General features: G+C 50.0%; 5 protein-coding genes, 1 long non-coding RNA gene and 1 pseudogene across 18 annotated transcripts; 4 read left to right on the forward strand and 3 right to left on the reverse strand.

The window, feature by feature from the left end:
* Positions 1-5,294: 5,294 nt before the first annotated feature.
* On the forward strand, positions 5,295-110,392 carry WHRN (whirlin). 5 transcript variants are annotated; one of them, XM_033237688.1, is made up of 13 exons: positions 5,295-6,658; positions 32,106-32,324; positions 44,187-44,312; positions 85,359-85,561; positions 86,740-86,776; positions 87,216-87,428; positions 88,239-88,448; positions 91,696-91,728; positions 104,035-104,106; positions 105,163-105,700; positions 108,090-108,268; positions 109,143-109,265; positions 109,535-110,392. In XM_033237688.1, the coding sequence occupies exons 1-13, from the start codon at positions 6,041-6,043 to the stop codon at positions 109,715-109,717; spliced, it is 2,754 nt and encodes a 917-aa protein (XP_033093579.1). In that variant the 5' UTR covers positions 5,295-6,040; the 3' UTR covers positions 109,718-110,392. The 5 variants fall into 5 exon arrangements, with proteins under 5 accessions (XP_033093579.1, XP_033093582.1, XP_033093580.1 ...); XM_033237691.1 differs by having other exon boundaries at positions 5,295-6,460; positions 108,087-108,268; XM_033237689.1 differs by lacking the exon at positions 91,696-91,728 and having other exon boundaries at positions 108,087-108,268.
* LOC117098784 lies at positions 19,458-19,654 on the reverse strand (annotated as a pseudogene).
* Positions 110,393-113,913: 3,521 nt separating the features above from the next.
* Positions 113,914-184,653, forward strand: AKNA (AT-hook transcription factor). Of its 3 annotated transcripts, none has more exons than XM_033237694.1 (22): positions 113,914-113,988; positions 131,665-132,048; positions 135,298-136,364; positions 138,573-138,647; positions 144,097-144,253; positions 144,998-145,152; positions 148,467-148,526; positions 150,558-150,685; positions 151,181-151,388; positions 152,977-153,143; positions 153,245-153,448; positions 154,596-154,842; positions 155,799-155,905; positions 156,624-156,835; positions 161,394-161,556; positions 164,482-164,658; positions 165,612-165,727; positions 166,387-166,533; positions 176,868-176,963; positions 178,550-178,666; positions 178,949-179,141; positions 183,457-184,650. In XM_033237694.1, the coding sequence occupies exons 2-22, from the start codon at positions 131,778-131,780 to the stop codon at positions 183,707-183,709; spliced, it is 4,320 nt and encodes a 1,439-aa protein (XP_033093585.1). In that variant the 5' UTR covers positions 113,914-113,988; positions 131,665-131,777; the 3' UTR covers positions 183,710-184,650. The 3 variants fall into 3 exon arrangements, with proteins under 3 accessions (XP_033093585.1, XP_033093586.1, XP_033093584.1); XM_033237695.1 differs by lacking the exon at positions 113,914-113,988 and adding an exon at positions 114,430-114,540; XM_033237693.1 differs by lacking the exon at positions 113,914-113,988 and adding an exon at positions 124,286-124,502 and having other exon boundaries at positions 183,457-184,653.
* On the forward strand, positions 180,729-182,618 carry LOC117098787. Its single transcript, XR_004443598.1, has 2 exons — positions 180,729-181,904; positions 182,010-182,618. It is a non-coding gene; the product is annotated as an uncharacterized LOC117098787 (long non-coding RNA).
* Positions 184,654-187,569: 2,916 nt separating the features above from the next.
* On the reverse strand, positions 187,570-191,145 carry ORM1 (orosomucoid 1). The gene is made up of 6 exons (XM_033237701.1): positions 190,827-191,145; positions 190,266-190,408; positions 189,997-190,067; positions 189,187-189,294; positions 188,929-189,032; positions 187,570-187,793 (listed from the first exon to the last, which is right to left on the reverse strand). The coding sequence occupies exons 1-6, from the start codon at positions 190,938-190,940 to the stop codon at positions 187,689-187,691; spliced, it is 645 nt and encodes a 214-aa protein (XP_033093592.1). The 5' UTR covers positions 190,941-191,145; the 3' UTR covers positions 187,570-187,688.
* An 11,088-nt stretch (positions 191,146-202,233) lies between these two features.
* COL27A1 (collagen type XXVII alpha 1 chain) lies at positions 202,234-360,174 on the reverse strand. 7 transcript variants are annotated; one of them, XM_033237696.1, is made up of 61 exons: positions 359,626-359,687; positions 353,039-353,109; positions 346,536-348,310; positions 337,738-337,791; positions 333,026-333,079; positions 321,749-321,802; positions 320,189-320,242; positions 311,104-311,148; positions 310,440-310,493; positions 309,956-310,000; positions 306,583-306,636; positions 305,183-305,227; positions 296,107-296,160; positions 293,684-293,728; positions 284,844-284,897; positions 284,144-284,188; positions 280,353-280,406; positions 278,991-279,044; positions 278,329-278,382; positions 275,771-275,824; positions 275,550-275,603; positions 273,852-273,896; positions 272,537-272,590; positions 269,874-269,918; positions 265,131-265,184; positions 262,990-263,043; positions 262,698-262,751; positions 257,234-257,287; positions 251,463-251,516; positions 250,904-250,948; positions 250,762-250,806; positions 250,403-250,456; positions 249,252-249,305; positions 248,312-248,365; positions 246,706-246,759; positions 245,237-245,290; positions 240,159-240,266; positions 233,106-233,159; positions 232,872-232,979; positions 231,674-231,727; positions 230,694-230,747; positions 227,023-227,079; positions 226,780-226,833; positions 226,568-226,621; positions 226,242-226,295; positions 225,397-225,450; positions 225,179-225,286; positions 224,601-224,708; positions 223,326-223,433; positions 214,654-214,707; positions 214,091-214,153; positions 213,722-213,775; positions 213,528-213,563; positions 213,387-213,404; positions 213,132-213,167; positions 212,751-212,777; positions 210,175-210,240; positions 208,136-208,304; positions 206,993-207,102; positions 205,290-205,508; positions 202,234-204,225 (listed from the first exon to the last, which is right to left on the reverse strand). In XM_033237696.1, the coding sequence occupies exons 1-61, from the start codon at positions 359,685-359,687 to the stop codon at positions 204,079-204,081; spliced, it is 5,583 nt and encodes a 1,860-aa protein (XP_033093587.1). In that variant the 3' UTR covers positions 202,234-204,078. The 7 variants fall into 7 exon arrangements, 5 of the variants coding, with proteins under 5 accessions (XP_033093587.1, XP_033093589.1, XP_033093591.1 ...); XM_033237698.1 differs by lacking the exon at positions 275,550-275,603 and having other exon boundaries at positions 359,626-360,174; XM_033237700.1 differs by lacking the exon at positions 353,039-353,109 and having other exon boundaries at positions 359,626-360,173.
* A 62,659-nt stretch (positions 360,175-422,833) lies between these two features.
* On the forward strand, positions 422,834-430,507 carry KIF12 (kinesin family member 12). The gene is made up of 19 exons (XM_033237702.1): positions 422,834-422,931; positions 423,013-423,078; positions 423,169-423,247; positions 423,724-423,851; positions 423,963-424,038; positions 424,411-424,545; positions 424,719-424,854; positions 425,685-425,776; positions 425,956-426,112; positions 426,831-426,949; positions 427,036-427,140; positions 427,705-427,807; positions 427,889-427,979; positions 428,187-428,273; positions 428,663-428,753; positions 428,827-428,931; positions 429,512-429,612; positions 429,704-429,822; positions 430,148-430,507. The coding sequence occupies exons 1-19, from the start codon at positions 422,906-422,908 to the stop codon at positions 430,285-430,287; spliced, it is 1,956 nt and encodes a 651-aa protein (XP_033093593.1). The 5' UTR covers positions 422,834-422,905; the 3' UTR covers positions 430,288-430,507.
* Positions 430,508-443,416: the final 12,909 nt, after the last annotated feature.

Genomic DNA, 443,416 nt, shown 5'->3' on the forward strand with positions numbered 1-443,416 from the left:
CGACTGCATCCAGCCACCCATCATCACATTTGACACACACAATGAGACGGCTCCTGACTGTCAGCTCCAGGAGGGCAGGGACCATGGCAGTCTTGCTCCTGCTGAATCCCCAGAATGTAGTCTGGCAGAGCAGAGGGACCTAAGTGCCATCTGAATAAATGAATGGAGTGAATGCATGAATGGATGCCCCAGTGAACCATGCTGATGTGTACATGGCGAGGATGATTTTGCTAGGGGCTTCTCTAATCAGAACAGAGCTGGTGTTGGAGTGAGTGTCCCAGTGTAACCAATACCTAATCCCCTGATTTAAGATGCTCTTAACAGACTTCGTAGCAATCGGATTACAGCACAGCATGCCTGATAAGGTCTCTTCCACTACTCTGCCTCTTTCCAGCCCACAAATCAGCTCCGTGCAATTCATTGTTGCTCTCATAATAGTCTGCTATTTCCCCCAAAGCTGTATAAGAGAAATTGACATCAATCCCACCTGTCTTACTGTAAGATGCAGTGAGAGTACAGACTTTGGAGAAACAAACTCATTGCTTGGACACTCGGTTTCCTCATCTGTACAGTGGAGGTAATAATAGTATTCTTTTCACAGGATTCTGGGGATTAAGAGAAACAATGTCTATAAAGTGCTTAGCCCTCAGGAATCACTTAACATATTTTCCTTGAGGAAAAAGCCTGGGACAGGCACCACTGGCTACTGGCAGGGCTATGAGCAAGACAGCAACCTTCTCTGGCCCCTGAGTGTCCCATAGGTAACACAAGAGTGGGAGAGGGAGGAGTCTAAGGAACCATTCAGCAAATAGTTACTGAGGAATCTACTGTGTGCTCATCCTTGGGCTGAACACTGGACACAGAGAGATAAAGGAGCCGTGGTCTCGCCCTTGAGGTGCTCCTGTGGGGTAAGAGCTTTGAGAAGTGTGTCAAGCATTGTAGGAGCACCTGGTATGTGCAAGGCATATTGAAAAACACTTTCCATATAAAAGCACAATCAATATTTGCAATAACACTGATGACAGCACCACTGTCCTTGTTTTAGAGGTAAGGGAACTCAGGTACAAAAAAGCCCTCCGTGATTTGCCCAAGGTCACAAAGGTTGTGAATAACAGAGATGGGGTTTGAACCTGGAGACTAGCTCTGTGCTCTAACTCCCTTTCTTGCACAAACATAATACGATTCTCCATAATGATGAGACAGACTCAGGAGATTATACTTAGGCCAAGATAAATACCAGTATCTCTCCTCTTTTCCTGATATTTTTGTGCTTTCTCTTTTTCTCGCCTCTCTTTTATCTCCCTGCACTTCCATCAATATTGTCTGCATTATCTACTACTCATAGAGGCAACTGCTTCTCTTTTTGTTGCTGATATCATTCCCACCGACATTGCAGGGAAGAGGAAGGTTGTGGTCCTGGAGCGTGAGTGATAACTCCAGTTGCTAACATCCTTTCTCCAGGGATCCCAGAGCTGGGAAAGGTTCCTCGTGACAGCCAGCATTAGATAACCTTGAGCCTCTTCTTTCTCCTGCAATCAGGCTGAGAACCCTGGGGGGTCCCCAGATTCTCTCCATCTCTCCCAATGACATCTTCTTGACTAAACCCCTATTCAGTCCTTCCACCACAAAATGTCAGCTTATGAAACAGCAATCGTTTGCATGTGGCTTGTTTTTAACCTTTGATATTCCCAGCCAAATTTTCTAGAGAAAGAGTGACCCTCGTATCATTCCCATCCATGGGAAAATGTGGTCCTCATGCCAGCCCCAGCAGAGATACTGAGACAGTTCAGCATTTCTGAGCCAAACATTAGGGGGGTCGCACAGCATAGGGGTTCAAAGTAGGAGCTCTGTGGCCAGACTGTTTGGGTTGAAGTCCCAACGCTTCCATTCACTACTTTTGTAAACTTGGGTATGGTTACTTCCCTATGTCTCAATGTCCTGTTTCACCAGGAGCATCATGATGATGGTGGTGATGATGATGGTATCTCCCTTACAGAGTAGTGGGAGGATAGCATGAGTTAAAATACAAGTGTTTAAAACAGTTTGACACTCAATAAACATTAGCTTTATTTTTCTGTATATCCCATGGCAAAGGCATCTCAAATTCATCTCCATTGCTTTTAAAGGTATATTCCAGTGGATAAAAGGAAAGGAAAGACACTCCCAATGACTATGAAATATTTAATAGCAAAAGGCTTTTTAAGATTGCCATAACAAAGAGGGAAAATAACTAACAACTCAGTGTTACTCTATGAGTTGCAACATGTTTTCGTTTGTTGCACAGAACATGAAACATACAGGTTGCAGTTGTCTTCTGGGGAGGCAGGATGTTTGGGAGCCTTATTTTACAGATGAAAGGTGAAGCCACTTGCTGTGGGGTCACACAACTAGTTAAAGGGAAGCTCTGAGACTGGAATAATGGTTTTCTGCCTGGTATCCAGAGTGCAGCTCAATTTCTTGGTTAAAACCAACACACAGGAACTAAACCACAGGCCTGCCGTTGTGACTCACATCTGTAATTCCAGCACTCTGGGAGGCCAAGGCGGATGGATTGCTTAACCCCAGGAGTTCGAGACCAGCTGGGCAACATGGTGAAATCCTGTCTCAATGAAAAATACAAAAAATTAGCCAGGCATGGCAGTGCCAGCTAACCAGGAGGCTGAAGTGGGACGATCCTGTGCCTGCTGGTGGAGGCTGCAGTGAGCCATGATCATGCCCTGCACTCCAGCCTGGGTGACAGAATGAGACCGTCTAGAAAAAAAAAGAAAAAAGAAAAATGCCCAACACAATTTACTCTTCTTCCTTCTGTCTTTTCAACTGCTCCAGTGTGTTCAAGTTTCCAGGAACATTCCTAAGGGAAGGGCATTCACTGGCCAGAGCTGGGGAGCATTAATGAACAATTAAAAGTGGCTTTGGTGAAGAAAGCAAACGGAAGCCTGCTATGTGCCTGGGAGAATAATATTTTCCCTCTGAAGAGGGCAGTATGCAACCAAGGCCAGGTTGTGTACTCAGGTTTTTCTCCCAGGTCTTGCAGTGCAGCCCTCAGAAGCCAAAGCATTTCAAAGAGCTCATTTCTGAATGACAAACATCTTCATACATGAAATAGGATTCTGGAGGTTTGAGCACAGTCATACACTGCCTCTTGCCTGAGGGGACACAGTGCAAACTGATTCTAAGGTGGTTATGCAAGATGGATGGAAGAAGCTCCAACGATTTCTTTTTCTATCATCTGCCCTCCCAAATCATCCTCTATGAAATTAAACAATAGCACAGCATCTCAGATGGTCTCTGACGTTTGCAGAAAAAGTGTTTCTTTTTCTACTACGACTGCATGCAGCCTGGTTTCTGCTGCCTAAAGCAAAACACCTCCTCGAAAACATCCTTTGCACAGAAATAAAATGTTGGGACTGGGGATCTTAGCTCCTGGGATACATTTATCAAGCCAATCACAGTAATTGTAATTAAAACACAAACTAAGTGAAAGCTGAGCATGAAATACATTAGCAGGAAACCTGAACTGCATACAATTAAGCCTTGCTTGGTGGCATTTTGAGGTATGTCATTGATACATTTCTGGGGTGGAGAAGATTGATTTTTTTTCTTAAACATCTTGGTCTAGTTGCATGAAAGGCTTCAACGTCAGTTACAAAGGAGGAATGAGGATACACACTATTAACTACTAAACTTACAGCTGTAAGACAGATGTCCAAAGGTAGCCTAATTGGCTATTTTAAAAAAATCTTCCTCAGACATGCTGTTAAATATGTTTATTGGGCATTAATTTAACCTAGGTCTACTTTAGGGAAGTAAAGAATTGAAGATCTTTAGGGAAAATACAGCTTCCATTCCTAGCCTCAATGCATTAAGTCAACGGTGTTGAAAACCTTTCCACTCTTCCCCACTGTCTAGAGAAGTCCATTCTCCTTAGAGGTTCTTCATTCAGGTGTCGCTTCTGCAGTAAAGTCCTTACCATATTCTCCTCTCCTAAACCTGGCTCCCTCGGCCATTACAACACTTATCACTCTGGTTTTTAACTCTATTTATTTGATCTTTCTCCCCTGGGTCTCCAGCACCTAGCACATGACCCGGCACAGAGCAGATGATTCAAAAACGTGGAATGAAGAGCAACCAAATAAATAAACGAATGAATAAATGAATGATCTATCCTTCTGGGTCCACCACAAACCAAATCCTCCAGGTAATCATCCATCTTGCCCTACACTGGATAGAAGTCAGCTGGTTCTGCAATGGAAATCCTGGAAGAGATTTCGGAAAAATACATAGGAGAGCAGCTTAGGAGAGGCAGCTCAGGTTGGAAGGGATGTGTGTGAGGTAGAGGTGTGTGTGTCTGTGTGTGTAGCACGATGAAGCTCCCCCTTAGAATAAAAGCACACGGCTTTTACTTATATCTTATTTGGGGGATTGGGTGGGTGATGACAGACTCCAGGGCACACCTGAGTGTATCTTCCCATTTTTGCCTAGGGATGGGAGAGCATAGAAGAGTTTTTCTCCAAGTCACTTCAAATATGCATATTTTTAATTTCTATTTTGAGATTGTAGATCCAAATGCAGTTGTAAGAAATAATACATAGACATCCTATGGACCGTTCACCCAGTTTCCCCCCATGCTGACACGATGGCAACCAGGACATTGACATTGATACAATCCACCCACCTTACTCAGATTTCACCAGTTTTATATGCGCTCATTAGTATGTGTGTGTGCGAGCGTGGGGTGTACACTTTATATAATATTTCTGAAAGTGGCTTTTCCCTCGCAATGGAGACTGGGAAGGGGTCCAGTCTGATCCATCCCTGCCACGGAGTTGGCTCCGGCAGACAGCAGTCTCTGCTTGTATTCGTCTCTCGCACACAGTAGGTGGCCAACGACCGTCCACGTAAACCCTTGAACTTGTCATGTCAGGGCGCGTTCAGGAGGGGAGCGCCACACACTGTAAGGAAGAAAACTGAGACTGAAGTGCCCAGTATTTTGGAAGCAAAAATCAAACAAACAAAAAACTTGACGATTTCACCCCCGAATTGTGAATTAGCTAGCTGGCTAATTGCTCCAAAGCGATCCTGGTGCCGGCACTCGCTGCCAACGCCGAAAAACGCAGTTTCTGAGCCCCGCTCCCGGCTCTGCAGGTGGGGTAGGAGACGCGGGAGCTCCTTCCATCCCTACCCCCGCGTTCACCCCTTTCTTCGCTGGGGCTGGACTGTTTCACCCCGTCTCCAGGCAACGGCCAGGCGCACCGGGCGGGACGTCATTTCCTGAGGAGCCCGGGGGGGAGGGGGCGGGCAGGAGGAGGGGCGAGGGGGCGGGGCCCGGGCCGGACTGGCAACGCGACGGCGTCGGAACTCGCTGGAAGACTCGGCCCGGGCTGCTCAACAGTTCGCAAAGTCCAGGCTCGCGGCCGCGCGGCGCAGGGGCGCGGAGGCTCCCCGGGCGGCTGCATCCCGGGGCTGCCCCGGGCATGCCCCACACCCCTTGCCGGACGCCCGCGCGGCTTCACCGACTGCGACTCCCCGGACTACTCTGGGACTAGAGCGCCCTCCGACCCAACTTCTGACTTTGGGGTCCCCCCCGCCCTAGAGGAACGGGCTGCCCGCCTGGGGAACCCCGGGCATGGTGTGACGGGGCGGTCAGGTCAGCTTTGCGGCGCCCCCCGACTCCAGCCACCGGTCAGCTCCGTGTCCTCCAGAATGTAGCTGCTGACTCTGCGCCCCCCGGACTCCAGCCGCAGTCTCCTCCACCTCCGGGCTCCAGCAGCCAACTCTTGTGTCTTTCAGGAACTCGCCGACGTCTCCGCGTCCCCTGGATTCCAGGTTCGCGACCCCCGCCGTCTTGGCGCCTCCGGGACTCTAGCAGCGGTCTCCGCGACCTCCTGGGATCCAGCCACTGTATCTGTGCTCCCCAAACCCAGGCTCCAGCCGTCGTCTCCGCGCTCCGGGGGATCCAGCTGTCGCGCCAGTACCCGCGAGGACAGCGGCACCCCCGACACCCCGCGCGCCCAGAGCCCGGCCGGGCCTCGGCGTGGAGATGAACGCGCCGCTGGACGGCCTGTCGGTGAGCTCGTCCTCCACCGGCTCGTTGGGCTCGGCGGCCGGGGCGGGCGGCGGCGGGGGCGCGGGGCTGCGACTGCTCTCTGCCAACGTGCGCCAGCTGCACCAGGCGCTGACCGCGCTGCTGAGCGAGGCGGAGCGGGAGCAGTTCACGCACTGCCTGAACGCTTACCACGCGCGCCGCAACGTCTTCGACCTGGTGCGCACCCTGCGCGTGCTGCTGGACAGCCCGGTCAAGCGGCGCCTGCTGCCCATGCTTCGTCTGGTCATCCCGCGCTCCGACCAGCTGCTCTTCGACCAATACACTGCCGAGGGCCTCTACCTGCCCGCCACCACCCCCTACAGGCAGCCCGCCTGGGGCAGCCCCGACGGCGCGGGGCCCGGGGAGGTGCGCCTGGTGAGTTTGCGGCGTGCCAAGGCCCACGAGGGCTTGGGCTTCAGCATCCGTGGGGGCTCGGAGCATGGCGTGGGCATCTACGTGTCTCTGGTGGAACCAGGCTCTCTAGCTGAGAAGGAAGGACTGCGGGTCGGGGACCAGATTCTGCGCGTCAACGACAAATCCCTGGCCCGGGTGACCCACGCGGAGGCCGTCAAGGTAGGGCTGTGGTTTGGAGAGGAGTATGGACAGAGTGGCACAGCTTTTTCAGTAACTCCATGCTGTGTGTCCTTAGGCGAATCACTTGGCTTTTCTGGGCCTTTTTTTTTTTTTTTTAACTTTAAAACAGGAATGTATAGCTTATAGAGCAAATAGCTGTCAGGCATTGGGAACGTAGTTTTGCACAAACAGACATGACCCTTGCCTTCGTGAGGCTTAAAGGCTAGTGTAGTCGATATCAAATACTTGAGCAAATGTATGGTTACGATGTATGAAAAGGGCTGTGGATTCTTATGAGCAATAAAAGAGATAAAATCTCTGCTTGGCATCATTAGGTGGCCTTTGCTGCTGCCATTCTGTGGGTGTTTTTTCCCTGAAAGTTTTGTTAGCTCTTAAGTGGCCTGAGGAGGCCGTTTGTGTGATCCACAGTGCCCTGGCTTGACGCCGCTGTTTTTGGAACAGGCTGTGTATCCTGAAGCAAGTCATTTGCCCTCTCAGGACCTCTTATTCTCCACTTGGAAAATCGGGCCACTGGACCAAATAAGCGGTCCCTAACCTTTTTGGAAATGAGACTCCTGCCTGAATGTCAAAAATAAATTCCCAGCCCCTGAGAGTATTTGTCCTCTCTGCCATCTGTTAATTGAGAAATACAACCTCATGACAACAAGCTTCCAGGGATTTAATCATGCTTTTTAAAGGAGTGTGTGTGCTCACTGAACTCACAGCCCAGGGCTACTGAAAACCAGCTGGAGTGTGATGGATAGTGTTGGGTCCAGGGTGGATTCATGGATCCTTTGCAGGCATTTTTCCCCCTTTCCCCTTCCCCCACCTCGTTTATGTACAAGAAGTGAAGAGTTTGGGGGAAAAGGGACAATGACACATGCTCTGCTTCTGCAGAGAAATGCTTCTCAGGGGGTTGGACTGTTCTGTAAAACACCCCCCTGCCCCTGTTCCCCACCAGCGCAGGTGTTTTGAACTCCAGCTGAGGGCCTGCTGGCTCCTGGGAAACTCCTAGGCAGCAGAGGCCCATGGCCACTTCCTCCTGAGTGCTGTTCAGTGACCTGTGTCCAGGTGAGTCTTGAGCCATCTCCCTGGCTGTGCACCTGATGTCGGCTTCACTCATTTGCTTCCCAGCCCATCAACCCCTTTGAAGGAAGCCCTTGAGGCTTTCTGAAACTTCTTTGCAGCTTCTGGAAAAAGGCCGATCGGTTTATACTCTTCCAGGGTGCAGTGGGCAAAGCTCATTGTGAGTTTCCATGCAACAATTCCTCTTCCCCCTCTATCAATCTTTTCCCTTTGTTTAGCATTCCATATATTTATAAAGAAGTAGTCCATTAGCCTTGGCCTTAAAAGGTCTGGAGTTCCCAGATGATAAATTTATGCACTAAAGATACTTGATGTAAATGATCATTTATAAATGTGGATTCTATTTGAGTGGCAATTTAAAAAGACTTGGGTAACTTAACGGTCACAAGGTGATAAGGTGCTAGGCTTTGGAAAGACTGTCAGTTACCTTGGTCATTCAAAATGCAGAGTGTCCCTTCCATTTGCACCCCAGACTCAGCCATACCATAAGGGTCAAGCTGCTTGACTATGAGTTTCAGTTTACCAGCAGTGCTCCCGGCCTGCAACCCCTGCCCTCCCCCACCACCATTTCATTGATCCCGCTCCAGATCTTCTCTCTGAACCTCCCTCAACAACACCATGGTGCTGTTAAACTGTGACTCAGAGCAGCACCAGCCTTTAGCTCGTTTATTTACTCTTGCTGCTTCCAGAGTAGAACCTAAACTCTCCATGTCATAGTTTTTGAAGCCTGAGAATAAACCCTTGCCAGCAAGGGAGAGGTTGATAGGAGCAGAGCTGTCCTTGAAGTGTGGGAGCCTGTGGCGCAGGAGCCTGTGTGAGCTGAGTGGCTCTGTCTCTTTACTGTCATTTTCCCAACAGAAGTGGCTACACTGGCAAAATGAGCTCTTGCCCCAGGGTCACCCCTCTTCTAGCCGTGGCAGGACACATAACCTGCCTGGCATGGACCCCTTTGGACCCTTCAGAAGCAACGGGCAAAATGATGGCTGCTTTGTGTTACATTAACCCCAGGGGAAAAAGAGGACAGACTTTTCTTTGGTGGGTGGAATTTAAAACGGAGGAGGCGGAACTTAGTTCCTGAGGCCATGGCACTCCTCATGTACTTTCAGGGACAGTTTAAAAGAACACCTGGAGAACTGTTGACACATTTCCATAAAATTAAGAGCGAAAAACCTCTTAACTGAGAGCCAGAAGAGGCCCCAGCTTTTCTACCAGGCACAGACTGCCCTTAACCAGCATTTCTCCATGGAGAGCCGTTCTTTGTAAACTGCAGTGCTGCGAGTCACCATATCAGGGATTTTATGGTAAAGGTATATTACTGTTAACTGGACTTCACACTTCATTCAAATTTCACCAATTTTTCTGCCTGTGTCCTTATTTTGTTCTAGGATACCACACTGCATTTAGTAGAAGATGTGTTTTCAGTCTTAACGATCTTTATTTTTCTCCTGCTATGGAAGGTGGTTTGAGGGGGAGGAGATCCTCTGAGCTTCCCAAACAGAGAGATTCAGTGTGTGCGTGTGTAATAAAAATTAAATTAAGTTAAATTAAATTTTAGGAATCAAGTTACCTAAGAGTTTATGAATAAAGGAGCGTTGCAGCTTTTTAAAGAGTGGGTCGGGCAAAGTTTTTTCCACTTCTCTTTCTGATAAATCAAGCATCCATTGTTACCTGAAGCAGTTCAGTGAGGATTTGATACTGCATCCATTGGGGCTTCCACCCCTCTCTTGAAACCCAGTTGAGGAATCAGCAGTGACAAGTCCAGATAAGGCAAGTCATGTACTATTTGCAATTATGTTGAAATGTTTGAGTTTTGAAAAAATATCTTGAATGAACAGGAGCCAAACTAATAATAATAAAAAAGTAGACCTTTCAAAGGTTTTCAGCCAAATGTGCTTGATACATTGGCCAAAGAGTCCACAGACCAGGGATGCTGCTTTAGGCCCTGCTGCATACTTCCTGTGTGACCTTGGGCAAGTCACCGACCCTCTCTGCATTCCAGGGTGGATGGGCCGGGAGCTGTCCAAGATCCCTTCCAGCTTAGACAGTCTGCGATTTGCTTGGTATGTGCTACACAGAAGGCATTTAGAATGTCTAATCTGATGTTTTCTTGTTCTTTTGAAATGGCTTTCATTTAAGACAGAATAAGGAAAGTTGGCTAAGGATTGGGAGATGAGGATCTTGGCACTCTTGCGTAGTAGCATCCTACTAAATCAGGAAATTGATGGGTTATACATTGTACTGACGAGAGCTGGACTGCTGTCTCTTGACCCATGAACACCAACCCTGGTGCTATTCTGGAGCAAATGAGGAAACAGTAGGATTCTGGCACAAACAGCACTGCCCTGGGAGCATTCAAAATCAAATGCACTTGCTCACTTGCCTTCTGAATCTCCTGGTTACATGGGTAGCAGAACACAGGGTATCCGGGTACTGCTGAGATATGTACATATATGTGTATGTTTCATCTCAATAAAAATTGCACAGTAGGTGCTTCCTTATGGCCTCAGCACCCCGTGGGTAAATTCAAGGAGCATATTAGAATTCAAGGAGCATATTAGAATTGAAATATTCCAGAAGTTAAGAACTGTTGCCGGTACTTTCATTTAATTAGAGTGATCGCACCCTCCCTCCCTTTGCATAATAACCTGGAAAGAATCTGTCCATATTAATATAAGACATTATATCTGGTCCAGCATGTTCTAAATGACACAATTGTCCTTTTCCCATTGTGCATGGTTAGCTGAAGCCATTACAAATTATTACCACTTCCAACTTTGTGTCTGAAATGTGACTTCTCCCCCTGGTCTCGTTCCTGTGTCCAGTTTGGAAACCATGGCTCCATGGCATGCACAGACTTTCCTCTAGCCCTGCTTTCACTCTTGGGTCCTATGAGTCCTGCCAGCAATGACATGTGGAAAAGCTCACTTATTAATAAGCCCATTATTGAGTAGATTTGTGGCTGCTGCATATCCAGAGTGTGATGCAGTACATTGAGAGGGTCCATTTCTTTAATTTAGTCTTGTATATTTAGTTGGCTCAAGCTGAGGCTCAAGGTTTTAGAAAATTATGATGCCTAGATAGGACAAAAATCCTCCTTCATCTGGTTATTTACTCTTTAAATCAAAAAAGCATTTTGTAGGGTGGAAGAGAATGCCCTTAAAAAAAAAATCGGTATTTTTATAGAAAATTCTTGCCTCCTGACTTGAATCTGGACATGAAGGAAATATAGAACCACACCAGCACCAGTGTCTTGTTTTCCTGTCGTTCCCCTCTGCTGACAAACCCAGCATTGTTTATTACTTGCCATCGATTCATCGTTTGGATGGAGCTGCAAAGATAAGTGTGATCCTTTAACCCCCCGACCGATTGGATTGTGTGTATGTTGCTGCTTCCCAACTCTGCCTGCCTTCAGCGGCACTCACGGTACATAGCCTGCCTGCACCTGTCAGTGCCTGCAGCCCCTCGCTCATGTGCCTGTCTGCTCAAGCTTGAAGCACATGCACAGTCTTCTCAGAATCATAATCCCCCCTCCATCCTGCAAAGGGCTTTGCACCAAAGCAGGCGTTCATAGGGGATTAGGCTCCAACTGGTGATTTCTAGCAAGGTTGTTTTATGACCTGGAAGGGAAGCCTTTGGTTTACCCTTTTCAGGGACCCCAGACTAATCCTCAGCCAGGACCAGAGAATCTTGATTAGAAAGAATGACATTAAATGGCTGGAGGTATCTGGAGGCTGAAATACAAATCTTTCAAAACGGACTTCTTCTTTTTTAAACTCCTGAGGAAGAATCTGATATTAACTCTGAACTCACACAGACTTCTAATTGTGCCCCAGGGTAGGGGTGATTTTTAAGATTTTTGTGCTGCTGACATTGGCCTTTTACTTTTAAAGCCTGGCAAGCAGAAAGGGTGCAGAGAATGGGAATCACTCTCTCTCCATTCTTTTTCCGTGCATTCCTGGTGTCAGCTGCAGGAAGCAGCATCATGGGGCCAGTGCACTTGTGGTTATTTTTCAATAGACTATTTATTAAAGCAGTTTTAGGTTCACAGCAAAATTGAACAGAAGATACAGAAATTCCCCATATAGTGGACACATGCTAACCGCCCCCATTATCAACAATTGATGAACCTGCATTGACACATCATTGTCACCTGGAGTACGTAGTTTGCATTGCACTTGCACTATAACTTTACTTTATTGGAAGCCTATTGGGAACAGGGGAGACTGACATTAACAAGTACGTACTATGTGCTGGGTGCTTTATCCCTCCTGTTCCCTTTAACCTTCCCCAGGGGAGCAGGCAGGCGAGGAGGGTCATGCTCAAGGAGCTGGAACTGGGGAGCTCAAGGTCCCCATTGGATTTAGGAGCAAGTGGCCTCCCTGCCTGGACCCCAGCCCAAGGGTTTTGTAGTCAGCCTCCTGGAAGACAATGCCAGCCAGTCCCCTTACTAGAAAGCATGGCAGATGTCACATTTTGTACTTGACATTTGAGGGCCTTTTAAGAACCAACCAGAGACTTCACTTTACTGAGTTGGCGGCAGGGGTTGGGGGGTGCTGTCTGAGACCTACATACATATCAAGGGAGAGTGGTGTATTTCAGCCTGTTCCATTGTTGAGTAGAGACATGCATCCATGCATGCTCTGAGCAGTGCTTACCACACACAGGCCTGTGGCTGATACTTGGACATCAGAGATGAACAGGACATGACCTCTGTCCTTGGGGGATATAGACCCATCCATGGCCGCAGGTCACCCAGCATTTAAAGTGCTGTGACATTCTCACGCTTCTGCATGCCTGTCACCCTCGCTGAAGTAGTACACCCACCTGCCCACTCCTGTATCCTTTTACCTGGCTTTAGTGTCCTGCAGCCCATTTGTCACTACTAAAAGGACATTTCTTTATGTCTGTTTATGGTCTGTCTCCCCCGTTACAAGTTTGCTCCAGGATAACCAAGATTTGATCTGCCTTGCTCATTCACGCATCCCCAGCTCCCGGCATGCAGTAGGTGCTTTAATAAATAAATGAATATTTGCCAAATGAATGGAATGATCTTGCTCCTAATCCAGCACTCGTGAGTTCAGAATTCCCCAGCTCCTGAGAGTGAGATCTGAAGGAAGTCTGTGTATGCCAGCGTTGTGGGTGCTAGACAAAAACACTGAAAAAAGCCACAGGCTCTAGTGTGTGCTTTACCCCCAAGCTGGCTGTGTGGCCATGGGCAGGTCACGTGACACCTCTGAACCTCAGTCTTAGGAGCTGTGAAATGAGCATAACTACCTCCCACCTGCCTCCTTCCCAGGTGGCTGTGGGGATCAGATGACTACTAGATGTGGCAACATTTGGAACCCTCTGCTATTTGAGTGTAAGGCCTTTAAAAAAAATGTGGTCTGTGCCTGGATACTCAACGACTTTTCTCATCCCCTGAAGCCCAGAGCCACCCTGCGAGACCCTTTCAGCTAGTTCATTTGTCACTTTGCTCATAATTTTCAAACCACATTCCCAGAAGTGGGTTATTTCAGCAGCCTGATTGTGTCTTTGATTCCAAAATAGAATCATTTATGCATTCTGAAGCAATCAATGAACCAATTTTGGGTGAGATATATCTTCTGGCTTTTGGGTTTCTTTCTTTCTTTCTTTAAAAAAAAAAAACAAAAAAGAAAAACTGTTCAGGTTTCTAGAAGCCCAGCATTTTGGGTGAAGGCCAAGTTTCCAGTAACCACACATATGCTTAAAAGCTGCTTTATTCTCTGAGCATACATAAATGGATTTATTTTTTCTTTCTTTTCAGTCCCAGCACCTTTGCCTCCTTCCCCGTTTGAGAATTTGTATTCCTTTTGCTAAATTGGCTGTGGCTTTGCTTCAGTTAGCAGCCAGTTTCGCCATGATTTTTTTTCTCTCCACCTGAGTTTTCTAATATCAGCATCCTCTCAACTCTGAATGCAAAGCAAATAGATCAGCCTTCCATAAACAAGCCCCCAAATGTCCTCTTTCCTGGATTCTAAAGCTGTAGACTGCGGGGAAGAACAGAGTAAAGTGATATTAAAAAGGGTATTCCCAAATACCCGGGTGTTAGAGCCTTAGAAGTGGTAATTTACAATGTTAGCTTGCTTAAGAATTAACAAACTGCCCAGGCAAGCCTTAACCATGCTAAGGTTTGGGAAACACTGTCTTCCTTTAGGATTCCTCCATCCCCAACACTGTTTATCCCCATAAAGACTTGACCAGAGAGGTGAACTTTCCTGTCCCCATACTTAACTATTTTGCAGCAAGATTCCGCTTGTGCATGGTCAACTGATATACTAGAGAATCTAAGGAAGGGAGGTATGTACCCAAGAGGTTAGAGATGGGTTTTGGAGATGGACCTGGGTTCATCTGACAGTGTAACTTGGCTGTGACCTTGGGCAGGACCCTTTGCCCTTCTGTTACTCAGCTATCCTACCACCAAACCTGGCCCATAGTCCTCACAAACATGTCATTGTTGCTGTTGAACATCAAAAGTCTGGAAAATATGGCAGGGGAGGTCCTGCTGCAAGCATTGTAATGAAAAATGGTATGGATAGCCTTCGCTTATCTTTGAAAGTCTTCTGTTATGCCTGCTTAGTTTTTTATTTGTTTGGTTGGTTGGTTGGATTTTTTTTAGGTGCCATTGGAAGAAAATACTGGACTCAGGGCCCATGTGATCCACTGTAGCTGTTTGAATTGCAGAGTCATTTACTAAATGTAGTCAATATCCCCACGTAGACAAAGTTTCTTTAAAAATGTAATTGCTCCTATCTGGCTTTTGGCATCGGCATTTTTGCTTTATAGCAGTAATAAAGCCCGGTGGTTGAATAGAATTATGTGTCCCCCCACCATCCCTTCTGATTATCTGTGAGGCCTTATAACAATGTGGGTGGCATACCAGACAGTTGCGTGACCCAGAGTGTGACAGCATTGTCCCCTGGATCGGCTGCATCCATAACTTTGTTTCCCAGCAACCTTCCCTGATGGCCTCCCCAGTGACCCTGATGAGGTGGGAGAGGAGGTGGCTGTTTTTAGAGCCCATTAAAGCAATTAATGCAGGTGAAATTGGTGATTTGATAACATGGGCTTCTGCACTTAAAAAAAAACCCTGTAATTTATTTAACTACATCTGAAAAGGTGTACTAAGTCTCATTAAGAGATTTCTGATTAAGAAAAGAAACGTGGTCCAGCTTTCAGAAATGAACCTCCCATGTGGATAGGAAAACTTTGAAAGTCAAGGGAGGGATTTTCCTTCTGCCATGTCCATCCTCCTGTCCCTAGACAGAGGAGTGGCATCCTTTGTGGTGTTTGGACCCAGTGTACCCTTTTCCTTTTCTTCATCTCTTTCCTTCTGCCTCCCTCCTCTTTCTCTTTAGTGAACCATACATTTCTCCCAAATTTTCCCTGACTCTTGAGCCCCTCTCCTCCTGCAAGTCCTTCCAATCCTGACATTTTTAAGTCTGCTTCGCAGGTCCACATACATGTACAGCTGTTCCTCAAATTCCTCTTTCCCCAGATGTCTGCATTTCCACCCATCTTCTAGCCTTGTTGTCTCTGCACAGGATCTGTGCCTCCTTTTAGTGTATTTATCTATTTTTTAATTGCCTACTCATGGTGCTTTCTTTCGCCCTTAAATCATGGATAGTTCCCCTGCTCTTGTTCCCCACTTTCTCCCACTTGAGGATTGTACCAGCCCCAGGGAGTCTGGGCTCTCCAGGCTTTACTTCTCTCCAGCACTTCTTAGACCACACCTCTTTCTTCCCCATCACCACCATCACCACCAGGACTGCCGAACTGCAGTAGCCTCCTGGCCAGCTTGTCTGTCTCCTGTCTTACTCATCTGCCCACCAGTCTGATGTCCATCCTGGTGACAGGGTGCACTCTCTAAATATGTATTTCATCAAGCTGTGCCCTGCCTACAACCCTGCTCTTGAGCTGGGAGCCTGCAGGGCAGACGCCAAACTCCTCAACCTCATGTTTGGGCTGCCCATGCTCTGATCTTTACCTGCAGACAGTCCTGTTCGCCAAGTTGTGTCCACTTGTGGCCAAGTAAGCAACATACCCTCCTCTGAAGTAAGGCTTTGATTCTCTCCAGCTGTTGACAACCACTGATCCTGTTAGCTGCAGCCTCAGTACATCCTCTCCAGAGGACCTGCCTGCTCACCTCTGCCACTGTCCCTATTTCCAGGAGCCTGCTCTTCCCTCCTGAACCCCCCCAGCCTTTCTCACTTCTGTCATGACACAGATAATGCATTTCTTGGTGTTTTCTTTGTTGCTCATTGTATGATAATAACCTTTGATAGAGGGCTTAGAATGAGCCAGACACTGTTTTCACTGTATGTGTATAAACTCACTTAAGACTTATAATCACCCTGTGAAGTTCAAGGTAGGTATCATTTTCATCACTTTGTTTTCCAAAACCGCCAAGTGTTTGTCACTTGCCGGCCGTCCCAAAGGTGGAAAGTGGCAGAGCTAGGATTTACACCTAGGTGTTGTTGACTTGAGGGATTGCGTCTTTGCCCCAACAGCAGGGAGAAGGGATGCCCCTCAGTGCTCGAGCCTGAGCTCCGAAGCCTTGGGTTTCCAAGCCTGGCTCTACCACTTTCTAGCTGTGGGGCCTTGAACCAGCTGCCTAACCTCTCTGATTCTCAGATTCCTCTTCAATGACATTGTGATGGGAATAATAGTAAAATAGCAGACAAGTTACTTACCTTCTCTGTTCAGGTTTCCTCATCTCTAAAATGGGGATACTGATGGTTATGCAGATAATGTATTAAAGCACTGGGTGCATCCGTTGGTCTGAACATTTGATGATCATTTACCATGTTCAGACTCCTGTGTTGGGATCTGTTTTCCTACCAGATGCTGCTCTTCCTGGCAATGTAGAAGGTACAAAACAGATAACACACACAAGATGCTTACAGTACTTAGTGCACTAAAAAATATCACCACCGTTGGGAATCTTCTGTGACATCACAAGCTCTGTGTGGGTTTCACGTACATGCTCCACTGACACTTCACCATACCCTCCGGGAGAGGACTCTGAGAATTGGAAGAGGAGGTAACCCGTCACGGGCACACGGTCAGGGGTGGCGGGACTAGGATTTGAATCCAGGTATTCCAGCCTCTAAAGTGCATGCTCATTGCCAGGGCTCTTGGCTGGCTGCTAAGAGAGAAGCAAGGCATACAGCCCAGCGTGGTGCAGCAAGAGCAGGATTTCAGTAAATATGCGTTTCCTCCCTGAGTTTTTTCCTTGTGGGAATGGCTTTGTAGCTATTTGATGAGAAAACCTAGGTTGCAGCTGCTCTGTTCTCTCCTGGGCACACTGTATGCATTTTATTAACTAGATTTCAGGGACAGAGGTGGCATTGGGCACTTTTTCCTTTTTTTTTTTTTTTTTTTTCTTTTCTTCTCTCTTATCTCTCTCACCATGCCTTGACCTTTGTCAGGTTTTTATTTTGTACGTTGTGTGTGGAAATTCCCTGGTAGATAACTGAGACTTCAGTTCAACCCCCATTAGAATAAACTGGTGACTTGTGAAATTATCTTGTTGAATAGCGGAGTCTCTGAATTCGTCCACACTGCCAGATCAGCACACTTCAAGGATGAGAGCAGGGTCTCTCCTGGGCCTCATGTCAAAGGCTGGTGGTCATCAACTCTGCTGTCACAGACTGGACAAGTTAAAGGGGCATTTTGTTTGGTCATAGGAAATGTGTAATAGAGGAATTTGTCTAGGCTCTTAAAATGTGTTTCTTCCCCACTTCTCCTTTTTTTTCCTTTTTTTCTTTTTTAAAGAGATAGGGTCTTATTCTTTTGGCCAGGCTGGAGTGCAGTGGTGCGATAATAGCTCACTGCAGCTTTGAACTCCTGGGCTCAAGTGATCTGCTTGTCTCAGCCTTCCAAGTAGCTGGGATTACAGGTGTGCACCACCACACCTGGCTAATTGTGTTTATTTTTGGTAGAGATGAGGTCTCACTATGTTGCCCAGGCTGGTCTCAAACTCCTGGGCTCAAGCGATTCTCCTACCTCGGCCTCTCAAAACACTGGGATTATGGGCGTGAGCCACTGTGCCCGGCCTCTTTATTTTAATTACCTAACATATATGGACTTAATTGTTTTTCTTTTTTTTGAGACAGGGCCTTGCTCTGTCACCCAGGCTGGAGTGCTCTGGTGTGATCCTGGCTCACTGCAGCCTTAACTTTCCAAGCTCAAGCAATTCTCCTGCCTCAACCTCCCGAGTCACTGGGACTACAGGCTTGCGCCACCATGCCCAGCATGGTGTGTATGTATATTTTTGTGTGTGTGTATTTTTTTTTTTTTTCTTTTGTAGAGATAGGATTTCACCGTGTTGCGCAGACGGGTCTTGAGCTCCTGGGCTCAAGCAATCCACCCCCCTCCGCCTCCCAAAGTGCTGGGACTACAGGTGTGAGCCACCACACTGAGCCTGGACTTAATTTTTAAAACTTGAAAACTTCGGAAAAACACCAAAAGATGCTCCCCAAATCGGTAGTAATTGTACCCACTCACCTACCCAGAAATAATCACGGTTGACTATTAGAGTACTCTGTGTGCGTCTGTGTATGCATTTATATTGGGAATTCTCCTCAAAGCTGCCATTCTGTGCATCGTTATCTAGCCTACTCGTTACACCAAGCGATGCGTGATGATTGTGTTGCCACCTTGATAAATGTTTCTACCGTGTGATTTTTAATGATTGCATAATATATTGTAGTGAAGAGGTACATGATTTATTTAACTAATTTCTTCTTGTTAGACAGTTTGTTTTTTAATATTATCCATATTGCTGCTTTAAACATCCTTGCACATTCATCTTTAGGCACATTTCTTTTTTTTTTTTTTTTTTTTTGAGACAGAGTCTCTCTCTGTCACCCAAGCTGGAGTGCACTGGCCAGATCTCAGCTCACTGCAAGCTCCGTCTCCCAGGTTCACGCCATTCTCCTGCCTCAGCTTCCCAAGTAGCGGGGACTACAGGCGCCCGCCACCTTGCCTGGCTAGTTTTTTGTATTTTTTTTTTTTTAGTAGAGACGGGGTTTCACCATGTTAGCCAGGATGGTCTCGATCTCCTGACCTTGTGATCCGCCCGCCTCGGCCTCCCAAAATGCTGGGATTACAGGCTTGAGCCACCGCGCCCGGCCTAGGCACATTTCTAATAATTCCTTGGGCTGTCTTTCTAGAGGTGGCATTGGCTCGGGGGAGAGGCGCAATTTTAAAGCTTCTGATTAACTGTTGCCATACTGCCCCTGGGAAGTAATTTGTTTTGTATATTCCGTCCCACCAGCGTTTAACAGCACTGGACGCTCTTCATTTTTCTCCAGCCATGCCAACACTGGGTATTGTATTTCTTTTCCATTTTTGCCAGTCTGGTAGACAAAAAGGTATCTTGTTTTAATTTACATAACTTAAATAGTGAAGTTAAACTCTTTTTTTTTTTTTTCAAATTACAAAGCTACTTTTAATACTTTGGGGTGAGCGCCACAGGAATAAAAAACACTGGAAAGGGGTAACCTTGTCACCCCTGGGAGTGACCCAGGAGGAGAGAGGCCACCTCATGAGGGAAGGAAGCATAAAAGGGACTTGCTGCAGACTCAGGGCAAAGGGAAGCCATCAGGGCTGGGACTTGTGGGCCCTGCAGGAGGAGACATGGGCGTGGTGGGACTGGCTCCAGGCACTCAGGGGAAGGGCAAGAGGGTTGGACACGAAGCACAAAGCTACTTGGGTTCCTGCTTCTTCTCATTTGCCTTTTTCTGCTTCTGCTGCATGATCTCCAAGTCCCTCCGCTTGCGGGTGGCAGCAGAAAGCCTGTCATCTCAGTGCTGTCCATTAACCGAGGTGCGCTCTGCTATTTCATACTCTTCTGGCGGGGAGCTCTCGCTGGTTACCACAGGTCATGGTGATGGCAGCGGCTCCGACCTGCCTCCATTACATCCCCTCATTCAGTCCCACATTGCAGTGAAGTTAAACTCTTTTACATGTTTATTGTGTGTGTGTTCATGTATTTACACGTATATATTTCGTGTAATATTTCGTGATTGATATCCTATGCCCACTTATCACAAGAGTTTTACATTTCAGTGTCATCATATCTATCATTATTTTTCAGACATCGGCTGAGTAGGATTTTAGGAAATGGTTGATTCATTCACCTTGAATTCAGATGTTTCATCTGAGCTTGAATTAAATTGGAAGCCCATCACCTTTTCAACTGAGAATTGTCAGAAAGTGATGAGGCTCAGGGATATCAAGAGTCTGGGAGGAGACTAAATCCCATTAACGTATCTATTCATGAACTGAGAAAATGATATGGATATAAACAGATATTCCTGATGGATCTCTTTGCTTCAAACATCGATCCCAGACAACAAAATGCTCCATTGCAAACCCATTGGGGTTCATCTTGACTGAATATATTTATGACTCTGAGGATCTTGTTTTCCTTAAAGAAAAAAAAGAATAAACAGACGAAACTTAAAAGAACATTTATAAAGCAATTTACTTAAATTATAACAGACTAAAAGCCAGGCTTTGAGGATAACTGAAGAATTGCATTAAAAAGGAATCAATATCTTTCTGGAATTTGTTCTGTCCTCATGAGTTGTTTTGCAAAGCGGTGGACAGCCTATCTGTCACTTTCTTGCAGATTTCTTGTAGCGTTGTCCCCAAGGTCAGGATTTTATCCCTCTCTTTGAAGGTTTATGTTTTTTCTTTTCACACAGCCTTAACTCACCCAGACATTTAGAAGCAATGACAGTGGAGAGCAGGGACTTTAAAATGTCAGGTCTTTCTTCCAGCCTCTGAGATCCCGGTGTTCCCAGCATGGAAGCAAAGGTTTCCTTCTGCATCCTCACACTGAACCCTTGGAGAAGGTCAAACTCTTAAAGAAAAGAGGGTGGAAGGAATGAACAGTTGGTTTTTATATCTTTTTTAAAAAAAACTTTTTCTTTAAATGTTCTTCTTTCCTTAAATACTCTCCTATCCAGCCGTAAGTTTTTAAAAACCTACTTCGTGAGGCCCAAATTAAAGGCATATTTAAATAGCATTAAAGAAAACCAGAAAAGGGGAGAAGACACCCACGTTCCCATCCTTCTAACTGGACATCATGCATTTCTCTGCCATCTCCCCTGGCCTTTATCCCTGTGTATTCACATTTCCTCAGTTGTCGAATCACCTGTTTCCTTGCATTTCTGTTTTGACATATGTTGTCATGTTGTTTAATGATCCTTATGTTGAGTGCATTTCAGGGGTGGGGTCTTGGATGGGTTCACACCAATGCTCTGTGGTCCACTCGATTTACCCTGGGATGCAGCAGTTCAAGGAAGCGAGGTGGCTGCACAGAGCCGGAGCAGATGGGCCATGTCATGGCATGGCTGTATCGCAGGTCCTGGCTCCCTGATGAGCACACAGATGTTGAGGATGCTACTGTAAAGCTACAGTTCTTTGAGAAACAGAATTCTTACCACACCACTGCCCAGTTATGTCATCATTCCAAAATAATATAAGAATAACAATTTTTGGACTTTCATTTAGGAGAATGTTTACAAATGACATGTGTTCTTAGACCAAACTCAGTAGCTTCAGAGCCTTTCTATAGAGTGGAGGGAGAGAGGTAAGAGAAGAAAGCAGAATATTGCCCAGGCATCTGTAAAAAGGATCTCCATCTCCAGCTGCGTAGAAAAGGTATCTAATTCTAGAAACGTGCTTAGATTTTAGTGTTTATTCACTTGGCAGTGGTTTTATTGAGCATCTACCATGTGAGTGGTGTAGTTTAACACCCTCTTTAAACTTTACATATCTCATTTGCTTATTTGCTAATGCATTTATAATTAAGATTCTTACTTAAGTCAAAAGTAATTGAGTGAGTTAACCTGAAAAACACTTCATTAAAAAGGTAGAGGAATCAGAAGTGATCTTGGAAAGTGCATGCGTGTGTGTGTGTGTGTGTGTGTGGTGCCTTTGATAGGAACAGTATATTGAAATTGAATTCTGAGCCCTCTGGCAACCAAGACAAAAGGAGAAATTAATGGATTATTTCCATTTTACTAGAGAAATCATTGGTAACTTCAGGAGAGGTAAATTTCTTTATTGGTGTTCAATTACAAGAAGAAAGCATCTTTCATTTCTTCACTGTCTCTTTATGTGGAATCTCTTACTATGTCCTATGTTTTCTACTTATTGAAGCATCTCTGATCAAGCCAGAACAATTTCTTGCCTTCCTGGTCAACTGAGAAAGGTGTAGATAATAAAATAATCATTTGCATAAGTAAGTATGTTGAGATATGTACTTTCAGGGACAGAGCATCACGTGCAAAGGCCTGAAGTGGAAAAAAGCTTGGAGTACTTGATCCTGTAAGAAAGCTCAGGTGGCAGGGCAGGAGATGAGGCTGGCCAGGCACCAGGGCCAGGCACACAGGCTCAAGATGCACTGTGGAGAGTTTTACAGCAGAAGCAATGGGGAGAGTTTGGGGCAGGGAAGGGCCAGAGTCCACTTATGTTTTATAAGGATCCTCTGGTTGCTCTACAATGACTGGGCTGAGAGAAAAGGCTGGGAAGCTGTTACAGTTAGTGGTCCCTGTAAGAGGTAATTAACACAGATAAAAATGGTGCAGATGGAAGGAGCTTGGAAGACAGAGTGCTAATTAGGGTTTTACTTTCTCATGACATTAAAATATGCTACTGGGGCAGAGTCCACATCACCGATTTCTGTCCTCCCTCAAAGCAGGTCTAAATGGGAAGGGACTTTCCAGTCCATGTGGCTGGACCCAGCACCTGCTCCGGGTTCAAGACCCTAAAGGACTTTCTCTTGTTTACATCCTGTGAGGCCCACGTCCTTTTTAAAAACCCTCCCCTGTCTGTCTTGGGCCAAGGTGTAGGATTGGCCTGGTGTTTAAGGGGGTGTGAACCCCCTTAAACTGCTGGTGAGAGGGGAGCGGAGAGAAGCAGGGAGAGGGGCATGAATATGGAAAGTTCAGGATCCAGATCCAAGCCTCCCTTTTGTCCTCTGTGACCGTGCATAGACACTTCACCACCTAGAATCGCTTTCCTCATCTGTGCAGTGGGAAGAATAAAACATGACATCATCGCTGTAATTTTGCTGTTACTAATGCTACCCACTATTTGCCGAACACCTCCTGTGCGCCCTGCCCAGTGCAAGATGCTTTGTGCACATTTTCTGATTGGTTCTCATTCAGTTTACATGACAACTCCATGAGCATAGGTGTTATGACCCCTTTTAATGAGTGGGAACGCTGAGGCTAGAGAGGTTAAGTGACTTGTCTGAAGTCTCATAGCTAGGAAGGGGTTGAACACTGTTTGAGAATGGCTTTCTAGCAACTGTACCTTCAGGGAAAACCCTCTGAGGGAGTCTGCACCCTAGACACCACCAGGTGACCCTTTTCATTTTGGTGCTTTGCAGTGTTTTAGGGCCCAAGGTTTAGCCCCCAGATGATTGGAAGATAGAGCCAAGATTCGCCTAAACTGGGAGCTTTTTGGAACCTGTGGAAGAAAGCACGAAGGAGGGTGGATCTCTGTACCAGAGTGAGCACTGCCTTGGGAGAAGGACATTGCAAAGCCTCCACCCAGCGCCATCCACATTGTCAGGGGAATTCAGGTCCTCTGTAGGCCAAGATGGTGTAGTGCTTCCCCCTGCAGGTAGATACAGGAACTACAACAGGGATAAGGCATGCCCCAGGGGACAACGTGGCAAAGAAATGTGATTGATTGTCCATGAATAAAGATGCACTGCCTATGGCTTCAGGAATTCCATTTTTCTCTAGTTTAGGGAATTAGATGCATGCATACTCCAAGATGGCACATACAAGTATGTTCATCGCAGGTGATGTTGCTAGCAAAAAATGAGAAACAGCCTAAATGTCCACTGGTAGGAGAATGAGAATTCGGTAGTGATGAGTCTCTTCTGGGGAATGGAATGGAGTGTGGGAAGAGGTGAGCTTTATGCCATTGAACTGGTAAGAAAAGATCTTCAAAATACATTTTTAGCGGAAAAAAATACGGAGCAGAAAATGTTCAGTTGTGAGTTGATTTATGTAATCCGATGATAAGCTTGTATATATGTATATGTGTGTTTATAAAGCACGAGAGCAAGTCAGGAAGGACAGACATCAACACATATCAGTCGTTACCACGGGTGGTGGGTTGAGACTTCCACTCTGGGTTCTGGGTACTGAGTTCTTTACAGGAATAATACCTTTTTTTTTTTTTGGTATATCTTACCTATGTTCCAGGTGCTAAACACTTTGTATATGTATATATTAACTAATTTAATCATCAGAACTACCCTGTAAGATAGTACCTCTGTTATCTCTCTCTCTCTTTTTTTTTTTGCCTGGGAAGCTGGGGCACAGATCGGTTAAGTAACTTGCCCAAGGTTACTGTTGGCAGGTGGCAGAGCTAGGATGGAATTTCTACAGCCTAACTCCAGGGCTGTGGCTGTTAACCACGCTTTCTTCACTTGTCTCTCCAAATTTCATGTGTATCTAAGGTGTCTATGCTCACATTAAGTGTGGTCTGCCTGACTGCTGATCTGAAAGAGCACTGGTCTTTCTGCGTCCTAATTTGAACAGATTTCTGGGGGCTATCTGGCATATAGAATATTAAATATCTTGTTCAATGAACGAATGAATGGACGGTTGGCTAAATGAATGAGAAGGAGCAGGGAGAGGTTCTAAAGGAAACAGAACATGTAATGTGCCTCAAGGAACTTGTCTTGTAGTCTTAAAGACAAGACCACAAATGTGACTCAGAGCCTGTGGTATAGATGGCAGCACAATCACAGAAGTGTGCTGGATGCTCTTGGAGGAAAGAGTCAGCCACAATCTGGGAAGCCTTTCTGGAGGTCGTGGGAAAGGAACTGAGTGTTGAAGGCAGAGCAGATGTGAGGAAATGTGGATTAAAGAAGGATGTTTCTTAAAAAGAGGAAAGTTGGGGGACACATGTGTTTGTGTCCATACAGATTCGAGGTTTAGAGAATTCCTGGGGCCTGTGTTTGGGAGAAGGAGCTGGCAGACTCCGGAAGGGAATTGGCATGCATTTAGTACCTACCGCGTGCTAGGTACTGTATTCGCAGTTTACAGTGTCTTAAATCTTTACAATTGCTTTTAATTTTATTATTATTTTGAAATAGAATCTCACCATGTTGCCCAGGCTGGAGTGCAGTGGCTCAATCATAGCTCACGGTAGTCTCGATCTCTTGGGCTCAAGCAAACCTCCCACCCCAGCCTCCTGAGTAGCTAGGACTACAGATGCACACCATCATGCCTGGATAATTTTAAATTTTTTGTAGAGGTGGGGTCTCACCATGTTGTCCAGGCTGCTCTTGAACTCCTGGCCTCAAGTAATCCTCCTGCCTCTGTCCCCCAAAGTGCTGGGATTGCAGGCCTGAGCTGCTGTGCCCAAACAACAATTGGTATTTATATATTTATTTATTTAGAGACGGAGTCTCGCTCTAGCTCAGGCTGGAGTGTAGTGGTGCAGTCTTGGCTCACGGCAACGTCTACCTCCTGGGGTCAAGCAGTTCTTCTGTCTCACCCTCCTGAGTAGCTAGGATTACAGGCACCCACCACCATGCCTGGCTAAGTTTTTGTATTTTTAGTAGAGATGGGGTTTCACCATGTTGGCCAGGCTGGTCTTGAACTCCTGATTTCAGATGATCTGCCCGCCTTGGCCTCCCAAAGTGCTGGGATTACAGGCATGAGCTATTGCGCCTGACCAGCAATTGCTTTTTAAGTGTAGAAACAGGCACAGAGAATTTAGGTAATTTGCTCAGTGTCACACAGCAAGTCGTCTGCAGAGCCAACACCATTGTCCAGTGTGTCTGAACACACAAAGCCCCAGCTAGGCAAGGTGGGGCTGGGAAGAGCAGGCATGCATCATTTTTTCCTCCCTTCTGGGTCACTAACCTGGGTCTTAGACCAGCTCTCCTTCCTGTGGTTAAGTCTCTGTTTCTGAAAAGAGAAAACCTTGCCCTTTGAGGTCTGCACCCTGAAATAAGCTGGGTGACTCATCATTACATGTCCTTGCTTGAGACTTTTCTGGAACACCTCTGTTGCACATGCTCCTCAGCACGGTGATCTGATAGTCTTGTGACCTTGAAGTCCACCCCATGCTTGCCTTTGGTGCATGGTTTTGAACACAGAAGCATATGCGTGTCTGCCGTGTTAACACATCCCATTAGTCCCCCTACACTGTGACCCTCTCCAGTCTATTTCTTACTCCTATGTTAAGCAGAGAATCATGTCAGCCTGGTCTATGAATTTGGGGTTTCAGAGTTGGCTCCAAAGAGCTGAGTGAGGCAAATTTGCCTCCTGAGAGCATTAATCCAAGTAGCAAGTTATTAAGTTTGAAGACAAACACATGTAATTTACATTTCCATAATCATAGCGTGCTGCTGGAATAGTCATCTAGTGATGGATAGTATCTTAGTCGTGCCAACTGCTGGGTCAGATCGAGATTTCTCTATGATCTGAGTTAGTGGAACGCCCCAGGGTCAAGTTTCACCAGTAAACACGTGATAACGAGCGTGGGAACACAGCACTCTAATGACCATCCCTGCATGTGGTGGGCTGTCCCCAGATCTCGCAGTTTTCCTTTTCAGCCATAGCTCATTGAATTCCTCAGTGATAGGCATTGTGCTAATAGGGCTCCTCTAAGTAAAGAAAAAGGAGAATGGTGATCTTCGTTTTGCAGGAGAGAAAACAGGAGAACAGAGAGGTTTGGTAACTTGTGTGAGGTGGCACAGCTAATAGGCCATTGATTCAGGAAGACTGGTGGATCCCGTGGAGCTGTCATGGCTAGAGAGGGGTGTGGTTGATGGAGAGTCACCAACATGCAGATGGATGTGTTGGATGTGACTTACCACCTGCAGGCAGCTTCCCCACAAAGAGCAAGGACACAGCCATGGCCTCACTGGAGGGGCAGCCCTCTGGCCTTCAAGTCCTTTCAAAGTCTCCTGCTGCTGCTGATAGTGCTGAGTTGGAATGTCCATCCTGCCATAATTGAGATGCTCCAATTGTCCTTCTGATGTTTCCTTAAACCCTGTGGAACCTCAGAGCCCCCAAGCTCTGGATCTGGTTCAGTGACGTGGTAGTAACACCAACCAGCACAGTTCAAGTGCTCACTGCTGGGATGGGAGAAACTGAGGAGAGTTTTCCAGGTCCAGAAGTCAGGTGCCTGGTAGGCGCAACCCTCAGCCTGCCTGGAGTCTATCCCTGGGTGTCCCAGAGCCCCTGATCTCTCTACTTTAATGACCTGTGACCACCAGGAGAGCAAATACAGTCTTTCCTTCTAAATACAGCCCTGAATCAGAAAGACATAGAAGTTTAACTTGGGACAGGATCTTAGCAAACAGGTCCAACCTGCTCATTGCCAGAGGGCAAAACCAAGGCCTAGCAAGGGGAGAAGTAACCCTAGGACACCCAGCAAGCTGGTGGCACAACAGGGACCTGCTGGGTCTCTGTCTTACAGGCTCAAGCTCTGCTGCCTAAGGCTGTGTGCTCTGTAGGCTGCTCTGGTGAGAGAAGTAAAATGAATGGTCTGGTGCACCTAACTGTGGGTGAGGACCTCGCGATCCCCTAGGTGGCCTGAGCCTCAGGGATCAAGGTAGCAATGGTGGGTGAGTTTGAAAGGCTGGTAGAGTGGCTACAGGGGAGAAAGCATTACCAGCTTTGTTAGGAAATAACTCTCCTGTTTAATGATATCCTTTAAAATAAGCAAGCAATGGTTTGTAGAAATGGAGACAAGAAGGCAGTAGGAGCAGAGACCGTCCCCTTCCCCTTCCCTGCATGACCCACACACATTTTAGTATCATTAAACAGCAATGGATGGAGCTGTTCCTGCAGGATTCTGATGGCCACTGCACCAAGAGCCTGCGTAGATGTTGAAAGCTTCTCTCAGGAATCTTGTTTATCGTCAGTTTTGCCAGAAATATAAAAAAGCAGTAGAGGTTGATGATATTCTTGCTCTCCAAGACCCACAAAAAGCCCATATTTATCCCCAAAGAATAGTCATTATCAGAGGTAGATGAATGGTCTACGCTTGAGTGGCTGGCTGAGTTTCTAATCTCAGAGTCCTGTGATGGGGAAACTGAGGCGCAGAGGGGAAGGAGGCACAGGGTTGGCCTCCTGCGTTCTGGGCTGTGCCTCTTGTACTCCTGAACCTTATGTGTCCCTTCCCATCTTGGGGCTTCAGGGTCCCCTTCTGTAAAATACCAGAGGTGGGCAGCCTGTGGGAGACTCAGTGACTTGGCCCAGGCCCTCTCCAGCGCTGGCTCTCCATGGTGTTCTCATCAAGGACATTAACCTCCTCTCTGTTCTCAGGGTTGCTGCTGGCCTATTTTTAGAACTGACCAAGAGGATTCTACTGTTGCCGGCGATAAAGAATACAAATGATGCTCTGCGCATTGTTCTTTATTCTTTCCTTCACTTTTTTTTTTTTTTTAAACTCCTTGGTCAATGTTTTGCTACCGCATGATTTTCGATCTCCATGCAGACATGCTAGGGGAGAGGGGAGTGGGCTCTGTCATTTGCTGAGCTCCTACTGTGTGGCCAAGAAGGCTCTGAACTTTATGCACATTGCCTCATTTAACCCGCGCTGCGCTGGGAGGTGGGCATTGTCCTTCTCCGCAGTTCACACGTGCTGCTTTGCAAGGGGAAGCAGCTGGCCCAAGGACTCTCCACTGGCAAGCCGTGGAAGTGCAACTGGAATCCCATTTTCTCTGTCTCCACAATCCACGTGTGATTTTTCCACTTTCACTCCTCTATTCCTGACCCGAGCATAACCTTCCAGACTAGATATGGGTGCAGGAGGATGCCTGTGGATGTTAATGGTTTCTTTTGGAGGCAATATTTACCTTCTTAATCAGGCAGTCTTTTTTCAGGACCTACTGTGTACCGGATGATACTTAATCTCTCATCAGGCTGCAAGCATCATTGAGGACCTACTGTGCACCAGATGATGCCTTGTCTCTCACCAGGCATGTGTCATGAAGACCTTCTATGGACCTGGCTATGCTCTGCTCTTCACTACGTGCAAGTTTCATGAGGACCTACTGTGTGCAGGACAATGCTATGGCTTTGTCACCAGGCCCAAGTGTCATAAGGACCTACTGTGTGCCAGGCGATACCTTGTCTCTCACGAGGCGTGTGTCATGAAAACCTATTGTGTACCAGGCAATGCCTTGTCTCTCACGAGGCTCAAGTGTCATGAGGACCTACTGTGTGCCAGGCAGTGCCTTGTTCCTCACTAGGCATAAGTGTCATGAGGACCTGATGTATGCTGGGTGATGCCTTGTTTCTCACCAGGCTGCAACCTGTTATGAGGATAGACCCACTTTGTTTCCTCTAGGCTTGGCACACAGTAGGCATTTGGTCAGCCCTTGTTGAATGAGTGCTGTGGTGTAGTGTTGCAGTCTGTCTAGGAAGGAGCAGAGGAGGAGGCAAGCCAGGTGGAACAGCACTGGAGCAGGGAGCTGTGCCCTCATGGAAGAGGGCGCAGGGGGTAGAGACGAGAGGAAGAGGAAAGAGGGGTTAGGAAGACGGGGGCCATGGAAGACGTGGTGGCCTCAGAGGCTTCTGCTGACACCTCCTGTGCCCTGAACCACTTTCCACTTTACTCTGGGAGAAGCCCACTTGGTCTCAGGCTTTCTCTATCCCGCTTCTTCACCTTAGCAGGGATTTCATTTTCCCGACTGTTCCGCCAGGGGAGCCCTGGGGAATGCTAAAAGAATACTGTAAATCTTACCCTGCTCATCTTCACAAAAATCTTTTTTAAAAGCAGAATTTTGGAGAGATGCCATCCTCGTTATCCCTCCACTGGGGACTGGCATTTAGCTGTAGAATTGAGGGCCTGGGTGCCTCTTGGCTCACCCTTCCTATGCTGAGAGAGGCTCAGATGTCAGAGAGTTGCCTCTTCCTGCAGGCCTTGCCTAGCCAGGGCTCCCTCCTGTCTTTGAAAGCTCAGCCCAGGGTCTGGTTTGTCTGTTGAGGGTATTGGGGAGTCGGTAGAGCTGTATGTGCAAATTGGGGCAAAGCTTGGGGGACACAGCTAAGTGTCGACCCCTCTTCTTAGGCATGTTATTTTTTTTCTTCGATATTGAAAGCAATGTGACCTCATTGTGGAACATTTGGAAAATATTGAGAAACAGGAAGAGCAAAATAATAATCACCCATAATCCTCCCACCCAGAGAGAAGCACTGCTAGCATCTTGGCACATTACTTCTCAGCTTTGTTTCATTTTGTTTTTCCCGTATGATTTTTCTCTTAACATAACTGACTTCATACTGTAAGACATGATTTATAGCCTTTTAACCCCACTTAACATTAAAATATATCACATTTCCATGGCATTACAACCTTTGTAAATAGGATTTCAGTGGCAGCATAAAATTTCAGTATGTGTGAATTCTGTCATTTATTCAAACAGCCAGATGGTGCTGCCATAACAAAATACCATAGACTGGGTGGCTTTAGCAATAGATATTTAATTTCTCACAGTTCTGGAGTCCAGAAGTCTGTGATCAGGGCATCGTTGTTCTCAGGTTCTGGTGAGGGCCCACTTTCAGAGTTGAAAACTTCCATCTTCTCACTGAGTCCCCACATGGAAGAGAGACCAGAACCCTGTCTCTCTTCCTACAAAGCTACTGATCCCATCGTGAGGTTCCCACCATCATGGCATCATCTAACTCCAGTTACCCCCAAAGGCCTCATCTCCAAAGTACCATCACAGTGAGGATAGGGCTTTGGCGTATGGATCTGGAGGGAAACACATCCAATCCCTAACACAGGCTGTGTTTATTATTAATCCTAGTGCTTAGTGAGTGTCTCCTTGGGTCAATGTCTTCATCTCAGCTGTAGGCACCTTGTGGTAAAGCAATATGGCAGACCTCAGATTCCACCCCAAGCTGTGGAGTTTGGGCTTACCTTTCCTCACGGTGGTTCCGTCTGAAGACTGGAAAATGTGCAATAAAGGTGGTGTTCCTCACTCAGAATTAGTTGCTATAAAAAAGGAACTTCTTTTTTTTTTAATCAATTTTTTTTTTTGACATGGAGTCTCACTCTGTTGCCCAGGCTGGAGTGCAGTGGCGCGATCTCGGCTCACTGCAACCTCCACCTCCTGGGTTCAAGCGGTTCTCTTTCCTCGGCCTGCAGAGTAGCTGGGATTATAGGTGCCCGCCACCACACCCAGTTAACTTTTGTATTTTTAGTAGAGACAGGATTTTGCCATGTTGGCCAGGGTGGTTTTGAACTCCTGGTCTCAGGTGATCTGCCTGCCTTGGCCTCCCGAAGTGCTGGGATTACAGGCGTGAGCCACCATGCCCAGCTGAGAAAGGAACTTCTTACTCACTGTGTGGGCAGGCAGTTTCCCTCCATTTCTTCATCTGACAAATGAGATCCCCCTTCCCCTCTGCGATTCCCCTCCCCCATTGGAGTTCATTAGGATTTCCTGAGATAATGCATATCAGGTGCAGCGCAGAGTGGCTGACACATACAAGCCCTTTATAAATGTTAAGCATTGCTATTACCATTGCTTTTATTTGTCGACCCTCTTGCTTGGTATTTTATCGGGTCCCCAAGATGACACCCGGATTCAGTGATTCTCTAGAAAGGCTAACAGGATTCAGCTTATGGTTGTACCTGTGGCTAGGGTTTACTACATCCAAAGGATACAGAGCAAAATGAGCATGGGGAAAAGGTGTGTTGGGCAGAGTCCAGAGGAGACCAGGCACAGGCTTCCACGGGTCCCCTCCCTGTGAGTTTCACAGAACACACTAATTCCTCCAGCATCGAATGATGACAAAGGTGTGGAATGTTGCCTATCAAGGGAGCTCATTAGAGAGCACTCACAGTTTTTATTGGGGGCTGGTGACATAGACCCTGTCTGCTTGTCCCCAACTTCCAGACTCCCAGGAGGAAAGCAGGTTAAGCATAAACCACACTGTTTACACACCGTCTAAGCACATGAGCCACATTTCTCAATTAGGGAATAGTGGGATACTCCCCAAATCCAAGTTCCCAGATGCCAGCCAAAGGCCGGCCTTGCAAACGAGCCTTCATGAGGATAGCAGTCTCAGGCCTGCGATGCAAACTCCTCTGCAGAGGTCTCCTAATATATCATGTTTATTGTATTTGGACCACTTCAGGATAGAGGTGAGACAGATGTTCTTGTTTTCATAGGACAAAATCAAGGGCTAGAGAAGGAAAGGAACTTCGGGGCTGGCCTCTTCTTCCACGTGGGGCTCCTGAGAAAAACCAAGGTCTGGACCAGGGGAGGGTGTTCCTCCACACCCCCGGCAACTCCCTTCCTCTAACCTGTGTGCCCCTCTCTCCCTAGGCTCTGAAGGGCTCCAAGAAACTGGTGCTGTCTGTGTACTCAGCCGGGCGCATCCCTGGGGGCTATGTCACCAACCACATCTACACCTGGGTGGACCCGCAGGGCCGCAGCATCTCCCCGCCCTCGGGCCTGCCCCAGCCCCACGGCGGTGCCCTGAGGCAGCAGGAGGGTGACCGGAGGAGCACCCTGCACCTCCTGCAAGGAGGGGATGAGAAAAAGGTGAGTGGGGTGGGGAAAGGAGGCCAGCCTCTCAGACACCATATTTTCCCTCCAAACCCAGAACAGCAAAGCTGCTTGGAGGCTGCAAGAAGAGGTTGGTTCTATCCAGGCTCTGTCTTCCCTCAGAGTCCATACTGAAGGGTGGTGTTTTTTCTTTGCTTGTCTTTTTGACCTGTGTAGTGTATGTTATGATACAGGCTAAGCTGCCACAATAAAAGCGCTCAAATACTGGGATTTATTTATTGATTGGTTTATTTATTTACTTGGAGACAGAGTCTCACTCTGTCACCCAGGCTGGAATGCAGTCGCACAATCTTGGTTCGATGCAACCTCTGCCTCCAGGGTTCAAGCAATTCTTTTTTTTTTTTTTTTTTTGAGACGGAGTCTCGCTCTGTCGCCCAGGCTAGAGTGCTGTGGCCAGATCTCAGCTCACTGCAAGCTCCGCCTCCCGGGTTCACGCCATTCTCCTGCCTCAGCCTCCCGAGTGGCTGGGACTACAGGCGTCCGCCACCTCGCCCGGCTAATTTTTTATATTTTTTAGTAGAGACGGGGTTTCACCGTGTTAGCCAGGATGGTCTCGATCTCCTGACCTCGTGATCCGCCCGTCTCGGCCTCCCAAAGTGCTGGGATTACAGGCTTGAGCCACCGCGCCCGGCGGGTTCAAGCAATTCTTATGCCTCATCCTCCCGAGTAGCTGGGATTACAGGTGTGCACCACCATGCCCGGCTGAATACTGTGATTTAAATGAGAGTTTTTTTCTCTGTCATGTAACAGAATAGAGGAATAGTCTCATCTGGGGGACAGTTCTGCTCCAGGACTTATCCTGGGACCCGGACTCCCTCCATCTTCCATCCCCCAGGGTGTTGCCCCTTCTCGTGGTTGAAGCTGGGCCACCTTAAGTACCCTTTCTAGCTCCCAGGAAAGGGGAAGAGAGGTGTCTCTTTAATTTCAAGATGACCAAACTTTCCACTGGCCTAGACCCAGGTGCATGGCCACACATAGCTGCCAGGACTGTGGCCAGGATTGCTGCTCCACAGGGAATCTTGTGCAGTGTGGATCTTGGGCATAAGTCACAGAAACCAGCTCTGGCCATTTTACAGAGCATGGGTGTACTGGAAGGATAGGGGCAGTCCCAGAATTGAAGCTGAGAATCTCAGGGTGCAGCCTGCAGGAAGGGGATGTCCACCATTCCGTTCTCAGTGACCTTCCCCTGAAGATTCTTAATGAGGGAGTACTTCACGGGCTGGCAGGGATGTCTGGGGACTTTGATTGACAAGACTACCAAGACCGTAGCCAGTGGGAGAGGGGTGGTTGCCCAAAGCACTGTGGGGTGTTCTAACTTGCAGAAGGGGGCAGGGATACCAATAGATGTCCCGTGTGGAGCCCCCCTTCCCCCAGACCTGGACTGTTTCTTGAAACACAGGAAGGCTGAAATGGTCCCTGATGTCCTACCCTTCTCTTTGGGTGTTGTTTGCATTGCACCCCTTGGTTACTCCTGGAACCAAGAACGTAGCTCATGCAGGCAGCTCCCTGGTGTGTAGGACCTTGACACTGACTGCCAGGAGGCCACATGGCTTGGGGCTCTGGGCCAACCGCCTTCCCTCTGGAGACTCTTTCTCAGCTCTCCTTTTCCTGTCGATAAGACTGTAACATTTATTTAATGTGTTTTGTGTTCTTTGCTCAAACGTCAATATGCAGGACGTGGCAGAGATCACAGCAGCTTCTATTGGAGGTGAGCGGCCGCAGGTAGCTTGTTGGTATGCGCCGCAGCAGCCCGGGCTGCATCAAGATTGCCGGGGCTGGGTGGGCTTGTACCCCCTCCCCACCAGGGAACTTGTTCTCTGACAGTCTTGAGAGAATGCTGCCAGTGGTATTGAGTCATGGTCAAGGGCAGCTGTATAGTGTTAGGCACAGAACTCGCTTTTTCTTTTTCTCAGTCCCTTTCCTATGCAGGGCATGGGGTGAGTGGAGCTTATCATTGATGGAGAGCCTTTGTGTGCCCAGCCCTGTGCTCACGGTGTCTTCCTGAGTCCTCCTCGCAGCCACACTCGGGGTAGGTGTCGCCATCCCCATTTTACAGATGAGGAACCTGAGGCTCAGCACTGGGCAACCGTGACCCAGCCAGCAAGTCTCCCAGTGTTTGCTGAGCACCTGGGTGCCTGACGATGTTATGGGAGGTGAGAATAAATCAGTGGCCAAGGGTGCTGGGGCCCTGCTCTTGGGAAGCATCTAGAGTTTGGAGGTGGTGGGAAGAGTGAGACAATAATCCCGAAATGAGCACCAGTGAGCAAGATAAGTAAGACAGTGCAAACTGATGGGAGGAAGTGAAACCAGGAGCCGGGCAGGAGAGTGCCAGGGAGGGAGGGGCTATTTTGGATGAGGCGGTCAGGGAGGACTTCTCTGAGGAGATGGCTTCTGAGCTGAGACCTAGAGAGAGAGAAAGAGCTGCAGTGTGCCATTCGGGGACTGAAAATCCCAAGCAGCAAGGACAGCATGTGCAAAGGCCCTGAAGTAAGACTGAGGCCAGCGTCTGCAAGGACTGGGCAGATGGGAGTGTGGGGATTAGGTAAGATGCCTCTGGGAGTCTTAGAGTAACTCATATAAGAATGTGGGGCTGGGCACAGTGGCTCACACCTGTAATCCCAGCTCTTTGGGAGGCTGAGGCAGGAGGATTGCTTGAGCCCAGGAGTTCGAGATCAGCCTGGGCAACATAGTGAGACCCTGTCTCTACAAGTAATAAAAAAAAAAATTAACAGGGTGTGATGGCATGTGTCTTTGGTCCCAGCTACTTGGGAGGCCGCGATGGGAGGATCATCTGAGCACAAGAGTCCACTGAGCTGTAATTGCCCCACTGTACTATAGCCTGAGCAATAGAGTGAACTCCTGTTTCAAGAATAAAATAATGCAGAAGTGGAGGCTGCATGAATCATACTCCAGGGAGGACCCAGATACCGAAGGAGGCAGGAGACACCCTGAACCATCCCAGAGAAAGGCTGTCCCAGATTCCATAGCCCCAGACTGGTGCATCTACCCTCCTCCATGTTCCTTCTCCTCCTGATGCAGTGTGGAAACCCCATTTCCTTATTGGGAAGGGGCATGGGCTGATGTTTCTGGATTCCTGGCTGCTGGATCCTGGGGGGTAAGGTAGCTGGTGGAGTCTGATTCTCTTCTCTCCAGCAGCCTGTCCCATCCTCTGATAGTCCAAAAAGCCACGACCAGAGTCTTGGACTCATATCCATAACGTCCGCAGAGGAGGTTCACCTCTCAGAAAGTGGGTTCTTGGGGCAATAGTGACATAAACATCACACATGTAGCCAAGTTACCCCTGAAAATCCTTATGCCATCCCCTGGAGCTGGTTATAGTTTTATAGCCCTTTTCAGGAGTGTCCTTCTCTGGATTGTGGTATGAGACCTGTCCCGTGAGGCCGAAGACAAAGTGCAGAGGGAAGAACAGATGTAGTGCTCAGGGAGTCAGGCGTGGCTACTCTTAAATCAAATCCTCAGAAGTGAACGGGGCAGGGTGCAGAGCGCTCACTGTATGGCTTCCCATTTTGTTCTAACCCGCAGCCTCTATAGCTCTCATAAACTAGAACTGATTTGTCAAGGGGGGCTAAGTAGGATAGTGTCAGTGTGCAGGGATGATAACACCTTGGGTCCCAGGCTGCCTGGGTTCAAACCTTGGTTCTGCCTCTTGCTTTTAATTTTTTTGGATATATATACCCCAAAGTGGAATTGCTGGAGCGTCTGGTAGTTGTGTTTTTAATTTTTGGAGGAACCACCCTACTATTTTCCCTATCGTCTGCACCATGTTACATTCCCACCAACAGTGCACCAGGGTTCCTCTTCCTCCACATCCTGGCCAGCAGCTGTTGTCCTGTTGTTTTGTTAGTAGCTGTCCTCATGGGTGCGAGGCAGCATGAGTTTTTTCCTGATCTGTCTTCACTGTGGGCCTTTATGTGTGATGCCTTAGCAATGTGCTGACAGTGCTGAAGGTCACAGCAGGGACATGGTGGTGTTTAGGGGCAAGGTCAGTTCTGCCTCTTTTTAGGTTCTTATTCCTAACCATTCCCCTATTTCACCTCCCCAGTGTGAGGAGGCAGGTTTGTGGAACAGGACTTGTTCTGGCACATTACATAAGGTATAAATGTGATACATGTCCTCTGAAAGGGACAGGGAGAGTGCTGTGGTGTGCAGAGAAGGGAGGTTCTGCACACCAGAGAAATCGGGGAAGGCTTCCTGGAGGAGGCAACATTTTAGGTTTGGACGTGTGGCAGTGGAAGGGAAGGGTGACCCAGACAGAGGGAACAGCGTGACAATGTCCAGAGGTTAGAGAGAGCAAGACGGGTCCTAAGTGATTCCTTTGGCTGTGAAACAAGGTTGGAGAAGTAGAATGGAGTTAGCTCCCACAGGCTGAGATGCTGGGCTAGGAATGTGTGTGGGTGGGGGACACTTTTTTTCTGCAGACAACGGAGACTTGCTGGGCATTCTCTTAGCTGGTGAGGGAAGAAGGGCAAAATCAATTTCAAGTATCCAAAGACCTTTAGCAAGACCATGAAAAAGAAGGTGTGCAAAGCTTGTTTTCAAGAGAGGTGAGAGTGGCTAAGTAAAAACACAAAGAACTTCTGGAGCCAGTAATGTTGTTTCTTGTTTTAGTCAAGATGAACTTCAAAGGTGGAAAATGAACCTTGGGGGAAGATTCCAGTACTCTGCTAGCATTCCCTCCTGTGTGCATATTCAGGATGAGATTTTTCCTGAGTTGAGTGGGGTGAACTCATTTCTTTGAAATGGCTTGAAATTAAGGATGGTTTGAATCAGCTTACAGGACTAGGGGTGGCAGGAGAGAAGGAAAGAAGACCCAGAGGAGAAGGCTGCATCAGGATGGGAGAGCGAGTGTGTTGCCGTGGAGTCTTTGGGGTGGAGGGAATAAGCATGCTGTTTCTAGACCCTCCTCCGAGGCAGGTGCCTTCCCTTCTCCTCCGTGCCTCCTACAGGCTTGAGGATCCAGTCTGAGCTGCAGGACTGATCACCTGTTCTTGGGTTCTGACTGTGAACGTGTCATGGCTCAGCCTGGGGCCCTTGCAGAGCATCCAGCAGAAACTCACAGATGGGCTTTCAGAAGGCGGCCTGCATCTGAAAGAGATGGGGTTGTTAATTGGTGATGAACCGGTATCCAGAGTGATGGAAGCACAGCTTCCCAGGGGTTTATCTCTTCACTGCAGTTTTCAGATTTTACGGTGGTTTTGTAGAATCATTTGACTGGTAGGCCAGTCCTATAAAATACTTACAGATAGTGTCATTCCTCCCATTTTCCAGATAAGAAAATGCACGTCTGAAGAGCCTGCATGAATTATCCCAGCTCATACAGCTAGAGAGTGGCTGGGACAGGTGAGGCTCACATCTCAGGCTTATGCCTGGTCCCTTCAGTGTCCCCTGGCTCTGGCTCTTTGGGTCCGGCCCTTGCACAGCCACAATGTTGGCTCAGCTGCCCCCAGGAGAGACAGCAGAGCCTGCCTGCCCCACAGCACCAGTCATCTTGGTCAGCATCTGGAATCTGCTCAGGGGAATGATGCGGGCAGGAACAGCTATTTGTAGAACTCAGATGCCCCTCTCACCCCTTCCCGGTCATTTGCCCACGAGCTTTATTGAGAACCTCCTAAGTCTTATTCCACTGCAGTGTCCCTGTCCCACGGCCCCCTACTCTGCAGTGAGCGGTTAGACCCAGCTGCAGCAGAAGCAGCCGCTCCGCCAAGCTCATATGTCTCCAGTAGCCACAGAAACAAGATGGGACCTGCCTTTCGGCTCAGGCTGCTACAACCCTAGAATACAAGGAGTAGGGGCCTTGGGCTCAGCAGCACTGGGTTTGAAGCTTGTTTTTCAAACTTCCTGACTATGTGACCTTGGACAAGCCACTTAACCTTGGATGAGTCACTTAAGCTTCCCCATCCATGATTGGAGGATGGTCATGCCAGTCATGTGAGGCTGTTTCAAGGATTAATAATCAAGGCTCATAAGCACAGAGCACAGTGCCTGGACATAGTAATGAATTCCAGCAACAACCCTCAGTTACTGAATGCCGACTAGGTACTAGTCTTTTCCCCCAAAATATGTACCGAGTACCTATCATGGGCCTGCTGTGCATACTGGGGATACATCAGTGAACAGACAAAGAATAGACGACACCTTGGCCATTGTCAAGGGCTGGCACTCTAGTGTGTTGTGGGGGGACCGTGAGGGGCATTAAAAGAAACAATATACAGTCTATTGTAAAATGGGGGAGAACCAAGCAAGGAAAGGGCGTGGAGGGTGGTGTATGCGTCAGGCAGTGTTAGAGAAGGGGCAGGGAAGGCCTAACTAACAAGGTGACAAAAGAAAGGGTATCAAGCTGACAAGGAAGTGATCGTACATGGATCCATCCTGTCTGGGCAGAGTGCTGCAGGCGGCTGGAGGCCTCAGGCAGATGAACAGGGCCTCTTGAGGGAGGGCTGCTGGCTTGGCCACGGGCAGTGCTGGCTCCAGGTAGGTTGCACAATTCTCATTTTATAGACCGGGCAACTGAAGATCCGAGAAGCAACAGGGCTTATCCCAAGGGTGCCCAAGAGTGAGGGGCAGAACCGGGACTTGAACTCAGGCCCACGAGAGGCAGTGTGTGCACTGGTTAAATGCCCAGGCACTGCAGGCAGGCCAAGCGGCTGGCTATGTGAACCTTAGCCCCATCATTTCACCCCTCAGAGTTGAGCCTCAGTTTCCTCATCGGGGAAGTGGGGATAACAACAAACCCGTAGAGGAGGAATCAGCATTCAATGAGGTAATGCATGCAAAGTGCTGAGCTCTGTGCCTGGGACATAGGAAACACTCAGTACATTTAGTGACCAATTTCATGAGTTATTATTCTATTAATATTATTAGCAGTGGTGTTATTTTCACTGGGCCAGGCCACCTCTCACAGCGTTGTTTGCTTTCCCATAGATGAACTCCGACTCATGCCAAATGCTGGTTGAATTTTCAGCAGATGATTGAGGCAGATTACCCTGTGCTTGATAGAACTGTTATTACAGTTCCATGATGAAGACTCATTTTATTCTGATGTAAAGAATTTATGGGGAGGTGGCAGAGAGGTGAGGAGGTTTGTTTTCATCCTCAGTGGGCTGCTGCAGACACAGGCTGCCATCTGCATGTTCCTGGGCTTCGCTGCGAAGACACCCAAGCTCCTCTCAGCTCTCTCCCTACCGGGATCTTCTTGTCCTGGAGCTGGAAGGGCCCTGGGGTGGGGGTGGCGGTGGGCTGGGATGGGGCGGGGGACTGACTGCAGGTCACCCAAGGAGCTGAGCTAGATCCTGGGTGTGTAGACCCCAGGCCGGCCTGGCTTGTTCCAAGTCCTTAAGGTGCAGCATGGAGGAAGGGGCTCTGCCAGGCGTGGCAGGAGTGGGGATCAAGGCAGGAGCTGCCCACTGTGTCCTCAGCCAGCCTCTCTGTTCTGTCCCTGATCTGAACCCCACCTTCCTCCTACATCACCACCATCATAAGACACACCACTTCTCATGGGAGATCTCTAGAAAGCCACCCCTCTCCTGTTCCCTGTTTCCAGGAGTCTTCCTGCAGTCCACATTGGAGCCTGTCACTCTCCTGCTCATAGCCCAGCGTCTTAGCCTGGCTTGTGGCACCCTCACCAGTGAGGCGAATCTCAGCCATTTTCCCCATTCTCCTGCCACACTCTGGCCATACAGGACCTGTGTGGTGACTCCAGGGGGCTGCGCACTGTCCTGTGTGCGGGTTTAGCACATGCCATTGCTTCTGGAATGGCATCTTCCCTCTTCTGTCCCTGGCTGCCCCCTACCCTGCCTCAGCCTTTAAGGCTCAGTGGTCACATTTCTGGGGAGCTCTGCCTTTGGATGGGCTGCTGGGAATAGACTCTCAGACCAAGATTTGCCTGAAAAAGGTTTATAGGAGTATCCCCAAGTCTGAAGATGTCTACCTCCTCCTCTCTGGAACTTGTGAGTAGAACCTTATATAGCGAAAGGTATGCTGCAGATGTGAGTAAGTGATGGTCTTGACGTGGGGGATTGTCTGGGTGGGCCCCGTGTCATCACAAGGGTCCTTGTAAGATGGAATCAGGAGGTCAGAGAAAGGGAGACTTGATGGTAAAAGCAGAGAGCAACTGATTGGAAGATGCCGTGCTGCCAGCCTTGAAGATAGAGGATGGGGCTGTGAACCAAGGAATGCAGGTGGCCCCTAGAAGCTGGAAGAGGCAAGGAAGTGGGTTCTCCTCTGGAGCCTCTAGGAGGAGTGTGGTCCTTTTGGCACACTTTACACTTCCAACCTCCCGAACTGTCAGATAACAAATCTGTGTTGCTCTTAGGCTGTGTATGTGGTGATTTGTTACAGTGGCAGCAGTAGCTGCAGTGGCTGCGACTATTTCCTAACAGGACTTGTCATGTGTGCAACAGAACCAACAGTAGCTAATACTTATTGAGCATCTACTAGGGGTCAGAGAGTAGCCACATGCTCTCACTTGTCTCTTAATTTGATCCTCTTCATGGTAACCTTATAAGACAGGTGGATAAATTATTGTCATCCTCATTTTCAGGTGAGGAGGCTGAGGCACAGAGAGGTTAAGTAACTTGCTCAAGGTCAATGCTGGTGAAGGACCGAGGGACACAGGGCAGGGCTGCAAGTGCCGTCTCAGCACAGGTCTCAGCGGGTCCCACAGGGAGCTCTGGAGCTGGGATGGCCCTGCAGAGGTGTCCAGAATTGAGGCAAGGACTGGCTTTTACCCACCTCCATCAGCCACTAGCCACAGAGCTGCCTCCAGGGAGGGGTGTGACCCTGGTGAGGTGCTCCCTTGACCTAGGGCAGTTCTTGAGGAGGGACTTGCTGCCCTGGGGAGGAGCGTCTTGGTCCTGGAGGGGGTGCACTGTCCCATCCTGGGTGGCCTTGTTCTTTCCTCTCAGCATTCTCTTACCACCCGGTGACTCCTGAGCCTCTGGAGGGACCCAGCACAAGGCCTAGCACAGACTCCAGGCTCGGAAGCATTTGGATGGAACTCCAGCCTGGCTCACGTCCACACAGTCATCCTGGCCTGCACAGCAGCCCAGAGTCACCATCTCCCATGAGGAAGGCCACGCACGCTTTCCAGGTCACACCTGCTGGCTTGGCCGAGATGCCACCGTGAGGATAACGACAGCCACTGTTTTCTAGTGCTTCCCTGTACCAGCCACGACCCTATGCCCTCTACACAAATGAACCCATTCATCCCTCACAGCAGCCCAAGGAAGTGAACCTGACTGATTTCCCCATTTTCTAGGTGAGGAAACTGAGGCACAGAGAGATAAAGCAACTTGGCCGGGGCCACACACCTAGTAAGTTGGCAGTCTGGCTCCGGAGTCTGAACATGCATTAATCACCATGTGGTTTCACCTCCCAAATATGCAGAGCTGCCTGTGACAAGGGACCAGGGTGGGCCTTGAACCCAGGTCCCCTCAGATCTGCTCAAGCCTTGGAGCTGGCACTGCACTGGGGCAGAACAGGTCAGATCATGGGGGCTGGGTTACTATTCCCAAGTCTGACCTCAAGTGTCTGCAGAGCCTGCTGTTTCCAGAACCTCTGTCTAACCAGTGGCTGCATGTGGGTCTCCTGCTTGCTCCCTGCAGAGCCCTATGGGCCTCACCAGGGCCCTCCTTACTAATGTGGTCATTCTGTCTGAGGAGCAAACTAGGGCTGGTTCTGGACTAAGGCAGCTGGGCCCATCCCACAGAGCAGTGCCTCCCTGGCACAGTCCCACATGGGATAGACCACCTGACATACCAGAGTCTGCCATCTTGAAACCAAACCCTGGAGAGTCACTGTCTATTGGACTCTTTCCTGACATCATTCGGCAGCCAATAGGAGCAAAACCACCACTTTTTGTTCCCAAGTGGTGGTCCCAGATAGTGTCCCAGAGAGAAGCAGCACATTAAAGAGTTCGGGGTTCCAGAGGTGGGCAGAACCCAGGTCTGACTTAGCCACGAGTTGGCTGCGATTGTTTCCTAATAGGACTTGTCATGTGTGCAACAGAACCAACAGTAGCTAATACTTAATTGAGCATCTACTAGGGGTCAGAGAGTAGCCACATGCTCTCACTTGTCTCTTAATTTGATCCTCTTCATGGTAACCTTTTAAGACAGGCAGATAAATTATTGTCATCCTCATTTTCAGGTGAGGAGGCTGAGGCACAGAGAGGTTAAGTAACTTGCTCAAAGTCACACAGCTGTGCCCTCGCCTGGGAAGTTGGGACTTGAGTATCTTCTTCACCACCTCTTCTCAAGGTGGTTGAAAAATTCAATGAGATAGCACATTTAAAGGGCACAGAACACTTGATAACTCTTAGATGAATAACTTCCAAAATAGAAATCTGGTTTGGATGGCTTTCCCTAATGAAATGTGCTCTTTCCTGGTGCCTGAAGGTTCCCCCACCGCTCCCTGTCCCGTGGGCAGTCACATTGTGCTCTCTTTGGATCGCTCGCTTGTCACTGTGTGTCTTGTCTCTTTGGGCTAGGTTTCAGCTATTCTGGTCTCCTGCCTTCTTTTCCATGAATCCCCCTTTCATACCCAAGACACACTTAACCTGCACATTCCTGCAGCTTCCCTCATGGATTAGGAACCATTCTAGAATCTGCCCGCAGCCACCCCTGCCTGTGCTCGTGAGCCCCACCCTGTCCTCCAGCACCTGCTCTGGCCACTGTGACTCACTTCCTCCCGGATGGAGCTTGCTCTCCTAAGCACTGACATGAGCCGTCCCATGTCCCTGGAATGTTCCATTTCCCCTTCCCCCACTGGCTGACTCTCGCTCACCCTCTCATCTTATCAGAGATGCCACTTTCTCCAGGAAGCACCCCCCATGCTAGTCAGGATCATTGCCCTTTCTCTGCACCCGTGTGGCCCTTGAGCAGCTTTGTCACGCGCTGCTCACATTGTACCGTGAAGGCCTGTCGACTGTACCACTAGACTGCGGGCCCCTCACAAACAGGACTGTGTCTGTCTCATCTCCAAGCCCCAGCACTGGGACTGCATTTAGTGGGTGCACCGTATGTATGTAGAGCCAGGGACCATCATGGTCCCTCAGGATGGATGACGGAGCAGAAGACCCCTGGGGAGACAGCCGACGTCGGGAGAAATAGACCCCCTAGATGACAGGAGACCCCTGGGGAGGCAGGAGACCCCAGGAGAAATAGGAGACTCCTGAGGTGACAGGAGACCCCTGAGGTGACAGGAGACCCCTGAGGTGATAGGAGACCCCTGAGGTGATGGGAGACCCCTGAGGTGACAGGAGACCCCTGAGGTGATGAGAGACCCCTGGGGAAGTGGGAGACCCCTGAGGTGACAGGAGACCCCTGGAGTGACAGGAGACCCCTGGGGTGACAGGAGACCTCTGGGGAAGCAGGGTGGTGGCTGCCCTGAGCCTGGCCTGAACCTTGATCCTAAGGAGGGAAGATGGAGCCTAATTGAGACCCCGGGGCGTGAACAGTCACCCCTAACTAAAGCCTCAGGTGAACATGGCCACTGTGGCGTGAAGAACATGAGGGAAATGTCTAAGTAGTCTCGGGTGTTGGCCCTGAGGGGATCCCAGAGGCCACCTCTCTCAGCACCTTCCCCCCACTGCACTTGGAACTGTGACCAAGAGCGAGTGAGGGGCTTCCTCAAGGTCACCCATCAAGTCAGAGGCAGAGCTGGGGCAGGAACTGGAATGTTCTAGGTTATCTTCCAGGCCTTGGCCTGGGCCTCCTTGCCAGCCGGATAAGATGTGCTCTTCAGAGTACGAGAGGGGGCTCTGCAGCCTGAAGTTATGGGTCCCCCAGTCCCTCTAATGTTCTCCTCTCCCTCTGACAGGTGAACCTGGTGCTGGGGGACGGCCGGTCCCTGGGCCTCACGATCCGTGGGGGAGCTGAGTACGGCCTTGGCATTTACATCACTGGCGTGGACCCAGGCTCTGAAGCAGAAGGCAGCGGGCTCAAGGTGAGGGGAGGGCCCGAGGGAGGGAGAGCTCTGTGCATGGAGCTATTTGCTGCTGATTTTAAATAGATCTCCAGCAGAGCAATCAGCACCTCACCTTGAGGACTGGTCCCAGCTGGGGAGCCCTCCGTGGCTGCTGTACCTCTAAATTCACAGCTCACAGCAGCAGCAGGGTGGCTGCCTACGCGGTGTGGGCAGCAGGCCAGCCCGAACTTGTTGTACTGCTGTTTTGCAAACACTGCTGATGGCCTGTGATGGCCCTGACTTCAGGGTTTGTTAGGACATGTGGAGAGGGAAGAGGAGAGAAAGTGATGGGCTGGGTTGGGGGTGGCCCTGGGCAGCTTCAGGCCTGGCATTCAATCCGGACAACCAGCAGTTATCAAAATGATATTACTAGCTCCCATTTTGAAGAGGGCTGACTGCATGCCCAGTGTCTGCGATCCACTTTACACATGTCATCTAGTTGGCTCCTCACCCTACCCTGAGGGGTAGGGTATTACTACCCACATTTTCCAGTTGGGGAAACTGAGACATACAGAGGTTAAGCTGACCTGTCCAAGGCCACACAACTGCTGGGTTGCAGAGCAGACTTTGAACTTAGGCCATCTGAATTTCAAAGCCCTCACTTAGCACCCTGCAGGGCAGCCTGGGAACTCGCTCAGAGAGACAAGACTCTGCTCAGAACGCTGGACCCAGGAGACTAATCACCAAATTAAAGAGTACCATGTGTTTGGGCTAAATCCTGATGCCAGGGATGCCACAGCAGCAGCAGCGATGTGGAGTGGTGACCATGGCACAGGTGGCCTTTGAGCCAGGCCATGGGGAGTGTGAGAGAGAGGGGTGGGTAAAGGGGAAGGATGGGAGTGGCTGGCCAAAAGACCACACGTGTCTGACTGTTGGTGACTGACTAGATGGATGCCTAGTCTGTGTGCAAAGCCAGGGGAACGAAGCACATGATGAGGTTGTGTCTTTGTAACAAAGGGCCTTCCTTGCGTGCCCTGGTATCAAGAGATTTCATTTTCCACACTGACAAGAAGAAAAGGTCCTATGTGGCCACCAAGTCACGTCATGGCAGACAGGCTAGAGTACAGAGACGATATGTCCGTCAGGTTCTCTTAGGAAACAGGCATTGTGGGAACAGCTCTGGGTTTGCAGTAGGGAAGACTGGGTTCAAGTCCCAGTTTTGTTGCTTTTGCTTACATAGCTGTGTGACTCTGGAGAGTCCCCCCACCTGTCTGGGCTTCCCTTTCCTGTATAATAATACTAAGTAAGCCCTCACCAGACACTGAACCTGCTGGCATCTTGATCTGTGACTTCCCAGCCTCCAAAACTGCGAGACATAAATTTCTGTTGTTTATAAACTACCCAGTCTATGGTACTTTGTTATAGCAGCCCAAAGGGACAGACAGACATCATCATCATCATCTTCATCATCATCATCGTGGACATAATCATTAACATCTACTTTGTCTCCCCTTTCCCAGTTACTCTTCCAGGTGCTTTACATCATTAACTTGTTTAACCTTGCTTCCCTTTACTGTATAATAATAATAGGTAACATTCCTTTCTCAGGGTTATTGCAAGCTCAAATGGGGAATTCTTATTAATTATTATAGTAAACATTGCCATAGATTGTGTTCCTCCAAAGTTCATGCATTGAAATCCTTACCCACAAGCTGATAGTATTAGGAGGTGGGGCCTTTGGGAGGTGATTAGATCATGAGGGCGGAGCCCCATGAATGGGATTAGTGCCCTTATAAAGGAGGCTCCAAGAGCTGCTTCGCCCCTTCTACCATGTAAGGATACAGCAAGAAGGCACAGTCTGTGAACCAGGAAGTGAGCCCTCACCGGACACCAAACCTGCTGGCGTGTTGATCTTGGACTCCAACCTCCAAAACTGTGAGATGTAAATTCCTGTTGCTTGTAAGCCACCTGGTCTATGGTACTTTGTTATAGCAGCCCTGATTGACTCAGACAAACATCGTTATCATCACTGTTATAGACATGGTAATTTACATGGAGCATGTATCATCTTTCCCAGGTGCTCTTCCAAGTGCCTTACGTCGTTAACTTGTTTAACCTCTTGATACTCCCGTGAAAGTAGGTTCTGTTGTGAGCACCATTTTATCTTTTATTTTTGCGGGTACATAGTAGGTGTGTACATTTGTGGGATACATGAGATGTTTAGATACAGGCATGAGTGTGTAATAATCACATTTTAGAGAATGGGGTATCCATCCCCTCAAACATTTACCCTTTGGTGAGCACCATTTTACAGGCTCAGTAGGTGAGACTCGGAGAGTTGCACAGCCTGTGAGAGGGAAAGCCAGAATTCCCATCCAGGAATGAGGAGTCTGGTTCTAGACCTGTGCTAGCCAGATAGGTAGGAGATGTTCCACAGTGTCGGCCAGGTCTAGTTGATTGTGAAACGTGTTGGATCTAGGTGCTTGCTTTGCTTTTAGCAGGTAGGAGTGATGCTTTGTTAGGACTCCAGGGGGAAATAATCTGCTAATATTCTGTATGGAATTTTTGTTTAACAAATTTATGTTGGAATAATTTTAGAGTTAGTGAAAAGTTGCCGGCCGGGCGCGGTGGCTCAAGCCTGTAATCCCAGCACTTTGGGAGGCTGAGACGGGTGGATCACGAGGTCAGGAGATCGAGACCATCCTGGCTAACACGGTGAAACCCCGTCTCTACTAAAAATACAAAAACTAGCTGGGCGAGGTGGCAGGCGCCTGTAGTCCCAGCTACTCGGGAGGCTGAGGCAGGAGAATGGCGTAAACCCGGGAGGCGGAGCTTGCAGTGAGCTGAGATCCGGCCACTGCACTCCAGTCCGGGAGACAGAGCGAGACTCCGCCTCAAAAAAAAAAAAAAAAAAAGAAAAGAAAAGTTGCCGAGAGTTCCTGTTTATCCTTCACCCAGCTTCCTCTAATGTTCACATCATGTATAGCCGTGGTATATTTGTCAAGACCAAGAAACTAACATCTGTACAATATTGTTAAACAAACTACAGGCTTTATTCACAGTTTCTCCACTCATATCTTTTTTCTGTTCCAGGATCCAGTCTAATCCAGCATACCACATTGCTTTTAGTCTTTATGAAGTTTAACTGCCATTTATTTTCCCCAAAAACTTAAAGATTAGCGGCAGTTTCTGAACACAGAGTAAAGATTTTGAATAAGTGGAGGAGACTCGGGAGAAGGAAAATGGGGCCAGAGGAAAAGAGATGAAGTGGGATGAGTGATTCCCCAGAATACCTGCTGCATGGGGCTTCAGACCCAGCTACAGGCAGGACACAGACTTGGCTCTGAGCTTCCTGGCAGCCAACACAGAGAGTGAAGCAGGTCAGTGGTGTCTGTAAGAGGAAAACAGACCAGCTGTGTTTGAAAAACCTAGTTATTCTTCCTTCTGAGGCCTCAGAACAGTTTTCCTCTGGTCTGTCCTTGAGAGGATGTTGTGTGGTGCCATAGTGTCCTTGGTGACATAAATGTATGAACAGTTTACATACTTTGTTAGCGGTGAGTACCCTTTGATTAAAACCACGTTAAGAGAAAGGGAGAGAGGGAGCATTCCAGAGAGACAACATGTTAGGTCTTGGCCTGAGAGCACTGAGCATCTCGCCCTCTCTCTCTGATTACTGGTGGGTGGCGTCTTTTATTATCATGTTACCCTTTCATTGAGGAGTTGCTATGTCACATACTGCGCTGAATACTTCTTATTCATTATCACATAATTTTTGCAATGATATATTTTAAAAAAGAATGTTCTTCTTGCCAATTTATAGATAATAGATTTAGGAGCAATGTTAAGCAACTTGTCCAAGGCCACCCAGCTAAGTGCTAGAGCTGAGATTTTAACTCATGCCAGTAAACTCCAAGTCCATGTTCTTAACTACTATGGTATAGTGCCTCTCAGTCCTCGGTTTACAGCTGAAGAAACCAAGACTTGTAGACTTAAACTGAGTTGCCCAAGATCAAATTCTTTCTGTTATCAGAGCTGTTATTTAAACCAAGACCTGACAGAGCCTGGGGTTGCCTTGTGCAGGGAAGGACAGGAGCCCTGGGGCCTCCACTGACCAGCTGTGTGAAAGTGGCCATGTCCTTCCCCTCCCTGGGCCTCAGTCTCCCTGCTTGGACACTTGGGCGAGGTGATCTTTGAGGACTTCCCTAGATCTGTACATTTTCCTGACCTGAAAAGTTGCAGAGAGTTCTCTTTACATAGAGCAAACATTTTGAATGAGTAGAGGATATTGGGGAGAAGGAAAATGGGGGACAGGGAAAGAGATGAAGCCTCGATGAGTGATATTCCAGAACACCCTGCTCTGTGGGGCTGCAGACCCAGCTACAGGCAGGACACAGACTTGGCTCTGAGCTTCCTGGCAGCCAGCACAAAGAGGGTGCCCAGACACCAGGAATGTACTCCTCTCTGTTTCACCTACAGTTTTCATGTTCACAAAGAGATGCCAAAACCAGTAACCAGCTGATAGATCCCTGTTTTGCGTGGAAGGATGTGGACATTCCATATAGGCTAGTGTCTGTGGTTGTCTCTTGCTTTTCCTCTTCCCGTTTTGTCTGTGAGTATATATACTTGTGACTCCTATAAACTAACACTATACTTTGCAGCTTCTGAGCTGAGCAAGACGGACACAGTCTCTGACCTCCTCAGCTTATATTCTAGTAAGAAAGATAAAAACAAATTACACAACTGTATATTTAGTTACAATTGTGATAATACCAAGATGGCAAAGCACGTGGAACCAACTGAGTGTATGCCCAGGAAGACCAACCCTGGTCTTTGGATATCTGGGAAGGCTTACTGGAGGAGGAAGCATTTCGGTTGAAATGTAAAAGAGAACAAAACTAATTATGTGAAAGAGGAAGTGAGAATTCCAGGCAGAAAGAACAGCAAATGCCAAGTCCCTGAAGTGGAAAGAAGTGTTCCAGTGTGCAGACGAAGGCCTATGTGGCTGAACGTGGAAAGCCAGGTAGGGAGAAGATGCCTGGCAATGCTGCTGAGGAAATAGCCCGATCGCACAGGAGATGTAATTCACCCAAGACTGTGCAGCTGTGAAAAGACGATGATCAAGAACTGCAGTTATTAATGTGGAAGGATGTCTGTGGGCTGTTACTAAGTGGGAAACACGGGCTGCAAAACCACATAGCTGACAGGATTTCATCTGTATTCTATATGAATGCAAAAATATGCATAGAAAAACCTCTATGCCGGCCACACACCACAGTGTCAACAGTGGTTATCTCAGGTGGTAAGATAAGGGATGATTTCCACTTTTTTCTTTATGTCCTTAGGCGACGTCTGAATGGAGCAAGTATTCCTTTATGATCTTAAAAACAGCAACAATAAAGCGATTTCCATTCAGAAACAAGGCAGAGAAAAAATATTCCGTAGAAGTTTCCACTCACTTTAGTTTGCCTCTCAGTTGCAGGCAATCAAAGGCTTTATTTGCTCATAAAATGCCTACCTTCAGTAAAGTCCTTTCTATCTTCAATCCCCTCCGCAGTAAAGCATTTCATATTCCTGCCGTTTATTGTACTTTCCCCTCCAAGGCCCCTTGGATATGCTAACACCTGCCTACACTCACTTGGGCATCCAGGACTGATTAATTCTGTTTATTGCCAATGCACTTTCAGTGGAATTAGGCATATTGAAATGGAATAAAGGGGCTTGGCTATGTGGGCAGTAGAGCCAAGAAAAGGCTTTATTTGTAAATAGGGTTCCTTGCTGCTGTGCAGAGCTTCCCTTGAGAGAAAATGTGCCTTTCGCTTTGCTTCCAGCTGCTCAGCCCACTTAGCTCGTGAGGGCCTGGTTTGAGTCTGGGGTTGGGGGGGTGTCAGGATGGTACTGCCCTAAGTGGAGAAACACTTGGGGGGTCAGGCAGGTTCCCAGCATTTGCCCTGGGGAGGCCCCATGGAACTTGGCACCTTCCCACCCCCGCCCAGTGGGGGCTAACACCCCTTTGAGAGTTTATCCAAAGGGATCTCTCTTATTCCTTTGCACCTGCCCCCCAGCTTCAAACCCCACCAAAGAATGGACCACAAAACCTCCTTTGTTCCTTTAAGGACAACTGAGATTGACTGGCATTTGAAGTTAATCATAATGATAGCAGTTGCCATTTATTAACCAGTTATTATGAATCAGGCACTGTACTCAACACGTTAAATACACTTTTATTTCATCCTCCCGGTAGCCCTGTGGCAGACGTTAATAACATCATTTAATACATGAACAACTGAGGCTCAGAGAGGTGCAGTGGCTTCCTGGGGATTACACAGGGATCTAGTACCTGGCCTTTTAAGTCCCTCCAAAGGTCATACGCTTTGCTCTGCCACCTTCCTAGTACCCTAACTTAATCAAATATCAAAAGGCTGCAAGGAGAGGAAATAAAGGACATTGAGTCTTCTTAGAAAACACCAAGCTTCCCAAGCCCAGTGTGGTTCCCGGATCTTGCCTGGCCCACGGCCTCCACACCTGAGTTTCCCTAAGGAGTGGGAGCACATTTCATTTCTGCTCATGGGGACCAGCTGCCATCCTGGCTGAGGCTCCTTGGAACAGGATCTCTGTTCCCATTAATGTCCCATTCTTGGGGTCACTGCTATGCAGACCCATCGAGTGTCTGGTGCAGAAACAATGTTTCAGTGACTGTGGGGATGACCTGCTGCTCTACAGGTCTACCACAGGTGCTGGGCTTTGCCGGGAGCCTGACCATGTCGACTTCATTGGTGAAGCCAACAGAGCTGGGGCTGCTCCCTCCATGTACTGGCTTCTGCCAGGGTCTGTTCTCCCCACCCACCTTCTCTGTACTGAGTCTCTGGACAGCACCCCTGTGCTAAGTGTGCATCAAGCAGCAGGTGATCTATATGTGTCATCTCTCTCTACGCAGCTCTGGGAGGTAGGAACTCTTTATTTACGTGAAATCTCACTCTATTGCCCAGGCTGGAGTGCAGTGGTGTGGTCTTGGTTCACTGCAACCTCCGCCCCCCAGGTTCAAGCAATTCTCCTGCCTCAGCCTCCTGAGTAGCTGGGATCACAGGTGCCTGCTACCACGCCCAACTAATCTTTTTTTTTTTTTTGTATTTTTAGTAGAAACAGGATTTCACCATGTTGGCCAGGCTGGTCTCAAACTCCAGACCTCAAGTGATCCGCCTGCCTCAGCTTCCCAAAGTGCTGAGATTACAGTTGTGAGCCACCGTGCCTGGCTGAAACTCTTAACCCATCTATAAATTGGGAGCACTTGTTTAATGAATGTCTCTTCTCCCAGATCATGGCTACATGAGGTAAAGAATGAATGTTGTTTACACATCATATCCCCTGCCCAAGACAGCACTGGCACATAGTAGGTATCTGGGAAATTATTCACGTCTTGAAGAAGTGACTGTGGAGAAGGCAGGCCCTGAGCCAGGTGTCTTTGACTCCAAAGCTCCTATCTTGAGCACTATCTCCTTTGCATCCTGGCCTGAACACAGAACAGAGCAGGCATTTTTGTTTGAGAAGTGTGAGTGGTTTTCCCACTTGTCTGGGTTGTGAGCGGTTGTCTCTCAGAGATGCTTGCCTTTGGGCTAAAGGAAGCTGAGTAGCAGCCTGGCCCACAGTGAGTTTTGCTCGTCACAGGTACTCTCTGGACATTAGGTGCCATCTTCAGCTCTTCCCTGATGGAGGGCAGATAGCGGGAATCAGTCTACACTCACAGATCTCAGCTGCCAACCCTCCATTTTACGCATGGGGATGCTGAGGGCCAGAAGGAAGGAAAGGACTGGCTGACAGAAGGGCCCAGAGCTCTGGGCCCCCAGCATAGAGCCCCGTTGCCGTGAGGCGGTTTGGCTTTGTCTGCTCATTCCGTCCTGATGCTTCTGCTGGCAGGTGAGAGCAAGCCCGACAGACTTTCCACGCCTGCTTCCTGTTTGTTCATGGAGGAAGGGGTATGGTTACTGTGTTTGTTTTGCATTGCTATAAAGGAATACCTGAGGCTGGGTAACTTATAAAGAAAAGAGGTTTATCTTGGCTCACAGTTCTGCAGGCTGTACAAAGAGCATGGTGCTGGCATCTGCTTCTGGTGAGGCCTCAGGAAGCTTTTACTTATGGCAGATGGTGAAACGGGAGCAGGTATGTCACAAGGTGAGAGACGGAGTAAGAGAGGTCCCAGGCTTTTTTAAACAACCAGCTCTCACATGAACTAATAGAGCGAGAACTCACTCATTACCTCTGGGAGCGCACCAAGCCCTTCATTAAGGGTCCACCCCTGTGACCCAAACACCTCCCAGTAGGCCCCACCTCCAACACTGGGGGTCACATTTCAGCATGGGATTCGGAGGGGACTAACATCTGAACTACATCAGTTACTATATAATATTTGTTTAATAAGGATCCTCTAAATGTATTTCATTCTGTGATTATGCCTGATTTTATGCCAGTCCTAATGAAGGTGACAAAAATAATGTCTTAATATTTATATAATTCCTGACAGTTAAAAGAAATCTCACATAATAAGGGCACCTTACAAGCAACTCTCTGCCTTTCAATTCCACCACTTGGATGAATGGACCAATTTCTTGAAAGACACAAACTACTAACACTCCAGAAAGAAAAATAGATAACCTATAGATATCCTATATACTACATGTCCAAAAAATGGGGTTTATAGTTAAAATCATCCCCTCCCAAAAAAAAACACTCAAGCCCAGACACTTTCATGAGTGACTTCCCAACTCATTTTATGAAGCCAGCATTATATAATACTAAGACTAGATACATTATAAGAAAAGGAAACCCAGACCACTATCTTTCATGAACACAAATGGAAATATCCTCCACAAAACATTAGCAAATCAAATCCAGCAATCTCTATAAGGGATAATTGATCACAACCAAGAGTTTTATACAAGGAATACAAGGCTATTTCAACATTTGAAAATCAATATAATTAACAGATTTAAAGAGAAAAGCCATATGATCAGAAAAATACTTTAAAGAAATTCAACATCCCTTCATGATAAACAAACTAGGAATCAAATCTGATGAAGAGTATCCACGGAAAACCCACAGCTAGCATATTTCATGGTGAAAAATTAATGCTTTCCTTTAAGATAGAAATAAGGCAAAATTTTTCTCTCAACTGTTCTACTCAGTATCATACTAGACGTTATAGTCAGTGCAATAAGTCAATAAAAAGAAATAAAAGGCATACAGATCCAAAAAGAAGAAATAAAACTCTGACCATCTGCATAGAAAATTTCAAAGACTCTGCAATAAACCTCCCAGAACTAATAAATGAGTTTAGCAAAGTCAAAATATACAAAAGTCAACATACAAAAATCAATTCTACCTCTGGCAATGAACAACTGGAATCCAAAGTTAATAAAAACGATACCATTTATAATAGTGCTGAAAATACTTAGGTATACATAGCTAACAAAATATGTGTAGTTTCTGCATGCTGACAATTACAGAACAGAAAAAAAAACTAAATGGAGAGATCTGTGTTCGTTGATTGGAAGACTGAATAGTATGAAGATGTTAAATCTTCTAATTTGATCTAGATTCAACACAATTCCAATTCCAATCCCAGGAAGCTTTTTTTTTTTTTTTTAGATATTTACAAGCTGATTCTAATTTTTTTTATAGAAATACAGAGAAACCAGAGGAGCCAAAACAATTCTGAAATAAGAACAAATTGGAGGACTCTGTACCTGACTTCCAGACTTACTGTAAAGCTACAGTAAAGAAGATAGGGCAGTGTTAATGAAAGACTGGGTACATAGATCAGTGGAACAGAATAGAGTCCAGAAATAAACCCACACAAATATACCCAAGTGATTTTTGGCAAAAGTGCAAAGGCAATTCACTGGAGAAAGGGTAGTCCTTTCAGCAGATGGTGCTAGAACAATTGGCTATATGCAGACAAATGAACCTCAATCTCACACTTTATTTGAAAACAAAATAAATCATAGACTAAAATGTGAGATGCAAGACTATAATACTGTTAGAGAAATATATAATATAAAATCCATGTGACCTTGGGTTAGACAAAACATGGCCAATAAAAGAAAAGATTGACAAAATAGACTTTATTAAAATGAAAAATTCTTGCTCTGCAAAAGATACTTTCTTTTTTTGAGACAGGGTCTCACTCCCGTTGCCCAGGCTGGAGTGCCCTGGTTAGATCTTGGCTCGCTGCAGCCTCTACTTCCAAAGCTCAGGTGATCCACTTCAGCCTCTCAAGTAGCCAGGACTATAGGCATGCACCATCATGCCTGAAAAGATACTTTGAAGAGAATACAAAGGCAAGCCACAGAATGAAAATATTTTCCAGCCAGGCATCGTGGCTCATGCCTGTAATCCCAGCACTTTTGGAGGCAGATTGCTTGAGCCCAGGAGTTCAAGACTAGCCTGGGCAACATGACAAAACTCTTTGTGTACAAAAAATACAAAACAATTAGCCACATACGGTGGTGCATGCCTGTAGTCCCAGGTACTAGGAAGGTTGAGGTGAGAGGATGCCTTGAGCCCAGGAGGTCAAGGCTCCAGTGAGCTATGATCATGCCACTGCATTCCAGCTGGGGCAACAGAGCACGACCCTGTCTCAAAAAGAAAAAATATTTTCCAACCACATTTCTAACAAAGAACTTGAAAAGATGCTCCTCAACTTGTGATGGTGTTATGTCTCAATAAACCTATAGTAAGTTGAAAATATTGTAAATCAAAAACGCATTTAATACACCTAATCTACCAGACATCACCTCTGAGCCTAGCCTGCCTTAAATCAGAACACTTACATTAGTCTAGAGTTGGGAAAAATCATCTAACGCAAAGCCTATTTCATAATGAAGTATTGAATGTCCCATATAATTTATTGAATACTATATTAAAAGTGAAAAACAGAATGGTTGTATGGGTACTTGAAGTATGGTTTCTATTGAATGCATGACGTTGAAAAATTGTAAGTTGACCCGTCGTAAGTCAGAGACTGTCTGTATTGAGAATGTGTAAAAAAACTCTAAAACAAAAATCTCCAAATGGGCAAAAGATCCAGGAAACTTTTGTGTTGGGATTGCAGTGGTGGACAAATTTGCATTTGTCAAATTCATTGAGCTGTATATCACCGTGTGACTGTATATAAATTTGTAAAACTCAACCAGGATGTGTATGGGAAGGCGCACGTGTGGGGCAGGGGGAGGAAGATAGAATGCAGACTGAGATGAGTGAAGACAGCAGAACTGTTACAAATGATTTCCATAACCACACTGCACGGGGACAGAGAAGAAAGGAACTGGGCCTGCGCGGTGGCTCAAGCCTATAATCCCAGCACTTTGGGAGGCCGAGACGGGCGGATCACGAGGTCAGGAGATCGAGACCATCCTGGCTAACATGGTGAAACCCCGTCTCTACTAAAAAAAAAAAAAATACAAAAAACTAGCCGGGCGAGGTGGCGGGCGCCTGTAGTCCCAGCTACTCGGGAGGCTGAGGCAGGAGAATGGCGTAAACCCGGGAGGCGGAGCTTGCAGTGAGCTGAGATCCGGCCACTGCACTCCAGCCTGGGCGACAGAGCGAGACTCCGTCTCAGAAAAAAAAAAAAAAAAAAGAAAGGAACTGACCTAAGTAGCTGGGAAACATTGGTTCAACTGATCTTATAAGACAGAAACCAAGAAGAGTCATATACAAACACTGTACTTAAGTTGGGAATTTTTTTCCCCCCTCAAAAGTATATGGGTTAGGGGCCAGGTGTGGTGGCTTACATCTGTAATCCCAGCACTTTGGGAGACTGAGGTGGGCGAATCACTTGAGGTTGGGAGTTTAAGACCAGCCTGGTCCACATGAGGAGACCCTGTCTCCACTAAAAATACAAAAAAATTAGCTGGGTGTGGTGGCACACATCTGTAGTGTCAGCTACTCGGAGGCTGAGGCAGGAGAATTGCTTAAACATGGGAGATGGAGGTTGCAGTGAGCTGAGATTGCGTCACTGCACTCCAGCCTGGGTGACAGATCAAGACTCTGTCTCAAAAAAAAAAAAAAAAAGTATATGGATTAGGAATTCTGAAATGACTTTGTTTCACCTAGAATTGAGAAAGTATGTAACTATGTTTTAGGTCATTTCTTACTCTGGGAAAAGTTACAAGTAAGGAAAGGGGAAAGATAGAATGAACCCTTTGACACTGGGATTCGAATCAGCCCTATCAGTGTGGACTCATTTACCAAAAGGAAAAAATACTGTGTTGTGTATATACATGGAGATGAACAGATACAGAAATATATGCAGATATAGATATGTGTGCATGCATGAGTCACTATACATATTTATCGTTCCTCTATCCATTGAGAAGGAACTGTAGACTGGGATACCCTAATAAAAATGGGTACACCTAGCACCTGGATCTTGGTTTCTAAATACTGTTCTTCAAATAAAAGGAACCAGGCTCTTTGTAGGAGTGATGAATTCCAGGTCTAGGGCAGGGAAAACAGACAAGGTGAACCTGGAATTTCTGGTGCCAGAAAGTAAAGACATGCTATAAAGTAAACAAACAAATAAGCATATCAAATGCACACAGAAGCCAACCTGAAAGCATTCCCTATAGGCAAAGGAGAATAAAATAAGCATCCATGAGGCCATACTAATGTCATTATGTAATTAACTGAATAAATAGATAAATGAGGGAGAAGGGACAATTCTTCCTTAAGGAAGAGTGGAATTTTCCTTTCCCATTAATAAACGTAAAAGGAACATGGGAATAAAAAATCACCCTTAGAACATTACGTTTTGGTAATCATTTCTGTGGGCAAGAGTCACAAGTAGATGCTAAAATGTAGGCATGAGTTGGCCAGGCGTGGGGGCTCACGCCTGTAATCCCAGCAGTTTGGGCGGTTGAGGCAGGTGGATCACTTGAGGTCAGGAGTTTGAAACCAGCCTGGCCAACATGGTGAACCCCTGTCTTTACTAAAAATACAAAAATTAGCCAGGCATGGTGGCAGGTGCCTGTAATCCCAGCTACTCGGGAGGTTGAGGCAGGAGGGTTGCTTGAACCCGGGAGGCAAATGTTGCAGTGAGCCGAGATGGTGCCACTGCACTCCAGCCTGGGCAACAAAGCCAGACTGCGTGCCAAAAAAAAAAAAAAAAAAAAAAAAGGTGGGCATGAGTTTAAGCAGAAAAGGATTTTCTGTGTGTGGTTGCAAAATATCTCTATCACTGTACTTGATAATTATACAGGGAAAATAGTAAGTTTACAGTGGCGGATTCTGGCAGTCACCCTTAGGAGAGCATAATACATATTTTTAAAAAATATTTACTGTGTTTTCCAATTGCAAAAATAAAACTTGCTAGTTGTATAAAAGAGAAACAATTTACCAGGGATGTGACAACTGTCAGCAGGTGGCATGTCCTTCCAGATCTCTTTTGGTCTGACCTGCTGTACACAGTGACTTGGGATCCTTCTCGTTTGTTCTGTTCCTTTTATGATTCAACCATCAAGTTCTTAGATAGTTGCTTCTCTTCTTCTTCAAAACCTGACATCTCTAATTTTTGAGATGGGCCTCCTCAAAAGTAGAAGCACAGAAATGTAGCAAACGTGTCTTTTTGCGGGCCTGGTGTTATCATCTGTTCCTATTGTGATTCCAAATCTATAATGTTGTCCCTTCTGCTGTCAGAGAAGAAAATGCAGGAAGGAGAAACTATAAAATGTCTCCTGAACATGCTTATGTTTTCATTTTCCTTGAGCAACAGGGTTTGGAGAGGGCTGTTTGATGGTGGCAGACAGGGTGGCCCTGTCCCTCCCTGGGTGCCCCAGGGCCCAGTGAGTCTTTCCTATTGTTGGAGCACTGCAGGCACTTTGGTGGGCACCAGATGCTGGCAACCCATGGACAAAGCGAGCACCAGCACCTAGATTTGTGTCTGCGTCACTCTGCATGCAAATTATGTTGAATGTTGGGGGTGGGAGTGGGAGACAGAAGGCAGCAAAGAATCCTGGTGCTCCAGGTGTTGTGCTGGTGAGAGAAATGGTGGCAGCCAGTATCCACTGAGTGATTATTCTAGGCTGGGCACTCTGCTGAGCACTTTTTATGTTCCACCATAATGAATCCCTAAACAGTCTCCGTGGTAGGCGCCATACCGTCCTTCACTGAAAGATGAGTAAACTGAAGCTCAGAGAGGGTATCACTAGCCCAAGGTCACACAACAAGGAGGTTATGGAGCCAGGATGGGGATCTGGCTCTGGAACCTCCCTTGTTAGCCCTATAGCCCTGAATTTGCATGATGGAAACTCAGGCTGACACCCCTTGGCAGCCAAGCAGCCAGCTCTCCCCATTTCTGCTCGGTTCTCTGCCGTCAGCATGTTGGCGACACCTGCCCGATGTTTCTGCACACTCTGCTTTTAGATTTGGAACCTGGAGGATTCTTCTGGCCATTCAGGATGTGTTTAAGTAAAAGCATAGTGAAAATGGCAGAAGATACAGCAGCATGAGGGTAATGGTGATAACAGGAAATAGTAATGATACATTTTTTAATTTTTATTTTTATTCTTTACCTTTCCTATGTTGCTGAGGAAGTAGTAATGACAGAAATAAGTCATTAGGGCAGAGCAGTCTTCTAGTTATTTCTAACATTGCAGGAATAACAACAGCAATTGCCGGCATTTTGGGAGTCCGCCCACTGTCCCACCATGGTGCTTAGTGAGTGCTGTGCCTATGGTGAGTCATTTAATCCTCCCAGCATCCCTGCAAGGAGGCTCTGGTATTATCCCTATTTTGGAGATGGGCAGCCGAAGCCCAGAGAGGTTACATAACTTGCCCAAGGTCACACAGTTAATAGGAAGAAGAGCTGGGATTCAAACCCAAGTAGGTCTAGCACTTAGTCACAGAAGTCCCATTCTCATCTCTTCCCTCTCCTCACACCTTCTCTGGTGAACCCCAGAGGCTCTTACAGAACTTAGACAGGTCATCTCTTTGTGAAATGGTTCTCGGGCAGACTGGGGGAGGGACACAGGGCAGGGCCTTCCCCTGTAGGCAGCTTGAATTTACTGCTTTGTGAAAATGAGGGAGGAGCGAATGGTCTTTACTTGGGGTTTTCCTGTGTGTGTGGTGTGTGTGTTCATGCGCACACCCCCCCCACAGTGATATTTCTGATGTCTCCATAATAACAGTGCCACAAAAGCAACTATTTATTGATGATTCGCTGCGGGCCCAGCCCTGTCCAGGCGATTCCTCGGAGTCATCTTGCTCCATCCTCTTGGCAGCCCCAGGAGGATCTCCTGAGTTTCATCATGCCCATTTCACTGATAAAGAACCCGAGACTCAATGAGATTAAACAGCTTGCCCCGAAACATATTTTTAGTTGGCAGAGAAGTTGCGATTCAAAGGCAGGGCTCCCCAAGGCCACGTGCCTCACCTCTGTGCTGACGCCAACAGGGATAGCTGAGCACAAAGTCACAGTGCCTCGGACTGGCAAAGAACTTTCTATTTTACCTTGGGAGGGTTTGCCCATGTTTCTCTGACCCCGAATCCAGTGCTTTTCCCATTCCCAAGGGCAGCAAGTCATCGATCTCTTGCATGCCAATGCCATTTCTTTAGTACACCTGTACACATGTTTGTACCAGTGCGGTTGCAGCCGGGCTCTGCAAGAAGGGATAGTTAGCTAATGCTAAGAGTCACTTAGTGCTGTGTCTGCCATGGGGCAGAAAAGGGGGACCTGTGGCCCAGATGATTCAGTGTCTGTCATTCCCACATGAGAGCATGGGCATAGCTTAACTTTTTAAAATTATTTAATTAAGAATGTATGACTAAAGCTGTATGTCAGCAAAAAGTAGTTTTTTGGGGGAAAACTAGTAATAATGACAACAGCAGCTACTTCTGATGTGCTAGGGGTGGTGATGGCGTTCCCCGGTGGTGTTGCATGGTATGTAAAACCTGTCTTGTCACTTTATCACCCTGAGACTCGGTTTCCTCATTTATAAAGCTGGGGTAATAATACCTCTTGTAACGTGGTGAAGATGTAGCCAGAGAATCTCTAGCAAGCACTTGATGCAGATAAAAGTATTTTTTTTTAATTCACTTTAAAAATTATTTCTGATTTTCAGTATAACCCTGTAAGGTAATCACATGAGTCTTGCTTGAGGCTCAGAAGGTGGAAGTGATTTGCCCAAGGCCACTTGCCAGGAAGGGGCTGGCCAAGGTTGCAGGCTTGGCTCTGTCCTCTAACAGTAGGTCAGGGCAGTTTCACAGTGGGGCCTGCCTCCCAGGCTAGGGGACAGTCTTGCATTGTCCTCTGGGGTGGAATAAACTCGAGGCTGATCCTGCCTGTCCCTCTCTGGCACTCCAGCGCTGGCCCCACACAGCCCCTGCTTTTGAGGACTCATGGCAGAGCAGCAACCTCTCCAGCGCCTGGTTGTTTGGGGGACTTGAAAATCCCCAGGCTTTTTCAGCAGAAGGTGGGATGACAATTTCCTTGTCCTTGCTGAGGTCCAGCTCAGATAACTGGGCTTTGCCTCCCGACCAGCACCTTTTGCTGGGGTGGGTTTTTTCTAATGAGCCATGCCCTTCGGACTGCCTATTCCTGAGGTGCAGTGGCCACCTCTCACTCCTGGGCGGGGTCCACAAGTCCTAAGCCTCAGAGTTGGCTCTTGCTTCCCTTCGTAGAGACCGTAGAGGAACCGTGCTTCCCAGGCTCCTGCAGATTTCCAGTTTCTGATAATACTACTACTAATAGTACCACCTATATCCTAGGTACTATATTGTCAAGACAACATGAGCTATTGCACATAAAGCCCCTAGCCCAGTGCCTGGCACGTGATAAGCAACCAAAAAAAAAAAAAAGGTAGCTATAATTGTCTAAGTGATTTGTTTGTGGCAAGACTAATCTGCAGTTACATCTGCGATGCTCAGATAGCTGATGAATTGACACTGATGATGCATGTCTTTCCCAAGGAGCCGGAAGGTGATTTATTTTCCAAGAACCTGCCACAGGCTGAGTGATTACTATAGCCTCTGCCCCCCACCCACTTCCGGCTGTGCCACCTTCTCAATCCTTCCTTACAATACTCTCTTAGTTGGATTTTTGAAATGGCCTCTCTGAATGAGTGTGTGATCAATTGCAGAAGTTCAAGATGCTTAGTCCTCTGACCTGGTCTTTACAGCAGCCCTTGCTAGGGTGGTGACTGCTCCAAGGCAGGCTGCTGCCAAAAAGACTTAATTTCTCTAGGCAGGCCCATTAGAGCAGAGTTCACTTGCAGCTTGGCCACAGGAAAAGCTGAGATTATTTGTTCATGTGCTCAGGGTCCCTGTGAACCGTTCTGTCCACTAGAGAGAGGCTGCTAGCTGGGGATGGCTGTGGGCTTTCCTTCTCATCTCATTCCCAAGTGGCTGAGCAAAGGTGCTGGAATGGGGTAGGGGCTTGAAGAGCTGACTGGTTCTGGGAATGTCACTGGTTGCCCTTCTGGCTTTACATGTGGTCATGCCAAATTAAATGCCTGCTCGTGGGGACATGTGGTTTCCTGAATCAGAGGTCAGCACAGTCCCCTCTTTCATAAGGGAAATGATTACCAGTGAGCATTTCTTCAGCCTCTGCTGTAGGGTAGAACACATGTGAAGGGCTTTGGGAGAGGCAGATAACTATATGAGGCAGTGCTTGGGCACTTGACCATGCATACAGATTGCCAAGGGACCTTTTCCAGTGCCAATTATGATTCAGCAAATGTGGTTCTTGTGGCTGCATGACCACCGCAGGACTTAGGGATGTACAGTAACCACGAGTTACGCTCCCAGGTACTGTGGGTGAGGAAGTGGCAAGGCACAGCAGGGGTGGCATGTCTCTGCTCTGTGATGTCTGCAGCCACAGCTGGAACACTCAATATGTGGGTGCTGGAATCATCCGGAAGCCTGTTTCCTCCTGTGCCTGGAAGTTGATGTTGGCTATGGGTTGGAGGCCCCAGTGCTTCCTGCATGGGCCTCTCCCTGTCATCTTTCCACAGTGCTAGTTTGGGCTGCCTCTAAGCATGGTGGCTTAGGGGGGGCTTTCCAGGGGATGGGTGCTGGGAGAGAGGTGGGTGGAGGCTGTATTCTTTTGGTGGCCCAGTTTCAGAAGGCATAGAGTAACCCTCAGCTGGGCTCTCTTGTTTAAAGCTGTCACAAGTCCATGCAGGTTCAAGGGGCAGGGGAGACTAGGCCCTTCTTCCTATGTGAGTGTCCTAGGGCTGCTATACCAAATGACCACACACTGGGTGGCTTAAAACAACAGAAGTGTATTCAGTTATGGGGGCCAGAAGTCCAAAATCAAGGTGGCAGCAGGATCACACTCATCCCTCCAACCGCTCTTCCAGTTTTTGCTGGTCCCTGGTGGTCTTTGGCTTGTGGCAGTGTCACTCCAGTCTCTGCCCCGTCTTCGTGTGGTCTTCCCTGCATGTCTCTTTGCGGCTCAAATCTCTCTCTCTGTTCTCTTATACGGACAGAAGTCACTGAATTTAGACTCCTCCCTAAATCCAAGGTGATCTCTCTTTGAGATCCTTAACTTAAAAACACCTGCAAAGACCCCATTTCCAAATTAGGCCACATTCACAGGTACTAGGGCTTAGAACTGGGACATATTTTTGGGGGAACACAATTTGACCTACTCTTTATGACGGGGTGACAGGGCTCTAGGGGGCACATGAAACTCGGAATATTGCTGTGGCCATTTTTGGAAAAGTACATTCTGCCTCAGTGGATTTGGGATGGAGCCTGAGAGTTTGCGTTTCTCACAGGCTCATCTTAGTCATCTTAGCAGGTATAACAGAGTGCCTGAGATTGGGCAGTTTAAAATGCATATAAATTTATTAGCTCACAGTTCTGAAGGCTGGGGGAGAGAGAGAGAAAGTGTGTGAGAGAGAAAGTGAGTGACAGAGAGAGAGAGAGAGAGAGAGAGAAAGAAAGGTGGAAAGGTAGAGTCCTTGTGGCCTAATCACCTTTTAAGGATCCAATCTCTTAATACTGCATGAGTTTTAGTGGAGAACACAGCACAGTTGGTCCATGGACAATGCATGGGGTCCTGCTTTCAAATTGCTGACAGTCTGGTGAGGAAGAGAGAGGAGGAAATAGCAAACTGTAATAAAGTTAGACCCGTAAGAAGCACCATGCTTTTAATAGGAGTACTACCTGATAATTGGATAACAATTAACATCTACGATATACAGGCAGTATTCTGGGCACTTTGTATATATCAGTCCTTTTACCCTCATAGCAACGTTATGGTAAGGATGCTTATCCCTTGTTTACCGATGTGAGGCTCAGAGAGATTAAATGATTTACCCAAGATGACACAGCCAGGGCATGGTGGAGCCATGCAGGCTGCTTCCGAGTCCCTGTGGCCACTGCACAGCCCTTCCTGTGTGGGGACCTCGGGTGGAAGCAGTCAGTCCAGGTGAGGGGGGCTGGTGGTGGCTGCAGAGAGGAAGCGGATCTCGAGCTGGCTTCGCTTGGTTAGCAGGTTCTTGCTGAGCCTCTCTATGTGTCTGACATGCAAGCATGAGCCAGAAAACACATGATTTTTGCCCTTGTGAAGAGTGCTGTCTGGTTGGGGTATTGAATGTGGAAGATTATGCCAGGCAGAGAAATGAAGGAAGAGCTCTTCCAGGAAGAATTAGCAGGAGCACAGACACAGAGGCATGGGGGTCAGGGACGGGCAGGCGGGCTGAGGGGCACTGAGGGGCTGACAGAGAGGAGAGATGGGGAGGGAGGGGGAAGGCGTAGGGGAGGAGACATGCTCCAACAACTTTTCCAAGAGCTCCCTGCTGGCTAGATGCACCTAGGGATGCACGTGGCACTAGGAGTGAGTGAGGGTATTCATTCCAAAGTCAAGGAGCTGTAGGTTAAGGCAGATGGGAGGCCAGAGCTTTCAAAGTTTGGGATGTCCAGGGAACTGAGTGGTGCTGTGCACTAGAGCTTTTGGCCCAAAAACCTCAAAGGGTTTGAGCCAAACCCTTTGTTTTTAGTTTTATTTTTCCAGCTACTAAAGTAATAAGTTCAATACATAATACACACACAAACACATGCAGAAAGTAGGACCCAGACATCCTGCCTTCTAAAGCCAGCCTTTATTACCATCGTTTGGTTTTTGAGATACAATTCATATGCTATAAAATTCACCTTTTTAAAGTGTGCAAATCAGTGGTTTTTAGGATATTCACAGGGTTGTGCAACCATCACTGCTATATAATTTCAGAACATTTTTATCACCCCTGAAAAACTCTCTGTACCCATGAAGTCATCACATCCCATTCCTCCCTGTCTTCACTCCCTGAAAACTGCTAATAATCTGCTTTCTGTCTTTCTAGATATACCTGTTTTGGGCATTTCATATCAATGAATCATAGAATATGTGGCTTTGTGTCTGCTTTCTTTTACTTAGCATAATGTTGTAGCATGTACCAGGACATTCCTTCTTATGACAATAGTATTCTGTTGTGTGGTGATATTGCATTTTGTTTATCCATTCATGAGTTGATGGACGTTTGGGTTGTTTCCATCTGTTGGCATCTTGGTGTAGTTTCTGTCTTTCTCTTCTCTGTATTCTTTGACATGCTTTCTATCATATACATTGTTTTGCATTTCACATTCTCATCTGCATTTTCCCATGTAAATAAAGACTTATGGGTACAACTTGTAATAGTTGCATAATCATATTCCATCTTGGGGCTAAATTATAATTTACCTAACCATTCCCTTGAAGTCAGGCATTTAGCTGTTTCTAATTGAAATCAGGTTTTAAAAGAGCAACAAATGAGAGAAACCTCAGAAACCTCAGAGGACCTTTCCAGAGGAGATTAAACCGCCTCCAAGCCTATCTATGCCAGCAGACTTCAGAGCCCAGTGTGGGGCAGAAATGATTTATCCCAAATTACTAAGAGGCATGGAATGGACTGGATGAGATAAAGAAGATTCTTCTCCAGTGTGGCATGGCATGTCTGCCGAGGGCCTAGACCCACTCTCCCCCAGACCCCCAAACATCGAAGGCGATGTTAGAGAAGGCGAGGGAGATGATGGTGGCCTGTGTTATGGCTTGTCTCCCCACAAATTTTTTCATTTAGTTGTGGATTTTTTTCTTTTTACACTTGACAGTATGGTCTTTGTATACAATTTGGAGAAGTGCAGAAAATGAATAAAGAGCTTGAAATTAAAATTGCCTGGAATTGATTACTTGGAGGCAGCTCCTATGAACAGCTTGGCATATTTCTTTTCTCAGTCCCTTGAACACAGTTGAAGACCGTATTAGATAGGCAACATTAAGATAACATTAGAGCCCAGGTGCGGTGGCTCACGCCCATAATCCCGAACTTTGGGTGGCCAAGGTGGGCAGATCCCCTGAGGTCAGGAGTTTGAGACCAGCCTGGGCAACATGGTGAAACTCCATCTCTACTAAAAACACAAAAATTAGCTGGGCATGGTGGTGCACGCCTGTAATCCCAGCTAGTTGGAAGGCTGAGGCACAAGAATCACTTGAACCCAAGAAATGGAGGTTGCAGTGAGCCAAGATCATACCACTGCACTCCAGCCTGGATGACACAGTGACACTCTGTCTAATAATAATAATAACATTAGAAAACCTGAATTCAAAAGTAAAGCATGTTCACTGTAGAAAACAGAGAAAACCCTACACTTAGGGAAAACTAGTGCCAGTTTTGTTTTATAACCTTTCAGTGTGTTATGCCTACATGTAATATAATATGGATACAAATATTTCAGCAAAACTGGGATCAGACTGTTTTCTTTCCCCCACTTTCCATAACACTTTAGCATTTATCCTGCCAGCAGAGGTGTGCTTAAATATATATATGTAGCATTTATAGATATTTATAAAATTATATATATTTAAAATTGTATATATTTAAAATTATATATATTTGAAATTACATATTTTATATATATATATATATAGCATTCGGATCCTTCATGTGAGAAAGACCTTGCAAAATATTAACTAAAAAAAAGCATGTTACAGAGTGTGGTTATGTGATCCCATTTTTGCTTTTCTAAAAAGAGGAATATATTTATTTGCCCATACTTGTGTATGTGAAGAGAATCCCTGAGAAAATGTCTAAGAAACTTATCCTGGGACTTTAGATTTCAGGAATGGAGATGTGTTTTTAAGAGAAAGGGGTTTTGGGGGGGAGATTTTTACAGTTTGTATATACCCCCCTTTTTACTGTTTGACTGTTTGTACTATGTCATTATATTATTGGTTTTGCAATTTTTTTAAGTTTAATTGGAAAAAATAATTATATCTGATTAAATATTATATTACATCATTTTTAATGGCAGTATAATAATTACTATATGGATATACCACGCAGTATTTGATTAACACTAATTCACAGACTTTTTGGAGGGATTCTACATTCTTTTTGTAGATTTAAATTCTGTATAACCATGGTTATTTGGTTGGAATTAATTCCTAGAAGTAAAATTGCAAAAGTTTTTGCACCATTTTGTCAAATGCTTCTTAGCAAGTTTCAACCAAGTTGTGCTTCAGCTGGTGAAGTGCCGGATGCTCCACTAACCCTTCCTCATCTAGATGGGGTAGGGGGGTTGATATGGATTGGCTGTGTCCCCACCTACCTCTTATCTTGAATTGTACTCCCATAATTCCCACGTGCTATGGGAGGGACCCAGTGAGAGATAATTGAATCGGGGCGGTTTCCCCCCATACTGTTGTCGCGGTAGTGAATAAGTCTCATGAGATCTCATGATTTTATAAGGGGTTTCTCCTTTTGCTTGGCTCTCATTTTCTCTCTTGCCTGCTGCCATGTAAAACGTTACCTTTCACCTTCCTCCATGATTTGAGGCCTACCCAGTCACGTGGAACTGTGAGTCCATTAAGCCTGTTTTTCTTTATAAATTACACAGTCTTGGGTATGTCCTTATCAGCAGTGTGAAAATGGACTAGTACAGGGACCTTTTGGTGTTCTGTTCTATTTGGCTATTCATGAATGCCCACCATGTTTTTGTTACCACAAATATGGTAGGCACAATAATGGATCCTCCAAAACGTCTACATCCAAATCCTCAGAACCTGTGACTATGTTAGGTTATATGGCAGAGGGAATAAAAGCTCCTGTTCAGCTGGCCTTGAGGTAGGGAGATGATCCTGGAGTATCCTGGTGGGTCCTGTGTCATCACAAGGGTTGTTGAAGTAGAGATAGGAATCAGAAGGAGGGAACCAGAGAGGTGGCTATATGAGAAGGCCTTGTTGGCCCGAGGATGCTGGCTTTGAAGATGGAAGAAGGGGCTACCAACGTAGGAATGTTGGAGGCCTTTAGTAGCTTGGAAAGGGCAAGGAATTGGATTGTCCCCCAGACTCTCCAAAAAGGAACTCTGTCCTGCTGACATCTTGATTTTAGCCCAGTGAGACCTATATTAGACTTCTGACCCCAGAACTGTAAGATAATAACTTTGTGTTGTTTTAAACTACTGAGTTTGTGGTGATTGGTCCAGCAGTGTAGGATACTCATAGGATGTGTACAATATTACCAACACTTACTATAGCTCTTGCCTTTGGGAGACACTTGGCTCTTGTCTAATATTCTTCCATTGTCTGGTGCTGGCCTCAATGGTACTGCTTTCTTCTTGGTAGGAGTTGGGGGATTCCCATGTATTTGGAAAAGCAGGTCAATTTCCTTCTTATGAAGCACAGAAATGGAAATACGCTCTAGATTCTGATATCTGAATACACCCCACAAAGGACTGAACCTAGACTTTTTTTTGTTTTTGTTTTTTGCTTTGTTTTGTTTAAATCATTTTATTTTGAAATAATTTCAAGAATACTGCAAAGAACTCCCGTATACCCTTGTATTTGTGTGTTTGGTGTTGCTCTAAAGAAATACCCGAGCCTGGATAATCTATAAAGAAGAGAGTTTTGTTTGGCTCACTGTTCTGCAGGCTGTACCAGCATCTGCTTTAGGACCTCAGGACGCTTCCACTCATGACGGGAGGCAAAGGAGAGCAGGCTTGTCACATGGTAACAGAGGGAGCAAGAGAGAGAGCAGAGAGGTCCCAGACTCTTTTTGACAACTAGATCTCCTAGCAACTCATTACCATGGGGAGGGCACAAAGGCATTCATGAGGGATCCACTCCCATGACCCAGATGTTTCCCACTAGGGCCCACCTGCAACATTGGGGATCACATGAGATTTGTAGGGGACAAATATCCAAACCATATCAGCCCTTCACCCATATTCACTAGTTTTTCATGTTTAGCCACATTTGCTTTATCTTTCTATTTTTCTCTTCTCCCTTCTAAAGCACTGGAGTTATCTAGCTCATGCCTCTTTATTCCTAAATACTTCAGTATTTTTTTTCTTTAAGAACAAGGACATTCATTTAACATAATCACAGAACAATGATCACAATCAGGAAATTTAGCATCAGTACAGTGCCATTATCCAATCTGCATAGCCCCAGCGTTTGCCATTTGTCCCAATAATATCCTCTTGTAGCAATTCTTTCTGCTCCCAGTCCAGGAGCCAACCCAGGATCACGTGTTGCATTTTGTTTTTATGATTGTTTAGTTTCATTTAATTTGGAACAGTTCCTCAGCCTTTCTTTAGCTTCCTATGACGTTGATATTTTTGAAACATTCTGGCTCATTATTTTGTAGAATGTTTCTCTATTTGGGATGTCTGATGGTTCCAATGACTGGATTAGGTTATGCATTTTGGCAGGATCATGCTAGCTGTGATGTCAGATCCTTGGTGGGTCCTGTGATGTCCGTTTGTCCCATTATTAGTGAGGGTAACCCTGATCACTTGGGTAAGTAATGTCTGCCAGGTTTCTGTACTGTTTTTCCTTTTATAATAAATAACTTATCTGCAGGTGATATTTTGAGACTGTAAATATTCTGTTCTGTGTCAAAATTTACCTACTACTTTTGCCTGATTCAGTTGTTTTGCAAAATTTTTAAAACCTCACTTGGTATTTTACTGTATAGAGGAGCTTTATCCTGTGATTTAGTTATTTATAAATATAAATATGGATTCATGCTTTCTTACTTTGTTATTTATTATTGGCGTTATTTACTTTGATACTTAGAGTGTCCCAGATTTGGGTATGGCAGAACCTTCAGCCTGGCTTCTGTGTCCATTTGACATGCATCTGTCATTCTTAGAGAATTTCCTTACTTTCTGGCTCAAGAAGATGGTTCAGGCTCATCTTGTACTTTTCCTGCCCAGCCTTGAAACCAGCCATTCTCCACTAGGCCATGATTTCTCTCAGTGGGGAATGGCATTTAGATATCAAGGTCTGGGGTCTAGATGGGCTTATTGCTACTGAGGTGTCATGACTAACAGACCTTTTAGTGGACAAAGCTAGGAAATATACATGCCTGCATTTGTATGCACAGTCACCCCTTAAACAATGCAGGGCTTAGAGGTGCCAACCTTCCCACACAGTTGAAATTCACATATAACTTTTGATTCTCCAAAAACTTAACTATTGATAGTCTACTATTGACCTGAAGCCTTACCAATAGTCAATTAACACATATTTTGTATGTTATATATTTATATACCATATTCTTACAATAAAGCTAGAAAAAGAAAATGTTATGAAGACAATCATAAGGAAGAGAAAATACATTTATAGTGACTTGCTGAATGTATTGATTCCGTAAGTTTATGTCATCTGTTTACAAGATGAATCATCTGTCTGAAATGGTGGTCGAGTGTAGCTGCAGACCTCAATCTGTGGCACATATTAAGCAATGCAACTTTTTCTTATAATGTTATGACTTTCTCTGCTTCTTGGGAGCACTTCCAGCATCACTAGTGGCACTTCATAGGGGGTCCTATGTTATTCAAGTTTTATGGTAGTGCACAAAATATGTTGAAAAATATGTGAGAGCCATGAGAGACCACTTTTTACTATGATATGCAATTTACTGTAGAGACAGACTGCTCATACAGAGATGATGAGCAGCACACGGCGTTTTAAGCTGATACTTTCAAAACTTGAGCACACTGAACTAGTAACAGAAGGTGGCTATGAGATTATTACAGTACTACCATGTGTACTTCTGTAAATTTTATGCAGTTATGATTTAATACTGCAGCTTTTTGTTTGTTTATATTTCTCTTGACTGTGAATGGTGCCATGTATTATCCGCAAGTGTTTGTGTATGTAAGTTTTGATAAATCTTAATTTTTTAGGTCGGGCGGGGTGATTTGCACCTGTAATCTCAGTTTTAGACCAGACTGGCCAACATGGTGAAACCCCATCTCTACCAAAAATACAAAAAACTTAGCTGGGTATGGTGGTGCACGCCTGTAGTCCCAGCTACTCGAGATGCTAAGGCAGAAGAATCACTTGAACCCAGGAGGCAGAGCTTGCAGTGAGCCAAGATTGCATCACTGCACTGAGCCTGGGCAACATTGTGAGACTAAATCTCAAAAAAATTTCTTTTTGACTTTAAAAAATAATAAATTTGTGGCTGGGTGCAGTGGCTCAGGCCTGTAATCCCAGCACTTTGGGAAGCCAAGGTGGGCGGATCACGTGAGGTCAGGAGTTCAAGACCAGCCTGGCCAACATGGTAAAATCCTGTCTCTACTAAAAATACAAAAATTAGCCAGGCATGTTGGCACGTGCCTGTAATCCCAGCTAGTTGGGAGGCTGAGGCAGGAGAATCGCTTGAACCCAGGAGATGGAGGTTGTAATGAACTGAGATCACACCATTGCACTGGAGTCTAGGTGGCAGAGAGACTCCAGAGGTCTCAATAAATAAATAAATAAATAAATATAATAGATTTGTGTATATTTTATGATGGTAAATGATAAAGTAGACTATCTACATGTATTTTATGCATTCATAACATACCTTTTTCTTAATTTTCTCAATATTTCTAGGCTACATGGCTCATCTGTTTTTCCAAATTGTCACAAATCTCCAAAAAAATTCCGACATATTTAAGAATCTGCATGTGAGTGTACCTACACAGTTTAAACCCATATTGTTCAAGGATCAACTGTATGCATATAATACACACACACTCATATTCATACATGTGTGTACACACATATATCTGTATGTATGTGTGTACATACAGATATACATGAAATATAGATATTTCAGTATTTGTCTAAAACATGAGTTCACTCATACTGATACCTCCTCTTCTAGGCAACATTACGTAGTTCTTCCTAGCTTCTCCCATTTCTTCAACAGTGAGAAATCAAGATCCTACCTTAAATGTTTACCCATTTGCCCAATTTTACAAGACACAAAAGTAGTTTCAGAATTGCCATGTGAAGTAGGGCTTCTGATTTGTTTGCAGTTTATTTTGTCCTTAAACTGAGGGATTATAGTCAAAGTACTCTGTTACTTTGATTAGTTATTTTGCTTCCTGCTTCAGCTGAATTATGTTATTCATATGAATGAGGTTCATTTGTTTTTGCTGGCATTGAATAGGGTTTCCCCTTGTCTTTATTGATTTAATTTTACTTTCTGAGTGCTAAAGCATCAAAACTATACAAAAAGGTGCACTCAGAGTATGACTCCCCATGTCTCTTCTACCCATTTTCACCCACTCCTTAAAGGCACCCAAGTAAGTTTTTGGTTTATTCCTCTTGTTTCTTTTTGCAAAAATAAGTAGATTTATATCTATATGCTTTCTTTCTTCTATAAAAGATAGCATGCTATAGATATTCTTTTGCACTTAATTGCACAATATCCTGGAAATGTTATGTCAGTGCACAGAGGTCTTTGTCATTCTTTTCGACGGCCATGTGTACTCTGCTGTGTGGCTATACCATACTTTATCCAACCGTCCTCCTCTGTATGGACATTTAGGCTATTTTCAGTGTTTTACAATCACAAACAGTGCTTCAGTGAGTAACTGTGTGCATATGTATTTTATTACTTTGGAAACTATATCTTCAGGGTAAATTTTTGAAAGTGGGATTCTGTTGACTGGGCACAGTGGCTCATGCCTGTAATCCCAGCACTTTGGGAGGCCAAAGCAGGTGGATCACGAGGTCAGGAGATCGAGACCATCCTGGATAATATGGTGAAACCTCGTCTCTCCTAAAAAATACAAAAAATTAGCTGGGCGTGTTGGCGGGCGCCTGTAGTCCCCGCTACTCAGGAGGCTAAGGCAGGAGAATGGCGTGAACCCAGGAGGCGGACCTTGCATTGAGTCGAGATCATACCACTGTACTCCAGCCTGGGCAACAGAGCGAGACTCCATCTCAAAAAAAAAAAAGTGGGATTCCGTTAAGTGTTGGACCATCCTGAATTCCCACCAGCTATGTAAAAGTGTGCCTGTTTCTCCATAGCTGACAGTCACTGTAAAGTTTTCAATTTTTTCCTCAGTCTGATAGGTAAGAAATGATATCTTGATATAGCTTTATTTTGCAATTTTTTTTTTCTTTTTTGAGACAGGATCTCAGTCTGTCACCCAGACTGGAGTGCAATGGCACGATCTCGGCTCACTGCAACCTTTGCCTCCCAGGCTAGAGTGGTCCTCTCATTTCAGCCTCCCAAGTAACTGGGACTACAGGCATGCACCGTCACACCTGGCTAATTTTTTGTATTTTTTGTAGAGATGGGGTTTCACCATATTCCACAGGCTGTGCAATTTTCTTATTATGGGTGAAGTTGAACATCTTTTCATATATTTAATGGCCATTTATAATATCTTTTTTAGAACTTGTTCATGTCTTTTATTATCCTTTTGCTCTCAGGATTTTGGATCTTTTTTCCCCTAAAACTTAAGAATTCCTTAAATATTAGAGCTAACTGGCTCTTTATCTGTGGTGTATATTGCAAGTGTCCTCTCCATGTGTCTTAGTCAGCTTAGGCTGACTGAAATACCAAAGACAAGGTGGCTTAAACAATAGGACTTTTGTAGGCTGGGAAGGCCAGGGTCAACGTGTTGGCCAGTTCAGTTCCTGGTAGGGGCTGTCTTCATGGCTTGCCTTCTTACCGTGTCCTCACAGGGCCAAGAGAGGACTCAGGTGTCTCTTCATCTTCTTAAAAGGGCACCAACCCTATTGGATTAGGACCCCACCATTGGATTAGACGGTAACTGTATTTACCTCCTCACAGGCCCTATCTTCAAATACAATCAGATTCAGGGTTAGGGTAGGAATTTTGGGGGAACACAAACATTCAGCCCATAACATGCTGGTTGTCATTTTCTTTTGACTTTGCTTATAGAGTTTTTAATACACAAGTTTTCTGTATTTTAAATCTAATTAATCCTTTCTTTTGTTGAATTTGAGTCAGGTTACGTGTTTCCTTATGCCCAAGGTATAGATGAACTTACCTATTTTTTCTTTTAATGCCTATAAATACATTTTTCCTTTAGACCTCTGATCTGTTTGGCATTTAGTCTTATGGAGGGCATGATATATTTTATCTTTTTCTAAATAGCTACTCATTTATCCTACTACTGTGTATTAAAAAGTCTGTCTTTGTCACAGTGATTTGTAGTGCTACCTTTATCATACACTAAAATTTTGTGTGTCCTTGGGCCTATTTCTAGTCTGTTTCGCCATCTGTCTGTCTACTCATGAGTCAGTGCTACAGTGGTGTAATTACGGGGATTTAGAGCAGGCTTTAGTGCCTGGTAGCTTCTCTAGTAGCTTTTCTGTATCAGGGTTTTTCATAGCCATTCTTGCATTTTATACTTTTAGATTTTAAAACAGTTGTTTTTATTTTTAAATAAAAAGTTTTTTATTTTTTATTATATTTAAATAATAAAATTATTTTATGTTTTAAAATTAATAGATTTATTTATTTTGTTTATTTAGTTTTTTGAGATGGAGTCTCACCCTGTCGCCCAGGCTGCAGTGCAGTGGCGCAATCTTGGCTCACTACAGCCTCTGCCTCCCAGGTTCAAGCCATTCTCCTGCCTCCACCTCCCAAGTAGCTGGGATTACAGGCGCCTACCACCATGCCCGGCTAATTTTTGTAGTTTTGGTAGAGACGGGGTTTCACCGTGTTGGCCAGGCTGGTCTCGAACTCCTGATCTCAGGTGATCCACCCACCTCGGCCCCGCAAGGTGCTGGGATTACAGGCGTGAGCCACTGCGCCTGACCAATAGTTTTATTTTTTTAGAGCAGCTTTAGGTTTACAGAAAAATTGAGTGGGAACTACAGAGTTCCCATTATACCTCCTTTGCCCCAACCCTTCCCAAACACATTTTCCCCTATTATTAACATTTCGTGTTAGTGTACAAGAGGTACATTTGTTATAGTTGATAAGCCAATATCGATAATATTTTTATTAGTCCATACTTTATATAAGGGTTCACAGTTCAGTGGATTTTGATTGATACATAGTGTCATGTATCAAACAGTATAGTGTCATACAGAAGAGTGTCACCCCTCTAAAAATGATCTGTGCTCTTCTTCTCATCCTTCCCTCAGCCTCAGGCAACCACTGATCTTTACAGTGTCTCTATCAGTTTGCCTGTTTCAGAATATCACATAGTTGGAACCATGCAGTGTGTAGCTTTTTCAGACTGGCTTCCTCCTCTTAGCAGTATGCATCGAAGGCTCTTCCCTGTGCATTTTTATTTTTCCCCGTGAATTTTTACTGACTCTTCTAACAAAAACTCGTTGATGTTTTTGTTGGGATAATGTTAAGTACGTAAGTGAGCTGAGAGAGAGCCAATGTCTGGATAATGCTGAACCCTTTCCAAGAAAAGGGGATATTTTATTTGTTGAGTCATTTAGAGTGTTTTAGGAGTGTGTGAAGTTTTCTTCATATAGATGTTGTACATTTCTTGTTAAGTTTATTCCTTGGTAGTTTTTTCTCTTCTGTTGCTACTATAAATGAGGTTTCCCCTTCTTCCATCCTATCTTCCAACTGGTCACTGTTTGTGTCTGTGAAGGCTGTGGACTTGAGCTTAAGAACTTGATTCTTGCAGGTCTGCAGAGCAGCTTGAAGCAGGTGGTAGACTGGGTTCTGGGCCAGCTTTGCCCCAGCTGCCCAGGAAGCCTTGGACCTGTGACACCCCTCCTCTACCTCTCACCCTAATTTTCTTTCTTCCAGAATGAGGGGCTGGATTAAATGGACACCATTTCCCAGAGTGTGATTCCAGCAAAAACAAAACCGATTTGTGTTTTTACTTCTCTGTCTTCCCTTTGATCGTAAAAATCAAATGCTCCTTCCCTGCTGCAGCCTGTAGAGCTGGACTGCATGTACCCAGCCTCCCTACATGCCCTGGCCTTGTCAAATGCAACCTTTACATAAATGGAAAATGTCTCTGGCCTGTCTGCAGAAACCAGAATGGGGAGGGGACTAGCTTGTTTGTATGCCTGCTCATCCATTGATTTAATTGTTTATTCATTCATTCATGGATTCCGTCAAGCATTTGTCAGGTGCTTCCCATGTGCCATTCAAGGGGGGTGCAGCACACTGACTTTGAACTCTCTGCCTGTAGTCTAGTACGATCTCAAACTGTGGGGAGTGCTGTAGGGTGCTCTAGGTGAGGGGGATTAGTGATACCTGCCTTGGAGTTGGAGAAGGCTTCTTGGAGGAGGTGTCATTTAAGCCAAGACCTGAACGTTCAGTAGGCATTATCCAGGTGAGGAATGAAGGGAAATTATGTTTTGGGCAAAGGAACAGCGTGTGCCGAGGTCTGGAGTGGGGAAAGGGCTCCATCTGTTGAGTGAACTGAGAGATGGCAAGTATGGCTAGATTGGAAAAAAAGCAGTGGGGGAGGGAGGTGTGAGATGGGTTGGGAAGCTAAGGCCCCTTTCAGGCTAGGTAGAGGAGCTTGGAAGCTACTGGGGAATTTTAAAGGAGGGTGTGACAAGATCAGATTTGCAGTTTAAATGAATCTGTCTTCTGCAAAAGGAAAGTATTGGGCAGGGTGGTGAGAGTGGAAGCAGGGAGGCCACTTAGGAGGCTGCAGTAATGGTCCAGTGAGAGACGAGGATGGCTGGGATCCGAGTGGAGTTAGTGAAGATGGAGGGTCCTTTTGGAAGGGAAGGTAAAATCCATTGGGCTGACGATGGATCCAGTGGGTTGGAATTTTAGGATTGAGCAATGAGATGAGGAGCCCTGGAGAAGGACCAGGCTTGGAGGAAAGAATTGGAGAAGGTCAGGGGTTTGATCTGGGGCTGTGTTTAGGCTTGTGCAGGATGGTAGCCATTAGACACATGTGGCTAGTGAAATGGAACTTGTGTGACTGGGGGAGTGAATTTTTAATTTTATTATAAATTTAAATAGTAGTTGCTAATCTCTTGGACAACCTAGTTATAGAACATTTCCATTACTGCAGGTCTGGGTCTCAGAATAGCAATTGGTTTGGCTTCAAATCCTGCTCTGCTACTTCCTTGCTGGGTGTCCTTGGGCTAGTAACTTCACCTCTCTGAGCCTCGCTGCTGTCATCTATGAAACACAGAACCTTCCATGTCTCAGGTGGTGCCTATTAAGTTCAGAGCTAAACTGTACAAGATAGCCGGCCTAAGTGAGGCACTTGGAGGTTGGTAGTTGTTATTCTTTCTGTGTTTCACCTCTGTAATTTCTCTAAGTTTACTTTGGAAGCCAGATTTTCCTGTGGGAAGAACTCAGGTTTGACCTTGGGCAAGTTCTTTTCCCTTTCTGGCCTCAGTTTTGATTGATGGCTGGGCTAGAGCAGGCCTTCATTGATGCTGCCTGTGTGGTGAATACAGTAAGCAGGTACTGACAACGGATCTGCCAGTGTCAGAAGAGGGAACTGGAAGGAAGCATGGACCATATTGGGAGTCAGTGTGCCTTAGCCTTGCCGGTCCATCCACAGGGTTTCTGGTTAGGTTCTGCCTTGTGAGAGCTCTAAACCAGAGAGGGTTGGGTGCAGAGCTCACCCAGACCCAGCCCATACTGAGCTTGCTCCAGGAACCTTCTTAGTGATTACCTGCATCTTTTTATTTTCTTTTTCAAAATATGGACAAGGTTTACTGACTTCTGAACTGTTGGGAAAAACTAATGTCTCATTAAAACTGCATTGCTCACTTGTAATGAAAGAAAAAAAAAAACAGCCCATTAAAGTTTTATACCTGACATGGAAAACTATTAAAGATTCATAATTGCAATAAAACTCTTTAATAGAATTTGAATTTTCCTTGTGATAATGCTGCAGTCAACAGGGTCCTCCCTTGAAGCTGCAAGATCTGTTTTAACACAGGCTTGGGAGGGTGCTGAAGGCAATCTGAAATCGGCTTCTTTCAGGCCCTTCCCAGCGTGGCTGGTGCAGGTGCACACGGCCTGGGAAGATGGATTCCTGTCTCCCAGCTCAGCCTGGGGATCAGGTTGTTGGCAGGCTTCTCTCCTAACAACTTCTGGCGAGGCAGCTCGAAGCTATTGCCATTCCGCCACAGGTTCTTCCTGCCAGTTCCCTTCATCGGGCACGAATATAGCACCTACTGAGTGCATGGCTTAAAGCCCAGGCTGGGAGGGGTAAGAAGTACAAGAAGGGCAGATTAGCTTTTCTTAAAGGAGAGGGTGGTATTTGTTTGTGCAGGGGCCTTGCCGGCTGGTAGAATGAAGGCCAGATCCCAGCTCTTGTGACTCTACTTCCTGTCCTCAGTTTCCTCATCTGTAAAATGGGGTTAAGGATATGAGCTTCATGGGTGTGGTCAACGTGTGTGGGTCAGTGGAAGCCAGAGGCAGGGCCCTGGGAAAGGTAGGTGGAAAGGTAGGGGGTGGCACTGAGAGACACTCTGGAGGTAGAATTGCTTGATTTGGTTGGTGAGTGATCAACTGGTGAATTCAGAGATAAGCATGACTTTCAAAAATGCATTTATTGCATTGTGACTCCATGGAGACCCATGCAGTTGCTGTATGTTAGCTACTTGTTTATGTGCTTTATACTTGTTCATTCAGTAAATATTTATTGAGCACTTATTATGTGCCAGACCCTGTTTTAAGTGTTGGCAATACACTGGGGAATGTATTAACTCATTTATCAACCAGGTACTGATGTTATCTCCATTTTCCAGAGGAGGTAACTGAGGCACAGAGAAGTGAAGTCAATTACCGAAGGTCACACAGTGAGTAAGTGGCAGAGTGTAGAATTAGTCAGAGACTCCTGGATCTGTGCTCAGAAACACACACCAGACGGCCACTGGTGTACTTTGCGCAACACACTAGCTGTTAGTGGTCTTGTTCCCATTTTGGGAAGGAAGGCTTAGAACAATGAAATTATTTTCCTCAGGTCTCTTAGAGACTAAGAGGGGACTGTTAACCCAGCGAGGTCCACTGAGTATTTCTCCTGTTCCAAGGGCCTCCTCTCCTCCTGGGGCTCCTGCGCCTGCCCCAGACCTAAGGGAAGTGAATTCTCTGCTTCCTGGTGGTTGGCCAATTTCAGGGAAATCGGTATCCTGTCCTTATCGAAGCCCCACCATGCTCTTCTCAGAGTGTCTGAACATGAGCCAGTCGCTCAGTGGGCTGTGGATGATGGAGGAGTCTTTCCTCTGCCTTAAAATGAAGGGCATTCCGTGGTCCACCCTTTGCTCCTCCATCAGTGGTGACAGATAGGATGCCCATGGTGACAAATAAAATAAAGCTGCCTTTATTTGTTTATCCTTCCGTGTCCTCCTCATCAGTGCCCTGCAAGCAAGCTGAGCAATATTAGACACTCGATCACACTTGGCACCTGTCTCTCCTATCTCCAGCGTGTCCTGTCCCAGTGAGCTCTGGTGGAGGGATGTGAGTTTTTCCACGGTTTGTCCCAGGGTCTGGGCTTTGCCGTTGCCTCGTTTTGTGGCCCTAGACACGTCCCTGTCCTTTCTGGGCCTCGGTCTCTGCATCTATAAGAGACACCTTGGAAGGCCCCGATGGATACAGCATCTTTGCCTCTATTTTCTGCTTTATTTTCCTGTGCAGTCTAACTCTGAGTTGGCTTCGGTGGGTAGGAAAAAACCACATTGCAATGAACAAACAAACAGAGCTCTTAGTTTTCTTTGGGAAAGAGTGAGAGTAAGATCTTTAAACATGCTGCCTCCAAATTCACATCACACCAACCAAAGGGAAAGGGGAAGCAAACAGAAGTGACACCAAGAGAGGAGGAAGGCCAGGTTCCCCCATCTGTTCACTGTTTCCTAAGCATCTCCCGCATGCCAGTGCTGTGCTGGGATGAAGGTGGCATAGGAATGATGAAGGATGAAGGATGAAGGATGAAGATGGTAGGAAGAAGATGAGAAGATTGGGCTCAAAGACTGGTTCATTTGTTTACTTCCAGTACGACCAGTGACCTTGAGCAAGTCACTCAACATTTCTGAACCTGTCTCCTCCATTTGGAAGAGAAGCACATGAGAAGCCATGGAAAGCCTCATGTGTCTCAGGCTCTGTACAGGGCGGTCCCATTTGATTCTCACAGCTACCTGGGAACTGGTGGTAGTATCATGCCTATCTTACAGATGACAAAACTGAGACTCAGGTTGTACTTGAGAGCTGTGTGGGGCCACTCAGCTGCTATGTCATGGTTGCCTGGCTTTAAAACTAGAGGCTGCAGTGTAGAGATGGGACTCCACACTCCACTGGCCACATGGGGTGACACTAGGACACTAGCAGCAGGGAAGACACCAGACTTGGTTGAAAATCGTTTGTACAAATATACAAGAAAAAAACAAACAACCCCATCAAAAGTGGGGAAAGGATATGAACAGACATTTCTCAAAAGAAGACATCCATACAGCCAACAGACACATGAAAAATGCTCGTCATCACTCGCCATCAGAGAAATGCAAATCAAAACCACAATGAGATACCATCTCACACCAGTTAGAATGGCAATCATTAAGAAGTCAGGAAACAATAGATGTTGGAGAGGATGTGGAGAAATAGGAACACTTTTACACTGTTGGTGGATTGTAAACTAGTTCAACCATTATGGAAAACAGTATGGCGATTCCTCAAGGATCTAGAACTAGATGTACCATATGACCCAGCCATCCCACTACTGGTATATACCCAAGGATTATAAATTACTCTACTACAAAGACACATGCACACGTATGTTTATTGCCGCACTATTCACAATAGCAAAGACTTGGAATCAACCCAAATCCATCTGTGACAGACTGGATTAAGAAAATGTGGCACATATACACCATGGAATACTATGCAGCCATCAAAAGGATGAGTTTGCGTCCTTTGTAGGGACATGGATGCAGCTGGAAACCATCATTCTTAGCAAACTATCACAAGACAGAAAACCAACACCGCATGTTCTCACTCATAGGTGGGAACTGAACATTGAGATCACTTGGACTCGAGGGGAACATCACACACTGGGGCCTATCATGGGGAGGGGGGAGGAGGGAGGGATTGCTTTGGGGAGTATACATGATATCAACGTTATGCACATGTACCCTAGAACTTAAAGTATAATAAAAAATAAAAAAAATAAAAAAAAAACAAAAGAATATAGGGATATAAATTTAAAAAAAAAAAAGAAAATCGTTTGTGGACTCTACATCACAGTGAGTGTATAGACTGCTCTTCCAACAGGGCTCCTAGACTTGGGGAGGCTTTCCAACAAGTAGAGGAAAAGGGAGGGAGCTGGACACAGAGAAATGAGAGCCACTCAAAACCAACTCAGATGCTGCAGAGGGCCCCGTGGAGACCCTGAAGCCGGTCCCACCTAGCACTTTGGTTTGAACACAGGCTCTGGAGGAAGAAGAGACAGGAGAGGATTGAAAAGAGATTGGGAAGATGGGCTTACATGCCCCTAATACATCAGGGTTTCCCAAGTGTGACTCCCATTTCACAGCCATTCCCTAGCCGGATTGCACAGGAATCCATGCTGCCTCTTCAAATCTGGTAGGGAGGTATTTACTTAACAGGCATGAGGATAATATGACTAGCACAGCCAACCTGGGATTTCATGCTTATTAACGCCTAGGATAAGGCTGAAGTAAGTGGGATGCTGGGTAATTCCAGGACTCAGGTTGCATAAGTGCCAGGTGCTAGGCTCAGGGTGAGGGAAGTGACCTAAGTTTGGAAGCCACAACACTAAATCAGCCCCCTCAAGAGCCACAGGCCCCAGAGGTGACTGATAACTCCACCCCAGGGTGGCTAGATTTTCAGTAATAAAAATACAGGATGCTCATTTAAATTCGAGTGCAGATAAACAATGAATAAAATGTTTTCAGTATATATATGCCCTATGCAATATTTGGGACATACATATATTTTAAAGCATTTGTTTATCTGAAATTCAAGTTTAACTGGGCATACTATATTTTATCCGGCAATCTTCCCCCAGCCTCATAGAAGGCCAGGTCGATGCTCATGGAATTGAGTTGTGACCTCCCCTCACTGCCCTCCTGGCCTGGACCCATAGGAAGAGGCTTACATACAGAAGGATGCCCTTACATAGCTGGTCTCTTGGATGCCAGTTCCTTTAATTAAACTGCAGGGATGAAATAAAGTATGTTAAAGGGAAGATTAAAATTGATTCCCTTAGCGCAATGAAAGCGAAAGCTATTGAGCAGGATACTTAAGGAAACAAAGCACTTCTGCGATGAAGAGTGCAGCCAGCTCCAACTCAGAGCAGCAGGTGGAAGTGGAGAAGATTCCTGCCCGGCAGAGATGAGAGGTGGAGCTGCCACATGGGGAGGTGGTTTAGCAAGTTGGGTGCCAGGGAGCCCAGCAAGAACGAGTTTCTCCTCACTCTCAGTGAGGTCTGAGTACCTGGGAGAGCTGCACAGCTCTGCCTCTTAGCATCAGAGAAAGCCAGCTGGGAGAGAGAGGGGAGGAGGGAGTTGCAGAGGTGAGATAGGGATGGGGAGTATCCACACCTGCATGCATAAGCGCTGACTGAGTGCTTGCTGGGTACCAAGCCCTGAGCCAGGTGTTGGGTCTTGTCTCAAGCTCTTTACGGGGAGACCAACCGGGGTTGCCTAAGTTCTCAAGGGCCCTGGCTTCTCAACCAGGGAGCTCAGAGACATAGAAAGGGAGAAAGAGAATTGCAGATATTGCTGGGGACATTGTGAAAGCATGTGGCATTGAGATTCTGCTGACTATAGATATTTGGAGAAGGACAGTCCTGGGCTAGGACTCCCTTTTTACTCCCAACGAAAGTGAGGCACAAAAGCTATTGTGGGTTTTGTGGGGCCTTGTGGTAGAGTTAGGATTTGAACCCAGGTCTGATTGTCTTTGAAACCCTTAATCATAGTGCTTTGCTTTGCTTCCTCCTAGATTGTGAGCGGTCATGGGAGGTGTTTAAGCGGGGACAGATGTCATCAAAACAAAAAGTTGATGAAATTAATCTGACACTGGTGGGGCGCGGTGGCTCACACCTGTAATCCCAGCACTTTGGGAGGCCAAACCAGGTGGATCGCCTGAGCTCAGGAGTTTGAGACCAGTCTGGGCAACATGGCAAAACCCCGTCTCTGCTAAAATACAAAAAGTTAGCTGGGCATGGTGGTGTGCGCCTATAGTCCCAGCTACTCAGGAAGCTGAGGCAGGAGAATTGCTTGAACCCAGGACGTGGAGGTTGCAGTGAGCCGAGACTGCGCCACTGCACTCCAGCCTGGCAACAGAGGGAGACTCAGTCTCCAAGAAAAAAAAAAAAGGAAATTAATCTGGTACTATGTCTGTGGCCACTTTAGATGTAAATCTAAACAGTGAGGAGGATGCCAGCTCAGGAACGTGGGAGGGAGCAGGTAGGAACCCAGGTCAGGGGGCTGATGGGGGTGGAGGACGGGGTTTGCTGAAGGATCTGCTCAGGGGGGTAAAGGCAGAGTTGATGATGGGATGAAGTTTTCAGGTCTGGCTGCTATAGGCAGGGAAAGGATGACAGCGCAGTAGCTTTGGACACACTGAATTTGAAGCGTATCACATGGTCCCCAAACGGCGCTCCGGGCAGCAGCCCAGTAGTAGAAAGCAGAGGGGCCTTGGGGCTGGCCTGACCTGGGTGTGCAAATCAGCACTCCTTTTCAGTGGCACTGTGACCACAAACTATGTGCTTAACCTTTCTGAGCCTCAGTTTCCTCTCTAGTGAAATGGAGAGCCATGATACCTACTGTATAGGATGTTGGTGATAAGGAGAAAACACATAAAGAGACAAAGATGGCTGGTGTAATGTACATCTCTGAGCTGCAGCAGAGATGGTCCTAGAGTTGGAATGGATGGAAATGCGTGTCTTTTTATTAATCTGATTTTTTTTTTTTTTAAGAGTCTTGCTCTGTCACCCAGCCAGGCTGGAGTGCAGTGGCACAATGTCGGCTCACTTCAGTGTCTGCCTCCGAGGTTCAAGCGATCCTCCCGTCTCAGCCTCCCGAGCAGCTGGGACTACAGGTGCACCACCTCGCTGGGCTAATGTTTGTCCTTTCAGTAGAGACGGCATTTTGCCATATTGGCTAGGCTGGTCTCGAACTCCCGACCTCAAGTGATCTGCCCACCTCAGCCTCCCAAAGTGCTGGAATGACAGGCATGAGCCGCCATGCCTGGCCTCATCTGATGATCTTTTTAATTGGATTCCTACTGTGTGCTGGGCCCTAGGGAGACAGTGTGGAGAGGCTGAGGGGAAACTCGGTCATCACACAAAGCTGAGCTCACCCTTGATCGTGAGCTAAATGGAACAGGAGCAGGTTATCCTGCTCAGTGCAAGCCTCCCAGCGCACAGTAGGCATGCAGTAAGTGGTAGTGAGTGCTTGAAATGCAGCACAGACCCCACTCTGTTAGGGTCAGGGAGGCAGAGGCAGCAAGCCTCCCCTGAGCATGTCAAAGCCGGTGCACAGGGGAGAGGTAAAGTCCGTCTTTGTAACCACTTTCTGTACTGGAAACTCCCAACTGGGGTCAGGCATTCAAGAAAAGGTAGGGAACTGGGGAGCAGGGTTTTGATTCTCAGCTTTGTCACCCCATCTTCTTTTCTCCCAAGCTCGCATTTGTCTTACCTTTTCCAAATCTTTGAAAAATGCTGGGTAAACCTAGGGGAGTTGATTATGTGCTCTCAGCAGGCCAGGAAACTGAGGAGAGGAAAAAACAGCCAAGAATAACCAGCATTATGAGGCTGCCCTTGAAGGCCTCAGTAGCACGTGACCCTGGGCAGCCCTTTCCCGTCCTTGGACCTCAGTTGACCCATTTGTGAAAGGAACCCCGAGTTTAAAGGTGCGGTCCCATCATACCCTGCAGCATCTTCCCTTTCAGCCCCTTCTATTTTTGTCACATATTTGTTTTTATTGGAAGGTTAGTTTTATTTTTGCCTCTATTTTTAAATTCCTTTATTAAAAGTAATTTTTTTTAAGAGAGAGGATCTTGCTCAGTTGTCCAGGCTGGAGTATGGTGGTGCAGTCAGAGTTCACAGCAGCCTCAAACTCCTGGACTCAAGCGATCCTCCTGCCTCAGACTCCTGAGTAGCTAAGGACTACAGGCACACACCACTGTGCCTCACTATTATTATTATTTGTAATAATAATAATAGTCTCACTATTGCCCAGGCTGGTCTGCAACTACTGGGCTTAAGCAGTCCTCCCACCTCATTCTTCCAAAGCTCTGGGATTACAGGCATGAGCCACTGTACCTGCCAGAAATATTTTTTTTAATTACAAAGTAAAGCTGCCTCCTTGTAAGAATCTAAGCCATATGTACTGCTTTAACAGAAAGCTAGTTTTCTCATTTATTGCTGTTTCCTTTAGTAGATTAAAGTGTTGTTTACATTTTAAGGTAGTATAAGAATGTGTGGTTGAGGTAAAAACCTCAACAATGTAAAAATGTAGGAGGAAAATTACGGATGTCCGCCTTCATGGCTTGCCTCATCCTACCCCAGCTTCACCTTGGCCCTGAGATGACTGTTGTTTCTATAAGGGGACCCTTGGGAATGTCATCATAGACCCACCCACCCCTCAAAGCCATTGCTGAGTCATGGGGATGTGGCCCCTTTTAATGACAAGAGCATGGACTCTGAGTCAGGATCAGAAGGCCAGCACTGCTGTTGACTTGCTGTGTGACCCTCAGGCATCCACACATCCTCTCCGATCCTGGATGACCTCCTTGGCAGGCTGGCCCAGAGGAGAACTGGGATCTGGGCTGTGAAGTCCCTAGCGTGAATCCTGCAAACAGCCCAGGTGACTGTGTTGTGTGGTGGTCTTGGCAGGTTGGGGACCAGATTCTGGAAGTGAATGGGCGGAGCTTTCTCAACATCCTACACGACGAGGCAGTCAGGCTGCTTAAGTCATCTCGGCACCTCATCCTGACAGTGAAGGACGTCGGGAGGCTGCCCCACGCCCGCACCACTGTGGACGAGACCAAGTGGATCGCCAGTTCCCGGATCGGGGAGACCATGGCAAATTCGGCAGGGTCTGGCCACTCTGCTGGCTCTGATCTCCAGACCCCAGGGCCATTTCTGAAAGCCAGTGATAGCCACTTCCCATCCTTCCACCGCCCTGGCTCTCCTCTCAGCCTGCAGTCCCCACACTAGAGCCCTCCATTGGCAGAACATGACCTGGGCACATCCCTCTCCTCTCTTGGTCTCAGTTTCCTCACAGAAAGCTGAAATACACATCCAATTGTCTCATTCTTTATTTGTCCCCAGGCATATTACTTAACTCATTCTTCAGACCTTAATTGCTTCATCTAAAAAGTGGGGACCATAACCCTGCCCTCATCCCATATCTGTGCAGGTGAAAGAGAGGGAGGGAGAGGGAAAGAGAAAGATGCTTTGGGGTGTATTTGGCCAGAGGCCACCAGGCTGGATCCCATGAAGAAATCTGGGTGAGAGGGTCTTAAAGTCATAAACTAAGATCCAGTTGCCAGGTGTCTGCATAGTTGCCAACAATGTAATGTGCCACCTTTTGATCTTCATCAGAAATCTTAGCCCGGTGGACCCCTGGCCACAGATCATCTCTCTCTCTCTCTCTCTGTCTCTGTGTGTGTGTGTTTGTGTGTGTGTGTATGTGTGTCTCTGTGTGTGTGTGTCTCCCCCTTCCCTTCCTTTCACCTGATTAGTATTAAACATTTTTAAAGTTACCTGCCAACATCTATAAAGACACCAGGTTTTCTATTTAAAAAACTGGATTTCTGGATGCTTCTTAAAAATCAGGAAGTCTGGCAACCTGAGCCCACATGGGCTGGAGCTGAGCCGCACCTGCAAGTTGCATCTGGGATCTCCAGTTCACTGGCCCCTAAGCTCCTGAGGGTTGGCCTGACCCTGAGGTTGCCAGTCAATCACTCTTTTTTCCCTCCACTCCTTGTGTTACCTGCCTGGTCCTGCGGGGTGGGTTGGCAACGACTCAAGAGCCCGCCTTGGGTGGTTTTGGAGGTACCGTCCACTCTGTTTGGCAGACTGGAAGCTGCCAGTCTGTCCGGAGTTTCATTTACCCCTGAGTAGCCCCCAGACTGAACTGGCAGCCAGTGGCAGCCACGATGTATGGTTCTCTCGAAGCTTTGTTCTTCCTGCCCCGAGTCACCCTGTCTCTTGCCCACGCCCATTTGGTCTGCTCAGATGCACAACTGGAGACGTGTGTCTTTCCCCACAGGTTTCTTGGCGATCTCACAACAGAAGGAATAAATAAGGTAGGACATCCTCTAAGGGGTATCCTCTGCTTCCTCACAGCTCCCTGAGTGAGGAGGTCTGGCCAGCCAGAGGGTGCCGAGTGGCTTACACTTCCTCATTCTGACTGGGCAGCCCCTTATCTGCCCACCCCCCATCCCACTTATCTATGACTGACTGCTAGGTTCTGGGCACCACCCCGGCACCAGGGTTGATGGCAGTGAACAGAGCAGACCAGGTCCCTGCCCTCATGCAGGTTATACTCAGCGAAGGAGGTGTAAAGACAAAACAAATTCTAATTAAGAAAGATAGTATTATCAAGGCAAAGTACTGGAGGTTATGAGCGAGAGTAACAAATGAGACACCACATTTAGATGGGATGGAAGGGCAGAGGGGAGTGGCATGGCCGCTCAGCTCTAGAGCAGCTCAGAATTCCTGGGCTTCTGTCTTTCTGTCTTGCAGCCAGGATTTTACAAGGGCCCAGCCGGCTCCCAGGTGACCCTGAGCAGCCTGGGGAACCAGACACGCGTGCTGCTGGAGGAGCAGGCTCGGCACCTGCTGAACGAGCAGGAGCGCGCCACCATGGCCTACTACCTGGATGAGTACCGTGGCGGCAGCGTCTCCGTGGAGGCCCTCGTCATGGCCCTGTTCGAGCTGCTCAACACCCATGCCAAGGTGACCCTCACCGTGCCTCCCAACTGGCTTCAGCGTTTCCAGGGCTCTGCATCCTGCCCTGCCCTCGCTCCTTTGCTGAGAACCTACAAGGGGTCAGGCCTGAACTGAACCCTGGGCAGAGACCTGGGACTGAGGCAGCCTCCCACCCCTGGGAAGCTCACAGACTCCTGGGGGAAACAGACATTTAAAGCGCCCTGTGATTGGGGCCCTGTGTCAGTGGCTTCCAACGCTGAGTGCATAGAGTCACCTGGATTGCTCTTAAAAGCAATGCTCGGGCCCCATCCTAGGCTGGTTAACACCTCATATCTCGGGATGGGAGCCAGCCGTCAGTCATCTTCACAAGCCCTCCAGGTGACTGTGCTGTGCCACCAGCTTTGAGAACGCTGCTCCAAGCTGTTTGAGGTCCAGAAACTGTACAAAGGAAGAGGTGGTGAAATCCACTGGGAAGGGTTATGTTTCGGAAGACTTAACAGAGGAAATAGGATTGGGAGATGAGTATTGGAAAGGGTATTCTGGGTGGAAGGGACGGACAGCCAGAGGCTTCGTAGCTTGAAATATTATAGTGTGTCCAGGGAGTCACAGCCACGTGTGCTTGCCGAGAAGGTGACAGGGAAGCAGGAGTCAGATGATGTTAGGCCCGGTGTCCAGGTGACAGTGTTTGGCCTTTCTCTTGAGAGCACTGGGGAGCCAGACAGTTAAGGAGGGGAGGCAGGGTCAAGTGTGCATGCCAGTCCTTTGGGGGTAGCAGGACCCCTGTTCCACCTTCTGGTAGCGCTGCCTGCTGAGTGCCCCTTTTGTTCCTGCCTCCAGTTCTCACTCCTCTCTGAGGTGAGAGGCACCATTTCCCCGCAAGACCTAGAACGCTTCGACCACCTGGTGCTGAGGCGTGAGATTGAGTCCATGAAGGCGCGGCAGCCCCCAGGCCCCGGGGCTGGGGACACCTACTCCATGGTCTCCTACAGTGACACGGGTTCATCCACAGGCAGCCACGGCACCTCCACCACCGTCAGCTCGGCCAGGGTGAGCTTCCCCTGCCTTGATCCTGGCTTAGTAGCCAGGGCAGCGTTAAGATGCTGGCTTTGGAGTGAGACCAGCTTGAGTTTGAATCCCAGCACCACCACTTACCAGCTGTGTGCCTTGCCTCTCTGAGCCTCAGTTTCTTCCTCTGTAAAAACCTAATAGTTGTTGAATGTCTACTGCATGCCAGGCACGGGCTCTCGGGGACAGCAGGTGGACAGGAGAGAGATGGCCCTGCCTCCTGGGGCTTGCAGTCTGGGAAGCTGGGGAAGAAAGGTGAAAAAAAAAGTAGGTAATTAGGCAAATAGAAAAAGATCATTAGAATCCTTGGGAATGCCTCTGGCATGGTGCCCACTCCCACTGGGCACTCAGTAGATGGTAGTGGGCGTGGTAACTTGGACTGTGATTTTTATTTTCCTCAAGAGGCCACCCTTTTGTCTCTGGAGCCCAAGCCCAGCTTCACTTTTTTTTTTTTTTCTGAGATGGCGTCTTGCTCTGTCACATAGGCTGGAGTGCAGGGGCGCAATCTTGGCTCACTGCAACCTCCACCTCCCCAGGTCAAGCAATTCTCCTGCTTCAGCCTCTTGAATAGCTGGGATTACAGGTGCCTACCACCACGACCAGCTAATTTTTGTATTTTTTGGTAGAGACGGGGTTTTGCCATGTTGGCCAGGCTGGTCTCGAACTGCTGACAACAGGAGATCCGCCCACCTCGGCCTCCGAAAGTGCTGGGATTACAGGTGTGAGCCACTGTGCCTGGCCCCAGTGTGACTTTCTTGTAGACTCACCAGCCCCCTAGCAAAGCATCTGGCCATCTCGGTATGGTTCTGCCTCCCGGATGCCTGGAGGCAAATGAATCCCAGGAAGCCTTTGCAAGGAAGGGGCAGGAGGATATGCCTTGTTACCTGTCTTGGGAAACAACTGGTTATTCAGGTCCATGCAGTGGAAGAGTCGGGGCTGGAGATCAGGAGAGCTGGCTTGACCCCATACTCTCCTCTGTGCCCTTGTTTCTCACCTTGAGGTCATTCATCACCACTCTTCTATGGAAAGGGAGTGGGGAGAATAATGTTTCTTAAGCAGGCAGTTGCTCCCAGATGCTGAACTGAGAGCTCTTTCTGGAGGAATCTCAGACTGGAGGCAGATACAGTGTTAGCTGTCTTGTGAAATGGGAGAGTAGAAGCTCAGAGGTGTGCAGTGATGGCCATGGTTGCAGACACCGGTGGTTAATGAGTGAGGATGAGCTTGCAGCCACCAGGAAATGGCCCAGGAGCATGCACCCCTCTCTCTTGCAAACTCGAACTCCTAGTGTGACTTTTCTTTAGCCCTGGGGTTCTAGGTTTCTGAAGATGATTCCTTTATACTCTTTTACCTCTATCCTTCCCATCCTGAGTTACCATCATTTCCAAGGGTACTCATTTCTTTCCTGGGATATCCCCACAAGTTGCCCTGCATTCCTCTAGGGCTGGACGTGGCTGCAGCAGAGGTAGTTTCATGTTCTGGGACAAGCAGATCTCTTCTGGGGTAGGGAAGAGGCTGTCCTTCACCCCGGGCTCTGAGCACATACTTTGATACGGCATTTGGGTGAGGATCTGGTTTAAGGGTGCAGGTCCTTGGCCTGATGACTGTTTCTGTCTAAGATGGGCTCCACTGAGATTGGCCTTGATAATGTTCAGGCCTCAGCAGCCATGAGCCATTGCTCTGAAACCTGAGAAACTGCAGACTGTGCTTCTGCAATGGTCCATTTAGCATCAGAGATGAAATACCCAGTGAGTGGGGTGGGATGTGTTTCAGTCTGGGAGGTAAGAGGTCTAGGTTTGAGCCCCAGCCTCTCTGGTCTTCAGTTTCTGCATGGATAAAATGGCCTGGGGTCCTTGCTGGTTCTGACTACAGCAGCCTGAAGCCCTGAGGGCAAATCAGGCTGGAGTGCCAGGAGTCGGGTGACTATCTTGCCTGGCAAGGGCTCTAGGCAGGGGTCAGGAGCCCCAGCTCGGCACTGGCCCACAGCGACCTTGTCCCAGCTCTGGGGGCTCTCCCCTACCTGAGAAGCACCATCTGGGGCCAGTCCAGATCCCAGCTGTGGAAGTTGGCCCTGCTCTGCCAGAGGGGCTCTCACTGCAAGTTGGGGCACCCTGGGGAAGGCAGACCTCAGAAAGGCCATAGGATGGTTTTATACAGAGAGTTTTTTGGGACAGATGAAAAGGGTGGTCCTGAAGGTTTTCCCCAAGTTTCTGAGGTGGGAACGACTCAGAATTTGTGACTGTGAAAGTCCATGGCCTACCACGTGGCACATGCATGTCAGGATCAGGACTCACCTAGACCAGGATGAGCTCCTGGAGGTGATTCGAAGAGAAAACTGTGCAAGCAGGAAAGGCAGTGTGGAAAGGGCACTTGAGCTCGCGGTGCCTTGGTTTCCTCTTTTGCAGAGGGGCAGTGATACTACTTCCCCCAGCTTGTGGGGAGGATTAAATGAGAGGATGCCCATGGGTCCAGGGTAAGTAACCTGCTAGCACCAGCATCCCAGAAATGCTGGCCACACCCCGAGGGCAGGTGAAGCCTCGGTTCTTTCGGACCCAGCCCCACCTGGCCGGGGAAAACTACCTGGAGATGGTACCCAGGGCCTTGGGGACCCGTGGAGGCTCTGGAAGGTGCGAGGCAGAGGGACTGCCACTGCCCCTCTGACCTTCATCCCACCCAGGTACCCTCCACATGCACAGCCCAGAGCTGCCTTCCACAGATTCAGCTTCTCTGACGTCACAGGGCTTGGGCCTCCCTGAAGTCCAGGCCTTCTCCAACAGAGGCTTCCAAACAGGGCCCTCCTTGAAGCTCCGCCTTTCATTAGCAGGTGTGACCTCACACAATTCACTTCCCTTCTCTGAGCTTGTCTTTCTCTCTGGGAATAGGGATCCCAGCCCCGCCCCAAAGTAAATGACTATCTCCTGAAGGCCCTTTAGCAGGGACAAATGTCATTTCTTCAGAACAGTGGGGTCTCCCCTGTTTCCTTCAAGGAAGCAGGCAGAATGAAGGGGTGCTGGTCATGACGGTGGGGTCTTTCCCTCCCCTCTCTCCTGTATTCCTCCCCAAAGCATTCAAGGTAAATAGAAAAGAGGTTTGGAGAATGTGTGGATTTTGCATGTGTGTGTGCACGTGTGTGTTTGGGGAAGGGGTTGTTGTTGTTGCTGCACCCACCCATTCCCTAATATTTATTTGATGTATCTTTTCTTTTTGCCTTTTGCTCATCCTTCCTCCCCAGGAGCGGCTGCTGTGGCTTATAGACCTGATGGAGGTACCGTCCTTCCTGCCAGTGGGGACTGTGGGAGTCCCTTAGCCAGGGGCCGGGGTAGGGGGCTATGGCCTTTTCTGCCACGCCCGTATGTCTGCACCCAGTCCTGGTGGGGACCAGGGGTTCTTATTGGTGCTGACTGTATTTCCAGGTCACCAATTCATCAGGTTTCCTGGGCTCTGGAGTGAGAATCTCCTCCATTCAAATCCCAGCGCTGCCACCTTCTTGCTGTAAGACCTCAGGAAGAGGTTTCACCTCTCTGAGCTCAGTTTTAGGATCTGTAAAATGAGGATGGTAATTTCTGTGCCGTGATGTTGAGAGACTCCTTGGCCTTTGCATATGCCACATTCTTTCTGTCTGGAATGTTCTTCTCCCCACTTCATATGACCTGACTGTCTCCTATGTGTGCTTCAGCCCTCAGCTCAGAAGCTGCCTCTTCCAAGAAGACTTCCCTGATCCTCCCAAGGGGAGTGACTTTCAGGCCAAGGCTCCTCTTGCCCCCGGGGTTCCTTTGGTCACAGCTCTTGCCTCATTATGTCCTATTATAAAAGCCTGTACAGGGCCGGGTGCGGTGGCTCATGCCTATAACCCCAGCCCTTTGGGAGGCTGAGGTGGGTGGATCATGAGGTCAGGAGATCGAGACCATCCTGGCTAACATGGTGAAACCCCATCTCTACTAAAAATACAAAAAAAAATTAGCCAGGCATGGTGGCGGGTGCCTGTAGCCCTAGCTACTCGGGAGGCTGAGGCAGGAGAACCTGGGAGGCGGACCTTGCAGTGAGCCGAGATCGTGCCACTACACTCCAGCCTGGGCAACTGAGCAAGACTGTGTCTCAGAAAAACAAACAAACAAACAAATAAAAACCTGTACAGGTTTCCAAGTTACCCACTGTGACTGCTGACTGCTAAAGGGCAGCAACCGCATGTGCAGTTACTGTTGATTCCCTATCCCTAGTGCTCAGCACAGACCCGAGCCCATAGTTTGGGCCTTTATTAATAACAATAGTAGCTGAGATTTGTTGGGTGTTCTTTATGGTACTGTGGTAGGGCTTTCCATTCATATCTTCTTTGACTATCCCAGGAGCTAGGAGTTGTGAGTACTGCTGTGATCCCCATTTTACAAAGAAAACCAAAGCTCAGAGAGGAGAAGCAACTTGCCCAAGGTTGCACAGCTAGTGAGTGATGGAGCTAGAATTTGAACCCAGGCCTGCTCGACTCTGAGCTCTGTTGTTATCCCTGCCATCTGGCTGTGATTCTTCCCTGAAGGATCTCACCAGCTCCCTGTTAAGCATCATCTAGTCATCTGTCTGCCTCTCTCCTCCCTTCCTCCTCCTTGTCCTTCCTTTCTGTTAACAAATATTGAGCACTTGCTGTGTGCTATGTACAGTTGGAGGTGCTGGGGTTACAGTGGTGAACACCAAAGAAATCCTTTCCACGATGGAGTTTAGCAGAGAGCAGGAATGCCAGGCAATACAAAGGATATAGATAACTAAAATACACAGTAAGCTAAATGATGACAAGTGCTAGGGAGAAAAATGAAGCAGGTAAGGGGGACTGGAGAGGGGTGGGGTGGTTAAGGAGTGACCCTTGAGTCAAGACCTGCAGGTGGTGAGGGAGAGAGCCATGCCCACATCTGGGAGAAGAGCATTTCCCACAGAAGCAGCTGCATGTGCAAAGGCCCTGAGGTAAGAGTATGCCTGGTGTCAGAGAATTCCAGGTGGCCAATAAGGCCAGAGCAGAGGGAGTACAGAGTACAGGGGCAGATGTGCTGAGGGCTTTGACTTTGACTCTAAGTGAGATGGGAGCCCTTGGCAGGTAAGAGCAGGAAACTGATGTGGTCTGACTTCGATTTAACAGGATCCCCCTGATTATTGAGAATAGATAAGAGCAGGTTTTGTACCAAGGTGAACTGGTTCATTCCCAGGAACCAGCCACACCCAGAGGTCTGTGGGCCAAGAAGGGCCTGGGAAGGTCATGCAGCCTGAGGTGCTAAAGATGTGGTGACAGGTTCTGGAGGCACCAACTCCTCCTGTGGCCAGGTCAGCCCCTGCCCTGTTGTCTCCTGGGAACCCCTCTTCTCCCCACCCCCACACGCAGCAGGCCTCAGATTGGAGGCCCTGCCTTTTGTTCACCTTTCCTCCTCAGGAGTGGCTGCTGTGGTTTATAGACCCGATGGAGGTACCACCCTTCCTGCCTGTGGGGACTGTGGGAGTCCCTTAGCCATGCACACCCATGTTGGCTACATATGTGGCCACAGGACAGAAACCTCCTCCACCTGGAAGCCCTCCTGCAGAGTGCACAGGGCACTAGGACCCATCCTAGGAGTCTAGACCCCCACACCTGTACTCCATTCTGTCTCTCCCAGGCAGTGTGCTCTCAAGAAAGCCCCTCACTCACTCTTGGCCTCAGTCTCCCCATCTGTATAACCACGGCAGACCCCCATGGCTTCTCCAATTCTGAGAGTCTTCTCCACATCAGGAGGTGCTGGAAAATATTTGGGCGAGGCACAGCAGGGAATGGCAGCTCTGTGTTCCCACCTCTTCTGTGTGTATTTGAACAAGGACTGCAGCATTCCTCAAGAGAGAGAAAGAGCTGGAAATAATCATCTTTGTTCACCACTAAGTGCCACTCTGTGGTCTACAACACCACAAATTAGTAAGCTTTTGCTGCAGTAATGCTGAGTAATAACCCCAAATGTGGACAACAATCCAAACATAACATGGCCAAAATCCCTTCCTGCATGGAGCTCACACTCTTCTCATATCTCCGCTAAATCACTTGTCACATTGCTTTAACCTCTTCATGGGTTTCCCTTGCCCGGTAAACAGGGAGAGCTGGTGCAAAATGGAGGCCCAGTAAGTGTGCAGCAGAAACTGGAAGGAACCCACACACTCCCCGGCCACCTGCAGGATCATCTTCCATCATGCGGCCTTCTAAACATTCTCCTCCCACATTATAGGAAAATGTTGTTTGTTCTAGTGTTCACATGGGCAAAGTGACATCAGCTGGCTGGCTATCGATGACCGATATGCCCCAGACACTGGCCCCAAATGGAGCCAGTTTCCATTTAGCCTGAATTCCTCGGATCATGCTGTGTGATTATTGAACCCAGGTTAAATGTGGCTCATTCTGCAGCCATTTCCCCTCAAAGCAGACACAGTCAATCAAAGGAAATCAGATCCAGCTTTCCCCGTTCACAAACTGTGTTGATTTTCCATTTGTCTAATAGAAAGCCAGCCCTGAGCATTTTTTGCTGCCTTCACACAATATCATTTCCCCCCATAAAGATGTTGGCCGGGAGAGCAGAGTGAAAGAAGAAAGGCCTGCCTGTTATTTCTTGAATTCTTCGTCTAGTCACAGCATGCCTGTGACAGAGGGGCTTAATTGCACAGATTTTGGGATCCCACCAGCTGGGTTCTGCTCTCCAGACTAGTTGCTTTGTCACCTTGGGCAGGTGACCTGTGTCTTCTGGGCCTCCGCTTCTGCATCTGTACAGTGGGCTGATAAGGCCAGCTGTCTGTGGGTTGTTGTGAAGATTCAGTGAGATCAGGAGTGGATATGCGGGTGTGGAGTGTGGACAGCCCATTCTATTTCTACTCCAAATGTTGGAAAAGGGCCCTGTATTAATCTGTTCTCACAGTGCTGTAAGAAACTACCTGAGACTGGGACATTTATGAAGAAAAGGGGTTTAATTGACTCACAGTTCTATAGGCTGTACAGCATGACTGAGGAGGCCTCGGGAAACTTATAATCATGGTGGAAAGTGAAGGGGAAGCAGGCACATCTAACATGGCTGGAGGAGGAGGAAGAGAAGGGGGAAGTCCTATACACTTTTAAGCAACCAGATCACATGAGATCTCACTTGCCATCACGAGAACAGCAAAAGGGAAATCCGCCCCCATGATCCAATCACCTCCCACCAGGTTCCTCCCCCAATACTGGGGGAGGATTACAATTCAACATGAGATTTGGGTGAGGATATAGAGCCAAACCATTTCAGGCACTGCACAGCATTATAGAGAAAAGGGGACTGGAGAGGTAAAGGCCAGCCTTGTACTCATGGAGCAAATGCCCTTGAGGTCAGGAGGCAGCAGCTGGGATTTGCCCTGGACTTGACCTCAGGCTTTTTCCACCTGGATTTGAGTTTTTGCTCCAGCCCTGTTATATGCCTGGAAGGAGGCTCCCAGCACCTGCCCAAGGATGCTGGGGACAGGATCCCTGCCCCTGAAGGCTTTACTGTCCTTCTTCCCTTCTCTTGTCCCCCAAAAAGAAGGCGAACAGGGGGCAGTGGGTTTTGCTGTCAGCACTTCACTGCATTGGCCTCCTTCTGTGGCCTCTGTGCCTCCCTCCTTGTCTGCAGCACAGTGAGCTGGGAGAAGCTCAGGCCTGTCTCAGGTCCCTGCAGCTACAGGGACCCCCTCACTGTCAAGCCAGCCTTTTTTCAGAAACAAGTAGAAAATTCTCAAAGGGCCTATTTCTCCTCGTGCATCCTGACCTAGGTCCAACCTGGATGGTTTAGAGAATCCTCCTCCATCCATGAGCGGAATGAGAGAGGAACTCCATTTATCCCTTCACTCATGCATTCGGCCACTCCTTCATCTATGCAGCAGCCTTTGTGGAGCATCTCCTGCCTGCCAGGTGCTGAGCCTGCCCTCTTGAAGCTGAGCAGGTCCAGTGGAGGAGGCCACCTCAACTCAAGTCATCTCCATAACTCACGCTCTGATAAAGTGGGCTGAAGGATAGTATGAGAACATACATGGGCCCTGACCAGTCTGGGGTACTGGGGGAGAGAGGTTGAAGCTAAGATCTGAAGTTGCTGGCTACAGCCAGGCAATAGATGAGGTGAGACAGCTGAGGAGCTGGCCGGGCATGTCTGAGGGCCCTGAGCAGGCAGGCACGTGGCCACTCAGAAGAATGGTAGGAGACCAGTAGGGCTGGAGTGTCAGGAGTGAGGGGTAGAGGGGCAAGGGTCAGGAGCAGGAGGCGTTTGTGTTTAACCCTAAAACCATGGGACACTGTGGAGAATCTTTAATAAGGATGTGATGTGATCCTGTTTGCATTTTTTTGTTGTTGTTTAAAGAGATAGGGTCTCTGTTGGGGTAGCTCACTACAGCCTTGAACTCCTGGGCTTAAGTGGTCCTCCCATCTCAACCTCCTGAGTAGCTGAGGCTACAGGTGCACATGTTCCCATGCACAAGCTTATTTTTACATTTTTTTGTAGAGATGAGGGTTTCACTATGTTGCCCAAGCTGGTCTCGAACCTCTGACCTCAAGGGATCCTCCCGTCTTGGCCTCTCAAAGTGCTAGGATTACAGGCATGAGCCACCACTCCCAGCCATCTGTTTGCATTTTTAAAGCTGCCTCCTCTGTGTGGAGAGAGCCCAGAGGTGCAGGGTGGATTTGGGTGACCAGGAGAAGCTGTTGCTCCTGTCCAGATGACCTCCTATCCCCCACCCCAGGAAGCTGCTGAGTGCCCAGAGAGGGCACAGCGAGGATAGTGGGTGTCTTCTCCTTGAGTAGAAGAGCCCACTCCATCCCAGGGAGGCCTCAGCGTGTGCCCCCTGCACCTTCCAGAATCATCAGTTTGCCCAGAGGCGTTAAAGCCTCTGGGGCCGGCCACAGCTTTACCTGGATCCTGAATAGGACCATTCCTCCCAGCCAGTGCTTTGCTGTCTCTATAGCGGTTTATGGAACACCTGCCTTCCCCTGTGGCAACTTGGGGTTGCTGAAAGCTCTTTCCACCGAACAGAGCCAAGCCCGTGGAGGTCAGAGCCTGTTTGAACATGGGCTGGCCCCTGCTGTCCTCTGAGTGAGGACTTTCCAAGCTATCAAAGGGGGACTTGGACAAAACACTGACTTAGGACTGGGGTCTTCCTCATCTCTATGCCATAGACCCCTCTGGCAGGCTGGTGAAGTCCTGGGATCCCTTCTTAGAACAAAGCTTTAAATGTTTAAAATAAAATACAGTACATAGGATGACAAATTATATGAGGAAATACCTGATATAATTTTCAGAATATGAAACACATCGTAAAACGTGCTACTTTAGGACAGCAATAACAGTAACTGCTGTAACTATGAAGCCAAGAGGTGCGTAAATGGGGATTTGCGACATCTGCAGCAGCTGGAATGTGACGTGAAAGAACAGTGCTCTCTGTGGGTGACCATGACCAGTTCCTCTGAGGCTTTGCTTCCTCTGTTAGCAATGAAAGGAAATAGGGCTTTTCAGTTAGAGGTTAATGGAAATGAAGACGTAATGGTTCCCCAAGCCAAGTTCTCAGGTGCCTGCATTCCCTCCCGGGAGCCCTGGTTTCCAGCCTTATCCTGAGGGCTCTGCTTGCCTTAACCTTCTAGAGATTCTGGGTCACTTTCTCTTTCCACTGACGTCCTTTTCCTAAGACCACAGGGAAGGAGGTGTGGAGCAGGTTTCAGTTTAGCAGGAGGAAGCCTGGTCTGTTCAGCAGGGCACAGGCCTCGTTGCAAGGAGGCAGTGACTCCTGCCCCATCTCAGGAGGGCTTCATGCAGAAGCTTCCCAAAGAGCTTCCCACTGTTGTGATTCGGTGGTCAAATATGATAGCCAGAACAGACAGGCTGGTAGAAAAGCACAGGGCTGACCCAGTGTTGAGGTTGTTCCCGTGATCTCAGCCACACCAGCCAGTGTGGGGCCCAGTTAGCTGCTTTCAGGATCATTTCTCTCCCATTCCGCACCTCTGACCTTTCCCTTCAGCCCCCGACTTACACCCTTACCCTGTGCTTGGAGAGATTGCTGGTCCAATGATCCCCGTCACCACCTGCATAACTGACATTTCCAGGGTCTTGTCCCACAAATCTCTGACTCCCTGGCCCCTGCCTCTTCACTCTGGGGAGCCCCGCTGCCCCCCAGCAATGTCAGGACTTCCTGGCTCTCCCTGGCTTACATCCCCATCCCTCCATCTCCCTAACCCCGTAGGCTTTCCTGGGGTCACAAGCTCCTCTTCCCAGCTCAGCTCCAGCCGTGCCGCTGGCCTTGCCCTGCTCTTTTCTTTGCTTCCTCAGTTTCTCTCCATTGCTCTCCACCTCTGCCTTTTCTGCTGAATCTTCTGTTTTCTCTCTTTTCTGTTATTATCCCTCTGAGTTCTTTCTCCCTCTGCCTTTATCTCCCTTCCTGTCAGCAGCCCCTTCAGGCAAAATCTAAGCCCCCACTGGCGACCATCCAGAGGTCTTTGTGACTCAGTGCCTCAGTTTCCCTACATACGGAATGAAGAAAGAACCACTCAGCCTCAGGTCTCTGGTGCATTTTGGGGTGGAGGTTGGGGGAGCCTGTTGGCTTGACATCAGAGTGCAGAGGCATGATGAATAACGAACTAGAAATAGCACCTTTATGTAAGAGCCCTCCCATCGTAATGAGGGGAAGGAGGCCTAGAAACCCGGAATTGGGCTGAGGGGAGGAGAAGGGCTGGGAGGGAGAAGCTGCATTTTGCTGAGGTGGCCCCGGGGTGCCCAGGCGGCCTCAGGCTTTGACGTCATGCAGGGGAGCCTTACCGGCCCCTGAGTCCACCCTGCAAAGGTTGCCTCTCTTCATTTCATCCCCTTACAGTTCCCCCAGACCGCACTTCTGTGATACCTGGGCCCTGATTGGGCCAGCTCAGGAAATAAGGGGTTCTTTTCTCTGAAAAAAAGGGAATTTCCTGAACTGCCACAGGTTTGAGGAAGGAGGTGGAAGAACAATGGCAGCAGGTCATCTTGGCTCTTATGGGAAGCAGGTTTTTGTCGGGGATATGGAGTCAGGCCTTTAATAGAGTTCAGCTTTCTGCCCCATCCTTACTGTGTGACCTTGCACAGGTGACCTTCCCTCTCTGATCTTCAGTCACCTCAGCTGTAGACTGGGTGAAGGGTTGCATCTGGCAGGATTAATGGAGCCACCAGGTCTAGGCCCTCACTGAGGCTCTGGCCTCAGTGGATGCGGGAGGAGGGGGCCCAGGTGGCTGTGATTGTGTGTGGGTGGTGGCGAAAGCAAACAGGCCCAGCTCCTGCATGAGCTCTGACCTTGAGCCTCCTCTGGAAGCCCGTTCCGCAGGCGTTTCTGCTGACGCATCCCCCGGGTTCTTAGCCGGCTGTCTGCAGCTATTTCAGATGCATAAGGAACATGGCTCGGGGACTCGGGACTCCTGAGCGTCTGGATTCAGCAGATGGAGTCTGGCAGGGCTGGGCTCCAAGGGCTGGGCTCTGACCCGTCTGCCATTTGCTCCACTTCAGGCCTCCCCGACAGGGCTGGATATTCATCCCTCGTCTACCCCTCACCCTCCCAACCCTCCATCTCCACCTGCCATGCCCCCAGGATGCAGTTAGTAGCAGGGAATGAGGCTGAGGCCAGGGCCAGCTATGGCTGCCTTCTCTCTCATTTCCAAGAGGGTTGCTCATGGGGGCCTCAGGTTCCTATGACATCAGGGTCCTGTCCATTTCTGGGGCTGGGATAGTGCAGCATGGGCTTTGGGGTGACCCAGACCCAGGTTAGAAACCTGACTTTCTGTAGAATGGTCAGATGACCTTGGACAAGTCACTTCCCTCTCTGAACTTTAGGAGTAATCGATGTGACAAGGGACAATCCTAGTACGTGCCTCACGGGGTCGTTGGGAGGATCAAACGAGATAATACAAGTAAAACACCCAGCACAGGGCCTGGCACACAGCAGGTCCTTTGTAGTTCTCTAATACCCTTTCTGGGAAAAAGTCATACCCTCCTTGAGCTTCCCTGGAAAGTCATGGCTGCCTGATAAGAGCTTCCTGCTCAGCTGAATGTGCAAAGTCCCTGATGCGCCAGAGCAGGGCAGAATCCGACGGCACTGGTCCCACCACGTACTGTCATCTGAGCCCAACCCTGGCTTCCCCCAGGATCAGCTGCAGGTCGAATTCCTGGGGCAGGGGGCAGTGGCTCCACCTGAGTGTGGCAGAGGCTCCCCTTGTCTTTGCTGTAGATACCTCTGAGGCTCTGACCCCTCTCTGTGCCTCCTGCTGATGCCAAGGCCATGAATGTTGAGCCTGAGGAAGTGATTGCATGGCAATCACTGCCTCACTGTTCACCTTAACGCGCCTGGCTGGACTACTTCCAGGGAGCATTAGACTCATTATGGTCTTGGAGGAGGGAGGTGGTGTGAGACGGCTGCCGTTCCTTTCCATCCTAGTTGTCATATGGGCCAGGACACGTCTCGCAGTTCATTCTCTTGCTGGGGCAGATTGCAAGGCCTCCCAATCTCCCAATGCATGTAACAGTCACCTCCCTCGTACACTGTGCCAGGCCCTATTCTGAGTGCTTTGTAAGTGTTAACATATTTGCTGCATAAGGCAGGTATTGCTGTTAACCTGTTTTACAGAGGAAGGATTTACCCGCCATCACTCAGCTGCAAGCAGCAGAACTGGGTGAGAGCTCAAAGAAGCCTCAGAGGTGGCAGAGCCAGAACCAGTGTCACTAATTAGTGAGTGAGAGAGCAGCCTAATCACCCTCCCCCTTTTGAAAGAATCCCCCCAACCACCACGCACTGTGCTTGCATCACAGGGACTGTCAGCAGCAGCTTGCTGTGGGGCAGTCTGCAGTTAACAGGTCAGGACCAAGGTTTGCATGTAAGCCTCAACTTTGTGGGGAGATGGGGGCAGTTGCCCCTGCCTGACTCTGCCCCTGAGGCATCATGAGACCAGATGAGGAGCTCTGAGTTTGCAGGGCACTGAACCGGAAGGCCCAAGCGAGCATCTTGTGGGTTGAGATGGGGATCTGTGTGGCATGACTGGCTTCTCTCTGTCTTAGGGGTGTGGCATCAGGAGTGCCTTCTGTCCCCACCTGCTGCCTTCACACTCACTCAAACATTCATTACTGCTCACTGCAGTGATCTGCTGCACCACCCCCCTCAATTCCCTGCCTGCTCTGGCCTCCTCCAATGACGGCTAGAGTGATTGATTGATTCATTCATCCTGCCATTCATTCATGGATTCATCAGTTTGCTTAGTAAATATTTATCCAGCAGCCACTATTCTGAACACTGAGGAGAGAGTGAGGACCAAGTAGTTGCACATCCTGCCTTCTCAGAGTTTATATCCTATTGGGAGAGACAGACAGTATGCAAAGAGTATAAAGTCAGGTGGTAATAGGCGTTACACAGAAAACCAAAGCAGGAGCAGGGGATAGACAGGGATGGCGGTGGGGCAGTCCTGTTTTAGACAGGGCTCCTCTGGGAGGGCCTCGCTGAGGAACTAAACAAAGTGAAGGAATGAACCACAGTGTGGTGCAGAGAGAGAGCAGCAGGTGCAAAGGCCCTGGGGCAGGATTGAGCCCTCGATGTTGAAGGAGTAGCAGGAAAGGGCCCAGTCATGTAGGCACAGTGAGTATGGGGTTTGGAACTTTCTCCAACTGAGATGAGGCCTTAGAGATCCTGAGCTGCAGAGACCTGACATATGTTTCTGGGATGACTCCCTGGCTGCTGGGTGGAGATTGTGCTCAATGAGAAGGAGAAAAATAAAGAAAGGTGGGGTGGGCTGAGGGGAAGATTATGATTTTAGTCGGGGTGGTAAGGATACACCTCATCGAGGAGGTGACAAGTGCGTTAGGTCTTGAAGGAGGTGAGCAACAGCATGGTTTGTGGATGGATAGCCAAGCAGAAGAGTTGTAGGCAGAGACAAGAGCCAGTGTGAAGGCTGACATGTCCGTGGTGTTCCAGCCTGGCTGGAGAGCAAAGGGGATCTTTGTAGAAGGCAAACTTGACCACATCTCCATGGCAACCCACTGCCTTCAGGCTTAAGTCCAAGAGCTCCATGCTTGACTTCTGTGGAGCTGCTCGGGGATTCTCAAACCTCCTGTCTCCATTCCTGCTTTACACCCTTTCCTCTGTCTGAAACACCTATCATTCCCTTCTTTGCTCTGCTTACTCATAAGACCTAGCTTTGAGTTGTGCCCCATCCTCCAAGAGGCCTTCCTTGATAACCCCTCCCCTGATTGCGTTATATGCCTGTGTTTGCCCATTGAATGCTCTCTCTGCAGTCTCCCTGTTGTTTGTTTGCTTGTCGACTTACCTCCATTGTCTCTGAGATACCAATGGCAGGGGTGGTGTCTCACCTCCTCTGTGTCCCCAGCCCCTTATCAGCCTGGAGCTTCAGAGACTGCTCAGTACTGATGAACACTGCAGTTGAGACCTCAGCCAAGTGTTGATGTAGCCATCAGCGTTCTCCAGAGAAAGAGAGGCAATCAGATATACTCTATTGTGTGGGACTGGCCCACACAGTGATGGAGGTTGAGAAGTCCCAGGATCTGCCATCTGCAAGTTGGAGGCCCAGGAAAGCTGGTGGTTTTGTTTTAATCCAAGTCCAAAGACCCAGTAACCGTGAGCTCCAGTGTCTGAGGGAGGAGGAGATGGATGTCTCAGCTCTAGAAGAGCGTGCAAATTTGCCCTTCCTCTGCCTTTCTGCTCTGTTCAGGCCCTTGGTGGATTGGATGAGGCCCACCCACATTGGGGAGGGTGAGTTTTGCCCAGTCCACCCATTCAGGTGGTGATCTCTCCTGGAAACACCTTCACAGGCACACCCAGAAATAATGTTTGACCAGCTCTCACGGCATCCCTAGCCCAGTCAAGTTGACATGCAAAGCTAATCATCACAGTGGCGGAAGCTCGTCTCCATTCTGGGCTCTGGGACAGAGAGAACTGGCTCCCTTAGCCCTCAAGAGAGCCCAGCTCAGAGAGGAGCTCCGATGGGCCCCCCATAGATGGCCCACAGATGGCCTTTTGGCAGCCCAGTGTCACTTAAGGGGCCATTGGGTTTCTTCTTGTGAATTGGGAAGGGAAGAAAGAAAAAGATGTTTTTTGCAAAATAAGGTCCGTTTAAACCTTAAACCACCACCTTGGGATTAAAAGCATTAGAATTTAGAAAAGGGAGAGATTCTCCCCACCCACTTCTCTCTTGCCATTTTCACACCTTCCTGGGATTCATCAGCAAGTGGTGGAGAGAGGCCTTGGGTTTTGGAGGCATGACTGTGTGGAGCACAGCACTCATGGCCAAATCTAGGAATTCCCAGCCCAGGCTGGAGACACCCCAGCATCTCTGGCAGTTCAGGGATGCCTGAAAGTGATCAGAAAGTCCCAAAGAAAACTTAACTTCAAAGTGACCAGCAGGCAAATTGACCTTCATTTTAATGGGTAAAGTGAATTTCAATGAAGTGAGGTATGTCAGGGCTCATATGAACCACATGGAGGTGTCCTAAGACTTCCTCGATTTTGGTGTGCTGGAGAACAAACCAGTTTTCCCTTCTCAGCTTCTGTGTGCTCACTTTGCTTTCTTGTCCATTTCTAGAACACTCTGGACCTGGAGGAAACCGGCGAGGCTGTCCAGGGCAGTGTCAATGCCCTCCCAGATGTGTCCGTGGTAAGGCCCTGGCTGGCCCTTTGGTTCTGCCTTCCCTGGTGTGCTCAGGCCCTGGAGGCTCTCTCCTCTCCATGACAGCCACAGAGAAGGGACACAGGGTGGCAAAGGAGACAGAGGCCTCTGCCACGAGCTCTCACACCCAGCTACAGGTCTGTGCACGAGCGCACCATTCTAGCATCTCTAGCAGGCACCAGGATTGCTTGCCTCTGGTGACTTCAGGTGGGGCCGTCAGGCTGACTGGCCACAGTATGACTTTGACCAAGTTTGTTAGCCTCTCTGTGCCTCAGTTTCCCAATCGGTAAAGTGTGGATGATGATCATAGCATACCTACCCCATAAGTATGTGGCATGGAGTAAATTAATTAAAGCCTTTAGGACGGTGCCTGGAAGGCTGTTGGAGCTGTGCAGGTGTCTGGTGTTGACCTAGGCAGAGGGGAATGGTAGTCACAGTGTCCATAGCTGCCCCTCACCGTACACTTGCTGTGGCACTGGCCCTGTGCTGACAGTATCCACATGGCTTTTGACATCACCACACCACCTCTGCTGGGTAGGTGTGCTTTTCCCCATTTCTCAGAGGTGCACTCAGAGAGGTGTTATGTCTTGCCCAAGGCCACACAGCACCCCAGCCCGTGTATCCATCTCCTCCTGTCCATTCTCTCTCCAGTCTTTTCACACCTCTTGCCTCTGGTACTCAAGATCACCCCCTAAAAAGAAAAGCCAAATAAATGCATTTTTTGTATTTCCATCCTCTTCATACTGTCTCTAATAAAGTCTTGTTCCCCGTGAGAAGCTCTGGCTGATGCCAAGAACTTCAGTTCCCAAAGGTAATGATGCCGTCCCCAGAGACACCCGCCAGGATCCCAACGCTCATCAGCTGCCGAGATGCAGGGGAGAAGTTTTCCACTCAGGTGTTGCATTATTCAGAGCAGCGTGGCCAAGAGCAGTTAGAGTGGGGACAGAATTCCAGTCGGACCTGGCACCACTCGGCTGCTCGGCCTCCCCTCTTCCAGGCGTGATGGGTTCTGACTCCTTCTCCACCTGTTGGGTCTTTTGGCAGGACGATGTCAGATCCACCTCCGAGGGGCTGTCAAGCTTCAAGCCACTGCCTCCCCCACCACCTCTGGCCCAAGGCAATGACCGCCCACTAGGCCAGCCAGGGAAGCTGGGGAGAGAGGACCTCCAGCTGCCTTCCTCCACGCCTTCCTGCTCTGGCACTGTCTTCTCGGCTCCACAGAACCGTAGCCCGCCGGCGGGCACCGCACTCACCCCAGGGACCTCCTCTGCCCAGGACTCGCCCTCCTCCCCTGTCTATGCCTCCGTTTCCCCTGCCAACCCCAGCTCCAAGAGGCTGCTGGATGCCCATCTGGCCCTGGTCAACCAACACCCCATCGGCCCCTTCCCGCGGGTCCAGTCACCCCCGCACCTGAAAAGCCCCTCTGCAGAGGCCACAGTGGCTGGGGACTGCCTTCCACCACCATCGCCCTCTGGCCACCGGGACCAGACAGGCACAAACCAGCACTTTGTCATGGTGGAGGTCCATCGCCCTGACAGCGAGCCAGACGTCAATGAAGTGAGGGCACTGCCGCAGACGCGCAGTGAGTACAGCAAGGCCAAGCTCTGTGGTCCTTGGGGGTCCGTGTCCTCTCCGGGTCAGTCTACCTGATGACACAGTGAAGGGTGGGACCAGCTACTTGTTGAGGGGGCTCAGGGCCGGAGTGGTGAAGGGAGTTGGAGACCCCAGTTTGAATCCTGGCTCTGCCACTGACTAGCTGTGTGACTGTGGACAAGCTGCTGTCTATACCTTGCTTTCCCCATCATAAAATGGGGACAACAGTGACAATGCTGCCAGGTTGCTGTGAGGGTTGAGGCGCCTTCTCTAGTTCCCCCTACCCTGGCCACCCTGCGTTCACCAGGAAGACTGAACTCGTGGAGGGCAGAGGTGGCTTCTCTTCCTGTCCCCCACGGCCTGGCCGGGAGTAGATGCTGGGGTGAAAGGTGGAAACTGAAGTGGCAGTCTCTGGATCCCTGACAGGTCTAGGGTCAGGGTGCAGGAAGAATCTTGGGGAGACCAGATGATGCTGTGCCCCGGTTTGCTAGAGGACATGGGCTGGCGGGTAGAGGGAAGGGCAGAGCCTTCTTCCCCACCCTGAAAGCTGTGGCGCACCCGCCTGTGAGTTTGGAGCATTTTGTTGGATTTTGCTGCCATCTTGTGGCTACAAGCTTCAAGCCACTGCCTCCCCCACCACCTCTGGCCCAAGGCAATGACCGCCCACTAGGCCAGCCAGGGAAGCTGGGGAGAGAGGATCTCCAGCTGCCTTGGATCCCATGGATACATGGGATCCATAGGACGTTCCCTGAGTGCCTGCACAGACCAAGATGCAAAATGCAGGGCCCTGGCGCTCACAGCTTAGTGAGGGCAGGCAGCTGAGGGAGAGCAGGCAGACGAGGTGAGAAGACCCAGGGCTGTCACCGATGGATCACTGCTGCCTCTAGAGCTGGCTCTGAGCTGGACACACAGGGTAAGAAGAGCTGACAGCCGCACTAACAATAAGCACTTTGTATGTGCCAGTGTTCAAAGGGCCTTGCCTATAGTATTAACTCATTGAACCCTCCCGGTAGCCCTATGAGGTTGGTACTATTATTATCCCCATTTTACGAATGAACAAACTGAGACATAGAAATTAGTAATTTCTGGCTGGGTGCAGTGGCTCATGCCTGTAATCCCAGCACTTTGGGAGGCCGAGACGGGCAGGTCATTTGAGGTCAGGAGTTTGACCTCAGGAGCCTGGGCAACTTGGTGAAAGCCCCATTTCTACTAAAGGTACAATAATTAGCCAGTTGTGGTGGTGGGCACCTATAGTCCCAGCTACTCAGAAGACTGAGGTGGGAGGATCACTTGAACCTGGGAGGCGGAGGTTGCAGTAAGCCAAGATTGCACCACTGGACTCCAGCCTGGGCGACAGAGTGAGAAGCTGTCTCAACAACAACAAAAAAAAAAAAAAAAAGAGAGAGAGAGAGAGAAAGTAGTAATTTCTAGCTTACCAAGAAAAAAAGAGAAATTCCGCCACACCTGGCCTGAACCCCTGCACGGCCCCTGCCTGAGCCGAGTGGTGGGCAGTCGACGCACGCTGCTTCACTATGTGTATAACATCCGAGCCCCTGAGTTTGAAACCCTAGATCAAGAACCCACACCCTGGAGCCAGGCAGTCTAGCACAAGTCTATTCCCTTGACTGCTCCATTCTATACATCAGATCTATGAGTATTTATAGTCACCCCAGTGGTTAGGCACCATCATTTCTGTATTAGAAGGAGAACATAGGAGGCTTAGAGAGGCTCTGTTACTTGCCCAGGCTTGCACAGCTGGTCAGTGGGAATTCAAAGCTGACCTGCCAGACTCCAGAGTGTGTGTTCTTAACTTAGGGTCTCACACTCAGGGGCCAGGCTGTTACACACATAGTGAAGCTGACTGGTGGCTGGAAGGCATGTGCCCACCCCTCGGCTCAGGCAGGGGTCGTGCAGGGGTACGGGCCAGGTGGGGCAGAATTTCTCTTTTATTCTTGGGAAGCTAGAAATTACTTACATGAAATCTTCTAATTTGAATGTGTTGGTTCATCATTAAAAATTGATAGCATTATGTGAGTTTTAAAACAAAGATAACGCCCACATCCGTGTGCTGGGTTTGCCTCCTGACCTCTGTTTTAATCATTACGCCAGCGGCTGAGAACTGGGAGATCCAGGCAGATGTCCTGGAAGTCACAGCCTTCAGGCCAGGTCTTGTTGAAAGGACAGGTCCTGAGTAGATAGAGAGGGTGGCAGGGAGTGGACCTGCCCTCCAGCACCACGATCTCTTCATTCCTTCCCCCATCTTTACCTGGGGAATTCCCAAAGCCTTCCAGCCTCCATCTCCATCACTGCCTCCAGGCAGCCCTCCCTGACTGCAGCTATATAAGTTGCTTCTCTCTTCCTTTTCCCCTCTCCAGCAGCCTCTACGCTCTCCCAGCTTTCAGACAGCGGGCAGACTCTAAGCGAGGACAGTGGTGTGGATGCTGGCGAGGCAGAGGCCAGTGCCCCAGGCCGAGGCAGGCAGTCGGCGTCCACCAAGAGCAGGAGTAGCAGGGAGCTGCCTCGGAACGAGAGGCCCACGGATGGGGCCAACAAACCGGTGAGCCAGGAGGAGGAGGATGCAGAGGGTGGAGAGGAACACGGGCCCCAAGTACAGAACGGGAGGTCCCGGAACCTGGCCTCAGCTTGGCAAGTGACCACAAGGGGAGGTAGTGAGCTCCCCATCACTGAAGGGATTTGGACGTCCTGGTGGAGCACTGGATTAGGAATCTGGAGGCCCAGTTTCAGCTCTGTCTTTGCACTGACACTAGGGGCTGAGGCTGAGGTTGGTCTTGGGAATCTTTTTTTTCTTTTTTCTTTTGAGATGGAGTCTCACTCTGTCACCCAGGCTGGAGTACAATGGCGCCATCTCAGCTCACTGCAAGCTCTGCCTCCCGGGTTCACGCCATTCTCCTGCCTCAGCCTCCCGAGTAGCTGGGACTACAGGCGCCCGCCACCACGCCTGGCTAATTTTTTGTATTTTTAGTAGAGACGGGGTTTCACCGTGTTAGCCAGGATGGTCTCGATTTCCTGACCTCATGATCCGCCCGCCTCAGCCTCCCAAAGTGCTGGGATTACAGGCGTGAACCACCGTGCCCGGCTGGTCTTGGGAATCTTTAATCTCCCCTCAGTTTTGACATGGCCAGGTGGCTGAGACAGTCTTCGGAGTCAGGCCGGATTAAAGTCCTGATGCCACCACCAGGCAGCCTTAGGCAAGCTCCTTAACCTCCCGAGCCTCAGGGATTTTGGTGAAGATTAAAGAGCCGAGAACACAAGTGCTTGGCTTGGCGTGTGGCACGACTGAGGCTCCCGACACAGGGCTGGAGCCTGAGCTTTGCTGACCCAGGGAGGTGTCACGGCCCCGCCCAGCCCAGCCCCCTGGCCAGGCCTGCCAACTGCGAAGGCCTCAGTGGTGTCTTTCCTCGCACCCACAGCCTGGACTCCTGGAGCCCACATCCACTCTGGTCCGTGTGAAGAAAAGTGCGGCCACCCTGGGCATTGCCATCGAGGGTGGCGCCAACACCCGCCAGCCCCTGCCTAGGATTGTCACTATTCAGGTATGTCCCCGGCGCCCCACTTGCCATCTCTGCCTACCCATGAAAGGCCCTTTCTTAGCATCTCCAGGGTTTTGCGACTCCCATGGGTAACACAGCACTCCTAGGCTTATGTCACCTTTGATCTTCTGGGCTTCAATTTTCCTAATCTGAGCAGTGGCCACCCAGATTGTAGCTGCCTGCTTGGCAGTGTTGGGACTGACCCAGTGGGTGGTCAAAGCCAGGCCTGTTTAACCCTCAGGCACCCCATGCCCTGTGTCTCTTCCCTGCAGAGAGGCGGCTCAGCTCACAACTGTGGGCAGCTCAAGGTGGGCCACGTGATCCTGGAAGTGAATGGGCTGACGCTTCGGGGCAAGGAGCACCGGGAGGCCGCCCGCATTATCGCCGAGGCCTTCAAGACCAAGGACCGTGACTACATCGACTTCCTGGTCACTGAGTTCAATGTGATGCTCTAGAGGCCAAGGCCTGAGGGCCTCCCACCACTACCCAGCCCCTGGTTCCAGTCCCTTCCCACTGTTGGCTTCATCAAGCTCCTTGCGGAGTTGGGGCTGCATGGCCAGGGTAGCAGGAAGACATCCCCCCTCCATCCCAGCCCACTGGACCAGAACTGGGAGAAGAAGAGAGCAGGGCAAGGCAAATAGAAGGTCAGGTCAGGAACTGGTGCTGTACTGGGTACACAGTAGGTGCCCAAGACAAGTGGGTTGCAAGACAGGAAGAAAGGAAAAGGAAGGGCAGAGCGCTGGTTTCTCCAGGTTGGGTTGGGGGCATTACTGTTCCCCCCTCCAGTTAGGACCCAGCCCATCCCCAGATGCCTGAGCCTTTGTCCAAAGTGAGGTCACTTGAGAATTCGTGGACACGGCCCCCAACCAGGGGGAATCTTGAAGGACCTTTAGTGCCACAAATAAGCATTGAGCACCTCCCCATTCACACCCCCATTCCTCCTGGCTCCTTATCCCCCATGGTATTTATTATTTATTTCTCTCCCCATGCCCCTGGGGACCCCAAGGCCCCAGCTTCCCTCTGCACCCCCAGCCTATCCCAGAGGCCTTGCAGGTGACCAGCAGTGTCATTGTATTTATATACAGAGCTTATGACTTTAATTTTTCAATAAAGAAATCTGAACAAGGTTAGAGGCCAGCGTGCTGTGTGGTCTACCTGTGTGGCTGGGGTTTCCATGTGGGGAGAGGAGTGGACAGGACAGGTGGGGTCAGTCAGAGCACCACAGACCACCACCCTGCCTGCCCCCATGGCTCCATTTGGGATACACGGTGGGGTGTGCAGGGATGCTTGAGCCACACTCACATCTTGGAGCCTCTTACTTGAAGGCTTGAGGGCAAAACTTGAGTATTTACAGATAATATTTTTAGATTAAAACCCGCAAGTATATTATGAGGCAGAATGCACAATGTGCATGAATGTTTTAAATCCCAGATGCTGCCCGTTCATTTCCAGAAGCTGCCTTAGAGATAAGGATTTGTAAGCAAGCAATCATCAAGAAGTGCCCTCAGGGGAGACCAGCAAGGACGTCGGGAAGCAGGACAGGGAAGGGGAGGAAACCAAGGGAGGGTGAGATTTCAAGCAAAGTCTGCAGAGGGCAGCTTCAGCCTGATCCCAGGAGGATCCCAGGGTGTACACTAGGCCTAGAGTTGAATCCACTCAAGGCCAGAGGGCCGGACTTTCATGCCTGTCAGACTTTGGACAAAGCCTACAGGGAGAGGCCATAAATTCCCAATCACTTCCTGCTCTCTACCTATGTGAGCCAAGCTGTTCCAGTAGCCAAGGGCAGCGGGTGTCAGAGCAAAACATATGGGATGGGCTCAGAGGAAAACGTAGCAGACACGGTCTACTGTACGGCCTCAGTCCCGGCCCCAATGCTCATTCCTTCTGTCCTCAATATTTGTCTGGAAGATGGAAGAGTTTGAGAAATCTTGCTTTGTCCAGGCCTATGTCCAGAGTTCTGTCAGAGGTGGGTTAGGGACAGTTGGTTCCATGCTCTTGTCCCAGATCCTGTTCTTAGCTGTCCTTGTTCTCTTTCCAGCCTGGGCAGATGACCTGAGACCTGAGCCATGGATTCCCCTGAGGCAGCTGGTTTTTCAGAAGGCACCCCTGCCATCCCCCCACAGGGTGCTGTGGACCCTCTGCAGAGAATGAACCCCCACCTAGCAGCAGGAGGGCTTTGTTAGGCCTCAGATCTCCTGGCATTCAGCTCCAAAGCTTGTGTGGTCATGGGCAAGTAATTTTACCTCTCTGAGCCTCAAGTTCCCTATCTGTAAAATGGGTTTGGTAGGCTAAATAATGGCCCCCAAAGATACCCAGATTCAAATCCCTGGAACTTTGGAATGTTACTTTATATGGCAAAAGGGACTTTGCAGACATGATTAAGTTAACATCTTGACATGGGGTGGGCCCAGTGTAATCACCGGACTCTTATAAATGGAAAGCAGAGAAAGATGTAACAGAAGAGGACAAGGTGTGATGGGGAAACAGAGGTTGTTGCAGTGAGATGTACTTTGACGATGAAGGAAGGGACTATGACCTGAGGAATATAGGCAGCCACTAGAAGCAGAGAAAGGCAAGGCAGTGGATTCTCCCCTCAAAGCCTCCAGAAGGAAGCCTCCAGAAGGACCTGAGTCCAGAGAGACTCATTTCAGACTTCTGCCCTCTGTAAGAGAAGGAATTTGTGCCGTTTTAATTTGTTACAGTAACCATAGGAAACTAACACAATGGGACTGCCACCCCCAGCAGCTGCTACTCACAGCCCCATGTCTGTACTTGGAAGGAGTAGGACAAGAATGAGTTTTCTGGACTTGTTGCTTCTGGAATTCCTGGGCCTGACTCTGAGGCTGCAGCCCATTGGGTGTGTGGGTTTCCCTCCCAGTAGAACTTTTAACCTAAAAACTTTCCTTTGCAAGTGGTTAGTTGTCCAAAGTCACACAGCTAAGAAGGACAAGTTTGGACCCACAGCTGCCTGAAGCCTGGGTCTGCTCTTTCCTGCACCTGTCCTGGTGTCTTTTGAAGGGCCCAGTGTCATGGGCTAAGGCAGCTTCAAGTACTGGAAGAGTGGGGAGAGGGTTGTCAGAGGTCCACCCTGGCCACATGTACCTGTGACCCTGACATCTTTACTCATGATGCCAAAGTGGGGGGTGGAGGGAACGACTGGAGTCTCAGGGTCTGCTTCTCCCTTGCTGGAGAATGCTGGGCAGGTTACACAATGCACCAAGCCTCAGTTTCCTCTTCTGTTCAAGAGTCAGGACCGCCATGCTGCTCAAACCCAGGAACACACTTCACTTCCATGACCTGTGTGGAGAAACACCTTGGGCCCTTGCAACACTGACATTCCAGGGCCAGAGCCCAGAAGGATTAGCTAAAATGTTTGCGCCTGGCACAGAGCAGGCCCTTAGTGAGTAGAAGCTGCTGCTAAACTTGCTACCAAATACGTGTCTAGGGAGTAGCAGGCAACCTGGGGAACCGGCAAGTGCTTTCTACCAGGAGGAAAAACTCCAAAGCATTCAACTTTGGATGCAGCTGGAGGAGGGACCTTGGACAAGTCTCTTCTTGCATCAGGACTTATTAAGTCTCTTGTGTTAATAGGGTCAGTCAAGGTGCTGTTTAAATTAGTACCACTGATTTATTTCTTACGGGCCTGCCATTATTATTTATTTACTCTCAACAACCACATAAGGTGTGGGTATGAATCCCACTTGCCTGAGGCTCACTGGCAGCAGGTGGCAGAGCTGGGGCAATGAGCCCAGGTGAGTTGGACACCGTGCATCCTTCAAGGTGTGTGTGTGGTGGACAAGAGATGATGTCTGTGCTGCACTCACAGCGGGACCTTGGAAAACTTCTTGTCCGTCTTCGGGCTTGGTTTGCATGCTTGTCTGATGGGAGGTTGGAAGAGAATATACCCGGGGGGTGATAATACCTGCGTACCTCATAGGAGACAACTGAACAGCAGAAGAGTTTCCAACAGGTCTGGCCTATAATTAGTCATCGAGAAAACTTTATTATTACCGTTACTAAACAGTCCACTTCAGCCATGGAAGTTTGTAATTTCCTCCTCACTGTGGCTCTGTGCGATCTGTTTTTTCTTTTTTTTTTTTTAGATGGAGTCTCGCTCTGTCGCCCAGGCTGGAGTGCAGTGACGCAATCTTGGCTTACTGCAACCTCCGCCTCCCAAGTTCAAGCGATTCTCCTGCCTCAGCCTACCAAATAGCTGGGATTACAGATGTGCGCTACCACGCCCAGCTAATTTTTGTATTTTTAGTAGAGACTGGGAGTGGGGAGGCGCTCATCATGTTGGCCAGGCTGGTCTCTTCCTCACCTCAGGTGATCTGCCAGGCCTCCCAAAGTGCTGGGGATTACAGGTGTGAGCCACTCTGTGCGATCTTGCATAAATGCCTTACCCTCCGCAGACCGGGCCTCGATCTCCGGATCTGCGGTGGGGCTGATTGCAGCAGGGACACGCAGTCTCCCACGTCTGAGATTTTCATCCTGCAGCAGGGTTTGCGCTCCCCGTGCCCGAGTCTCTGGGGGCGGGTCGCGGCGGCCTCCTTTCGGTGATTGGTGCACTCCCCAAGGCCCCGCCCCCCCGGGGCCACCGCCCGCCGTCGCGGGCGGGCCTCCGGGATTATGCAAAGGAGCCGCCGCCCCGCCCCGCGCCCGGATTGGAGGCCTTTGTTTGCCGCTCAACTCCAGGAAACCACCCGCGCGCGGCGGCCGCCAGCAGGTGAGACGAGGGGAGGGGCTCGCGGGGCGTCCGGGGTGGTCCCTGCCCCTCGCTGGGACTCAGTTTCTCCGTCAGGAGAATGGGGAGGGAGAGTGGACAGCGCCGGTGGGCTCCGTTCCACTGGAACGGTGCTGCGTTCGGTCTTTTCCACGTGGGAACCCCACGCGCATGGGGAAGGAGACGCATCACCGCTCCAGGAATGGGAGGTAGCCCTGAACGGGCGATGTGGGTCCCAGTCCAAACCCTGCCGGTCGCGGGGTTCCGCGGCCTCCACCCTCCGGCCTCAGTCTCCACCTCCGCACAATGGGGGCGTTGGCTTTTTCTCTTTACAGCTGGGGCTGGTGGCAGGGAGGGGAGGGGTCCCGGGGGAGCTTGGGGCTGGGCCTTGGCGGGCCTCGGGCTGTGTTCGGGCTGGAGGCGTGGCCCGGGTTGCTGTGGTTACTGGGGAGGTGAGGTTTTTCTGTCTGGGATTTGTGTGAGATTCGTTCACCCAGCAACAATCGCCGCAGCCTGGCGGCCCTCGGAGCCGCGCGCCCTTCCCGGACGCCTAACGCAAGTTTCTTTTCCTCTTTTTGTCAGTGGGGGAAGGTAGAGCAAGGGCCAGGGTCGGGTAGGCAGCCTTCACAATGGTAGGAACTGAACGGGCTGCAAAAATAAGTCCAGTTCCCTCTTGGTACGCCTGCGGAGGAGAATGAGGTCCAGAGAGGGGGCGCGACTGGCCCAAGGGTGCACAGCAGGGAGGCGCAGAGCTGGGCTCTCCCCAGTGTGATGGGGCTGGCACAGGCAGAGTCAGAGTCTGCTTGCTGCGTGACCTTAGACGACACTTCCAAAGCTCCTTTCCCGGGCTTTTGTTGAAAGAAATGACAGATTGGAGTCCATCATTACCTATGTTTAAAAACCTGCTTCTGAGATTGTCGGAAGGGATAACAAACCTGGACTATGTTGGGGCAGAGAGAAGCTGAGACAGGCTGCAGTGAAAAGAGACATTGTTCCTGTCCTCTAGAACAGAAGAAGAAATGGGCTGGAACTGAAGCATGAAAGACTAAAGTTAGATAGATACAGGGACTTCCCAAAAGACTTCCAGGTGCCTCCTTGAAATTGGTGGGTTTTATTTGGGGGCTGTTTTGTTAGTAAAACAATGACTGCCCATCTGTTAGAGGCGGCCTAAGTCTGGTTTACTTACTAACGGGAGTGGAACCTATGGTGTTTTGGTACTCTGGGTTTATTCCTTGGGGCAGTCGTCTCACAGTTCTTCTGCAGGAGGGAGACGATGCCCACGTGAGGCGTTTGCCTCCTAAGGTCCAGCCGGTTTGCATTTAAAACATGTGATTGGGGCTGCTTCTTGCAAGGGGATTTCATCAGCTCCCACCATCCTGCAGACTCTGCCAGAGGCGCTGGGATCGGGGTTTCCAGAGAGACCGGGAATGGCCCCAGCTGCAGGGCGTCAGGCTGAGAGTGTGTTTGGAAACTGGTGCACAACATGGACACTTCAGTTTCCCCCCGTGGAGGCGTGGAGAAGGAAGAGTATTTTTAAAGCATTCACATCCCCAGTCGACTGCCTCATCCTTTTTATGTTTCCTCAGTCCTGGAAGGTGGGAATGATCTGGAGACCAGGAGTAAGAAGATCTGGGTTTAGATCCCCAGCCTGGCTTCAGTTCTGAGTGCCTCAGTTTTCCCTTCCATAAAATGAGGTTAGTAATGCCCACTTTACCACCATTTTTTTTTTTTTTTTTTTAAGACGGAGTCTAGCTCTGTCTCCAAGCTGGAGTTCAGTGGCGCGATCTCCGCTCACGGGAACCTCTGCCTCCTGGGTTCAAGCGATTCTCCTGCGTCAGCCTCCCAAGTAGCTGGGATTACGGGCATGTGCCACTACACCTGGCTAATTTTTGTATTTTTAGTAGAGACGGGGTTTCACCATGTTGGCCAAGATGGTCTGGATCTCCTGACCTCCTGATCTGCCCACCTCAGCCTCCCAAAGTGCTGGGATTACAGCCGTGAGCCACCGCGCCCGGCTACTTTACCACCATTTTAAGGCTCGAGTGAGGTGGCATCATAGAAAGCTTTTGCTCAGTCCACATTCTAAGTAAATGAGGAAACTAAGGCTCAAAGAAAGGAAGGAATAATGATAACAATAATACCATTGGTATTATTAGCTAATATTATAGCTAATATTTATTGAGTGCTACATTCTAGCCACTGTGCCAGGGGTTTTACTGCAACAAGTGAGGTTTGGGAGGGCAGGAGCTCTTATCTGTTTTGTCACCATTGTTATTCCCTAATGCCTACCTAGTACAGAGTGCTACATAGAGTAGATGCTCAAAACATTGTTGTTGGTCATCTAGATTATATCAGTTACATGATGTTGTTGAAGTGGGTGTTATTGTTGTCCCTCTTGTACAGAGAGAAAGCCTGAGGTTCAGAGACGTTAAGCCACTTGACAAGAGTCACACAGCTTCTCACTGGTGTTAGCGCATCCTTACTTTGGGGTGTGCAGGGTGTGCTGGTGTCAGCTCGGGAGAGCAGATTGTGTCCATCTCTTCCCAGTGCTTCATTCAGTGATATCAACAGCTTGAAATTGGCATGGCCAATTTCAGTAAGGGAATTTAACACCATCAAAATTAGTAACCACCACAAATCAGGGCTTTTTCTTACTGTTTTTTTTTTTAAGAGAGCTGCAGGTGAAGGATGTTGGGGTATGGAAGGCCAGCCTTGCTTCTGCTTGGCAGCCTGGATTTGGGGGCTTTTTGGCAGAGCCCAATGGAGCCAGGCCAGAAGGCCTGCCCCCGACTGCAGCTTTCCTGAAGTATGGGATTTGGGAAGAAAACCTTTATGGGATGGCTTTTGTAGTATACGGTGTGAGTTATGCAGTGCAGCAGCCCTTGACTTGCAAACAGGTGGGTTTGAGCCTGAATTCCAGGCCAAAATGTCTGGCCTTTAACCTGAAAGTGACAGGAGCCATGGATGGTCATTAAGCAGGGGAAAAACCTGACAGGATGGTGCCCTAAGAAGACTTATCGTTGTGCCAAAGGATTAGGGGGTAAGTCAGGGTGGGTGTAGGGAAGAGGCGCTGCAGTTGGCCAGGGGAACCAGGAGGAGGCTAACGGAAGCCCCTCATTTTCTGAGCATGTCCTGTGCACAAACATGTTATTTTGTTACTTTATACATGCATGCCTGAGGGAAGGAGAAGCCTCTTGTCTGTAGCTGAGGATATTAGAGAAGTTCTGAAATAAAACAGCAAAGGCTCATCTACCAGAGTTGACCCAGGCTTCCTGCCCCCGAAGTGTCACATTCTCACTCCCTCCTCCCTCCTGCACCCGAGCTTGCAGTTCCATCTTGGCTCTGGGCTATCTTGCCAAATGTCAGGCGAACTCCAGCTCCATTGCCAAGTGAGACCTTCTGTGCCCAGTGCCACTCCCATACCAACCCCTAGGTCCTTGCCAGCATTCTCCCCCCAAGTCCCCCCACCCCCCCAGCCAGCTCAGCTTATTCTGGGGAAGGAGCCTGGGATCAGGGCCAGAGTGGGATGTCCAGCTGTCAGTCTCCTCCAGGTCTTGGGACCACAGCCAAGGACCAGGACTGAGGAGGGGAGGTCTCGGGGTCTAGGAGGCACACTCAGTCCCCCACGAAGGATTCGTCTGGAGGATAATGCTTTATTTGTGGGTACAGACCCAACTGTGCCTTAATGTGCTGTGTGACTTTGGGCAAGTTGTGTAACCTCTCTGTGCCTTTCTTCATCTGTTAAATGCCTATTTATGAGGATCTAATCCAGCAACACATGCCATGCCTCCAAATGCAAAAAGTGGCTGAGGCTGGGCGCTGATTGCATCCTTTCCTTTTAGTGATTTTCACATGTTCCCACATGTTGCATAATGACTGTATTGCAGAAAACAACATATTGTATTAGAGTTTAAATAGAGGAGGAGAAGGTGTGGGGGTTACAGAATGTTATAGGATGTCACAGCTGTAAAGGGCCTCAAAGAGCCCAACCATACATTTCACCTTTCACAGGAGGGGAAACTGAGGACAGAGGTGCCCAAGGTCAGAAGGAAGCACCACACAGATGTGAGGTGGTATTCGTTTGTTTTGTTTTTAAGAATACTACATGTTCATTTCATTCTTATTTTTAAAGCAACTGTTATTTTTAGAAAATACCCAAAAGGAAAAATGGTAAACTTGCCTATCAAAAAAACTTGCCTATAATTCTACTACCTAGTAATAATTATTGTAAACTTTTTTTTTCTTTTTTATTGAGACAGAGTTTCACTCTCATCTCCCAGGCTGGAGTGTGGTGGCACAATCTTGGCTCACTTCAACCTCTGCCTCCCAGGTTCAGGCGATTCTCATGCCTCAGCCTCCCGAGTAGCTGGGATTACAGGTGCATGTCACCACACCCAGCTAATTTTTGTATTTTTAGTAGAGACGGGGTTTCGCCATGTTGGCCAGGCTGGTCTCGAACTCCTGACCTCAGGTGATCCCCCCCCCACCTTGGCCTCCCAAAGTGCTGGGATTACAGGCATGAGCCACGGCACATGGCCTGTTGTAAACATTTTAAAGCATGTCCTTCTCTTTCTTTCGCTTTCTCTCCCTTTTTTCCTATCTTGTCTCCTTCCTTTCCTCCTCCTCCTCTTCCTCCAAATTTTACTGTTTTAAATGGACTCAAACTAGATATATGTTATTTTATAACTGGCTTGTCCACTGAACATAACAAAATTTTTACATTATCTGATATTCTTCATTAGCATGACTGTTAACAGCTGCTTATTCCTTTGAGTGGAACTATCACAATTTCTTGCAATGGTCACCTGTTACTGGACACTGTGTTTCCAACTATTTTATCTATTGCAAGTTTCAGTTGCAAAGTGATTGAGGTTATACTGTATGGGGCCGGGCGCGGTGGCTCACGCCTGTAATCCCAGCACTTTGGGAGGCCGAGGCGGGCGGACACAAGGTCAGGAGATCGAGAGCATCCTGGCTAACACGGTGAAACCCTGTCTCTACTAAAAATACAAAAAAAAAAAAAAAAATTAGCCGGGCGTGGTGGCAGGGCCTGTAGTCCCAGCTACTCGACTGAGGCAGGAGAATGGCGTGGACCTGGGAGGTGGAGCTTGCAATGAGCCAAGATTGTGCCACTGCACTCCAGCCTGGGCAACAGAGCGAGACTCCATCTCAAAAAAAAAAAAATATATACACACACACTGTCCGGATTCAAACAGCTTGGTTCAAACCAGCTTCCTCACCTATAAAATAAAATGGGCATCATAATTTCTCCCTCTTTGGATTAGTATGATGATTGAATAATGAGATCTGAATCCATGGAAAGGCTTTTATAAGGTATTTGACACATAATAGGTGTTCAGTAAAGTTTTGCTGTTAGCAGTCCCTTCCTGGCACATGCACGTTTTTTTTGTTTGACTCTTTGAAAAGAGCATGAATTTGAATGTATGTATGTGTTTTCCTCAATATGGCCACACCCTCCTCATAACCCGTATCTCAGTTGGCTGAGAAGGGCCTGTTTGCTCTGCTCCTTAACTACTCAGAGTGGGGACAGAGTTTCTAGCTGGGTCAGTGAGCCCTGGAACTGGTTTAAGGGTTGCAAGGAATAGGGTTACAGGGAAATGTCAGCACCTCCCTCCACTTGGGAAAACTGCCTCTCCCTTTTTGTGTCCAAGACTCATCACTAGAGCTGGGGTTGATAATTGTGGAAACTGTGGATGAGGAAAATTAAACTCAGTCCTGCAGGGAGCAGGTCATAGGGCGTATCACGGAAAAGGCAAGGCCATTTATTTGTGAACAGTTACTCTGTGCCAGCTGGGCACTGGGGCCAAGAACTTCAGGCACATAGTCTCGTTGGTCATCCCAAGAACCCTGTAAAATAATTATGGGCCCATGTTACAGATGTGGAATCTGGGATTCAGAGAGGTTAAGCAGCTTGCCCAAGGCCACACAGCTTCCAAGGGAGAACATGGAGTTCTCTGTTTGCCCACAAAGCCCGTGTGCCTTAACACCTGTGCCCTACAGCCTCCTGTCAGCATGGCATTTCTGCCTGAGTGGGCAAATGGAATAAAAAATCCAGGAGGTTTAGTGTTAGAAGATAATCTCTGATAACCTCAGAGATAATCTCATTAAGCCCCAGGTTCCAAAGCTCAGAGAAAGGAAGGTGCTTGTTCCTGGTCACTCAGGCTGGAACTTCGGTCTCTACTTCCCTAGAAGTAGAGAATATTTCATCATTTCTTCTTGGTTCACTCCGGAAATCCTCACCTGCCTCCTCTCTCCCTCAGACTCCCTGTGGATTTTTTTTTTTTTTTTGACAGAGTCTTACTCTGTTGCCCAGGCTGGAACACAGTGACATGATCTTGGTTCACTGCAACCTCCACCTCCCAGGTTCAAGTGATTCTTGTGCCTCAGGCTCGTGGGAAGGGCTGGCAGGGTTCTGCAGACACAGCCACGCACATGCCTGTTGCTGGTAAAAGGATGAAAGTCATCAAGCCCTGGCAGTAGGAGTCAGAGGTTTTTTGTTGTTTTTGTTTTTGAGACAGAGTCTTGCTCTGTCGCCCAGGCTGGAGTGCAGTGGTGCAATCTCGACTCACTGCAACCTTTGCTTTCCAGGTTCAAGCAATTCTCTTGCCTCAGCCTCCCAAGTAGCTGGGATTACAGGCACCTGCCACCACGCCCAACTAATTTTTGTATTTTTAGTAGAGACAGGGTTTTCACCATGTTGCTCAGGCTCGTCTTGAGCTCCTGACCTCAGGTGATCCGCCCACCTCAGCCTCCCAAAGTGCTGGGATTACAGGTGTGAGCCACTGCGCCCAGCCAGGAGTCAGAGGTTTTTGTTGTTGTTTCTTTTCTGGGTGACCAGGAACTAATCTCTTCTCTTCTCTGGGCCTCAGTGTCCTCACCTATACAATGGAATAATCCTTTTCTTCCCACTTTGACGTTCTGTTCTTGAACATCTAGTGCTATAAAGAAGAAAGCATTTTGGGAAACCAAAAGGCTCTGTGTGGAACCAGGGCCTCACTATAAAATCGGAACATTGGCTTTGTGAATTGCAATTAGTTAGTAATAAGCTCCACTCTCGATTTTATTGTGCACAGGTATGAATTATCTCTGCGGGCTGCAATGCTGTGAGCACCAAGCTTAGTTATGAGAAGCCGGGTCTTTGTGTGTTTGAAACTCTACTGCAGCTCATCAGCTTTGTAACCTTGGGCAAGCTGCTTGGGCTCTAGGGGCCTCTGTTTACTCAGCTGTGAAATGGGTTTGTCACAGCAGCCTCATCGGGTTGTTATGAGGGCTATGAGTCAGGCTTGGGCAAGTAGCTAGGTCGGGTGGATCATCCAGGATATGTTTATTGTATTTCTGTTATATATCAGGTTCTGTGTGCTAGGTCCTGGGGATATGATGATGAGAGCCTCACAGAGCTCCCAGTTGAGTCAAGAGACAGATGTTAGTCAAATAATCACATACGAAATATAGTTCCAAATGGGGAGTCCCCAAGGAGGGCACGCTGGAGCTGAGATCTGGAGGTTGCCTAGAAGTTAACAGGGAAAAGAAGTGGGACTGGGTGAGGGGAGGAGCAGGGCACATCTGTCCCAGGAAGAGCAAGGAGGCCTGGGTGGCAGGAGCACGCTGACCAAGGGCAGAGAGGGTGGCAGGAGAGGAGGCTGGAGCAATGGCCAGCCTGTGGAGTTTCATCTTCTTTCTCAGAGCCATGGTAGCTAGCTGTGTGTCTGAAGCATGGAGGGGTCTTGTTTGGAAGCTTCTATCTTGGAAGATGGCATCGGTGCAGTGCGGGGAACAGATTAGTGGACCCTAGAGCTTTCCAGGTAAGGCCGATCCGGGGACTCACGTGGGGATGCAGAAACGGGGACAGATTCTGGTGAAATTTAGGAAATGAAATAACTGGGAGTTGATGATGGATTGGTTATGGGATGTAAGGGAAAGGGAAGCATCCAGGGTCACAGTTGATTCTCAGTACGTACCTGGGTGAAAGATGGGCCAAACTAAGGAGGGGTGGGTTTGGAGGGTGGCAATAGTAGGAGCTCAGTCTTGGACATGCCGCTTCGGTCTGCTAGAACTTGGCCTGTGGGTGGGGACAGTGATCCAAGAGGGGGCGGTACATGAGCAAAGGCAGGGAGGAGGGTTGGTCGTGCTTGGGGGTGCAAGGAGATGGAACAGACTGCACTGCAGGTGGTTCTCCTTGGTGTTAGGTGGCTGCCCCTAAGATGGGTTTGGGGTTATCCAGGGGCCACAGGCCATGCCCAGCAACGGCAGCCACCTGCCATTGATAGCAGTGCTGCCTGGGTTAATGACCAGGGAGGGAGGGTGAGTGAGTGACAGGGTGTCAGGGGAACCCGCCCCTCACACAATGGCACACATGGCCGCCAGGGCTGGTAGGGAGGGGCCTCATTAGGGTTTGGCTCTGCTCCATGTGGGGCTGGGGGCTGCAAGGAGAGCCCTGCCACCCAGATGTGGGTAAAAGGCAGGGAAGGGGATAGACGGGTGGGCGATTACTAGGATGAGGGCTCCTGGTTCTAGCCCTGGCTACGCTAGATATTCACCAACTGACCTTGGGAAAGTCCACTCATTCATTCATTCATTCATTCACAGGAATGCTTTCATCAGCCATAAACAGTGTGCCGGGCTACAGGAAAGGTATTAAGATCTAGCCTTTAGAGGAGACTGGAGACTTATACCTAAGTAGCAGCAATAGTTGTAGTAACAATAATAAAATAGCTCAACATATGACTGTGTTCTGGGTCCCCTGCTGTACCTTGGTAGGCATCTCCTCACTGAATCTTTACAGCAGCCCCTGTGGGGTGGCTACTCTTCCTATCCCTGTTTTATAGATGAAGAAACTGAGGCTTAGCGAGGTGAAGTTTCAAAAGTTAGAGCCAGCAAGAGATGAGGCTGGGATTTGAACCCAGGTCCACAGTGACTCTAAGATTTTTTTCTCTCCTACATGGCTGGTTCCCAAATCTGACTGCTTATCAGAATTACCTGGAGGGCTTTTTGGACAATACAGAGGCCTGATTTTTTTCCTTTTTCTTTTTCTTTTCTGACTCAGAGTCTCTGGGTCCTGGGTGGCGCCAGTGTTGGGAGCCTCTTGTGCTCCTGTGCCCCCTCTTCTGTGAAGATCCTGCCTCTCTCGCTTGACTCGCTCTGTCCTGGGCACACAGGGCTTGCTGTTCTCAGGGAAAGCCCACTGGCTCCCCCACCTTGGCCTTTCCACTTGCCCTCCCAGAACACTGCCCCAGCCTTCCTTGTGGCTTGCTCTTGCCCCCCTCTTCCTTCCAGTGCCTTGTTTGAATGTCACCTCCTCATAGAGACTTTCCTGACCATCCTATAACCCTTCTCCTCCAACCCATTACTCTTGGCCCCATGGGTTCTCTACCAGGACCAGTCACCTGGGACACTTAAAACCTCTGATGCCCAGAGACCGACTCTGTTGGCCCGGGGCGAGTCCCAGGCTTCAGTGCCACCTGGCCCGGGACACGGATCATCACTCGGTCTCGTTGTTCACAGCTCTCTCCTTGAAATTATACATGTGCTTGCTTATTGTCCATGTCTCTGCTAGAGTAGAGAGCAGGGGACTGGCCTGTCTGGGGCCCTGCCATATTCCTAGCACCTTTAAAAGGACCCGCCACACAGTAGGAGCTCAGTGAGTACCTATGAATGAAGGAATGGGAGGCTGGGGCTTGAGAAAAGACAGCTTGACTGACCATCAGGATCGATCTGTTCCCAATATCTGGTGAACGCTTGGAGGGTTCTTATAACAGGGAAAGTTTACCTGATCTGCCAGTTTCACACCTCCATGCTGCCCAGAACATCCCACTCTGGCTGCAGGACCACCTCGGGGTAAGGACAGTGGGTTGAGATGGCAGGAATCACCAAGGCCTCCCTGAGATTCAGGTTGCACATTGCTAGAGTCAGAGCTGGAAGGGCAGGAGTAGTGTTGAGTCTGAGCTCTCACCATGCAGATGGGCCCTGAGGCCTAGTGACGGAAGGAACCTCGGCTAAAGTCAGGCCATGGTTGAAGAGGGCCTAGGAGGTAGGAGCTACAGCATGCTGTGTGACCTTGGCCAAGCCTCTGACCTTCTCTGTGCTTTAGTCTCCCCATCTGTACCTGCAGGGCCTGGGCTGAGATGATCCCAAGCCCAGGACGTCAGGAGTTCGTTCTCTGAGTCCTTTCCTGGGCAGCGCAGACTGCAGAGGGCTTGCAAGGGGTTAAGCTCCTCCGGCTCTTGCTCTGCACGCAGACAAACCCCCTCCTTCTGACAAACACTTGTAGGAAATCAGGCTGGGCGCTTCCTGCCGAGGCGAGGCGGCCTCAGCTGCGGCAGGGGCGGGGAGAGGTGGGGAGCGATGCTGGTCTGTGAGCAGCAGCTTGGGCTGGCAGAACGGCCTGGAGGCGGGCCAGGGCGCAATGGAGACAGGGGGCTCCCTGGGTTTGGAACAAAGACTTCACAGACAGGTCCCCTGAAACTGGGTCGGCAGGACGGTGGTGGAGCCCGAGAGAGGTAAGAGATCGGAACGGAGGAGGGCCCAGGAGGCCGCCTTCCTTCTGGACGGGCCAGTCACAGACTCTCTGGGACAGTCCAGGCAGCCGGACCAGCCCAGCCAGGAAGTTGCAGCTGCTTGGAGCTGCACCACTTTTCTCTTGGCTCAGGGGAGCCCGGCCTCCAGGGCAAGGGTGGTTTTAAGGAGGATTTCGTCAAGCCTTAGGATGCTAGATTCCAGTCCCAGCTCTGATTCTGATCTCTTGTGAACTTGGACAGGCGAGTCCATCTCTGTGCCTGGGATGTCCTTGTCTGCACCTGGAGAGTTAGTGTCCTTGGTTGCTAAGGGGTCTCAGAGACGATGCAGGGATGGGGAGCAGGCCAGGAGGCAGTGATGGCATAGGGGGGTGGTCCCCATCAAAGGAGTGGCCTCTTATGCCAGCTGTGTAAGGGCAACAAGAGGAACCAAGAACTGTCCGAAGACCAGCAGACCCAGCTCAGCTCTTGAGGATGGCAAGACCAGAGCTGTCAACAGCCAGGGCACCATTTCTCTTTCTCCTCGGCCTGTGCTGCTGGAGCGGGCTGGGGGCAGGGAGAGGACACACAGAGGGGGAGTGGCTGGTGCTTCCTTGTGGGACTAGTGTCCGTCCACACAGCTGGTGGGAAGCCCTTTTTTTTTTTTTTTTTTTGAGACGGAGTCTCGCTCTGTCGCCCAGGCTGGAGTCCAGTGGCCGGATCTCAGCTCACTGCAAGCTCTGCCTCCCGGGTTTATGCCATTCTCCTGCCTCAGCCTCCCGAGTAGCTGGGAGTACAGGCGCCCGCCACCTCGCCCGGCTAGTTTTTGTATTTTTTAGTAGAGATGGGGTTTCACCATGTTAGCCAGGATGGTCTCGATCTCCTGACCTCGTGATCCGCCCGTCTCGGCCTCCCAAAGTGCTGGGATTACAGGCTTGAGCCACCGCACCCGGCCGGGAAGCCCTTGAGAACAGCAGGTCTGTGCCCTGCCAACCGGTGGGTGGGGGGATGGTTAAGCCCAACAACACAGCCTTTTTGGAAGGTCTGGTTACTGATTTGGGGGGGTCTTCCTTCCCCATCTCCCTGACACATCTTACAGCCTTGGTTTCAGAGTTGCGCACCCCAGCTTTGAATCCTCTGCACTTCCTGGCTGTGAGGTCTTCTGAGAGCCTGCCACACCTCTGTGCCTCAGTTTCCTCATCTGGGAGGTGTGGGGGTAGAAGCACGGGGGCACCCTGGACAGCCCTGGCTGGATGGGAAGGGGCTGCAGAGGGCAGAGGGAGGCAGTGCGGGCTGCGTGGCTGGGCTGGCAAAGGAGAACCTGGGAGTCTGGGCAGTTCTGAGGGATTGAGCCATAAAGGGAAGGGTCCCTGGCTGTGGAATGACTGAGCAGGCGGAGAAGCCCTGTGTGGGTGGTGGGGAAGAGGAGACCATCCCACCCAGGAACTGAAGATAGACACCTCGGGGGTCTATTAGACCCCTGAGAGAGCAGGGGCAGTGGTGGCTTGTGAGTAAGAAGATGTACAGAAGGAGGGTGCAGTGGCTGCTACTTCCTTGTGGGGCCAGTTTCTCCAGGGATGGTGGGGACCCTGAACTCCATAGCCCTCCCCAGCTCACACGGCTGGAGTCTTCACCAAACCCCACTCACTGCCTTTTAGGAGCAGCCCTGCTGCCCTAACGAAGGCTGGCTGGAACAACTCTACCTTTACCTGGCATTCAGGCACCCCGTCCATAGCTCTGTTTCAAAGTCAGGCCATACTTTCAGACCTCCGTGCCTTTGCCTATGCTGTTCCCTCTGCCTGGAATGCCCTCCCCAATCTTCTACCCGAAATCCTCACTGTTCCTCAAGCCCACCTTAAAGCTTCCTTTGGTAACGCTTCTGTATTGTACTACCCCCCACTGTTTAAAATTTTGGAATGCTTTTACTCTTTTCTACATTCTTTGCATCTTATGTAGTCCCTGGTATATAGTAGGAAGTCGTAGGGCTTTTTTAAAAAGTTAATTTGCACCCACGGGGTGCTCGGTATGTATCTTTGTACTTTGAAATGTGATCTCAGGGAGGAAGAGAGAGGTTAACAGTTCTGAGGCTATTGCCCTCAGGAGCTGAGTCAACTAGGGACTTCAAATTCAAAGCTCTTTGAGTCTCATCCCCTGCCTCCCAACCCACCCTAGCAGGGTGATATCCCCTTGCAGTAGCAAGAGCAGGTGGTACTTTCTCTATTTTACGGTGAGGAAAATGCAAGCCCAGCTATACACAGTGAGTAACAGCAGCCAGGAGTAGCACCCATCTCCTGATGCCCAGCCTGCTTCTCTACCACAGCATCATCCCAGCCTGAAGTTGGCAGGTAGTTGGCACTAATGTGTGTTTGTTGACTGACTAGCTGAATGGCCATTTCTGGGGCTTTGTGGTGCGAAGGGCCATGGCTCACATGGAAGACAGAGGCCTTGCTCAGGAAAGGCTCACTGGTTTAGGCGCCTGGGGGCAAGTGAAACTCTAGCCAGTCACTGCAGCTGCCTCTGACCTGGTTACAGTGAGATTTCTGCCATGACTGAGTCATCCCAGAAGACAGGATGTTCCTCTTTGTGCACCCAGAGGCCTCTGTGATTGGGCAGGCTGCTCTGTGGCAGAGCTAGAAAAAAAAAGCCCTTCAAAAAGTCCAAAAACCACATGCCTCCCCCAGCCCCTTCCTCAGCAGAGGCTTCAGAACCAGAAAAGCAACAGCTAAACTGTAGCCCCTCCTCCACCTGCCATAACAGCGGAAGCGAGGAGGCCTAGTGAACTTCAAAGGGCAGGCCCTGCCTGAGGCCCTGGTTTAAAATGCAGATTCCTGGGCCCTATCCCAGGGCCACTGAGTCAGGCTCTCTGCAGGTTGTTTCAGGAAACTGCCTGCTTAGATGATTCTTAAGCACACTGAAGCTTAAGATCCCTGGCAGGGATTTCCAAGAAGGGTACAGGCCCTGCAGAAGGTATGAGAAGCAAGAATTAGAGCTTCTATTTAAAATATAGTTGACCAGCTGGGTGGGTGGCTCATGCCTGTAATCCCAGGACATAGGGAGGCTGAGGCAGGAGGATCACTGAAACCCAGGAGTTCAAAACCAGCCTGGGCAACATGGCAAAACCCCATCTCTACAAAAAAAATTTAAAAATTAGCCAGGCATGGTGGTACGTATCTGTGGTCTTAGCTACTCAGGAGGCTGAGGTGGGAGGATCGATTGAGCCCAGGAGGTCAAGGCTGCAGTGAGCTCTGATCGCCACTGTACTCCAGCCTGGGTAACAGTGAGATCCTGTCTCAATAAAATAAAATACAGTTGATCCTTGAACAACACAGGGGTTAGGAGTGCCTCATGCAGTCAAAAATCTGCTTATAACTTTGAACTCCCCCAAAACTTTATCAATAGCCTCCTGTTGACTAGAAGCTTTGCCGATAACATAAACAGTTGATTAATGCATATTTTCTGCGTTATATGTATTACGTATTGTTTTGTTACAATAAAGTAAGCCGGAGAAAAGAAAATGCTATTAAGAAAATCATAAGGAAGAGAAAATCTACTTACTTTCATTAAGTGGAAATGGATCATCACAAAGGCCTTCATCCTGTCATCTTCACATTGAGGAGGAGGAATCAAGAGGGGGGATTGATCTACTTTACTGTCTTAGGGGTGGCAGAGGCAGAAGAAAATTCACATACAAGTAGAGTTCAAACTGTGCAGTTCAAACTGTGTCATTAAGGGTCACCTGTGTTTATTTTCTTTTTCTTTTGTATTTTTATTTATTTATTTCGAGACGGAGTTTCGCTCTTGTTGCCCAGGCTGGAGTGCAATGGCACGATCTCGGCTCACCGCAACCTCCGCCTCCCAGGTTCAAGCAGTTCTCCTGCCTCAGCCTGCCGAGTAGCTGGGATTGCAGGCATGCACCACCACGACCGGCTAATTTTGTATTTTTAATAGAGACGGAATTTCTCCATGTTAAGGCTGGTCTTGAGCTCCTGACCTCCAGGTGATCTGCCCGCCTCGGCCTCCCAAAGTGCTGGGATTACAGGCGTGAGCCACGGCGCCCGGCCTCCTTTTTATTTTTAGTAGAGATGGGCTTTTGCCATGTTGCCCAAGCTGGTCTTGAACTCCTGAGCTCAAGTGATCTGTCCACCTCGGCCTCCCAAAGTGCTGGGATTACAGGCGTGAGCCACTGCGCCCGGCCTCCTTTTTATTTTTAGTAGAGATGGGCTTTTGCCATGTTACCCAAGCTGGTCTTGAACTCCTGAGCTCAAGTGATCTATCCACCTCGGCCTCCCAAAGTGCTGGGATTACAGGTGTGAGCCACTGTGCCTGGCCAATTTTCAATTGCATCTTTTTAGAAAATCACTTTTGAAAGTATTCTTTCTAATACATGTAATATATTAGCATGACGTGTTCGAGCACATTTATTTTTACGGATGGGTTGTGTGATTAAAAACATATTGGGGGCCACTAGGCCGAAACTGACAGTTGCAGATCTTGCTCTGGCAGGAAGTAGCCGGGTGATCTTAGCCAAGTTCTACCCTCATGTTTGTAGGGAGGGCAGATTGAGAACTTAAAAGTAAAGCTTCTAGCCAGGCTGGCGCCGAGTGGGTTCTTCACATGTGGCGGGGACTGTGGGGCTGGAGGATAACATACAGGGTGATCTGGAGGAAATTGTGGGGCTCTGCATTTGGGGGTAGAGAGGAAGACTGGGCGGGGACAGAGGATAGAAGCCCCGAACACCCATCCACAGAGCAGGAGCCGCAGCCAGGGAGGGAAGAATGGTATTCCCTGTCCCTCCCTCCTCCAGCCCTTGAGAAGTCAGCCTTTCCCGGGCTGCACTGTTCCCTGGGGAACTTTGTGTCCAAAAATAGTTGCCTGCTGACTTTTCTCAGCCACACAAATCAAGCAGGATCCAAGTGCTCACGAGGATAAAGGGACAAACACAGACCTTCTGTCCTGGGAGGCCTGGAGTCATACTCCCTTCGACACAGCATGCAGGGGAGAAAGCCCAGACTCTGGGCCAGGAGGCTGACTTTCGCCCCTGCCTAGTCCTGACCCATGTGTGGCTTTGGGTAAGGCCTCTCCCCCTCTCTGGACCCCAGTTTCCCCATCTGTGGAAGAAGGCCTTTGTGTGAACCGCCCTGGGGGCCGCTGTGCTGATGGGCAGCGGTTCTCTGAACCCTCCATGGCAGGGAGCTCCCTGGGGGACCGTGCCCACTCCGGGTCAGCTTTGCTCTTCCTGGACCTGGCTCAGTGCTGGCATAGAGGAAGCGCTTAGGGAAATAGCAGGAGCGTGGGAAGGAAGAGGCAAAAGGAGATGAGAGGGAGAAGGAAAGAGGGAAAGGAGAGGGTCGAGGGAAGGCAGCGGAGGAGCCCTTCTCTGGCTACCCTGTTCCTGCAGCAGCCGCCTGACAGGTCCCTGTGTGGCCAGCCTCCCTGGTTCATTCTTCCAGAGCAGCCCAAGGGGAACTTTTAAACCACACCTCTGATGGGTTTTCCCTCTGTTCAATACCCCAGCCTCGTCGAAAACCACTCCCAGGTCCAGGAAAGCCCCGGTAGGCTTGCTCCCCGCCCCCAGGTTGCCTCACTAGGAAGGCTTTTTATTTAAATTGAGGTGAAATTCACATAACATAAAACTAACCATTTTTAGATGAATAGTTCAGTGACATTTAGTATATTCACAGTGTTGTGTAACTGCCACCTCCATCTAGTTGCAAAGCATTTTTCTCACTTCCGAAGGAAATCCCATACCCAACAAGCAGTGCCCACTCTCCTCTCCCCCAGCCCCTGGCAAATACCAGTCTGCTTTCACTCTCCAAGGAGTTACCTTGCCTGGATATTTCCTATCCATAGAATCACACTATATGTGGTCTTTGTGTCTGGCATCTCTCACTTAGCATAATGTTTCTGAGGTTCATCTATACTGTAGCATGTGCTGGGACTTCATGCCTTTTCGTTTGAGCACCTGTTTTCAATTATGTTGGTTAGCAGAATGCTACCTTTTTTTTTTTTTTTCCTTTTGAGACAGGGTCTCACTTTGTTGCCCAGGCTGGAGTGCAGTGGCACTGTCATGGCTCACTGCAGCCTCAACCTCCCGGGCTCAAGTGATCCTCCCACCTCAGCCTCTCGAGTAGCTGTGACTACAGGTGTGCACAATCACACCTGGCTAATTTTTTGTAGAGACGAGGTTTTGCCATGTTGCCCAGGCTGGTCTCGAACTCCTAGACTCAAGTGATCCGCTCACCTCAGCCTCCCAAAGTGCTGGAATTGTAGGCGTGAGCCATCATACCTGGCCTGGAATGCTTTTCTCATCATCCTCCCCCACCTCTCAATCTGAATTCTTACCCAAGTGAGGTCAGAGAAGATTCTAAGAGGAACTAGCTTCTAACCTGGGATCCCCAGACTACCCTGCCCATGTCAGGGCAGCCCCCCTGCCTCCTCTGGCACATCTCACCTGGATTTGTAGTTGCCTGGTGATCGTCTGCTTCCTCCTGGGCCGTCGGTTCTCCGGTGAGCGGGGCCTGTGCCCCATGCCCACACGAAGAGCCAGTACTCAGTAACACTAGCTAGGATGCATTCAACACCTGTTGATCGGTACACTGGCTGCTGGGCTCCTCATCGTGTGTCTCATCTAGTTTATAAAACCTTGGAGGGGGCCGGACATGGTGGCTCACACCTGTAATCCCAGCACTTTAGGAGGCCGAGGCGGGTGCATCACGAGGTCAGGAGTTCGAGACCAGCCTGGCCCATATGGTGAAACTAAAAAATACAAAAATTAGCTGGGTGTGGTGGCAGACGCTTGTAGTCCCAGCTACTCAGGAGGCTGAGGCAGGAGAATCACTTGAGCCTGGGAGACGAAGGTTGTAGTGAGCTAAGATAGTGCCAATGCACTCCAGCCTGGGCAACAAAGTGAGACTCTGTCTCTAAAAAAAAAAAAAAAAAAAAAAACAGACAAAAAAACAACCCTGGAGGGAGAAAGGAATTATTATCCCAGCTTTATTGATGAAGAAAATGAAGGCAGAGTGACTTGCCCAAGGTCACACAGCTTTGGGAGGACGTAGCCGGGAGTTGAACCGGGGCTAATTCCAGAGTTCCTGCTGGTAACTTCTTGTTCCAAATAAAAGAGGGAATCAGGAGAATTAATGATATTTCTTGAATGTGTTCCTGACAGGGCACAGGCAGGATGGCCGATGCCGACAGGAGCCAGCGGTGACTCTGGGGCCCCTGGCAGCAGCTCTGTCTCCTGAAGATGAAGTGGCCCAGGTGAAGCTCAGGCCAGCCCTGATGGCCAGCTCGGAGACTGAGATCCGCTGGGTTGAGCCTGACCTGGGGAAGGGCCCCCGGCGGCGGCACTGGGCCTGGGCTGAGGACAAGAGGGATGTGGATAGTAGTTCACAAAGCTGGGGAGAAGAGGGACTCTTTCCCAGTGCCACCAGCCCTGAGCTCCTGGAGGACTTCCGCCTGGCGCAGCAGCACCTGCCGCCCCTGGAGTGGGACCCGCATCTGCAGCCCGATGGGCGTCAGGATTGTGAGTCAGGAGAGACTTCAGGAGAAGGTGAGACTGACACCCTCCCCCTACAGTGGTGTCCCGTCCCCCACATCACATGTTCTAGCAGGGGGAAGGGAGTGGAGGTTGCTTCAACATTTTCAATTACATTCTACAAAGTCTATAATTTAAAAATTTAAAAAATTTAAATTGTATAAGTAATACCATTCATTGCAGAACAACCAGAAAATATAAGGCACAAAATTAAGTAAAATTTAAAATTACTCATTGTCCCACTCCATCCCCAGATAACCACTGTTTTCCATATGTGTAGTTATGCAAATGTAATGTGAATAGGGAACAGTATTCTACATACTTCGTTATAACCTGCTTTTTGGTTAACTTAATAGATATGAACATTTTCCTAGTTCATCAAATCCTCTCCCACAAGTCATTCCTAGACTTCCATGGATATTCCGTGGTTAATCGGCCAGTATCCTACTGCTGGGCATTTTAGTCGTTTCTAGATTTTGCTGTTATAAATAATGCAGTGATGAATGTCATTAATATATCTTTGCACACTTGATTTGCTCATATCTCTGGTAATTTGGATTACTTAGTCTTGGGGTCGTGTCCAATTTTTATTTTATTTTATGTATTTATTTATTTATTGAAGCAGGGTCTTGCTCTGTTGTCCAGGCTGGAGTGCAGTGGCATGATCATGGCTCACTGCAGCGTCGACCTTTCGGGCTCAATCAATCCTCAGAACTCAGCCTCCCGAGGAGCTGGGACTACAGGTGCATGCCACCACACCCAGCTAATTTTTGTATTTTTTGTAGAGACAGGGTCTCACAGTGTTGGCCAGGCTGGTCTCAAACTCCTGGCCTGAAGCGAGCCTCTCACCTTGGCCTCCCAAAATGCTGGGATTACAGATGGGAGCCGTCATGCCTGGGTATTTTTAAGGTTTTTTAAAATTCCAATTAGCAATGGGAATGTTGGCATTTCTTGTTTTCTACAATAACTATGTTCTGATTGCATCCAGACCAACTTAGACTAAATTCCTCGCTTTGCTTAGCAAGTTCCTTCTGCCTGAGTCTTGCTTTTTCCATCTATAAAATGAGAGGAATCATATCGTAGAGAATAGTAAGAGCTGGATACGTGGTAGTGATTGCGCTTAGATTATGAGCGAGATGCCCCTGTTTTAGGGTCCTGTGACTCCTGCAGTCTGTTGCGGTTGGTAGAGAAGCCTCCTCTGGTAGCAGATTGTGCCATTACTCAAAGTTTCACACACCTGATCTGCTCAAAGTGAGCACTGCCCACTGCTGCCCACTGAGGAGCCATTTCTGAGCACTCTTTCCAGCAAGGGATGGTAACTGAGATGCACTGGGTGGACAGGGCAGAGGCCTCTCTTCCTGGGGTCACATGGTAACCCCCTGCTATGATGTAATAGCTGCTACCCTGTCCTGTGCCTTTACTATGTGCCAGGCACAGGGCTGGGCAGGGTCTGGCCCTCTCTTGTTCCCTCCTCACCACCCTCTGTCAGGTAGGAGGAACTAGCCTCACGTTTGACTGTGGATTGCCAGAGAGGTCAGCGGCTTGCCCGTGGCCCCAGTGAGGGGTCACAGGAGCCAGGATTGAACCCAGGGCTCCCTAGCTCCAAAGCCCAGGCCCCTTCACCCCTAGTGTGTGACCCCTAGTGGTGGAAGCAGACTCACCTGCATGACTAGGGCCTGGGTCCTAGGTCCAGGGAACCACTGGGTGATCTTTGGCAACTTATGTAACCTCCCTGGGTTTCAAGTATGTTGCTGTAAGCAAGAGTAACTTGCCAAAGGAGATGTTAAGTGGTTAAGAGATGTAGAGGCGTCAAGGGTAGGGGAAAGAGCATGGGGGAGTAGAGAGTGAGACAAAGGTGCATCTGCCTGAACAGAGAGTCTATGCCTGGTGGTACCCAAACTGTGTCTCATGAAACTTTGGACCTATCCCAGAAGTCAACACGGGACGGGGTCTAGAGCAGAGTGGGTGCTCCGTAAACAATGACTGTATGGATGGTGGTTAGGTGCATGGATGAGTGGACGGGTGGGTGATAGATGGGTGAATGGGTGGGTAGATGGATGGATGTTGGGAGGAAGCATAGTGGGATAGATGGCTGGGTGGGTGGATGGATACATATGTATTGAGTACTCACTATGTAATAATTACAGTAACTGTCTACTTCCTGGGAGCTTTATATACCTTATCTTCCTCCCTCCTTCCTTCCTTCCTTCCTTCCCTCCCTTCCTCGCTCGCCTTCCTTTTCTCCTTCCTTCTGTTCGGTCAACAAATAGTGTCAGGTACCAGCACTGCAAATCCAATCATGAACAAAACAGAGAGCATCCTTGGCTTCATAGAGCTTGCAGTGTAGGGGGCGAGACACACATCAGTGAAACAACCACACAAATAAATGGAAAGCAGCTGCTATGATAAGTGTTACAAAGTAGAGGGAACCAGTCCTATGAGGGCCTGTAAAAGGAAGAACTTGACCTAGTCAGGGAGATCTAAGTCTTCCTTGAGGAGGCAGAGGTTGAGCGACAGAGGAGGCAGAGGTTGAGCCTGATGGACAGATAGGAGTTAACTAGGCCAAGGAGGAGAGAGAATCCCCCAGCAGAGGGATGCGTACATGCGTAGCCCCCATGGTGGGAGGAGCGTGGTGTGCACATAGCAGGAACAGGGGGAGCCTGAGGGGCCTTGGAGAGAGATGGAGCGGGAGAGCTAATGGGGCCGGGGTGGCAGTGACCTTAGGACCATAGTGAAGGTTCTGCTTTTCTTCCACAGGAAGACATGGATGAGTTTTCAGATGGAGGATATGGGTGAGGACGGAGGAGATGGTTAGGTGGCTACTGGCTGCAGTTAGCCAGACAAGAGAGGATGGGACGCGAGCCAAGGTAGTGGTGGTAGACTTCAGGGTGATAGATGAGTTTGCGATTTTTATAGGAGGTAATGGGGCAGGACCAGGTGACAGATTGGATTCAGGGGGGTAGAAGGAGAGAGATGGCAAAGACGCCTCCCAGGCTTCTGGCCTGTGCGCCTGGAGGGGATGGTGTTGCCATCTGCTGAGATGGGAGACACTGGAGGGACCGGGTTTAGGTTTGAGTTTGAAGGACCTCTGAGACAACCAGATCAGGTATCAGACAAACACTTGGCTATGTGGGGGGCTCCTCGGGATTCTTTCCATCCCCATGTGATGAGGAAATGGAAGCCAGAGAGTTGAAGTGACAGGGTAAGTTACATGGTGGGTACAGACCTGGTATATGCTAAGAAGTGAATGGCTTGTCTTTCCAGAGGCTGAAGCAGAGGATGTGGACAGCCCAGCAAGTTCCCACGAACCTCTCGCCTGGGTCCCCCAGCAGGGCCGTCAGCTGGACATGACTGAAGAGGAGCCAGATGGGACCCTCAGAAGTCTGGAGGTTGAGGAGGCTGGAGAGAGCTCCCCAAGGTTGGGGTATGAGGCTGGTCTCAGCTTGAAGGGCCATGGAAACACCAGCCCCGTGGCTCTTGGGCATGGTCAGGCCAGGGGCTGGGTGGCTTCTGGCGAACAAGCCAGTGGGGACAAACTTTCTGAACATTCCGAGGTCAACCCATCCGTTGAGCTCAGCCCAGCAAGGTCCTGGAGCAGTGGGACAGTGAGCCTCGACCACCCTAGTGACGGCCTTGATTCCACCTGGGAAGGAGAGACCGGTGGCCCCCAGCCCACTGCCCTGGCAGAAACTTTGCCAGAGGGCCCCAGCCACCACCTCCTAAACCCAGATGACAGAACTGGAGGCAGCGTTGCTCTGGCAACCCCCATGGAATTCCAGGACACCTCAGCTCCCCGAGCCCAGAGTCCGCAGCCTGCCGCGGATAGATGGAGGAGAGAAACGACCAGATTCTCCTGCCCTCAGCCCGAGGAACACATCTGGAAGCAGACAAAGACGTCACCTAAGCCACTCCCTTCCCGATTCATTGGCTCCATCAGCCCCCTGAATCCTCAGCCCAGGTCAACACAGCAGGGCAGGCCGCTGCCCAAACAGGGAGCCACTCTGGCTGGCCGCTCCTCTTCTAATGCCCCCAAGTATGGCCGGGGGCAGTTGAACTACCCACTCCCTGACTTCTCCAAGGTAGGGCCCCGGGTGAGATTCCCCAAAGATGAGAGCTACCGTCCCCCCAAGTCCAGAAGCCACAACAGGAAGCCTCAGGCCCCTGCCAGGCCCCTCATCTTCAAGTCACCAGCTGAGATTGTGCAGGAGGTGCTGTTGAGCAGTGGAGAAGCAGCCTTGGCAAAGGACACGCCTCCTGCCCACCCCATCACCAGGGTACCCCAAGAATTTCAGACGCCTGAGCAAGCCACTGAACTGGTCCATCAGCTCCAGGTTAGTGGGACTTATGGCTGTGGATGTGTCACCAAGGCCCCTGTTGGCTTAGGGTGGAGGCTAATTGGGGTGGGGAGGCCTCGAGTAGAGGCTGGCTGGGGTGGAGAGGCCTGGGGTAGAGCCTGGCTGGGGTGGGAAGCCCTGGGATGGAGGCCGGTGGGGTGGATAGGCCTGGGGTGGAGGCTGACTAGGGTAGGAAGCCCTGGGATGGAGGCCAGTGGGGTGAGGAGGACTGGGGTGGAGGCTGGCTGGGGTAGGAAGCCCTGGGATGGAGGCTGGTGGGGTGGGGAGGCCTGGGGTGGAGGCTGGCTTGGGTGGGAAGCCCTGGGGTAGAGTCTGGCTGGGGTGGAGAGGCCTGAGGTGGAGGCTGGCTGGAGTGGGGAGGCCCTGGGATAGAGGCTGGCTGGGGTAGGGAGTCCTGAGGTCTCGGCTAGGAACTCCATGCTGGTGCAGGGAGGGTATACCTGGAGCCCTGAGATAGACCCAAGCCCTTTGCTCAAAAAGACCAGTGATTGTACTCATGTTTCAAGGATGATCTGTTTGCTTCTTTTCAACTTCTGCTATGAAAAATATTAAAACATATACAAGAAAGAAAATTGTAGAATGCACTTCCATGTACCTACCCCCCACATCCACAATTAGCAGCTCCCGAAAACCTTTCTCTCCTGTGGCCTTACCTCTCCCCTATTCACCACCACTAGATTATTTTGAAGCAAAATTTCATGCATCCAATCCTTTTATCTAAAAATATGTTAGTGTATACATGTCTAAAGATAAATATCTTACTTTAAACATAACCACTTACCATGATCACCTAAATGTTGACACCAGATCCTTAAATATGAACAAATATCAAACCCGCATTCAGATGCGGGTGTCTCATAAACAGCTTATTCGTTCCCGTCCATGGGCCTCAGGATCCAAACATGGCTTGTATGTCGCATTTGGTGCCTTTCAAGTCTCTCCTCTCCCTTTTTCTTTTTCTTTCTTTCTTTCTTGCATTTATTTTTTCAGATCTCTTTTACTCTTCTAGTCTGTCCTCCTTCTTACTTCTGCCATGAAATTCATTTGTTGCGGAAATCCGTCTGTCCTGCAGAGTCGTCCGCAGTGTGGGCTTTGCTGATGTGCTGTGGTCTCTCTTGATGCGTCCCATTGTCCTCTTTTTCTTGAATATTGGTAGGTTTCGAGCTAGAGGCTTTGGTGGTCTAGAGGGCAAACATGACTATTTCCCCTCCAGACCGCGAGCTCCACGGGCGTGGGGAGTTTTGGCAAGAGCATATCATAGGTGGCCTGTGTGCCTCCTTCAGCAAGCACAGGATGCCTGCTGGTCTCTTGTTTGTGATTTTGACAGCCTCTGATGGTCATTGTCTTGGTCTAATCTTTCATTTGGGGTGACAAAGTGGTAGTATGCTAATGCTCTCACTCCTACATTAATTGCTGGAAATATGCTAAAAAGTAAAAGTGTCCCTCATCAACTACTTGGTTACCAAGTACTTGCTTGTACAGGAAAGGTCAGCGAGATGCTCTGTTCTGTCCTTTTACTGTTACCGTTACTGACCCATAATGGTCATTAGTTACTTAGTTACTGACCCGTTTTCAGAAGGAATCAGTTCCTCACATCCTTCAAAGGTGACATGCTTTTCCTTTTTTCCTGCCATGACCTGTTTTTATAAAGTTCTTTGGGTTTGTTTAAGGCAAGTGATTCTGAGTAGGTGGAACAGTGATTTTCAAGCCTTCTATTTTTCTGCCACGGGACTCTTGGATGATTCATTCAATTAGCCATTGAAGAAAGTACTTCTTAAGCACATGCTGCTTAAACACCGACAGTGCAGCAGGGGGAAAGACAGATATGGGCCTCACCCCACAGAGCCAACCGATGGGCAGGGCATTTGGATAAAAGAATCGTGGCAGCCGTCTGCGATGTGGGTTATGTGTCAAGGTAAACCAGCCAGAGGCCCTCAGTCTAGACTCGTTGTCACAGAGGTAGAAAAGTTGTCCCACTGCCCTCGCATGCTCCAGAACTTGAACATGGTGGGTCTGTGTTGCACACAAGCCTGAAGATTGCTCAGCTTGGATCTCACCATTGAATGCTTTCCTCTCAGGAACCCAGAAGCCCTTGTGAAGGGGAGTTTGCTATCAGGGTCTCCCAGCAAGGAAGGGTGCATTGTGTGCCTGGGCATATGACCGTGTTGCTCCCCCTTTCTGCAGGAAGACTACCACAGGCTTCTCACCAAGTACGCTGAGGCCGAGAACACCATCGACCAGCTGCGCCTCGGGGCCAAGGTACCAGGCTGGGATGGGGTGGAGGCATGGGCCCATGTCCTCGAGGAGATGACACTTTTCCATAGCTCTAGAGAAAGGCCACTGCCTCCTCCATCTACTGAGGCCCTGGAGTTAGTGGAACGCCAGTTTGCTTCTACCCCAAGGTCCCTCTGTGACCTTGGGCAGTGACCTTGCCCTCCCTGGGCTTTCTTTTTTTTTCTTTTTTTTTTGAGTCAGGGTCTTGCTCTGTCACCCAGGCTGGAGTGCAGTGGCATGGTCGTAACTCACTGCAATATCAACCTTCTGGGCTCAAGGGATCCTCTCGCTTCAGCCTCCCTGGTAGCTGAGAATACAGGCATGCATCACTGTGCCTGTATTTTTTTTTTTTTTTTTTTTTATGTTTTGTAGAGATGGGGTCTTACTTTGTTGCCCAAGCTGGTCTCGAACTCCTGGGCTCAAGTGATCCTTCTGCTTCAGCCTCCCAAAGTACCCCTGGGATTACAGGCCTGAGCTACCATGCGCCCAGGAATTTCATGAGACTCTCTCTCCTTCTAGATGGGCTCGGGAGTAAGGCCACCTGGGTTCGACTCCTGGCTCCATTGCTAACCAGCTGTGTGACCTTGAGGAAGTTACTTGGGCTCTGTGAGCCTCAAAAGAGTAGCACGGAATTTCTGCTCAGCCCCTGGTGTTTGTTCTTTGGGCCTGAATCTTCCTGGATCACACCTTTGCCTTTCTCCCTCCCCCCAACCTCACCTGGCAGAGTATGGGGCAGGAGGAGAGCAGAGGGGAAACCTACCACCCCAGCCCCCACCCCGTCTTAGGAGGAGGCTGTGAATTCTCCACCTTCCTCTTTCCTGAGTGAGGCAGGAAGTGGGACCTGTGCGGCCCCTCGTGGCTTCCTGCTTTTGCTGTGCCCTCCTCTTGCCTCATCAGGCAGCAGTGGAGGAGGGGTGAGAGCTGAGGTGCAGAGATGCAGATGCCCCAATGCCCCCGCCCACCTCCCCCCCCATGCTCCAGGACCCCGCCTGTGCCACAGCTGCTGCTCTCAATGCTGAGAGGCACTTCCGGGGCGGGTAGGAGAAGGCCACTGTGGTGAGGAAACGGAAGGGGGCCTGTTCTAGGACCAGGAGCCCCCCTGCATCCCCACACCTGCTGCCTGGCACAGGCAGGCCCCTTCCCTCTTGACCTCATCGGGCACATCTGTAAAAGAGGGCTAATCAGACTTCCTCCTGGGAGCCAAGCAGGCTCCTTCCAGCTTTCTGAACCGCTGAGCCAGATCCAGGGTTGGGAGAGGCAGTTGGGAAAGGGAGTGGAGGGGGTTTGTTAGGTCATCCTCTCTGGGGAAACTGCATTCCCATGGCTGCAGACTCCAAGCAGGTCCAGGGAGAAAGGAACTGATCATCAGACCCAAACACTTGGCTTCCCCATTTGACAGATTGGGAAACTGGGGCTCCTGTTGGGGTAGGGGCCACTGAAGGTCATGGAGTGGCGGGGACTGAAGGTGTGGAGCCTCTCCACCCTCCCTCCTCCCTTCCTCCTGTGCTCGTTTAAGGGCATGAGTCAGTATACAGAAAGCATTTACCTGGCACTAGGCAGGCACTTCGTAAGAGTTAGGGAATATTATTATTATAAAGGTGTTTACTGCTAGGCCTCTTGTATGCCAGCCACAGTGACACAGGTGGGGTGGACACAGCAGAGTGTAGCTGGGGTGCCTCCTTTTGTGGGTGCTCCCTTGACCCAGTAGGACTCAGGGTCCCCCCCAAGTGTGGTCACCCTGCCCTGGCTGGCACCCAGACCCCTGGCTCATGTGTGTGAGGGTGTCACAGGAGGAGAGGCCGGAAATGTTTCTGTGTCAGCTCACTCACTCCCACTTTCTGGAAAAATGATTGCTATTGCTTGGCCTGAGGGCTCTGCTCCCTCCCCCAACCCCTCCCTCTCTCAGCCTCAGGAATTATGAGCACCTTTCAGGGCTCTGCGGGAAGGAAGCAGGATGATACTATCACCTCCCACCCAACCCCATCTCACAGCTGCCCTAGGGGAGCAGTACAAGGCAGGCTTGTAGCTCCAATGTGCAGAAGAGAACAGAGCCCCAGAGCAGGGAGGGGATTCACTCAGGGTCCATGGGGCTTGAGGAGAGCTAAGATTCCAGCTGGCCAGGCTTCCTCACTCCATCTGGACCTCTGTGCACTCTACCCCGAAGGCTGGAGAGACCCCAGGACAACCTTTTGCTCAGAGCCCACGAGTTCAGAGGCAATTCTCAGACCTCCCAAGGACCTACCAAGCCACTTCACTCTGCCCAGAACCCACGGCAGAGGGCTGGACCCACCTGGGAGGGAGCCGCGCTGGGGATGTTGCACTGGACACCCAGTCTAGGCATGATGGGTAGGTGGACAGCAGTGGGTGGGGACCCATAGGAAGGAGATTGACATTCACTGAGCAGCAACAGGTATCCCACCCCAGGTTCAGGGTCATCTTATTTGAGCCCCTCCACACACACACTGAGGTTCAGTCAGGTGGAATGGTTTGCTCAGCATCCCATAGCTGGTGCAAGAGGCAAAGCAGGGACTGAAACCTACATCTGCCTGATTCCAGAACAGATGTTCTTTTCCTCAAGTCTGGGTAAGCCCTGGCACCCAGGCCCTGGCACTGGGTGTGGAGAGAGGCATAGGGATGAGGCGGATTGATGACTGTTATAGAAATAAGAATGGTCATAGGTGATATTTATGGACCACTGTCCTAAATAATTTGCAGTTGGGGAAGCTGAGGCACAGAGATGTTAAGTAACTTGACCAAGATCACTCAACAAGTAGGTGCCAGAGCAGGAGTTGGAACTCGGCAGCCTGGCTCTGAAGCCCACGAGTGACACCACGCTCTAGCAGAACTAGTCTCAGTAGTTGTGGGATCTGCAGCTGGGGAGGCCTGGCCCAGGAACACCGATGGGTCTGGAGCCTTGGAGTTGGGGCAGGACCAGGGAGCCCAGCTGTGGGGCAGGGAGCCAGATCTGGTCAGGAGTCACTGGTTGGCTCTGTTCTCTACACTGGCCTCTGGCCAGGGTTTATGGTGATCTCACTGCATTTGCTGCCATGTTGCCACCTCCCCCCAGCCCCTGTTCCTCCATCTCAGCTGAAGAGAGATCTGGAAGAGCTGAGGTGACCAGAAATTACCCTAGAAGGAATTACGGAGATAATGTAAAACCACTCTTTTTCAGTGTGTTCTGATGGCCACAAGTTGGCCCAGAACCCCCTGGGTGGGGATGGGGGGAAGGGGAGGTTTCTGTATGCAGATGAGTTGGGGAAACATCTTCCTCTCTCTTCCTCCTCCCCTCCCGCCCTATTCATAAAGCCCATTAGCATTTTAAAGGCTGAGAGAAATCCATCTGTGCAGAGAATATTCATTTGTTTAACCCAATGTTTCCCACATTCACTGGTCCTCCCTTCACAGAATTCTGATTCACCTTTTACAGAATCCCCCGAGGGAGTGAATCTGGCCTTGGGGAGCACCCGGGACACCTGGCTGTGTCCAGGGAGATGGGCCCTGGGAGGGCCAGGCCCGAGCATCCGAAGCTGCCACCCCCACCGCCACTCCCCACCTCATGGCTCTGCCTGGGCATCTGCTCAGGTTTTGGGCTTCTCTGCTTCAAACTCCTTTTTGGTCCCTGAAACAAAGGGGCCTCCTCCTGGTTTCCCTGGCCCATCCCCATTCCCTGTCACTCCCCAGGTGGGGCCTGAGGCTGAGAAAGGGGTCCGGGGAGGGAAACATGTCAGAGGGCTGGGCCTCCCCTGGGATTTGGGTCACCTCAGGAGAGGGGTGCTGATAGGAAAGCCCCCACAGGGGAGTCTGAGCAGATGGCTGAGGAGATTATTAAAATCCAGCTTTGTTCTCATCTGGGGAGGCTGGGCCTGAAAGAGGGGGAGGCGGGGGGGACCACGCCACACTTGGAGTTGATTTTTTGGCCACAGCCAGGACCTATACAGCTTAAGCAAGAGAGGCTGCTTGCCTGGGGGCCAGGGAGCCCCTTCCACTGGGTCCACCCTAAACTGCTCATTCCTGACCTTGGTGCAGCAGGGGGCAGTTAAGATAACCCCCCAACATCATGATGAGCAGGTGCCACTAAGGGGTGTTGCTTTTCCATGGGCCTGTCTCCATGGTGGCTGTGCAGATTATGATGGTGATGACGATCATGGTGATGGTAGTAATGGTGATAGTTATGATGACGGTAATGGTAAAAATGGTGGTGGTGGTGGTGGTGGTGATAGTGTTGGTGATAATGGTGATAGTGATGGTGATGGTGAATGATGGTGATGCTAATAATGATGATTGTTATAATGATGCTGATGGTGATGATGGTGGTGGTAATGACAGTGGTAGTGATGACGATGGTGATGGTGATGATGGTGATGGTGGTGATGGTGATGATGATGGTGATAGTGGTGGTGATGACGGTGGTGGTGATGATGATGGTGATGAATGTCAGGGTGGTGGCCGCTATTTATTGGGCACTTATTTCATGTGCAGAAAAGTTATTAAGCCAACTAGGACTCAGAGGTGTGCTGTGATAGAGCCTGGGCAGGAACCTGGGCTCTGACTACAGAGCCCATATGCTAAGCTAGAGTTGGCAAACTTTCTCTGTAAAGGGCCAGATTGTGAAAATGTTTAGCTTTGTGGAGCATATAGTCTCTGTCACAACTACTCAACTCTGCCACCAGAGTGTGAAAGCAGCCATAGACAACACATAAACAAACAGGCATGGCTGTGTTCAATAAAACCTTCTTTACACAAACAGAACATAGTCCTCTCAACTCTGCTGTAAGCCGTTTAACAGCCCGTGGTTTCCCTCTGCTTTCGAGCTTCGAGAGGTCTTCCTTGGTCACCTGCCTGACTCCAGACTGCTCCCTCACCAACTGGGCTGGCTGCCACATTTTAAATCTGTCCTCAAATGATAGAGATCCACTACCAATGGCAGATTAGTTTATTCACTTGCTGGTTCACTCATTTATTCAAACAGCTATTGGTTGCTATTATTATCAACGTAATTATTGGAAATGCTTATATTTGTTAAGAAATAATTGTATGATATAATTATAACATACATTATTAATAAAAAATTACTGTTAATAGTAGAACCATAGGTATTGGTGTCAGATAGAGCAGTGTTGTAATCCTCATCCAAGGACTTATCAGCTGGGGATCTTGAGTAAGTGACTTAATAACCTCTCTGTGTCTCAGTTTTTTCTTCTATATGATGGGCTGTTGGGGTCCCCACCCTGTCTTCCTTTCAGGACCACCATTAAGAGTAAATGAAAGGGCACGCAGTTCTTCACCTATGTTTGGCCCAGCCAAGGGCTGCAACTGAAAGATGGTATTTATTACTACAGGGCATGCGTGTTGAGCTCCTGAATGAATATGAGGTATTTCAGGTGGGTTTGCCCCTACCCTGACTTGGCTCTGCTGTGCCTCCCCGCTTCCACAGGTGAACCTGTTCTCTGACCCACCCCAGCCCAGCCACAGCATCCACACAGGAATGGTGTCCCAAGGGACCAAGGTCTTATCCTTCACCATCCCACAGCCCCGCTCTGCAGAGTGGTGGCCGGGCCCGGCCGAGGACCCCCAGGCCTCTGCGGCCTCAGGTGAGTCCGGGAGAAGAGCTGCAGCTGGAGGCTCCTTCTGTCTGGGATTCTGCTCTGTGGGGCTGATTTGGTTTACCCTGGGGATAGCACTGGCCTCAGGCCAGGGGAAGGAGGGAGGCAAGGCCCCACCCTGGGTACTTAGACTCAAAAGGATCAGAGATGTGGAAAGTGTCCTGCTTTGATCCACAGCAGCCTGGGGGCAGCCCTGGCCCTGCCACTTGGCAGCTTGGTGACCCTGGGTGAGTTGAAGACATAGAGCATTATCCCTGGGGAGCCCATATCTCAGCCGGGCCCTGCACTGAGCCTTGACACATGTGACCTCAGTTAATCCCCACAATAACCCGCTGAGGTGTGCACTGTTGTCACACCCATGACAGCCAAGGGGATCAAGGCTTGGAGAGGTGGGGACAGGCTGAAGTTCATACAGCTATGGAGGGGAAGCGTCTGGATTGGAACTCATGTCTCCCTGTGTGAGAGCCCACGCTGCTGACTGGGAACCCAGAAGCCTAGCGCGGCTCTGCTGCAGCCAGCCGTGTGACCTGGGGCAGATCTGGACCTTGTCCTCACCTGTAAATGGGGGACAATGCTTTACCCAGTCCACTTCCTGGGGCTGATGTGAAGATAGCACGTGGTGACTGAGCTGTAACTTGATGATGGAGGTGGTGGCTTTGACGTTCAGCCTCAGTCCTTCAGCTCCTGGCAGGACTGTTCTTGGCCCCAGCTTTCAGCAATTGTGTATTCCAGGGTGGCCATCAGCTCGAGGAGACCTGAGCCCCTCCTCGCTCACCAGTATGCCCACCCTGGGGTGGCTTCCAGAGAACCGGGGCATCACCGAGGACCAGTCCTCAGCAGAGCAGACCCAGGCACTGGCTTCTCAGGCCAGGCAGTTCCTGGCCAAGGTGAGTGGACTCCCAGATTTGCCCCTGAGAGACTTAACTCACCTGGAGAACACAGAACCTCTGCCTGCTTGGGTGAGAGGCACTCTGGGAGTCTCACTTGTCATTCCCCTGCCTCTGCACCAAGTTAACTCAGCCATCCCCAAAACATGAGCCCCTCCCTGGTTTTAGAGGCCACACAGCTCCAGTCTCCTCCTTGTCACCAGTGCTAGGTTTTACCCCCCTTTTTGGCAATGCGTCTCATCAAAATCCCTCCAGTTGTGCTTCGAAGTGTCTCTAGGCTGGCTCCTGGGAAACTCTGAGCTCTTTCAGGATTCTGGAAGGGTAATAGACTCTCTACTCTACCTTTTCCTCTTCAGGACAAGTTGCCTCATTTTCTTAGTTCATTCTATTAAATAAATCACTTCCCAGTTACTTCTCAAGGGTCTTTGTATCTTCATCCAACAGTCCAAGTAACGGTGAATTGTTTACAGGTCTGTTTAGAACTGTACATTGGCTTTACTCCAGAAGTGGTTTAAAGTACCTTATGAAAATACATACATTTTAGCCACATTCTTTTTTTTTTGAGACGGAGTCTTGCTCTGCCGCCCAGGCTGGAGTGCAGTGGCCGGATCTCTGCTCACTGCAAGCTCCGCCTCCCGGGTTCACGCCATTCTCCTGCCTCAGCCTCCCGAGTAGCTGGGACTACAGGTGCCCGCCACCTCGCCCGGCTAGTTTTTTTGTATTTTTTAGTAGAGACGGGGTTTCACTGTGTTAGCCAGGATGGTCTCGATCTCCTGACCTCGTGATCCGCCCGTCTCGGCCTCCCAAAGTGCTGGGATTACAGGCTTGAGCCACCGCGCCCGGCCCATTTTAGCCACATTCTGAAAACAGAAGTGAGGAAACAGGGGCAGAGAGGAAGTAAGGGTAGAAAACAATAAAGTATGTGAAGTGAGTAAATAAAATGTTCTGTTGGACCCTAAGCACATTAGAGTCACACATTTAGCTTTGAACTTCCTAGTTGCCAGTGCCGAAAGAGAAATACAATAGTTATATGCACCACCATGCCCATAAAACAGATTCTTTCAGAGAAGCACCATTCTATTCTTCCCTTCCCTTCCCTCCTCTCCTCTCCCTTCCCCTCCCCTCCTCTCCCTTCCCCTCTCCTCTCCTCTCCTTTCCCCTCTCCTCTCCCTTCCCCTCTCCTCTCCCTTCCCCTCTCCTCTCCTCTTCTGTCCTCCTCTCCCCTCCTCTTCTCTCCCCTCCCATCTCCCCTTCTCTCCCCTGCTTTATTGAAATATAATTCACATACCATGCAGTTGATGCATTTAAAATGTATGCCTGCTTCAGTGGTTTTTAGTATATTCACAGTTCTGCCACTGTCACCACAGTCAATTTTAGAACATTTTCATCAGCCACTAAGAAACCTTATCTGTATTAGGCGGTCACTCCCACTCCCCCTTCCCTCTTACCCCAGCCTGTGGCAGCTGCTCATCTGCCTCCTGTTTTTATAGGCTCACCTATTGTGGACGTCTCATAGCAATAGATTCATGCAATATTTGTCCTGTGTCTGACATCTGTCACCATGATGTTTTCAAAGTTAATCCTTGTTGGAGTAGCACATACAAGGACTTCATTTCTTTCTTTCTTTTTTTTTTTTTTTTTTTTTTTTTTTTGAGACAGAGTCTTGCTCTTTCACCCAGGCTGGAGTGCAGTGGTGCAGTCTTGGCTTACTGCAACCTCCACTTCCCGGGTCCAAGCAATTCTTCTGCCTCAAGCCTCCCTAGAAGCTAAGATCACAGGCACGTGCCACCACGCCTGGCTAATTTTTGTATTTTTAGTAGAGACAGGGTTTCACCATGTTGACCAGGCTGGTCTCAAGCTCCTGACCTCAGGTGATCTGCCCGCCTCGGCCTCCCAAAGTGCTGGGATTACAGGCTTCATTTCCTTTTGCCACCACCATTCTTGGTTCCGTAGCCGGAGACACGTTTCTTCTTCGTCCTACGTGTTGTCCACAAAATAAAGCAATGTCAAATCATCACAATGAGCAGGAGCTGGGGCCTTAGCTGACCCCTCATATCTAGTGCTGCACGATCCAATTCAGAAGCTGCTGGCCACATGTGGCTGTTGAGTACTTGACATGGGCTGCTCTGAATTGAGACATGCTGTGGTATGTATAAAACACATACCGGATTTCAGAGACTTAGAAATATAAAGTATCTCCCTATTTTTTAAGTATTGGTTACATGTTGAAATGATATTTGGGGCTAAATAAAACATAAAAATTAATTTTACCTGTTTCTTTTTACATTCTCAATGTGGCTATGAGAAAATTTCAAATGTGTAGCTCACCCTATATTTCTATTTTATATATTATAAAATTATACAATATATGATTATATGATATACATTTCTATATTATATTTCACACTGATCTAGAGCTTTCTTAAAACTGAATATATCATCCCTTGCCTTTTTTTGTAATTAAACTTTTTTTGAGCAGGTAACAGACACCCATGATAAGGACCTTTGCACAGTACAGAGGGCATATTGAGCAAAAAATAAATATTTTCTCCAACCCATGCAAAAACGTTCAGTGCACACACTTGCATTTATAGAAATGGTTGCATAAGCTACTGTACCTTGACTTTTTGAAGTCCTAAATTTGAATATTTATTTTTGGGTAGGCAACGAATTCACACTGTTCAAATTTCAAAGGATGCAAAGAACATGTAGTAGAAAAATCTACTTCTCATTCCTGTCTTCCAGCCACCCAGTTCTCCTTCCCAGAAGCAATTTATATTTTAGTTTCTTGAATTCTAGAGATAGTATATCATATATAAGCAATGTATTTATCGTTTTCCTTTTTATTCTTCACATATTTTATACAGATGGTAGCATACCATAAACATTGCCCTGTACCTTGATTTGACACTGAGAAATAGGTCTTGGAGGTATTAATAGCTCAGAACATACACATGTACCTTCCTCTTATTGATGGCTGCATACTATTCCACCGACAGGCATTGAGGCTATTTCTTGTCCCCTCCCTACTGTTCATGCTGCAGTAAATATCCTGCATTAGTCTTGATGCACACGAGTGACTTGCTTTGTTGTCAGTAAATTTCTGCAGGTTCCACTTTGATTTTTTCTCAAGGCTGCTATGCCTGGGGCTGGTGGTAGAAGCTGTTCCCAGCACCCACCTCTCCATGCTTGGCAGAAACCCCACATCCTGAGGACGGACCCAGCTCTACTTACCAAAGCATGGATGTGGCTGGGTGTGGGAGTCTGCAGGACTGGATTAATGGAGCATATTTCCTTCCCCTCCCAATGTCCAGGTGGAGTCCTTTGAAAGGCTGATACAGGCAGGACGTCTCATGCCCCAGGACCAACTCAAGGTACTGCCCAATTCAGGAGCCACCCGTGGAACTGCCAGACAACCACTGTCTCCCATGGCTCTGTCTCTGAAGCCTCCTTTGCTGCAAGACAGAAAAGAGAAGCCCAGACACAGTGTCTCTTTCAGAGCAAACAGCTCTTGAGTAGCTTCCCATGATAACGATCATTATATCACAATAGTTACTGCTTATTAAGCAAGGATGGTTGTGTGCCAGGGACTGTGGTAAACCCTAGAGTATGTTATTTTATTTTATCATCATCAAAACCCAGTGAGGCAGTTACAGTTATCACCGTCATTTAACCAAGATGGAACTGAAGCTCAGAGGGGTTACTCAAAGACCACACAGCTAGTAGGTAGCAGAGCCTGGAGCCAGGTCTGTCTCCCTTTCAAATCCGGGGTCATAATGACTGCCCTGCACTACTTTCCACAAATTATCCTGCCTCTCAGCAAGGAGAAAAAGGCCTTTTCTTTTTTATCGCCTTTTAAAAAAATTACAAAATGGTTGCCAAACGTTTGGAAACTAGGTTAAAAAAGAGCGGGGGTGGGAGGGAGACCCTTTATAGATTCCTTATTGGTGTATTTCCTTTGGAATTTGGAGTTTTAGATAACTGCAGTCATAAATACAATTTAGATTCCTGCTGCATCAGCCAGGGTCCCAGTAAGGAAGAGGTGGAGCTCTCAAGTCTGGGACTGTAGGCATCAGAGGAAAGAACTGTCAGCAAAGGTGTGGTCAGCATCAGGGGACCCAGCAAAGACTGGGGAATCCCCAGGTAGTAGCATTAGCTGGGAGCTGTACCCACTCTCAAGTCTCTCTCTTCCCACCCTGTGATCTCTGATAGGTCCCTCCCACTAGACAGACCCAACCAGAAGCCAGCAGGTAGACAGCCCTGATGCTCAAAGCACAGAGCAGCGTGGGAGAGGAGCTGAGAGAAGGTCTGGAGAGGCAAATGCAACACACCTAGTTTCTAAAAAAATGTTATGGCGGGGGTATTTTCCTGTGTGGTTACATAGATGTCACGTACACTTTGCAATCACAAAATACATGATGTGTATCATGTAATATCATGCAGTGGATGACCAAGGCCCTTGTAAACTAAAACAATTCATTTTTTTGCTCTCTGTTCTAATTCCCCCATACGCAGGGAAGTTGAGAGCTGTCGGAAGGTTAGATGTGACCGGGGAATGGGTTCTAGGTTGTCCTTGGCCTCAGTCTGTCCTCAGAGTTGAGTGGGATGCAGAAGATAGTAAGACAGTGATACCAACCCCAGTTGCCGCAGCTTTAGCCATGTATTACCCCTGATTATGTTTGCTATGGGAGCCTAGCAGAATTGCTAGGACCATGAGCTCTGGGGCCAGAGGGCCTGGGCCCACATCCTGTCTCTACAACTCACTCACTCCATGACCTTCACCAACTTAAATGACATCCCTGTGCCTCAGTTTCATCCTTTTTAAATGAAGATGATAAATCACCCCTCATTATGATTATATTGAAGATTAAATAAATGCAAAGTGCTTTAGCCCAGAGTCTCAATGCCCAGTAAATATTCTCATTAATGTAATGGTGATGATAACATTATCTGTATTGATAGCCTATAAGGATTTGGGAAAAGAGTGGCTAATTTTCTGAAACCCACAGTTTTGCAAATCAAGAATGAGGATCCAGAATCTCTCAAGTAGAGGGTCCTTATGGAGATATGGTGATAGTATATTTGATACTGTGACAGCTATGACAGTTTGTGATACATTGGGGTCCTTGTAAGTCTATGCAGGAAGGGCTGGTGCCCTCTGAAGCTGGTGCCAAGGCTCTAAGTTGTGTCTCTGTTGTGCCAGCCTGATGGCAGAGAGCTGGACCACGGCCGCTCTCCAGGGCAGGCAGCCTCCAGAGATCTCAACCTCAGCCTGTATCTTGCATGAACCCAGGGGCCCAGGTGCATCCCATGGCCTCCCGCAAACTGTCTCATCCACTGTGTCTGCAGGGACAGGCCCCACGGGGGCTGAGCATTCAAGTCTTCCTGGCCTGGTCTGGTTTCAGGGCTTCCAGCGGCTGAAGGCTGCCCACACGGCCCTAGAGGAGGAGTACCTGAAGGCCTGCCGGGAGCAACACCCTGCCCAGCCGCTTGCTGGCTCCAAGGGGACACCTGGAAGATTTGATCCTGGCAGGTACCTGCTGGGGTGGAAGGCCTGGAAGGACAGATGGGATGGGCCCCTGGGGTCCCTCAGTCTCCAGGAGGGAGGCACTTTGTCCTTATAATTTGTACACAAGAGAATAGAGAGAAATCTTATCCTAATTAATATACACATCCAAATGGTGGCACGATAAAAAGCTGAGATTTGAATCCCTTTGAATCCACTTGCTGAGAAGATGCCTTGAAACCCTTATTGGTTAATAGGGAAACTGAGGCTAGATGGGGGTGGGATTTCTGTAAGGTCCCATAGCCTGTGGAAGGCAGAGGGAACTTGGGCTGAGGCCTCCTAATTCCCAGTGGAACCTTCTTTCATCTTGCTTATTTTGAGTTCTCACCATCATCTAAAGGCTGATATTAAATGAACCCTAAGGGGGCATCCCCTGGAGTCTCTGCTCTGACACTCTGCTCCTGGACCTGCCTGATGTGGCTACCGTCTTGGGCTCCTGGTGCTGATGTTTCTGCATTCCAGGGAGCTGGAGGCAGAGATATACCGTCTGGGAAGTTGCCTGGAAGAGCTGAAGGAACACATAGACCAGACCCAGCAAGAGCCTGAGCCGCACGGGTCAGACTCAGCTCTGGAAAGTACCCCAGCCCTGCCCTGCCTCCACCAGCCAACGCACCTGCCTGCTCCTTCCAGACAAGCCCCCATGCCAGCCATCAAGACCTCCTGCCCTGAGGTACCTCTTGGCTCAACCATATTGGGCTGTTCCCTTGTGCATTCATTTCTTCATTAATTCATTTCTTCAGTACATATTTCATATTTATGAAGTGTGTGCCATATGCCAGGACCCATGACACATGGTAGGGATTCAGTGGGATGGGAGGTGGCAGGGAAGGTGGCCTCTTCCTTCACAGAGTTTTCTGTAGAGTTGAACTGGTTACAGTGATTTAGTTATAATTTTGATCAGTGCACTGAAGGAGAGTTATGGGGTTCTGTGAGAGTAGGAGGAGTAACATGACTGAGTTTGAGGAGGAGGTCAGAGAAACTTTCCCTGAAGAAGTCATGTTTAAATGAGACCTGAGGCTAAGTAGGAATTACTAGAGACAAAGAGAAAACCCATCCAGTGGGGGAAACAGCTTGTGCAAAGGCCCTGTGGCTAGAGTATGGAAAGAGAAGGGAAAAACAGTCTGAGATGTGGCTGGAGAGGCCGGCAGGAGCCCCATGACATAGGGGCTTGTGGGTCACATAGCGAGCATGGCCTTCAAGTCTGCTGGGTTTTCTGGCAGGGGATGACACAAGATGACTTGTGGGTAGGCCAGTCTGAGGATGGGGAGGTGGCAGGGCAAATGGGGAAGCATGTGTGGACTTGAGAGAGGTTGGGAAGGTATGTTTGAGTGGACTTGGAGTGGTTGTGAGAGGGAAGGAAGACACGGATGGCTCCAGGTTTCTAGCCTGTAGTACTGCACAGATGATGGGGTGAAGCCTAAACAAGAGCCCTACACGAAGGGGGCTTTGTAGAAGGCTCTCTGGCCCACACCATGACCCCTTGAGAGGCAATCACTATGTCCGTTTTGCAGGTGAGCAAATTGAGTATAGTGCATTCACACAGATGACAGTGGTGGGGTCTCTATGCCTCCCAACTCCTGTTACCTCTGCTGCAAAGACTTGTCTGTTGAGGATGGGAGCAGGAAAGAGGGCCTGGCATGCTGGGTAGGGTGGGACACTGGTAGAACATCCCTGACAGCTAAAGTCGTGCTGGCCCCATGATTTGGGGAAAATCTTATGCTGTGCTCTGGCATAGAGGGTAGGAAAACTCTACCAGGTGCCACTACATACAAGAATGGGAAGAAAACCCGAGTACGTTATCTTGAAGGACCCTTGTGTTCCTGCAGTGAAGGTATTGCAGGGGGCTGGAGTGGCCCTACTGGCATGGATGGGGGTCAGGAGAGTTAACTCTGGCAGGAAATCTAGATTCAAATCTCAACTCTGCTCCTGGTTTCTGTTGACTTTGGGCAAATCATTTGAGCTTTAGCTACCTGTCTGTAAAATGGTTTGTAATAATCTTAGGTACTAGTGGGATTGTTGTGACCTGGTATCTGTATGGTGCCTGGCACACAGTAGGTGCTCAATTCATGGCAGCCAGTATCAAAGATCACACAGCCCAGTCTCCATAGTTTACACATGCATAAAAGGGTGGTGGGCTTAGTGAGTCTAATGTGCTTCTTACCCCTCAGCCCCCAGCGTGAGCCTGGCAGGAGGCAGGTGCTTAAAAGTGGTATTTAAGTATCTGCCGAATCTCTGTCCTTTCATCTTTCTGACCCCAGCCTGCTACCACCACTGCCGCCGCCAGCGCTGGCCCCCGCCCATTGCTTATAAATGTGGAGGTGAGCTCTGGCAACAGTGAGGTGGAGGACAGGCCACAGGACCCCCTGGCCCGACTCAGGCACAAGGAGCTGCAGATGGAACAAGTGTACCATGGCCTCATGGAGCGGTGAGTGCCACCTGGACCTGACCAGGGTGTCTGGCCAGCAGCTGGATCTTGGCTGTCCCCCACTGGGCAGAGATCATGCCCCTCTGTGTGTTCTCCTGCAGGTACCTCAGTGTGAAATCTCTCCCGGAAGCCATGAGAATGGAGGAGGAGAAAGAAGAAGAGGAGGAGGAGGAGGAGGAGGAGAGGGGAGGTGACTCCCTAGAAGTTGATGGGGTGGCTGCAGCTCCAGGGAAAGCAGAGGCCACCAGGGTCCTCCCAAAGCAGCACCTGGTGCAGGCTGAGAAAAGTCATGGGGCTCCCCTTCAGTAAGTCACTGAGCCTTTCCTGCAGAATGTTTGGTTCCACCCTAAAACCACAGGGGTGATCACTGTCAGAGTGAATAAGACAGCACTTCACAGTTTAGACATGGCTTGTCTGTCCTGCATCTTCAAGTGTGCAATGTATACCACTGATAGCCCTTGAAATGATTTCGGGTAGTGTGGGACATGATTTTCAGTAGGACACATGCAGCATTAAAGAATATTATTCTCAGCTGGGCACAGTGGTTCATGCCTTTAATCCCAGCATTGAGGGAGGCCAAGGCAGGTGGATCACTTGAGCCCAGGAGTTCAAGACTAGCCTGAGCAAAATGGCAAAGCCCCATCTGTACAAAAAATACAAAAATTAGCCAGGCATGGCGGTACACTCCTATAGCCCTAGCTATTTGGGAGGCTGAAGCAGGTGGATCTCTTGAGCCCAGGAGGCGGAGATTGCAGTGAGCTGAGATCCGGCCACTGCACTCCAGCCTGGGTGATAGTGCAAGATCCTGTCTCAAAAAAAAAAAAAAAAAAAAACAAGAAAAAAGAATATCATTTTCTTTTTTTCTGTCTCTAACCTTCTAATGATGCCAAGGAGAAAGTCTCAGTTAGTGCTGTGGTGTCTTTAATGCCTCTCTTGAACTTCTGTGGAAAAAGAAAGAGAGAGAGATAGCGTGAAAGCGCATAAGCAGGCCTCAGGCCTAGAGCCTTTGGCAGGCAAATGGATCTATCTAGTATGTGATAACATTCAGGTTTCTTGTATTTGTCCTCAAAGTTAGTTTCTGTTTGTCACATCTTCTGTTTTGAATAGTGACCTAAAATCTTTGGAGTAGATGGAAGTTTATGGAAATGCCTGAAATAGGGAAGGTGGTATGCGAACTCCTTAAGTCTGGGAATTGCTGCTTTAGCATTTGCTCTTTGGTGTGTTGGGTGGGTTTTGTTGGCATCCACATTTTACAGTTGAAAAGTGAGGTTGAGAGAGGGGAAGTGCCTTGCCCTAGATCATACAGCTAGAAGGTGGCGGAACCAGGCTGGACAGCCAGGGATGTCTGACTCCAGAGCCTGTGCCCTGGGCTGCTTGGCTCCCAGGACAGGCCAACCCCTGCGTCAGGGCTGCCCAGCAGAGCTCAAGGATGGTCTTCTCTTCCCATGCCAGGGAGGCCACGGAGCAGATGCTATTTGTGAAGCCACCAGGTTTCCAGACATCCCTGGCTAGAGACGGACACATATCAGGCCTGGGCAAGGCTGAGGCAGCCCCTCCAGGCCCTGGCATGCCACCCCACCCTCCAGGCACCAAGTCCGCAGCATCCCACCAAAGTAGTATGACCAGCCTGGAGGGAAGCGGCATCTCTGAGCGCCTTCCACAGAAGCCTTTGCACCAAGGCGGTGGGCCCCACCTGGAGGTAAGTCCCCACATGGCGGAATGGGCCCAGAACCTCAGGGTCATTGCTGGGTCTTCTCAACTTTCTGCTTCCGGATCTTTGCTTGTGCTATTCCTTCTTGGAATACCTGCTGCTCCTGTCCCTGCCAGCCAAAATCCCACCTGACATGCAGGACTTATGCCCAGTGTCACCCCTCAAACCTGTCCCTTTTCCAGAGCTCTTGTTCCTCCTCTGAGAGCTTGGAACCCATTGCTTATACTTCTTTGAGCCTGCCCATCACAGCTGGAGAGTCTAGTTCTATGCCCTTTAGAGCAGACATCACTGCTGCAAGGTCACAGACCACTGTGGAAGTGTGACTGTCAGAGAATAATGCATATATATGCATGCCTGTGCACTTGCGTGCAAACACACACACACACACACACACACATGCTTCTGTAGTCCTAATGAGCCCATGGTCAGGATTCTCTGCCCTAGACACGGACTCAGCGAGAGCAGGCACCTGTGTTGCTCTGTGTTCTTTGTGCCGTGTGTTAAACCCAGTGGGTAGGACCTGTATGTACATATTTGATGGTTTCGTTTTTCCAATGTCTTGGGCCTGAGCATTTCCACTCAGATAAGACCATAGTATTCCAGGCTGAAGCCAGGAGACACTGGAAATATGACTTTCTCCCTCTCCCCTTGCTAGTCCTTATCCACGGCCGTGTTTCTCCCAAGGGTTCTGGCTGCCACTCCTCAGGGAGGCAGGACTTGCTCAGGGTCCTCCTGGGGTGCAGAGTCCCTGCTGGTAGCCAGATTCTTGTGCTGAGGCCTGAGAGCCTGAGAGCCCTCTCTCCTGGGCCTGGCTGTTGGGAGCCAGGCCATCATCCCTGGGGTGTGAGCCTCTGGGAGGTGAGGCCCAGGCTAGGATTTGGGAAGGGCTTCCCAGTGTGTCTTGGACACATTCCTCAGACATAAACGGATACTGCCTCTTTCAGGAGCCCTGGATGGCATCCCCGGAGACAGACAGTGGCTTTGTTGGCTCAGAAACAAGCAGAGTTTCACCCCTCACCCAGACTCCAGAGCACCGGCTCTCCCACATCAGGTATCCTGGGATCCCACCATTGTCCTGTCAGTGCCACATTCCTGGGACAGCCTGGGAATCGCAGTGCCCGTGATGGCCCAGAATAAGAGAGGATGGTCTGTCCATTCATAGGGACTCATTTCATCCCCAATTTCTTGTTCCTATGTTACTGACAGAGGAAACAGAGCTTCAGAGAGGGGACTGACTAGTCCATCCTCACACAGCTAATTAGCGACAGACTGGGAAATTCATTTTTGTTGAGCAAATGAATGAGTGAATGAATAAAAACTACAGGGAAGGCACTGTGAGATGAACAGAAGACAAGGACAAAGGGCACTCAGGGTGGCTACATGGAACCCAAAGGGAAGGGAGAAGGCGGAGGAGACAGGGTTGAAGGTTGGAGGGATGGAGCCTCCAAAGCTGAGTGCAGGCCCTTCAGGAGGCCCACAAGGCAACCCAAGGGTGCATGCAAAGGAAGGATTAGAAATCCTATTTCTCTTTATGTATTCTGCATAGAAATTGAGATTTATTATTTTGCATATTGGGTTGGCCAGTGTACAGTTTATAAAGAAGTGGACATCTAATGTGTGTGTGTCCTTGGAAATATTGTACCACCCGAGATGCAAAGTCGCAAAGGGTGGGAGCTTATTGGGTTAGCGTGTGGAGAGCCTCAGATGCCACCACCTGAGTGTCTCACTCTGTGTGACCTCCGTGTGTCCCTTCCTCCACGGTCCCCCAGCACAGCAGGAACATTAGCCCAGCCCTTCGTTGCATCTGTGCCCAGGGATGGAGCTTCCTACCCCAAGGCCAGGGGTTCTTTGATCCCCAGAAGAGCCACAGAGCCCAGCACACCCCGGAGCCGAGCACAGAGGCACCTCTCCAGCCCAAGTGGGCTTCTCCGGCAGAGGGCACCCAACTTCAGCCTGGAGCGGACATTGGCAGCCGAGATGGGTGAGTGCAGGAGTCTGGCTTGGACAGAACTGCATGGATTGAAAAATCAAATAGAAAAACTTGCAGAACGCTTTAGGATATGACATATTAGCCAGGTTCATTGTATTGAAATTTGAAATTACAGATAAGGTGGACAAAAGGGAACAAAAGAAAAAAAATACTCTGGAAACCATCAGTGCTGATGTTTTGGTGTAGAACCTGTGAACTGTTCTCTGTGCCGATGTAAAGTGTGTTTGTTTACACGTACTGTCATGCACTGTTTTGTTCATCGACAGACAGCATGCATGGCAGTGGTCCCATAAGATTTTCATGGAGCTGAAAAATTCCTTTGGTAGTGATGTTGCAGTCATTGCAGGGCAACACTTCGCACATGTTTGCGGCGATGCTGGTGGAAACAAACCTACTGTGCTGCTGGTCATATCAAAGTACAGTACCGGCCAGGCGCGGCGGCTCCTGCCTGTAATCCCAGCACTTTGGGAGGCCGAGGCGGGCGGATCACCTGAGGTCTGGAGTTCGAGACCAGCCTGGCCAACATGGTGAAACCCCATCTCTACTAAAAATACAAAATTAGCCAGGCGTGGTGGATGCCTGTAATCTCAGCAACTCGGGAGGCTGAGGCAGGAGAATTGCTTGAACCCAGGAGGTGGAGGTTGCAGTGAGCTGAGATCAAACCATTGCACTCTAGCCTGGGCAACAGAGTAAGACTCTGTCTCAAAAAAAAAAAAAAAAAAGAGTACAGTACAGGCCGGGCATAGTGGCTCATGCCTTAATCTCAGCACTTGGGGAGACCAAGGTAGGGGGATCACTTAAGGCCAAGGTCACCTGTGGCCAACATGATGAAACCCTGTCTCTATTAAAAATACAAAAATTAGCCGGGTGTGGTGGCTTAACACCTGTAATCCCAGCTACTCAGGAGGCTGAGGCATGGGAATCGCTTGAACCTGGGAGGCTGAGGCAGAGGTTTCAGCGAGCCGAGATCGCACCACCACAGCACACCAGCCTGGGCAACAGAGCAAGACTCTGCCTTAAGAAAAAAAAAAAAAAGTACAGTACAAAACCTACAATTATGTACAGTACATAATACTTGATAACTAATGACTCTGTTATTGGATTATGTATTTACTATACTTTTTATCATTATTTTAGACTGTATTTCTTCTACTTATTTTAAAAACGTTAACTATTAAATAGCCTCAGGTAGTCCCTCGAGAGGTATTACAGAAGAAGGCATTGTTATCACAGATGACAGTGCTATTACTGCCCCTGAAGAACAAGACGTGGAGGTAGAAGGCAGGGATATTGATGACCCTGCCCCTGTGCAGGCCTAGGCTAGTGTGTGTGTGTGTGTGTGTGTGTGTGTGTGTGTGTCTTAGTTTCTAACAGAAAAGTTTTTTTTTAAAAAAGTTAAAAATAGAAAAAAGCTTATAAGGATATCAAGAAAGAAAATATTTTTGTACTTTACAATATATTTTTAAGTTAAATGTTATTACAAAATAGTCAAAAGGTTAAAAACCATTTAAAAACTTATAAATAAAAATGTTACTGTAAGTTAAACTTCATTAATTATTGAAGAAAAACTTTTTTATAAATGTAAATTTAGCCTAAGAATATGGTGTTTGTAAAATCTACAGCAGTGTACAGTAATGCCCTAGGCCTTCACATTCACTCCCCACTCACTCACTGACTCACCCAGAACCACTTCCAGTCCTGTGAGCTCCATTCATGGTAAGGAACCTTTACAGATGTACCATTTAAAAAATCTTTTGTACCATATTTTTATGGTCTCTTTTCTATGTTTAGATACACAAATACCGTTGTGTTACAGTCACCTACAGCATTCAGCAGGCAATGTTGTAGAGGTTTGTAGCCTGGAAGTAATGGGCTATTCCATCTACCCCACATATGTAGTAGGTGTGGGTAATCTATGATGTTTGTGACACGGCGAAACGGAATAGAAATGTGTTTCTCTGAACTTATACCCAATATTAAGTGATGCATGACTATACTTAAATCAGAAACGAGGCCAGGCACGGTGGCTCACGCCTGTAATCCTAACACTTTGGTAGGCTGAGGCGGGTGAATCACCTGAGGTCAGGAGTTTGAGACCAGCCTGGCCAACATGGCAAAACCCCATCTCCACTAAAACAAAAATTAGCCGGGCGTGGTCGTGGGTACCTGTAATCCCAGCTACTCAGGAGGCTGAGGCAGGAGAATGGCTTGAACTCAGGGGTGAAGGTTGCAGTAAGCTGAGATTGTGCCACTTCACTTCAGCCTGAGTGGAAGAGTGAAACTCTGTCTCAAAAAACACACACACACACAAAAAAATGAGATCATTTTATATGTGAATATTTGGCAACCTCCTTTTTTCACTAAATTGTGTTATGAACACTTTCCATGTCTATAAAATCTATATGTGATTCAGTTTTTGACCTTTAGAAATACACATGAATTATTTATTGAAATTAACACCAAAAGAACTTAAATTGATGAGTTTTTACAAGGTGAACAGAGACCAAGAAACTCAACATGATCTGAACCCCAGAACCCCACTGAAGCCCCCTTCAGTCACTACCTGCTCCCCAAACATAACCACTGTTCTGACTTCTGACACCTCAGATTAGCTTTACCTAAAAGGTTCATCTTTTTTTTCTTTTTTTTTTTTTTTTGTTGGAGACAGAGTCTCACTCTGTTGTCCAGGCTAGAGTGCAATAGTGCAATCTCTGCTCACTGCAACGTCCACCTCCCGGGTTCAAGAGACTCTCCTGCCTCGGTGTCCTGAGAAGCTGGGATTACAGGTGTGCACCACCACACCTGGCTAATTTTCGTGTTTTTAGTGGAGATGCGGTTTCACCGTGTTAGTCAGGCTGGTCTCGAACTCCTGACTTTGTGATCTGCCCGCCTCAGCCTCCCAAAGTGTTCGGATTACAGGCATGAGCAATTACGCCCAGCTGGTTCATTATTTTAAAAACATTTTTAATTAAACTTTTTTTTTTTTTGAGACGGAGTCTTACTATGTTCCCCAGGCTGGTGTGTAGTGGTGCAATCTCAGCTCACTGCAACCTCCTCCTCTCAGGTTCAAGTGATTCTCCAGCCTCAGCCTCCTGAGTAGCTGGGACTACAGGTGTGTGCCACTACGTCCAGCTAATTTTTGTATTTTTAGTAGAGACAGGGTTTCACCATATTGGCCAGGCTGGTCTCGAACTCCTGACCTCAAGTGATCCGCCCACCTCAGCCTCCCAAAGTGCTAGAATTATAGGTGTGAACCACCACACCCAGCCTTTAATTAAACTTTTTATTTGGAGATAATTGCAGATTCACATGCAGTTATAAGAAATAATACACGGAGATCCCATGTGCCTTTACTCAGTTTCCCCCAGTGATAATATGTTGCAAAGTACAGTGTCACAGCCAGATGTTGACACTGATGCAGTCAAGATACAGAATGTTCCATCACCACAAGGAGCCTCATGCTGCCCTTTCATAGGCACACTCACTTCCCTCCTGCCCCCAGTCTGTCCTTAACCCCAGGTAAGCACTAATCTGTTCTCCATTTCTATAATTTTATCATTTCAAGAATGTTCTATAAATAGAATCATATACTATGTAACCTTTTGGGATTGGCTTTTTACTCAGCATAATTCTCTGGAGATTTATCTAGATTATTCTGTGTATTAATAGCTCCTTTATATATTGCTGAGTAGTATTCCAAGGGTTTCATTGCTTTTATTTTTTATTTATTTATTTATTTATTGTTTTTGAGACAGGGTCTTGCTTTGTCACCCAGGCTGCAGAGCAGTGGCACCATCATGGCTCACTGCAGCCTTGACCTCCCCGGCTCAAGCGATCCTCCTGCTTCAGCTTCCCAAGTAGCTGGGTCCAAGGGGGCATACCTCCACATCCAGCTAATTTGTTTTATATATATATAATTTTTTTGCAAAGATGGGGTCTTTCTATATTACCTAGGCTAGACTCGAACTTCTGGGCTCAAGCAATCCTCCCATCTCAGCCTCCCAGATTGCTGGAATTACAGGCATGAGCCACCATGTCTGGCCAGTTCATTGCTTTTAATGCAGGGGCTGGATTAGTGGTTTTTAACCTTTGGCCACCCATCCCTTTGGGAGATTCGTTAAAAGTTATTAATGCTCTCCCCAGAAACATGCATACATGGAAAGAGGTGACTGTAATTTCAGAGGCTCTGAAGCCAGCCCCACAACAACATGGTGAGAAGGTGATCAAGTCTTGAGTGAACCAAGTGAAGAAGCGGTTAATTCTTTGCAGGGGAAATTCCTGAAGACTTGGATGGTGTCATGGTGGGTGGGAGGAGGGGTTCTGGTTAGAAACAGCGGGGCAGGCCCAGCTCAGCACCCCACACTCCCAGCAAAATCTAGATCTTCTAGTTTGGAGGTCAGTGTGGGTCACTGGCCTCATCAGGGACTTCCTTTGTGACCTTGAACTGGGCACCGTCTCTTCGCTTCCCCCATCATTCCACCTGCACAGGTGTGAACTTGGAAGTTCTCTCTGCTTAAACTCACTTTGGGTTCTCTCTCTGCCTTCCTAGCGGTTCCTGGCTCAGAGTTTGAAGGGCACAAACGGATTTCTGAAGAGCTCCTTCCCAGCAAGACAATCAGCCCACCCCCAACCCCCACCACTGCCGCTGCCCCTCTGCCCCGTGGACCAACAGAGACCATCCCCAACTTCCTGCTCACCAGGGCAGGGCGAGAGTAAGTTAGACACTTGGATCCTGGGGATTCAAGTTCATCATACAGATGGGAGCATGATGCAATGTGTTGGGGGTGGAGGTAGAGACCTGCCCAGCTCACACAGATGGTTGTGGTGGGACCAGGCTCCCAGTTACCAGCGTTTCTATGGGACCTCATTGATCTAGACATCGAGGACACTTCTCTAGCCAGTGGAAAATGACCTAAAGATTCACCTTTCTGGTGCTGAAACTTCTCCCCTCTCTCCCCATCGTCTCCCTTCCAAGACAAGCCTGTCCTTTCCAGGGGTATCTTTTCTGCAATTTGCCCATTGATTGTATGGACCCAGAAGCTACTGCCTTCTGAGTTTTTCTTTTCTTGTTTTTGGTTAGTATGCATTTTTTCTACTAAGGAAGTTCCACTTCCTTGGCTGAGCAGAAATGGTAAAATCACTTGGTCAGTTCTCTCACATCTCCCCTTAGTTGCTTTTGGCCAATGATCACTCACATGCCCTTGCTGGAGGAGGTGTCTGTCCCAGGATGCGCTGGGGAGACTGCTCAGCCGTGGCCCAGCCAAGGCTTCTTTGGCTCAAACAGTCATGAGGCTGTCATGTTGCCTACATGCAAAGTTGTGTCCAGCTGCTGGCGTTTGGCTTCCTTGTCGGAGTTTAGTAAGTCTACCTCTTCAGGCTCCCGACATCAGTGGAGGAATTAGAGGCTTGTTTCTGTAGGGTATGCCAGGCCTTGGGAATACAATAGTGGACTAGACTCTATCCTAGGCCTCGTAAGGCTTACCGTCTTGTAGGATGAACATACAAAGAAACAGGCAGTGATGCCCCCCATTGTGATAAGTATGGTGATGGCAGAGGACTGAAGGACTGTTGGAGCATAGGGAAGAAGCATCTAGTCCAGTAGAGGCTTCAGGGAGGGCTTCCTGGAGGAAGTGGTATCTCAGCAGAATCAGAAGGAAGAGAGGTAGAAGAGTATTTTCAGCGGAGGGAATGGCATGTGCGAAGGCCTAGAAGTGAGAGAGTGCCCATCACCTTGGAGTTGCTAAACAGTCGGCCAGATCCTCTAGTGTGAGGGAGTGGGGTGTTGAGCAGTAAAGGAAGAGAGGGGTAGATAGGAGAGACCTATGGGAGATCCTACAGGGCCTGAAGGCTGTGGATAAGGGGAGACGTTCACTGCATGTTCCGTGAGTGCACAAAGGCTGAGAGAACAGGGAAGGGGATTTCAAGCAGGGACGTAGCATAGGCAGTTTTATGTTTTAGAGTTCTCTGGCCACCAGCAGGGTGAGAATAGAGGCCAAGAGACTGCGGAGAAGGCTGCCTTATCCAGGAGAGAGATGTTGGGGCCTGGGTTCTTGGGGAGGGCCCCTACAGAGGGGAAGAAGGGATTCATTTGGAAAGGTATTTTGGAAGTTGGGCCCATGAGACTTGGTAACTGATTAACTTCAGGGGTGTTCAGGGAAGGAGAGGGTCTGGAGTGACTCAGATTTCTGTCTGGCCAGTCAGGTGGATGTTGATGCCATGTACAGACAGGGGAGTAACTTTGCAGAGAAAGATGAATGTTAAGTGCCAGTAAGAAACTAAAGAGTTACATCAGAGAGACTGAGATACCCAACTGGTTGACTCACGCCCCTGGCCTTTTAAGTCTTTATCTAGTGCCTTCTGACTGGGAGCCAGAGCTCTCCCTTTCAGGAGTTAACTGGGGGCGGGGAGATGTCACTCTCCAGTAGCCACCGCCCACCCTTGCCCTCGTGGCTTTGCCTCAGAAACACCAGCAAGTGTCTCCCTGGGGATTACCAAGGGAACCCGCTGCCCTCAGACACACACACTCAGCGCTGGGGCACAGCCAGGAGGAGGCCTCCACTGCTTCTGACACACTCGTCTGAGCGCTCATGTCTGCTGGAGGCGGCACCAGGAGACACTCACCCACAAGTCCGGGGGCCACCAGGCAAGAATGGCCCTGATGGGAATTCCCACCCCAGAAGTCAGACCAAGGAATAGATGTTGAGGCCACATCAGCCTGGAGGGTGGCCTTGCTGAGCCCAGGCTCTAACGCTGCTCTGTGGTTGAGGGGGGTCTTGTGGGGAGGGGTGTCTGGGTGGAATTGTCTGCTGCAGTGCCAGCAATGCCCACAGAACGAGACCCTGGAGATGCAGGGACTGATTGGAGAGAAACGCAAACAGGATTTACTCTCTCAGTGCTGGCGGCTGGAGGTTGGAGTACATTGGGGGTTTCACCAGGATTTACTTCAGCCTTGCAGACAGCTTCCAGCTGCCTCAGTCTGCCCTCTTGGTTCAGGTGGTGCTAGGAAGCATCAAGGTGTCTCCCTGTCCGCTCTCCACACAGACCGCTTTATTCTGCTCTGTCTCAAAGCCCAGATCCACTGCAATACTGTTTCCTGAGTGCCCACGAGGTGCAGGGCCTCAGGAGTTATAAGACAGGAAGCCCGCTTCCTTCTTTTCTGCTGGCAGCTCGATGTTTGTATGGGGAGACGGTGGACAAGCATCTTCTGCCAGGTCTGGAGAGATGGGCTTGCACGGTGGTAGGGAGAGGAGCTGGGCCTGGACAGAGAGTGAAGGTTGGTATTTTATGGCAGAACTGTAGCTAAGGCCCTCTCTATGCTGCGTCCTCATCTCCATCTCGAGAATTTGTCACTGGTGTTTTGAGCAGCTACTCAGACTCTGTGTGTTAGGAAGGGGAAACTTCAAAGAAAGGTTCTGTTTTGTTCACTGAATGCACAGGGACATGAACTCAGAAAGGTGTCAAGTTGTGTAGCAAGAAAAGTGTTGCACAGGAAAGTTCTAGAATCATTTGACAGCAAAGCTAGACCGTGTGCCTGCTGGGAAGGGACAAAGGCTGCCACATCCTGGCATACTCTGGGGTGGCTGCAGCTCTGTTCCTCATGCCTCTGTTCTTTGTTTCTGTCTCCACTTCAACCCCAGCCAGGCCATCCGTGAACTGCAAGAAGAAGTATCCCGGCTCCGTCTGCGGCTGGAGGACAGCCTGCACCAGCCACCCCAGGGCAGCCCAACATGCCCAGCGTCTGTCTTTGACCGCCCCGCCCGGACCCGCGGCCGACCAGCGGACTCCCCAGCCACCTGGGCCTCCCATTATGGCAGGTGGGTGACCTCAAAACTCTCACCTCTGTCCTGGTGGCAGCTACAGAGGATAGTCTTGGCTGGCTTCTGGCTCTCCCCAGACATATGGACTCAGGCACTGCTACATCCCTCTCTCACTCATTCATTCATTCACTGTAGAATTTGTTCACTGTGCAGTATTTGATACACAAAAGAATATAAACATTTATGTTAATAATAAAGAATAGGCCAGGCGCAGTGGCTCACACCTGTAATCCCAGCACTTTGGGAGGCCGAGGGGGGCAGATCACAAGTTCAGGAGTTCGAGACCAGCCTGACCAACATGGTGAAACCCCATCTCTACTAAAAATACAAAAATTAGCCGGGCGTGGTGGTGCGTGCCCGTAATCCCAGCTACTCAGGAGGCTGAGGTAGGAGAATTACTTGAACCCGGGAGGTGGAGGTTGCAGTGAGCTGAGATCGTGCCACCTCACTGCAGCCTGGGCAACAGAGAGAGACTCTGTCTCAAAATAATAATAATAATAATAATAATAATAAAGAGTAATACAGTGAATATCCCTGGACCCACCACCCAATCAAAGAGTTAGGACATTGCCAGGATGCCTACCCTCTCACCCACTAATTCGGTGTTGGTTCATTTATGACAATGACATAAAATCAGCTGGCTTCTTTTGAGTGTTTCTATGGGAGACCACTTGATGAAGGGTTTTATCTGAACATTTTCTCATTTATCTTTTTGTAACCCTCTGAGGTAATTGCTCTTATTATCCCCACTTGACAGATGAGGAAACTGAGAGTCAGAGAGGCTCAGAGCCATTTTCTGTGAAACTGACTTCAGAGTCTGGCTTTGACTTCTTCACTCTCTTCCTTCCATCGTGTTAGAAGCATTTCTCCAGGTTGAGCTTCTCACAAATCACCTTTAAAGGCCGCACAAAACTGCATCCAGTGACATCATCTCTCTTTCCTTTTGCTAGTAAATCCACAGAGAGATTGCCTGGTGAGCCTAGAGGTGAAGAGCAGATTGTCCCTGCAGGAAGGCAGCGAGCCCGGTCTTCCTCAGTGCCTCGGGAGGTGCCCCGACTGTCCCTGAGTAAGTGACCACCTGCCAAGGCTGATTTCCGGAGGCCGCAGTCTGAGTATATTGGCTTAGTGGTCAGGGACCACAGCAACAGCATTCAAGGAAACTTGGAGAAGGGTTTTTGTGCATCTGTTTTAGGATATTATAGTGCTATGCAGCACAGTGCACTTCTAATGTCCTGCACACCTACTGTGTGTAGGGTGTCTGTAAGGACTTTGTAGCTGCCATCTTGCTTAACCTCCACTGCAAGATGGTCATATTATCCACATTTCACAGATAAGGGTGCTGAAGCCCAGTGAGCGCAGGGGACGTGCTAAAGGATCAGGGCTCTGGAGTCAGTAGCCGGGATCAACCGAGCTCCCCTCCACTTGTCCTTGGCCGAGTTGTTTACCTGCTCTGAGCAGTTAAAACGACAGCTCACCATGTAGTTATAACAGTGTCCACCTCATGGGATTGCTGTGAAGATGCCCAACATGGCACACACACAGCGTCTAGACTAGCGCTTGGCACGGGAGCAGGGTTCTGGAAATGCCAGCTGTTACTCCTAAGGGGGAGATTGGGGATTAAAACCCAGGCATCTGCCCCAGAGCCTGAACTCATGGTATACCCACTCCTTGAGCTGTGTGACCCCACCCCTTGCCCCCTGTGATGCCCCACTTTTTCTACCTCAGGTTCAGAATCTGAGCTGCCCTCCCCGCCACTGTTCTCTGAGAAGAGCAAGACCACCAAGGATAGTCCACAGGCAGCTCGGGATGGAAAGAGAGGGATGGCCAGTGCTGGATGGCCAGACAGGGTCACCTTCCGGGGCCAATACACAGGTAGGTCAGAAGGGAGGGCCAGGATAGGTGCAGCCCCTGGCGCCAGGGGGGTCTCCTCTGTTATGAGAAGCCTTTTTCCATATACCCAGTGGGCCATTCACATATCATTTTCTATTTGTTCCGTGAGATGAAAACCAGGGAGCATTGCCTCCATGAATCTTGGTGCACTTGTTCATTCATTCATTCATCCATTCATTCAGCAAACACTTTCTGATGTCTCCCCTTTGCCAGGGCCCATGCTGGGTTCTGGGAAGCCTGTTCAGCTGGTCAATCCTAGAGGTTCTGATCACCTGCTCTTTTCCGACTCCGAGCGTATAGGCTGGACACTGAATTGGATGTGCCATTTGCACCTGGCTTCCTTCAGGTTCTCATTTCTACAGGGCCCCTGTGTCTCAGGAAGTAGGACCTGGCACAGAGTAAAGACTTGAGATGACACATGGTAGCATTTCAAGTGCTTAACATTAACAAAAAAATACAGATCGGGCGTGGTGGCTCGCGCCTGTAATCTTAGCACTTTGGGATGCCGAGGTGGGAGGATCACCTGAGATCAGTAGTTCAAGACCAGCCTGGCCAATGTGACGAAACCCCGTTTCTACTAAAAATACAAAAAAATTAGCTGGGTGTGGTGGCACGTGCCTGTAATCCCAGCTATTTGGGAGGCCAAGGCACAAGAATCGCTTGAACCCAGGAGGCAGAGGTTGCAGTGAGCTGAGATTGTGCCACTGCACTCCAGCCAGGGTGACAGCGAGACTCCATCTGAAAAAAAAAAAAAATATATATATATATATGGATATGGTTCTTCACCTTCATGAATCTGACTGTGTAGCAGAGAAGATGATAACCAGTAGGTAATTATAGTAAAGGCAGTGTCTCTCACAGACACCTTGTGTAGGAGGAAGGGCTGCTGACCTCAGATTCTGGGGACAAGGCAAGAGGCCAGAGGCACATGTCTGCTCCATGGAGCGTAATGAGGGAGTCGACAGAGGCCAAGGAGTTAGAAGTGAGAGTAGCAGGAGCACCTCCAAGCTCACTGCCCAATCTCTCTGTGGACTTCCTAGCAAAAGGAAGAGATGATATCATTGGATGAGGTTTTGTGCAGCCTTTAAAAGTAATCTCAACCCTTAAAAGTGAGCTCAACCTGGAGAAATGCTTCCAATACAATGAGAGGAAGAGAGTATAGAAGTCAAGATCAAAGACTGTGAAGTCAGTCTCACAGAAAATGATTCTGAGCCTCTCTGACCCTCAGATTCCTCATCTGTTGCATTGGGAAAATAAGAGCAATTACCTTCAGTGCCACATACACAAAGCCAGAACAGCACAGGAGGGAAATGAGATGATGAGACCTCTCCACAGTGGCTTCAGGTGTCACCCAGAAGAAACTCAGGGATGAGTGAGGAAGCCACAGTCCGTCCAGCTTTCTAATAACATCAAGTGCTTTACATCTGCCAGGCACTGGGCAGAGCATGACACGGATATGGCCTCATTCAGTCCTCCCAACAAGCCTGTGAAATGGGCGCTATGTTTATCCCCATGTTACAGCCACTCAGAGCATGGGGAGAAAATGCCGCTGACTCGGTGCCTGAGCCATTCAGATCCAAACCAGCAAGTCAGGGTGTAGGGAATAGCATCACTTGTTCATTTCTTATTGTTGCTTTGCTTATCATTTCTTCCTGGCCTGCTTTCAAATCCTGGCTTAGCCTTGGTATGTTGGTTGCTACCGGATGTCAGCTGGTTCTAGGATCTGAGATGAAACAGAGTAGGAGTCTGGAAAAAGCTTACAATAAACAGACACAAAAATGTACGGTGACGTATATGTGTGTATGTGTGTCATACTTATATATGTATGTCCCAACCTGCAGGACAGTCCAACGGACCCTGGAAGGGGGAGTGGGAATGGAGGAGACAAGAAAACACGAGAAATGGAGACAAGACAAATAGCCAGATCAAGTCTCGTTTAATGGTGGTGGTGCAATGCCTTATATAGGCTGGCAGGGGAAGAGGTTGGGCCTGGGCGGTAACGGGGGGCCGGGTTTTCTCAAATTACAATCGCACATGCGCCGTTGGTTGGTAATTTTCGCTGTAGGCTGCATATCTTCCTGGGCGCAAAAAAGTTTGCGCGCCTGCGGGAAAGGTTGGCGCGCGCGCGGGAACAGTTTAGGCGTGCGCGGGAAAAGTTTAGGCGTGCGCGGGAAAGGTGTTAATGAAGAACCCGGAAATGTACCATCTTGTTTCCGCTTTGCGGAGATCAACAACAGAGGTCGGCTAATTCCGGGCCTCATGGCTCGGGACAGGTCCCCCTTTTTTATATATAATTGTGACTAGAAGATTGTCCCTTGGGAACTGCACCTGTCTTAGGTTGGAGTAATGCATCTCCTCACTGGTACCCGTCATGGGATTAGGCAGTAGCTTATGAGGGCCCTCCTGTCTTAGGTTAGTGAGAGATGATACTCTCTTCCCCGTTGTTGGCTGTCCAGTTCAGCACATAGGGAAGGTGGTCATAATGGGTGTGAGTATGAACCACCGCGATCTTCTTGTTCTAGGCAATGATAATGGACCTGTATAGGTTTCGCTTGGATAGCCTCGAGTTGTTGCTTAATAAATGTCATGAGCTTATTGAAGACCAAAGGTCCTACAGAGAATAAGAGCAATAGGCAAAGCAGGGGGCCCAGGAATGGCATAAGATAGGGAAGGAGTCCATGGAACCCAGTCCAAAACGGGTTATCGGTTCTTTCTTTTCGTCGTTTTTCTAGGTCTTCTTGTAGACGCCTGATTTTATCTCTGACGATCCCGGATTTGTTGGCATAGAAACAGCACTTCTCCTGTAAAGCCAAGCAGATGCCTCCCTGTTCTGCAGTTAGTAAATCTAGGCCTCTTCTATTTTGGGGTACTACTTCTGCCAGAGAATCCACCTGATCTTGTAAATCTTGTATAGTACTTGAAATGACCTGCATATCTGAGATCAATTGGCAAGATAATTTGGTGTATTGAGTGACAGAGACCCCTAGGCCTGTAGCCCCAGTTGCTACGGCAGTAGTTATGCCTAATCCTACAATTAAGGGGATAAATTGTATTGCCCTTTTGTTTTTTCCTAAAAAGTGATCTATAGCTGGGATAGGTACAGGTTCATCTCCAGGGATAATGTCTATGTCTGGCAAAAGTGTGGCTAAGACACAGCGTCCTGTCCAGTTAGTAGGTAAATAGGTATAAGCCCTATTATTGCCACATATAAAAACTGAGCTGTTTGGGGCACACAACGGTTGGGAAATATTTGCTATGGTGGAACAATTATTGAACTCATTGAATCCTACATCAAGGTCGTAAGTGTTATTAAGGGGAGGGGAGTAGATGCAAGAGGAACTAGGAAATTCTAAAGGTTGTACTTTAAGGGGAGGAATTATGGTGCAAAGGGTATTGGATGTATAATTTAAGTCATTGCTGGGTATAGCAAGAGGAACGGGATCTCCTGATTGCAGACACAGCCAGCAGTCATTAGCTAGACTAGAGTTAGAATTGTTAAGCAGGTTATGAGTAGCAGTGAGGAGGTCAAAGGTCTGGGCATCAATTTTCTCTTTCCCTCGGGCTTTGGGCAAGGCCAAGGGGTGGTAGTGAATTTCCGGGTACAGGGACCTTTGCAACTCCTCAAGTTTTTTATATACCATAATTTCTCGGACCTTGTCTTGTGGTCCTCCTCCGTCAGAGATATGAAGAGGGGGGGCGAATATTCCAGCAGACAGGCTGTCCTACAATTCCAGTATAGCCAGCTGATATAAGGTTATTGGTATTTCCTAAAACTGTAGGGACATTGCTGGCCCCTATAGTGGGATTTCTAGTTCTTGTTAAGATAGCAGTATAGTATGTTTTACCGCCAGAGGTACATTCTTGATAAGTAGTGTAGCAGGAACTATGCATAGCAGCCTTAAATGTGTCACAAGGGCAGGTTGTGGTACCCCCTCCGCTAGATATTCTTGGGGTTGACACACACCTCCACTTAAGGGAGTTACTAGGCAGGTATGCTGTGTAAGCAGAGCAGGACACAGTTGAGAGGTACTTAATTGGAGGGGAGGTCACATATCCCCCATAACAATCACAGGGCTTACCGTATGATTGTTGTATATATGTTCGGGCCTCATGGGGATTACCGAAGCTGGCATGAACCTGGAATGCTTGGCAGATCAGCACCATGGTCCAGAGGGGCTTGTAGTTGGAGTTCATCTCTGCAATAGAGGAAAAGAGTACTCTCAGGGAGAAAATTACTCCCTGGATTGGCTATTGTTAGGTACCTGTCTCATCAGTTGCTCTGGTAGCCATCTGGCTGCATGATGAGTTTGAGAAAAAACACAAACTGAGCCTCTTCCCCAGATTAACACTGGGTCTGGACCATGCCATATGTTGTCTAAGGCGTCTTTCCACTTAACCATGGCAAATTGTTTTTTGGACTCGGAATGCCAAAATCGATCGGCTGCTGATCTGCTCAGGTTGTCCAAATTTAAAAAATTTAAAATAAAAAGTGTGTGATTAAGGATATTTCTAGGGGTGCCCTTAGTAGGGTACCATTCTCCCTTTTTTATTTTGTCAATCGTGGTTTTTAAGGATAGGTGTGCTCTTTCAACTATTCCTTGTCCTTGAGGGTTATATGGAATTCCAGTAATGTGTTTTATTTGTAATTTAGACAGAAGTCTTGGAAGGCTTTGGATGTATAGCCAGGACCATTGTCTGTTTTTAGTTGTTTAGGCTTTCCAACTATGGAAAAACAGTGTAGTAAATGAGCTATGACATGTTGGTAGCTTCTCCTGTTTGTAAGGTGGCTAGTATAAATCCACTAAATGTATCTATACATACATGGACGTATGTTAAGTTACCAAATTCTGAATAATGAGTGACATCCATTTGCCAGATCATGTTGGGAACTAGTCCTCTTGGGTTAATTCCTAAGTGAGGGACTGGCAGGTATGTTATACAGGTCTGACATTGTTTAACTATTTGTCTTGCTTGTTCTCTAGTTATTTTAAACATCAGTCTCAAAGTTTGAGCATTTAGATGGTGTAGGGCATGAGTAGCCTGTGCTTGGGCTAGGTTTGTATTTGTAGCTATGGCTACCGTCTTGGTTGCCATATCAGCCAGTTGGTTGCCCTGGGATAGAGGTCCTGGTAATCCTGAATGAGCTCTAATGTGTCCAAGAAAGAAGGGTGTTGTTCTATTATGTATTAATTGTTGGCATTGTAAAAATAACTCGGCTATATGTGACACATGCTTAATTTGTGCTACTGTCTTAAGTAGAGGTATGGAGTGAACTAAGTATGCACTGTCAGTATAAATATTAAGAGCCTGATTAGGGAAGGCTGACAGCACCGCGATTAGGGCCTGTAATTCTACTAACTGAGCCGAGGTATGGCTGGTTTTGAATTTAACAGTGGTGTCAGCAAAGGTATATGCAGCAGTTCCTGTGGATGACCCATCAGTAAATACTAATAAGGCATTGTCTAAAGGTGTTTTACTGATGACATGAGGAAAGACAAAAGCATGTAGCTCACAAAATTGGACAAGCTTGTTTGGCGAGTAATGGTTATCTAAGTTACCGGCATAAGAGGCGCAAGCAATCGGCCATGTTTCAGTGTTTTGCATTAGCCAATGGATTTGCGGCTTAGAATAAGGTTGTATGATCGTAGAGGGTTCAATTCCAAAATATTTTTTGCTATTGTCTCTCCCTAAAATAATTAAATCTGCTATGGCATCATAATAGGGGAGTAATACCTTTTTGGGTGATGAAGGCAAGTGGACCCACATAATAGGGTTATTTTGCCAGAATAAACCAGTAGGCATCAGTGTTGTGTTAAATATTAAAAAGGTTAATGGCTGTGAATAGTCTATGTTAGTAACAAATTGCTCAGCAATGGCTGCCTCTACTTTATTAAGTGATAAAAGAGCTTCTTTTGATAACGACCTAAGGGACTTAGGGTTGGGGTCACTTCTCAGGGTGTCGAATAAAGGTTTTAAGTCTCCGTGGTGAGTTTTAAGTATGGCCGGAGCCAATTATGTCTCCAAGGAGCCTTTGGAAATCATTAAGTGTTTGTAACTGATCTTTACGGATAACGGCTTTTTGATTGGTAATTTTAGGTCCATTTATTTGAAAACCTAAATATGTATAAGGGTCTTGTAGTTGTATTTTTTCTGGAGCTATTTGTAACCCTGCTGTGGTTAGTTCTTGCTTGAGTTGAGCAAAACACTGTAAAACTTGTTCTCCCATTTTTCCTGCTATGAGGATATCATCCATGTAACGTATAATGTATATTTGTTTCCATGTCTCTCTAACTGAGTGTATGGCTGTAGCCACATATTTTTGACACAAGGTAGGACTGTTGGCCATACCTTGAGGTAACACTTTCCATTGGTATCGCTTCATTGGTTCTTTAAAATTTATAGATGGTAAGCTAAAGGCGAATCGTTTTTGGTCAGTAGGATGAAGGGGAATTGTAAAAAAGCAATCTTTAAGGTCTATGATAATTTTAAAATATCCTCGAGGGATTGCTACCGGAGAGGGTAGTCCGGGCTGCAGAGCACCCATAAGTATCATGGTAGTATTTATTGCTCTTAGATCTTGTAAGAGTCTCCACTTTCCGGATTTCTTTTTTATGACAAATATGGGGGTGTTCCAAGGAGAGTTGCTTTCTATAATGTGTCCTGCCTCTAATTGTTCCTGCACTAACTGTTGGGCAGCGGCAAGCTTCTCATTGGTTAGCGGCCACTGATCAACCCAAACGGGTTCATCTGACTTCCAAGTGATTGGGTCAGCACTTTTTTGGGGTGCAGGCATGTCAATGGCCACGGTTAAAATTTTCCAAGCCCCCTTTTATCCAATTTTCCTATGGCTGGGATTGGCTGTAAAATGCCATCTTCTCTTTTTCCTAACCCTTTCCCAGGGTGGTAGCCCTGAGCCAACATTTGTGCAGTGACTATATCATTTGGGCTACACATCATGACCCTCATCTGGGAGAGAAGATCTCTACCCCAAAGGTTAACAGGCAAATCAGGGATAACAAATGGCTTAATGAGACTGGAATTACTTTCTTGATCTCTCCAGGTGAGATATTTGGAACTTTGTCTAGGGTTATTACTTTGCCCGATTCCTCGTAAATTTGTTAAGGTCTCTGAAGTGGGCCAACTGGCGGGCCAATCTTGTTGTTTAATAATTGTTACGTCGGCCCCTGTGTCTATCAGTCCTGTAAATAATTTTCCATCTAGCCATAAGGTGAGAGAGGGTTTTTGATTAGTAATGGGCTGTACCCAGTAGATGTCTGAGGATCCGAATCCTCCCTTTCCCCTTAGGGGCGATTGGACTTTATTAGCTGTTTTTAGCAATGGTAACAGGAGTAACTGTGCTATTCTATCCCCTTGAGAAATAATAATGATATTGTCAATAGCCTTGGCCATGATTTTGATTTCTCCTATATAATCACTATCAACTATTCCCGGAAAGACCTGTAGGCCTTTCATGGTGACGCTGCTTCTCCCTAGGATTAATCCAAACATGTGTGAGGGTAGGGGTCCATATACCCCAGTACCTGAGGCTTGGGGTCCCATTTCAGGGGTTAATACTGTGTGGGAGGCGGAACAGAGGTCCAATCCTGCACTTCCTGGGGTTGCTCTACTAAGTTGTGAAACGGATTGTGGTTGGTTGGTACAAAACTGACTGCCCCATAAGCTTGTTTCGGGGCCTGGGGCCGGCCCCTCAATCCGTTTCCCTGTTGAGGTGTTAGGGGATTTCCTTGATTGTCAGTTTTAGATTTACATTCATTGGACCAATGTTTTCCTCTTTTACACCTAGGGCAGAGGCCTGGAGCTTTTGCCTCTAAGGTCTTAGCTAGCTCTCCTTTACAATCCCTAGCGAAGTGTCCCATTTTGCCACACTTGAAGCACCCCCTGCTATTCTTATTTTTACTAGCGAGGAAGCCTTTTATGGTTTGTCCACTAAAGGCAGCAGCCATAGCCAAGCCCTGTTGATATGAGGGCCCTATGTCTGAACAGAGGCGGATGTAGCCTGTTAAGTCTGTTTTCTTTCTATAAGGTCTGATTGCTGCCTGACAAGCCGGGTTAGCGTTTTCGTAAGCTAATTGTTTTACATAATCCACCCCTGCCTCGGCATTTCCAAATATTCTGCTGGCCGTGGTTAAAAGTCTATGTACAAAGTCTGCAAAGGGCTCATCAGGTCCTTGTTTGACCCCCGTGAGTGAGGCTCCTGGATCCCCTTTAACAGGAAGTTTTCTCCAGGCTTTGGTAGCCGCTGCTTGGATTTGAGAAAACGGTCCAGGATCGTACTGCATCTGAGCATCGGTTTCTGTGTAGTTACCCGAGCCAGTTAGCATATCAAAATCCCAACCATTTCCGGCTTGTTGGTTTCTCTTGGCCGTATCTCTACAATTTTCATAAAATTCTGACTTCCAAATCAGATGGTCGCCTCCGGAAAGAACTGCTCTAACTAAGGTATTCCAATCTATGGGAGTGAGCCAATTTTCGGCCACAGATTCGACTATGGCCAGGGTGTATGGGGCAGTAGCTCCGTATTGCGAGACAGCGGTTTTTAGTTCTTTTATTACAGTAAATTCAAACCCATTGTGGTGTCTCCAGGCTCAACCCTGCGCATCTGTAGTTTCCGTTACTGGAAAAACGTCTCGAGGAGAGGAATCCTCCCTATCCCTACTACCAAGCGCCCTTCCTTTTGGGACATGCTGTCCGGGTCTCTGAGGGGGAGAGTGTTTCTCTATTCCTTTAGGGTATTGAACGCTCTCACTTCCTGTCCTTAATTTCTGCAATCTAGTGATTAAAGACTGATGTAGTTCTTCGAGCTTTATTTGCTCTTCAAGCTGTGCAATTTTTTCTCTAAGCTCCTCTTTTGGGTCTATTACTGCCATAACTGCCGGGGCAGAAGCCTTATTATAGGGAGGGGGATAAGTAAGAGTTTGTGGCCAGTCAGAATGATTATATTTTGCTGCCTCTTCCTCTAAATTATCCCAGTTTACTTCTGAAGGGTTAAGGTTATTTTTAATTTTGCTTTCATTAGTTGTGGGTAAAACTGGGTATTTTTTAGCCTTTTCCTTATTTGATGTTTCTATGTTTGTTATTGAGGGGACCCCAGCCTCTTCCTCGATGCTTTGTAGCGATATAAGTTCTATTTCTTTGTTAGGTATGGATTTTTCGAGGTCGGTTTGGGAACTGCCTCTTAATATTTCCTCAGTCTGAGTAACCACCGCCATTACCTCAGGATCTTTTTCTTTTTCCTTTTTATCTATTATATCTTTGATTAGATTCCAATAAGAAAAGGCTGTTATCGGAACCTTTTCTGGTCCAAAAGTACTATAGTAATCTTGAAAACAATCTCCCACCCTACGCCACCTCTTTATGTCAATGGTTCCCTCTTGTGGAAACCAAGGGCAGGTATCTTTTACGAAATCAAAAAACTTAAATAAATCATTACTTTTAACCTTTACTCCTCGTGTTTTTAAAACCTCTTTTAATTGCCCTACATAAATTTGATGTTGGCTCAATTCTTGTCCCATAATCAGACACTGTTACTCACCTCTGGTTCCAACGCGGCAGGCTCCCGCGACGTCCGGAGGAATTTCTTCCACTTTTACTTTCGGCTGACTTTAGTGCCTTCTTCCTCACTTCTTCCCCGGTGTCCAGGTCCCTGTTCGGGCGCCAGGTGTCCCGGCCTGCAGGACAGTCGAACGGACCCTGGAAGGGGGAGTGGGAATGGAGGAGACAAGAAAACACGAGAAATGGAGACAAGACAAATAGCCTGATCAAGTCTCGTTTAATGGTGGCGGTGCAATGCCTTATATAGGCTGGCAGGGGAAGAGGTTGGGCCTGGGCGGTAACGGGGGGCCGGGTTTTCTCAAATTACAATCACGCATGCGCTGTTGGTTGGTAATTTTCCTGGGCGCAGGATCGCGCCTGCGCCGTAGGCTGCATATCTTCCTGGGCGCGAAAAAGTTTTGTGCCCTGGGGAAAGGTTGGCGCGTGCACGGGAACAGTTTAGGCGCGCGCGGGCAAAGTTTAGGCGTGCGCGGGAAAGGTTGTTAATGAAGAACCCGGAAATGTGCCATCTTGTTTCCGCTTTGCGGAGATCAACAACAGAGGTCGGCTAATTCCGGGCCTCATGGCTCCGGACATATGTACATATTTTACACATGTGTGTGTGCACACTCAACGTGTGCACATATGAGAGAGAGAGACTATTAAAACCATCTGGAGGAAGAGGAGATCGTTATTCTAGAATCCTCCTCAATTTTGCATCCATCCAGAGGGCTGATACTGACAGTTCTGGTTTCTTTCCCCAGGCCACGAATACCATGTTCAGTCCCCTAAGGCGGTCCCAAAAGGCAATGGCACAGTCTCCTGTCCCCACTGCCGGCCCATTAGGACCCAGGATGCGGGTAAGGAATGGTACCTGGAAAACTGGCCCAGGCAGCCGTGGCTGCAGCGTCTTGCCCTCAGGGGAGTGTGTACTTGACAAGATCTGGCCTGCCCTGAACTTAGCAGTGGGTTATAGGGACAGACCAGCGAAGAGGATTTTTCTGGGTGTTCTACCATCACATCTGTTGCTCCAGGTGCTGCTGCCTGAAGCCACCCTCCTTGATTTAAGAAGTTCCCGAAGGGTCCTGATAGGTGGGCTCCAGGCAGCAGGGGACCTGGCATCAGTGATTATATCTTATTCTCCCCTCCATCCTCCCTTCACCCCTCATACTTTCCCCCAAACCCACAGGGAGGAGTGGCAGAGAGAGCAGCGGTCCGAAAATCCAGGCTATGGGTTCTAGTCCCGGTTCTGCCACTTACTTGCTGTGTGACCTTAGGCCAGTTCCTTGACTTCTCTGTGCCTCAATCACCACATCTATAATCAAAGGATTGGAAGAGATGGTCTCTAGGACTTTTCAAGCAATTGTGATGATAATAACTGATGATAATGAGCTGCTATTTATTAAGTCCCTCTGTATAGAGGGTGTCATGTTAAGGGTTTTGCATACATTAATCCTCGCAGTTCTATGAACTAAGTACTGCAGTACTATTACATCCATTTTATAGGCAAGGACACCAAGGCGCAGAGAGATTAAGTAACTTGCCCAAGGGCACACAGCTTACAAGTGGTAGAAACAGGATTTGAACCCAGGTCTTTGTGACTCCAGAGTCCCACCTCTTCACTGCTATGCTCTGCCTATGCTAGTGTTAGAGTCCTGACAGGCCTCTCCATTCATGCATGCATTCATTCATTCATTCATTCATTCATTCATCACTTACCCTTATGGGGCCCTGGGCCCTGTCCCCAAGGAACATATGACAAAGCAGAGTGACCAGAGCTGGGGTAAGGAAGCACAAGTGGGGCTGGGGGCTGCCTGACTCTGCCCGGGTGGGTGGGAGGGCTTCCCAGAGGGAGTGGTGGTTGAGCCAAGGCCTGAAAGAGAAACACACCAGCCCTGGAACTCACCCAGGTGTGGCATTGGGGATTTGAGTGGGAAGAGAACAATGGCGCCCACTCTCCGCCTGCTCCCTTTTGCCTCTACTGACCCCCCTGGTTCCCCGGGGGAGTGTTCTGGGTCACTGTCTGGTGGAGAATGGGTCTCTTTCACTGTGGGTGAGGGGTGGGGGGTGGGCTGCATTTGGGAGAGCCCGGGCTTAGGATCCAAAGACCACTGCTTCCCAGCTCTGAGGCCTTGGCAAATTACTTGACATCTTGGAGCCTTAATTTCTCCATCTGTAAAGTAGGGGAGTGAGGACAGTGGCTAGCCCAGTGGCTTGTGGGATTTGATAAAATAATGCAGGAAGGCTCTTAGCAGAGGGCCTGGCTCATTAAATGCTTGCTCTCACTGTCATGGTGGTTGTCCGTGTCATCACCCAGACGGAGGCAGCTTGTCCCCTCTGCAGTGGGTCCCGAGGAGAGCTCAGTGCTGCAGAAGGCCTGTGTGGGGGCTCCCGATCTGATGATGTAGACGTAAGCCTCCCCTGACATCTCTTCCTCCTCTTCTAGGTGGTGCTGCCACAGGGGACCCACTGGGACCGCCTCCCGCTGATACCCTTCAGTGTCCCCTGTGTGGTCGAGTTGGTTCTCCCCCAGAGGCAGATGGTCCAGGCTCAGCCACCTCTGGTAGGGACAAACACTGTTCCTTCTCTTAGCCAGGCCCTCAGTTCTCCTTGACCAGGGTTATTAGACCTGCATGAGTTTAACTGGGGCAGCTGTTCTCCCAGTCGGGGACAGAGCAACTGGGGCAGAGGATTTGTTTCCCGAAGAGAGACCTCCCCAGCATGGAGTCTTACAGGGTAGGGCCTGTCCAGCTCTCATAGGGGAGGGGCTGGGTGGACCCTCCATCCTTGGCTGGATCTGCCCAAGTGGTCAGACTCTGTCTCTGTGCTGTTCCCTCCCTGATAGGGGCAGAGAAGGCCACCAAGAGGAGAAAAGCACCTTCAACTCCCAGCCCCAAGCAGAGGAGCAAGCAGACGGGGTCGTCGCCACGCCCGCCCCCCGGACTGTGGTATCTGGCGACAGCGCCCCCAGCACCAGCCCCTCCGGCCTTTGCCTATGTCTCCTCGGTTCCCATCATGCCTTATCCACCTGCCGCTGTGTAAGACCCTTTCATTCGGACTTTCCCAGCCTCTTTGTATATATCACCGAATATGTTAGCATTCAGACCTGTGTGGGGCAGCTGAGATGCAGTGTACTCCTCCTGTGTTTTATCCCTGCGTGGATAACATGCAGTAGGAGCCCAGCACTCATGTAGTCACTCAGCAAAGCCAACACTCATATAGTCACTCAACAAACCCATGTACCAAGGAGAATGCTCCGCCCTGGGACCCAGCAGTGAAGGGGGCTAGCAAGAGGGCCCTGCCCTCTGGGAGCTTATAACTTTGTGGAGACTGAGAATCCTAACCATCTTCCATTTTCCTTATGGGTTTTCTCAGCAAGTAAGTGATGAGCACTGGGGTTCTTAAAAAAATAGACTTTATTTTTTAGGACAGTTTTAGATTTATAGGGAAATAGAGCAGATAGCCGAGAGAGATTCCCACTATCCTCCTCACTCCCGCACACACAGTTTCCCCTATTATTAATATCTTACGTTAATCTGGCACACTGGCCACATCAGTGAAGCCATATCCACACATTATTGGTAACTGAGGTATGTAGTTTCTTCAGGCCATTTTCCTCCAAAGTCCTTTCTCTGTTCCTGAATCCCACACGGTGTACGATTGTCATGCCTCCTTAGGCTCCCCTCAGCTGACATCCTGACAGTTTCTCAGATGTTCCTTGTTTTTGATGACCTGGACTTCTTTGAGGAGTCCTGATCGGGTATATTGTAGGACTTTTTGCACAGATTCTGGATATAACATCAGTCAAGCCAGGAGAGGCAGGGCAGCTGAGACAGAAGTGGCTTGGGTTTGGAGTTGGCCAGAGCTATGGTGGAGTCCCATCTACCTCCTAGTAGCACTGTGGCCTTGGCAAACTAACTTCCTCTCAGAGCCTCAACTTCCCCATCTGTTAAATGGGGGAAGAGTCTCAACCAGATACTTAATCCTGTGCATGAGGATTAAGTGTGGCACATGGCAGGAACCCAATGAGATGTATGTGGAGTTTATGGTGCCGTGTGGGCACGTGCTCACTGCTGAGCAAACAGTAGCTTCGCCATCACAGAGAATGTTGCTCTTAGTGTTGTCACTAGTAGGAAGAAAAAGGAGTAAAAGTAAGTTCAACATAATAGGAGTGTGCAGGGCACAAAAGCCCAGTCTCCAGAAGTAGGAAACCTGTCTTGTCTCAGCTGTCAGCAGCTACTTCTCTGCCTGCTTCCCCTGCTGTGAAATGAGTCGATTGGGATGGGATATCTTCAGTGGCTGTGTTGCCAGAAGCCTGGGTGTGTGGGCAGTGAGGGCCTGAGTCGCTGTGAGGGCTGGTCCTCAGTGGAGCAGGGGTGCAAGGCACCATCCAGCCCTGGTCCTCTGTTCGGGGACCAGGCCTATAAATGTGCTTTTTGTATGTATTTTCTGAGACAGGGTCTGGCTTTGTCAACCAGGCTGGAGTGCAGTGGCGCCATCTTGGCTCACTGCAACCCCCACCTCCAAGATTCAAGCTATTCTCATGCCTCCCCCTCTCAAGTAGCTGGGAGTACAGGAGTGCGCCACTACACCCGGCTAATTTTTTTGGTATTTTTGGTAGAGACTGGTTTTCACCATGTTGGCCAGGCTGGTCTTGACCTCCTGGCCTCAGGTGATCTGCCCGCCTTGTCCTCCCAAAGCACTGGCATTACAAGTGTGAGCCACCGCGCCCAGTCTGTAAATTTGCTTACTTGCTGCCCTCTCAGCTGAGTCTGAGCAAGTCATTAAGGAATCTTCCGCTCCAGCAAAGATGAGAACCAATGCTGCATGCTCAGACCTCCAGCAGACATGGGGAAAGCGCCTGCTAGTGTTTCAACTCATTAGTTGGGAAGGTTTTGCCCGGAATTTGATGACCCCACGTTAGCCATGGAGTCTTTACTTCTCCTGAGGCCCCGTTCCACATTCTTCCAGGCTCAGGCCTGTGGGCAGAACTCACCAGGGTTGCTGTTTCCAAGTCAGGATGGGTGGGTTATACCTATGCCTCAGTTTCCTTCTCTGCAAAATGGGTTGTTATGAAGAGGATTGAATGAAGTAATGCATGGAGAGCGCATAGTACATAGAAGTTGGCCAGTAATGATGGTGCTTCTAATGCTGCTAGAATTTGCGCTGGTGGCACCCTGAAGTTTCTCCAGCTGCTAGTCAGCAGGACTGAACAGGACGGTGGTTGAGACCAGTGTAGTTTGGAAAGTGGAGTGAGCCTGTGCTGCCCCCTGCTGGGCAGCCGCCCCATAGCCCCTGCAGCCGAGGCTTTGCAGCCCAGAGGGACTTTTTCAGCGTTGGCCCTAGGGAGAGTTTTGGGTAACTTTCAGGCCAAGTTGGTCATCAAATTAACAGGAGGTGGGGTGTATGAAAACCCAGCCCAGGCAGTCCCTACTTTTACAATGGTTCGGTTTATGATTTTTCGACGTTACAGCGGGTTTATAGGGGCATAACCCCATCGTAATTTGAGGAGCCTCTGTAGTTACTTACACGAGACAGTCCCTAGAGGAGGGAGGGCAGGCTGCTGTTTATGGGATCCAAGAAGCCCGTTCGTTCAGTTCAGATTATTTTATCAGCATCTGCTGCTTGCCAGTTAGCACACATTAGATACGTGAGGAGAGTCGGGCCTAGGTGTGAACCCGTGGCTGCTCCTTCCAGCTGTCTGGCCCTGGGTCTTAGGAGCTCACGTTTATGGAGCGCTTACCGGAGCCAGGCAGTGCCAGGCTTTTTACCTGAATTTTCCATCAGCTGTAAGCTGAGAGGTTGCTGACTGTGGTCGTTTTAGGTGGGAAAACAGAGGCCTTGCAAAGTGACTTAGGCAGTGCCAGGCTTTTTACCTGAATTTTCCATCGGCTCTAAGCTGAGAGGTTGCTAACTGTGGTCATTTTAGGTGGGAAAACAGAGGCCTTGCAAAGTGACTTAGCTTGTCCAGGGTCCCATGGCTAGCACAACAGAATGACTGGGATTTGGGGCAGGGCTCCAGGGCCTGAGCTGCTAAGGCCAGCACATTCTACTGCCTCCTGAATCACTTAGCTTCTCTGAGCTCCACTTTGCTCATCTGTAAAATAAAGATAAAGGTACCAACTGGTACATGGGTACCAAAGATGAAGATGCCAGCCCTGGGCTAGGCACTGGGTTTAACTATTGGAGGGACTGCCAGACTGTTTTCCACAGTGGCCCCACCATTTGCATTCCTACCAGCAGTGCTGAGGGTTCCAGTTTCTCCACATCCTTGTCAACACTTGTTGCTATCTGTCCTTTTTGATGTTAGCTAGCTTAGGGGGTGCGCAGTGGTTTCACTTTGCATTTCCTGATGGCTAAGGGTGTGCATGTTTTCATGTACGTATTGTCCACTTGAATATCTCCTTTGGAGAAATGTCTGTTTGGATCATCTGTTTTTACACACTGTATAATAACAGTTAGAAAGTTAGAAAGTGGGGGCTCAGGAATAAAGCCAGAGTTTACAGTGTGCCAAACAAGATGCCAATGAATGACTCTGCTACATCCTCCTAAACTTATTCCTGATTTAGGTCCATGCTTCTTTATCTCCCTCCTCTATCACACATACCCTTTATTCAACAGTGCTGAGGCCACACCCCCCTCTTGCCCACTGCTGGTTTCCTTGAACCCTAAACTTAGTGGCCCTGATGGATGCCATTGTCACCTCTTAGGGAAATCCGTGCTCCATCTCAATGGGCTTCTCAGCCCATTCCCGCAGCACTTTTAAACAGCACCTCACATTCCTGTAGGACTGGGCTAGGAAGGATGCCCTTCTCCCCACTTCCCAGGACACAGGGCCAGACCCTCCCACTCCTGCAGAATCCCTATTCTTATTCTTGTTATGAATTATTGCCTTTATCCAGCACCCCATGCTTGGCAAATGGAACCCCCAGATACTCTCCAATGAGGGGGTTTTGCTGTCAGGCCTGGGGTGATTCTGGCCTTCCCAAGATCCGGCTCCAAGAAAGTTGCAGGAGTCCATGTTTTCTTGTCCCACTGTAACCCCAGAGCCTGGCACAATGGCTGGCATGTACTAGATGGGCAGTAAATCACATGAACAGGTAGACTGAACTTCCTGTCCTTGAACAACTGTTCTGGGTCAGACACTCGTGTTGTTATCTTCCTTCATCTTTCTAAGAAATCCCTGGATATGTGCCCATTACTCCCATTTTAGAGGTAAAGAAATTGAGACCCAGAGAGTCGGAGCCAGTGGCCCAGCTGGGATTTAGGAGGGGGTTAACCCCACACGCGGTGCTCCTTGGCTTGTCCCCAGCCCTCCCTGTGTGTAACGAGCCCACTCACTTCTCTCCTCAGGTACTATGCGCCCGCAGGACCTACCTCAGCCCAACCAGCCGCCGAGTGGCCCCCCACAGCCTCTCCCCCACCAGTCCAGAGACACCGGCACTCCATCCAGCTCGACCTGGGTGACCTAGAGGAGCTCAACAAGGCCCTGAGCCGGGCTGTGCAGGCTGCTGAGAGCGTCCGCTCCACCACCAGGCAGATGAGAAGCTCGCTGTCGGCCGACCTGCGCCAGGCTCACAGCCTGCGGGGCTCCTGCCTCTTCTGACTTCACTGGGGGCCCAGAGACAGATGAGTGGGCGGGTGAGCAGGTGGCCTGCCAGGCCAGGAGTGGGCTGGAGCTGCTGAGGCCCAGAAAGCCCGCATGGTTCCTCACCAGGAGGGTCTCCCTCCAGCACGGGCCCCACCTGCTCAGTCCCTGTGCTTTCCAAGTGGAGGGGGTGTCAGTTCGGTCACCAAGAGAAGTGACTTCCCAGGAGCACCAGTCCCCTCACAGAGGTGCTGTGAGCGAGGCCTCCTTCGGCCCAGGCGGAGCTTCGGGCCGTCTCTCCTGGTCCTGCATGTGTCCACCTCCCCCTAATAATAGGTATTTTGTACACAGATGGACAGATATTTTTTTAAACTGGGGAGTTTTCCTGATCTTGGTTCCTCCTTAGGGGGCCAGACAAGAACGGAAAGGCCTACGGTTTCTGGAGCAAACCTGTCCCCCGCCTGTGACCAGTCACTCTGGGACAAGCATCTCTGGGAAGAGCACAGCCGGAGACCTTTCTCCTAGTGACTGGCAGTCAGTGGGGCGTTTTAGGATGTCAGGGCCCCAGGGTGACATGTGTCCAGCTTCTCCATGGCAGCAGAGGCCTTTCCCACAGACCTGCTGGGGTGGAGACAAGCTACAAAGTGCCCAGGATGCCATCCACCGCGGTCCCCTTCAGTACCTCACACATGGTCCCCAGCTTCTCCTAGGATCCCAGTGGCATTTATCAGTGGCCAGCTACCTGCCAGGCCCGGGCTGGGGCACGGTCTGTGGCCACGAGGCCAGGCCGCCTCCCGCACCCCCACCCCGTGGCAGCACATACCTCTGCATTTCTGGAATGTGTGTGCATCAATGATGTTTGTATATTTGAGGCATTTAAAAATCTATTTTCGTTACAAGGGCAAATGAAGAATGAATATTGATCTTAAGAAAAGAAGACAAAAAAAAAATACTCAAAGCCATCCATGTCTCTGCTGTGTGTCATTAACTTTTGCCTTCCAAAGTCAAGTTTATGGGGTGGAAGATTTGAAGCCCAGACAAGCCCTTTCCCAGGGGACCTGTTGGGTGCTCTGCCTGCCTCCTTCTGGCGGCTTCTGTATCTCCAGTTTTCCCCCTTTGCCTATCTCAGAACCACAAATCTTTCAACTGCGGAGGGGTTGGACGTGGGGCTACCTAACCAAGTCCCTTTTAACTGAGGCCGGAGATGTAAAGGAGGCACACAGCAAGTTGCTGTCTACAAGAGCATGCACCTGGACACTCCAGTGCTCCTTTCTCTCTTTCTTTCTTTCTTTTTTTTGGGGGGCGGACAGAGTTTCACTGGTTGCCCAGGCTGGAGTACAGTGGTGGAATCTCAGCTCACTGCAAACTCCGCCTCCCGGGTTCAAGCGATTCTCTTGCCTCAGCTTCCTGAGTAGCTGGGATTACAGACATGCACCACCACATTCGGCTAATTTTGTATTTTTAGTAGAGACAGGGTTTCTCCATATTGGTCGGGCTGATCTCGAACTCCCAACCTCAGGTGATCCGCCCACCTCAGCCTCCCAAAGTGCTGGGATTACAGGCGTGAGCCGCGGTGCCCGGACTTCCAGTGCTCCTTTCAATAGCGAACAGCAGCCGCCATTTAGGGAGCAGCTGCTGGACCCCGATTCCTGTGCTAAGCCCTGGGCATGTCCTGCTTCACACAGTCCATGCGCTAACCCTCCAGACCCTCACTCTGCCCCACTTTTACTGATGAGAGTGAGGTTCCACTGGGCCATCTGCCCAAACTGGTTTGGGAGAGAGCCTGTGTTTGAACTCATTAGTTTGACTCCAAAGTCCACATTCTTTGTTGTGTGTTTTTTGCTTCCTGTACCTCCATGATTCTTTTTCTCTTGACCTCCTGTTTCTTCACGTGGCTTTTTCTTCTACCGTCCCCACTTCTCGTCTCCCTTGCTTCTCCCTGCCCTGCCCACCACGACTCATTTCTGTTTTAATTTTCAGCGGATCCTCCTCAGTAAGGTTTAAAATGGTGTCTCACGGATGGTAACACTGAAATGGAAAAACTTCTTGTAGGTGTTGAGCCTTCAGTTCCAGGCCATTGTGGGGCCCCAGAGGCTGTTCTGTCCCCTTGCCTTCTGAGGACATCAGGTCGGTGTCCCCAGCCTCCATGCTGTGGGCACAGCAGTGGTTCGAGTGCTGAGCAAAGGGTGCCGTAGTCTTGGCCCTGTGGAGCTTGGCTGTTAGGACAGGAGGTACAAAGGGGAGTGGTGCCTGAGGACACAGGACTAGACCCCGGGGCATCAGGGACTCAGGCTCATGGTCCTGTCATCCGGGATGGTGTAGACAGCTGCACACATGGAATTGCTCAAACAACTCAGGCCCAATTTTTCTGCCACAGGAGGGGTGCTGCTTCCCTCATGTAACAAGACGCTGTCAATCATGAGCACCCAGGTCTGGGTGAGGCCGGCCCTTCGAGGCTTGTGCCACTGAGTGGGCCATGCCTCTGGCTTGGCTCCACCTCAGGGCTCCATATGTGCAAGATGTCAGCTGATTTCCAGGGACCAGCCTCACCCTTATGTGTTGTCTCCTTCTGTGTCTCCCAGGTGAGCACCCTGAGGACACGTCCATGGAGACACCCAGCCCCTCTGGCCTGGGCCCCAAGCCCTCTGCATCACCCCAGCCCTTCCCTGGCCCAGGCAACTACCTCTTGCATGGATGCCGACAGCAGCCTTCACTCAGGCCTTCCTGCGTGCAGCCTTGACCCCCAAAGTGCCTCCCCATATGGCCATGGTAATACTGGAATAAGGTCCTTGTGATTGGCACCACATGCCTGAACTCTCCCCACCTGATCCACTTTGTATTAGTCTGTTCTCACATTGCTATAAAGAAATACCAGAGACTTGGTAGTTTATGAAAAAAAGAGGCTTAATTGACTCACAGTTCTGCAGGCTTAACAGGAAGCATGGCTGGGAGGCCTCAGGAAATTTACAATCATGGTGGAAGGCAAAGAGGAAGCAAGTTTCTTTTTCACAAGACAGCAGGAGAGAGAGAGCAAAGTGGGAGGTGCTACACACTTTTCAACAACCAGATCTCATGAGAAACAGCACTCAGGGGATGGGGCTAAACCATTAGAAACCACTCCCATGATGTAATCACATCCCACCAGAACCCACCTCCAACACATGGGGCTGAAAATTCCGTGTGAGATTTGGGTGGAGACACAGAGCCAAACCATTTCACACCTCCACTCCTGTTCTGGGTCTTCTGCCTCAAGGTTACTCAAATGCATCCTCTCATTTCCTTGCTTGCAGCAGAAACAGCGTTTTTTTTTTTAATGAGTAGTTGAAGTTTTATTACAATCTTACCTACAATCGTCTAAACTGAGACTAGGAAGGTTTTACCCTAGTCTCAGTTTAGAAATTCACATTTGTTTGCTTGTATTATTTTAATTAATTATTATTTATTTATTTATTATTAATTTTAATAATTTTTGCTTGTATTATTTTAAATGGACACATAATGTACATATTTATGGGGAACTGTGTGATATTGAATGTTCCCAACACAAAGAAATGGTAAACGTTTGAGGTGGTGGAAATGAAATGTTCATGACCCTGATTTGATCATCACACATTGTACACAGGAACAGCAGGTTGTGTTATGCTCCTCATCTTTCTCGATTGGTTCAGATGCCCCTTCCAGGAGGCCTTCCCAGACTTCTGCAGAAGACAGCGTCTTCCCAAGGTGCTGGGCTCCCACAGCACTCAGTGCCTGTCATCATCCATCCTGGCACATGTGAGGCTCTTCCCACCAGGGACAGTGTCTTATCCAGTGCCCGGCCAGGGTTCAACTCAGGGCAGGCTTCAGAATGAATGAATGAAGAAATGACTAACAACCTAGCTGTTCCAAATACAGAAGCTTTATTGATGCAAATGAGGGAAAAAGCTGAGGTACACATGTCGGGTTGGAGGGGCAGGATGGCTCCCAAGTCTCTGTCCTGATCCAAGGCTGTGTCCTTCTAGGATTCCCCCTCCTCCTGTTTCTTCTCCTTCTCGTGCTGCCTCTCCCCCTCCTCCTGTTTCTTCTCCTTCTCGTGCTGCCTCTCCAGTGGCTCACACTTATCCTAGAAGGCAGCGGGCAGTTGGGGTGAGAGGGAAGCAGAGAGATAGGGAAAGGATGGGAGGTCTTCCAGGGAGAGGGCAGAATGAGCTCTGGCCTGTGGAACCAGTTCAACCAGGGCTCCAACCCTGGCACTGCCACTTCCAAGCTGGGTGATCTTTGGCAAGTCGTTTTCTGTCTCTGAGCCTCAGCTTATTTGCCTCTAAAATGGGAGCTCAGACCCTTAAGAACCACAGGCATTTACTGAGCACTTAGGACCTGCCGGGCCCTTATGCTGCAGCTCCTGAATTCCTCACCACCACTACTACTATGCAGATGATGTAAGTGAGGCTCAGGATGGCCGTGGGACCCATTCGAGGCTCCCTAGCCGGACAGTGCGGGAACCAGGCTGTGCATCAGGTGAGCTGACTGCAGTGGTTGTGTTCATATGTCCTCTCCCAGGATCCTGGGGCTGGGGCTGGGGCGCTAGTTCACACCACTGGTGGTCATCTCTGGTGGCAAATGGATGGAATTGTTTTTCTTTGAATAGTCATGAAAATACTGCATGTGTGTATTTTAAAAATGGGAACGAGCTCATCGGCGCTGTGACTTCACAGATATTAGGGCATGGGGCCACACCAAGGCAAGTCTTCCGAACACAGGTTTAAAGAAAAGTGTTAAGGAGCTCACAATACAGTAATTCTCATTTGGAGCAAAAATCGGGATGGTAACTGTGGCCATGCTGCAGTGTGGGTGACACTGAAAATCACAGTATCAATTCCCCACTGCACGGGTATTAAAAATGAGCAGGGAGTGGAGGTGAGAAGAAAGCCGGGGATTTGGGAGGCTTTTGTAGGAGGTAACTCCCCGCATTGCATCCCCTCCAGCTGTCAATCCCCCAAACCCTTGGCTCACGCTGTTCCCTCCTGTTAGCTTTGAGGTCCTCCCTGGTTTCACAGGGACTTCTCCCTCCTGGGCTCTCATCCACCACCCCTGGGCCTCGGTAGAGCTCAGCTGTCCCTACAGTGAGGCAGCTGCCTAAAAGCAGAAGATCTGTGTAGCTGTGCAGCCTTGCCTGACAGCTCTCCCGCTCTGGGCCTCTAGGGCGGCCCAAGTTGGGCCATGGACAAGGCGGGCACTGCCCAATCCCTTGCGTTTACCTTTTTCTGATCGGTGTACATGACGTCTGACCTGGGAATGCGCAAGCAGTCGAGAGCTTCGTAGAACTCACCCAGTTGCTCCTCGGTCGTCTCTGGCTTGTCAGCTGCAGGGGGAGCAAGGAGACTGACTGGGGACGTGATGGGGTCCTGGCGAGAGGCCAGGGAGGGCTGAGGTTCTGGGGGCCGAGCCCCAGGGGTGGGTGAATGGGGGGTGAGGCCTGAGTGGGGCATGAGCTTGGGGCTGCTAAGCATGCCTACCATAGACAGACACCCCCCAGTTCTTCTCATCGTTCACTTCGAAAGCCAGCATGAAGGTCTTCATGTCCCTGAGAATCAGCAGGTGAGCGAAATGCTCTTGGCCTCCCTCTGGAAGGGAAAAAGAGCCTCTGGGTGAGAACATGGGATGGCACAATGGTGCCCATCTTACAGGTGAGGTGTCTAGGTGTGTCCAGGACCACGCAGCCCATCAGTGAAGGCCTGGGGCTTCTTTGGGCCACCGTGTGCCCAGTCCATGCTGCATGCCCGGCTCCACGCCAAGCACTTTTTGTACATGGGATCTCAGGAGCCTCACACAGACCATGGCTGTCAGGGCCTTTCTCCCCATTTTACAGATGAGGAAAATGAGGCCCAGAGAGGAGGCTTGGGCTGCTAAATGGTGTCAGTTCAGCTCCATCAGCTCCCTGCTATGCGCCATCTCTGTGGTGATGCGGGACATAGTTGAAGGCACCACCTCTCCAATATACAGGCTTCCACCCTTGGTTTCCAAAGGATCTTAAAGAGGGCATGAGAGACAGGCAGGTCTGAAGCCAGCCTGGAGTTCCAATTCTAGTTCTAATTATAAGCTGTGTGACCTCTGGGAAACTATTTGAGGTCTCTGTTCTTCTGTTTCCTCATCTGATTCTGGTACTGTCCTGTTAGAGTTGTTTCTGAGCACGCTGTAAGAGCTCAAAAATGTTAGTGGTTATTTCTCTGTGCCCAAAGCCTCCAGGGCTCTATATCCAGCCCCCACCTTATGCTGGCCTGCCCTGTTCCCATGGTGAACCCTCCTGCCTGAGGACTGGCCCTCACCATATTTGGAGATGGTCCCATTTTCTCGCTGGACATTCAGGTAGCTGGAGTTATAGATGCACTGGTTCTGTCTAAAGCCAAACAGAAGGCAGGAGGAAAACAGGAAGATTATTGAGAAGTGGCCAATCGCCCATCACAGTCCAGTAGCAAGAGTCCGGTGGAGATTAAAGCTAGCCCTCCCGGTTCCACCCTCTTGGAAGGCCAAGGCCAGGAGGAGGGTCTTCCGGCCAAAAGCTGAGATGGGGGTGCGTTGGAATGGGGGCTCTCACCGGGTCTGGTACTCTCTGAGAAAGATCGTGTCCTCTGTCTTGTTGGGGGTAAAGTAAAAGAAGGCTGCTTGGATCTCGTGAACCGACTTATTGTACTCCTCATTTCGAAAGGCCGATGCAATATAAAACCACTTGCCAGAGATCTGGGGACAAGGTGGAAGCTGGTGATGGGGGCTTGATGCTGAATCTTTGACTGTCAACTGGGAAGAGACTCAGGCAGATCTCTCCCTGATTTTGCAAATGGGGAGATGAGGCCCCTGATGGGCAGTGGACATGCAGGAGCTCTCCCCGAGGATCAGTCATTGTCCCCCAGGCAGCCCCTCCAGCCCCAGCACAGAACCGTACTCTGTGAAGGACTCTGCAGTGAGGCTTCTGAGTTTGGAGGCAGTCAGAGGGGGCCTCCAGAGTCCCCTGGGCTGGTGAGAATTTCACCCAGGGACCCAGAAGAGAAAAGGGCAGAGCCAGGAGCGGGGGGCCGACCACAGCCAGCAGGGAAAGGGAAGCCCAGAGAAGGGAGGTAGCTGCCCATGTGCTCAGGGCAGGGCTAGCCCAGGCACTCACCCGGTCCAGGGTGGCATTGGTGATGGGCACCGGTACTAGGTTGGCACACAATGGAATCTGGGCTTCCAGCAGAGGTAGGAGGCTCAGGACTGTAAGAACCCAGGACAGCGCCATACTGAGATCAGGAGACACCTGGAGCCAGGCAGTGCTGGTGGCTGCAGGGTGTAGTCACCTTTATAATAAACTGTGGGCGGTCACCTGGAGCCCAGCAAAAGTTTGCTTTGTGTCTGTGACACAATCCCGCCAGCACTTGGGAAATGCCTTGCACAAAAACCTTCCGCCAAAGGCCAGCTGAGGGTACTGCCTCCAAACCCAGGTCTAATTTGAGTTCCTGACATGGAGAGGTTACAAAACCCTAGAGTATGGCTGCCCAAGGCCAAGGTGGGTGCGGGGCTGCAGCAACATTAGTAAACGTGTGAGTCCACAGATTTCCATGGAGAGGCCTCCCGCCAGTAATCTCACGTCTTCATTCAATTCCTATCCCTCTGAGTGCCAAGACTCATTTTGGTGCGACTCAGCCACAAACCTAATGGTGGAGCTACCTTTGAGAGTCCCCAGGCTGGCATGGGACGTGTGTTGTGGTGGGGAGAGTTGGGGTGAGGGATGCCGGGTGAAGTCAAACATGGCTTCAGTTCCACTGAGTGTGGCAACAGCTGTGTCAGAGCCAAAGTTCAGTGGGGCCCCAACCCAGCCCGGGACACAGGCACATTTCTGAAAAGGGACATGCAAGTCGAATGTCTATTTCCAGTAAATATACTACTCAACAGGAAATTATCTCCCTGTTTTCCCCCATTCCCTGCCATGTGAGCAGGCAGCTTGCTTCTCTTTCACCAATACGCCCCTGATCCTAGAGCAGTGCCCAGCACTTCAAGGACACTTGGTATATACTGTGGAATGGGTGATTCCATGGCCCATTTGCATTCCTACCTCATGGGTCAAGTCTTTATTTGTATGAATAAACACTTTCAGAAAGTATTCTTTTTTTTTTTTTTTTTTTTTTTTTTAATACAGAGTTTCACTCTTGCTCCCCAGGCTGTAGTTCGATGGCTTGATCTCGGCTCACTGCAACCTCTGCCTCCTGGGTTCAAGTGACTCTCCTGCCTCAGCCTCCTGAGTCACTTGTATTACTGGCACCCTCCACAACACCTAGCTAATCTTTTTTTGTTGTTGTTATTTTTAGTAGAGATGGGATTTGGCCATGTTGGCCAGGCTGGTCTTGAACTCCTAACCTCAGGTGATACACCCGCCTCGGCCTCCCAAAGTACTGGGATTACTCAGAAAGTATTTTTGTGGTGTGATTATAATTTTGCATTCTTATTCATTTCCTTCTGAATACTTCTTCGTATTTCAGTGTAGTTTGTAGTTAAAAGCTTAATGGGGCCAAGATGGCAGAATCACCTGAGGCCTGGAGTTCAAGACTAGCCTGGGCAACACAGTGAGACCGTATCTTTACACAAAAATATTTAAAAATTAGCCAGATCTGGTGCCATGTGCCTGCAAGCCCAGCTACTCTGGAGTCTGAGGCTGAAGGATTGCTTGAGCCCAGGAGTTCAAAGCTATAGTGAGCCGCGATTTTGCTGCTACAGTCCAGCCTGTATGACGGAGTAAGAGACCCTGTCTCAAAAATAAATAAATAAATAAAAGTGTAATGGATGCATAACTTTTCATTCACTTACTCTATTCTTTTTTGTTTTTGTTTTTGTTCTGAAATGGCATCTCACTCTGTCGCCCAGGCTGGAGTATAGTGGTGGGATCTTGGCTCACTGCAACCTCTGCCTCCTGGGCTCAAGAGATCCTCCCAGGCCAGGCACAGGAAGCGGAGCTTGCAGTGAGCTGAGATCCGGCCACTGCACTCCAGCCCGGGCAACAGAGCGAGACTCCGTCTCAAAAAAAAAAAAAAAAAAAGAGATCCTCCCAGCTCAGCCTCCTGAGTAGCTGGGACCACAGGTGCGTGCCACCACACCTGGCTAATGTTTTGTACTTTTGTAGAGATGGAGTCTCATCATGTTGCACAGGCTGGTCTCGAATTCCTGAGCTTAAGCGATCTGCCCACCTCGGCCTCCCAGAGTACTGGGATTACAGGCGTGAGCCACTGTGCCTGGCCCACTTACTATATTCTAACCTACTTAGTCATGTCCTTTATGTCTACGGCACTTTTTTTTTTTTTTCAGGTTCTCCAAGTTGGAGTGCAGTGGTATGAATCATAGCTCAACTGCAGCCTCAAACTCCTGGGCTTAAGCAATCCTCCCACCTCAGCCTCTGGAGTAGCTAGGACTACAGGCACGCACCACCACACTTGGCTAATTAAATTTAAAAAAATACTGTAGAGACAGAGTCTCGCTATGTTGCCCAGACTGGTCTTGAACTTCTGGCCTCAAGTGATCCTCCTGCCTCAGCCTCCCAAAGTGCTGGATGATAGGCGTGAGCCACCACTCCCAGCCTATCTAACAGTATTTCATATTGTCATTTTTTCCTCTGAAGATAAGTGTCAGAGAGCAACCAATTTCCCTTTTAAAATTACCATACTATCCAAGGGAAAGGAAACCATGTCCTATGCACAAAGTTTTACATAATAATGTTCACAACAGCATTGCTCAAAATAGCCAAAATTAGAAATAATCCAAGGGCGGGACGTCATGGCTCACGCCTGTAATCCCAGCACTTTGGGAGGCCGAGGTGGGTGGATCACGAGGTCAAGAGATTGAGACCAGCCTGGCCAACATGGAGAAACTCCATCTCTACTAAAAAGACAAAAATTAGCTGGGCGTGGGGGCACACACCTGTAGTCCCAGCTACTTGGGAGGCTGAGGCAGGAGAATCACTTGAACCTGGGAGGCAGAGGTTGCAGTGAGCCAAGATCGCGCCATTGCACACCAGCCTGGCGACAGAGCAAGACTCTGTCTAAAAAAGAAAGAAAGAAAGAAAGAAACAATCCAAATGCCCATCAACAGGAAAATGGTAAATAAAAATGTGGCATTTTCTTACAAAGGAATATTGCTTAACAATAAAAATAGTTAAACTACTGATACATATAACACCATGGATGAATCTCAAAAACACTATGCTGAACAAAAGAAGCCAGATATAAAGGAGCTTATATACTGTACCGTTCTGTTCTAGAACAGCCAAAACAAATCTATAATTTTAGAAATCAGATCAGTGGTTGCCAAGGGCAAAAGAGGGCAATTTGACTGCAAAGGGTATGAAAGAACACTGAAGTGGATGACAATGATCCAGGTTGTCATCGTGGTGGTCATTATACACGCACATATAGTTGTAAAAACTGCAAACCTAAAATGTGTGCATTTTCTTTTATTTATTCAACCTCAAGAAAGCCGATGTTTTAAAAACCCTCCTCTCAAACATGACAAATCCAAAAGCACTAAGGATTTTGAATGTCAATTTGGCAATGCACAAGTGAGTCTCCTTATCCCCATCCTCATCAGAACAGAAATGTTCCTTTTTTTTCCTTTCTTTTTTGTGCTTTTGCCAGCTTGGTTTATTTTTTGAATTTTCATTGCTCTAATTTGAGACTTGAAACAATGATTGGAGTTACCAAGAGGGAAGAGAGCAGGTGAGAGAGTGGGTGGATCAGGAAGCTGGAACGTCTGTGCAGCTGGAGCATGTGATATGTCAGAGTGGCCAGACTTTATGTTGAAGAAGTTGGCAGGAGACGGAGCCTGCAGGGCATGAAAGCCAGGCCAAGGGGTTCGCTAGACTTAGGAAGTGTTGGAGAGAAATGGAAAGATTTTAAAAGGGGTTGGAAAGACATAACCAGATTGGTTCTTTAGAAAGATCGATCTGTCTGAATGGGAAGAATGGGGAGGGCAAGGGTAGGAGAGTAAAACTGAGAAACCAGTTGGAGCTGATGCAGTGGTCCAGGAGTAAGAGGATGGGGACCAACTCCAGATACTATCTATCTATCACGCTCTCTCTCTCTCTCTCTCTCTCTTATCTATCTATATATCTATCTCTCTATGTATCTATCATCTATCTCTATCTATTATCTATCAATCTCTATCTATCATCTATCTATCTCTATATCTATCATCTATCTCTATCATCTATCTATCTATCATCTATCTATCTCTATCATCGATCTATCTATCTCTTTCATCTATCTATCTATTCTATCATCCATCTCTCGATCTATCATCTCTCTATCTCTATCATCTATCTATCTATATCATCTATCTATCTATTCTATCATCCATCTATCGATCTATCATCTATCTATCTATCTATCTATCTATCTATCTATCCATCTATCTATCTATCTAAGACAAGGTCTCGCTCTATCACCCAGGCTGGAGTGCAGTGGCACGATCTCAGTTCACTGCAGCCTCCGCCTCCCGAGTTCCAGCAGTTCTCCTATGCAGACTCCTGAGTAGCTGGGATTACAGGTGTCACCACCACACTTGGCTAATTTTTTTTTTTTTTTTTTTTTTTGCATTTTTGGTAGGGACAGGGTATCACCATGTTGGCCAGGCTGATCTTGAACTCCTGACCTCAAGTGATCCACCCGCCTCAACATTCCAAAGTGCTGGGATTACAGACGTAAGCCACCGCGCCCAGCCCAGATACCATGTATTTTGAGGAGAAGCTGAGCATTGTGTGGGGAGAGCACCACCATTAGACCTGGACTACTGAGGCCCAGGGATTTAGAGGGCCCCACATATCACACCCACCTGCACACCCACACACACACAGCAGTTTATTAAATAACAGATAAGCACCTCTGTCTTTTAGGATCTGGTGCCTGGTACTGGCACAGTGGGATCCATATCACTAGTCATTCTGTTTCACAACCAGCACTGTTCAGGTCCCAGGAAACAATCTCTACATGTGGCACTCGACTCTGAAAACAATAGGTCAAGTGTCCTCATGCTTCGCGGATGATGCCACCGCAGACATAGGAGACAGACACTGCTTCAACAGAGAATTTGAGCGAACTTGAACTTAGAGGTAAGAAAAAAGACAAATTAACATTTTAACTCTTCCCTTTCTGCATAAATGTCAACAAAAACTCTTGTTTTGCCAGAAACACTGAAAGTCTATTTTCTTGCAATGTGTGGTTAGAGAGAGCCTCCTGAGTTAGAAATAAACACTACTTGAAACAGTTGTACATGGTTGCTGAGAAACATTTGGCAATATTGCATCATTATTACTCCTAAATGTGTGTGTCTGATATTGCATCATTATTACTCCTAAATGTGTGGTGTCCACATACAGCCTGAATCTAGTTATTTTTATTTTTATTTTTTTGAGACAGGGTCTGGCTCTGTCACCCAAGGCTGGCGTGCAGTGGCACAATCTTGGCTCACTGCAACCTCCATCTCCTAGGTTCAAGCAATTCTCCTGCCTCAGACTCCCGAATAACTGGGATTACAGGCACCCACAAACACGCCTGGCTAATTTTTGTATTTTTAGTAGAGACGGGGTTTCATCATGTTGGCCACGCTCGTCTCAAACTCCTGACCTCAAATGATCCGCCCACCTCAACTTCCCAAAGTGTTGGGATTACAGGTGTGAGTCACTGCGTCCGGCCAATCGAATCTGGTTCTTGACATGGGCATTTAGAGGCTGCATGCTAGCCTCATGAATAATTTTTAGTTGTACAAATCTTTTGGATACAATGTAATTAATTAATTAAATTTCTAAAACTTAAATATAAGAATGGCAGTGTCATTTAAAATACTTTTGATTTATAACATTCAGGCATTTAGGCCAATGGTCTGGGGTCTCCATCTGCTCGAGCGTAGAAATTCCAGGTGCAGCCTGTGCAGGGGAAGGGTGAATAAGGAGATCTACTGCCTTCCAAAGCAGAGCTGAGAACTGTGAATGCAATGTAGAGGCGCTTCTGAGTGCCTCTCCTCTGCGGGAGTCAGTGGTCTTCAGCATCCTCACTGTCCCTCAGGCTGCCCCTTGGGGATCTCACTCTCCACCCGAGACTATCCAAGAAATTCCTCCAAGCTCATCCAGCACCTACCCTACCACAGTACAATTTTCTCCATCTCCTAACATTTCAGATATGCTTGAATGCCCCTAAAGACCAAGGCTTTAAGTAGTCCTTTCTCGCTTGTCTGGCCTTATCCTCCAACTGGCCCTGGCGAAATGTCAAGAGAATTTAGGCAGGAATAAAAGAGAGAAAAAAGGCCTCAGGGCAGGCAGTACAGGCTGGTGGTGAAACGCAAGTTGCTGAACTTCTCTGCGCCTCAGTATCTCTACCTGTAAAATGGGAATAATAGTGGTACCTACTTCACTGGGTTGTTATGAAGATTAAATTGGTACATAGTTGTAATGCTTGGTTTTTTAAAGTTTTTAAAATTTTTTGGTAGGGATGGGCGGTCTCACTATGTTTCTCAGGCTCGTCTCGAACTCCTGGGCTCAAGTGATCCTCCCACTTCAGCCCCCCAAAGTGCTGGGTTTACAGGCGTGAGCTACCACACCCATAAAATGCTTGTTAAATAAAAATAAATTTGCTTGTAAGGGTCTTCTGATTATAATAACTATCACCGTCAGTTTAACCATCCCCCAGACAAGCTGGGATGGGGAGGGAAGAAAGACTCCTGCATTGCATATATACTTCAGTGATTGCAAGCTACATCCCACTTTTAAAGATATCAAAACGTGAAAACATGTCCATCCTAGGCTCAAGAAAATAGGACATTCCCCCCATTATACAGATGAGGAAAGAAGTGGCCCAGAGAGGTGAGGCAGCGTGGGAAAGGTCACACAGCAGGTGAGCTGGAGGGCATCGGGGAAATGCACCTGTTCGAAACACTTCATTTCCTGAAAAAGACACATTCCACCTTTCTTCATTAAGGCCAGAGCCAAGGTCTGTGTAAGACCAACTTGTGACCTGCTTCCACATATACGTAGGCTGAACAAATTGTCCTCCTGGGGAACTTTGTGTCTGGTCTGGGGAAAGACCCCAAAAAGATTTTCTCAAGTTCAAATCCTGTTTTGTGATCTTGGGCAACTTAAGCAACCTCTTTGAACTTCAATTTCCTCATCTGAAAAGCCAGGATTACAACATGTGTCCCACAAGATTGTGCATGAGATGAAAACGCGAGATCACATGCACGAGATCGCACCTAGCATGCCACCTGGTGTGCCATCCGTGCACAAGAAGTTGTCGCCATTATTATTCTGAATGGTGCTATTCCTGGATGGAACCATATGAAACTGGGTTTTACAGGTCCAAAAGCAATTGGATATTATTCTATTTCATACAGGTCACTCTACTGTTATTGAACAATAGTCCTTTTTGTGGCTGGCAAGAAAGGCAGAGCATATCAGCCCCATTTTGCAGAGAGAGAAACTGAGGCCTAGAGAGAAAGAATGGGCCATGTCCCAGTCAGGAACTGGAATCTGCCTGCAAGCCTCTCCTTTTCTTGCTCTTCTTTTCTTCACTGTCTCAATCCTGGGCTGCTGGCCATCATAGGTTGTGACCATAGCTAGGGTTTGATTCATTGTGAACAGGGCAAACACAGGCTGGCCTGGGCTTTCCCCTGGAGCTGGCCCAGCCTGAAGTTCACCTGGCTGTTTGCTGACACTCAGTTGTGCAACAGGAGATTGGGAACTGCGGATACTGCCAGTTTAGGAAGAGTTTCCTTCTGTCCCCAATAGCCTCCTATCTGCCCCTACTGGGAATGAGCTGGCCCAGCTCCAGCATCCTCACTGGCCCTCCTGGGATTGGAGACCAGGCCGAGAGTCGTGAGCATTACAGTTCTAACATGGCTCCTCTTGCTTTCCCTCTCTGGCCCTTCTTGCTGGCTTTTTCAATCTCTACCCATGTCTTCCAGGCCTAGCAGATGCTGCTGATGCCCACAGAGCTCTGAGTGTAGTGCAGACCTCTCTCCTTTCCTCGCAGCGCAGGCAGCTGCCTCCTGGATGGCTCTGCTCCAGGGCCCCATGGCAGTCAAACCCAACTTGCCAACTCAGACCTCTGCTCATCTGTGCAAACCTGTGACTTGTCATGTTCCCAGCTCCATACCACAGGCCTCCTCACCCTTTCCTGTAGCATGGGACTACTTACCATTCCCAAATGCACAGGGCTACCTTTACCTCTGGGCCTTGGCAGGCACTGTTCCCTCTCCCCCAAGTACCCTTCCCCATCTGGCTCACTTCTATTACTCCTCGGCTTGAGGAGTGTGACAGTTAATTTTATGTATCACCTTGACTGGGCCACAGGGTGCCCAGATATTTGGCCAAACACTATTCGGGGTGTGTCTGTGAAGGTGTTTTTAGATGGGATTAACATTTGGGTAATCCCAGGGGTAGACTGAGTAAAGCAGATGGCCCTTCCCAATGTGGGTGGGCTTCATCCAATCAGTTGAAGGCCTGAATAGAACACACAGGTTGAGTACGAGTGAATTCCTTCTGCCTGACTGCCTTCAAGCAGGGACAGGTTTTTTCCCGGCCTTTGGACTCAAACTGAACCATCAGGTTTTCCTGGGTCTCAAGGCTGCCAGGAGCCAATCTTAAGGTTTGTCAGCTTCCATAATTGCATGAGCCAATTTTGTATAATAAATCCCTTAATATAGCCTATTGGTTCTGTTTCTCTGGAGAGCCCTAATACAGGGGGTCACTTCCCAGGCACATGGCCTCCCCATCTCCAAGCCCCTAATCACACATAGCCCAACCCCTCCAGCTGCATCCACAGGACTCAGAGCTACTCAGACATGCTGCCAGATCCATGCCTGTACCTCCAGTGCCCACACACAACTGGGCATGGGGAAGGTGCTCTACAAACTCATGTGGAGGAAATAAAGATAAGAGTTCCTGAAGGCAATTGTTTTACAAGTTTGAGTACTGAAAGTACTCCATAGCTGCAGCAGAGAACAAGGTGTGTTCCTTGCTCTCACAGAGCTTGCTATTTATTTATTTACTTATTTAGAGACAGAGTCTCACTCTGTTGCCCAGGCTGGAGTGCAAAGGCACAATCTCGGCTCACTGCAACCTGTGCCTCCCAGATTCAAGCAATTCTCCTGCCTCAGCTTCCTGAGTAGCTGGGATTACAGGCACACGCTGTCATGTCCGGCTAATGTTTTGTATTTTAGTAGAGACAGGATTTCACCGTGTTGCCCAGACTAGTCTCAAACTCTTGAGCTCAGACAATCCACCCGCCTTAGCCTCCCAAAGTGCCGGGATTACAGGCATCAGCCACCGTGCCTGGCCTCTCACAGTGCGTTCTATGGGGGAAAACAGACATTGCAGTGACAACTTTACCATCTACAAAATGGGAAGCATTCTTGAACAGCTAGGGGTGACAATGTATGCCAGACCTCAGGAATGGGCCATTCTGGCTCGACTCTATTTCTGATTGTCAGGCAAAGAAATAAAAAGAACATTCGTATTGCCCCCGCTTCCCAAGTTTTTGAAGCCATTTTCCAGCCTTAGGAAGCAGTGTAGTACAGTGGTTCTTGGGACTTCAGCATGCACCAGAATCTACAGGGGGCTTGTGAAAAACAGATTGCTGATCCCATCCTTGGAAGTTGTGATTCAGTAGGTGTGGGGTGAGGCCAAGAATTTGCATTTCAAAGGAGCTCTCAGGTCTGTTAGCTCTAGGGTCTGAGGCATGTAACAGTGCTGTTAGCAGTCATGGGTTTGAATTACAGCTTTGCCTTTCTCCTTTTTTTTTTTTTTTTTTTGAGATGGAGTCTGGCTCCCTTCCCCAGGCTGGATGCAATGGCACGTTCTGGGCTCACTGCAATCTCTGCCTCCCAGGTTCAAGCGATTCTCCTGTTTCAGCCCCTCAAGTAACTGAGACTACAGGTGTGTGCCACTACGACTGGCTAATTTTTGCATTTTTTTTTTTTTTAGTAGAGACAGGGTTTCACCATGTTAGGCAGGCTGATCTCAAGTTCCTGACCTCAGGTGATCCACCCACCTCCAACTCCCAAAGTGCTGGGATTACAGGCATGAGCCACTGCTCCTGGCCTGAATCACAGCTTTGCCTTGGCCTCACCTGTGATCACGGGCCCTTCCTTGGGCTTCGGTTGCCCTCTATGTAAAATGGGAGGGTGGGCACCAGGCCAAGATACTCAGATATGTATACATTTCAGATAAACAACAAATAAAAATGATTTTTAGCATAAGCATATCCTCAAAATTGCATGGAGCATACTTGTACTAAAAAGTAGCCATTGTTTATCTGAAATTCAAATTCATCTGGGCATCCTATATTTTTATTTTTTAAGTCTGGCAACCCCATCTCCCAGACTCACACCCACTGACTTCTTCAGTGGCAGGTACTATTGTGACCTCTCAAGAATATGACAGGCAGGGATCACTCCTTTTGAAGCATTATTCACAATAGCAAAGGTAGAAACAGCCCAAATGTCCACCAATTTGGCTCAAATGTCCATCAGCTTATGAGTAGGTAAACAAAACGTGGTTTATCCATACAGTGCAGTATATTCAACCATAAAAAGAATGAAGTACTGATACACGTTATGACACAGATGAATCTTGAAAACATCAAGCTGAGTGAAAGAGGCCGAGGTCACAAAAGGCCACATACTGTATGATTCCACTTATATTAGGCTGGTGCCAAAGTCATTGCGGTTTTTGCCATTTAGAAGTAATGACAAAAAACTGCAATGCCTTTGGCACCAATGTAATATAAAATGTCTGGAGCAGGAAGAGCCATGGACACAGAAAGCAGGCTGGTGGCTTTCCAGGGGTTGGGGGAGGGTGTGACTGCTAAAATTGGTACAGGTTTCCTTTAGGGGTGAAGAAAATAACACGAAATTAGATCATGGTGACGTTGCACACCATTGTGAATGTACCGTCAGGAGTGGCAAATTTTATGTTACGTGTAATTAACCACAATCATAATAAAAACCAATTGCTCATGTTAACCTCAATGTACCTCCTCCCTGTGTGTTAGGAGTTGAATTGTGTCCCCTCAAAAGATATGTTGACGTCCTAGCCCCCTGCACCAGTGAATGTGACCTCATTTGGAGATAAGGCCTTTGCAGATGAAAGTAAGTTAAGGTGGGATCATGAGGGTGGGCTCTAATCCAATATGACTGGGGTCCTCATAAAGAGAAGATGGAGCAGAGAGACACATCAGAACACACGTGACCACAGAGGCACAGACCAAAGTACTGCAGCTAAAAACCAAGGAATGACTGGGGCTACCAGAAGCGGGAAGAGACAAGGAAAGATCCTCCCCTTGAGGCTTTGGAGGGAGCATGGCCCTGCCAGCACTTGCTTTTGTGAATTTCTGGCCTCCAGAACTGCGAGAGAGACTGTTCTGTGTTGTTTGAAGCCACCAAGTTTGTGGTATTGGTTACAGCATAAGGAGGGCATCCTCTGAGCATCTCCTCCCAGTCCCTGTCCCAGCCCAGCCAGAAACCTCCCCCGAGCTTTGAGAAGCAGCACAGGACCACAGGTGTGTCATTCCATTGCCTCAGTTTTAAATATTTATTTAAAATCCAGAGGGAAAAAGGAGAAACGGAACCCATTGGGGTTTTAATACACTGACATGTGGACAGACGTAAACGAGGACAGCAGGAAAACCCAAGAATGAGACAGAGGCCAGTGGATTCTGGCGGCAGGAGGGATCCGAGCGCTGAGATGAGGCCCGAGCTGCTACAAACATGCACTTCCACGCAGAACGTCCAGGCTGGGGCGGGGGGGGGAAGATACAGAAGGGGGGATGGGAGAGGGGACGGGCCAGAGTGAGGTATTAAATAATAAAAATCAAATCCAATTCCCAAAGAGACACAACTTTAGGAGAGAAATACACAAACAGAGCCTTTCACATACATTTTCCCCTTCTATAAAAATAATTCCATGGTTAAATAACCTCAATTCCAAGGTTAAAATAACCTCAAAATCCAATTCAATCGCCGACTTGTTCGCTGATGTAGCACAATTCAGAGGACGCTGAATGTCACTATGGTGTCAAACTCCGAGATTCCCATTATTATTCTGTCTCCTTGACCCAAATTTACACTTGGAGCTAATGACAATGGGTTTCTACAGAATTTAATGACAATGAAAACGCAGGAACGATGATTGCATCTTGCAAGGACAGGCTCCTGGAAGTGAGGGCCTTGGAAGAGGTGATGCGGCTTCCTGAGACGGCTCCATGTTGATGCTTCACCTCCAAGGCTAGCCCTGACCCAGCGCCGCTTTTGTGATTGGTTTCTTCACGGTCAAGTCTTCACCCAAGACCTCTCCAGGGCACGCCTTCCAAGGCCAGCCTCACCTCCCTCCAGGACCGCGAAGGGCCAAGCCAACATGCTTCACACCCAGGCCTCCCTGCTGCCTTAAAAGGACAGACATTTCAAAGTCCATAAGTTATAAGGTAAATCCCTCTACTTCTGGTTTCTGGTAGGGTTTTTTGTTTTGTTTTGTTTTTGCTTTTTTTTTTTTCCTTTTTTCTTTTCTTTTTTCCTCCTTAGCAGATTACCTGATGAGCACAAGGGCGATGCTAAGAAAATTCAAAAATTCCCCAAACTTTGTCATTGGGAGGAGAGAGAAAGATGCGGATGATACGCTACATCCAAAAGTTTCTTCAAAGTCTGTGGCAAAATAATGGTAGCACCTTCAGAATCTTAAATAGGGTTGTTTTTTTTTTCTTCCTTAAAAAAAATCACATACACTATGAGAGACAATTGCGAGCACCAGCGATTTCACAGTGGGAGGTAGCAAACATGGGCACCCCCAGCCCGAGGATCTCGCCGCTTCCCACGCCTGGCTGCTCCTTCCCATGCTCTCACTTCTTTCCCGGGTGAAAAAAAAAATAGTAACGCACCTTCTTTTTGTTTGTTTAAATAATATATATATATACTTCTGTCTTTCCTTTTCTCCTTTTTTCATGTCTCCTTTCTAATATTGCACATCAATAGCTCCCTAGCAGGGACCAGCTGACGAGATGCCCCCTTCCCTCAAGTTGGCTTGAATGTGGGGCTCTTTGGGCAGGAAGCTGGGGAGGGAAGGGGGTGGCCGCAGAGCTGAGAGGCCATGGGGCTCAGGCGGGTTGCAGGTCCAGCTTGCTCTGGCTGGCTCTTTGGTTGGTCTTTGGGGCTAAGCTGGGATCCATTGTTCCCAAGGATACCCTATCCCCTCCTACCCCCACCCACTTCTACCGGGCAGACAACAGCTGGGGTCTGCCCAAGGACCCTTGGGCAGGGGAGCTGCCTCTCCTGGAGCTATCTGCCCCTCAGTACCCTCCCCTTGCCTCTTCCTATTCCCTCCTCCATGAGGCCTAGAGGGGCCAAGAGGTCAGAGGTCAGAGGAAGCACGCAGGTCCAACTTCCAGGCGGTACTGCTTCCCTGATGAGGCAGGAGGGAGGTTGTCCACACTGACGATGGGCAGCTGTTGGGGGTCTTGGGTCCGGAAGGTGAAGAGTGTCTGATGCCAGCGGCCATCTTGGACCTGAAAGCGGAAGGAAAAGTGCACACGTACATCCATTGTGGTTCTCATCGTACATCATGAACATTTTCCCTTCCATCTTTCCTCACAATTTTTAATGGCTATACCATATTTCACTGTAGCAATGACCTATATGGCACATTTAGATTGCTTCTACTTTTTTTATTCTTATAAGTAACGCTGTCATGAACATCACTGTAACTAAACCTTCGTGCACATTCTTAATTATTTCCCTAGAACAAATTCCAGAAGTATTGTTTTAAAATTGCTAGACCAAAAAACAAGTACATCTCATATATATATAAATTTATTTCTTCAATAAGTTTTTGGGGAACAGGTGGTGTTTGGTTACACGAATAAGGTCTTTAGTGTACACGGTATCCAATGTGCAGTCTTTTATCCCTCACCCCTCTCCCACCCTTTTCCCCAAGTCCCCAAATTCTGTTGTACCATTCTTATGCCTTTGTGTCTTCATAGCTTAGCTCTCCCCAAAATAAGTACATTTCTAAGGTTTTGGATATATATTAGAGCTGCTATCCAGAAAGCCTCTACCAATTTATTTTTTTTCCAATAGCTTCAGGCAAGATTGTTGGTTTCCCCACATCCTCATGAACACTGTGTAGTATTCTTAGTTTTGTTTAGTCCTATAAAACTGATTTTTGTCTCCTCTCAACTTTCTGTCTTCCCTTCCCCTGACAACCCACCCTGTTCAGGGCATATGACAAATGACCAAAACATACATTGAGAAGAAATTAGCCTGACTAGGGTGGGAGCAGGGAGAAGAAATATATCTTCTTTGAAAGAGCCTTGCAAGTAAGCACAACATCTACCAGCCCGAAGAATTTTTACCAGCCCAGACCTCCCCTCAGAGCTTCCCAGAGAGGAAAGTGAATAAAAACGGTTTTAGAAAACTGTTATATTACACAAAGATAAAATTATATCTATCACATTAATATATCATAGTATAAAATGTTAGATATAATCTTATAATAGAAACACATTTTTCCAAACAGGTGTTTTTCCAGTTGTCCCCACATGAGAGGTCTAGGAGGGGCTCTCAGAGTTACCTTGCAGCCATCGATGGACACCTCGGGCCGGAACTGACCCCCAGCTTCAAAAATCTGTCCGTTCCAGGCCCGGAAGCGCACGGCCTGCTTGGCTGGGGTCTGCCCTGTGCCCTCCTGCCACACTGTCATGTTAAGGCAGTGGATGGTGATATGCTGGGTCACCTCAGAGCTTAGCAGGTGCAGGAAATTCATCTGGACCCGGCTGATGGCAAACTCGACCTGTAGAGAAGCAACGGCAGTGAGCAGCTCAGACGGCCCGCCCCCCACAACACACACACCAAGAGTTCCCTGCTTCTCTAACAAGGGAACAGGGATAGGCCCCTTCCGGGCAAGCATTTCCTGATATGCTCCCAGACGTGTGCCTCCTTGATAGACAGGGAAACTAAGGTCTGCGTGAGCTGGTCTCACAGGTTCTTGGCTGTGTAAGCGGGAAGGGCCTGCCTGAGTCCAGAGCCAGAGCTTCAAAGGTCTTGATGTCATCTGATCCGCTCCCCTACTGTATCGGGGGTCTTTGGGCTGAGCCAGGATCCAGGGGCTCAGTGAGGGAGAGGGTTTTGACCAAGGCTGAGAGGCTCACGGAGTGCAGAGGAAATAAGAGGTGCTTTCTAGACCCTTCCTAAGTCCCAAGACCCCTGTGAGGTAGGGTGGGGTGCTGCCGGAAATGGCAGACCTGAGAACAAACAACAGGGCAGGATTTATGGCTTCAGGGCTTTCCCACACAGAGCCAGGGTCTCTCACTGCCATTGTTTCTAATGGGGAAGGTGACCCAGTCGGGCATTCATGCTGCCAACCAGGCGCCAACTCCAGCCTCACCCCTCTGCTAGGCAGGTTTGCCGTGTGACCCCAAAACCTTCAAGTCACCAGGGAAGAGAGCCTGTGGAGGTCACCAAGTCCCTGCTGGACAGTGAGCTCTGGCCGAAGGGGCAGTTTCGAGTCTGACTTCCCTGTCCTGGCTGAGGGTCTGGCACATGACAGGGACCCAGCAAAGACCTGGCAACTGGCTGGCTGCCTCTCCTAGAGATTCTCAAACTGCCAGTCTGACCCAGTCAGCACAAGCCATCTCCCAGGGGGTGTGGCTGATGAAATGGGAGGATTCCTTTCCCCTGAAGCCAGAGCAGCTTCTCACTGTGGCATAAATTGCCCCCAAATTCAGAAGGCTTAGTGGAACTACAGACCCACAATCCACTGAGGACCCCTGCGCAAGGGAGCTGTCAGGTCCCATGTGCCACCTGCCTTGGTGTGCTGTTCAGTGACCCTCCACCACCTAAAATGCTCAGCCCAGAAACAGGCACGTGGCACGCAGGCACTGAACATGAGTTAAGTATTTGCATACACAATTCATGCAACACGCTTCAGCTGAACATCACGCTAGTTTTCTCTTTTATTTCACGCTGATGATTCATGGTTCCCCAAGCCAGGCCAGCTTGGCCAACTGCTCTGCTTTAGATATCAGGCAGAAGATTCTATTTGAAGAAAGAATCATCAGCATCATATGACTCGAAAGGGTTTGGAAACCACAGATTAGTCTGACTCACTCCCAATTTATAGATAAGGAAACTGAGTCTCGGAAGGAGGAGAAAACTTTCCCAAGGGCATGCAGTAAGACAGGCACAGCTCGGAACAGAACCTGGGTTGGTTGTGGCCAGGGCAGGCTGGGGATAGAGAGAGACAGCCTGAGGGGCAGTGCGAGAGCTGATGGGTACCTTGGAGGCCGTGATGGGTTTGAGACACGTCTGTCCACCATGCGTGAAGTTGCAGGAGACTTCGATGGTGTCGGATGAGCAGCCAAGGTTTGGATCCACCCAGTAGGTACCTGCAGTGTGGGATGGAGGTGATGCACGTATCTGGGGATGAGCCCAGACCTTGGTTCTGCAGATGGACCCTGCATCTTGTGACCTGCCGAGCCCCAGGTGAGCATGAAGTCAGGGTGAGTGGGCAGAAAAGGGATTCCTCCAACCAAGAGATCGAAGGAAACCTTCTGGGCAGAGCTCAGAGCTGGCAGAGCCCCAAGAGGGGGGTCATAGGGCTAAGTACTTGCCTATGTTGCTACTGGGAGGTAACCATTTTACAGAGGAGACAACTGACATTGAGAGACGCTAGGCCACTTGCACAAGGGACTGGGGATCATCTAGTGGAATGGATTCTTCAGGCCTAGGGCTCCTCCTAGGGCCGGCCAGGGGAGGGTAGGAGTCAGGGCTCCCACCCCATCGGGCAGCGCTGCTGTTCACATCTGGCTTCCCCACTGGCCTTCTCAGGAAGCCAAAGGCTTTGCAGCTCAAGAGTGGAACAACTGGCCATCTAGACCCAGCCGATTGTGCACAGGAGGCAAGGGCAGCTCGGGATGGGGCCATGGCTTGCCCCAGCTCACAGACCCAGTTTGAGGCAGGACTGACATTGGAACTCAGGTCTGTCTGGCTCAGCTGGTCCTTCACAGCACCACATCAGCTCACACAAGACAGAGGAGAGTCCTCATGCTCAGAAAGGGGGAAAATCCTGGCTCGCCCAGGAGCCTGTGACAGGATGGGCCCCGGGGGTGAGGACTCTTGCAGCCTCAGGGGCTTTTTCTGCCAGAGCTCTTGTCTCTTTGCACTGAAATGGTCATCCCCAGCATGTGGATCTGGGGGCTCTGGAAGGTTGGGACCACTCCTCTGTATTCCCCCTACCCCAGGAAGCACAAAGTTTGGTATATTGTGAGACTTTGTGACTGTTGAGTGAATAAATGACTGCCAGTGTATCTGTCTCGCCGAGGACAAAAACTCAGCCAGAATGAGGCGGAAATCAAATACTCCACCTGCCCTAGCTCCCCGACGCCAGGTGCTCCCACCCCCGGCAGGAAGCTTTCTCACCATCCACCATCTTCTGCTCACAGTCCATGAGGTCCCTGCAGACACGGGCGGGGTTCTCTTTGGTGCCCAGGGGCGTCTTAATGCTCTGGATGAGGTTGCTGAGGTAGTGTAAGGTTTTAAAGATCTCTCCTCCCTGGTCAAGCACCAGCCGGTCCGGATAGCTGTAACCCTGTCATGAGGAGAGGGTGGCCACTGGGACCTTAGGGTCCTGGTCCAGCCTGGGGTCCAAGCCTCCACAGCCCCAGGTTCTCATGACCTGGGAAATATATCAGTTCCACGGTCATGGCTAGAGCAGGGGTTGGGCTTCTCTCTATTTTGCAGATAAGAAAATGGGCCAGGGACAAAGTGCAGGAGGAAGGGCTATCACGATGGCTCAGAGGCTTGAAAAGAGCTCAGGGTCAGACCATGTTCTCTGATACGGGACAGGCAGAGCCCTGTGAATAAGGCAGGCGGGGGTGCATGGAACACTTGGCAGTGGCCTCCAATCTCTATCTGCAAAGCGGCCCCCAATCTCTATCTGTGGAGGAAGGGGAGGTGCTGGGGGGAGCTGACTTGGGGAGCACACAGCCCCCACTGGGGTCCCCTAGGGTGGGAGCCAGGGTCTCTGTGAGGCACCAGGAGACGGGACTGGGGCCAGCAGGCACAAGCGCTGGGAGGACTTCAGCTCAGAGAGGGAGCAGTTCTCCACTAGGGGGCAGGAGCAGACAACGCATGCTAAAGAGCCGGCCATTCAGGGTTACCCTGGCCAGAATTCTCCCTTAAGCCTCAGCTTCCAGAGCTACAGATCAGAGCTAAATAAACCCTCCTTCCACTGGGGGTGGCAGAGGTCATGTGTGTGTGTGCATGTGTGTGCACGCATGTGTGGACGTGTGTCAGAAACCAGCAGCCGCTCACCCAATCCATTTCTTCTGCCTGGACAGACTACATTTCCAGCCTTATTTGTACTCTAGCCAACGGGATGGAAGTGGAGTGATGCCAGCCCCATAGAGGCCTGGCCCAGAGACCCTCCTGCACAATTCTCTACACTCTTTTTCCCTGGTGGTGCCTCCCCCTGGTGTGGAGTGACCTTGGGGGCCATGAGTGGGAGAGGAAGAGGGCAGAGCCCCTGGCAGGTAGCCAAAGTGTCTCATCAACAAGTCAATTAACTTTTATGTGCATGAGAAATAAGCCTCTATTCTACCGCCAATGCAGAGTGGGTAGGAGATGCTTGATAAATTGAGCCACTTTCCTTCATCTTGTTAAGGATGTTGCAGGTCAGCGCTCTCCTGTGCAGCACCACTGGCCTCTAGAGATGGAAGGAAATGCTTCCCTTCTCCAGCCACACTGGATCCTGGGTGTCCCTCTCTCTTTCCACAGGAAAGAGTGGACCTCCCCACATAGATGGTAGGGGGCTCATCCACGCTGTCCTCCACCCTAGACTGTGAGCCCTGTGAAAGTCAAGGCTGTGACTGGCCATCCATCTGTCTCAGCATCCAGCACAAGGAACAAACAGAAATGTTCGTAGGAGGTCTGAGCTGGGGGCAAGTTCCCCATCATGTGAAGAAAACAAGGCCGCAAAGGGGGCTCCAGACCAAGGCTGGACTAGAGGACATAGGAGTCCCTTCTCAGCCTGGAGTCTTGGAGCTGAGTTGACCACAGGCCAGGGTCTTAGCAGAGCCCCATGGGCTAACCATGAGCTTCTTGCTCCTGAAGAAACATGGGGGTGAGCCCTGGGAAGCTGCTGTGGGCTGTGGGCAAGCTTCTCTGCCTGACTCCAGCCAGCAAGAACTCGGAGACTCTGAGAGGCCTCCGGAGAAAGCTCAAGGGCTCAGGGCCTCTTTCTGGCCTTGCTCTGCCTGCACTGGCCATGGGACCCTGGACTCACTGCCCATTCTGAGCCTCAGTACCAACCCCCATTTGTGGATGTGAGATGCCACCAAGACCAGGACTCTGAAATGCTCCATGCAGGCCATGTGGAGGGCACTGACCACACGTGGGGCCATTATCTATTTGTGTTTCTCCCAGGAAGGGATCCCGGTGGGGAGAGCCCCTGGAGATACCTCTGGTCTGAATGCTCCACTGGTGTCCATCCACGTCTGGAAAGCTACCCCAAGATCATCTTGTTGCTGGGCAGGGAAAAGACAGGGTATGCATCGTGGCCCCCCAGGGTTCTCCACACTCATCAAGCGGGAGCCCCAGGGCCACATTCCCTGGCAGGATCTTAGCCAAGTCATATGTCCTCTTCGGAACTCTCGGTCTTTCCTCTCTTTGCAGATGGTCAAAGCTGACTCTGCCATTCCCTTTCCCCACATACTAACAGCTCCCCATTGCTCTCAAGATTAAGTTCAAACTCCTCAACATGGTTATAAGACCCAGTTTGAACACTGTGGCCTTGAGCCATGTATGTCTCTTTCCTCTTCCTCGTATGTGCTCTGGCACCAGCCGCACTATAGTACTTCTAAGTTCCTAAATACCATGCTCCATCTGGCCATGGGGCCTTTGCACATGCTGTTCTCATTGCCTGGAGGACTTCTGCCTCCCTTCAATGCACCATCTGGCTATCTCCTACACCAGTGGTTCTCCAGGAGAGGCCATGATGCCCCCTCCAGGGGATATTTGGCAATATCTGGAGACAGTTTGGTTGTTCAAGCTGGGGGAGGGGGTACTACTTGCATCTCATGGTTAGAGGCCAGGAATTCTGCTAAACATCCTCCAGGACAGTCACTCACAGCAAAGAATTATGCAAATGTCAGTTGCACTGTGTCTCAGAAAAGCTGCCCTAGACTCATCCTACAGATGTCAGTTGTGATGGGAAGCCTCTCCCGAAGCTTCTGACTCCAGGCTAAGAAGAGGGAGGCCCCCTTTCTCTATGCCCCCAGTCCCCATGTTTCTCCTTTGGCTCGCACTATAATGGTCTAATATAACTTTGCACCCCCAATTGGCCCTACCACCGGGGTTGGCAGAGACATAGCTGTGGTCTTGCCATGAAAACAGCAAAAGCTCAGGCCTGGGGTCCAGAACCAGGGACTCTGGAGCTACTCCTCAGGGTCACATCCCAGACCTGACACTTACTAACTGCGTAATCTGGGGAAAGCTACTTAACTCCCTTCCTCAGTTCTTTCATCTTGAAAATGGACCTGATAATAAAACTCCCTCACAAGAACTGCTGAAAGGAACACATGAGTGAATACATGAAAAGCACCTGTAACCCGGGCGCGGTGGCTCATGCCTGTAATCCCAGCACTTTGGGAGGCCGAGGTGGGCAGATGGCTTGAGGTCAGGAGTTCAAGACCAGCCTGGCCAACATGGTGAAAGCCCGTCTCTACCAAAATACAAAAATTAGCTGGGTGTGGTGGTGCATGCCTATAATCCCAGCTGCAGGAGAGGTTGAGGCAGGAGAATTGCTTGAACCTGGGAGGAGGAGGTTGCAGTAAGACGAGATCATGCCATGCCACTGCACTCCAGCCTGGGTGACACATCAAGACTGCGTCTCAAAAAAAAAAAAAAAAAAAAGCACTTCTAATGGTGTCTGGCATTGAGCAAGCACTCAATCAGTGTTAGTAGTGATTATTCAAAAAAAACATGCAAAATCCTCTAATTTTCTGTTTTTCCTGGATCTTTTCACTTTCCTTTCCTTGCCTTTCTTACTGATGAGAAGGACAAGGGAAGGCTGCAGAGGAGAGGCCAGGGCTGTCACTCTGTCTTTGAGGACGGTGCAGAGGGAGGGGCAGTGAGAGCAGGCATAAGGAGAGTAGAGCTTCTGAGTGACACATGGCTCAAGGGCTCCTGGCCCAGTCAGTCTTTCCTCGAGGCCATGCCCTGGGACGCTCTCGGGGCCTGATGGTAATAGTCGTCTAGCTACCGTGCAATAGTAAAATGTGTATGAACTTGTCACAGGGCTTGGGAGGTGTCATGCTCTCAGACAGTGCCACAGTGGCCACCAGGGAAGAACGCAGGGGCCCCAATCTGCCCCCTGGCCCGACGCTCTTTGTTTTTTTTGTTTTTTGTTTCTTTTTGAGATGGAGTTTTGGTCTGTTGCCCAGGCTGGAGTGCAGTGGCTCCATCTTGAGTCACTACAGCCTCCTCCTCCTCCTGGGTTCAAGTGATTCTCCTGCTTCAGCCTCTCCTGTAGCTGGGATTACAGGTGCCACCCACCATGCCTGACTAATTATGTATTTTTAGTAGAGATGGGGTTTCACCCTGTTGGCCAGGCTGATCTTGAACTCCTGACCTCAGGTGATCTGCTCACCTCGGCCTCCCAAAGTGCTGGGATTACAGGCATGAGCCACCATGCCCGGCCCCAACTCTCTTTGGATTCACAATCTGAGATGTACGAACCCTTGCAATCAGCCTACGTGTATGGAGTACACAGGTAGGGCCATGAACCCAGTGGCTGGAGCATCTTCCCAGATTCAGTTAGGGGCACGTCAAAGACTGAGGTTTCCTGCCTCCTGGCCCAGGGCTGTTTCTGTTGCTTCCAGGTCCAAGTCTCCAGTATGAAGTGACAAAATGACCTGGGCATCCCTAGACCCAGCTTAGGGCTCTAGCCACCAGGGCCAGAGAGGGCCAGCGACCTCTTCCCCCGAACCCCTCAGGCCTTATCCCAAGTAGGCAAAAGAGAATGTTTCCAACTTACCAATTGGATAGGACCCCCTGGAGGACCCTGCAAAAGAAGACAGCGGGTCAGTCAAATGACAGGGACAGTGTGCTGCAATCTGGAAGTGTGTCAGGAGACTGGGGAGGCCATCAGAGCATGCAGGACCTGCCAAGCTGGCCTGATGGGCCCCACTGGGCTGGTCTATGCTTTTCTGGAGGCCTGGCCCCTAGGCGTTACCCCACGTAGGGAAAAGTGAATGTTTGGGGGATGTCCTATACTCTCCTAGGAGTCTGTGGGCTACAAGAAGCATTTGAACCCTGTGAGGTTCAGGGTCAAGGCTTAGTCTGCTGGTGAAGCCTTGAGTCTCCTTCAAAGGAACACCCCAGGAGTCCAAGATGCACCCAGCACTCAGTTACCTACCGGGGGGCCGGGCCGCCCTCTGGGGCCGGGAGGACCCTGGGGGAACAAGAGAAGAGGAGTGAGCCCTGGTCCACAGGGTCTTCATCTCTCCCCATCCCAGTCCCACCTCAAGCAGACCTGGGACCCTGGGACAATGGTTCCTCTGGCACAGACGGGATGACGGAGGTCCGGAGGGAGAGAATGTGCCACCGGGAGGAGAACGCAGGCTGCCCGCCCCATGCCCTGCCCCACAGCCCTCATGCCCAGCCCACTCACCCTCGGACCTTGCAATCCCTGGAGGGAGACAGAAGGAGGGGAGAGTTAGGGAACCTGGCTGAGCCATGGCCTCACCCTGGTAGCCCACCCCTCCCCCACCCATGCAGTGCTGTGCCCCTCAGCCCCAGCCTATCCACTTACCCAGTCCCCACGGCTGCCTTTGTCACCCTTCGGACCCTGCAACAAACCATGGCCCAGTGAGACAGGGCCCAGAGGGGAAGCCCCATTTCCAGATGGGGAAACTGAAGCTCAGACTGGCACTGAGTCACAGAGTCAATCTGGAGCCAGGAAGGCAAGGGGACCCAGGAGTCTTCCTGCCCAACCCCTGCACATACCGGGAGTCCCGAAGGTCCCAGGATTCCGAGGGGCCCGATGATGCCTTCCTTTCCCTAAAGGAGACAGAAAGGCTCATGTGTCCTTGTTCCAGGGCCTGGGGAACAGATACCGGGAAGCGTGTGGAGAGCTGCCCGAGCATCGCAAGGGAGTGGAACGGAGACCAGGCCATGCATCTCCTGAGCCCCTCCTGCATGCCTAGGGGTGGGCTTCAAGAGTGGAAGGAGGGAAGGATGGGGGCCAAGCTGGCGAGAATGGCAGGAGTGAAGGTGGGAACCAAGCCTGTGGGCAGAGAGGGCTCAAGAATCGAGGAGGATGAAGATTGGGCCTAGAACAATCATCTCTGCTGCGACAGCAGGGAGGGGACTCACCATCAAACCAGGTGGCCCCCGAGGACCCTGGATGCCTTTGAAGCCGATATCTCCAGGGGGGCCCTGTGGGAAGTGGAGAAAGGGCTGTCTGTACTTGGCAGTCGCTGGGTAAAGGGGCCCCACAGCTCCCTCACTCCTAGAGTCTGCCAACCTCTGCCCTCCCTGTCAAGAGAGGCCTTACCTGAGAGGCCCCAGAAGGAGTAAGAAACACCTACAATTATTCAGCAGGTTCCAGCAGTGTGCTGGCTCAGTGCTGTGCGGCATATGCCTCTGGTCTTTATTTTTGCAAGTCTTCTACTGTCATTGCTCCCATTTTACAGATGAGGAAACCAAGGCTTAGAGAGACTAAGTGACTTGCACAAAGCACAGGGCAGGTAATCGTGTAACTGGGCTTGGAACCTAGATCTGCTGGAGTACTGGGGGATGAGGGTGTTCGTGCCTGATTCTGGCTGTGTTCCAGCCAATGTTTTCAGTGCTCCATAAATATTTGTTGAATGAATAAATGAATGAATGGGGTGGATGGATAGGACCCCACAGGAACAGTGAGCAGTGGGAGTCCGTACCTTAGGTCCGAAGAGACCTGCCATTCCTGGGAAGCCCATCTCGCCAGAGTCGCCCTGCGGGGAGAACAGGAAGTGATGGAGCAAGTGAGGTCATGGCGAGATGTCCCGCCAGCCACCCAGCGCCTCAGGGCCTGCCTTTTCCCTCCCAGCCTCTCCAGGGATATTGGTGACTCCTCTGTGAGGCAATCAAGTGAGTGTGAACAGCCCACAGAATAGCTGCCTGTCCACCTGTGCTCCAAGGGGAGCCTGTGATCTCTGTCAGATGAGAAAGCAGAGCCTGGCTCAGGAGTTCCACAGGGGAGGCTCTGCCACACTCAGGAGCTCCTGTCCCAGGTCTTCAAGGGACAGAATAACAGGACCCGCAGCCTCCTCCCACGGCCCTGAGAAGCTCTGTTAAGGAAGGATCCCCTAAAAATAACCCAGTTCGCTGAGGGCCTGTTATGTGCTGGATGTTTTGCCTGTACCGCCACACTTCCATGCTCCCACATCAACCCAGGGACACACCATAACCCCTGTTCACAGATGAGGAAACAGGCTCAGAGAGGGCAGGAGCTTACTGAAAGTCACACAGACACCATGTTGTGGACTGCGCTAGATTCAAACCCAGTGTGAACAATTTCAGGAACCTCTGGCCTCCTGTCCTGACCTCTGCTCCCAATCTTGCAAAAGGTTAAGAGAGCAATTGGCAAAGGGGGATGCTGGGGCCTGAGCCAAGAAGGGAAGGCTGGGGCCCCCCGGGGACAGAGGAGCCTGCCATTATTGCACATTCTTGGGACTTGGCCTTCAAGCTCATGAGCAGAAAGCCATCAGTTAGAACCTCCTAGCCTTATATTATAAGATCAGGAGCAAGTCACCTCCCTTTACTGAGCCTCAGTTTCCTCATCTGTAAAATAGGATACTATGTCATCTCCCTCCCAAAGGGGCTGGAAGGATACAATAAGACCAGGCAGGTCAAGACCCAGTGCTGAAGGAGGTAGGCTGAGGGGTCAGGCTTCGAGAGGGTCCCATTTAATCTAAATTCTACCTGTTAGTTTTTAAAAGATAATAGCTTTATTGAGCTATTGGTGGTTCTCTTGGTGGTTTTGATTTGTCTTATAAATGCTTATTGGATATTTGCGTATCTCCTTTGGAAAAAAATGTCTACTTGAATACTTTGCCCATTTTAAATTTGGGTTGTCTTTTTATTCTTGAGTTGTAAGGGTTCTTTATATATTAGAGATACATGTTCCTTATCAGATATATGATTTGTAAATACTTTCTTCCCTACTGTGAGTTTTTTCACTTTCTTGATGGTGCCTTTTGAAGCACAAAAGTTTTTGATTTTGATGAAATCCAATCTATGTACTTTGCTTTTGCTGCTTGTGCTTTTGATGTCTTAGCTAAGAAACTATTACCTAACACAAGTTTATAAAAATGTGTTTTTATGTTTTCTAATAGTTATACAGTAGGCCGGGCGCAGTGGCTCAAGCCTGTAATCCCAGCACTTTGGGAGGCCGAGACAGGCGGATCACGAGGTCAGGAGATCGAGACCATCCTGGCTAACACGGTGAAACCCCGTCTCTACTAAAAATACAAAAAAACTAGCCGGGCGAGGTGGCGGGCACCTGTAGTCCCAGCTACTCCGGAGGCTGAGGCAGGAGAATGGCGTAAACCCAGGAGGCGGAGCTTGCAGTGAGCTGAAATTCGGCCACTGCACTCTAGCCCGGGCAACAGAGCAAGACTCCGTCTCAAAAAAAAAAAAAAAAAAAATAGTTGTACAGTTTTAGCCTTTACATTGGTCTAATTCATTTTTAGTTAAGTTTTGCCTGTGGTGTGAAGCAGAGGTCCAACTTACTTCTTTGTATGTGATATGTGACTGTGTGATTGTCTCAGCACTGTTTACTGAAAAAAAATTCTTTTCCCATTCAATTGCCCTAGCACTCTTGTTAAAAACAATGGACATAAATGTGAGGTTTTATTCCTGTCTTGATTACTATACTTTGGTAATAAGTTTTGAAATTGGGAAGTGTGAGTTGTCCAACTTTGATCTTCTTTAAAGATCAACATTTGGGTATTCTGGGCCACTTGTATTTCCATATGAATTTTAGGATCAATTTGTCAGATTTTGTGAAAAAGTCAGCTTGGATTTTGATAGGCATTATATTTAATCTGTAGCTCTGTTTGTGGTAAGTACAGCCATCTTAACCATACTAAGTCTTATGATCTATGAATATGGGATGTCTTTGCATTTATTTGGGTTTTCCTTTATTTCATCAACATTTTGAATTTTTCAGTGAACATGTCTTGCACTTTTTTTTTTTTTTAAGATGGGTCTTGAACTGTTGCCCAGGCTGTACTTGAACTCCTGGGCTCAAGAGATTCTCCCATCTCAGCCTCCTGAGTAGCTGGGACTATAGGCACATGCCACCAAGCCCAGCTTCTTTCACTTCTTTTGTTAGATTTATTCCTGTTTCATTCTCTTTGATGCCATTATAAATGGAAATGTTTTATTAATTTCATTTTTGAATTGTTCATTGCTAGTGTATAGAAATATAATTGATGTTTGTATGTTATATATAGAAACAATATTTTTTGTGTATTGATCTTATATCCTGCAAACTTTGGTTTATTAGTTCTAATCATTTTGTTCAGTACAATGTTGAATAGAAGTGGTAACAGTGGACATCCTTGGCTTGTTCCTGATCTTGGGGGAAGTGTTCAGTCCTCTACCATTAAATATGATGATACCTGTGGGATTTTCACAGATATTCTTCATCAGGTTAAGGATGCTCCCTCCTGTTCCTAGATTGTTGTGTTTTTTTTTTTTTTTATCATGAAAGGGTGTTGGATTTTGTCAAATGCTTTTTCTGCATCTATTGAGATGATTGTATAATGTTTGTCCTTTATTTTATTAATAGTGTATTACATTGATTTCCAACAGTTGAACCAGCTTTGCATTTCTAGGATAAATCTCACTTTGTCATGGTGTAGAATCCTTTAGGCATATTGCTGAATTTGGTTTTCTTAGTATTTTATTAAGGATTTTTGTATCTGTATTCATAAGGCATATTTGTCTGTTGATTTCTTTCTTGTGACACCTTTTTCTGGTTGGGGTATCAGGATAATACTGGCTTCACAGAACCAGTTGTGAGATGTCCTAACTGTTCATTTTTGCACTCTGATGGCTGTCTCCTATACACCCATCAGGTGCAAAGAAGGGGTAATTTTAAAAACAGTCTTACTAAAGTAAAACTGAAGATGATAACTGTACTGTTTAAATTGTATAATCTGATTTGTTTTGACATTCTGTATACATGTTTATAATGGTCACAGCCAAGACAATAACATCCCATAGCCCCAAAGTTTCCTCACACCCTTTTATAATCTTTCTTTCCTGCCTACCCTCCCATCTCCAAGAACCACTGATCTATTTTCTTTCCATGCAGATTAGTTTGCATTTTCTATAATTTTATATAAATGAAATCACACAGTCTATACTATTTTTTATCTGAGGTCTTTCACTCAGCCTAATTATTCTGAGAATAATCTATGTTGTTGCATATATTAATAGTTGATCCATTTACTGATGAATTATATTTCATTGTATAAATATACCACACTTTATCTATTCACCTGCTGATACACATTTGAGGTTTTTTCCAATTTGGGGCTATTATAAGTAATGCTGCTAAGCCCCTTCAAGTATACTCTTTGTGTGGCTGAATGTCCTTATTTATGTAGGGTAAATATATATGAGTGGAATGATTGGATTACACAGTAGGGATATGCTTAACTTTCAAAGAAGTGGCCCAACTGGTTCCATAGTGATTGTACCACTTTAAATTCCCATTATCAGAGTGTGAAAGTTTCAGTTGCTCCATGTCTTTGCCAACACTCAGTATGGTTAGTCTTTTAAAACTCTTCACTATTCTAATAGGTGTGCCGTAGCATCTTACTGTGGTTTGAATGAGCATTTGTCTAATGACTAATGATATTAATCTTTTTCTCATGTGCTTATTTGCTATTGTATACTTTTTTTGAAGTGTCTATTCAAATCTTCTGCCCATTTTTAAAAATTGGGCTGCTTATTTTTATTATTGAGTTTTGAGAATTCTTTGTAGGTTCTGGATACAAATCCTTAATCCGATATATGATTCAGAAATAATTTCTCCCAGTATGTGACTTGTCTTTTCATTCTTTTAATAGTGTCCTTTGAAGAGCAAAAGTTTTAAATGTTGTTGAAGTCTGATTTATCACATTTTCTTTTACGGGTCATGTTTTTGGTATCATATCTAAGAAATCCTTGTTTTATCAAGTTCTTGAAGATGTCCTTCTATGTTCTAGAAGTGTTTTAATTTTCAGTTTTACATTTAGATGTAAGAACCAGGTTGAGTTAATTTTTGTATATGTTATGAGGCATCACTTGTCTGGCACCATTTGTTAGGAAAGACTATTTTGTACTTGCTGAATTGTCTTTGCACTTTTGTTAAAAAGCAGTTGTCCAGGCCAGGCGTGGTGGCTGATGCCTGTAATCCCAGCACTTTGGGAGGCCGAGGTGGGTGGATCACCTGAGGTCGGAAATTTGAGACCAGCCTGACTAACATAGAGAAACTCTGTTTCTACTAAAAATACAAAATTAGCTGGGCGTGGTGATGCATGCCTGTAATTCCAGCTACTTGGGAGGCTGAAGCAGGAGAATCGCTTGAACCCAGGAGGCGAAGGTTGCAGTGAGCCAAGATCGTGCCATTGCACTCCAGCTTGGGCAACAAGAGTGAAACTCCATCTCAAAAAACAAAACAAAACAAAACAAAACAGTTGCCCATATATGTATGGTATATGTCTGGGCCTTTTATTCTATTCCTTTGATCTATTAGTTCATTTATGGCAATACCACAGTTTCATGATGACTGCAGATTTGTAATAAGTCTTGAAATCAAGTGCCATTAGTCTGCCAACTTTGCTCTTCTTTTTCAGTGTTGTTTCAGTTATTCTAGGTCCTTTATATTTCATATGTATATTAGGATCAGCTTGTCATTTTCTACATGAAAACCTGATAAGCTTTAGATTGGAATTGTGTTGAATCTATACACCAATTTGAATAAATGTGATATCTTAATATTGAGTTTTTTGACATATGCCCACAGTATATATCTCCATTTATTTAAGTCTTCCTCAATTTCTCTTGCCAGTGTTCTATAGTTCTCAGTGTACATATGTTGCACATCTAATGTCAGATGTATCTCTAAGTATTTCATGTTTTTATGCTATTATAAATAGTATTGCTTTTTAGATTTCCATTTCTTATCATTTGTTGCTAGTGTACAGAAATGCAATTCATTTGTGCACATTGATTAGTGTATAGAAATGCAATTCATTTATGCATATTGCTTAGTTTATACAATCACAATTCATTTGTGCATATTGATCAGGTGTCCTGCGATTTTGTTAAACTCACTTATTCTAGTAGCTTTATTGTAGATGCCAATGGTTATTCTACATAGACAATCATTTCTCCTACAAACGAAACATTTTAATTCTTCCTTTTTGATATGAATGCCTGTTATTTGTTTTTCTTGCCTTATTGCACTGGCAAGAATTGCCAGTACAATGTTGAAAAGAAGTGGTAAGGACAGATATTCTTGACTTCTTTCTGCTCTGCTCCTTGGAAAAAAGCATTCAGTCAATCACTATTAAGTATGATGTTGACTAGGTTTTTCATGGATGTCCTTTATCAAGTTGAGGAACTTCTATATCTAGTCTATTGAGAGTTTTTATCAGAATGGAGTTAGATTTTTGTCAAATGCATTTCCTGCAACTACTGAGATGATCAAATGGGTTTTCTTTTTGAGTTTGTTAATACAGTGAATTATATTGATTTATTTTCAAATGTTATACTATCCTTGTGTTTCTAAGATAAACCCCACTTGGTCTTGATGTATTATCTTTATATATTCTTAGGTTCGTCGAACTAAAATTTTATTGAGAACTGTGGTAGCTATATGTATGAGGCATATTGGTCTATTGTTTCCTTTTCTTGTAATGTCTTTGTCTGACTTTGACATCAGGGTATTATCAGCCTCAAGGAAAGAGTTGGGAATTATTTTTCTCCTCTTCAATGTTCTGAAATAGTTATGTAGAATTGGTATTATTTCTTTTTTTCCTTTCTTTTCTTTCTTTCTTTTTTTTTTTTTTTGAGATGGAGTCTCTCTCTGTCGCCCAGGCTGAAGTGCAATGGAGCGATCTTGGCTCACTGCAACCTCCATCTCCCAGGTTCAAGTGATTCTCCTGCCTCGGCCTCCTGCGTACTGGGATTACAGGTGTACACCACCACACCCAGCTAATTTTTTTTTTTTTCATATTGTTAGTAGAGACAGGGTTTCACCATATTGGTCAGGTTGGTCTCGAACTCCTGACCTCGTGATCCACCCACCTAAGCCTCCCAAAGTGCTGGGATTACAGGTGTGAGCCACCGCACCTGGCCGTTATTATTTCTTTTGTAAATGTTTAGTAGCATCCACCAGTGAAGCCATCTGGGCCCAGAGTTTTCTCTGTGGGAAGCTCTAACCACAGATTCAATTTCTTTAATAGATATAAGGCAATTTAGGTTATCAGTCTCTTCTTGAGTGACCTTTGGTAGTTTTAGAATTTGTCCATTCCATCTAAGTCTTTTTTTTTTTTTTTTTTTTGAGACGGGGTCTTGCTCTGTTGCCCAGGCTGGAGTGCAATGGTGTGATCTCAGCTCACTGCAAGCTCTGCCTCCAGGGTTCAAGTGATTCTCCTGCCTCAGCCTCCCAAGTAGCTGGGACTACAGGCACCTGCCACCACGCCCAGCTAATTTTTATATTTTTAATAGAGACGGGGTTTCACCATATTGGCCAGGATGGTCTCGATCTCTTGATCTCGTGATCCGCCCACCTTGGCCTCCCAAAGTGCTGGGATTACAGGCATGAGCCACTGCACCGGGCCCATTTCATCCAAGTCTTTAAATTTATTGGCATAAAGTTGTTTATAATATTTCCTTATTATCTTTTTAATTTCTGTCATATCTGTAGTGACATTGCTCCCCTATCCCTGATCTGATATTAGTAACTTCTATATTCTTTCTCTCTCTCTCTCTCTTTTTTTTTTTTTTTTAGTTTCCTGATTAGTCTGGCAAGAGTATCAGTTTTACAGATCTGAAAAAGCTAACTTTTGATTTTCCTTTTTTTTTTTTTTGGTTTATTTTTGATCTTCATTATTTCCTTCCTTCTGATTACTTTGTTTTAAATTTGCCTTCTCCAGCCCCAACCCTCAGTTTCTTAAGATGGAATCTGAGACCATTTATTTGAGACCTTTCTTCTTTTCTAACACAGAAGTTATTACTATAAAGATCTCCCTATATATCAACAGCATGTCGCCAACTTTTACATGCTGTTTTTTACTTTCATTCAATTCAAAATACTAACTTCCCTTTTGATTTCTTCTTTGACCCATGGGTCATTTAGACACTTGTTACTTAGTTGCCAAATATTTGGAGATTTTTCAGATCTCTCTGTTACTGATTTATAATTTAATTTCATTATGGTAAGAGAACATTCTTTGTGTGATTTGAATCCTTTTAAATTTTTAAAGAATGTATTGATAAAATATTTATTTATACTATTAAGTAAATTATTTAATATTTATATTGTTTATATTACTAAAATATTTTATTAATAAAATTTATTGATTGATTTTAAGGTTCAAAATAGTGTCTGTCTTGGTAAATGTTCTGAATGAACTTACAGCAAATGTGTATCTTGCTGATATTGGACATGGTGTTCTATAAATGTCAATTAGGTCACGTTGGTTGATAATACAGTTCAAGACATCCTTACTGATCTTCTATTTGCTTCTGTTTTACCCATTAGGAGAGAAATATATTGAAATCCTTGAGTATAATTGTGATTTTGTCTATTTCTCCTCATAGCTTTATTAGTCTTTGCCTGACTATTTTGAAGATCTATTGTTAGGTGCATAAACATTTATGATTCTCATGCAATTTTGATAAGTTGGCTTCTTTGTCATTATGAAAAGACCATCTTTATGACTGTTAGTAGTCTTTGCTCTGAAGTCCGTTTCATCTGATATCAAAATAGCTACTCCAGCTGTTTGGGATGAATGTTAGCACAGTATGTCTTTTTCTATATCTATCTTTAACCTACTTGTATCTTTATATTTGAAGTGGATTTCTTGTAGCAGTAGATGTAGTTGGGTCTTGCTTTTTCATCCACTCTGACAATCTCAGCTTTAACTGGGGTATTGAAACAGCTTGCTATATGTTTTCTATTTGCCCTGTTTATTCTCTGTTCATTCTTCCTTCTTTTTCTAGGTGGGGTGAGCTGAATGTAGCCTCTGGGACGGGGATGAAGGCAGTGAGGCACAGAATGAGCACTGGACTGAGAGTCAGCAGAGCCCACCTTCTGGTTGTGATCACCTTCTCCTCATTCTGAAGGGACCACTCAGGTCTCTTTCCTCAGCCTCCCCCACCACCTGGTTGAGGGGTGGCAGAATGGTACCTGGTACCCAGATTTTATCCCTTGTCACAGAGCAAGGAGGTGGCATCTGGGTCAGTGTGTTAGTGTGTGTGTGAGTGTGCATGTGTTTGTACATGTAGGTGGATGTGAGTGTGTGCATGCGTGTGTGGGCACGTGTATTCTTTGGGGCTCACTCACCGGCTGGCCTTTGGACCCAGGCTCCCCCTGGTTTCCAGGGAGCCCCGTTCTGCCCTCCGTCCCTCGTTTGCCAGGGGGACCCAGCTGTCCGGGTAACCCACTCTCACCCTTAAAGAAACACACAAAAAATCACTAAAGTGGGAAGGGGTTCTAAGGGAGGAGGAGGTGGAGGGGGCCTAGGGCAGCCAGAACAGTGATTCCACAGGGTACTCGAGATTGCAGAATGCTGGGGCAACAAATGGAGGCCTGGTGGAGTGGGGGTGACAAGATTTTCACCTCCCAAAGAGGAAGGTCTCTGTCTCTCCCCTCGCGTTCTGGGCCCTGCCTTCCCAGCTCCTCTCCTGCAATTCCTCTCCTCCTTATTGCTTTTCCCCAACAGCATGCAGTTCCCTCCTCCAAACCTCAGCTCACACCCCTAGAATGCCTCCTCCCCATTTATTTATTTATTTTTATTTTTTCAGACAGAGTCTTGCTCTGCCGCCCAACCTGGAGTGCAGTGGTGGGATTTCAACTCACTGCAAGCTCCGCCTCCCCAGTTCAAGCGATTCTCCTGCCTCACCCTCCCGAGTAGCTGGGACTACAGGCGCCCGCCACCAGGCCCGGCTAATTTTTGTATTTTTAGTAGAGACGGGGTTTCCCCATGTTGGCCGGGCTGGTCTCGAACTCCTGATCTCAAGTGATCCGCCCGCCTCAGCCTCCAAAGTGCTGGGGTTACAGGCGTGAGCCACTGCGTAGCCACCTTTTCCCCTTCTATTCTCATTCAAATCTTCCCTGGGTCAAGGCCATCGCTCCCTCTGCCTCCTGTGTCTCAGAGGGTTCCAACCTTTCCTCAATTAAACCTCGAGCCTAGGAAGGGCAAGAACCACGACTGAGTCATTCATCTACATCTCCCCTTCAGAGTCCAGCCCTTGGCTCCAACGGATTCACGGCCGCCCCCTCCTCCCACGCTGCACTGGCAAGCTTTCTAAGATGCCTTGGGGATCCCGGCTGCAAGCAACATCTGTTGTTCCACAAATGTCCACGAGAGGGCGCCCGTGGACAATTCAAAAACTAATTGAAGGTTTCAAGGGCCTGGTAGGGGCTGTATTTATAGTTCCCCCGATGAACTATCAGTCTAGTTCAAGCCTGGGGCAGGACCCCCGAGAAAGGTCAACAATATGGACTCCATTTTCACACAGGCCCTGGGACATGGGTGCCCAAAGGGTCGGAACCACTAGAGTCTGCATCAAGGCAGGAAGGGCAGAGAGTGGGTAAGTGGATTAAGAGGTATCTGACCTTGAATCCTGGGGGTCCCTGTGCTCCAGGTAAGCCGGCCACACCTGGATTTCCTCTCTTCCCAGCAGGGCCCATGGGGCCAGGGTCCCCATCGTCTCCCTGCTCCCCCTGTTAAGAAAGCAGGCAGAGGAGGGTCTCTTGTGTTTCACGAAATAGCCAAGGAAGCAGATGGCTCAACGCCTGGGTGAACCCTGGGTGTAGCTGGAGGAAGGGGTCACACTCCAGGATGGAGGTCAGACGGCCTGTGTGTGACGTGGCTGGACCAGGAGGAGCTGAGGATTGTGAGTGGGGAAGGGCGGGATTCTGAGTGAGGAAGGAGCGGGACAGGAACCCTATCCACCAGGCAGGGGAGGAAAGGACGGTCTTTCTGGATGCTGACATCCAGGAGAGACAGTCAGAAGGTCCACACTCCCAGGTGCCAGGGGACGAGACGGTTGCCCACCCCAGGGAAACTCCTGGATAGTTGGTTCTGCCCATCCAAGTTTCTAAACGGGCTCCTCTGGCCCATGGCCTGGGGAAGTTCCCCCACACCTGGTCCCGAATGGAGCCACCATCTGTTAACACCAAGCCCCACTCACCTGCTGTCCCACTTGCCCGTCCCTGCCAGGAAGCCCATCTGGTCCAGCGATGCCCTCGAGGCCCTGTCTCCCCACCACGCCCCGGGGCCCTGGCAGCCCCTGCAGGCCCTGGGGGGTACATAAAAAGCTGGTGAGGGCATTTGGCGGGGGAAGGAGGAGAGGGTGGGCGTGGGGGCGGGCAGGGAGGCTGGCTGGAAATAGCAGCTGTAGTCACTCACCTGGACCCCTCTCCGGCCTGGGGCCCCCGCCTTGCCTTGCTTTCCCTTTGGTCCCTGAAAAATCAAGGGCCACATGATGGAGGCTGCCCGGTAGAGGCGTGGGACACTAGGGGCTCTGGAAGGAGGGACTGAGAGGATTGTGGGCCTCTGGGTGAACACCTGATGCCAAAGATGTGCCCAAGCACTCTGGCCTGGAAGCCTGGGGCCAGGGCTGGCCTTGGAACCTCCCGGGGCTGTCTCTGAGCCTGCTCTGGGCCCTGGTGTCCCCCTCATTGGCACTGGCAATTTCCTGGGAGGAGCCAGAGGCCACGGCTCCACCGGATCCTTTAGAGACTGGGTATCACTGAGGCGTGCAGGTGAGGGGCTGCACCAGGGGGAGGGAAACAGCATTCAGAGAGCACTGGCCCAGCCTGGAGTCTGGGGGAAGGCAGGGGCCCAAGGGTAGAGGCAGGAAGTGTCTCCTCCTCAAGCACCCTGTCTCTGCCTCCTCTTCCTCCAGTCCCCCTCAATTGACTTCTCCCAGTTTTCTCTCTACAGTGTGGTGTGGGGGAGAGAGGCCAGCTTTGGCTCTTGACTGCCCTGGGTTCAAGTCACTCTGGTTGGCCTCAGGCAGGCGGCTCCCCTTCTGGAGTCCCGGTGAAATGGGGCTGATCATCCCTCCTCGCTCAGGCTATTTGAAGGGAGATGGGGTCATAGCCAGAAGCAGCCTGCCGGGCTCCTGGTGGGATGCCCCCCTGCCCTGCCTCGCAGCCTCTGCAGCCTGCATTTGGTTCGCTGTGTGACTGTGGGTCAGGCTTCCCTCTTCCCGGGACTCAGTCTCCCCGCTGAAACCCCGGCCCTCTTACCTCTGCGCCTTTCGATCCTTTGGGTCCCGGCCGCCCCCGGGGTCCCGGATGCCCCTGCAAACCAAGATGAGATGACGCAAGGCAGCCCCAGGATTCTCTCCCGGGGAGGGTGGCCAGTCTCCGCCTGGAGGGGGAGGGGTGGGGAGGGGTTTGGGGGTGCAGGTTCTGGGGGTATCCCCAGAGTCAGGGCAGGAGAAACAGAAATGGCTGCCCCAGACCCTCCTGCAGGGAGGGTTCTTTTAAGCTTTAAAGGGTCCAGTTCTTTCATTCCCACTGCCCCCCCACTCAGGGCGGGAGGCAGGGATGGGACAGGAGGCACCACTCACGGGTTGGCCCTGCTGGCCTGGCTTTCCACGGAGGCCTTGCACACCCTCCTGTCCCTGGAAGCCAAAGAGAGACAGGTGAGGGGGGCCCATCCTGCAGGGGGCTGGGAGGCAGCACAGAAGCCTGGGAAGTTCTTGTTCTTTCTAGACGTGTGTCATCCCCCATCTCCCAGACATGCCTGATCCTGCCAGCAGGTGGGAGCTCTGATACTTACAGGGTACCCAGGGTCCCCCGGTTCCCCGCGGTCTCCTCGATCACCCACAGGGCCCTAAATGACAAAGACAACAGCAAAATTTGGGCCACCAGGTGCCGAGGATGCCAGCCCTGGGCCCTGTTAGCCATGCCCTCTGCGGAGCTCTCAGGGACCTGGCCCCTGATCGGCCCACCCCTCTCCATGCAGCAGGAGGCCCAGATTCCACCTAGGACTCCCCATGGCCCAGGGAGGGAGGGGGCTTACCCGATCTCCAGGTGGCCCAGGGGGCCCCTCGGCCTTGCCGTCCTCGCCCTGCTCCCCCTGTGGACACAGAACCAGCTTTAGGGCAAACCGCCTGCTCCTGGGGAATGTGGGGAATTCCAGACGGAAAGTGCTTCGTCAGAGATGAAGTCTAGCCTGCTTAGGGTTACAGATGGGGCACAAACTAGAGAGGGAAGGGTAGGTGTGTCTGAGCCAGACCCAGGCTGGTGTGGAACCAGGGTTGTGGAACACAGAACAGCACTTTGTGCCCTCCGGACGCCCTTGAGCTGTAGGATCCTGCAGGAAGTCAGGGAGCTCAGACAGCTGGGTTCACATCCCGGCTGGCAAAGGATCAGCTGCGTGGCCCTGCAACACGTCCCTTCCCATCTTTGAGCTCCTCTCCTCAGCTGGGGAATAGGGAAATGGAGAGGAGTGGGGTGGGGTGAAGGGGGCAGTGTGTGATGCCCGTCAAGGAGTGGTGAGGACTCCATGGAATGATGCGCGACGCCTGGCAGGGAGTAGCACCAACTCCAGCAGCTGGCACGCATGGGCACTGCTCCAGGCCAGACACAGGCGGACTCATGATATCTGCAGCGCAGCACTGTGAAGCAGATGCGATTATTATCCCAATTCACAGATGAGGACACTGAGGCTCGCAGAGATGATGGGACCTGCTCAGAGTTCTTCACCCTCTATCTAAGAGTCCCTGTCTCCGATCCTTGCTGGGAGGAACCAGCTTTAGGGTGAAACTCCTACCCTCCATGGTAGCCCCAGGTGGCACTTGGCAGCCAGTCAGCATGGGGGTGTATCCATAAGACAGGTTCCTATGTGCAGAGCGGGACTGGAGCGCGTCCCGGTGCTGTTGAGAGGACTCGGTGAGGAAAGGCACAGGAAGCCCTCAGCAGGCTGCTGCCCACGTAGCAGGGGCTCAGCAGATGGCGTTAAAATTGCCGTAGCCGGTAACAATAGCAGCAGTGAGACTGTGTCACATGGACACGGCCAGAGACGGGAGTCGGTGGGGGAGCAGAGTTTAGAATTGAGGTCCTCATGCCGTGGCCACCCCAGGCCCTGGTCCATCCGCAGGACAGGTGTAGACGCCACCTTTCAACTACAAGGAAGGTGTAAGCGGAACAGCAAATGGCAGAATCTCAGGGCTCAGAAGAGTCCAGCCCCAGAAAACTTGTGTCACTCCTCTGGGCACAGGGCTCAAGCCAGGCACCCCTGGACCCCTTTGTTCATAGGGACTGAAATAGAGCCGGAAGAGGCTGGACAGAGGCAAAGCGTCCCTGGGGCTGGGACACATCCCTGGCCGGAGTCAGTTCTAAAGGTTGGTGGTGATCAGCCACCAGCCTGAGGCCTCTGTGGTTCCTGTGGGTAGAGGCTGCAGGCTGGCAGGGACTAGGCCTAAGGTCTAGAACCAGCTGTACCCAGAGGGGTGGCCCAGTGAGCGGGAATTCCTTCTCGTCCCTGCCCACTCTCTATGGTTCTTTGATCCAGTGCTCAAGTCCCACTGTGGACAGAGGCAGCTGGACTTGGGGGCTTTGGGGAAGGGGCCTGCCTGTGTCTACCCAGCATGTTCCATGTGCCTGGCATTTTGTGAGGTTTGTTTCATCCGATCTGCACAGTAACCTATGCCGCTGGGACTATTGTCCCCACTTAATGATGGGAAACTGAGAGGAAGGAAGGTCTTAGCCAAGGTCACTCAGGAATCGGGGCAATCTGGACCCAAAGCCCAGACTGGATGGGCTTGGATGGTCGGGGGCCCTGCCCGCCCCATCCTGGATCAGCTATACTGATGCCCCGCAATGTGAGTGTAGTTTGGGGATGCATTTTTTAGCACCAGAAATCTGGTAGGATACTGTCCCTCCCCTGTCCAAGTCCCAGAGTCTCATCCCCTCTCTCTGGCCACCAGCTTTGTAGTGAGCTCACCCCCACGGTGAGCGGGGGTGGGCAGTTCAAGTTAAAGGCGTATGGCTTCCTTATCTCGGGTTTGCTTTTGGTTAGGGAAGTAGGCTCTGGCATCAGACAGATGAGGTCTAAATCCCGGCCCTACCACCCTCTTACTACAGATCCTGGGCTAGTCTCTGAGCCTCGTGGGGACTCAGTTTCCCCACCTGTCCTGTAGAACAGTGGTATCTCTGCACTGGGGCTGTGGTGAGGATTACGGGAGGAATGGCAGGGAAAGAGCTCTGCATGTGGGCGTGTGCTCAGTGTCTCCCCAGGAACCTGCTCTCTCCTCCCCAGCACCATCCAGCTTGTGGGCAGCTGTTCATTCATGGAACTTGCCCTGTTTTTGAGACCTCTAAGGGCTTCATTCCCAGCCTCTAGCTCAGGGCCTGGAACACACTACATCCTCCATAAATATCTGTTGGAGAGCTGGAGGAATGAACGAATCTAGTAATGCCTTCTAAGTCAGAAAAGGCATCCGGCTGATATATATGTGATGCCCCCCTGCCCTTGGCCTCTCATTCCTGAGGACCCCCCCAACTTGATGAGGCACTCAAGGCTCAGAGAATCCTGGGGACCCCCCAAGGCCCCTGCAGCCTTAGGGCAGATGTGATGTTAGGGTCCCATTCTCAGCAGCCACAGAGACTGCTTCTAGAGCTGCAGATGGCCTGGAGCGGAGGCCTTGGGGTGCACCAGGGGCTCCTTGTTTCAGGGTCTGTGTTAACCCCTTCTGTGCCAGCACTGGCAGGCTGCAAGGGCCCAGGAGGGACCCAGGGTACTGAGTGGCACCTTCGGTGGCTTCCTGTGGAATCGGCTGGGGTGGGTGGCACTCTTTGATGGCTGAGCTGTCCTCCTCCAGCAGGAGGAAGGGGTCAGCTGGGCAGCACGCCGGGCCAGCGTGAGTCACCAACAGCAGGATTTAGTTAGTGGGGAGCTGACTCAGCAAAAGAAAGGCGTGCTGGGGAGGCAGGGGCAAGCGGAGCGATCCAGCTGAGCCAGCAGGGGAGAGGGGGAGGAGGAAAGACAGAAGGGACTCAGGCGACGAAGGTAGGACTCAGACACGTGGGTTCTGGGGCCAGCTGGGTATTGCCTTGGACGTGACATAGCACCAATACCTTGGACCTTCTGGCACTCCTGGCCCTCCACATCCTCACCAGCATGGCGGGGCAGGGTCCAGGGATCAGCGAGGATCCTTCCAGTGATTTCTCTCCTCTACCGAATCTTGAGCCAAGGGGTGGGGAATGAACATGCCTTCCCCTCTGCCTTGGTGGCTCCTTCCTTGACCACTAACTACTGGAGTTCCTCACTCTCCGTCCTAAGCCTCTCCTGCTCAGCATCCTCTCCCCACTCTCACTGGGTGATCTCATTCACGGGCAAGGCTTCAATTCCCATGTCGACACAGATGATGGAGTTACAGTTTTAGTCATTACAAGATTGATGTCCATTTCTGCTTCTTGGTTATAAGCCCAGTGAGGGCAGGGATTGCATATTTTCATTCCAGCACTGGGTACAAAGATGACACCCAGCACATACTGCTGAATGTGGATCTGATGGCTCCTGCCTGCTGGGCACAGTGGCAGTGACACCAGCCTCAGCTGCTGCAGGGGGTGAGCCCCCACAGGCTTCTCCAGCCATGGCTACCCCAGGGGCTTTCTCCTGCTGGCCCCGAAGCTGACCTCAGCCTCAGACACGAGGGTGCAGCTGCTTCCCCCAGAGCAAACACCCACCTTTTCGCCTTTTGGTCCAGGAGGTCCGAGGGGTCCCACAATGCCTTTGTGTCCCTGCAGGAAAACAAGAAGGAGGTAAGTCAGAATGAGGACTCAGGAAGGACAAAGGACGTGGACTCTGAAATGGGAACACTGGGCTGCAAAACTGGGTCCCAGCTCTGTCCCAGGTGGCTGTGTGGCTCTCAGTAAATCTGTGCCTGTCTGAGCCCTGGCCTTCCAGACCTGCCATGCTGGTCCCAGACACACCCCAAAGGGGTGTTCCAGTTTGGATGGTCAGGGGCCCTGCCCGCCCCACCCTGGAGCAGACCTGGAAGGGTATCTCGGGAGAACCAGCTTTGTCCTCCAAGCCAGGACCAGGGACAGGGGCAAAATGCTTGCCTCAACAGACCTTCCCAGGCTTTGGCTAGGCCTGCAGGTGTGGACACCCGCCATGGGCTCCTTGAAACATCCTTCCAGGTCTTGTCTCACCTGTTTTCCTCTCCCTCTCCTCCTCTCCCTGCTGTATCTCTACCAAACACTGGATCTAGAGCCTCGAGGACCAGAGCTAGGATTCCACCTCCAAACTGAAGTGGTCAGGCCTTGTGTGCCTCTCTATCCTCCTGAGCCCCGGTTTCCCCTTCTGAGTAGGCACCATACCCCTCTGAGCCCTGTTCTCTCCAGATGTGTAACATGGGTTTGGCTCAGCCATGTCTAAGAAGATGCCAGACTGGATACAAAAATGGTCCCTTCCCCAGACAGCAGACAAGGCATGCAGAGCACCCACCCCAGGCAGGAAATACCCAGGAAGGCTTGGGGTGGCTCATTTTGATCTGGTGGCCCCAACCACACCTGTCCCATCCATGATCTTCCACCCCCACCACAGCTCTGGGCCCAGGGCTCCCTGGGGCAGGTGAGACCCCACATCTTCAGTGTCCCAGGGGTCAGCCTTCAGCCGGGAGGTGGTGGGGCAGAGGGGGTGGGGTGAGGTGATATCTGCTTACATCATAACCAGCCAGTCCTGGTTCTCCTTGGGCCCCCATGCGTCCAGGAGCACCCTACAAGAGGAGGAGACCCTCGTTGGTATGGAGTGTGGCTGTCACAGCAGGGACACAGCAGTCTCCCTGCAGGCTCCAGCCGTGCTCCACCCAGCAGCCTGGTGCTTCCATGCTGCCCATAACCAAGGTGTGTGAACACGGCAGAAAGCCAGTGACATCATCCCTCCTCCCTGGAAATCCCCACCCCCGCCCCAGCCCTCCTTCTCCTGGCTCCAGTGGTTCAAGACAGCTGATTGCTAAATTTTCAGGACTTTTACAAGCCAGTGAAACAGAGCTGTTATTAACAATTCAATTTTATGGACTTACAGTTAAATTAATTTTACTAAAAATCAAGATAGAGGATATTCAAAACTCATCTCCTCCTAGCCATTTTACTACATTTTCCTCCTACCTACTCTCATGAGGTTATTTTGGTCTACTGCATCTGTGCATGTTGGTGGAAACACGGTCTAAGGGAGGGCTGCTGTGTGACTCCTCCCCACTCTGCATTCAGGGACGTCATGTCAGTGGCTTGAAACCAGCCACGGAGGGAGCATTTACACTGCAGAAACTGGCAAATACCACAAACCAGCCTGGTTGCTTAACCTTACACACAGCCAGCTTGGAGCTGCTGTGTCACCCTCTTCAGCCTCCTTCCCTTGCTTCCACCTGGCGTCTTTGTCTCCTGCAGGTATCAAAGCCCTCTGGGCCCCTTCCTTCAGGGCAGCCCAGCAATGCTCTGGGACACCCTCAGAGTCATCCAGGGACCTGCAGGAGCATTGTCCTGTTCCTCCTGAATCTATTTCCAGGGGGAAATCTCCTTGTTTGATAAAAACAGTCCTAAGAATCGGGTCCTTTCTCCCCTGATGCTAATAACAAGGCTTATTAATTTGGGTCCATAGAGGGCTTCAGGGGACCCACACACCCCTTCAAATTGCAGGAAATATTCTGTGTGGTATATACTGTTCCGGAGGCGGGGCTGCAGCTTTCTGCAGGTTACCAGAGTGATTCATGATTCAGAGAGGTGGCTGGGACAGTGAGCACCAGGTGTTCAGCTAATAGCTGGGGTGGGTGACAGCAGCACAGAGAAGCCTGGTGTCTCCTTTCCTGCCCTTGGTTCCCTCTATTCCATATCTTACTCCTCGACCCCAGCGAGAGTCCTCACCGTTGGTCCCAGGCTGCCCCGGGACCCTTTAGGGCCTGGAGTGCCAGGGGGTCCGGGGTCTCCAGGGACGCCCATCTCACCCAGCTGTCCTTGGTAGCCCTTGGCGCCCTGCAACAGGAGGAGAGACAAGCTGTCACCAGGCCCCAGCAGGACAGAGGGGCCAGGGAGGGGAGGGACTGGGAAAGGGATGTGGGGGAGGGACCTGGGCCCATCGAGGCAGAAGGGAGCACCTACCTTGGCTCCAGTGCGGCCCTTCTCACCTTGCTTCCCTGATTTTCCTTCAGGACCCTGAAGAGAGAGGAGGGAAAGAGCAAGAGAAAGATGAGAGAAGAGAGGAAATTGAGGCAGATTCGCAAGGTGGTCAGACTGTCAGCTCTGGAGGCAGACGGCCCGGTTCGAAACTGATTCTGCCACTCAGTACCTGTGTGACCTTGAGCCTGACCTAACTTCCCAGGCTAAGCGTCCTCTGCTGTGTAGTGGGGACAGTGTCACAGAACTTAGGGATTCGACTTGGCGATGCAAGAACGCGCTGACAGCGAGGCCTGGGTGCAGGGGTGGACGCTGGGTGTGGCTTCTGCAATTGCTGGCTTCACTGTCGTCATGGTTACTGTTAGGCATCCAGGGGTGTCCTACAGGGAGGAGCGCTCTGCACTGAGCTCTCTCCAGCGCCAAGTGCTGTTCCACCCTCCCAACGACCCTGAACGTTAGGCCCCAATGAGACCCGCTTCCAGTTGAGGCAGCCAAGTTCCCAAAGATACAATGACTTTTGCCCAGGGTCCCAGCTGTGCCTTGCAGGCCCTGAATCAATCCCAGCTGTGTCTGGCTCCATGCCCAGGGCTCTTTCCACCCCCTGGCTCTGGGTCCCCATTGATGACATGAGGTGGCAAATGGAGAGGATTTATAGGTTCTTCCCTATCTCTCAGATGTTGTGCGTCACTTGTGAGCAATTCCTGGGGCATGTCCCTCGCACAGGCCCCTCCTCTCTCAGGGGCTGGGCTGGAGGAGCCTCTTCGCAGTAAGAAATTGTGCTGGAAAGGTCAGCTGCCTTCTCCCACTTTCCTTGGGGTCCCCAGGCCATTGCCTCTGACAGGCCACTCTGCCCCTGCCCCACAGGGCTTCCCAAAGAGTTGCTCTGGCCTGCCCTGCCCTGCCCTGCCCTGCTCTGGTGTGGGGTCGGGGGGGCGCGCAAATTCAGCTTTGTGTCCACAGTTGTCAGAGAAACTGCACAGCAAGGGTGAGTGAGTGTGTGCAAGTGTGAATGTGACAGTAAGAGACAGACACAGAGAGAAAGAGAAGAGAGAGAATCAATCCTGGGCCATAGGTCAGGATGGAGGGAGTGGGGCAGGCAGTGTTTCTGGCCTAGAAAGGACTTCTTGACTGCAAGCCTCAAAGGATCTAGAAAGAATGCCTATGCTCTTGGTAAGCACTAAGGAGCTGCTTTGATGTAATCCCTCTGGTTGCATTAACAGAGGCACCAGATGTAGAACGAAGGAGGTGATGTCCCATTCGGGAATAGGTATTGTACTTTAAGAAGAGGCACTGACTAATTGTGATAGAAGAGGGACAGGAAGAAGAGGTCCTGGAGGAACAAAGAAACATCTGGACCAATCCAGAGGACTTGGTTCCTGTCTGCAGATTTCTGCAGCTGTTCTGGGGGCAGGGCAAGCCATGTTCTCCAGGGTGGCCAGTGCATGACAATTATGGGGCAGCTGGCTTTGATTCAGCACAAGGGAGAAATGTCTGCTCTAAAGACTTCACGCAGCATCAGTTATGATGCCAGAAAAGATGATGCTATCCCAAAGGGACACACCAGTCAGACCACCTTGTGGTCCTCAGAAAGGCAGGAACAGTGGCCTGGGAAGGACCTCAGCACAGACTGCCTGCATCCCAGTGCCTGAGTCCACACGTACCCCTGGACCAGTCCTGCTCTTTCTCTGAACCTCAGTTTCTCCACCTCTAGTATGGGACTAGCCCCGTGGCCTCCAGCCACATACAGCTACTGAACACTTGAAATGTGGCTACTCTGACTAAGAAACTGAATTCTTAATATTATTTAACTTTAATTAATTTAAAATTAAATTTAAGGCGGGGCACAGTGGCTCACGCCTGTAATCCCAGCACTTTGGGAGGCTGAGGTGGGTGGATCACTTGAGGCCAGGAGCTCAAGATCAGCCTGGCCAACATGGCGAAATGCTGTCTCTACTAAAAGTACAAAAATTAGCCAGGTGTGGTGGTGCACGCCTGTAATCCCAGCTACTTGGGAGGGCCCAGGCACGAGAATTTCTTGAACCCGGGAAGCGGAGATTGCAGTGAGCACTACTGCACTCCGGCCTGGGTGACAGAGTGAGACTGTGTCTCAAAAGAAAAAAAAAAAAAGTAAAAGTTGACACACCCAATTATGTTGCTACAAAACTTGTTTGGAGTAACTTGGGTATATGAACCTACATTTTGAACTGTAAATTTTATGAAATCTCAATACAGATCAAGTATTTCCAGTGAAATTTTATATACAATGAAAATCTAAACACAGATCAGGTATTTCCAATGAAAATTCACATCTGAATTGAGATGTGCTATGAATATATACTACACGCCGATTTCAAAGACTTACTACAAAAAGAGTGCTAAATATCTTATTAATGATTTTCATATTGATTATATTTTGAAATGATATTTGGATATATTGGACTAAATAAACTATATTATTAAAATTAATTCTTTTTTTAAATTTGAGACAATGTCTCTCTCTGTTGCCCAGACTGGAACACAGTGGTTCGATCTCAGCTTATTGCAGCCTCAACCTCTGGGGCTCAAGTGATCCTCCCACCTCAGCCTCCTGAGTAGCAGAGACTACAGGCATGCACCACCACGCCCAGCTAACTTTTTAATTTGATTTAATTTAATTTTTGTAGAGATGAGTTCTGACTATGTTGCCCAGGCTGGTCTTGCACTTTTATGCTCAAACAATCCTCCCACCTCGGTTACCTACAGTGCTGGGACTACTGGCACGAGCCACCGCACTGGCCCTTAAAATTAAAGTTACCTGTTTCTTTTTGCTTTTTAAAGGTGGCTACTAGAAAATTTAAAAGGAGTGGCTTGTATATGGCTTGTATTTCATTTCTATCAGACAGCACTGGGCAATCTCAAAGTCTCCAGCTCTTCTGGTGATAAAACACCAACAATCCCTACAACCCTCACCACGGGCCATGTGCTGTGTTCTCATTCTACATAAATGTTCGTTCAGTTCTCACCAGTGTTTGGAGGAAGGGATTATGTATCCCGTTTTGGAGCTAAAGGAACTGAGGCTCAGTGAGAGGAAGCCCTCTGTGGGCCTCCCAGCCAGGTCAGAAGTGACATGCAGCTCCTCTACTTCTGGGGCACCTCTCCTTCCAGGCTGGTCATGGTCAGGCAACGGGGAAGCCATGTCACAGTGATTGGCGGCATTTTCCAGTGCAGTGAGGTGGCTGCAATGGCTGACTGATCCCTTGCAGAAGGCGAGATGAGTCAGTGCTGAAGCATCCGGTACAGGGGCAGGGAGACGGGAGGCTGCGTCTCCCCCAGGACAGGGCACTACTTGCTGGGACATGCCCTCTCCGGCAGAGAGCATACATACAGTGGATGAGGCTGTGGGCCCGGAATGAAGATTTCTGCTGGGCCCCATCCATATAGACGCATTTCTGGAAAGGCCCCAATGGCTCATAAAATTCTATTTTTAAATACTCAACTGTTTCCAGGCCACGGAGTGGGAGGTATTTATCCTGATGCCAAAGAGACTCAAGTAAGGTCCCTCACTGCCTTATCACTCAGCACACACTTGGCCTGGCCCAAGTGACTCTCTTTCCAATCCCGGCATATGAGAAATGGGAGTGATGGCAAAACATTGACATTAACACAGCTACCACCACCACACCACTACTACCATCATCATCACCATCATCATCACCACTGCCCACACCATATCACGACATCATCATCATCACCTCCACCTCACCACTGCCATGACCACCATCATCACTTCCCCGCCATCATCACCACCATCACCACTACCCATCATCACCACCACTACCACTATCATTAGTACCACCACCACCATTATCACCAGCATCACCACCACCATTACCATCATCACTTCCCCATCATCATCACCACCATTATCATCACCATCACCACCACCAACACCACTATCATCACCATCACCACCACTAACACCACTACCCCCGCCATCATCACCACCACTACCATTATCATTAGTACCACCACCACCATTATCACCACCACCACCATCATCACCACCACCACCACTATCACCATCACCACCACCAACACCACTACCCCCGCCATCATCATCACCACTACCACCACCACCATCACACTCACCTCCACTCCACTCCCACCCCACTATCACCATCGCCACCACCATCATCACTGCCTCATCATTATCATCATTATCACCATCACCCCATCACCATCACCACCACCAACACCACTACCCCCGCCATCATCACCACCACCACCAACCACCACCACCATCACCATGGTCACTGCCCCATCATTACCATCACCACCACCACCACCATTATCATCACCACCACCACTATCATTAGTACCACCACCATTATCACCACCACCATCACCACCACCACCATCACCATCATCACTGCCCCATCATCATCATCACCACCACCACCACTATCACCATCACCACCACCAACACCACTACCCCCGCCATCATCATCACCACTACCACCACCTCCATCACCCTCACCTCCACTCCCCTCCCACTCCCACTATCACCATCGCCACCAGCACCAGTACCACCATCACCACCTCATCACAGTCACCACTACTACCACCATCATCACCCCCATCATCTTCATCATCACCACCACCAACACCATCATCAGTACTACCACCATTACCATCATTATTATCATCATTACCACCACTGCCATTGCTGCTGCCCCCACCCACACCATCCACTCACCATCACTACCAGCAACCACCAGCCTCTAGTCACTTTGTCCTCTAAATTTATAAAGACAATCTTTTATATTTCTGGTGCATTTTATAACATGCTTTCCTATCCTGAGTTTTACTTACTCTTTATAGATAAGAAAACCAAGGCTCAGAGAGGGGCAGTGATTTGCCCAAAGTCACCCAGAGAATGGGTTGCTTGAGCCAGCCAGAAACTCAAGTTCAACCTCAGGACTCTGGTTCCACGACTTTTTCTGCCATGTGTTCCTGCCCATTCCACAGCCATGATACTCAACACTCACTAAAAAAGGGTCCCTGGAACGCTGGAGCTCAAAGTGATCTTAGCACACATTCCTTCCAAATCCTCCAAGGGCAAAACCAGAGAGGGCAAGGGGCGGGTGAAAGGTCGCAGACTAAGTTCCTAATGCAGAATCTGGGCCAGGGACCCTCCTGCTAAATTCCCCTTGGCCCACTTCCCTGCCGCTGAGTCAAGCCCGGGGAAAGCCTCCTGGCTGACTCAGCGCCCTCGTATTCTTCTCTAGTTTGGTGAGTTCATTCTGTTGCAGCTGTTTAGGGGGATTGGCAATTCAGTGCTATTTTTAGGAAACAAATATTTTCCCACAACCATAGTTTGTTGCAGGCTAACTTGGATCTGTCCTAGGTTAGTCATGTAAACACTTCGGGGGGAAAACAGTGTCAAGAGCAGGCCTGAATCAAACTGGGCTGCTTTGCCTAGGTAACATGGATCTCTCCGCTTGAGGGATGAAGAGCGAAATGGACACCCCAGGGAGACTGGGATGGCAGCAGAGGTGTGAGTTCTCACCAGCTGGTTGGCTCAAGGTAGATGCCAGCAGGCTTATGTATTTGGGCATTTTGTCTGCAAGGCCACCTAATCCACACGTCCCAAGCAGTTCGACTGAACTGACCCAGCACTCCTCGGTCACACAAACCCAGCTCAACTGTACAAGACTACCACCGCCCCCGCCACTACCAAGTCAAGTTCCGAGTCATCAGTCCAGTATTTGCGACACTCAGAAATCAACCTTCCACCTGCCTCCAGCCTCATCCTCACAGACCCACAGCCAAGCCCTGGATTCCAACTCTGCCAGAGCCCAGGGGCAGTATGTCATGCAGGCCCAAGTTCAAATTCCAGCTTTGCCATTTGTCACTGTGTGAGCCTGGGAAGTTTCCTTTACCTCTCAGATTTTCCCAGTCCTCAGGGGTTGCTATCAGCATCAAAGAGGGAACCTTCAGGAGAACACTGGGGACCTTGTCTATACACGTTGAAACTTGTCTATACACCTTTAATCTCGGAGCACCTGGCCCAGGGAAGATGCTCGTGAGTGTTTGTGGTCTGACTAAGTACATTTCTGTTAGGGTAGAAGAGCAGAGCTGCTCTGTCTTCTTAATCAACGAACAGACTTTGGTCACCTCTTATGTGTCAGGTCCGGTTTTTGTTTTTGTTTTGTTTTTTGTTTTGTTTTGTGACACAGTCACGTTCTGTTGCCCAGGCTGGAGACAGTGGCGTCATCTCGGCTCATTGCAACCCCCGCCTCCCAGGTTCAAGTGATTCTCCTGCCTCAGTCTCCTGAGTAACTGAGACTATAGGCATGCGCCACCATGCCTGACTAATTTTTACACTTTTAGTACAGACGGGGTTTTACCATGTTGGCCAGGCTGGTCTCCAACTCCTGACCTCAAGTGATCCGCCTGCCTTGGCCTCCCAAAGTGCTCAGATTACAGGCATGAGCCACTGGCCAAGGCACTGTTAAAGACATAAATGAAGACCAGAAAAGGTCTTGGTCTTCATGGAACCAAGACATACACTGAAGGTTATGCATGTCCCTGAGGGCTCATGGCCCAGCCTGGGGACAGGGATGGCTTTTTGGAGGAGGTGATGTCTATGGTGATACCTGAAGGCCAAATAGGACTAAAGCAGGTGACAGGGGAGTGAGGAAAGGAGAGTGTCCTAGACAGAGCATGGACAAAGGCCCAGGGGTAAGGGCCACAGCTTGTCCAAGGAACTGAAAAAAGTTCAGTGTGTCTGGATATGGGGGATGGACGAGATGAGGTCAGCAGGGGCCAGGTTTGCACAGGGCAGGGGAGCCGGTAGGATGAGTAACAGATGTTCTGCAGAGCCATGGAACGTTAAGCAGGGAAGGGACAGGGTCAGATTGGTTATCTGGCAAACCACCGGGTGGAGAAAGGACCACAGTGGCACTACCAAAAGACCTCCCGCCCAGCTGCCTGCACAGGCATGAGCGTTCAGGGTACCCCAGAGCCCTAGGCACTGCAAGCAGCCTGCACACTCACCCGGACACCAGTGACACCAGGGGGGCCGGGGGGCCCGTCCTCACCCATCAGCCCTTCCTGGCCTTTCTCGCCATGTTCTCCATCAGGCCCTGGGTCTCCCCTGTCCCCCTGGGTGGCAGGGCATGAGGAGGGGAGAGAGACAGAGAATAAGTTAGTTGCCAAGTGCATCAGAGGCCCCAAACTGCAGGGCTCCATTCAGACATCCACAGCCAACTGGCCCCTAGATTCCCGACAGGTCCCTCAGCTGCCAAAAAGGCAGGGTGCTGCGACTCAGCTGCCAAGCCCAGTGTAGCCTGAAGCTTGCACAGGACACATCCCAGACCTAGAGGTTCCCACGTGTCCCTGTCTGAGCCTGGGCAGGGAAGGGCAGAGTGACTCAGAGATAAGCCCAGGTCCTGACTGCACCCACCCCACGGAGTTCACAGGAGACAAGGGCAATTTGTCCTCAACTTAGACACATTGGGAGAACAAGAGTCTTATGAAGCAGATTTTTTTTTTTTTAGACAGAGTCTCAGTCTCTCTCCCAGAGAGAGATTGTGCAGAGGTGCAATCATAGCTCACTGCAGCCTCTACCTCCTGGGCTCAAGCAATCCTCCTGCCTCAGCCTCCCAAGTAGCTGGGACTACAGGCACATGCCACCATGCCCAGCTAATTAAACTTTTTTTCTTTTGCAGAAATGAGCTCTTGCTACAAGAGAGCTTGAGCCCAGGAGTTGGAGACTCAAGCAGTCCTCCCACCTCAGCTTTTCAAAGTGCTGGGATTACAGGTGGGAGCCACTGTGCCTAAGAAAGAAATTTTCATCAAGCAAGAAAATTTACCCAATTCTCCCTCTCAGAACCACTTTCCATTTTTCTGAGCTGCATTTTCAATCCTTGATGACACAAAAACAGTGAAGAATAATAATAATAAATGGTAGGTAACAGTTTGGATGGTATGCACCTGACTCAGGGCAGTGAAGCAGCGGTCCCAAGGCAATGCATTGGCTCCAGGAAACTAAGCTCTAAAGGCACAATCCCACTGCACTGCCGGTCTCCATCTTTGTTCGTTATAGTTACTGCTTTGCTCTATGGTGAACGTGCCCTCCCACTGCTCTGGGCTCTGCATGGCGATCATTCTTATGGGCTGCAGAATACTTTCTCTGGGGAATGGATGGAGCTAACATTTGTATGGCACTAACCATGTCAGGACCATAGTCTGAGTCCTTTAACATTTATTAACTGACTTCATCCCCACAAAAGCTTTCCAAGGCTGGTCCGCTTTTAGTCCCATTTTACAGATGAGGAATCTGAGGTAGAGCTAAATCAAGTAATCTGGCCCAGAGGCCCACAACTGGCTAGCAGTGGAGCTGGACTTTGAAGCAGGATCCTGAGCATGCCCTCTTCACAGCGATAGGGCTGTAACCAAGGTCTTCTTGGGGCTTCGGGCCTTTGGGGCACCCAGGGTTATTTCCTTGGAAAGGCAACACTTGGCATGGGCTTTTTTTTTTTTTTTAGATGGATCTCATTCTGTCACCCAGGCTGGAGTGCAGTGGCATGATCTCGGCTCACTGCAACCTCCACCTCCCAGGTTCAAGCGATTCTCCTGCCCCCGCCTCCTGACTAGCTGGGACTACAGGCACACGCCACCAAGCCTGGCTAATTTTGGTATGTTTAGTAGAGACAGGGTTTCACCATGTTGGCTAGGCTGGTCTCGAACTCCTCACCTCAGCTGATCCACCCACTTCCGCCTTCCAAAGTGCTGGGATTACAGGTGTGAGCCACTGCACCAGGCTGGCATGGGTTTTTTATGGTTTTGAAGCAATCAGTGTCACTGTAAGCTTGCCTTATCTCATCACGGTAATCTTTGCATACTCTGAGAGAGATTGGGGGCAGGTGTGGTCCCAGGATGGGGCATGCAGGATTCTAGGATGGGGCATGGGCCGTCACCCTCATCAACCTTGAGCAGAGGAGGTGTGGAGTGCAGCATGGGCATGGCTGCCGAGAGGCGGTGTCCATCAGAAGGTGGTCTCCATCGGGGCTGGCAGGCCTGGGGCTTGCGGTCAATCTGCACTGGCTTAGCTGTGACTTGTCCAGGGAGACCCATGGGAGAGGACATGAAGTCACAGGTACGAGGAAGGGATGGGCGAGAAGAGCAGGCTTGGAAAAGCATAGTGTGTCTTTACCAGTTCTGTCCCCCAGTGCCAAGCTTTACGAGGGACACTGATAAACTGGTGTGCATCCAGAGGAGAGACAGCACAGGAAGCAGAGGGCATGAAGCTAGAGCCTGGGGTTTGGCCCTGCCCCGAAGAGAGGCTCGAGAGAGCCACTCACGATTGCTCATTGCTGCAAGCTGGGCCTGCTGGGGCCTGGGCTCCAGGGCAGGAGGTGGGTGTGAGAGAGTTGCTGGGGCAGTTTCTAGCTCAGTTGGGCAGATTTTGCAACGGTGCAGTCCAGAGATGGCACAGATAAAGGCAGGAGACTCCGAGCTGAGGCGTGGGCCAGTGCAGAGCAGATCTGGGCACAGAGTTGTACCTAGATCCCTTCCCGCTGTGAGCCTCAGCTTCTAAGCACAGCCTGGCATGAAGACAGGGGGCTGGCCCGGATAACTCTCCTGCAGACTCCCCTGGCTCTGGGATTCCATTTCTGGCTTGTCATCCTGGCCACCTGTTCTCCTAACTCTCAGAGGCAGACAGCCTGTTCCAGGAGGCTGGTTGGGTTTTCAGCAAAGGGCCCTCACCTGGGCTTTGCCTAAGACCACCCTCCAGGGGTTAACTGGACCCCTGGGGTGGATGTCCTTGTGAATCGCATGCAGAACAGGCTCTGGGGGTTCCTGTAGATGCCCCAAATCCTCAGACATCTGTCAGTGCTCAGAAGAGCCTTGCAAGTCGCCTTCCTTAACCCTCTCCAGTTACAGATGGGAAAACTGAGGTGCAGAGAGGTGGAGACTCCCTGATACCACCAAGTAAGTCAGTGCTGTGTGAACCTGGGGTTCTGGCTCCTTCTAATTCCAAGATTTTCTGCTCAGGGGACGATGCCTCCCTCATCCCTGGGGTTATGCTGCCTAAGTTCAAATATTGCTACTGCTACTGAATAGCGGTGTGACCCTGGGCAAGTTTCCTCGTTTGTAAAATCAGGATGAAAGGATTACTGCAAGGATTGAAAGAGATAAACCACGTAAATAGCTTAGCAGCGTGTCTGGCACGTGAATGCTGGATCAAAGCTAATTATTATTGGTCACCGCTACCATCACCACCATCAGCTGGACATCAGCAAAGAGATAACGGGTGTAAAAGCACTCTATAAACTATAAAGTGCTGTGCATATTCAACACGCAGTTTTCACCACGAGGGGTGATTCCTGCACAAACACCTTAAGAAAATGGGTCTCTCCTGGGATTCATGTAAAGATCGGGGAAGATGCTGTGCATTTGAGCACAAGGACTCAGGTAGAATTGGCTTTGAAGGAAGTGAAAGAGGAAGAAGCCAGGGCCAAAAAGCCATGCAAGGTGGAGGCAGAAGACTGCACGAGGCACCCAGGTTGGAAGACCCCCTCCCGCCCACCTCGGTGGACATTCCAAGAAGAAAGGTGGTCGCCCAGAGTGGAGTGAGAAGGCTGCTGCTTTGTACCTCGGTTTCCTCATCCGTCCAGTGGGGATGGTAATATATCAAGCTTGGGAGAGTTGCTGGGAAGATTAATTATTAAATGGGTTAATTCACATAAAGCCCTTCGGGTCAGTGGCACTGGGCACGTGGCAAGCGCCCAAAACATTTTAGCCATGACCTTCATCAGCATCACCACGCAGTGTAGCAGGCACTGGCAAAGGGTGTGGAGAGGCTGTCAAATGCTCCGGGTCTTAGGACTCAGCTGTACCCTAGGATGCAGCAGGGCTGGGGGTGAGGAGGCAGGCAGATGACAGACAGGGGGCGCTCTCGCTCTTGCAAGAAAACGTGAGGAGTCAGCAGGGGCTGGTCACCAAGGCACCCTGGGAGACTGTGGGGAGGGCATAATGAGGGTTGGCGGAGGCCTGTGGATGGGGAAACTGAGGTTCAGAGAAGGGGTCTGCTTCTCCAAGGTCACCTGGAGAGTAGGTGGGTGAGAGAGGATACCCCAACATGGCCCTCAGGACCGTGGGCTGGGGAGCTGACTTGCACAGGGTGACCGGCCAGCCTCGGGAAAAGCCCATTTGTGGGGTCAGAGCGGGACCCGAGATGGAGGCCAGGGACTGGCCTGGCTGGAGATGGGTCTGGAGAGTCAGAGGGCGGTGCCCACCTGCCCACCCGCAGTTCAGGTGAGCTAGGGTGCCTCTTCAGAGTCCTGACATTTGTGGCTGACCGGAGGCTCTCAGGGAGACGCAGGGTCGAGGTGGGCCAGCAGGCTTTGGCACCTGTGAGCTGTGGGTTTGAATTTTGGATCCTCACTCACAGCCATAGGTCCTGAATATATCTCTGCCTTCCTCTGAGCCTCAGCCTTTTCGCCTTTAGAATGGGTGCATGGTACAGCAGAGCGAGCAGATTTGGGTCAAACAGGCCCAGATTTGGGTCCTGGATGTGCCAGTTGCTAGTGGTGTGTCCTTGGGCAAGTTGCTTCACCGCTCTGAGTCTCAGTTTCCTCATCTAAAGACAGAACTTCCATTGCCCTGTGGATCCAGCTGGTACAGGGCTTGGTGTTGTGCCTGGTATGCGTGTGACTAATCCTCCCTAAATTGTGACTCATAAGTCATTGGTGGTAATTACTATTTTCCTGACCTTCTAGGTTATTTGGAAGATCACAGAGACCAAAGACCCTGGCTCTGGGCCTGGCGTAGTGCCGGTGCTCAGGAATCACCCTTAGCCAAGAGAAGCTGATATTTTAAGAAGGGTAGCAGGAAAGACTGCAAGGTGATGATGGTCCTGGTCCCACCTGAGCAGATAGTTCAGAGGGCAGGGTGGGAGGTAGCCGCTGGACACTGCTGACCCTTCCCCACCCTGCTGTCAATGGGAGCTGGAGGTCTCATCTCAGATCTCCACGGGAACACAGTGCTTCTGGGAGGAGACTTAGGTCTTGGATGGGAAAGCAATGCCCTGCCAAGGTCCCCAGACCCTGCCCTAAAAGGGCACTTACCTTCAGTCCATCAGGTCCCATGGGGCCACTGTCACCCTCCAGGCCTGGCTCTCCCTGGAAAGGGTGAGGAGAAAGAGGAGGAGATGTTACTGGGGAGGAGGTCCTGGTGTGCTTTTCCTTTCTTCCCCCTCCCTGAGGCAGTGCCCTGACCCACGGATCTCCAGGCAGTGGGACCCTGGGGAGCCCTGGCACACAGTGGGTGCATGGTAGCCAGGGGCTGAGTCAGCAAATGAACAGGAAGGTTGAGGTGACCACCCTCAGCTCTCCAGAAAGGGGAAACAGACCCCCTAGCTACCGACAGCTCCCTCTGCAGGGTGGTGTGGGGTGGGGGCTACATGAGGTCACGAATTTAGTAGGTGCCTGTCATGGATTTGTCCTGGACCTCATCTCTAGGCTGGTTGGCTGGGCTGCGGAGTGGCCTAGTAGTTAAAGACAGGCTTTGACATCAACCAGACATCAATGCTACTTCTCGGTTTCCCATTCACTGGCTGTTTGACCACAAGCAAACTACTTAGCTCTCATGGGCATCTGTTTTTTCATCTGAAAAATGCGGCTGACACCACCTTCCTTCAAGGGTTGTTGTAAGGCGCGGTGTGAACGCCCCACACCTGGCAGCCATGTGAGATGCTCTTACTGGAGCTGGAGCAAGCCTTCCTGGAACTCCTTGGGGGAATCCCACTTCTCAGATGAGGAAAGGGAGGCCAGTCTTTCAACGTTTCTTCCCAGCAAGCTCGGGAATGACAACAAGAACACTGAATCCCTGGCTGACCCTCAACCAGGCTTGCCCTTCCAGCTCCAGAGACGCCCCTGGACAACAGTTCTTGAAATGGCCATCAAATTAAGTTTGGGTGTCTCTCTGCTTTTAGAATTCATCACTGTTCAGAGTCTGAGTTGGAAAGGGCCTCAGGGGTTGTCAGATGCAGGATGGCAACCATGTGCCAGTTGGGTGGTCTGTGATCCTCTTGTACCCATGGCAGGTATCACTTATCAACCCGCTGGAATGCAAGCTCCAGAGACAGGTCTCCGTTACTCACTGCTGTACTCCTTGTGCCTCGAGAAAAGTGCCTGATACACAGTGGGTATAGAATGCATGCTCATCATTCTCTTTCCTACCGAGCCTCGAGAACCTCAGGATCCTTCTTTCTTTTTTTTTATTTTTGAGATGGAGTCTTCCTCTGTCACCCAGGCACGATCTTGGCTCACCACAAGCTCTAACTCCCAGGTTCAAGCGATTCTCCTGCCTCAGCCTCCCAAGCTGGGACTACAGGCCACAAAATGCATTTTGACCATAAAATGCCTTTCTCTACACTGTGGAAATGCTGGCCTACCAAGACAGACTGGGCGAGGCTACAGAGGTTCATGGTCTATTTCTGTAACTGAGGAAACTGAGGCTTAGGGAGATTGAGAAAAGCCCATCTCTTACCCTGCACCCTGGGGGCTTTCAGGAAGAATAAATCGCTTCAACTTACCCGTTGCCCAATGAGGCCCTGCTCCCCAGGGGTGCCCAGGGGTCCAAGGTCACCCTAGGAGAAACCAAACAAAAGTCCATGGGGGTGGGTAGGGCCAGGCCCAGCCCTCACCACCCCTTCCTGTTTCCACCTGCTCTGACTTGGCGTGTGGGAGGAGGAGATGGGGAAGGTCCTTCTTCCCAGGGACTACAGAGAAATCATAAAACACCAACCAGAGCTCCTGTTCCAAGTAACCTTGTCCAGGGGCTTCTTCTCCCATGCCAGGACAGGAGGATCATTACCACCAACACCACCACCATCATCCTATTAATAACTAACTGTACTGTTCTGTACTGTTCTAAGGACTTTTTTTTTTTTTGAAACAAGGGTCTCCTTCTGTCGCTCAGGCCAGAGTGCAGTGAGGTAATAATCACAGCTCACTGCAGCCTTGATCTCCCAGGCTCAAGTGATCCTCCCACCTTAGCCTCTCTCAAGTAGCTGGGACCACAGGCATGCGCCACCATGCCTGGCAGATTTTTAAATTTTTTGTTGAGATGGGGTCTCACTACATTGCCCAGGCTGAGGACGTCAGTTTTTATATTAACATATTTGACTTTCAAGACAATCCTGCAAGGAAAGGTATTCTTTTAGAGGTGAAGCATCAGAGGCATTGGGGGAGTTCAGTAAGGAGCCCAAGCTCTCACAAGACTAGTCAGTGACAGATTCAGGATCTGAAGCTGGGCAGTCTGGCTCCAGGAGCCTCGGATGCAGCAACGGCAGCTATGTGATTTTACTCTTCCTTGAGACTTGCGAGAAACCCAAATGAGGAGGAAGCCATAAATGAGCAGGAATAAATGTCACCTGCCCCTTGCATAAAGGTCCTAAAAGGGTCTTTCTTATTGGAGAATTTTCAAGCTATATTCCCTGCCGGTGTCTAGGGACACAGAAGGAGGGCAGAGCTCTGAGCCTCCAGCCCTGCTCCGGTGGAAACAATCCCACTTCTATCAGTTTTCTATGTGGGGTGGTTTTCTTCATTGGAGTTTGAGCAAAGGATTTTGGGACTAAGCTAAGTCTGACAGCCCCAGGCCTGGTCCAACCCCCTCTTCGAATGACAGGGAGACTTAAGCACAGAAGCGGGTGACTGGACTCAAGTCTCACAGCCCCTCTGCGGGCTCCCCTGGGTCCTGCCTCAACAATGTCCATGGGCTAGCCAGCATCACTCCTCAGCTCTGGGGCCTCCAAGGGGAACAGCGTCCTCTTCCAACAGCAGCAGAATGGGGAGGGGGTTCTCCCAGAGCCCAGTTATCAACAGGCACCTGTTTCTTAGCAGGTAATGAGAGGCACTGGCACTGAGATGCAGATGGTATCGTATGAGGCCAAGAGGTACAGCCACCCCAGCGTGGAGGCAGGGGCAGGTGCCTGAAAAAACATTGCCTGGCAGGGGACACTGGTGGGGGCTCCACACTCCAGTCTGGCCCTGACCAGGCCCCACTCCCCAGCCAGGAGCACAGAGAACCCATTATCCCAGCCACAAGAAAGGCCCATTTCTCTTCCATGGAGAGGATGTGGCCGCCAGCTGGGAGCTGGTTTCAACAAGTCATTTTTCTCTTCTTTCATCCCACCTCACCTTCATCCCGGCTTCCCCAGGAAGGCCCGGTTCTCCCACTGCACCCGGCGGCCCCTGCAAGAAAACGTCATTGGTCCCTGCTAGAGCAAGAGCTGCCCCCTGGTTGTAAGCAAGCGGGTAACTGAGGCTCAGAGAGGGCAAGAGACCCACCCAGGGTCACACAGCACAAGAGATGCAGAGGTGGGAGCAGCCTGTAGCTTCTTGGAGCCTGGAGCTGGAACTAGGGGGCTGGGGGTGGACCCAGGCTGGCTGAGCTTTGGGACTACCCAGAGGCTTCTAGAGCCTTCTCCCACCCCACGAGTGTGGTTTACCACACTAGGAGGCCCTTGGCAAGCAGAGGGAAGAAAATTTCATGATTCACATAAAGACGGGGGAGGAAACCATTGGATGCTGTGTTTAGGGCCAAGTGATTCTAACCCTTCTCTCTACAGCTGAGCCAGCATGAGGCGGGTGGGAAGCAGCCCTGAGTTATCACCATGGGCATGGCTGCAGCCCTTGCATAAACCCTGGGGCTTGGTTTTTCCCTCCGGATAAGGCGGGGTGTCTGAGGCTCCTTCCAAGTTCCTTGTTGCATGACCCTTGGGGGCTGGATTGACAGTCAAACCTCTGCTGGGGCAAAGTCCCAGGAAGGTCAAGGTTGAAAAGCATCCATGTTTCCAGTGATGCCCAAAGAGGCAATGCCAGCCCCCACAAGGGTTCTGGCACCTCTGCATCCCATACAATGCCCCTGGACTAGGAGCCCAGCTCCTCAACCTATGCCACCAGGATGGATCTACCCTCTCTGCCAGGGCGTCCACCCTTGTCTGAACTACAAGGTACATGATCATCTCCCTGGGCCAGGACAGGGAATGGCAGAAAGAGGCTCCTGGGGAGGAGGGAAGGGAAGGGCTGATACATTCCCAGCAGCATCATGGGACGAATAAGGGTCTCTCACACTCACCTTGGGTCCCATCTCTCCTGGAGGCCCAACTGGCCCCTGGGGTCCCTGAGGGCCCTGGAAGACAGACAGACAGACACACAGACAGTTGGGAGAAGCCAGCCTGGGCCCTCTTTGGGATCTGGAGAGGTGAGTGAGGGAGATGATCCCCAGAACAGGGGACTCTGAAGCACACCCCTAGTCCACCCCGCCACACCGAGGGTCCTGGTGTCTGCAGCCCCCTCTTCACCACTGGTATGTGTCATGCTCCCTCCAACACAGCTGCACACTCTCCTATTCACCCACCTAAAGCCCAGGGGGCCCTCCCTGATCAGAAACCTCCTAGCTCTTGAGTCTTGCTCATCCATTGCCCCTGCCTGGAATATCCTTCCACCTTAGGTCCATGTCTGGAAACCCCCACCCCCAGCCAACCCACCGTTCAAAAGGGTGATTCCTTGGGCCTCAGGATGTGGGAATGCAGCAGTGGCCTTGAGGATGGGAGCCTCCTGTCCTCCCCTGCCCTGTGCAGGAGTCATCCTCCTAGTGCCCTGAAGATTCTGTCCTCTCCCTGCCATCTCCTATAGCACCACTCTCTAGCCTCCTCATGGGGCTCCCGGACTGTCCCCCTACACCTGTCCTTCCAGGGATATCTCCTGGAAAGCAAGTTGATCTGCCTCTCTGCCTCAAGCCCTTCCATGGCTCCCTGTTGCCCTTGGGACAAAAAGCACACTCTCCCCGTGGCCTCGGGCGACTGGCGCCTGCTGCCTCCTCCTGCCCTTTCTGAGGTCCCACTTTCCACTCCAGCCATGCTGGACTCTGTTTCCCAGTCAGCTTGTTGGTTTACTCTTATCTTCCCTCCCTCCCTCCGTCCTTCTGCCTTCCACTGTGCCAATCACTCCCTATACATTTTCGCATTTCATCTTCACCACAGAATGGCAAGGCAGAGACAATCACCCCCATTTTCCTGGCAAGAAAACAGGCTGGAGGCCAAGTGAGCTGAGCCTCAAACCCAGAACTCCTGGCTTAGTGCTCGCCACCCACCCCAAGGCCTGGCCCACCGTGGGGTTAGAGGCCAGGCATGGTCCCTTTCCAACTCTTCCCCTGATCTGACCACCTGGCCCACATCCCCAGGTGCCAGTGGCAAAGAGGCGGAAGAGGGAAGGAAAGGTTCTTACCGGTTCTCCTGGGAGGCCCTTGGTGCCTGGGGGGCCTGAGGGACCTGGGATGCCCTGCAGAGACAAGGCAAAGGTGACCCTAGGCCCTCCGTGGCCTTTCCTGCCCTGCCTTGACTTCAAGCAAGCCATCCTAGTGTATTGGGTCCTGTCCTCCCCCACCGGGTGACAGATGGGAAGGCTGAGACCCAGAGAAGAGGGGATGTGCTGGAGGGGCTTCAGTGCAGGGCGGGTGGGCAACCAGAACCTTCAGGGTTTCCACAGAAGGATAGGAACTTGGTAAAAGTGGTTATTATCCGCACCCCCGCCCCCACCCCACCAAAAGCCCCATGTAGAGAATTTCAAGAACTGGTGCTACTTACAGGAAAGCCGCGCGGGCCCAAGTGGCCTCGCTCACCAGTCACACCCTGGAAGCACATGTGGGGGTCATTACAGGCTCAGATCACAAAGCAGGGAGCAGGGAGGGGGCCTGCGGCTGGCCTGCTTGGCCTTGGCCTGACATACCTGCTGTCCAGGCCGGCCCGGTCTGCCCTGGGGTCCTGGAGGGCCCTGTAGGAAGCAGAGCACGTGAAGGTGGGAGAGGGTGCTTGGGAGGACGTTCCCCAAAAAGGGAGCCCTCCACATGGGAGATAAAAGGAACCCGTTTGAGGCCGCGGAGTCTGCCCCCTCTCTACGGTACAGACGGGAAAACTAAGGCCTGACAAGGAGAGTGGCTCACCACCGTCGCCAGCTGCTCCAGGTGGAGAACCAAGGACCCCTTCCTAGGGATGGGGCTGCCAGAAGCAGTCTCGACTGTCAGGGGCCTGGTGGGATTTGGGGTCTGGGGAAGGGGTCCGAGGACATGTATGATCTCTCTCCTCCTTTCTTGCTTTCTCTTCATTGGGCTTGCAGTGGGGGGTCAGGAGGAGTGGAAGGGCTGACCTCTCAGAAAGAGCCCTGCAGCCTCCATGGGGCTCCCTTCGTTGTCCCTAAGGGGCGTTGTTCTGAGGAGATGTGAGCCTTGTTCATGATTCCTGACCCAGTGTTGGAGGAGTGAGGAAGGGCAGGCCCTGGGGGTCGGTACCTTCAGGCCCCTGGACCCTTGCTCCCCAGCTGGTCCGTCCGGTCCTCGGGGGCCCTGGAATAGGAAAAAGGGACTAGCACACCGGACAGCAGGGGTCTCCCTCGGGCCGAGAACCAGGAGGGCGGGGCTGCTCTGAGCCTGGGGCCATCCCCTGCACAAGCTCCGGCCCCCTCCTCCTCCCACTTCCCACACACTCCCCACTGAGGTGGTCACCCTCGTGCGGCACCTTCGAAACAGCTCTGCAGAGACCGCAGCATGAGTAGACTCAGCTAGAGGCTGATGCTTCCAGAAGGGGGCTGGGGCACTAATGGCCCTGTTCAGAGAGATCGTGGGGGTAACCCAGCCAATCCATTTCACAGACATGGAGACTGAGGGCCACAATTGAGTTACACATGGCCACGTCCACACAGCCAACTCTTCAGACTCTGCTGCCACGTGCCCTTCCCAGAGCACACACGGGGCAGAAACAGGTATGTGGGTCACAGCTCTTGGGGGAAACTGACAAAGTAGGACCTGGGAAGAACCTGCATGTCCTTCCCAGATACGTGGAGCAGCCCTGTCTCTGGCCATACGTACAGTGAATGCAGCCCCGTTCACAGAGGAAGACCTGCCATGAGGCAGGGGCAGGAACAGGGCAAGACTGTGCACGAGGGGGTGGGAGTCAGGCTGAGGCTCCCTGGAGCCCTGGGCTCAGGCCTGAACCCTGACACAGGAGTCTTGGTCCCTGATTGCTGGGAGACCCCAGGGGCAGGTGGAGTCCACCCCCTACCCCACTGCACAGATGGGAATACTGAGGCCCAGCCAAGGGAAGTGACTTACTTAAGGTCCCTAACACATTAGCTGCTCTCATCCCCCATGTGGGCTCCACCCACTGCCCCATGTGTGTCCCTCCAGGGGCGCTCCCACAGAGACGCAGATGGGCTGGGGTCTCCTGGAAAAGACCCGTGGAAAACAGAGCAGGCTGTGTTCTCTAGGGAGTCTCAAGCGGTCTGTGTTGGGAGGACAGGAGTGTCCTGTGGAGGAGGCCGGCCCATCCTGGCCCAGGAGCCCAGGGGACCAGCCTGCAATACCCCCACCAGATAAAAGGAACTGGAGAAGTGTCTAGGTGGGGGAGGATGGGGAATGAGAAAACTAAATGAAGAAAAATCATTTAAAAATAGAACAAGGAAGGCCGGATACAGTGGCTCATGCCTGTAATCCTAGCACTTTGGGAGGCCAAGGCGGGTGGATCATGAGGTCAGGAGTTCGAGACCAGCCTGACCAACATGGTGAAACCCCATCTCTACTAAAAATACAAAAATTAGCTGGGTGTGGTGGTGCGTGCCTGTAGTCCCAGCTACTTGGGAGGCTGAGGTAGGAGAATCGCTTGAACCCAGGAGGCAGAGGTTGCAGTGAGCCGAGATTGCACCACTGCACTCCAGCCTGGGCAACAGAGTGAGACTCCATTTCAAAAAAAAAAAAAAAAAAAAAAAATTCAATGAATAATTGGGCCAACAAAGTGAAAATTCCACTTCTCAGCTGCCTGGAGCTCCCTATGCTTCAATCCCACACTGCAGCCTTAAAGAGCACCCCACTGATCAAACAATCCTGGAACAGGGAGCCACTGGGCAAGGCCAGGGCTCAGCTAGGAGATGCTGTTCTCAGCATCCCCAAGCCCAGGGCCTGGGGCCCATTGTGGGGTCCAGCCGTAAGCATTGGGCTGCTCAGAAAATGTGTCTGGGGGCAAGTGACTGCTCCTCCCTGAGACTCAGTTTCTTTTTTCTGAAATGGGCACAAGAAATCTCTCCCTCAAGACAGGAGGCGATGCCCACAGGCAGCTCAGTGCCTGGCGCCTGGCATGCAGAAAGTGCTTAAGAATGGCTAGTTCCATCCCTGCCAGGCTCTGCCAGAGGAGGCGGCAGGCTCCCCAGAGTCAGGGACATAGGAGTGGCTTGGGGAATCTGGGCTCAGTCCCTTCCTCAGGCAGTTCACGCTATGCTGTGCGAAACCAGTTGAGAGTTTTCACAGATTTAAGCTGAGGTTTGATGAACTCCTAAACAAGCCATCTCTAGTGGCCATTACTGGGCTCAGGTGCCAGCCCTAGCCTGTTGCTAGTTTGCTGTGTGACCCAGAAAAGCCCCACCTCCTCTCCAGGCCTCAGTCTCAGGCTCACATGGACACAGTCACACCATGTTATTAGACTTAACACCCGTGATCCATGGGCACAGGCCTGGCGGAGCTAGAGCCATATGGGGTGGGGCTGTGTCAGGTCATAGGAGCTGGGACAGGGGCTGAGCTGATGGCAGATAACTGAGCCCTCCTGAGGGATGATCTCTGACTCTGGGCTCTGTCTCTCTGGGCTCTGTCTCTTACATACACCTCCCTGGAAAGGGATAGCTCTGGGAGGGGAGTGGAGGCTCAGAGGTGTTGAGGGCTTGGCCTGAATCCCATAGCACCCTATTTATCCCAGGAATCAAAGGCTTTCAGGGAGAAAGGTTAAGTCATTAAAAAATAACAGAGCAGAGCAGCCACCGCAGGAGCAGTGAAAGCTGTTATCCTCCTTTTACAAGGAAAGAAACAGGCTCAGGATGGTGGTGAACTTGCCTATGGTCACACAGCTTGGAAGTGAGGGGCCAGAATTTGAGACCAAGTCAGCAGGACATCCATTTTTTTCACCACTACCTGTCACTGTTTTTCAGAAAGGGAGTGAGCTCCCCGTCACCAGGAGTATACAGGTCAGGGCCCAGAGGAGCCTGCCAGGAAGGCTGCACACTGGGGCGTGGTGTTGGAGAAGACAGTCTCTAAAATCCCTCTTATCTGAGAGAACTCACTATCCCAGCAGAGCACCAAGGAGCCCGGGAGAAGCTGGCCTGGCTTAAGAGAGAGGAGGAAGCAGTAGTGGGGCCACGAGTTGCCCTGTCTCCCCAACTCCACAGGGCAGGGAGAGGGACGAGAGCAGCCATACACTAACCCTTGCTCTGGGCCACTCAACAGTTCATCCTGCAGGTCCCCCAGTCCTGCCGCCTACTTCCCTAAATGAACCCGGGCAGGCCCACTCCCGCCCCGCCTGCTGGAGAGAAGCCTGGGTTTCTATCAGAGCCATGTGTCTGCTCTCCTGTATCTGCTCCCGAGGAAGATGTCTGTAGGCAGGTTGGGGGCTGCCCTCCAGCCAGGCCTGGGGTCAGGCTTGGTGGGGAGGAGCTCCTGCCCGGGGCAGAAAATCTGGCCAACCACAGCTCTTGGGGAAAAGGGGCTGATGAACAAGCAGGAATGAGCACGCACCATAACGTGCTGCTGCCCTGCAACAGGTTCAAGGTGCTCAGGAAGTGACTGAATCCCCGCAGCCAGTCCACCAGCTTCGTTCTGTTGCTCACCCATTTTACGGAGGGAGAAGCGAAGGCTCAGGCAGGGGAAATCAGTGGCCCAAGGTCCAAGATCCAAGAGGAAGAGCCTGGATTCAGGCAAGGTCAGCTAAGCTCTAATACCCACAGGCAGGAAAAGAGTTGGCCCAAGGCACTGCAATCTTGGGGTCCTTACGACCCCCTCAGAAGGAGGAATTAAAGTCTCTCACCTGAGCAGGTGGGAGAATGGCTCTGAGAGGTTAGGAAACCGGCCTGGGGTTCCACAGCTGGGAACCGGGGGTGCTGAGACTTGCCGTAGGCCCATCTGACCCCAGAGTCCTCATTCTTTTCACTGGGGCTGGTGGGCCCAAGTTCTAGTCAGCATCCTCACCAACAACAGAAGACGAGAGCCTCCCTTGCCTCTGGCCGTGAACCCTCAGTGCTCATTCTTCCTCGGGTGGGCGGTGTTGGGGGGGACAGCAAGGCCCGTCCCACACATAGGCGGGAAAGCAGGCAAGGCCTTGCAGACCTCCAGGCCCATCCCCCTTGGCACATATGGGGAAACTGAGGCACAGAGCGCCACAAGGCCTTGCTACGGGCACAGGGCAAACCAGGAGCTGATCAGGACTTGCCCAGAGTCAAGCTCTTTCACGGGCACGGTGGGTGCCTCTGTAGGTTCCCCACCCTCAGTCACCCCATCTAGGAGGTGGCGAAGGGCAGCCTGTTCGGCAGGAGACGCAGGGGGCCGATCTCATAGGTTGTGCATTCCTGACACACCCAGTGGGGAGAGGGACTCATGTTCCTGATGCTCCCCTCCTGGCTGGGGAGACTTTGACATGGTTGGAAGCTTGGATTTCGGAGCCCAGTGAGTTGAGGGGATCTGAGCCTCACACCTGAGGCAGGGCAGGGGGCTTGGGCCCATGCAGCTCACCCTCTAGGGAATCCAGCTTCCTGGGGCAGGAGGGGAGGTACAGAAGATCTGGATGGAGCCCGGTTGCCCTTGGGCCAAGGCCTGTTTGAAGAGACCCAGAGGACATGGGCACCGGAGGGACCCTGCCGGGCCAGAGGAATGCCTTTTAATCTTCCCTCTTCCAGGCCGGCTGCTCAAGCCATCTGGTTTGGGGGAAATTGTAAAACCACTTGAAATCCAGCCAAGAGGAGAATAATAATCACAGATCACCCATATGGAGCTTGGATATCAGGCCTGGGCTGCCAGCACTACCTGCATCATCTCACTTTCTCTTTACAATAAGGCTGCATGGCCCCACGCCTGTATACCTATTGGTGGCAGACCATCCTGTCAACCCTCCCTGTGTGATTAAAAATAAGGCTGAATTCAGTATGCAAATGAGCCAGATTCCCTGGGTTCAAATCCCAGCTCTGCTACTTTTTAGCTGTGCAACTTGAGGTAAGTGACTCAACCTCTCTGTGCCTCTCTGGGAGTGGAGTGCAGGCTTGGAGGTGTTCAGAGCTTGGGCTGAATCACATAGCACCTAGTTTATCCCAGGAATCAAAGGCTTTCTGGGAGAAAGGTTAAGTAATCCAATAATAAAATTATAATAAATAAAATAAGAATAAAATGGGAATGAGAATAGCACCTACATGACAGGGTAGTGTTGAGGATTAAGTGAGTTAATGTGTGCGAGAGACAGTATCCGGCATAGAGTAAGTGCTGGCGATTACTCCCAGCGACGGTGCTCAGGATAGCCCTGTTTAAAACCCCCTGCAGTCTTCCACTGCCCTTGGAATATAGCTGTGGCTTTTGAGGCCCTGCCTCGCTTGGTGCCTGCTAAGTCCCGGCCCCATGCCTCTCCCTCGTCCCTCTGTTGACCCTGAGGATCCCTAAACATCCACTTCCTGTATCACCTTCGGGCTTTCCCCTGCCAGTTCCCTGCCGGGAAGCTGGCATCAGCTCAAGCACTGCCCTCTCCTAATGTCCTTCCTTAGTACCCTGCCCAGGTAGTGTCCTCCTCTGGGCTTCCAGGCTGCTGGTACTTCCTCGGTCCATGTGCTGATGACCTGTATTTTATGACCTGCGTCTGACAAGTGGTTTGATTCACTTGTTGACTGACTCACAAGGGCAGGCAGAAGTCATGTCTGTCCTGTTCACCGCAATACCTGTAGAGCCTCCAAGTGTCCGCCACAGTAGGCTGACACACAGTAGGCGCTAAATAAGTGCTGGTTGACTACATGAATGAACAAAGAGCTGGTACCAGAGGGCCCGACTGTGCCTGGTGGATAGCAAGGCTCAGACATGAGTTGGAAAGAGGGGTGGGGTTCCACCCACAGAGCCAGGTCCAGGGTGAGCCTGGAACCTTGCCTCGTACTGCAAAGGTCACAGATCCCAGAGCTGGGCTGGGGGCAGAGACCAGGCAGTCTCTGGCAGGTGGCCCTGTTCCAAGTGTGCCCTCTCCCACCGGCATCAGCCCCCAAGAGCTGGTCTTGACTTACCCGACGTCCCTTTGCTCCCCTCATGCCTGGTGGGCCTCGAGATCCTGGAGGACCCTGGGAAGAGGAGAAGGAGTTTGGAGAAGCCCCTTTTTAGGAAGTGAGAGCAACATGGTGGGGCTGGGAGTGTGGGGCAAAGCTTGAAGGCCTGCAGCCCTCAGACAGGCATGTTCAGAAACTGCCAGGGCCCCAGCAGCCTTCACATGGCAGGACTGAGCACTTGGCTCATTGGGGAAAGCAGCAGGCGAGCCACAGCCTCAGTCACAGCCAATGCCCTGGGCTATCGGGGGATGGGCCTCAACCTTTCCTGGGAGTCTGGGGAGTGGGGAGAAGGCTGCCTGCATAATATTTTCTTCTCCTTTTCCTCAAAATCAATAATGAGAAGATACGATGCCATTCATTCATTCATTTATGTATTTATTGAGAGAGGATCTCGCTCTGCGGCCTGGGCTGGAGTGCAGTGCAGCCTTGAGCTCCGGGGCTCGAGTGATCCCCCCGCCTCAGCCTCCTGAGGAGCTAGGACTGCAGGCATGCACCATCATGCCCAGCTAATTTTCTCATTTTCGTGGAGACAGGGTCTCACTATGTTGCCCAGCCTGATCTCAAACTCCTAGACTCAAGTGATCCTCCTGCCTCAGCCTGCCAAAGTGCTGGTGTGAGCCACTGCATCATCCACAATGACATGTGTGACAAAAGGTCTCCTCAAATCCTCGTCTACCTTTCTGTCCCCCATCACAAAAGCGAATCTGGTGACCCAAGTTCTGTCCCTCGCCTCCACCCTGACACCCAATATTTTCCTGAATATTTTCCCCCAGGGAAAAGAGGAGGAGGAAGAAGAACTGAGAACACAGGCCTGGGGTAAGCTTGGGAGGCAGAGGGGGCAGAGTGGGAGAGGATCAAGAAGGAGAGAAGGAGAGGGAGAGGCAGAGGCAGAGAAGTGGGTGGGGTGGCATGAGAGGGGAGCAAGGCCCAGCCACAGGCACATGAGCAGCCATCTCAGTTTTGATGAACAAACAAGAGGAGCAAGAAAGGCAGTGTGAGAGGGCGAGGAACCAGGGCCAGTTTCGTTCTTGGAATTCTCAGCACCTGGCCTGGCACAGGTGCATGACAGGCACTCAGGAATCTGTTGAATGAACAAGGAGCACCTGAACTGAAGAGGGCAGAGGGTGGGAAGGGAGGGAAGGCAGGAGAAGATGGGAAGCAAGCCACGCCTCTGCCTAATGTCTCCCCCGCCCCCACCCCAATTCCAGGCCCAGCTTAAGAGACCTCAAGCGGCAACTTCATCCAGCGGCCAGCCAGGACCCTCTGCCAGCTCCAGGAGCCTCCCAGCTCCTGCAGCGATTCTCGGACTGGGTGTGCTCCTTTTGCAAGGCAGAGCCAGCCTCGTCCCTCCTCTGAATACCAGGGAGAGGCCCAGCCCCATTTGGGGCCTCAGAATGAACTCTTGATGTTCCCATTTCCCTCTCCCCATGGCTTCCAGGGGTGGGAACCCAGCCGCTATCACCCGGCAGACCCTCCGACAGCTGCTGTGGAGGGGCTGTGGTGAGGGGCTGGGTCCCAGGCTGACCGTTCGTCAGCAGAACAAGCAGGGTGTGGACCCGGGCTTGGCCCCATAAAAGGCAGATCTGACTCCTGGATGGTGGAGAACACAAAGACTGGGTGAGAATGGGCCATTTTATAGAGTGATCTCAGAGCTCAGAAGGCATGCAATGCACCACTGGGAAATTTCGGGAGCCAAGTCTCTATATCAAGGCATAGATTGCTGAAAAGAGCAGGCTGTAGCACTTGGAGAACCTGGGCTCACATGCCAGTTCAGTCATTTACTAATTGTGCCATTTTAGGCATGTTACTTCAACTCACTGGGCCTCAGTTTTGTCATCTATAAAATGGGGATAGAAGAGTCCGTACCTCCTCGAGTTTCTAGAAGATGAAGTGACAGAGTCCTCAGGAAAAGGTAGCTGCCTGCTCTCGCAAGGCAGGAGGAGGTCAGAATTGAATGCTAGACCCAACTCTGGTCACTGGGTGACCCTGGGCAGGTCCCAGGGCCTCAACCCCAGCCCCAATAATGGGGATAATAATCTTGATGGATCTCAATGTGCTATCGGACAACATGGAGGTGAAAGTGATTGATAAAGTGGGAAAATGCTAATCAGGTGCGAATAACATCACCAGAAATGTCACTTTTAATGGTAGTAGCCTTACTAATAATAGTGGCAACTATCATCTCTAACAAATAGTTATTACCACTCATTAAGCCATAGTTATGCAGAAGGGTTACGAGGCCCCACATCATGCACTGCACCATTTCTCATGACAATCTCATACTGCAGGTGGCATCATGCTGACTTACAGATGGGGAAACTGAGGGTCTGAGAAGCTATGAATGTTGCCAACAATCCCGCAGCTGGCAAGTCGGGGAGCCAGAATTTCACCCCCATGTATCTGATTCTGAAGGTGGTTTTCTGGGCCTCTGTGTTAGCCAGCTTCCCCAGTGTCACTGGGGGCAGCTCGCTGGCCAGGAGGAACCCCAAGAGATCCAAGAGACCAGCCCCATACCATAGCAGCGGGGGGCCACGACAACCTTGGGATCAGAAAGCAGCAGCAAGTGACCGTCTGATTTCACCAAGCCTGAGTCAACCCACTGAACAGGGGGAAGCACTGAGGAGATGGGGCGGGGTGGGAGGCGAGTGGAGCCAGGGCGGGGCGAGGGATTCAGAAGAGGCCTGCACCTTCTTCTCTGCGTCGGCCTGAATATCCCCACTCTTTCCCCATCTCCCACCGGCCTTCCATTTTGTCCCAGTGACTCCTTTCCCGGCTTTCCTCCTCCCACTAGACAGAAGGGGAGACTGAGGCCAGGACAGCTGAGGTTCAGGGATGCCAGGGGTAGAACTTGATGATGTACCCCCAGCAACCTTGCACTCATGCTTCAGCCCTACTCTGGGCAACCCCCATGCTGAGGGCTCTAATCACTCCATCTCTGACCCCTGGGAGGGAGGCTGGGCCCTTGCATTCCAAGCTGGAATCCGTGCCAGCCCCCCGACCAGAATGCTGGTCCTCTGACTCCCTGCTTCTACCCCAACAGTCCCACTTCCACATTGCCAGCTCCTCCAGCCCTGGGCCAGATACGACTTTTCCTCCTTCTCATGAGCAGGGCAAAAATATGTCACTGGGAGCCTAGAGTGCTGGCTTCTGCTTCCAACTGTGCTCCTCAAGAACGTTTCAACTTGTCCAAAGAATCATGAGGATGGACAGAGTTCCCCCGTGCTGGTGCCTTCTCCTCTGGATGACGGTCACCTATATCCAGGCCTCTCACCCTTGGACTAGTCCATCCCTCTCCCTCCTCAGCCCCTGGTGTGGCCTGGCACAGAGTAGGTGCTCGATAAAAGTCTGTTAATGATGGAGAAAATGTTTATACTTGACAGCCCCCCCTAGACAGTGAGAGTCTTAAGAGCTGGATCTCTTTCTTACCATTTTTGTACCTCCAGGGAGGAGCGCATGCTAGCACACAGTAGGTGCATGAAAAAGTGTAGGAGCTGAGTTGGCCTTGCTTCCCTAATCATAGTAGAGAACAGGTTTATGCAAGCTTCCCTTGGGTTCAAACCATGAAAGGCTTCCAGGTCCTTCCTCATCTGACCCTAGGGAACTGCTCAGTCTGGGCTTTGGAGACACCCAGGCAACCTGAGCTCACTGCCCCTCAGTCCCACCTCCGGATCTCTGCCTGGGCTGGTCCCTCTACCTCCACACCCTCCCCACCTTCCCGAAGCCCGCCTCGGACTGGGTTCCCAGCCCTGAGCCCTGGCTTTGGCTGAAGCAAATGCCATTTCCCAGTTTCCATCCTCCATTGGCAGAAACCAAGGGATCTGAAGCAAGTCCTACCAAATGAGAGCAACTCCACCCCCACCCTCTGCACATCACCCCTGGGGAGGAAAAGGGGCTCCTGAACTTGAGTGCTCCTGGCCGCACCCTTCCTCCAGCTCTCCCAGCCTCTCCCACCACTCTGCCTTGAGAGCCTCAGGAATATCCCTGCTTCCTCAGTTATCATGAGAAGCCCAGGCCCCTGAGGACCCTCCGCTCTGTTTGTCCAGCATTTCCCATCGTCGTGCCTGCTTCTTCCATAACAGACATCACTTATTGGGTTCTATCTACCCTGCCCCCCATACCAGACTACACGCTCCAAAGGAAGGGCCCATTTTCTGCCTTTCTTGCTGCCACATCCCCAGCTCCTGGAACTGCCGAAACCCCATCTCTACTAAAAATACAAAAATTAGCTGGGTGTGGTGGCACAGGCTTGTGATCCCAGCTACTAGGGAGGCTGAGGCACGAGAATCTCTTGAAACCGGGAGGTGGAGGTTGCAGTGAGTGGAGATTGAGCCCCTTCACCCAGCTCCTGAAACTCCTCACAAGCACTTATCGCTCAGCAACTACAGAGTGAATGAGTGAATGGACAAAAGCAATAATGCTGCTAATAACCAAAATGCTCCCAAGGAACAAACACCACTAGCCCCATGCTTCCATTTAGCCCACACGATCACACTATCATGACCATGATTATTTTTTCTGTTTTTCAAATGAGCAAAATTCAGGCTCAGAGAAGTTAAATGATCTGCCCCAGGATTACAGTCAGAGAGTGGTGTAGCTGGGATTCTACCCAGGTCTGTCTGATTCTGAGGCTTGAACTCCTAATCCTTATTCTTTTTCCCTCTTCTCTTGTCTTCTTTCTCTTCTCTTCTCTCTCTTCTCTTTCCTTCCTTCCTTCCTCTTTCTTTCCCTTTCTTTCTTTCCTTCTTTCCTCCTTTCTTTCTTCTTTTCCTTTTCTTTTCTTTCCTTTCTTTCCTTTCTTCCTCCCCTCCCAGCCTCCCTCCCTTTCTCTTCTTTTCTCTTCCCTTCTTTCTTTTCTTCCTTCTTTCCTTCCTTCCTTTTCTCTTCCTTTCTTTCCTTTCTTCCTCCCCTCCTGCCCTCCCTCTCTCCTTCCTTTTCTTTTCTCTTCCCTTTCCCTTTCTCTTTCTTTCTTTCTTCTTTCTTTTCTTCCTTCCTTTTTTCTTTCTTCCTCCCCTCCCTCTCTCTCTTTCTTTCTCCCCTCCTTCCTCTTTCTTTCTTTCTTTCTTTCTTTCTTTCTCTCTCTCTCTCTCTCTTCTCTCTCTCTCTCTTTCCTTTTTTGAGACAGGGTCTAGCTCTATCACACAGGCAGAGTGCAGAGGCATGATCTTGGCTCACTACAACCTCTGCCCCCTGGGTTCAAGCGATTCTTGTGCCTCAGCCTACTGAGTAGCTGGGGTTACAGGCACGTGTCACCACGCCCAGCGAATTTTTGTATTTTTAGTAGAGACAAGGTTTCGATCTTGAACTCCTGGCCTCAAGTGATTGGCCTTGCGAAGTACTGAGATGACAGGTGTTAGCCACCACACCCAGCCACCTAACCCTTATCTGACAGTGGTTTGAGCTTAGGGATCATGAGGGCTTTGCTTACCTGGGGTCCAGGTTCTCCAGGGGTCCCCATACCACCTGGCATTCCAGGATGACCCTGCCAAGAGAGAGAAGAAAAAGGAGGAATCAGCTATGGAAGGTGCCCCTTCCTCCTTCAGTCCCATCTTGGTCAACTCAGCCCCAGTATAAAGCCAGGAGGACAGCAGCTAGGCCCCCCGGACAAAGAGGGAGCTGGTCATTCTGAACGTCTTGGGTAAGTGGTTGGTGGAGGACAGCAGAGCTATCACTCAAGGCTGCAACAGGAGAGGGCAAGAGGATGCAGACTTACTCCTTACCATCGACCCCTTGGGTCCAGGCACGCCTGGGGGTCCCATCATGCCACGATCACCCTGTGATGGAGACAGCAATGCAGCAGGTCACGGCTATGGCTGTGGGGTGGCTCTGTGGGAGGCAGGTGCAGAGGGCCATCCAGAGGCTCAAAGAGAGGTAGGGGTTTGCTCAAGGTCTCTAGAGGGCCCCTGCCTAGTTTATGGCCACATCACCCAGGTGGGGATCTGGGAAGCCAAGACCGCTGGCAAGCCCCGGAAGGCCTCAGCATCCCCTGTAGCGGGCCACACAGTGAATTTCCCTCCAAGGATGGTCCTGATTAAGGAAGCGCTAATTCCATTTTCCCCTTTGATCCTGGCCCACATCATGTTGGTCCTTATTAGGCCTGGCATCCCCTGGGCTAGGCTTGCTGAGGCAGAAACAGCAAGAGAAGGTGTGTCTTTCACTCTCCTCACCCCCTTTCCAAACCTAGATGAGATGCTAGAGAATCAGAGACATAACTCATTCCCTCTCGAGCAATCCAGACACACTGGGCGGAGTTGGCAGAAGGTAGGTGCTATGGGTTCGAATCTTGGCTCTGTTTTTATAAGGCCCTGTTTCTTGTATCTGCCCAGCCAGTAAATATTTATTGAGCACCTACTATGTGTCCGACACTATCTGCAAGACTCTGAATATACAGTGGTGAGCAGGCCTGCTCCCATGGAGCAAGACACTCAGAGGGTTGTAGGAGACACAGTGCAGTGAGGGTGGGGGTCATGGTGCTAAGGTGTTATCACTGGGGGACGTGACCCACTGGGGGCAGAGCTGGTCAGGGAAAGCTTCCCTCGGGAAGTCCCTCTGGGCCCAAGAGCTGAAGGATAATGAAGAGCATCTGAGCAAAAAGGGTGGAGGCAGATGGGGATGGGAAGAGTGTATTTGGCCAAGGGAATGGCACAGGCAATGGTTTGTAGGTGAGAAGGGACATGGGACATTTGAGCAACAGCAGAAGGCCAGAGTTGGCTTTGATGTTGCGCTATCATTATGTAAGATGCTACCACTGGAAAAAACAGGGTGAAGGGTACTATTTTTTGCAACTTCTTGTGAATCTGTCATTATTTCAAAATAAAAAGTTAATTTAAAATTTCAAGACAAAAAGTTGAATTTAAAAGGAGGAGGAGCAGAAGGGGAAGGAGGAGGAGGGGGAAGTGAGGGAGGAGGAGGGGGAGAAAGGCAGAGGCCTGAGGGTCTGGGCCACATAGAGTGATACAGTGAGGCACAAGAGGAGCCTGGAGAGTTAGGCGGGGCCAGACTTGGGGGGATACTTCCTCCCTCTGGACCTCAGTTCCTCCATCTATTCAATGGGAATAATATTGGTTCTCCCAGAGGGCCGGCTCTGGGGATCGGATCAACCCATACAAAGGAAGGCAAGTGCCTCCAAGGCCCTTGGTGGGAGCTGGGAGCCAACAGGAGGCAGAGTGTCTTAGTGAGCAAAGCGTAACTAACCTTTGGCAATGGTTCAAATCTGACCACTGCCACTTATTATCTGGGTGACCTTGAGTAAGTCACCTCCCCTATTTGAGCCTCTCTTATCTCATCTAAAACAGAGGCTTAGCAAGGCAACTTGCTAAGGAAGGCAAGTGCCTCCAAGGCCCTTGGTGGGAGCTGGGAGCCAACAGGAGGCAGAGTGTCTTAGTGAGCAAAGCGTAACTAACCTTTGGCAATGGTTCAAATCTGACCACTGCCACTTATTATCTGGGTGACCTTGAGTAAGTCACCTCCCCTATTTGAGCCTCTCTTATCTCATCTAAAACAGAGGCTTAGCAAGGCAACTTCATCCTTCCTCTTTGTAAAGATGAATCCTTTCCTCCCTGCTCTCGTCCACCCCTGTGCAGGGCCAGTGGGCAGCCGTGAGGAGCTCAGGTCACACGCATCTGCTGGTTGTCACACAAAAGTCTAACTGTGCTTGAGGCTGATGACAGGAGGGCAGGGATGGAACCCCAAGGGATGCCAAGAAAGGGAACAATGGCTCTTGGCAGGCTCAGAATGCCAGGTCAGGAGAGAGGCTAGGGGAGGGTAGTCTGAAATCCCCAGGTCGAAGGGCCTCTTCACCTTTTTAAAATTTCAAAACACAAGCTCTAATTGTTTATCTTATCCCCTCAATACCACTTACCTTTTCTCCCACGATTCCTGGCTCCCCGACCAGACCAATGAATCCCATAAATCCCTATGAGACACATGAACGAAAGCAAGAGAAACAACGTGAATCCAGGGACCCAGCCTGCCTGCTCCTTCCCTTGAAGCTCATCTCCCAGCTGTCTCCGGCCCGTGCCTGGTTACCCAGCCAGCATGCGGCTGTGCCGGGGAGAGCGCTGCCTCTCTCTGGGCACCATTCTGACTTCCCTCACTCCACCAGATGGTTCTGATTTTGAAGCCAAGCCGTGGGGCCGCTGCCAGCATCCCTGGGAGCGCCACACATTCTTCCCGCGCCAGAAGCAGGCTGGGAGGCTGCCATGTTTGGAGAGCTGGGGTTGGGGCGGGGGGTGGCCCTTAAGCTGAGCTGGGAAGAGGCCATCTGTGCCCATCTTTCGGGGCTCTGGGGCTGTTTCAAAGAGTGAAACAAACCCTCTGGCTGGGATAGAAATACCGTAACAGCCTCCGCCAAGAGAACTGATTGGAATCAGGGAGGCGGAGGCCTCTTTACTGTCTTCTGAAAGGCCTCCTTGCCTTTTTCTGAAAGGGTGCACACACAGACACACGCTGTGGCTCCCGCTGCTCTGCTCAACTCCGCTGGGTGACAACTTGCCTCTGGGTTCCAGGGGGTCTTTCTAGGTGGCCCCAGCCCTTGCCATCTCCCTGAGCAGGCAAACACGCACACATGCAGCGAGGGTGGACAGCCTAGAGGGGTCACCTAGGAAGGCCCACCAATTTCTTATTCAGGCCGTACTTTCTTCCCTGCTAAGGAAAATGCAACTGAGTGGGGAGGGCCTTGTGTGGTTCAGGAGTGCAGAAGTGGCTTCGGAAGAACCCAGATTTGCAGCCAAGAGTGAATTAGGAAAGATGGAGGGATGAGTGGATTTCTTCCATAAAATCCGCTCCCTGTCCCCCAAACCCTGGCCAGAGTAGAATGAGACCTTGGGCCAGGAATAGGCCAGAGGTTGCGTACTCAGGCAATAAAGCCGGTCCAGCTGTCAGTCAACTACAGTGAGAGGGTTATCTCTGAGATCCACACTTTCGTATCTAAAGACAGTTTTAAAGTGGTCACTTCAGCAAGGGCCACACATGTCTTGCTGCTGCAGCCTGGGATGGCAGCTCTGGTTGTGTGGCTCCAAAGACCATGCACCTTCCCCTCCAGCCCAAGGCCTCCAAAGCATGTGGCTGTGAACAGGGCCCGGATCTCCTGTACATCCCAGCACCACCCTGGCACTATACATGGTAGGTCCTGGGCCTGCCTCTAGTTCCCTGGGCTCAGAGACCTTTCTGAAGTATGAGGTAAGAGGGATGAGGTACTAGGTATGAGGTCACAGCTAACATGTCACAGAAAATAATCAAATATTTGGTTTTTGCAATAACTTAATTTTTAAAAATTAATTAGAGCATTTTCCAAGTGATAGCAATATTATAACAACAGCTTGAACGTATTGAGCACTTCCTGTGTGCCAAGCCCTGCACCTGGCATTTTATCTATGTCACTGTCACTCAGTCTTCAGGTGTGTGGGTTCTGGGCAAATCAGTCTCTCAGAGCCTCATCTGCAGAATGGGAGACAATAAAGGTACCTCCCTACCTCCTGGCGCTGTTCTGAATACGGGAGATGGTGCACGATGCGTAGAGGTACTTCATACATGTTCGCTCTTTCCCATCCCCTCTTAATTTATTTTACAAGGGCACGGGGTAAGACAGAGGCCTGAGCTTCCCACAAGGGAGCAGTCAGACATTTAGAGGATGCCGAATGAAGGGAATAAAAACTGCTCTGTTAAAAGGCCCCTGCCCAACTGGCCCAGAGAAACAGAAATTTCATAGCTACTTTAAATTTATGAGATGTTGGGTCCTGGAAGGCAAGCAGGTCATAAACCTCAAACAAGAAGCCAAACAGGATCCTAATGAATAAGAGCCATACAGCAAGTGCCCCATCCCCCAACCCGCACCCCGAGACCCCCCTTGGGGTACTGTCCCAGAATATCCTGGCAGGCCTGTTCTTGAGGCTGGTCCAGAGAGGCCAGGCCCTGAAGTCCAGGCAGGTCGACGGAGAAGCAGCTCTGCAAGCTGTGGGCATGGCTGGCTCCTCTCAGGTTGGCAAGGCGGGCACAGGAGGAGGCAGCATTGTAGCCCACAGCGGGCACTGCACAGGCGGGATCCGAGTCCCCAGTTTTGGGGAGGAGGCTAGCCTGGTCCTCACATTGCCTACAGATAAAGGGCCATTGTCTGCTATGGGAGGTTTTCTTCCTCCTCTCATATGCTAGGCCTTGGGGATGCAACTGAGAATGAAAGGGCTATGGACGCTGAGCTGCACTAGACAGCTCAGTGTGATGTGTTTACATGTGTGGCTGCCCCTGGACGGGGCGTCTTGAAGGCAAGACCCATGCCCTGTCCCCAGCACCTGAACCAGGGCCTGGCAAGCAGTCTGTGCTCTGTTAGAGACATGCCAGGGCTCAGGAGGTCAGAGAGTTTTCAGCCCTCGAGGCAGGCATTGGGAACCCAGCAGACTTCAGTGTCAATCTTGCCTCTGACAGTGATGTTACTGCCTGTGAGATCTTGGACAAGTTACTTAACTTCCCAGAGCCTCAGTTTCCTCATGTACAAAATGAGGATAGTAATACTGACTGCCATAGACGATTGCATAGATAGCATTTGGCACAGAGTCTGGTACCTAACAGGTGACTAATGAATGTCACTGTTTTTGGGTCGTTGCAAGAGTAATCCCAGTTTTTGCCATTATAATGGTAAAAACTGCAATTACTTTTGCACCAACCCAATACTATGATTACAAGGAGGTCCCGTGGTGTGAGCTTCAGTACTTTCCCAGGGATCCTCTGATTCTGCAGTGAACAGAAAATGCCTGCCCTTTCACTGTGACCACATGGGGTGGGAGCCAAGGGAATGGCTGGCATGGTACCTCCATGTGCCTTATAGCAGCCACAGGGTTCCAGCTCTGCCTCCTTCCTGCTACTGTCCAAGCTGCCTGGGCAGCAAGCTGGGCGCTCTGCTGACCAAATGAGCCTGGGCTGCTCCAGGCGAGGTTCCCACCCCTCCTGGGCCTGGTTCTGCCACTATCCCACTTGGTGATCTTGGTCAAACCTGCTTCTCCTCCATAAATCCCAGATTGCCAACATGGACTCGAATCTGGGGGTTCTAAACCTGAAGTCTCTGTCAGGCTCTATGAATAGAATTCAGAGGGTATATCAACTTGAATGGAAAAAAATTAAACCTCTTATTTTCATGAACCTCTAATTGAAATTTACATGTGCCTCAGATATGAGTGTAGGCAACAAACCACAGTAGTATTACAAGGACCTGGGACTGTCCCAGAAAGTGACATGTCACATTACCATCATTGCTGCAGAGATCTCAAAATACATCACTAAGGCTTGGCATTACTTTAAAATTGAGGCCGCTGTTACACTTGCTGCTAGAACTCATTATTTAATGCATTGCCAAATAAGCATATATATGAATATATTAAATGTTAACATATTTTCATAATTGCATTTCTATATAATCAGTTTCCTTTGTTTCTAATTTTATGCATTTACAAACTCTATTCTGAGAAGGGGATCCTTGGGCTTTTCCAGCCTGGCAGAGAAATCCAAGGCACAAAAAATGGTTAGGACTCTTAGATACAGTGATTTCCAAGGATGTTTGTGTTCTGACTTCCAAGACCCTGCATATCTATTTCCCGAGGGCCCTACCATTAGCATAACTATGAAATTGAATTTGCTGATCAAATTGCCCTTTTTTTTTTTTTTTTCCAATCAGGAAATATATCCAGGCCACAGCAGCCTTTCCAAACTCCTGGGCTTCCCACAGAATGCGCTCGAATGTCACTGGAAAGATTTCAAAAATCCAGGCCTCCCCCTGCTTTAATTCCTTTCTTCCCCCAACAGATGTTGCAGGCCTAGTGAGGAAGCCCATCGTGTGTGACTCTCACGCCACTGACAGGGTTTCGTAGTGCGGCCAAATTCCTCTATGGCCATACCGAGCATCAGTCCTTCCAGCTTGAGGAAGCCCCTTCCAGGAATGAGCTCCATACTTAAAGGAGTGGAGGAGATGAACACCTCTCCACCTCTGAGTCCTGATTTAAGCTTTCAGGAGGCCCCAGGGCTGGGCAGGAAGGACTGAAGCTGTCCGTCCGCCCATCACTCAGAGCTGTTTCTCTGGACTTTAATTGAAGGTCGTGATCCTCAAACCTCCATTTTAATGACTAGTTGCAACCTCTTCTCTTCTTCAGACCTTGACCAACCAGCCAGAGCCACTGGTTTGGATTTCATCTTCTATACAATTTAGGGATGCCTAGACCAAGGGACTTTGGCAAGTGGTAACACTTCTCTGGCCTTTGGCTTCCTGATCTATAAGCTGATGGGAACACGAGCAACAACTGCCAAGGGCTCCTCCAGTTTTAATGTCCTGGGGGAGCAGTCACATAACCTCTTTGGGCAAATGCACCAAAAACCTGTGTGTAGAGTCAGGCTGTGAGAAAAAGCTGTCATGACCCTGATCTATGCATTTCTCATTTCGAGACTTCCCCGCTCTGAGGGTCACCGTCCACATCCATCAAAGGAGTAGAGGACTGAACCTACCTCGGGAGTTGTTCTGAGAATTACACGAGGTGGTGCCTGGAAGATGCTGGGCAAAGGGCTTGGCACAGAGTAAGGGCCCCAAAAAATGGAGCCACTCATTCAGAGACCGTTGCTAACTAACCTGCTCTCCCACCGGCCCCGGCCGACCAGGATCCCCTGGTTCCCCCTGCAAAGAGACAAAAAGGAGGATGGATTAGGATGGGAGATGAAAGTCTAGATCTCCTGGGGAAGTCCCAGGCCTGTTGGCCTTAGTTGCCATTGGTGGGGATGAACCAGGGACCTTATCTCCAGTGTGTGGCCTTGGAGACCCCCAACAAATGGGGCAGAGTCAAAGGGGTACTTGGACAGAACCTCAAGCAGACATGACTCAAGTCACCCACTCCCTCTGAGGGGGCCTTGGCTTACTCAGCACCCAGATGTGTATGTCTCATCTAGGTCCTTCAGAAGCCCACTGCATTTTGTGGAGGTGGAAAATGAGGCCCAGAGAGGTGAAGTGACCTGCCTGAGGTCACACAGTGAGCCAGAAGTAGGGCTACAACCGAAACCTTGGTCTGCCCGGTTGAAATGCACATTCCGAGCCAGGTGCGGTGGCTCATGCCTGTAATCCTAGCACTTTGGGAGCCCGAAGTGGGCAGATCACCTGAGGTCAGGAGTTTGAGAACAGCCTGGCCAACATGGAGAAACCTCGTCTCTACTAAAAATACAAAAATTAGCTGGGTATGGTGCTGTATGCCTGTAATCCCAGCTACTTGGGAGGCTGAGGCAGGAGAATTGCTTGAACCCAGGAGGTGGAGGTTGCAGTGAGCCAAGATTGCACCACTGTACTCCAGCCTATGTGACAAGAGAGAGACTGTCAAAAAAAAAGAAATGCCTATTCCCACTGCATCAGGCTGTCCTATCGCAGGAAGAGCAGGGAAATGGGACGTCAGGGCACCAGGATCCTAGACCTCAGCACACCAGAGCTCTGCCACCAGCTCACAGGTGGCTAGGGTGAGTCCCATCTCTGCTCTGGGCTCAGCCTCCCCAGCTATAAAGAAGGGAAATCAGACTCATTTGTCTTCAAGGCTCTGTCCCACTTTCACATTGGGTGGCCTATCTCGGCCTTGTCTGTCTGTTTTGTCCCATGCTGAGGTGGCTCCTGCTCCTCAGGCGGCCACAGCTGCCCCGGTCTCCCCACAGCAGACCTGTGGGATAAATCCACACAAGCGATGTCACCACTCCCACCACAGAAACCCAACTGGTATCTGAGGGAGAGAGGCCGAAACCTCAGACGGCAGGACATGAGCTCGGGCTAGCCAGGAGTTTGGCGCATACATGGATGTGGCTTACTGCAAGCCTGGGTGGAGCCTCCTCCCCCTTCAGCTCCTCCCCGGACCTCATGAAAACTAGAGGGACCAGGACAGATGCGTGGGCCATTTCCCCAGAAGGGAAGGAGCTATGGATGACCTGGTCTCCCCCGGCTCTGTCCTAACCTCCTGTGGGTTTGCCCATCTGTAATCTGGACCCGACAATCTTTTGCCCAGAATGGCTGGGAAACTCCAACTCAAGGAGAGTCCTTGGAAAACTATTAAGTGAGGCTGCCCATGGGCTGAGGATCATTACTCTCCCACCTTGGGCCAGGTCTTTTTTGATAATATTTTTTAAAAACCCTATTAATATATGTACTATCTATTTACTATGCAGAATAGGGAAAATACAGAGGTCCACAGAAGAAAATGAAAATCTCCTATTGTCCCACCACCCAGAGATAATCCCTGTCCACTTTCTAGCCTCTGCTCTGTGCGTAAACAAGGTGCCATGTTGGCCAGGATGGTCTCGATCTCTTGACCTCATGAACTGCCTGCCTCAGCCTCCCAAAGTGCTGGGATTACAGGTGTGAGCCACCGCACCCGGCCAGCATGGTGAAACTCCGTCTCTACTAAAAACACAAAAAATTAGCTGGGTGTGGTGGCACACACCCGTAGTCCCAGCTACTCAGGAAGCTGAGGCAGGAGGATCGGTTGAACCTGGGAGGTGGAGGTTGCAGTGAGCCGAGATCGCACCACTGCACTTCAGCCTGCAACAGAGCAACTCCGTCTCAAAAAAAAAAAAAAAAAAAAAAAAAGAGGGCCATGTGCGGTGGCTCAAGCCTGTAATCCCAGCACTTTGGGAGGCCGAGATGGGTGGATCACAAGGTCAGGAGATCGAGACCATCCTGGCTAACCCGGTGAAACCCTGTCTCTACTAAAAAATACAAAAAAAAAAAAACTAGCCGGGCAAGGTGGCGGGTGCCTGTAGTCCCAGCTACTCGGGAGGCTGAGGCAGGAGAATGGCGTAAACCTGGGAGGCGGAGCTTGCAGTGAGCTGAGATCCGGCCACTGCACTCCAGCCTGGGCGACAGAGCGAGACTCCGTCTCAAAAAAAAAAAAAAAAAAAGAGAAAAGAAAGAAAAAGAAACGGTGCAACCCAGCCCCTGCTGCAACAGACTCACACTTGAGCATTTCCTTTTATAACCTGTTTCCTCCACCACCCCCACCCCACATTCAGACATCTTCCCATCTTGTAAAATAGCCCGAAACACCATCTAGGGTGACTGCACTATATCCCACTACTTGAACAATCCCCCACAGTTGGGCACTTAGGTTATGTTCATTTTTTTCATCTTTTACCAATACTTTGTTCTAAATGGGGACCAATTTTTCTCCCTTTTCACAACTGGCCATGGGATTTGGGGTTTGAATTGGGGCCTGAATATGTAGGACCCCCTCTTTCCTTTTGTCCCAAAGGATCTCCAGGTCCCCTTACCTTCACGCCATCCAGGCCGGGCCTCCCAGGAAAGCCCTTCCTGCCAGGCTGACCCTGCAACAGAGAGAGAGGTAAGTGGGAGAAGCTGGGCAGGGGCAACATTGCTGGGGTCCAGGAGCCCCAAGGACCTGGCATAGGGTATCCATGGCTGTAGAGAGCCACATACCCTGGTGGCCAGGGGCATAGAACCCTGAGTCCACCAGGTGGCCAGCTGTCCTGGAATGCAGGCAGGGTTTCCAGCTGCATGAACTCCGGGAAGCCTCCCCCATCCCTGGGCTGGTCTTCCTGTTGTAAATGAGGATGATGACACCTGGCTTCAGGGAGTGAGGGAAAGGAAGGAACTTGGCAGATGATAGGGGGCACAGGGAAGGGAACGGTTTATGCAAGTGGTCCTCAAAGTGTGGCCTGAGGACTCCAGGGGTCCCTGAGACCCTTTCAGAAGGTTCATGAGGTCAAAATGATTTTCCTAATAACACTAAGATGTCATTCGCCTTTGTCACTGTCACTCTCGTGAAAGTAAGTGGCATCATCCCGAGGCTGCATAGTGTACGATATTGTCAGTGGGTTGAATGCAGAAGCAGAGCTGAAAAGCCAGCTGACTTCTATTAAGCCAGACATTAAAGAGATCTGCAAAAATGGTAACACAACGCCACTCTTTCCACTCAATTATTTTGCTATGGAAAATAGAGTGAATTCTCCTAAACATATTATTTTTATTAACAGGAAATGAGCTTATGATTAATCTTCAATGAATGAATAAATACATTTAAAGTCTCTTGGTTTTAATTACTAATCTCAGTAGACGTAACCCACACAAACAAAGGTCTTTGGGCCCTCCATCATTTTTAAGAGTGTAAAAATCTCTGGATACCAGAAACTTTATGAACTGCTGGTTTATGCAATGGCTGGGATCAAAGGGGGTGTGGGACAAGTGACTTCAGAAAGGCAGCTTGGAAGAGTGCAGAGGGCTCAGGCTAAGGGCCCAGGCAGGGCGTCCCCACTGCCTGGCTGTGAGATGTTGAGCTAAAGGCTTCACTCTCGTTTGCCTCTTCTCTAATGAAACTAGGGAAAGCAATCCTGTGTCATGGGAGAATCAAGGAGAATAAATACTGACATGAAGCACCTGGCATATAGGGGGTGGGCAGTGACAGTCAGTTTCCTGGCTCTCTCCTTTGGGTCTGTCCTAGTTCTCTCTCTGGCTGGTACAAGGCCCTCACTGATGACTTCCTTCTGGAGCACTGACCACGTTGCCCTGCCTGTGCACAGCTGGCTCAGCTCCCATGAATGCCACCTACCCCAGGCCAGTGATACTCACCTCCAAGCCAGGGGCCCCTGGTGGCCCCATGGGTCCCTCATCTCCCTAGAATTGGGAGACACGAGAGAGGAAAAAAGGAGAAAGTTAATCCAGTTGGACTTGCAGAGATCTTGTCCTGTATGGAGGGAAAGGGATGGACGGAGGAGAGCCCTCCTGGACAAAGAGAAACAGCATGCCTGGCCCACCTGCCTGGCCCCATTCAGTGCAGAGGCTCCACTGGCCATGGCCTAAAGGCCAGGCTACACAGTGACTTCCAGTGAATGGCAACTCCATGGAAGTCCTGGACATCAGAGTTAAACCCCATTGTGTGCTGTGAGGAACAGAGCCTCAAACTGCAGTTCAAAGATGTACGCTCTGAGTTTTGCCACTTGCTCACTGGCAGACCTCAGCCTCGCTGTGTTTCAGTTTCCCAGAGTGGAGAAGATCATCCTCAAGTATAGTAAGTGGCTTCAGCTGAGTTCCTGGAGCTCAGCAATGATGCCTTATTCTTTCTTGCAGCCACCCCCAAACATCACTTGGGATGGTGCAGTGTCTAGGGGGTGTTTGGTGAATGAATGAATGAATGAATGAAGATGTGAACAAGTAGCAGGCATACATCTTGAGTGGTAACGTGAGTGTATACAGAAGCACGTGGCTGGTGCCGTTCCCTCCTCTCCCCTACTTTCCCGCTTCTGGCCCATGAGACTCTCCTGGTCCCCCCCAACCCCCACAGGCTCGGGGAGCCTCCGAATTGGCTCCTTCTGGTATGCCAGGCCTGACCAAGGGGCTCCCTCCAGAGCCACTCCCCAGCTCCTTTCCCCCAGCTTCCAGGAAAGCAGCTCCACGTGGTGGCTCCCAGAGCCAGCGCTGGGACCCCGCCAGACCCAGAGCCAGCCCAAGAAGGGATCCATGTCAGCTGGATGCCCGCCTGCGGTCGCGGTAAATCTGGGCTTCCCGCACCCTCAGCCCAGGGCTGTGTGTCATGGGGGCCTGGCGCCTGAGCTAAGGTAAGTGGGGCACAGGAAGGCTAAGGATGGCCTCGTGCACAGGGCAAAATCAAGGGCCCACCCATTTAGTGCCCACCTGGTGCTCCAACAGCCCCATAGAGACCCTTCCCAACCCACTTCATCAAGTGCACATAAATAAGCAGATCGATGCTCTGCCACTAACTAACTGTGCAAGTCAATGTAATATTCTGGAGGTGCCCCCAGGCCACTCCCAGGAAGCACAGAGTTGACAGCATAGGACGTATGTCACGGGTTTTGGGTTCAAGCAGACCCGGGTTCCCATTGTGGCCCTGCCTGCTACTAACCATAAGACCCGACTGAGTCTCTTTTCCTCTCTGGGCCTCAGTGGCTTCATCTGTAAAATGGGGCTGATAATTCCTACTCCCCCATTAATGTCCTAATAAACTGCTACTGTGAGCATGGCATTGGCAGTAGTTCTGGGAAAGAAAACTCCAGGGTGATGAGGGTGTAGCGGAGGGAGGGTGTGGGGAAGCCACCCTGCCAGGTGACAGCAGGGCAGAGAAGGTCCCTGGAAGGGGCATGGGGCAGAGCTGTATAGGATGAGCTGGTGGGTGAGTCTGGGGAAGCCCTGGGTGGTGTCCTGGCTGAAGGGGTTCCAGCCCCAGCTAAGGTCTTCAGTACCCAGGACAGGGCAGGCTGGGGGCTGCAATCAGGCCAGGATGGGCAGTGGAGCGGGGCCAGACAGTCTCACCTCGGGCCCCAGCTGCCCACGGGGTCCCGGCAGGCCTCGGGCTCCAGGCTTACCCTGGGGAGAAGGGAACAAAAAGGGAGAATCAGAGGCGGCACCTCCATCTCCATCACAGGCTGGCAAGGCACCCCCTGCTTCCAAGCCAGACAGCCAGCCCTTGAGGCCTGTGGTTTCTGCAGAGCTGTCTGCTCCTCCAACTGGAGCTGCCCTGGGCAGGTACTTACCTTCATGCCTTCTGGGCCGTTGTCGCCAGGGGGGCCGATGTCTCCTGGGAATCCCTGAGGGGAAGCAGAGAGCAGGGTCACCCACGGAGGCTATGAAGGGAGCGCTACAGGTATGCGTCTTGCAGGGGGACTGACTGGGTTTCCATCTCCTCCTGCTGGGATGGGACCCCAGGCAGGTCAGTTAACCACCTTGATCCTACAGTCCTCAGTTCTAAAACAGGGTGCGTGGTTCCAGCCCTGACACCTCAGAGAGTTGCTGAGACAATACATCGGATGGTGCAGGAAAGCATTAAGGTTGTGACACGGAAGGTCACACTGAAGGTCATTATTTCTCAAATCCGGTGCTGCTACTGGGTCAGAATTATGGGTGTCTGGGGACATTGCTCCCCAGAGCCAGCCATGCCTTGCCTTGAGAAGTCTTGTCTTTTGACTGCAGTAATCCTGCAGAGAGGATGATTTTCTGGGTTTGCTGTGACTTTGAAAGCATTGAAAAGCGCTGATTTAATTAACGTCAGCTCCAGTCATTGTAAGCTGAAGTCCTTCCTACATCCTGGCCACATGTGTTAGACTCTGCCCCACTCCACCCATGGGGGCTCCCTGCTTCCCGATGAGGGCCATTCCCCTGGGATGACTGTACAATAGAAGGTTCTTCCCGCACGGAGCGGAATCACCTCCCTTCCCTGCAATATCCTCGTGCTCCTCCTTAGGGTCCCACAGAGCACAGGGACCCCCTCTCCCCACAGTGGTCTTTGCACAATTTGGAGACCTGTTACGCGGTTCCCAGAGCCCTGCCCTCCTCCTGTGCAACCCTGAGCAAGTTCCTTAGCCTCTCTGGGCCTCAGCTTCCTTATCTGTAAAATGGTGCCTGTAACACCTCCCTTACAGGGCTGTTCTTCAGTTTAAATGGAACCAGTAAAGTTGCAAGTGCTCAGTAAAAACTGTATGCAAAATGATTTTGGGTCCTGTACCCTGGAAAAAGAACTCTGCCTGGGGTGGGCCCGTTTCTAAGTGAGAACTTGGTAGTCGGGATGCTGAGCAAATCCTGATGCTCACTCGCATCTGACCCATTGATGAGTGAGAGATGATTCACCCAGGTGCTGGAGAGCTGGAGCTCCCTCCCATGGTCTCTGGGAAAGAAGCAGGCAGGGTGCTGACACGCTTATCAGCTTCTGCACTTATCAGCTTCCGCCTTCAGCTGAGCAGAGCTATCTCCCGGCTACGGAGTCGGCCAATCAAAACAGAACACAAAGATGGGAGAGGCTAATGGCTAAATTGTCCAGGGACCCAGGAGAGGGCCAAAGCAGACCTTATTTGCTCTTACATAGCGGAGCGACGCTGAGGAAGCCACTCTCCTGCTCTGTGACTCAGTTTCTTCAACTGTAAACTGGTTGTAGTAATATCTCCCTCATATGCCTCTGTGGTGATTCAGAAAGTTCTCATCTCGAGGACACTACACAGCCTCCTGGCACCAGGAGGTGCCTAATAAATGTGAGGGAGCATGCCTTCCACCCTCATGGGCCAGAATGCTGGGAAAGCCGGACTCTCAGAAAAGCCTTTTTCCAGTGACCAGAGGAGGGAATTGGGGCCATGGAAAAGAGGCCAAGTCCATTTGTCTAAAGATAGGACTGTCTGGTGGCCAAAGTCAACACAGTGGAAAGTCAGAACTTGTAGCTTTTAGGAAACATTTCCTCATCCATCCGAGTGATAGCAGAAGTGATCCTTGGAAGGGTCCGGCCTATCCGCAGAGCCACACTTTTGTCTTGGATGCAGAGACCTCATGGGTGAGCAAGACCTGGAGGCCAGTGATTTGTGGGTGGGGGGGCTCCAACTGGGGTTGGCCTAGGTGCTGATGATCCTGAGAGGGACAACAGCCCTGGCTCCTGCTCAGCCCAGCTTTCTAGACACGAGACGCATGCTAAAGAGAGTGGGGGTAAAGAGAACCCGGCCAGCTTGCTTCGCTCCATTACGTGTGAATTCCGAGTTGATCATTCAGGTGTAGCCTACCTGTGCCAACGATCACACATGTCGGAAACCCTCAGGGTCTCTCCTTACTCAACTAGAGTTATTATATGAATTGCTAAATCTATCCTTGTTTCTCATTCTTCATTCAAAAGTCCGAATTTTCATTTACCTCTTGCTCCCCATACCGGGAAGCTCTGAGCCCTGAATCGTTCCAGAGTGGCTGTGGGTGGTTAGGAAAGTTCCAGGGCTTGGAGAGGGAACTCTAAGTGGAGAATGTGGGAAGCGCCTGTGAGGGGCCCAGACAGTGGCGCACAGAGGGCTTTCATGAATCACAAAGCTGCGGTGGCCACAAAGTTGGCAGAGGACTCTGAGGCCAGCTTTTTGTCCCTGTTGATTTTTGAGAGCCCCTGGGTAAGAGCAGAAGAGCAGAAAGGGAAAATAAATGATTGCTGATCTAGGAATTTCTCCTCTCAGCCTCATCTCTCATATCCTGCATGACCTAAAGCAAGTCTTTCCCCGTCTCTGGGCCTCAGTTTCCCAGGGACGAGACCGAGTCCCAGCTGCAGCCAGACACAGAGAAATGGGGCATCACATACCTCGGGTCCAGGGGGCCCGGGAAACCCAATGGATCCTTTGTCTCCAACTTTGCCCTGTGGAAGAGAAAAGGTTGCAGGGAGGCAGGGGTGAGGGCCCCACCTTCCATGAACCCCCTGCGTTACCCCCCTGGCTGTGGGTAGTTGGAAAGTTCAGGAGCATGTGCATAAAATCTGCCTGGACAACTAGAAGGAGCTACCAGTCAAACTCTACCTCCTGCACTTACTAACCATGGAACCCTGGGCAAGTCACTTCAACCTTCGGAATCTTAGTTTGCCCATCTGCAAAATGGGAGCAATATTAATTCCCTAACTCCTGGGGTAGTTGGCAGCCTTCAAAGAAACAAAGTTCAGAAAGACACACAGCAACCCTCAATAAATGACAGCCACTGCTGTTATTGATAACATCACTATTGTTTACAAGGCATCAGGGTTTTGTCAGCGAATGAGGCCTGCCTCTGAAGCTGGGTGAGTTACTGAGCCTCTCACAGTGTCCTCATCTGTGAAATGAGCAGATCCCATTCCTGCCCTGCCCTGCCCTGCTTGCCCCCAGGAGCTCTGCTGCAGGAGGAAATGAAGTCTTCGAGGTGAAGGTGTCCCCAGCCACGTTCCATGATCAGTCAGAGAGTGTGAGATTTGGGGGTGCTGGAGGAGCAGGTACTTACCAGAGGCCCTGGCTTCCCCCGTGCACCGGGGAACCCTGGCAACCCCTGGCTCCCCTAGAAGAGATCCAGAGCAGGCTGGGGTTAGTGAGGAAGAGAAATGGCCAGGTGAACAGCCGCCCAGTCCTCCTGCTGGTCCCAGGCCCATAGAATGCCTGCCTTGGAGGAGGATGAACTCCTTCCTTCTTTTCCCTGCTGCGGGCTCGACTTGGATCACACCTGCCTGACACCCCTATAGGCTGGGCCCCAGGAAATGCTAATGAAAAACAGCAGCCCCTGTCCTCACCAGGAAGAATCAGGGACCCTGAGGCTGCATGCAGGCTCTGCAGTGCCTCTGATGCCTGGGGAACTCTGGAGACTGGGTCCAGTAGGGGAAGAGCCAGGCCTGCTGTGGTTCACAACCCGGAGATACCAAGGCTGGGTCAGGACAGGCCAGTGAGGAGGGAGGGAAGAGGAAGAGGGAGAGCTGGCCAACATCTGGGCCTCATTGACTGGCCGGGAGAGTTCCAGATGTGGCCACATGATGCCAGACACAGGCAAAGGGGAGCAAGTCTCAGCAGGCCCACAGCTGTGCTCTGGAAGTCAAGGCCACCTCAGTTTGATCCCGTAGTCAATATGTCATTTTGTAAGGCCAGTTAGCTTATCCTAAATATTCATGATCAAGGGCAGGACCCTGAGCCGAGCTCCATCAGGGCAGTCTGGAGCCTTGTTCTCAGGGAACTCACTGTCCGGTGGGGACTCAGCACAAATCACCCAAAATCAGAGGAGAAAGGTGGCACCACCAGCGAGGGGAGGACATGCCTCTCAGGGCACTTAGAGAGGGAAATGGCCACTTTCTGAGCAGGTGGGGAAATGGCCCTGAGCAGGGTGGTGTGGAGAGGCTGGGTGGAGGGGGTCCTGGGTGGGTAGCAGTCTGTGTGTGTGTACAGAGGCGCACAGCAGGCGGTTCGGTGGGGCTGGAGTGCAGGGCTGTAAGGGGGACAGCAGGAGTGTATCAGAGAAATGCACTCACTGGGGTCCTGATGTCTGGTTAGGGAGCCAGGGTGTCATTCTGAGAGCAATAGGGAGCCATGGATGGTGTGTGAGCGGAGAGCACCGCTTTGCCCTCAGAAGAACAACTGGGTAGCAGTAAGGAAGAAAGAGAGAAAGCAAGAGGCTGGGGCCCAGAAATAAGTTAAAAGGTCACTGTAAAGTCAAAGGAAGAGATGACAAGTGGATCAAGGATGGAGAAGACTGGATTATTTCAAAGGCAGCCGTCTCACAGGTGGGTCCTGGCTCATTATGGGCCCTAGGAAGGAAGCCAGGACCAGGGGAACAGCAAGGCAGGGGCAGGGGCAGGGGGAGGGGAAAATCTGATGCAATTACCTTGTCTCCTTGGAATCCGGGATCTCCCAACACACCTGGAACCCCTTGTTCACCCTAAGTACACACCAGCAAAGAAGGTTACAATGGAGACCACGTGGGCTCTGGAAGCCTCCCCCACAGACCCCCTGGTGAGGTACAGCTGCGCCGAGGCTGTTTCCCAAGTCGGATCCGGCCAGCAGCAGCCTTGTGAAAGGAAAGGACGGGCCCCTGGCGAGGAAAGCAGGCGGTGGCGGGGGGAGGTGAGCTGGCCGATGTGCAGACTTGCCTGGGGCTGCTGGGATGGCTGGAAACGCCACTAACAGAAGCTAAGCTGCCCACTGCCCAGTGTCAACTGGCCTTGCCTGGAGAACTGACACAGAGCAAATGAAGTGTTTGATCCTTCAGCCTCTTCATCATCAACTGGTATTGTCACACAGGGGTGAGGGCAGCATGTGAAAGGGCCTCACACCAATGTGGTTTCAGAGTATTTGCGTCTGCTGTTTGATATTTTTCACCATCAGACTGAGCTGTCACTTACTCCTCCTGTGGGGGTTTCTGTGCTAGCAAGCAGCTTTGGTCTTTTTTTTTTTTTTTTTAGAGATGGAGTCTCACTCTGGTTGACCAGTTTGGAGAGCAGTGGTGCGATCTTGGCTCTCTGCAGCTTCGACCTCCTGGACTCAGGTGATTCTCCTACCTCAGCCTCCCCAGTAGCTGGGACTACAGGCGTGTGCCACTACGCCCAGCTAATTTTTATTTTATTCATTTTTTAATTTTTAGTAAAGATGGGGTTTCACCATGTTGCCCAAGCTGGTCTTGAACTCCTGGACTCAGATGATCCGCCCACCTCAGCCTCCCAAAATGCTGGGATTACAGGCGTGAGCCACTATGCCCGGCCGATCTACTTCTAATTAACTATTTTAATCAGCTATAGCATGGGAAATCAGATTTCCTGACTTGTTAAGACTATGTGTAAACAGCGAGTAAATTGGTCTTGACTTAAGTCTGGGTGTTTGTCTTCTAACACGATGTACTGCACAGGCTTAGTGACACTGATTCTGGCTGCTGGAGGCCTCTTCTCCTCCCTCCCTGTTTTTAGCCATGTTCTGAACAGGCAGTCCAGATTGGGAGCTACTTCCCCTTAGGGCAGGAACCACCTCACACGGCCCTCACCTCACCCTATTTAGCCCTCCACCTTGGACATTACTGACACTCTGTTGGCCCCAGGGTTCAAAACACATTTACAACCCTGGGAGTAGGAGAAAGAATGGGGAGAAAAACCCGGGAAAATGGAGACCCTTAGAAAACCCACACATGGCTAAGGCCATGACCTAACAAAAGAACTTCCTTAGTAGAACAAAAGTCAGAATTTGAAAGAAAAAAAAAATTTTTTTTTGAACTTACTTTGTTTTTTCCAATTTGGAAAATCCTGTACAACATCCTGGTGTTTGGGGAACCACAGGACTTTTTTTTTTTTTTTTTTTTATGTCCAAGAGAGGAGTGAAGGGGTGAAAAAAAAGAGTGAAAATAGAAAAACAAGGAAAGTTTAAAAGGCACCTAGGAAATCAGAACAATGAATTTGGAGGGAGCTGGGCTTGGAGCAGGAGCTTTGCTTCCAGAATGCTCCTCCAGGCTGAGAGAGGGAGCCAAGCAGTTGTAAATGGGACTGAGTCCAGGATGGGTCATGGAAAATCTGGGATTTGAGGCAGGAGCAACCTTGGAACATGAAGGGATGGCTCTGTCATCCCAGGGTAGGGCCAGGGGACAAGGATGTGTGCGTGGCTGATTGGAACACAGCCTTAAGGCTCCTCTCCACCAAAGGAAAAGGGGTTTCTTTCTCCCCCGGCTCTCTCTTTTCCCCTAAAGACATTTGATTTTCTTAAAACTATGGGCATGAAAATAATTTCCTCCTCCTTTTTTTTCCAGAGTTTTCACCTCTCTAAATGTCCCAGGCAACTCCCATCAGCAAGCCAGCCGAGTTCCATGTAACACATTTATTTCCATGTTCCTGAAGCAACACTGAGCTGAGACCAGCTCCGCAAAGGGGCCTATAAAAAGCTCACTGCCTACACTCTCATTTTCCCCGGCTTCCTTTCTCTCTCGTTCATGACTTCAACATTTCCAGAGCGCTGATGTCTCAAACCTTGGGATAAACAGGTAGGTGTGGGGAACCCCCCATCTCCATCAGAAAGCCCCTTCAAAGAGGGAGGGCTCTGGCAGAGGGGTGTAGCAGACAGCAGGGCAAGGGGCGGGCAGAGGTGGGTTGTGGCTGGAGGCTTGGGCATGGCAGGAGGAGATGGAAGAGGTAGAAACAGGTAGAAAAAGGACTGGGGTTGGCATTGCACCCAGCTGGCTACCCAGGGATAGGCTCGCATAATACAATCTGGATATGTCCATTTTCACCCAGCAATTCTAATGTTCTAAAAGTCCAGGGGCCTGCAAATCTCTTTCTCTCTCTGGGTCTTGGTTTCTCCAGCTGTGAGACGTAGGCACTGTGAAATGTGAACCTCCCAGAGTCTCACTAGCTCTGACCTTCTGACCTCAGTTCTGCTTAACAGTTGAGGTCTCTGGAGCCAGGTGACTCTCTACTTACCGGCTGTGTGGCCTCAGGGAAGCTTCTTTTTTTGAAACGGAGTCTTGCTCTGTTGCCCAGGCTGGAGTGCAGTGGCGCGATCTTGGCTCACTGCAACCTCTGCCTCCCAGGTTCAAGCGATTCTCCTGCCTCAGCCTCCCAAGTAACTGGGATTACAGGCGCCCACCACCATGCCTGGCTAATTTTTGTATTTTTAGTGGAGATGGGGTTTCACCATGTTGGCCAGACTGGTCTCAAACTCCTGACCTTGTGATCTGCCCGCCTCGGCCTCCCAAAGTGCCGGGATAACAGACGTGAGCCACTGTGCCTGGCCCAAGCAAGCTTCTTATTTCACAGTGGATAGGAGGATGAATGGGTGGATCCATGTGGTGCACTCAGATGGTACCCAGCATGGCACCTGACCTTATCACTCAGGTGTAGGGGGAAGACAGGTGCGGTGTCAACTGACCACAGGAGGGACTGAGCAGCAGTCAGTCCTTCGGATGTCTCATGGATACTTGGAATGTTGCCCTGAACCCCTCCTGCACCCCCTTTGGGGGTCCTGGTTTGCCAAGGGTCTGAAGAGGCTAGGCAGGAAGACAGCCACAGAGCAGGGCACAAGTGCTGGGCCCTGTGTCTCTGGTATTCAGATGCTGCTTCACTCTGGGCCCCCAGGGCCTGTCTTCCCACTTCCAACTCTGGTTTGGCACAGGGTGAGATAGGAAGAGCTCAGCAGCAGTGCTGTACAGAGGACACACGGCAAGGGTAGCCACCCCCATGGCAGCAGGAGAAGCGGGTCAGGGGCTCAGAGTCGCATTTCCGGTCGGCACGCTCTCTGGGGTTGGGTTCCCAATTTCACGCCAAGGTGGTCTATGTAGATTTGTTTCCTCCTGTGCCCTCCCTGCCACACTCCTTGCTCTGTGGCTTTGCCTTCAAAGCACAGATGCTGGCCTCAGCTCTGCTCTCTGGATTCAGAGCCCTGTCTTGACATACCTGGCCCGCTTGCTGCAACAGCTGCTTATGCACTATCTGCTGAGGTTTTCGGGTTCCCAGAACTATCTGCCTGAGCACCCCCCCAGAGTGACTAGGAAGAAGCTGGGGAGCACAGATTTAGGGGAGGCCAGAGGAGAGGCAGGAAGAGTGCAGGGGAGTGGACCTGGCGAGAGATCAGCAGCAGCCTCCGGGCGGAGAGGGGGGTGGCATGCAGAGAAACCACAGTGCAATAAGGGAGTATTCAGATCACCTTATCACCTTTCAGTCCGGGCTCCCCCACGCTGCCCATCAGTCCCTGCAAGACAAAGACCCAAGGCCAGCTGTGATGGAACTCTAGGCCACAAGAGTTAGGAGCCCTGGCTTAAATGTAACTTGCTGCCAGATCCCCTGCTCGATCCCCCAACCTCAGTGTTCACATCTGTAAAAGGGGGCAAATGACTCCCATGTCACAGGGCAAGGGTGTGGACTGAAGGAGCTATGAGAAGAGGCAGTGAACCACAGCACTGCAGACAAATCCAGAGGAAGAAGGCACTGATGGGGAGGGAAGGGCATGTTGGTTAAATTGGGTCGTCCTTGGGATGTGGTCTAGCAGTCTTGGCCTGCCTTCCTGCTGCACGCCCTTCCCACTCAGGGATGGGCTGAGTTCATGGTTTGCATGGTAGCTTCTGTGGCCCTGGTGATGTCCCCCACTGGACTTCCAGTGCTCTGAGGCCTGGAACCATATCAGCTCGAGGAGGATGCCTGGCCTAAATGACATACAGATGATGCCTGGCTCTGGGGCCAGAGCTGACAGCTCCTGACCTGCCCAGCTTCCTCCTAGCAGCACTCTGAGCATCCTGCCATCCTCCCTTCCCCTAGCATCATCTAAGGTCACCCTTCCTTCTGGGATGAAACGGGTCGGGGGTGCCCACTTGGGATGAGGCCTGAATTGGGGGGCGTCCCTTGCTTACCTTCATGCCCTTGGGTCCTGGGTAGCCAATTGGACCCAACACTCCCAAGTCACCCTGTGGGGGAAGAAAGAGAAGAGGGTGTTGTAAGCAGTGACCCACAGGAGGCTGGCCTGGGTGGTGGCAACAATCCCCAAGGTTCCTGGGGCTGGGCTTCTGAAGACACAACTCTGTAGGATTGATCTCAGAATCTGGAATGTTCTTCATCTGGAGACCTCCACTAAAGTGCTGGAATAAACTTCATGAAGATCCTTGTCCAAGCTCATTTCTAGATTGCTGCCCCTTCCCTATCCCCATTCTTTTCCATATTCAACATTTTTCTCCTCTATCTGATTCTTTACCCCGTATCAGGGACAAAGGGCTTTTCATTGGACTATTTTGGACACTCAGGCTGTCTCTATCTGTCCCCCCAGAGCTGCTGTAAGAGTTAAAGAAGGCATAAATGGGAGTTCTGACTCCTCCGGCTACATGAGGGGAGGCACCTCCTGCTTCCCAGAGGCTTGGCTATCTCTGAGGAAGGCAGCAAGTAAGGCTGTTGATCCCAGAAATCCCAGAGTTGGCGATGGACCCTGTGGGACACTACAACCAGCTGGCGGATCCTGGACCACAGGTTGGAGCTTCAGATCAGATCAGCTGGTCCAAAGTGAGAAAAATGGAGTTCCCAGACCTGGAAAGCCAAGCTCCCTTCACAACTATGGAGTCTGCAGATGACAGCTCAGCCTGGCTGAGTGCTGTCCCCATGATGCCCCTCCTGGCCTTTCCACAGCCTTCCTTCCTTCCTCTGCAAGGAAGGCTCTGGAAAGCATTCAACCAGGCTGAGCTGCCATTTGCAAACTCCTGCGAACTCCACACCGTCCCTCTGTCTTTCTCCCCGGGGCATTCCACTGCACAGGCCCCGTGGCCCTTCCAGCAGGAGCCAGGCAGGAATGTGATTTTCATTCTCTGTCCACCCAGTGGACAGCAGACCACTGGGTCCCACTCTCCTCTGGGACTCACTCATTGTGTGAAGTAGGGGAACGTGATGTCTCCATGCCTCGGTTTCCTCATGTGACAAGTGAGGACATACAGTACTGTCTACCTGCCAGCCTTGTTTCCAGGAGTAACTGATTTAACATGTACATACTTGGCAATGTCTGGAGGCACTTTTGGTTGTCACAACTTAAGAGGTGCTATTGGCATCTGGTAGGCAGAGGCCAGGGATGCAGCTCAGCATCCTGCAGTGCACAGAACAGCCCCACCACGAATAACCATCCAGCCCCAATGTCAGTCGTGCCAAAGTCCAGGAATCCTGGTACAGAGTGAAGAAGCGGCTGACTTTTCTCTTAACCAGCCTACGCTTTTCCCCTCAAATCTCACTTCTGCCCACTCCATCACTCTCTCAGCCACAACCATAACATTAAGTCCGCACTCAGAGAAAGGCAGACCCTGAAAATACCCTCTTCTCTCCCTTGTCCATCCTCCGTGACTGATATGAGCATCTGGCTGCTGTGTGGTTTCAACGTGCCTGACCTCTCTGGGCCTCTGTTTCTCACTACCTGATCAGGCTCTGTGGAGGTCCCTGGCAAGTGCTCTGAGGTGGGGGCACAGCTCTGAAGCACTGGAGGAACAAAGGCTGCCCCAGGTCGCCAGGCTCAAGAATGGGAACTGGAGTTCTTGTCTGAGCTGCCTGGAGACGTCTCGGAGGGAGGCCAGGCAGAGAATGAAAAATCACATTCCTGCCTGGCTCCTGCAGGAAGGGCCAAGGGGACGATGCGATGGAATGCCCCCGAGCAGAGAGACAGACAGACAGACAGACAGACAGACTGTGTGGACTCTGCAGACGGCAGCTCAGCCTGTCTGAGATGATACCGATTCTCACTCTCCCAACCCCGGAGCAACTGGAGTCTGGCCTTGGCACGTCCTGGCCTGTGTGATCTTGGGCAAACGCTTGCCCTTTCTGGACTTTAGGATTCTCTTTTGATTGGATTAAACAAAACCTCCCAGCTGAGCCTCTGCTAAGAAATTCTGCTTTCAGGCCCAGTGTGGCGTCATGGTTCACGCTTATAATCCCAGCACTTTGGGAGGCCTAGGTAGAAGGATTACTTGAGGCCAGGAGTTCAAGACCAGCCTGGGCAACATAAGGAGACTCAATCTCTACAGAAAATATTTAAAAATTAGCTGGGCATGGTGATGCATGCCTGTGGTACCAGCTACTTAGGAGGCTGAAGCAGGTAGATCTCTTGAGCCCAGGAGTTCAAGATTACAGAGAGCTATGATAGCGTCACTGAACTCCAGCCTGGACAACAGAAAGATACCCTATCTTAAAAAAAAAGAAAAGAAAAGAAAAAGAAAGAAATTCTGCTTTCAGGTCCCATCAAATAATCTCACTGAGAAAGTGAGGGTTCAGTTTAACAGGTGTTAATAATAAGCAAATGCCAGTTGCCAGCACTGTGCTAAGCACTTGACCTGCCTTAACCCAGTAATTCCTCACCACAGCCCTTCGAGATCAGTCTACTACTGTCCCCATTTCATAGATGAGGAAACTGAGGCTCTGAGAAGTTAGGGCTCCAGCGAAATCACAGAGCCGGGGCACCTCTGGGATTCACACTAGGCAGCCTGTCTCCAGAGCTTCTAGGCTATTCTGAGGTGGTCTCTGGAGAGGAGGGAGAGAAGCCGGATTGGAAGGGAGGCCAGCTCTCTCTGCAGAGAGCTGCATGACCACAGGTCCCTCTGGCTGCTGCTTCTCTCCTTTCCTGGACGAAGGCCGCCAGGGTGGCCAGCTCAGACTTCCCCCTGATGCACAAATAAACAGAGCGGGCTCTGCTGGAGGAGTCCTGCTCTGCTGGGGGCCAGGGAGGGTGGCAGGCAGAGGGGCCGCCAGCAGCTCGGGAACACCGGCTCTTTCTTCCTCCCTCCAGGCCTGAAGTGGCTTGTTGTGTGGGACTGAATTCAGTGCAGGCTGGATGGTCACCTGTGTGGGTCCTCAGGGAGTCACAGCACAACACCCCATTCCCCAGGTCCCGCTCGCTGCTTCAGCAGGCCTCTCCGAAGGGGTCTGTGTGTGGTAGGGGCAGGGACCTCGCGTGGGCATCCAACCCTAGGGGAGAAGGAATCTGGCAGAGAGATCCCTGCCTGCAGGCCACACCCGGAGAAGGTGCCAGCTTGCATATGGCAGGTCCCCCTGTGTTGGTGGGACCCCACATTGGGCTACAAAAGCATTTCCGGGAGGAACAAAGAAAACTCCAGGCCAGCATCCCCTGAGGGCAGCTTGCAGAGCAGCCGTTTCCTGTGTACCTGACGCCCTCCAGACCGGCTTGGCCGGAGCCACTCAGAATGTCATGTCCCCATGAGAAAGAATAATGAGTAAGGCGCTTAATTTGGATCCTGTTTCCACTTTTCTCTAAGCTCCCAGACACCGCACGCCACACTCTGCCCTTCGTCTCACTGACTCCCACCAACAACACAATCAGCCCTGTCTGTCACCATTTAAAGAACACCCACTGTGTGCCGGATGCACGCTACCCACTTTGAACCCTCCTTAACAATAGCTAAATGTCACTCTGGGCACCTTTGCCACGCCAGGGACGATGCTGGTGGCTTGGACGCTCACCAGCTGCTCACAGTATCCCCAGGAGGTAAGCACCATTGTCAGTCCCACTCTATTTTACAGATGGGAAAACTGAGGCTTAAGGACAGGTGACATAACCTGCCTGAGATCGAGCGATAAGCAGGGGGCAGAGGCAGGACCGGAACCTAGGTCTGTCCATCCATCTGTCTGTCTGTCTGACCCCACAGTCCATGCTCACAAGGTCTGAGTTGGCTGTTGATCAAAAAAAAAAAAAAACAAAACCACTCAAGGCTGCCTTTCCTGTTGCTATGTCTCACCTGAGACAGGGCATCAGGTCAGGTTGGAGACTCGGAAAAACGGAGTTGTGCTCCCCTGACTGCCAGCCAGTGGACCCCCGGAGGCTAACGTGGGGAACGTCCGGTGCCCATCCTTCATGACGGTTGCTCACACATCTCACCTTCCTGCCCTGCTCTTCCTCCTTAGCTGTGACATACTTAGCCACTGATGTATCTCCCTAACCCTGGCTCAAGCTGTTTCCTATTCCCGGAGTGCCATGCCCTCCACTGGCATTGTTCATGCCCATTTGTCCTTGGGCCTCCAGCACTAACATCACTTCCCTGACCCCAAGACTGGGTCATGCCCCTGCTGTCAGGCCTCAGAGCCCCATGCCTCTCGCTCAGGGCCCTTGACACCGACCATCCTTTCTGCATGTGCCTATAGGGCCACCGCCTGTGCTGCCTCCAGACCAGGGGCAGGTGCCTGCTCTGAGGACCTCACCTCTGTGATTCCAGTGCCCAGCACAGGGTACAGCTCTGAGGAGGTGCTTGGTAAAAGTGACTTAATGATGGTGAAAAAGAAAGCTAAACATGCTTACTTATAATCCCTCTGAGGACTGCCTTTGAAGGCCAACAGTGCCAGGTGGCTTAGGGACAGGGAGCTGGAGCTGTGGCCAGTTCTGGCTGCTGTGTGGTCTTACTAAGCACCATCTCTCACACGAGAACAGCCCTGGCACTGCCCAGTCCATGCTGTCACACACCCGCTATCTCTGTTCAGCACAGAAGTCTTGAGGAGCTGGCGATGTGGTGCAGCAGTGGAGAGTGTGAGCTGTGACAGGCCAGGTCCAGCTGATGGGCTGTGTGACCTTGGGCAGGTGCTTCACCCTCTCTGAGGCTCAGTTTCCTTAAGTGTAAATTGGTGGCCCCACTTCCTACCCTCAGAGGGCGGTTGTAACAATTAAAAACTTGACACAGGGTTGGGCACAAGAGGGTTTGTTGCATACCAGGTGGTGGAGTATCTAACTTTGCTTTATAAACAAGGAAACAAAGCCAGGTGATCGTTTAGTGGCAGAATAAGGTGGACAAATCCATTGCCCCTCATATGCTGGGTTTGTGGCCAGATCACATGTTCTTTGGGTCTCATTAAATCGTGGAGGAGCCAACATTTCCTCTGTGTCACTCTGAATAGAAAGGACAGAAATCGTCTTTGTTGAGCAGATTCTGGAATCAGGCACAGTTTTCTTGAGGGCCTGCCAAAGGGTTTCAGTTACTCAAAGAGGGCTGTGTGGAGGCCCTCTCACCTCTGAGGCTGCAGGGAGCCACCGGTGGCTTATTGGAATTGAGGCATATGGACCCAGGTGACAAGCCCGACACTTCCACTCTCTAACTGGTGACCTCGGCTTCGCGAGGCCTCCCCAGCCCAGTGCATGCGATGCACACATAGCAGGCAGACGCTTAATAAATGTTATTTTGTCCTCTCACGCCCTTCCTCCCGGCTGCAAGGACCCGGGGGACAGAAGGAAGGTTTGGCTTCAGTCTGCATGCAAATTGCTTCAACTGACTAGACAGAGGCATTGAATAAATCTGAATTTCCACTAAAATGATTATCAATACGTGGAATTCCCATTTGCTCAGTTAAAAACCCACATCCTCTGGAAAACCGTAGGTGACTCACAATCCCTCTTCCTCTTTAACTCCTGGTTAGAAAATTCCTTTCCTTTCCAGCTGTTTGGGGAGACAGTTTTTTCCCCCAGGCACAGAACCTGCTGTTCCCAAAGATCCAGGGTGGAAGGAGGCATCTCCTCGGGGAGCAGAGGTGATCTGATGGGCTCAGGCCCAGCCCTGGGACTCCACAGTCACAGGAGAGAGGACACTTCATCTTGGCAGTGAAAAGAATCTAAAAACTGAGGAAGGAGGCTGAAAGTGGCCAAAAAAAGACACAGCATGAAGGGACCACGAGGCAAAACAAACCAGCTCTGGGAAAAGAGGGTACCATGAAATGCAGAAAAGGCCCAGGGCTCTGCCCCCAGCACAGGCTGCTCAGAAGCAAACACAGGAGTGCCCTGGACTAGGACTTGAGATTCATGGCCTCCATCCTCACCTGCCAGGTATGTGACCTTGACCAAGGGCCTCAGTTTTCCCATTTGCTGAAAGGGTTTCTCCTAACAGACACTGCAAATAGTGTTTCCAGACTGAACAATTAAAATGACAGGAACAGTGAAATTTGAATGTCAGATAAATAATGAGTGACATTTTGCTATAAATGTGTTCTAAATATTGCATCTGACATTCAAATTTAACTAGGTGTCATATTTTATCTGGCAACCCTAACAGTGGAGTGCAGCAGAGAGTACAGGTAAGAATGAGCTTTGTAAAGAACCAGGAGGCCCCAGCACTTTGGGAGGTTGAGGCGGGCAGATCGCTTGAGCCCAGGAGTTGGAGACCAGCCTGGACAATGTGGCAAAATCTTGTCTCTACAAAAAGAAAATACTAAAATTAGCTGGGCATCATGGTACACACCTGTTGTCCCAGCTACTTGGGAGTCTAAGGTGGGAGGATCACTTGAGCCCAAGAGGCAGAGGTTGCAGTGAGCCAAGACCGCACCACTGAACTCCAGTCTGGGAGACACAGTGAGACCCTGTCTCAAAAAAGATAGAACCAGGAGGGCTACGATGCTATAGTCCAAAACCCCAGAATCTGTGTTTATTCCACTAAGCAATATTCTTGCTCCTCTCAGGACCCAACCTAGTGAACGCTGGGATGATGACAAATAGGAACATGTGCCAAGGATGACAGACAGGATACGTAAACATCCCTTCAGAAAGGCTTTGGGATTGGAATTGTTTAGAAGGAGCCCTGGGAAGCACAGACAAAGACCATTTTACACCTCAAACAGCCTCACTCAGGGACAGTGAGGACGACTTGGGTTCGATCCACAGGAAAACACTGAACAATGAGAGCTGTGTAGAATGGACTAGGCTCCCAGAGAGGGAGGGACTTTTTACACAGGAGGTGTTCGATTTGGAGTTTAATCACCATATGATCAAGATGCTCCAGGAGGGATTCCTGTTGGGCTTAGAGAGAGTCAGATTAGAAGACTTCTAGAGAGTTCTCAAATTCCCATGGCAGGTATTTCTTTTTCCAAAGCATTTAGGTCAATGCCTTGTGCCAAAGAAGGTGCTCAGCAAAGTCCTACTGAATGGACATCAGAGATGACAAATGTATGACTCATGTGTTGACACTCCCTCAACCCCGGCCAAGGCAGACATCACGCATCAATTGCAGCACTCTCTCCCACCAAGTTCCAAGGTGACTGTGAAATTTTTCTCAAGTCAGTAACCTAGATAGCTGCTACCAGTTGTAAAATATCACGTGTGTATGTAATAGAATAACACCAACAATAGCTATTATTATCATAACTAGTACTTCTTGAGTGCTTGCTATATACTAGGCACTTTACATATTAATTTATCAACATCCTCACTCACAACAATCCTCCAAGTTACGTACTAATATTGTTCCCATTTTACAAATGAAGAAACCGAGGCATAGGGTGGTTAAAAATTTTGCTCTGGATTGTGATTAAATGAGTGATAGAGCTAGGAGATTTGAACCTAGGCAGTCTGGTTCCAGAAACTGTCCTCTGAGCCACTGGACTGGAACGGACTGCGTGTTTCTGTGGTTCTGATAAGAGTGGATACAATGATCCCATTTCACAGAGGGGATCCCCGAGGCTCAGGGAAGTGAGGCCAAGGTGAAGTTCAGTCAGGAGGTAGCAAAGCCAGGATTCAGACACAGAGGGCTCTCACCTTCTGCCCACCCCACCCAGGTTCTGCTCCCACTCACCTGAGCAGGCACAGGTGGCCATGGGGACATTTGGACCATCTTCCCAGGACTGGCCTCCCCTGAGCAACGGGGTCCCTGCCTACCTCAGGGGCCTCCTCCAGCCTTTCCCTGAGCAGAATTTCTCAGTACAGTTGCTGGAGTGGTAAAGCTGGAAGCTCGCTTGTCAAGCTAGCAGATAGTTTACCTGTGTCCCTCCACGGGCCCCCAGACTCAAACCCCATGAGGAATGACCCAATGGACAGGGAGGAGGGGGCATCAGACTATAGGAACACTTGAAGTGTCATTTCCCAGGCTCTGACCTCTCACTGGCCCCTGGAGCTGGGCACAAGGTTAACACTCACTCTACTGAAAGCCCAGCAGGGGCCCTGGCTTTGGCTAGAACCACTTCTCCAGGCCTACGCCACCTGGATGGAGTCAGGTCAGATCGCCTCCCACCTCCTTGTGTTTAGGCTCTGTCAGCCCTGGGCATTTCAGGAGGTAATAACAAGAATTATTATAACAATATTTCCACTAGCACTTACTGGGTGCCAGATCCTGTGCCAAGGACTACACATGTGATGCCTCCTTTAATCCTCACGGCCACTCCAGAATGATTCTGCTATCACCTCTATTTCACAGATGAGGAAACTAGGCCCAGAGAGGGTAAGTGGCTTGGCCCAGGTCACACAACCAGGATGTGGCAGGCCTGTGACTTGAACCTAGGTGGCCTGGCTCCGAAGTCCACTTGGAGGAAAAGAGTGCAAAAGACCACCCTGCCGGCTACCTCCTCCCTCTGGACCTGGAACACCTCACCTGTCAAATAAGTACGCCACTACCACTTGCCCACACCTCCTTGCAGAGCTATGGCCATGCACGCAGCAGCTGTGAAAGTGCTTTGGCAATCTTGTGTTCCAAGTGCTCATCTCATTTAACTAATAAGGAAACAGGCTCAGAGAAGGCAGGTGATCCACCTGAGGCCACACAGCAGGGCTCTCCTCCCTCAGCCCTCCCCCCCTCCCCCACTCACCTTCCCCACCCAGGTTGGTCTCTCCTGGCCCCCCAGTCCCTCTGGTGATTTGATGAGAAAGGGGCCTTTTCAACCTCCCCTGCAGGGCCTGCTCCTGGCTCCCCACATGCTGGCTCCACCCTGAGTCTCCCCAACACCCACCCACTGCCCCAGGCATCGGTGTACTTACAATGAGGCCGGGGACTCCAGGGGGGCCTGGCAGGCCCAGTTCTCCCTGCAGATAGACAGACACCAAGGTGGTTACTTGTCCCATCTCCCTCCAGGGCCCCTCCCTCCATGTCATCCTCCACACAGGCACCTGGTGGGGTCTTTCAGAGCTGAACTCTCCTTATTCCTGACCACAGGCTCCAGGGACTTTCCTGAGTCTGGCCTGGAGTTTGGACCACAGCCTTCCCCTCTCTGCCATCAGTTTTCCACGTCTGTCCAATGGGGAGGTCAGACTTCCAAATCCAGTATCTTCCCATTGTAAGCATAAAGGAATGAGCGGAATCGCGATCACGGTCATACAGATGTGCATGGTGCTTGACATTTCACGCTCATTTTATAGACAGGAAAACTGAAGCTCCAGAGGTTAAGTGATTCACCCAAGGCCAGGTGCAAGGAAATGACAAAGCCAGGAGGACTCCAAGCTGAGAGCCTCTAAGCTGACCTCCTTCCCTTTCTCAGCCAGGAGGTGCTGTGGCCCCTGGAGAATCCTCCCCAGCACCCCACACCCTCACATGTCCTTCTTCCAGGGCCCCCCAGAGGCTGGAAAGAGTTCTAGCCTGGGAGTCAGGAGACGAGGCTGTGTGTGTGATTTACCTCCCTACACTTCAGTTTCCTCATCTTAAACATGAATCTTCCATAGCCCACACGAGAAATGACAGGTGGAGGGGTTTGAGTCAAGTTCAAAATGGAAAAGTGAGAATATAAAACTCCAGGGCTCTAGACATTGTGATTAGCAATGAGAAGTAAGCAACAGCCTTCGCGTCACATGAGGGGAAGAAACGGACACCACGTCTTTTCTGTTCCTCTGTGCCAGGAGCAGAAAGACACCCCTGCCACTCCCCAAGGAAACTCGCAGAACAATACTGCATATTGTTAACAGTTAATCTAACAAGTGATGTATTGAGGGAGAGGCTCTGATTTCCCCCCACCCTATGCCTTTGCTGGTGCCCCTTCCTCCACCTGCAATGTCTCCCCACCTATCTCCTCATCCCAATGCAAATGTTACTTCCCTGTTCTCTTCTCCAAAGAGGCACCTGGGACCTCTCTAATCCCACCCATCCCACTGGCTGTTGTGTGACAGAGGAGAGCAATGGCCCATGAACTCCTCAAGGTCAGGACTGTACCCCAGATTACCCAGTATTTTACACAGCCTCACCCACTGAACCTGTGTGATGAGTGTAACACCTTGGCTGCCCTCCTTTCATTCTCACGACGGCCTTTTTTTTTTTTTTTTTTTGAGACAGAGTTTCACTCTCTTGCCCAGGCTGGAGTATAGTGGCGTGATCTTGGCTCACTGCAACCTCCACCTCCCAGGTTCAAGCAATTCTCCCCCCTCAGCCTCCCAAGTAGCTGGGATTACAGGTGCCCACCACCACGCCCAGCTAATTTTTTGTATTTTTAGTAGAGACGGGGTTTTGCTATGTTGGCCAGGGTGGTCTTGAACTCCTGGCCTCAAGTGATCTACCCACCTAGGCCTCCCAAAGTGCTGGGATTACAGATGTGAACCACTGCATCTGGCCTCAGGCTAGAATTCTGATTCCCCCAATTTGCAGACAAGGAGACTGAGATTCAGGGAGGTGAATGGATTTTTCAAAGCTCACACACCTGACAAGTGGTGCAAGAAAATTCAAACCCAGGTCCGTAGGGCTCTGAGGTCAAGGCTTAATCCCCAAAGGAGCCTGGCTGGGTCAGGCTCAGGGAGCATTTGTGGAACTGAATTAGCGCCTAATCGGGTGCTGGTTATGAATGCAGCAACCACCACTGGAGAGGGCACAGCTGGCACAGCTGCTCAGGCAGGAAGCCCCAAGGAGAGATGGGGGACCATGAACACCTTCTCCCACCATGGCCTGGAGCCTGGAAGGGAAAGACAGAGTCGGCTCCCCAGGGCAGGCTGACCTGGCTCCTCATGGAACAGAGCCTGGGCCTCTAATTATTTACAAACTCTATAAACATGCCTGTGGTGGAGATTCCTTTGGAACTCAGCTCTTCCTTTTCTCCAAACACGGCCTGCAAACCATTTGCTTCCCCAAGCCTCTGCCGGCCCATAAACATTTCTGATGCTTTGTCAGATGGCAGCAGCCGGGGCCTCTCCAGTGGGGAGTGATCCACGAACCTTCCGAAGTCCTGGAAACGGGGTGCAGCCTGGAGCTTTGGACCCAGGGGCTCAGTGGGCTGGGGACTCTTACGGGGGGCGACAGGGCAGTCACAGTAGACAGGAGCCTAGCGTTTAGAGACGTCATGTAATTTGCCCAAGGGTGCCCAGCTGGTAGTTGACAGGGCGGGGATTTGACCCAGGTCTGTCTGACCCTAAAGCGTGGACTCCTAAAATCTGCTGCGTGTTCACTCGGAATCTCTCTCCTGTTCCCAAGGACTTGAAGTACTTACAGGGTTTCCATCCAGTCCGGGAGGGCCTCTTTCCCCAAAGACTCCAGGAAACCCCTGGAGGGCATGAGAGAGAACAAACATCTGTAGGTTAGTGTTTTCACCTGCAGGGTGGGCTTTGATCCAGACCCCCGGGGGGACACAAGGACAATGTCCAAGCGATCTCACTCCTTGGTCATGGGCAGACAGTGGAGTCCTGGGGTCACCCCTACCATCGACAAGCACCTGCACATAAAGAATTTCTCACGGGTCCTTTTCTTTTCTACTCAGTCTCTGAAAAGAAAATGGTACCCAGCTCCCCAGCATGAAAATGCCAGTCTTGGGAGAGATGGCATTGGGAGTTATACCTGATGGAAATGACGAGTGGATGGGTGCTGACGAGTTGATGGGTGCAGCACACCAACATGGCACAAGCATACATATGTAACAAACCTGCACGTTATGCACATGTACCCTAGAACTTAAAGTATAATAAAAAAAAAAAAAAAAGAAAGAAAGAAAGAAAAAAAGAAAATGCCAATCCTCTGTTCTGAGACCTGGTCCTGATGGAACGGGAAGGACACAGGCTAGGGGCCAGAAGCTGGATCTAGGCCAGTTTTAAGAGCCTCTGTTTCCCCACTGGTCAAGGAGGGGAAGGCCTCTGTTGCATTTCCCAGCTCAGACCTTCTCTGATTGTGGCATGTTCTTCAAAAGCCACCCAGTGAAATCATGATCCCCATTTGACAGATAAAGGAAGTGAGGCTGTGAAAGAGTTAAGTGGCAAGGTCACACAAAGTCACACCACCAGTGAACATGAGCACAGCCTCCACAGGTGTTTCAGCAGCTGGGAGAGATGCTGAGCTGCCCGGCCCAGGCAGGTCTGTCCCTCCCGCCCCCTCCCTGACCCCACTCTGGAGGCCGCTCCATGCTCTGGGGAGATAGGCAGCTGGAAAAATATCAGCTGTGAGGATGCCTTCAGGGGCCGGGGACAGAACTCCATTCCTACTTCAAAAGGAAAAGAAAGTCCTCAAGCTTGGAGTTGGGGGAAACCTGTTCTCCTCTCCTCCTTGAATTCAAATCATTGTTTTTCCAGGGAAATGTAAAAAAAAAAAAAAAAAAAAGCACATGTTTTCCTGACCAAGTGAATGCTGGAGCTATGATTCAATGATTCAAATGGTAAACATTCCTCACGGAGGATCATCCTGTTTTTGGTTTCTAATACTATTAGAGGAGTCCAGTGAGCACACTAAACCCAAAGGACCAAACCTATAAATAAACCCCAAACCAGAGTCTCTACTGGTTAGGCAAAGACACTTTGAAATGTGTGTGTGTAACCAGGCGTTTAGCCTGGCCCTGCCCCGCAGCCCTACTCCCTTCAAGTCTCTCCCCTGCCAGGAAGTCCTCTTGGGTTGACATTCACCCCACAGAAGGTGTGGCTTCATTCAGACACCAAAAGGAGGAAATGAGAAGACGATAATGAAATTGAGACCAAGCTAGTCACTTTGCATGCAAGACTTCATTTGCATTTGATATGTATCTTTGAGGGAAAAGTTATTGGTCCCATTTCACAGACGGGAAAATTGAGGCTCGGTTAGGCAACATCACATGGCCAAGGTCATAAAGCAAGCAGAGCCCAGGTCCACCTCTGGAGTTTGGCATGTTCATATGAGCTATGCACGGGCAAAGCCTGGTATGCAGAGGCTGCTCAAACGCGTGTCCAACTGGTTGCAGAGGGTGGCAGAGGAGTGCGGCAGGGGAGGGTGTATGCGTGTGTGTGTGTATCCAGATCATGTCTTTGTGGGGGCATATCTGACCTTACCCAAGCTTCCTCCTCCCACATCTTTAGGGTCTCACCTGCCAAATTCCAGTCTCACCTAAACCAATCCTTCTTGGTTATGCTGAAGGTAGATCGTCTCACCTCCTGGGACAAGAATCAGCCAGGTGGGCTGTGGCCAGGGGAGCCTTCTTCCTTTTTTTTTTTTTTTCATGATACAGGGTCTCATTCTGTCACCCAGGCTGAAGTGCAGTGGCACGATCACTGCTCACTGCAACCTCTGCCTCCTGGGCTCAAGTGATCCTGCCGCCTCAGCCTCCCAAGTAGCTGGGACTACAGATGCACACCACCACACCTGGCTAATTTTTGTATTTTTGGTAGAGATGGGGTTTCTCTATGTTGCCCAAGCTGGTCTCGAACTCCTGGGCTCAAGTGATCTGCCTGCCTTGGCCTCCCAAAGTGTTGGGATTACAGGTGTGAGCCATGGCGCCCAGTCAGGGGCGCCTTCTGAAGGCAATGAGTTTCCACCTCTGGCCTCTGGATTTTGGGGTAGAAGGACCTGGTAGGAGAGGAAAGCAACTCCTTGAGACAAGGGGGATATTGTCTGGCTGGGCACCTGGCTGACTTCACATGGTCTACAAGGAACAGGGTTTGAGTAGTCCCTGCTCCGTTCTCCAAGTCCAGCATACGGAGGTGGCCTGCGGATGAGCCCTGGCCCTCCTCCAGGCTGGCTGTCTGACCTTGGGCAGGCCCCCACACTTGACCCTCTGTCCTGCTCAGGTTGAGGGTGTGTGATCTCTAAGGACCCTTTAGGACCCTGTGATGCCCAATATATTCACATACAGCAGTCACCAGGCAGGTCTCAGACCCATGGGTCTGCATTCAGAGGCCCTTCCAGGCTGGCTCAAAGACTCGTCTCAGGCCCAGCTGCTGGGCCAGCCTGTCCCATGACAGTCCTGACTGCACCACCCACGGGCCTCTTGGGGCCTCGGTTTTCTTTGCCATCCAAAAGGGAGTGCTGTGAGGATGAGCTGACACACCACATGGAGGGTGCCTCAGTGAGAGCGCCTCATTGCCACATGGGAGGCCACAGCCACGTGAGGGAATGTCTCTGAGGTATAAGCAAGGGAGAGACGGTCATCAGAATTTTGAGTCAATTTCTGGAGGGGAGTAACCTCTGCAGACAAAATGCAGCCTGAGTCTAACCAGAGGGCGATGATGGTGGGATGAAACAATCATAACAGTAAACTCCAACAGCGTGTCCACCCAACAGGTCCTATTATTGGTGGCATTTTCGAGATGAAGAAACTGTGCTTCCGAGAGGTTAGGAAAAGTTTCCAAAGTCACACATCCCTGGCATAGCAGAGATGAGACTCGAACCCAGACAGTGTGACTCCAGAACCTGTTCTCTCAGTTACAACTGAACACCGAATGAAGAGATGGACTAGAACCAGCCTACAGGCTCTCAAAGGCTCATTGGAGTCCTGAGCTAATGTGCAAAAAAGGAATGGCATGATTGATGCTAAGGACTGGTTCTGCTTGGACATGCTGAGGGCCTCGGGGAGGCACCCCCTGTCTCCATCTTCAATCTTCCTTCCAATGGAGGGGTCAAGCAGATGACCTCTAGGAATCTAGGGTTTGTAATTAAGAGCATAGTGGTTGGAAAAAAGAGCTTTAAAGGTGCTGGAACAAATCTTTGACTGGAACAATCACAGGTCTAAGGATGAAAAGACCTGAGATGTTCTTGATGTTCACCACCTCATTACACCAATGGGGAGACTATGGCCCAGAACACACCCAAGAGCCCCCTCACCCACTACCTTGCCTCATCCCTCCACTACTAAGTGGCAGAGCCATTTCCAGCAGTCACCCCAGAGCTCCCTGGGTCTTAGAGCAGCGGCTGCTCAGCTGGATGTATAGCCCCCACTTCAACCCCATCTGCTTCCCTCTCTCTGGCCACGCCTGCATGTGTAAGGTGATCGCATGGCATGCATGCCCAGCCTGGCCAGCAGCAGGGACCTTCCTCCACATGCCCGAGCTCCTGGCTGCAGCAGGCTGGCCCCAGGCCCAAGGAGTGAGCTCGGCTCCCTGCCGGGGCCCCAGCCACGTGGTTTCTCTACTTTCCCAGGTCGGGCCCCTCTGGAGAACTGAACACTTCGTACTTGGAGCAGAACAAGGCCCAGGAGGAGATAGAACAAGGCTCAGGAGTGAGACTGTGCATTCTCTCTTGGCCACAACAACTCAGAGGAATACAGCTGAGGACAAGGACAGTCCTCGCCACCACATCCAAAGCAGGATGCCAAGGAGAACGCAGAAGGCCATCTCCTCCACTCTTCTGCCTCCAGGAAGCGTCCACCCCGACGTCTGCTCCGGGGGTGTGATATAGGAGCAGGGAAGCAAGGAACATCTAGAATCCAAAGTTCCACTCATGCTTCTAAGGCTCAGGTCCCTGGTCTGCAAAACAGTCAGCACTGTCCCACTCACCTGTCAGGGCTGGGCTGAAGAAACGGTGAGATGTTTCTAATCTAACCCCTGGTCAACTCTAATGTGCCATCGCTACACTAGTTAGGGTTTATATCAAGAGTGGGAATATTTAGTAACCTCTAGAAGGAGCCCGCAAAAGGATCTTGGAGAACTTCTATCAGGTGGACATTCTCCAAAGCCTGGAAGTTCCTGCTTAAGTCTAACCTGCATCCTTCCTACTGCACTTGAAGCAGCCATATTCTTTTCTAGGTGTGCAGCCTCCAAGCGTGCTGACAGGGAAAGACCCCTTGAGGTTTCCCAGCACCCTCCTCTCGTGGTCTAAACATGTTTTTAGCCTGCTCTCCTGAAATCCACTAGGAAATCTACTCAAGAAAAGTCACCTCAGGGCACAAGGAGAAGATAGGAAGGCAGAGTTCTCTCCAGGATTCCAGGGGCACCAATAGCCTGGGTCAGCTGTGGCTCACATCTGGGTCACTGGAGACCACATCCCCAGCTCACAGCATCACCTCAGCTAAGAACCTTAATCTGCTTTGGCCTCAATTTCCCTACTTGGAAATAGGAATTCTCTGTCACTTGGCTGTCTGCTCCCTGTAATCTGAGAACTGGAAAGAGCCATGAACTTGAAGCCCAAATGCACTGTGTTAGAAGCCCTGCCTCCTCCCAGAGGACTGTGTGGCCTTGGGCAGGTCCCAATCATCCCTGAGCCACACCCCAGGGAGTCAGTGCCAGGGCTGGGCCCTTCCAGCTCTAAGCTTCAGGGTCTTCCCTCCGGACTCACTGCATGAGGCCAGTCTTGGCAGGCCTGGCCAGGGGCTATGAGAAAAGCTGTGCGTGGTGGCCTGCCTTGCGGGGCCATCCCAGCGGGCTTGAAAGTACATTTGGATAAGACAGGTAGGACTCACTGCAGCATCTTCCTAGCCTGCTCGTAGAGACTCTTGGCTGGGAAACATGGCTCAGTCTCTCACTGTGAGTGACACTGAGCCATGTCCAACAAGCCAGGACAGGCAGGAGAAACCCATTCGGCTCCAGCCAAAGCTGGTAACATTTTCTATCTGGACCCCTCCTCAGAAAACCACAACACATTCTCTTAGCAGGAGGTATGAGGAGAGCTGAGAGCTGTGGATCAAGCTTTCCTCTGGAGGTTGAAGATGGGAGAAGAGAGAAGAGGGAGCCATGTGGAGAGTACCCTGTCCTGGAAAGCAAGAGTTCTGGGTTCAAGTCTTGACTTTGCCAACAACTTGCTGTGAGACCTCGGGCAAGTGTCTTGCCCTCTCTGGGCTATGTCTGCTTATCTGTCCAAAAAAGAGTTTCGGCCAGGCCATCACTAATGTTCCTATAGCTCTGATGTGCTTTGACCACCACTGTCTCTTCCTCAGCTCCCATTACTAAAAGACTCTCACACATCGCCCTTCCAAATTAGATACTGAGGAGGCCGCATGCATGGGCTCGAGGTTTTGCCTGCTGGGGAAAGACCGACTACAGCAAAATCATCACCAGCCCTGCCAGAAATGACGCCAGCTGCGATCTGGCATAAAGGAATTCAGCTCATTCCCCTGTCACTTCCTCTTCTTAATAAGTGCCTAGAAACTGCCCGGCCTAAAGCTTGGATTAGGAGGAAAAAGCACTCATGACAGGAGCCCCCAACCCCACCATGTAGATCAAGGGGTTGGGAGCACCAGCAACAGAGGGATGGCCCTAAAGACTGTCCAGGGTCTTCAGGCTGAGAGCCATGGCAGACTCAGAGGCCCAGCGGAGACAGAGACAAAGCTGTAGGGACTCAGCCGATGTGAAGTCCCATTACGTACACATTAAATCATATCTGACACAGATCTTGCCGATTTGCTGGCCATGGCGACTGGAACAGAGTCGAGGGTATTTTCACAGCTCTCAAGGGTATTGCACGGGCCCAGGGCTGAAAAGGTGTTTCCCTGCACCCACATCTGACACCCCGGTGCCAGGGAACACACCTGTCATGGAGGTCAGAGCCTAGTCTTAGAAAGTTAAAGGCAAAAAGCAAGGAAGCAGACAGAAGTTCTCAGTCGGGCAAGGGTTCAGAGGGTCTATGAACAAATGGCTTTGACAGTCTAAGCCTCAGTTTTCTTATCTGGAAAATGGGGATAATCAATCCCGCCTCAAAGTTTCACTGGGAGAATCACATGTGGTTCAAATACTATGCACACCAAGGGCCTCAACACACATTGCTTCCTTTCACTTGCAGGGGGCTTAGGGTGGCAACCATGCCCTCTTCTGGTTATTTGTCCTGTTTATTGATCGTCTCTACCCTTAAAATTTGAGCTTCACGACAACAGAGATTTTTGTCTGTTTTGGCTACAGTGTTATCCCTAGTGCCTGGCATAGAGTAATATATTCAACCAATAATCCTTGGTCGAGTGAGGAATGAATGAGTGGCCTTATCTCACACAGGTAGGATAATGGGACCTCAAAACTGGGACTGCCTTCTAAGCCAGGCCATGAACAGGGTTACTTTCAGCTCCAAGAAGAACACAGGAACACAGCAGGGAGAAGGTGTATGAAGGGGCTGCGGGGAGGGGAGATGAGGAGGATGCAGAGGATGGGGTGGAAGGGGGAAACTGAGGCATGGCCCTGCTGACATTCCTTGTTGTGTCCGGTTGGAGAAGAGGCCATGACATGCCCAGGCTTTCCTGGGTCTTGCCTCTTCCATGCTCAGGAGACTCCGGACCCCAAGCTCTACACAGCTACACTCTGGCACTGGAGTTGAAAGCTCTGGCTGTGTTCTAATCCAACTCTGACACTGAGCAGCCATGTGACCTTGACCTCATCATTTACCTCTTCGAGAAGCGATCTCATCTGTAAAGCAGCAATGCCTGGCTCCTAGGATGCGTCTGAACAAATCCCCCAAAGGTGACCCTGGAGGCTGGCCTGAGTGTTGGGGTAGGGCCCAGCTGAGATCACCTAAGCAAGTCAAATGCTCGCACTCTGCAACTTAAACCGTGGGAAACCAGACCCAGCAAAGGTGAAGTCATTGGCTCAGTGTCACACAATACAGAGATCCCCTCAGCCATTCAGGAAATAGGAACAAGGGCTGCTCCATTTATTGAGCACTTACTAAGTGACAAGCACAATGATCTTATGAGCCATACTATTGTCCCCATTTCTCAGAAGAGAAAACTGTGGTTCAGAAAATTTGAACCAAGCCTGCTTCTTCCCCAGGGCCTTTGCCTTGAAAGCCACACAGCTTCCACGCCACCTCATTGAGAGTCTTCATAAAGTAAGGGAGACTTTCTGGACTAACTTATCCAATATCCCAACCCCCAAGCACTCCCTGTCTCCCTATCCTACTCTCTCTTAGATTCAGCACTACCTAACCTTCATTTAATCGTTCATTCTTCCATTTCCCCATTCAGTGATTGTGCATCTGTCTGTCTGCCCCAAGAGAGTGGGAACTTTGTCTCATGCACTGCTCTGCCCAAACGAAGCACAACGCTTGGCCCATAGTAGGCATTCAACAGATATTCATGGGATGAACAGCTAATCACTGGATGAATGAATCGCCTTGCCTAAGGTCACGCTGGCTTGAGGGACAACCCCAGGTGCCAGCCCAGCCCTCTCAGACTCCAGGTCCTTGCCCTGCAGCTGGGAGCATCAGGTGCTGCTCCTTGCCCAGGTCTATGTGTCAGGTGTTGGACCTCAGAGAAGACTGCCTGTCCGGGCCACAGAGGGGTCTAGGTTGGGGGCAGAGGGACCTCCTCTGTCAGTTCTTTGAGGCCAGGACTTGTTTCTTTCTTTTCTTTGTTTTTCCTCTTTGGCCCCCAGAGGGCCCAGGTTAAGGGCTCCAACAGTTAACATGCCCATCAGTGGCAGAATCACAGAGAGGCCCCTCTGAGCACTCTCAAATGCTCCAGGCCTCCTCTTCATACTCCCTTCCTCACCAACCACCAGCGATGGCAGGCCCAGACTTGGGCTGACCATAGTTCCAAGTCAAGGGGTCAACCTGCAAGGCAGTGGCAGAGGGACCCTGGATATCTCACTCTGCCTCTCAGAGCCTCAGTTTCCCCCTTCTCAATAACTGGAATGAATGACCTTTCTTCCAGGCAAAGAGTCTAGGGAACCTATTTTTATCATATGACTGCCAACTGGGGACCCTGAGAGGCTGCCTCAAGCGGCCACTGAGATCAAAGACCCCAGGCATAGACCAACTGAGTTCGAATCCTGGCTACATTGTTTACTCTTCCTGAAACCCTGGGCAAGTGACTTAATCTCTCCATGCCTTGGCTCTTTCTCCATGTTCTGCACATGAACAAACAAGGGGCAAAACAATTTTCTCCCATGATGAGGAGTCATAGAGAGAGCTGGTGGATTGGGGGTCACTGCTGAGCCCCTCTTTGGGTCATGCCTGCATGGCCCTGCCCATACACCCCATTGTCCTCTGGCCTTGTGTGTGCATGAGCAAACTGGACAGAGCAGAATGACACCAAGACAACGTGGAGACTGAATGTTCCCTGAGATGGGAGCACAGTCACCTGGTCTGGCCAAGGTCCCCCGGTCACAGCAGACCCACAGACACAAATAGACAGAAGCCCCCAGACACAGAACTGCACTGGAGAGCCATTGCTGCCCACACGGAGAGAGGAGCCAACCCCAGGGGGGCCCAGAGCCCACAGAAGCCCCAGTCCCAGCCAGGCCCCAGTCACGCTGTGTGCCAGCAGCAGGTCCTGTGGCCAGACAACCCCACATGCGGCCCCCACATTCAAAGCAGGGAGAAAAGCAGAAGATGCCAGGCAGCAGGTGGCCAGGGCAGCGTGGCCGTGGGAGGTGGGGTTCCCCACTAGAGTCTGCGTAATAGACACGGAAAATCTTTACCGGCATACCCATCTTGCCCCTCTTGCCAGGAACACCAGGCAGGCCCTGCAGGGGAGAGACAGGGTAGACGTCAGGGCAGGATACCAGCAAGGACAGTCAGGCTTGCCCCAAACCAGCCCAGAGCCACCCATGGCAGGAAGTCACAGAGGGCCTGCAATGTGCGCCATTTACGTGACAGCCCCAGTGACATGCATGTCGGATGGATGGCAGGGTCGGGGTCTGTGGTGACCTAAGAGACAGAGAAATGCCAGTGTTCCTGTATTCAGCAGATGCTTCATAAATGCCCAGGCTCCAGCTGTCCTAAGATTCTCTATACCCAGCTTATGGAAGTTACAACTGAGTTCCCACAGATACGGGCTCAGGTTGGGAGGGGGTGGGGAGGAAGGTCCCAAGGCCACCACCCCAAGGGCTGGGTCAGGCGTCCGTGAGAAGCTCCCACACCATCTTTTGGACTCCTCTGACTTTGATACTTGATTTGGAAGGACAGGGATCTTAGGAAATCTTAGCACCCACTGCCTGCAACCAAACCAGCCCCACCACCTTCCCCAGACAGCTGCTCCGCCTGGGAGTCCTCAGCTCTTCAGAGACCTCAGGGCCCAAGCAGAGACCAGGTTTCCAGCCCAGTCTCCCCTCCCCACTGTCCCTCACCTCTACCCCGGTCCACTGCCCCCAGCCAGCTACAGCCACAGCATCTTGTTCTCAGGCTGCTCTTGCTGTCCCCACCCCTCACCAACACATTTTACTCAAGTAAACCAACTGATCTATCTAAAAGAGGAATCAGCAGATGGTTTCTGGAAAGGGGCAGATAGTGAATATCTTTGGCTCTGCGAGCCATACGGTCTCTGTCACACCTACTCAACTCTGCCATTGTAGTGAGAAAGCGGCATTGGCAATATGTAACCAAATGAGCAAGGCTGAGCTCAATAAAACTGTTTGCAAAAACAGATAACTGGCTGGATTCGGCCCATGGGCCATAGTTTGCAGACCCCTGATCCATACTATAAAGTGGGCCTGGTGTTCATTGGTTGCAAGTCCTCAAGAGGCTCTGCATACCCTCAGAACAGAGTCCCTTTCCTGACCTTAGTCCTGAGCACCTAGGACATTGCCCCAGGGCCCTCTCCAGCTTCAACTCCTACCACTCTCACCCTCTCACGCAGCACTTTGGCGGTGTTGATTGTTAAACTCGCCAAGTTACCGTAAATTCCTGACTTTGCACATGCTGTTCCCTGTGCCTCGAACACATCTGCCTTGACTTGTCCCCTTATCAGACTCGTACTCGACTCGAGTGCACCTCCTCCAGGAGGAATTCCTTGACTTCCCCAGGCTGGTGCCTGGCAGGTCCTGCTCTGCTTGGGCAGGGGTGGCTGGTGGATGGTGAATAACCAAAGCAGCAAACTTACTCGCTCTCCATCAGACCCTGGCAGGCCGAAGAGCCCTGGGAGCCCAATGTAGCCCTAGGAAAGAGAAGAAGTGGGGTCACAGAGGTCAAGCGGTGAGGTGTGGCCGGCCCAACCTGCCCCAGCCCACCCACCCCTGCCACCCCACATCCCGGCTCCTCATCTTCCTCCCCGATGGCAGTGGCAGCTCCGGTGGCTCCTCGATGACATAGGCCTTGAGGCAAGTGTATATGCCCATGGACTGCATGGTGCTGGCTTCCACGATGTAGTCCAAAGGCACATACCCTCACGCCAGGGAAGGGCGCGGGCGCTCGCCGACAGGAGGCCCGCCCCGCGCCAGGGCTCCAGGACCTGCAGAAGGAAGCTCGCGGCTGGGTTAGATGCTAGCACGGCACCAAGCCCTCCCCAACCCCAGGGATGCTGGCAGGTGCCCGTGGCTCCTGCCACGGCTCCTCCTAGGTCTTCAAGGTCCTGGAGGTAGGACTTACATTCACCCCTGGCCGCCTGAGTGATGGCATTAACTAACAGCGGCTGCGAACCCGGAGTGCCGACATTGTGCCAGGCACATGCATGCTACCACATTAGACTCTCACAAGGACCCCCAGATTGTCATCACCCATACTGGACAGATAAGGAAACTGAGGCTCTGTAGATAAAGCAACATGACTAGTCAGCGGTGGAGCTGTGAATTCTCTTCAAGGAATTCCTAATCAGCTCAAGGGTCACCTAAGTCCAGCTGACTCCGCAGCCGGGGCTCATCACCATTCTGGGGTTCTTCCCTAGGGTGAGTTTCATCTCCTCCCTCCCAGCCTTTCCTCACTGTGTCCCCTCCACCAGGCATGTCCCTTCCATCCCTCATGACTTCCGAGCCAAATCCTTCAAAGCCCAGCTCTCATGAGCTCTCCTTGGGCAAGCATCCCTGATACCCCAAGCTGAAAGCAATTTCTCCCCTCCACCCCAATGCCAATTTTGCACCTCGGTAGCATCCTTCTCCACTTTCTCCCTTGTATCTTCATTATTTGTGTTCACGCTTCATGTCCTCATTAGTCTGGGAACTTCTTAAGGGCAGTGACCTCGCCCGGGGCTTCTGCCACTATCTGCATGCCACTCTTTGTGCAATGATTTAATAATAACTCTAACCAAAGCTAATGTTTATTGAGCATGAACGACAGGCCAGGCCTGCTGTCAGTGCTTTGCATATATTAAAGCATTTATTCCATCCCCGAGAAAGTGCTATGTTTTATTAATTATATATATACAGAGAGACGGAGTCTCACTCTGTCATCCAGGCTGGAGTGCAGTGGTGCAATCTTGGCTCATTGCAACCTCTGCTTACCAGGTTCAAGCGATTCTCCTGCCTCAGCCTCCTGAATAGCTGATCACAGGTGTGCACCTACTATTTACTTTTGTAGAGATGGGGTTTCGCCAGGCTGGTCTCGAACTCCTGGCTTCAGGTGATCCACCCACCTTGGCCTCCCACAGTGCTGGGATTACAGGCGTGAGCCACCGTGCCCAGCCACGAGGAAGTATGATTACTCAGCCCCCTGTAGAGGTAAGACCATTTAGGCCCAGAGAGGTGAAGTAACTTGCCTAGGACTACACAGCTGAAATGTGGTAGAACTGGTATTCAAATTCAAGTCTTCTGACTCCTGGGCCTGGGCTCCTAACCACTCTGCATACTGCCTTCCCTCAAACAATCAACCCAAAGGCTCACAACCATCTCTCCTTCGCTGGAAGGCCAAGAGGCCACTGAGCCTCCTTGTTGGCATCCAGCATGATTAATATCCATAATCTGAAAGAGTGCCATTTGCTACCATTCCAAATAGAGCTTATCTCCCAGATTTACGGGTGAGAAAATAATTTGCTCAGAGAGGCCCAGTGACTTGCCCAAGGTCCCACAGCTAGCTGAGGGCAAGGCAGGTCTCAAAGCCTGTCATCCCGATTCCAAAGCCTGCCCTCTGCCTACTTCAGAAATATGAGGCTGGTGGTGGCAGGGTTGGAAGGACAGCTTGAGTGACTCACTGCTCACCCAGGCTGCCCATCCAGGGCTGTGCGGCCTGTAAGAGACAGGAGTGCTGGGGCCAGACCAGTCCTCTCCTCCTATGTGGCTTTGAGATGCCACCGGCCTGGCAGGCAAGTCGAGCAATGCCAGATGTCATTAACATGCCCTGTCCTTCTGGCAGATCAGGAGATCAGAACTGGGGCTGGACTGAGAAGACCTTTCTCCCTCGGTTTAGGGGGTCCCTCTGGGGGCACAGCCCCTGGGAGCAGCAGAATAAAGGAAGATGTCCAGCATCCTGGGACAACAGCCTCCTCAGGCCCTGCCTATCACAGTAACCTCCTGGGGAATGCACCTACCAGCCCCTACTCCCGCCTCCCCGTGCTCTCCTAACAGCCACCAGTCTGCTGCAGGGATTAGGGCTGAGACTGCAACCATTCTGTCCTCTCTCTCCTGCCAAAATATAAATAGCTTTGGCTCAGGAGCAAAGGATACATGATCTGTCCTGACCAAGGACTATGTGACCCCATTCCTGAGCATTCCTTGAGAGGCAGCAAGTCCATGCCTCAGAACACCTGGGTCCTCATCCCAGATCCACCTGAGGCATGCAGTGTAAGCTGGGGCTATCCAGGCCCCGCCATGAACCCAGTTTCTTTGTATGTAGAAGAAAGGATTTCATCACACCAGCTCTAAATCTTTCCAACTCCATTTACCCCATTCAGTCCACCCAGGACCTTCTCTGTCTTCCCACAACCCACATGGGAGTCCCCACCTGTTGGCCCCCTCCTGAACTGTCAAGTCAGCTTGACATAACCAGGCTACAGGTACAGATGGACATCACGACCATTGTAAAGGTAGGCAAACTGAGGCTGATCGCTACTCAGGGTCTGCTCCATGGGGGCCTTGAAGAAAGGGGAGATCTGGAAGCTCCACCAAGCTGCAGGCGTAGGTAGCATTCACACACCAGGTGCCCTCCAAGAAAAGTGGATTCCCCCAGCCCTCAGTTGGGAGTAGGAAGGAGGTCTCTGAAGATTCGACGACAAGCAATTCAAGTGGCCCATACTGGCTCTCTTGTAACTTGGGGATGAGCCAGGAGACACAGCAAACAAATGCCTAGTTGTTTGTAGCTGGACTGTGGCCAAACCCCCAGCACAGTCTTTGCTGCCCAGACTTCTTGGCCAGGGGGACCAAGCAGCTTACCTGGCTCAAGGGTCTCCCATCACCCAGCCCTCCTGCTGCCCCTCTGTTGTCCGGGAGCGCTCAGGTGGGAGGGCCTTGGCTCTCCTTATAGTTCTGACCTCCCATCAAGCCCACTGGCGGGACAGGTGATGCTCACCTAGAACCCCACCCATGTGGCACTGGCCAGGAACCACTTACCCTGCTGCCTTTGGGGCCAGGATCTCCTACCGGTCCAGGTAACCCCTGAAACACAAAACACAGAGGGGCAAGGACATATGGAGACGCTCTACCTGCTGCCAATCCTGGGGTGAGGCCTTCTTCTTTGGGGCCTCTGCTGCTCTCTTCGTAGAATGGGGGTGGGGTTAGATTAGCAGTCTTTGGCCTGACCCCCACAACCCCAGGATCCCAGGGAGGTGGCTGGTGGGTAGAAGGGATACTGAGTGAGAAGAGCCTCTGGAGCCCCAGCCCCACAGAGTCAGACCTCCTCTTACTATGCAGCCTTATCCTGTGCCTGCAAAGACAGGCGTCCTTGGTCCAGCCCCCTGGAAAGTCCCCTCCTTAGGGTCTACCCAGCAGGTGCGGCTCCTTGGCCCCCAGCCCACCGCCTCCCTCTGCCTCGGGGCACCTGTGGCCATCTCCACATCACCATGGCCACAGAGCTTCCAGAAGCCATATACTGCACCTGCCTGCCAGGGTAACCTTTGGCCCCTGGGCTGCCCTCAGGTCCTGGCTGCCCCTGCAAAGGAACAGAGAGAAACATAAGGAAAGGAAAGACCCTGCCCAGCTCTGGGTCTGGGGACCCTAGGAGACTGGGGCTGGCAATGAACAAAGAGAAGGGCAGGAACGTGAGAGGGAACAGGAGGAAGGGTAGGGTCCCCAAGCCCACCCCTCTGTGAAACCGGTCGGACCAGCTCTGAGGGACAAAACCCCTTCTGCTTGCAGCCCAGGAATAAGAAATCACCGAGGAGGCCTGGCTGGTTCTCCCATGCTGGCAGGGCTGCTGTTTGACTTGGGCCAGGCCAGCCAAAATTCCTGCAAACCCCGTGGTGGCGTGTATAATATCCCCTAACATCGCCTGGAACAGGCCAGCTATTCATGGCTCCAATTGGCGTTGCGCGGCTCATGCCAACATCAGGCCGACATGGACTCTGGCTCTTTTGGGCAAATGTGGCTAGGCGAGAGAGATGGGGTGGGCTGGAGTGGGCTGGAGGCCCCAGCAGGGTGAGAGGCAGAACAGCCTGGCTCTAGGCTGGCTCACAGAGCAGGATCTAGGGAGGGGGCCAGAGACAGGTAGGGACTGGGAGGAGGGACAGCGACCAGGGCAGGGCTGAGGCTGAGGCCCTCACCTGTTCTCCGGGGTGCCCTGCCGGTCCAGGATAGCCCTTGTGTCCCTGTAGGGGGAAGAAGCTGCATCAGGCAGGGAGGATACATCTGGGCCTGGAAATTGCAAGGGCCCAGCCTCCTGGCCTGCTCTGTTCAGCACCATATGTACTGCGTCCAGGATGGAGTGTGCACTCAGTAAGCGTTCCCCAGATGGATGCAGATACCATGTGACGGTTCGCATATTCCCAAGGTTTTCTCTCTGCTCCCAGTGGCTCTTAGGCAGAGGACATCGTGGGGGTCATTCACTGCTCTGGCAGAGTTGGTGAGACAAACTGGAACACAGCAACTGTGACCAAGAGACAGTGTATCGCAACCATTCCTTCTGAATCCAGAGATAAGGTGAGACCATCTCTCAGGGCTAGGATTTGTCCATGGAGGAGTAGACTGAGTAGGACTCGAGGTCTGGAACGTGCTGAGCAACCACATCACACGTGATGCTGGGATTCCCTCCCCTATCAGGACCTGCCCCTTCTCATAAAGCGCCCCCATCATAGGCCTTGACCACATATATTAACCCAGATAGCTGTTTCCCTTCTCCCACTGGCCCCAGCTCCTATTCCAGGGAGGAATAGGCCACCCAGATACTAATGAGAAGGACTCTGGCAACGCCCCAGTACCAACTTTGACCCTCTGTCCTGATAGCCCAAAGACCATGGTGTAAGGCATGTCCAGGCCAGGCCTCTGGGTGGGTGGAGAGAACCAAGCTGAGTGTGTGCTTTCAGGTGGCACAAGGTATAATCACCTGAGCCATTTCATAAGAGTAAGGAGGTCTCCAGAGGAAACCTCACACTTCAAGTTTCCATCAGCTGGGGGGGCTTCCACAGTACACAGGGTAGCCACACTTATCCATGTTAGACCCTCTTATGCAGGGAGCTCTGGGATTGGTTTAGATGCTGTCCCTAACTTATTATGCAACTTTGGGTGGGTTACTACCCTTCTCTGAACTTCAGATTAGGGAGTTAGAACTCTGAGTCCCCTTCAGCTCTGATGTTTTAGAACTCCAGAGTTTGAAGACCCCCTCCAGAGTCATACACAAGATTAGAACACACACACGCCCGCATGCACGCTCAAACCTGTAGACCCTCTCTATGCGCTGCCATTTACCCAGGACTACATGCATAACAGATGACTTCATCTACTCCTTCCAACAGTCAGATGAGCTGGGGTGGGGGGTGACTATCACCTCCATTTTACAGAGGAGAACACTGAGTCTCACAGAACTGAAGATGCCTGCCCTGAGTCCCATTGCTAACAAGCCACAGGCACTCACTACCAGATCCTTCTGACATCTGGAGCCACACTGGGAACCTTGCAAACATCCCCAGACATGTGCAGCTCCATGCACAGGCACAAACACACACAGGTATACACACTCAACACCCCCCATCAGCCCCCAGGAGGTGGGGACTCTTCATTATAAACAGCAGAGTCAGTTTGATCTAAGAGGTCTGGAGAGTTTACAAGCATTCTTTCTGCACCTATTCATGTCTCAAGAGCCCTCAGTGACATGATTGTATCTCAGATCCAGGGGCCTATGGAGATTGACGCAACAAGGTTGGGTGAGATTCTTCTAGCTAGGGCGTGTACTCTTTTCCCCAGTGGGCAAACTGGGGCATACAACCTCTTGTTTCAGACCCATCTGGATTCCAGTGCTGCTCTACTAACTGGCTGTCTGGGTGACCCAAAGCCAATGACTTCACCTCCGAGAATCTTGTTTTCCTCAATTATAAAATGGGGCTATAAAGTTGGAGCAGGGATGGCAAGATAGAAAGTGTGTAAAGCGCAGTATTTGGCATTGGATTCAACGGTGCTGTAAAGGTTAGCTGCTGTTATAATCTTCATTTTTCATTCATTCGGTAAACATTTACTGAGTTTTCATGCTCCAGCCCCGTTCTAGGCACAGGAAGAATGAGACAGACAACATTCTTTGCCCTAAAGGAGTTTACATTCTAATTAAGGAGGTAAAAAACAAAGTGAACATAAAAATAACATCTGGGCTGCAAGGAGAGAGGAATGGGGAGTTGCTCAGTGGGTACAGTTTCAGTTTTGCAAGCTGAAACATTTCTAGATATTGATTGCACAACAATGTACCTAATGCTATCGAACTGGACACTTAAAAATGGTTAAGATGGTAATTTTACATTATATGCTTTTTAACCACAATTAAAATAAAATCCTTTCAGAAACAGGGAGAAAATGTCTAGTAGTGATCAGTGCTGTGAAGAAAAGGAAGTAAAGTTATGGACAGAGAATGCAGCACTGGGGAGGGAAGGTGAATAGAGGGTGGGATCAAGGAAGGCTGCTCTAAGGAGATGAATGGGATGAACACAGAGCTGGCTCCATGGAGAAAGGCAGTGCAGGCAGAGGAAATAGCAAGTGCAAAGGCCCTGAGGCAAGAACGCCCTCAAGTGGCTTGGAGGGAACACAGGAAGGCCTGTATGACTGGAATAGAATGGGCGAGAGGGTGAACGATGGGGGTGGTCGGAGAAGCAGGAGGCCAGAGCATGCTGGTGGTAATATGATACAAAACCACGGAAGCTCTTTGAGCAGGGACGTAGCGCGACAAGATATAACTAACAGCTGTGATCATCATTTTTCCACCTAGAGCTTGCAGATGAGGAAGAACAAGTGAAACCTTTTCCCAGTGAAGAGCTGAATGGAGCCTTGCACTCTTGGTTGTGTGACTCTGTATGGGTAATTATCCTCTTTGAAGCTCACTCTGTTGTATTCTACCTGCCTGCAAAGATCCAATGGAGTAACAGGACAAGAACCCCAAGAGAACCATAAAGTGGGGTCCAGGGGGCCGTTGGCCATCACCAGCTCCTGTGGCTTCATCTGCAGCCACAAGAACCCTGCTGAAAACCAATTCTTCAGTCCCCATACCTCCCCACAAAGGAAGCAGAGGCATTTCTCCAGTGAAATCCCAGGAGAAGTTTTCCAGTAAACCCTCTTACTCAGGATGCAGCTAAATGGAAGTGAATGATCATCGCCGGCATGCACGGTGGCAGGCCCTGTGCCTGGCTCAGCACGGAAGCCTTCATATTTCAGTTCATGGACTCCTTGCTATCACCCCTAGAAGGCAGAAATTACCATACACATTTGCCAGTTGAGGAAACTGATATTCAGAGAAGTAAAGAGACTTTGCTGAGGCCACACAGCTTTCTAGGGGCAGCGCCAGGCCTGTAACTCGAATCCCACATCCTTAGCCATCAAAAAGCATGGGATGAGGCATGCTCATTGAGGCCTAAGGCCTGCCTAGAAGAGCCACAAAGCCACTCAAGGAGAGATCCCCTTATAGATGCCCTCCCTGGAATGAAAGTTTCACATCATTGCAGCATTATTCAGGCAGAGGTCAGTCATGAAACCCTGGAATAACTGAGTTGAAAGGGACCTAAACCATTAGCTTGGCAATCTCCTTTCTCACTGGACGGACTGAGAAACTGAAGCTCAGAAAGGGAAGGGACTTGTCCAAAGTTACCTAGCAAGTTATGGCCAAGTCAATACTTTTCCCCGGACTCCAGACCCACTGGGATATACAATTTCTAGGTATCTCTTGATCAAGGGACCCTGAAGGGCCTTAAACATTGCCATGAACACCCCAGTTTCTCCTGGATGGCCAGGAGCAGCAGAGCGAGCATAGCCAAGGTGGGAGGTAGGAGGTAGGAGGTGCTTATGCTCCCTGGAAGCATCTTAACAATGTTTACCAAGCTGGGGCCGGCAAATAGCTCCAAATGACAGGGCCCCAGACCTGCAAGAATCTAAACCATTATCTCGTGCTGCGCCCCACCAATTATGGGGCGGGTGCTGACCGCAAGGTGGGCCTGTGGGCAGTGACTTTCCAGTTTGTGATCGGTGCCTGACTGGCACTAAGGGAGAGGGAATGTTTCAGGGAGCTCCAGGGACCGTGGTGTCTGCAAGGGGCCTCTGGCTGCCCAGCAGGCGGGTCTCCACAGGACCTGTGTTTATAATAGAACTCGGTCTATATTTTGGTTTGGGAGCCAGATTAATCATTGCTTACAATGCGCAAGGAGAAACCAGACATCACCTCACTGTTGCTACAGACCGTCTCCCCGTCTGGCTGGGCTGCTTTTTGGGCTTTGGGCAGGGAGGGGAGGGGTCCGGTCCTTGCCTGGGGGTCCTAGGGACCAATATGTACTCAGACATCGGCTGTCCACCCAGGCTCCACCTTGGCCTGAGCAAGGCCTCAGCTCCCGTTGTAATTGAGCTGAAACTCACCAAGCTTACTTAGCTCTCAGTGAATCTCTGCTGAACTTCCCTACCTCCTGGGCAGCCCACACCCCAGACTGGGCCATCAGCAGGACAGAAAGAATCAAAGAGTGAGAAACACATGACTAGAGTAGAGGGTCTTATTATGTGATGCTGGACAAGGTGCCTCTCTGGACCTCAGTTTCCCCAGCTGGCCTCTCCAAGTGTCCTGTGGGCTCAGAAACTGTAGGATTCCGAAGTCTGTGGCTAGTCTAAAAGCACAGTCCATCATGGCACAGCCAGGTGTCTGACACCAAACTCTGCTCTGTGGATACCTGAGACCGCTCCAGGCAGGAAGGTATATTTTCTGTATGGCTTATTCATTTATCCAGTTGTTCCTTCACCAAACAAATGTCTGCTGAGCCGCAGCAGTGACCAAGACCCTGTGTTAGGCACTAGAGATACACCAATGAACAGAAAAAACTCTACTTTCTAGAAGGGGATGTGGGCATTAAATGCATATTAAGTGCAATGAAGGAGAATGGTAGAAGAATATAGATGCACCCAGCCACAGGAGGCGGCATTATAAACTGAGGCTTGGGGGAGGAGCAGGGCTTGGACAGGAGCCACAGGATGGGATAGGAGGGATGCCAGTGGGTATGGGCTGTAGAAGCAGGGGAGCCTGGAGAAGTTTCTCGGGGGGAACTCTACGGAATTGGGGGTGCCACACTCAGGCAGAACCGGAAGTTCGCAGAAAGGCGGGAGATCGTCTCAGGCGGCCTCAATCACATTTCCCCAGACACACTTCCAGATGACCCCTGTGCTCTCCCATTTTATTACAGCTTCCCACAGATAATGGCCAACTCAGGCAGCATTCCTGTTAGGGGGCAGGGTGGGGGCAACAGGAGGGAACTGAGGGGAAGTCAGGCTGGAGAGAAGCAAGTCAGGTTTTGATTTGAGCAGCAGTTTTGTTCCATGCATCATGTCTATCTGGGGCAGTATGGTAAGAAAGATTCAGGGTCTGTCTCAGGGCTTGGCCAGAAAGATCAATTCGTGATGCTTGCCAGCGGTGAGGAGCGAGGGAGGTGAATGTGGTCAGCACTGCGCTAAGCCCCATGTGGGGAAACAAAGATGAACGGGTTGGGTTCTGTCCTCTGTCCAGTCTAAGCAATGTGTCGACACTAGTGGGTTGCCCACTAGCCCAAAGAGGCTGAGAAGGGAGGCCAAATGGTCAGAGAAGGGAGGGGTGACTTCTGCCTGGAGGTGCTGGGGAGTGCTCTTGGAGAAGATGCTATTCTTCTCTAAGAACAGAGCCAAGGGGCAGGCACATGAGGATAAGTGTGGAGGAGAGGGCATGCCTGGGGAGGGCACAGCAGAAGCAAACACAGGGAGGCAGGAAGGCCCAGGGCACATGGGATTGGATGGGGCCAGGGTTTCTACACAGCAGGGGGCAGGGAGGCAGGAAGACCCAGGGTACATGGGATTGGATAGGGCCAGGGTTTCTATACAGCAAGGTTTCTCAACCTTGACTTTGTGGGCTGGACACATCTTGTATGTGTATGGGAGGGAAGGGCTATCTTGTGCATTGCAGGATGTTTAGCAGGATCTCTGGCTTCTACTCATCAGAAGCTAGCAGCACCTCCCTCCCAGTTGTATGTAATGGCCAAAAATCTCTCCAGACATTGCCAACTGTTCCCCGGGGGGCAAAATCACCCCAAGTTGATAATTACTGGTCTCTAGGAAAGAAGGCAAGAGACTTAGATGAGAGAGAGCATGGGAGGTGCAAATGGAGTTCTGGCAGCCTTCTTGGCTAGTGGAGGGCAGTTAGCTGGAAACTAGCAAAATGACTAGCACTACCAGATGGGCAAGACCTTCTTCAGATGCTTCTCTTCATGATCATGATCACTATTCATTCATTGCATAAATGCATACAAAGTGCCTGCCGTGTGCCAGCCCTGTGCTGAGTGCAGGGATATTACATCTCATTTAATCCTCCCAACCACCTCATGATGCGGCTGAGGCCCAGCAAGCTGAGGCGACTTGCCCAAGCTCACACAGCAGGAGAGGGACAGAGCAGGGATTCCACCCAGGTCTATCTAACCTGGTTTGCATGTCTTCCCCGCCTTGGGAACTGGTCCAGCAAAGTCCTTCCACAAGCATCTCAGGCAGTGGCAGAGAAACAAACCTTCTCAGGCAGGCAGGCTCTTTTTTACTGGATGGACACTGTCTTGTCTGAGAAACTCTTTCAATCAGCCTTGTGTTGACTGAAAGGGCCTGAGGGTCAGAAGACCTGGGTTCAAATCCTAGCCCTGCCGCTTAGAAACCCATGGAAGGTATTTCCATTAAATTGGTGCCTCTTATTCTTGGCTGCAAATGGGAACCACCTGGAGGCCTTTTAGAGCTACTGATGCCTGAGTCCCACTCAGACCAACAGAGCCAGAATCACTGCAATGGGGCCTGAGCTCCCTAGCTGGGAGCCACTGCTGTAGACTGCAGTCGCCAACCAAAACTCCCTTTCTCTTGCTGATTTTTTTCCATAGCCCTTTCTGTCTTATAGTGTACCTTTTATTTTTACTGTTTTTCTTTGTATTATCTGTGTGCCCACCCCAAGAATGCAGGTCCCAGGAATTTTTGTCCATTCAGCTCAGTGGCTGGCACATTACAGGCATTCAATAATTCTTGTTAAATAAATGAATACATAGGATTATCCATGTTGCCTCAGAATGACACAAAAATTCAATGTGCTGGTGATCACGAAGAGGAAGCTGACTTCACCTCTTATCCACTCACCTCCCTTCTCCCCTCAAGGCTTCCCACAAGAAGTAACGCAGAAAAGCCACACTACAGGATCAGAGCCAAGTGGCTGCTGTTGTCACCAAAGACGTGTGTGATAGGAGAGACCACCTACAATGGTGGCCCCAGGCACATTGCCCATGGCAGTAGTTCTCTTCTCTGATCCCCGCTACTGGTCAGGGGTCTCTGCCTTGGGATCTGAGCTCCCCGACGCTTCACCCAGCACCCTCTGTGAGTGGGTGACGCCAGTCTGCCACAGACCAAACTCTTCTGTGCGTGTCTAGGCCAGGGCCAGAGGGGAACGCAGAGCAATTGGCTTTGCCAAATAGTTTTCCAGCTGCACAGTGGCTCTTCGTTAACTTAGAGAAGCTGCCTCTCCCTGCTCAGGTGAGCTGGTTCCTCTTGGCTGGGGGTCCTTGGGCCCCTGGACATCTGCTTAATGCAAGGAGCCCTGGCACCCCGGGCAGGAGCTGGTTCCAGTCTGGTTTCCCTATCTCCTGTCACCTCTGCTAGGCTGCCACCCCCATGCAGAGACTGCTTTATGAGCTGGGACCGGAAAGAGGCTTTTCCACTCACACTTCATCCATCAGAAAGCACTAGAGCCCAGAGGGGAAGTAAGTGGGGAGTGCGAGTCCCTCTGTGTTCTCTGAGCCAGAAAAGACCATATTTCTCAGCTCACAAACAGCCACTGCTTCCAGGGCAGGCCTCTCAGGTTGGAGGTATGGCCTGCTCTGGCCATGGGGAAGGGAATGAGGGAACAAGATCCTGCAAGGCCCCCTGTGTCATGGGGCTCTCAAGGCAAGAACTGGGTGGAGCTGGGAGACACCCCAGCTGTCCAGATGAGAGCCAGATGGCCTAGAGAGAGTTCAGCTGTGGCCACAGCCGGGAGCCAGGGCAGAAGCTTAAGAAACAGTGGTAGGCCAATGGATTCACCAGATAATCCATCAGCAGTTGGGGATTTTCTTGGAAAAAGCAATTGATCCTTAAGCTGCATTGCCTTTCCCCCATTTCCTGAATACCTGCTATGCACAGGCTTCATGCTAGGTTCAGTAGGAAGAGCAACAAACCAGGTTTGCACACCCTGGTTGGTGAGGCATACCTGGTAGCTCAGAATAACTAAGCCAAGACAGCTTAAGTGTCCTTGAGCAGAGAGGAGCCTCCTGGCCTGAAGCTGAGTGCTCCAGGAGGACTCCCGAGAGTAGGCACAACTAGAGTAGAGTCTTGAAGGAAGGGAGACACAGGCTGGAGGAGTCACAGAAATCCAGGGGGACTGTAAGCTACAGACCCACTACCTAGGAAATGCCAGTCTTTTCCCCGCACAGGTGTTTGGACAGGTAACTCCCCAGCATGGCTGAAATGGGGATGGGATGCGGTGACATAACAACAGCCAGGAAGGTACAGAGAACCCACTGCCTCTCCAGATCATTCCCCTTCCCCTGCAGGGCATCAGCGAGGGCCACATATGAGACTCTGAGAGCTCATTGACTCGCCCAAGGTCACCCAACCAGGAAATGGCAGAAGGGGGAATAGAACCCAGGTCCAACTGACCACAGGGTCCACTCCCTCAACTTCTCTGCTCCAGGCCTTGCTCCTGGTCACACAGCCCCAGACTGTGCAGGGTCAGAGACGGGGATCATTGTCTCCATCTCATGTAGGAGAAGGCTGAGGAGCAGAGACAGGACTTGTAGGCCCAAGGCAACTCAGCCTGTGGGCGGTGGAGCCAGGGCCAGCACAGGGTACTCCATCACCACAAGCTTTCTTGAAGGTGGCCTCCCTGGGAGCAGCTTGGTCCCCAAAAGGAAGTACAGCAAACCAAGGATACTTCTTATGCTACCTCATTAACCACGGTGGCAGGCATCTACTGCAAGCCAAGGGATTCCCTGCCCCCAACAGTCACAACCCTTGGAAAGCTCTCTCCCATGTGCCCTGTGCCCAAGGGAGCTGGGCTGGGGCTGGGGAGAGGCAAGTGGGCCCACAGCTCTCCTGCCTGAAGACCTGGCTTGCTAGGAGGCCCACTGCATAAGGCAAAGCATCAAAACGAAACAGTACCTTTCGTCCCGGAGGTCCTGGATTCCCGGAGAGCCCAGGCAAGCCCATGTCGCCCTGCAAGACACAGACAAGGCGGGTGAGGCAGGAAAACGGGAGCAGAGACGCACTGCTACACTACAAAATTGGAATTGTAACTTCCAATGGCTGGTTGTTTCCAAATGAGATTCATGGAGTACTAGAGGCCTCAGAGGAGACTCGGATGCTGCCCAGCAAGAAGAGTGGGTGGTGTACTCCGCCCTCTCCCCACTCAACTCAGCCGCTCCATCTGATCTATTTTATATACTGGGCTTCAGCAGAAGACACCACTTGAAGAACGGGTTCCGATACTAAAACCATGTTTGAAAACTGTGTTCCAGAGGACATGTGCCTTATCAGTCCCATATCAATCAGTCATCTCTCCCTGCAGTCCTGAGACACCTTCCCATTGCTGGGCATGCCGCTGGCCAAGCAGGGGGACATTTCTGCCACCACCCCAAGGCCTGAGAACAGGCCACACAGGAGCAGGAGAGAAGCCTGGGCTCCTGGGTGCCGATCTCATTTTGCCACTTACCAGCTGCACGACCTCCAGCAAGCCACTCCTACCTGGGCCTCCGTTTTCTCATCTGTAAGCTGGGCCCATTTGTCCTGGCTCATGGGGTTATGATGGGGGTCAAGTGGTAGTATATGGGAACGCTCTCCTGGGACCCTTGGTCACCCAATAAATACATGCTAAGGGCAAACACCTAGCAGTGAGGATGTGAAGCAATAAGCCACCCGTGTCTTGGGGAAATCAAAGAAAGCAGCCAATTCTAGGTGCCTTTAAGCACAGGAGGCTGGGCTGAGAAGCAGTGTTCAATCCATTGGGATGGCTGTAGGGCTGTGTCCAGAAGGAAGCCAGGCAGACCTGGGCATTGCTTCCAGGGTGTCTGTGCCTGGAAGATTGACACACTGGACAATCTCATGTGGAGTTCATGTGGGCTCCCCTCTTCCCATCTGTCCTGCACCCTCTCCAAGTCCCTTGCTCAGTTTATGGGGTGGATGCTTCAGAGATGGATGAAAGCCTTTAGCCAAAGTGTTTTTCCTTCTGCAGGCAAACCTGGTTTCATAGCCCTTCAGAGTTAGGGAGCCCTGAATCTCTGGCCTCCTAGAAATCCACAGACCCGTCTGCTCGAGTTAACCTCAGGAAAGGCTTTGAGTGTCTATTGGAAGCTTCCTGGCCATGTGCTACCAAGAAACTTCTGGATGCCCACGGTCACCTAGCAGGCCCTGCAGAAAGCCATGCAGGACATTAGGCAAAACGACATTCACCAAGAGTGTGACCATAGGAGAAATCTTTTGTCAGTTTTGTTGGTTGCACTTTGGAAAGAAGGTGGCTGGGAATAACCTTGGGTGGGTTGGTGTTGAGAAGGGCTAAAGGACTTCAGGGAAAAAAACCAAACCACACCCTGACCCTTCTAGATGTTCCCACCTCACTGCCTTTGCCATGCATGGCCTCTGCCAGGACGGCTAGCTGCAGAGTGTGGTGATTTCACTATTGTCCACTCCCCTCTTCCCTGAGAACTGGGGTCCCTGGAAACCTACCTTTGCCCCATCGTGGGCCTTTCCTGGTGAGAGCCCTGGGTCCCCTTTCTGTCCCTGAAACAAAAACAATTCCACTTTGGCCACCAAGTCATCTAGAGAGGATGTCTGTCTCCCCACAAACTCTGCTCAAAGCCCTGCTCCCTTGCTTAAATGCCTTCCCATCCATCCTCCCACTCACACACCTCCAGAGGGTCTTCTCCAACTCCACTACTCCCCTGCTGTAACACCTTCCATAGCTCCCTGTGACTGCAGGGTGACAAAGTCCAAATTCCTCTTTCTGTTATCCCAAGTCTTCTGTAATCCAACCCATCCCAGGCACCTTATCTAGACTCTGCTCTCCTTTCAGCAGCCAAACCCACAGAGAGGGTCCCTCTGCTCTATCCTCAAACCACAGCCTACTCCCCAGCCATGTCCCACACTGTCCTGCCACCAGGCTGTTGCTCAGGCAGTCACCTGCACCTAGAAACCCTTTCTCCAACCATCATTAGCCAAACCACAAACATTCTTCAGTTCACATCTGGAATGTGTCCTCCACATCCTACTTGTAGAGCTCTACGCCCATCCTCCAGGTGACCAGTCTCTGCCTGTGCACATGGCCAGGACTGTCTCCTGGCTTGTTCCCCTGGGGCTCTCAGGGGTTTCTGAGAGACATGTCCAAGAGGCATGTCAATACTTTTTGATTTTCCAGAATGTTGATATCCACCTCATTGGTCTCTACATGAGGTTCAATGCACAAACAGCCACTTACATGTGTGTACGGCCCTTCACAGTTGACAGTATCCCTCACCTCACTAGATTCCTACAGTCTAGTGAGGCAAGGGAAGCATTATTCCTCCCATAATATATTTGGGAAAGCTAAGGCCAGGAGAAGGAAAGGGACTGTCTAGGGCCTCAAGATGAGGCATTCTAACCCTGATTGGTGACTCCCAGACCTGCGTTCCAGGATGCCCTGGCTCCAGCTGGGTTAGAATAGGCAGTAACTTGACGAGAAACTGACAAGCAGTGAGTCCCCAGTCAGAGGCAAGCAGCACTCTTTGTTCCTAGGGTAGGGACAGTCCCTGTCGCACAGATCCTGGCTCCGGAGAGCACGGGGCTCAGGAAAAGGGCCCACAGATTCACACACACGTGCGCACGCACACACACACATGCATGCATGCACACAAACACACAAACACATGCCAGCTTCCCAGGTTTTCAGGCAAGGAGCCAGTGGGATAATGACCGTGACACATGGGAGGGGTGGTTTGGGCAACTTCAATTAATCCCCACTCGGTTCTTTTCTTCGTTAGAACTCAGATGTTCCAAATCCTGACTCAGTCACCCTCCACCAGATATCACTGCATTCTGAACTAGAAAGTGCCTCTAGGAGGGAAAGGAATGAGCTTTTGCTGCTCACCTACTATGCGCAGACACTGAGCTGGCCCCACTCTGTGGACCAATTCCTTTAGTCCTCATAGCACCCATTTGTTCCAAGGAAGGACAAAGGCGGGTTCAGAGAAGCCAAATCCCAGCCTGGGCTGGCATTCCCTGGCAGGGAAGAGACAAAAGCTGAGTCCGTCCCCAGGCTAGGTCTGACTTCAAAGCCCCATTTGCAAATGGAAGACCTGGGTGCTTCTCCCACACTCCCCCTCCCCTCAGCTACCCAAGACTAAAAGTCCCCAGAACCCCAACTCTGTCCACCTGGGCCCCTCTAGGTCGTATCTTCTGCAGAACCTCACCTCTGGGATTCACCTTGCACTGCAGCTGCTCCTCCAGGACCCCCTCCCACCCTGGCTGTTCAGAAGCCCAGCTCAACGCCTTTTATGTCCATGGTACAAGGCCAGGCCTAGGGCTACCGAGGATTCCTATGGCCAAAAAAGGACAGCAGCTCTTTCTCAGCCAGCCTGTGCCCACCTTGATCTGTAGCTGATAGAGGAGCTGGGCTTAATAAGCTTTCAGGACTGGGCCTTCATGTATCCTATTCTGTTATCTTACAAAAAAAAGGAAACTGAGATCCAAAATGATGACTTGTTCCCTGGCCCAAGGTCCTTTCCCAGGGCATTTTAGTTATTGACGGATTTCTCTCTGCATTCTTAGCAGCCAGCACAGTGCTTGAGATGCAATGCCTGCCCGAGTATGATACCTTCAAGTACAGATGCTACAAGCCAAGTTTCAGAATGAACAGAAGGCAGGGAATGCCATGGTGGGGAACAGACACACTCATGACCATGAGGGGCAAACCAGAGAGACCGGTGATGATGATGAACATTAATATTTACTGAGTGCTCTTCTAAGCCCTGGACACATATTAACTCATTTAATCCTCCAAATCCATAAGGCGGCAACGATTATTATCCCCCTTTTACAGAAGAGAAAGCTAAGGCACAGCAGGAATAAGTCACCTGTCCAAGGTCACACAATTAGAAAGTGGGATTTAGTCATTCTATTACAAAGATACATGCATGTGTGTATTCATTGCAGCACTATTCAAAATAGCAAAGACGTGGAATCAACCTAAATGCCCATCAATGATAGAGACTGGATAAAGAAAATATGGTACATATACATCATGGAATACTATGCAGCCATAAAAAGGAATGAAATCATGTCCTTTGCTGGGACATGGATGAAGAAGCCATTATCCTATGCAAACTAATGCAGGAACAGAAAACCAAATACTATCTGCTCTCACTCATAAGTGGCAGCTGAACAATGAGAACTCATGGACGCATTGGGAAGGAACAACATACACTAGGGCCTGTTGGCGGCAGGGGATTGGGGTAGGGAAAGCATTAGGAAAAATAGCTAATGCATGCTGTGCTTAATACCTAGGTGATGGGTTGATAGGTGCAACAAACCACCATGGCACACGTTTCCCTATGTAACAAACCCACACATCCTGCACATGTGGCCCAAAACTTAAAATAAAAATTAAAAAAAAAAAGAAAGTGGGATTTAGGTTCTTGCAGTCTGGTTCCAGAGCCCAAACACTTTACATTTTGATATACTGCAGATGAAAAACTACAATCCAGTGGTAAGGGGAGGATAGGAAGAAACTGGAGAGAACTTCACCTAAACAGAGGTAAATCCTTAAAGGGAGTTACAGCTTTTGTAAGTTGAGGCTGGAAAAAGACCAGGAGGAACCAGATGAAGTGGCAGCTCAAGGGATGCTCAAGGTACCTCTAGATGGGTGAAGGCATGACTTCTGGGATAGAGCACACTATATGTCTTCCCAGCCAGCCTCCTGCAAATCTTCCAATAAGAAATATAAGTCATATACAAAGTCCAACTAACCATTTACATCTTCACAGGAACAAGAATCTTGTTGTCAGACCTGCTCTCCAGCCAATGAGCTTGTGTGACCATGACAGAGCCTGTGTGACCTTGAGCAAGCCACTTTCCCTCTCTGTATGTGAAATGGCAGACTCTGCCTGGATTAGTTAACAGAGCCAGGTGGTACTAGAAGACAGATGGGAGCCTTAAGTGCCAAGAACATAGCAGGAATGGGAACTACAGTGAACACCTTTCCTGCAGGTTGGGTTGGGAAATAGAACAGAAGGCTTGGGTGGCTGAGGCCCAGAGATGGGGTGAGACAAGGAAGGAATAAATCACAAAAGATTTGGAAATTCTAGCCAGGCATGGTGGCTCATGCCTGTAATCCCAACACTTTAAGAGGCCAAGGAAGGAGGATCACTTGAGCCCAGGAGTTCTAGACCAGCCTGGGCAACAAAGTGAGACCATGTATCTACAAAAGCAAAAAATTTAACTGGGTGTGGTGGTGCACACCTTTAGTCCCAGCTACTTGGGAGGCTGGGTGAGAGGACTGCTGGAGTCTGGGAGGTTGAGGTTGCAGTGAGCTCTGATAACACCACTGCACTCCAGCCTGGATGACAGAGCAAGACCCTGTCTCAAACAAACAAATAAATTAATGAATATTGAGAAATTCTGGGCTGGAAGCCTCCTATATAAGCCATCCTTGGTCTCAGTATCCAGCACAGGGCCTGGCTCAGAGAAGTCATCATAAAATGTTTCACAAATGAGCAAATGAGTGAACAGAGTCTCAAGAGACAATGGTAGGGATAGGAATGGGTCAAATCTGGCTCCAGCCCCAGAACTTTCTCTGAATTTTCACCAGGCCTCCTACTGTCACTACAACTATTTTCATGGGTCTAGAAGTTCTAGACAATGCAATAAGGCAGGAAAAATAAATAAGAACTACTAACCTTTGACGAAAATGAGACAATAATATGTTCTTTTCTGCAAATAATATGAATACCTATCTATAAAATCCAGGAGAACCAACTGAAATACTAATAGAATTAATAAGGTGATTTAGTAAGGGGATGGTTATAAATTAAATACAAAAATTAAAAAATACAAAAATTAGTAGTTATTTTCACTAGATGAGAGCTATCTAGAAAATACAATGGGGAGAATATTCCATTCATGACAGCAGAAAAATATAAAATTTCTAAGTATAAACCTAATAAGAAATGTACAGGGCTTATGTAATAAAAACCATTAAAATTTACTAAGAGACATTGTAGAACTTCAACCAAATAGGAAGACATGCCATATTTTTAGCTAGAAAAATGTAATATTTTAAAGATGTTAATTCTTCCCAAATTAATATATGTATTTAATTACAATTCCAGTAAAAAGCCCAAGCGTTTTTTTCAAAGAAATTGTTAAGATAGGCTTAAGGTTCATCTGACAGAATAAACAGCCAGAAATGTTTTAAATAAAGAGAAGAAGAAGGATACATAATACAAAGATAGTAAATGTCATATAATTGGCATCTTACTAGCATAAAAATAAATAAACAATGAAACATAATACAATGGCTTGTATTAGATCCTTGTCTATCATAGAGTAACCAGTGGAGGAAAGATGTTTAACAAGTGGTTAACTATTGGTGGTAAAATAATGCTGGAACCCAACTCCATTTCCACCACCCCCATTAAGATGAATTCCAAATGGTTTAAATTTTTTAAGAGTACAAAAGATATTATGAAATGACAAGGAATATAATTGAATACCTATCTGATCTTAAAATAGGAAAAACATTTCTAGGTATAAAAGCAAAATAAAGAACCACAGAGTTTACAGATCAATAGAGCCCTCCTGAGATTATCTGATATATTATTTTTTAAAAGGATAACATTTCTATTCGTGAAATTCATCATAAATACTCTTAAGAAGCAAACAACAAACTGGAAAATATTTGTAAGGTGGACAAAGCCTTAATAACTTCAAAATAATGTTTACAAACCATTAACAAATGGCAACATCCCAACCTCCCAAAATAAACCAACTCATAAGTGGTGAAGTACAAATGGAAAAGAGATTTAAGAAAAACATACATCTCATAGATGATCAATGAAGTGAAAATGATAATAAATTATCTTCTTTTAAAAATATCTTCCTTTAATGCTAGCAGGAGCATAAATCAGTTTAACCTTTCTAGAAGGCAATTGCTAATAAAATAACAGCTAAACACTCATATGTCTCTCACGTGCAAGGCATATGATAAATCATTTGCATATATGTGTATATATGCATGTGTATGTATATACAAATACATCTTGGTATATGTCTTGATATATGTCCACATATACATATATAAATACACATACATGCATGCACATACACACACACATAGTGAGGTATGAACTATGATCATCCTTGTTTTACAGAAGTGGAACTGAGGCCCTCCAAGTTTTAAGTAACTTGCCCAAAGTCATGCAACCAGCAAATGGTAGTGAGGTGGGAGATGAGACTTGACTCTGGAGGCAGGGCTTGGACTTGGGACCAAACTGAGGACCAGCTAAAACAGGCATGAGGTAGAATCATCTTTCCATAAGACATGCCCACTAGTGTGCCATGTTAGTTTACCATTGTTATGACAACCTGAAAGTTACTGCCCCTTTCCATGGCAATGACCTGATGACCTGGAAGTTACCACCCCTTTTCTAGAAATTTCTGCATATTCTGACTCTTAATTTGCATATAATTAAAGGTGGGCATAAATATGACTGCAGAATTGCCCCGAACTGTTACAGTCAGCACACTGCCTATGGGGTAGCCCTGCTCTGCCTGAGCAATCACGGAGCTGTTCTGCCACATCAATAAAGCTGTTTTCTTCTACCTTGAGCTCGCTCTTGAGTTCTTTCCTGAGTGAAGCCAAGAACCCTCCCAGGCTAATCCCCAATTTGGAGCTTGTCTGCTCTACATCAGTAGAGCCAGGATTCAAACTCGGGCACACTGACTCCTGAGACTACATTAGCAATTCTGTTTTTGATGAACTTATCCTAATGAAATAATTGGAGATATTCTAACATTTATATACAGTAATGTTAATCAAGATAATATTTGTATATTAATTCAAAGTGGAACTGATTTTTTTTACAAATGGAGTAAGTTATATAAAGCATGGGATATTAGTGTTGATAGAATGCCATGAAGCCATTAAATCATATGTGATGGATGCCAAGTGGCTAACACAGGAGAATGTTCACAATAATTGTTAAGTGAGGAAGGCCAGATACTCAGCCATGACAAAGTGGATCCACACTCACATATATGACACACACAGGGAAGACCAGAGAGCTGTGGAGCTGAGGGCTAGATTGTCACCTTGAGGTCAGACAGCTGAGGGTTTGAATGCTTGCTCTGCCACTTACCAGAAATGTGACTCTGGGCAAGATACTTGGCCGCCTTGGACCTATTTCCTCATCTGTAAAATGGGGGTAATAATACCTGCTCTGCAAAGTATATAAAGCTCTTGGCTGGGGCCTGGCCCAAAGGTTGCTCAAAATGCTCTCAGAGTTTATTACTGGGCAGGACCACTACAGGTAGCTCACTTTCTTCTTGATATCTTCTGAACTTCTCCACATTTTCCTTGGGTGGCTGAGGCCCAGAGACGGGATGAGACAAATGAGCACTAAATCACAAAGGATTATAATAGTCTGGTCTGGAAGCCCCCTGTATATTCCATGTCTGATCTCAAGTGCCCAGCACAGGGCCTGGTCCAAAGGAAGGAACATTAGAGGAAGAGGAAAGGTAAAGCTCACACCAGCTCTGCCAGCAGCCACCTGGGCCATGGAGCCTGCTCTCTGCTGACCACTTCTCCTTCCCAGTGTCCAAGGGCCATAGTCATCCTGGCTAGTTCACTGCAGACCAAGTGGACCAGACCAGAGACAAGGTGGCTAGCTGCCCAAGAGTGGGAACAGGAGCCTCACGGCCCAGTGCAGGCAGTACTGGTGGGGAGCACTAGCTTCCCTCTCCAGAAGGAGTCCCTAGAGCTCCTCATTTGCACCAAGGACCTCCATCCTGCCTGACTCCACCATGGTCCAGCATCAGCACCCTACCCCAGGGCAGCTCCAACCCTCCAATTGGCCACCAGCCAAGCTCTGCTTCTCAAATGGCCTAAATGACGTTTGCAAACCTCATCTGGTCATGTCAATTCTGCTGAAATCCTTTTCAGGTCTTCCAGCTGCTCTTTGGATAAAGTCCAAAAATCATACCACCAACTGCCAGGCCTGTTGCCCTCGCCAGCCTCCTCCAGCCCCTTTGCCTAGTTGTCCACTATACTTCAGACCTCGGTTCAACCTTCCTGCCCTCTGAGAAGGTGTCCCTCACCTCCTGGACAGGATCATCCGCATATCGTGGGGTCTCTGAGCACCTCGGGCCTCTCACGTGGAGCCCTAGAGACCTAATCATGGTGTAAGTCTGCACTTGTCAATATGGTTGGCTTGTTTTTCTTTCTCGCTCACCTCTACACTCCCCAAGGGCAGGGACCATGCCTGCCTGTGTCCCTGATAGCCCCAGTGCCTCACACATGCTGACAGCTGCCCCTTCTGCAGCACCTGCCACGGGTCAGCACCGTTCAAAGCGGAAAACATCCTCTCAGGGTCCTAGCTTCTCTGCCTCATTCTTAAAGTCCTGGATCCAACTCTGTGCTGGAGCTGACGAGCTCCCTTCCCTGCTGGATTGGAACACGGAATATGTGGGTAGATAGTAGATGGGCAGAGCCTTGGGCTCTGGAGGAAGAAGATGGGATGTAGCCTGGCTCTGGCCTGTACCAGCTGTGACACCCTGACAAAGCTCCTTCTGGCAGGCAAACCCAAGGATCTGAAATACAGTCCCCCCACTGCCCAGCCATGATCCAGGCAAGGTCCCTTGGCCCTCTGAACTTTCACTCTTCTGCACCCTCAGGAGGGATGAAGTCCCTCACCTCAGGTTTCTCTCTTTCTTGGTCTTCCTCAAACCACCCATCTCTCCCACCCTTCAGTGTAGCAGAGGGATTGTCTTCTCACTAGGCCATAAGCACCTGAAGGCGGAGATGCACTGAAGGGATGATTGCATGGGGCTAATCCAGTTCTGTGCCCACAGGGCAAGCCCTGCCAGGTGTGACTGATTTATCTGTCAAAAGCCCATAGTGGGTGCTCAATACATGTTTGTTGACTGAAGGAGGATGAATGGATGGGTGGCCCTAGACACCATGCACTGAGGTTCCACAGTGCTCTCAGCAGGGCCAGCAGGAGGAGCTGATGGAGTGTCTGCTACCACAGCAGCAGGGAGTGAGTCTGGCGGTGGGAGGAGACAGGCTCCACTGGTCCCAGAGTGAGTTAGGCAGGGGCAAGCCTGGCCATTCAAAACAGCTGCTGATGCTCAGCATCAGGGGCCAGCACAGGCCTTGAGGGAAGCCAGCCCTACAGTCCCACCAGGTCACCTCCCATCCCAAAGGGGATCTGCTGAACAGTGAGGACCCTAGAACCCTCTTCCCAGGGTCCCACCCATTCATGCAGACACACAGCTTTCTCATTCAATCTCAGCCAAGTCATTACTCCCATCCAGGGAGGGCCTCTGCTTTAACCTTTTCCTGCCCATGCCACAGATCAGCCTAGGGCCCTGGCCCAGTTACCTGGGCCTCCTACCTAACCAGCCTGCCCGGGGGCCCCCTCTGTTCACCCTTGGCCTCAGGGCCAAGTGTCCAGGCAAAGGGCAAGATGTTTCCCCCTGGCATTTTATGCAAGTCCCAATGAGAGAAGCAGCCTCTGACTCCAATGTATTTTATAGAACCCACACCCTTGTCTGCTATACACAGATGTAAATGGGAGTCCTGTCCGTGAGGCCCCGAGTCCATGGTTTCCAGTCCCATGTGGCGGCAGGAGAACTCACTTGCTAGGGAGAAGCCTCAGTGGCCACACTCAGAGATGTGTCTCAGAATGCGAGGGGAAACAGCTGGCAGGCCCTCCTCCTACCATGGCACATCTGTTAGCAAGATTGGGGTGGGCTACCATGGTGCTGGCACTGAGGTCCCACAGTGCTCTGAGCAGGGCCAGCAGGAGGAGCTGATGGAGCATCTGCTACCACAGGAGCAGGGAGTGAGTCTGGGGGTGGGAGGAGACAGGCTCCACTGGTCCCAGAGCAGGCTAGGAAGGGGCAAGCCTGGCCATTCAAAACAGCTGCTGATGCTCGGCATCTTGATGTACCCATGGCCTCTGCAAAGCAGAAGTCTCCAAATGAGTTCCTGCCTCTCTGCCTGACCCGTGGGAGCAGGTTCCGCTGCCATTTCCTAGACAATGTCTTCATCGACCCGTGCCTCAGTTTCCCCATCTGTAAATGGGTACGGTATCTCCACCCGTCTCTTTAGGTCTTTGTGGGGATCAAATGAGACCAGCCACATCAAATATATGCACAGTGCCTGGCACACAGGAAGGGTTCAGTATATGGCTGGTACTATAATCAGTGTTCGCCCTGTGAAAGCCCAGAGCACCTCCAGGCAGCTGCTAAGCACTGGACACCAGAGGCCTCCACTGCCTGCCTTCCAAAAAGGAACCCAGCCCAGCTCTGGACTTAGAGTCACAGATCTAGAGGGGCTGAGGTCAGTGCTCCTGCACTCTGCTCTGTCCCAAGACTCTGGCACCACAGATCCATACGCCCAGGACTACCACGTGAGGCCTCTGTCCAAAGCTCCCAGGCAAGCTGATGGGCCAGAAGGAGTCCTACTCCTTGACTCAGGAGAGCTGGGCTTTAGAGGCTGCTCAGCAGCTCACTGTGCATGGCCTGGAGCCAATCAGTTAAGGGCTTTCCTTAAGCCTTTCAACCTTTGCAGCTGGGTTATCAAAGAATGGCCCTGGACCTGGCCCAACCAAAGCACAGGGGTGCACTTCACCTGGTTACCCCACAGATGACACAGGCTGGGTTGGGAGGCCCCTGAGCCAGGAGCCCATCTGCCCTCCACAGCTCCTTTGGCACAGGCACTGCTCTCTTAGCTTCAGGGACTTTAGCATCTTCCTTCCCCTCCTCCTATCTCTCCAGCCATTCCGCAAGCTTTCTTTTCCCATGACCTAAATGTTGCTGGCTCTGGCACTCCTCTTGGTGCTCTGAGTTTCTCACTTCCAATGCAGGTTCTTACTTCCAACAACCTTGCCCTCTGCCAGAGCTCCAGGAACAGACTGAAGAGCTCAGCAAGTGGTGTTCCCATATCATCAAAGCATCAGCCACTAAGATCTCATTAAAAGTGAACTCGAGTATTCCAAGAAGACTCCCTGTGGGAAGTGGCATTTCTGCGCCAGCCTCCCCCTGGCTCTGTCTCCAGCTCAGAGCAATCCTGAGTTCCATAATATCTCTCCATAAATGATCACTTGACCGGGCTACATGTTTCCACATGCAACATCATCTGAGTCCCCTCCTGGGACCCAGTTCAGTCCCCAAGGCTAATATCAGGGAGGTAAAAACTGTCTGGTGTTTGTAACTGTCTCTCACCTTGCACCCACCACCATCCTTTCCACCCTACCTCCTCCCACACCCCTAACTTGGCCTGGGCTAGCCTCCTTTCTCCCCTGTATCACCCCTGGTCTCCCGGCCTTGGCTCTGGTTCCCCACCCCCGCTTCATCCCTCTCATGGCATCTAGTGAGCTTTCTAAAACGTGATCTTTCCACATCCCTCCCCAGGATGCATCTTACAACACAGTAAGCCTTATGTTCTTAGTCTGACATTCAAGGCCAGCCTTCCCTGTTTAGCAAGAAATCACCCCTCTGCCCACTGCCCTGAAGGCTCTGGGTTCCAACTGCCCGACTCCCCCAAGTCTCTCCCAGCCGGAAGCACTGTGTCTCCAGATCAGGCACAGGGCCCAGCCCTGGAAAGGGGTCCAGAGGGTGATCCTGGCTTGGGTGGGAATCCCCCTCAGTGCCCCTGAAGCCCTCCCACCAGGCGCCCCTGGGGAGCACCGCAAATATGGCTTCCACCCCAGCACCCACTCCATGGCCACATCTCCAGCAAATACTCACTTTGGCTCCAGGAGGGCCGGGGAGACCTGGATTTCCATAAGGCCCAGGAGGACCCTGAAAGAGAAAAGAAACAAAAACAAATAAGGTGACAAAAAACAGGGACCATCTCACCTCTGACTGCAATGCCTGGCACCTTCCCTCCACCCACTGGTTTATTATCTTCTCCCCAAACCAAGCCCTAGCAACACTGTCGTGGCCACTCAGCCCACTTTTGGGAGCACCCGCTTCATGCCTGGCCCTGTGGGAAGCACATCCCATGTGCCATCTCATTTGATCCTGTTAACCGGGAAGGTAGGTCGTATTGTTATTACTATTTTGAAGACAAGGATGCTGATGTTCACAGAGGTTTGTAACTGTCTCAGATCACCCAGCTGCTAAGAAGCAGAGCTGGACCTTGATCTCGGAGCACAAGTCCTTCAGCCCTAAATTTTACCTCCTCTCCACACTCTCTCAGCCTGGCCCCGTCAGCCCTTCCCAGCTTCTTTAGGCTCAAACCACTCTTAGCTATGCACTTCCCTCTCATGTATCTGGTACTTTCTCTCCTCATTGCCTTTCCCCATGATGTCCCTCATCTGGCAGCATCTTTTCTCATCCATCTGCTCTGCTTGAAACCTGATCCATCCTTCATGCCTGGCTCAAAGTGCCATCTCCTCCAGGGAACCCTCTAGTGCTCCTCCAGCTTCAAGTGGACTTTTTTTTTTTTTTTTTAAGAGGCAGGGTCTTGCTTTGTGGCTTAGGCTAGAGTGTAGTGGTATGATCATAGCTAACTGCAGCCTCAAACTCCTGGGCTCAAGAGATCCTCCCACCTTAGCCTCCTGAGTAGTTGGGACTCCAAGCATGGGCCACCATACTTGGTTAATTTTTAATTTTTTTGTTGTAGAGATGGAGTCTTGCTACATTGCCCAGGCTGGTCTCGAGCTCCTGGCCTGAAGCAATCCTCCTGCCTTGGCCTCTCGAAGTGCTGGGATTACAGGCGTGAGCCATGGCAGCTGGCCCCAACTGGACTTTTGTATGAGTCTTTGGAGTTGAGAGCTCAAGAAGGATGCATTTGACCTCTTGTGAACAAAGGTGCACCTCTCCCATGGCTACAACACGTGATCAGACCCTTAGACTCCTGCAAGCTCCAAGCTTTCAAGGTCTTCCAGAGACCACAGAGCACCTGGGAACACTGGACCCAGAGAGTCCAGAAGGCTTGGTCAAGGTCATACAGCAGAGTTGTGGCCAAGTGAGATCAGGGTCCAGGGCCTGGTGGTTTCAAGTCCAGAGTTTATTCATGGTGCTGGATTTTCCCAGTCCATATCCAAGTTCCCCTATAACAGCTGGGTCCTGTTATGTCCACTTTCTCCAGCAGGGGCCCTGGCCTAGAGTCTTCCAGCCCAGTAATATAAATAGAGCCCTAAGAGTTGGGTAATACTTGAGGGTTTTTGTCTAGCAGGAATAATCTGGGGCATAGGAGATGAGGAGAAGCACCCCAAAGGGTCCACTGGTCTTCCCCGCCCAGTCAGCCTCTAGGCACACTGCCCTCGTCCCTGCCCCTCTTGATTCATCGGGCTAACTGTGTGTGAACTGCTTTCTTCTTCCCTCTCTGAGGCCAGCTTCCCAGCTGCAGCCTGTCACATTCCAACCAAGGCACCTCCCTCTTCCTCTCTTCCTTGATGCCTGAACTGGGACCCTCCCCTTCTCCGAATGCACCGGGAAGGAACAGTGTCCAGAGCACATTGAGCCTGGGGAGTTTCTCAGTGCCACTTGTGACCCTCCTTCCAAAATAATCAGCCCTCCTGCCCTCCCCTGCCGTCCACCAAACACTGTCTCCTGGCACACAACAGAACCTGGAAGCATCGAGACTGGGTCCCAGTTCTGAGCCCCACTTCGCAATCCCCAGCCTCAGTCTCGCCCTCTGTTCTGTAAATGACTGGGACCCAGCAGTCTCTAAGGAATCTGGAACACCCCCCGATGTTCACCCCAGCCCAGGCTCGTGGAGACTAACCAGGTCTAACCACAAGCTCAGTGGGAACTGGACAGAGTTTGGGAGGGGGTGCTGAAGGAGGAGTTCGTGACACCCAGTTCCACCAGAGCCAGGCGTGGGCTGCACAAGGTCAGGGGTGGCTGCCTCTCCCCAGTCATGCCCCCAGCTGCCCCATAGATGGTGGGCCAGAGCACTCAGCTCCCCCATCTGCAGCTTCTGAAGGTGGGGGCATCCTGTTTCCCTGCGCACCCACCATCCCCACCCCTCTCCAGCCTTGCAGAGAAACGAGGCACATAGTTGACTGAAAGCCAAGCAGACTGATTCTATAAATGCTGCAGCCTAGAAAGCCAGGTGGGGGAGGCTCTGGGATTCCCCAACATCCCTCCATGGGCTAGGGGAATATGTGGAGGTAGGAAGGGGCAAGACACAGAGCTTTGGGCAACTTCAGGTAAGAATGCCCCTCCTTAAGCCCCTCCAGAGCCCCCATCTGTGCAGAGAGGAGCTGGGATTGTTTAATCCAGCATTCTATTATCTTTAGAATTTTATAATATATGGAATTTCCAGTCTAGAAACAGGATGATGGTACAGTGGCAGGCGGGGGGGTTGGGGTGGCTTGCAGGGAAAGAGCCTAGAAGCGTGTCAGGAAAGTCATTCACCCAGAGCTAGGTGGAAACTTAGAAACGCCTTACCATGACCCCAGGCTTTATAGATGGGCAAACTGGGGCTAGGAGGAGGGAAGGGACTTGCCTAAGATTCCACAACTTCTTGGTGGAAATATTCTTGACTCTTAGATTAAAACTCTTCACCAATCATTTGCCCAGCACCTCCTGCACGCAGGGCACTCTGCTAGGCATCATGTAGGAGAGAGAGGTAACCAAGGCCCATCTCTGAAGTGGCTCAGGTGAGTACCCAGGAAAATAAGCACAATAGATGCTTAAGATGGTAGGCTCTGGGCCAGGTGCAGTGGCTCACACTTGTAATCCCAGCACTTTGGGAGGCCGAGGTAAGTGGATCACTTGAGGTCAGGAGTTTGAGACCAGCTTGGCCAACATGGTGAAATCCCGTCTCTACTAAAAATACGAAAAATTAGCTGGGTGTGGGGGCATGTGCTTGTAATCCCAGCTACTTGCAAGGCTGAGGCAGGAGAATCACTTGAGCCTGGGAGGTGGAGGTTGCAGTGAGCCCAGATTGCTCCATTGCACTCTAGCCTGGGAGACAGAGCAAGACTCTGGCCAAAAAAAAAAAGAAAAAAAAAAATGGTAGGCTCTGGAGGCAGACTGCCTGGGTTCAATCCTGGCTCTGCCATTTACTCTCTTTAACTTTATCTGAAGTAACTAAACCTTTCTGAGCCTTGGTTTCCTTATCTGTAAAATGGGAATAGACTGAAACCTATTTCTTAGGATGGCTGGAAAGGTGGAATGAGATCCTGCACACGTGGCTCAGCAAACAGAGTTCAGTGGTCAATGAGAGCTTTGAGAAAATGGCCCACGCCATCCAGAGGGAACAAGGGAACCACTGCGGGAGTTCCAAGAAGGGAGTGGTCATCAGAAATAAAGGTGGTGTTTGCTCTTAGACATGAATGGAGGATTTTACAAAGGAGGACAGCCAGAGCAAAACCGCAGAGGCTGGGGGGCGCAGGAGGTTGGGGAAGGGAGTAGGCTGCCTAGGTCAACGGCCTCATCCTGGTCCCAGGCTGCACGGTCCCATGGGCTAGCAGCATCTGCGATATCTATGTGGTCCCCCGGAGGCACGAGCTTCATGCAGGCTCTGAAGCCAGGAAGAAATGCCACTTCAGATGGCAGATTCCAGAGCCCTGGGCCCAGGGAGCACAGGGCCAGGTCTGGAGGGAACTAAGGCTTGGGTAATTGCATAACCAGAACCATTCGCTGGGCTCAGAGCTAAAAATATGCCCCAGGCAGCTATCTCTGCCAGGGCCTCACCAGGCACCCAGCGTGGGAAAGGCTGATTCAGCCTGGGCACAGATGCCGGGTGCTGTTGGTCTCAGCCCTCTAAGGGAAGCAGGTAGGTCTCCCTCTAAGGGGATCTCCAAGGGTTCCAGCATATGGGTAAGAGCCTGGGTTCCAGTCCTGGTTTTACCGTTTCCTACTCAGTTTCCTCATCCCTAAAATGAGAATGATCACACTGTCCCATGGGAGCTTGGGGTGGGCGTGAGAGGTCAAATAAGGCAGAATAAAAGAAGGTGCCAGGACATCACATAGGAGCTATTTTATTTTCCCTCTGGGGCTTGGGCTAGCTCAGCGAGCCACTGCAGCCTGCCAAGCCCAGCCTCTCTCCAGAAGGAGGAACTCAACTCCTCCCTGGCACGGCCCCTCCAGGTACCTATGTCCGCATCCCTACCCCAGGAGAACCCTGCAGAAACAGGAAGAGGGATGCAAGGGCCATATATTCCCCAAGTCAGCTTTTTTCCTGGACAAACACTGAAGTCTATCAGCCAAGGCATGTGATCTTCAGGCTTCCCCATCTTCCCCACCCCAGGCTGCAAAAGGTGATATCCCCAATGGACAACTGAGACCTACAAGAGGTCATTGCTGTTCCATGCCATATCTGTCCATAGAGCATGCCTGAGAGCCCTAAGTCCACTCCAAATGGATAAAGCAAAATATGGGTGCCAGAAATGGGGAGGGAAGAACCTGAGGACACACAGCAAACCTGAGACCTCGGGGGCAGTGAGACGCAGGCCAAAAGACCCAACCAGAGTTTCAAAGGACAGTGTGAGATAACTCACCCGAGGCCCACGTGCACCAGGGATTCCAGGTAGCCCAGGCAGCCCAGGGGGACCCTAAGGAAAAAACAAGACAGACAGCATTAGACAGTGCTCACTGGCAGCAGAGAATGGGCTCAAACAGTCATTCAACAATCCCGCCTACAGCTGTGGGCATGCATATCCACGGCTCAGAGGAGGAGTCCCCTGAGGTCCCTTCCCTGAGAAACTCATGCTCTTTGGAGCTTCTGGGCTTTGGTAGCTACTATTCAGTCACTGAAGCCCTCATCATTTTATCACCCAGCTAACTTAGGGTGTCACCTCCTCCAGAAAGCCTTCCCCTAGTTGGACAAAGTCCCTTCTTTTCCTCTATAAAGACCACTATCTTACTTGGGGAATTATCTGCTTAGAAGCCTGTCTCTCCCATCAGATGACGGTCTCCTCAAAGGAACTAAGGGGATATGAGTCATCTTTCTATCCCCAGGGCTCAGTCAAACGTTTCATAAAATAAAACAGCCAGAAACCTCAGAGCTCAGCCAAATTCTCTGCAGAATCAGAACAGAGAAGGGACTTGGCCAAGGTCACACGAAGTATCTCTGCCCCACTAAGAGGCGGCACAGCACACAGAGCACGGCACGGGTTTTTGAATCAGACGCGCCTGGGTTCAGATCCCTGCCTGTCACTGACAAAACGCCCAAGTCTTTAGCCAGCTTATGCCCATACAAACGGAGGCAATAAAACACTCCCCATGGGATTCCAAGGATGACATGAGAGATGATAAATGTGTAGCACAGTGCCTGGTACGTAACCAGCACTCAAATGTGCTATCTGTTCCCATGGTCACAGCATGGTCCAGCCTTCATCACCACTCCCCAAGAACCTGCAGCACCCCCTCAGTGGTCTCCCTGCCTCTACTCTCTCCTCCACTCCCTCCCTTCTGCAGTCCTCCTCCACACAGCCTCATTCACCTTCCAAAAGCCCTCCCCTGCTCAACAACATTTAAGAGCTCCCCATTTCCCACAAGTGAAAGACCTAACGCTGAAGCTCAGCATTTAAGGAACATCTGTGTATCTTCATCTCTTTTCTCTTTACACAGGAAGGGAGGCAGCCGAGCAGACTTACTAAACCATGAGCTGGTCTTTGTTCAAATCCTGTCTTTACCACTTAATAACTGCAGACTTCCTGCAGTTCCTCCCACTTATCTGAGTCTCAGATGCTCCCTGTTAAGATGGGTCCAACAACTACTGTTGCATCTACCTCGAAGGAGTAAATGAGGATTAACTAAGCGCCTGATGTGAAGAACTGTGCCTGAAGCCTTCAAAGGAAGCCAGGCTTTCGAGGATGTGTGAGGCCTGGGCAATTCATTTGTTTCAAATAACCATCAACGAGATTCCAGGTTTCCTGCCCAGAGTTAAAATCGGTGTTGAAAACCCAGTCCGGTTTGGCTGGTAATTAATCCAGATCTCACGCTGGGCAGCCTCGGCTCACAGTTCTGGCCTGTGAACACCACGTGCTTGCTCGTCCATGAATAAAAATCAGAGGAGAGATCCAGACAGGCAGATATGGGTACCAAGGTCACTGGGCAACAACCCTGAGCAGAAAAAGGAGGGACTGTTTTGTGACCTCGGGCAAGTCCCAGCTACCTCTGAGCATCTGGGGACCTCTGGCCAAATTATCGGCAGAGCTCAATGGCCAGGTAGAGGAGTTGTCTGGTTTTGCAGGTTCTGGACTCTGGGTGCCAGTCTTACCTACTTCTCCTCTCCAGCTGCCTCTGGGCAATAGAGTATGGTGTAACGCCAAGGCCTGGGTTCACATAGGGCACTCCCCCCCCCAACCGCTTACTAGCTGGGTGGCTTTGAGCAAAGCTATTTCCAGGCTCCAAGCCTTTGTTTCTATTGCTGTAAAATGAGGTTAATAATAGCACCTAGCCGACAGATAATCTATAACAAGTGCTAATCCTGGTGTCTGGCACCCAGTTAATGCTCAAAAAATGTTAGCTGTTATTTCTGTTAAGCAAGCTTCTGGAACGTCCTCAACTCAAAATTTTAAGCCACCCTCCTTCACGTCTGTTTCTAGGGGACAGTAAGAGATGTCCCTTCTTAGGAGGCCCTCCTTGACCCAACTGTCCCAGGTGGACCCAGAATTAAAGAAAAAGCAAGGGGCTGAGACGAAGCACACTGTAGGTATACCATACTATTTCAACAGATAAGAAGCCAGAGGGAGGCTCAGAGAGGCAAAGTGACTTGCCCAGTACCACACAGCTAACAAGAAGCAGAGCCTGGATTCAAACCCAGGACCACTGGAACTGTTCTCCTACCCTGGGCAGCTGCCACACAACTTGGTCAAGTGTGACTCTAACTAGGTATGTGGCCTTGAGTAAGTCCCTTCCCTTCTATGGGCATCTGTGAAGTAAAGATCCTGGAACCTTCTTGGCACTGGCATTTCCTGAGTTGCGGAGAGCCAAGGTGGGGGTAATTTCCTCTGCTACGTTATCAGGTGAAGAGGAAAAGCAAGATTCTTCCCATGTCACAGAGGAGAAGGCCAAGGCCCAGGGGGGTGAAGGGCTTGTCCAGGACTCTGGGGAGGAACAGGCTCCGTGGGTGCAGCTCCTTCACGGACCCTGGTGGGGCTGCAGCTGCAGAGGCCTGGACACTCCCTCTTGGCACGTCTTCTGCCTCAGAAATAGGGGCATCCAGGATAGAGTCTGACCTCATCCACCACATCTGCAGAGCAGACTCTGAGTGCCACTCAGGACCCAGGGTCCAGCCTGGTGATGTCAGCCCACAGGCCGACTCCTTGATGGGCCGGCCCTAGCTTCAGGTCTGGCCAATCCCTTCACTCCAGACCTTCAACCTGGGTGGGGACCCAGCTGCCCAGTGCTAGCCGTGGGCTGGACCCTCCCCTACTCAGTGCCCACTTTGTTCGTGGCAAGCATGGGTGGGTGCCCCCTGGCCCCTCTCCCCTGATCCGAGACCCTGCCTGTTCTCTCTGCAGTGGAAAAACGCTGCCATTTCTTTCCAGGGCCTGAAGCCTGAGCGGGTGACTCTGGGATGATTCACGAGGCCGGGGTGGGATTTTCCACTTCACGCTGCAAACAACGGGGCCTCTGAGAGGGCCCGGAGCTGAGGGGGAGCAGAGCGGGGGCTCAGGCCTGCCTGGGGGAGGTGGAGGAGGCCTGGGCTCCAGGCGCACGCAAACAGAGCCATGGAAACAGCCAAGCAGACCCCTCAGGGCTTCCCCCAAGGGTCCTGGCCTCTGACAGCCAGATCTAGGGGAACCCCATCCTACGGAACAAGTCCACCCTTGTGTCCAGCTACAAGAACCTCTGCCTGCCAAGCCCTGCAGAAAGAAACCAGCGCTAGCTGGCATGGCCCTTGGCAGTAAGCGAGAGGTTTTACAGGCCTGGGGTTTAGGAGACAAAAGTCCGAACCTAGGTGTGCGGCTTACTACCGTGTGACCCTGAGCAATGTCCTTTTGATCTCTACGCCTCGACTCTGTGTCTGTAACCTGTTGGGGGTAGTTAGGGAGCCTCAAAGGGCTCTCCCATCTCTGATTATCTGAGCTCATGATTATTCCTAAGAATTCCCACAGGGCACCCAGACTTCCCCAGCCTCTGTCCTAGGAAGGACCTGCTGGAACAGAGCTTCTTGGCATCAATACAGCTTTGTATGGCTTTGAGTGAGTTACTTCATCTCCCTGGGCCTCCAGACCTCAGTTTGTCCAGCTGTGAAATGGGAATGTAATACCCATATTCTGAGATGGCATGTGCATGCTGGTTCTTCTCCATGTACTCCCCAGATCCATGCTGTGCCCTGGGAAGCTGACTTCTACAGATTATACCCCTGCCTTCCTTGACCTCTAGCTTCCAGCTGGGTTTGGCCAATGGGAGACCCCAGAAAGAGAGTGCACAGAAGGGAGGACAGGCTATTTCTCTCCCTGTGCTCTCTCTGCTGTGCTATAATTTGGCTGTAGCTGTGTCCTCCCATGGCCCCTGCTTCTGTGGGGAGATGCCTGCTCAAGGTTTTAACTCTCACTAGGTTCTGGGAACACCTTTCCCTGGGACCTTCTGGTCTGGCTTAAAAAAAAAATGGGGCAGTCCTCCCCTAAACCCCCTCCTGTCTAGCTGACATGTGTCATGACACTCTTATCCATTCAGGCTCCCAAGCTGTCCCTGCTCCACCGACTAGCCCCAGGTTAATATTTTCATAGCACAGTTCTCCAAGCAAATGTGAGACTATGTCCAGATCCTCCCAGTTCTCTCAGTGCACTGAAGTCCCCACCTCGACACCCACCATCAGTCCACAATCACAGCCACAATCTACCAGGACCTAGGTTTCATATGTGCTTTACCTCCCGCATCTCACTGAATCCATGTAATGACCCTGGAAAGGTAGGTGGCACCGTATCCCCATTTTATAGAGGCAGAAACTGAGGCTTAGAGAGGTTAAGTGATTTGCCAAAGGTCGCACAGCACCAGGCATCTAGAAGACATTCAGTTAACAATTGTGCAAAGACTGAATGGATGGCTGGATAAGGGAATGGTTCAAACCCAGGTCGTCCCAAATCCAAAGACTACGTGCTTTTGCAGTCCACATGGCCTCCTCATCTGCCTGACAGCAGAGTTCTGGGTAACCTCAAGGAGCCCCGTCTGGGAGTCAGGACGACCTGCATTTCATAAGGATCAAATTCTTTCGTTCATTTCACAGATAGATAGTCACAGAGCACGTGCCATGGGCCAGGCCCTTAGCTGGGTCTTCCCGACGGGACATTTGCAAAAAGTGCAAGCGTGGGCAAATGCCAGTGGCCTGATCGTGAATAAATAAGGCCTTGACTCGCCTCCTCTCAGGCGTGGGGCTTCTGTGCAGCTTCTGTGCAGCGCTGTGAACCGCGGCCTCCCCGCCCCAACTCACCCAGGGCCAAGCTCAGTTTTTCCATGCTCCCCCCTCCTGGGGCTCCCACAGAGCTCCCTCACTCAGCAGCTACAACTCCTGGCAGGCCTGGGCCCAGAACTCTGTCTCAGCCTCTGCCAGTTGCTCTCGTGCCCTGAACCCCGAGGAACAGGTTTGCACATGCAAACACAGCCACTGCACCTCTTTAAAACACTGAAAGGCCCCACAGTCATGTCTAAGGGGAGAGCTGTCCCAACACTCTATTTCAGTAGGAGACTGAGCACTGGGGAGAGGAAAGAATTTCCCCAAAGTCACTCAGCAAAACTAGGTAAGATGGCCCAACTTACTTCATTTCTACTCCAGCTTTTTTTTTGAGACAGAGTCTCACTGTTGCCCAGGCTGGAGTGCAGTGGCATGATCTCGGCTCACCACAACCTTCACTTCCCGAGTTCAAGGGATTCTCCTACCTCAGCCTCCCAAGTAACTAGGATTACAGATGTGTGCCACCATGCCTGGCTAATTTCTATATTTTTGGTAAAGACAGGGTTTCACCATGTTGGTGAACTCCTGGCCTCAAGTGATCCACCTGCCTCGGCCTCCCACAGTGCTGGGATTACAGGTGTAAGCCACCACGCCCAGCCTCTACTACAGCTTTATATGCAAATAAAATTTACGCACATTTTCAGGCCACCCTCCCCACCAGAGGTGGGAGCTATTATCATCTTATGTTCTACAGAAACAGGCTCAGCATGGATCAGTCAGAGCTAAAAGGGGTGGAGCCAGGATTTGAACCCAAGTTTGCACGTCCCCAGATGGGGGACAATTAAGCTCTTCTCCCAGGCAGCTGGAGCTTCTGCTCTGCTGGGCTTAGATCCTGGATGTATATGGGGGTCAAGGGAAGACAGCAGAGGCCAGAAAGAATGAGAGTTCATTTTATCACCATTCAAAGATGCCTCTTCCATTACATTATTCTGGTATCTGGTGAAGAAGTGACCAGGTTGCCATCTGCTACACTGTGGACAAAGATTCTACCTGGTTCCTCCTGGAGTAAGTCTATGTTCCAAGCTGGGGGAGGGTGGGGACAGGGGATAGCATGGGGCCTGAGGCAGGGATGTCACCTGGGCAGGTTGGTGTCTTCCCCTTGTCCTCAGAAGTCAGGGCTGGAAGAGCAGAAAGAGCCTTGGCCCTGGCCAGAAGTCAGGCACCACAAGTTGCATCCCAGCTCCTTCAGGAACATGCTGGGTGCCTTTGGCCGGGTCCTTTATCGCTTTCCAGCCCCTGTTGGATCATCTGCGGGGCAGGGGTGAACGCACACAGACTGCCCTCCTCAACCAGTTTCCATGAGGTCCTAAAGGAGACACCGTGCCTGTGGAAGTAGCTCATAAAGTTGATGGGTTATCTAATCAGAAGATTCTTTAGGCCAGGCACAGTGGCTTAAGCCTGTCATTCTAGTGCTCTCAGAGGCTGAGGCAGGAGGATCGTTTGAGGCCAGGAGTTTAAGACCAGCCTGGACAACATAGTGAGACCCAGACTCTACAAAAAAGTGAAAAAAATAGCTGGATATGGTGGCATGTGCCTGTAGTCCCAGTTACCTGGGAGGCTGAGGCAGGAGGATGGATTGAGCCCGGGAGATTAAGAATGCAGTGACTTGTGATCGCACCACTGCACACCAGCCTGGTTGACAGAGTGAGACCCTGTCTCGAAAGAAGAAAGAAAAAGAAAGAGAAAGAAAGAAAGAAAGAAAGAAAGAAAGAAAGAAAGAAAGAAGGAAAGAAAGAAAGAAAAAGAAAGAAAGAAGAAGGAAGGAAGGAAGGAAGGAAGGAAAGAAAGAAGAAAGAAGGAAGGAAGGAAGAAAGAAAGAAAGAAAGAAAGAAAGAAGAAAGAAAGAAAGAAGAAAGAAAGAAAAGAAAGAGAAAGAGAGATTCTTTAGATTTTGAGTCCTTCCTTTGAGACCAGGGACAGGGACAGTAGTGACTCTTGTCTGAAGCCCCCAGTCCCCCAGATCTGAGTCCCAGAGCCTCAGAGTGGACACTCGGGGCAGTGGGATGGAATGTGCTAGTCTTGGAGTCTAGAGTCTGGAATGTAAACTTCAGCTCTGCCTCCTCCATGTTGCGTGGCCTTGGGCAGGTCCTGGCCCTCTCTGAGCACAATTTTCTCATCTGCCCAATGAGGAGAGTCGAACTAAGTCATCCCCAAGCATCCACTGACTGACCAGGTTCACTTCAGTGCCCCCTCTTTTTCAAAGAGATTTGGCAGGAGGCCTCACTTCCTGCTAACCCAGAGCCCCGAGCCCCAGGAAAAAGTATTTGACTCAGACATACAGAAGACCCAAGATTCTATAGAATCTGCCCTGAGCCAGCTCCTCTCCTCTCTCCACACCACACACATTCTTGGGAGGGAGGGCTGGCCTCCTCCTCACGGCTAGGTTGTGCTGTGTGGCCAGAGTTGAGACCACGGACCTCACCATGTCCTGTCAGGAGGGGACAATTCCCCTTTTGACCTCACCACCATTGAGCCCAGCACACACACAGCGTGGGAAGCTGAGTTGTCAGGGCCCCAAGGCACTTGGTGCCAGAGTTGGCCTGGGTTGGCTGGAGAGGTGAAAAGGGTTCCTCGTTCTTTCCACAAGAAAGAGGTGGCTCCCAACTCTCTACGCTGCCAATTTCAGAACACGGAACTTGAGCAGAACGTTGACATAATTGCAAAGCAATGCATACAGTTTCCATAAGTTCGACAATATGGTTATAATAAAGGCGGACTCTCAGTCCCCTTGGAGACAGACTGGATAAATATTATTCCTAATGATTATTAAAACTCATTAAGTGTGTTTGGAAGGCCTGGGAATTCCCAGCATCTGCCACTGTCTCCGCATTGCAGGGAGCCCTAACCTCAAACACAGAGCCCAGTGGGAGAGCCGGCTTCAGGAAGGAGAGAGAGAGGCCACCACACGGTGGTCGTCTCCAAGGCGGGAGAACATAGCAGAGCCCCAAGGCTTCTGGAAATGCCATCCCATCATTCCCCACCCAGAGGAATTGGCCTCCAGCTGTGGGAAGGTCGTTGCCCCTGGAGACGGTCCCAGGCAAGCCAGAGATATCGACCCTGAGACCATCCTGCAAATCGTGTTCTTTCTTCTCCCTTCCTCTTCCTTTTGGCCCACGCTGATCTTCCGCACCCCAAACTCCTACGGGAGGTTACAAATCAAACCCCTGCAGGCGCTGGGCAGGCAGGTAACATAAACAGGTGAAAGGACTGGTCGGAAGACTCAGTCAGGAGAAGTGGGGACCAGCACAGACAAGAACAGACTTGTTCTAATGGGGTGGCTCAAGCACCATTGCATCTCCCACTTTCCAAGAGAAGCTGGTTGCTGAGTCTTTTTATAAGAAATCTCTCACATTTTTCAAATGTTAGTAACTTATTGGATTTTTAAAAAAGGACACTGCACGTGCCAAACAAAACATATCCAGAGCTCCCCATGTGTGACCTTTGTCTGCAACTCTCAGACAAGCTGATGGCCAGAAGGACCCCTGCTCCACGAGCTGGGAGAGCGGGGCTTTGGAAGCTGCTTACTTACTCACTGCATGATCTGGGGCCAGACAGCTACGGGCTTTCCTTAAGCTGTTCGACCTTTGCAGCTGGGTTAGCAAAGAATGGGCTTGGACCTGGGCCAACCAAAGCCCGGGGGTGCTCTTCACCTGGGGTTAACCACCAGACTTAAGTCTGTCCCAGTGGATCACGAATCTGGAGCAGAGTAGGCAATGATGCATTTAGCAGAGCCAGAGGAGCCAGGGGCTTGGCTGGAGCCGAAGATGTGCCCATAACCAGCTCCCTGCTCTAAGCTGCTCCTTTTCCTTCTTTACCAGGGGCAACCACTTGACCAATGCCCCAGTCCCCCACTGGAGCTCCACGCAGCATGCAGACCCCACTCAGTCTTACCGGCAAACCACAGTCTCCCTTGGGCCCCGGAGGCCCCATCAGCAGAGGGAAAGGCGTAGATCCTGCCAGGTGGAAGAACGAATAGCCACTGCTCGTGGGCCGGGGGCTGGAGGACAGGAATTGCACTGGGGCCAATACCAGGGCTGAGGTGGTCTGCTGACGGGGCTGGGACTGTCTGGGGCTAGGCCTGGTTGTCAGATCGCTCAAGGGGACATCCCTGGCTGCCTTCCCAGGTCTGAGGGGGATGGGCTTCCGGGGGCTGCTCTCAGGTCCGGCTTTCTTTGAGGCTTCCGATCCAGTGGGCTTCTTGTTTCCAGTAGGAGCTGAGCCAGGAGTGGGGATGGCAGGTGCTGTTCTGGGAGCGCTGGTGCCCGAGGTTGGAGGCACCATTGTGGCTGGTGGCCAAGTCGTCCTGGTAGAACCAGGAGTAGGGGAAGGAGATGAGGATAAAGCAGTAAATGGGGGAGGTTTGTGGGTGCTGGTGCGGGCAGAGGCCGGTTTACTGGCATGGTTAGTCATCTTGGCCTCAGTCTGAGCTAGTGTGGGAATGGGTTTTTTAGAGGAGCTGGTGGTAGAAGGTAGGGGCTGGGTGCTGGGCAGTGGGGGCCTGGGCATTCCTTGGTTCCTCTGGATGGGCTTCTCTGCAGGACGGGATACTTTGGCAGGAATTGGACGGGAAGTAGGTGGTACTTGCTTCTGAGTGGGTGGGGCTGACTTTGTAAATGAAGGTGCAGCTGTTTTCTGGGTAGGATGGGGGCTTTTGACGGGGACAATTGAAGTAGAAGGGGCTGAAGGCTTGGTAGGGAGGCTTTTGGGGATTTTGGTGGCTGTGATCTTCTGTGATGGTTGAGCGGCTGCAGGGCGAGGCGTTCTGGTAGAGCCGCCAAGAGAGGCTGGGAGCACGGGATCAAGTGTGTTACTGGCTGACAGCTTGGCAGGTAGCAGTGGGGTTTGGGCTGGGCCTCGCACTGTGATATGCTGGTGAGGGTTTGTGGGGCTAGTCCTTTGGGGCTTGGTGGGAGTGGCGGGTACCACAGTCCCCTTGGGTCCCCTGCCTGCTGGCTGTGACCCCAGGGCTGGTGTGGCAGTGGTCAAGTTCTCCAGGCCTAGCAAGGCGAGGTCAGACTGGAAGGTGAAAGGTCTGCCAGAGTCTTGGGAGAAGAGAGGCCCCAGTGGGGACTGGTACGTGTCAGCCTGTCCACACTGCTTCCTCAGGTGGGTACAGTAATTGTGAGCGACCTGCGTCACAGGGTAGATACTGAACTGGCACAGAGCACCTTCAAACTGGACTGCATGCGGGTTCATCTTCCCAAAGAGGAAGGAGCCCCCGGGGTCGAGTGCAGGGTCCCTGTGGAAAGGCAGCAGGACAGGCACCCGGCGCTGCCCGCAGGCGGTCACCAGAGTGACTGTGCGGCCTTGGAGCTCGAGGGCCAGGTGGTGCCAGCGCCCGTCGTGCATGTCGAGGTCGAAGGCCACCGAACGCCGGGACCCCAGGTGGACGACCGTCTTGCCGGGGAGGAACTGCAGGCCCAGCTGCAGCTTGTGTTTCCGGCTGCGGACAGCGAAGAGGAAGGCATGGTTCACCCGGTGGGAGCAGAGGCTCAGCACCAGCGCCAGCTCTGTGCCCAGGGAGGCAGGAATGACGGAGCCCGTGGGAGCCTGGAGCCGGGCCCGCTGCGTAAAGATGAAGCCAGACTGGAAAGGAATGACTCCCGGGGGTGCAGGGCTCCCGGCCTTCGTCCAGCTGAGGCCCAGCTGCTGGAGGACGTCCACATCTGAGAGGGAAGGAAAAGGGGAGAGGACACAGTCAGGGCCTGCTCCAGCCTGCCCCACCCCCACCGCCTAAGGGGCACAGACAATGTGGACAGTCCACCCACAGCTACCTGGTCCTTTTTCATTTATCTAAAAATAATGCCGCCCCATGGTGGTGGCTGAGAGGGCAGCGTTGGAACCATCTGGCAGGGATTGTGACCCCTTATCTGGCTACATAATCTTGCATACTGGGGTTAAAAAACAGACTCTGGAGCCAAACTTCCTAAGTTCTAATCCTACCTCTAACACTAATCTTGTGACTTTAGTGCCTCAGTTTTCCCATCTATTAAATGGAATAGTAACAGTCCCAAACTCAGAAGGATGTAACAGTTACATGAGTGAATACATTTTTTAAGTGCCTGGTACAAAAGCAGCACTTAACTAATACTAAAAGTAATGATAATCACCAAATGCTCTTGCTGAGAGTGTTAGAGGCTGCGCAACAGTGACATGTTATACTCCCCTTTTTCTCCACCAGGAAAGCCATCTCCTCCAGGAAGCAGTCCCATAAGTGAGGGACTAGGGTGACAAGAATAGACCTGTCACCAGAGCTTGGTAAAGGATGTCCCAGGGGTCTGACAGGTTTCACCATCTCCTCAGGGACCCACCCATTCCCCTTCCCACTCCCAAGGTGTCTCTACCAGGCTACGGGGCTGCTATCTGCTATCAGAAGGGTGATGGCATTTCCGCTGACTCCTCCTCCTCCCCGCAGGGCTCTGGGGGGAGAAGGGGAAGCAATCAAAGCATCCCTGCAACCTCTGTCCTCTGGCAAAGTGTATGGATATCTGACTGTGGTCTGGCCAGGTCACATCCACCCAATAATTATGTCAGCAGGGCTTGCCAGAGCAAAAGCAAAAGGAGGGCTTCCAGAGTGTTTATGGAAAGGCTTCCTGACCTTTCCCCTCCCAGATCATTAGACCCCTTCAGTCAGCTGAGCTGCCAGTGTCTGCAAAGCAGGCTCCTGAGCTCTGACTCAGCAGGGAAGGAAAAGCTGCCTCTGGAATCTGAGTCTGGATCAGGTCCTCAGGGCCCTTCCCCTGAGCTCAGCAAGATAGGCCCTGAGTACTGAATGCTCTCTCCCTATCACCCCCTGCAAAGGTTGTGCTGGGGGTTGAATGCAACACTTGGCGTTTGGTCCTCAGCTGACAACTGGGAGATGGATGGATGGATGGATGGATGGATGGATGGATGGATGGATAAATGGATGGATGAAAGGATGGATGAGTAGATGGATGTATAGATGGATGGATAAATGGATGGATGAAAGGATGGATGAGTAGATGGATGTATAGATGGATGGATGAATAGATGGATGGATGGATGGATAAATGAATGGATGGATGGATGCATGAATAGGTGAAGGGATGGTTGGATGGATAGATGGATAGATGAATAGATGGATAATGGCTGGCTAGTTGGATGGATGGGTGGGTGGATGAGTGAATGGATGGATAGGTAGATGAATGGTGGATGGATGGATGGATGGATGGATGGATGGATAAATGGATAGATGGATGGATGGATGGATGGATGGATGAATAGATGAAGGGATGAATGGATGGATAATGGCTGGCTGGCTGGATGGGTGGATGGATGAATGCATGGATGGATGGATAGGTAGATGAATTGGTGGATGGATGGATGGGTGGATGTATGTATGTATGTATGGATGGATGGATGGATAGTGGCTGACTGGATGGATGGAATGGGTAGGTGGATGAATGGATGGATGGATAGGTAGATGAATTGGTAGATGGATGGATGGATGATGGATGAATTAATAAATGGATGAATGGATGGATGGGTGGATGAAAGGGTAGATGAATGGATGGATGGATAGATAGATAAATGAATGGATAAATGGATAATAGATGAATAGGTAGATAGACATATGGGATGGGTGGATGGATGGATAAATGGATGAATGGATGGATGGATGGATGAATAGATGGATGGATAATGGCTGGCTGGCTGGCTGGATGGGTGGGTGGGTGGATTAACGGATGGATGGATAGGTAGATGAATTGGTAGATAGAGGATGGATGGGTGAATGGATAGATAAATGGATGAATGGATGGATGGGTGGATGAAAGGGTAGATGAATGGATGGATGGATGGATGGATGGATGATGGATAGATAAATGGATGGGTAAATGGATAGGCAGATGAATGGGTGGATGAATGGATAGAAGGACAGTTTCCTAGGGGAAACTGAGAACCTGAGTGCTGGCAGCATGTTATAATGGTTCTATAGCAGACTCTGGAGTCAGAAGGGCAAAATGTAGAGCCTAAGAAGACCAGCAGTGAACCTGGATTTTGAGCCTCAGTTCTCTCCACTGTAAAACAGGGCTGTAAAGAATGCCTACACCATAGGGTTGTTAGGAGGATGAAATGGTCATCTTCCACATCATCTTCACCCAAGCCCCACATTGAGTAACTCTGCTTGAGTCTCTTACTGACACTTGGACCTCAATTCCCTGCCTATAAGACAAGAGAAACAGACCTTGAGATAGCACAGGTGTTGCAATGTCTTAAGAATTCTATAGCTCTGTGTTGCTGGTTCAGGTTGGCTTGAGTTTAAGACCCTTATTCTTCCTTAGGACCCAAGGGGCTTTCATTTCATTTCAAACTCCTCCTTCCCATCCTTTCTCCCATCTGTCTTCCCTCAGGTTCTAAGCTAAAATAAACTACTGATTAAGGATTCTCTTAGTGGTATCTGTTTTAATCACTGAAACTCTCTTATTATCATGAAATACTATTCACTATTATTCACTATAAACTGGGACTTAGAATGGGAGGAGTCATTTGGTTGGACAAGAGGTAAGGGCAGGAAGCCACCTGGTCCTTCCTCTAGTCCCCACTCAACAACCCCTGGAGGGCTCCTCAGGCCTGCTAACATCCCTCTCCACACATGGAATTTAGGGCCAACCTGCATTCACCCAAAGACAGTCACAACTGGCTGGGCCAGGCAGCATGGGTGAGGTTTCCCCTATCCACTGGGTGGGCTTCTAAGCTGACAACCAGCCAGTCTCCAGGTGTCCCCCAAAGACCATCTGCAGCTAAAGGGCAAAGTCTCAAACCCTGACACCTGGCAAAGGCGACCAGCACAGAGCTGCTGTGAGTCTCTGACCACTGTGGGCCCCGCAGGGCATAGGAAAGGGTTGTTCTTGCCCGAATTTTTCAGGTAACTAATTAACACCAATAAGAAAAACTAATACTTGTTGAGCACTTACTATATGCCAAGTATTTTACAGGTATGATCTCACTTGATCCTCTCAACAATCTATGGAGCAGGTACTCTTTATTATCCTCACTTTACATAGGGGGCTCGGAAGAGTCAGAGGGAATCACTTGCAGCTCAAAAAAGGCACAGCCAAGGTTTGAACCCAGGCCACCTGTCTCCAGGGTCTTTGTGCTTAGCCATGATGCTATTCTGCCTGGGGCCTCCCAGGTTTGTTGGAAAGCAGGGTGGAGACACATCCAGCATCCCATCACCGGTGAAGAGATGGGGGACAGGGGAATAAATTCAGCCCAATGCCAAGATAGAAGGAGCCTGCCAGCTGGCCCCCACAATATCCCTTTATTACATAAACCTGGCTCCACACAGCTCCAGCCTCTCCCCAACCCCCCGCCCCAGTGCCTGACTCAGGACTCTGGACAGCTGTTCACCTACTTTGTGGGGGAAACAGCAAGCTTGGAAAATATGACATTTGCAAAAAATGTTGCTGGGCAGCAGAAGTCTCTTCCGGGCACAGCCCTGCCCTCCCAGGGGCCCAATCCCTGCCGAGTGGCCAGGTCAGGCCATAAGGACTCCCGGCGTGCCAGGCTGCCTGCCCCAGCACACGGGCTGGGCGTGAAGGCGGGGGAAGGGCGGCTATTTTCAGAGGCATGCGGCTGCTTGACAAACAGATGTGGGAGAGGTTTCAGTTTCCCTGGGCAGATGTGGAGCCAGTCCATCGCCGCCCCAGCCCCCTAGACAGCCCCTCAGGCATAGGAGGGAAAAGCAGGATCTCACGGGAAGGGGAAGATGCGATCCCAGGCTTGGGCCATGACAGTTAATGCTTAATGCTTTGTTTTTTTAAGCAGTTCTTACAGCACGCATTGGACACACAGGGACAACCGAGGCTTAAAACCGGAGTAACTTACTCAAATTCTGCCCCAGAAACAACACAAGCATCCCCCTTCTGCATTTCTGCAGTCTTTCCTACCCCTTTACAAAAACTTCAAATGTGATTTTGTTTTTTTTGAGACGGAGTCTCGCTCTATTGCCAGGCTGGAGTGCAGTGGCGCAATCTGGCTCATGCAAGCTCCGCCTCTTGGGTTCAAGCGTTTCTCCTGCCTCAGCCTCCCAAGTAGCTGGGACTACAGGCGTGTGTCACCGCGCCCAGCTAATTTTTGTATTTGTAGTAGAGATGGGGTTTCACTGTGTTGGCCAGCATGGTCTCGATCTCCTGACCTTGTGATCCACCCACCTTGGCCTCCCAAAGTGCTGGGATTGCAGGCGTGAACCTGGCCTCAAATGTGATTATTTCAAGCCTAAAGAGAATTTGCCAATTAACATCTCCATTCTGCTGATGGGAAAACTGAGGCACTGAGTTCCAATTACAGGCACCGCTGTCTCCTACCCCTGAGTTCTCAGGCCCTTTCCATTCTCCTTTGTCTCCCCCTGGACAAAGAGAAGACAGAATTACCTTCAGGAGCTCCTTGGGTGGAGGCCAGGTGACAGGCAAACGAGACTAAGATCCAGGAGAAGAGAAACCCCCTAGAGACCAGGAGACACAAGCAGAGGCGGCATCAGCTTCCACCCCCTCACACCCAGATCCGGCTGGGGATGCTGGGAGTGGACACCAGTCCCAGTCTCACCCTAGTTCTGCCCACAGAAGGCAGGAAGGCAGGAGGCCAGGTGCAGGCTCTAGGACCCCATCAGAGCAGCAGCCCACTCTTCCCGGCCTCCAGGCACAGCCTCTCAGTGAGGACCTGCTTACATGCACAAACACAGCCTTGCTTTTCACAGATCGATTAGCCAAGGTCAGTGGGCAGGAAGCAGCGCACAGGAAGCCCTGCCCTGGTCATTGGAACATCTAGGGTCCAGCTCAAAATCTGATGCTGATTCACTGGGCAACCAGAGGCCAGCCCCTCCCCTTCTCTGGGCCTCAGTCTCCCCATCTGTGCTACAGCCTTATGATCTTGAGACCCTTCCCCAGACCCCAGCCAATGGGCTGCAGAGCCAGGGATGAAAGGTCAGTGGGAAGACCAGGCTGGTCTGCTTGGAAGACCAATCCCCACACAGGGCAAGAGAGAGGAGACCCCTTAACCAGAACCAGTGTGGGTGAAGGCAGCTCCTGACTTGGCTTTATCTTAATGGAAAGTGGGAGAAAGAAAACAGAGGGGATATGGGGGAGTTAGACAGAGCCAGCTGCAAACCTGGCCCTGTCACTTATCAGCTGTATGAACCCGAATGAGTTGCTCAGCCTCTCTGAGCCTGTCTTGTCTTCTACAACATGGGCTGATGTTCCCTATCTTGCAGGTCAGGAATGAGGATTCAATAAGCTCATGCAAAATACTCCCCTAGATGGAGTGATACATGATAGAAATGATGAATTGATGGGTGCTGACAAGTTGATGGGTGCAGCACACCAACATGGCACAAGTATACATATGTAACAAACCTGCACGTTATGCACATGTACCCTAGAACTTAAAGTATAATAAAAAAAAAAAAAAAGAAAAAAGAAAAAAAAAATACTCCCCTAGATGGTCCCTGCTGTCCCTACACTCTGGGGCCAGGAAGGGTTAAAGTTCTGCTCTGTGGCTTTTGCCAAGATGGGCAAAAGCAATGATACAATTTCACCTTCCTGTGGGAGCAGCCACCAGTGACACCCGAAGCCACCTGGGGTATCTGATCCCCAGGCAGGCAGAAGGGAGGGCAGCATGTGGCCAGAGACAGCCGGGGCACAGGAAGAGAGCTGTGTCAGGTGGGTGGTGAAGGCTAAGGCTGGGACAGACAGGCCCAGGATGCATTTCCAAGAGGAAAGCTAGGATGGTGTGCTTCTGTGGAATCACGTAATCTAGGAAACCTGTTTGCCAGGGTTGATAACTGGAACCCTAGGTTCTTCCCAGACTCCCTGGGGAACTTAGATGACAGCTTCTGTCATTGTGGGCATGGTGAAGACACTGGTGATTACATATCCACAGACATCCCTCCTTCCTGCTTGCTCACATAGGCATGGACTTACAGGATCCTACGTGAATCTGGATAAATCTAAGCTGATCCTGAGAATTTCACTTGCCATGCCAGTGACTGGTTTAGGCATGCATATAAGACCCAAATGTGGCCAGTGAGAGGTGAGGGATGCCTGTTAGAGACCCTGAGAAAGCAGAGAAGGTTTTCTTCAAGCCTCCGTATGCTGTTGAGTAAGGACATACTGCTCAGAGCTGCTGCAGTCATTTTGGGCACGTCAGGTAACAAGCCCCAAGAGTACGTGAGGATGGCAGAATAGAAAAATAGTGGGTGTCTGAAGACACTGTTGAGATGCTAAATTCACCAACCCTAGTACTGCTCTTCCTTGAGGCCTCTTGATATGGGAATAACCCCCCTTATCGTTTAAACTATTTTGAGTTGGGTCTTCAGTTACTTGCAGCATAACGTAAACCAGCTGAAACAGCACTCAGATGCCAATGATGGTTCCCTGAACGTCTTCTCCAGCTCTGGGCCTTTGCACATGCTACTCCCATCGTGTAGATACTACTCCTTTGCCTGGTCAGTTCCTGCACATCCATTAGATCCCAGCTTGGGTGTCGCCTCCCGCAGCTCACTGCACATGTCTCACTACAGTGGGTCTCACATGTGTGGTCACTGTCTACTCTCCTATTTCCCTGTCTAGACTAAGTCTCTAAAGGGCAAGGACGCCCGTCTTATTCACTCTTTTTTTTTTTTTCATTTTGTTTTTGATACAGAGTCTCACAATGTTGCCCAGGCTAGACTTGAACTCCGGGGCTCAAGCTCTTCTCCCACCTCAGCCTCCCGAGTAGCTGAGATCACAGGCATGTGCCACCATGCTGGGCTTATTCACTCTTACATCTCCAGCCCCTGGCAGGCACATAGGAAGTGTCCAGTATATTTTATAAGATGAATTAATATTACCTGGTATTATGGGACTCTGGACTTTAAAAAGTGTCTTCCCAAAGCCTTAATTCCCCTGCTCTGACTTTTTCCAGAATTGCTCCAAGATAATCCTTGGTCCTTCCTCTTCATCCTCTCCAATCTGCTGCCACTGTTGGGAGAATGCCTTTTTCATGGGGCCAGGCCCCCAGCTCACCATGGGCAACGACTAAAGGTCAAAGTGTCAAGCTGCCCTGGGGTTGCCTGGGGAGAAGGGCAGGGCCAACCTTTCTGGCATGACTTGCTCCCTTGAAGCAAATGGCAATAGCATGAGCCCTGGAGAGAAATAAAAGGCAGCTTTGTTTAATTAGACAAATGGAGAATACTGAGGCTCAGGGAAGGCAGGTACTTCCATCCCGGGCAGCGTCTGGGTTCATAATTCTTCAGTAGTATTACCCACACCCACCAGAGACATGCTTTCTAGGAAATTGGCCAGATACATTAGGGAAGAGCTGTCCCCTGCATCCCAGTCTTGACAATCCAGAAAGCATACCTGTATATCAAAGGCTCTGAGAAATCCTGCAATAAACAAGTTGACTGTACTTTCTGTCATTCAGCAGTTCCCAAATTGAGAACTCATTTTTTCTCTGAATGTCTTCTCAGAAGAGACTACCCCTTGCCTTCCTGTGTTCCTGTAACCCCACTAATTTCTGTTCCATCTCCTTCCAGTCCCCTCTCTTCCTGGCCCTTGTCTGGCACCTGCCCTCACTCCCTGAGTCCTTCATCGGATTATGTCGCATACCAAACTTCCTAGGAAGTTAGGAAGTTTCCCAAACTGATAAAGAAAGGTAAGGTGGGGAAGAGAAGGTACAAAAACCACACATGTCCTTCTCGGTCGATTTCCCTGGCTACAGCTATACCAAAGTGACTACTCTGCAGAGAATTAGAGGATAAATCCTTATAATCCCCGAAAGTGAGGAGAAAGAAGTCTCACAGGAGACATGGAATCAGAATCTTCTCTTCAATTAAGCTTCCTAACACCATGGCTTCCAACTTGAGGACGTTAGCCCTGAAGGCCTGTTACAAAAGTATTCAGCCTCCATTCATTCTCCCTGACAAATGCAGCTGACCCTCTTGGACATGGATTCTGTGTGCACTTGACTCATAAACTTGCCAAGTATAGAGCATGTCGGAGTGGGAGAAGGCCATTTAAGATCATCTAGGGGTCACATTCTAGTCCTCTCTCTCCCTTCTTTGCAAAGATGGGTAACTGAGGCCCAGAGAGGGAAAGTTACTTGCCCAAAGCCACACAATGCTTCAAGTCTATGACTTAACAGATAGTCGTTTTCATTTGACTTGTCTCCTTGGAGCAGAAATTGGAGATTTGCAGGGACTTCCTACTTGCCAGAGACCGGAGCTCCAGCCTTCACCAGCAGGAACAGAGATGCAACCCAGGGAGCCAACGAGTCATCTAAGTCAGCTCCAGGCCTGGAAAGTTGGCTCTCAGAGGGAGGCCCTGCCGATTCTTTTGCTCCTGTTCCAATCCTGTTTAGGCTACTGCTAATCATGTCTAGTGCCTGTGCTGCCTCAGGGCTTTGCTCTTCCAGACTTCTGTTTTCACCACTTGCCTTGTGGGCCTTGGCTCTGCGAACCCAGGGCTCCAGAATGTCGGGAAGACCAGAGCACAGAGGCCAGGGTGGCCAGGAGGCAGCCGAAATGGGAGCTGCGAGGAAACATCGCACGGAAACATCGTCTGGCCACACAGCCCTCCAAGCAGGAAACCCAGGTGTTCCTATGCCCTGCAAAAGGCCCTCTGCCAGTGCACCAAATGGGGCTGCTCCTGGGTAACTACACTGCCAGAACCGGCAGCCTGCTTGGATAGTTTTCTTCCATCCTTATTACCTGGAAACCCACAGGATCTCGGAAACCCACACCAGCTTCAACTGTCACTGAGGGCTCTGAGCTGAGACCCAGGCCACAGAAACGCACAGGGAAAGTGGCCCTATGGACACTAGGCTTGGCTGTTCACATATGGGGTAAAAGCTGAAAAGGGAGCTAACTGGAACTACAGCGCAGCAAGTCGGATGGACCTGTCCCAACTGCCTCCATGGACTGGCCAGACCCCCTGTGCCCAGATGGCTATGCCTGGGCTTTCTTCACAGCTTCCACGTCCTCCGTGGGAACACAGACAGGTCATCATCTGGACAGGATGCAGCCCAGAACTTTCCCATTGACTCACACACCCATTCAACATGAAGGGAATAATACAAATACCAGCTGCTGTTTATTGAACACTTATTACATGCCAGGCCCTGTTCTAAGCCCTTTACAAGCATGGTCCTGTTCATCTTCACAAAACCCAGCCAGCTGGGAACAAGGTGCCAGTTTTGTGGAAGAGAAGAACAAGCAGCAGAGTGGCTCACCCAAGCTCGCGTAGCAGAGTTAGGATTCAAACTCGAGCCTGCCTGATGGCAAGCTCGTGGCCCTCCTGTGGTGCCACCTGCCTCCCACGAACATGATTCCGTGTCTCACTGCTGTCCCCTACCACCAGTGGATATGGTACTCTGCATAGCCAAGCCAGGCATGTGGGTGTCAAGAGGGTCCCTGGACTGAAATGGAGGAGAGAAAATGCCAACAAAGAACAGGGGGAGTGTGCTCAGAAAGGGACAGAGACCACCAGGAGGCTGCTGGCTGCTGGGGGTCCGCAGGGCCGGTGGAGGCACAGGAGAGGGAGAATTTTCTGAGTACGGGGAGGAAACAGAAAGAAGCAGTGGCCAGGGATGTGTCCATGGACAGGACATGGAGTTTGGTCTGGCCAGAAGGGTCCAGGGGCAGAGGCATGCTGGAAAGCAGAGGCATGATGGAGCCAGAGGGCACATGATGGAGGATGACATGATGGCAAGGGAGGCAGGCAGGCAGGAGAAGGCAGAGACTGGGCCTCTGAGCAGTGTGGCAGCCCACTTGCCCAAAGCTGGAGCCCCACCATGGGGTGCTCGCCTGGCACCACTTTTCTGCCCAACTGCTGGCATCTACCCTGGCGCAGGGTCTTCTGGAGAAAATGAGTCAGCAGTGTGCTCATTGGTGCCGTGTGTGTGTGTGTGTGTGTGTGTGTGTTGCGGTGAGGGGGTGCAGGGCTGGGGAATCACAACCAGCCAGCTTTTTCCAAGACATGGGGAAGACAGGAGGGGGTGTCATCCCGCGGATTCCAGCTCAGAGAGGGCAGGGCCCAGCTACAGCCCTAACAGCCTCTGGGGAGTGTCCTGGTGTCCTGGGGGCAGGATGGAAAGAGAGGAGCGCCGTCCACAGGCCCCGAGGGACTGCTTGCATGCTGCTGGCTCCCACACACACCCACACGCTGCGCCGGCTCTAGCACAGGCTCACTCTCTCTTACAAATCCTACTCCACACGCTGGGAATCCCAGTCTCTGGGCCCCAGCTCCGCGCAGCCGCTCCTGGGAGAGTCCCTGCCCCTCTCCGGCCCTGTCTCCCCATCTGTACACTGAGAGGTTCCGCACAGTGATCGCCCAGGGCCCTTTCTGCTCTGACATGCTGGCTCTCACTTTTTCTCGCTTACACACGTGAAAGGGACAGGAACCCAGAAGCAGGAAACAGACACACAGACTCAGGCCGACTCACACATACACGCGGAGATTTCCAGAAACGCGGGGACGTGCAGAGCCACACAGACACGGAGACAGGAGCAGAACCCGAGACCTGGTGACCTAGAAACTTGCGGACAATTTCACAAGAACAGATAGAAACGGAGACGTACAGGCTTGGGACCTGCAGACACCGAGACACCGGAACACACCGAGACGGCCCCAAACGGAGACCCTCCCTCCTCCCCCAGGCATCCAAAAAGCCCCCCTCCGCACCCCGCCGGCCGCTCCAGGCGCCACCACCCACCCCCACCCCCGACCCCCGGGCTGGCTCTGCCCCCGCCCCAACGGGATCGGGCAACCGGGCCAGGCGCGGCAGGGCGGGCAGCGCTCGCCAACTCTCGCCCGGCCGGGGGCGCAGCCCCTATTAACCCTTGACGTCCCGCCTCGCGGGGGCGCAGGAAGGGACAGGAAGCTTACGTTCCGCTGGAAGCGACCGCGTGGCGGGGAACCCCGGCCCTCCCCGAGATTGGAGCAGCAGGAAGCTGGGGAAGGGGCGTCCCCGAGCTCGTACTCACCCCCCGTGCGCCGCCGCCGCCGTCGCTGTGCCTCGGGCCCCCCGCGCCGATCCCGCTCCCATGGCAGGCCCCTACTTCATGCTCCCGAACCCGGGGGGCAAGTGTGGGCGCGCCCCATGGGGCCGCCAGCCCCTCGCCCCGCCGCGCCAGGCCGGCTCAGAGCGCGCGGCCCCCGCGCCCCCAGCGCAGCCCCGCGCCCAGGGGCGCCCGAGCAGGCAGGCAGCGCGGCTGGGGCCCTGCGGGCGCCCGCGCCAGGCCCATGGTCCCAGGAGTCCGGGCGCCGCGCTCGCCCCTGCCTCGCTCCTTTTCTGCTTCCACCAAAAAGGAAGAAGAAGCAAGAAAAAGAGAGAGAGAGATGATCAAACTTTTGGAGGCGGGCTGCTGGCGGTCCCCGGAGGCAGAGCAAGGCCGGGTGAGGGCGCGCGGAGGGCGGTGGAAGCTGCCTCCCCGCCGGCCTGGGGGAGGAGAGGAAAAGGAAGGATTTGGGGGAAATGAAGGCGATTTAAAGTCTCGGCCCGCGGTGTCTCTCCACCTTCCCTCCTCCCCGCGCCGGGCCGCCCTCTGCTGCCCCCTGCTGCCCCCTGCCGGCAGCAGCCAAGGATACAGCCTTAGCTTGCCCACTACAGCCCCGCTGGGACACCCGCCCCCTCCCCCTTCTATAGATGGGGAAACAGATTCACAGAGAGGCAGGGGCTGCCCAGGGCTTCACGGTGATTTGATCACCCTTCTGAGATTAGGAACTTCTGACTGGTGAGGCTGGGGGTCCTCCAATGGGGGATTGGGGTAGAGGGAGAAGGGCCAAATTCTACTCCTGGAAGAAACCCACAGTTTCAGGGACAGAGCTAGGACCAGGACTTGGTGTCCAGACTCCCACGACAACCAGTATCCTGACCTCCACCGCCCACCAAAAGTTTGCGCTTCCAGACTCGGAGCGCCCTGGAGAACACACAGAGTGGGCTTGTTAAAGGTTTGCCACCCTCTCTCTCCCTTCTGTCAGAAATTGGAATCTAACCGCACCCCCGCCCCCTCACGCACCTCCCCAGAATCGACAAAAACTCCCTGGGATCCCATACTGGAGCTAAGAGCTGCACACCTTGGCCCTCGGGCAAATTCTCACATCCACAACCCCAGTCCGGCCCTGGGACCACAGCTCCCTCCGCCTCTACCTCCTCTGCCACTCGTTCACGAGCAAAGTTACACTTATACGCCGGTGCACACACACACTTCCACAAGTATCCACGCTTTCCCCAAACTCAGACACACGCTCACACCCGGTCACATGCAGGGACAGCCACGCACCCTTCCTAGGTTCACACGAAATGCATCCTCAGGTATCTGGGCTCAGGCGCACGCTGATACTCTACACTCGCAGACGCATGCACATAGATGCTTACACAGGCACAAACGCACACCATCCTGGCCATATCGTCCCCACACGTGTACACACCCCAGGTGCACACACGCGCGCACACCCTCACTTGCACACAGATCTCCGAGAGTGCCTACCGCACACGTGCACACACGCATTTACTCCTCACGCGTGTACCCACTTCCCCATACGCGCACACCTTTACGCGCGCACACACACAGGCACAGAACACTTCCCAGAGCTCCAGGAGCCCCCAAGCACTTACTGGGTTCCTAAGTGCGAGGCTGGCCGGTCGGTCCTTCCTCCGGCGCCTAACGGCATTTGTATTCATGGGTCCCCGCAGCCGTGGGCGCGGGGGCGGGGGGGCGAGGTCCCCTTCCCTAAACGGGGCGCGGGCTCGCGGAGCGCAGCGGTACCGGGAGGGGCATGGGCGCGCGGGACTGCGCCGCCGGCCCGGTCCGCCTGCGCTCGAACTTCGGCCGCTCTGCGTCCACTGGCTCCAGCGCGGGCTCCGAGAGCTGGGGGCGGCTCATAGGTGCTGGGGCCGCGGCGCCCGCCGGGCCTTTTGAAGTCTCCGCTGGGGGCGGGGAGGGGGCGCTGAAGGCGGCCTTTTAAACCCTGGCTGCAAGCGGGCTCGGTCGAGCAAGGTGTCTGGTTTCAACAAACTTTAGGAAAAGTCCCAAGCCGAGAGAGGGAAGGTTGGGGGGTGGGGGGAGCTGCATAGCTGTGCGCTGCTTCCTGCAGAGGGCAGAGCACCCATGGCTGCCAGGAGGGAGGCCCGTTGTGGGACTGGGGAACTGGCAGGCTGCTGGCCGGCGCGTGGAACCACCCCCGCCACCCCCACACCCCCAGTGTTGAACCAGAGTTCTTAACTTCCATGTGCACGAACCCCAGGGAGTGCGAGAACACCCCCAAACTATGCACAAATTGAGCATGTTTGTGCATTCTTCACGGGAGAGGGGCCATGGACTTTCCTCCGGTTTTCAAAAGTCCACGGCCCCCTAAGGTTGAGAACTCTCTCTCCAATCATAACTGATGTTTTTTTGTTGCATACTTGGCACCATGCAGACCCTGTCTTTATTTACATTTTAGATATTTTGTTCAATGTGGGGTTTTAAATTAATTTTGATACTTTTAAAAGTATTGCATTAAAATATTATCTTGATACTTAGGGGTTCAGGGGCACTGCTTTGGGCAATTTACCTCCGCTGCTGAGTTTTCTTGGCATCTCCTGGTATGCTGCGTCTCTGCATGTGCCACACCCTAGTCCAGACCCTGACCCACACAGTGCTGGGGTTTAAGGGAGGCCTGCTTTTTTCTCTCCATTTACAACTGGGAAAGCTGACACAAACTGGTAGGTGGTGGAGGTGGGATTTGAACCCATGTAACCTAACTCCAAACTTCTGCATCTTGTCACGAGGATCCAAATCTTAGTCCTTAAGGGGTTCTGTGCAGATCCTCACCAGCCTCCGCAGCTTCAGATCCGGCCTCCTGAGCTCCAGTCTCTCTGATTCCTGCACCCAGGCTCAGGTAAGCTTGGCTACTTCGATGCTTTCTCCATACTGTTTCCTCCCAGGTTCTCCCTCTGCCCCTTTTCTGCCTGGACACAACCTCGTTGTTCTTCTAGGTGCAGCCCAGAGCTCATCCGACTCTGATGAGCTGCTCTGCCCTACACCCGGATTGCAGCACACATCACATGGCGCTGTCATTGTCAGATCCATTTCTGTGTCCCCGCACCCAGCCTGACACATGGAGCCTGGGATACGATAGATGCTCAAACCATTGACAATTTAAATAAGTTATTTGTTTTAACTCCTACAGTATGCAAACCCCTGTACAAGACTCTGGGGGAAAAGGGTCTGCCACTGTGAGGGCAGGGACAAAAATTTCCACATGGTCCTGCTTTCCGGTCATGCACGCATTTGTAATGTGGGCAGGAGACATGCACAGCAACTTGGGGTAGGGAAGAGAGTCTGAATGGGAGACATCAGACATCACTATGTCATGGAGAATCCCCTGCAACTGCATAAAGATAAGACAATATAAGGAGAATGTTATAAATGCCATCAAAGAGATGTAGATCAATTGAATTGTGAAGCTGATTAAGGGATGGAAAGAAACACAGGAAGGCTCCCAGGAGGAGGTGGTGGCATTTGGATCCTAAAGGACGTGGTGGATAAATGTGCAACCACGGAGGAGAAGGACATCTCCAGTGAAATAATTACAAAAAGGGCAGGAGGATAGAGGTGGATTTCAGGCAGGTTTTGAAGGAGGATTGAGGAGGTGGGGCTCAGTGAGAAACTAGGGAAACTATCCAGTTCTCCCCACTGTATTGTGTGGGTGATGCCAACACAACTCACTGTCCACAAAGCCATTTCCAGGCAATAGGCTGCATTTCCTGAAGGGTCAGGCAGGCAGCAGGTCAGTGGCTAAGCACCAAGGCCTTCCCAAATTTCACTCACAAATCTGAATAGGCAAGGCTTAGTGCCAGGGAACACTGCCTGCTTCACCCAGGGCAGCCCAAAAGACCGTGAGAATGCCGTGAGAACCCAAAATGATTGAGGGCATCCCCTCTCAGAGCCTCACTCTGCCCATCTGTAAAATAGGTGCATCAAACATGATGATCTGTGTGGGCCCTTTGAGCTTGGAGGCATGAGACTGTTATTCAACAAGAAATCCAATTCTGTATGTGAATATTGAGGGCTAATTGCATTTTGCTAGGTAGGGAGGGAAATGAGGCTCAAGGCCTTCCAGGAGCTCATGGGCAGCTGGGAAGAGGAGGCATGGACACTGGGGAGAATTCCAAGGAAGGGGCTTGTATCCTGCCTCTGCTGTCTCCCCACACCCAGTCTTCCTGCCAGGCAGGTTCCTGGCACAGAGCCAGTGACTGGGCATGAACTGTTCTGATGGACGTTGAATCTGGAAGACACCAAGCCATTACACACCCTGCAAAGGGGACAGGGCATTCAACAAACAGCTCTAAGGGGCCCATCTCTATGGGGCAGAAGCCAGTAAGCCTGGGAACCAGGTGGACAGGGGCTGCCATGCCTCTGTAGATGCCTCAGGATGGGAATTCTGGCCTGGTGGGGACTTTCAGGAACTAGACAGTTTGCTCCCTGCTCAAGGAGCTCAGCCATGGACCCATCGGTCTCTGGGGCACATCTGCCTTAGGAGAAGCTGTTGGTTGCAATAACTTTAATGGTGGGCACAGAGTAGATGCTCAGGAAATGTTTATGAATGAACCACTCTAGATGAAGTCTTTTTTTTTTTTTTTTTTTTTTTGGTAGAGTCAGGGTCTCACTTTGTTGCCCAGGCTGGTCTTGAACTCCTGGGCTCAAGCGATCTTCCAGCCTCAGCCTCCCAAAGTGCTGGGATTACAGGCACGAGCCACCGCACCTGGCCCCACAGGAAGTCTTAACCTGCAGGACAGAGGTTGCATACTGCCCCAAGTATCAATCCCCATCCATTTAACCACCAAGCTGCTTCTGAAGATCCACTGTGCACCAGGCTGGGTTTTCTGCTCTAAAAGTGCTATGGTCTGAGGAAGGAGGCCAGCAAAGAGAAAGACAGACAAAAAAATGCAGATCAGGAAGTCCTGCCTCAAATCAAGCCTGTTTAAGTCATACTGCAGAGCTTGGAGAACTAGGGTCCTCCCACTAGGAAAAGAACTAGAGTCCTCCAGTCTTTCCAATACCCTGCACTGCTGTGGGCATACCAGGCTGGGTCTTTCTTTCATTTGGGGGCCCCACCCTGCATGTAGCAGAGGATACGCACACAATACATGTCTACCCATGGAGTCATTCTTTTCCTGGTAGGGAGATGCTGTCATGCTTCAGGCCCTGAGCTGGCCACTGGCAAATACAAGCTGTGGTCCCTGCTGGATGAGGCTGCCATGTTTAGCTTCTGACAACAACACAAAGCACAATGCCTGGCACACAGGAGGTTCTCCACAAGTGCCGAGTGAATGATGGAATGAAGGCCTGAATGAAAACATGAAAGAAAGTAAATTCAGCAGATTAGACCAGGTTAACTCCCCTGGCCACCTCCTTCCTCTCCTCTATGATGACCCTCACCCACCAACAGATATTTGTTGGGTACGTGCAGACCCAATGCATACGGAAGACCCGATTTTAGGTGCTGTAGATACATATACTGAAGAACATACACACAAAGCACCTGTCTTAACAGAGGAAAAGGAAATGCACAAATCTTTTCTATGACGTCAGGTTGTCATGAGTGCTATGAAGACCTCTAAGCAGGGAGTGGAGTGGGAGAATGATGAGTGGGGCCATTTTATTTAAATAGGAGCTATTTTATTTAAATATCACCTTCTCTGAGGAGGTGATGTTTAAGCAGGAAAGAAAGAATGGAGGGAAAGAAATGAGCGAGTGAGTCACATTCAGCGGAAGAACCAAGGGAAAGCAGGAATGGGTCCCCACTGACTTTTCATTCCTGTAATTCCTTGGTTAAATGTAGACCATACATTCCCTGAGGGCAGGGGCTGCTCTGTCCTGCTCATGGCTGTATTCCTAGCACCCAGGACACAGCATTTTGGTAAAATGAATTGAACTGAATTCCAGGCTGGAGAGTGAGGCAGATTCTAATAGTGTCTCCCTCTCCCACTCCAGGCAATGCGGGCCCATTTCTCTCCCCAAGGCAGGTGGCTGGAGCCAGTGCTGGCTGTCCTCACGGCCCACTGCTCTCTTAGGGCCTGGGCTCTGCCTGCAGGACTACGTCACTCTGGCCTGGTGGCTGCCAAAATTCCAAACACAATCACTCTACCAGAAGGAATAAGGGCAGAGGTCAAACAAGCTCCCAGGCCACCACTGGGAGGGCAGCACCTTCTAGGCACATGGTCCCACCATCTGGGCCCTTCTGCCTCTTCCCCTCTCTGGGTTTATTTCCCAAGGGCTAGGCCAAGTGGCAAAGGGCTGTGAGATCCAAAGCCCACTTATGGTGGCCAACACTGACCCGGATGTGGGGCCCCATGAGACATTTCAGACCTGGAAGCACCTAAGGAGCTGCCTAGCCCAAATTCCTCATTTTACAGGTGGGGAAACTGAGTCTCAGAGACAGTGTTCATAATTTTCTCAAAGTCACACAAAGTTAATGGTGGGGGCTGGTGTGAAGAAGCAGGGCCCCCCACCTTTGTGTCTAACTGCAGAGGGTCAAACCTGTCTCTCCAACCTTCAGTACAGTTAGTCATCCTTGGAAGAATTAGATCCATTTTCCAGATATGAGCACTGTGGCAAGTTAAGGTCTCTGGCCTCTGCCAGGTAATGTGTCTGGAACCATTGGCTATACCAGACAAGCCATTAGTGATGAGTTCTGGGTCACCCCCAGCAGCCCAGTGTGGGGATGAAAGCAATAGATGATTTCAGGCCTTGGCTCCCGTGGCCACCTCTGCCTAGAAATGCCCTTCCTGCTCCTCTTCACTGGAGTCCTGTCTTGGTGTTCCCTCCGCTCTGCCATGCCGGCCCCCATCCTGCCTGGTACACCACACACCTATACAACAAGGAGCCCTGCAAGACTATGGCTGTGTCATGTCCATAGAACCCCTCAGTAAATCTTAGATGGACAAAGGAAAGAAGGGAGGGAAGAACCAGAGAAGGAGGGAGGTAGGGAAGAGAGGCAGAGCTGGGGGCGGGTTGACCATCATCCAAGGACATCCCTGCAACAGGGGCAGACACTGTTGTTGTGTCCTTGCTAACAGAGTTTCATCTTCATTCAACCGCTTTGTCCTTCAGCGGAGACGGAGTCCCTCTCAAATCCCAAGGGTTGAACCCTATTTGAACAAAGCCCAGCAAGGTGGCCTCCTTCCTCTGGCCAGTGAGCAGCTTGGTCACGGACATAAGATACAGTCAAACCACTGAAATATGAGAAGAATTGCATATGCTGGGGCCTTCTGAGAAAGTTTTCCCCACCTTTTCAAGTGGACACAGACCAGTGACATGTCCCTGTATGCCCTTCGGACTTTGTGGGATGAGATTGTACTGTGTGGAGAGGCTGCAGTCATCTTGCCACTATGAGGTGACAAGCCCTAGGTCCATGGCCAACAGACTGAGGGTGGCCAAGAGGAAAGGCAGAAAGAGCAGGATCCTGGGTGCAGTGGCTCCCACCTGTAATCCCAGCCCTTTGGGGGGCTGAGGCAGGGGGATCACTTGAGGTCAAAAGTTCAATACCAGCCTGGTCAACATGGTGAAACTCCATCTCTACTAAAAATACAAAAATTAGCTAGACGTGGTGGTGCATGCCTGTAATCCCAGCTATCTGGGAGGCTTAGGCAGGAGAATCGCTTGAACTCAGGAGGCAGAGGTTGCAGTGAGATGAGATTGCGCCATTGCGCTCCAGCCTGGGCAGCAGAGCGAAACTCCATCTTAAAAAAAAAAAAAAGCCTGGGCGCAGTGGCTCAAGCCTGTAATCCCAGCACTTTGGGAGGCCGAGATGGGCGGATCACGAGGTCAGGAGATCGAGACCATCCTGGCTAACGCAGTGAAACCTGGTCTCTACTAAAAAGATACAAAAAACTAGCCGGGCGAGGTGGCGGGCACCTGTATTCCCAGCTACTTGGGAGGCTGAGGCAGGAGAATGGCGTGAACCTGGGAGGCAGAGCTTGCAGTGAGCTGAGATCGCGCCACTGCACTCCAGCCTGGGCAACAGAGTGAGACTCCATCTCAAAAAAAAAAAAAAAAGGAAAGAAAGAACGGGGGGGATGTACTTTTTTTTTGTTGTTTTTTTGTTTTCGAGACAGAGTCTCGTTCTGTCGCCCAGGCTGGAGTGCAGTGGCACGATCTCGGCTCACTGCAAGCTCTGCCTCCCGGGTTTACGCCATTCTCCTGCCTCAGCCTCCCGAGTAGCTGGGACTACAGGCGCCCGCCACCACGCCTGGCTAATTTTTTGTATTTTTAGTAGAGACGGGGTTTCACCGTGTTAGCCAGGATGGTCTCGATCTCCTGACCTCGTGATCTGCCCGCCTCGGCCTCCCAAAGTGCTGGGATTACAGGCGTGAGCCACCGCGCCCGGCAAGAATGGGATTCTTAAAGACATTATTGAGATGCTGAATTAGGCACCACTGGACTGACGTTTCTCAAAACAAGTGTCCCTCATTGTTGACGCCACTTTTAGTTGAGTTTCCCCCACTGGCAGCTGAAAGCATCCTAGCTTATATATCAATGTAACAAAAACTTTGGTCTGTACCAAACAGACCAGGGGATCCCAATGACAATGACAATAACAATCCCCTCCTCCATTCATGGCCGAAACAATGTCACGCTTAGCATTTTGGATTTTCATGCAACAACCTCATCAGGTTGACATGACAGATATCTGCATCTCTGATTTAGAGATGAATAAACCAAATCCAAATCGAAGAGTCTTGCCCAAGTTCAGTCAGCAGCAAGGTGACAAAACTGGGACTAGAACTGTGGCCCTAAGTCCAGTGTTCATTACAATATACCAAGACTTGTGTATGTGCGTGTGTGAGTGTGTGTGCACGCGTGCATGTGTGCGTGTGTGTGAGCACGCGCGCGTGCAGGGGATGAGTTCCCTTCACAATGCAAGGAGTAGCCAGTCAGCGTCAGCCGGTGATGGAACCACCTGGTGAATTTCAGAGTTGATAATTCATCCAGTCCAGTGCCTGGTTGGTTCCATGATGTGGTCAGTTAACTCCTATGTGGCAAATCTGCTGTCAGCCACATTAGAGAGTCAATTGTGTTAGAGAGACTTCATTCTCCCTCCTCCAGCTGCAATCTGCACTCCAAGATCTTGGCTGCCTCATTACCCCATGCCCAGACCATGCAATGTGGTATATTACTGCTTGTGGCTAGTTCCAGGAAAAGTTGGATGCTTCTCCTTGTCACAAAATGAGGACAGAGGAGCCGCACACGTGCATGCATGCACACGCGCACACACACACCCCCCACTATGCCACCCATCCAAGAAGCCATTTCTGCAAAGAGCTTTTCAGATGCATCTCCAAGTGTCATCATGCTAGAGCTCCTTTTACAGTGACTATGGAGAACTGCAACTCTGGAATCATCTGAAGCCTAACTGTGTGGCTCAAATCACTCTCTGAAAGTAACAACCCTGCCTTCCCCACAAGCCCTCCTTTTTCCAGGCCCAGCATTCTCAATTCCCTCCAATCACTCCTCATCTGATACCCCTTTCATATCTTCCATCATTGTCTTCTCCAAGGGCATTGCAGTCAGTACCCAGCTACTGCCAAGTGACCACAGAAAAGCTCAAGGGTTTGAGTCGCATCTGGCTAGCACAGAGTTGAGCAAGACTATCACCTCCTCCCATATATAATCTATGCTCCTGTTAATGCAACCTGAGTGCATGTTAATTTTTTCGGCAGCCACACCACAACATTCACACTGAGCTGATGACCATTAGAAACTCCTAAGATCTTCTCATGTGCCTCCCTCCTCTGGTGCAGTAAAGTTTTGTCCCCCTGGGTGGAGCCCTTATTAAGTATCATCTATCCTTGGCTGGGCGTGGTGGCTCACGCCTGTAATCCCAGCACTTTGGGAGGCCGAAGTGGGCAGATCACGAGGTCAGGAGATGGAGGCCATCCTGGCTAACACGGTGAAACCCCATCTCTACTAAAAATACAAAAAATTTGCCAGGCGAGGTGGCGGGCGCCTGTAGTCCCAGCTACTCGGGAGGCTGAGGCAGGAGAATGGCGTAAACCCGGGAGGTGGAGCTTGCAGTGAGCTGAGATTGCACCACTGCACTCCAGCCTGGGCAACAGAGCAAGACTCCATCAAAAAAAAAAAAAAAAAAAGATATCATTTATCCTTTTAGCCTATCTGTATTAATGCTTATTGAATATGTTTCCCTTGTCTTTGTGGCTTACGGGCCTGTGACTGCATGACCTTGTTAAGGCATGAAACATGCTGATAAATAGTGTTGCTCTGAGGAGTTTCAGGGTGATTTGTGCCAACTTGTCAGCATTGCTTTCTAATAACAAGGGACTAACAATTTGTACCTGGCCTCCGTGAGACCCCTGAAGGGAACTGCCACTGGCACTGGTTTCATAGCAAGAATATACCTAAAATGACCAAATGGGAATGAAAAACTTCAGGTGAGACTCCATGTGGGGCTCCTGGGTTCTAGGTATTCCATACTCACGTCTGTGGCTTCTGATCCGAGTGAAGAAGTACATATTAGTATGGCCTTTCAAGGGAAGGCCAATGGGAGCTCATGCCAGGCCTCTCCAGACCCCTTGTTATGAGATGGTCTTTAGCTGTGAAGCAGATTCTTACGTTAATGCAGTTGGAATGTTGTGCCCTTTTCCCGAAAGAACTGTAGGTGTGTACACATTGTTGTTTTGAGTCCTACGGGTCTTCTTTCAGTGGAGCCCTAATTGCTATCCTTAGGGCAGGATCCTACCACAGCCTCAGGTGTTTACACAAGCAAAACGGATGTGACAGGCTAAGTGCAGTGGCTCATGCCTGTAATCCCAGCACTTTGGGAGGTTGAGGCAGGTGGATCACTTGAGGTCAGGAGTTCGAGACCAGCTAACCTGGCAAAACCCCATCTCTACTAAAAATACAAAAATTAGCTGGGCAATGGTGGTGCATGCCTGTAATCCCAGCTACTCAGAAGGCTGAGGCAGGAGAATCTCTTGAACCCGGGAGGCGGAGGTTGCAGTGAGCCAACATCATGCCACTGCACTCCAGCTTGGGTGACAGCACAAGACTCTGTCTCAAAATATTTTTTTAAAAACTTTTTAAAAGGGAGATGACAATAAATACTCTAATAGGTGATCAGAGATGGGTGATACCACTCCTCTTGCTCTTAGATTGGGTAATATATTCATTGAGGGGTATTTCACCCCATCTTTTCTGCATTTTTTTCAACCAAATTCTTATTTGGGGTCTCATCTATCTAGATATCTAGAAAGAGTTATGATTTCATATGAAGCCCGTTGCCTGAGGCTGGTTGCAGGGTGCTGCCAAGTTGACACACAGTACCACCTTATAGTAGCCATAGGATCTGGAGAGACAGACTCCCTTTACCTCTCTAAGCCTTTTCCTCACCTATGAAATTGGGGAAACGGACATGCACGTCCGTGGTAATTACTCATTTCTCCCAACTTTACCAGTCCCTGGAAGGTGAGCTATCAGGTCAAATCCAGATGATCTTGGCACAATATGCCCCTCAAGCTAATGGGATCTTCTCTAGTTGCCTTGGACTGCAAAAGCACTTTCCTTCTCTCTTGCCACCTTTGTGGTCAATGTAGATAGTAGCTAATAGCACGCTACCTGGTGCAAATCCCAGTTTCCATCTCTGGCTCTATGGTCTTGGGTGTGTTGTTTAACTCTTTGTATCCAAGTTTCTCCACCTTTTGAATTGTGATAATAATAGTATCCTCATCTTTTACATTGATACCTTAATAATAATATCTACCTTGTGCCTAGGATTTGATGATTAAGTAAGCTAATGTATATAAAGCACTTAGAACAGCGTCTAGTGCATGGAAAAAGTAAAATAAATATAGGTTGTATTTATTACTACTATCGTTATTTTTGTTTTCTCTGATGGTTTAGCTGCCAGTGGCTTCTGAATAAAACAGAATTCTTGAAGTGAACAGTTGATGAGGACATGAAATATTATGCCAAAGCTGGCATCACACTGTTCTTTTTCCTGGATGAAAATCTCTCTGAGAATCATTTGCTCTTAACTTTGGTATCCTGGGGACTGCTGCCTTATCCCAGGAAGCCACCCAGAGTCTTGGATGTGTGGGATCCTTGGGACTTCATGGTAAATCTGCTCTAGTCCCACAGGTTAGGAAAATGAAGCCCAGGACATCTGGGAGCCCCCAGCACTTCCATAGAAATGGACCAAAATGCCTTCTCCAGGGGGAGAAACCTGGAATAAGCTCAAGAGGACAGATGGCTGAATTTTCAAAAATCGTGTGAGCTGCTGTTAAACAAGCCATTATTAAAACTTCAACTGTATAAACTTACAATTAGGTGAGTTATATTAAAAGTAAAAGTGATAAAATACCCCAAACTCATCTCTTCCAAGTTATTTTACTGTTTTCTATATGCTTGAAGTTACTTACATCTATTGTAAGCGTGGGGGGTGGAAATTCAATATAATGATATGCTACCAAGCACCTCTTCTCAACTTGGTGTTTAGTGACATCACCAAGGTAGCTTCAAACAGGCTGTGACGGGAGTATTTACGCCTCAGAAATTAGCAAATGCTATTAATTAGGGCTCTTTTCCCCCAGATACCCTGGTATTAAACATTTATTAGCAGCCGGGTGCAATGGCTCACGCCTGTAATCCCAGCACTTTGGGAGGCCGAGGTGGGTGGATCACCTGAGGTCAGGAGTTTGAGACCAGCCTGACCAACATGGAGAAACTCCGTCTCTACCAAAAATACAAAATTAGCCAGGCGTGGTGGCGGATGCCTGTAGTCCCAGCTACTCGGGAGGCTGAGGCAGGAGAATCGCTTGAACCTGGGAGGTAAAGGTTGCCGTGAGTCAAGATTGCGCCATTGCACTCCAGCCTAGGTAACAAGAGCGAAACTCCATCTAAAAACATTTATTAGCTCATGCTGCTGTCTCTTACCTAGACCAGTACTATGGACAATTCAGAAGCAGCTCCCTCCCTCCTTCTCCACTGGAGCTACAGTTGAATCCCTTGAGCATAGACCCAGATCTTGCTCAATTTGGGGTCATCATTTAGTGCTGTGGCCTCCTCTAAACTTCCTTCTTCTACAAAATCACACATTCCAGCTACACTCAACTCCTTGCAGTTTCTTAAATAAAACACAGGTTTTCCCATTCTTTTGGTGCTTTGCATATTAAGTTCCTTCTTTGGCCAGGGTAGGGGGGATGTTTTTCTCTCCTTTTCTAGATCTTTATTCTGCAAGAGTCAGAAAGTATCTCCTCTGGGGAACCTTTCTTAAATCCCCCACACCTGCCTCATCCCACCCCACTGCAGGCTGCGTATAGCCATGTGTTGGTAAATATTTCACAGCCAACTGTCTGAAAAGGGAGGGGGAAAGTCCTGATTTTTAGCATCTGTCAATTTCCATGGTGTAAAGGTGTCCATCGTGGCCAATTTTGAGCTAACAACATGCAGTCTTTGAGTGTAAATTTGGGGAAGAGGCATGCCAGCTGGTCTGGGCCAATTCCAGCACATCACTGACTGGATCAGATGTCTTTTCTGTCTCACAGCAGCCACACCCGCATACAGCCCCCATAATACAGTGCCATGCCAAGCCATGTTGGAGCCTGAAGCAAAAGGAAAAATTAATAACACTGATCCTGTCTTCATTTAAAAGTTTGATCTCAGCCGGGCACGGTGGCTCATGCCGGTAATCCCAGCACTTTTGGAGGCCGAGGCGGGTGGATCACCTGAGGTCAGGAGTTTGAGACCAGCCTGTCCAACATGGTGAAACCCTGTCTCTACTGAAAATACAAAAAATTAGCCGGGCATAGTGGCGGGAGCCTGTAATCCCAGCTCCTTGTGAGGCCGAGGCAGGAGAATCACTTGAACCTGAGAGGCGGAGGTTGCAGTGAGCCGAACTCACACCATTGCACTCCAGTCTGGGAAACAAAAGTGAAACTTCATCTAAAAAAAAAAGACATTAAAATATTATTTATCTTATTTACTGAAATTTTGGCACTACACTGAATTTGTCCCTGAGACGAGTGTCTTATTCACCTCTTCTTGTCCTGGCCCTGACCTAATAGCGCATATCACACTGTTACAATTAATTTCAGTACAGCTATCTCCCCCACCAGCTTGTGAAATTTGAGGACAGGAATCCATTTCTGTGTTCCTAGGACTTGGCACACAGTAGGTGCTTAATAACTATTGTCCAGTGAGGAAGTGGATGAGTAGATGGATGAACCAATCACCCAGTTTCTTTGCCCACAAAATAAGACACACTGATGAAAGTCATCCTTGGCTATTAACCAGGGAGAGGTGTTAATTTTTGAGATTTAGCTCTTCCAGTTCAGCAAAGATTACTCTGCTTCTGACCCACGGAAGCCAGCTCCTGTGCTGGGGATTTTGACCAGGGCTGATCTGCAGATGCCTCCAGCCTGGAGAAACAATGAAGGGAAACTGAGTCTGGAAAGTGGAGACTCCACCAGGACCAGGGGTGGGAAGTCACAGAGAGGCAGCCATCTCTGAGCCCCCAGGCCTCAGGAGGTGACAGAGCTCCTGTCTCTAGATGGGTCTTAGGAGATTTCCATTTGGCAGGGGCAATAGAAAGGAGATCCAAGCACTAGAAACTTCAGGATGGCTTCCAAGTGTAAAATGTGATGGGTCATCTGCCATCTGAGGGTACCAGGACTTGTTTCTGTGTGTGGTCACTTCCTCACTCTGAAGACCACCAGAAAAGAGGTTGTCTGGAGATATGGCATCATAGGCTTTGCAGACATCTCACTGGACTCTGGTCTGCGTGGGTGTGGACGTTAAGAGGCTCTGTTTACATAAGATTGGCCATGACATCTGTTTTTTAAGCACTTGATATCTGTTGGGCCTCCTGTAAAGAGCTTTGCACATATTAGCTCATTGATTACTCACAAAATCCTCAGATGTAGACATTATTCTGCTCCTTTTACAGATGAGAAACAGAGAAACTGGCAACCTGCCCAAGGTCTCACAGCTGGTAACTGATGGAACTGAAACACTAACCTAGAACCGTCTGATTCTACAGCCCATGAGCTTAACCACTCTACGCAACAAAAAGGAATTTCGAAGATGGGCCCCTTTCCAGCACTGGTGTCTGTAAACAGCAAAAATAGAGGTGGGAGTTGGCAGATGCTGTCATTTTTGTCCTTCTCTGAGCTGGCCTTGTCCATCACAGAAGCCCCCAGGGTCTCTCTCCCCCCACCACCCACCCACTTCTCCAGCCAGTGTTCACAGGGGAATTGACTGTCTCTAAAGGGAAATTCTTCCACTTAAAGACACTCATCTCATTTGGAGGAGTCAGGAGAGAAGGAAGTGAAGAAGCAGTGAGCATCTCTCATCTGCCAGGCTCCATGCACACATTAGGGGTCCTTCTCATCCCAGATGAGGGGGCAGGTGTTTTTCTCATCCTTATTTTAAAGGCTTGCATTGTTCAATATAGTAGCCACTAGCTACATGTAGCTACTTAAATTTCAAATCCTGAAAATTAAAAAAAAAAAAAGAAATTAAGTTTCCAAGTTGCACTAGCCACATTATAAGTACTCAATAGTCCTGGTAGCTACCGTGCATACAGTACAGATATAGATCCTTTCCATCCTTGCAGAGAGTTCTACTGGCCAGCCCTGCACTGAGGAAGAAGAGGGCTGTGGGAAAAGGACTCAGAATGACTTGCCTAGAGCCACACAGTGAGTTGTAAACAGAGTTGGGATGGGACTCATGTTTCTTACTTCCAAAGCCTCTACTCCCAGAGCTTGGAATATATTTGCCACCGCCTGGCCCCAGAACAAGGAGGATTGTTTGCCTGGGATGGTAGGTCGACTTGGGAAACCAAATAAGAGATCAGAAGACTGCGGGTGAATACCAAAGTGGAGGAAAGGAGCCAGCTGTTCTTGAGGATTATTTTTATCCTGCCCAGATATCCTAGGGAGCTTCCCCCCTCTTCCCTTTAAGCTATTTTTATCTCAAGAGCTGGAATTGAAACACTGTCTCCCTTGGATGGACAGAGGGATCCACTAACACATCATCATTCTAGCACCAGGACCCCCCACGTGCCCCAAGGCTTGCTTGACAATTTCCAAGGAGGGTTCATATCCATTCTCGAATGCTATTCTCATGCCAGTTCATGAGGCCACAGGGATAGATGAGGAGTACAAGCCCCATATGGCAGCTGGGAAAACTGAGGCTTAAATGGGTGCAGTGAGGTCTTTCAACAGCTCATATGTGTTAGAGCTGGGATTTAAACTCAGGCTTAGGTAAGTCCCTCCTTTCAGGGTGGGGAGTGAAATTCACAGGATGGGTGTCTGTCTGTCGAGTGATGGAAAACAGCCTGGTTTGTTTGCTGAACCTCACATCACCCCCTTCCGGCTGAGAGGGCAGATTGCTTGACATCCTTGAGCTTCTCTCTCTGGGTCCACAAGGCAGAGAATTCTAATCTTTCTCTTGCCTCCTCCACAGTCTTACTGGAAGTCTGGCCAGTGAAAAAGCTTTTGGTAAATTGAAAAAACACCCAATACCCAGAAAAAGACTTTTACTACTATCATTATAGCCCTCATCTTCATTCTAAGCTGTAATCCATAATTGCATATATCTGTACTTGTACGCAGTCTCCATCCCTTTCCCTCTTTGGGCCTCAGTTTCCCTGCCTGAAACCTGAGTAGTTTGGCCCAGAGAATCTCCATGGGGCCTTCCTTCCAGCTCCGGCTTACCATTTCTATGACCCATTCATTCGGTCAACAAGTGTTTATTGAGTTCGAGCAGCTTGACACGGTGGGGAAATGAAGGACCGGCCTCTCCAGAAGGCTCTCTGTCCAGGCTGTTTCAGCCACATACGCAAATTTCCTTGTGTTTTCAAAAGACAAATTATGGGAAACATGTTATTCACCAAAACACACTCGCCCCATCTCTCAGGGAGAAAAAAAAAATCCCTTCAGTCCCATCAAGAATTAAGCTAACATTGGGTAGAAACTCACCCTTGTTCCTCTGGGCATCTTTCCAGAGGCTCACGTCCGTGTTAAAAAAGGGGAAACTGTACGTGGCCGTGTCTCTCTGGGGCTTCTGTAGACCTGGTAAACAACCTGTGTTTGTCCCAGCTTCTGCCATCCTGAGAAGTCAGCCATAGCCAGGGAGAAAAAAGCCTCGTTCTATGCTCAGCCTGTCCTCAGAGTGAGAAAAATTGTCCATAAATATTTTCATCTTCATGATTACCAAGGGAGTTGAGAGGAAGGCTTTGATTCTCCAAGACCCTGGACCCCTCCCTTCCTCTGGGGACCCTGTGGTCAAAGCTGACCTGGGTGTCCCATCTCTCACCCCCAAATTATAGGCTGCTGCCCATGCCGCCTGCCCCCAGGCGGTGGTGGGATTAGAGGTAGGACCACACCGTACCACCCCGGCCAGCCTCAGAACTGTTGGAATAGCCTCTCCCAGGCGGCTGGTTTCCTGCCCAGAGCTGGGTGGTCAAGGCAAAGGCAGGGAGGACCCTGAGATGGCCCTTTGGGGTGGGAGATTGTGCTGGGGGCAGGGAGAGGGCCCCAGGATGGGGGCTGGGAAGAGGCCTGGCGTTGCCATCTGGATCTTGAGTTGTTCTGCTCATCAAGGCCACGCAGAAGAGGCCCCGAGAGCACTGCTGACCCGGGGAGGGGTTTACGGCCCAGCAGATCCTTGGAGATTAATGGATTTGCAAGATCCAAAGAAAGAACAGCCAACAGAGGAATTTCAGTGATAGCCGCTGACAAAGACATTCGGGGTCAGGAATCTTGACCCAAAACTCCTAAAATCATCCCACACAGAAACCTCCTGTGTCCTGTCCTTTCTTGCTATAACCTCCTTGCTCTACCTTCTGGAAATTTCTAAAAGGGACTGTTGCATCGGGGTGTCAGTCTGACTTGAGAATCTTGAAGGGTCATCCAAGTACAAGGTTCTATGGAGTCTGTGGTTCCTAGATCACTTGAGCCATAAAATTTTATGCCAACAGTGCTAGACTTCTAATGCCTTTTGATGCCAGAGCTCAGAAGCTCAGAAACCCTGGAATCCTGCCTGGTACTGATTTCCAGCTTCTATGATCCCATGCTTCTGAGGCTAGGATTTCTGTGATCCTTCAACTCTGTGACCTATTTCAAGGCAGACAGGGATCTTGCACAAGGGGGCGTTCATTCCCGGCAGGGATTATGTGTGGAGGAGCCCCGTGTGGCCAGCTGACTGCTCCTCCAGCTATCATGGGCAGCATTCCATGGCCCAAGGCTCCCAGAGCTCAGCTCACCTCCTGACTTTTTTTGGCCAGATACTCACTTGGCCCCCACCTAGCCCTGAGCAGCTCCCCCCAGCCCGCATCACCAGGTGTGGGCTGGGATGCTGCAGCAGCTGGCACCAATGCCTTGGCCTCTCTCTATCAGCGCCCACTCCCATAGGCCAGGAGAAAGGGGGCAGTAAGTATGTCCCCTTGGGCTGTAATGTCCCCCCAGGGGACTCAGAATCCAAGAAAGCAGAGAAGGTGGGCTTGTCCCTGGACCCAGTCCTAACCGCTTTCATCCTGATGGACCCAATGAGCACCAGAATAGCCATATCTGGGTGATTCAGAGGCCCTTTCGGCCTCAAAATAGTCAGCCCATGGCCTACCTCTGTTGGAAATTCCATGTATAGGAGGTGTTCCTTTAGGTGAAGGTCTCTGGAAAGACCCTAATGTGCTGCAGGGGAGACAGGGACTCTCCATTCTTTTTTGTCTTATCCATATATTCAACATGCCTGAGAGCTAAATCTCAGCCCAAAACTCAAGGTATATGAAATATGACCTTCCTTTACTTCCTTCGGATAAACTAGAAATTCCATTTTGAGTTTACTTATCACCATGCTGGCAGGAAATTCATCTTGGTCAGTATGGAGATGCCCTTACAGCCCCTGGCAGGAAATTCATCTTGGTCAGTACGGAGACACCCTTACAGCCCCTTGCCCTGGCTATGCAAAAGTCCTGGGGTCTTATGCAGCATAGCACATTCTGAGAAGTCTCTCTGTCCTTCTGTCCCCATCTGTGGCCCCTGAGGTGTTCAGTGGGCCAGATGTCCCTTTATGTCCAGTGACCTGGTGACATGCCTTGGACATAGGAAGCTCTGCTGAAGCTAGAACATCAATATGTTGGGTCTAGCCTGCCTAGGAATGCCACGGAACATCCCCTCCTCTCCCGAGGTTTTATCTGTACCCCACGAATCTAAGGACCTGCCACCTTCCCTCTTCTCCTTGCTTCAGAGGTGCTCTGCCTCTCTTCTTCCCCTCTGGGACCCTCATCCTCTCACTGAGCTCACAAAAGACTTAACATCACACAGCTTTGGCTTTCAGCTCTTTCCAAACTCCAGCAACCACAACATCTAAAGGGCTGACCACCTGCTGGCATTGGGGATGCAGGAAGCAGCACACAGATGAGCACCCACAGTCATCACCCCATTCACAGTGATTTGCACATTATCTTGGGAGAGTTCTTGGAGCAGCTGCCTGGCTCCCTGCTGACAATGACACAAGTTGGGCCCTGGAGGAATGGGGCACGGCATGTGTGTTATGCCCTTCTTGCACTGCTATAAAGAAATGCCGAAGACAGGGTCATCTAAAAAGAACAGAGGCTTAATTGACTCACGGTTCTGCAGGCCGTACAAGAATCATGATGCCAGCATCTGCTCAGCTTCCAGGGAGACCTCAGGAAGCTTTTACTCTGGTAGAAGGCAAACCTGGAGCAGGCACATGCCATGACGAAAGCAGGAGCAAGAGAGAGAGTGGGGGGTGAGGTGCCACCTACTTATAAACAACCAGAACTTGTGAGAACTCACTCACTATCGTGAGGACACACTGAGCCATGAAAGATCTGCCCCTGTGACCGAAACACCTCCCATGAGGCCCCACCTCCAATGCTGGGGATTACATGAGATTTATGAGATTAGGAGGCGACACCCAAACTGTATCAGCAGGGGGATAGGTTGTGGGGTCAAGAAGGAGGTAATAAGATCTGAGTACGGGGGCCCTTGGGGAAATTAAAGTTGGGTGTAGCCAGGTGTAGTGGCTCATGCCTGTAATCCCAGCACTTTGGGAGGCCAAGGTGGGAGGACTGCTTGAGCCCAGGAGTTTGAGACCAGCCTGGGCAACACAGTGAGACCCTCATCTCTTAAAAAAAAAAATTTAGAAATTAGCAATGCATGGTGGGCACGTGTCTGTAGTCTCAGCTACTTGGGAGGCTGAGGTGGGAGGATTTCTTGATCCTGGGAGGTCAAGGCTGCAGTAAGCCATGATTGCACCACTACACTCCAGCCTGGGTGACAGAGTGAGACCCACCAAAAATAAATAAATAGCTGGGTGTAGCAATACTGGCAGGGTGGGGTGTGGAAAGAAGATGGAATTTGGGGAGATGGCTAGACTTGACTAGCTCAGCCATCTCCAGGGCTCTGCCTGCAGCCTTAGAAAAGGGCCCAACAACTGCTAGGGAGAGAGAAAGCCACACCTTCCAAAGAGTGGGAGGTGAGGGGTGGGAGACAGGGTGTGCCAGCTGTGCAAAACAGAGTTGGGAGCCCTGGTTTCTGGCCCTGGGTTTGCCTTAACTCACTATGCAACCTTAAGCAAGTTCTCTCTCTGGGCTTGGCTCCATCTGTGAATAAGTGCATCGGTTGGGATGGTACACAGGCTTTCTCCTCCTGTACAGTTAGGTCCTGAATACCTGATGCCCATTACTGCATACCTATCTCCAACTGGCTGTCTGGTACCATCCTTGACTTTGGTCTTTGTTGAGTCCCTCCTGCCATCTTTAAGAGTCGACCAAGGGCTGTGGTCTAAGTGGGGTTTGGTCTGGAATCACAGCTCTAAGATGGCTGGGGATGGGGTGGAGCACACATCCATTGGAAGCGGCTGCACCTCTTGGCTCTTTTTGTCCCAGCTGCAGGGGCCAGCTTGGCAGCCTCTCCCCTCACACACATAAGCCTCTGACATGCACACACACATGCAAACGTAGCTTGGCCCTCTGGAGGAGAATCAGCATTGCCTGGCAAGGAGGGCAGCCAAGGAACCAATGCCGCAGAGCCTGGAGGGCTGCTCTCAAGGCCTCCTGTTACCCCATAGCCACAAAGGCCCTTGTGGTCCAGCCCTATCAGACCTTTATAGCCCTATAACTAGTCACTAGTCCCTGCCTGAAACCCAAGTTGCCCAGTCACACAGCATCAGGCCCAGCTGTGAGCAATAATGGGAAAGAAGGAAAGAAAGAGACAGAGCGACTGAGAGATAAAGAGAGAGAGAGAGACAGAATTCGAGAGAGAGATGGAAGCAGAAAGGGAACCAGGAAAGAGAGAGAAGACAGAGATAAGGAGACAGAATCATGGAGAAGAAAAGAGGAAGATGGAGAAAGAGAGAAAGAGGAGTTATACAGAATGGGACTGGGAGAAAGATAGCTTTGAAAGGGAGAAGAGACTGAAGGAGAAATGAAGAGAGGCATGGACAAAGGAGAGAGAGAGAATACACGCGTGTGTGCGCACACACGCTCACACATACATTCTCATACACACACATACATTCTAATACACACACATTCTCATACACACACACTCACACCCACATACACACATTCTCACACACACATGCACACTCACTCTAACACTCATATTCTTACATTCACACACACTCACACACTCCAAGCACAGGCCCAGAGAGGAGATGGGAGACACTCCTCTAGCCGGGAGTGCCCTTCATACTCAGCCAGACCAGCCATGACCCTCATGGCCCCTCAAAGGCCATCAGACGCTGAGAGCCTGGTTAGCTCTCACCAGCCAGGGGAACCTGGACATCACACCTGTGAATGAGACTCTTTCCCTTCAGCAGCTAGGGGTGAGGGTGTTCCCAGGCCTTGGAAGAGTCTGTCCAGCTGCCCCTGCCTCTGGCTTCTTGTCCTGACAGCCCCTCCCCATCAGGCACAATGTCCCGGCCCCACCTCAGGACTCCCGTGACAGAGGACTGGGCTGTGGCACAGGCAACACAGGGAGAAAGGCTGGAGGCCCAGCAGACTGGAATTGTTTTTTCTGGGGTGCATCCCAGCCAGAGATTCGAAGGTCCCAGGCTCTGGGACAAGCAAGACAAAGAGACCCCTTAGGTCAGGACTCCTAGAAAGTTCCAGGCTCCATTCAATATATATCTCCTGAATACACGCTAGGATCAGCCTGAGCAAGGCTACCCCCAGCTCTGTCATTTAGGCTTCAGCCCTCCAGAGCTTTGGGAACGTGGGCAGATTCTCTCACTAGGATGCTGCTCCCCATACCTGTGTGCACCTGTGCCAAAGCGAATGTGCAGCTGCTGGTCTCCAGGTGATGCCTTGAGAGGCCAGTGCCTGGGGTGGGGATCAGAGGCCTGGCTGTGCCTGCTGTGCAGCTCATGCTACAAACTTACCTCTCCCCTGTTCCCTTCCCTCTCCTGCTCCCCTTTGCTGCCCTCACCCCTCTCAGATTTTGTCAACAAATCCCACACGTGGTGGGTCACGCCTGTAATCTCAGCACTTTGGATCGCTTGAGGCCAGGAGTTCAAGATTAGCCTGGGCAACATGGCAAAACCCCATCTCTACAAAAAACACAAAAATTAGTCGGGTGTGGTGGCGCACACTTGTAGTCCCGGCTACGCAGGTGGCTAAGGTGGAGGATCGCTTGAGCCCAGGAGGTCGAAGCTGCAGTGAGCCATGATTGCACCACTGCACTCCAGCCTGGGTGACAGAGCAAGACCTTAAATCCCACACATCTGAATCTCTCTTTCTTTCTCTCTCTCTCTCTCTCTCTCCTCTCCCCCACTCCCCGGCTTTGTTTCTAGGAAACTCAGCCAAAGATGACCACCACTCAGCTTCAGTTCTTTCTGAAAATAGGGGCACTAAGGCTGACTCCTCAGGGCTGTTTTGATCATTAAATGGAAGGTGGCATGCAAACCATTTGATATGGGGCATGTCTGGCACCGAGGAAGCCCTCGATACATGCCAGTTGTCATCACCATTATCATTGTCATTATCACCACCAGCATCACCATTGCCTTCATCACCATTCTTACCATCACCATCGTCACCACCACAGAGGGACGTGGGGAAGCCGGGATAGTGAGCCCCGGCAGGCCCTTTTTCTGTCCCATGCTCTATCTCTGGCACAGTCATCTCCCATGAGCTTCATGCCCCTCCATCCAACTCCCCTTGGTCCTCCACAGCTGTCCTCTGGACACATCAAACTCAACCTGTCCAAGACTAAAAATGTCATGTCCTCATATCCTAAACTTGCTCCCTCTCCAGGGTGTCCCTCCCACCTTCTGGCATAACCATTTTACAAGGCAGAAATCTAGAAATCATCCTGGATGTTCTCCTTTGTCATGAAAAGTTATCAGTCACAGTGAGCTTCCTGTCCCCAAGGAGAATAAACATTATGCCATTTGTTTACATTTGTAATGACAAGGACAGAGTCTGGAGTAGAGGTGACACTCAAGACATATTTGCTGAATGGATGAGTGGGAAGCTTCAACAAGGAAGGACATTACTTGCCTAAAGACACGCAAAGCATGGTGGATACAGGACCTCAGACCCAGGGCTCCTACCCTCATAGGCTTCTGTGCATAGAGCAGGCAGCAGAGCCATGGTGAGCCAGCCTGAGGCCCCTTTCTGGACAGTGACTCTCCGGAACCCAGAAAGAGCACCTCCATCCTGGGCCCTTTGAGCCTCTGGGAAGAACACCTTCCTCCCAGCTCCGCCTCCTCCACTTGGCCCCCTGGAAATACAGAAGTAATGAGCAGCACCAGGAGAGGCCCAAGGATGCTCAGAGACTCTGTTGAGGTGCTGACAATAAGCCTCTGGGAGCTTCCACACGCTTCTGAGTGATCTGTCCGGGTACTAGCCACACGGCAGGCTCCCCAGAGGATAAGCTATCTCCTTCTCTCCTTGGGGCAGATAAGCAGCTGCTGACCTTGCCTCACTGGCTTTCAGGACTGGAGGGACCTGGGCCACTTTCTGTCACCCATATGTGAAGATGGAGGCCCAACGGGCTTGCTCAAGGTCCCCCTGTGGTTTATCAGCCACACCTCCCGATGTCAGAAATAATAGTCACTGCCATAGTATATTTGCTTAGCCCTTTTTCTAGCCCCAGGCACCGTGTTAGATGCTCTTTTAGCTACGATATGTTATTTAACTGTCACATCAATTCCAAGGCACAGGTCTTATAACCCCCATTATGAATGTAGGGGCAATGGGGCAACAATGTGGCCTAGAAAAACCGAGCCACTCACTCAAGGTCATGCAGCTTCAAGGCTCTGTTAGAACACTGGCTAGTCTAGGCATCTTGCTGTGACACAGGCCCCTCTCCCCGCAGATTTGCCCCTTGTCCTGGGGGCCTGGGCACAGGTACCCAGCCAGTGCTGGGGGCAGAGGCGTCCACAGCCCTCCCCGGCCGGCCCTCAAAGCCCCTTTCACAGTCCTGCTCCACACCCCACTGGGGAGCCAGACAAAACCGCTAGTGTTGGGATTATTTTTCTATTTCCAGATGGATCCGTTAGCTGGCTCCATCCAGGGCCTCCCATCACTGCGTGGGGGCCAGGGGCTCAGCGCCAGGTTAATATTAGGAGGCAGCAGGGGAAAAAAGGCAACCCAATGTAGCTCCTCAAAGAATTCTGGGCTGTTCTACCAGCACAGCCTCGAAGGAATATTCTTGGGGCATTTAAGGGGGCCTGGCAGCTAGGCAGGCCACCAGGAAAAAAATACTTTTTTTCCCCCAAAGGAAGCTCTTGAGTGTCTCCGTTTGGGCAGGGGGCCAGGACAGAGTCCCCTGGTGATCTGGGGAGCTATCCACTCAATGCTGAGCTGAGCAGGGTGTTGGTTAACTCCTCCAGGCAGTCACTCGACCAAAATTTACTGAGCACCCAGCATTGTCAGACGATGTGCCACACCCCGAGGATACCAAGGCTTCTAGCCTGGTGGAGCCTCATGGCCCAGTAGGAAGAGGGATTTTTGTGGGATAATCAACATATAAATAGAAACTTACAAGTGCTGATAAAGTGCTATGGAAAAGAAGACTCAGGTATAGAGGATATTAGTCAGTCATTGGCTTTTTTTTTTTTTTAACCACCTAATCTAAAAGTCTCACTTTTTCAAAAGAAGAAAAATAGGTATGACAGTGACTCTCCAGAACCCGAAAGGGGACCAGAGCCAGAGCTGCACCCACTCCCTTTGACTGGGCCATGGCAGAGCAACACGCACAGTGATGGGATTCTGGTTGTGGGGGAATATGTGAGGAAGATCTGGTGTGGGGAACTCATTTGATTATATTGATTGAAGTCAAGTGCATGAGAAAGTTGTCACCAAAGATCATGAAATCTGTCTAATGGAAACCTGACTCGTTACTATTACCAGAAACTATAGCCCAGACCAAGTGCAGAATTGTCTCATCCACCAGTTTTTTTTTTTTTTTTTTTTTTTAAAGCCAGGGTCTTACTTTATAGCCAGGCTGGAGTGCAGTGACATGACCACAGCTCACGCAGCCTCTACCTCCTGGGCTCAAACAATCCTCCCAGCTCAGCCACATGAGTAGCTGGGACTATAGGTGTGCATGCCTGGCTAATTAAATTTTTTTCTTTTTCTTTTTTTTTTTTTGTAGATACAGGATCTCGCTATGTTGTCCAGTATTGTCTTAAATTCTAGGGCTCAAGCGATTCTCCTGCCTCAACCTCCCAAAGTGCTGGGATTACAGGTGTGATCCACCATGCCCAGCCATCATCCAGCTTTTGAGCTCTGCCTGGACCCTTGGATGCCAATGCCCAGGAACAAAATCAGTGGATATGGACAAATTATTATAAGTCTAGATAGGAAGTTGGGACTGGCAGAGATGGGAGGTCCAAGGACCGGGTGAAGTCCCAGGGGCATTTGAGCTGAAACCATCCTCTCAGTCGGGGAGCGTTAACCATCACCCCTGTATAAGATAGTCCACAGGATCTGGGGGGCCTTAAGAGGAATCTCTGGAGGGAGATTTCCGCTTATGCTGAGAAAGAGGGCCAAACAACGAAAGAGTGAAAATGGGAGGTGGTAAACAACCAGTACTGGAGGGGGAAGGGGGCAAGCAGAAATCAATGTCCCTGGCAGATACTGGAGGGGAAACTTCTGGCCTGGTTAGGGAACTGGACCAGAATCCAGGGCCAAATGAGGTCTACAAATGTTTGTCACACTCAGGATTCTGGCAGGAGACAGCATACTCCAAAGGGGTCAGCTGAAAGAGCATTTAATGCTCCAGGAAAAATGACCAAGTAGGTTATAAATAAAGATGCTACTACTATTGATAATAATAAAAACGTTTCAGTGGAAATATTTAAAGCACGGCACCTACAATGGGCGGGGGTATGGGAACCAACCAGAGCTGGTAAAGCACCCTGGAGCTACCGACTGTAGCGTGGAGGGACAAGGGAAGGAAATGTGTTACTGGGGACAGGCAAGAGAAAGAGTCATGGAAGGGGGTACCCAACAGGAGCTGTGGCCTCAGGAGAGCAGTCATTACCAAAGCCACGGCAGGACCTCGCTCCTTTCCTACCTTTGGATTGGTCAGTGTCTCCCATAAGCCAAACCCATTCAGGAATCAGAGGCAAGGAAGCCAAGTCCGGCAGTACCACCTGGAGAGGACAGCCTTCTGGGGCACAGAGAAGGGGAGGAAGGGCAGAGGGTGGACAGAGGGTGTGGTGTTTCAATGTATGTGTCCACTTGACTGGGCCATGGAGTGCCCAGATTAAACGCGCTTTCTGGGTGTGTCTCTGGGGTGTTTCCAGGTGAGATTCGCATTTGAATCAGTGGATTCCATAAAGTATATCACCTTCCCCAATGTAGGTGGGCATCATTCAGTCAGTTGAGGATCTGAACAGAACAAAACTTGTAGGAAGGAGGAATTTCCCACCCGTGCTCCCACCACCTTTTCCCCTCCCTCACTACTTAAGCTGCTCATCTTTTTTGCCTTTGAACTGGGATTTACACCATCAACTCCCCTGGGTCTCCTAATTGCGTGAGCCAATGCCGCTTAAATTTCTCTCTCTATGTATGTGTCTGTGTGAGATACACACATATAGGATATACGTATCCTTTTGGCTCTGTCTCTCTGGAGAACACCAACTAATATGGGGAGACCAGAGAGGAAGAAAAGAATAACCAAAAGAGATGTGTTTTAACTGATTATCCAAACATATCCACCAGTTAGTTGGCCACAGGCCTCTGCACTCCCAAGTGCCTTACAAGGTCACGACCTAGTTTGTACCTATGCTCCTAGCTGACCCCGAGGCATTCAAGTTTGTGACTCCTGGAAAGATGAACTCAGATGTACCTCCCAAGTTCCCCTGAGTTCATGATTCTCAGGGAGGTGAGGCTTAAATGAAGATAAGAGAGTCACTTGTTTAACATGTACTGAGTCCCTGCTCGTTGTAGGGACCTGGTCGGTGTTCTGGGGACCCAGAGATTGTTAAGACAGACCTATTTTTAACCTTGGGGAGCCTACAGCCTGATAGAGGAGACATGAATATATTCATTGAATAAATATCTGCCAGTCTTGGTGATAGGGTTTGGATTTGTGTCCCTGCTCAAATCTCACAGAGAATTGAAATCCCCAATGTTGGAGGAGGGGCCTGGTGGGAGATGATTGGATCGTGGGGATTGATTTCCCCCTTGCTGTTTCTTGTGATAGTGAATTATCATGGGACCTGGTTGTTTAAAAGTGCGTAGCACCTCCCTGTTCGCTCTCTTTCTTACTCCGGCCATGTAAGATATGCCTCCTTCCTCTTCGCCTTCCACCATGATTGTAAGTTTCCTGAGGTCTCCCCAGCCATGCTTCCTGTACAACCTGCAGAACCAGGAGCCAATGAAACTGCTCTTCTTTACCCAGTCTCAGGTAGTTCTTTATAGCAATGCAAAAATGGACTAATACATCTGGTTAGAATATAGCAACAAGTGGCTGGGCACAGTAGCTCACACCTGTAATCCCAGCATTTTGGGAGCCCAAGGCAGGTGGATTGCCTGAGCTCAGGATTTCTCAACCAGCCAGGGCAACACGGTGAAACCCAATCTCTACTAAAATACAAAATATTAGCAGGATGTGGTGGCCTGCACCTGTAGTCCCAGCTATTCAGGAGGCTGAGGCAGGAGAATTGCTTGAACCCCGGAGGCACAGGTTGCAGTGAGCCGAGATTGCACCACTGTACTCCAGCCTGGGCAACGGAGCGTGACTCCGTCTAAAAAAAAAGAAGAAGAAGAAGAAAAATACAGCAACAAGTATTGATTGCCCTGACCTTACATTCTAGTGGGAGACAGAAAATAAAGGAACCCCATAAATGCATAATGTAATTTTATAAGTACCATGGAGAAAAACAAAGCAGGCTAAGTGGATTGAATATGAAGAGAAATATGGGGCTTGTTAACATTGTCAATTGCTATATATTAAAAAAAATTATAAATTGAGGAGCACAACACAACAGCCAGTTCTATGCTCATGGATTCTATGGGTCAGGAATTTGGGCAGGGCACAGTGGAAGGGCTCGTCTCAGCTCCATGATGTATGGGGCCTCAATTGGGCAGACTCAAATGGCTGTGGATGACTGGGACAGCTGGGGCTAGAATCACTTGGAGGTGTCTTCATTCACATGCAGTAAGTAGAATAATGCCCTCCCCACTACACAGATGTCCACAATCAAATCCCGGGAACCCGTGAAATATGCTACCTTATGCAGCACAAAGGATTTGCAATATGATTAAATTAAGGATTTTGAGGTGGAGAGATTATCCTGGATTCCCTGTATAGAGCTGAAGTAATCCTGAGAGTCCTTACAAGGGAAAGAAACAGGCAGGGAAGTCAGAAAAAGAGCTGATGACAGAAGCAGAGGTCATAGACAGAGAGAAATCAGGAGATGCCACTCTCCTGGCTTTGAAGATGGAGGAAGAGACTATGAGCCAAAGAATGCAGGAGGCCTGCAGGAGCTAGAATAGGCAAGGAAATAAATTCTCCCTGCTGGCTCCTTGATTTCAGCCCAGTGAGACTTCTTTTGGACTTCCGACTTTCAGAACTGTCTGAAAATAAGTTTGTGTTGTTTTAAGTCACTAAGGTTGTGGAAATGTTTTATAGTAGCCCTGGGACGCTAATATGGCATGCTAGTCTGTTGGCTGGGATAACTGATAAATGAGCCCAGCCAGCACAGTGACCACAGCACCCATGCATGACCTCTCTGTGTGGCTTGGGCTTCCTCACAACATGGCAGCTTCAGAGTGGTTAGACTTGCCATGGTGGTTCAGAGCTCCGAGAACAAGTGTCCCAGCCAAAACTGCAGATGTTCCATGGCCTTCTATGGCACAGCCTCAGAAGTCCCATAATGTCCCTTCCATAGCACACTGTCAGAACAGTCACAGCCCACACAGATCCAAAGGGAAGGGACAGAGACTCCACCACTTGATAGGAGGAAGGTCAGAGAATTCAGAGTCATGTTTTAAAAGTCACCATGAGGTTAATCTAGCTAGGGTGGTCAGGGAAGACTCTGAGGAAGTAACATTTGAAGAGCGCCTGGGGAAAGTGAGGGAAAGCAAACAGAGAGTCCCAAGGAGAGAAAACAGCAAGAGCAGAGCCCAGAGGTGAGAAGGGGGCAGGCAGATTCCAGGCAATTCCAATCCCTATGACAAGTGATGCAGGCTCTAGGAGCTATGGGAACCCAGCTGAAGGCACAGAACATGGCCTGAGAGGGCTCCTGAAGGAAGGCAGGTCTGAGTAGAGGGCTGGTGACTGATGATCGTTGGAGGACTTGACAACCCCTCTCCACTCCCCTCCCCACCACCCAAGGACTGGTGCCCACAGCACTTTTCACTCTGGCCCCACCAGGTCTGGGGCCCGGATGCCTGTGTCCCAGTCAGGTGCCCACAGCCCAGGCAGACCTTGGTAGTGGCCTCTACTTCCTGGGAATTGGGTCGGCTTTCTTCCTGCATCCCCTGTCACCAGCCCTTCCTCACAGACGTTCTTTCACTGGCTCCACTAGATGAAGTCTTACCTAATTGCGCGAGGGCTCCACCAGCGCACTTTTGCATTAAGATAAATAGAGCCAGTGGGGAACAGGGAGGCAGTGTTCACAGGGGCACCTGTCTCCGGAACCGGACACCCCTAGACCTGCCCAGCCGCCCACCATTCGGGGCCCAATCAAAGCTTTCTTCCCTTCGCAGCTACAGCTGAGGAAGTGGGAGGAGGCAGCCCCAGGTTCAGCCAGTCAGGAAGGAGCAGGAGAAAACCTTGCTCTGGTCCTCAGGGTCAGTAGGAGGAACTCAGGTCCTTCTAGGGGAGGCCACGGATTCCAGCCCCAGCACAGGGCCTGGTGTGTAGAAGATGCTCAATAAATATTTATAGGAAGAGAGAGAAAGAAAATGAGGGCGAAATGAAAGAAAAAGAGAGAGACAAAGAAGGACAGAAAGAGAAGGAAGGAAGATGGAAGGAAGGAAGGAAGGAAGGAAGGAAGGAAAGAAGGAAGGAAAAGAAAGAGAGGGGAAGGAAGGAAGGAGAAGAAAAAAGAAGGAAGAAAGAAAGAAAAAGTTTTTTTCTCTGGTGCACAACAAAAATCATTAAGAATACAGGATCTTGCTTCTGTGGTCTTGGGTTCAAATCTTAGCTCTGCCTTTTACCTGACTCTCAAGTCATTTTACCTTTCTGAGCCTCAGTTTCCTCATCTGTGAAATGGGGATTATTGTACCATCCTTAGAGAATTGCTCGGAGAATTAAAGAGATCTCCAAAAAGGGCTGATGAAGACCCTGTGGGTGACTCACCTAAGCCCTCGACATGGGCCAGGCATAGCTCTAAGACCACTAAGAGTCAGTGCATTTCATTCTCATGACGACTTTAGGAAGCATTTTACAGATGAGGAAATGGAGGCCCAGAGAGGTTAAGTAACTTGCTGAAGTTTACACAGTTGAAAAGCCAGGTACTGCGATTCAAACCCAGGCAGAGCAGTGCCTGAGCCCACACTTGTGTGCACTCCCCAGAGCCTGACCTGTAGAAAGAGCTCATTAAGGGGTGCATCCTCTGCCCACTGGGTGACTCTCTTCTCTCCCACTGGGTGGTGAGCACCTCTAGGGTCAGGCTGCTGATTCCTGCCTCCCAGTGCCCAGGACTGGGCTGGGTCAACAGGAAGGTTGCCAGGATGGATGTGGCTCCAATACCAGTGTCACTCTTGTCATATCCTTTAATGGGATATGAGTGCTCTGAAGTCAGGCTGCCTGGAATTGAATCCTGGCACTACCATTGACTGGCCCTGAGCCTCAGGTTCCCTAACTGTGGGTTGGGGGAGGGGGATCCGTATACCATCTCACACAGTCTGTTACTGAGATGAGGATGCGCAATGCTAAGCAGAGCGCTTGGGGAGAGTGCAGCGGGACAAGCCCAGCCGTGGTTATCATCACCATGGCCATGTCTGTTGCTCTTCCATACCCCAGCCAGGTTTCTCAATAGGACCCTGGCTTTGCAGGACCAGGCCATCTTCCCAGGTGAAAAACAGTTAACCAGGCTCCGTCTGTTGACAGGTAACTTAACTCCCATCTCCCAGAAGTGGAGGCGGAGGCCAATGCAGAGGTGAAGCTGGAACTCGAGATAGGCCCTGGGCCGTGTGCGCCCTAGCTAAGTGGCCAGAGCTTTCACCCTGGCCCTTTCTTCTCCTGCTTTCCAGAGCAGTGGTCATTGATATGGTGAAATGAGATCGGCTTCAAGCACAACTGGGATTGGGAAGGTATTGGGAGGTGGGAGCGGGCAGGTTGAGGGTGTAACACAAGCTTTCTCAATGTCCCTCCCAGACAACACCGAATCTGCCCTTCCACATCCTTAGAGACTCAGAGGGGTTAAGGTCCTGGGCCTTATGTGGCAGCCATTTGGACTTTCTGAACCTGAAGATTCGTAATTCTAAATCTCTGTGACTCCTCACCCCCATTGACCTGGTCCAAATCACTTCTTAGGGGGTGGGGAGACAGTGATGGGGGTTCCTGGAGCCTTGTCTTGGACAAGGAGCCAGGCCACAGCCTCCCGAGTGGGGAGGGCAGGGAGCCACCAGGAAGCAGGATCGGGTACCAGGCCTTGCTTCCTTGCCCATGGTCTGGGCCCTGGGGAGGATCTATTGCTCAGAGAAGGAGAGGAGGGCTGGCGCTCCCAGGATGGAAGGCACTGGAGAGAAATTTCCCTGGGGGAAGTGGAAGCTGTTCCAGCCTCAGTGTTCTTTTCTAGCTCTGCCTGAAGTTCGCTCTGGCCCTCTCCATTGGCGGTCTCTGTGTTTGCATGTTGATCGTCTCTGGTGGTCTCCCTCTGCTCTCTCCCTGTCTGCCTTTCTCTGCATCTCGCTGTCTTTTTCTGTCTGCATCCCTCCCTAGTTCCCCTTGCCTCTATATCCTGTCTCCCTGTTCCCCCTCCTCCTGTCACCCTCTTTCCACTCATCTTTTTCTGTTTCTGCCTCTCTATGGCTCTGACTCTATTTCTCTCTTTTCTGAGGTCCCTCTGTCCCTCCCTGTTTCTGTCTTTTGTCCTCTCCCTTTCTCTTCCTCCTCCCTCTCCTCTGCCCTATCACCCAGATTCCCTGGGAGGAGATAAGGGACCCCAGGGTAAGAGAGTAACACAAGCAGGGCTGGGAGGTTGGCCAAGTAGCCAGGGGTAGGGTGGGGGTGGGGGCAGCAGAGAGAGTGGATATGAGGCTACTGCAAGGGTCCAGGCAAGAGATAGAAAGGTCTGTGCCCAGTGAAAGCAATGGGATGCTGAAGGGAGGACGGTTGTGAGAAAGACTGCAGACGGGGGGCCTGGATGATGTTGTGTGCTTGGAAGAAGGAGAAGCAGTCAGGGAAAACTTCCTGGAGGAGTGAAAGGGAAGGGGGATCAGTGTGAGGAAGCACAAGGGGATCATTTAGGCTGAATCCCAGGTCTGTGAATGGGGTGGGGTGGGGAGAGGCATGAGAAGAGGCAGGTGCTGAGACCAGGAGTCCAGGCTGGGACCAGCTTGCAGAGGGCCTTGAATGCCAATCAAGAGTGTGGACTTCAGCCCATGGGACGGAGGTTTTTCACGTGAATCTGATGAAACCACGTAACTCACCCCAGACAAATGTGCATGCCTGATGTTTGGCACCCAAGGCTTCCGGGACCCTCTGAAACACCTCCATCAGTCACAGACACCCAGGATATGAAGTTGATTCCAGGCCCTGGGGAGCCATCAGAGGTTTTAGGGCTGAGGAGATGGCAGACGTGGAGCTGCACTTTAGGAAGGAGCTTATGCAGAGGTGCAGGCTTACTTTTGGGCAGAGAGACTGTGACAGCCTGGCCCGCAAAACCAGGGTCTCTCGGTGTGTTCCCTTCTTCCTGGAGACCTGACAGGGCTGCTTGGGCCTCACCCAAAGGAGCAAGTCTGAGCCCCAAACCATGGTGGCGGCAGCCCAGGACACCCAGCATTACAGGGAGGCGCTGAAGTGGTCTCCTTGCTACTGCGAAAGACCCTTGGTCCTGAGCACCTGGGCCTTGTCTGAAAGTACTAGATCTTCACTTTGGATAATCAGCCCAGAAGACTGAGGCCGTAGCCCCTGCTCTGCCAGGCCCATCCCAGCCTAGCCAGCTCCTTTCCTCCCACCACCTCCTGCCTGTATGCCCCACTTGGAGTCTCCACCTCCTCCAACAATGTCTGTTTAGACAGAGGGCAGCCCCAGCATGGGTGCTGTCCTCATTCTACCAGCTGGGCCAACATGAAATTTGCAGGGGTAAGCTCCTCTGTCCCAACACTCCATTGTATAGATGGGGAACCTGAGTCCTGGAGAACTGCAAGACTTGCCCAGTTATTCCCCGGCAAGTTGATGACCCGGGCAGGCCACCTGTTTTCAGCCCTAGGGCTCTTCTGCCTGTGCCTACAAGATGGTGCTCCAGCTCCTGAAAGGCCTGCATCCTGTCCCAGCCACACCCTCCACTCAGGCTGCTCTGGCCAGTCAGAGCAGAAGTCCTCGCCATTGCTGTAGCTGCTATTATGAAGAGCCTACTCTGCCTCAGACACTTGATATCAGGCAATCCTCTCAACAACCCAACATGTATAGGTGATAAGTTACCCCATCGTACAGATGAGAAAGCTGAGGCTCAGGGAGATTAAAGTAACCTGTCCGTGTTTATCCTGTTAGTAACTGACAGACCCTGTTGTGTTCAACTATAGAGCCAGTTGTGCCCAACTTTAAAGCCCAGTCTTTCTCTTACACCACATCCCTTTCTCTTTCTGTCATACACTAGGGACTTCATTGGCTTGCCTGGAAGCCTGGAAGGCCCAGCAATCTGCCTTGAAGACCAGATGTCCAGAAACTTTGTCTGGTACCCAGAAGACCAGCCTGGGTTTCTTCAGCAGCAGAGCCTGGGGGAGCATGAGATGTCCATGAACCTGGTCTCCAGAGTTCTAGCTCTGCTATTGACTTGCTGTGTGACTGTGACCTCATCAACTTCCCTCTCTGGCTGTGTCTCTGTCTCCCGCTCTGAACCTGGGGATCTGGGCTCCAAGCTCCCAGAGGGCCATGCCCAATCGAGTGCCTGCCACTCCTTGGCTGAAAGGAGATGCCTTGGTGCCCTCTGGTCAGAAGCCTTGCCAAGCAAGGGGTTTGGCATGCCATCTTTGCCTGCTCTGTTAGAGGGTGGCTGTCTTATTCCAACAAGGAGCCACCCCTAGGGTGGCCCACTCCAAACCCCAGTGAGTCACTTGCAGAGTGAGGGTCAGGCAGGCGGGAGCTGTTTCTGTGGCTCTTGGCATCCAGCTAAGCCCACGGGCCCACGAGCCCACGCTGGGCGGGAACTTCTGTCAACCACTGGCTCCTGTAAATCGCAGGGGTAGGACAAGGTGGGACTGTCGGTGGCCCCAGAGAGAAAGCTGAGCCTGTGTGCTCTGGGGAGGTGACCCGGGGGGACCCTGGGCTGCTGCTCGGGGGCGTTAATGAGCACTCCATCTGGTGCCATCCTCAACCACTAGCTGACGCTGACACAGCATTTCGACCTGGAGAGAGAGAGCATGTGTTCCAAGGCTAGCAAAGGCTCAGTTTTTCCGATCCGGAAAAATCCGTTCAAAGAAGGGAAAATTGAGGATGAGGAGCCGAAGATAGCCTGATTCGTGTTTCCTCAGTCTGTAACTTTAATGGTTCGTGGGAGACTATCTCTGTCAATGTGGAGCTGCGGAGACCCAAGCTCAAAGAAGTGTGGGCCCCAGGAGGAGGCCCATGCCAGCGCCAGCATGGAAATGCAACCTTTCCTCTCCCTGCCCAAGGCTTTGACCATCCTGCCATCCTGCCTCCCTCGGTCAGGGGCCAACTGTGCCCTTGGCCCCAGTGGAATGTGTACCCTGGAGTTCTTTGCCCCGATTTGTATTTAAGATCTTCCTTTCACTGAAACCACAGAATCAACACATATTTTTACTAGGAGGCGTAGTAAGCAGGGCACCCAGAGCCCAGAGCCCTGCCTTAAGAGGATTTATTATCTTTTTCAGGAGACGGGAGAGAGCATAGACGTGAAACCATAAAAATGATCACTGTGGCCAATGTGTACGTAGGACTTGATGTGCACCAGGCACAGCTCTGATCTAAGGGATGTCCATGTATTAACTCATTTAATCCTCACAACAACCTATAAAGCATTGTCAACCTCATTTTGTAGATGAGGAAACTCAGGAACCTTAAGATTAAGTAACTTCCTCTTGATCACACAGCTACGAAGTTGCAGAGTTGGGTCTCAGCCTCCCAGGCAGCCTGATTCTTGAGTCTACTCAACCAAAGAAGACACTCATATGGCAAGTATTAATCCCTCTGTACCAGGCACCATCCTCAGTATTGGGGACCCAGGGGTGGAAAGAATAGACCAGGGCTCTGTCCTCAAGGAACTTGTCATCCTTTTTTCACTTACTTATTCATCTACCTAGCCACCCATCCACCATCCATCCATCCATCCATCCATCCATCCATCCATTTACCCATCTACCCATCTATCCATCATCCATTCATGTATTTTTCTGCCTATCCATCATCTAACCAGCTATCTATCTATGTATCCACCCATCTATTCATCAACCTATCTGTTATCCATCCACCATCCATCATCCATCCATCCATCAACCCATCCATCCATCATCTGTCTATCCAGTCAGCCAGCCACCATCCATTCATCTATCCATCCACCCAGCCATTCATCATCCATCTCTCTATCCATCTACCCACCCATCATCTGACCAGCATCCATCCATCTACCCATCCGTCATCCATCCATCTGTGTCGATTTTTATACACTGTGTCTCTCCCATACTTGGCATAGTACCCGGACATAACAAGTCCTCGATCAATATTCACTAAAAGAATGAAGGAATGAAGACAGACTTGGGCCCCGCCCAAGACCACTGGATTCTTATCCCTTGCCCTTTCCCAGTCACAGTGCCATAAGGTAGTAAATGCTGCCGTGACCACCTTATAGGATTCTTGGGAGGCTTTAATGGCAAGTAGGTGAATGCTTTACAAACTGTAAAGGGCTATAGGGGCATAGTCAGCGTCAGGCTACTGAGCTGGTGTGCAGGCACTGAGACCTGCAGAGCTGTGTCTCTCTCCAGTCTGGCTGGTGAGACCTGTCAGACACTTCCCCTCGACCTGCCAAGAGGCCCAGAAAGGAAAGGAAATTGACATTTAATGAGCATCCATGATGTGCCAGGGACCTTCACATACTTTAACCCTCTCTTCTCTTTTCTTGTACAAATCAAAGAAATGGAAGCCCAGAGAGGTCCATGATTTGCTCAAGGTCACACAGCCAGAGAATAGCAGAGCCCACATTTGAACCTCATTCTGTGAGCCCCAAAGCCTGTGCTCATGGCCCTACCTATGCTACACCACTTCTTAAAGGGGATGCTGCCAACTTTTCCCTAAGTCCCCACCGTTCAGGGTCACGCAGCAAGCTCCTGGCAGAGTCTTTTAAAACGCATTTCCATTTAGTTTTTGCATTGATTGTTTCCTTTTTGTTTTATAGGACACCCCTCAGCCCAACCACCACCTTTTATTTGCAAAGAAAAGCCAATGTAAATATTCCCTCCCACACAGGTTAACCCTTGTCTGACAGAGGTGGATTCTGTGCAGCTCTCTGGGAGAGAGGAAGAAAGGTCACCCGTGCTTGCCTGGGCTTCCTGCAGGGCCTATTTGACAGACCCTCGTGATAGTTCACACACACATGTGTCTCTGCCGCCTAATGCCATGGGTGGCAGAAACCCCTGACTCTCAATTTACCAGCTTCTTATGACCCTCAGCACAGACCAGCCTTCTAGCATCCAAGCGTAAAGGAGACAGTCTTCTTGGAGTCTCTACCCTTGCACTGTGGGCTGGGACAGAAAAAGAAATGCCCTCAGCCACTGTTCCTGGACCACCCACCGAGGGCCTGGCATAGCGCTGGGCACTTCACCAACATCCTCTCACTGAGTCTTCTGGAAAGGAGGGCTTGGTCTCAATGACCCCATTTTACAAATGGTGAAGCTGAGGCTCCGAGAGGCAAAGTCACCTGTCCAAGACCACACAGCTGGCCAGGGTAAAACTGAGCATAAAACATGGCCTTTGCTTATAAGTTGCTTTAAGTCCAGGGCTAAAAGTAAGACACTGTACATGCGAAATGACAAGACAGCTCCTCAGGCCAGGCACTATCCTCAGTGCCGGAAACAATGACCCAATAAGAAACTGGTTGAGGCCGGGCGCGGTGGCTCAAGCCTGTAATCCCAGCACTTTGGGAGGCCGAGACGGGTGGATCACGAGGTCAGGAGATCGAGACCATCCTGGCTAACATGGTGAAACCCCGTCTCTACTAAAAAAAAAAAAATACAAAAAATTAGCCGGGCGATGTGGCGGGCGCCTGTAGTCCCAGCTACTCGGGAGGCTGAGGCGAGAGAATGGCATAAACCCGGGAGGCGGAGCTTGCAGTGAGCTGAGATCCGGCCACTGCACTCCAGCCTGGGCGACAGAGCGAGACTCCGTCTCAAAAAAAAAAAAAAAAAAAAAAAAAAGAAACTGGTTGAAGCAAGTCCTAGTTCTGCTACACACTTGCTGAGTGACCTTGAACTGGTCACTTTCCTTCTCTGGGTCGAACATCTCAGTCTTTTATGCTCTTTCTTATGTAGCATCTGGTAAGAATGTACAAAGTAGGACTTCATGAGGGGGTGGGAGAAGATGGCTGAGGTTTGTGGAATAATACAGCATTATAGCTAAGAATTACTACAAAGCCCTCATCCTACCATATAGAGACCCCCACCACCAGTACCCCACAAGGCAAATTCTCAGGCAGAAGAGTTAAGGTAGACTGGGTTGGGGGACTGAGCAGAGGAGCTGCAAGCCCTGTGCCAGGCACCAAGGGATGGCACGAGGCATTCCACACCGGTGGACAGGAATTCTCTCTGAGTCAGAACTCCAGTGGCTCCTCCCCAGCCCCTCTTCCCAGGCAGCCTTCACCCCAAGACCCAGCACCCCCAGTGCCCCTAGCCACAGCCCCCCACAGCAGAAGCTCCTCCTGGAGTTGGCTCCAGCTCCAGCAGGCCAGCCATTGAAGGCTCCACCTCACCCCTTTAAATTCTATTTTTTCAAACCACATTCTTGAACTTGGCAGATAACGTGGCAGCCCGACAAGAGCCCTATTTACTCGGAGAGCCGTGAATGGGCCCTTTATAACAAGCTTCATTAATATTTCTACCTATTGGCCAGCTCTCCGTTTCCTCCCCCTATACAAACAGATTCTCCACACAGAAAGACTTTTCAAATGCTCTTGTTGACTTTCCCCAAACAGGGAGGGCAGCCGAGCCGGCAAGGGTGTGTGAGTGTGTGTAAGTGTGTGTGCAGGGGAGGGGGCGGCCGTGGGCTTGCGCCCGCCAGGCCTTATGCAGGAAGGAAAGAGGCCCGCTATTCATGGGCAGGGGCGGGCAGCTCGGGTGAGTCCAGGTATGCCATGCCTCACAAAGGCACACTCAGCCCAGCCTGCCCAGTGAATTCCAGAGCCCTGGCCAGCGGAGGTAGACCTTCCCTTCTCAGCTCCTGCTGCCTGACCAGTGACCCCAGGCAAGTCCCTGACTTGCTCTAGGCTTCACGTCTTATTTTGTCAGTCGGGTCCCTACCTTGCTACTCAAAGTGTGGTCCATGCACCAGTGGTATCAGCATCCCCCGAGAGCTTACGAGAAACACAGAACCTCTGCCCAGATTTGCTGTCCCTGAATTTGCATCCTAGGAAGATCCCTGGGTGACATGTGTGCCCTATCAACTTTCAGAAGCATCTGATCCACTCCACATGCCTCCTCCATCACCCCCCTGCCACCACCACTCTAGGGCCCAAAGGCCACAATGGACCTGACACATCATCAAGAAGGCGGCCACCAAGGCTGTTTTGCTCTCTAGTTCGACACCACAGGCCTGGCCTATGGTTGGGGCTCAGAAAATCAATGAATAAACAGAAAAGTATATTGTCCAAGTCCACAGGTTTGTGCTAATGACAGCAATTCTTCCTCTTCAGCATTTGAGAACATTGTGAAGAACTGCCTGTTCCATTGTTCTGAAGGTCGTAGAGCATTGGAAGGGACTTTCTAATATTGCGGTGGATGGGGTGAGCTCCCTGTCTTTTGGAGATACGCAAACAGAGGTGGGAGGACCTGTGACGGGAAGTTGGAGGAGACACCATGCCCCATGTATAAAGAACGTGCCTTTGGGGCTGAGAAAAGAAATTACTGCAGGGAATATGGTGTCCTCACTGAGCACACCCACGGTTGAAATGGGGGCCTCTTTAGAGACAGACAGACCAGAGTTTCAATGTTGGTGATGCCTTCTTTAACAATGAGGACATGGACGAGGTGGACGAGAGCCTTCACTTCCCTTCCATCTATTCACTCAATAAATGTTGATTCTATTTATTCAATAAATGTTGATTCTCAGTCACAGTGCCATAAGGTAGTAAATGCTGCCGTGACCACCTTATGTGATTCTCGGGAGGCTTTAATGGCAAGTAGGTGAATGCTTTACAAACTGTAAAGGGCTCTAGGGGCATAGTCAGTGTCAGGCTACTGAGCTGGTGTCAAGCCCTCTGATGGACCTTGGGGACCTGATAGTTCATAAAATAGACTATTTTTATGGGGAGACAGACAAATAAAAATCAATAAAAAATAAATATGGGCAGGGCACCGTGGCTCATGCCTTGTAATCCCAGCACTTGGGAAGGCTGAGGACAGCAGATCACAAGGTCAAGAGATTGAGACCATCCTGGCCAACATGGTAAAACCCGTCTCTACTAAAAATACAAAAATCAGCTGGGTGTGGTGGCGGGTGTCTGTAATCCCAGCTACTCAGGAGGCTGAGGTGGGAGAACCACTTGATCCTGGGAAGTGGAAGTTGCAGTGAGCTGAGATCACGCCGCTGCACTCCAGCCTGGTGACAGAGCGAAACTCCATCTCAATAAATAAATAAATAAATAAATAAGAATGCCTGGGAGAAAGCAGAGGAGGGTGACAGAGACAAGGTGTGCGCATGGGAGGCAGGGGACCCTATGAGTGAGGGGAGCCAGGGAAGATGCCACTGAAAGATGACCTTTCACATTCAGACCTGAAGACAGAGGAGCCAGTCACGTGAGAAGCCAAAGGAAAGGCACCCCCAGCATGGGGACAGCATGTGCAAAAGTCCTGAGTTAGGAAACGCTGGGCGCTTTAAAAGGGAGGCAGCGTGGTGATCGCATTCAGACACAAGTGGGAGAGGAACCCGTGGGAGGCGCGAATTTCCACCTTACAGAGCTGCAGAGGATGGATGGCACCCAATAGGTGCTCAGAACAGGACATGTTTGCTCTTCACTGACCCACAGGTCCTGATCAGAACTGCTGTCTGTTTCCATCTCCCGAGAACAGCAGGGGCAGTGCCTCAGCCTGGGGGCCACGGCCCAGGACAGGGCCAAGGAGCTGCAGGGGCTGAACGAGCTGCCTGTGTGCATATTGGCTGCGTACTCTTGCCTTTTTGGGGAGGGAGTGGCCTGCCCTCTCCTGGGACGCCCGCCCAGCTTCAGCTGGCCTGGGTGGCTTGGACAGGAGTTCCTGACCCCCTGCCCAGGTCTCAGCAGCCAAAGGCCAGACCCTCTTGGGAGCACAGAGCCTGCCAGCCAGCCCACACCCTCCTCCCTCCTCCCTGGCCAGCCCTTAAGTACCAGGCTGGAAATAACCGGTTCTCTCCTTCCCTTGGGGCCGTGGGCTCGCCCACCCTAGGGACTGAGGTGGCTGGACAGGGAGTGGCAGGGGGGCTGTCCCAAGAGAGACTTCTTGGAGTCTTCACTGGGAGGCTCCCACCCTTGGGTTAGTAGGGAGGAGTTGGTTCAATCCTGGATTTGCTGCTGCCTCTCCATGAGCCCTTCCAAAGCTGCCTTAGCATTCTAAATCTGGTTTTCCTTATCATTACAGTTGACCTGATCACCCCCTCTGAGGGCTGATGTAAGAATTAAATAACAGATGTGTGAGCTTTGCAAATTGTGACATACAATGCACACAGAAGACTTTGTGGTCAGGTCGGACAATTCACTTTGCATTCGAGATCATGAAAGGACTGAATTCTAGCATCTAGTCCCAATTTCACCTCTTAGATAGACCACAGCATTTCTGAAAATCTCACTGTCCCCAACTGCAACATCAAGATCCTTGTTCCTACCTCAAAAGGTTATCATTAGAATCCAGTTTATTCAAACAATATGTATTGAACACCTACTATGTACATTGCTCACAGCATTCTAGACATCTGTAGAGGTAGGCCCCCTTCCTTCTTTGACTTCAAATAATTATTCCAAAGGACCGAAGATAAGACAAGGATATACTCATGAAGGCAGACAAAGGACAAAAGAGAAAGGTTCTAGATCTCAGACTTGGTCCCTGTCGTTAGGTTGCTGGTTGAGGTCTTGGTTTAGTCTTTTACTGTCTCTATGAATTTGGGCAGGTTACTTAGCCTCTGCAAACCTCAGTTTCCCCATCAGTAAAGGAGGGAGGATATTGTCAACCAAAAGTAAAATTCTAAGCCCCCTGCCCTCCAACCAGCTGGACTCCCTCCTCTCAGTCAAGGCACTCCAAAGTTCACCTGAAAGACTGGTTCCACGATGGGAAGCAGAGGTCAGACATGCGTCAGTAGCCCTCCTCCCTTTTGGGATTCAGGAAAAGCCGACCCCCATTTAATATCAACACACATCTGATAAGAAACACTTACAATGTATCATTTCTGAAGCCTGCTGCCTGGAGGCTTCATGTGCATGATAAAACTTTGGTCTTCACAACCTTTTATCATGACTCAGGCATTCCTTTCTATTGGTAATAACTCTTTCAACCAATTACCAATCAGAATATTTTTTACTCTGCCTATAACCTGGGACCCCCATCTGCACTCTGCTTCAAGTTGTCCCACCTTTCTGGCCTGAATCAATGCATAGCTTAATGTATTTGATGTCTCATGTCTCCCTAAAATGTATAAAACTAAGCTGCACTCAACCACCTTGGGCACAAGTTCTCAGGGCCTTCTGAGTGAGGGCCGTGTCATGGGCCATGGTCACTCCTATTTGGCTCAGAATAAATCTCTTTTTAATAATAATTTTCAATTTAATAATAAGTTTTAATAATAAAATAAATATTTTACAGTTTGACTCTTTTTATCAATAATACTATGCCACAGATGTCTGTGGCTATGATTTAAATTATATCAATTGATACACGGTGCTTAGCTCAGTCTTTGGCCCATTGTGTGTGATTCATAATGTTTGCTGCTATTAGGAGTAGCTGCAAATAGTATGTAGCCATCATTATAGTAGTAGCAAAGTGGTAGTAGTATAAATACCAAGAGAAGCAATCGTGGTGGGTGTACTGCAGTAGAAATACTGATGGTAGTATAGTAAGAAGTACTATGTTCTAGTCCATTTTCACACTGCTATAAAGAGACTACCTGGGACTGGGTAATTTATGAACAAAAGAGGTTTAATTGACTCACAGTTCCTCATGGCTGGGGAGGACTCAGGAAACTTCCGATCATGTGGAAGGTGAAAGGAAAGCAGGCACCATCTTCATAAGACAGCAGGAGAGAGGAAGAGTGAGCAAAGGGGAAGTGCCACACTTTAAAACCATCAAATCTCATGAGAACTCACTCACTCTCACAAGAACAGCATTGGGGGAACCTCCCCTATGATCCAATCAACTCCCACCAGGTCCCTCTCTCAACACATGGGGATTACAATTCAAGATGAGATTTGGGTGGGGATGCAGTACAGGCAGTAGAAGCAATAGCAGTAGAAGTACTGGTTGTGGTGGTCATAGTAAGAAGTGCTAGCAGTAATAGTAGAAGCATTGGCAGGATCATAGTAAAGGACTAGAAGGATGATGAGAAGACAGTGGCAGCAATACTAGTAGAAGTCATAGTAATAGTAGTACCAAAGTGGGCATATGTGCCAATGGAGGGAGGCAAGACTAAGAGAATCCAACACCCCTTTAATTCTGGGGAGAAAAGAGAGGGTCGAGTTTATGAGAACTGGAAAAGAGAGGGGTCTAGGTAGATGGAGCTGGCAAAAAGAAATGAAGGGTACAAAGCCCTAGAAAGTGGTGTTAATCACACATAACAATATTAACCTTAAATGTCAATGGACTAAATGCTCCAATTAAAAGACACAGACTGGCAAACTGGATCAAGAGTCAGACCCATCAGTCTGCTGTATTCAGGAGACCCATCTCACATGCAGAGACATACATAGGCTCAAAATAAAGGGATGGAGGAAGATCTACCAAGCAAATGGAGAACAAAAAAAGCAGGGTTGCAATCCTAGTCTCTGATAAAACAGACTTAAACCATCAAAGATCAAAAGAGACAAAGAAGGCCATTACATCATGGTAAAGGGATCAATTCAACAGGAAGAGCTAACTCTCCTAATTATATGCACCCAATACAGGAGCACCCAGATTCATAAAGCAAGTCCTTAGAGACCTACAAAGAGACTTAGACTCCCATACAATAATAATGGGAGACTTCAACACTCCACTGTCAACATTAGACAGATCACGAGACAGAAAGTTAACAAGGATATCCAGGAATTGAACTCATCTCTGCACCAAGCGGACCTAATAGACATCTATAGAACTCTCCACCCCAAATCAACAGAATATACATTCTTCTCAGCACCACATCGCACTTATTCCAAAATTGACCACATAATTGGAAGTAAAGCACTCCTCAGCAAATGTACAAGAACAGAAATTATAACAACTGTCTCTCAGACCACAGTGCAATCAAACTAGAACTCAGGACTAAGAAACTCAATCAAAACCGCTCAACTACATGGAAACTGAACAACCTGCTCCTGAATGACTACTGGGTACATAACGAAATGAAAGCAGAAATAAAGATGTTCTTTGAAAACAATGAGAACAAGATACAACATACCAGAATCTCTGGGACACATTTAAAGCAGTGTGTAGAGGGAAATTTATAGCACTAAATGCCCACAAGAGAAAGCAGGAGAGATCTAAAATTGACACTCTAACATCACAATTAAAAGAACTAGAGAGGCAAGAGCAAACACATTCAAAAGCTAGCAGAAGGCAAGAAATAACTAAGATCAGAGCAGAACTGAAGGAGATAGAGACACAAAAAACCCTCCAAAAAATCAATGAATCCAGGAGTTGGTTTTTGAAAAGATCAACAAAATTGACAGACCGCTAGCTAGACTAATAAAGAAGAAAAGAGAGAAGAATCAAATAGACGCAATAAAAAATGATAAAGGGGATATCACCACCGACCCCACAGAAATACAAACAACCATCAGAGAATATATAAATGCCTCTACGCAAATCAACTAGAAAATCTAGAAGAAATGGATAATTTCCTGGACACTTACACTCTCCCAAGACTAAACAGGAAGAAGTTGAATCCCTGAATAGACCAATAGCAGGCTCTGAAATTGAGGCAACAATTAATAGCCTACCCACCAAAAAAGTCCAGGACCAGATGGATTCACAGCTGAATTCTACCAGAGGTACAAGGAGGAGCTGGTACCATTCCTTCTGAAACTATTCAATCAATAGAAAAAGAGGGAATCCCCTAACTCTTTTATGAGGCCAACATCATCCTGATACCAAAGCCTGGCAGAGACACAACAAAAAAAAGAGAATTTTAGACCAATATCCCTGATGAACATCGATGCAAAAATCCTCAATAAAATACTGGCAAACCGGATTCAGCAGCACATCAAAAAGCTTATCCACCATGATCAAGTGGGCTTCATCCCTGGGATGCAAGGCTGGTTCAACATTCGCAAATCAATAAACGTAATCCAGCATATAAACAGAACCAAAGACAAGAACCACATGATTATCTCAATAGATGCAGAAAAGGCTTTTGACAAAATTCAACAGCCCTTTATGCTAAAAACGCTCAATAAATTTGGTATTGATGGAACGTACCTCAAAATAATAAGAGCTATTTATGACAAACCACAGCTAATATCATACTGAATGGGCAAAAACTGGAAAAATCCCTTTGAAAACTGGCACAAGACAGGGATGCCCTCTCTCACCACTCCTATTCAACATAGTGTTGGAAGTTCTGGCTAGGGCAATCAGGCAAGAGAAAGAAATCAAGGGTATCCAGTTAGGAAAAGAAGAAGTCAAATTGTCCCTGTTTGCAGATGACATGATTGTATATTTAGAAAACCCCATCGTCTCAGCCCAAAATCTCCTTAAGCTGATAAGCAACTTCAGCAAAGTCTCAGGATACAAAATTAATGTGCAAAAATCACAAGCATTCTTATACACCAGTAACAGACAAGCAGAGAGCCAAATCAGGAATGAACTTCCATTCACATTGCTTCAAAGAGAATAAAATACCTAGGAATCCAGCTTACAAGGGATGTAAAGGACCTCTTCAAGGAGAACTACAAACCACTGCTCAGTGAAATCAAAGAGGACACAAACAAATGGAAGAACATACCATGCTCATGGATAGGAAGAATCAATATCGTGAAAATGGCCATACTGCCCAAGGTGATTTATAGATTCAATGCCATCCCCATCAAGCTACCAATGACTTTCTTCACAGAATTGGAAAAAACGGCTTTAAAGTTCATATGGAACCAAAAAAGAGCCCGCATTGCCAAGACAATCCTAAGTCAAAAGACAAAGCTGGAGGCGTCACGCTACCTGACTTCAAACTATACTACAAGGCTACAGTAACCAAAACAGCATGGTACTGGTACCCAACAGAGATATAGACCAATGGAACAGAACAGAGTCCTCAGAAATAATACCACACATCTACAGCCATCTGATCTTTGACAAACCTGAGAGAAACAAGAAATGGGGAAAGGATTCCCTATTTAATAAATGGTGCTGGGAAAATTGGCTAGCCATAAGTAGAAAGCTGAAACTGGATCCTTTCCTTACCCTTATACGAAAATAATTCAAGATGGATTAGAGACTTAAATGTTAGACCTAATACCATAAAAACCCTAGAAGAAAATCTAGGTAGTACCATTCAGGACATAGGCATGGGCAAGGACTTCATGTCTAAAACACCAAAAGCAACGGCAGCAAAAGCAAAAATTGACACATGGGATCTAATTAAACTAAAGAGCTTTTGCACAGCAAAAGAAACTACCATCAGAGTGAACAGGCAACCTACAGAATGGGAAAAAATTTTGCAACCTACTCATCTGACAAAGGGCTAATATCCAGAATCTACAAAGAACTCAAACAAAATACAAGAAAAAAAAAAACAACAACCCATCAAAAAGTGGGGAAAGGATATGAACAGACATTTCTCAAAAGAAGACATCCATACAGCCAACAGACACATGAAAAAATGCTCGTCATCACTCGCCATCAGAGAAATGCAAATCAAAACCACAATGAGATACCATCTCACACCAGTTAGAATGGCAATCATTAAGAAGTCAGGAAACAACAGGTGTTGGAGAGGATGTGGAGAAATAGGAACACTTTTACACTGTTGGTGGGATTGTAAACTAGTTCAACCATTATGGAAAACAGTATGGCGATTCCTCAAGGATCTAGAACTAGATGTACCATATGACCCAGCCATTCCACTACTGGGTATATACCCAAAGGATTATAAATTACTCTACTACAAAGACACATGCACACGTATGTTTATTGCGGCACTATTCACAATAGCAAAGACTTGGAATCAACCCAAATGTCCATCTGTGACAGACTGGATTAAGAAAATGTGGCACATATACACCATGGAATACTATGCAGCCATAAAAAAGGATGAGTTGCGTCCTTTGTAGGGACATGGATGCAGCTGGAAACCATCATTCTTAGCAAACTATCACAAGAAGAGAAAACCAAACACCGCATGTTCTCACTCATAGGTGGAACTGAACAATGAGATCACTTGGACTCGGGAAGGGGAACATCACACACTGGGGCCTATCATGGGGAGGGGGGAGGAGGGAGGGATTGCATGGGGAGTTATACATGATATAAACGTCATGCACATACCCTAGAACTTAAGTATAATAAAAAATAAAAAAAATAAAAAATAAAAAAAAATAAAAAAAATAAAAGAAAGTGGTGTTAATCAATCCGCCTAAGCTGGATGAGAGGCTAGGACTCGGTCTTGGGATTGATGAGAGTTTCATCTAGTGTGTGGGGGGCTGTGTCTCCCCCTAGGGAGGCAGAAGCAGCATTTGCTCTCAGAAATCCCAGGTCCCTGGAGCAGGCAGGGCTTTTGACGCCTCTAGCCCATGCCCCTCCCCATGTACCTATGGCGACACTGAGGCTCTGGGCGCATGTTGCAGGATTCTCTTGGGCAACAGAGCAAGGAATAGTGACTCCGGCTTGGGAGACGTGCTTCCCGCTGCTCCAGAGGGACCAACTTTGAGGCTTGGATGCTGGACTTCTGTGGAAGTCCCTGCTCCATGTTCCAGCTCCTTAGCTGCCAGAGCAGCAAGTCAGCAGCCGGGGCTGGCACCCATCCAGCCCTGGGAACTCGGTGTCCTCCGTGCAGAAAAGGCGGGTGGGGCTTCCCAGGAAAAGCCTCAAGGAGGGAGCATCCCCATGTTCTGCTCATCCAGAAGAGGCAGTGGAAATCAGTTTTTAGCCAGGACTGTTCCCCAGGCTTCTGTCCTCTGAAGGCTTGAGTATGATTCCCCATTCTTCCCAGCCTTCCATCCCACTAAACAGCACTTCATCCTTTCACTTGTCTCACCTCTGCTGTTCCCTTTTGCCTGAAATGCTTCCCTTCTTCTCCTCTGCCTGTCCCAATTCCTGCCCATCTTTTCAAGCCTGTCCCAATGCTACCTCTTCCAGGAAGCTCTCCTGGACTCTCCATCCCTTGCTCTCTGGTCAGAAGTCTAGTTCCTTTCCTAGGCTCCCAGGAAAATTCAGTTCCAGCTGCTGCTGCTGTTGTTCAGTGTCACGGACATGCCCTGAAAACCTATGCAGCTTATCAGATAATCTTGCCCCTGCCTTCAGAGAGCTTAGAGTTCTGTGAGGCAGACAGATGTTGACACCTTCTCCCTACCACCAAATGGGTAAGGTCATAGGGCTGGTTGGTGCGGGAGGCTGCAGGTCCTCAGAGGAGGGCTCCCAGCCCCAATCCAGGAGGGCTTCTTGGAAGAGGATGCATCTGTGTTCACAACCGGACAACACAGTGGGTCCTCAGCATCTGGGTGGAAAAACCTAGGAGAGAGAAAAGGTCTGGAAAACTCTTAAAGATCCCAAGGGCCCCTCAGGCAGGGTTTGTAGGCAGCTCCACTCTATTTGGCTCATTCTTTCTCCGTGAATTCCAAGCTAGCAATGAAAAGAGGGATTCCAGGAACCTCAGTGAAATGGCTCATCAGGAAGTTTGGTCCCAAGAGAAGGGTGGACAGACTAGAAGGACACACACAATCCTCAAAATAACCACGGGGCCAGAACAGTGGCTTATGCCTGTAATCCCAGTACTTTGAGGGGGCCGAGGTGGATAGATCACTTGAGCCCAGGAGTTGCAGACTGGCCTGGGCAAGACAGCAAAACTCCATTTCTACAAAAAATACAAAGATTAGCTGGGCGTGGTGGCACATGACTGTAGTCCCAGCTACTTGGGAGGCTGAGGTGGGAGAATCACTTGATCCCAGGAGGTTGAGGCTGTAGTATGCCATGATTGCACCACTGCACTTTAGCCTGGGCATAAGACCGAGACCCTATCTCAAAACAATAAGATAAAATAAATAAATAAAATAAAAAGCCCACAGGACCCAGGAAATTACTCTGTCAGAAATCATCCCAATACATATGCTGGGTTAATGACTTTGGACATCAAGAAAAGTGAAAAGCCGAGGTTGTCAACCCTGGCTGTGCATTACAGTCACCTGGAGTGGACTGGGCGCGGTGGCTCAAGGTTGTAATCCTAGCACTTTGGGAGGCCGAGGCAGGTGAATTGCCTGAGCTCAGGAGTTCGAGACCAGCCGGGGCAACATGATGAAACCCCGTCTCTACTAAAATACAAAAAAAATAGCTGGGTGTGGGGGTGTACGCCTGTAATCCCAGCTACTCAGGAGGCTGAGGCAGGAGAATTGCTAGAACCTGGGAGGTGGAGGTTGCAGTGAGCCGAGATCATGCCACTACACTCAATCCTGGGTGACAGAGTGAGACTCCATCTCAAAAAAAAAGAATCACCTGGAGTGGTCACTAAAGTGTCTTTACTAAAAGACAAAACCTGGCTTTAGGGTGTTTCATTTCCTCTTGTTGGACCATCATACTATATCATCAAACAGACATTTAGAGGATGTGGCTCTGCATCAGGCCCTGTTCTGAGCATTGGGATGTGATCCTCACGCTCAAAAAGCTCATTGGCTCTCACCTGTAATCCCAGCACTTTAAGAGGCTGAGGCGGGTGGATCACCTGAGGTCAGGAGTTCAAGACCAGCCTGACCAACATGATGAAAACCCTATCCCTACTAAAAATACAAAAAATTAGTGGGGCATGGTGGTGCATGCCTGTAATCCTGGCTACTTGGGAGGCTGAGGCAGGAGAATCACTTGAACCCAAGAGGCAGAGGTTGCAGTGAGCCAAGATCGTGCCATTGCACTCCAGCCTGGGCAATAGAGTGAGACTCTGTCAAAAAGAAGAGAGAAAAAGAGAAAAGACAGAAAGAGGAAAAAAAAGAAAAGAGGAAGGAAGGAACGAAGGAAGGAACGAAGGAAGGAACGAAGGAAGGAAGGAAAGAAGGAAGGAAGGAAGGAAGGAAGGCAGGCAGGCGGGCGTGGTGGCTCACGCCTGTAATCCCAGCACTTTGGGAGGCTGAAGCGGGTGGATCACGAGGTCAGGAGTTCAAGATCAGCCTGGCCAACATGGTGAAACCCTATTCTACTAAAAACTACAAAAATTAGCCGGGCGTGGTGGCACGCACCTGTGGTTCCAGCTACTCGGGAGGCTGAGGCAGAAGAATCGCTTGAACCCGGGAGGTGGAGGTTGCAGTGAGCTAAGATCGTGTCACTGCACTCCAGTCTGGGCGACAGGGCGAGACTCCATCAAAAAAAAACGGGGGGGAAGAAAGAAGAAATAAAGAGGGAGGGAGGGAGGAAGGAAGGAAGGAAGGAAGGCAGGCAGGCGGGCGTGGTGGCTCACGCCTGTAATCCCAGCACTTTGGGAGGCTGAAGCGGGTGGATCACGAGGTCAGGAGTTCAAGATCAGCCTGGCCAACATGGTGAAACCCTATTCTACTAAAAACTACAAAAATTAGCCGGGCGTGGTGGCACGCACCTGTGGTTCCAGCTACTCGGGAGGCTGAGGCAGAAGAATCGCTTGAACCCGGGAGGTGGAGTTGCAGTGAGCTAAGATCGTGTCACTGCACTCCAGTCTGGGCGACAGGGCGAGACTCCATCAAAAAAAAACGGGGGGGGGAAGAAAGAAGAAATAAAGAGGGAGGGAGGGAGGAAGGAAGGAAGGAAGGAAGGAAGGAGGGAAGGAAGGAGGGAATCAACTGGAGTGGTTAAAAAATACAGATGCCCCGGCCCCACCTCAATTAATGAGACTGTGTGGCTGGGGTCTAGGGTATCCAGAAGATTCTGATGCCAGGGTGGAGATCCACTGGCTTAAAGCATCGCTCAGGATCTCCCAGAGAAGAAGGCAAGGCAGTGTACAAGATGGTATGGAAACATGTTTCAACAGAGATGGTTAAACTAAGGCAAGTTGTCTATTTAAAAGTTCAACTTCAGTTATCCAAGAAGTTCAGCTTTGCAAAACAGCTCAAGGAAGCAGGCTGCAGAAAGGAGAGGATGGAAGCTAGGGACTGGCAAGAGAAAGATCCCCACTCTGCCACTTGCCTACCTGCCCAAAGTGGTGCTGGACTTGGGGCAAGTTATTGAACATCTCTGAGCCGATTTCCTCATCTGTAAAATAAGGACAGTCATGGTGTCAGGCCCAGACTTTGACTATTAGTAACAATGAAGTAAAGAAGTGCCCATTGTTCAATAAATATTAATTCCCATCTTCTGACCCAGAAGGTTCCAGATACATGAAGGCACCATTGTGCAAGAGATGGACTTTAATGTCCCTTGACATTTTTACATAGTGACTTACCATTTTTAGAGGAATATATCCAGTTCATAGGTAAGTCATTCCCCGGTGAATGGTAAGCAGACATTGACTCGGGAGAAAGCTATGTATATTCCTAAAAGAAGAGCCAGATCCTGGAAATGACAGGGAGTTTCAACAACCCTGGAGTCCTTTGATTTCCCAACCACCCACAGAAGCTTGTTTTTACTAAAAGACAAAATCTGGCTTTAGGATGTTTAATTTCCTCTTGTTGGATCATCATGCCATCATCAAACAGATATTTAGAGGATGTGGCTCTGCATCAGGCCCTGTTCTGGGCATTGGGATGTGATCCTCATGCTCAAAAAGCTCATTGGCTCACCCCTGTAATCCCAGCACTTTAAGAGGCTGAGGCGGGTGGATCACCTGAGGTCAGGAGTTCAAGACCAGCCTGACCAACATGATGAAACCCTGTCTCTACTAAAAATACAAAAAATTAGCAGGGCGTGGTGGTGCATGCCTATAATCCTGGCTACTTGGGAGGCTGAGGCAGGAGAATCACTTGAACCCAAGGGGGGGTGGTTGCAGCGAGCCAAGATCGTACCATTGCTCTCAAGCCTGGGCAATAGAGTGAGACTTTGGTGAAAGAAAGAGGAGAAAGAAAGAAAGAAAGAAAGAAAGAAAGAAAGAAAGAAAGAAAGAAAGAAAGAAAGAAAGAAGGAAGGAAGGAAGGAAGGAAGGAAGGAAGGAAGGAAGGAGAGGGAGGGAGGGAAGGAAGGAGGGAGGGAGGGAAGGAAGGAGAGAAAGGAAAGGAAAAGAAAGAGAAAGAAAAACAAAGAAAAAGAAAGAAAGAAAGAAAGAAAAAGAAAGGATGAAAGAAAGAAGCTCCTTGTCTAGTGGAAAGCCTGACTTTAGTATCCTCTGGGGTGGGGGTGGGCGCAGGCAGTTAGAGGGAAGAGTGGCAGCCCAGGAGCACCAATGGGTTACTATGGCTCTCCATCTCTCCCTAGAGTCTCAGCTCTCCCACGAACGCAACTGCTGCCCCAGCCTGTACTGGCCTCCTTTTGTTTTCCCATCTGTAAAATGCAGTAGGGAGCCAGATAGAAGTGAATTCAATGATCTCTGCATGGAGAATTTTGGGAAATGTAATGAGTCCTATGGCCTCCACTCGTGTTTTAATTAAAGATGACAGCAAGCTCTGTTGGGAAAAATTTCACAACAGGCCCTGGACCCATCTGGCTTTTCCTCTGCGGGGGGTACAAGTGGAGCAATGATAGATGATTGTCATGTGATACATGGAGAACCTCCTTCCTCGCAGACCTTCTTTCTCATCTCCGCTCCACCTCAATACTGTGCCGCGCTGCCTGGCAGGGTGAGTCCCAGACTGGGCTCGGCCTCTTCCCACCAAGACTTCAGTCTCTGTATCCGAAAAATGACGATAAGCCCTCCTGTGTAATGTGCTGCTGGGGTGCGGGAAAGAGCAGATAGCAGCGACACTGGGGCTCACCTGGGCCTGGTAGAGCCTGGCCTCCACCCTCTGGGGGTTCCAGATTTGCATCGGACAGTTTGGTCTGAGAGGCCAGCTTGGCCCGGGCGAGGAGAATGTCACCCTGCTTCTGGGTGCATTTGACAGCAGCTTTGTGACAGCAGCTGATGATCTCCATGATAAATGAATCCCTAAATGAATCCTCGCATCACGGAGTTGAGTGTTTTTTGTTAATCCTCAGAGGAAGGGAGGGAAGAGAGATGGAGGCCAGGGAAAGACACAAAGAAGCACCCAGCAGGCCTCTCACCAGCCCCCCTGCCTCCTTCTGGGCTGCTTTCTTTCCTTCCACCCATGTTTGCTGAGCTCCCAGTGTGTGCTGGGCCCTGTGCTGGCTCATAGAGCTGAGGGCTGAAGCATCCACAGTCTCTGCTGCCCAGCAGACAGGAAGAGAAGCTCAGTGTGATCAGTGCTGCAACGGAGGGGAGCCCGGGAGACTGTGGGGACTCAGAGGCGGGCTCTGACCTGTCCTGGCGGGTAGGGAGTGGCAGGGAAGGCATTCTAGGGAAAGCTTGCAGGGCGAGCCCACCAGGTGGAAGACAGCACTCCTGAAAGAGGGAGAACCACCGGCCCAAGCAGAGGATGGAAGCAAAGCTTTGGGGATTGGAGCGCGGGAGGCAAGGGTGCAGGGCGGTGGAGACCACAGCCGGAGGGATCAGCAGGAGCTAGAGCCCGAATGGCCTCGAGTCCCAGGCTGGGAGCTCAGGCACTCTTCAGAGGCCCGAGGGAGCCAGGGCAGGGTTTTCCCTGGAAAGGATGCCTGGGTTAACTGGAGGAGAGTGGATTGAAGAGGATGGACCGGGGGGCAGGGGGGTGGTGGGAGGCCCCCTGATTACTCAAGTTGCTTTCTTCACTCTCTCGGAGAGTGCATCTTGAGGGCCTGCTCATTTCTCACCATGCATCAGCTGGTCAGCCCCTCCGCCGGGCACTGGCTCAGGAGCAAGCTGCAAAGCGCAGGCCCGCACTCCACAAAGCTTTCTTTGTGAGGAGCCCGGGCCGTGGGGGCGTAGTGCTCTGCTGCCCTCTAGCGAGGGCTGGGGATGCGCCCTGCGGGGTGCCCAGCCGGCTGCTAAGGTCCCTGCAGGCCTTCCATCTGTCCTATCCTCAATCGCGTCAGGGGAAGCGGAGACTCACTGCTCCTGAGGAAGGGATGCAGTCTGCAGACAAAAACAGGGTGAAGAGGAGAGGGGGTACACAGAAGAACTCAGCCCTAGCTGTGGGAACAGGGAGCACCGTGGTCAATGGGGGTGCCACTGGCTGGGAGCCCAGCTTAGCAGCTTTAGTTTCCTGGAATGAATAAGCCCAGACTCCGAAGGATGGAAACGTAGTAATAGTGATGATGGTGCTGGTCACGGTAGAGATTTTGATGATGGTGGTGACGGTGGTTGCAGTGACTAAATGACCATGGCGCCTGCTGGTTAAGTAGGTATTGGTGGTGATGGTTGAGTTTTGGTGGTGGTGGTGATGGGGTTATGGTGATAGTGGTGGTAATGATGACGATGATGGAAGTAGAAATAGTGGTGGTGGTGATTGAGGAGGTGGTTAAACAGCTACTATGAACAGTCTGATATGTGTCTTTTTTTCTTTTCCTTTTTCTTTTTCTAGACTGGGTTTTACTCTGTTGCTTCTGCTGGAGTGCAGTGGTACGATCTTGGCTCACTGCAGCCTCAACGTCTAGGCTCAAGTGATGCTCCCACTTCAGCCTCCTCACCCTGCTAATTTTTGTAATTTTTGTAGAGATGGGGTTTCACCATGTTGCCCAGGTTGGTCTTGAACTCCTGGCTCAAGCGATCCTCCTGCCCCAGCCTCCCAAAGTGCCGGGATTACAGGTGAGAAGCACCATGCCCAGTCTCATATAGGTCTTTTGTTGGATATTTGCACTCATTTCTCTTAGGCAGAGACCTAAGTGAAATTGCTAGATCATGGAATAGGGATATGTTTAGCTTTAGTAGATATTGCAAAATCGTTTTCTGAAAATGGTTCACAAACATTTTCGTTTTAATTGTATTCATTCTGGTATGTGTGTACTTGTATCTCACTATGGTTTTAATTTCATTCCCCTGGTGACTAATTATGTTGGGCAATTTTCATATGTTTATTAAATATTTGGATATCATATTTTGCAAAATGCCAGTTCAAATCTTTTGGTCAGTTTCAAGTTGGGTTGTTAGTCTTTTTCTTACTGGCTTGTAGAAGCTCTGTATATATTCTGGATAGAAGTCCTTTGTCAGATACATGTATTGCAAATAACTTTTCTCAGTCTGCGTTTGCTTTTTTACCTCTTAAATGCAATCTTCTGATGAACAGTTTTTCATTTCAATGTGGTCCAATACATCAATTTTTTTATGGTTAGTGCTTTTTTGTGACTTGTTTAGGAAACCTTTGTCTACTCTCAATGTCAGGAAAATATTATCTAGATGTTCTTCTAAATTTAGATCCATCATAAATTTTAAATTAATATTGTGAATGATATAAAGTATGAAATCAAGGATTTTTTTTCTTTCCCTAAATGGATATCCAATTAATCCAGCCCAATTTGTTGAAAAGAACAATATTCTCCCAACTGAGGGCAGCGCTTCCTTTGTCATAAATCAGGTGATGCATATGGACAGATGTGTTGCTGGAGGCTATTCTGTTTCATTTGCCGGTCTTTGCACCAATGTCACACTGTCTTGATTACTGTAGCTTTACATTAAGTCTTGGTATCTGGTAGATTAAGTCCTCCAACTTTGCTTTTCTCCACTATTATCTTGGCTGTTGTAGTCTTTTGCATTTTCATATAAATTTTAGAATCATCTTGTCAATTTTCATTTTTAAAAGTCCCTGCTGGGATGTTGATTGGGATTGCATTGAATCTACATATGTCAGTTTACAGGAAAGTAACATCTTCACAATGCTCTAGCTTCTAATTCATAAACATAGTAATTCTCTCCTTTTATTTAGGTCTTCCTAAATATCAGCAATGTTTTGCTATTTTCAACATTTTATTTCAAATGCCTTTTATTAAATTTATTTCTAAGACATTGTGTTTTTTGATGCTGCTCTAAATGTTAACATTTTAATTTCCAATTGTGTATTTTATATGTAATTCACAAGTATATGTAATATATGCGTATTCACATTGTATCAGAGACTTTGAAGATTCTTAAGAATTTTCTATATACACATATATCTGTGTATGTATGTATACTGTGAAAAATGACAGTCTTATTAACTTAATTCTTTCTTTCCAGTTTCTACATACATTTCTGCCTTACTATACTAGGATGATGGTAAAAGAAGAGGAAGTTATTTTTATTATTAAATATGATGTTACCTGTAGGCTTTTTTTGGTAAAGAACCTTTATTCAATTAAGAAATTTCCATCGTATTTCTAGTTTGTTGAAAACTTTTATTTTTATCATGAGCAAGTGTTAAATTTTACCAAATGTCTTTTCTGTATTTATTGAGATGACCATTCGATTTTCTCCTTTATTCTATCAATGTATTGAATTACACTGATTGACTTTCAAATGTTCAAGCAACTTTTGAGTTACTGGACTAAATCCACATGTATTATGCATTTTCTATATTGCTGAGTTTGATTGGCCAATAATTATTTGGAATCCTAACAATTGTGCTCATGAGAGCTAACGGCCGGCAGTTTTCTTTTCTTATTATGTCATTGTAAGGATCAGATATCAGGGTTAGGCTGGCCGAATTTTTTAAAAAATGAATTTGGGGCCGGGTGCGGTGGCTCAAGCCTGTAATCCCAGCACTTTGGGAGGCCGAGACGGGTGGATCACGAGGTCAGGAGATCGAGACCATCCTGGCTAATATGGTGAAACCCCGTCTCTACTAAAAATACAAAAAACTAGCCGGGCGAGGTGGCGGGCGCCTGTAGTCCCAGCTACTCGGGAGGCTGAGGCAGGAGAATGGCGTAAACCCGGGAGGCGGAGCTTGCAGTGAGCTGAGATCCGGCCACTGCACTCCAGCCTGGGCGACAGAGCAAGACTCCGTCTCAAAAAAAAAAAAAAAAAAAAAAAAAAAATGAATTTGGAAATTCTCCCTCTGGCTCTATTGCTGACATTTTGTCTAAGATTCATTTCATTACTTTCTTAAGTGTTTGGAAGATTCCCCTGTGAAGCCATCCAGACTAAGTGCTTCCTTTGTGGGGAGGTTTTTAATGACAAATTCAACTTGTTTAACAGATATAAAATGATTCAGATATCTTACTCTTTTCTCTTATCCATTTTAGGAAATTGAGATTTTTAAGTGATTTGTTCATGAATTCACAAACATGGTCACGTTCAGATTTATTGACATAAAGTCACTCATAATATCCTCTATTACTCTTTTAATATCTGTAGGATCTGTAGTAAAGTCCTTTTTTTATTTCTGATATTTGTACTTGGCATTTTCTCTTTTTATTTTCTTTCTTAGTTTGTTAAGCATTTATACAAGTTATTGATCTCATCAAAGAAACAAGTGTTGGCTATTGTATGTCAGCTATGGGTTTCATTGATTTCCGCTATTAGCTGCATAATTTCTTTCCCTCTTTGTTTGGGTTTAATGTGCTATTCTTTTTCTGGTTTCGTAAGATGAAAACTTCAATGACTGATTTTTCAATCTTTTTTTCTTTTCTAATATAAGCAGAGCTTATACATTTCTTCTCAGCATTGCCTAACTACATAGTTTACTTCTTTATTGTTAATTTCAAAGTATTCTCTAATCACCATCATGATTTATTCTTTGATCCAGAGGTCATTTAGAAGTATTTTCGTGTGATTTCCAATTATTTGGCAGAGGGGGAGGGAGGGCGGATTTTCTAGTTACCTTTCCCTTACTGATTCTAGGTTGATTCCTCTATGGTCAGATAACACACCCAATATTATTTTAACCACTTGAAATTGTTGAGGCTGGCTTTACAGCCCAACCTCTGTTTTGGAAAATGTTTCATGTGCATTTGAAGATAATGTGTATTCTGCACATTATTGGGTATAGTGTTTTGTATATGTCATTTAGATCAAGTTGGGTAACAGCGTTGTTCAAATCTTCTATATTTTTACTGAATTTCTACCTGTTCTTTAGTTACTGAGAAAGTTGGGTTAAGATTAACATCTGTGGTGGCGAATTTGTCTATTCCTTCTTGTAGTTCTGTTATTAGATGGATACAATTTAAGATTATTATGTCTTCCTGTTGAATCATATAATAAAATAAAATGCTTCTCACTGTCTCTATTGATGCTTCTTGCATTAGAGTCTATTTTGTCTGATGTTAATATGGCTGTGCTGCTTTCTTTTCGTTAGGGCTGGTATGATACAACTTTTTCAATTCTTTCATTTTCAATTATTTCTTTTCTTAAATTTGAAGTTGACTTTCCTTTTTTTCAACACAGAAACATTTTGTTTCTTGTATCCAGTCTGACAATGTTTGTCTTTTATTTGAAGTGTTCAGCCCACGTACAATTAATATACTTGCTGATATAATTGGGTCTAATTTTATCTTGTTATTTGTTTCTTATTTGATCCATTTATTCTTTGTGACTTTCTTTCTTTTCCTTCCTTCCTTCCTTCCTTCCTTCCTTCCTTCCTTCCTTCCTTCCTTCCTTCCTTTTTTGAGGTGGGGTCTTACTCTGTTGCTCAGGCTGGAGTGCAGTGGCATGATCATGGCACACTGCAGCCTTGACCTGGGCTCAGGCAATCCTCCTACCTCAGCCTCTCAAGTAGCTGGGACTACAGGCATGTGCCACCATACTCAGCTACTTTTTGTATTTTTTGTAGAAATGGCTTTTTTCCATGTTGCCCAGGCTGGTCTTGAACTCCTGGGCTCAAGCAATCCAGCTGCCTCAGCCTCCCAAAATGCTAGGATTACAGGTGTGAGCTACCACACCCAACATCTTTGTGACTTTATATCTCATTTTTTGTCTTCTTTTGAATCAATCAAGTAGTTTTAATTCATTTTTCTCTATTAGCTTCATAGTTTTAACTTTTATTTTTACAGTAGTTACCTTAAAGATGTCACTATACATCCCTGAACTACTACAGTCTACCTTAAGTTAGTATTTTTATCACTTCCCAAACAATTGAAGAACCAATGCTACAATTCTATGGTTTAACTCCATTCACTCCACTTATCCTTTATTCTAGTGGAATGTCTATTTGCTTCTATATATATTATAATGGTAGCAAAAAGTTAGTGTTACTTTCTTTTAAACAGTCAAAATGATTCTCTTTTTTTTTGAGAGGAAGTCTCACTCTGTCACCCAGGCTGGAGTGCAGTGGCACAATCTCAGCCTACTGCAACCTCCACCTCCCGGGTTCAAGCAATTCTCCTGCCTCAGCCTCCTGAGTAGCTGGGATCACAGGCGCCCACCACAATGCCCAGCTAATTTTTGTATTTTTAGTAGAGACAGGGTTTCACCATGTTGGCCAGACTGGTCTTAAACTCCTGACACCAGGTGATCCACTCACCTGGGCCTCCCAAAGGGCTGGGATTACAGGCGTGAGCCACCATGCCTGGCCTCAAAATGAGTTTATATACATCCCATATTTACTCTTTCTGGTGCTCTTTATTTTTTCCTTTAGTTCTCATTCAACATGTAAAAAGTTTCCTTTAGTATTTCTTGTAGTGATGATCAACCAGAGGTGAATTCTCAGCTTCTGTTTGTTTAAAAATGTCTATTTTACCTACATTTGTGAAGGATACTTTTGCTAGGCATATAATTCCAGTTTGATTTTTGTTTTTTAATCCCAGCATTTTAAAGATGCACTGTCTATTGTCTGTTGGCATCCATAGTTTCTACTCAAAAGTAGTTGTCAGTCTTATTACTGCTACTTTGAAGGTTATGCATTTTTCCCTAGGGCTGCTTTTATGGTTTCTTCTTTGTCTTTGTTTTTCAGCAGCTTAAGATGTGCCAGATATTTCTTTATCTTTAAAGTGGGCTACAAGGTTGCACATAACCAGGCTCCTATTACCTTTATAATTTTTTTTTTTTTTTTTTTTTTTGAGATGGAGTCTTGCTGTGTCACCCAGGCTGGAGTGCAGTGGTGTCATCTTGGCTCACTGCAACCTCTGCCTCCCAGGTTCAAGTGATTCTTCCTCAGCCTCCTGAGTAGCTGGGATTACAAGCCTGTGCCACCATGCCTGGCTAATTTTGTATTTTTAGTAAAGACGAGATTTCACCATGTTGGTCAGGCTGGTCTCAAACTCCTGACCTTGTGATTTGCCCACCTCGGCCTCCCAAAGTGCTAGGATTACAGTGGTGAGCCACTGCACCCAGCCACCTTTATGATCTTTTGTCTCCCACTCTTCCCTTGCTAACTGCGTTCCAACCACCCTGGCCTTCTTCCATTCCTTGAACACACACTGGTCGTACTCCACCTCAGGACCTTTGCATTGGACATTTCTTCTGCCTAGGATAATCTTCCCCCAAATATTTGCATGACTAACTCACGTTCCTCCTTGAAGTCTCTCCTCAAAAGTCACCTTCTCAATGAGGTATTCCATGACTATGCTATATAAACAACAACCTGTTCCCCATCGCCAACACTGACTGATACTATTTCCATAGCACTTTTCAGCTTTTAACATGCTATGTAAGTTATTTATATGCTTATTTTTATTATCTTCTTTTCCCACCTCACTAGAGGGTAAGTTCCACAAGGGCAGGAATTTTTATCTGTTTTGCTCACTAATGTATGCATCTCAAGTGCCTAGAAATCTGCCTGACACCTATCTGGAGGAGGCTTAATAAAAGCTTGCTCATGACTGTTCAATTAAAGGGTAGCAGATGTTTGCACTCACTGTTAGAGAAAAGAACCTGGACTTTGCTCCTGCATTTGTGATTCAAAGGACATCAAATCATGTACACATTCTGAGCCAGGATGGGAAGCCTGGTGCACAAGTCCCCACTGACCAGCTTGCAACATATCCCCTGTTTCTGCACTTTTATCAAAATCCCTTCAAGGCTGGGCGTGGTGGCTCATGCTTGTAATCCCAGCACTTTGGGAGGCTGAGGTGGGTGGATCACCTGAGGTCAAGAGTTTGAGACCAGCCTGGTCAACATGGTGAAACCCCATCTTTACTAAAAATACAAAAGTTAGCTGGGCGTGGTGGTGAGCACCTGTAATCCCAGCTACTTGGGAGGCTGAGGCAGGAGAATCACTTGAACCCAAGGGTGGAGGTTGCACTGAGCCAGGATTGCAACATTGCATTCCAGCCTGGGTGATGAGAGATAAACTACAACTAAAAAAAAAAAAAAAAAAAAAATCCCTTCAGCATGGCTCATCTCAGTCCAGCCTGAAGAGGGACAACAATCTGACTAAACCAATGCACACTAAGATACTAGTGACTGATAATCTTTAACACTTTCAAGGACTTTTAAAGGAGCACCTTGTTCATTTACTGGGTTTACTCCTGACAAAAGCAACTTGCCATAGCAGGCAGCATCAGGATGTACAGCTCATAGTTCTGGGTTTAAACTCTCAGTTCTGCCATTTGTTGCTTTCTCCTTAGATAACCTCCCCTGCCTTTCACTGTTTTGTTCAGTTTTTTTTACCCCTGAAAAACAGGGATAGAAATTTTTGTCTTATCCACCTCAAGGACTCAAAAATATAGATTAAGGAACTTCAAAGTTGAAAGGGAACTTAGAGATCATCTAGGAATTTTTATTTTTGTTTTTAGGTAATTCTTTACAACTTTCACTTTCAATAACACTGTCTCATTGAAATCTCAGAACAACCATGTCAAATAGGAGAGAAGTCATTAATCCCTTTTTACAGGAAGGAAACAAGTGAAGAGAGGCCAAGACTCTGTGGCAAGTTAGTGTCAGAGCTGGGAGCAGTGGCTCTTTGTTCTACAGAACTTTCCCTGTGGTCCCTGCTAGAGGGTCCTAAACCAAAAGGTCCACTGACTCTTTCTTATACATCTCCATTGCCTGGGGAGCTCACTGCCATCCAAGACAGCCCATTCTCCAGTAGGGTGGCTTTGATAGCTGGCTGTCATTTGTGGTGGTATAGAATGTGTTACATTGAGAAAAAGTGATTTTTAGGGCTTTCACCCTAATGTGTGTTTGGGGGCCAGAGAGTTTGCAGAAATATTCAGAGAACATACAAAGACAGCCAGAATGACAATAATAATAATAATAACAGTGCCAATCTGATGGTGTCATATCCCTGTTTGTAATCCTTTAATGGCTTCCTGGTTCCCTGAAGAGTGAGTCCAGACTCCTTGATGTGCCTGCCATAAGCTAGGTCCAGCCTCAAACTACTTCTCCACGCCACACTCATCTCCCCCACCCCACCCTGGCCATTCTGACTCCTGTTTGCTTTGCCTGGAAAATCTTCACCTCCTCCCCACCCCCACTGCTCCTACAGGCCTCTGTACTCCCCCTAAAGGCCCTACACACTGCTGGGTTGTACTTATCCATCTCCCCAGCCACACTGTGAGCTGGGAAGGGTCAGGGGCTGCATGGGGTTCCTCTGCCCTGGTGCCCAGCATGGAGACTGGCACAGAATAAGTGATTGCCCCATCCCTGCACATTCACAGACATCTCTGCTGTTCTCATAAGCCAGACCAGGAGAGGGTTAAACAACATGCTGGCCTAAGATTAACTTTGGCATTAAAGAGGCAGGTGCCCCAGTGTTTTACCAGATGCTTGGAAACCTGTTCTCAGGTCAGCTCAGAGACTCAATCCAGCCAGGTCATCCCTAGAGCTGACTGAAACCTGTGCCATTCTTTGGGCCCTGAGCTGCCTGCTGGGGGTGGGCGTGGGGTGTGTGGAAAGAGTGGGTAGAGCTTGGTCCTGTGCAGGCTAGCTCTGTAGCCTTGGTTGAGTCCTTCCTACCTGCTTAGGTTTCCCCATCTGGGCACAAAGGAGGCGGGTCCGAGTGGTCCCACGGGTCCCTCTTGTGAGGACTGGCCAAGAGCAAGGGAACCTCAGACTCCAGAACCCCCTAGCTAGAGGTCCCCTCGCTTGGGAGAGACTTTCTCCACCGCAGGGGTGAGGAAGGGTAAATCTTTAACGAGCTAGCCCTGGGCAGGCTGGAGCCTTTCCGGATGGATGGCTGCCTGGGATGGGGGATGGGGTGGCAATGCAAGATGTGTGTAGACAGTCCCAGTGTTGTGCAGAAGGGAGGGTATTGCGGGGAGTAAATAAAGGAGACGCAGGCGGAGCTAACTGCGTGTGCAGAGCAGGACATGGAGGAACGCGGGTCACCCGACGGGTAAGCAGATCTTCAGAGAGGTTCGAGGAGTCCTGAACAGCCGCTAGGTGCAGGTATGATAACTCGCATTGCTGCCCACAGGGATCTCGCGCGAAGCCTGGAGCAAGGGCCAGAGGGGCCGGAAACGCCCATCCAGGTGGTGCTTAGGTGGGTATAAGTTGGCTAGGAGGCACCTGGGCGAAGCAGGGTTCGATGAAGAAATCAGGATGTACTATCTGCCCTTCTGTCGGACCCCAGGGTACGTCCCATGAGCGCGGCCGAGCTGCGTCGAGGGCAGCAGAGCGTGCTGCACTGCTCAGGGACCCGGACTCTGCAGGTGAGGAACCCGTCTCTCTGTCTCCCCAACAAATCCCGGGGACGCCAGGTCCCTTCCCCCAGGCAACTTTGCCCTAAGCCCTACCCTCTCCCGGAGTATTCCTCTCCCAGGTGCCCCACCCTCCCCACAGTGCCCCTCCCTTCCAGGATGCCCAGCCCTCCGCCATGCTGCGCCGCGCCAACCCCTCCGAGTGCCCCGTCCCTTCTGAGGGCCCGCGCACTCAAGGTGCCCGCCCTCACCCAGAATGCCCCGCCCCTCCAGGGTGTCCCACCCTCCCCAGAATGCCCTGCCCCTACTGAGTGTCCCCCTTACCCCCAGTGCAGGTTGCCCGTTCACCAAGTGCCTCATTGAGAGCCCTACCCTCCTCCAGAGTGCCCCGCCCCCCCAGAGCGCCCCGCTCCTCCAGGGTGCCCCGCCCCTCCAGGGTGCCCCGCCCTCCTCCAGAGATCTCCGCTCCTCCGCCCCACCCGCGCCAGGTGAGCCCTCCAGGCGGGGGTCCCGAAGTGGCCTTCCGTTTCGGTGCGGTGCTAGACGCGGCGCGCACGCAGGAGGACGTGTTCCGGGCGTGCGGCGTGCGGCGCCTGGGGGAGCTGGCGCTGCGCGGGTGAGTGAAGCTTCGCCTCCGCTCCGCGCCCGGCCTGGCGGGGCCGCGACGCACCCCCAGCCCCCACCCCGGGTAGCCGCCCGAGTCCAGCTACACCCTTGCCGCCCGCAGCTTCTCCTGCACTGTCTTCACCTTTGGCCAGACGGGCTCCGGGAAGACCTACACCCTGACTGGACCCCCTCCCCAGGTAGGCGAGCGCCTGCGGAGCCCTCACGGGGCGGGGCTGGGTGGGCTGGAAACCCTGGGGAGTCGCAGGCGACGCAGACTCCCAGAGAAAAGAGACTGGGACGATGCAGCCTGACCCATTTGTTTGCAGACGAGGACGCTGAGGACCAAAGAGAAGGGACTTGCCCAATTTGGAGCATTTGGGCTTCAACTTTGGCCCCTTCCTAGCTCTCAGTTTTCTCATCTGTAAAATGGAATGACAGTACCGACTATGAGTTAAATGAGCCATTGCTTGGGAACTTGGCACGTTTCCCGGCGCACGGTATCATACATGCGCTACAGAGGGTAGTCATTACTGTGGAGATGACGATGGCTCAGCTGGTTTTGCCCCCAGGGGGAGGGAGTGCCCGTACCCCCTAGCCTGGCTGGCATCATGCAGAGGACCTTCGCCTGGCTGTTAGACCGCGTGCAGCACCTGGGTGCCCCTGTCACCCTTCGCGCCTCTTATCTGGAGATCTACAATGAGCAGGTAAGGGAATGCGAGGAATAGAAAGACAGCCCATGAGGAAACGGAGCGCTTCTTTCCAGGGAGCCTGGATCAAAGGACAGAAGGGGCGGTGGGGGACTCTGTTGTCAGTAAGATCTGGGGGTGGGTGGACTGGGAAAGATCCCCTTTCCTCACCCTCCTCCCTCCCCTCCCAGGTTCGGGACTTGCTGAGCCTGGGGTCTCCCCGGCCCCTCCCTGTTCGATGGAACAAGACTCAGGGCTTCTACGTGGAGCGGCTGCGGGTGGTGGAATTTAGGAGTCTGGAGGCCCTGATGGAACTTTTGCAAACTGGTGTGTGCTGATCGCGGGGAGTTTTGCAGTTAGGTGTGCCCATTCCTCAATTGTTCACTGAGTGTGGACTTGGGACCCAGACTGCAGCTGCAGCTTCAGAAATGACTCCTGGGCGAGGTGGGGAAGGACCAGTAAACTACAATTCAAAGACATGGCCCAAGGGTGCCCCCTGCACCCACTGCCAACAAGGCCTGCTAATTCTGCCTTCCAAACTCCTTTCATGCTCTCTCTTTAGCCCAGGGCCTCGGCCTCAGCCAGGCCTCATTCTTGCTCCCTGGTGGTCTCGGCACCTCAAGGCTCTCCCCTGCCAATCCATTCTCCTCTATGCTGCAAACCCCATCTCTCTTTGCCTCCAGACCCTGCACCCTTCCAGGGCCCCGAGGATCAAGGTCATACCTCTTAGCTTAGCCTAAAGGCCGTTCCCTTTCAGCCTCATTCTTTTTTTTAAATCAAGTATTTATTGGACACCCCTCCTTTGGCAGGCACTGGAGATGCTGACTGTAGATTCTGGCCCCAGCACTTTGCCACACCTCTCAGCTGATCTCACTGCCTCAGTTTCTCCCCCTTCTTTCACGAAGCCTTGGGAAAGATGTTTATAAAATGCAAATCTGACTGTCATTCTTCTGCTCAGTTTTCTCTATCCTCCATTCACCCATCTCTGTTACAGCAGGACCCAACATCCCATCGTTCCCTGAACAACACCCACTTTGTTGCCTCCCTGCCTTTGCATGAGGCTTGCTCCTTCACCAGGATTCCTTTGCTCCTTTTTCTTCATTGGTGATGACCTGTTCTTCCTACCAGGTCCAGCTCCTGATGTTTTTCCCTTCCAGGTCTCAGCCGTCGAAGGAGCTCAGCACACACCCTGAACCAGGCCTCCAGCCGAAGCCATGCCCTGCTCACCCTTTACATCAGCCATCAAACTGTGAGTGCCCCAGCCTGGGAAGGTGCTTGCCCAGGGCCACCCAGCAAAAGTCTGTGTCTGGACATACAAACCAACTTGGGTGTGCATGGGGGGTAATAGTGGAAACCCTTGGCCCCATAATCTTGTGGCTTTGGTGGGGACAGTCCCTCCCAAGTCCCCATGAAGCTCTGACTCCTCAGGCCCAGCAGATGCCTCCTGTGGACCCCGGGGCACCCCCTGTTGGTGGGAAGCTGTGCTTTGTGGACCTGGCAGGCAGCGAGAAGGTAGCAGCCACGGGATCCCGTGGGGAGCTGATGCTTGAGGCCAACAGCATAAACCGAAGCCTGCTGGCCCTGGGTGAGACCTGGGGGCCACCAGTGTGATTTCCTGTCTCTCCTCTGCACCTGGCTCACAGCTCTCCACAATGGGGGATACCAGAGGAGTTGTAGTGCATAGAAGAGGGTTAAAGAGCTGCGATCCAGGAACCAGAAGCCTCATTCTGGCCCCAGCTCTGCTGTTGACTTCTCCCTTCGTAAAACACTGCTTATGAATCTATAAACTCTAACGGTGTATAAAGTTACATGCTAATTTGGGAAATAGAACCACTCAACTGCAGAAGATGAGCCCTCAGAGACATTTGGCATGTTCCTTGTGCAGCTGGGAAGACTGAGGCCCAGTAAAGGGAAGGGACTTGACCTTTCTCCCCATCCCCACCCCAAGATATCGAACCTGGAGATCCTCAGGGACTGGGCCCTCAGGATTCCTCTGTGGCATGCATGCAAGATGCCCACGAAACTCCTTTGTGTTCAATTCATTTGTTAGAAGTTTCCTGCTGAGTGCCTGAGTACCAGGCCCTTTGCTGGGCACTGAGGGTCAGGGTATACAGAGCCTTCTCTGCCCTCGAAGAGTCCCAGTCTGGCGGTGGGGATCAATCCGACTGAGTCATGAGATCATGTGGAAAGATGGGTTTTTAGGGCAACACAGGCCTGGGTGGAGAGCCCAGCTCTGCAGCCTCCCAGCCTGATGGCCCTGGCCAAGCAATGTAACCTTCCCGACTCTTGGTGTCTCTCCCCAGGTCACTGCATCTCCCTGCTGCTGGACCCACAGCGAAAGCAGAGCCACATCCCTTTCCGGGACAGCAAGCTCACCAAGTTGCTGGCAGACTCACTGGGAGGGCGTGGGGTCACCCTCATGGTACTTAAGCGGGGCCTGGCAGGGAGGGTTGGGTATTGAGGAGGGGGCCCCCAGAGAGGAGCACTCAGTGGGAGTGCACTCCCCAGGTGGCCTGCGTGTCCCCCTCAGCCCAGTGCCTTCCTGAGACTCTCAGCACCCTGCGATATGCAAGCCGAGCTCAGCGGGTCACCACCCGGCCGCAGGCCCCTAAGGTGAGTATAGGCAGGCACAGGCTGAGGGACAGGCGTGGAGATGCTAGGGGATCAGGCAGGAGTTGGAGCCTGAGTCCCTTGATTGAAGTCTTGGACTGGGTCAAAGCTGAGATTAGGGTTGGAATCCTGGAAATGGTGTCGTGGCTGTGTAGGGTGAGGTCAGGGTCCCAGCCAGGGTCATGCCAGGTTTAGGGCAGGTCTAGGGTTGGAGTTTGAGTTGGGATCTGATTCAGGGTCTCGCTCAGTTGGTATCATGGTTAAGTGGGAATTGATTTGGGGTTTAATAAGAGGTCTCGTCTGGAATCATCTGGCGCAAGGTTTGGACAGAACTGAGTTTGGGATTGGACTCAGAGTTGAGTCCAGCTCAGAGTGGGGCCCTCCAGGACAGTGCAGTTAGGACAAGGTACCCCCTCCAGACAGATGCAGCCTTGTGCCAAGATGCAAGGCTGACGAGTGAAGCATGGGCTGGATTTTAGGCCCCAGTTACTTCCCACACCTGGAAGTCCTTGTGCAGTGCGCAACTTATACAACCATAAAGGTGGCCCTGGGCCTCTTTCCCTACAGTCTGCTGTGGCAAAGCAGCCCCAGCGTTTGGAGACAGAGATGCTGCAGCTCCAGGAGGAGAACCGTCGCCTGCAGTTCCAGCTGGACCAAATGGACAGCAAGGGTATGAGCTCCCTGGAGGCAGAGTAGGATGGGGATAGGGTCTGGGGCTGCTGTGGATCCACCACCCCCTGCTTCCCTGCAGCATCAGGGATCAGTGGGGCCCGGGTGGCCTGGGCCCAGCGGAACCTGTACGGGATGCTACAGGAGTTCATGCTGGAGAATGAGAGGCTCAGGTAGGGCCCAGCCCACAGCCAGAGGGATGCTGCCCCCCACCCATCACTGTTAAGCGGCTTCTGCCAAGCTGCCCCCTCTCCCTGTCCCTGGCTCCCCTATGTCCCTACCTGCTCCCTCAGCTGGTGCTATGCTGCAATGAAGAGGAGCTGACTGATGCCCCTGTAAGCCCCATTTCCTACTCCTTTCTGGCTTGTGCTCTACCCTAGGAAAGAAAAGAGCCAGCTGCAGAATAGCCAAGACCTGGCCCGGAATGAGCAGCGCATCCTGGCCCAGCAGGTCCATGCACTAGAGAGGTAAGCAGAGCCACCAACTTGGAGCCAGGCCTCCGGACAGAGGGCAGCTGGGAAAAGGGATGGCTTAATGAAATGCTTGAGGCTGGCCTCTGGATTCAGACCAACTAGGTTCAGTTTCCAGCTCTGCCACCGACTAGCTGTGTCACCTGGGGCAAGTCATTTAACTTCTCACTGCCTGGGTTTCCTCTTCTGTAAAATGGGGGTCATCGTCATGCTTACTTTATAGGCTTATTTTAAAGATCAGAGAGAATGAGTTAACATGTAAAACCTTGAGAACAGGGCCTGGTACCTGGTACGGGATCCAGGAGTATTAGCTGGGAAGGGGATTTGAAAGCCAGCTTGGTGGTAGGGTTGGAGGCTGCAGGCATAGACCTTACTGTTCTTTTTAGGCGCCTCCTTTCTGCCAGCTACCGTCACCAGCAGGGCCCTGGCCTGACCCCACCGTGTCCCTGTTTGATGGCCCCAGCTCCCCCTTGCCACGTGAGTCTCACTGCCCAGCCTGGAGGGGTGACAAGTAGGGACATCATGGAGCCTCTGACGCAGCCTTTTGCAGGCACTGCCACCCGTCTACTCCTGCCCCTGCTGCCACATCTGCCCACTGTGTCGAGTGCCCCTGGCCCACTGGGCCTGCCTGCCAAGGGAGCGCCACCTGCCCCAGGTAGGAAAGGCCAAGGTGGGAGTGAGGGAAGGCTGGGAGAACTGGAGACCTTGATCTAGGAGTCATCAGTCCAGAGCCCCAGGGATTCCAGGGCTCCATGCTAGATCATGGGGAGTGAATGGCTGGCTTAGGGCTCCCTCTGCCCGGGTTTAAAATAGCTGTTTACCCTCCCTTCTCCCCACCCTGCCCTCTTTTAGGAATTCATCCTGTCATTCACTTATTCAATCACTCACATATTTACTCACTTGTGGATTTACTGAATTGTACATTCACTCACTCCTTCAGTAACTCCCCAAGCTCCTTGCTTTATACCAACCTCTCTTCTGGGCTCTGAGGATTCGGAAATAGACCAGACATGGTTCCTGCTCTCAGGAGGCTTCTAGTCTCAGGAGAGGATGGGAGAAGAACCACCTACTGCACACAGAAGAAGGCGACCAGGATCCCACCCCTTTATGCCATCCTGACATTCTTGATACCTTGTGGGGTAGGCATAGCGGGGTTTCATGGCTAGCACCAGGTAAGTGGGACACAGAGAGGCAGGACTGAGGTCACCCAGAGTGGGCTCTGGTCTTTCCTACAGGTGTTGGACCCTGAGGCCTCAGGTGGCAGGCCCCCATCTGCCCGGCCTCCACCCTGGGCACCCCCATGCAGCCCTGGCTCTGCCAAGTGCCCAAGAGAGAGGTGGGTCCCTCCCTGGGACACTGAGGTCGGAGGGGTATGGTCTGGGGAACTCAAAGGCTCACCTCCCATCTCCCAACTCACCCTGGCCCAGGAGTCACAGTGACTGGACTCAGACTCGAGTCCTGGCAGAGATGTTGATGGAGGAGGAGGTGGTACCTTCTGCACCCCCCATGCCCGTGAGGCCCCCAAAGACATCACCAGGGCTGAGAGGTGAAGAAGGGAGAGAGGGAAGGGCCCCTAATGTTCTCTGTGATCTTAGGGTAGAACCCACCCTCTCCAGGCCTCATCTCTGAAATGGGGTGGGTGTTGAGAGGTGGCTTCTAAGATCTTTCTACTTCCAAACTTGGAATTCTCTTTTTAGGAGCACCTGCATGCCCAGATGTATGCTGGAGCCCATGGTGTATGGGGGTGGGGTGGGGGGAAGGATGGAGGGCACCTACCCCCTGAGGCTTCTCTAGAGGATGTTGGGACCCAGATGGACCTGGGTGAGGAGGGGCCCAGGAGAGGGCAGGCCCTGAGTCTCACTGCTCCTTAGGTGGGGCCGGGGTTCCAAACCTGGCCCAGAGACTGGAGGCCCTCAGAGACCAGATTGGCAGCTCCCTGCGACGTGGCCGCAGCCAGCCACCCTGCAGTGAGGGTGCACGGAGCCCAGGCCAAGTCCTCTCTCCCCGTTGAAGGCCAAATGGGAACCCAGGAGACTGCTGTGTGACCTCAGACTGGGCTCTGTGCTCTTGGGCCTCAGTCTCCCCATCTGCCGAATGGAGACAGCAGCTACTCCACCTGAAGCTGGGCTAGGGGTGGGGACTGGGGGTGCTATTTAGGGGAGCAAGGGGATTCAGGAGAAACCAGGCAGCAGGGGATGAAGTACATGAATAAAGGAAAGCATCAGTTCCAAGTCTGGTCGGTTCTGTCCTCTGGGGTTGTCAGTCACTTCCCCGTGGGGAGTTAGAGAGAGGAAGGGCTAGGACTCTGGGCACAGATGTGTGTCCCCTTCTAGTCTGGAATATCCCAAGCTCCCATCTCCTTTCATGTATTTTTTTTTTGAGACGGAGTCTAGCTTTGTCGCCAGGCTGGAGTGCAGTGACACGATCTCAGCTCACTGCAACCTCCGCCTCCCGTGTTCAAGCGATTCTCCTGCCTCAGCCTCTCGAGTAGCTGGGATTACAGACACGTGCCACCACGCCCAGCTAATTTTTGTATTTTTTCGTTGTTGTTGTTAGAGACGGGGTTTCACTATGTTACCCAGGATGGTCTCGATCTCCTGACCTCGTGATCTGCCTGCCTCAGCCTCCTAAAGTGCTGGCATTACAGGTGTGAGCCACCGCGCCCGGCCTCCTTTCATGTATTATACAAGTTTTGATTAAGCAACTACTACATGCCATTGGGTAGGCAGGGGGCAATTGAATGGCAAGCATCCCCATGAAGAGGCATGAGGGAAACTGATTTGGCCTGGAGCACAGGGAGATGGGTGGTCAAAGGGCTCACTCTGTGTTACCGTGGGTCCTGGTGCTGGTGGGGATCAGGAGGCCTGGCTTCTTGTGCCACAGATCTGCGCTGGGACTCTGGGCAAGCCCTGTTCCCTCGCTGGACCACTCTGATATTCAGTCAATTAAGTGGGGGACACAGCTTCCTTCCCATTGAGTTCTAGTGAGGGTCAAGGCTGTGAGCAATATCTGATTCATGGCATGAATGCCCTGTAAAATGCTGTATTCGTTGGTTCTCAGCACTGCTGTAAAGAACTACCTGAGGCTGGGTCATTTATGAAGAAACGCGATTTGACTCACAGCTCTGCAGGCTGTACAGGAAGCATGACTGGGAGGCCTCAGGAAACTTATCATTGCAGAAGGGCGAAGGGGAAGCAAGCACATCTTACCATGGTGGGGCAGGAGAGAGAGAGAATGAAGGGGGAAGTGCTACACACTTTCAAACAACTAGATCTCGTGAGGACTCACTGTCATAAGAACAGCAAGGGGGAAATCTGCCCCCATGATCCAATCACCTCCCACCAGGTCCCTCCCCCAATATTAGAGATTATAATTCAACATGAGATTTGGGTGGGGGCACAGAGCCAACCATATACAGTGGGTCTCTGGTTATGGAGAAGTCCAGATATGACATGAGCAATTGTGGGGAAGAGAGAGAGGACCCATTACAGAAAGAGCTATGAGGCTAACCTAACTCTCCCGCTTACCGTTAGGGAAACAGACCCACATGGTTCCTTCATTTGTTCATTCATTCATTCAACCAACAACACGGATGGCTGGGTGCCTGTAATCCCAACACTTTGGGAAGCCAAGGTAGGAGGATTGCTTGAGCCCAGGAGTTTGGGACCAGGCTGGCAACATAGTAAGACCCTATCTCTACAAAAAATAAAACATTAGCTGGGCATGGCGGCACACACCTATAGTCCCAGCTACTCAGGGGGCTGAGGCAGGAGATCACTTGAAAACAAGTGGCTGAGACTGCAGTGAGCCATGATCGTACCACTGCACTCCAGCCTTGAAAAACAACAAAGCAAAACACCACTGGCATCAACTGCAAATCAAGCCATAAGGTGACAAGACAAACAAAGACCAAGGTGGCTTTTCCAGGGAGCTCACAGTGTGGTGAGGGACAGACAGACATTTACCACCTCACATGGGCTGGGGGAAGTCCAAGGGACTGTGGAGGCACAAAGGAAGGTCACTTGATCAGTGACCATTGAGGGGGTCAGGGAAGGTTTCCCAAGGAGGCCATGACTAAGGCTTGGAGGGTAGACAGCATTTGGTTCAAGGGAAGGTGGAGGGGCTGTGGACGCAAAGGTTACAGACCTCTGAGGTTCCAAAGGTGGTCAGGGCCAGGAAGTGCAGGGCCTTCCCGGCCACAACCAGAGTTTGGGCTTGTGCCAAGGGCAGAGGGGAGCCATGGAAGGGTCTTGAGGCATCACCAGCCTAAATTTGTATTTAGGTCACGCTGGCCACCTGTGGGAGGTAGCCTGACTGAAGACGGGGTACTATAAAGAGACCAACACAGAGGAGATGAGACACCTCAGCCAGTAGTAGCTGAACTGGGCCTCAGGCTGGGCATCCCCTCAGACCCATGATCTGGACTTAGGCAAGGTCCGGGCAGGACGGCCTTAGCCACAGGCTTGGGGAGCCCTTGGGAGGCAGCAGGCTGAGACCAGAGGGCCAGCCAGGGAGCAGCTGGGGTTGCTGGAGGAAGGTCACAGCCACCACCTGGAACAGAACTCAGACTGGCCACTGTGCTCCTCAGACCTGGCCTGAGGAAATCAGGATCACTTTACCCCACCACACTCCCCAGTGCAGGACCAAGCAAAGAAAGACTCAGTGCTCTCCCACCTGTCATTCTGGAAACTAGCTTTGGGAATGTACCCCCCTTTTTCCCAGCAGAGTGGGGACCCAGAGATAAGAGCAAGGTGTTTCAAGGATACTTGAGTGTGCTGTGTGACTTGGGGCAGGCTGCTGGGCCTCTCTGGGTCTCCCCCACTGTAGGCCCTTGGCTCCTGAGTCTATGCAGGGCTGGTCCCTGAAGCTGGGACTGGTGGGGTCCATTTGGTTGGAGCCCCCGTGGCCAGGAATTGGTAGACAACACTTGTGACTGGGCATTAGAGGTTTTCCACAGTGGTGGCTTCCTGGAAGGCCAGAATCTGTGGAGGCAGAGCCCAGGGACAGAAGGTGACAGCCAGATACCACAGGCAGCCGGACCAGGCAGAGCAGGCTGTGGTTAAGCTCACAGATGGAACCACCCAAGCTCAAACCCATGAGTGATCCTGGGCTAGTGACTCAACTGCTCTGAGCCCAAGTCACTTATCCCCAGAAGGAACACAATAACAGTACTTCTTTACAAAACTGTCTTGCGAATGAAATTCCCTGACATGTGGAAAGAGTGGAGCATGTAGCTTTGCCAGTTGCAGACAGTTTTGCCAAAAGCAACCTTTAGTCAACATGGCAATTTGATGGAATTGATGATCAGGTTAAAAAACTTCATTCAATATATATTGACAGAACTGTTTAGAACAGAGCTTGGCATGTGGTTAGTGCTAAATACATGCTAGTTGTCTTTGCTGTCATTATTACCCATGGATGCTTTCAGTGCAAACATTCTATAAGAACCTGCTTTCTGTGGGCTAGCACTGAATAAAGCATAGGACTTTTACCCTCATGGAACGTAGACAACAAACAAGAAAGAGAGCAAAATACGTGGCATGTCAGATGGTGATAAATGCTATGGAGTAAAATAGAGCAGGAGAGTGGAGCTCTGTCAGGGCAGGGGTGCAGTCCTAAGCAGGGAGTTCCGTTGGAGGTGATGTTTGTACAGAGACCTGAACAGGGAGGTTGAGCCTGATGAGTGCCCTAAAGCCTTTATTTTCTAATATTGGTAATTTCAATGCCACGTTAGCTTGGGTGGCTCTGCAGGTTTGTGCCTGGGCTCCTCCCCACTCCCCAGAACCCTTATCTCACTGCATTGTGGGCCTGCTTGCTGGGAGGTCCTCAGCCCCAGGCAGGGGAGGCCCTGGCACCAAGCGTGAGAGTGTGAGAGCTTTCCTTAATAGCCTTGGGAGGATGGAGGGGGACCACCCAGGGGGACCCTGGCCTTACTGGTTCATTCATGTTTGGACGATTCCTGCTGGAGCCAGCCACGATTTTCCAGTTTCCTGGTTCCAGTTCACACTCCAGCTCAGCAAAACCCACATCCTTTTCCAGAAAGAGACATAGGACTCAAGGAGACTGGCCTTTACTACCCTTGTCTCATAAGTCATACATCCATCTCTCAGTCAGTGACATAGTTTGGCTGTGTCCCCACCCAAATCTCATCTTGAATTGTAGCTCCCATAATTCCTATGTATTGTGGGAGGAACCCGGTGGGAGGAAATTGAATCATGGGGCTAGGTTTTCCCGTGTTGTTCTTGTGATAGTGAATAAGTCTCACAAGATCTGATGGTTTTATAAAGGGCAGGTTCCCTGCACATGCTCTCTTGCCTGTCACCACATAAGACGGGACTTTGCTCCTCATTCACCTTCTGCCATGATTGTGAGACCTCCCCAGTCATGTGGAACTATGAGTCCATTAAACCTCTTTTTCTTTATAAATCACTCAGTCTTGGGTATGTCTTTATTAGCAGCATGAGAACAGACGAATACAGTCAGCATCCTCCCTCTAGAACTGCCATACTTCTAGGATCCCTAAACCCTGGGGGAATTCCACAGGATCCCAGTAATGTATCAAGACCCTTCCAATTCATTTGGTGCTTATCGAGAACTTGTGGACTCAGAAGGACACTTCTTGAGCCCTGCAAGCTACAGGCCTTCTGCAGATTGCGAGAAGTAGGGGGCAGTTCTCTGGACCCCGAAACATGGTAGTAGTTCTCAAGAACTGTCAAAAGAAGGTCTCCGCTACTTCGGAACATTAGAATTGGGGGAAGCTCTTGGAAATCCTGAGACACTACAGGAATTTTCCAGGATTCCAAACCCCTAGAAGATCTTTCTGAAATTTTTAAACACCGTAGAAAAGTTGGGAGGGATTCTCTGGAATCTTTGGCTGGGCGGGGATGTAGTGGGGAAGGGACATTCACCAGAGTTCTGAAGGCCATCCATGGGTTTCTAGAGTGCTGGCAGCCCAGATCCTTGGTTGAATTTTCCAGATCCTTGGGGATCCCAACTCTTAGCCCCTTTTCGTTGCACAATGAGGAGCATGGCAGAAAGCGTTGCAGTTGGATGGCACAAGCTTCTGGAAGAGCACTCCTGTGGACACTTGTACTTAAAAGGCTATGAGGCCTTGTCTGGGGGGCCAACTCCCAGATAGACCCCAAAACTTGGAGTCATTATGAGAGTTTGTGAAGACCCTCTTGCCAAGAACATCTTGCTGCTTCAGCCACACCAGCTTTCTCTCAGCATCCCAAATGGGCCTGCCTTCCCTCCCCTCAAGGTCTTTCTTCTCTTTGCCAATGACACATTTGCTCCAAATTCATATTCATTTCCAGCCCCTTCCTGATAGGATTCAGCCTCTTCATGGCATATTCTTGTCCTCTTCAATGTCCTTTTTCCATTTCTATCTTCTTGTTTAGCTTCCAGCGGCTCATCTTCCTTTATTTTAGGCAAACAAGCATGGCAGTGCAGGTTGGGCAAGTAGGGGCGGTCTTATTTTGAACCACAGACTGGAAGCTACTGGAACTCGTATATGGGTTAGTGCTGGGGTTGGAGACCAGGACTGGAATCTGGAGACCTGGGTTCAAAGCCTGCCTTGGCACAGACCTCCTGTGTATGTCAGACAAGTCCCTGGCTATCACTGGCATCTGCACAGGCTGGCAAAGAAGACCTTTGAGAGGACTTTTTTGAAAGTTGGGCAGACGTGTCTTTCTCAAGGAACTTCATCCAGTGTGTGGTTCCCCTGCTTATCACATGTTTACTAAGCCCCCATTTGAAGGCCAGGCTGCCTCTGCTGGATACAAGTGACACCAACCTGACTCTGCGCCAGCGACCTCTTCTCAAGAAGCTTCCAACCAAGTGGGGGAAAGGACAAGCAAAGCGACAATCAGGAGGCAAAGGGATAAATAATAGCAATTAGCAAATTTATCTGGTGCCAGGCACTGCTCCCAGCGCTTGCTGTGTGTTAACTCGCTCATTTCTCACAACTCTGAGAAGTAGGTACTGTCAGTATTCTCATGTTGCAGTGAGGAAACCAAGGCAGGAAGGGGCTCAGAACTTGCCCAAGGTCACGCAGCCAGTAGGTGGCAGAAGCAGGATTTGAACCTGGCTGGCCTTAACCACCAAGCCAGGTGCCACCCAGTGGGACCACAGAGGAAGTACAGGTAGAGGATTAGTTTCTATCCAACTTAGGAACCCCTGAGGATAGTTGGGGTGCCTTCCTGGAGACATTGTTCTCCACCAAAGCCCGGCACAATCCAGCAAGGCCAGACCACGCAGAGGCACTTTGATGAAGCAGAGGAAGGGACTTTCTAAATCTCCTCGCTGGTGGTGGATCCTTCATCACCCCAACACCAAAGGGATTCTTTAAAAACCACCCAATGCCTGAGCTGGAATCTAGACAATTAGAAGTGCAGCCCTGCAGCCCAGCCTTTGTCCACAGGACAGGGCCCTGGGTGGAGGCAGGACATCTCCATGGTCTCCAGGCTACAGAACTTTGGGCAAACCCTCTCCCTTTCTCACCCTCTATCTGCCCAACATACCAGCTGTGGTAAGCTGGGCAAAAGAGTGAATCTCTTTGAACCCCAGTTTCCTCCTCTGTAAAGTGGGGATAAAATTGGTTTACCCTATGAGGAGCTAATATATGCTCACAGAGGAGGATCTGAGAACTAGAAGTGAATTCGTATAAACTGTTTAGAACAGAGCCTGGCACATGGTTTGTGCTAAATAAATGCTAGTTGTTATTGCTGTCATTATTACCAATGGATGCTTTCAGTGCAAGCATTCTATCATTTCTGTACTTGCGGGGGAGGAATTGTGTCAATTTCTGGACTCTCATTATTACAGACTCATGAACTTGTTGACATCCAGCTGGACTGGCTCCTTCCTCCAGGGAAACCCTCCTAACACAGATTCTTCCAGAGAAAGAAGTGGAAAGAAGGACTTTGTTGCCCAAGGGCAAGAGCCAGGGAAGAGTTCCCACTGCCCTTCCAAGGCAACTGATTCAGAGAAATCCATTTGTCTTCACTGAAGAAAGGCCGGTGGGAATTTCCAGAGAGCTCGGCTTGCCTTGTGGTTTCAGGAAAGAACAATTTTAGTCCTTTCAGAGATGCTTGGTTGCATCAACTCGGTCAGCCAGGAGTTGGGGCAGGTCCCTGGAGGTCCTGCTTCAATGGACAATAAGATTGGCCTGCAACAAGCAGGAATATGCCTGTGTCCCCTTCCTGGACACAGACAAGGCCTTTGGAAGTTTATTCTTTAGTAACCATTTCCTCAGGGGTGCAAAAGGAGCTAGATCCTGGGCCACAAGCTCTGTCCCCAGGGCGCTCTGATCTCAAAGACACTCTGAGCTCCACATATTATAAGGGCAGGAGTGCTCCTCCAGGCTAAGCCACCCACTCCTGCAATCAGGAACCTGGACTGACAACATCTAAGGACACCCCTGACCCAGGGCCAATGTTTATTATTGACTAAGTTCTCTCCAAGGAGCAAGGACATGACATGCTTCTAATCATTTAATTCTCATACACCCCTATAAGCTCTTATTAACCCCATTTAACAGAAGAGAAAGAAAAGTGGAGTCACTTAGCTAAGATCAAACAGGCAGGAAAGGATCACAGTCATGACTGGAACTCAGGTCTGTCTGGATATAAAGTTCAGCTGCTTAATCACCACAGCATGCTGGACAACGCCTTGGAAGTATTCCAGGCCACAACACACAGACAAACTCAAATTTGATGACTCCAGGACAAGCCACCGCAGAGCAAGGGGTCTTTGCTTTGTACATTTTGCCATTGAGTAGCCCAGTCATTCCTTCCTTTGCTCATTCACTGAACATAAGGGATTTTGGATGTGGTGAGTCCAATTTCCCAGTATCCCTCAGCTGTCTGCTTGGGTGGTCCTTCTTGGGACCTGACCTCAATCTCCCCTATGGTTCTGAGTAAGTCAATTAGCACTGTTGGCTGAGCACCCATTATGCACCCAGCACAGTGCTGGGCCCCAAAAAGGGAGAGAGAATCTGGACTTGGGATAGCAGACACTGAGATGACCCTTGGCTGGGGAAGGGAGAAATAGGCCTGACTTTGGCTATGAAGAGTCCAATGAAGGGAGACTCATCAATTCCAAGTGTCTAAAGAACAGGGCCTAAGTTCTAGCCAAGAGACAAGAGATAGGGTCAGCAGAGTGCCTTAAGTGTAACAGAGACAGATCTTGGTTTGAGTTTAATGTCTGGGTGACCTTCAACACATGATCACCTGATCTCTTAGCTTCAGTTTCCCTACCTACAAAATAGGGCCACCAGCAAAATAAGATTCTTTTTTTTTCTTCAACTTTTATTTGAAGTTCTGAGGTATATGTGCAGATCTGCAGGTTTGCCACATAGGTAAATAGGTACCATGGTTGTTTGCTGCACAGATATACCCATCACCTAGGTATTAAGCCCAGCATCCATTAGCTATTCTTCCTGATGCTCTCCCTCCCCACCACCCCACAAAAAGATTCTTTTTTTTCTTTTTCTTTTTTTTTTTTTGAGATGGAGTTTCACTCTTGTTGTCCAGGCTGGAGTGCAATGGAATGATCTCAGCTCACTGCAACCTCTGCCTCCTGGGTTCAAGTGATTCTTCTGCCTCAGGCTCCCAAGGAGCTGGGATTACAGGCGTCTACCACCATGCCCAGCTAATTTTGTATTTTTAGTAGAGGTAGGAGTTTCACCCTATTGGCCAGGCTGGTTTCCAACTCCTGACCTCAGGTGATCTGCCCACCTTGGCCTCCCAAAATGTTGGGATTACAGGCCTGAGCCACTCCACCCGGCCTCCAAAAAGATTCTTAATAGAGGATTTAGAATGACATGCTCTTGCAGTGCTCTGCATGGACTTGGCAGGCAGTAAGAACTTAGTAAAATTATAGTAGCCTTCGTGGTCTGCAGCAACTGCACCCAATTCTAGTTCCCCAGCAAAACTATTTTTTTTGAAGGGCCCCAACCAAGCATCAAGCTCTCTAGCAGGGTAGGGATGGGCAAGGTAGAGACTAAATGTTTTATACTCACCAGGGGATTTTAAGTAGGCTTGGGGCAGGGCGTTGTACCTCTTTGAGCCTTTGCGCCTGGTCTGTCTCCATCTGTACAGAATAATCTGTGAGCAAACCCTGGTAGGTCTTTCTGGAAGTTCTCTGCTGCCCCCTGGTGGACAAGGGAAGTTCACACCTTAGTGCAGTTCCAGCTATGTGTGGAGTCCTTAGCTGGAGCGCACGCAGTACCAAGTGCCTATGATGACAGGGGTCCTACAAATCTACACGCTTGGGGTGCATTTTCACAAGTGACCCTCATTCAGTTATTGTTTCAACTCTGAAGCCATGAAGGGAAAGGACTGCCCTATTGTCCCCCAGCAAGCCACAAGGACTAGGACTCAAGTCTCTGGGTGGACTTGCTCTTTGGGACGGAGGTGTAGGGATGAGTAGCGATGCCTAGAAATCACAGGGCAGTGAGAACACCCCTCCACGCCACTGGTCATGGAGTTATGGGTGGTGTGCACCTCCTGCCACACCATGGGGACCCTGAGTGGACAGGCTGTGACACGAGGCCGTGGAAACTGAACAAGGTCAGACATTGGAGGCAAGGCCTCTTGTCATGGAGAAAGTCACCTTATCATTCCACCATTGGCAGAGGAGGACTCAAACCTTGACCACACCCTCTGGTCTGAGTCCCAGTCAATGTCCCCGATGTCCCTGCGGGTCCAGTCACCAGGTCCTAGTGGTCCTAGTGCCCTGGCCTGGCCCCTTCCTTCTTCCTGGAAAACCTCCTGAGGAGTTACTTTCCTGGGTCTCCAGCTTATGCTACCTCCTGATGGATCTCTCCCGATTACTTGTGTGGTTGGCCTTGACTTCTGAAAACTCGCAGCGCCCCCTGTGTACTCCCAAACAACACCCCTTGGCCCGGCAACAAGGTCCCACCTACTGGACCTCAGCCACCTCCCCAGCCTCACTCTCACCACTCCCTTCTGTCCCCAAGCTCCAGACCTGTGGATTTATTTTTATTTTCTGGATTCCAAATGCATTTCTCTCTCTCTCTCTCTCTCTATTTTCTTCCTCTAAGCCTTTGCAATTGCTGTTCCCTGTGCCTGAAACCCACTCCCCTCCCCCTGCACCCACCCCCTCTGCACTGTTGTCTGGCTCACTCCTACTCTTGGGTTCTGACTCCCTTGTCCTGGCCTCTGCTTCCCTGATCACTGAAGCAAACATCCTGTCTCATCATCTTCTCACCTTGTCTGTTTCCCAATCCCAGGCCTTGAGGAAGCTCCGGGAGGCCTGCCACATGTCCATCCTTTCCCTAGCACCAAACAAGGAGTCGTATTTGGCAAAAGAATAAGTAGACACAAGAATAAATGATGAGGGGAGAGCCTGGGTGCTACAGTCAGGCCTGTCTGGCCCCAACTCAGCCACACACTGGGTGACTTTGACCAAGTCCCATCCCCTCCCTGAATCCCAGTATGTGCATCTGAAAATTGAGGTCTCTATTCCGTATTGCACTGGGCACCCCTGAGGCTCTGAGGTCTCCTGCGAGGGGCAAGACCCTCCCCCACAACCAAATGGTTTCAGAACCTAGCAATTCCCATGGACTCTTAGACCCCTGGGCCCCCTAGGAGGGCAGGGACCCCAAAGGCTCCATCCTCCCACCCCAGCAGCCAAAAGGGGAAGAGGGGACAGAAGCTCTCTGACCACTGTTGGCCACAACCTCATGTCCCAAGGTTAATTTTTAAAAAGCAGTCAAAAGTCCAAGTGGCCCTTGGCAGCATTTACTCTCTGAGTTTGCTCTGGTTAATAATCTCAGGAGCACAAACATTCCTGGAGGCAGGAGAAGAGATCAACGTCCTGGACTTATCCTCTGGGCCTCTCCCCACCCCCAGGAGAGGCTGTGCAACTGAATGAACAGCCCTGTCCAAGAGAGGCTAGGACTGGGGCTCTGAACACCCCTGTGCATCTCAGGCTTCCCATCTGAACGATGGGGCTGATAACCCTAGTCATGCAGGCCCAACATGAAGGTCAGCGAGCCATCTTCATGCACTGTAAGCAGGCTTAGTAGGATGACTTTATTCCTATTAGTGGTTCATTGTTATTTATTCTTATACCAGGCCTGCCTCCTCCAAAGACAGACACCCTGAGCCACCACACAGGTAAGGCAGTGGACAGTTTATAGAATACTTCCTCACACATTATCTCTCTTGGCTTCTTGACAGAACAAGAACTGTTTTCTTCAGTTCACAGATTAGGAAAGTGGTCATTAGCAAGGGAACGCCACCCCCAATGTCATGCAGAACGAGGAGAAGTGGGGGGTTACCACCTCCTTGCTACCATCATTAACCAAAACCTCAAAGACTGAGAAATTTTGTGAACACAAGGAACAGGAAGATAACAGTCCCAGAAAGCTAAACCAAGACAGTAAGTGTGCTTAAACTTACATCATGGCTTTGAGCTTCCTAGCAGCCAAAGCAAGAAGGGAATGCAATCACCAGCCAAGGTTAGGGTGACGGAGCAAAGGAAACACATTTATGAATAGAAGCACGCTTGTTCTGGATACCAGTGAAAGAGGGATGTACTGACTGAACATTACAGAAGAGACATGATGCACCATTTGTTTCTGCACTGACTACATGGGGGAATCCTTCGATTCTCACATAAGCAGGGGTCTTATTCTTGGGACTGCCTGCCTGAAGGGGTCATTCCCAGATCTAGCAGAGAGGTGGCTGAGAGTATGGAATGTTCCAGGCCAAGAGCAGGGAGGAAGTAAGGACAGTAACTTTGACCACTGGAGAAGGGAAATTAATAGAGAGGCCTGTGGTATTGCTGGCAAGAATGTGAGCACACAGACAACTGACCTGGGTTTTAAAAAGTTCTCATTTAAAATGTTAAATTTAGGCCGGGCACAGTGGCTCACGCCTGTAATCCCAGCACTTTGGGAGGCTGAGGAGAGCGGATTACCCAAGCACAGGAGTTAGAGACCATCCTGGCCAACATGATGAAACCCTGTCTCTACTAAAAATACAAAAATTAGCGGGGTGTGGTGGTGAGCACCTGTAATCTCAGCTACTTGGGAGGCTGAGGCACAAGAATAGCTTGAGTCCAGAAGGCGAAGTTTGCATTAAGCTGAGATTGAACCACTGCACTCCAGCCTGGACGACAAGAGGAAACTCCATTTCAAAAAAATAATAATAATAAAAATAAATAAATAAATAAAGCCTTAAGTTTAATAACTACCATATTAGTTTCCTAGGGCTGCTGCGAAATATGTCTTCTCCCAGCACTGGAGGTCGGACACCTGAGTCCAAGTTTTCAGCAGTTCCCTTTGAAGTTCCCTTTGAAGGCTCTGGGGAAAAGTCCTTCCTTGCCTTTTGCTAGCTTTTGGTGACTGCCATCAATCCGTGGTGATCTTTGACTTGTAGCTGCATCCCTCCCATCTCTGCCTCCGGCTTCACACCACATCTTCCTCGTGCTTCTCTCTGTGTCCCTGTGTCTGAGTCTCCCTTGCCATTCTTTCATAAAGATACCGGTCATTGGATTTAGAACCCCTGTCATCCAGTTCAATCTCATCTAACTAATCACATCTGCGAATCAGATTCCTTCTACGGTTCAGGATGCACATGGATTTTGAAGGGGGTACCGTTCAACCTGCCACAAACACTCAGCTCTTATTCTATGCTGGGTACTGTCCTAGTGCATTGCAGGTGCCCACTCAACAATCCTAGGAGCTAGGAGCTATTATTATCCCCATTTACAGATGAGGAAACCGAGGCACTGAGAGGCAAAGTGACTTGCCCAAGGTCACACAGCAGTGAGTGCCACTGTAGGCTGCTTGGCTCCCACGTCCATGGTGTCAACCGCGCCTTTCCCAGCTACTCCACTCCCGGCTGAGGGATTCTGGGCAAGTCGCTTCACTCTTGGAGACTCAACTCCTCTGTCTGTAAAGGGGACAAACAGCGCCTACTTCATAAGCTTGTTGTGGGGATTCACTGGAAGCCCGTGGCACGTGTAAAGTGCCCGGTACACAGCCAGCACAGAGTAGGTGCTTACTGAATGGAAGCTCATAACAGTCATCATTCTTGGCCAGGCGCGGTGGCTCAAGCCTGTAATCCCAGCACTTTGGGAGGCCGAGGCGGGCGGATCACGAGGTC

The sequence above is a fragment of the Trachypithecus francoisi genome, unplaced genomic scaffold (genome assembly GCF_009764315.1).
Source record: "Trachypithecus francoisi isolate TF-2019V2 unplaced genomic scaffold, Tfra_2.0 Lachesis_group16, whole genome shotgun sequence".
In the NCBI taxonomy this organism is placed as follows: domain Eukaryota; kingdom Metazoa; phylum Chordata; class Mammalia; order Primates; family Cercopithecidae; genus Trachypithecus; species Trachypithecus francoisi.

Coding starts and splice junctions, on each gene's coding strand:
- WHRN (XM_033237688.1), top strand. CDS start 6,041: ATGAACGCGCCGCTGGACGGCCTGTCGGTGAGCTCGTCCTCCACCGGC. Junction 6,659..32,105: donor CCCACGCGGAGGCCGTCAAG/GTAGGGCTGTGG, acceptor CTCTCTCCCTAG/GCTCTGAAGGGCTCCAAGAA. Junction 108,269..109,142: donor CGGATGGGGCCAACAAACCG/GTGAGCCAGGAG, acceptor TCGCACCCACAG/CCTGGACTCCTGGAGCCCAC.
- AKNA (XM_033237694.1), top strand. CDS start 131,778: ATGGCCAGCTCGGAGACTGAGATCCGCTGGGTTGAGCCTGACCTGGGG. Junction 132,049..135,297: donor AGGAGAGACTTCAGGAGAAG/GTGAGACTGACA, acceptor TTGTCTTTCCAG/AGGCTGAAGCAGAGGATGTG. Junction 176,964..178,549: donor CATTAGGACCCAGGATGCGG/GTAAGGAATGGT, acceptor CTCCTCTTCTAG/GTGGTGCTGCCACAGGGGAC.
- ORM1 (XM_033237701.1), bottom strand. CDS start 190,940: ATGGCGCTGTCCTGGGTTCTTACAGTCCTGAGCCTCCTACCTCTGCTG. Junction 189,295..189,996: donor TGGGACCATCTCCAAATATG/GTGAGGGCCAGT, acceptor TTTCCCTTCCAG/AGGGAGGCCAAGAGCATTTC. Junction 187,794..188,928: donor TGTACACCGATCAGAAAAAG/GTAAACGCAAGG, acceptor GCTGCCTTCTAG/GATAAGTGTGAGCCACTGGA.
- COL27A1 (XM_033237696.1), bottom strand. CDS start 359,687: ATGGGAGCGGGATCGGCGCGGGGGGCCCGAGGCACAGCGACGGCGGCG. Junction 250,949..251,462: donor AAGGGTCCAGGGGCCTGAAG/GTACCGACCCCC, acceptor TGCTTCCTACAG/GGCCCTCCAGGACCCCAGGG. Junction 226,622..226,779: donor CGGGGGACCCTGGGTACCCT/GTAAGTATCAGA, acceptor TTTGGCTTCCAG/GGACAGGAGGGTGTGCAAGG.
- KIF12 (XM_033237702.1), top strand. CDS start 422,906: ATGGAGGAACGCGGGTCACCCGACGG. Junction 424,855..425,684: donor GATGGAACTTTTGCAAACTG/GTGTGTGCTGAT, acceptor TTTCCCTTCCAG/GTCTCAGCCGTCGAAGGAGC. Junction 429,823..430,147: donor GACATCACCAGGGCTGAGAG/GTGAAGAAGGGA, acceptor ACTGCTCCTTAG/GTGGGGCCGGGGTTCCAAAC.